Source organism: Symphalangus syndactylus, chromosome X (genome assembly GCF_028878055.3).
Source record: "Symphalangus syndactylus isolate Jambi chromosome X, NHGRI_mSymSyn1-v2.1_pri, whole genome shotgun sequence".
In the NCBI taxonomy this organism is placed as follows: domain Eukaryota; kingdom Metazoa; phylum Chordata; class Mammalia; order Primates; family Hylobatidae; genus Symphalangus; species Symphalangus syndactylus.
Window position 1 is genome coordinate 21,113,228 of NC_072447.2, and position 576,716 is coordinate 21,689,943.

Genomic DNA, 576,716 nt, shown 5'->3' on the forward strand with positions numbered 1-576,716 from the left:
TCCTGTTTGAATGCTTAACATCAGCCCTCATGGCTGGCACTATCCATCCCAAATGCCGGCCAATATAGCAAAGTGTGTAGGTGATCCCAGTGTCTGAACCCATCCCAGAGTTGGCTAGCTCATGCCCCCTGTCTATTAGCAATTGGACATGGGATTACATCACCACCTTAGACTGGCCACTGAGAGGTGGCCCGGAGCCATTGTGAGAGGCAGCCTGTTGGGTTTTGAGAACGGCTCAGCCAATTCATGCACAGGTCTGCTGGAATCGCCAGGGCAGGGGCTTTCTGGCTCTTCTCCTGACCTTCAGCATGTGTAGAGAGGTCACGAAGACAGAGGAGTGCTTGATGAAGCTCTCAGGGTCTTTTTCTTCCACCATGGCCAGTATCTTATCTTTTCTAGCTGCAAATGGTATTCCTGCTCAAACATGTTTCCTTTTATTATATAAAAAGGTAATGTGTTGCCTTTTTATTGAAATGGCAAGTGAATGGGAAAGTTATTTTTGCTTTGGAACAAACTGATAGGGAAGAAAAATCATACCAATGGGCCGCCTCAACTGGCATCTAACTCCTTTGCAACCTGAAAATAATTGGAAGAAAGAGCTTTTGCTATAGACTAGAGACCCTCAGAAACCAAAATGCATATAGTGTTCACCCCGCAAATGCCTTTAATGCAGCCCCCTTAGTTTCTATCACATTGCCATCCCAATTACTCAACACTGCCAGAGAAGATGTGCTCTGTAGAATTGTCATGAACTGTTGGTTAAACCGTGATGCTTTGAAGTGTCAATGGAAAAAGTTTGTTGTTGCAAATTCGCTCAAAACTATGCACATGAAACTTTTGTGGGTGGGCTCTCAGGTTGATCATTAATCATGTCTTAGTGATTTATTATTATGGATATGAATATGTCATATCCATATGTGTATGTCAAAACTATAGCTATAAATGCAGATGTGCATATTGGTGTTGAGGATGGAACCAGCAATGGCTGGGTATGATTTCTGAGGACATTCACTGGAATGTTGCATTCACAAAATGCCTGTAATCCTACCTCGATTTCTGAGACTTGCTGCAAACTCATAAAAGCAAGTGAAGGATAGAGTACTACCTAATTTTCAGGACAATATAGTGTGGCTGATTTTATGCAAAATTAATTACAGCACTACAGACTAAATTGTTCTTTGCCCAAGTGGTTTTCTCATCCACCTGCAAAATCATTTCATCCCTTGCCGTTGTCAGCATCCTCGGGCTTTATCAGTATCATTCAAACCACTTCATCCTCATCATTAACAAGCTGGACTCTGGGCACCATCTCGGCCAGGTCGGTACTTTCCTCTGCCTTCCTTCTGCTGGTACTGAGATAAAGGAGGAATTCTGTCTTCTACTTTAAGAATCCATACTGAAGGAAGGACATGGTCCGAAGTCCACAGCTGTTTTAACCATGCCAAGAGAAGTCCTGAGGGCAAAGGTGATGCAGCACATGATGATCTCAGAGCCCTTCTATATGTGTTTGAGATGTCTGTGCTTACCAATATTGCAGGAAGTACATCCTGTTTCTCAGGCTCTGGATTCATGAAACAGAGCTGGGAAAATGGAGCTCTGGAAATGACTAACACTTGATTTAAAGGTTAAATTAAAACTAGGAGTACAGCAAGGGTAAGATTTCCCATGGTAGCTACGTGATGGGCTAAATGTATCCTCAAGTTTCCTCTGTAGAGGTTGGTCCCATTTTTAATCACAAAGGGATTCACAGGTCTAGTCAATAAGGCAATGGGAGCAGTCAAGACCAAAGCGTATTTTTTTTTTTTTTTTTTTTTTTTTGAGACGGAGTCTTGCTCTGTCGCCCAGGCTGGAGTGCAGTGGTGCAATCTCGGCTCACTGCAAGCTCCGCCTCCCGGGTTCACGCCATTCTCCTGCCTCAGCCTCTCCAAGTAGCTGGGACTACAGGCACCCACCACCATGCCTGGCTAATTTTTTGTATTTTTTTTTTAGTAGAGACGGAGTTTCACTGTGGTCTCGATCTCCTGACCTCGTGATCCGCCCGCCTCGGCCTCCCAAAGTGCTGGGATTACAAGCGTGAGCCACCGCGCCCGGCAACCAAAGCGTATTAGGATGTGAGAATCACTACTGAGCACATGCGTATGATTCTGGCCTCCACTGCCAGAACCCCTGGGTTCAAAATTTGACACTGCCAGGGACTGCTCATTTGAAGAATTACAGCAACGCCCTGGGCTTCCATTGCTTTCTCTCTGAAATGAGGGTATTTAGAGCATGCTATTGTTTGTGGAACATTACATATAAGTAAAGAGGGATTTCCTCTTCTGGCCAAGAAGGAATAACATAGACTGGCTTAACTCTCGTACCTGAAACAACCAGAAAAACAAACAAAATATACGAAAGAGGGGTTTCATGACTCTGGAAATAAGGCAATGAAGGACAGTGCTCCCTGAGAGCCAGGAAACTAACAAGGTGAACACCAGGTTTGACACAGCTGACTGCCTTGACAGGGCTGTAGGGCACACAAACCACTCTGGGGAAAGAACCATCTGAAATAGAGAAAATAGTGCGTGGTGCTCACACAGGGCTGGAAAGAGTGCCTGTTTCCACCAGCCAGACTGAAAAAAACCTTGTAATTCATGAGCCATTTGGCTAGACTACTCAGAAAGGTCTTGTGTGAATAGTGGGGAATATTTAGCTCCAGGCTGAGTCCTGCTCTGAATCTCCCTAATGATTCACAATAGCAAGGCTCCAACGCTGCCAATTGTCTCCAAGTAACTTAACCTAAACTGAGCAGATCGCTCAAAAATATTTGCAGGAATATGAACATATCTGGCATCCTAAAAAGAAGATTCACAGTGTTTGGCATCCAATCAAAAATGTCTAGGCATGCAAAGAAGCAGGAAAAAATGATACATAATATAAAAAACTCATCATCAGACACTGGCTCAGAATGGATGCATATGTGAGATCATATTTTTGGTCTCAAGATTTTGCTCTTTGTTTGCTTCTCGAAGTCTCATGGTTTTAGGTTTTATATACAGGTCTATGATCTATCTTGAGTAACATTAGGATGCATGTATGTTTATTTGTATGTATTATTTGTAGGCATAAACCGAAGTTCTTTTTTTCTGCATATGAATATCCAGTTGTTCCAGCACCATTTGCTGAAAAGACTATCCTTTTTACACTGAATTGCTTTGTACCTTTGCCAAAATCAGTTGTGCATATATATGTGAGTCTATGCTGTTCCATTGATCTACTTGTCTATCTTTATGCCAATACCACACTCTCTTGATTACTGCAGCTTTCTAACACAGCTTGAAATCAAATAGCATTTGTCTTTCAACTTTGTTCTATTTTTCAAAGATAAACATCTTAACATTATTAAGTCTTCCAACGTATGCCCAATGTATATCTCCCCATTTATTTATGTCTCCTTTTATTTCTCTCAAGAATTTTTTGTAGTTTTCAGAGTACAGGTCTTATACATATCTTCTCAAATTTATTTCGAAATATTTCATATTTCTGAAGCTACTGAAAATAGTATTGATTCTTCATTGCTAGTATATAAAATAGTACACGATTTTTGTATATTGAGCTTGTGTCCTGTCACTTTGCTGAACTCAATTAATAATAGTTCTAGTAGCTTTTTTATATATTCAATTGGATTTTTGATTATGTTGTCTAGGCATAAAGATGGTTTTACCACCTCCTTTCTAATCTGAGTGCCTTCTATTTATTTTTATTTTCTTACTGCACTGGTTCTGATCTCTTGTAAAACGTTGAATAGAATGGGGAGAGTGGGCATTTCTATTTTGTTCCTAAACTTAAAGAAAAGTATTAAGTTTTCACCATTAACAAGAATTTTAGATTTTTAGTAGATGCCCTTTATCAGGTTGGTTGAAGGAATTCCTTTCTATTCTTAGTCTGCTGTAGGATTTTAATAAGGGCTGGCGTTTGGGTTTTTAAAAAATGCTTTTTCTACATCTACTGAGATGACCACATTTTTTTTTGTTTTTGTTTTTTCGTCTTTTTTAGTTTGACAATATTGTGGGTAACACTGATTGGTCTTCAAATGTTTTGAAACAATATTATGTTTCAAATTACTTCTTACTTCTGTGACATAACCTAGCCTTCTCTTTTTTTTTTTTTTTTTTTTGAGATGGAGTCTCGCTCTGTCGCCCAGGCTGGAGTGCAGTGGCACGATCTCGGCTCACTGCAAGGTCCGCCTCCTGGATTCACGCCATTCTCCTGCCTCAGCCTCCCGAGTAGCTGGGACTACAGGCGCTTGCCACCTCGCCCAATTTTTTTTTTTTTTTTTTTTTTTGTATTTTTAGTAGAGACGAGGTTTCACCCTGTTAGCCAGGATGGTCTCGATCTCCTGACCTCGTGATCCACCCCCCGCTCGGCCTCCCAAAGTGCTGGGATTACAGGCATGAGCCACTGTGCCCGGCCGACATAACCTAGCCTTCTTTGGCTGAGTGTGTGTGCATGATTAAATAGATCACAGTATCACATTCTGACAGGACCCAAATGGCTGCAATGTATTCTTTTACTAGCAGAGTAGCACCTGAATCTGAGCAACACCTCAGGGGCAATAGAACTGAACAGGAGTCAATCTGCCCAGGCTGAAGGGCTCCCTTACAAAACAGTGTGATTGCAGTTTGTGTTCTCGGGTGTAATTACCTACGAGGATTTCTTCTGTCTTCTGTAAGGAGGAGGACAGTGTTCCCCACTACTCAGAACTATTGTAGGTGTTCTTCCTGCTTTTTTAAAAACTGAGAGCTGTGGCCAGCCTGTCAGAGCACGTCCTCTTCTTTTGGGCATATTCAGGATTTGCTTACTGGTCTGTTCACCCTGATAGAAGTTACTCTTCTCTGTCTGCTATATAGATTAACACCACTCACTGGAACTTCCATTTCCCAAAATTCCAATTCTGTCTTAAAGACTTTTCTAAGCATGGCTTCTCTCTACATATTTGGTGCACCCTTCAGTGACTACAAAGATACTCCAAGGTCCTGCCATGATACTGAACAAAATTCAGATGTAGCAAAAGTGATCAAGGAAGGCAGCAAAGGGTTATCATTGTGGGCATGTAGTACAACCTCCCAGCTGTGAAGCCTTGCACACATCACTGCATATATCTGTGCTTGACTTTTCTGAACCTGAATTACTCAGTGAACAGGGTACCTTGCAGTTTGCATGACCCTCAAGCTCTCAGAATTTCTCCAACTTTAAAGTGCCCTATTCTAAGAGAGAACTGTATTTGTTAACCCCAGGGGAGACAAGCTTGTCACTTCAGCCTTCGCCTTATTTAAAAAGGGTAATTTGTGCTAATTCTCCAGTACAAAGCACTTAAGTCAATTCATCATAGAAAGACCATTAGGTGTAAAGTGATAAATATACTATGTCAACTTTGAAAATTTGTTTAGCACTTTTCACTTTAAAAACTTCAGATTTTGCAGGTCAGCAAAGAGAGGCTTTTGTTTAATTGTTTTGCATCATCAGATATCAATTTGTAGGGTAGGGGACATATCATTTGGGGAAACATGAAACGGAAGGTAGGCACACCTCACTTTACAGAACTTTCTGCTGAAGCCCTAAATTAGTGTGTTGGTCTCCCCCATATGCCTTCTGGCTTTTAGAGAACAGAGACTGCTTATTCTTTTATTAAACTAGGGAAGATGTTCTATATTGCATAACCTCTCAGAACTATAAATGTGTATTGTTTCTCTTTATCTCGACCTTCCAAGGGCCCCAGCAGCCTGCCCAAGGCTTCACTACCCTTGCAACAATCATGGCACGGTAGTGATGGGAAGAAAAGCTGCAGGCTCAGTGCTCCTTGCCTACAGGGAATGGTGCTGATTCCTGTTGCAAAGCAGACCCATCATCAGAGGCCCATCAAGTCACACCATTCCCTTCCCTGCTGTCCCTTGGGCCTGCAGTGACAAAGACATGGCAGAAACGCCACTATCCCTGCTCCTCTGCTTTGGCCAGATGCCACTGATGGATCGTTCAATTCTTCCCTGCAGAATCATGCCCTCAGATCCTTCTGACAGTGTGCCAGATATCCAGCATCACCTTTGCAGTTTGGGAAGTGGCACCCAGCATCCACCCAGCGTGCCTTTCTTGATCTTGTCCATGGTGCTGAGATTCTCTGTGGCCCCCATGTGGTTGGTCTCGCTCCATGGGTCTCTATCCAGGGTGATGGCCCACCCTCCTACTACCTGTGAACATTTGGTAATATCTAGAGACATGGTTGGTGTGTCCGGAATTGGTGGGTTCTTGGTCTCACTGACTTCAAGAATGAAGCCGCGGACCCTCGCAGTGAGTGTTAGCAGTGAGTGTTACAGTTCTTAAAGGCGGCATGTCCGGAGTTTGTTCCTTATGATGTTCGGATGTGTTCGGAGTTTCTTCTTCCTGGTGGGTTCATGGTCTCGCTGGCTCAGGAGTGAAGCTGCAGACCTTTGCGGTGAGTGTTACAGCTCATAAAGGCAGTGTGGACCCAAAGAGTGAGCAGCAGCAAGACCTATTGCAAAGAGCGAAAGAACAAAGCTTCCACAGCGTGGAAGGGGACCCAAGCGGGTTGCCACTGCTGGCTCGGGCAGCCTGCTTTTATTCTCTTATCTGGCCCCACCCACATCCTGCTGATTGGTCCATTTTACAGAGAGCTGAGTGGTCTGTTTTGACAGGGCACTGATTGGTGCGTTTACAATCTCTGAGCTAGACACAAAGGTTCTCCACGTCCCCACTAGATTAACTAGATAGAGGGTCTACACAAAGGTTCTCCAAGTCCCCACCAGAGTAGCTAGATACACAGTGTTGACTGGTGCGTTCACAAATCCTGAGCTAGACACAGGGTGCTGATTGGTGTGTTTACAAACCTTGAGCTAGATACAGAGTGCCCATTGGTGTATTTACAATCCCTTAGCTAGACACAAAGGTTCTCCAAGTCCCCACCAGACTCAGGAGCCCAGCTGGCTTCACGCAGTGGATCCCGCACCGGGGCCGCAGGTGGAGCTGCCTGCCAGTCCTGCGCCGTGCACTTTCACTCCTCAGCCCTTGGGTGGTCGATGGGACTGGGCGCCGTGGAGCACGGGGCGGCGCTTGTCGGGGAGGCTCGAGCTGCACAGGACCCCACGGAGGTGGGGGAGTCTCAGGCATGGCGGGCTGCAGGTCCCGAGCCCTGCCCTACGGGAAGGCAGCTAAGGCCCGGTGAGAAATTGAGCACAGCAGCTGCTGGCCCAGGTGCTAAGCCCCTCATTGCCCGGGGCTGGCGGGGCCGGCCGGCCGGCCGCTCCAAGAGCGGGGACTGCCGAGCCCACGCCCACCCGGAACTCGTGCTGGCCCGCAAGCACCGCGCGCAGCCGAGGTTCCCGCCCGCACCTCTCCCTCCACACCTCCCCGCAAGCTGAGGGAGCCGGCTCCGGCTTTGGCCAGTCCAGAAAGGGGCTCCCACAGTGCAGCGGTGGGCTGAAGGGCTCCTCAAGTGCTGCCAAAGTGGGAGCCCAGGTGGAGGAGGCACCAAGAGCGAGCAAGGGCTGTGAGGGCTGCCAGCACGCTGTCACCTCTCATTGGTTTCCACCATTGGGAGCGGGTGCAACTGGCATCTAGTGGGAAGAGGCCAGGGACGATACTGCACATCCCATGTTGCATAGACGCCCTCCCACAGCAAAGAATGATCTTGTTAAATGTCAGTAGTGCTGATGGTACACAGACGATGTCCCACAGCAAAGAATAATCTTTTTGAATGTCAGTAGCATCGAGGTTGGGGAACCCTGGTGTGTCTGACAAGGAAACCTGGGATTCTCTCTCCTCTAGGATTGGACTCTGTCCCATGGTGCTGTCTACAATGACTGGGATTTTGATACCTAAATCTTCCCTTAGGAAGAAATCTTTCCTAAGGAAACTTAATTATCCTGGCAGTGCTCACCAGCTGGAGTTTGACTTCATATTTTTATTGGTTTCCTGGAAACCTCTCATTGCATTCCCTCAGGTATCCACGATACCCAAACCATGCACACGTGTGACACACTGTGTTTAGCTTGCACGTCTCACGCCAGAACCATTCCCGGCAGATTCAGCTCATTCTCTCATCGCAGCCCTGCCCCCCTATGCCTGGTTACCAGCAGGTCTCCCAGCTGAGCTTGCTGCACCAGGATAAAACTGTGGCCACGAGCCAACACCGAAAACTGCCACCTGCAGAAGTTGGCTCAAGTGCTGCCTGCTAACAACCGAATAAGTAAACCTTTGCTGCAGAACCTACCATGTACGCAGGTGTCTTCTAATATTTCTCTGATTTTTCTGAGCTTATCCTAAGAGAACTTTTTCACACTTCACTTGCAAAGCAGGAAGACATATATATATATATATATATATATATATATATATATATATATATATGAGAATATAGAGAGAATATATGTAAAGGAGAATACATATACAGAGAATATATAATATATAGAATATATCCTATTATTTAGAATATATAGAATATATTGTTATTCTATAGACTATAGACTACATTATAGTCTATATATAGACTATAGACTACATTATAGTCTATATATAGACTATATATAGAATATATTATTTTCTATACATAGACTATATATAGACTGTATTATTCTATATATAGTGTATATATATTTTATATAAAGTTTAGATACTGTCTATATATTGTCTATATAGACTATATCATTCTACATATAGTTTATATATAGAATGATACAGTCTATATATTGCCCTAGCAAACTCATACAGATAGACTTTATTATTATTTGATATATAGTCTAGTACACATAGACTATATTATCATTCAATAAAAATATATAGATATATATAATAGATACATAGTCTAGACTATATATCAAATGATAAGATATTCTTTCTGTACTACTATACACACAGTCCATATATAGAATAATAATATAGTCTGTATATTGTAAGGAGGAAGATAATGGGTCATTTTTTATCCAGGGTGAAACTCATAAACATGTATTACTAAGAACAGATATCTCAATAGAGACAAGAAAATTCAAATTATTGGCAAGGTACTGTACATAACTGTATCCAAAAAAATCTGGCTATTTTGCATCCTAGCCAAGTTACTCTGCCCAGTCAGAAGATCACACAGGCCAAGTCATGTGATCACTAAAGCTGGCATGAGAGGCCCTGACTCATCCAGGGAGTGGTAAGAGAGTGAAGTCAGCAGTGGGAATGTGGGAGCAGCTGGTCTGTGTAAAGATGTTCTGGGGAAAAACTGGGTCAGGCTTGGAAGACAAGGGAAGTGGTACAAGAGAAATAAGCTTGACGAGCGAGGCAGCAACAGAGGCATTGATGGAGCTCAGTTCTAGAGTTATGGGAGCTAAAAGGTACTCTGCTCGGCCAGCCGCCAAATGAAATGGGTAAAAAGGGCTGCTTGAAATGTACAAACCATGTGACTGGGAAGATTTCATAAGCATCCATCTGTATGGGTTTGCCCGGACTGACATAACAAAGCGCCATAGACCGGGGCGCTTACCACAGACAATGATTCTCCCACAGTCATGGAGGCTGGAAGTCTGAGACAAGGTGTAAGCGGGGCTGGTTCCTCCTGAGGCCTCTCTCCTGGGCTTGGAGATGCTGTCTTCTCCCTGTGTCCTCACATGGTCCCTCTCTGTGTAGGTCTATGTTCTCCCTGTGTCCTCACATGGTCCCTCTCTGTGTAGGTCTATGTTCTCATCTGTTCTTCTTATAAGGACACCAGTCCTGTTGGATTAGGGCCCACTCCAGTGACCTTGTTTTACCTTAATCCAGTCTTGTCCATTCTGCAGCCCTAGGGCCACATGCAGCCCAGGACAGCTTTGAATGTTGCCCAACACAAATTCGTACTTTCTTAAAACATTATGAGATTTATACACGGACCTGTTTTTTCGCTCATCAGCTATTGTTAGTGTATTTTATGTTTGGCCCACAACAATTCTTCTTCTTCCAATGTGGCCTAGGGAAGCCAAAAGATTGGACTCCTTTGCCTTAATCACTTCTTTAAAGGCCCTACCTACAAATACAGTCACATTCTGAGGTCCTGAGGGCTAGGACTTCAATGTATGGATTTGGTGAGGGGGCCTCGACTCAGCTCATAACAGCATACTTGTAGTGGTGGTTCTCAGTCTTTATTTTGAGGAAAGTGGTCGCTTAAATAACGACATATGGAAAAGATACAATTTTAGTAATAGAGACTTCCCAGGCAAACCCCATGCAGGGGGAGGAATTGAACGTATCAAGGGCATTCCCCAAGCCCAAGGTGATAGAGGTGAGAAATGCTCATTTATTAGGGCCAATTTCAATCTCCTGATAGATTTTCATTTAGTTGGCTGTAAAAGAAAATATCCCGGCAGACACTGGCACTTGAGGGATTACAGTGGTGGGGAGAAATTCTCTTATTTATTTGTGGAATTCAATGAAGCATTTCACAGGCCACCTTCTGGGGATAACCTGTTCATTGCCATGGAGTAAATCAATAGCCTTCATTTAGATTCTTAATTGGCAATTTGATCTCATTCACTTTACCCAACACTCATTGGCTGGAGGGATGATGGAGATTGGGAGCAGGCTCCTAAAAAGGGTCTTGAAAATGTTATTTCAACAAAGATTAATTTTGAGGCATTGAGAGTTTCAGAAAGGTTCACATTTTTTTTCTAAAGCTCTTCTAAGCCAATCTTAAATGAATCCTCAGAGGACTATTTCTGTGGGTGTGTGTCTGCTTGTGTGTGTGTGTGCATGTGCACGTGTGTGTCTTGCCCCATCCCAATTCTCCATCCCCATGCTGAGGAGGCTGGAGGATTCAGAATGCAGAATCAGGTGTATTTTTAAAAAATCATTATGTCAGTCCTCACCAAAGCACTGGCTATTTCTATCTTTTCTCCTCATTTTACTCTGCTATAGGAATCTAAGTAAATCATCTTTAGGAAATACCAAGACCTACCAGGGGTTTTAGATTCATGGTGGCCAACACAACCTAGTATTGATAGCCCATGTAAATGTTTGCCATCCAGATGACAAGAATAATGACAAGAGAAAACTAGCATGACCTGCCCCGTGGTGTGCTAGATCCACATCTCTTGGGGAATGTTTTGAAGCAAGTTAATACAAGCTACTTGATAAAAGGCTTCCGTGATGAAATGAGATTGGGGAAGCTGAGTTAAACAAAATCAAACAGTGTTCTGTGTTGGACGCTTCTCAAATCCTTCACCATGCTGAAAAGCTTAGAGTATTTCCAGGAGAATGGCATAGCACCCCGCATCCCAGACCAGCACAGCCCCTGCTCAGGCCACCTTGTGGGATGAACAGTATGCAAAACACACATTCTGGAACATGCTTGAAGGAAGGGAGACCACTCTCTAGCTTGGGCACAGTTCTGGCTCTGGCACACACTGACAAGGTGACACTGGGTGACTCATTTAGTCCCTCTTTAAACTGCCCTTCCTCACATGCAAGAGGCCATGGAACGTTGGCCTCTCAGACGTTACTGGCTCTAACGTTATTTTGCCAAAAATAATATAATTAGGGTGGATGTGTTATAGGAAAGGGGTCTGGATCCAGACCCCAAGAGAGGGTTCTTGGATCTTGCCAAGAAAGAATTCAGGTCGAGTCCATAAAGTGAAAGCAAGTTTATTAAGAAAGTAAAGGAATAAAAGAATGGCTACTCCATAGACAGAGCAGCCCCAAGGGCTTTTGCTTGCCCATTTTTATGGTTATTTCTTGACGATATGCTAAACGAGGGGTGGATTATTCATACCTCTCCTTTTTAGTCCACATAGGGTAACTTTCTGATGTTGCCATGGCATTTGTAAACTGTCATGGCACTGGTGGGAAGGTAGTAGTGAGGATGACGAGAGGTCACTCTCGTTGTCATCTTGGTTTTGGTGGAGTTTCACTGGCTTCTGTGCAACCTGTTTTATCAGCAAGGTCTTTACGACCTGTATCTTGTGCCGATGTCCTGTCTCATCCTGTGACTTAGAATGCCTTAACTGTCTGGGAATGCAGCCCAGTAGGTCTCAGCCTCATTTTACCCAGCCTTTATTCAAGATGGAGTTGCTCTTGTTCAAATGTCTCTGACAGATGTAATAGGTAACGCTCAGACACTGGCATCAGAGGCAATGCAACCTGAACAGAATTGGCTGTCATACATCTCTGGGTATAAAGAAAGTCTCAGCTTTCCCCTGAGATGTAATGATGAGTGTCCCTAAAGCTTGCTTCACCCTTCCACGCTAAACTCGCTCCACTGCTCCATCATCTGCTTTAAAGCCACAAGGACAGCCAGTTAGGCCTTTGTCATCATCACTTTTAACTTTTGTTTAACTTTTAACAAAGATTGGCCTTTTTAAAGGCTCAATTATATTTAAAAAAAAAAAAAAAACTGCCTGCCACTTACGCAGTCCATTGATTTTAAACAAAGCTGGCAATGCAAGTCAATGGGAAAAGAACAGTCTTTTTCAACACACGGAATTGGAAAAACTGGATACCTATATGGGTAAAAATGAACTTTGATCCCTTACCCCATACTCTGCACAAGCATTAAATTAAGATTAACCGAGATTTGACCTGAACGTAAAATCTAAAATTGCGAAGCTTTTACAATAAAACAAAGGTAGACAAAGACTCCTTATACAAATACCTGGCAATAAACATTAAAAAAATCATAAATTGTGCTTCATCAAAAATACATCTGCTCTTCAAGATAGATGAAAAGGCAATTCACTGACTTTGAGACCAAGTATTTGTGTTCAGAATATGTAAAGGAATTCTAAAACTCAACATAAAAAGACAAAAATACAACAAAAACACATGCAAAAAATAAAAAAAATAGAAAATCAGCAAATTATTTGGACAAAAAGTTCCCAAAAAGGGAAATGCAAATAGCTAGCAATCACATGAAAAGATGCTCAATATTATTAGCTATCAAGGAAATAAAAAGTAAAACCATGAGATACTCATCTCATACCCATTAGAATGGCTACAGTTAAAACGACTGACAATACTAAGTTTTGATGAGGATGTGGAGCAATTGGAATGCTCATGTATTGAGGTGAGAATATAAAATGGTGCAACCACTTTTAATAACTACCCTATGGCTCAACAATTCCACTTACAGATATATACCAAAGAGATATGAAGGCATATATTCATCCACACAAATATCTGTACACAGATATTCATTGTAGCATTATTCATGATAACTTCAAATGGAGCAGAACCCAAATGCTTATCAAAGAATGAATGAACATACTGTTACATATTCATATAATGACATACTACTAACAGATAAAAAAAAAGGAATAACTATGGTTACCTGCAACGGAAACACATATAAATCTCAGAAATAGTATGTTGTTAAACAGGCCAGATAAAAAATAGAATATGTTGCATGATTCCATTTATATGAAGTTCTAGAAGAGGCAACATGAAAGCCATGGTAATAAGAACAGCAGCTGTCTGAAGTTTTGGGGTTTGGTGATATGAGGAAATTTTCTGGAGTGACGGAAATACTCTATATCTTTATTAGGATGATGTTTTCACAGGTGAATATATTTGTGTAAACTCATCAGAATATATAAAAAGATCCTACAACTCAAAATAAAAATTTAAAACACCACAAAAAGTTATTGTGATGGTTAATATTGAGTGTCAACTTGACTGGATTGAAAGGATACAAGTATTGTTCCTGGGTGTGGCTATGAGGGTATTGCCAAAGGAGATTAATATTTGAGTCAGTGGACTGGGAGAGGCAGACCCATCCTCAATTTGGGTGTGCACGATCTAATCAGCTGCCAGCGTGGTAGGATAAAAGCAGGCAGAGGAACGTGAAAGGACTAGACTGGTTTAGTCTTCTGGCCTACATCTTTCTCCCAGCTCGATGCTTCCTGCCCTCGAAAATCAGACTCCAAGTTCTTCAACTTTGGGACTCGGACCTTTGAACACAGACTGAAGGCTGCACTGTCGGCTTCCCTACTTTTGAGGCTTTGGGACTTGGACTGACTTCCTTGATCCTCAGCTTGCAGATGGCCTATTGTGGGACCTCACCTTGTGATCATGTGAGTCAATGCTCCTTAATAAAACTCCCCTTTATATATACATCTATCCTACTACTTCTGTCCCTCTAGAGAACCTTGAGTAATATAGTTACGCATTTTTATTAAATGTAAATTATGCCTTAATTAAAAATAAATATCTTCTCAACCTCCAAAAAGAGACTTTCTGTCTGAAACTTGAGAATAAGTCTAAAGTTTTCATTTAATAATGAATTTGTAAAAGACAGGAAAATTGATTTTGGCATTAATTTGTTCAACAAATATCTGTTGAGCATGTCCTATGTGGCAGGGGCTGAGTGTGGAGTGTGGAGTGGGTGAACGTAAGGAACATATAGTTCCTGGCTCCCTAGAGCTCATGGTCTAGGGGTAGGAGAGAATTGGTACATTGGGATTTTAAAGGGGGTGCCAAAGGTGGTGATGACAAAGTTCAGGGAAGAACAACTGGAGTGGAGTGAGGGCATCAACATGGATGCTGAACCAAGCCAATGTACTGCTAAGAGTGAGGTGGAAGGTATCATGCGAACCCCAGAGCTTCAATTGTCAATACATATTGGGGTGTGACCAGCAGATTGATAGAAGACAGCAAAGAGAGAGGGGTAAATGCCAATAAAGCAAAATAGCATGAGTTGTCAAGAGACAGGACTTTTCAAGGTGAAAGGAAGGGAGATGGTCCTGAAGCAGCAGTCATGTCTATGACCCTCCCAAGTCCTAAGCGATGACAGATAGGAACAGAGTCAGGGTCCTCATAGGACAACCTAGTTTTAATTAAGGCAAGAAGTTGACAAGAATATTTTAAGAAACATTTGAGGACATATTACAGTTTGGTGGCTATGGGGTAGGGTAGGGTGGAAGAGAGAGATCTGGAATAAAGGGTATGGATGGGAAAAGACAAAGCAGGGCACCAGCCCTACCTTGGACCTTTCCTTAACTTGAGAAAGCCATGTCCATGTTGATTTAGCCAATCTGACTCAGGTACTATGTAACTTGAAGTTGAACCATCCCAACTGATATAAGTGCTGATACTGAGTAACACAAATGTGCTTTCTGGATTCACACGTGCACTTTTTTTACATGAAAAGTTCAAACTTCTATGTGGAGTTTTTTTCAACAGTATCCTCAAGAAGTATTCATCATGCAACTCTTTCTAGGAAAGGTATTTAAAAAAGAAGAAAAATGTCATTTCTGGCCCGGAATGTCAAGACATACATCTCTTAGAGATTTATTCTAATTATTATTGTAGAGTCTTGTGGTTGTTTCTTATAATTTTAATTTTTCCAAAAAACAAATCTGTCCATCCATGCATCTATGTATGTATATATGTATCTATCTATCTTCATCATCATCATAATTATCCATCTAAGATCTATCTATTGTGTATCTATCTAATAATCTATCTATGCAGAACTGTAAAATTTACAGGACTGGCCCATACCGCCTTCTGCTCCCCACTTTGTCTAATCTTCAAAATCAAGTTTCTGGACACAGGGCTATGAAATGCAAAATGAAACAGCTCATGTCCAATGGTCTGACACTCTGCTGCTCATGAAAACCTGCAACATCCAACTGCGTTTTTCATTTTTAACATCAGCAGGTCTAGTTCTCTATCTTCATAGAGAGTTATTTTTAATTTTATTAGGGGATAAATTCTTTTTTTATAAAGAAATTATTAGGTATCAAAATACCACAATCTCTTTATGGATTCAACTAGATTATGTGTATGGGCAAATTATTTTCAACTTAAGAATAACATTCCTGTTCCTTGAACACTATTTTGAAAGTCTGGATTAAGGGATATTAACTTCCTTAAGACAAAACAGACTCACAGTTGAAAACTACTCACCTTCTGTATAGAAGTTACTTAATTAATATCAATGATTTTTATTGTATTGGAAGAAAATAGACTATAACTTTTTATAAGATATATATGGGTTTATTACTAAATATTCTTAAAATGAATATAATGCTATAATATTTTTATTTTGAGGTAATATATATATAGTCTGCAAAAATTAGGTTTCCTGGTGTCATTAACCACTTATGCAATTATTTTTCTGAAATGAATACACACGCTGTACATACAGTTTTGCCTGATATATAAAAGTTTTAAAACAATGTATATTAGAATCTTAGAACTAAAAATGAGAAAATCAGTGTCCCCTTGATGTCAATTTCAGTTTCAACTGCACTTGCTATTTTTAATTGGTTACATTATCTCTACATTGTCACAGTTGATGGTATTTGTTTTCTTCTCTGTGACCATAATTTCCACAGATTTAACCATAATGCATCCTTAAAGATTACAAGAAATCTTTTAGACACAGCTCCTCTCAGTTGCTGAGGATCCAACCTTTACTCATTTGTTTTCTTCATGAATATATATTTCCTGAGTTGTATGTTTGTACATAGCTATTTGTAGCCTTTGAAGTTTATGGAAGTTTGGTTGCATTCTTGGTGCACATTTTCTTTCCCTGAGGACTGTTAAGGTTTGGATATTTGACCCTTCCAAAGCTCATGTTGAAATTTAGTTCCCAATATTGGAGGCTGGGCCTAATAGAAGGTGTTTGGGTCATGGGGACAGATCCCTCCCATTGAATAGATTAATGTCCTCTCCCGATGGTGAATGAATTCTTCCTCTATTAGTTCCTGCAAGACCTGGTTGTTAAAAGAGCGGGCCACCTCCCCAGTTTCTCTCTTGCTTCCTCGCTCATGTAATCTCTGCACATGCTGGCTTCCCCTCCTCTTCTGCCATGAGTGGGAGCAGGCTGTGGCCATCACCAGACGAAGATGCCCAATTTTGAACTTTCCAGCCACCAGAATCATAAGCCAAATCATCCCTTTTCCTTTATAAATTATCCAGCCTCAGGTATTCTTTATAGCAACACAAAAGGGACAAGGACTTTTTATATCTTGCCCCACTGTCTTCTAGCATTTCATGTGTCACATAAAGAAATCTTAGCTTCCTAGGTTTTTTTTTTTTTTCTGAATATCCACAGAATTCTTTCCATAATTTCAAATACCAGGAATTTATTGGGATATTTGTTAATTATTCAATATAAACACAGCCTTGTAATTCTTGAGCTATTTCTGTCTGCAGATTCAAATTTCATTGTATTTCAGGAATTTCACCTTGAATTATATCTTTGAAAATTTGTTTTCATGTTCCATTCATTTTTTAACCCATGCAAGGCATTTAGTGTTATAGATATTTGATGTCTTCCCTACCACCCTCCCATCCCCCTCTTTTTCTCTATCTCTGTCTTCCATCTTTTACTTTTTGTTCTTTTCCATCTCACATGCTCATTTTTTCTTCTCAAAACCATCCTTTGAATTCCTTCAGTGGTGTCTCATCTCCTTTTTGCTGCTTCTATCATGACCTTTGATTTTGGTCTCTTTTTGTGTCTCTCTCTCTCTGAGATTCTGAGGCTCTGCCTATTCCGTTTTTATTCTCATTTGTTTCTAATCTGTTTCCAAGACTCTGTCTACTCCCTTTTCATTCTCATTTATTACTAATTTATTTCTGAGGCTCTACCCACTCACTTTTAATTCCTGTCTAACCTAATGTATTATCAGTTCTTCCTTAAAGCCTTATATTGCTTCTTTAAATTCTCATTTCAGAGAAACAATATTGTCTTTAATGGATTCCTTAGAAATGACTTTGTTCATGGTTTTTGGCTGCGTTGTGGTATATAATCTTTCCAGTTCTCATCTTCATAAATCATGTTCTGTTCTTCTTTTTTCATTTCAGTATCATTTTAAAGGCCCCCACTGGCTCCACCCTTTTTAAGTAGCATTGTTCCTCATCTTTTTGGACTAGAATTTTGGGCAAAGTTCTGGGGAAAGGGGAAGAGGAATGTGCTAAACAAATGGGAAGATTGGGTTTCAGTCTGTTATCTCTAGGATTTTCCTCAGGTGGACTTGGCCTGTGGGTTATCTGGTCCAGCATAGCAGGACATCTTCCAGGCTCACAAGGAAGCTGTGCATTTTACAGAACATTTTAATGTGATTATTTTACCTTGACTTATCTTCACCAGGCAGCTTTGGGCAAAGACGGCCAGGTAGCTTTTATCTTATTGACTCTTCCTTCTAACCTATGCCATGATTGAAACATGATGTACGCTTCCAAAACCAGGCCATGAACCTTGATCTTAACTTTCTAAGCATAAGATAATCACATTTCCTTTCAATGTGTGCCACCCATCCACTTTGGATAACTATGAGCTGGGTCCACTCTGCCTGAGTCACACATAGAAAGACACCTTCTCTTGGAGTTCCCAAATACCTCCATCCACTTCTCATACACTTGGCTATCTTCCTGCATCTACTGTGATCCAGGGTTATAGGGGATCTGTAGCTTCACCAAAGATAACATTTGTTTGTTTCTTATTCTCTTGTTTGCTTTGGATTGGTTTCATAAAGGAAATGAGACAAAAATATACTTATACTACCATTTGAAAAGAAAAGATAAATTCCTTCTTTCAAATTCATTCCTTTTTTTTCTTTCCAATGAATCTCATGGGGTGAAGGGAGGACTGAAGAGAATGTCTAATCTACTCAAATCCAAAAAGTCACAGGTATAAGGCACAGAAAATTTTACCAGTATAGTGATGGCAGTTTTAATGCTATATAAGGACAGACTATGCGAAAATGCTATTAATGAGGATGAGGAGCTACAGGAGCAAACCTGATGAGGAACTGTAATTCTATTAGAGAGCTGTATATAGCCATCATTTTTTTCTTTAATCCAAAACAATTAGATTGCTTATATAGACAGCCACATTCAATTCTAAGCTATTTGATTGAAATGCACCAGAGGATGCAGATATATATATATATCCTTTTACCTTAATTTCCATTTTTTCCTTTCCCTCCCATTTTATCTGTGCTATAGAGTACATTTTTCCCACTTGAGCTCAACATGCTGTTGTGCAGAAAGCCTTCTCTTGGGAGTTCCCAAAATGTTGGCCCAGATGAGTGCAGCAGACATTTGGCCCAGGTGAGCATAGCAGATATTTACATGACATATTAGGGAGCATCCATCTGGGCTATGTGACTTAGGCTGGCAATACACGAAAGAGGATTCTGATTTGTTGTATAAATCACCCTCAGAGCCCCCAACAGTGAACACATAGGGGGTTCTTTTCATTTTCATGATGCTAATGTAATCTTTAAAAATAATTAAAATTAGGTGAAGTGTGTAGATTTCTGAGAAATTACAGAAAGACACTAGTTTTGATACCTCTTGCTTGTAGCATTTGACTGATGTAAACAAACTAAAAGGTTTAAAAAGAACAGGGATTCTTCCCAGTAGTATAGTGCAATGGGTAGGGAAAAAAAGTTCAAAATTGATAAATAGACCAATATTATTCTGAAAACTCATACCATTGTGATTGGGAAGAAATGCATACATATTACTTAGTCACTTCATGTTACTATATACTTATATTAAAACAACAAAAAGGAAATTATAGGAAAAAAAGTCATACATTTAAAGGATGGAAGAAAACCCTAGGTTTACTCAGAGCTCAAGATCCCATTGGGATGAATATTGTTCTTTCCTCAGATTGTTCCTTCATTTCATTCATTCACTTATGTATGCATTTATTTATTTAGAGATCGGGTCTATTTCTGTATTTATTTATTTATTTATTTATTTATTTATTGATGGAGTATTGCTCTGTTGCCCAGGCTGGAGTATAGTGGCACAATCATAGCTCACTGCAGCCTTGAACTCCTGGGCTCAAGTGATGCTCCTGCATCACCCTCCTGAGTAGCTGGGACTACAGGTGTTTGCCACCATGCCCCGCTAATTTTTAAGTTTTTTTGTATTGATTGGGTCTCCCTATGTTGCCCAGGCTGGCCTTAAACTTTTCAGCTCAGCGATCTTCTGCCCTGGCCTCCCAAAGTGCTGGGATTACAGGTGTGTCCCTTCATTTCTAATGAAGGAAGGTTTTCCTTTGAATATCTCACAACAGATTTTTTAAAAGAAAGGCAGATTTGAAGCAACCATCAACAAGGTTTACTTGAAAATTAATCTGATATTTACAAGTGCATTATATAACAGAAATGTTACAGACTGAATTGTGCCACGCCTACCCCAAAACTCTTATGTTGAAATCCTAACACCCAGTACCCGGAATGTGGTTGTATTTGGAGATGGGTCATTAAGGAGGAAATTAAAGTAAAATGAGGTCACATGGGTGGGCCCTAATCCAATAGGACTGGTGTCCTTATAAGAAGAGGAGATGAGGACACAGACACACACAGAGAGACGACCCTGTGAGGATGCAGGGAGAAGACACCATCTACAAGCCCAGGAGAGAGGCCTCAGGAGGCACCATCCCTGCTGACACCTTGATCTCAGACCTGTAGCTTCTAGAACTGTAAGAACAATTTCTGCTGTTTAAGCATTCCCGTATGTGGGACTTTGTTATGGCTGCCTGAGCAGCCTAATGGGAGTGCAAAGACTTTCTTTAAATAATGTATAACAATGTTGGTTTGGAAATGACTATCCAGTGTTGAGTTCAAAACTTTATCTTTATGGGTGCTGCTATGAGTAAGTGTCTAATTTGGGGGCATAATATTGACATTCTTCGGGAGAAATGCAGACTCCAATCAGTGCAGAAAATGGCACAGAATAATGTTTAAAAATGCCCTCCAGGCCATAACATGGTTGTTAGGAGGAGGAATACTAACCATTCCAAACCTAAAACACAGAATTTTGGGTTTCTTCCTGTGAGTTCACCACCTCTGACCTTCACAGGTAAGGGACCATCAAACAGACATCTGCCATTTTCATATAACTCTCTATCCAAACAAAGGCTGAAAATTCAGCATGGAGGAACTCTCCCAGCACCCGTGGTCAGCCCCTTGGCCTGCATCCCCACCCTGGGCACTGGTGTGGAGGTGGGATTCTTTATGAACTTGGGCCCCAATTCTGCTTCCCCTGGAAAGCTGGACCCACACAACATCACCCTCATATGCAGACCCTCATGTCTGGGCACCTGTGCCTACCCGGAGCTGGGGGTCTGCTCTAGGAGCTGGTTCAGGACAGGACACTCCCATCCAATCTGTACCCACCATAGAAAAGAGCCAGCCAAGTGCCTGCTACTGCAGGGCTCTTCACACATGGAAAAGCTGCCCTGGGGAAGTGTCCCAGGAAAGGGCAGGGGGACAAAAAAAGGTCACAGTGATTTGCCTCAGACACTGGACACTCTTCCCTGGAGAGTACAGGGCATGCTCCTCTCCAAACCTGATCTTGCTACATTTGTGCTGCCCACAGTAGGGGCGCCACTGAGTTTTCGAAGAAGACAGCAGGCCCTGAATTGTGCAAGGAAAATAAGTGCTTGAATTTTGTAGCATGCATGCGGTGTTCTACTTCTAAGAATGGTACTGGGCTCCTCTGATATTCAAGAAAGGCCCCCGACAGCTCAGATGGTAGTTTTCTAGTCCTGTCTTCCCACATGCACATTTACCTCCTCCACCCAAGAACTGAAAAACAGACATGAGTGCTCGGGACATCATGCTGTCTACTGTCATCCCCTTCCTAAGACCCCCTCTCCCCATCTCTTGACACCCCTCTTCTTAGCTCCCTCTTTCTTTCTGGCCTGGTACACTCAACCTCTCCAGCGTCCTAACAAGTACCTACTCAAACCTACTTCCTCTCCTGCTGTGCTTCTTCTTCAAAAGTGCTTTGCTTCTCATCCTCCCCTTCTTTCTTTGCCCTCTTCCCTGCTTCCCTCTTCAAAGCACTTCTCAGCTACAAATGAGAAGGAAGCGATCTGATTAAACAGGCGATGAGCAGAGTCACGTTCTGAGGGGATTTGCATTTTTAAAAGAAGATTAATGACCACATCTGACAATGTCACCCTGGAATCTTATGCAGAGTGACAGGGGAGTGGGGATGAGCTCCGTTCAGGGCAGGAAGCGAGAGTTTGGATCTGAAGTACTTTTCAGATGCTGAAGTCATAGGAGCTTGCAGTTGCTTCCTGGGCGGAGCCATAAACAAACATCTCTTCTGCTGAGTGGGGTCTGAGAAGATAGAGGGAACGGTGACCCAGGAGCTCTGGAATTATCTGGCTGTCTTACACTTGCAGGACTACACAAATTTAAGTGAAAAAAACATGCTTTTCGTCCACCTGGCTGGCCTCTTAGCCTGCTCTCCTCTTATTGTTCCCTCGAAGGCATCATTTTTTGAAAGGGAAATTTAAACTCTGTCCATCTCATCCCCTTTGGAAGAAAGTTAAGATTCCTTTCTGAGCCCTTTCATCATCTGGAGTTTAAAAGCTTCCCCTCCTCTGTCAACTCTCTTTGAATCCCTCATGTCACGCCAAACTTCAAAAGAGACAAATACTTTTGCATGACTCCTTGCAGGCTCCATTTTGCCCTGTAGTGACAGCCCCATGTCTTGGCTTTCCTGATTGGAAAAACTTCTCAAGCTTTCTACATTCATGATCTCCACTTCTTCAGTGCAACCTTCTCCAGTTTGTCTCTGATATCAAATGGTCCCCGCATTAATCCTGTCCAAGCCACAGGTGACCCTCATATCATCTCAGCTTCTACTTCCCAGTCTTTTTTTTTTTTTTTTTTTTTTTTTTGAGACAGGAGTCTCACTGTGTTGCCCAGTTTGGTCTCAAACTGTTGGGCTAAAAGATCTCCGGCCTCATCTTCCTGAGTAGCTGGTAGGGGTGTGAGCCCTTCTGCTTGGTCTCCAGTCCTTTGCTTTTCTTTTTTGACCTATACAACATTTGGTGGTTGACGTGCGTGTTCATGTAATTGTCTTCTCTGGCTTCTTGGGGCCACCATGCATTCCCTTCTCCCTCTTTTCATTTATTATCTTTTCATCTAGTAAGACCCACCTTCCCCTAAAGATGTATATTTTCCTCAAAGCAAGGATTGGCTTACCTTCACAAACTGAGTCTCCAATGACAACATAAACTGAAATGCAATATAAATCATGGACAGATGTGAGCTCATCTTCTACTTCCTGTGTCCTCTGCTGGTTCTTCTCACCAATGTCACATATTGCTAAGTAAGCGAGTGATGTTAAGTTAGAAAATGGACTGAGTCCATTAATTCATTTGGCATGCTCCAAAGTCCTCGCCTGAGATCCATCTACTCTCCAAATTACACTTGTTAGAAATATAGGAAGATCCTTTTCACATGAGCTAATTACGGCGAATACATGTAAGTGTTGGTAAGAAGTACTAGAAACAGTGGAATTTGTGAGATTTCATTGAAAAACCAACTTCCACCCAGCCCTTCACATTGTTCTCTTCTGGTAGTTTCTTGTCATTTCCTCCTTTTATTATCAATAGAGCTGCTGTGAACATGCATGTGCAAGTTTCTGGGTGGACATATGTTTTCATTTGGGGGGGGTTAGACATCAAAGAGTAGAATTGCTGGGTTGTATGATGAATCTGTTCTAACTTTTCAGAAACTGGACTTCTACTGCTTCCTGATTTCACCTTCCACGCCATTTCTGTAGTGAGGCCCACTCCTTGGCCTTACAAGACCCGAATTAAGTTAGGTGCCCAGAGCCGTTCTGTCATCAACTCTGTTCTTTCCCTTGCTAGCCTGTGTAATAATTGGCAATCAGACCTTTACGTGAGCAGTGGTTTCATATGTCTCCCTAACTATATTACAAGTTCCACGGGGGCAGGGCTATGTCTATCTCCTTGACTTCTGTATCTGCGATGCCTGGCAGAGGGCTGTGAACACCGGTCACCCTCCATAAACACTGGGAGACAAACAAGGGAGTCAGTAGAGTTAGTTTTTTGCTTTTTTACCCCCAGAACTCTTAGAATATGATTTGAGCTATTCCTTCAAGGAAGTCCTGGGGCAGGTGATCATTCGTAGATGACATGAGGGAGTGCACAGCACATGAGTTTGCAGGAAAATGCAAACCCCACGTTGAAATTTGATCCCCAATGTTGGAGATGGGGATTTACAGGGGGGTGTTTGGGTCATGGGGGCGGATCCCTCATGAATGGCTTGGTGCTGCCCTCATGGTAATGAATGGGTTCTCTATTCAATCCTGCAAGAGCTGATTGTTAGAAAGAGCCTGGCACCTTCCTCTCCTCTTACTCTTGCTGCTTCTCTCACCATGTCATCTGTGCACACAGCAGCTCCCCTTCCCGTTCCACCATGAGTGGAAGCTCCCTGAGGCCTCACCAGAAGCAGATGCTAGTGCAATGCTTCTTGTACAGCCTGCAGAACTGTGAGCCAAATAAACCTATTTTCTTTATAAATTATCCAGCCTCACTCAGGTATTCCTTTATAGCAATGCAAAACTGACTAAGACAGGGTATCAGGAGACCTAGCTTTGCCTGAATCTGAGAACTTCATCAGGACTCTTGGAACAAGTTAGCCCACAGGTCCAAGGCTGATTTTTGTCACAGTGAAGTTCAGGTAGTAAGAATTCTCACTGGTGGCTGTTGAGGGTGGTAGTGGTGGGGATGGGTCATATGGAGAATTAGCAGTGGGAGACTAGAAATTAAAGTGGAGAAAGGGAAGAATTAAAAGTCAAAAACAGTGTGAGGGAGGAAAGCAATGGATGTAACACCTCGGATCTTTATCCTTGAGAGGCCTTAAAAAATCTACTTAATAATAATCAGATGCTATTCTATAAGAACTTTGAGATTGGACATGTGATGACTTTTAGGAACCTGTACTGTGGCTGAAAATGCATGCAAATCTAGCTGACTCAGATCCAGTCTTAACTGGCTCATAACTTGCTTCATAAACATGACTGTATGTTAGCAAGAAAATGAGAGAGAATAACAGCACATCATATAGGCATGAAAAGTATTTGCAAAGCAGCAGTTCTCAAAAATGACATTTTGCAGTGTTTTCCAGAAGCAGATTCAGAAAACTGAAGACCAAAGTAATGAGGGAGCCATCTCATGCCTAGATGAGCAGAAGCATACCAAAGGCTTAGTATTTCCCCAAGTAGTAGGCACCTCAAACTTGTTTGAGGAAAATACTCTTCTTGATGAAACAGATACTGCAGTTGAAGCAGGAATGTGTTTGGTGTGCTGCTTTAAATAGCATGGGTAGATGTTCAAACATATTAGGACTCACTGGCCCTAGGAAAGACCCGCAAGTATCTGGTCTACACCAGGAAAGTGACAATGAAACACCAAACACCTTTTCTCCTCTAATTACCAAGAAAAGTATTTCTTTCCCAATGGTTGAAGACAATAATGTTGGGAATGATGAAGTTTTCTGGAGTGCGAAGTGGATATGTCTTATAAGTTTAATCCAGAGCTTCAGCACTTCGTAAGTGAATAATCGAACTGTGCCTCAGTTTCTTCAGATTTGGGGATATTAAGAGTACCCTCAGTCACCACAAGGTGGGTACCAACGTTAAGAAAAGAGTGTAGCAAAAGCCCAGGGGCACATGTTCTTAAAGTGCCTAGTGTGGGATTAGAATGACAAGTGGTAGATGACCTACTTGTGCAGAAATTGAGTTATTTTGTGATTTTCAAATGATCATCAGCATATGAGAATACTTTATACTGTTTCCTGTGAGTTTTCCCTATTTCAGCAACTATCTTGTCTGTGCCTTTCTTTGCTAGGTAAGCACTTTTCTATTGGTTGGTGAGCTTAGCAACTCTTGGTTTTGCCTTCATGGGAGACAAACAGCATGCACCCCTGAGCAGTGGTAAAGGAATGGTACCCTTCAGGGTGTTCTGTCCCGGGCCTCTGGCAGATCCCCTGTGGTTTCGCTCTGTGTCCCCACCCAAATCTCATCTCAAACTGTAATCCCCACATGGGATTGGTGGGAGGTGACTGGATCATGGGGGTGGTTTCCCCCACGCTGTTCTCATGGTTTCCCCCATGCTGTTCTCATGATAGTGAGGGAGTTCTCACGAGAGCCAATGGTTTTAAGTCTGGCACTTCGCTCTTTCAGTCTCTCTCCTGCCAATTGTGAAGAAGGTACTTGCTTCTCCTTCTGCCATGATTGTAAGTTTCCTGAGGCCTCCCCAGCCACGCAAAGCTGTGAGTCAATTAAACCTCTTTCCTTTATAAATTGCCCAGTCTCAGGAGTATCTTTTTAGCAGTGTGAAAAGAGACTAATACACGCTGGCTTTTGGTTCTCTGGGTTTCCTGGATTTCTGCCCTACTAACATACTTGATTCCTGGCAGTGAGGGGTTGGTCTCCACCTGGCTGGTATCTGCATGCCAGGCTTCTGGTCTAGCTTGCAGTCTAACTCTTTCCAGGTGCATATGCTCAGATTCAAGCTCCCCACTCCCCTTGTCCTCTTGGCTGGTGGCATAACCCATGCCTGGGCATGACTTCCTGCTTATATGGACTGCTTGGAGTTTGCCTTTTTCTGTTTGGTTGTATGGAAGTGACCCTAAGAGATGAGCCTGGGCATATTTGAAGAGATAATGACTGAGAGGTTTAGCCCTACATAAAACAAAGCAAAGCCCCAGGGAAATCTAAAAAGTCCAAACAAGATCAACACAAAGTAAGCCACACCTCAACAGACCAAAGATCAAGAGCAAAACCTGAATGGTAGCTAGAAAAAAAGAGACTGCCTTAAATGTGTGACTGCAGGACCAAGAGCTGGTTTTTCAATGGAAAACAGGAGTCAGGTAAAAAGAAAGCTACATATTTAAAAGATGAAAAAATACTGCTCTTAAACTGGAATTAAATATGCAGTGAAATGCAGTGAAAACATCCTTGAAAAGAAAGTCAAATACAGACACTGTCAGACAAACAACTGAGATGATTTGCCATCATCGGATCCATATATGTAAACAATAAATGATATTATTCATTGACTGGAGTTTCTAGGAGAATGATAATTAAAATTGATAGTGAAAATTCTTTTATGTTTGTATTATTAACTCAATTTGCTCCACCTCCCTCCAATTCCTACACTGAAGCTCATTAACCACCGTAATGTGTCTGTATTTGGAGCTAGGACCTGTAAGGAGGTAATTAAGGTTAAACAAGGTCATTACAGTGGACTCTGATCCAATAGGACTGAAGTCCTTGTAAGAAGAGGAGATGAGGACACAGACACATACACAGAAGGACAACCATGTGAGGACACAGGAAGAAGACAGTGTCTACAAGACAAGGAGAGAGGCCCGAGGAGGAACCAGCCCTGCCCGCACCTTGATCTCAGACTTCCAGCTTCTGGAGTGTGAGAGAATAAATGTCTGTTGTTTAAGTACTCTAGCCTGAGGTATTTTGTTATGGCAGCTGGAAAAGACTAAGACAGTTCATTTCTGACTTTTAAATGGAATGACTATTTTACCACTATGTACAGTATTAGCTGTTGGTTTACAAAGAGATAGATATTCTTTATATTTATCTATTTATTCTCAGTTTATTTTGACTCTGAATATGGAATACATGCCAATTCTTTCCTAAAGTGAATTTTGAAAATATATCATTTTAAGTGACTTTGCCTATGTGAAGGATGAATTCACCATCCCTTTCACACGGTTTTGAAATAAGCAGTGAATGAATACGACTTCATGCTTCCCAAGCCTTCATCTTTGCTCAGAGATTAGGGAATATTAAAATTCTCAAGTAGTTTTTAAAATACATTTTGTCCCCTAGAGAAATAATTATTAACATTTTGGCAAATATTTGAAAATATTTTCATGAAAAAAATTCATTTCATATACCATGTTGTTGAAATTCACGTAGAACTTGAAAATTATGGGCATTTTGCAATGAAGAATATCCAACGCTTTAATACGAGGGTGATAGTTTTACAGTTTCAAAATGGCTCTGTGAGAAGCCCCTGCCATACTGTTGGGAACCAAGGAAAGGGAGGCAACGACTTAATCCCTCACAAACAACTTAGGTCAAAAGATGTACAGAAAAAAATGTAGTTAATTTGAGGAGCAATTAAATCGGAACAGGTAACACAATGATCTCACTGCGGATTCCAACACTTCTCTCTGTCCCTTGTGTTTTCCATAGTGCTGGAAAAAGATCTCGAAACCAACCCCAACATGTCACGACTAAAGTTTAACAGACAAAATACCCTAAGATATGTTCTTATTCAGTTTTGTACGTCTGCAATGACTGTCATGTAAGTAAAGAGTATTTCCTGAATTAATTCCATCTGGGTAACAGTTTTTCTGATGAAAACAGTTACAATCCATGGAAATATTGTGTGGCTAATGAAGGAGAAAAAAATAACAGTGCTTATGTGTACAAAATATTATCTATTCAAGAGACTCACAAAGAACCAGAATATTTTGAGCCATCCTGAAGATCTGCTTTCAGAGATAACATGCACTCCTCAGTCAACAAATATTCTCACCAACATCTTTGTAAAGCAAGTCTCTCCAACCAACAATAACCAGCAGAGAATACTACAGACTTTGAAATGATACTACTAATATCCCTTGCTCTTTAACACTTCATTTTCTCTTTTTAGAAGATAATAGTTCTAGAGATTGCTTGTGAGACAAAGAGCCTCATGTGAGACCAAGGAGCTTTAGCCGACTGCTTGTGGAGCAGAAGAGTACAGTGTAGACCACAGAACGATGTTCTGCAGAGGCATTATTACAGATAGGTGAAAACTCATTATTTTTCATTATAAAACTTGTTCTAGTGTGCACTTTTTTTAAAATTTCGAAACACCATATAAAATGTGCCAAATTTAGCATAACTGCCAAATGTAATCAAAGAAATATAAACTGCAGTGTCTAGACATTGACTACTGTTGCACAGCAGCATCATTCTAAGGAATACTTAGAATGCCGATTCTTTCAAGTGTAAGATAGTTGTCGTCCAGATTTTTTTTTATATAAATCACCAAACTCCATCTGAGGATTTATGAGGTGGAAAAAAGTCTAATAAGTAGTAATTAGTAAGTTCTTAAGTGTTGTGTATGTTTCATTTAAGTGAAATTAAGATGACGTTGATAGTGCCATCTCTTGGATGATGTCAGCAGTATAACATATCCTTCCTAGGGGCATACAATATATAAGCAAACATTAGCTGCTAGTTACAGCACACCTGTATACACTCTACTAATCACTGTGTGTCCGTAATATGACATACTTTCAATGAGCTATGAAAGTATACTCTTTAAACTTCCTTGGCATGTATCACTCTAGTGTAAATTTGTATTACCATATCTCTGTGAAATCCATGAGCTATTCAATGGAGTAACATCACTAAAATGTATTGAAGCAATTTGACTAATGTGGAAGAATAAAAAAGAACGTATGTGCTTTGGCCAAGCATCAGTGTGTGTCCTTTGTCTAAAAATATAAGAATCTGGCTGCAGCTTTGGTTAAAAAACAGTAACGGACATGAGATCAAATTTACCCTGTAGGAAATTCACCCAGATATAGATGCACATCACTTAGATATGCATTACACCCATTTGTCTTATTCATACAAAATGGCTTAATGATTAGAAAACACCAACATAAATACTTTGGAAGGAGAAGATACTAAATCAAAGAAGTAAGTCTTTCATTGAAAGCCTCTATTCACTGCTGCAGGAGCAGGACGGCTCACTTAAAATACATAAATATCCGTTTACAGTTGGAGTACTAATTGGGATTTTTAAAAAATTTAATTAGTCACATATATATTTTACATTTCTTGGAAGACTGTTCTTTTTTTAAAGGTAAAATCATGACTCTCATACAAATATCAACATGTGTCAAAAGATTTTATTAAACTAATTCAATTTGTTAGGGAAATGGTAAGACGTTACAACTGGTTAAGAGGAGCATTAAAAGTGCAGACATATATTCAGGCCATCAAGAATGAGGAAATGAATTTGCTAAATTGATGCAACATCAATCAATCGCCAGGGCCTGTCATTCACAGACAATCACTCCACCACACGCACACATGCATTCCTACGGTTTGTCCACAACTTCCAGAGCTGAAGAGTAGCTCAAGGACATCAAAGGGCAGAGGCCACTAGGAAGGGCTGAGCCACAACGGAGCAGTTCTCCTTCACTCTCGATTTCCATGGCTACCACCGTTTTTCTCTGGCAAATCATAGACGAATTTTAAAGACTGAGTAAATCTATAAAAGCGATTAATCACAGAAGTTCAATGTCTGATAATTATTCCAGAAGTGTTCCTGGGCACTCAGACTCACCAAGCATACATTCTTAAATCAAATTCTATTTCTATCCAAAAAGCGTAGCCCAATGGTGTTCTTAAAGGAGGCGAATGGTTGTTCTGAGGTAGAAAACATTCTCCAATGTAGGTAAGGATGTAGATATCAGGTAAATGTTACAGTTGTGTTCACACTAACAATAAACTATGGATGATGTGGCTCAGTCAGTCAATGAGGAAAGATCCAGAGACATTCTGAGGTCACAAAAAGAATTTAAATGTTAGCTAACAAGGAGTGCTCACCAAAAACAGGACTTTCCCGCTCAGACTGCAAACCAGGCAGAACTACCATCTCGCTTTATCAGTTGTCATTGCATGTTGACATCAACACTGAGGAGACTGATGCAGATGACAGATATAAACATATCTACATACATATGCATACATAACGCATATACTTATATGCATACACAGTTTACATTTCCCAGCCAGTGTTCAGAAAAACTAGAATAAGAGAGAAGTGATGTGCCATTTTGTCTTGGAAAAGTATATATTTTACATATACATGCATGCATACATCTACATACATATGCATGTAATGCCTACCTGCATATTACCAAACTGATACACACGTGTATACATGGAGGTGCGTGTGTGTATACGTGTACATTCACTTTATCACATACTCCATCAGCTTGATTTCCGAGATGGTAATTCAAGTTTCATCTTTGTTCTGGGCTTCGTTTCTGTCTCTACTGTATTTTTTGTCTCAACCGTCAAGTCACATTTTATCGACACGTTAGACTGGGACAAACCAACATGGGATGGAAACTCCAATCTCAGGAGGCTAAAATCATGATGCAGGTTGGGATTGAAGAGTTGCTGATTTCCTTTCCCCTTCCCCCAGCAGTGTGGACCATGAGAGTGCGCTGGGGGCGGAAGACTGAGGCCCTCCCTCTCACTCATAGGGGGGCAAACCAAACAGCTCGGGCTGGAAGTCCTGCAGGGAATTCAGCACCAGGGTGGCCTTTGTCGTCAGGTCTCGGCTCAAGTTTCTGTCAGGAACCATGACCACCTGCATCCCAGCTGCCAGGGCCGCCTCCACCCCGTTGGGAGCATCTTCAAAGACAAGGCACTGTAGGAAGAAAAAGAAAGTCGAGATGGCCTTTCATGGAACCAGACATGTGGATGAAGTGTTTATTATCGTCGTCACCATTGGCTCTGCAACTGTGCAGAAAGAGACAGAATTACAGTGGGGGCTCCCCAGAGTAGAGATTGTGGTGAGGACAGCATGCTGTTTCTTACTGGCTCCCGAGGTCTCCCCGCCGTAGCTCCTTTAAAGGGGAGAGGTTTCTGTTGCAGCCAAAGCATTGTTGAAATGGAGCGCAGCTGTGTGGTGAGGCAAGCTTCTCAGCTTAAAACTTTATTTTATTGGGATCATAACAATCTGTTCAATCAATAGTTGAACATTCAGAGTGTGAGAGGCAATTGCAAAACTAAAAATCATGCTCTTAAAATATAAAACCACTTCAGAGCTGCTCCTGTTTTATGTACTGTGGTTTGAAAATTAAATGGTTAGAATCTTTTAAGTTAAAAATTCAGTTCCTGTGTGTGCTAGTGTGACGTGACAAATATGAGCACGAAAATGTAGTGTGCATGCATGCTCTCTTTTGGATAATCGCGAAAATCCACTTTATTATTGGGATTACGGACACACCACCATCCAAAACCTGTGGTCTCTTCATTCAGACACCCACATTGAAAATGGGGTGTTTCCTACTGGCAACTGCAAAGATATGGAACCAACCTAAGTGCCCATCCACCAATGAGCGGATAAAGAAAATGTGGCATATATACACCATGGAATACTACTCAGATATAAAAAGGAATGAAATAATGTCTTTTGCAGCAACATGGATGGAGCTGGAGGCCATTATTCTAAGTAACTCAGGAATGGAAATCCAAATATCGTACGCTCTCACTTATAAGCGGAATCTAAGCTATGAGGATGGGAAGCCATAAGAATTATATATAATGGATTTTGGGGACTAAGCCAAGGGACTTCAGCCTCTGCAAGTGGGGAGTGGAGGCAGACTGACTTTTCTCTGCATGGACTTGGTGGGTTGCTCCTTTGAAGGTGGTGACCAGGGACAGGGAAGGTGGAAGTGCCCACAGCTCCCTTCTCTTTTCTAGCAGGGCTCCTGCACCTTCAGTGAAGCCGGAGAACTGGGGTTTGGTCCAGGGGATGGCGCTGGTACCTGCACATGCTCCTGGCAGGCCCGTGGCCTCCTGAAATCTCCCTCCTTCACCCCACATATCATCTCTGTGTCAGGACATGCACATGGATGTGTGTGTACGCATGCATATTCTATATGATTTTAATTAATTTCGTGATCACTTTGTAGTGTATTTAGTGGACCTTCTAAGGCTGACTTCCACGACTTCAAGGAAGTATCTGGTCAAGAATATTCTTGACGCAGCTTGTACCGACGCCTACATATAGGCTGTAACTAGGCAGGGCCCAGTTTTCACACACCTTCCCAGGATGCCATGGCAAATCGTGACCACTGATGAACGTCTGCTAAATTAGCCAAGACGGTGGAGGTGTCCTGGTACAGGACTTAAGAGCCACAAAGGGGCCATGGAAAGTCAGCGCTAGGGAATAGACAGAGCAAATGCAGCATCTCCTCTGCTTAGGGCAAGGGAAGTTCAGAGGCAAGCTGGAGGTCATGCAGTCACGCGAGGTCATGCAGTCACGCGGAAGACAGAACTCTTGAATAGAATCCAGATCTGCAGAATCCAATGTTCTTTTCACTCTACCCAGCTGAAGGCTAAAATATATCTGATTTCCATCTCCAGGCGAGGAGATGAGCTTAATTAAACTGTAGCTTGAGGGATTTAATTTAGGGAGCATAACATTCCCAGCTACAAGGGAGGTGAAGCACCTTGGCGGCTTATCACTTGGAGGTGATGAACTGACTTCTCCAATGATGTTGAAGTGCAGCAGCGACCTGGGGATGGTCTCTGTTCAGGGGACTTAAAAAGTCCTTGTACTTTAATTTCTTAAAAACAAATATCATATAGCTTAAAAGTTCCATTTTATAACTAGTAAGTTGCACGTAAGAGTATCTTTGTCTGACAGCAGCAGGGTGTCTTAGTCCCTTCAGGTTACTGTAAGGAAATACCACAGACTGGGTGGCTTAAACCCCAGACAGGGATTTCCCATAGGTCTGGGGCCAGGCGGTGTGAGATCAGGGAGCCAGCGTGGTCTCTGGCTCCCTGTCTCCTCCTAACACATTACACTGGGGGTGAGGATTTCAGCATCTGAATTGGGGGAGGGAAACAGTCCAAACACAAGGGCAATGAATAAAAATGGATGGGATTAGAGGAAAACCTGAGAAACAATAGGGAGCTGGATGATACCCGGGATGCTAAGCCTGATGGAGAAGCTGATTCTCACGTTTCTGATGTGGTGGGTCTTGGGGCCGCCATTTTGGTGGCAGGAAGGAGAGGTAGCTTTTGTGACAAGTTGGATTTGAGGCCATCGTGGGACACCCAAGTAGAAGGCTCGGGGTCTCCATGCGCCGTGGCTGTGAGCTGGAGGTGCAGTCAGGTGTCATCAGAGCAGAGAACAGCTGATTAGACAGAAGGAGGAGCACTGAGAAGGGACCCCGGCAGCCCCGGCATTTCTGTGCGGTGAGCAGAAGAGGTCTATGGATGGAGCTCTAGGTACAGTTTGGGCAGGAAGGGAACACAGTAGGAGGCAGTGTCAGGAGCTAGGTTAGGTTTTTAAGAGGGAAGGAGAAGGGCCCGCGGCTTGTGATTCTCTCATGTTCCTCCCCAGCTCTCACTTCCTGGTGATGCTTCCACCTTTGGCTCCTCCCTGCTGCAAATCCCCGTCTCCGTGGCACTTGCCCACCATTTCTTCTCAGCAGCTGGGATCAACAGCACGTCCCATCAGGAAGCAGACAGAACAGTCACAGCAGGGAAAGAGCCAGCCCCTTTCCAATCCCGCACACTGGGACCTCCTCCGGGCCGCAAGCAGAGTGCTGCCTGTGCCTACTTGGGATCACATTTCGTAACCGATTTTACCTTTTAAACTATAATGTGTCTGTTTTAAATTATGTGCTTCATTGGAACTAGTGAGCTTTCCAAATATTACTATATCATCTCTAAGGAATAAAGCTTTCTCTTTTGCTTAGTGAAACACATTTGGAAGGCAGTCACTGAAGGGTACTTTCAGGGCTCCCAGAAGCGGTCCTGGAATTACATGGAAGCACAGACAGTACAGCAGCTGCTCACAACTATTCATCAATTATAAAACCATGTATGATCTGAATCTCATCACCAAAACCAGGCTTTTTCCTAGGAGGTTTTTTCCTATGCATTAATTTTGTAATATGAAGTTCAATTTTCACATGGTGAGACATCAAAACTTCAAGGGGGCCTTAAACTTTGTTTTTAATTTTGATTGGCAGCGCTCATATCTAAGGTTTAAGTTCTGTTTGACTTCATGTTCCTTGTCAGATAATGATCTGTAAATAAGTACTACAATGTTGTCATGTTGGATACATATACACTATTAGATGTTTATTTAAACATGAAACTTTAAAGTACTGCTGTCAAAATGACTGCTGAGGTATGCGTGTATTTTGTTATTAATTAGTACTTTTGTTTATATTATTCATCAATCCATCCATCTGTCCATCCATCCCTATTTATCAGTCTATCCATCCCTCCCTTCCTCCTGCTTTCCCTTCCTTCATCCAAACACCCACCTACCTACTAGTAAGCTACATATGGTGCTGCATTCCTCTAAGTAATAGTGCTGAGGTGGAGGTCAGTATCCCTTGTGCACCGCAGAGCTACTGTTTTATTGAATCGATAGTGCTCTGAAAATCAAACTATAAAACCATTATTGATATAAACATGTTTATAACAAAACCCTTTAGAGTTACAAGCTAGGTAAATGAATGAACTACACCCCTAAATTGATTCCTTCTCCTATAGAGAACAGCCTTTGAAAAAGTTATTTAACAACTTGGTTGGGGGGTGGGCAGGAAAGCTTCCTAATGAATTCTCTCTGTGTCATTTTATTCAATAAAAGTACATTACAGGCACTCTTAGCATGCATATTAAAGTGTATGCATGTAAATTAAGTGGTGAGCAAAAGACTTCAAGACAGCTCAAAAAACCTTCCTGATTTCCTTTTTTAATGGTACAGATGCCGTGTCCACCAATCTGTCAGAAACCAGTAAAAACCCAGCAAGGCCCTGAAAGGTGCTGACTGTCTTAGAGTCAAAAACAAACCGCAAGTTTCTAGATGGTCACTAGAATCATTTTCTTTTTCCACGTCCTCTGAGTAAAACATGTGAAATCAATTCATTTTCCATAGCCTTCTGCATGAGACTCATGATCCGCAAGTGTGACGGGAGGCCCCTATCAGTTTTTTGTGTTTAGAGGGAACACTATGACTTCAGACAGACTCGGGAAGATTAGCCAGGTACAGGATTAAAATGCTCTAACCTGTAGAGCAGCAAGTTGTATTTATTTTCAACAGCACTTTCGTTATGGAAAAACCACATTTAGGTGCCTTAGATGAGACTTGCTTGTGGTATGCTTGCTGTATAACATGACTCCACACATTGTCAGGACAGCAAAAGCACAGTGATGTTTTGCCTGCTTTTGAGAGAAGCTACGGAGGGCGCTTCCCCAAACAGGATTATCATGGCATAAAGAGAGTGCCTTTGCTGGCCTGTGTGAGTGATTTTTCCATGTCATCTCCAAATGTGCCGTGTAGAAGAAGCTGCCATTTACAACGGGAACTGATAAACACAGAGAAAAAAGCCTAAGGAATTCATTGGACCTGGAGGGGGTTAAAAGACTTCGTGATTAAATGAGCTGGTGGATGAGCCAATGAGCTGTCTGTGTGGTGAGCACGTGTGGCAGCCGGCAATGCAGAGGCCTCTCTTCGGTCCTCTCCTCGGTCCTTTCCATCCTGACACCTGTTGTGCATGGCCCAGCAACCTACTCAACAGGGGATGAGAGGCCTACAAAGCCAATGCCCTTCAGGATGGATTTATTTTTTGGTTTTCACAGGGATGCCCTCAATTCTCCTTCTTGCAAATATATTAACTGCTGACTCCTGAAATAAAAGCCGGTGTTTATAGCTGTGGTTGCAAAGTCAGTGTTTCCAAAATAAAGATGTGTTGCAGTACCAGGTGAGGCTTATGTTGTTTTCACTGGCCTCCCATGCCCATATTAACGTTCAATTCTAAATTGTCTAGTATTAGAATGTTCATGGGGTAAGGGGTTTCTAGAATGTTCTGCGACACAGCAGTCCAGAGAAATTTTCCAGAAAAAGAAGATTCCTCCCATTAAATGAGGAACTGGGGACCTGCCATGTACAATTAGCACAGAAATGTTTCCAGAAGTGCTGCCATGGATAACTCTGTAGTTGAAACTTCACTGAGGCCTCTCAGGCATGGACACCTATCTTCAGAGCAAATCAATGAAGGTCCTGCAAAGCAGCACTCAGAGGAATCTAGTTTGAGGAAGTTTTCACAAAGAGTAGCCGAATGTGGCATGACTCACGTCAATGCAAATGCAATTCATTTGCCTTGTTTTCTTGAACTATTCTGAATCTTACCTGTAAAATAATGACAGTTGAGGCAGATTTCACCTTAAATGCCTATCCTCTTGCAGGAATGGTTGCTTACATGGCATTGAGGCTACTGCTTAATTCAGAACTGAAGGGACCAGCTCTTTGAGGGCACCCTCCCTAGGCCCCTCAGCAATGGGCTCTGCTGACTGCTCATGACAAAATGGCACCTGGGGCACCTGTGAGGGCAACACAGGGCCTGGTCCATCCCTCTCTCCTTTCCTTTAGATAGAGAGGGGCGTGAGCATATTCTCAATCCTGGAAAACAGAGGTGGGAGGCATCTTGCCTTCCTTTCTCTAACCTGAGATGCCGATGGAGCCTGGGCTAGAAGACTGACCTGGCTGTGGGGGCTAGAGAAGAGTGAGAATTTGCTGGATGTGGGGCCTAGCCTGAGGGTGGAAATTACTGGTGCTACTGACACAGTACTTGTGTGATACTGTGTATGACTAACTCAGTGTTTTTCAACCATTTCATTCATGACCACCCCAAAAAAGCTTTTACAGTTATTTTCCCCCAACAGTCTATCCCCATAACATGTTATAATAACACAGATGCACTATATTTTTCTGTATGTGTATTGGTGCTTGATACATTAAAAAAAAGTAAGGTTTCATTTTCACCTCCCCAAAGCCAATTTTTATACCTTGGGACAAAATGCATGGACTATTCAATTTTACTCAGTTGAACAGTTTTTGGGGAACCTACTGAAACCACTCTCAAGGAAGGGTCCCACTGACCCAGGAGAAGAAGGCTTCACAGAGTGGGGAAGTAGCTGAAGATTTCAGAGAAAAACACTTTCACTACAGAGAAGAATCACCCCACCCCCACCCCACTGCGTGGAAGATCACAAATGAACTGTAACCTTCCAAAGTCAACACACAACATTTTATAACTATGACGTACTTAGGGAGCTGTTCAATTGCATGGAATAATTCATACATTGAAGAATGTGGAGAACAAACAAATGAATCTCTGACAGATAACACTATTCCAGGTAGTAGTCTTTAAATATGCCCTCCCACCAACTTCAAATTTTATAAATGAATGAATCAATGATATCCAGTGGTTGGCAGATGGGACATGCTCCATCGCTATCAGCTATTATTATGATAATGGTGATCCATTCTGTAGACGTTACAAAAAATTCACTATGAAGTTTAAAATTACTCAACTCGTGTTGGGACTGGGACTAGCACCTTATATTCTAGTGACTAGGCCACTAAATATCTCAATTACTAGTCAGTATATTGATAAACTGCAAATTAATGGCATTTGTTTCTTCCTGTTTTTTTGTGAGATTCATCAGAAATGCTTATTTATATTAGAAGCTGGGCTTTAATCAATAGCTATCAGCAATTGAAGCATGTTAGACATATTTTTAGGAAATTAACACCTACATAAAGTACTGTCTTGGGCAGGCAGAAGACAGAAAGCAGAGCAGACAGCTCTCTGGCCTCCCTGGAGTTCATGGTCTCCAAGGCAGGAAACATGCACTGGGGAATCCCTGCTAATACAAGCCCGCTGTGGGGAGCCCTGTTTGAGGCACACAGTCCTCTGGAGCAGGAACAGCAGTCCATTCACCAGGATTTGGAAGGTGGATTTGAAGGAGTGGGTTTAGGGAAGATGACTTAGGGATGTCTGGTCAGAGGCAGGTCATGAAAGACAGGCATAATCGCACATGATGTATGTAGCCACTGGGAAATGGAAGGTGTGTGTGGGGTGAGAAATGCAGGCAGAGGGAAGAGCTTGGCAGAGACAGTTACTGGCTGCACTCCAGTGTGGAGAGGCTTGTCGGGATGAGATGGACATGCAGAAAAATAAACATTGTACTGGGGGCAGGCAGAAGACAAGGCCCCAGAAGGAAACCAGAAGTAGTGAGTGAGGTAGGGAGCAAGGGGTCAGGCTGAGAGGTCTGTGCTTTACGAGGTGGGTGGGGAGGGAAGCTGGGGAGGGTGAGATGAGGTCAGAGCAGGGCAACTGGTCATATCAGTGTTTTAGAAACATCAAAGAAGCAAAACCACTGATTTACCAAGAAACTCTGACCATTGTTAAAGGCAGTGCCCCCCTACCCTAGCAGTACTGTTTATGTCTAGTAAGATTATTCAAAAGCATGACTGCTTAATTTTTTTTTTTGGAAATCCAAAATACAACTCATCCACTGAAATACCTGGCTTAGTGTCAAATGTTTTATTCCACAATGGTGGCTTAATTCAGATCGGTTGGTTACATGCTACCTGCTATTAAGATGGCCTCATGCAAATTGTCATTCTTTGAAACTGCTGGTATGTGGAGATTGCACAACTTCATGTACAAATGCAGACGGAACCAGAGAAACCACTTAGCAGTTACACTGGTACAACACCACCATACAAATGAATTACAAAGCAGCCCTCAAGAGATGTTACACACGTGATAATAAGTAGTCACTGCTGGCCTGTCATTTTAGCAATTTACAGTTTGCTTGATATATGTGTCTGGGTGTATGAATCCAAAGAATGAGAAAAAATTAATTGCGTAGTAATCCATTTATCAGGAGTCATACTGAACAAAATGGAATAAAAACATCACAAACAGGTACAGCATGGAGATTCTGTTGGGTTAATGGTCTTTGTAATTGCAAAGGAAAATGATGTTACTATCACTTTTGGGTGTTCAATTCAGCTTATCTGAAGGGGCTGGAAAAAGATCAAGTAATTACTAACCATACTTGACTTTGAAATGCGTTCACACACCTGTCCAGTTGATGTGGGGAGAAGAGAGTGTAGGAGGTACCGTCTCCCCTTTCATTCCATTAGCTATGGGAATACCAGATAATTAGGTTTTTTAAATACTGTAAGTATAATATTGTTTGTTTTTTGTTTTTGAGACAGGGTCTCACTCTGTCGCCCAGGCTTGGGTGCAGTGGTGCAATCACGGCTCACTGCAGCCTTGACACCCCCAGGCTCAGGTGACCTTCCCACCTCTGCCTCCCAAGTAGCTGGGACTACAGGGAAGCACCACCATGTCCGGCTAATTTCTTTTTGTAGTTTTTGTAGAGATGGGGTTTCGCCCTTTGCCCAGGCTAGTCTTGAACTCCTGGGCTCTAGCAATCAAGCTACCTTGGCCTCGCTAAGTGCTGGGATTTCAGGCGTGAGCCACTGCACCCGGCTAATATTATTAGATATGTATTCGTAAGCCTATGAACTATTGCGTAGTCCACTTCTAAATGACAACTACAAAAATCTAGGAAGGGCTGTGTAATTCATCCTATAATCATGACGACTGTTTACTACAGTCGTGATTTTGAGCATATATATAAGAGAAAAACAGTACGTATTCAACGTTTCTCTTTATGTTGGGACATGCACTGGCACTTCCGTCTCATAAAAAGAATAGAACGTGAACAGAAGGCTCTTACAAGATAGAAGAGCCCACTCTCTGGTCATGGGGTCACTCATGGGACAAGTACAAAGATTAAAACCAGAACACACTGCTAAAAACTATCAAAGATAGGCAAGCTGTTGATCTGCATTTATTGGATGTCTATTGAATAAATAATGAGGGCATTCTACATTCCGAGGTCGTGAACAGCCCATATTCCCACTTGGGAACACAACCAGAAACAGTAGTTCCTAGTCATTTCATTGTTCAGGTGTGGTTTCTCAGTATTAATACAGGGAGGTGGGGAAGAGGAAAGGAAGATGTAGGGGTGAAGGGAAAGATTGCTCCCCTCCTCGCTCCTATTTAGGAATAAATCAGGTGGGAGATGTGCTTCCGTAACCAGCTGGACAGAGTCTGTGTCCCTGAGAGGTGCCCAGAGGGTCCCAGTTTGCACCAACCTCTCCTGAGTCATGCTGGAACCTTCTTTCTAGAGAGCTGTGTTTGGAGAACGGCACACAGAGCCCCCTGACTCCTGGGCCTCCAGCATCTCCCAGGAAGACCTCCAACAGTATGTGATTAAACTATAGACACGCAGCTCAAATAATACTCTGGATGAGCCACAGAACATGTCTTCTTTTCTACAGAAAACGTATTTTCTTAACCTTTGAATAAGCTAGGGCATTAAAATAAAAATGTACTTATTCAGTGAGCAATTTAATGGTTGGATGTTTTCAAGAAAACTAGTCCCTCCCTCATTTATTTTTTTCTTTTCAACAGAATCAAAGATGCTGTTCTGCTAGTGCAAACTTCTTAGGAAAAGATAAATGTGTGAATAACACCATACCCCTCACAGCACGTGGCATTGGTCTCTGGAGGCTGACATTCTGCAGAATCAAACACTGAAGGGAGCAGCCTTGTCCACTTACGGTTCAACAAGGGTCCCTGTTGCTGTGCAACGCTCATCTCACAAAATGACCCCACTTCCCCCGCTATCTGGCTGTCATTTCATCAAAGCACACACACCCTGCCTGATCCCTTGGGCGCCGGCCTTTGGGCAGTTCCAGGCCAGCTCCTAAATCCTCGCCTGGCCGCCTGGGAGGCTGGAGCCCATTTTCCAATGACCTTGCTAAATGAACTGCGAATCTGCTTTTGCTGAAGAAACGCAACCTTCTAAGGAGGCCAGAGGGAAGCAACTCTGGTGGCACCATTCTGCCAAAGGTCACCCTGAGCATGGACGCACAGCTGTGCCACTGCTTAGTTACCAGGTCTCGCGATTCCCATACCAGGTCCGGCTCCGCGGGGAGACTTCCTGAGGCCTGCCGGCATAACATTCATAGGTATTGATGCCCGCACTGTCCCTTCCGCGGACTCCCCAGAAAATTCCGCTCATAACGGAGGCTCCTTTGCTGTTCTCATTCTCCAAGCCTGCTGTTTTCAGTGTGGGAGTCCTTGAGGCACGTTCAGGGGGCCCACACAGTCAAATCTACACCCACAGTAATACTAAAGCACCGGTAACCTTTCTATACTGTGTTGACAGTGGTATCTACAGTACAAATGCAATGTCGGCAGGAAAAACAGCCCACACAGCTGGGGCCCGCGCATGCAGGAGGGCCAGAAGCCGAGCTCTGCTGGCAAGCGCGGCGCTCCGCCCCACAGCAGGCACTCCGGCAAGAGGATTAAAGCGCGGCTCCACCTGGGAATACCTGCGCTGAGTGGTACACACTCTACTTTTATGAAGCCTCAGCCTTCGAGTTGGCTGTTTTTTTAAGATGCCGTGAGATGATGAAAAGGCCCCTAAAGCGCGTGTGCCACATGGGGAGGTGAGCCCCTGGTCTCCAAGGAAACCACGTGCTCCCCCTGCTCGCACTGCAGCAAGATCCCCACTTCATCATGGTTTTTCTTTCCTGGAGCCTCATGTTTATTTGAAGGAATGACTGACAGGCAGTGAGTGATGATTACTAAGATTTGGGCATCTGGCAGAACTTTTCTAGAAAATCTTCTCGAAAGAGGGCCAATTCAAGGGAAATAACTGAGTGGGTTGACAAAAATAAAGTCTGAGTTTTCTAGAGAAATTGAGAATTTTGGAAATCGTGCATCTACCACCACAAGCTTGACAACTTGCCAGAATTGAGACTTACCTGATGAGACTGATGGCGACATGAACAGATGTGGGTTTTTGTTATTATTATAATGAAATGAGTCAACATTTTGGAGATCTAATTTTTCAGCTACCCAGTATTTTCTGAACGAACAAATGCATGATGTTACAAAAATCATGCATGGATACAAGATCCATTCAAAGTTTAAGGCTCGGTAATAGATTTGAAGATACACGAGGAGGAAAAGGTTACTGATAGGGCTTCAATTTCCACATAGCAACTAACTCTTAAGAAACTATCATTTGCTGAATTCTGGTGTAGTAAAACAGCTACACACAGAAATAGAGCTAAAGAAAGAAAAATAGTTAACATTATCTTAAAAGACTTAAAATATCCCTTCCTTTTCAAACTAGGTCCTATGTAAGAGACGTGATCTCAGCTCACTGCAACCTCCGCCTCCTGGGTTCAAGTGATTCTCCCATCTCAGCCCCCCTGCCCCCAAACACACAAAAACAAACAAACAAAAAACAAAAAAAACTTCTCATTCTCATTAGCCACTTCTTCTGGGGACAGCTCTAGGGGTAAAGGGTCCCACTGTTCCCTACCTGCTGGGTAATCAGATCCCTTCAAAAAGATGCTTTCGAGTTTTTGTCCAGTTTTTCTCATTGTTCTTAAGGGGAGAGTTAGCGCAGCTCGTTTAGGTCCTATCACCAGAAGGAGACTTGGTTCGAGTTTTACATGTTAATATTTGATTGGAGTAGGATTCACCTTAGTGTTGGAAGTAAACCAGAGCCTTGGGGTTTATGTCCCCCTCTCCACTGGCAAGACAGCTACCCCGGTATTATTTCCTGACTGATTCATCTGTTTCACAACAATCTGAAATGCCACCTTGATCCTCGCATAAATCCCCAAACATAACGAGGCTGAATTCACTGGTTATTCTCACTATTCTAGTTTGGGTGAGGGCAAGTCTGAGAATGTGTACACAAGCATTGTGGAGGCCAGATCGGGTGAGGAAGGTACAAGGAAGGTACACCATGTCCAGGGGTGGGAGAGTTCACGGGCTTTATTGCAAATTAGCCCAGGCCAAACACTTTTAAAAAGTGGATTCCTCAACTACAGCAATGTTACGCAATGCAAGGTGGGGAGCCATACATACAAACAGCACTAGTGCTACTTATGGGTCACATGTTCTCCGTATTCAATATACCATTCTCCTCCAATCGCAGTGAAGAGAAACAATGCCCAAATTTGCCAATAATCTGTGGTACTGCATTAAATGAGATACTAAACATTTAGCAAGGTTTTAGCCCAAAACATCCAATAATTATTAGTAATAATTACTAGTTAAAAGCTAAAAGATATTTTGAAAATTGACACAATTGTAAAAGACAACTGGTAATGCAGGATCAATGAACTTGATGCACTAGTGTATGGGGGAATAGTGACTAGACTATATTTTTACTGGCTAGTTGTCTGAAACCTCGCTATCAAAAACACTCAGTGAACACAGTATCATTATGAAAAATGCACAGCTGGTCACCAGCCAACCTAATGAAATGCCCCGAGTAGGGTAGTGGCATTAGTACTGATAGTGGCTACTAGTTCTTTTAAAAAGTGTTTCAAGGAACTACGAGGCATGGATTTTTTGAGGCATTTGAGTGACAGTCCAGAAATAAAAAAATACATGTTTTAGAGCAGTGGTCCCCAGCATTTTGGCACCAGGAACTGGTTTCATAGATGACAATTTTTCCTAGATCAGTGGGGGGTGAAAGGGGCTGGTTTGGGGATGAAACTGTTCCACCTCAGATCATCAGGCATTAGATTCTCATACGGAGCACACAACTCAGATCCCCTGCATGTACAGTTCACACTAGGGTTCAGGCTCCTGTGAGAATCTAATGCGGCCTCTGATCAGACAGGAGGTGGAGCTCAGCTGGTAATGCTGGCTCACTCACCGTTCACTTTCTGCTGTGCGTCCTGCTTCCTAACGGGCCATGGAGTACTGGTCCGTGGCCAGTGGATTGGGGACTCCTGTTTTAGAGGATGCAATAAAACATATATGGAGACTGCAACTTTTTGGTTTACAACTTCGGGGAAGTTAAAGGGCCAAAACCAGCACTGCTATAAAGATTAAGCTATTAGATGTTTTTTGCTGGGAAGTATTTCCAGAGACACGAGCTTTTTCCATAACACATATTAATCACACACACACAAACACACACACACGTGCGCACATGCATGTGCACACACACATGCAGTGCTGATTAAATGAAGCCTTGTTACATTTTCCATTGTTATACAAGTATCTGCCTTTAAAAGGGAAATAGTGGACCAGGGATTCATCCATTAGTATTTTCTCCACACAAAGCACAGGGCACAGTGCCATCCTGGAATTTCTCCGGTCAAGCATAAAGAAGATATCTGAAGGCAAGACATATGAAGAGTGATTATGAGAGGACAGAAGTTCATTCTGTTCTGAGATTTGCTGTTTTTCTCTAGCATTTAGTGAAATTATTTCTTCACTTCTCTGCATTTGACAGAGTGCAGAAGGGCCTCATGCCTCTAATTTGTGTTTTCCCAGAGACCCTCATGCCCCAGGAATGGCTCAGCTCTGGCGTAATTCTGCAGAACAGTACAGGAGCCCGTGTGCATGCAACCTGTGTCGAGGTCTCTGCAGGGCTGTGAACTTGAAATCAACACTGCAGTGCCCCAAGTTCCCCAAGAATGACGAGAAGCTCTCCATCAAAGGACGACAGATTCTGCCGCTGACTGTAAGCCCTGGAAACCAGTCTGGAGGAACGCAGGTGGCTATGGGTCTGCCAAGAAGCCAGAACACTCACTGAGCTGTGACCTGGCCAAAGCACAGCTCCACCTCCTATCAAAGCTGATGATGTACCCAAGGGGAGAGGGAGAGCCTGAAGGTGAAAAAGACAGCCTCCCCATTGACATCGCTGCAGCTGTAGTGGCAGGAGATGGAGACAAGGATCACGAGAATAGGTGTCAGTCAGGGTTTGTGAAATAACAATATAGAAGACGAATGCCTTCTCTATTTGTGGGGAACACTACAGGAAAAGAAAAAGAAGGTGATATGGTTTGGCTGTGTCCCTACCCAAATCTCATCTTGAATTGTAGCTCCCACAATTCCCACATGCTGTGGGAGGGACTCGGTGGAAGGTAATTGAATCAGGGGGGCAGGTCTTTCTCATGCTGTTCTCATGATAGTGAGTAAGTCTCATGAGATGTGATGGTTTTGTAAGGGAGAGATTCCCTGCATAAGCTCTCTTTTTGCCCGCTGCCATCCATGTAAGACATGACTTCCTGCTCCTTGCCTTCCGCCATGATTGTGAGGCCTCCCCAGTCATGTGGAATTATGAGTCCGTTAAACCTCTTTCCTTTATAAATTACCCAGTTTTGGGTATGTCTTTATTAGAAGCGTGAAAACAGACTAATATAGAAGGCCACACTATAGCTGGGAATGTAGGGTTTCTTTGCCAAGAGTTTATAAGAACTGAAAATCAAAGAGCAAGAAATAACTACTAAATTCTAATAAAAAATGACATCGGCTATTATTAAAACTAAATGACAGTGTGTGCTCCTAAATCACTCGGTATTCCTGGCATCTTGCAATCCAATAAAATGGCACATACACGAAAGGTTCAATAAAAGCTTATAGAGGGGAACTGAGTCCCTTGATGTGAATCTGTTTCTTTACCTACAGAATCAGTGACTGGATTCTGTGTCTATTGGCTTCTGCTTCTGTATATCGTGCGTTGATAGCCTCTGATTTGGGTGTGGGGACAGGGGAGGAGTCTGTGTTCTCAGGCTGGGAATGAGACCTTGAAGTCAACACAGCAGCTGCTACCTACAGCCTCAATTCAGGAAGGGAAGAAATGTACAAATGAGGACAAGGGAGGTTTTCAGAAGAGAAGCCCTAAGAAGTGGATGGATAAAGGAGGTTGCTGGCTGCAGACGGCATGTGAGGAGAGAAAATCCTCGTGCAATGAGAAGCTTCAAGGTTGGCTGAGGGACTCTAGGGTGCCTGGAGTGACAGGAGCAGGCTGAAGGAAAATGTGGGAAAATGGAGTGTTGGCCGTGTTTTCAGAGGTGCTCATGACTTCCAGGCAGTGCAGATGCATGAGCCTGGGGTTCAGACAAGCAGCAGGGTCCCCAAGAGTAGATTTAAGGTGGGAGAACCTCTACTGAGACTCCTAGTAAGTGTGGCCTGGCTGAACTTTTACATAAGATTTTCCCAAGGCCCCTTTCCAGACCACTGGGCCCAGGACTCTACACGTGTCCAGAAACCAAGATTTGAGTCAGGCACAGTGACGACAAGTAGCAGATAAGATCACCCAGGGGGATGGGACAGAGTGAGATGAACACCAAAACAACACCTGCACACACACAGATGCTGACTTGTGGGGATTGCTGAACCGAGTTCCTGGGTGAGAGGAAGTGCAGAAACAGTGGGAGCAGTGGATGAGGGCAGAAGGGCATGGTGCAGCCAGCAGAGGGAGACGTTGCAGAGAGCATGGGAAATGGATGTCTGTGGTTTCAGCAGTCAGGAGCAGCAGATGCCAGGATGAAATGCCCCCCGAAGTGAGGTGAGGAGGCGAGGATGCAGTCAGAAACAGGGATTGTGGCACCTGGCAGCTAACATGGGAACAAGACTGAGGGACACCGAGGTCATCTGGGAGAGCAAGATGCCCCAAGGCTAGTGTTCTGGACATGGACGTAAGGCTGCTCGGGCTGGATAAAGGCAGGACCTGAGAACCAGGGGCTGGGCACCTCAGGGTCGTTTAGAAACAAGGATGCCATGTGCGCTCGGCAGGCCAAGGGCCTCTTGTTGGTGCTGGGTACTGGGCATTCAGAGAAGGGGGCAGGGGAGTAACGATGGGGTGTTGGGGAGAAGCAGATGGGGCCTCCATGGACTGCGGAACATGCCACAGTGGCATGAGGGTTATTAGAGTTGAAGACAGTAAGCATCAAGTACAGGAACAGACGGCTTCCGCACTCCCTTCCCTTTCTAAGGAAAGCCTTCCAGAAGAATTCAGCCCTCAGCCCTCGTACATCCAATGCTCAGGAGTTTCACAACCAGGGAAGTGTGAGTCTTATGACCAAAGATAAGAAGTCAGCACCTGTCGCACCTAGATGAGAAATCGCCCCAAAAGATGTTGTTATAAAACTATCTTATCCACCATCTAGTCTCCTAACGGCCCACTTAGTTTTCCTAAAAGTCGTTTATTCTTCTGTGTGTCCTTCTGCCATTCTCCCGTCAATGTTAAGATGACATACAAATCCGAAATTCTAACTGCCTCCTTAAGTCACATTTTTCTGTGAACTCCTTGGTTGTATGTAAATACAAATCTATCTTTACTCTTGATAGTCTGTCTTTTGTTAGTTTGATTTACAGGCCCCCAATCACTGCACCTAAGAGGGTAGAGGAAACACATTTCCTCTGACAGTGCAATTTGGTTTAAGCAAGTGCCCTCATGCCAGGAAACTCAGGAGGGACACCAAGCCCAAAGGCAAGTTCAGTGAAAGAAAAGAAGTGTAAGGACAGTATCCGTGAAGGTCCTTGTTATTACGGTTTTTTAAATAATGAAAGAAGGGAGAAAGGGAAATGAAATAATACCAAGGACAAGTGAGCAGAGGCATGCCTATTTTGTTCAGTGATGATGGGTGACAGGAGGAGGTGGCCTTGAGGCTGGAGCAATGAGGACCCAGGCTGTGGGGTCCTGAGGCCCACAGAGGGTGGCAAACAATGGCAGGTGACGGTCCTCACCCTCTGGAGCAGCTCCAGTGTGGCTGTGCCCGTAACTCAGTGTTGCAGGGTAAGAAGCTGATTCAAGAACATCTAATCTCCCCAAAACCAGAGGCCCAGCAGAGCTCAGCTGGTCACCAAATATTAACTTTTGTTTTTTTTTTTTGAGAAGGAGTCTTGCTCTGTCACCCAGGCTGGAGTGCAGTGGCACAGTCTCAGCTCACTGTACCTCTGCCTCCCGGGTTCAGGCGATTCTCTTGCCTCAGCCTCCCGAGTAGCTGGGATTACAGGCGTGCACCACCATGCCTAGCTGAATTTTGTATTTTTAGTACAGATGAAGTTTCACCATGTTGGCCAGGCAGGTCTCAAACTCCTGACCTCAAGTAATCCACCCACCTTGGCCTCCCAAAGTGCTGGGATTACAGGCCTGAGCCACCACGCCTGGCCCAAATATTAACTTTAAATTGGACATAAGTAGTATACAGCTATTTGTTCTCTATTATTCTCGGAGGAAAAGAAGTTCCAGTTACAGAGGTCAGCTCACACTGACAGCCTGCGTGCTCCTGTCTGCATTCTTTTGGGACATATGCAATATACGATAAGGATAAGTTAAGATGAAACTTTGTATAAATTTCACATGCAGTTACAGGTATTAGAAAAATACATATATTTTTAACTAGCTACATCTTTTTTTCAGTTTTTTTTTAATCTAGGAAAGAGTCATAGAGATGCAAAAAGTTCTTCAAATTTGGTACAAGTTGATATGAATATATGCCCAGCGACAGTTTTCTTAATTTCACTTTCTCCTAAGCCTCCTATAACTTTTGACATTACTTATTTTTTTCTAATTGAACTATAAGCTCCCTGAAGGAAATCACATTGGAATCACACCTGGCACTTCCTCCTCTCTTACTGCCTATTTCTAATCTGTCAACCAGTACTCCACTGAGCTCTAAAACACAGACATGGCCAATGTGTCCTTCTAAGAATTTCCAGTGAGCTCAAATGCCTATTGCACCATGTGTAAACTTTTCTGCTTGGTTTCCAAAGTCCTCACGATTGATTCTGTGTTGGCTGCACTCCTGTTGGACTTGTTCTGTTCAGCACGAATCCCACCCTCTGTTCTTCTCTGTAAAAACGCTGAGCATTTATCTCAGGCCCTGTGCCATCCCCAGTTCCCCATGATGCTCTAATTTGTGCCTGAGTGAACTTTTGGTCTGACTGTCACACTAGGCAGAGCTGCCTCCCCCAACATTGCACTGTAGAGATGGTCCAGCGTACAGCAGAGTTGAAAGAATTTCACAAAACGCCTGTATCCCTAAGCCACCACCCAGAATGTACTCTCTATTTTTTTTTTTTTCCTTTGAGACAGAGTCTTGCTCTGTCACCCAGGCTGGAGGGCAGTGGCATGATCTCGGCTCACTGAAACTTCCAACTCCTAGGCTCAGGTGATTCTCCCACCTAAGCCTCCTAAGTAGCTGAGACTACAGGCAGGCGCCACCACACCTGGCAAATTTATCATCATCATCATTATTATATTTTGTAGAGATAGGGTTTTGTTATGTTTTCCAGGCTAGTCTTGAACTCCTGAGCTCAAGTGATCCTCCCACCTTGGACTCCCAAAGTGCTGGGATTACAGGCATGAACCACCACCTGTAAGACTGTATCCTTAACAAGGTGATAGCATAATAGTTTGGGCTGTGAGTAGAAATGTCTAAAGTCTGGTTGAAATGAGCCCAGTCTACCTATTTATGCGGACTTAGCCCTTATTCATTAAGAAATACGCAGGTTTCCAGGAAAAAGAGTAGAATCTACCACGTCCCTTGCTTACTAATTGTGAATATTATCTTACAACTTCAACCCTGGTATTAAACAAAAAAAGACAGATACCGAATATACACAAAACTTAGGCTGGTAAAATGAGTCTACTCTATCTATTTATGCAGTTTAACATGTATAACTTTCTTTCTTTTTTTTTTTTTTTTTTTTTTTTGAGACGGAGTCTCGCTCTGTCTCCCAGGCTGGAGTGCAGTGGCGCAATCTTGGCTCACTGCAAGCTCCGCCTCCCGGGTTCACATCATTCTCCTGCCTCAGCCTCTCCGAGTAGCTGGGACTACAGACGCCCGCCACCATGCCCGGCTAATTTTTTTGTATTTTTAGTAGAGACAAGGTTTCACCGTGGTCTTGATCTCCTGACCTCGTGATCCACCCGCCTCGGCCTCCCAAAGTGCTGGGATTACAAGCGTGAGCCACTGTGCCCGGCCTACATGTATAACTTTCTTGAAAACAGAACAGAAAACAAAAACAAAAATAATTTTTTTAAAACCTGAAATTCGGCTCCTAAAACAACACTAACAAGTACAAGAAAACTAAAACATGCAAAGTAGTGATGGCTAGGCTGTAAAAAATTGATTTCCAGCTGGGAACGGTGGCTCACTCCTGTAATCCCAGCACTTTGGGAGGCTGAGGTGGGCAGATCACCTGAAGTCAGGAATTCAAGACCAGCCTGGCCAACATGGTGAAACCCCATCTCTACTAAAAATAAAAAAAATTAGCCGGGTGTGATGGCATGTGCCTGTAATCCCAGCTACTTGGGAGGCTGAGACAGGAGAATCACTTGAACCCAGAAGGCAGAGGTTGCAGTAAGCCGAGATCGTGCCACTGCACTCCAGCCTGGGCAACAGAGCAAGACTGTGTCTCAAAAACAAAACAAAACAAAACAAAACAAAACAAAACAAAAAACTGATTTCCGATTTCTGGTTTTACTTGTAATAAATATCAACCCTAGAAGTGATATGTAAGCAATGCCGTCATTTTTGTTTTACAACAATGATGGCATTTTTGTGGCTGGGAACAGACAGCCCTGGGGTGCCTTCCAGCTTGGTCTCTCAAGTCCCCGCCAGCCAGTGAGTGTGCTCACACCCGCAAGTCTCAGGACCTGGCGTTCGGCACATGGAGGCCCTCTACCCACTGGGTCTCTGGCCTTCAGGGGATGTGTTGGCAGATGTCGCACCCTGCCTGGCACACAGTGGGCGGGTGCTTTCACTCAATGGGTGCTCATTATCCTGAAGGTGGGTTCTGGGGGGCTTCTGAAGGTGGCCTTATGTTTGCTTTATATTTTTTAGAACAAAATAATGATACATGAATAACTTAGAAAATATTCTCAGTGAAAACTTGATTCTTTAATGTCAGCTCTGTTGGACACTTTCTCCTAGTAAGATGGGAATATTTAACATAATTAATAACTCTTTGATCCTACTTGTTTTTGACTACTTTCCTATGACTACTACTACTACTATGCTTAATTAACCTGGTGACACCTATGGCATGATAAATTCCCTAAGGCAATTCCCTGAGAGATTCAGAAGTCTCTTCAGTGACTGCTGATTTAATGGAATGCCCTTGAACTCTGGAGGCATGCTGCCCCTGTGAGCTCACACCCACACTGCGGGCAAGAGGAAGCAGCAGGGCCTGACTGAAGAGCTCCAAGATCGTCCACACGCCCCCTGGCCACTGCCTCCTGTATTCCTGACACAAATGCCAAGTACAAAACCAGGGCTGCTTCCCTGACAGAAGCTTGGGAAAATCTTCCTTTAGTATTACAATATGCACATCACAGGAGGAAGACCCACAATGTGTCACTGTCTCTAAGTAAGAAGCATGAGAGGAAACATTTCATTTCTGCAAGAGAAATACATCTGTAAGTAAATGTAGATTAATAATAAGGAAAATGTTTAGAACTTTCTAAAAGCTAAATGACTTTTAAAAAATGCAACTGCTCATTTTTCTTTGACAAGTCTAAAACAAACATTGTCAATGAGAACACCAAGATGTTAAAACACAATTCATTCCATGGGCCTCTTTGCAGGGTACCTTGTGAGAGAAATTCCTCCTCATGAGGGCCCTTGCTTTGTGGGTTTCACCATAACTGGTCCCATGCAATGGCAGCATGTGGTTTCCACATGCACTTTGCTTCCATATACATTTTAAAACATGGCTAACTTTTTGTGGAGACAGGGTCTGGCTATGTTGACCTGGCTGGTCTCAAGCTACTGGGCTCAAGCATCCTCCTGCCTCAGCATCCCAAAGTGCTGGGATTATAGGTGTGAGCTGCCATGCCCGGCTGTGCATGGTGGTGTGTGCCTGTGTTCCCAGCTACTTGGGGGGCAGAGGCAGAAGGATTGCTGAAGCCCAGGAAATGGAAGCTGCAGTGAGCTACGATTGTGCTGCCACTGCCTATGGCCTGGACAACAAAGGGGACCCTACCTGAAAAACAAACCAAAACCAAAAAACCCCACATGAAACACCATGTTTCCATTAACAGAGTGCCTTGCAAAACAAGGACTGCCTGTACTTGAAATTTCGTTTAATTGCCTTAGCTACAGGAATAGCTCATGTTAACAAGGCAAATATTTTACCTTATCTTTATCAGTTTGTAAATACAGAACTGAATGCAAGTGCCAACATATTCTGATCGATTCTGGGACATGGTGTATGGAGTGCAGCACCTTCACTTTTCTAGTGAACAATCACTCAGGTTAAACAACAACAAAAATGGTGTTTCTGGGAAGAAGGCTTTATAGCCTGAAGCTATGGAATAATTCTTCCACAAGGGGGAAATTCTGAGGAAAAATGAACATGTTGCAGAGGAATTTGTAACAGGATGCCAAGCATGCAGACATACACATGTCCAGACATAAGAAGCAGATACATGTTCCCACTGGGACCTGTTCCAGCCGCACCTGGAGGCTCAGCCTTGACTCTCTGACTTACTAGCTGGGAGGTCTCAGGCAAGTCCCACGTCAAGCAATTGCAGTCAAGTTGAATTCAGTAATGAGACTTAAATCAAGAATGAGATTTCAATCAGCCCAGGTATGTGTGTTGATAAGAATGCCCCACTGTCTTTCAATGACTGTTTATAGCTATGGCATCATAAAAACTACACACCTGGTTTTTGTCCCCAGTTCATGACATAGAGCTCCTAAAACACTTGGAATTTCTGAGTCATTAATAAGCCATTTTCAACCTAATGAGGTGCCTCTAGTGGACCCAGGATAGCTTTAGGACAGGGTCTGGACATCAGAAAGACCAAACATGTGATTAGAAGACTGGGTCTGGGCACAGTGGCTCATGCCTGTAATCCCAGCACTTTGGGAGGCTGAGGTGGGTGGATCACGAGGTCAGGAGTTCAAGACCAGCCTGGCCAACATGATGAGACCCTGTCTCTACTAAAAATACAAAAATTAGCCAGGCGTGATGGCACACACCTGTAATCCCAGGTACTCAGGAGGGTGAGGCAGGAGAATCGCTTGAACCCGGGAGGTGGAGGTTGCAATGAGCCGAGATTATGCCACTGCACTCCAGCCTGGGCGACAGAACGAGACTCCATCTCAAAACAAACAAACAAACAAGACTGGAACTTTCAGCCCTCCCCCTCATCTCCAGGGAGGGCACCTTGGCCCGGATTGAGTTCAATGAGCAATCGTCAGTGACGTCATCACTCACACCTACGTAAGAAAGCTCCATAAAAACCTCTACATAAGGGGCCTGGGGAGCTTTGAGTTTGGTGAGCACATGGAGGTGCCGGGAAGGTCAGGTGCCCAGAGAGGGCAGGGGAGCACTGCAACCACCCGCCGTACATTGGCCAATGCCTTGCTTCCATTTGGCTGTCCCTGAGTTTTACAGTTCATAACAAAGCAGCAAGTGTATGAAAGTGTTTTCCTGAGCTCTGTCAGTCATGTTAGGGGATTATTAGACCTGAAGAGAGGATTGCAGGAACCCCCAATTTGTAGCCAATCAGAAGTACAGGCGGCCCCTGGAACGTGCGATGGGCGTCTTGTGGGACTGGGGCCTTAACCTTCGGGGTCTGGGCTAACCGTAGGAGTCAGTGTCAGAACTGAACTGAATTGCTGGATGCCCACTTAGCTTCAGAGAATCAGAGGCCTGTATACTGAGGCACAAGTTCCGGCTGCCTCTATAGGCTCAAGGTAGTAAGTTGCACCCTGGGCAAAAAACAAAACAAAACAAAACAACAACAACAACAAAAAACAGGTCTTTCAAGACTACTCCGGTAGCTCAGCTTTATTGGGAAGGAGGTTTCTGAGTAATTTCCCTGAGCTCGTGATCGGTGTCACTGGTTAGTGATGAGAGGTGAGGCCTGAAAAAGACCTCTCCCTGAAAGGCTCTTCCCCACAAACCACAAAGTCCTCACATGCGGGAACCCAGGGGAAGCAGGCATTTGCAGGGACTCCCTGACGGATGCCCTCCCCAGCTGCTTACACTTACATCGCCAGCGGGAGCCCCCCTTTCAAGGGTGACTTGCTGTGATTCTGGAATCTGTATCTGCAGATCATTCAGGCCAAGGACTCCATCTTGGCAGTCACAGAGCAGTCAGAAGAATCTGGAGCCAGGCCCAGCCACCATGAGCGGTCAGCTCTCTAAACGCTCTGCCCAGGTCACCTGAGGAGGAGCCTTATATAACAAGAAGAGGGAGCCAGGGGCCGTCTCCACTGCATACCCTGCATGGTCAAGCAGCCACGGTGCAGGACAGGGGGTGCCACGGCATACAAGCCCATCAGCTGCCACTTTCCAATGGAGAAATGGATGGAAGTCCAAAAACTTGGCGATAAAAACCCAACGTCACTACACAAGCAAAAACTCTGCAGCAACCAACGAGCACTCTATAAGCAGTTGGGGAGGGGAAGTGAGTTTTAGTGATTTATATCTGAACTGCAGTGAATACTCACCTTAAAGCCTGCACCTAGACAATAAGACTGTTTTAAGCCCCACATCATTAAAACCGCCGCTTCCCTGGAAAATGTCTGAACAGGCTTTGTTCTGGCACTGTAAGCTTCTCAGACTGTCCCTGAGACCCAGTGGATTCTGGCTGAGTCTCCCTGGCCTGGTGACTTAGGTGCGGCCACGATTCCTCACAAAATCTTCCAACCAGACCAGCTCCCTTCCCACATACCCAAGTTCTAGGGAGCACTGCAAAGTGGCCTTCAACAGCACAAACCATAACTTTTCACATTTAGCAAACACTACGTGGATATTATTTGGTGGAACACGGTCGTGGAACACGGCCCATGTCACCGGCACCCGCTTACCTTCTCCATAGCAGGAGGGGGAGAGAACCTCTTGGCACAAGCTAGGAAGATGTCGGGGTCTGGCTTGCCACGCGGCACTTCGGGGTCATCTCCCAGCACAATGTGGGAAAACAAGCTGAAGAACTCCTTGTGGCGGCTTGTCTTCATCTCGAACGACGCGGACCCCGAGCTGGTGGCCAGCGCAAAGGGGATGCCGTGTTTCCGCAGGTGGATGATGAGTTTCTCAGCCCCTGGGGAGGAGGAGGGAAGGACTGCGGTGAGGGGCAAGGCCTCCACCACAAGACCTTCTTCCAGGGACAGTCCCTCCAGCTATGTGGCAGCACACTCTCAGGCTGCTCCTTTTGAGGAATTTCTGACCTAGGACAGATTGTTTAAAAGCAGTTGTCAGCTCCAAAACATCCCTGCTCAAAATAAAACAAACCAAAAAATCAAAAAAGCTATTGGCAGTTGAGCGATACATTTCCCAAAGGAACAGAAGAAAAGCGCACTGGGAGGCACTGCTGCTTTGTCTGCTGGGCCTCTTTATGAAACGTGGAGAAGGGCAGCGAGCAGGCCTAGGAGGTGACTGGACCTGGGATCTGGCCAGGGCATCGGGGAAGGCCCCACAGCAGGGCCTCGCTGAACCATACTTTCTTTCCAAAGCAGTAAATACACAAGGACTATGCTTTTGGTGTTTTCTGCAAAAACACCGTATTCTAGAGAAAACACTTCAATCATTCTTCACCCTGCTAAGGAGAGGAAATTACACAAAGGCCTCCACCAGATGCTGAAGAAGGCTGTGGCTGAGGGACGGCTGCGGCGCTACTTGACAAGGGATCAGGGGACAAAAGAAAGCTGCTGAACACAGCTGATCAACAGCAACGTGCCATATGAAAAGAGCATCCTCACAATGTCATTAGCCACACGGATTAACTACAGTGACCGCACAGGTCCATGGAGGTCATCATAGAGCCAATCATGAGAGGACTAGTTATCAGAAAGAATAAAAAATACCAGGAGTCCTTCCCACCTTTAACTTATGCTGACTAGCACAACAGGAACATCTAAATCCACACAAAGTGTGACGGTTTGTCTAAAATTTTATTTTATTTTTGAGACAAGGTCTCGCTCTCTTGCCCAGGCTGGAGTGCAACAGCCGATCTTGGCTCACTGCAACCTCGGCCTCCCAGGTTCAAGCGATTCTCCTGCCTCAGCCTCCGGAGTAGCTGGGACTACAGGCATGTGCCACTGCGCCCAGCTAATTTTTGTATTTTTAGTAGAGATGGGGTTTCACCATGTTGGCCAGGCTAGTCTCAAACTCCTGACCTCAGGTGATTCGCCTGCCTCGGCCTCTCAAAGTACTGGGATTACAGGCATGAGCTACCACGCCTGGCCTAAAATTGTATTTTAAATAATTGTATAATCATGCCTATTTTAATAATATCACGATTTAATGTCCCTACTTTGTCAATTGTTACACAAAAGAATCAACATAGTCATTTTTTCCAAACACCTAAAGTCATTCAGGATAAGGTAACAGATATCTGGAGCACCTGACCCTCTAGAGATTTTTAAAAGGAAGGCATGGACAGATCATAATGTAGTTCCAGGACAAAGTTAAATAAAGCAAATGAAATCATGCAAAATCTAGCACTCCACTGGGTGTAGAATTCATAGTGTCTAACATTCAATCAAAAATTACCATGCCTGCAAAGAAGCAAATACCACCCACAACCAGGGGTGGTGGGGGGAAGCAATCAGGAGAAATAGACACAGAAATGATAGAGACAGATGGAATTAGCAGATCATGACCTTATGTAACGGCTTTATAAGTATTATAAACACACCTAAGATGATACTATCAGAATAAAAAAGAAAAACAAAAGACCCAACTACATGCTGTCTACAGAAACCTACTTTAAATATAACTACACAGATAGATTGAAGATAAAATGATAGAAAACTACATACCACATAACTATTGCTCAAAAGAGAGCCAGGTTACTTACATTAATAACAAACAAGCCTTTAGAACAATGAATGACCATCATCAGGGATAAATAGGGACATTTCATAATGACAAATAGGTCAGTTCATCAATAAGACATAATTCTAAATGTGTAAACATCAAATAGCAGAGCTTCAGAATGCATAAAGCAAAAACCAGTAGAACTGAATGGAGAAACACAAACGTAGAAGGAAGTTTAAAACTCCTCTATCAGTAATTGATAGAACAAGTAGACAGAAAAGAAGTAAGGATACAGCAGACTTCAGAACCACTGTCAAGTAACCTGACCTAATTGACGTTCATGTAATACTTCTCCCAACAACAGCAGAAACCACATTATTTTTAAGTGCACATGGAGCATTCAACAAGAAAGATCCTATTATAAGTGATAAAACTATTCTCAAAAATTATAAAATACTTAAAGTCATACCGAATACCTTATCTAACGATGACAGAATTAAAATAGACATTAATAATAGAAAGGAATGTGGAAAATCACAAATATTTGGATGTTACACTTCTATGTAAGACATGGATCAAAGATGAAATCACAAAGGGAAACTAGGTAATATTTTGTAGAGAACTAAAAACTACCAAAATTTCTGGGATGTGGCTAAAACATTGCTTCGATGAAAACTGATGGCATTGAGTGATATATTAAATAATAAGGTCTCAAATAAGCGATCTAAGTTGTCACACTGAAAACCTGAAAGAAAGAAGTTCAATGATTTAAGCTTTTACCTTAAGAAAGTGAAGGAAAAGAGCAAATTAAACCTAAAACAAATAAAAGGAAGGAGATAATAAACATGAGAGAGAAAATCAATGAAATAGAAAGTAGAATACAGAAAACCAACTAAATCAAAAGCGAGTTGTTTGAGAAGAGCAATTAAATTAGTAGACTCCTAGCTAAACTGATCAAAAAAATAAAGAAGATCCAAATGTACTAACATTAGCAGGGAAAGAGGGGACATCACTACAGATCCTAACATCGATAAAATGATAAAAACTTAATTATTATAGGATTAATGGCAACACATTTGACCATTTAGATGAAATGAGATAATTCTTTGAAAGATATAAAACTGCCTCAAGAAAACACGAATAACCTGAATAGCCTTCTGCCTATGAAAGGAATTGAATTTGTAATTAAAAACCTCCTTCCCACATCTAGGATCAAATGGCCTCGCTGGTAAATTTACCAACTTCCCAAGAAAAAAAAGAATGCCAATTCTAAACAGACTTTTCAGGAAACTGGAGGGAACACCTCTCAACTCCTTTTACATCAGCACTTCCCTGATCCCAAAACCAGACAAAAGCCAGACAAGAAAACGACAGATCTCATGAACATACATACACATACCTCCACACATAAAAACAATATACAATCAGTGTAGAAGTACTCCACCTAAAGAGCTTCTACAGAACTTGAATCCATTAGTTAAAAATACTAAAATGCCACACTATTTCATTAGTTTGCAACAACCACTGATTAGTATCACAGAGGACTATATTTATTAGCTAAATTTCAATTTAAACCTTATCCTAACTGATGGATGAGATAAAAGAAAGGCTCTAATTTTTTTTAAAAAAGAGACAGTCACATGTGGCAGTGCATCCTGTAACCCCGTTACTTGGGAGGTAGAGGCAGGAGAATCGCTTGAACCTAGGAAGTGGAGGTTGCAGTGAGCCGACATAGCGCCACTGCACTCCAGCCTGGGCGACAGAGCCAGACTCCATCTCAAAAAAAAAAAAAAAAAAAAAAAATTAGCCAATCATGAACTTCTGTCTGGATATAAATAGTGATTAAAGCTGAGTATCAAAACAATCTGAATTTAAAACAAGATTTTTAAATTGCTGGCTTAAATTTTAAGCCAATATTTTAAAAAATGGAGCACATTTAAACACATGGCTCTGTAAAACACGCTGTATAAAGAAAATTTTCTTAAAGTACTTTGGTGCTATTAATTTTAAAAACTTAAACTGATTATTTTATTATTATTGTTTTGAGATAGGATCTTGCTCTGTGACCCAGGCTGGAGCCGAGTCAAACAATCATAGCAGCCTTGACCTCCCGGGCTCAAACGATTCTCCAGCCTCAGCCTCCCGAACAGCTGGGACTACAGGTGCATGTCACCATGCCTGGTAAATTTTTTTATGTTTTGTAGAGACAGGGTCTCGCTATGTTAGCTAAGCTAGTCTTGAAGTTCTGCTTCAAGTAATCCTCTTGCCTCAGCCTCTCAAAGCCCTGTGCTTAGAGATGTGAGCCACTGTACCCGGCCGATTATTTTATTTTAGCTTATCCTTCTTGCATTTCTATTGCTGTGAATTCTTTCTAAGCTACCAGCTGTAACAGTGGAGTAGATAAACAAACGCACACCAATGTGTCTAGACTGGAATGCAGCTCAACATTCTTACTGATGGAGAATGAATCAAAAACAGTTTTGGATGACTGCTTTACACCACCACAGCATACTGAGATCTTCAAAATGCTTGGGACGCCTATGAAGATGAAAGTCAAGACAAGACTATGACCACAGTCAGAGATTATGGGACATCCGTCAATTATACACGCTCTTTGGGCCTCAATTTTGTCATCTGTCAAAGAGCAATGATTAACGTTCCTCATGGAATTAATTCACAAGAAGAACAATGCCTGGAAAATGACATGGGTGAGGAAGCCCCAGATAAATGTTAGCCAGTGTCGGTATCATCAGATAAAGCTCCAGTGTATCGTCAGGAATGAACGATCCTAATCACCTGATTCAAAACTGCCTGATGCCTTCACAAAGTTTTTCATCTTTTAAAGACTGTGCACAAACTTTGTCTTACTCAGTGGCTTTCCCTGAGAAGTAAAAGACGAAAAAATGCAAATGGAGTTCTGTTCTAGGGAGAAGCTGGTTAATTATGTGTATAAATGAACTCCAGTTCCCAGCTCCTAGCACTTGGCGTGCTTCTGTGGGTTTACAGGAAGCGCAGAGAGACAGATATCTAGATATCTGTTGCTCCAAACAATCAGCTCACAGGACACATCTCCAGGGGAAGAACTGGGGAATGTGGAGAATCAGCACTGTGGGTGGGAAGAAATGCTCCTGCTTTCCACCATCCTAGGGACCCTAGGTGGGTGAGAACAGGGATGTGCAATTAAAGAAGATTAAACAAAGGAAAGAGGCAGAAGACAGGCAGCTGCCGCGCGGTCTCAGGTATTCTTGGCATTCTTTTGTTGAGTGATCTGGCCATCAGAACCCTACGAGCCTGAACATTGTCTGTACTACCTAAGACCTGCAGTGAGCAACAGAAGCAAGTGGGGGTTACCGGGGGTTGACAACACAAAGGGAGAGAGGGAACCGCTTAGAGGGCCATGAATGTCATTAACGCTGTGTGCCGAGAACACGTCCTGGGCCTCAGTCTAGAAGAGCTCTATGAAGTGAGACATGGAAGACAGCCTGTGCCACTGGGGCAGACGATGTGGTCAGCTGATAGATGCCACCTGGCTACCTGTGAGAAGACGCTGATGCTATCCCAGGAGCAGACACACCTGTGGGATTCTGCTGAGCCCCCACTTCCTGCATGGGCATCCTAAGGGTGCCTGGTCCATCACCCCACTCCACCATGGGGAAGGTGCTTTGGCATGCTGTCTTTCTTAGGGGCTACTTTTGCAACTGCCTCAACAGCAGGTGTTATGCTTCAAAAGCTTTGTGTGACTGAGAGCAGTGGGTTGAATGGTAGCCCTCAAACAGAAGTCCTCACCCATGGTACTTCTGTCTTGTTTAGAAAAAGGGTCTTTGGAGATGTAACTAAGTTAAAAATCTTGAGATGAGCTCACTCTGCCACGTGGAAACAGAGGCAGAGACTGAAGTGATGTGGCCACAAGCCCAGGGATGCCTAGAGCCCCCAGGAGCTGGGAAAGGCAGGAAGGATCCTCCCCTAGAGCCTCCAGAGGGAGTGTGGCCCTGAGACACCTTGATTTCAGACTTCCGGTCTCCAGAACTGGGAGAGAGTCAACTTCTGTTATTAGAAGTTGCTGAGTTTTCGGTATCTTGTGGCAGCAGCCCCAGGAAATGAATACACAAGTGCTCTGTTCTTGAATGTGAATGAGCAGAACAGACACTGCCAGGTGTTTGTGGAAGAAGACTCAAACAGGCAGAAGACAGGAATCTGCCAGAAAAAAATGACAATCCAGAGAAAAGTGGGTGAGGAAGCAACCGTCATGATAATAATTAGTATTCACGGAAACATATGAGTTACTGAGTCCTTAAAACAAAAACAGAATGCTAGAAAAGAACAAATGAGGATTAAAATAAATCAGGGGAGGAGGGCCGACACAGGCAATGTCAGCTACGACACCAAGCTGTCTGGGATGCAGTTCAAAGAGGTTGGGGGGCAGGTGGTGGACAGACAGCTGCTCTTTCTCGCTCCTCAGAAATATGCCAGGTTTGGCTGGGCATAGTGGCTCATGCCTACAATCCCAGCACTTTGGGAGGCCGAGGTGGGCGGATTACTTGAGGTCAGGAGTTGCAGACCAGCCTGACCAACACGGTGAAATCCCATCTCTACTAAAAACACAAAAATTAGCCAGGCATGGAGGCACATGCCTGTAATCCCAGCTACTCGAGAGGCTGAGGCAGAAGAATCACTTGAACTCAAGAGATGGAGGTTGCAGTCAGCCGAGATCACACCACCGAACTCGACAGAGAAAGACTGTCTCAACAAAAAAAAAAAAAAAAAAAGAAGGGGAAAAAAAAGAAATATGTCGTGTGTGATTTTTAAAACATTGACAATATTCAAATATACATAGAAAGACCTGCCTGATTGATATTGCTTTATTTCCTGTGAGGCAGTTTCACTTCCTGAGGACTACAGAGAAACCCTGTCACCCTCCGGCCTCCATCCTCTTCCTAAGGCTCAGAATCTAAGCTGTTACCTGCATCTTTGCGGGTGAAGACATAGCTCATGTGCTATCACTTCCTGGAAACTTTACCAGGCTCCTCCTACCCTTGTAACCCTCTGGGATTCACCACAACACCTCCGGCAGCTGGCTGCAGTTATTGCAGTTGTATGTACGTGGTTAGAAACTTCCACTCAAGAATGAGTCACAACCTCTGCACTCCCAAGACCCCATGCAGACATCCCATGAATAAACTGCTTATTTCCTGCCCTCTGTTTTCCTCATCGTTGTACTCCATCGCCTCTGTTCTTAGGAATGGAAGGCAGTGGTGGGGGTAGGAATCATTCCTTTTCCTTGCAGTACATGTGTGCAGCATGGAATAGAAAGTGATTTCAGATACTAGTGGGAAAGTGAGCTAGTTTTCCTTTGACTCCATCCATGGCTGATGAAGCAAGCTGAATGCTGGCTGTGGGGGTGTGAGGATGGCCCCTGCGCTACACAGCAATGCTCAGAGTTTCTTAGGGTTTGTGTTTCCAATTAGGAGGCCACGCTTGGCTGGCACATGCTGGGCCCTCAATAAATATCTATGACCGATATTGAATGGACAATTAAGGCAAAGGTCATTAAAAATAACATTTGGCTATGTGAAAATCACTCAGATTCTAGATTTTAAGTGTTCTCCCCACAAAACATGATGAGAAAGTGAGATGATGCATGTGTTCATTAGCTTGACGCAGCCACCCCACAATGTACACACACTTCAAAACACGTTGTGTGTGATAACTATATACGATTTCTATTTGTCAATTAAAAAATAAATAATTTAAAAAAAATAGCATCCGGTTATCCGAGTTCATGGTGGGGAGCCTTCTCATGAAGCGGTTAGCATTTTCCTCTGCACAAGACAGACCTGTTACTCTCTAATAAGATGCTGCCTCCTGGAGAATGTGTACCCAGAGAGCACACACGCTCCAGCAGACGTCGCTATTGTGGTACAGCACACGGAGGCAGCGGATAAGATTCGATGTGATTGACAGGCACATTTATCCAAGAGAAAACTTTCAAGATCTGATGGAGTAATGCAGGGCTTCCATTCTTATTTCTTGCCTACTTGAAGTTCCTTGAGCGAGCCGAAAGCACTTACTGTTGCGAGGCTTCCTAAGGAAACATCAGTTCCAGGTTCTTCACAAATGTCACATGTGATCTCACAAGGGTACCATGTTCTGAACAACACTGAGCTTTAGAATACTACAATTGTTGGCACTTTACAATGCAAGAAGTTGTCTCGCTCTCTGAACCCTGGGTTTTATGTGGGCAACTTGGCAAGTCCACGAGCCTTCGGTCATCAATGGACAGTCTGGAGCCACATGCAGGAAGCTGTTGCTGTGTGAAGAGCTGATGCCCTGAGAGAGTGACCAAGAAGGGAGAAAGATGTCTGCAGGTCAAACAGGCACCTGGGATTCCATAAAATGGATGCAAGTTAACTTTAAGTCATAAGGGACAAGCTGTGTAGGTCAGGTGTTTACAAAGGGGTCCACGAAATGGATTTTAGCAAACTTCCTTTAAGTTTAACATCTGTTTAACTTTTAAAAACATATGCTGATGCATTTATTTCTTGTTCAAGATTTATCGAAGGAAACATAATTCCATGAGGACAGGCTGCTACCATTGTGATAAATGGATTGGTCATGCTCAGTGACAAAAGTGTCTCCTGAACCAGACTCTACTCAGGCTGCTCTGAGTCTTTTTCTCCACAAGGCCCCCACACTGGCCTATAAAGACTTGAACAAGTTCAACAGCTCAAGGTCACACCCCTACATGACTCTAGCCCCCTTAAAGTACTTGCCTACGAAAACTCAAGGCTGCCAAAATAACTGATCGTTGGTTCCAGCCACCCCTGCAGACAAGCCTCTGTGGGAGGGCAGGAGCCTGACTTCTATCAGCACCAGTGAAACTCAGATGGCTTCACACAGACCAAACCCTCTTCCCGCTTTCTGTAATTTTCACTTCCCCGACTCTGCTGAGCCCCTGCTGACCCCTCCCTACTCCCTGAATTTCCCTTTAAAATGCCCAGTCACCTCTGGGCTAATTGATGTTGAGCCCAGTTTCACATTGGTCTCTCTTCTCTATTGCAATAGTACATTACGGAAGAAAATCTGTGCTGATCGCTTTAACTACTGTCTGGCTATGTTTATCCTTGAAACTAGAAAATAATCAAAGTCAAATTCCCCAAAGCATATAGTATTCACATTCATATATACAGTTTTAAAAATTGTGACTTTAAGTATAAATTTAAAAGAAATATTAACTAATTTAGGAAATCTGGCTAATACAGATTCTTGATTTTTATAAGTTCTGTATGTTTATCTATTAAAATGGAACCATCACTTACAAACACTACTGTGCGCTTTTTAGTTCCCTCACAGGAAACTTCTGGTAGCCACAGCCACTGTGAGTGGGCGTCTCTTAATGATTTACTGCAGAGCCATGCCTCAGGCTACCCCTCTTCTGATCTTCTCCAAGCTCTAGGGAGCATGCTTCTTTCTCAGACATCATTGATTTTGGCAGAGCACCTCCTTCCTTTTTCTAGGCCTTCCAAATGAATTCTGCTCTTTTGAAAAGGTGCTTGCTGGGAGGGAGAGGGCCCTTGGCTGTGTGCAGATCTTCAGTCCTAATTTACTAGGGACCTTGCACCAACTCAAAGCTAGTATCAGGGATCGCCACTTATGGAATTTGCACCACAGGATCGGCTTATGGAATTGAGTGACTAACCTATATCCTGGACGTAAGACAGCGTGGTAGTGTGGAAGGAAAGGAAACAGTAGAAAGGAATTGGGTTGAGGGGCTGGAAGAGGAGCAAGGCTCTGGCAAGACTGGCTGAACCTCGTGGAGCACTCTAGCCAAACACGACTGACTGAGTCCGCGCCCCAGCTCAGGGCCCTCCTGGGGCACCCTGAACAGTGGCAGTCTGAGCTGGGAGTAGGAAAGTATGGGTGGAGGTGTACTGGCTTGACAGCGCTCTCCCCACAAAATTCATGTTCACCTAAAACGTGGGAATAGGACCTTATTTGGAAATAGGGTCTTTGCAGATGTAATCAAGTTATTATGAGGCCATACTAAATTAAGGTTGGACCCTAAATCCAAAGAAAGGAGAGGGAATTTGGAGACAGAGACACACAGGACGAGGGAGGGCATGTGAAAATGGAGACAGAGATTGGGGAGTTGAAGGTACAAGCCAAGGAAAGCTAAGGGTGGCCGGCAACTACCAGCAGCTGAAAAGAGGTAGGAAGGATCCTTCCCTAGAGCCTTGAGAGGGAGTGCAGCCTTGCTCACACCTTGACTTCTGACTTCTAGCCTTCTGAGGTGTCAGGCAATAAGTTTCTGCTGCTTTAAGCCACCAAGTTTGTTAATTAACACAGCACTCCTAGGAAGCTAATACAGTGGGTTGACTCTGGAAGAGAAAACTTGGATAGACTGAGGTTCTATCTGTGAGATGACCTTAAACCACCTTAATTATCTTTCTCAAATTCTGGTACTTGACACACAAATTTGTGATACTTGATGGGGAGACAGTGTGGGAAACCTGTGTTTCCTTTTTTGGCAAACATTAAATACTGACAGAAATAAAGCAGTTATGAAAATAAATATAAACTAACTCCTTTCAAATCTTCAAACAAACAGTTGCAAGAGTCCAGTTTACATTTATTTGGTCTGCTGGTCCCAGGGCAATACAGGCGATGAACATCTGACTGCCTGTGCTGTTCTACCCACAGCTGGCTGCTTGCTTTGTGGCAATAGGCGCTGTCTAATGCTCTCTGGGGTCACTGAAATGTGATCGGCCTAAACTCCTCCAACCAAAGAAGCACCTTTCTCTAGAATCTCATTATCAGTATCACAGATGGCACAGCTTGTGTTCTGGTCCAATTTCATAGACTTATAGCAGAATTTTAGATTAAAATGGAAAGCCAGGGAGGGCAATTCAAACCACTGAGCAATGCCTGGTAATTAAGGATGGATCAAATAATAAAAATTAAAACAAAACTATTTTTTTCAGCCATTGAAAATAAAAGAGACAAAGTAACATTGAGAGTAATGCAGAAATTTTAAGGAAAATTAATTTTGCATTTCTACATTAGTTTTTATGGAGTAAACGTAGCACTACAGCGTGTAATTTTGTTTTTTAAGTAGCAACAGGATTTTACCAGGCTGGTCTCAAACTCCTGTCCTCAAGCAATCTGCCTACCTTGGCCTCCCACAGTGCTGCGATTACAGGTGTACAATGTGATAGTGGGACTGAATGGTCTCTCTCATTCCTTTGCTAAGCACTAGGACTTTAGAAGAAAAGCCTCTCCACCTGATCCTACTGACCCTAAGTGCCCCTCCTCCAGGCAGGACTTGACATCTTAATGTTAAAAATGACTCAAAATTTCCCTGTGCTGTAGATTTGCCTCTGTAACAACTTACGTGAAAATTTCCCTCTCACTATAGCATGGTGTACTGATCCTTGATCCTTGTTTTCCCTTATAAAGAATGACTAGACTAGGACTTAAACAGTAAAATGCCATTTTATTAATAGCATGGGATACATGTGAGTGTCCTTGTGTTCCAGATTTGCCACTGTAACAATTTACATGCAAATTGCCCTCTGACTCTAGCAAGTAGTACTAACCCCTGATCCCTTTTTTAAATCCCTTGCAGAGAATGATTAGTACTTCGCAGTATAATGCCCTTTTAATAAGCACATGGAATGCATGAGAGTTTACTTGTGTTCTAGATGTGCCTCTGTGACAACCTGCATGCAAACTGCTCTCTGACTCTAACGTTGGCTACTGATCCATGATCCTTGCTTTTCTCTCCTTTTAGAAAATGGCTATACTAGGAATGAACAGCATAATATCAACAAAAATGGCTAACTGAAGTTTAAGTTCTAAGCCTCTGCTTCATAATCAGGGCAAAGATACACTTCTATACCATGATCAAGCCAAAGATACACCTCTGCACCATAATCAGGGGGCTGATTCCTTGGTGACTGGCCCAGGCAGACACGCCCCCACATCATAATCAGGCTGATGCCCTGGTGATTGACCAAGGCAGACACACCCTGCAGCATAATTAAGCTGATTCCCTGGTTATTGGTCTAGGCAGACAGCCACCCGTCCCCCACCTCACCCCACCCCGTCCCCCCCCCCCACCGCCCCCTACCACCACCCACCAACAGCATAATCAGGCTGATCCCCTGTTGACTGACCAAGGCAGACACACCCCCGCAGCATAATAGGACTGATTCCTCGGTGATTGGCCAAGGCAGACACACCCCCACAGAATAATCAGGCTGATTACCTGGTTATTGGCCCAGGTAGTCATGTCCCTGCAGCATAATCAAGCTGATTCCCTGGTGACTGGCCCAGGCAGACACCCTCCTGCAGCCTAATCACAGCAGACAGCCCCTGCAGCATGATCAGGGGCTGCTTCCCCTGGTAATCTACCATTCACTCTGGCAATTTAACTTGCTAAATAAAATACCTCCTTGGGTTCGGCTTATCGCTCTGAAAGCATGTGAAAAAGAATGATGTTGAATTAAAAAGCCCTCCCTACAGACAGCTTTCTTTTCTAAAGAGCTCAAGGTCATTTCCACAACCTAACATACCCTACCAGAAAATACTTCCAGAAGGAAAAGAAACAAAGTCAAGGGTTATATTATCATCTACACCTTAAGAACAGGAACAAAGTAGTAAGTGAGCAAAATGAACACCTAGAAGAAAGACTACAGCAGCAAGTTTCTCTGAATCTAGTCACCAGAGCAATGACACTATAAGGCTACCTTCCGAGGCGAATTCAGGTTTGGCGCAGATAAAAGAGGAGATGGGAGGAGTGCAAAATGAATGGAAACTAGGTCTCCAAGAAGGTTCTTTCAGTACAGGAGAGCTATTTTATCTTCATTTTTGTGACTGGCATAATATTGAGCAGAAACCCTAAGGAAGAACCCATTTCTGGATCGGAATTAGGCACGGCCTGTCTTTCTGCTCTATACATTCAGTCCAACATTGTCCTCCTCTGGCTTGCTTTCCCTTCAGGTTAAGTACGATTTCTAATAATTTTGTCTTATCCTACACCTAACTCGTTTCAAAATATCAAAGTGGCACATCATCTGACCACTGTCCCTGCACATCATCTGAGTCAGCATCCCAGCATGATTTTAAGTTTCTTCTCTCTAGCATTACCTTGTGCATTTCTGTATACTCTTCAAGTCTTCTGCATGCTCTGCTCTGTCAAAGCACAGCTAATTGTGTATATGGCATGTAGATATGACCACTTTCAAAGAGAGACTTTCAGTATCGAAGTCCCTACTCGCAACTGAGCAGCCAGTAAAAGTTAAAATAAGTATATGCGTGTGCACACACACATGCACACACAAATCATATGCCAAAAAACAGGATTTGTCAAGTCAAAAAAAAAAAGTTAAAAGAGGTCAAAAAGTAGTAAAGAAAGAAAAGAGAGCCATCTAGGTAAGTTATGTAGGACTGAACTATCTTTGAAGAACTAGCTCCTGGCTGGTTGTTCACCTTCTATGAGTTTCTATGATTGGCACCTTACTTAATCTGATACCTGCTCGCTTAGAAAGCCAAATGAAGACACTACGTTGATGAGATCACCAAGTAGATTCCATAAAACAGATTCACTAGCACTCCAGCCAAACTACCAGACTAGCTAGATAAAACATTTTTTTCTTTTTAAGAATTGCAGTAGAACATATTTCAAGTATATCTTAGAATATGGAACAAAAAGTGTAGAAGGAAAACCATGTGAAAGGCCTGGGTAGATATGGAAGAAATAAGACACGTGCATGCCTTATACATCATGAGTGCTTTGTAAAGTCAGAAAAGACACTCAGTCACAGAGTAACTTTATGGACAAACCTTAGCTACATTAACTAAAAAAACAAAAAACAAAAAACACTCATATGACTAAAATCAGAAATGCAAGGGGCAACACTACAACCAATGCCACAAAAATAAAGGAGAATACCATTTGTTGGCATATCCTTTGACAACAAATTGGATAACCTAAAAGAAATAAAAGAATTCCTAGAAACACACAACCTACCCAAACTGAATCATGAAGACAGAGAATCAATCCCTGATGATTTTGAGAAGGGGGAAAAAATGAAGACATAGAAAATCTGAACAGATCTGTAAGTAGTAAGGAGACTGAATCAGTAATAAAAGAAAACCTCCCCACAAAGAAAAGCCCAGGACCAGATGGCTTCACTAGAGAACTCTACCAAACATTGAAAACACTATATGAAAAACAAAATACAGATCAATATCCCTGATGAACACAGATTAAAAAGTCTAAATAAGATATTAGCAAACAATTCCACAGCAAATTGAAAGGATCATATATATGAACAAGTGAAGTTTATTCCTGGAATGCAAAAATGGTTCAACATATGAAACCACATTTACAGAATAAGGAACCAAAAAAAAAAAAAAACCTCAATTGATGCAGAAAGAAAACGCATTTGAAAAGCTCCAACACCCTTTCGTGATTAAAAGCAGTCAAATTAAGGATAGAAAAAAAAAAAAAACTACCTCAACATATTAAAGGCCATATATGAGAAGTTCACAGCTAATATCATTCTCAATGAAGACTAAAGCTTTTCTTCTAAGTTCAGGAACACAACAAAGATACACACTCTTGTCACTACTAGACATCATAATAATGGAAGTCTCAGCCAGGCAATTATGCAAGCAAACACAACAAAAGGCATCCAAACTGGAAAGGAAGAAACAAAATTATCTTTGTTCACAGATTACATGATCATATATATAGAAATCACTACAATTCAAAATATTAAAAAAAAACCCAATTGTTAGAACCAATAAACCAATTCAGCAAAGTTGTAGAATACACATCAAACAAAAATCAGTTGCATTTTAATATACTAACAATGAACAAGTTGAACAGAAAATTATAAACAATCTCATTTATAATAGCATCAAAAGAATAAAATACCTAGAAATAAGAGAAGTGAAGGACCTGTAAACTGAAACTACAAAACAAAACACTACTGAAAGAAAGACACAAATAAATTGAAAGACATCTTATGCTCATGGATGGGAAGACTTAATATTGTTAAAACATTCATAGCATGCAAAGCAATCCTACAGATTCAATGCAATCCCTATCAAAATCCCAATGGCATTTTGAGCAGAAATAGAGAAATACATCCTAAAATTCATAAAAAATCTCAAGGGATCCCAAATAGCCATAACAATCTGGAAAAAGGACAAAATCGGAGATCTCACATGTCCTGATTTCCAAACATATTACAAAGCTACGTTCATCAAAACAGTGCAGTGCTGGCCTACATACTAATAGAATAGAATAGATAGCCCAGAAATAAACTCTCATGTATTTGTCAAATGATCTTCAATGAGCCAGCCAAGACTACTCAATGGGGAAAAGATAAGTCGCTTCAACAAATAGTGTTGGGAAAACTGGATATCCACATGCAAAAGAATGAAGCTAGACTCTAATTAACACTATACACAAAAATTAACTCAATATGGATTAAAGTCCTGTATGTAAGACCTAAAACTAAAACTCCAAGAAGAACAACATAAGTTAAAGTTTCATGAAATTGGAATTGGCGATCATTTCTTGGCTATGACACCAAAAGCACAGGTAACAAGAGCAAAATTAGACAAATGAGATGACATATGTCAAATTCATCTAATCAAAAACTTATGCACACCAACAATTAAGCGAAAAGGGAGCCAGAATGGGAGAAAATGGACATAAGTCATATGTCTGATAACAGCTTAACATCCAAAATACATAAGGAACTCCTATAACACAAAAACAAAAACACAAAAATTAAAAATAAGCAAAGGATGTGCACAGACATTTCTTCAAAGATAATACAGAAATGGCCAACAAGCAAATGAAAAGATTCTTGCCATCCCCAATCATCAGATATGCAAATCAAAACCATAAAGAGATATCAACTCACACCCATTAGGATGACTACTATCAAAAAAATCCAGGAAATGGCAAGTGTTGATGAGAATGTGGAGGAATTGGAACCCTTGCAGATTTTTGGTGGGAATATACAATGGTATAACAACTATGGAAAACAATATGGTGATCACTCAAAAAATTAATAATAAAATTACCATCGGATCCAGCAATTCCACTTCTGGGTATATCCCGAGAGACTAGAAAGCAGGATCTCAAAGAGATATTTGTACACTCATGTTTATATAAGCATTATTCACAAGAACAGCCAAGGCATGGATGCCACCCAAATGTCCCTCAACAAATGAACTATGAATAAACAAAATGTGGTCTAACATACCATAGACTATTGTTCAGCCTTAAAAAGGAAGAAAATCCTATCACATGCTCTAACATGGATTAACCTTGAGGGCATTATGCTAAGTGAAATAAACCAATCAAAAAAGACAAATACTATATAATTCTCCTTATTTGAGGTACGGAGAGTAGTAAAAATCTTAGAAACAGCAAGTAGAATGGTGGCTGCCAGGGGCTGAGGGCAGGGCGAAATGGGGACTTGTTCAGTGAGCACGAAGTTTCAGATTTGCAAGATGAAAAAGTTCTGGAGGTCAATTGTATAGCAACGTGAATAGACTTAACACTACTGAACTGCACACTTTAAAATAGGTAAAATGGTAAATTTTAGTGTGTGTGTCTGTGTCCTACCACAATTAAATTTTTATATAGCAACTGTATGGATGTGTTTCACCAAGACTTATCAGGGTAACTTCATGTGCAAATGGTGCAGAAAGACACTAGATGCAAAGAACTGAGTATCACGATGCTTGTACCCATGCCTGAGATTCACAAACACTACCATTTTCAGAGGATACAGACAGAGTGATTACAAAGGGTGTGTGTTTGCATGTGCGTGTGTGCTGCCCAGGAATGGTCAATCCACATGTTTGGACACATGTATAAATATAAATAATAACACACATTTCAAAAGTAGGTATGCTTCATATTAATATAATTTTAAATCCAAGATTACTCACATAACTGCTGTTTTTTTTCTCCCCTAGCACCAGGAATTCTAAAGACAGAGTATTCATCCTGTATATCCCAGAAAAATCTTCAAATAGTCTGTTTTCAAGGTCTGTAATCTAGAACATTCTTGAACAAGGAGCAGCAGGCAAGCCCGTTTCGATTGAATGTCAGTTAACAAGCATGGAGGGAACAAAGTTGTCTTTCCTTTCCGAAGAAAACTGGATACAAGTAAAGAAAGGGCTGAACGGCATACAAACACACAGGCTAAAAATGAATTCAACTTTTTACTTTTTTTTTTTTTTTAATTAAGCTTCTTTGGGGAGATTTAGCTGCTTATCAATTTGTTAAAGTTTGAATAGTTGCTGAAATATTAATCCTATATCTGATTTTGAAAAGAAAAAGGCAAAACCATCTATTAAGGTAAACTTTGAAGACATTCTGTCATTAACATAATCTTTATATATAGTAATATAAACAATACTCAAATGTTTTTGGAACCCAGAAATCACTGAAACTAATGCATATTATTTTAAGAAGCTTTTAAAGAGAAAATTGAATCACAGCATCCCACAGCATCAGCCCAACTCTTTCAGGAGCACCAGGAGGGACTTAGAGACTGAAGAAAAGAGGACAAACTAAGCATGCCCTACGCTAGACTTTAAAGGTGATTTACAAAACCATTGCTAATAGTCACAAACATAATCCCGCAAACAGCGAGGCAACCGCACCTGGCATGAGCGCAGCCGTGGGGAACACTTCCTTTAACTTCGTTTGGCTTTCTTCTACCAGCTCCTCTTTGGACATCGGGAGCTGCAAGACGTCTATTATAATCTGTGCCGCCTCTAACGCCTTCTTACCCATAACCAGGGACTTTACATCCCAGCTGTATTTCTTGTCATAGCGATCACATATTTCTTGAAACACCACTGAATACAGCCGTTCAGTATCTGCAGGAAAAAAAAAAAAGACAGAGATTTTTAGAGTGCATACTGTATGAATAGTAAGTTTGTATCAGGTCCGCATAAACATACACCGTGTAGGTCTCATTCCATGAACAAAGGCTTTTGTAGAGACCTCAGTGAACAGGAGAAAGGCTTGCAGGTCATTCTCACTAAATTATACCGTGGGCAGCCTCCTCTCAAGGCCGCTGGAGTTATGTCTAGAGTTGTGATCTGGAAATTCAGAACTCAGGAGAGAAATAAAATCTGTATTATTGTGTTTTCTGTTTAAATGTACGTATTTGAATCTAAATATATCCTTGGTCAATTCCATCCGATAGCACAAGGCATCATCACTTGGTGTTCCCAACAACATGGAAGCCAGCACCAGCTGACAAAGTCCACTGCATGGCCCACTAGTATTAAGGACATTTCCACTGCCCAGTGGGATGAATCTCCACCACGCCTGGCCAGGATGCTGCTGTGAAGCTCCCAGCTGAGAACAGAACATTTAATGCACAGGCTGTGTCACGGGATGGTGAAAGCTGACCTGAGAATTAACTCCCGGCTCGGCACGTACTCGGAGCACAGCGTCAGAAACATAGTGAGCCTGCAGGTGCCTGCTTTCCTCACGCTTACACAAGGTGAACAGGAATACTGCTAATAATAGTACCAGTACCACTAATATACGCTAGATTACACTACATACAATATAATAACTAGTACTAGCTCACACCCATTTCTATTCATGTGTTTTTTCTGTATGTATATTTAATATATACATAGTATCAATTGCACTCATATTACCAATAAGAATACTACTGAGGATGCTACTACAGTGAAATAATCCTACTTTACAGAACGAATACTTCAGGGCACATAAGTAACATTCTAGTGCCAGCCTCCTAGAGCACGCTTGTTACACACTAGCTGTCTTCCCCACTCTGTCTCCAGTGTGGGCCTAGAAAGATTAGTTTACTGAAGAACCAACTAACTGACCTGCTAGGAGGCATTATGCCAAAAAAAGAGAGAAATACTTCAACACAGAGGAATGTCTACCAAGTGGAATTTCAAACCCAGGTAAGCTCCATGGAGCTAAGTGTTGCCTGGTGACAATCCCCCCAAGGCCCCAGTGAAGGCAGAAGGCTATCCCGAGGCCTGGGCAGAGTCCTTGTCTTCCAGTCTGCAGTGGCACAGAGGCAGTCCCTGAACCCGAGAGACTGGAAATAGCCCTGTTCACACCTGATTTAAGAAGAAGACACACGGATGCATCTGACAAAAACCTGGATTCAAATTGTTAGGAGACTGACCACCTGTTCTAGATTTAGCACTGAAGCCTTCCCACAGGGCGTGGAGCAGCATTAGCAGGACGTAGTCTACCTTGAATCTGTACAGCTGGACCCAACAAGTCCTGAAAAGAGCAGGCGATCTCAATGGCCTTTAACTGTCCCACAATGACATAAACAAATACAATAATCATCCCTAAATGCTACTTTTTTTTCCCTGTAAGATAGTATCTGGGAGACCCAGGACACACTGAGGGAAGTAATGTGTATGCACAGAGAAGGCTATGTGTATCCAAGAGGCATGTAAGTCTTCATACTCCTACGTATGTTCACATGCTTACATGCACATAGGCATGCATGCTTGTCTGTAATTGCCTCGATGTGTTTTGAAAGTTGGCAGGGTATGAACTGCGATTAAAAGAGAGTTATGGGCCGGGCGCGGTGGCTCACGCCTGTAATCCCAGCACTTTGGAAGGTCAAGGCAGGAGGATTGCCTGAGCTCAGTAGTTCAAGACCAGCCTGGGCAACATGGCAAAACCCCGTCTGTATTAAAAATACAAAAAACTAGCTGGGCATGGTGGCACGTGACTGTAATCCCAGCTACTCAGGAGGCTGGGGCAGGAGAATCACTTGAACCCAAGAGGCGGAGGTTGCAGTGAGCCAAGATCGTGCCACTGCACTCCAGCCTGGGCAACAAGAGCGAAATTATGTCTTCAAAAAAAAAGAGAGTTATGGCAGGTTTTAACTCTAAAATATCTGCTCCTCCCAGATAGGCATGCAGAGAGCTGCCTGCACCACAGGGCAGGATTCGCTGTGTCACACATGGAGGAGGCCGGGAAGGTCTCTTGTGAGCCGCTGCAATGGTAGGGCCACCTGTGCTTTGTCTCCTGCATCTTTCTCACAGAAGGTGAACGGTCATCTGTGTAGATACAAGGCCTGGGCAGTCAACCATATCCACCACCTATATGCAAAATTCCTGAATGAACCAAGGGCAGAGTGCTGCTGTCTTGAGAAAAAAAGTTTTCCGTGTGGCCCTGTACCATGTTCCTTCAGCAGCATCCAAACTGCATCGCTTGACTGCACCTGCAGTATCGGCTAGGGCTCTTGCCACCTTGTACTCAGAGGACTGGGCTCATTGACTGCTTTGGCTGCCACGGTGTGGACTTTGCCTCTGTGCACGCTTCTCTCCTGGTCCCAGGGCTCACTGCACTTGCCTGGGGAACTCTCTGGCTCTTCCTCCTGGGATGGGGCTGAGGCTGGGCCCAGTCTGCCCTGTGGACACTGGGGACCAGGAGAGGCTGGTTATTGTGGACTGGGCTCTTCCTTGGGCTTTTGGGTGGCCCCTGCCCTGCACTCCCCATCTTCCTTCCTCCCCCTGTGCACTGACCCCCTCTGTGGCCCTCTTCCCTGCAGAAGACCCCTGGGTTCTCCACCTCCTGATGGATGCTCTGGCTTTGACTGCTACCAGCAACAAGAAGAGCCCTCCTCTGTTCTTTCTCTGCTTTTCTTGGCAAATCCACCCACAGCTGCATCTGCAGGTGCCATTTCATTGTCAGCACTATAATATTTTTCTCCTTGCTTTTCTACCACAAGCTGTATTTTTTTCATTTATTTTTTGTTTGTAGACATGGTATGCCTTGCCCTGTGGCCCAGGCTGGTCTCAAACTCATGGCCTCAAGTGATTCTCCAGCCTCGGTCTCCCAGTGTTGGGATTAAGGCATGAGTCTCTGTGCCTGGCCACAAGCTGTATTTTATTAAGTTTGCTGTAAAACACACCAAACAAACCTCAGAACCTCCACCATTCTGGATACTGCAGATTGTGAAGGCCCGATCCCTGAACGGAGGGCTCAAAGCCCTTTAGGAGAGTACAAAAGACAGGACTCTTAGAAGTCTGGGCTGGTTTGTAGAAGTCGAAGTTCAAGTAACAACCTGAGTAACTCAAGGCTTCCTGGATCCCGTCCTGCGCTCGGTCTCCCTACAGAAGCTGCAGAACAGAAGGAAGGGCTGGCCCACCCTCCTCCTCAACAGCTGAGCGGTGAAAAGCCTCCTCTAAGGGAGGGTTACCCAGGCATGAGCACTCCTTTTATTTTCTTCTTCTCTGTGAGGGGGAGAAAGAGCCAGGGCTCTCAGGGCAAGGAGATGGACGGATTGGCAGTGAGGCGGCACATTTTACTTCCTTGAGTGTTTGTTCTAGTAGTTGAGAGAGGAAGGCTGACAAAAGGAAACTGCAGGCATCGAACAAGTGAGACACCACTGTCGGGTTTGAAAAGCCGAGTGAAGGAACAGAGGGCAGGCAGGACGATGGAGGTGCTCTGCGGAACTGCGACTAAGGCGAGTGTGAGAACAGGAAGAAAGGAGTGTGGACAAAGGCAGAAAAACAGCTGTATCCTCTAAAAATGCTTTCAACAGTGTTTATGTAAAGCTTAAAATGTCATGGAGCTTTTAATTTAAAAGATACAGAACTGTGGGATTATAAATCTGTAGGGGACTGTGCAGACACTTTTCCTCACCATTTAGATAAAATCATCCTAAATCCGTGGAATAAGAAAGGATCTAAACAAGTAATTAAACTCCTCAGATCAAATGATGACTACAGCCGTTGATGATGGCACACTTAAAGGGACAGCGTTGTGAAAGGAAAAATGCTGAAATAAAATAAAGGAGCATAAAACACTTGCACTAGGCCATCAGATGCATATTCTTCCCTGCTTACTAACAAGCTTGCAGCTTTTAACATTGCTTCAGTGTCCTTTTTACCAGGAAAGGTCATGTTGTTTTTAACATGCTATGGCCACATACACTACTACCTTCCTTAGGAGAATTAGAAAATATCCCTCGTGACTGTGACCACTCCCCTCCCCTCAGCTGGAATCTGTGTGGCATGTTGAGAGCAGCTTCTGTAGTAGCTGCAAGGGCAGCATGGGGAGGGGGACAGCCTGGCGGGGAGGTGGAAGCTCTGAAGAAGCTACAGGGTGCCCCAGGCTGGGGCCCAAAGACTGGCGGGTATTTTCATCCTCAGAGGCAGCCTGAGTTCCCGGGGGCTCAGGGGAGGCATTGAGGCTTAAATTAATTCAACTGTGATACAGGCCCTGTGCCTGGAGGAAGCCTAGGCCGATGGCCTCTAAGTTTCTGTCTAAGGCGGAGGAGACTGGGTAATTGCTGCAAATCAAGTAACACATTTTATAACTGAAAATGTATCTTAAATGCTCACTAAGTCCACCCCTGAGGCACAGTGGTTGATGTTTTACCCAACAAAGATATAAAAAGCGAGGGTTTCTCCCCAACTGCTCTCTCAGGAAGCTGTACCTGCTTATCATGCAAATGGGGACCTATGTTCAATTTTATAACTGTGAGTTGCGTTATTTACGGGGAAAACACCTTGAGCCAACTGTCATTAAGAAGCATATATGGTGACACGGTTTGGCTGTGTCCCCACCTAAATCTCATCTCTGTTAGCTGCGGCCCTGTGAAGAGACCACCAAACAGGCTTTGTGTGAGCAATAAAGCTTTTTAATCACCGGGGTACAGGCAAACTGAGTCTGAAAAAGGAGTCAGCAAAGGGAGATAGGGGTGCAGCAGTTTTATAGGATTTGGGTAGGTAGTGGAAAATTACAGTTAAAGGAGGTTGTTCTGTTGCGGGCAGGGGCGGGGGCCACAAGGTGCTCAGTGGGGGAGCTTCTGAGACTCATTGTCCAGGAGAAGGAATGTCACAAGGTCAATCAGTTAGGGTGGGGCAGGAACAAATCGCAATGGTGAAGTGTCATCAGTTAAGGCAGGAAGTGGCTATTTTCACTTTTTGTGGTTTTTCAGTTGCTTCAGGCCATCTGGATGTATACGTGCAGGTCACAGGGGATATGATGGCTTAGCTTGGGCTCAGAGGCCTGACAATCTCCAACTGTAATCCTCAAGTGTGGAGGGAGGGAGGTGATTGGATCGTTGGGGTAGTTTCCCCCATGCTGTTCTCGTGATAGTGAGATCTGAAGGTTTTATAAGTGTTTGCAAGTGCCTCCTTTGCCCCTCTTTCTCCTGCTGCCTTGCCTTCCCCTTCTGCCATGACTGTAAGTTTCCCGAGGCCTCCCCAGCCATGTGGAACTGTGGGTCAATTAAACCTCTTTCCTCTATAGAATACCCAGTCTCAGGGAAGTTCTTTATAGCAGTGTGAGAATGGAGTAACATTAATACACATGGGAAGGCCTGATTTTGCTCCTGCCCCCATGTTCATAGAAGACCTAGGGCTTTGGGGACCCAAGAGACCTGCAGAAAACTCCCAGCTCAGCTGCACGTCCTGGGACAAGTTTCTTAGCCTGTCTGACATACGATGTTTATTGGAGAAATGTATTTAATAGCCGCTGACCTGCAGAAGGGGGTGGCCTTAAAGCTGGGGGCGGGGTGGGGGGGGAGATGCTTTAGGTGTGGGAGGTGGCAGGCAGCCCAGGCAGTGAAGCCAGGCCCTCTAATGCCTGGTGGCCTTTCGGGAAACCCCAACTCTGCAGCTTTCTAGCCAGAAACTGGAAGCTAGCAGCCTTGGGTAAAGCACCTATAAAATGAGGATCCTATTCATACTCATGTCTTATAAGCCTGCTGGGCCTTGGCTTGCACACCTCTAAAATGGGATCCTAATGATGTAGTCATGCCACACACCTTCTAGGCGGTTGCGTCCATGGAGTGAAATAATCTGTGTTGTGCTGAGTGCTTGGCCCAGAATTACCTCTGAGCATCAACATATGGAATCATTAGGGAATGCTTTTGTTAACTGTGAGTTATGGGGAATTGACAAGATCTGCTGTCTCCCTTAACAGCAACGCTCCAATAAGAGCACACAGATGTTGAACTTGAGAAACTAAAGTGCCTCCTACCAAATATTCTGCTTACAAAAAAAAAAAAGCAAACAAAACTATCAATTATTTGGAATTCACCAATACATCACACCTGCTAGGCACATTAAACCAGCTTCACAAACACTTCTTAATTGCTGGGGCTGCAAAGGAACACAGCCTCTGTTCCCAATTCCATAACCCAAAAGCTTCTGAAAATACTGCAAAATCTGTACTGGGCTGGCATGAGATGGTTTTAATGGTCCACATTTATCATACTTAGTGCGACTCTTCAAGCACTTCCCTATAGAAATACTAATGGATTTGATTACGGGTGCTGCCTGAGAACGTTCTGTGTCATGGAACATATGAATTCTAATACCTTTTAAAAATAACCTACATTTAAATACATCTGGCTCCACAGATTTTGGGTAACGTGTTATGAACCCGAGTTTGTGACTGCTTACTTATGAAGTTACACTTTGTGCATCTTGCACAACTGAATCTACTTAATGCTTTTTTCTCCAAAACTAATCTTGATATATCTTGAACATAATTTTTATTCCCAATTACAAAAAAGAGAAAAAACTTAAAGTCACTGTTTTGTGTTAGATAGGCTAGTTCCTTAAAGACACAAACTACAAGAAAGGCTGATCTTGAGTTAGAATCAAATTGTCACAATCTGACAGTAATAAAGATGTTAGCTGACTGTGTGTGTGCGCGTTTTAAGAGTTCAGCTTTTCTTTTTGAGACAAGGTCTCACCTGAGTATAGTAGGGTGATCACATCCCACTGCAGCCCTGACCTCACGGGCTCCAGTGATCCTCCCGCCTCAGCCTCCCAAGTAGCTGGGGCTACAGGTGTGCACCACCACACCAGGCTGATTTTTAATTTTTTTTGTAGAGACAGGGTCTCCCTATGTTGCCCAGGCTGGTCTTGAACTCCTGGCCTGGAGTGATCCTCTCACTATGGACTCGCAAAGTGCTGGGATTACAGGCGTGAGCCACGGTGCCCAGCCAAGAGTTCAGCTTTTCACTGATCATGTTACAAAAGAGGTTTGTTCAAAAAGATTAAAGCCCGTGTCCTAAGTAGACCCCTCAGATGCTTCTTTCCTTGCTTGCACTTCCTTCTGCTCAGGTGGGGCAGCAGTGGAGGGGCAGGACTGCCTACAGGTACAGGTCCAGGTCCAGCAGCCCCCATGCTGCTGCAGAGGAGGCTCCCAATGTTGACTCTGGCTGGGGCAATGGTACAGGGGCAGAACTGCCTGTAGGCACAGGTCCACCAGCCCCCATGCTACCAAAAAGGCTCCCGATGTTGACACTGGCCAGGCCCTTGCAAATAGGCCAGGCCCAAAAGTTTCACCATTTACACTAGCTGCTTTAATGAGGGCGATGGTCTTATGTGATGGTCACCACACTGCAGTGTAGAATGAAGGCCGAGTAGATGCACGTGAGCTCAAACAAAGACGGAGGCCATGGTGCGGGCGAGTGCGGGGCTGGCGCCACCGGGCAGGGTGCTAGTCACCCAATGAGTGACAGCTTCACAAGGCCTTAGCTTCCTCGGAAGGGCTAAGCACCTTAATGGCAGCTGAGCAAAGAGGGTCAGCAGTGTTTTTGAATGTGTATGAAACATTTTAAAGTGAAGTTGCTTTAATTAAAAAACCCAACATCCAGTACATTTTGATAGAAGTGGTGGTGTCATTCTTCTAAACCATTTTGACAGTACATAGTAGGTAATCTGTAATTGTTGAATTTATTTAAAATGTACACCACTAGTATTGTTCATCTAAGATATTCTACTGCTTGTTTCCTAAACACCTTGATTCTCGAAATGAGGTCCCCGGACCAGCAGCATCAGTATGAAGTGAGATGCTGTCCAACTACATATTCTTGGACTCTGTCTTATTCCATTTTCTGCTGCTTATTAACAGAATGCCTAAAACGAGGTAACGTATGAAGACATTCATTTCTTACAGTTATGGGACCTGAGAATCAGTCCAACGTCGAGGAGACAAATTTTGGGAGGGCCTTCTTGCTGGTGGGGACTCCATGGAGTCCCGAGGCAGCACAGGGCATCACATCTTGAGGGGGCTGAGTGTGCTAGCTCAGCTCTCTCTCTCTCTCATTTTTTTCTTTTTTTTCTCTTTGAGACGGAGTCTCGCACTGTCGCCAGGGCTGGAGTGCAAAGGCCTGATCTCGGCTCACTGAAACCTCTGCCTCCCGGGTTCACGCAATTCTCCTGTCTCAGCCTCCCGAGTAGCTGGGATTACAAGTGCACACCACCATGCCCGGCTAATTTTTTGTAGAGATGGGGTTTAGTAGAGATGGGGTTTCACTATGTTGGCCAGGCTGGTCCCAAACTCCTGACATCATGATCTACCTGCCTCAGCCTCCCAAAGTCCTGGGATTACAGGTGTGAGCCACAGTGCCCAGCCTCTTCCTCTTCTTACAAAGCCACCAGTCCCACTCCTTTGATAATGCATTCATCCAATAACTCATTAATCTATTAATCCATGAACGAAAGGGTCCATTCATGAGGGCAGAGCCTTCATGATCCAGCACCTCTTAGAGGCCCCACACCTGTCAATACTGCCACATTGGGGATTAAGTTTCAACATGAGTTTCAGAGAGAACAAACATTCAAATCACACAGCAGGCCCTACCCCAGATCTACAGAATCAGAAACTGGGGTGGGGCCCAGCAATGTGTGTTTTACAGAGCCCTCTCAGTGATTTGAATGTGTGCTCAAGTGGAGGGCCACTGACCTGGCATTATGTTTTCATGGAAGACTTGTGCTCTATAAAGTTGTGATTTTAAAAATATATCAATCTTAACTAAGAAGTGCTTAATTGTACATATACAAATGTACACATTAGTACAAATTAAAGAATAAACAATCTATGATGATATTCATCCCAGTACTTACTTTCCTTTATATTGTACCCCATTATGATTTCGTTACATTTCTTTTCCTATTTCCTTCTGTCACCCCCAAATCAGACTTATGTTAATGTGTTTGTAATGAAAGCGAGATTTAAAAATAAGGACCCTTAAACATGCCCCATTCTTTCTCAAGTTAACTGCAGCAAACGATTCCAATAAATTGGAGTTCTCAGTTAATCAGTTAATTAGGCCTGAATCAAATGAGATGTAGAATTCAATGAAAGTTATGCACAACATTCTCACGGACATGGCCAGGGTAAAGTGCTTATGAAGACATGCCCTAATAAGCTAGCTCTTTTAAAGAAACATGCATCTTGGAATAAAAACATTGACAACTTAATGGAACATACCATATGCAAGGATTAGTTAATTGGCTCAACTCTCTTAAATGGAAATCAAGAAAAAAACATTTTCTAGGCTGGAATCATTACATATGAAATCACAGTTGTCCTTGGTGACCTTCTTTTGAGAGTAACTACTGAAACTTTTACATCGCTCTCTCTCTCTCTATATATATACACACACATATATATGTTCATATATATGTTCATATATATGTGTATATGTTCATATATATGTATATATATGCTCATATATATGTATATATGCTCATATATGTTCGTATATATGCTCATATATGTTCGTATATATGCTCATATATATGTTCGTATATATGCTCATATATATGTTCGTATATATGCTCATATATATGTTCGTATATATGCTCATATATGTTCGTATATATGCTCATATATATGTTCGTATATATGCTCATATATGTTCGTATATATGCTCATATATATGTTCGTATATATGCTCATATATATGTTCGTATATATGCTCATATATATGTTCGTATATATGCTCATATATATGTTCGTATATATGCTCATATATATGTTCGTATATATGCTCATATATATGTTCGTATATATGCTCATATATGTTCATATATATGCTCATGTATATATGTTCATATATATGTGTATATATGTTCATATATGTGTATATATGTTCATATATATGTGTATATATGTTCTAACATAAGATCCTCCTTTTCTTCTAGTGAAAGCATTTCCAGCTTTATGAAAGATATTGGAAAATAAGGGTCAATTTCTAAAAACCAACTTTCGGTCAGTAGCACAGCAATCCTAAAAATTGAGCTTTTTAACTACATAAGCTTGGAAATCCAGCCCTTCACAGCAGAAAGGTTTCAGCCTTCTGAAATGGCTAGTTCAGATAGCTGGGGTTGCCTTGGGCTCTTTTTGACCTTCTTACCCAGCGAAGCTTACTTAATAATCCCTAGAACCCTAACCGCAAAAACTGTTCTGAAAGGTCACTGTGGGCAACAGCTGTTTCACATTGCTCTCTATGCTCCTGGCACACAGCACAGAACCCAGATCCTGTCGGCAGCGCTATTTCACTTCACTCCCAGAGTCGCGTCCATGCACGTGGCTGCAAGGGGGAGCTGGCCTGAGCCTGCAGTGAGGAGTGAGGCCAAACCACACCACCTCTTTGCATGGACTGGAAGAGTCTATCTGCTCAAAGCATCCTAGTGTCATAGGAAGGCATTATCACATTTGCGAGAAGACAAGAGAAGCCCACGAAAAGACCAGATTCTGGTAAATGAGGAGGCACTGAGTTAAGTTATAAAGATAACTGTCCATATGTGAAGGTAAATGAAAATCTCTTCAAATGAGAACAAGCAGAAGCTGTTCATTCAGAGATTGCATAGCAAGAGTTGGACACCAGCACTCGCCTTTGGCAGAAGCTCAAATGCAGGTTGGGGAGCGGGAAAGCTTTATAGTTGGAAAAGGGAGGCTTCAGGTGGGCCCTCACTGGAGGCTGTTGTCATGGGGGCTGGGGGTGGCTCACTAGAAGTGAGGCATCCCATGGGATTGGCTTGGGAAACATTTTGGCTCTCTGGCTGGCGGTGGAAACTCTGCAGGCATGCCTGAGACAATCAAGTCCCTTAAAGGAGATAGTCATTGAGCTGGCCAAGGACCCCGGGCCGCCGACTAAACTCATGGGATGAGTGTGGCTGCCCTCCTACCCTGGCCTGCCTCCTGGTTTCTTCCCAGCGACCGTGGCCATCCGTTAGCAAACCCTTAGCATGTTCCCAGGTGGATGGTGGGCCAGGCACTTCTCTCTGGGCCCTGGGACCCCTGCCCTGCTCAGCCTCATTCACCATTCCACATTCCACAGGCACTCCTGCATCCCTTACCACATGCCCTTGCCCAGCCTTCGGTAACAACCGATCAGAATGAACTAATCTCCATGCCCTCTCTATGCCAAAAAGACCCCGCATCAGGTCAGTGTTTATGAGGAGAAACTGCAATGGTCAGTAATAGAGTTTGTATATTTATTCCCTCCCAAATCTCATGCTGAATTGTAGCCCTCAATGTTGGAGGCAGGGCTTGGTGGGAGGTATACTGACCATGGGGGCAGATCCTTCACTTGGGCCATCCCCCACTTGGTGATCAGTGAGCTCTTGCTCTGAGTTCACATGAGAGCTGGTGGTTTAAAAGTGTGTGGTACCTCCCCCCAACTGTCTCTCTGGCTCATGCTTTTGCCATGTTACATGCCTGCTCCTGCTTAGCCTTCCACTGTGATTGTAAGCCTCCTGAGGACTCCCCCGAAGCAGCTGCCACTATGCTTCCTGTATAACCTGCAGAAATGTGAGCCAATTAAACCGTTGTTCTTATAAATTATCTAGATTCAGCCATTTCTTTAAAGCATGCAAGCACGGCCTAATACAGAAAATTGGTACCAGAAGTGGCGTGTTGCTACAAGGATACCTGAAAATATGGAAGTGACTTTGGAATTGGGTAACAATTCCAAAGGTTGGAAGAGTTTGGAGGGCTCAGAAGAACACAGGAAGATGAGAGAAAATCTGCAGCTTCCTAGAGAACAGTTAAATGGTTGTGATCAAAATGCTGATAGTGATATAGATGATGAAGTCCAGGCCGACAAGGTCTCACATGGAAATGAGAAACTGAGAACTGGAGGAAAGGTCACACGTGTTATTTCTTAGCAAAGAACTTGGCTGCATTCTGTTCATCCCCTAGGGTTCTGTGGAAGTTTGAACTTCAGGGTAATCATTTAGGTTATCTAGCAGAACAAATTTCTAAGCAGCAAAGCATACTATGTGTAACCTGGCTTCTTCTAACAGCCCATGCTCAGATGCAGAAGCAAAGAAATGACAAAGTTGGAAGTTATATTTAAAGGGAAGGTAGAGCAAAAAAGTTTAGGAAATATGCTGCCTGGCCATGTGGCAAAGAAAGAAAAAGCTTTTTCAGGAGAGGAATTCAAGCAGGCTGTGGAGCAACCACTTGCCAGAGAAATTTGCATATCTAAAAAGGAGGGAAGTGCTGACACCAAAACAGTGGGGGAAAGGTCTCACAGGTATTTCAGAAGTCTCCAAGGCAGCCTCTCTCATCACAGGCCCAGGGGCCTAGAACAGAAGGGTGGTTTCCTGAGCCATGCCCAGGGCCCAGCTGCCTCAGGACACTGCTCCCCTCATCCCCACTGCTCCTGCTTCAGCCAGGGCTCAAAGGGAGCTCATCCTGGTGCTCTGTAGGCACACAAGCCACACGCCTCAGTGGCTTGCTTTCTGTACAGCCTATAGAATTGTGAGCCATTTAAACCCATTTTTTTACAAATTACCCAGACTCAGGCATTTCTTTATAGCAATACAATATGTCCTAATACAATCAGGAAACTTTAACACAGTCTGGAGAACTGTCACACCTATGCGGGCTTGGATGCTGACATATTTGGGTTTTACCCTTTGCTCTATTCTCAAGGCCTGCCATTACCAGATCTAATTCATGTATATATTTTCTTATCCCAATATATAGCAGAAAGACACTGTGATTTGCAGGAAACACTCCAAAACTATAGAACAGTGAGGCTGAGTGTGAGCAAAAATCAGAGGTAAGTATGTCACAGGAAAAGGAAATCAAAATTAGTGCTGTTAAAGTCCAAAAACACAAAATATATTCCTCTCTTTTAGGTTTTCTGCAATCTCCATCCAACTTGCCTTCCATGAATAAATACCTGTCTATAAACTAGGAGAAAACCCAAACCTACCTGGTTCAAAATCTAATGGTATGGTTTGCTTGTTTTGGTTGATAAGTGCTGTACTGCACCCGTATGACTGGCTCACTGCTCCTTGCTGCTATATGTGTTATTTCATTTACGCTGTGGAAGCTGAAGAACAAAACTGTAATACTATGAACCAGAATCCAAACGAACCTAAAATTGACTTTCCCTTTAACTTAAAATTCAGTCCAGGTTTCCAATGACTGAGCACAGAGCCCCTTCTGAGACAAATATTTCTAAGTTGGGACCATCCTGTGACACACAAGTAAACATAACATGTAATATTGATTCAAATCATAGATGAAAAATCTCGAGAAGCCAGATATCCCGGGTATGCAGAAATGGCACATGCTCAAAATACGATCAGTTTAATTAAACAAATGTTGACTGGGTACCTACTTTGTGCTAGGCACCATGAAAAATGTGACAACTGACAATGAAACAGTCCTTACAAGGTTAAATAAATCAGTAATCAGAAATGATAAGTTCATTAATATATTTTGAAACAAATACTAACAAAGAGAAATCTTGCAAAAACAGTGATTAAGAATACATCACTATGTAAATCAGAATGTTTTTCTCACCTAAAGACCTATCCATATGTCACCTTCGGCTAACTAACCTCAATGACCTATCATCTAAGAAATGTCCTCTCAGACCGGAAAACAGAAGTCAGGTAGAAGCAATGTTACAAGCCAAGCACAAATTCCTAGCATTATGAGGAGGGAGAAGACACGGTGATGAGAACATCAAATGATGAGAAGTGCAATGATCTGTTCTTCAACAAATGTAGCAAGTTGTTAACACGCTGTGAGCACTACCATGCTTTTCCCTACAACCGCTAACATATTTTGTGCTTTATATATACAGGATAGAAACTTCCATAGCACTGTGCTGTCACTGTTTCACCTTTACAAATGAGCCTGCATGTAAATGCTAGTGCTTTCTCGTGTTTAGGAATTTAAAGGACTGAAATGAATAATTAAGCATAAAATTAAGAGTCTCAGTAATATTGCCTCAAATAAGAAGCTTGCTCTAGTGGGCTTAGAAAAAAGTATTTAAGTATTTGATATATCGCTTCCTGTAGCTGTAAGCTATCATTTTTGAACTGTAGAGAAAAAATAATAAATATGATTGCTTAAAATAGAGATCTGTAAAGATAATTGAGTGATCATCTGCAAAGTAAAACTCTTGATTAGCATGTGGCATAATTCACAGGCATTAGCAATTCTATTTAATAGGTATGGGAATTGGTCTAAGAATTTTTTTCTGATTCATATTTAAATTTAAAAAATCACTTAAAAAATGAACTGGTTCAAAAGGTGTTGCTAGACCATACCTATCTGTATGAAAACATATCTGTATTGGGGAAAAATATTGATCCCTAGGCTCATAAACCTCTGTAAGGAAACAGGAGAAAAATCCTTGGAAGCTTGGATTATGTGAAGGTTTTATACATAGAACGCAAAAAGCAAGGGTCGTACGAGAGCATATGGATAAAGGGGCTTTCTTCAAAATTAAAAGGCACATACACATAAGAAAGCAAAAGGCAAGCTACAGACTGAGGGAAAATATTTATAATACATACATACACACATGCACACACAGACACCCAAAGGACTTGTATCCAGAATACGTAAGGAACTGAACCTTACAACGCAGTGATGACGCAATCTGCAGTAGAGAGAATAATCGTCCCCCAAAGATGTCCAAGTCCTAATTCCCAGAACCTGTGAATGTTAAATTCCATGGCAACAGGGAATTTGCAAAAGTAATTAAGAATCTTGAGGTGGGGAAGTGACCCTGGATTATCTAGGTGGACTCAATATAATCACAAGGTCCTTATAAGAGGCGGCCAGGAGGTAGAGAGAGAAGGTATGAAGAGGAGCGGTGGTCAGAGCCCAGGAATGGCGGCCACTCTAGGAGCTGGAGAGGCAAGGAAACAGCCAATACCCCACAGCCTCCAGAAAGGAACGCAGCCCTGCCAATACCTTGATTTTCCAACTGAGACCAATTCTGGCGTCCAGAACTGTAAGACAATACATTTGTGTTGTTTTAAGCCACTATTTGTGACAACTGGTTACACCAGTAATAAAAGGCTAACATAGCAACTCTTTGGGCAGTTTCTTTAAAAGTTAACTATAAATTTACCATACAATCCTCAGGAAGGAATCAGTCCAGTCCTACATGTTTACTCAAGAAAGAAAAGCCTATGTTTACACAAAGACTTAGGCACAGATATTTATGGCAGTTTCATTTGTAACAGCTAAGAACTGGAAAGAAGCCAAGACTGTCAATAGGTCAATGGATATTCAACCTGTGGTGCAGCCACACAACCGAATAAAAGGCATAAAAAGTACTGGTACACACAATGACATGAGTTCCCAAAATTATGCTCAATGAGAGAAGCCAGATTAAAAAAAGAACACATACTGTGTGGTTCTATATAAAATTCTAGGAAATCTTTAATTTCAGAAGCAGACCAGTGGTTCCCTTGGCATGGGGTCAGAGAGAGGCAGGGGTTGCAGCGGGCACGTGAAACTTCTGGGGGTTGTGGGAAAATTTGTTATCTGGGTGTGGGAATTGTGTCACGGTAACTGCACGCCAAAACTGGTCACACAGTACACTTTATGTGCAGTTTATTGTACTCCAGTTAAACCTCCATAAAGTTGTTTTAAAAAGAAAAACTTATTAGGTTGGGAAAAAATGAACAGTTACAATGTTAATAGAAGTAGCCTTGAATGACAAAAAATACCCAGCGACCATCACAACACTCGTAAATGACCCCTGGAGTCCAATGTGAGGAAATCTTCCTGGGACTTCTCAGCTCCCCTTCATAAAACGTGCTTTCTTTATTGATGGAATCCCTGAAGGGGACTCTCTGTTGAGCCTTCTTAGGGAGGAGGCGATGCCCATGTTTTGGGGCTCTTGTCCCCAGTGCCATCCTTTCTGGGGCACAGGTGAGCACACAAAGCATGGCGCCATTCCTTCCATGGAGCTTCAGGGTGCCTTCCCTCCATGCCCACACACTGCAGACTAAAAGCAGGTCCCACTACTGTTTTAACTTTAATTACGGTGGAGGTGGGATTGAAGGGATAATTTAAGAGCAAGGTACCCTAGTTGACAGAGGGTGACAGCCTGTCCCAAACACAGAGAACAAGGAGGCTCCCAGAGAGAAAAGACCCACAGGTAGGTGGCCAACGGGTACAGGCATATAGGGAGGGACCTGGGGCCAGTGTGAGGGCTTTCTAACTAGCATGCAGTGTGCCAGGGAACCTGCAACCATAAGGAGGGTGGGTCCCTAGCTTGGGAGAATAAATAACTGTTGATTTGGATTTATAAATTCAGGAGAGCTACCATATCTTTAAGTTGAGCTATCCAACAGAGACAGTCTTAAATCCTGTAGATACTGGGGTTAAAGAATATGTTAGCTGGGGGCTGTGGCTCATGCCTGTAATCCCAGGCACTTGGGAAGCTGTGGCAAGGAGGATCGCTTGAGACCAGGAGTTCGAGACCAGCCTGGACAATATAGCAAGACCCTGTCTCTACAAAAAATATTTAAAAATTAGCTGGGTGTGGTAGCATGCGCCTCTGGTCCCAGCTACTCGGGGAGCTGAGGTGAGAGAATCGGTTGAGCCCAGGAGTTCGAGGCTACAGTCAGCTATGGTTGCGCCACTGCACTGCACTCTATCTAGCCTGTGCAACAGAGTAAGACCCTGTCCCCCCAAAAAACCATATATATATGTGTGTGTGTGTGTTTGTGTGTGTTTACATTCATTTGCACAAAAACCTGATAACCATAATGAAGAGGAAAAAGCCCAGGATACTGAATAATACTGCTATGTACATGCGTATTGTTCTCTCTCATTTAAAAGCACATATTTGGCAGTACATGACACGTGCAAAAAGAACTTTTAATTTTTCTGGTCACAGAGATGAATTGGCTCTCTCTTCCTGTGTGCTTCCTTTCCTTCTCGCTTTTCCTACATGGATTTTTTCAAAGCAGAATCTCGGACCGTGTAGATGCTGATCAAAGAATGCGTTCCTGTTTCCTTTAAGAAGGCAGCAGGTATGTGATGAAATAACAGATTGATATGCTTTGTAACCACCCCCTGCCCCTGTTTTGAATCTGGGCTCCACCAGCAAGAGTCACCCTGGTGAAGCTGTTTTCCAGGGCAAACAGCTGTCCTGGGCAATTGCTCTGAGTGTTAGGGATGACTTATAAAGACTGTGTGGATACAGCCGGCTCAAATTCAGATTCTCATCACCCGATTATATGCAACTTTCTCTGAACAGACCTTCTCCCCAGATCAAACTCACTTGAGATTATTACTAGACTTACGTTATGAGTTTGTATATATTTTCCTTCTCAACATACTTTCAGTATTTGAATAAAGATTAATGAATCAAAGTTTTAACTTGAAGTATTTATACCAAAAATTGTTATAAAGTTTTACTTTATTTTTTGTTCTGGAAACTATCAAGCCAGATTTGGAAACACTTAAAAATGGAACATTTTTTATCCAGGGTTTTTTGGGGTCTCGTTATCCAATAACCAATTAAAAAAACGTCTCTGGTGATCTTTCTAAACTGTGCGAAGTTACCTTAAAATGAGATAAAGGACAAGGATGCTATAACACTTATTTTTTATACTTTAAGGCAATGGCTCACAACTGGGCTTTGCTTTTGCCCCTTGGGAGATGTTAAAGACAGTATAAACATATGTTTTGTTTGTAAATCAAATTTTACATGAAGTAAATTATAAGTGTTGATGGGCAAACAAGGTATGAACATGTAATTTGTATGACAACAGCAACAGAAATATGAGTCGGAAATGGAACTATATAGGAGCAAAGGTTTGTGAACTACTTAAAATAAGTGGTTAAGATGTTTATCATAGTCCACAGAGCAATCACTAAGAAATACAGTAAAATAAAGGACAGAATAATTAAAATGGCACACTAGAAAAATATCTAAAGTTAAAAAAGGCAGTAATAAAGAAATAAGGTAACAAGAAAACTTAACACAGAAAACAGCAGCATGCCACACATGAATCCTGTCTTACCAATAATCGCATTATATGTAAATAGATTAAAAATGCCAATTAAAAGGTAGAGATTGGAAGAATGGATTTAAAAAAGACATGATCTAACTATATAATATCTACAATAGAGATACAATTTAGACCAAATGGTACAAAAGTATTGAAAGTAAAATGATGGAAATGATATTCCTTGCAAACAACAGCCCAAAGAGAGCTGAAGTAGCTATAGTAATATCAGACAAAGTAGACTTAGGACAAACCATTTCACTAAAAAAAACAATTTTAATAGAAACATTTTATAGTGATAAAGGTCACCCCATCAAGAAGATGCAACAATTATAAACATATATGAACCTAACCACAGAGCCCCAAAATACAAGCAGCAAAAACTGTCAAAACTGAAAGGTGATATAGCTGATTCCAACAATAGTAGCTGGAGACTTCAATGCCACAGTTGACCATGGACAGAACAACTAGACAGAAGACTAACAAATACAAGACTTGATTGAATCCACTTACACACTGTAAACCATTAAAACTTGACAGACAGCTATACAAAACTGACCCAATAATAACAGAAGACACATTATTCTTAAGCGCACGTGGAAAATTATCCAGAATAGGCCATATGCTGGGTCATGAGTCTCATAAGTTTACAAAGAAGTGAAATCATATATTTTCCCAATCAACAATGAAATTAGAAATCAGCAACTGAAGAAAACTTGGAAAATTCACAAATAATGTGGAAATTAAACAACATATCCTAAAAATTTGTGGGTCAAAGATGAAATTATGAGAGAAATTAAAAGATACTTTGAGAAGAATAAAAATGGAAACACAACATACCAAAACTTATGGGATGCAGCAAAAGCACTGCGTGGAGGGAAATTATGGCTACAAATACCTGCACTAAAAAAGTATGGTCAAAGAGGTGAAACAGTGCTAGCTTTGAAGATGAGTCAAGACGTGTGGGTGGCCTCTAATAGGTGGAAAAGGCAAGAAAAGATTCTCCATTAGAGCCTCCAGAAACAAACAGAGCCTTGCCAATACCCGATTTTACCAAGAGATTGGTAAAATCAGGCCTCTGTGGTAATTTGTTAGAGCAGCAATAGAAATAGAAGGCATTTAAGAAACTTTGGCTATCTTGTTGCTGAGCGCGGTGGCTCACGCCTGTAATCCCAGCACTTTGGGAGGCCGAGGCAGGTGGATCACGAGGTCAGGAGTTCAAGACCATCCTGGCTAACAAGGTGAAACCCCGTCTCTACTAAAAAATACAAAAAAATTAGCCAGGCGTGGTGGCAGGCACCTGTAGTCGCAGCTACTTGGGAGGCTGAGGCAGGAGAATGGCATGAACCCAGGAGGCGGAGCTTGCAGTGAGTGGAGATGGCGCCACTACACTCCAGCCTGCGCGACAGAGCGAGACTCTGTCTCAAAAAAAAAAAAAAGAAAGAAACAAACAAACAAAACTTTGGCTATCTTTTTGTTTTTGCCTAATCAGGTTACTGTACAATGACTTTCAAACATATTAAAAAAAAAACATAAAAATAAACTTTTAAACGTTTCATTCACAACCTAAAGTCAATGAGAGCTATAGGCAGAGTTTACAGAACTATGTGTGACAATTTCTCTGAGGCAGCTCACCAGTTTACTAAAAAACAGCATACTATAGTCCTCACAAAATGAAAACAAACCCCAGCATGCTAGGCCTTCGTTATTGCTACAGAATAACACAGATATATAAATACTATTAATCATTTTTTTCCATTTCCTATTGATGCACCATGATGCTTCCATTTAGCTAATGGCAATAATCTAAACTCTTTTTGAATTTTAAGAGCTAAATATACAAACATAGAGCTCTAGATGGATATCACTTTGCCTAAACCCTTCTCAGAGCTAGTTTTCCAGTGTCTGAGGCATTATAGATTAATGCCGAACCCACATATCCCTAGGCCTTTTGAATTAATGAAAACCAGCAATTGTCCTCCACAACATGCACAAAGGCTTTATTTAAAGATCATCTTTCCTACCAAAACTCAATCACTTCTACTCTTTTTCAGTGAAGGTGAGAGGCCCTCCGCTATCCTTCCATTTCTATCTGTATTAGTCGTTTTCACGCTGCTGATAAAGACATACCTGAGAATGGGTAATTTATAAAGAAAAAGAGGCTTAATGGACTCACAGTTCCATGTGGCTGGGGAGGCCTCACAATCATGGCAGAAGATGAAAGGCACATCTCACCTGGTGGCAGACATGACAGCGAGCTTGTGCAGGAAAACTCCTTTTCATAAAACCACCAGATCTCATAGACTTATTCACTGTCACGAGAACAGCACAGGAATGACCTGCCCCCATGATTCAATTACCTCCCACCAGGTCCCTCCCACAATACACAGAATTGTGGGAGATACAACTCAAGATGAGATTTGGGTGGCGACACAGCCAAACCATATCACTATCCTTACTCTTAGCATTCCCTATCAATGGCCTGTTAGGAATTACCACCAGGGATATATGCATATATATGAAGACAATGCCAAAATTCCATTTTAAAAAAATTTAGGGCAATGTAAATCATCATGAAATGTAAGAAAAACGTTAAGAATATAAACAGCGATACACAGTACAAAGTGCTTCTCTCTTAAAGACACGAGTGACCATGTCACAGGAATATTTCTTTAGCTGTTATGCTTTTGGTTCACTTATTTTTGTGTGCTGGTGGGGATGGAGGAATGTCAGAAAATTCAGCTGTAAAAAGATGATAGGAGCTGAGAATGGAGAAACTTCTCTGGTGATCCTCTGACTGAACAGCCCTGGGCCATTTGCTGCCCACCTTCCTGGAAAGGACTGCCCAGAAATTCAGGAAAACATTGGTCCAGATGGCTTGATCCTTCACACAATCAAAAATCTTAGATTCTTGGGACTATAAGTTTGCTAGGGCCGCCATCACAACATAACACAAAATGGGTGGCTTAAATAGAAATTAATTTTCTTGCAATTCTGGAGGCTGGAAGTCTAAGATCAGAGTTGGTCAGCAGGGTTGGTCTCTTCTAAGACCTCTCTCCTTGGCTAGTAGATGCTGTCCTCTCCCTGTGTCTTCACATGGTTGTCCATGGTGTGTCTGTGTCCTAATCGCCTCTTATAGGGACACCAGTCCCATTGGATTACGACGTTGTTTAGCCCTTTAAAGACCTATCTCCAAATATAGTCACATTCTGAGGTCCTGGGGTTAGGCCTCCACCACATAAGTTTGAGGGGGACATGACTCAGCCCGTAACACTGGGTTATTCATCTTCATCTATTTGGTTTATTTTTGTTTTTTTTATATATAAAAGGCAAAAGCAGTTTGTTAATGGAAGGTGTTATCTTAACATGGGGAAGGGATGAAGAAAATCACTAAGAAATAAGGATCAAGATCCTTTTTTAAAGAATATATATTTGCATATGTACAAATTGATTCAAGTATCTCAGATTTTATGTATCTAATTCTACCTATGATTTCTCAAAAGAGCCAAAAAGCACAGGGTATGGTTCCTGCTATGCAGAGTGTACCTCTGGTACCCAAAGTAGCAAAGTGGGAATTATATTGACAAAAGGAGGCATAGCTTGGTAACTGCAGGCACAGCTCAATTTACCAAGCCTTCCACACATGGGGGCACTAAAGGATGAGGAGTCAGAAATGCTCACTCACATTCTCAAAGAGCAACTGACCTTTATTCCACAGCTCCAATTACCAGGGAAGGACAGCTGGTAAGAGACCGCCTTTTCTTTGAACAGCTAGGGGCTTGGCAGACACATAATTACGGCTAGCACAATGGTCTAACTATGTCAGTAATGTGGCCCTATGAGGTGTTACTGTCAGTCAAACTACATGAAAGATATCCAGAATTCAATCAGATATCCTTTTAATAGCTGTACCTACGACTTGTACTGACTTGAGAAGTATAAAAGAATGGAGAATTCTTCTCAAGTTCAAAGATTATTGGAGTTAGGTGGAAAGATATTTACTTATTTTAAGAAATGAAAACTCTAATCACCTGCATGGGAATGTAAAGTACCTGGGAGGGAACTGTTTTCCTTAATGAATAGACATCTCTCAACTCCCAAATCATTTAGAGGGATGCTTAAAAGCAGCAAGACCACTGAATACATTTTCCGTGTTACTTATTATTTTATTACTTGTACTCTTTAATTGAATTTGGCCTATGAGAACAATAATGCTAATAAATAATCATTTAAATGCATACCTGAATTATTTACATTTGCAATTTAAGACATGATCAGAATGATGTTGAAATATTAAGAATTTTAGGTTCATCATTTTTATAAACTTATGTTTAAGATGATTATTGACTATTTAAAAGGGTTTCATTCTTTAATTCAGACAACTGAAGTACTCAACAAAGAAATAAAATATATTGAGTTTTGTAAGTGTGAGCTAACAGTATAAAGGTGAAGTTTATGAAAAAATTATAAAGGTTGAGACTCAAACACTGTTACGGCTTCTGAACAGTGACTGTTAACATTTACTAGATTTTTTGTTTTTGGTAACAGTCTCACTCTGTTGCCCAGGCTGGAGTGCAGTGGCGTGATCTTGGCTCACTGCAACCTCCGCCTTCCAGGTTCAAGCGATTCTCATACCTCAGCCTCCCGAGGAGCTGAGATTACAAGTGTGCACCACCACGCCCAGCTGATTTTTGTATTTTTTGTAGAGACAGGGTTTCGCCATGTTGCCCAGGCTAGTCTTGAACTTCTGGGCACAAGTGATCCACATGCCTCGGCCTCCCAAAGTGCTGGGATTACAGGTGTGTGCCACCGCACCTGGCCAACATTTACTAGATTTATAAGCAGAATAAGCAGAAAGTAAAAGCTTAGGGAAAAGAAAGTTTTTGAATCTAACTTTAATAGTTTATAAATGTTTAGAATTAAAGGGTAGTGGTGAACTCAGGACACAAGAAGTCCTACAGCAATACTAAGCACCCACAGTACACCATGCCTGTGTGTGTAAGCTCATCAGAAAGCGGAGCATGAAAAAGGGCTAGGGACCCAATGGCACAAGTGGCAGAGTCGCTGCCCTGGAGAATTACACTCCTGGCATTCCAAGCTGGTACCCAAACACTTTCCCATAAGAAATAAGAGATGGTCAGGGACATTCGGAACAGAGACAGCTCCTCAGGTGCATAAAGGTTGTGTGAATATGGTAGTGAATATCTAACCTCTAGTTTTAATATTTCTATCTGGGGAAATGTGTTCTAACTATCCAAGTACTGCACAACAAATTTATCTTACGTTTTGTGTTTACATTCTAGTGTAGATACTAATGAATGATGTTGTGGATAAAAATCAGGCAGCCATCAGATGAAACAGCGGGGGCCCAAGATGCTCAACCCATAAATAAGCAAGAATTTGTATTTTTTATATGAGATTATAAATCTCCAGCCCAAACCCCCACAATGTCTCTTTTCTGTTATTAGTCACTATGAATAAAGTATAATTGCCCTTAAATGCAGCTGGTTTGTGAGCTCCTGCAGGTGAAATTACAAGCTAAAACATAGTCCTCATGGGGGAGGAAGGGACCGCGAGTACCCTTAGCCTTCGGGCAACCATTGCTTTGAACATAATTAGAGAATGCAAGTATATGGGAAAGAGGTGCTAGGATATAATTAGTCAAACCACAGCATTTCATTAACAACATTTAATAACATTTAAAGATCATAGAGCACATACAAAATTATATGCCTTCTTCCTTTCCATTTTATATTCTCATACTGGCCGCACTATATAGAAAATGAGGTGTGGAGAGAAGGGGATCTAATATATTGGCTCCATCTAGTCCCTGCTCTGTCATGTAACATGTACCCATTCATTCAAGGACACAAAAATTACCTGAAGCTTCTCTGTCAATACACATGCCATGTTGGGCCCGTGTTCTGAATGTTGAGACTCCGGCAGTTAACAGAACAGGCCTAGAGCCTGACCTCCATGGAGGACATGTTGTAGAGCCCAAGGTTGCTCAGCATTTTGCTGCCAGCCCCAACAGTGTGACGCACAGCTCTTCTGTGCCTTTGAGCCCTGAGCGTTCTCATACCTGAGGGGATATTCCCTGAAGGCAAGAGGAATGGGATGCAACAGTGACCAGTGACCATCGCCTCTCAGGGAAGTGCCATTTACTAATTTATTATTTTATTGTATAACTCTCTGAACTTTTACCTTAGAATATGATTTCATTCCTTATTCAAAAACACTGACCTTTTAAAGATCTCACATCTGGGCAAGAGAACTTTAATGAAGGCAAAGGAAAGAGCCATCCTAACCTTCCTTATTACTAGAAATGTCATACTCAGACAGCACACAGCATGCAGGGCACCGTCCCGCTCTAACAAAAATCGAAAGGGAAAGGGGAATGGCTGGGTATAAAACTACATACTAGAATATGTGACACGGAGCACCACCCCACAAATGGTTATTTTCCATGTTTATCCCCAGCATGGTGCGTCCAAAGGTTATTCCAAAGCACTTTCTTTTCACTCCCTTCTCTGGAAAATCAACTGTTTGGAAATCATGGTGCATCCCATGGTTAAATAACCTCCCTACCCCAGGAAGGGAGACTGGGACCTCTACTTCTCCCTGACATTTACAACCCAGCTGGGATGAGAAAAGGAGAAGGGAGTAGAATAAAAGGACTTCAAAGTTGTGAGTTCGGCACCCTTACGTGTCAACAAAGATTAAGCCTGAAGTGGCAGCAGGCTTTGACACAGGGTTGGGGGGATTCAGGTTTTGATGCAGGGTTAGGGGGAATTCGGAGGCTGACTGGAGAATGACTAGGGATCCAGAGCTGCTCCCTTTGTATCAGAGTTGCACATACTACACGTACACACACACACACACACACACACACAAAAGGAGGAGGAGGAGGAGGACAAAACATGGTGGGCATACAGCTAAATTTCCAGATCCTTCCTAGGCTAATTATCCAACTGTGTGTGTGCATGTATCCTCTCTGAGGAAGGGGACTTAGAAATAAGTTTAAAATGGCTTCCAGGGGCCAGGCACAGTGGCCCATACCTGTAATCCCAGCACTTTAGGAGGCCGAGGCAGGCGGATCACTTGAGTCCAGGAGTTTGAGACCAGCTTGGGCAACATGGCAAAACCCCGTCTCAACTAAAAATACAAAAATTAGCTGGGTGCACGGCTCGAGACCAGCCTGAGCAACATGGCAAAACCCCATCTCTACTAAAAATACAGCAATTAGCCAGGTGCAGTGGTGCACACCAGTAGTCCCAGCTACTTGGGAGGCTGAGGCAGGAGGATCACTTGAGCCTGGGAGGCAGAGGTTGCAATGAGCTGAGATTGTGCCATTGCATTCTAGCCTGGGCAATGGAACGAGACTCTGTCTCAAAAAATAATAATAATAAAAGTAAAAAATAAAATGGCTTCTAGGTACCGTAGCTGTTCAAAGACGAGTGTAGGTCAATGGCCACCTATGTCAGTTTTCTTCATGGGTTAACAGCACCAAGAGTTTTGTTTGTCTTAAACGGGAAATCACAGTTGTTTCCATCAATGCTGTCAACCTAAGAGGTGCCCAGTCTTTCAGTTTCCTGAAACTCAACATGTCCAAATGCCTAAAATGGAACTCATCCCTATTTTCAGGCCTCACGGCTTCCTCTAATTTCGATTTCAGGACAAGTCACTGCTATTCACCTGCCTTCTCCCTCCCATCCCTCTATGCCCAGCTGTCAGCTGAACAGCCTCTGAATCAGCCACTTTTCTTCCTTTCATTCCAACCCTACAGGTCCTTGTAGTCAGTTGAAGCGTGGCTCCCAAAAATATATGTTCACGTCCTAATCCCTAGGGCCCGAGAATCAGACCTTATTTGGAAAAAAGACCTTTCCAGATGTGATTAAGTGAAGGATCTGGAGATGTGGCACTCTGTATTATCCCGGTGGGCCCATCCAATGGCAGGGGTCCTTATTTATAAGAGACCAAAGGAGAGAGAAGAGAAGGCCACGTGGAGAGAAGCTGAGACCAGAGTGATGCAGCTACAAGCCAAGGAAAAAACGCAGCCCTGCTGATAAAACTTCTTGTCTCCAGAGCTGAGATGAAGTAATCTCCCGTTGTTTTAGGCCCCGCAGTTTGTGGGAAACTCATGCAGTCCTTCTATCGTTCATCTGGACAATGGCAACAGCCTTCTACCAGTCTCCAGTGTCTAAGTGCCAACAGTCCACATCATCAGAAGCACCCTTCTAGACATCGTGTGCTCGCCAGGCTGTATGATGGCTACGAGATAAAATGTGAATTCCTTAGCCTGGCACAAGGCTCACCGCCATCTGCCCTTGGCAGGCCTTTTTACCTGTGCTCCACCTCTCACCGAGTCCTCTTGGCCTGAAATACCCTCAGCCCTTCCTCCTCCACCTCAGTGACTCCCCAGCCCTACCCGTGGCTCATTTGGGATGCATTTGCTCTGCCGTGAGGCACATCCGACTGGCCAACTTCCTTTTCCTGGCTCCCAAGAAAATCGAGTTGTCTCTAGCAGATGAATGATGATCATGTAGAACAGATCATGTCCACCTCCCCCCTATACAAATTACAGCACCCCTGCCTGCAGTCCCCTGAAGAACAGTGATGCTGTTGTATTCATTTGACTCAGTTGTCTCAGTATCTGGCAATTGGTGGACCTGCTGTGAAAAGTCAGTCGGGTTCATGAATCGAAGGAACACCCTGAACATCTCAACCTCTCCTCCAGAGCCCTCATAGATCTACCTTAGGCTTTTCTTAAATTCCTTTTGAACTTAAAGCTCTCTCCTCAAATTCTCCACAACAGAAAGTGCCACCTGCCTTCGGCTATCTGAACGGAGCCACCTAAATACTGGGAATTTATTGTAACCACCTCTACTGCTTGGCTACCTGTATTGCTCAATGACTTGAAGTGGGCAACTTTACAGGCTTTTATAAGGCTGTTGTCAGAGGAGCAAGGTCAGCACAACTGGTTTAACAAGATGAGGGCTGAGATAAGGCTACAGCTTCCAGAAAGGAACAAGTCATGGAGCCACACCCAGGAATAACTCACATATTTGCATTAAGAATGCAGAAGCAACGCCCAGGAGAGGGCAGCACTGACAACACACACAAAGTCTAAGGTCATTTTGATCCACATGAACAAGGCTTCTCTTAGAAAGTACTTAAGGGCCAGTTTATGACCAAATTCCTTTGACAAAGGAATCTAGGAAAATACACTAGGAGAAAAACCTCCAAAAACATCCTGGTGAAGGCTACGCTCTCACCAAAGCCACCTCATCCAAATACACCTGGGCCCCAGAACTCTGCGATTTCACCCTCACGAGCACCAAAACCCCACAGCCACCACTGATCTCACTGCAGGTAACCAACAGAACTGCACGGGGTAAAGGTTCTCAGTAAATATTGCTATTAGATCAGAAAAAAGCCTGAAAGCCTGAAGCAGGAAATGTCAGCTGGAATGACACAGAAGTGGCTTTGAAATATTTATAAATCAGGAGGTCCTTGGAAGGTGTGGGTGGGGAAGGCAAGGAATTGAAGACTGGAAGATAACTCCCAGCATCTGCTGTGGGGCTTTCGGGGTTTGTTGCCTGGTGTGGAATGCAGGAAAAAAGCAGATCTGGCAGAGAACTAGAAGCCCCATTTAAAATACAATGCTTCAGAGCTGCCTCTTGGCCATGTGGGTAGGAAGAGCCTGTGGCCACTGGGAAATGTAGACAGAAACTCAAAAGAGGTGAGGACCGGCCAGGGAGGTCAAGGGGTCATCAGAGCAGAAGCATGTGCCGAAGCCATGAGCTCAGAAGAGGTTTCCACAAGAGGTGAGGGCCCATAACAAAGCCACAGGGACGCCAAACAGGCACCAGGAGGAAAAGAAAGCTATGGGGAAGCCAGAAGAGGAACTATCCGTGAAGCCAAAGAGAAAGATTTCCAAGGAGGGTGCAGAAGCGGCAAAGGAAGCCGGGAGTTCTGGCAATTTAAGAAAAGGGTGCCCTCTGCACCTCGCAGCATGGACGTCACTGCTACCTCTGTCAGAACAATTTCTGTGAGTGGTAGGGCCAAAAAGCCAGCTCATAGCGAGGGAAGGAAAATGGGGGAGTGAGTTCGGCAAACACAGCCCACTTTAGCAAGACAGTTGGCTGAGAAGGGAAGCAGAAAGACAGACAAGCCAGTTTCAAAACATTTCCTTAAAATCGGGACACTCACTAGTCCCAGCCAGCAGAAGCAATAAACACAGCAACAGGTACATGGCATTTATTATTCTGTATTATAGATGTGATCGTATAAAGATGTTAATTTCTTCAGGCTACTTCACAGAAGTCCCGTCCCCTCCCTATGAGAGGATTTGATTTTACTTGATCTCAGCATAAACCCTAATGGTATAAGGGGATGCATAACATGTGCAGATGGTTACATCTCTGTTGCAAAATCATGTTAAACAGTGCAATGGGGCCGTGGGTCAGATATGAACTGAACATGTTCTTTAATCTGATTATATTTTGGTAGGCATGCAATATCCTGGAAGATGTCACACATTGCCTGTAATATGCTGCAAACCATACTCGGGGACACAGAGGATGGGTAATTTTATCAAATCAGTACAGCAAGTAAGTTGTCAATGAGATGGGCCAGGCTTCAGTTACCAACGCAGCTAATGTTTCACCTAAGCTAAAGTGGTTTTGGGCTATCAGTAGAGCCTCTCAATCATCAGTGAGATAAAATTAAATCACTAGATGTCAGCTGGTGAGCGTTTTAGTATCTACAATTGTACCTGTACCTGTGAGGGCTGGCAAAACTATGAACAAATGGTACCAAGACTGCTGGTAACTCTAAGTGATGAAGCGCCCAGGAGTAGAAGTCAGAAGTGCTGGATTTTCACTGGGATTTTCCTACTATTCATAGCTCCCCAGGTTGTCCTGCCTCAGTTTCACTGTAGACAGGACAAGTCGCCTCAATTCTAAATCTCAAATCTGATTACGATTTCACTTTAAAGAGCTTGTCATGTAAGCATACCATATCAAAAGCTGATGAGGAGTCAGCAAAATGTTTAGTACCCAGTACTAAACACAGGGTAGCAAATGGCAAAAAGTAAGCTAGACCTTTATGTCTACAGGTATCGTAATGGCAAAAACCATCATTACTTTAGCACCAACCTAAATAGGAGTCATACAAAAAGAAAAAGCAGATATAAGGATCTACTTAACCAAAAGAAATGCTTTATGTTAAGATAAACGAGGCAAATAAGAGATGCAGAAAGAAAATAAGAATACACTAAAGCACTGTATTAAAATCAGCAAAATGTTTAGTATTTAATGAAATCCATGATTATTTGAGGCCAGAACAGAAATACGTGTAACACTTTGCTGCACAAAATGTTTCTACGATAACCAAATAATTTTCCTTTTAAAAAGCAAGAGTTAAAAGGTTTCCAAGCTACTGCAATTGAGGAAAATAAGGGAAAGAGAAGTCTGCGTATGAACAGGTAACCTCCAGGGAGTGGCAGGGATACAACTGGGTCCAAGAGAACATACATGAGATGCGGGCAGCACTTCAGGAAGTCTTTTCATCCCATCACTCAGTTCAAGCTCCAACCTCCAGTTTCCTAAGACCTTGGTAGCCTCAGAGTAAAAAGGGATGACACGGACCCAGTAGGCAGAAGTCAGCTGAGAGGTGCAGTGAGAGCCCAGTCACAGTAGCTCCTCGGGATCAGCTATAAGGCTACTTAGGAGCATTTTCTGTCATGTCTCATCAGCATATGACGTGACACACAGGTACCAGTGGCCACTCTTTGAAGAATTTTAGAAAGCTTTTATTCCTTTTATAAACATCATGCCCTGACAAAATATCGGCTTCCAATTAAGACATCAACAAAAGACAATTTTCTTGACATCTGTCTAAATCCTGTAGACATTTGTCTACAAATCTCCTGCACTGTGAGAGAGAGAGACAAGGAACTGAAAAATGAGCACTAGGAAATGGGACTCTTCCTTCAGAATGTTTTCTGCTATAATACACATTGCAATGAATGCATTGCCACCGTAATGTTCGAGAGAGCTGAAGGTTCTGAAACTTTCTTCCATATTTCTAACATCAGTTTTCTAAAGATGTATGCTTTACATTCTTGTCTCTTAAACAGAATTAACTGACTACTACTTAATACTGCCTTTGGGGTTGTTTTTAGTGGTTCATGCTTAAGACTTAGTCTTCCCTTTCCTATTTTAACTTTTCAAGTATACAGAAGAGTCAATAGTAGGATAGGAAACATCTACATACCCTATACCTGCATGCAACACACCTGAAAACATACAGATGTCCTAACTCTTCATTCCTCTAGCTCTCTGCACGTTTCTCCTAAGAATGACACTCTCCTACACAGCCATAATACCACTGCCAAAACCAGGCAAATCAGCAATATTTCATAGTACCCTCTAAATAGTCAGCACACATCACAGCTCTCCAGTTGTCACAAAAATGTCTTTTATAGGTTTTTTTCCCCAATCTAAGGTCCACTGAATTTGACTATGTCCCTTTAGCCTCTTTAAAAGTGGAAAAGCCAGCCCCTATTTTTTCCCCATGATCGTCAACATTTTCAAGGACCCAGTCCAGGTACCTGGTGGAACATCCTACATTCGGGATTTGTCTGGCTGTTTCCACATGACGCCCCCTCCCGTGTTCCTCTACCCCTCTGAAACTCCCAGAGGTCTAGATGGATTCAGGTTAACCATTTCTGAGGTCACTTCAGAAAGCACACGTGACGTGACATGCTGCTTTCTGGATGGCAAAGCTACATCAGTTGGGCTACAGGGTCAATTGTGGCCCCCAGAGCTGCCCACTCTGAAGGCCCCTGTTTGCCTCTGTTATCATTCAGTGACTTGTGGCATGGCACTGCGGGCACCTTCGTCTCCTGCATGATTACTCTATGGTTTTGGCTTCCGCTGACAATGCTTGTGGGAATCACTTACAGTTAGGATCCCAAAATGGTGACCTGGCTAATTCTCCCATTCTGTCCATATTTATTAACTGGCATTCTTCTGTAAAATAGGTCACCCCCAGCCACCCTTTTTCTCTTTTGAGAATCATAACACAGAGACTTAAAAAATATATAGAGAGGGTATTATGCTCTCTTATGATCATTATTCTTTTGACTACAAATGGTTCATATTATGCCAGTGGGACCCCCCCCCCCCACTGCATCCTGGCATGAGAAAGTGCTCTGTGCTCATGTTGTATTTTACTGGCCCCGGTCCCTAGAATCAGCCACATCTCCTTAGGGCCTGTGTTCCTTTCATTGGGAATGATGTTTCCAAATGAAGGATTTAATCTTTTTTAAGCCCTCCTGAGTATCACTGTATCACTTTGTGTGAAGTAGATTTACAAACTGTGCAGAACATAGGACCCCAATGACAAAATATGCCTCAGTCTGAAACATTAAGTTTACTTTTCAAAAGCAGACAAAGCGTAGGCAACTGCATTTGCTTTTAATAACTGTGTGCTGAGGTCAGGAGTTCGAGACCTGCCTGACCAACACAGTGAAACCCCGTCTCTACTAAAAATACAAAAAAATTAGCTGGGTATGGTGGCAGGCACCTGTAATCCCAGCTACTAGTGAGGCTAGGGCAGGAGAATCGCTTGAACCCAGGAGGTGGAGATTGCAATGAGCCAAGATCGTGCCATTACACTCCAGCCTGGGTGACAAGAGCGAGATTCCGTCTCAAAAAAAAAAAAAAACTAAGGCCGGGTGTGGTGGCTCACCTGTAATCCCAGCACTTTGGGAGGCCGAGGCAGGCGGATCATGAGCTCAGGAGATCGAGACCATCCTGGCTAACATGGTGAAACCCTGTCTCTAGTAAAAAAAAAAAAAAAAAATACAAAAAATTAGCCAGGCGTGGTGGCGGGCACCTGTAGTCCCAGCTACTCGGGAGGCTGAGGCAGGAGAATGGCGTGAACCCGGGAGGCGGAGCTTGCAGTGAGCCGAGATCACGCCACTGCACTCCAGCCTGGGCGACAGTGCGAGACTCTGTCTCAAAAACAAACAAACAAACAAAAAACCTCTGTGCTTTCTCAGGCATCTTGTGACAAAGCCATGAGTGTCCTTCAATCTCATGAGCAAACACCAAAGAGATTGTGGCATGTGCTCCGACACAGGGAGAAAACAGCTGCACGGCTGCTCTTTCTTTCCTGTATCCCACTGCATGGAACAGAGGAACCCATGCACGTGAAACCTATTTAGGTTCCTGTGAGTACCCTCTCTCCGAAGGGCGCACAGCATGGCACACCTCTGTCCCCAGCAGCCTCCTCTTCCTGCCTAAGGGTTCTGGCCGTCCACACACACAGGCATTATAGCCAGTACTTCTAACTTGTCTCTCAGGCTCTGAACTTCTCACCAAAAAGTTCCATGTACCACCATGGGAGAGGAGTCAGTTCACCAGCTTTCCTGAGGACAACTCTCCTCTGCAGGGCTGGGGCTAGCATGAAGGTACTGAACCTATACAGACCGAATACAAACATCTCCCCAAAAAGGTGAGGAAGGGGCGCAGCACTATTCTTGCCAGAGGCAGCTGACCTGTGTCCAACTGAAGCACTAGGCATAATTTCTAGATTAGAGGAAATACACGGGACAGAGGAACAAGTAAGGTGGTTTCATGTGGAAACAATCAGACCAATCCAGAATGTAGGCTGGTGTCTCGATAACCATCCTAGACTCTTCTGAAAGTCATGGGGGGAAAGCCCAGGATGTGTGCTTGCAGGATGGGGTGAGATTTTCACTTTAAAATAGGCTAAAGGGATATTACCAATGGGCACCCAGTTTAAGAAATACTAATCTTAGCCTGACAGAGATTAATCTAGTATTTTTTTTTTTTTTTTGAGACAGAATCTAGCTCTACTGCCCAGGCTGGAGTGCAGTGGCGTGATCTCAGCTCACTAGAACCTCTACCTCCCAGGCTCAAGTGATTCTCGTGTCTCAGCCTCCTGAGTAGCTGGGATTACAGGCACGCGTCACCATGCCAGACTAATTTTTGTATTTTTAGTAGAGACGGGGTTTTGCCATGTTGGCTGGGGTGGTCTCGAACTCTTGGCCTCAAGCAATCCACTTGCCTCGGCCTCCCAAATTGCTGGGATGACAGGCGTGAACCACTGTCCCCAGCCCCAGTCTCATATTTCTCAATGAAACATTAGAGATTTCTAATCTCTACCTGCCAGACATTGCTCAAAAGAGATGTGAAGAGGAGCTACACAGGTGCTCCAGCTATGCAAACCCAAGGGGAAAACAAAGTCTTCCTTCTTGTGTTCTTACACAGGAGAAATGCATGTGTTAGGATTATTATGTTTTCAAATCTCTTCTCACCTCCACACTTCAATGTAATCATTAGCAAGATCTTTTTCCTTTTTTAATACAGTCTTTGCTTGATAAAAACAACAACAACGAAAAACGACTCTCTTCTATGCTTTAGTAAAGATGCCTATGGCTCGGCCATTTCTCCTGGTCTGGAATATCCATTTTTCTTCTTGGCTCCTATCTATCCTTGATGGTATGCTACCCCAAATGTGATTTCAGTTCAAAATCCTGCTCTGTCGCTAACATATTCTTATTGTGTATATCATTAGCAATTATTCACAGATTTTACCAATCATGTTTTAGATTCCAGCAGGACTCTAAGATCCTTAAAGGAAGAAACTAATTTTGAAGCCTTTGTAACACCCAGCAGAGTATTTTCTAAATAGATTAAGGATGAGTGAATGCATTCCTCTAGAGTTGTGCTGTCCACTCTATATTTTGTGTCTCTATGTTACGTTTTGGCAGTTAGTCATTGGGGGCTACTTAAATAACAAGAGAAATTCAGGTCCTCAGTTGCATGAGTCATATCTCATGAGCCCAGTTTCCAGCTGTGGCTCCCATCGGATGCAGTATAGTTACAGAACATTTCCATCCTGGTAGAAAGGTTTGCTGGATACACAGTACTGGGCTAGGGAGCAGACAGGCGCACAATGCTCAAGGACCAAGTGCTTCTCTTCCACGTGCATCGCAGCTCACACAAGTGGGACAGAGGGTTGGTGCTTATTTTGGCTTTTGTCTGAAGGCTTCAGATAAGCTTTGATGTGCCAACTATGACCCTTTGCTCTTACTTCACAGACATATGGAACAGTCTATTGGGAGTCAAACAGCAAACTCTGGTTTGCTCCTTGCTCTGTCCTTGAACAGCTATGTCATCTGCACTGTTTTTTAAATAAGGCACCATCGATCACAAAAGGGCACATCATTCGGCCCAGCTCCCAGAGCTCAGAGAGAAGAGTCAGGGGCCCCGCCAAGCGCCACAAACAATGCCATGAAACTGCCTGCCAGGCATGGCTGTGAAGAGGTGACCATCCTCCTCTCATACGCAGGCACCTTGCCATGTGGCCAGCTGCACCAGGGTCCTTAGCTGCTACTCACTGTTGGCATCACAGCAAAGGACACGAGGGAGATAGGGGATAAAGGAGGATCAGGGAAGGTGGTGATCTATCTGCCAGACATTGCTGAAAAGGGATGTGAAGAGAAGCCACATGGATGGCCCAGCTATGAAAAGCCATGGGGAAAAGTCTTCCTTTTTGTGCTCTTACACAGTAGAAATGCATGTGTTAGGATTACTATGTCTTCAAAAAAATGCTCTTTAGCCACCAACGAGGCAATTTTAAACTGCAAATATCTGCATCACAAAATCAAGGTTGCCCCCTTCCATCATTTTAACACTATTAAAGGAAGCTCTTAATATATTAAATGCTGCATTAATCACTGAAATTCCCTTATAGCCGATGGTAGGCACATTCTTTTCAAGCGTAATGTATTCCAGAATAACACTATTGTGCTTTGTACTTACAGACTGCCTATCAATCACTTTTCAAACATCTCATCGGAAGGTCTGACCAGTCGCCTGAGCATCTATATAAGGAGTGCTTTCAGGGGACATTTCTTAGGAGGTATCATTTACCTTGCTCCTTTACATTGCTTTAAGTCTCCATCTACTCCTGAAAAATGACAGAAAATAGTATATAAATTATAGCAGTTTAAAAAAAAAGAAATAGAATCAGAGTAAAGAGCGAATAATCACAAAGATAAAAAGGACCAAATAATCTCTAACATATAGCTTTTCAAGGAGAAAAATAGATTCTGGCTCAAAAAACAAAACAAAACAAAACAAAACGATGCACTGCTGTCCCATATTATATAGGCATATCTTATTTTATTGTGCTTCATAGATTGTAGTTTTTACAAATTCAAGGTTTTTGGCAACCCTGAGTCGAGAAAGTCTATCAGCACCATTTTGCTAATAGCATCTCTCACGTGACGTGTCTGTGTCACGTTTTGGTAATTCTTGCAATATGTCAAATCGTTTCATTATTACATCTGTTACGTCAATCTGTGATGAGTGATCTTTGATGTTACCATTGTCATTGTTTTAGGGCACCATGAACCGCACCCATGTAAGTCAGAGAACTTAATGGATAAATGTTGTGTGTGTTCTGATTGCTCCATAGACCCCCATCTCTCTTCCTGTCCTCCAGGCCTCCCTAGTCCCTGAATCACACTAATACTGAAATCAGGCCAATTAATAACCCTACAATGGCCTCTAAGAGTTCAAGAGAAAAGAAGAGTCACACATCTCTCACTTTAAATTAAAAGTTAGAAATGGTTAAGCTTAGTGAGGAAGACATGTCAGAAGCCGACAGACTGAAAGCTGGGCCTCTTGCACCCAATTAGCCAAGTTGTGAATGCAAAGGAAAAGTTCTTGAAGGAAATTAAACGTGCTACCCCAGTGAACATGTGAATGATGAGAGTGAAACAGCCTTACTGCTGACATAGAGGAAGTTTTAATGATCTGGGTAGAAGACAAAACCAGCACAACATTCCCTTAAGCCAAAGCCTAATCTAGTACAAGGCTCTAACTCTCTTCACTTCTGTGAGGACTGAGGCATGTGAGAAAGCTGCAGAAGAAAAGTCTGAATCTAGCAGAAGTTCATGAGGTTTAAGGAAAGAATTGCTCCTTGCTCTGTCCTTGAACAGCTCCTTGAAGCAGCAAGTGCTGATGGAGAGGCCGCAGCAAGTTATCCAGGAGAGCTAGCTAAGGTCACCGATGAAAGTGGCTACACTAAACAGATTTTCAATGTAGACAAAACAGCCTTCTATTGGAAGAAAATGCCACCCACGACTTTCATAGCTAGAGAGGAGAAGTCAGTGCCTGGCTTGAAAGCTTGAAATGACAGGCAGACTTTTGTGTTAGCGGCTAATGCAGATGGTGACTTTAAGTTGAAGCCAATGCTGATTTACAATTCTGAAAATCCTAGTGCTCTTAAGAATGATGCTGAATCTTCTCTTCCTGGGCTTTGTAAATGGAACAGCAAAGCTTGGATGACAGCACATCTGTTTACAACATGGTTTACCGAATATTTTAAGCCCACTATTAAGAATTACTGCTCAAAAACAAAGATTTCTTTCAAAATATTTCTGCCCACTGACAATGTACCTGGTCACCCAAGAGCTCTGATGGAGATGTATAAGGAGATTCGTGTTATTTTCAGGCCTGCTAACACGACGTCTATTCTGCAGCCCATGGATTGAGGAGTAACTTCAACTTTCAAGTCTTATTACTTAAGATATGCATTTCTTAAGGTTATAGATGCCATAGATAGTGATTCCTCTGATGCATCTAGGCAAAGTAAATGGAAAACCTTCGGGAAAGGATTTAGCATTCCAGATGCCATTCACAACATTCATGATCCATGGGAAAAGATGAAAATATCAATATTAACAGGAGTTTGTAAGGAGTTGGTTCCAATCCTCATGGATGACTTTGAGGGGTTCAAGACTTCAGCAGAGGAAGTAACTGCAGAATGTGATGGAAATACCAAGAGAACTAGAATTAGAAGTGAAGCCTGAAGATTTGACTGAGTTGCTGCAATTTCAGGATGAAACCTGAACTGAATAGACACTGCTTCTTAGGGATGCGAAAAGAAAGTGGTTTCTGGAGATAAAAATCTATTTCTGGCAAAGATGTTGTTGAACATTGTTGAAGTGACAAAGGATTCACTACATTAACATAAACTTAGTTGATAAAGCAGCAGCAGCAGAGTTTGAGAGGACTCCAATTTTTTTTTTTTTTTTTTTTTTTTTCGAGACAGAGTCTTACTCTGTCGCCCAGGCTGGAGTGCAGTGGTGGGATCTCGGCTCACTGCAACCTCAGCCTCCCGGGTTCAAGTGATTCTCGGGCCTCAGCCTCCTGAGTAGCTGGGACTACACGTGTGCACCATCATGCCTGGCTAATTTTTGTGTGTGTATTTTTGATAGAGATGGGGTTTTGCCATGTTGGCCAGACTGGTCTCTAACTCCTGACCTCAAGTGATCTGCCTGCCTCTGCTTCTCAAAGTGCTGGGATTATAGGCATGAGCCACCATGCCTCGCCAAAAGAGAACTTTTTTGTAAAAGGAAGAATCAACTGATGTGGCAAACTTCATTGCTGTTTTATTTTTTTAAATTGCCACAGCCACCCCAACCTTCAGCAACCACTACTCTGGTCAACAGTCAATATCAAGACAATACCTTCCACCAGCAAAAGAATTACAACTCACTGAAGGATGACATGATCCCTAGCACTTTTTTAAGCAATAAAATGTATTTAAGGTTATGTACACTTTTTTAGGCATAAGGCTATTGTACACTTAATAGAATACAGTATAGTATAAACCTAACCTTATGTGTACTGGGAAACCAAAAACTTCATGTGACTAATTTTATTGCTATGTTTGCTTTACTGTGATGGTCTGGAACTGAACCCACAATAGTTCTCACATATGCCTGTATCCAGTTTACTTAAAGATTCTAAATAAAACCATATTGCTTTTATTTGAAAGAGAGAGCTAGAAAAAAGAAAAGGATATTTTACACCTGCATGCCTAGAATCTGCTGAATATTTGTGTTGCCAGCTGGACAAAACTCTTATTTATCTGCAGAATTTTGCAATTTAAGTTTTACCCCCTTCTCAATTATTCTAGAAACAGAAACAGCTGCAGTGGACAACCAACCACTTAGTATAAGAACTTAAGGTTGGCATGGTTCAGGTCAATTAGAAAATAGAATCAAAGGGAGCTAAATCTATAATTTGATGCTGTTTCTCCGACATACAATATAGCATCATACTCTAAATCTCTTCGGACCCTTAATAGGAACACACATGTCTTGTGCTTTCTATACTCCAGAAGCCTTTTCAGTTTCCAGAAACAACAGATTACTCATTGATTACTCTGTAGTGAAAGGCCAATCATGGCCCCTGAGATAAGGGTTCATCTCTGTCCCAAGCCCTCACGCTGGCCTCCACCCTCAGCCATCTCCTTTGCAAACGTGGAAGAGAACCTACATTTCACCTAGCAAGGTTAAAACCCAAGGGTACACTGTTAGCCCCCAGGGAAGACAGGGCAAAGAAAGAATGTGAACCTACCACTAGAGTTGCTTTGACATCCAGAGCAAGACCCATTACAAATGATGAAAGGAGGGGAAATTGTGATTACTATCTCATTCCAACTAGGATCTCTGCACGTTCTGGGGTTAAACAATAACCATCTATGGAAGCATGCAGAATGATCCTTCACTTTGCTCCACCTTCCTCAGAAATGTGCCAAAACTCTTAGAAACCCCACTTGGAATGAACGACTTGATAACATCAAGTAGTAAGAACCGACTGAGACTGAAAAGCTCATCAGCTGCACTTTTAAACCTCAGACGTATTTCATGGGGTCAAATGACAACATACTTAGATTCTTCTGACAATCCACCTAGGGCATGCGCTAATATTACGTAAGAAAAATCTATTTTTGTCATCAGCTATATGGATGTTCCGGTGTCTAAAGAAACAGCCTACATGAAGTTAACAAAGAATGACAGCGCAAAACACACTCACGCTATGTTTGTGGAATTTTGGCCACACAATGGACATGACTGTCAACTGTCTCAGGCAGCCCACAATCCCATCAGTACTGGGCTTGGTGATCCCCACAGAGACCCTACCTCCATGACCTTTTAGGGTCTCCTGGGCCCCAGACAGTGAGGCAGGCACTTAGAGTCTCAAGTGCTATTATTTGGCAATGAGGAAGCTATGGGAGTGCAGGAAGGCACAGAAGAGGTCTTCATTTTACTATATAAAGGTGAAGTAGAAGTCACTCATTAAAATCCTGCAATCTAGATTTATAAAGACATAGTATATTACGGTCAACACTGCAAATGTTCTTATTACCCTTCGCAGATCTACCTTATTATTTTACGACATTTAATAATTTGGAAACAAGCTTATTTTCCTTTGATTTTAAAAGGATTTTAAATAATTCTGTATTAGACTCCAAGAAAACACATTTTACACATACCACATTTTACATACACCAAAACTCCTAATTCTGAATATTCTTAACACCCACCCTCTGCCTGGCCCTCCCAGCATAGCCATTATCAACAGACATCTTGCGTTGCTCCACAAAGACCTAGACCCAAGCTGTCCAAGCCAGTAGCCACTCACCAAATGAGGCTACAGAGTGCTTGAAATGAGGCTAGTTCAAACTAAGATGTGTTGTATGTATAAAATACACACAGATTTTGAGGACCTAATATCAAAATTAATGTCAAACACTTCAATGATTTTCTTATATTTTGTATTAAACAATATTTTTGATACATTAGGTTACATAACATACATCATCCAAATCAATGTCATCTGTATCTTTTTACTTATTAAAAGTTGCTCCCCAAAATTTTTACCTGGCTCAATTCTATGAGACAGAACTGCTCTGGACAACAAATTGTCTTCTCTTTTAAAGAAATTGGGACCATCTTTTGTGTTCCTAATTTCAGTTATTTACAAACAGAATAATCTTCTCTGTCCAGCTGCTGAGATACTGTTTAATAATTGTCATCTTCTTCTTTCAAAATCATCCCAGTTTTTAACTAATCCCACTCCCCTACTCTCTTTCTCTGAATGGTATTTGAGAGCCAAAATTATTAATATTACCTAAATCATAACTGACTCTTACCTTGGTCATGAAAAACAGAAACCGAAGTGTATTTTTTTTTTTTTTTAAAGGACAACTAACAGCATGGTGCATGTCAAAAGCATGGGAAAGTGTCCTGGCTTTCTTCCTGGTCAACATTTCCTCTAAAATCTCCATTTACTTCTTCATTCTCCTCTGATTAAACAAGCTTCTCCTCTAATGTTAACAATCCTCCATGAAACTATTCGTTTTCAATTTTACTTCCCAAAGTATGCAAGTATTGGGGCTACATAGACAAACAGAACTTCCTAGGAAAATGCATTCAAAATTCCCGAAAAACAGACCTATTGTAAAATGACTCATTATAAATTGATAATATATTGTTATACGAACAACAGATACACTGAAGTGAGGTGCTAAAGAATGAAAGCAGGCATAATCTGGTAGATTAAATTAAAGTGGTACATTTTGGAAAGCTGTGTTTTGTATTTATACATTTGGTGAAAGAATGGGATAAGCAAAGGTATATTTCCAAGAAAGTTTTGCAAGGCCTTACCACCTCAAAGAAGAGGTAGGGCAGGAAAGGAGGAAATGGGCAGAAGATGAGGGGGGAAATAAAAAGAAGTAGGGCTTACTTTTCCAAACAGCACTAATTCTTGGTTATCTGACTAGATCAGAGGATTGGGTAACAAAGTGAGGTCAATGCTTGTAATGCCATTTAAGTCACATTCATCACTTCAGGGCATGGCTATGTGCCAATCTAGAATCAGAATTAGGCATCAAGCTCATTTAGAAGTTTAATAAATTTACTTTTAATAAGACATCTTGTTTGGTATTAAAATTCATGAGACTCCCAGAACAGGTTCTCTGGACCTTTATTAGAGGATAAGAAGTTTATTTGACAATTTAACTTCTTGACCACTGGAGTAGGAAAGTTGATGTCTACAAACTATACCTATATATCCCACAAGCTTTCTGAAAATGAGTCATTTCAAATTTAGTAGCTGCATACACCGTTGGCTCCAATTAGTGACCTCTATGGGGATTTTTTTTTCCTTTGGAATTCATCAGTTTATACCTCTGTGTTCATAAAACGAAGAGAACGGTTTCTGTATGCCTTTTTAAAAGGAAACACTGCTAGGGAATTACCCAGCAATATGACGAGCAGAAACAAGGTCACATTCACAATTTAAGATGAGCTCAACATCATTTATATTTAGAACTGGATCAATCCAGAATCGTTTCTCAGCTTGGCTTCTTATTAGCTGTGTGACCTTGGGCAAGTAGCTTTACCTCTCTGAGCTGCAGGGTTTTTTTTCTTTTTTTTAAATTAGTGACATGCAAATACTTCCTCCTAACTTGCAGGGTTTTGAAATGAAGGAATGATATACATAACCAAGCAGGTCAGCTGTCTACACAGAGTATGCAGACATGTTTATAGATACATGAAGCCTCCTGGTGATTATGTGTCACAGTGTTAACTGTGTCTAGGCTTTCAGTAGAGCTCCGCATAGTTCTGTCTTGAGTTAAAAACAGGGTTTTATTCTTTGAATTCTACTTGAATTCCTCTTGGCTGATGAAGTTCACATGTGCTATGACTGACTGACTTAGTACACTGCCAAGGGTTTCTTAATGCCTCGAATTGACAGAGCAGCTGTTCTCAAACGTTCACGCACTTAAAATGCAGATTCTGATTGGGCAGGGGTAGGGTGGGGCCCCAGCTTCTACATTTACAAGTAGTCCACAGGTGATGTCCCTGGTGCTGGTCACCCTAGGCAGCCAGGCCACTTGACAGACCTTCTGTGCCTCTACACTGTTGACGGCGCGGGATAATTCCTTATGGTTGCATAGGGCACTCTTGTGCACTGCAGGAAGTTTAACAGTATCACTGGTCTGGACCCCACTAGATGCCACTGACCCCATCACTCCACGCCAGCTGTGACAGCCAAAATGTCTCCTGACATCGCCATTGCCAGATGCCCTCAGGGCGGCAAAACCGCCAGGTAGAGAACCGCTACCATGTAGCATGCTACCATCAAGGTGCGCCCACAGCAGCAACCTTGGAGCAGGCAGGCAAGTATCCTCCAGGCTAGTTTGAAGACGGGGAAACTGAGGCTGGGCACCGCTCAAGGTCGCACGCATGGGTAATCGAAAAGACAGCGCGGAGGTCCCGCCGCGCCGCGCTCTGAGGAGAGGACGCGGAGCCGCGCCCCCGCCCGGTGGACCCCAGGGACTGCTCCCACGTGCTCCGGCCCCACGCGCTGGCCGCCGACCGGAAGCGGGTGCTGGGGCCGCGTAGACGCAGCGGCCACGCGCGCCCGCCAGCCCGGACATGGGCCTGCGGGCGCTCCTGGCCGCCGCCCGACTTCGGGGCCAGCCGGGGGCAGAGCGCGCGGGAGCCCGAGCGTCCCTGCACGAACACCGCTCCGCCGCGGCCCCCCGGCCGTGACGTACCCCGCGCCGACCGTCCCCACGCCTACCCAAGACCGCCCTCACGGGAGGCGGCGGCCGCACACTACCCACCCAGAAGAAGTCCGTCCATGTCAAAGATGAGGTGGGTGACGGGCTGCGGCGGGGGCGCCAGCGGGGGCGCCGCCATGGTGCCGCGTTCTGGGTCTGGGTGGGGGCGAGGAGGAGGAAGTGCGCGCGCACCCGCCCGCCCCGCGCACGCGCACTCAGGGCCTTCTCACACGCCCGGGGTCGCTCTGCGCACGCGCCTCCCGCGGCCCCTCGCCCGGCTCCGAGCCCGCGCGTCCTGGGCTACCTAGTGCCGCTCCGCGCACGCGCACCTTGGGCTTTCGCCGCAGCTGCAGCTGCAGACCCGGGATGCGGCGCGGGCCGGCGCTATACGTTTACCCTCATCAATTCCTCCTCACTTCACACCTGGAATTGGGCCAAGCTACTCAGCCAGCGGCCGCGCAGAGCCGAGGCCCTCGTCTGGGGGCAAATTCACTGCTTGAGTTTGGATCGGGGGTGTGAATGAGGAAGGAGGGACAGTACAGGGGGCTGTAGAGTGGGGAGAGGGGGGTTGAAGATGCTAAGGGTGGTATCACTGCTAGCCATCAGGTTGCAGACAAATGGCCTTGGTCACGAGGTCCCTGGGTGGGTTCGCCCGAGCCACCAGTCCCTGGACCGTGGGTGGGTTTTTCTCAGTTTCGCTTGCCCGCCTCCCTGCGGTCCTGGACCGCGACTTGAACAGGCAGCCACGCATGCGCAGTGTGCGGTGAGGATGCACAACCTCCGTGCCTGCATCTCTGAGCATCCCAGGCCGGTGCATTGTCCCAGAGCAAAGCCAAGCTGCGCAAGGAGGATGCTGAAATAATACTAATAGTCAACATGTCTTGCTGGTTATGCCTTCTTAGGTATCATCTGTCTTTTGGGCTGCTCTGAGTTTTCTTCCTTTTTTAACTTTTCAAATGCCACCTAAACAGCTTTCTTTTTTTTTTTTCCCTTTTGCCATCGTCAGAAAAATACTTTTTTGTCCCTGTTTCTATTTCGTGTTCATTTATGTGGTATATTCACGTTTAAGGAAAAGGATTGGGCCTTTTGAGAAGCGGAAATAAGAGAATTTTAAGACTTTAAAAACGTGAGGGTGCGCCGGGCGCAGTGGCTCACACCTGTAATCCCTGTACTTAGGGAGGCAGAGGTGGGAGTTGGGGGAATAGTTTGAGCCCAGGAGTTTAAGAACTGCCTGGGCAATATAGCGAGACCCTGTTCTCCACAAAAGGGGAAAAAGACCAAAAAAAGGTGTAAACATGAGAGTGTATTTCTAGTTTAGTGCATACATACTGGACAGGGGCATGCCTGGATTCAGCAAGAATTATCATCTATGATAGACAAAGTACACCTGTGTCTGCTTCCTCCTGGGTAAAATGGAGGTGATAAAGGAGGTGAGGCAGGCCAAGCCCTTAGTACTAGTGCATAGTATATAGTCAATAAAATTATGTGTTCTTAGAGCTGGTACTATAAGAGAGCTTCCCCCATTTAATGCAATCGTGATTTCCCTTTGAGGACACGGGATTTCAGAGAAGGCAATTTATGAGCAAATTAGGAAAGGACTTGCGACTCAAATACAGTCATTCGTGGTTTCTGTATTAGTTTACTACAGCTGCCATAATAATGTACCACAGACTAAGTAACCTAAACAGCAGATGTGTATTGTGTCACAGATCTGGAGGCCAGAAGTCCTAGATCAAGATGTCAGCAGTCTTAATTCCTTCTGAGGGCTGTGAGGAAAGGACCTATTCCAGGTCTTTCTCCTCAGCTTCAACCTGCTTTCCTTTCCCTGTATCTTGTCCTATCGTCTTCCCTCTGTGTGTGTCTCTGTGTCCAAATTTCCTCCTTTTGTAAGAACACCATTCTTATTGGACTAAGGACCACCCTAATGACTACATTTTAATTTGATTACCTCTGACAAGATCCTGTTTCCAAATAAGGTCACATTCTGAGGTAGTGGGGATGGGGACTCCAACATATATTTTTGGGGAACACAATTCCATAATAGATGCATTCCACACACATTGCTGTGGTACCTACAGTAAGTATGACAGTATTTTCCACCTGGAGTCTTTAGAATTCTCCCTCCCAGTTTCTTTCCATTCTCTGGAAACAAATGGATGCACACATGTCAGAGTTACTGTTTTTTTTTTAGTATTATAACCACCTCACATTTCTGTTTAGTCATTAAATTGAAAAAGAGTATTTTTCTTTTTTCTTTTCTTTTCTTTTTTTTTTATGAGACAGAGTCTCACTCTGTCACCCAGGCTGGAGCACGGTGGCGCAATCTCTGCTCACTGCAGCCTCAACCTCCCGGGTTCAAGCGATTTTCCTGCCTCAGCCTCCCGAGTAGCTGGGATTACAGGCGCCAGCCACCACACCCAGCTAATTTTTGTATTGTTTAGTAGAGACGGGGTTTTACCATGTTGGCCAGGCTGGTCTTGAATTCCTGACCTAGTGATCTGCCCGCCTCGGCTTCCCAAAGTGCTGGGATTACAGGTGTGAGCCACTGCGCCCGGCCAAAAAAGAGTATTTTTCAAAGGAAAAAAGGCCCCAGTGCCATTTTGATGAAAAGGCAAAGCCTCACAGCGATTGTGGAAGAAACAGATTGGGAAATCGTAGGTACTTCAGCTCTCCACAGATGTGAAAACATGCTTCACATTATTTTTTTGTAAGTCTAATTTTCTACACTTTTCAGTAACATCACTTCTATGCATAAGATGGAAGACTCTTTGCTTAAAAAAAAAAACAAACTGAGTGAATGCTTCTCTGTCACAAGCTAGATTGGAAAAGAATGAAATTTTGTTCTAGCAATGTGGTTTGTACACATATAACAAGTTAGTTTTTAGCTTTTCATAATTCTCCAACAGCCAAAGATGGGCAGTTTCTATGCTGATGGGGATGCATTTCCTTCCATGAATTACAGTTTACTTTTGTACAATTGTGTTTTCCCCATGGGACAATAACTTACTTTTCCTGACAATTTTAAGATACAATAGAAATGATCCATTAAACTATAGTACGATGGCGTCAAAAGCACATTAACAATGGAACAAATAAACAGACTATCTTCTTTCACACAACATATAAACTTAAACATGCCATTCATTGTGTGTATATATATGCCATCCTGTATGGAGTCTTAGCTTATTTCAACTTCCTTAGTTTGTCGTCCTGGTTCTTGTGTCTCTGTGCTTTTGTTATCTGTTGTATTTGGTTTCCAGGCTGCTATATCTGTTTTCTGTGAGCCTGCTTTGCCCTGTTATTCTCTTTACTTTTCTGGGGTACAAATCTTGCCCAGCGTAGATGGAGGGTAACAGGTTGGACTAGGGACCATCTTTCTCAGTGGCTGTACACAGTCTACTTTTCTTGATGATGCTGAGAGACCAGAAAGCTCTGACTTCATCTGATGGGGCCTGAATTTGAGCTCCTCATTGCAGACTTACCTGCCTTCTTCCCCTAGATAGCTGGCTTAGCAATGCTGACTTAGGAAGTCTCTTGCTTCAGAGGCACTGAATATTCTCACCCCTTCCCACTGCTGGTTTCCTCCAAGCCCGGTGAGCTCTGGAAGGGAGCCTGACATAGATGGCTGAATTCACCACTCCTGGCTTTGTACTCTCGGACATATCTGGTACTTTTGTGTGGGGAGGGTCATTGTTTTTGAACCCCTTCACCATCAGAGTACAAACTGGCTGTGAGCGAGAGGTCCAGTTTGCTTCTCTGCAGTGGTGGATAACAGATGTGGTCTGAACTGGCAGTGCCAGCATCGCCTGGGAGCTCACTAGAAATGCAGAATCCCAGCTGCCACCCCCAGACTGACCGACTCAGCATCTGCCTTTCAACCAGGGCATCCAATGGTCTAGACCATGGACCCCCTCCTGGGGTATACCAGCTACTTCATTGTGAGGAGGGGGCTTGTGATTATTATTATTATCGTTATTTTATTTATTTGTTTATTTTTTGAGACGGAGTCTCACTCTGTCGCCCAGGCTGGAGTACAGTGGCACGATCTTGGCTCACTGCAAGCTCTGCCTCTCGGGTTCACGCCGTTCTCCTGCCTCAGCCTCCCAAGTAGCTGGGACTACAGGTGCCCGCCACTATGCCTGGCTAGTTTTTTTGTATTTTTAGTAGAGACAGGGTTTCACCGTGTTAGCCAGGGTGGTCTCGATCTCCTGACCTTGTGATCCACCCGCCTCAGCCTCCCAAAGTGCTGGGATTACAGGCGTGAGCCACCGCGCCCAGCCAGGATTTTTATTTTAATGTAAAGAAGTAGCAAACGTATTAAGTTTACCAACATTTATTTTTATTTTATTTTATTTTATTTTTTGAGACAGGATCTCACTGTGTCGCCCAGGATGGAGTGCAGTGGCGTGAAGTGGGCTCACTGCAACTCCCCTCCTTCCGGGTTCAAGCGATCCTGTCACCTCAGCCTCCCGGGTAGCTGGGACTACAGGTGCCCACCACCATGCCTAGCTAACTTTTGTATTTTTTAGTGGAGACGGGGTTTTACCATGTTGGCCAGGCTAGTCTCAAACTCCTGACCTCAAGTAATCCGCCCGCCTTGGCCTTCCAAAGTGCTGGAAGTACAGGCAGAAGCCATGGCACCCAGCCCTAACATTTAATATTTGTGTGAACACTGGCGAATGTTCTTGTGTCCTGGTCTTTTCTCCAGGTATCCTTGCAGGGAGGAGGGGAGACATCATTGCTCTCAACCATTTTATTTGATTTCAGCATAGTGCAATGTACATATTAAGGTAAAGTGTATTTACGGCTTATATTATTTAATTTTTAAATCAACTCTCAAAAAAAATGGACAGAGGGATTAAAGCCATGCCTATGAAAATAATAAAATGTAGCTTCCAGTTAATAACAAGAAAGTAGAAATTCCAGCATCAGCTTTATAGCCTTCACTAGTGATTACAGATCATGTTTCGTAATATCCATAATGTTAGTGCCTAAGTAGACACACACTATTCTAAAATAGCACATGTGAAGGGAGGATGTGTGCTCCAAAAATGTGGAGAAGTGAAGCATGTGGTCAGACCTTACCATGCATTCGAATTTCCTCTGTCCTGCCAGGATTCTCACTGACTAGACATGACTGGACATCTGAGAGGGGGCTCAGGCTTCATCACACCCCACCCTTTATCATCTCATTGTTCTGAGATTTAGGGCTCCTGACTCCAAACAGTTCCCTCCTTGCTTGCCCCTCTTTCCCTTTCTCCTTCCCTCCCTTCCTTTCCTCCTTCTCCCTTTCCCTGTTTTCCTTTCTGTTCTCCTCCTCCACTCTCTCCTTCCTTCCCTTCCTTTCCTCCTTCTCTCTTTTCCTGTCTTCCTTCCTGTTCTCCTCCTCCACTCTCTCCTTCTCTCATTCCTTCCCTTCCTTTCCTCCTGTCTTCCTCCTGTCCTCCTCCTCGACTCCTTCCCTCTCTCCTTCCCTCCCTTCCTTTCCTCCTTCTCTCTTTTTCTGTCTTCCTTCCTGTCCTCCTCTTCAACTCCTTCCCTCTCTGCTTCCTTCCCTTCCTTTCCCCCTTCTCTCTTTTCCTGTCTTCCTTCCTTCCTGTCCTCCTGCTCGACTCCCTCCCTCTCTGCTTCCTTCCCTTCCTTTCTTTCTTCTCTCTTTTCCTGTCTTCCTGTTCTCCTCCTAAACTCCCTCCCCCTCTCCTGCCCTCTCTCCCTCTTTTCCTTTTCTTTCCCTCCTGACGTTTCCTCTGGCATAGCTCCCTCCCTCCAGGACCTGTGAGGGGTTTGTGCACCCATAATGAATACAAATGGGGATGTCAGCAACTTGGGCCTTTGCTGTGTCTTGTGCCACATTCACAAAGAGGGGTACCCACTGGCCCTGCCCGCTGAAGCCTCTCTCTTTGAATGGAATCACAGCTGGAGCTCACCACGCAGAGTGCTGAGTGCCATCTCTAATGTGCGCCTTGCGTCGTCTCTGCTTCCGAATAAACCACATGCCCACCTGCAAGGCTCTGAGTTCCTGTCACATCTTATGCAAGCTGCTTAGTGTGCTGGTCACTTCTCCGAAGTGTTTATAAAGGCCATATGCTGAGAGTCTGAGATGAAAGAGTGATTAGTTTATGGTTAAAGTTGGCTCATTGTTTCATAGCAACTGTTGTAATAGCCACCAGCCCTCAAATAATTACGATGTACTTACAACTTTATAAATGATCTCTTACTTCATTGACTCGGCAACTTTGCAAGGTAAACAATGGAATTATTCTTCTTATAGAAATAAAGAAACAGAGCTTGAGGAAAGTCAGGTACCTTGCCACAAGTCATATACCTGAAAACGATCAGGGTGGAGACTTCAACCTCTCTTGGTCTTCCTTCCTCAAAAAGAGCCAAAAGGCAAAAACTATCTATTCATATGTTTCCTATATGTTTTCAAAATTTCTTATGTTGTGCATAAGCAATCAGGACTACAACGTGAATAGATAATATCAAAATCAAACACAAGAATGAATGTGCAAATAAAGGGAAATAAAGTAGTCTAGAAAACACCAGCGAAAAAAAAATAAGGAAAATGAAGCTTCAAAAAATAAACAAGGAACATTTGTTTTCTTCAATTCTGATGTCAGTATGGCATGTCAGCGATAACATGGTCCAACCAGTCATTTCTAGGATTGAAAGTTTTCTCCTTTATTTTACATGCATCCAACTCCTGTGCTGCTTGGTGCAAGCTAACATCTGGAGGGAACAGAAACCTGGTTGCACAGCCTCTCCCTTCAGCTTTCCCATGATCACATAAGCCTGGAAAATGTGCTGAATGGGTCCTTCCCTCCTCAATTCACAGCCACATGTTCACTTGAAACTCTCCCATTTCTGTGATCAACGATGGTCTTCCTATTTTTTTTTTTTAACACAACAATTCCCAAACTTACTCAACAGGGACCATCACATATGCTCTTTAAAAAGAACGTAATATCTCCTTCAAACACACTTTAGAAATACCAGACTACTGTTCGGCATAGGGTCCATTCTGACTTACATTCTGCCTCACCACCAACTTTCTTGAAGCAATCATTCAGTAAGGCTGTGGGATTTTGCCAAGTCAGTGTGACACCAAACACATTGGAAAAGCAGACTAAATTTACAGAGTAAAATTCAGAGAATGAGAATCTTAGGTACCTCAAATAGTTAAGATTTTAAGAATCTTAAAGGGAACAGAATATGTTTATATGTATATATGTATACCATACATATGTTATATAATCTATATAAATAATATATTGGTATGCATGATTTTTATAAACTTGAGGAAATGCCTTCATATATAACTTAAATATATTTAGTTTGTATATATTCACAAATGTATATGTTAAATATTATATTACAAATAATGCAACTGCATGGCTTTAAGAAAGTTAAGAAGAAAGGTGATTACAGTAGGTTCTCACTTGTTGGTAGGTTTTTGGAAACTGTGACTTTAAGCAAAGCCACATATAACAAAACCAATTTTTTTCTCATCAACTTTATAACAAAATGATGTTGAATGAAACAACCTGCTGTATATCGTTCCTCTTAAAGTTGCAATTTCTGAGAATCAGCCAGGTACGGAGGCTCACACCTATAATCTCAGCCCTTTGGGAGGCTGAGGCAGGTGGAATGCTCGAGCTCAGGAGTTCAAGACCAGCCTGGGCAACATGGTGAAACCCCGTCTCTACAAAAAAATACAAAAATTAGCTGGCTGTGATGGCATGCACCTGTTGTCCCAGCTACTTGGGGGGACTGAGGTGGGAGGATTGCTTAAGCCTGGGAGGTCGAGGCTGCAGTGAGCTCTGATCGTGCCACTGCACTCCAGCCTGGGTGTCATAGTGAGAACCTATCTCAAAAAAAAAAAAATTCTGAGAATCTATTGACATTGTTAAGTGAGGAGTTACTGTACATATGATTTAAATTTATTACATATATACACACATAGATGCATGCATGTGTGGATTTTTTTATTTTTAGCTGGCTCTTGCTTCTCTTTGGATATATGTGTGGTTTTAACAAACTTTAGGTGAAAGGTCTTTATATATAATATATGTGTGTATATATATTTATATATAATTGCACAGGTTTGAGAGTTGTTTAATAGGCTAAGTGAAGTAGATGGGCCAAACAGGTACAACACATGTATTTTGTTCCTTTGTGGGCACATTTCAATTGAATATGTTTATTGTCTGCTGTTGTATTAGTGTGTAAACAATAACATTTGGAAGCATCTATTTCAAGTCAATTTCCTAGGGCCATTTAAACCACTCTGAAAGAATCTTAGAGGCAATAAATTTCCATGACTCCTTCCTCCTGGTGTAAACTAGGATGCCAGTTAAAGAAAGGTAGTTTACTAGGACTTGGGTTTTGGTTTAGTAATAAAGCTATAACTTGAAACATGGAAATGCAGTATAGCAAAGAGAAGGCTGTGATTAAATCTGCTCCTGAAAAATGGGAAGCGAATGATAATTAAAAACCACAAATATGCAAAAATACCTAGAAACTATTCGTGATTTTTTGTGTTCCTTCTTTAATCTGCCCCCAACCATATTCCATGTAATACACATAGGAGGAATTCTGGGGTTTTCCACGTGTTTTTGCCCTTTCCTGTGCCATACCCTTTAATAGACAAGGAGGGGGTCCCCAAACCAGAGATTTGAGAGCACTTTTGGTGTTTTAACGTTTCTAGACTTTATGAAGCTGGCAAATGGCTTGGAGGAGAATAGTTGAGCCCACTGAATGTATACAGAGCTTACTGCTGTTTGTCTTGTGCAGTAGTGGATGATGCAATAGGGAGACTATAAGCTGGATTCTGGGGCTCCAGGTCTCTTCCTTCTGCATGGCTAAGAGGAGAACCCTTCTGTGAGCACCGTGTTGCTCTCATCCCACTTGCCCGATTTGCATTGAGATGCTTGTTCCTTGATTCAGGGCCCTAATTATCAAGCCTCGATCTTTGCTCATGCAATTGCTGCATGTCGAGTCTTTGAGAGTGAGTGTTCCCTTGCTTATCTCTGATTGCATGTGCCCTTCTTCTGTGGGACTCCAGGATTTCCCACCAACAGTCTCTCTAATGGGTTCTTTCTGGGTAGAGGCCCAAGTAGGAAGACATGCCCAGTGTTAGCTTGAGGGTTCCTGTGCAATGCTTCTGATGGTTGGCACAGTTATAGAAATGTCAAACATCAGGTAGGTTCAACTCTGAACAATTTCATTAAGCATCTACGTAGATTCATATACCAAAGTCTGTGCTTTTCATGATCTTAAAGCACAGTAATTTTCATAGCTCGTAAAGTAAAAATCTTTTCACTTCTGTCTTCTCAAAATTGCCAAAAAGGATCATCCATTTCTTTTGGCCAGGCACCATGCCCTGGGACATTATATCTAATCAATAAAGGGTTATTGATTAGAGGGGCCTGAGATGTATGCTTCTGCCTGCCTTACTGGTGAGAAAGCTGGTGCCCCAAGTGATTAAGCACTTTTTGGAGGTCATACAGCTAGTGGGTGCTGGAATCAGAATGCCATGTCTGTCTGACTCCAAAGTCCTCCATCCACATATCAAGACAAATTATTCTGGGGAATATTTATTGTAACAGGATACTCATTTGACAGCATCGTGAAATCAGATGGAAAAAAAATGGCATCCTGTAGGAATTTTCCATGTAGATAACCAGGAATTCTATGGATCTCTGGCCTCACAGCAAGGAGAGAAGTGGGGGCTTATGAAGAGGTTTCTGTGGCATTATAGCCCTGCCTCTTCCCCAGTGGAGTTAGGCTTTCTTTTTTCTTGTTTCCTAAATGAAATAAAAACAAATGACATGGCATGCATCTCTCTTAGTCTCAGTCCAATGTTGAGGCTTCAGCAACACTCCTCAGAGAGGTCGATATTTGATTGTGCATCTCTTGGGGGACCCAGGTGGGTGGCACCTGATCCCTGCCTGATCTGCTCTAGAGACTTCTGATCTCGAGGACTAGGGGGAGTTGATTTAGGTTGCACTTCCAGAGTCCCTCAAACAAATATGCATGACCAGATAACCTTAATGATTTGGACTTTTTCCCCACAAAATCTGCTGAGATGAGGAGGAAACTCCAGCAGAGAGGCACCACTGGAAAACCAGTTGGAGGAAGAGACGACATCGCCCGCATCTCGGGAGTTGCAGATGGGGGGGATCCAGCTGTCCTGGCTTCCAAGAACTTAAGAAAATGCCCTTCAGGTTTGCCTGAAATCTTCACATGACAGCACCAGTGAGAGAAGAACGAACCTTCTGCTCCTTTTCGCCTTCCTTTCCTGCTACTCTCCAGGTGGAGGGATCAGTAACCGCAGCAGGGGGAATGAGGGAGGATGACAATTGAGAAAGCCAGAAGCTTCCCCGTGTGTGCCCTCTGTTTCAGGACCATGAAAAGCATGCCTTAGCTGGGGGTAGGGTGGGGAGGAAAGGAAGTCTTACTCTGGAATTAAAGCTGCAGAGATTTAGCATTTCATTCGACATTTAACTTTGATCTTGAAAGCATTCAGTGACCAGAAATATCATGTGATGTGCTGGAATTTTGACCACTAGCTGGTATAAGACATTTCTGCAATGAGTAAGTTTTATAGAGACCCTGGGAGACAAAACATGGCCTTTTGGTAAAATCCGAGTCATATTTATTCATGTTAAAATACTTTTCAGGTTTCGGCATGCCCAAATCCTTAGTTATTATTAAGAATAGAAAATGGGCTAACACCGCTACTTTATATATTATTTGAGTGCCTACTGAGAGCCAGAGGCACACAAAATAATTAGAAATAAGCAATTTTTTATTTATAGAAGCAAACACTCGGATTAGGCTTTTTTTTTTCTTTCTCCCTTTCTTTTTTCCCTAAATGCTGTAAAAACAAACAACACGAAGAAACTAATAAAAGAGAAACACTGGAAGTTATTTTTCCTGGGGTATGATTTTCCCCCAAGGTGTGTGGTCAGAAGACTGCCTCCTGTTTCATCAGCATTGATGGGACACCTCCCTGCTGAGTGGTAGCCCTGCTCATTGCCCAACCCTGTGGTATTGACACAGAGAATGAATTCCTTGGGGCTCTTGGCACTGTGTTGTATGTGTAACTCACTTAACAAACAGGCTGGCAAGGCTTAGGTGCATCAGGCTCTCCACAGATCATTAAAAACAAAACCCTTGCTCTTCTCATCCTAAACCCACGTCCTATGTTGTTGTTCATCGAAAAAATAATCATCACTGTTTGTCTGTCCCACCCCACCATTACGTAGCCTCCCTCTTCTTCCTCAATACACGCTCCCTTTCCTTGCTGCGCACCGTGCAATGCAAAATTCAGTGCACGCAGGAAGTGCTCTCAGTGAACTCCTGATTGTTTTCCAGGTTAGGGAGTCAATAGGTGAATAAGAATTGCAGTTAAGTATTCAGGGCTGGCACCCAAAGCTCCTCCAAAGTGATGAGTTGGTGAAGGAAGTCCAGCTTCCCTCTGAGTGATGTTAAAAATGTGTGGGGCACTGGGGGAGAGGGAGGCCAGGTGGAGAAATACATGCAGTTAAATAACTTTTTTATGATAGATTCGCTGATTACTCAGTGATGACTTTATTGCAAATGATGCTCCAATATAACTGCCCAGGCTGTCAAATGATTATTCACACACGATGAGCGTTCGGCTGGGATACTTGTCCAATGTGATGGTATGAAAAGCTGTTTGAGATCCTTGAAGGAGACATACAAAGTGTCTGAGTCTCCCAGTAAGGAGCCCTCTCTGAAAGCCTTGTAAGAACTGGTGAGTTACATTTTTAATATGATTATTATTTTTGCTTCTCTGCTGCTAAGATGTTGGGATACGTGATGACAGAAAATTGCTTACGGGGAATATTTGCTTTAGTTGCACTGCTTCAAAGGAAGTCTAAAGGTTTCTATTTATTTCCCTTCCTGGAATAGCCCAAGAGCAGCATGTTAATTGAATAAGTAGAAGAGCCAAGTCTTTGCTCTGGGAGGCAGAGTTTTAAATTCTCTTCTGTGGGACTAATCAAAGTTTGTACATTTTTTATCTGTAGTGTTACATTAAAGAAAATATCTGTAAAACCACCTACAACAATTTATCTAATATGTTTTCATTTGCTCATTTGCCCTGAAACAAGGCTGTCTATAAGGAGAAGAAAGTAATTGCCAAATAGTTTGTCTTTGTGGATTACGGTGGTAGTTTGAAAACACAAGCTTGGTATAAAGAATACTGGAGTTTAGAGGAAAGAATCCTAAAAGGAAATGAGCAAATGAAGTGGTAGATTTTGTGCTATAGTTTACACAAAAGAGAAATTAGATCAATTAACCTCACATATGAAAATACTGGACCCACTGCTTCTGAGTTAGATACGATGCCTATGCTGGAGATGTCTTTGCCATCCAATGCATTCCCTGAAAGATTGGCATGATTTTAAGCTTTCAACTTACTGCTTTTCTAAAGGATGAATTTGAGAAGGAATTAACAGTTGTTTCACTCTTTTTCATTTTAAATATACAGATTCAATATCTGTAATGTTAACATGTATGTATCCTAAAGAGTAGAAATATGTATCCTAAAGAGTGGAAAAACAACATACATCCCTACTTCTAGAGGGGCATACACGTAGATCTCTCCATTTATCCTCAGGACCATGCATGGAGTCAAATGTTTCTTTCTGTTTTTTCTTTTTTTTTGAGATGGAGTCTCAACCTGTCTCCCAGGCTAGAGTGCAATGGTGCGATCTCAGCTTACCACAACCTCCACCTCCCGAGTTCCAGCAATTCTCCTGCCTCAGCCTCCCGAGTAGCTGGGATTACAGGCACATGCCACTATGCCTGGCTAATTTTTTTTTTGTATTTTTAGTAGAGATGGGGTTTTGCCATGTTGGCCAGGCTGGTCTCGAACTCCTGACCTCAAGTGATCTGCCTGCCTAGGCCTCCCAAAGTGTTGGGATAACATGCATGAGCCACCGCATCCGGCTGAAGCCAAATGTTTCTTAACAGGCTATGTTGGTTTTAAGATGTGGTGTTTATTACCGTACTTTTTACAGTATGCTTGTGTATGTAAGATCATCTCTATAAAAGAACTAGGTTAACTGAAGAATGAGTATGTAGTTCAGAGATCAGTTACTGTTTTCTGAAAATTTATATTAATTGCAGAAAATGAACATCCAAAAACAATTTAACTTTTGCAATGCATGCTGTACATAATCTAGTAAGTATGAACCAACCAAATGGATGATTTTTTCCCCAAAGAGAGATGCTAAGAAATTCCTTTGATCTCTTTCAAGTAAACTCTCTGTTATCTTATGAGCAATTATAATGAATTAAGATGTCCAGTTCATGCTTACTTTACTTCTTATCAGAGTATCAACATATTTCACATACACATCAGTTTTGTCTTCTGTGCCAACCCGAGCAGATTGAGTTGGAGGAATGTTAGAAATAATTTTCACTGAAAATAATATCACTAAAAGTGTTGAAATTCTTTTACAGAAAGTTTGCTCCATTTTGTCTCATTTACTGTAGGTACTCTTTGTCTCAAGGAACACATGACAATGCTTTACTGAATACTCTGTGAATTGGTGTCTATGGTGACATTACTATTTGCCAACTGAGAAATTGCCCCATATTCATTTATAATGAGATTATCACATCACAGCTGATATCAGGAGACAGAAATCTAAAAGCTTTCAGTGCATTAAAAAAAAGATAATAACGACTCCTCTTTGCATTGAAAACCTAAATAGTAGATGTTGAGCATCCCTTAAAAGCTTAAATAAAATAAGCATTAAGAGTTTGTGGCCAAAAGTCCTAAGCCATGCTTTCTTAGACCAGGTTCTGTCACCATTGTTTTGTTTCTATCTTGTCTTCTCCTTAAAATTCCAGCCTTGGTTGGAAATTAACCCCTGCCAAACTTGGCCACTGAGTCAACAAGCACTTCCCCAGTGCCCCAGGGACACAGGTAACAGAGGATGTGGCAATGATGAAGCAGAAGTCCAGTCTCACCTCAGGTGTTTTCTGTGAAGGAAAACAAGCAGTATAAATACTGCAAGTACCAATGTCAATAATAATTAAACGCTTATTATGAGAAGGCAGTACAGGGCAGAGACTTGGCACAGGGCTAATTAGGAGAAGCACCTTCAACTGTGAGGTCTGGGAGAAAGCCCCGGGGATGGAACAGAGATGGCTTAGGGTCCCGGGTTCCTCTTGGTGGTTCCAAGACTGGGAGATTTTTAGTTTAGAGATAGAGACTGGGATGTTCTCTTTTATGATGAATTTGTCTATCCAGCGATTCCCCACGGAGGCACTGTTGGTACGTGGGGCTGGGTGATCCCTTGCCGTAGGGGCTGTCCAGTGCATGGTAGGATGCAGCAACCCACAATATCTCCAGATGTTGCCAAATGTCTCCTGGTAGGTAAAATCATCTTCCCAGATGACAATCTCTGGCCTGAAATAAGCATTTAAAATGTGTAAGACTGGCTGGGCGCAGCGGCTCACGCCTGTAATCCCAGCACTTTGGGAGGCGGAGGCAGGTGGATCATGAGGTCAGGAGTTTGAGACCAGCTGGTCCAACATGGTGAAAACCCGTCTATACTAAAAAAAAAAAAAAAAATTTAGCTGGGCCTGGTGGCACGTGCCTGTAATCTCGGCTACTCAGGAGGCTGAGACAGGAGAATTTCTTGAACCCGGGAGGCAGACGTTGCAGGGAGCCGAGATCGCACTGCTGCACTCCAGCCTGGGTGACAGAGCAAGACTCCGTCTCAAAAAAAAAAAAAAAAAAAAAAAAAAAAATGTGTAAGACAGAACTTACTTAGAGCAGGGTTTCTCAACCTCAGCACTACAGACATTTGCGGCTGGGTCACTCTCTGGTGGTGGCTGTCCTGTGCACCATAGGGTGCTGGGCATTATCCCTGGGCTCCACCCAGCAGATGCCAGCAGCATCTCCCACCCACTGCTAAGTTATAACATCCAAGCTTGTCTCCAGATATCACCAGATGTTTCTTGGGTTGCAAAACTGTCTCTTGTGTAGAATCACCAAATTGGAAACAGATAAGCACTGGCATCTGGGATCACAGAAGAGGTGTGGAGATCACTGTTTTGAGTCTGTTCTCAGCTCTTTTTCCAGCTGGCCAGGCAGCTCTGTGTTTTTGTTGGAGCTTGTCACAGCTGGTTTGACCTGGGTCATTGGGCAAGCATTCCCTGGGTCTCGACTTGTCACCTCTTCTGCCTAAGAGGGAACTCTGGAGCTATCCACATCCAAGTGATTTGGCCAAGGTTCTGTTCAGCATAGGTGGCTTTTCCAGTACCTGACTTCTTAGCCCACAGGACTTTACCACTTCTTTTCAAATCTTGCCTTCAGAAATGTAGGTTTGCAATCCTTTGTCCATAACCAAAAATAGAAAAGAAAAACATTGAAAACCCAGAGTTTTTCTAACATACTTGGCAGTGACACCAGCTCGAACCAACTAACACAAAACTAACATAAAATGAAAAGTCTTCATTCATCCCACAGATTGTGGGTATTCATTTTGTTTCACTGCAGAACTTTGTTTAGATAGGGTCTCATTCTGTCACCAGGATGAAGTGCAGTGGCTCGATCTAGGCTCACTGCAATCTCTGCCTCCCTGGTTCAAACGATTCTCCCACCTCAGCCTCCCCAGTACCTGGGACTACAGGTGCCCGCCATCATGCTCAGCTAATTTTTTTTTGTATTTTTTGGTAGAGACGGGGTTTTACCATGTTGGCCAGGCTGGTCTTAAACTCCTGACCTCAGGTGATCTGCTCACCTCTGCCTCCCAAAGTGCTGGGATTACAGGCATCAGCTACTGCGCCCAGCCTCACTGCAAAACTGTTAACATGGGTGACCACAGGCTGCTGTCCAAGACTTCGCTTGAGCTATTATATATGACATGAGATATTCACCATTACCTTATAAAACCCAAAACATTCTGCATTCTGACACACACCGTTCCTCAAAAGTTTCCATCTCAAGACTATGGGCCTGAGAATGTAATTGCAAGTGGAAAAGGGTTCATTCTTAACTTCTTGTGACCTTGACCACCCGATGGTGCTGTTGTTTTTTGGTTTATGGTATCATCATGTGCTTCCGTGTGTCCTCGGATGCAGCTTCCATTATGTAAAACCTCCTTCCTTTTCTGTACTCTCTAAACTTTAGAATAACCTGAGAACACTCAGGAACTGAAACTGAGCCAGAAAAGCTGGGCAGAATAGCTGTGTCATTTGGTTCTGGGCCCACTTGTAAGTAGCTCCCAGCCCCCACTTCCCAGCCAATTACCTAAGATGCAAAGAACCATTTACACAAATCTGGGGGACAGAGTGACCAAACCTGGGGACTCTATGGCTTGGGGCTATTAAACCAAAAGACATTTCTTCATTTTTGAAAAGCTAAATTCCATTAAAAAAAAAAAAAAAAGTCGGAGCATGGTGGCTCTCACGCCTGTAATCCCAGCACTTCACGAGGCTGAGGTGGATGGATTGCTTGAGTCTAGGAATTCAAGAGTGGCCTGGGCAACATGGCAAAACCCCATCTTTACAAAAAATACAAAAAATACAAAAAAAAGAGTCAAGTATGGTGTCACATGCCTGTAGTCCCAGCTACCTGGGAGGCTGAGGTGGGAGGACAGCTTGAGCCTGGCAGGTTGAGGCTGCAGTGAACAGTGATTGTACCATTGCACTCCAGCCTGGGCAACAGAGAAAGACCCTCTCCCAACAATGAAAAATAAACAAACAAAAACAACTACCAAGTCCTTATTTTGTTTGTTAAAAAGAAAGAAAAATTGTTCTTTATTGAGTATGGGTACATCTGGGACAGAATTTCTCATCCTCTGCACACTAGATATTTGGGGCTAGATAATTCCCTTTTGTGGGATGGACTGTCCTATGCAGTGTGGGGTGTTAGTAGCTTTGCTGGACTGTGATAGCCAATATCTATCTTACAGCTGTGACAGCCAAAAATGACTCCAGACATTGTCCAACATTCCCTGGAATGCAGAATCACCCCTGGTTGAGAACCACTGGTCTAGAAAAAGCATGTTAAAAGGAGTAACAGGCTGGGCATGGTGGCTCACATCTGTAGTCACAGTGTGTTGGGAGGCCAAGGAGGGCGAGGAGATTGAGACCAGGAGTTTGAGGCCAGCCTGGACAACTCTGTTTCTACAAAAAGTAAAAAAATAAAAAATCAGCTAGGTGTGGTGACTCACACCTGTAGTCCCAGCGACTTGGGAGGCTGAAGTAGGAGGATCCCTTGAGCCTAGGAGTTTGAGGTTGCCATGAACTGTGATCACACCACTGCACTCCAGCTGGGTAACAGAGTGAGATCCTGTCTCTAAAAATAAAATAATAATAAAAATAATAATGCAAAGCTTTGACTTAACCAGGAGGATTCTCTGCCTTGATACTATTGACATTTGAGGCCAGATCATTCTCTGTTGTCAGGAACTGTTCTGTCCACGCTTAGTAGCATCTCTGGCTTCTACTCACTGGATGACAATAGCACTGTCCATAAGTTGTAACAACCAAAAATATCTTCAGACATTGCCAAATGTCCCCCGGGGGTCAAATTGGGCCCTGGCAAGAACCACTGGTCTAGGCTAGTGCCGTAGTCTACAGAGTCACATTACTTTAACTTTGTGTGGTGCCTCATATTTTATAGAAAGCATTTTCTCTTTCTCTCTGTCGCTCTCTCTTTTTTTTTTTTTTTAATTGAGACAGGGTCTTGCTCTGTCATCCAGGCTGTAGTGCAGTGGCATGATTACGGCTCACTGCGCCCTCAACCTCCCAGGCTCAATTGACCCGCCCATCTCAGCCTTCTAAGTAGCTAGGGCTACAGGTGCACAGCACCACACCTGACTAATTTTTGTATTCTTTGTAGAATCGGGGTCTCACCATGTTGCCCAGGCTGATCTTGAACTCCTGGGCTCAAGTGACCCACCTGCCTTGGCCTCCCAAAGTGCTGGGATTACAGGCATAAGCCATCGCGTCTGGCTGCATTATCTTATATTTTGCTTCATTTAATACTTTTCTCTTTCAACCCTGTGAGGTATTTTTGAGTCCCATTTTTGTGGGTGGGAAAACCAACCCCAGCAATCTATATAGTGTGTCACAGAGTTTTGTTTGTACCCTGCCATGTTGCCAGATATCACATGGATGACTCAAGTATGGGGATATGCAAAGCCATTTGCCTTAATTGGCAGACTGGATCATATAAAATAATTTACATGATACTAAGTAGACACCACAGTTAGCAATATGAAATGGATTCCAGGAACTTCCAATTGCAAATTAGCTCATGTGACTGATGAATTACTTAATCTAGGAGGTTATAGCTGCAGGTGCCTAGAGCTTGCAGGTTGCATGACTCGGAAGATTTTTAGTTGGACATGATGGAGACCCAGTGCAACCTTGCTCCAACCTAGAAAGGGATTTTTCAGTTGCACATGAGGGAAGTTCATAGAATCAAAGAGAAAACCACGAACCAGGAACAGTTGTCTTCAAGACCAGCTGAAAATTCTTTGTAAGCCTGATTGACATGACCCATAGCTACTACCTATGGCTCCAGATAGTAGCCATTACTGTATTTGAAAACACTTGGTTTTACATTCTGGTTAAGTTTTATAGTGTTGGTACTATTTTATGTATATTTGGGATTAGATACTGTAGTCATTATTTCTCACTGCAGAGCAAATTACCACAAACTTAAAGACTTAAAACAAATACCCATGGAGGATCTTACGATGACTGTGGGCCAGGAGTCTAGGCATAGCTTAGCAGGGTTCTCTGCTCAGAGTCTCACGAGGTTGCCATCAAGGTGCTGTCCAGGTGTTGGCTGTGTTCTCACCCAGAGCATGGGGTCCTCTTTCAAGCTCAATATCAAGTTGTTGATAAAAAATTTCTTTATTTGTTTATTTATTTAGAAACAGAGTCTTGCTCTGTCGCCCAGGCTGGAGTGCAGTGGCAGGATTGAGGCTCACTGCAACGTCTGCCTCCCGGATTCCAGCGACTCTTCTGTCTCAGCCTCCCAAGTAGCTGGGACTACAGGCGTGTGCCACCACGCCCAGCTAATTTTTGTATTTTTAGTAGAGATGAGGTTTCGCCATGTTGGTCAGGCTGGTCCCGAACTCCAGACCTGAAGTAATCTGCCTGCCTCGGCCTTCCAAAGTGCTGGGATTACATGTGTGAGCCACCGCGCCTAGCCCAAGTTGTTGATAGAGTTTAGTTCCTTCTTGTAGGATGGAAGCTCTCAGCTTCTAAAGACTACTCTTCATGAGAGGCATCTTACAATAGAGCTGTCTATTTTAGCAAGGCCAGCAGGAGAAGGCCTCTTGTGCTTGGATTCTGCTTTCAAGGCCTTGCCCTATTAGGGCAGGCTCACCTAGGATCATTTTTTTGTTTGGTTTTTGTTCTGAGACAAGGTCTTACTCTGTTGCCTGGAGTGTAGTGGTGTGATCATGGCTCACTGCAACCCCAACCTCCTGCATTCAAGCCATCCTCCTGGCTCAGCCTCCCAAGTAGCTGGGACTGCAAGTACACACCACCATGCCTGACTAATTTTTTTTTTAAGTTTTTGTAGATACAGGGTCTTGCTATGTTGTCCAGACCGGTCTCAAACTCCTGGCCTGAAGTGATCCTCTCAACTCAGCCTCCCAAAATGCTGGGATTACAGGCATGAGCCACCATGCCTGGCCCTCATCTGCCTTTTGATTAGCACAAAGTCAGCTGATTAGGCACCTTAATGACACATACAAACATCCCTTGACTTTTGCCGTACTTTATTGATTAGAAGCAAGTCATCATTTCCACCTTCACTCAAGAGAAGGTGTATTGTTGTATTGTACTCACAACAATACAAAGTTGTGAGTACCAGGGGCTGGAAACCCAGAAGGCGGTCTTAGAACTCTGCTTCCCACAAGTGCCTTTGTGTGAGTGCACCTGGGAACTGAATTATAATGTAGGGAAAATGTGTCCTGAGAACCAGATAACCTAATGGCAAACAGATGTCTGGGGGAAACGGATATGTAAGACTGGCTTTGGTTGCCAGTCCTGACTCTAGTTAGCCAATTTGAATGTCATTGATTTATATTTGATGATAATAAAATCATGAAAAATCCCCTACATAATTGAATATTTTATTCTTGTCATGACAAAGTCTCCTGCAATGCATCACAGTAATTTTTTCCAGTTGCTCAGGAATGTGTCTAGGGGCTGTGGCTCCTCTGAAAACAGGATCAGAGGGCATCCCTCATAATGTGTGGGCAGGTTTCTGGGAATGGCTCATGCCTCCCTGCATACAGGGAATCCCATCAAACTTCTTCCTCTGCTGCCCTGGGTGATGGATGAGCTGTGCCCCTCCTTTCCCTGCGCCCAGGCCTTGCAGCGGGATGTCATCTCCCAGTGATTGGGAATTCTTCCTCCAGCATCTTCAAGTTGCCTTCCTTTCTGTCCTTACCCAGGATGTTCCTTAGAAGAACAGCACAGACTCCTGGGTCTGGTGCCAGGCTGGCTTGGTTGAATTGCTCACCAACTGGGCAGTGAGGGTCCTCCTTCCACTCACAGTAGGGGTGATTTGTCCAAATTTCATTTCGGGGATGTCATATCATGCTAGTGATATCAGAAGGCTTTATAGTATTAACAAAATAGCTTCAGCTTTGATCATCTCTTTTCTGAATTGTTTTTATTGAGATGAAATTCTTATAAAATTAACCATTGTAAAATGTACAATTCTGACATATTGAGTTCATTCACCACATTAAACCACCATCTGTCTGGTTCTACAACATTTTCATCACCACCGAAAGCAACCCTATACCCTTTAACAGCGATTCCACATTCCTCCCATACCCCCACCCCTAGGAAACCATCAATCTGCTTTCTGTCTCTATGAATTTGCCTATTCTAGACATTTCATACAAGTAGAATTATACACTCTGTGGCCAGATGAAAACAGGGTCTCTGGGGGCTCAGTGCTCTCCAAGAGGAGGGATCTCTGACCTTTCTTTTCCCATCTGCCCTTTCTCTTCTCTCTTCTTTTACTGAGTACAGTGTTTAAGGTCCATCCATGTTGTAGCATGTATCAGAATTTCATTCTTTTTCATTGCTGAATAATATTCTATTGTGTGGATATACCACATTCAGTTTATCCCTTTGTCTTTCACCTTTTCGCTATTGTGAATAATACTGCTATGAACATTGACCTACAAATACCTGAGTTCCTGTTTTCAGTAATTTTGGGTGTATACCTCACAGTAGGATTTCTGGGTCATATGGTAATTCAACTTTTTAAGGAACCACCATACTGTTATCCACAGCAAGTTTTACTATCTCTTAGTTTTTAAAGTCCTCACATTACAGATGATTCTCACCTTTGATTGAACATCCAACAATTACAGTATCTCCTCCCAGAACTTGTGTTGAGGAGAAAATAGGTTTGGCTTAGGAAGGTGCAGTTGGCAAAGCCCTCCCTTTACTTATCAGCATTTCTGAGACTTGTTTGTTTGCCCTGCAGCCTGTTGGAAAAGGCAGTGTCAAAAGCAGCTCTGATCAAGTCTAGGAAAACTGATTATAACACATGGGTGGCTTGTTTGTTGGTGGGGGGGCCTGGGGGTGGGTGTGGTTCCCAGAAAGGGCACCACAGAGGGTGAGCTGACTTAGTGCTCAAGCGTATAAGAGGCAGGCCTTGTAAACGGTGAAGAGAATGGGAATTTACAGAACATATGGGTTTTATTTCTCTATTCCCGAGCAGTTTAGTTCTGGGTGCTTTGAGAACACTGATTAAATGGTCATATAAAGCAATCACACATTATAGGGTCTCGTTGTAGAATAATACAATCTGATGATTGTCACCACCCCAGAAGACAATAGGGCAATAATCACATACTGCAGATTCCAAGAAATATGATGAGACCTAGAAAAACATGACTTCTTAAAAATATATACAGCCAGGAGGTAGGAATAGTGATTTACAGCAGTGGGAGTGGAGGATCTCACTAGGGTGAAGTGTTCCAGAACTGATGTGGGAGGAGGGGTGTGGGGGGTGTCAAACAATATGGTAATTTAATCAAAACATTCAATTGTACAACTGGGTGAATTCAATGCGATGTAAAATGGATCTCAAAAAAGTAAACATGTTTTTCATCAAAATTATTATTTTGAGACAGGGTTTCACTCTGTCACCCAGGCTGAATTGCAGTGGTGTGATCTCAGCTCACTGCAGCCTTAAAGTCCTGGACTCAAGCAGTCCTCCCACCTTAGCCTCCCAAGTAGTTGAGATTTCAGATGTGCCCCACCATGCCCATTTAATTTAAATTAAATTAAATTTTAAATTTAAAGTTTAAAAAAATTTAAAAATTTTTTAAATTTTTTGTAGAAATGGGGTCTCACTATGTTACTCATGCTGGTCTCAACTCCTGGGCTCAAATGTTCCTCCTGCCTCAGCCTCCCAAAGCACTGGGATTATACGTGTGAGCCACTGTACCAGGCATAAATTATTTTTAAAAATAAAATGTCCTGGAGTCGCGGGGAATGTATGGAATTTCTTTAACTATTTAACAAAGGCCTCCAAGAGTCACTATATTGATAACTCCAATGGATCTAATCAAACACGTAATTAGATGCCCCATATATTCCACAAACACCATTGTACTGGGGGATGCTTCATTTCCTATTAATGGCTGGGCAGTCTCTGCCCATCCGCTGGTACAATGGGCCAGTCATGGGATATGTAGGGTCATATGATTGCAAGGTCATGAAATGACTCAGAGGCCTCTGCAAAACCAGGTCCAGAGGAACCCTCCAAATCCATCCTGGAGTGGCTGCAGTTTGTCGCCACCTGTTGGTAGCTCTCTGCTCAAAGCATAAAAATCTACAGGGCAGTTCCGCCGCCTGGGGCTGGCTGGCTTCCAGAATCCCAGCAGTAATTCCAAGACTCTCTGAGTTGGTGAGCTGAATCTGCTCCTCAGCCTCAACTTGGAGGTAGGGCCAGAAGAAAATAGGGTCTATGAGGACTCAGCGTTTTCCAGGAGGGGTCTCTGACTTTTCCATTGCCACCTGCCCTCTGTCAGCTCTCTACCCTCAGCTTCTCCCCAAAAATGTCAACCCCAGTCTTAGCCTTCCCTGGTCTTGGGACAGAAATGGGCAGAGGATGGAACCAATGGCCTATCAGCTTCTGCATATTCAAATTCCAATTATTTGAGGAGCCGTTATCTTTGGGTTTACTGGACTAACTTATATCCAGTGGAAAGAGCCTCTCTTGCAATCCCACGTCCTCACCGTCAACAAACACAATTGCACCCAGCCGATAAACGATGAGATTTGGGATTTTATTAGCCATAATAGCATAGAAGTGGCTGAGTGACTAATTGCGAATTATTTTCCAGCAAAGAGTACTCCTGACGACTGCCCAGACATTAATAGGAAATGAAGCATCACCCGGTACAATAGTGTCTGTGGAATATATGTGGCACTTGTATATTTGATTAGATCCCTTGGAGGGATCAATATAGTGACTCTTAGAGGCCTTCTTGAAATAATTAAAGAAATTCCATACATTCCCAGCTACTCTAGAACCATTTCTTTTCTTTAAATAATATTGATGAAAACCATGTTTACGAGTTTTTTGAGGTTTATTTTACTTTGCATTTAATTCACTGAGTTGTACAATTCAATGGTTTTTATTAAATTACCAAGTTGCACGATCATCACCATAAATGAGTTTGGGAATATTCTCATCACCCAAGTGAGATTCTTCAAGCCCACTGCTGTGAGTCCCTATCCCCACATCCCACTGGAATACATTTTTAAGAAGTCACATTTTTCTGGGCCTCATCATATTTGTTTGAACACAGGTCATGTGAATTTTGGCCTCTGGAGTGTTGATGATCATCAGATTGTATCACTCTGCAGTATCACCCTATAATCAATAATTGTATTATAGGACTATAGAAGCAGCATCCTTAAGGGACCCAGAATGAAATTGCTCAGGCATGGGGAAATAACACCCATGTATTCTGGAAGCCCCCATGCACCTCACTGTTCGTGATGCCTGCCTGTTTTCCGCATGAGCACTGTCAGCTTGCCCCTCTTCTGCCATTTAGCCTGGCTTCTCTTCCCACTTCTAATTACAGTCATTTTCTACAAATCGCCTATGGAATTCATTCCTGTACTTAGCCCCTTAAGACTGATTTCTCTTATAGGCAAGTCAACACCTGTCGTTCCTTGTGTGTCTCAGGCTGCTGTCATTTGGAGATGTGCATAATTATTTCAAAGACACAGCTAATAGAAAGAGTAAGGGAAACATACTGAATGTTGGCACATTACACAGTTGTACCAAAAAAAGAGCAAATCACAAAGCTTTAACTTAGACATGGAAGCATGTGGGGTATGCTTGAGTGAATATTTTTAAAAGAGAGAAGAAATCCAAAGCAGCGTAATTTGGGAACATGCAATAAACCACCAGGCCTGGTCCAGACAGTGAATAATGAGTTCTTACCTACAAATAACAAAATTGGTAAGAGGCTTGATCTGTTGGTGATGTGGGACTTGACAGGTGGGATACCTGTTGGAAGTCTGCCCAGCTAAAAGCTTAATATCTGATCAGCTCTTTTCTTTTTTCTCAGTCAGTGTTATTCACTTTATTTTATTTTATTCTGGGGCACATGTGTAGGATGTGCAGGTTTGTTATATAGGTAAACATGTGCCATGGTGGTTTGCTGCACAGATCAACCCATCACCAAGGTATTAAGCCCGGCATACATTAGGTCATTTTCCTGATGCTCTACCCCCCGCCTATCCTCCCCACACAGGCCCCAGTGTGTGTTGTTTCCCTCCCTGTGTGCATGTGTTCTCATTGTTCAACTCCCACTTGTAAATGAGAATATATGGTGTTTGGCTTTCTGTTCCTGCATTAGTTTGCTGAGGATAATGGCTTCCACTTTCATCCATGTCCCTGAAAAGGACATGATCTCATTCTTTTTTTATGGCTGCATAGTATTCCATCTGGTATATGTGCCACATTTTCCTTATCCAGTCTGTCATTGATGGGCATTTTGGTTGATTCCATATCTTTACTATTGTGAATAGTGCTGCAATGAACATACACGTGCATGTATCTTTATAATAGAGTGATTTATATTCCTTTGGGTATATACCCAATAATGGGATTGCTGGGTCAAATGGTATTTCTGGTTCTAAATCTTTGAGGAATCACCACACTGTCTTCCACAATGGTTGAACTAATTTACATTCCCACCAACAGTGTAAAAGTGTTCCTACTTCTCCGCAACCTTGCCAGCATCTGTTGTTTCTCGACTTCTTAATAATTGCCATTCTGACTGGCGTGAGGTGATATCTCGTTGTGGTTTTGATTTGCATTTCTCTAATGATCTGTGATGTTGAGCTTTTTGTCATATGTTTCCTGGCCGCATGAATGTCTTCTTTTGACAAGTGTGTGTTCATGTCCTTTGCTTACTTTTTAATGGGGTTGTGATCAACTCTTTTCTTTTTGGAAACTTTATCCTGCAGATCAAATATTGCTCTGAAATGGACTGTAATGAACAAGGACAGATTGGTTGTTGAAGTGAGAGTGGTAGAATCTTTGGGAGAAAGTGGACATACAGTTTTAGAATCTATAATGGTAAATGACCAACATAGCTTGGCATGTGCATTGGGGTTTGGGAAAACAGAGTTTAGCATTGTTCAGATAAAAATATAGATATTATCTCCCAGCCAGGGACCCTGAGAAAGAAATGGATCAAGTGCTAGGATGTACTCAAACATGAAATGTCTGCACATACAATCACAAAACCATAAAGCATCCAACAGAGAAGGGAAAAAAAGAAGCATTGAAAGAAAGCAATGCAGCCCTGTAGGGTTTCTCTTTAATGAACCTAGACTTTGAAAGAGAATATTTGAGAAGTTGGAGAAGGGCTAGAGGAATGGCTTACTTTTCTATATATAATGTTAAGAAGACCAAAATCCCAAAGATACTGATAAGACTGATGAGAAAAAGACTCACATCATTCCCTCATTTGTAGGTCTACCCTGATTCAATCTCCTTGCCCTTTCACCAGACAGCATACCTGCTGCATCAAAACTAACCCGTCACGCTCACCCTCCATTTAAACTGCATGCAACTTCTGAAACTGTAATAACAGACATATTTACTCACCAAGAATTGGCAGGCGATAACATTTTGCCATATTTTGGGTCTAACTCTAAAGAGTGGTAATGAGGTTCTTTGAGACAATTGCATGGAAGTGCTCACCTGATTCATTCCAAAGTGCTGACTGACAGCCTCACCTGCATTTTGGGGATTCCTTGTCAGATTGATCTACTCATAAGGTATAAGCCTCTTTTTGCATTCTTCAGCATCCCAAATTTATCCCTCCCCTGGAATCCCAAACATCACAGTTGCTCCTCTCACATTTACTAGGAAATTTTGCTCTAAAAACTGAACGAACAAGCAAACAAACTAACTGACAGGCACCAAATGGGTGTCATCAGATCTGCCTCCCTAACTTGTACTCAGTCCTTAGATGGGCCCTGGTTGTAAGCTGCTGTGATGATTCCCCACCTGGCTTCACAAAGCCACCTTCCTTCTCAAAACGTTTGATCCCATCAGGCCCACATCCAAGTCTTCGTGTCTACTGACATCTAACTGGCGTTGGCGTCTTCTGGAACTTCTTTTCCAAGGTCAGAATTGATCTTTTCATTGTCAAATCCAGTCAATACCTTTGTGATGATTAACACTTCTGGTTATCCCCTTTGTTTCAGTATCCATGGAGACAGCATTCATATCACGAGTGATGGTGGGGACAATTCCAGAATCAGAAAACCTAGATCCAAATTCTATCTTTTTCACATAGAATCTGAGCTGGTAAAAAAAAAAAAAAAAAAAAAAAAAAGCCAGATGCAGTGACTCATGTCTGCAATCCCAGCACTTTGGGAGACTAAGGCAGGAGGATCACTTGAGCCCAGGAGTTCAAGACCAGCCTAGGAAATGTGGCGAAACCCTGGCTCTACAAAATTTTTTAAAATACAAAAATCAGCCAGACATGGTGGTGCGTGCTTGTAGTTCTACTTACTTGGGAGGCTGAAGTGGGAAGATAACCTGAGGCCAGAAGGTTGAGGCTGCAGTGAGCCATGATCATGCCACTGGACTCCAGCCTGGGAGACAGAGTGAGACCTGGTCTCAACAAAACAAAACGAAACAAAACAAAACCCCACCTCTGTACATGTCAGCTTCTCTACTCCACCTCTAAAATGGGAAGGAATAAATGACATGATTATAGGTTATAGTATCTGCAGAATGAAGATAACACCCAGCATATTGTTAGCCCTTAGTACACGATAATGGCAGTGACCTTGTCTGTTTCCTCCAGCATGAGCTACAAATATTTTCCAAACTCAATATGAGTAAAATAAATTCTTTAGTGTCTCTTTTCTAGATTGACTGTACCTTCAGTACTTCCTTGCTGAATCAGTGGGGTCCTCCATTATCCAGTTCATGAGCTAGAACCATTTATTCTCCATGCTCTTATCCACTTAGTCATCTGTTTGGCTGAGTTCCCAAAATACCTCTTGAATTTACCTCCACTCTGTCTCCATCATTACTGCCTTTCAGCCTCATCCTTAGGACTTTAACAATAATAGACCATTTGGACATCTGAGCACCACCTCCCTTTTTGTGGTAAAAGTCTGTGATTTTCTTTCCATGTTCCTAACTTGGCTCTCCACTCAACCTCAGCTTCTGTGCTTACGCGGTTCCTTGCTAGTCCCTTAGTTTATCTCCTTTCCATTCAGAATATTCCTTGAACGTGGGTTTTGTACTGGCACTTTGGAACAGTTTCCATTGTTTTCCAATAACTCCCTGATCAACCTAGCTCTAAAGTCACTCTTCGGTAATTTGGCCAATATCCCATGAATACCAAGATTTCACAGGATCACAGGGGGTAAAGACTTTGACAGCCAAGGGTGATATCCATGGTAACAGCCAGTGAGAGGAATGCCTTTTGTGCAAAGTAGAAGAAAGTTTATTAGGAACGGGGTGGGCTTGGAAAACCGACTAATACTGAGCTAAGCGGCATACTCCAGCAGCTGGGTTTTAGAGCAGAGCACACATGGATGTGGAAGATCTGGAAATTGATTTCCTTAGAGCATCCCAACCCTTCGCACCCCATCAGCATGTCTTTGTGTATCACTACAAGTAGGTGTATTAGTCCATTCTCACACTGCTCTGAAGAAATACCCAAGACTGGGTAATTTATAAGGAAAAGAAGTTTAACTGACTCATAGTTCCACATGGCTGGGGAGGCCTCAGGAAACTTACAATCATGGCAGAAGGGGAAGCAACATGTCCTTCACATGACAGCAGGAGACAGAAGAATGAGAACCGAGTGAAGGAGGAAGCCCCTTATAAAACCATCAGATCTTGTGAGAACTTACTCGTTAACACAAGAATAGCATGGGGAATCCACCCCCATGATTCAAGTACCTCCCACCAGATTACTCCCACGACACGAAGGGATTATGGGAACTACAATTCAAGATGAGATTTGGATGGGGACACAGCCAAACCATATCAATAGGTGAGCCCCAGTTTGAAGACTAGTGGCTTAGATTATTGTATTTGGCTTGACACTGGTGTCGTTTTCTGCAAAACTCTGTTAGATCTACAGTCTAACCATTTTGCCTCTATGAAAATAATTTTCCCACAGCGTGTATCATTTTTCTTTAAAAACTTACCTCATCATACTGGCAGAACTCTTGCTCCTGGCTCTCTGAGATAATCCAGGATCATCTATCTCCACATCCCCAAACCCTTAACATAATCACATCTACAAACTCCCTTTTGCCATGGAAGGAAACATGCTCAGGATCAGGGTACTAGAATGTGGACATCTTTGGGGGTTGTGATTCTGTCTACCCAACTTGGTTTCCATTGATGTAGTTTGTAAAGATGGACCTCGATCAAAATCTTTTGTGGGCACATCACTTAGCCATTTATATGGTTAGGAGTTCATTAATAATGTGTAGCATTGTTTGCAAAAATAAAATCATAGTTATATAAATTAGTAGTGTTGATTTATTTGTAAACAAGTAATGTGAACATGAACTTTTTCTGTGTCATCACATGTCAATTTTATATAACACAATTTTAATTTAAAATATATATGTTATAGATATGTATATATATGTATATATATATATTTTTTTGAGTTGGGACAGGGTGTCACTTTGTCACCCAGACTGTCATCCTCCTCTGGCTGTTACCATGGATATCACTCTGTCACCCAGGCATGATCTCAGCTCACTGCAACCTCCGCCTCCTGGGTTCAAGTGATTCTCGTGCCTCAGCTTCCCAAGTAGGTGGAATTACAAGCACATGCCACCACACCTGGCTAATTTTTGTATTTTTTTGGTAGAGACAGGGTTTCACCATGTTGGCCAGGCTGGTCTCGAACTCCTGACCTCCAGTGATCCACCCCACCTCGGCAAAGTGCTGGGATCACAGGTGTACAGGTGTGAGCCACCATGCCCAGCCTTAACTATTTTTTTTTTAAAGGCAAGGTCTCACTCTGTTGCTCAGGCTCAATCATGGCTCACTGTAGCCTCAAACTCTTGGGCTCAAGTGATTCTTTCACCTGAGCCTCCCAAGTAGCTGGGACCATAGGCACGTGCCGCCATTTCTAGCTAATTTTTGGAGAGACAGGGTCTCGCTATGTTGGCTAGGCTGGTCTTGAACATCTGGCAAGCAATCCTTCCACCTTGGTCTCCCAAAGGGCTGAGATTACAAGTGTGAGCCACCATGCCCACAATAGAGATTTTTAATTCTGACTGGTATACTTGAGCCAGTTCAGGGATATCTGATGGATATAGAGAGAGACAAAAGGTTTTTTGTACAGTAAATTAATTCTGTTAAGACAAAGCACATAAACAAATCAGAATGTTCTTCAGCATAATCAGACATGTGCAAAAGTTTAAAGTAAGTTTTGCCCTTTCCCTTGATTGATTGATTGCTACCCGAGCTTCAGTGCTGAGATACGCTATCTGTCTGTTCAATGATGCTACCTTTGGTGTTTGTTGAACAATTTTTCATCGAACCTAATTTGGAGGAAAAGATGTTTAGCTGTAGATACAATGAAGGGAATTTCAGCTCTTTCTGGCTTCATATACTCCCGCTGCCCCATCATGGGCAGCAGGGGTATCACTAGCGTCGACTGAAGTCATCCGTTTTCCCCTGACTGTTGCCTTTGATTTTATCCTTTTGCTTGGGTTCCTCTCTCCACTCCGAAAACATTCTCAAGGGCTGAGCTCCTGCAAAATCCTTTCAATTCTAAATGCCCTCAAGTAAAACATTGTTCTTTCCTTTCCTAACAAACTTCTCATGAAAGTGGTTAACTAGCTTTCTCTAGTCCTTCTCCTGAAAGTGATAACTAGCTTTCTCTAGTCCTTCTCATGAAAGTGATAACTAGCTTTCTCTAGTCCTTCTCATGAAAGTGGTTACTCGCTTTCTCTAGTCCTCATGAAAGTGGTAACTGGCTTTCTCTAGTCCTTCTCGTGAAAATGATAACTAGCTTTCTCTAGCCCTTCTCCTGAAAGTGATAACTCGCTTTCTCTAGTCCATCTCATGAAGTGGTAACCATCTTTCTCTAGTCCTTCTCGTGAAAGTGATAATGAGCTCTCTGTCCTTCTCATGAAAGTGGTAACTGGCTTTCTCTAGTCTTCATGAAAGTAGTAACTGGCTTTCTCTAATCCTTCTCGTGAAAGTGGTGACTTACTTTCTCTAGTCCTTCTCGTGAAAGTGGTAACTGGCCTTCTCTAGTCCTCATGAAAGTGGTAACTGGCTTTCTCTAGTCCTCATGAGAGTGGTAACTAGCTTTCTCTAGTACTTCTCCTCTAGTTTCTTTCATATTCATAGGATCTCCTGCATGGTACATGTATTCACACCCAAAGGCTCTGATTTCAAAACCAACTGGCAACGAACAGCAGGAAACATCAATGTTCCCACTTGTTAAAAAGTCATTTCTTGACAACCGTTAGGCATCTGAGATTAGTCACTCATCTGCTGTCAATGAATGAGTATATCTAAAAGGTTCAAAATACTCTAAGAACTCATAGAAACAACAGTACAATGGCAGTTACCAGGGGCAGAGGGTGCGGGTGGAAGGATGGGGAGATGTTGGTGAAAGGGTACAAAGTGCCAGTTAGACAGCAGAAATAAATTCAGGACATCCATTGTACAACATGGTGACTGTAGTTAATGGTAATGTATTGTATGCTTGAAATTTGGTAAGGGAGCAGAGCTTTAATGTTCTTAATCACAAAAACTGAGAAGTATATAAGGTGCTGGATATGTTAATTGACTTGATATAATCATTCTACATTGTATGCATATAAAGCACAGTCTTCAGATTATAATTCCTAGAGAGTGTTCCTCATACTCTACAGCAGTGGTCCCCAACCTTTGGGACCAGTTTTGTCAAAGACAATTTCTCCTTGGACCTGGGGTGAGGGGGGATGGTTTTGGAATGATTCAAGTGCATTACATTTATTGTGCACTTTATTTCTATTATTATTACATTATAATACGTAATAAAATAATTATACAACTCACCATAATGTAGCTGAGCTTGTTTTCCTGCAACTAGATGATCCCATCTGGGAGTGATGGGAGACAGTGACAGATCATCAAGCATTAGATTCTCAAAAGGAGCACACAACCTAGATCCCTCACATGCACAGTTCAAAATAGGGTTCACACTCCTATCAGAATCTAATGCAGCCACGGATCTGACAGGAGGCGGAGCTCAGGTGGTAATGCGAGGGATGGAGAGTGGCTGTAAATACAGGTGAAACTTCACTCATTCGCCTGCTGCCCACCTCCTGCTGTGCAGCCAGGTTCTTAACAGGCCATGGACCAGTGCCAGTCTGTGGCTCTGGAGTTGGGGACCCCTGCTCCACAGAGTCAGCATACAGGCGGAAACAGCCTTGACTCTCACATTCTCCAAAGCTCGCAGGCAAAAATTGGACATCGATGTCCTGAGGTTACTTCTGCCTGTAAAACTAGGTGTTAATTTAATGAATTTTACTGCAGTGTGGGGGAGTGGTAACCAACTATTAGGTAATTCATAAAAGTCGTCAGCTGAGAGAGCTGACAAGCTCCATAAATTCCCCCAGCTACCCAAGATTAATAATTTTTTACTGAAAGCAAGTAATTATGAATTTGCCTCTAAATCACTTTTTTAAAATCCACACTCAAAAGTTGACAAACTGTCCTCATAAGTCAGACACCACTTATCAACCTGTTCACAGCATGGAAAACTCAGAGCTGCCTCTCCTTGATGGCATGCTTCTAAATGCAGTAACTCAATCCTGCTGTCTTAAGGAAGGCAATGTTTAATGCCCATTAAGGGAACCCTTCTTGTTTTGGTAAGCAGGGCCACTATGTCTGCTCACCAGGGAGTATGGATGCTATTCGATGGTAAAGTGACAAACACAGTAGTCCTTAACCACTTACACTTTTAAAGTTCTGCACACATTTATGAATTCAATAAAGTATCATTTTTCAATGGAATTGTTAGAACCCCAAATCTCAGTGTTACACAATATACTCGTGTAACAAACTTGCACATATATTCACTTAATCTAAAATTTAAAAAGAAAAGAAGAAAGTATTGTTTTTTAGCCTCAAATGTTAAAAATACAAATACCAGTCTGCTAACTGTCAGATCCTGGAGACATCAAATCAAAACTCGTTTGTTGAAGCTGTCATTATGAACACCTGGGTTAATAAAGGAAGTGCAGGGCAAGACACATGAAGGGTGAAGAATAACAGGTACTGTTTTAGAGCCTCCTGTGAAGGTAACTGTAAGGTGTCAAGAGAAACACCCTCAGAGCATCGGAAGTGACTCTGCAAAGGACTCCTGGAGTGTGCTGGTCCAGGTCTCACAGTGAACTGGCCTTTGGCCTGTGAACCTGGGCATCCCCACCAGACACCTGTCACAGTCCATGTCATGCCAACATCACCTAGAGGCAGTGGGTTTCAGGTTGTTTACTGACTTAGCTCTGGCCTTGAAAACTTGGCAGCAGTTTCAGGAGTCTCCTGTTTGAGGCTGAGATGAAGCTTATTTGTTCTATGGGTAGATATTGCAGGGATGCCTTTGAAAAACAAACAACAACAAAAAAATGATCAAGCTGGGTGTGGTGGCTCGTGCCTATAATCCTAGCACTTTGGGAGGCTGAGGTGGGTGGATCCCTTGAGCCCAGGAGTTGGAGACCAGCCTGGGCAATATGATGAAACAAACAAACAAAAAAATATACAAATCGGTGGCACACACCCGTAGTCCCAGCTACTTGGGAGGCTAAGGTGGGAGGATTGATTGAGCCTGGTACGCAAAGGTGGCAGCATGCTGAGACACAATGAGTCCCCCTGTCTCAAACAAACAAACAAAAAAACCTCAAAACAACCAATGATGATTATTTTTGTCATACCTTCATTCTGTTTTCCAAGCATCCCGCAATATTGGCTTTATCTATCAATCATAGAGCAGGCACTTACTAATTCATCCCACAGTGGTTGCCAGAAAGAGTTAGGGTCCAGCTGAAGAGGAGAGAGGTAAAGCTATTGCACATGTGCATGCTGTAGGGGTGGGCTCAGTACTGATAGTGTGTCCTCATGTGCGGGGTGCTGGCTTCCTCTTGAGCGAATTCTATTCCCCTGGCCTCAGCTGGCAGATACTCCTTATCATGGGGTGGCTGTAACTTGCATCAAGGCCTCCTGGAGAGCTTTTGGGGCCGGGTACCTAACTACAAGCAGAAATGGACTCTAGCATTCCCACTGACCTTTCACCACTCTGGTCCTTGTGCCTATAGTGTCTTTTCATAAATACAACCTGGTATTCGAGCGATTGGTGGAATATTGGATAGGAAAGTGCTTTGAACAACAGTAAGTGCGCATGGATTGTATAAGGTCCCTGGGTTTGATTTATGCATGCTGCTTTGAGAAATGATAGAAATGAGGAAATTTATAACAATTCTCAGATATGACAAAAGACAGTGAGCTCTGAGTCAGCCTTGCCTTCCCTTTCTACCTCTCTAGACTCTGTGGGGGATGGTAATCTGGAGACCTCCATCAGTTCTTACAGATGGGACCTTACAGAAGGGACCTTATATCAGTTCCTCCATCAATTCTGCTTGCAATGAATTGAATGGTCCCCCCAAAATCATGTGATTCCCACGACCTCAGAATGTGACCTTTTTTGGAAATAGGGTTATGGTGGATGTAATTAGGCCCCCATCCAATATGACTGGTGTCCTTATCAAAAAAGAAGACACTCACGGAGGCATGATGTGAAGACACGCAGCACAAATGCCCTATTTCCACAGAGGCAGAGATTCGGGTGATAGATCCATAAGTCAAGGAGTGCCAGCAGTCAAATAAATGCTTTATATTTTGCTTGATTTTTTTTCACATTTACAGTTTTCATCCAGGTTGATATTTATAAGATGTACTTTTGCACAGGTCTTCATGCCCAATTTGGTGTTAATCTTAAACCCTAAGACTATTCATAATTCCCCAGGAGAAACCTTCAGAACTCATTGTACAATTTAAGCAATAAATCCAGCAAATGTTTGGTAAGACCTCCCTCTGTCTGCTGCTGGACACAACCTCATGGACAATGGAAATAAAAAGAAGATGTGGCTTCCATTGGGAGAATTACACAGTGGATTTAGGGAGACAAGATGTAAATGCCCCCCAAACTAAGATGCAAAAGGGCAAAATCACTTGCCCAAGATCACACAAGTAATGACTCACTGAACTAGAATTTGAGCCTCACTGTGCCTGGTCCACAGCTAAGGTTTTTACTGTTTCCTAAGGCACACAGAGTTGGTTACAGTGGATATTAATCGCATCACCAATGTAATCTTGCAAAAGAAGACATTTCCATCATGTAGAGCATAGGAATGAGAATAGTCAAATGATTCCGAATGCCTTCCATTTTTTTTGAGATATCAAATCACCAATTAGCTCTTTCAAAATTGTAATACCGGCCGGGCATGGTGGTTCATGCCTAATCCCAGCACTTTGGGAGGCCGAGGTGGGTAGATCACTTAAGGTCAAGAGTTCAAGACCAGCCTGACCAACATGGTGAAACCTCATCTCTACTAAAAATATGAAAATTAGCCATGTGTGGTGGCAGGCATCTGTAATCCCAGCTACTCAGGAGGCTGAGGCAGGAGAGTCACTTGAACCTAGGAGGTGGAGGTTGCAGTGAGCTGAGATCATGCCCCTGCATTCCAGCCTGGGCAACAAGAGTGAAACTCCATCTCAAAAAAAAAAAAAAATGGCAATACCCTTAGCATAAATGAAAGACTAGCAATTCTCCCACCATGAACAAGCCAAAAAGTGGCTTGAGTAACTATGCAAAACACAAGTCAAATTCATTGGCCAGTTTGAAACTATCCCCAATGCACAAGGAAGCAACAGAAGAAAATTCTGCAGTTGAAATTCTTCTCCTTTATTGGGTCAACATTATTATGTTTAGCTGATTTAGGGAATTAGCTTCATCATAAATTCAAATCTGGTTCTATTTTAGGCATCAATGCCATTTTATAGTTAGGCTCAACTACCAAAAATTCTAGCAATTTCCATTGTGGTCTTGAAATAAACCCAGACTCCCTGCAACATGACTGAGTTTCCACCATGCAAAATGAAGAAATAATTGCCTGGAATTTTTTAAAAATCATTTTGCATTGCCAATTAAAAATTTACTCCTGCAAGATAGGGGTTTCTGTAAATCAGGGATGTGAGGGATTTGGTCTGATAATTCCAGGTGTTCTTCACGTATAGAGTGACAGTTCGACATCCGCTTTGATTAAATTCAGGGTATTTCCACAGTCTTGGGTGACACATGCTGAATATTGATACACATCCCAAATATCTCATCTGAAGCCCTGAGAGCCAGGTGTTTTCTGGAATTCAGTTACGCATATTTTAGGAAGATAATATATGCCTTTACCGTACCTCCCAAGACACTCTCAGCAGGTGAGGGCAACATTCAATAATCAAACATATTAATATTTTTGCAGAAAAATGTATGACTATTCCTCCCAGTGGGATGCAGGAAGACCACAAGTGGTATAATATAGTGTATTTTTATAGTAATGCACTGGTAAATTAAATTGTGTGATGACAGACCATCAATACCCTGGGTACTTCCGATTTCTAAGTAAAACATCAGAGAGAGAGTCAATTCAGAATAAGTTAAATATCTTTACACATACTTGCAACATACATCTGTGACCTCTGGTTGCTTCGGTTTTTTGAGAAGAGGTTGCATCAGGGCTGTCATAGGTCTCTCACTGAGTCTGAGTTGGCCACGTGTTGATGGCCAGAGAACAAGAATGATCAGGGAACATCTTCTCCAAGGATGAAATGGCAATGTGAAAAATGACCCTTTAAAAGACTTCTCCCATTGCTGTCTGCCATGTGAACCTGGCATTCTCTCAGAGCATTTTTGCTAGTTGAATGAACTGTCTTACCCATTCATTCTCACGGCCAACAATGAACAGATCACACATTCTAACCCTATCATCTAGGTCAGGGGTTGCAAACATTTTCTGTATAGGACTGCATAGTAAATATTTTCAGCCTTGTGGAGGATACAGTCAGCTCTGCAATTGTGGTTCAAAAGTAGGTGTATAAAGGAATGGGCATGGTGTATTTCAATAAATCTTTATTTACAAATACAGGTGGCAAGCTGGGTTTGGCCCATGGCCATACTTAGCTGACCCCTGTTGCAGGGCTTTTTTTTTCACTGTGGTTCACAATTCCATTATTATTGTTACTATTATTCTCATGCTTATCAGTATATGGCAAACACAGAGTTAAAGAAAATGCACATCTGCTCTTGATGGAATACAAAATTCCTTGGCCATAAGGTTATATTAAATACATTTCATATTGAGGAAAAGAACAGTACCCAAAACATTTCATTTTTAATGAAGTCTGAAGGAGGGAGGACACTTTAGAAACTATATTATTTTATGCTTTTTCTGTTAGTCCTGATTGTCTGTTACTGGTACGCTTGTTATTAGATTACTCAAAAAATGTTTCTCAGGAAATTCCTATTTGCATGATGATGAATAGGTAAATTGAGTTAACATTTCCATCATCGTGGATGTTGGCTTTTTCCAATCACTGACAACTTTACTTTGTGTTTGCCTTTGAGTGTTAACACAACCAAGGACTGTCAATCCAAGCTTGCAGACCTCCCTCCTGTTGGCTTTTGTTAGGTGTCGTGAATGGCACAAGATCAGACAACAAGGTCCGCACACATTTGTGTCTTTCCACAAGGTTGGACTTGTGAAAATGTTTATTCAGTCATAAAAGCCACAAGAGCCAATTCTCCTTAGTGCTAAGTACTCCTTATTACTTCTTAGTACTTCCCATTCACTTGGTAGCCAGAGCCAGGGACACACAGGCTCAAGCCAATTTACAACAGTCAATATTGCAAAGCAAACATGGCAGTATACTTAATCAATATATAAATGTTCTAGATTAAACATTCCACAACACATGTTAACATGTGTTGTAACATTTAACATCCATATAAAGGGGATAGGAAAAGGAGTTAATGAACCAGTCCACGGAGAGTGACGTGGACAAGGAGAGTGTCCTGGGCTGATCTGGACAATTGCCCACATCTTGTAAAGAAGAGGCCTTGATTTGGGCAGAGGGTTCAGCAGCAGGTGCGTGGAGGAGACCACAAGTGTTAGCAAGACGGGGTCTAGTGAGGTGATCATGTTGAACTGGTGAAGTCCTGCTAATATCCCCCTGAGTCCTCTGGTGAGGGGTGACAGTAAAGGGTTACAACCTCATCTGGTTGGGTGCAGTCTGTATTGATTGGGCGAACATCTGGTCCTATTGGGAGGATGCCTTCTGAAAAGCAAGATGTAATCTTCTCCTAAGATGGAGTCACTTATGTCAAGAGTGCTCCTATACATTAGAGTTTCTCTAGGATTATAGCTTAGTAGCAAGGTGGGCTATTTGATCAGCAAGATGAGGCTATTTGATCAGCATCGTAAATATTTTTGGGAATAAACTGTTTTTTTTTTAAATCAGATATCACCTTAGGCCAAGTCACAGGAAATAGATTCTGAGATGCTCAGGAGATTTTTTGTGGGGAGTGTATTCTTGGGGTCAACACTTGCAGGGGAGTGAGAAAGGAAATTGAGGCCGAGGGAGGAGTTGAGCAGCACAGCTGTTGCAACAAAGACCTCAGCTCATTTCAGAGGGAGCTCTGGAGCCAGGAAGGTACCTCAGAGGTTTCCCACCTTGAGGCAAGGAGATGCTGTCCCCTTGGAAAAGGCAGTTCTCTTTGACCGAGGCCAGTTTCCAGAGACAGACTTTGCTAAGTGTGTCAGCCGTCAAAACTACTAGCAGCAGCTGGGGGAGGAAGACTTGGGTCTTCCCTTGACATCTAAGTTCCTACCACAGCACCCACAGAGGACATTCTCTGTGCAAATTCCTCGACACCATACTCTATGTCTTCCTCTTCAAAATACACTTTTTCACCCTGGATTACCATTTACCCTTGTAAATTCCTTCAGTCGATCTCTAGAATATTCACAGTGGTTTCAGTGTTTACTGCTACATGGAATGTTCTGGAAGCTTTCACAAGAAAGTAGGATAAATGACTCATCCTAGCTTGCCTGAGACTGTCCCAGTTTGAAAACTGGACCTCATCAGTCCTGGACACACTGGGATGTGGTTCACCCTATGGCAAACCAATCAGTCAAATTTCAACTAACCTTTCCACTTCGTATACTACAGTCAGTCTTCTTTAATAACTGCACTGCCTGGGCTATGGCTAAGGACAAATGCATTCTCTTCTTCTTCTCACTGTTGAACATAGGATGCCTTTAACTCTTTTTGACATTTTCACAGTCAAAATTAAACCCGTGCCATTAAACCTGAAGTCACAACAAAGTAACACAATACTAATGAACAGCAGAAGCTGGTAGGCTGAGACAAGACTGATGCCTCAAGTTGGTTCAGTCTGGGTTTTGATGCTCAATACAACAAAATGGGCATTACAAAAATCATTTAGTTTTCAGGGCTTTTTGTGTCTCAGAATTATGGACAACGGATGGCAAACCCCAATGGCATTCTTAGATCATTATCATTTTCAGACTTGTACAACTGGAATTTCATTTGGAGGGGGCATGCAAATGAGAAAAATGGCCAAGCAAATGACAGTTATGAGGATTATAGATAAACAGAGACTCAAGGGGATAAAGATGCATACTTATTATCTTTGAACACACAAATCAGAATGTAGGTTCCTCATAATAAAACAGGCTTAACCAATCTTCTTGCTCTGTGACTACAGTTTGGATTATACATTTTATCAGAAGAGACTTATTTTCATATAACTTGTGATAGTGACAGAGGAATCACCAGTTACTAGGTGTGATTGTTTGAGTCAGCTGGGTACCATTTCCCTTCATCCCTAAAACCTATTTGCCTGTGCTTGTAGCTACACCCACTTTAATGAGCATTGGATGAGTGATCTAGCACGGTATTCCTAAACCTTGGCACTATTGACACTTGGGAGAAGACCATGCTTTGTTGATTGAGGGCGGGCACTGGGCTGGATAGTTCTTTGTGGTGGGGGCTGCCTTGTGCATTGTAAGATATTTACCAGAATTCATGCCCTCTGCCTACTGATACCGTTAGCGTCCCCCAAATTGCAACAACCAAACCTGTTTCTATATATCACCTTCTGTTCCTGGTGGGGTAAAATTACTCCTGGGTGAGAACCCATCTCATACTAATTTGAAAAATGTCCTTGGAACGTGGGCCTTTAGATTTTCCATTGTGCTGTTTCATTCTGTAAGTATAGGCTCTTCGTGGCAGTACCACTGTGATAGGCATTGTGACTTAATCCCTTCAGATATGTTCTTTGTCTTCATTTCTCACTGGGGAGTTGGTAAGCACTGAGTATCAAGTGTGGGTCAAAGAGCTTCCATGCTGATACCTTAAAATCTATTTTCTGTAAATAAAAGGTGGGGACAAAAGAAAGGAAAATAATGACCTTTCTTACCTTGCAAGGAGAGACACCCAATTGTTCAAACCCACATCCATGCAATCTTAGTCTTGCCTGATGATGTCATGGTGAACGAGCAGAAGGGGAGACCCTGCCCAGTGGTTTTGTCATTCCTGCAGTGGGAGGTTAAGGATCAATGTTGACAGCACTTTCAACAAGAATCTAACATGAAAAGCCATGCTGGAAGATTGATTACAGTTTCAAATGCCATCTCTGGGGGGAAAAAATAACATTTCTGAGACTCTGATTGAACCTCAGAAATTGTTGCTAGAAGCCTAACTTCAATAAAGCAAAATCCACATTTATAAAAATCTATATGGAATAGTAATTTTTCTCTAATGTGATATTCTCTTGTGAATATTTTTTTTTTACCAAGTGGGATTATGCTTCATATTTCAAAGCATAAACAATAGATTTATACATTAATAAGTAGTTCAAGACATATATTAGATTTTTGGTCTAAATGTCAACAAGTTAAAAGAAAAGTCTTCAATAGGTTCAAAGCTATCTTCTTGGCTTTCTTTTGAGACCCATTTTCTATTCATTTCTAGGACTTTGTATCAGAGGTCAAAAAACTGTTTCTGTAAAGGGTTAGATACTAAATAAATGTTTCCAGCTTTGAGGGACAAATAGTATCTGTCACAACTACTCAACTCTGATATTGTAGCACAAAAGCATTAAGGGAGTGGAGGCAGCTGTGTTCTGATACACTTTGTATTACAGACACTGAAATTTGAGTCTTATGTACTTTTCACATATCCCAAAATAATATCCTTTTTTCAACCATTTAAACATGTAAACATTCTACGAAAACAGGTGTTAGGACAGATTTTTCTTGTGGGCCATTGTTTGTGCAAACCCAGCCCTATTCAGAAAATATCTATTGAGTGTTTGCTGTGGTGAACAAATGAGATGTGGTCTCTACCTTCTTGATCCTTAGAGCTGTGGAAAGAACAGCTGTCACATGAATAAATCAGGAAGTAAATGAATCTATTATGCAAGTAGTAATAATTGCTATCTGGGGGAAAAAAGGTTCTATGATAGTCAACAGTGGGGGAGCCTGCTTCATACAGGGTAATGAAGGAGGGCTTCCTCGTGGCTTTGGTGTAAGCCAAGACGTGAGGATGGGTAGGAATTAGGCAGAGAGTGGGAAGAAAAAAAGTGGGGAGAGAAATCCTCTAGACCAGCAGTCCCCAACCTTTTTGGCACGAGGGACCATTTTTTGTGGAAGACAGTTTTTCATGGACAGGGAGGAGGATGGTTTTGGGATGATTCAAATGTGTCACATTTATTGTGTACTTTATTTCTATTATTATTACATTGTAATATATAATGAGGTAATTATACAACTCACCATAATGTGGAATCAGTGGGAGCCCTGAGCTTGTTCTCCTGCAACTAGATGGTCCCATCTGGAGGTGATGGGAGACAGTGACAGATCATCAGGCATTAGATTCTCATGAGGAGTGTGCAACCTAGATCCCTCGCATGCGCAGTTCACAGTAGGTTTTGTGCTTCTATCAGAATCTAATGCCATGGCTGATCTGACAGGAGGTGGCGCTCAGGCAGTAATGTGAGTGATGGAGAACGGCTGTAAATACAGATGAAGCTTGACTCACCTGCTGTTTACTTCCTGCTGTGCAGTGTGATTCCTAAGAGGCCTGGGGGTTGGGAACCCCTGCTGCAGTAAAGAAAGAGCTCATGAGGCTGGGCACAGTGGCTCACACCTGTAATCCCAGCACTTTGTCAGGCTGAGGCTCTGTTTAGCCCAGGAGTTTAAGATCAGCCTGGACAACATAGTGGGAACCTATCTCTACAAAAATTACAAAAATTAGCCTGCTGTGGTGGTACACCTCCCAGCTACTTGGGAGGCTGAGGTGGGAGGATTACTTGAGCCTGGGAGGTCAAGGCTGCAGTGAGCCATGATCATGCTGCTCTCTGGGCAATAAAGTGAGACCCTGTCTCAAAAAAATAATAATAATAAATAAAAGAGCTCATGTCATTTAAGTATGTCAATATATGATTACCCAACGTGTGATTATTCATCTTTTGAATGAATTCACAGGAAGAGCCCGATGCCCTTGGTTTGACTCTACTAAGAGCCCCTGAGTTGCTGAACCTGCACACAGTCATCTCAGTAAGTTAACATCCTCCTGAGGACAATGGCGCAAGATCGTCTTCAGCTGTTCATAGCGTAAGTATGAGAGGTGCATATGTTTGTATCTTCACCCTGAAACTCAAGTGTTTGACTCACCCGGACCATGTTGTCTAAGTCAAATAGTGGTATGCAGTGATCTTGATAATGGTGTTCCGGACATTCTGATATTGCAGGGATGACATGCACGTGGTGCTATTGCGGCTGTCTTTCATTCAGAAAGAACTTTCCATCGAAGGGTCAAAGGGGAGCATCTGTGGGGCAAATATATTTTTATAGAGAAAGACTGTGCTGGGCCAATGGGAGCAGCGTGCATAATCTGATGAGCATAAGCAAGTGGCCTGTTATGTGGCAAGTCTAGAGGAATATAGGGATGGGGGCTACAAATGATTTAATGCGTCCCCTGGACCCTTGAGGTGGCTCTACTCTAGTTGAACCAGCAAAGATACAGAAACATGGCACAGTGGGAAGGCTTACAGTACACCTGTTCTCAGCTGATCAGCTGCAGCAATACCTGAGGGACAGAATGGGGTCCCTTCCCTCAGGAAGAGCTCCTTTCTCTGGTGGAGGTGAGGGCTGAGGGCATACCCAGGTCCCTCCCTGCAGGAAGTGCTTTTTCCCCTGGTGGAGTTGAAGGTTGAGGGCATACCCAGGTCCCTCCCTGCAGGAGGAGCTCTTTCCCCTGGTGGAGGTGAGGGCATACCCAGGTCCCTCCCTGCAGGAAGAGCGCCTCCCCCTGGTGGAAGTGAGGGCTGAGGGGCAGAGCATGGTCCCTCCCTGCAGGAAGAGCTCTTTTCACTGATGGGAGGTGAGTGTGCATGGTGAAAGTCTTTAGGGTGGATGAGGGAAACATACTTTTAAAAGCCCCTGCAGGGAAGAATCCCTGTTATTTTACACCTGTTCTTGGACATGTCTGCACCACTATGGCACTATGCTATCAGAACACCAGGGGGCACAATATTTGGCCATTCAGAGCATTTATGGTCCCCCATAGCAGCTGGCGCAAAGAAATGGGCAGGAAGATGCTTTTGGAGGAGATATTTGGTTCAAATCAGTGTGAAAAGACTCCCAAAGTCGGAGACCCTGGGGCTGGGGATTCCATCCCACCCCATGCTGGCAGTGTGTTCCCAGGAGAACATTTCACCTCTTCATGCCTTAATTTCCTCCTTTGTAAAAAGTGACTTAAAGACGCTGGGCCCGGTGGCTCAGTCCTGTAATCGCAGCACTTTGGGAGGCCGAGGCGGGCGTATCGCCTGAGGTCAGGAGTTTGGGACCAGCCTGGCCAACATGGTAAAACCCCGTTTCTACTAAAAATACAAAGATTAGCCCGGCGTCATGCCATGCACCTGTAGTCCCAGCTACTCGGGAGGCTGAGACAGGATAATCGCTTGAACCCAGGGGGCAGAGGTTGCAGTGAGCTGAGATCGTGCCACTGCACTCTAGCCTGGGCTACAGAGCAAGACTCTGTCTCAAAAAAAAAAAAAAAAATAGATGAACGGCAGTTTCATAGGGTGCTTATAAAAAGTAAAAGATGACCTCTGTTTTGGGAAAAATATGGTGAAGACCTGGATGATCCTGCCAGCCAGGGAGATGGGAGCTGAAAGCGGGCTTGCAGAGTGATTTAATGATTTTCAGAAGGCAGCTTCAGGGGTTACGGATAGTAGTAGTTATGTGTCAGGGTAGACTTTGCCCTTCAGAGAGAATTTGGTAAAGTTTGGAGACATTTTTGGTCGTCAGAACTTTGGAGTGGGGTGCATGTAGTGGGTGGAGGCCAGGCGTGCCGCTAACCATCCCACGGTGCACCCACAGTTCCTCACAAATCCGAAATGTCGTGCTGAGGGCGACAAACCCTGCTCACTGCAACAAGAGGCTTTAACTTAATCTTCTCTTTCTCCCTAGAATAGTCAATGGTCTTTTACTTTGAGGGATATGAGTCAGAATAAGAATTAAAGAGAACAAAAGGACAATGACCTTTTAGGATTTTTCTTTCTATTAAATTTAAACCCCATAACAGAGGATTCTCCGTCTGAAAGCAACATCCATGGAGGCTTAAAGCCTCAGCTTATATTCATTCCTAACGCTGAGCAGCTTAACAGATTCATTTTCCATTGTGATTTCTGTAATTTGTTCTTTAAAAGGATTGTGTGTTCCTTTATCGTTTCAGAAACAAACTTTTTGGGCATTTTCAAGAATAATTTATTTTCTAAAGTCATTGATAATACATGGGCTAGCATGAATTTCTGACCTCACTTTCAAAGTCTTTAGCACCAGCTAAGTAGGGTTTTTTTTTTTTTTAATTTCTCTGGAAACTACATTTTGCAGGGAAATACTTTAAGTACCTTTTTTTTTTTTTCGGTCATTTTAGTCTACAGGAGAGATTGACATTCCCTAGATCCAGCTAGAAGGGCTCTGAAAAAAATGACAGATGCAGTAGCTAATTAAAAATATGCAGCTGAAAGGGTTCATGATTAATTCATGATAAACGAATACAGCATTCATTATCCTTTCTTAATGTTCCGAGATAAAGTGGGAGTGTTGCAGTGGGGGTTAAAATATTTGTTCTAAATATCTAGTAACAGTGTCCATTCTATCTTACTAGCATAAAGCCATCCTCATAGAGATATTTTAATGTGCTTCACAATTCAGAATTCTGGGTTCTTACATACAGAGTATTAAATTCTCTCCCTCCCGTAAATGGATGAAGACTTTGGGGATTGTCAGGAAAACACTTATATTTTCTGTAGTTTTCCTGATTTGTTCTCCTCCAAGGAAAAGGTTTAGTAATAGGAAAATATTATTATTATTATTATTTTGAGACAGACTCTCACTCTGTCGTCCAGGCTAGAAGTGCTGTGGCACGATCTCAGCTCACTGCAACCTCCACCTCCTGGCTTCAAGCGATTCTTCTGCCTTAGCCTCCTGAGTAGCTGGGACTACAGGCAAGCGCCACCACGCCCGGCTAATTTTTGTATTTTTAGTGGAGATGGGGTTTCACCATATTGGCCAGGCTGGTCTCGAACTCCTGACCTCGTGTGGAGGCTGGGATTTTTAAGGACAGTTTGGTGGGCAAGAGGATAGAGAATGGGAAAGGCCGATTGGCACCATCAGCGAAGAAATTACAGAGTTATCAAAACTGTCTTTGTGTGCCGAGTCAGTTCCTGCATGGGGGTCACTGGTCCGGGTGACATCACTTGTTCCACCAGAATGCAATATCTGAAAAATATTTTACATACCAGTTTTAGGTTTTACAATAGTGATGTTATCTATAGGGGCAATCAGGGAAGTTACACATCTTGTGACCACCAGCTACATGACTCCTGAGCAGTAAGCAGGTTAGGAAGCAATGGCTAGTTATGCAACTATGTATAGGTCTTAGCAGAATGCAGGTCCCTCCCACAAGTCTAACCTTGGGGCCGTTCATTAGTTTTACAAAGGTGGTTTTGGTCCCCGAACAAGGAGGGGTAGTTTTGGGAAGGGACTGTTGTCATCCTTGCTTTAATGTTAAACTGTAAACTAAAATCCTCCCATAGTTGACTTGGCCTACCCAGAAATGAGCAAGGGAAGTTAGCTTGTGACATTAGAAGCAAGATGGAACCAGTTATGTTAGATTTCTCTCACTGTTATAATTTTTGCAAAGGTGTTTTTCAAATTCCTATTGCTTTGTTACGTGATACAGTCACGCATCGCTGGATGACGGGGATACATTCTGAGAAATGCACTGATGGGTGATTTAGTCACTGCGTGAACATAATAGAGTATACTCACACAAACCTACTATACACACAGACTGTGTGGTATGGCCTATTGCTCCTACACTAAAAACCTGGACAGCAAGTGACCGTACTGAATACTGCAGGCAGTTGTAACACAATGGTAATTATTTGTGTATCTAAACATGTCTAAACATAGAAGGTACTGTAAAAAATATGGAATTATAATCTTATGGGACTACCACTGTATATATGATTCATCATTACCCGAAACATCATTATGTAGTACATGACTATATTTATAAAATAAGTGTGGAGGCCGCAATGTTTCTTTTCCATGTTGCTTCTTTATGTAGTATTCAGCACATGGGAGATTTTTGTCAAGAAGTGCATTTAGAACTTGTCTTTGGTAATACCTGTACCACCCTCCAAACTTCTCAACTTTTATTCTTTTACCCAAGGCAGGGTTCACTTGACAACATAATCACTACTGAATACAATCTCTAGAGTTGTCTCAGGATTTATAGACATAGTAGTGGATTTCACACTTCCCATTCTGTGTTTGTCTCTGCACGGTTTGCAGAATGAGGATTAACACAGGTGTTGTGGCTCTGTAGACCTGTGAATTAGTGCAAGGGCAACAAAGCCTGTCTTGCTTTTTCTCAGTAAGCACACCCTGGCTTCAGAATTGAGAATAACTTTGTTCTATGTTTTAAAACGTAGTGTGTAGAAGTGCCTAAGGAAGAAAACATTGCATTTATAAGAAGACATCTTACAAACACTCCAGCCAAACAGTTAATTTGCTATCTTTACATCCATTCTAGTGAAAGCATTTAGAATGTTTGACTTTATGTGCAGTGCTTGGCAAACTGCTCCTGTTGGAACCCTCAGGGTTCCTCAGGCTGCTCCTGGGAGCTTCTTCAGCCCTGGGATGGGAATTGTCAGAGATTTAATTCCACCCACTTCTGTAAGAACAACACTGATTTTTCATCTCTATTAGACATTCTTATGGATAGAAGTTTCTGTGACTAAAAACAATGACAACCACTATTTTCTCTACCTGTTCTGTTTTATAACAGAAGGCAACACCGAAGCTGAAAGATATTAAGCTGTTTACGTAAAGACTAGATAAGGTCTGTGGATACCCTCTCCTCCATCTTAGCCGTGATTTCTTTAGCTGAATTATCGCGTAGCGAAGGAAAAAGTAATTTTTCCTCTACCCTTTCTGAGTTCTTATCTAGGACAGACCCTTGTAACAAAAGGCAGATAAACAAGAGAAAACAAATAGAAGTTTATTAACGTGGATACCTCCTGTGTATCTGGGCAATATCCAAGGAATATTGAGTAAATCTCAAAGAAGTGAAAGAGAGAAAGGTGTGGGAAGGGACGGTTACGGAGAAGTAACCAGGAAAGGTATGGTAAACCAGGGTAAGGTTGGCTGTGCAGATTTCAGTTGGTGCCTTCTCCAACCTTAATAGTGTTTAGTGATTCAGCCTTCCTTCTCTTCCAGTACCATGAAGGAGAAACCCTTACAAATGGAGATTTCCTTTACAGATGTAAATCTCTCTTAGAAAACAGTCACTTCTACTCTGTTTTAAGAGCTTCTTCTGTGTCTGCAATTACTCAAAATAATTCTCATGCCAAAGAAGCACATTGTGGGGTGATGTATTCTTGTCCTTTCTTACTGTACTGATGTAAAAAAAAAAGTGATATATGCATACGTGTGTATACACCTCTCTCTCCACTGTCTTCTACACTGTCTAGCCATGGGATCCACACCACCACTACAACTACCAGTGACCACCACAACAAAGAGATGGACGGATTTTAGTGGAAGAAATTATTTTTAGACTCAAGGATCTTTAATGCAAACAATCTGAGCTGTCTTTCATTTGTTTCTTAGCTGTCTCTTCACGTGTACCTGTCTCTCTATCTGTATTTTGGACACCTTGGGCTGAGTCATCTTCATGTCTTAGGTATGCAACACTCTGGCCTCCTGGCAGTCTGCCTGCATCCATCAAGGTCTCCCTCTCACCACCAGCAGCCAGAGGCACCTTCTCAAAATCCAGGCCTAACCCTGCCACTGGCCCTGTTGGAATCCTTCGATGGCTTCCCGTTGGAAGGAAGGTGGAATTTCAGAACCAGGCCTGGATGGGTCTCCATTGTCTGCCTCCTACCTTTCTTCCTACTCTCAGGTCCTCCCTGCATCTGCTTCCCCCTGGCTTTCTTTTTCCCCATCAGGCAACTTGTCTTAAAACCTGTCCTACTACCCAGGCTATCTTCCCCTAAGGGCCATCTCCCCAGCCAAGTCCTCCTTCCAGTAGGCTTCCTTCCTCTCTTTGGCTAAGTAATGCCCACTCCATGCTCCAGGCACTCTTGTTGCATTTACAGTTTCATACTATTTCTTGTGTGATTATTTGTCCAATATTGATTATTTGAATAAGATCTGACTTTGCAAACACATTGCAAAGCTCTATGAAGGCAAGACCATGCAGTGCATCCTACTGTTACAGGAAAGGGGTCCCAAGCCAGACCCCAAGACAGGGTTCCTGGATTTTGTGCAAGAAGGAATTCAGGGGGAGTCCACGGTACAAAGTTTATTAAGAAAGTAAAGTGGTGAAAGTACAGCTACTCCATAGACAGAGTAGGACGTTCCCGAAGCTAAGAGGAGGAACATGTCCACTCTAGGTACAGTACTTGTTTATATATAGGATAAAAAAAGATCATGGGGTGATGTGCTCTGCTGCAAGTGTTTGTGATAAAGGATTAATTTTCTTAATTGCCATATTTTACAAGAATCGATATTATTATATTTAAAGCAAAATTAGGAATGCCTCTGTTCTCAAGATATCATGGTGTCAGGACACTCCCAATTCTGGGTCTATTTACTAAACATTATCAATCTGTTCCCTTAACTGTAAACATCTAGAGGATAGGAACACCTAACTTTCTGGGAGTGTAGCCCAGCAAGTTCCATCCTCATTTTCCTAGCCCTCACTCAAGATGGAGTCGCTCTGGTTCAAACCCCTCTGACACTACTGTATCCCTACAATGCACAGCATGCCTTAGTAGATGTTTAGTAAATAACTGCTGAATACATGGATGAAAAAAATAGTTCCAATGCCATATTAATACAATACCGATAAAAATTATATATTTTTGGATTTCAGTAACACAGGAAAAAAACAACTTTCTGATATGATTTAGCCAATAACTGATACCAATATAAAAAATGATCTGTAACCCCCCAATGGATTCTCCTTGCCCAGGTAGAGCTTGTTTATCAAGACAGAAATAGAGAAAGAATTGAATGCACACAGAGCCAGTTAAATGGGAGACCAGAGTTTTATTACTCAAATCGCTCTCTGTGCATTTGGAGACTGAGTTTTTTTTAAGGCAGGTAGGGGGTTAGGAAGTGGGGAATGCTGATTGGTCAGATTGGAGATGAAATAATAGGGGCCCAAAGTGGGTTCTTCTTGCTGTCTTCTGTGCCTGGGTGAGATTACAGAACTGGTTGGGGCAGATTCCTGGTCTGCATGGCACCAGTTGGTAGATCGGATCACAGGGTCTAAAAAACATCTTGAACTCCAATCTTAGGCGTTCCAATAGTGACGGTATCCCTAGGACCAACTGGGGAGGTTGAGAATCTTGTGGCCTCTGACTGCAGGACTTCTGAGCCATACTTTCTAAACTCGTGGCGAATTTGTTGTCCTACAGAGGTGGTGTGTCCCCAGGCAAGAACGGGGTTTGTTTCCGGAAAAGGCTGTTACCATTTTTGTTTCCGTGTTAACACTGTAAATTCCTCCTATAGTTAGCTCAGTCTGTGTTCAGGAATGAACAAGGGCAGTCTGCAGGTTAAAGGCAAGATGTAGTTGGTTAGGTCACATCTCTTTCACTGTCGTAATTTTCTCACTGTTTTTGCAAAGGCAGTTTCAGATCTTTAACCCTGTCTGGGGTTTCACAAACTTTAGCCTTGTTCTGTTGAGTTTATATCCTCAAATAGGGTGAAGCCTAATACCTGTTAAAAGATTTTATCCAGTGAACCTACCCAAGATTCCAGAGGAAAGCAAAAACGTCTGCTACCTGGCAGCAAGTTGTTTTTTTTCCTTTATAAAGTTTTAAACTAAGGTCCGTGAGTTTCCTGCCATATTTTCCTGTATGTGCTTCAGCTGCCTTACTGACAATCACTTAATAAGTATAGCAGTTCCTTAGTTTATACTGCTTGTGAGATAGCTTGCTTATGAAAATAATTTTTCTATATAAAATTCATATTAAATCCTCCATTTTAGGAGTGAGTTCTATAGAAAGTTCTATGGAAATTCTCTATTTTAGGAGCGAGCCTGCAATACAGTTTTCAAATACAATATTATGATATTTGAAGTCAATCAGGAAGTGATCCATCTATACTACGATTTCTCATCATATTTCAATATAAAATGTTGGAAGAGTGATGAAGTGTCCAAAATTAGATTGATTTTATAATTTAGGGTCACAGCCTTCTCATTTTACAATAATAATCAGTTGACAAAGAATGGTTAGTATAATACTTGTGTTAATCGATCCTACTTTCTATCTCTATTTTATTAAAATCAACTCTGAATGTTATAGCATAGTAGAAATTTACCACTTATTATCATAAATCGTGTTTTCACAGTTTCCTCTTCTCTTAACTTAAAACTTAGGTTCTTGCTTAGACTTCTAAATTTTTATGACTCTTTTAGTTTCTGGGAGTCCTTAGGGTTTTTGCAGTTTCTTTCCAGAGCCTGAGGGGCTTTGCTGTATGTTTGTGTAATATTTCACACCTGATGAATGGAGAGCCAGTTGGTATTAGTCATCTGTCAACTTTATTTATTTCAAGATTCCAGTATTCAGAGTGGGGGTTGATTAAGTACATAGCCAATATAATATACATGTACAATAATGAATCAGATGTCATTTCCTTGCTTAGTTAACTTATGTTCTTTGCTTTTTAAAATAAGGCCCAGACCAGTTATTCTGAGATCCAAACTTTGACTCTTACATAAATTTAAGGATATTTTTCTTTGCTAGAAATAAAAAAAAATAAATTACCTAATAAAATCCTTAGCTTTGGAGACATTACCATACAAATGTAAAAGATGAGTATGTGGAGCACATTTAATAACACTGAACCTAATAATGATAACTCAAACTTATTTTGATTTCCTACCTACAAACCACACATTTGAAGTATTAGAAAACTTTGTGAACTTTCTTTTTTTTTTTTTTTAATAATACTGTTGTGTACTTTATTTCAAATATTATCCTAGGTCCTCTTGTATGAGAATGTCTAGAATCAATTTAGTCTTTAATTCTTAGTTTTCTTCTTAGTCCTTTGAAAATATTATTTAAGTAATGTTTTTTTGTTTTTTACTGCTAACTCCCCAAATTCGTTATAAGTAATATTTTTGTTATTTTCTTCTTTCATCGCATGGGGGAAGATTCAATAATTATGATGTAATTCCTTTAAGAAAATTTTTGTCAGACATGTCGGAAATTTTGAAATCCCATATATTAACTCTAGACTCTCAAATTTCAAATCATATTACGACGTCTCTGATGGAAAAACATGCTTCAGCTTTCTCTACCTCTGACATGTAATTGATAACCTCATGTTCTCATTTTGGGAGGTAGAACTAGTGAAATGGGACCAAGCAAATGCTAAAAACAATAAAATGAGCTCTCTTGCTGTCTTTGGATGTTTCTTGAACCAAGCATGAAAAAGATGGATGATACGGAAAGGGAAGAGGGGAGATGATTTTTCATTTGTGTATTCAGTGACAGGAAGGAGATGCCAAGGACAAAAATGGATGCCCCAGTGCCTCAGTGAACATATTTCCTTAGCTCTGAGTTTAATAGTGGGGGCTTCTGTGGATTCACACCAAGAACTGCAGTCCAAGCATATTTTTTAGTCTCATCTGACACATTTCTCTAAAGCTTAGCCCTTCTTAAAATCTCATATTTCAACCACTTTGCCCCTTTTCCCTGTTCACCTGGAAGCCACACATGACCCTCAGCACATATGACAAGAGCTATCTTTCCACATGCAGTTTGCTTTGCCACCCACAGTTTAAATGAAGCTATATATAAAACCATAAACTGGTTAGATGGGTGGATGGATGGATGATAGACAGACAGGCAGATATGTAGATAAATGATAGATCGATGGATGATAGACAGGCAGACAGCTATATACATAGATGATGGATGGATGGATAGGTAGATGGATGGATAGATAGATGGCTTCATGGATGATAGATATATAGATAGATGATGGATGGATGATAGATAGGCAGACAGATATGTAGATAGATGATAGGTGGATGGATGGACAGATAAATAGATGGATATATAGATATATAGATATCTAGATTGATATATAGATTGATGTCAGATAGATGAATGGATAGATAGATAGATAGCAGTTTCCATTTCTGTACTTTAGTGGTTTTCATGTTGAGAATGTTCTCAAAGGGACATGTTTGTGGTTAAATTTTCAGAATCAACGACAAAGATCACTCCTTCAAGATTGCTCTCTCAGCATAAAAACCTAAACCAATTTTGTGTTTTTATAGCCTCTCTTTTCTCACACACATACTTAACTTTTAAATTTTTTTGGCCAGAGTTGTGGCTTTATGAATCATTATTAGAACCATTATTATTATAGAGAAGGGTCAGCAGGCCCTCCACCTAGTGAATGAAATTTCATTTCCATCCTGTCTCCTTTCTGCTTTTGCTGTGGGAGGTATGTTCTTTCATCACATCCATTTTGCTCTTCAAAGGCATTCTTCTCAACAGTAATCCACTCACAAGTTGTTATTGCTTCATGGTTTGTGTAGATGTGGGAGATCCGCTGTGCTTTAGGGAACTGCGCCAGAGATTTCATGCGTTTGTCTTTGAACACTGATCTAGAGACTTCCAGCTATTTGGGCTTCAGGGATACAAGAACAGAGAAGCCTTTAGAGAGTCCAGATCTGAGCCCTCCTCAGAAGAAGGAATTGTCTATGTTTGTTGCTAGGATGGACCCCTGACAACACGGCCACCTGTTCTGTTTTCTAATCCACGATGCTCGTAATGGTTAATTTTAGGTGTCAACTTGACTGGATTAAGGAAGACCTAGAGAGCTGCTGAAGCATTACTTTTGGATGTGTCTGTGAGGGTGTTTCCAGAGGAGACTGGTGTGGCCAGCTACCGAAATGAGGACTGTCATTGTCACGAGTATTTTCTCCCTATTTTGTTAAGCATACATCTGTGTGTATATATAAATATATTTAGTATCAAGATAAAACATAAATACATGTATTTAGCAAATATCTTTGTTTTCATTCCTCTCTTATTCCTTTATTATATAACATAAGGTATATTGACTTTATATCAGTATATGATATGATGGTTTGTGTTTTCCTGTTGAGAGCGTTCTTGGAGTATCTTTGTTATTGACTCAGAAATTTTGACCACAAACATGTTTCTTTGAGAACATTCTCAACATGGAAACCACAAAAGTGCATATAATATATAAACCACTCTATTGACTACCTCTCTATCAGTATTTAAGTATTATTAATTTTACCTCATGGTATTTAAGCAATGAGATATCAGGAGAAGAGTCAACATCACCCAAGGACTTGACCTCCTCTTCCAGGGAAGGGGATTACTGCATTTTCAGTTGTGTGCAGAATGGTTACATCATGTTAGGTGGAACTGTTGTAATTTTCTTATCTTCATTTAGAAATTAAGTATAGTTTAAGGAGATGCTTATGGGTGCCAAGTTGATGATGGGCGGATTTGTGATGGTTGATTTTAGGTGTCAACTTGACTGGATTAAGGGATACTTAGAGAACTGGTAACGTGTTCATTACTTCCGCGTGTGTCTGTGAGGGTGTTTCCAGAGGGCATTGGCATGGGAGTTGGTGGACTAAGTGGGGAAGATCCACCATCAATGTGGACTGGCAACATCCAATCAGCTGGGGGCCCAGATAGAACACAAAGCAGAGAAAAGAGTTCCCTCTCTCTCTTTCTCTCTCTGTCTCTCTCCCTCTCTATCTCTATCTCTCTCTCTCTATCCATCTCTGTCTCTCTCTATCCACATCCCTGTCTCTCTGTGTCTCTCTCCCTCTCTTCATCTCTCTCTTTCTTTCCCTGGTTTTGTTTCTGTCTCTCCCTCCTTGCCTGTGTCTCTGTTTCTCCCTGTCCCTCTCTTTCTGTCTCTTTGAGCTGAGACACTCTTCATCTCTAGGCCTAGAGTATTAGAGCTCCAGGCTCTCCCACCCTTGGACTCTGGGATCTATGCTACCCACGCCACAAGTTCTTAGGCCTTTGGCCTCAGGCTGAGAATTACTATACTTAGAACATTCTTCCGTGGGGCAAAAAACTCTAAAGATTAGAAATCTGTATTAGTTCATTTCTCTGCAACAGGTATTTATTAGACACTTACCATGTGCTTAAAAAATAGGGACTAAACAAATTTTTCTAAAAAAAGGAAACTTGTTAGTTTTTTCTGATTATATGACAAGGGACAGCTGCACAGGGATCAGAGCTCATTAAGCTGAAGTTCTCTAAATTAGGGTCTCTTCAGACCAACTGTAAGCCCAAGTTCATTTTCTTTTTATTCCCACGAGTACAAATTATCATATTTGAGGAGCATTGTAAATTTAACTATGACACTTTCTCCATCAGTAGGAATACAATATGATTAAATTGTACTTTGTAAACTGTTTTTTTCTGTTTATAAAAGTAAGTAGAACATTTTATATATACAAGAATTTATAAAAAATCATATAAAACCACTGGTAGTTCTGCTCCCCACAAACTAATCCCAAATAAAATTATATCATCATTCTTTCCAGTTATGTGTATGCCTTTCTATACAAACATATGCATATGAAACATACATATCCATATCCATATGCAAATATATATATATATATATAGAGAGAGAGAGAGAGGAGAGAGAGAGAGAGAGAGAGAGACAGGGTCCTGCTCTGTTGCCCAGGGTGGAATACGGTGGCACAGTCATAGCTCATTGTAGACTCAAACCTCTGGGCTCAAGCAATTCTCCTGTCTCAGCTTCCCAAGTAGGTGGGACTACAGGCGTGTTCTACCACGCCCAGATAATTTTTAAATTTTTTGTAGAGATGGGGTCTTGCCATCTTGAGCAGGCTGCTCTCGAACTTCTGTCCTCAAGTGATCCTCCCACACTTGGCCTCCCAAAGTGCTGGGATTACAGGCATGAGCCACTGCACCTGGACAGATTGTTTTTCACATTTGTGCTGATGTTGCCTTTATATCATGTTTGGTTCTGCCTTTTATACCCTAAAATTATACCATGAGGTTTTATATATGACAAAATATTCTTCAAAAATCCAGATTATTCTAGTGTTTATTTTTTCCTCAAGTCTCCTACTTCTTAATTTTCTAACCCAAGTGTTGACATGCCATAATATTTGCCAAATCAGTAGGTTAAAAACAGCATTTTCCTTGTGTTTAAACTTTAATTTTCTTTGATTTCCTGGTGAGGCTGAATATTTTCCATATTTGTATTAATTTATAATTGTTTTCTCATTCATCATTTGTCTTTTGCCATTTTAAAAAATATTAGGTGTTATTTTCTCTGTTGATTCCCCTTCTTTCCTTCCTTCCTCCCTTCCTCCCTCCCTCCCTCCTTTCCTCCCTTCCTTCCCTTCCTTTTCTTCCTTTCCTTCCTTCCTTTCCTCCTTTCTCTCCATCTTTCTTCTTTCTTCCTTCCCTTCCTTCTTCCCTCCTTCTCTTCCTTTTTTCTCTCTCCTGCCTTCCTCCTTCCTTTTTTCCTCCTCACCTTTTCTCTCTCTCCTTCCTTCTTTCATTCCTTCATTTTTCCTTCCTCCCTCCTTCCCTTCTTTCTTCCTTTCCTCCCTGTCTCTCCCTCCCTCCTTTCTCCATTTCCTCCTAACTTCCTCTCTCCCTGCCTTCCTCCTTTCTTTCCTTCCCTTCTTCCCTCCTCCGCTCCTTCCTTCCTTCCTCTTTGCTTGCCTCCCTTTTTCCCTTCCTTTCCCTCGTCCCTCCCTCCTTCCCTCCCTCTTTTGCTCCCTAATCAGTTACTTATGATATCCTTCTCCACTCTGAGACCATGGATAATCATGTTTGTTTTGCTGAGCTGCTTTGTGGCCCCACATGGCCCTAGGCCAGGCCCTTCTGTTGCCTGTTGTTGTAGACACACTGGTGGGCTTGGGCATGTGTGGTACCCAGACTCCATGGACAACAGAAGAAGAAATATAAGATTTGGAGCTGTTAGTAAAATAGACTCTTGGGCAATTGTACGATCATCCTGGGCAATTGTAAGAGCACAGGAAAGCTCTTAGCAGGTGTTTCTCCTTCCAGTTTACTTTGAAAGAAGAGGGGCTTTCCCTGCCTACACACCAACATCCTGGTTTCATAGTGAGGAAGAGAAAGAATGGGAATGTAATTATTGCAATTATTATTCATCATGTTTTGTTGTTCCCCCCAAGCTAAAAGTGACAACTCTATGCTGTGGTTCTTTGGGGATCTTACATGTGAGAGTGCAACCACAGAAAATGACATCAATTGGGCATGAAGGCTTTCTCCCCATACTGACTAGCAGCTTGCTTGGGAGCAGAGACCTTCAGCTTGAGGAGCAAATAGTGGGCACTCAGTGTGTTCACTGACTTTATTCAGGGGCCAATGCAACTGTGTCTGGAGGGGTTGGCTGGCATAAAACTCTAGGTTGGAAATTATTTGGTTTTCTTTTTCTTTTCTTTCATTTTCTTTTCTTTTTTCTTTTTTTTTTGAGACAGGTTCTTGTTCTGTTGCAAGAGCAAGGCACTCCAGGCTGGAGTGCAGTGACGCAGTCATAGCAATCTCTTCCTCCTGGGCTCAAGCGGTCCTCTCACACACCACCACCATACCTGGCTAATTAAAAAACAAATTGTTTTTATTTATTCATTTATTGTATTTATTGTATTTATTTATTGCCCAGTCTGGTCTGGAGCTCCCAGGCTCAAGCAATCTTCCTGCCTCAGCCTCACAACATGCTGGGATTACAGGTGTGAGCCACCACTCTCGGTGGAAATCATTTTTCCTCTGGATTTCACAGTCATTGCATAATTGTCTTGTACCACTCGGGTAAAGGCCAAAGCCGTGATTTGATTGTATGTAGGCCATCCACCCACTGCACCCCCTATGCACTTAGGATTTTGTCTTGGTCCCCTGTATCCTAAGGTTCCATGACAATGGGCTTTGCTCTGGGTTTATTTTCCTTCATCGTTTTGGGAACCCAGGCCTGTTCAATACTGAGATTCATGCCCTTCCGGTCTAAAACTATGTTTTGTTTTATTGCTTTGGTAATCTCTCTCTCTCTCTCTGTCTCAGTCTCTTCCTCTGGAATATCTATTAGCTGAAGATTGGGACCTGGTTATGATATCCTAATTTTCATGTATTTTCTCTCCTGTTATCAATCACCTTGGCTTTTTGTTCCAGTTTTCTTTGAGATGTCCTCACCTTGATCTTCCCAGCATTCTGCTGAATTATTTCATTTATCATGTTCTGCATTCCCAAAAGTTCTATTTTGTTCTCTAAATGTACTTTTCTCATACCATCCTTTTATTATTTATTTACTTATTGATCAATCTTTTCTTTTCTTTTTTTGGTTCTTTGATCGCTGTCCATATATGACCATCCATATGACATTGCTGATAGTTAACCATACTTTATCTACAAAAATGGCTATTTCAAATGATTCATCCTATTTGATAAAGAGATGTTGTCTCACTTATGAATAATGAAAACCCTTCTTTTTCATTCCAAACCAACATACAGCTGTGTGATCCAAGGGCCTTAAATAAGAGGCATGCATGTATCTGTATGCATAAAATTTAAATCCTAATTTAAGGAAGTACTAACCTGAAAGCTATGCTGAAAGATTTTTGTTGTGAATTTGATTATTATTAGATATATCATCTCGACCCAATGGTCATCAGAGGAAAAAAACAGTTACTTAGTTTTGGTTTGGCAGACACAATTGATATTCTTTTTCTGTACTCCATTTTAATAGCTTAAAATTTTCATTAAAAATTACACCTTGAGCTTGGGGGGCAATGGCTCATGCCTACAATTCCAGCACTTTGGGAGGCCAAGGAGGGTGGATTGCTTGAGCCCACGAGTTGGAGACCAGCCTAGGGAACATGGCGAAACCCCATCTCTACTAAAAATAAAAAAATCACCCGTCATCTCAATTACTCAGGAGGCTGAGGTGGGAGGATCCCTTGAGCCTGGGAGGAGGGGGTTGCAGTGAGCTGAGATTGTACCACTGCACTTCAGCCTGGGCAACTGAGTGGGACCCTGTCTGTAAAAAACAAATTACACTTATTCTCTCATGCAAAGGAAACACATTTTAAAGAGTTGCTGATTGATTTTTCTGCATTGCCCAGCAGTTGCATTTTTATTCAAGAAGTAACAGCTAGCACCCTGTCGTCAAATCTCTTTTGCATTGCCGACATGAATTTGTTGGCATTGTCTTCAAGCATTTCCAGGATATGTGCAAGTTACAGGGATTCAGACTGTACCTGGAAGTACAGGATTGGAGAATGGTGGTTAAGTTTTAACAATTCAGTCAAGAAATTCTTTGTTATGAACACTTTTAGTCAGGGAGGAAGTTTAGAGTTTTCCATATTGATTGGATTTGTACATATTAATTTTTTTCTAAATGATGTCATAAAAGGGTCTTTTAGGTAATGATGAAATAACCAAGTCCCAATAGGAAGGTTTCGCCATATAGTACAATGTAATGATAGGGACATTCAGAGTTCAAAGTCTTTTAATGTCATAAACCAATTTTGAGCTTTAATGGAAGAAGGATCATTATGCACAAATGAAATTGCACATATATTTTGTTATGTTTTTGTAAAATCATTCATAATTATAAACTGGTCAGGAACTTCACAAGTAACTGAAGATTTATACTATAACTTGACAGAATCAGCTACTCAATAGCAGGCTCAAGGGTACACATACCTTTTTAATATCATGACTTGTCCACAAATTGATGCGTGAAACTATTTCCCTGTTGTACTTTGCTTTAGGAGATGAGATGATTGTGGGGGGCAAAAGAATGGTTTCCCAGCCTCCTGGTTTGCAGGACAGCAGAAAAAACAGCCATTCAGTTGGATGTTATTGGAATCAACAACAAAAAGACTGAAATGCTCATTTCTCCATTGTGGTAAAATCCAACATTTGCTTCACATACGGTAATACAAAGCGATAGCATTTGCCGTGGTATTTGCAATACAGTAAAAATATGAGTTAACAAAACTTGGGCATTAAGCTGTTTCTCTCCAAGAGATAATGAGTGTTTCTTATTCTTCAACCCTTTGTACTTTATTTTTTTAAAGTGTCTTTGTTTATTTTTAAAGAAAAAAAGATATGCTTATTGTAAAAAATCCAAAAATCAGAAAAGCATAGAAAAGAAGCATATGATAGTCTATACTCACCATGGAAACAGTTTACAGATATAATTCCAGAATTTTCTATGTGTAATATATAGAAATGGCAGGTTACTATTCATTCCCTTTATAATTTTGTTTCTTTAAATATTTTGTGTTGATATAATTATAGACTCACAAGTAGTTATGAAAAAACAGTACAGGGGGGTCTCTCCTACCCTTTACCCTGTCTTCTCCAGTGATAACAAAAACTGCTGTTTTTCAGCAGATCTTTTTTCTTGTATTTCTAGACTTGGAAATTCTTGAGTAGATTCAAATAATTTCTGTCTCCACCTCCCTTCTTCCTCTCTCCCTTTCTTATTTCTTTCCTACCTTCCTTCCTCCTTCCTTATATTTTTCCTTTCCTTTCTGTAATTTCCAAACACTGCTGTAACACGTTATAGTGAATTGAGTGGGTTAAAACAATGTAAAACAATGTAACCTTACAGTTCGGGAAGTCATAAGCACAAAGTGGGTTTCACTGTCCTAAAATCATGGTGTGGGCAGGGCTGCCTTCTTTTCTGGGGGCTCTAGGGGTTGAATTCCTCTTCTTGCCTTCTCTGGCTTCTAGAGGGCACCTACCTTCCGGGCTGGTGGGCCCTTCCTCCATCTTCAAGGCCAGCAGCGTAGTGTCTTCCAGTCTCTCCCCACCTCCTTCTTAGACGGGCCTTTGTGATGACAGTGGGCCCACCTGGCTAATCCAGGAAGTTCTTCCCATCTCAAGATCCTTCATGGCACTTGCCAAGTGCCCTTTGCCAAGTAAGGTAAAGTGTGAGGTGCCAGGGATTAGGTTGTGGGCGCCTCGGGGCTGATCATTACTTAGCCCACAACACGTCCCTTTCTTCTTTCTGTTTTGGGGCTGGACCATTTAGCCAATAGATTCTGGGCCTTTTTTACATGTAGGGGTGGTGCCAAATCTTCCATAGCAGGTAACATTAAGTTGTAGTTCAATCAATATTTGTAGATGGAATTAAAAACTGAATTGCAATGCAAAGATTAATACCATAGATTTTAAAAAATATTTATTTTCATATTATGTATTTTATATATAATTTTATATATAAATGCATATATATTTATATATATATTTTATACTTACTATTATATAGTATAAATGTTTTATTTTAAATGTTTATTTAAATATTAATATATTTAGTTAAAATATATAATTAAAAATGAAAAAAATTATTTTTAATATAATTTAAAAATGAATTTGAATACAGATGAATACCACAGATTTTTAAAAATATTTATGTTCATATTATTTATTTTATATATTTTATTTTTATTTTTATTTTTAAATTTTTTTCTTTTGTATTCCTTCTAAAAAAAAAATGGGATACATGTGCAGAACGTGCAGGTTGGTTACATAGGATACATGTACCATGGTGGTTTGCTGCACCTATTGACCCATCCTCTAAGTTTCTTCCCGTCACCCCCCACCCCCAAACAGGCCCTGGTGTGTGTTGTTCCCCTCTCTGTGTCCATGTGTTCTCAATGTTCAACTCCCACTTATGAGTAAGAACATGCAGTGTTTGGTTTTCTGTTCCTGTGTTAGTTTGCTGAGGATGACGGCTTCCAGCTTCACCCGTGTCCCTGCGAAGGACATGATCTTATTCCTTTTTATGGCTGCGTAGTATTCCATGATGTATATGTACCACTTTTCTTTATCCAGTCTATCATTGATGGGCATTTGGGTTGGTTCCATGTCTTTGTTAGTGTAAATAGTGTTGCAGTAAACATACATGTGCATGTGTCTTTATAGTAGAGTGATTTATATTCCTTTGGGTATATACCCAGTAATGGGATTACTGGGTCAAATGGCATTTCTGGTTCTAGATGCTTGAGGAATCACCACACTGTTTTCCACAATGGTTGAACTAATTTACGTTCCCACCAACAGTGTAAAAGTGTTCCTATTTCCCCACAGCCTCACCAGCATCTGTTGTTTCCTGACTTTTTAACAATCGCCATTCTGACTGGTATAAGATGGTATCTCATTGTGGTTTTGATTTGCATTTTTCTGATGATCAGAGAATATGCATTTACTTAGGGTATATATCTATACACACACACATATTCATAGAAATATAAAATATTTATATATTTATACAATTATATAATATAAATATGTTTTATTTTAAATAAATATTTAAATATTAAATACATATTTATAAAAATAGATGTATGTATAATAAATAATAAATATTTAATACATATTAAATATATAAATTGATGTATTTATATTTGTACATAAATGAATAAATATGTTTATATTAAATATATAATTGTAAATAAATCAATGTATATATGAATGTATATTTAATATATACTAGGTGTTATATGTTAAAATATATATTAAATCTATAAATAATGTTCCTTTTAATACTTTATAATATTTTAATAATAACTTTTTAGCTAAGATATGCAAATAAATTTCTAAACCAAATATCCCAGCCTGAGATCTCTAGCTTTGGATAGAAAAGCATTTACTTTTTAGCAAAATTAATTTTTTTAATGAAAAATTTAAATTATTTATATTTAGGGTATACAACATGACATTTTGTTTTATATATACACATATATATGTATATACATTATGGAATGGCTAAATGAAGCTAATTAGCATGTGTATTACCTGACATACTTTGTTTGTGGGGAGAACACTTATAATCTACTGTTTGGTGATTTTCAAATATCCAATGTGTTGTTATTCACTACAGTCACCATGTTGTAGGAAAGATCTCTGGAACTCTTGCTCCTAAGTGAAACTTTGTATCCTTAGACCAACATCTCCCCAATGAAAAACACTTACTTTAATATTCACTCCACTGTATTCATTTTCTGTTTGCTCCGTAGCACACAGTGGCTGGCAACAACACCTGTGTATCTTCTCTTTGGGCTCAGGAGTCCAAGCAAGGACAGACTTTACCCTGCTCAGGGGATCGCCAGGATGAAATCAGGGTGCCAGCTACATTGTGTTCTCCCCTGAGCCTCCCAGTGCTATTCCAAATTCAGTGCATGTTGGTAGAACTCAGTTCCTTGTGGTTCTGGGACTGAGGTCCCCATTTTCTTGCTGCTGAAAGTCCTGGGCCGCTAGCGATTTCTAGGTCTGTAGACCCCACAGGAAGTTCACATCATCACTGTCAGCTTCTTTGTGGACACCAGTTGGTGTCCAGCATCTCTCTCCGACTTCCGGCCATCTTAGAATTCTGCCTATTACTCCCACGAATTTTTCTGGGTTGGCTTGGCCTTGCCCCTTGTAGAAAGTTGCTCTGCAGGGAAACTACTCTCTTTGTTTTTCCAACCAGTATTTCTCATGTTCCACAATGTGAGTATATCTGTGAGATGCTCCAGTTTCCTGGGACACCTATCATTTTGCTAAGATTTCCAACAGGCATCAAAGTCTCTACTGGTGGGCTTTGAGGAGAAGGCTGACCTGTTCTTGTGCCCCAGAGGCACTGCCTATCTTTCTTTATTTTTTAATGTCAGGGCTAGAGTCATCCCTGCCCTGCCCAAAATGGGAAAAGGGCATCTCTTCATAGAGATCAGAGCTACATATAAAAGCCAAACTGGGACTGAATCTAAACACCTGCATTTCCTCCCTCCTCCCCTTCCTTTCGGGGCTTCCTGCTGCAGATCGCGGGAGCAGATACGTGTCAATGTATTCCTTCCCTTTGCAGCCTGTCCATTTGGGCCAGTCGGAATTATTCAGCAATGCATAAGAGAAGAAATAGAATATGTGCTGATGTCCAAGTGTATGCAAGTGATAATATGGCTAATGGAAGATGTGAATTGAGAAGGGGATGTGGTTATTAATGATTACTTAGGAAAGAATTCTGGGCCAGGCATAGTGGCTGATGCCTGTAATCCCAGCACTTTGGGAGGCTGAGGCGGGAGGATGGCTTGAGCTCAGAAGTTTGAGACCAGCCACGGGTAACATGGTGAAACCCCATCTCTACTAAAAATACAAAAATTAGCCGGGCATGGTGGTACGCACCTGTAATCCCCAGCTACTCCGGAGACTGAGGCACAAGAATTGCTTGAATCCGGGAGGCAGAGGTTGCAGTTAGCTGAGATTTTGCCACTGCACTCCAGCCTGAGAGACACAGCGAGACTCCATCTCAAAAAATAAAGAAAAAAAAGAAAAAAGAATTCTGTCTCAAGATACTAGGGACGCTAAAAGTTTGCTGTTTATAAAGGGGATTTTATACAATGCGCACCTTTGACTTTGTGCCTTCTTGCCCCAGGAGTTACTCCTTTTAAATAGATAGCTCATCTACAGATCCTGCAGATAATCCTTCTGGTATAACCAGAATACATAGTTATTTATACATATATGTCCCATAATTTTTTCCTTTCAAGGTAATTGATGAATTATACTAAACAAACAATTTTCTGGCTGACAAGTACTGTACTTTAGTGAATTTGCTTGATTAAATTGTAATAATGAAATTGAATTTGATGCTTGCTGTGTGTCTACAAATGCAGTTCCTGTTGAAAATGAGACAATCTGAAGTGCCTTCTAATGGACATCCCACTTCCTTAATGTTTCTTTTGTATGTGGAGGGAGAAAGTCTAATGTCTGTTCTTTCCCTCATAGATTCTTAGTTAAGACACTCTCCTGAAAATAAAAGTCAGATTCACAAGAGAAAAACTATCAGAAGTTTATTGACATGTATTCTACCCATCACACAGGAGAGGCCTCAGTTCAAAAATACTTCTCTCTCAAGGCAGTGGCTTAGGGGCCTTGCTCAAATAGGATTTTAACAAAGAGCCATAAATCCTATGTACTGACAAGACAAAGAGGAGAACATCTGCAGGCTACCAAAAGGTAAATTTCTGGGAAGAGTAAAATCTGCCTCTAGCTGCTGTGGTGCTATCTCTGAGCTAATAGGTGAGAGTTGTAAAGGGGACCATCTTTCGGTGGGAAAGGCAGGCAGGTGGGCAGAAGAGCTTGTCTTTGTAAATTGCTGTCTTGCTATGAGGAAGGCAGATGGAGGGGCCGTGTGTCCACTGCGTTTTAGGATCTTCTTTTCAATCAATAATCCTCATTATTTTAAAAAGGGATATTTTGGTTTCCTTCATGTGTAAAAACTGTATCCATCTCCAAGCTCAGGAAAGGAACAATTTACAGCCACCATCCCAGGCTGCTCCTGGCTGTTTTTGTGTTTCCCAGTTGGTTTTTCACTTTCTCTCACCTGTCCCAGCATATCTACTTTAAAGGCTGTTAATCTAGGCTGGCAGTGGTGGCTCACACCTGTAATCATGGTACTTTGGGAGGCCAGGGAAGGAGGATCACTTGAGGCTAGTTTGAGGCCAGTCTGGGCAACATAGTAAGACCCTATCTCTAAAAAAAAAATGTTAAAAAGTTAGCCAGGCATGGTGGTACCTGCGTGTAGTCCCAGCTACTCAGGAGGCTGAGGCGGGAGGATTGCTTGAGTCTGGGTTGGGAGGTTGAGGCTGCAGTCAGCTATGATCTCACCACTGTACCCCAGCCTGGGCCACAGAGCAAGACCCTGTCTGAAAACATAAAAATATAAAAGATTGTATTAATCGTCATCATCATCATTTATATAAAATGCAAAGCATACCTCGTACATGGTAGGAAGACAATAAACACTATTTACATGTTTTTTCCCCCTTGAACATGTTCCCCTTTTCTGCTGAGTCACATTAGTTTTTGACTGATTGCGGAGGGGGGCACCCAATGCAAAATTAGTAACTCTGGCAGCTTTCTCTATGTCTTCCTTTTCCTAACTTTTCCATAAAACCATTCCTCCAAAGCCTTCATATGCTCACAGTGGCCTTATTGTCTCTGATTAATCACAGTTGAAACTGGCTATCTAGAAAGAATGACTAGCTGTCTTAATACTCTAATGGAAATCTGAGTCGGTACACTACTCCTGTTTTTTAAAATGTCTTCCCTTCCCTTGTGGAATGAAAGGAATTTACACATTACACATAATGAGGAGAACAAGGTATTTTTATTTATGCTTTTATTTCAATAGGTTTTTGGGAAACAGGTGGTGTTTGGTTACATGAGTCAGTTCTTTGGTGGTGATTTGTGAGATTTTGGTGTACCCATCACACCCGAGCAGTATACACTGAACCCTATTTGTAGTCTTTTATCACTCACCCCCTTCTCACCCTTTCCCCCTGAGTCCCCAAAGTCCATTGCATTATTCTTATGCCTTTGCATCCTCATAGCTTAGCTCCCACTTATGAGTGAGAACATACAATGTTTGATTTTCCATTTCTGAGTTACTTCACTTAGAAGAGTAGTCTCCAATCCCATCCAGGTTGCTGTGAATGCCATTAATTCATTCCTTTTTATGGCTGTGTAGTATTCCATCGTATATATATGTACGTATATATATACCATATATATATGTGGTATATATATATACCACAGTTTCTTTATCCACTCGTTGATTGATGGGCATTTGGGCTGGTTCCACATTTTTGCAGTTGCTAATTGTGTTGCTGTAGACATGCGTGTGCAAGTATCTTTTTTGTATAGTGACTTCTTTAGCTCTGGGTAGATACCCAGGAGTGAGAACAAGGTATTTTGGAGGCAGACAAACCAGGGTTCCATTCAGTGCTCCCCCTCTGGTATTCAACTTCTTCAAATCCTGGATAAATGTGGGGACCCTCTAAGCCTCACTTCTTGTGCAATGGGGAGAAGAACATTACCATCTAATATGGGGTGAGAAAGGAGTGATGCAGTTGTGGATTTAGGGCTCCTGATGAATGATGCCCCCGGTGGAGACTGGCCTGGATTGGAATCTTTCCTGTTATCCCTGGAGCCCCTCTACCTATCCCCACCTGTTCTCTACCCTGGAAGAAGCCCAGGATGAACGGCATCCATAGGCTGTCTTGCCTTTTCTGTTGTCCTGGTTGTTTTTGGCCAAGGAAAGTCAACAAATGAAAGGGAAAGGAGAACCAGGTTGGGGTTTTCATCTCCTCTGTTCCCTCCTGCAGGGTTACCCAGGATTGCATCCTGCACTCCTCAAGGGTCATCACAAGCTCTGGGATCACTCCTTTGCCTTTGGGCCTGAGTGGTACCAGCCTCAGGGGTGAGCCGTCTTCCTCCTCTTCCTGCCCACACTGCTGTTAGCTGTCTTTTCAGTAAATTCTCCTCTCATTCTCCTATATTCCATGTGTCTCTTCTTTTCTGCTGGGTCCATGTGACCAATGCTAGATCCTGCTTGGCACCCCCAGGGAAATGACAGCCTATTCACAGACCACAGGGCTGTCCACAGCAGAGGAACCAGAGGGCTAATTAGGAGCTCATGTGCATAGCAAACGTGTTGGAATGTGTTGCTTCTTCAAGCTGGTCAGAGACGTTTGCCATAGTCACTGAGTCATCAGTGGGGTTATCTGCCTTGCAACCTAACAGTGATACAACTGACATCTTAAGAGATGGGGCAGACATGCACCTGCACCCCCTTTTTATCAACATGATGGTGAATAAGTGACATGTGGCTTCCAATAGATGCAGAATAGCAGGATGCTACATCAAGGGCTGTGATTCTCTAGTCTTTAGGGGGTCTCCCAGGAAATTTTATTTTATATAAAAATCAAACTTCAACAGGGCTGCAACTCCATTGGTCCAAAAGTCTCCCCGGTTGGTGTCAAATAAAAAAAAAAATGCAGACTTAGTAAGGAGGGACTTTTATTCAAAAAGCTCAATGCAAGAGGGAAAACACTCTAGGTCTGCAAGCCTCTCAAAGGCTAGGGGCAAAAATGGTTTTTCTTTTATGGAGAGGAGTAAACAAGGCTAGAAAACATAACAGGCACTGACCTTGAATTTAAGGGTGGCCTGATTAGACAGTAGATAAGAAAACATTTGCTCTGAGGCCAGACTGTTCCCAGGAGGAAATGCCTACTCACTCAGACTGAGGATGGGCCCATGTTCAGGGTTCTGGGGGAAAGAGAGAAACTGATCCAACATTTGACTAGGAAGGACAAGTGGCTCAGCTAACTTATAACTGTTTATAAGACAAAGAATTAGGATTTAGAGGGTCTGTCTCTGTCCTATTAGACAAGGGACATCTGTGAGTCTTTTCTCAGTCATATGGGGAAGGAGGTTCTTTGTAATAAGCCATTTTCCAGAACACAAGGTGTGGGAGGATGTTAAGGAGTATTCAGTAGCACTTGATAAAGCACAGTAAGGCTTTATTCAGGTCCATCGCAACAGGTGCAGGGACCACAGCAATGGGGACTTGCAGTGGGGGAGAAATATTGGGCTCAGATGTGAATACAGCATGGGAAAGTGGGGATTCATAGCCACGGAATAGGGTGCCCATCAGTGGATGGAAAACTACTAAGAGGAAACACCAAGGGCCAGCAGGATTCCTGCTAAACCGACCTAACAGGATTCTAGCAGAAGGCCAGCCAGGTGACCATACATCCCCTGGGGGTGGTGGAGGCTGAGGAGCCTGATCCCTGAACAGATACTGGGGTTGAACAGATTGGGGGGGGGTGCGGTAGGATGTTCTTGCTAAATTGACTTAACAGGCTTCTTGCTAAAATTGGATTTTACAAGCAAGTGCACAGATGGGCCTGGAAGAAGGATGAAGGTCCCCAGAGGTCAGACAGCTATGATATAAGAGGTTTTGAGCATTTGCATCACACACCACATTCTCTGGGCACTAAAGAGAAGGTAACAAGGCTTTAGCTTTTAGAGGCCTCCACATGATCAACACCTTCCCTCCTGGGCATGTTGGCTCCCTATGGCCATGTACTTGCCAGCAGCCTCTCTATGGCAACTTTTTGCCTTTTTATTAAAATTGCTCGGGCGTATGAGAGCCACTTCCAGTCCCAATAGTACGCCCATCTCATCCAACCTCTTACTGCTTCAGAGGTTTGTTTTGACTCTTGTTTGGTTTTCCTAAGGAATCTGGTTGAAAGAAGAGAAGGGAGAAAAATATTTTTCAAATCAAATTTCTGCCCCAGGTGTTTGTAGAGCAAAGCTGCTGCTTCACCAGGCTAGAGTCCCTTCCCCAGGGCCCAGTAAGACTGTCATGGGCCATGAAGGCAAAACATATTAAATACGTTTTAATATAAAAATATATTATGTAAAAACATAAAACATATTAACATTTGTATTTTACAACTATATTGGTGCAAATACCAATATGATCTTCAATCCCCAATGTTCATTTTCTTTTCTTCTGATTATAACACAAACTAAAACATTTTGTGAGCCCCTAAAAAGGCCTTAGAGTGTGTGCCTGTTGGGTAATAATCTGGCCTTTCCCCACTCTCAGATAATGGAGGTTGGGACTGTTTTGTGTCTTATTCCTCTCTGCATTTCTCAGCCTCTCTGTTGAACTAAGAAGGGAGTTGATGAATCTTTGCAGAACTGGAACTTGTATTCCCCATTGCTTGACATCAAGCTGGAAGTGTAGTAAACATTCCCCATATTGTTGAACTGAATCACATTAGAAAGCAGGGTATTAGCGCACAGCATTTTTAATTGCCAAGGAAAATTTTAACTTTGCATTAATATGTTCTAAGGAACCTTTATACTTGATGCAATCAGATTCCTGAGATAAGCCAAATACTTTTCCTGTTTTTGTGTTTTTTTCCTCCATTCTTCATCATATGCCCTTCAAGGAAATCTGAAAAGTTGGCTTTTTTGAAGCCTTAGTCACTTTGATATGTAGACTGCAGTTCTGCTTCTCCTGCAGGATTGCTGACCTTGTAAAATGATGCTTATGTATGCATCACTAATCTATGTGCTTAACTTTTAACATCTATGTAATGCTAGGAATATAGACGTTGCCTGGGGGCAGGTGGAGGTTGAGGGACCCTATAGAGAATGATCTGATATCATGTGTGATCAGATAGTGAGGGTGAGGGCTTCTTGCGAAACTGGATTTTACAAAGAAGTGCACAGATAATCTTAGAACAAGATTCAGGAGACTGGGTTATATTTGGTCAAGGAAAGAATCTTTGTCAAGGGATTTCTCAACCTTTGCTGTTTTCCAAGATCAAAGGGTTCGGGTGGAATGCGACAATGTCAGTGGTATTTCAACTTAGCAACCTCTTTTTTTGTTTTGTCATGGTTGCTGAGCTGAAAGCGAGAAAATATTCAAGGGATCCACCAAGAAAATGCTCACTTAGGCTGGAACAGCATATAATAAGAGATATGTTGTGGTTATAAGATCAATGATTGCCAAAAAGCTCACTTGAGGGTCTCTCAGGCTGACACCACTTGTCACTTAGCAGTATGATGCAACCTGGCTCTGCAGTTAGCAAACCTGGCCCCAGGGGCTTTCCAAAAGCGAAAACCACCTCAGCACAGGTGCAGCTTTTATAGACCTTAAAATAAAGCTTACTCTTATAAGAATAGCTTAAACTCTCTTTAGGAAAGAAATGCCTGGTCACTGACCCAGACTGAATACAGGTATAAGAGAGGGGGGAAAATCCCTTAAACTCCCGTTCAGTCTCTTATCTGACCATCTCATTCCCTATGGCCCATGTCACTGGCCTGTTCGTGCTGTAAGTTTCATAACACTGCTGCTAGCATAAACCGCTTGGGTATCAGATTGTGTCTGCATTTATCTTTGACACAAATCATACCGAAGGGGAGAAGTTGCCCCTTCTGAAGAATCCGGTTTACCAGGATCACCTGAAACTCCCAAAAGTATGCAGCAACTAGCCAAAGAGTGTCTCTGCCTCACATTATCTGCCCAAGCACAGTGCTGTTGGCCAAGCCTCCAGCAGCTGACGGGACCCAGCTGTAGTGAGGTTGCAGTGATTGGGTAGGATTGGCCTGCTTCAAAGCAGAGGTTTCTCATGGGAATATGCTTATTAAACTCCCACTGGTGCAGAAACCATGAACAGAGGATGAACGAGTGAAGTTGCAATCTCCTCCATCACAGCTCACTTCCCCAACAGCAGGATCTCAAGCTGGAGATGCCTTTAAGGTAAGCGTCTATTCCCCTGGCCAGGTTGGGAGTTTTTAACCTTGAAACATACTAGTTGGGATGTTCACAGCAGCTACCTGCTTGTGTTGCATATTCTCCCAACATGTGTTGTCTTGTTCTTGTTTCTTAAATCTGTTGTTGCTTGGTAATTTTCATTGATTATAATGATTTTCTGTGAGGCTTAGCGAGGGAACATTTTAGGAGAGGTTATAAATGGGGCTAATTAGTGACATGCAAATCGCTTTTGTGGCTGTTTCAAAACATCTAAATGACCTATAATTAAATTTTGTTGCCAAATTATTTGTTAATTATCATCTTCCTATCAAGTTTATTGCATCAGGAGATGTCATTCACTGTCTAAAAGGTGGAGCGAGGAAGAGCATCGTGCATATGTGTTGCAGAGAGGGAAAGAATGCTCATTTTGTGGGGTTTCTGTCTCCATTGGTGTGCTGTTATTTTTTTGTTTCCACTTCTATGTCTCTCAGATGACGAGTTTGTCTATGGGCTGTCGGAATCTTCTGGTTGAGAAAGATGGTGGGAGCCACTTTGTTTAAATTTCCTAATTTTCCATAAACGAATCCCTTCTGCAATATCCCCGACAGATGTGGCTTTTCACCCTCCACCCAATTCCCTCATGGGAGGAAGGCACTTTGAGAGGCTGATCATTTCGTGGTCTGGCAGCACTTGTAAGTCCCTGGTTCTGTTCTGGACACTGTCCCAGCTGTGGCTTCTGAGACAATGGCTAAATCCTTTCTCTCTTTTACAGACCACCATTCGAGCACACTTAAGTGCAACTCAAATGCCATTTTCTGCTCTGGGTGAAATGTTACCGATTCCTAAGAAATCCTGGATGTCATTTTTTTTTTTTTTTTTTTTTTTTTTTTTTTTGAGATGGAGTCTCGCTCTGTCTCCCAGGCTGCAGTGCAGTGGCGCTATCTCGGCTCACTGCAAGCTCCACCTCCCGGGTTCACGCCATTCTACTGCCTCAGCCTCCCGAGTAGCTGGGGCTACAGGCACCCGCCACCACGCCCGGCTACTTTTTTTGTATTTTTAGTAGAGACGGGGTTTCACCGTGTTAGCTAGGATGGTGTCGATCTCCTGACCTCGTGATCCGCCCGCCTCGGCCTCCCAAAGTGTTGGGATTACAGGCGTGAGCCACTGCACCCGGCCATCAGATGGTTTTTATACCCTTAAGCATCCTGATCACTCTCCTTTGATATGCCACTGAATCTCCATCCCTCTTAAATCGCAGGGATCTGCACTGAAAAATATTCCAACTCTGGTCTGACTTCGTGTAAACAGCTGAGTGGAACTCATCTTCCTTGTCCCAAAAGCATCTTCTTCTTCTTAACGTACACCAAACTAGTATTAACTTCAGGCTTCTCAGTCATTCCCTTCCCCAACTGACAAAACTCGCTTTGTAGTTGTCTAAAGTCTTCTTTGTAGGAGCTGCAAGTAGGTCACGTCTGAATATTGGCATCTTTGTGTCGTTGATTACGTTTCTTAAGAAGATTATGCGTTTTCCCCATTGCATTTAATTTTGTTATTTCCATCTTTTGTTCCACTTCTCAAGGTCTTTTCTGAATCTCTGTTCTCTTCTGACGCACATGCCATCTTCCCCACGTTGGATAAATATTCTGATAGTCGATTCACAAAAATCATTGATGTAAATTAGGGAATAGTGCAGAGCTGTATAGCACAGGCTCAGTAACCTCTCTGGTTCGGTACAATGCTTTAATCAGCACTCTTGTGGAGCATTTGTTTAGCTAGTTACAACTTGTAGATGCTGTAACATATGATTTTCAAATTCTAAGCTAGATGGCTATTCATTCTACTGCTGATATTACTGGAAGGAGGAAGTCTGGTAGCATTACCTCAAAACACAGGAGGCCAACGTCGTTCCCAGAGAGCTCAAGGTGGCACCAAAAGTTCACTGTTTAGCTTCCTAAGTGCACACTAACCATCTTTGGGAATATTAATTCAGGAATCTTATGTCAGACAAATTTTGCATTAACTAGTCTAACTAAAAGAAAGATAATTAATGTCTTCTTTGTTTATTTAAAAATGACATGATTGTTTATAAAGTGACGTCAAACCATGTGCCCCTCTAGGCAGTAAATGTTTATCTGTGGACATTCACCTAATATACACAGCATACTCTCTGGCTATATTGGGCATCTTTTGTTTGTATTTGCATAAGCACTGTTATAGACTGCTTCTGACTCCCCAAAATTCATATGTTGAAACCCCAACCCCCAAAATGATGGTATTTGGCGGTGGGGCTTTTGGGAGGTGAAGAGGTTATGAAGGTGGAAACTCATGAATGGGACTAGTTTCCCGTAGTGATTATAAAAGAGGCCTCAGAGAGTCCCCTTGCTTCTTCCACCATGTGAGGACACATCAGGAAGGCACCATCTATGAATCAGGAAGCAAGTCCTCACTAAATACTGGATCTCTTGGTGCCTTGTTCTTGTACTTCCAAGAACAGATGTGTTGTTCCAGGACTGTGAGCAATATATTTCTGTTGTTTATAAGCCACTTCGTCTATGGTACTTTGGCATAACAGCCAAACAGACCAATGCAAGAACCATTTTAATAAACAAGGAATTGTCATTGGCTAATTAAGTAGAATTGTATAATCATGTTGTTTGAATTTGGATCTTGTTGGTTTATTGTTGTCATAACTGTCTGTCTGCAAGTAACAATAAGCTTGAAGCCTAAGCAAACTTAACATATGAAAATCTGTGTCAAGGGCATCTCTGCTTTATAAAAGACAGTCTTCAATTAGGACCCCTCCCCAGTGGGATTGAGCACAAAAACAGCTATTTGTGAGAAAGGATGCCCTCAGCTGCAAAAAAAAAAAAGATGTTTTCAGTCTTTTTCAAAATTATGTTTAAAGACAACTATCATCATTAAGTTTTTTGCTCTATCTAGACTTTTGCAATGTTTTCCATCTCAGAACAGAAACTACTGCCCTAAATATTCAATTAATATTAAATGGCCCTATAGGAATTTATGTCTAAGAGATAGCATTCATTATCTGTATTTTTTCCTATTGCTTTTTAGGCATTTATTTATTTTTCTATATTTAGGGGGTACAAGTATAATTTTGTTACAGGGATATATTGTGTAGCAGTAGTCTGGACTTTTAGTGTACCCATCATCCAAATAGTGAACTTTGTACCCATTAAGTAATTTTTCAACCCTCACTCCTATCTCACCGCCCACCTTTTACAGTCTCCAATGTCTATTATTCCAATTTGTATATCCATGTCTGTCCTTTGTTTAGCACCCACTTATAAGTGACAATATGCAGTATTTGACTTTCTGAGTTATTTCAGTAATGATAATGACCTTTAGTTCCCTCCATTTTGTTGCAAAAGACAGGAATTCATTCTTTTATATGACTGAGAAGTATTCCATGGAATATATATATACCACTTTTTTTTTTTATCCAATCCTCTGTTGATGGACACTTAGGTTGATTCCATATCTTTGGTATTGTGACTAGTGCTGAGATAAATGTACAAATGCAGGTATCTTTTTAATACAATGATGTCTTTCCCTTTGGGTACATACCCAGTAGTGGGATTGCTGGATCAAATGGTAGTTCTATTTAATTCTTTGAGAAATCTCCATACCGTTTTCCATAGAGGTTATATTAATTTACATTCCCACCAACAGTGTGTAAGTGTTCCATTTTCTCTGCATTCTTGACAACATCTGTTGTTTTTAGACTTTTTAATGTAGCCCTTCTGATGGTGGAAGATGGTACCTCATTGTGGTTTTGATTTGCATTTCTCTGATGATTAGTGGTCTTGCACATTTTTGTTTTCATATGTTTGTTGGGTGCTTATATGTCTTCTTTTGGAAAATGTCTGTTTGTGTCATTTGCCCCCTTTTTAATGGAGTTATTTGTTTTTGTTTTTGTTTTTTTCTCATTGAGTTGTTTGAGTTCCTTGTAGATTCTAGATATTAGCCCTTTGTCAGATGCATAGCTTGCAATTTTTTTTCCGTTCTGTAGGTTGTCTATTTACTCTGTTGATTGTTTCTTTTGCTGTGCAGAAGCTTTTTGGTTTAAGTCCCGTTTGCCTAATTTTGTTTTTGTTGCATTTGCTTTTGAGGACTTGGTCATGAAGTAAAGCCAAGAGTGAATTAGATGTATTTTTTTAAGTTTATGGAACCAGCAGAAGACATAGACTACACAGACATTCGTTTTTTTTTTCACTTTCCTCATCATGGAAATATTCTGAGACATGAAACATCACTGTGACCCAAGGAGAGGCATTGGCAAGAGTTAGTTGAAAGAGAAGGAGAAAGGAAAAGAGTGGAATATCATTCACTGAACACCTCCCATCTGCCTTGGAAGTTGGGTGCACTTCATCTCTTTTAAAAATGGAGATAATGGGACATGGAAGCTTGGAGTGATAAAGCCAATATTTGAAAAGGGGACTAGTTGACTTTATGATCTGATCTTTTCACTTAAAGCTCTCAGTTCTTCAATGAGAAAAGTAGGTGTCCTGGACATTATTTTATACTAGCCAAGTTCTGACTTGAGCAGGAATTAAAATGTAATGGTTTCAAAGCACTGGATAATTCATCAACCAGTAGCACTAAGCACAGGGGTAGGGTTAGGCCCTCCTCATACCAATTTTATGGCTGTCATTAGAGTTAAGCATTTAACCTCCCTGGACTTCAGTCCCTTCACTTGTGCAATGGACTGACTGTTTATTTCCCCCCAAAATTCATATATTTTAATTCTAACCCCCAAGATGATGGTATTTGGATGAGGGGCCTTTGGAATGTGATTAATCATGAGGGGGTTGTCCTGAAAAGTGGGATTAGTACCCATATAAAAGAGACCCCAGAGTGCTCCCTCACTCCTTCCACCATATGAGAACCTGGGGAGAAGGCACTGTCTATGAAACAGGAAGCAGGTCCTCACCACCACAGAATCGGCAATACCTTGGTCTTGGACTTCCAGCCTGCAGAGCTGTGACAATAAATTTCTGTTGCTTATAAGCCACCCAATCTGTTGCATTCCGCGATGGCAGCCCAAATAGACTAAGACAATCTGTAAAATGAGGGTATTCACCACCCATGAGGTCTCATAGAACCTTCTGGGTCTAACCATCTGTGGTTCTCAAAGCCTTCCCCATTTGAAGGTTGATGTTTCCTACTTGGTGGAACATTTCTCTTGCTTCCAACTTTATTTTGCTCTTTCTGGCTTCCTTGGCTGAATTCTCTCTTCCCTGTAATTTTCTCTGCATGGCACTTGCAGTTTCACCAGTGGGCTATGGAAGATGTCTTTCAAAGCCTCTGGCTAAGGTGTAAGAACAGCTGGGGTCCTCATTGGGAAGCCGATGAAACTTAAAAACAGTAGGCTGAGGTCTAGAACTGTTCCAGGAGGTGAGATGACAGCAATTGTCCCTGTGTTCATACCCTCTGGTTAATGTGACTCCCAGCTATGAATCAACCTTTATATAAATGCATTTTGGCTCATTGGACTGAATGTAGCTCAGATTTAATAATAGAAAATGTGTGGGAGGAGACAGTGAGAACCCCGAAGCCAGAATGGTCTGATGTTGTTTCTTGTGCTGGAGGTCCCCAGGTTCAGCGATTCGCCAGGAGGACTGACAGGCTCAGTGCATAGTGGGGCTCATGGGTAAGATGTATTTCAGCAAAAAAAATTCAGAACACATTGAACAAAAGGAAATGGCGCATGGGGTAAAGTCTGGCAGAATCCAGGCATAAGCTTCCAGATATGTCTCTGAAAGGAGTCACACGGGACATACTTAACTCCTCCAGCAGTGAGCTGTCAACACATGTGAAGTGTTGCCTACAAGGGAAGCTGGTTAGAGACTCAGCGCCCAGGTTTTTTATTGGGAGCTGTTCATATAGGTGCCCTTTGCCTAGTACTACCAAAATTGCAGACTCCCAGACAGAAAGCAGGTGTTCAGCATAAACTATGTTGTTTGTACAGGCATTTCAGGCAGCGTGAGCCATTCTTATTAATTCTGGGAAGGGTGAGAACCCTCCCCAAATCTAATTCCCAATTGCCAGCCAAGAGCACATGTTACAAGCAGGCCTTTCTAAGGACAGCAATCTCAGGTCCTCTATGTTAACTTCTTTCTGCGTATTTCTAAAGTGTTTTATATTTATTATCTTTTTAAGGAAACAAACTGTCACCATGAAGTCCTAGATGCATCCCGGAATGTAAAAGCTAGAGGAGAATCTTGGATGTAGCCCATGACTTCATTTTATAGATAAGAAAGCCAATTCTCTTCTTTTTCTCTTTTCTTATTTTTAGTATATTTTTATGAGATATAATTTTCCTACAGTAAAATGCACAGATCTTAAATGTTCTGTTTAAGTTTTGATAATTTTATACACACATATGATCACTGTCCCAAACAAAATATATAGAGCATGCCCATTATCATCTTAGAGCGTTCCTGTTGCCCCTCTCTAATCAATACCCCAGCCAGAGACAAACACTTTTCAGAGTTCTATCACCATAGATAGTTTTTGCCTTTTCTTGGACTGCATATGAATGGATTCAGGCCATATGGATTCTTTGGGGTCTCGCCTCTTTCACTCAACATAATGTGTGTGAGATTCTTATGTGTTGTTGCATGTATCAGTGGTTCGTTTATTTTCATGGCTAAGTAGTCTTAGGTTAGATTGATGTTCCAGAGTTTGTTTATGCATTCTCCTGTTGATAGTTATTTGGATTGTCTCCAGTTTTTGGTTATTGTGACTAAGGCTTTGGGTGGATAGATAGTTTTATTTCTCTTGTTTAAACATTGAGTAGTGTAATTGCTTGACAGTAAGATACATGTATATTCAATTGTATAGGAAATGGCCAAACTTTTCTCTAAAACGTTTGCATGAGTTTACACTTCAACAAGTGATATATAAGAGTTCTCGGGGCCAGGCACAGTGGCTCATGCCTGCAATCCCAGCACTTTGAGAGGCTGAGGTGGAAGGATTGCTTGAGCCCAGGAGTTTGAGACCAACCTGGGCAACATGGTAAGACCTCATCTCTACAAAAATAAAAAAATTAGCCAGGGTGGTGGCTAATTTGCCTCTAGTCCTAACTACTTGGGAGGCTGAGGTGGGAGGATTGCTTCAACCCAGGAGGTCAATGCTGCAGTGAACTTTGTTCATGCTACTGCACTCCAGCCTGGGTGACAGAGCATGACCCTGTCTCAAGAAAAAAACTTAAAGAGTTCCACTTGTTCTTCATCTTTACTAGCATTTGATACTTTCCATTTTTCGTTGTTTTGTTTTGTTTTTATTTTAGCCAACGTAGGAGTTGTAAAATGGTATCTCATGGTGGTAATTTTCACTTCTGTGATTACTAATCAGGCTGAATACCTATTTATTTGCTTATTAGCCTTTTGTATATCTTCTTGTATAAAGTACATATTCAATTGTTTTACCCATTTTATTGTTTCATTCCTTTTTTATCATTGATTTGTCCTTTACATATTCTGGATATAAATCCTTTAAAAAATAATTGTCTTACAAATAAGTTTCCCTGGTCTATGTTGCTTATCTATATTCCTTTTTCCCTAATTTTTAAAAAATTGAATGTTACTTTGAATTATTTTATCTCATGTATCCTCTTAATAGTCCCACTCTCTTCACTTGACGATAAATTAGAAGCATCTAAAAAAACCAATCATTTCCCAAAAAGTAAATTAAAACCTTTCTATAGCCATTGTTCAGTTCTAGTTACTCTATTAGCCTTGTTCAAATCGTCTTTTTTTTTTTTTTTTTTTTATAAAAGCAAGCTTTATTTTGCTATCTGATGAGACAATATGCTGGTTTGAGAGTTTGGAATAAAAAACATGGATATTTGTATTATTAAGGAAAGTTTCCAAGCACATAGTTATTAAGGAAAGCACATATTATTAGGCCAAGTTTCCAAGCAAAAGTCTTAGAATAGACATAAAAATGTGAAATAATGAACGGTGACCTTAATATTTGCCATTGTCATTGTTCCATGCAATATGTTTAAAATTTTTTTTTATTTGGTAGTGATAAGAATACTATGAGATCTAACCTCTTAAAACTTTAAGTGTGCAATATGGTATTGTCGACTGCTGACACAATGTTTCACTGCAGGTCTCTGGACTTAATCCATCTTGCTTACCTGAAGTTTATGCCTGCTGACTCATAAATCCCCATTTTCCCTTCCCCTATCCCCTGGAAACCACCACTCTACTTTTTGGTCTTATGAATTTAGCTACTTTAGATACCTCCTATAAGTGGAATCATACAGAATTTGTCTTTCTGTACCTGGCTTATTTCACTTAACATAAGGTTCTCAGGGTTCATCCATGCTGTCACATATTGTAGAATATCCTTCCTTTTAAGGTTGCATAGTATTCCATCGTATGTATAGACCATTTTTTTTTAATCCATTCATCTGTTGATGGGCGTTTAGGTTGCTTCCATATCTTGGCTATGGTGAATAGTACTGCAGTGAGCAGAGGAGTGCAGATATGTCTTTGAGATCCTGATTTCAGTGCTGTTGGGTATATTTCCAGGAGTGGGATTGCTACATCAGAAGGTAGTTCCATTTTTTAATTTGTCAAGGAAATTCCATACTGTTTTTCATAGCAACAGCACCTTTTTGCATTTCCACCAACCATGTGCAAAGAAATTCTCCACATCCCCACTAACACTTGTCTCTTGTTTTTTGTTTTTTTAAGAGCAGCTGTTCTGACAGGTGTGGAGTGATCTCTCATTGTGTGTGGGTTTGAGTTGCATTTTCCTGATGATTAGTGATGTTGAGCATCTTTTCATGTGCTTCTTGGCATTTGTATGTGTTCTTCGGAGAAATGTGTAGTGAAGTCCTTTGGCCATTTTTTAATTGGGTTATTTGTAGTTTTGTTATTGAGTTTGGGAGTTCATTATATATTTGGGATATATGGTTATCAGTATATGGTTTGGAAATATTTTCTCCCATTCCATAGGTTGCCTTTTCACTCCATTATTTCCTTTGCTGCACAGAAGCTTGTTAGTTTGACGTAGTCCCACTTGTCTATTTTTGCTTCTATTGCCTGAAGCCTATTCACATTCTTAAAAGTATCTTTTGATGAATGGAAATAGTTGCTTCATTTTACCTTTTACTCTTTACATTTTAATTTGGATAATTTTCTTGACCTGTCTTCAAGGTCTCTGATTCTTTTCTTTGCCCATGACATGAACTTCTTATTTCTGATGTTATATCCATTTTGTTTTATAGCTAGCATTTCTGTTTGTTTCTTCTTTCGTATTTTCATCTTGCCCCTGAAATTCGCCATCTCTTAACACATGCTGTTTGCCTTTCCTGCTAGATTCTTTTATGGATTTCCTATGGATGTCTTAAAGGATATAGATGAAATATCTAACATTTGCATACCTCCTGCTATTTCACATGTCATACGTGCAAACATAAATATGCATGCATAATAGACATTGATTGTAAAAAATAGTGGAGACCGAGTCAGTCATATTTTCGCCTAGAAAACATCACACGCTTCATCTGTGTGGCCCCTTGGTAAGCTGCCATTTCAGTGTGGATGTGATTTGTTTAGTTTTAATTAGGTTCCGCTCACCCCCTTGGCTTCAGATGCTTTGAGAGGGGATCCACACTTTCCCTTTAGCAGAGCTTAGGATCTGAGCATTGGTGAGACTCTTAAGTCATGCTCTGTTTGCAGCCTGACTGCTCACTTGTTGGGTTTTTGAAGAGTCCTCTTTGTTTTCTGTCTTGCCCTGGATTTGGTCATTCCAAATTCCCATCCTAGCTGGGGAACAGGGACAGGTGTGTGGCTACCCATGGGGAAGATTCGGAGTGCCTTGGAGGGGTGCGTCTGAGCTTCCCTGCACTGCCTCACTGAGTTTTTTTTGCACTGTGTGGTGTACGATTACCCAGGGGGCTTCATGAAGACTGCAGGAGTGCATTGAAGGGTTGGCTGCAAGTGGGCTGTCTGGCTGGACCTCATCAGGATGCTGATCTGCCGTGCCAGCCTGCCTACACCCAGTCGTTAAAAACTCCTTTCAGGGTCAGCTGGATTCTTCCTCTTCTCCCCACTCCTGCTACCAGGGGTGAAAGCAACTGAAGGTTTCTTCTTTGTAGGAAGGTTCATCACATCCTGGATTCTAGTTCATTTATGTGTTTTCTGCATCTTCAGCCTTTTTTTTTTGTTGGGGGGCGGGGAGGGGGGCAGGGTTTTGCTGTGTTGCCCAGGCTGCAGTGCACTGGTGTGATCATGGCTCACTGCAGCCTTGAACCCCTGGGCTCAAGAGATCCTCCAACCTCAGCCTTCTGAGTAGCTGGGACTACAGGCATGTGCCACCATGCCTGGCTTATTTATTTATTTATTTATTTATTTATTTATTTATAGAGATGGGGTCTTTCTATGTTGCGCAGGCTGGTCTCAAACTCCTGGCCTCAAGCAGTCCTCTCGCTTTGGCCCCCCAAAGTGCTGGGATTACAGACATGAGCCACCATCAGGTCCATCCTCATGTTTTTGATGGATCTTAAAAAGCCATGATTTTAATTGGAAGCCTCATAAATCACTGTTGGGAATGTGAAGTGGTTCAACCACTCTAGAAAACAGTCTGGTAGTTCCTTCATAATTTAAACCTAGAATTTCCATATGACCCAGCCATTCCACTCCTAGGTATGTACCCAAAAGAATTGAAAACGGTTGTGAATGTTCATAGTGGCATTATTCATGATTCCTCTAAAGTGAAAGCAACCCAGACATGCGACAGCTGAGGAATGGATAAATAAAATGTGGCACAGCCATACAATGCAATATTATGTGGGCATTGTATTGGTCCACTCTCACACTGCTATAAAGAAATACCTGAGACTGGGTAATTTATAAAGGAAAGAGGTTTAATTGACTCACAGTTCCACATGGCTGGGAAGGCCTCAGGAAACTTACAATCATGGCAGAAGGGGAAGCAGGCACATCTTACATGGTGGCAGATGAGAGAAGAGCAAGTGAAGGGGGAAGAGCCCCTTACAAAACCATGAGATCTCATGAGAGCTCACTATCACAAGAACAGCATGGGGGAAACTGCCCTTATGATCCAATCACCTCCCACCAAGCCTCTCCCTCAACACCTGGGGATTATAATTCAAGATGAGATTTGGGTGGGGACACAAAGCCTAACCATATTAGGTATAAAAGAAACAAAGTACTTTTGGTAACACTGTAGTATGTTTATGCAGATATTATCAGGTGGGTGAGCCTAGAAAACATCATGCTAAGTGACAGAAGCCAGATACAAAAGGCCTGATTATTTTCCATATGACCCAGCCATTCCACTCTTAGGTATGTACCCAAAAGAATTGAAAACAGGTGTGAATGCTCATAGCGGCATTATTCATGATTTCCCTAGAGTGAAAGCAACCCAGACATGGTGCATGATTCCATTCATATGAAATGTCCAGAATAGGCAGATCCGTAGAGAGAGAAAGCTAACTAGTGGTTCTCAGGAGCTGGGAGAGAGGAATGAGGAGTGACCACTGACAGGCACAGGGATCTCCGTTTAGGGGTGACGAAAATGTTCTGGAATGAGATACACCTGACAGTTGTACAACATTGTTGTACAACTAAATTGATGTACTAAATGCCACTGAATTGTACACTTAAAGTGCTTTAAACGGTGAAGTTGATGTTATGTGAATTTTATAATAATTTAAAAAGAAATTATAGTTCAAGGCTTCGTGGCTTCTTTACCTTGTCAATGTGTGTTCACTGGTCCCTTTGGCTTTCCACGTCTTAATTAGTGTGGAGTCCTAATTAGGGAGAGAGGTCAGGCTAGGGGGATAGAGGGAAAGTAGAAAGAGAAGGCAGGTAAATTATAAATCTCCCTTTCTTCATGCTCCAGAACACATAGCCCTCCTATGCAAATAACTCACAGTCTGCCTACACCCAGCTATCGCCAGACCCTTGGCTGATAGAAAATTGCAAGTTATCTCACTGCAACCTTGGCATTATTGGTACTGCACAAAGCCCTCTTCAGCACACGGCACAAGCACCGTCCTATAAAATCCCCAGCAAGTCTTTGTCTCTTTGCAGTCAGCTCTTCTCTCACTGACCTGCCTATTGCACCCTTGCAATGTATTTTCATACTCTCTCTAATAAATCTGTTTTTTAAAATTTTTTTTAACCTACAACTTTTTTGGTAAATTCTTTTTATTCCTGCACCACCGACCGCAGATAGTCGCCACTCACCCGTGACAATTAGCAGTTAAAGCTGACTGCTCTTTTCATAGCCTATAACTTTAAATTTGTTTTTTTCTGTAAACATTTTCAACTGGCCACATATGTCTTGAGTAGACAGAAGCTAATTGTCAGCTTTTGCTTTCTGGGTTGTCCTATTAGGGTCCTATGGCAAAGAGCAACAGTGAGGCTAAGTGGAAATTTTTAGGAAAACTTAAGGACCACATCTGGGGTAACAAATTAAGGCCCAGGGGCCAGGAGCTTGGTAGAAGCAGCGTGAATCAGAAGCTCTGGGGGAAATGGAGTGGTCCCCAAAAGCAGGCACCAGCTGCAGGTGCATGAGTGAGGAGGGAGGGATGGTGCATTTATACACTGCAGTAGGGTTAGCGAAACCTTTATACAGTGCATTAGTATTAGCAAAAGGCACTTATAGGACTTTATCCCCTTTATTTTTTTTAACCACCTTGAGAAATGGAGAATGGGTTTGGAGAAGGCAGAGTGACATGCATTTTATTCTGTTGCAATTTGGGTATTCTTATGCCTTAGTCTGATATCTTTTAGCCAAGGGGAAGAGGCTGGCAAGGTTTCCATTAAAATTTATTTTCACCTTTACTTACACCAATTTGGTAGATATAGCAGGCGAGCAGTTTCCTACCTTGAACAGGGGCATGAGAAGAATGTATCTGCTTTTGCTGCAGACAGCCCAGGTCTGGAGACCCTGGGATTGGGAAGGCTGGTTCCACTGGGTAGAAGCACTATTGTGAATAGTGATGCAGTAAAAAAGGGAGTGCAGGTGATATGGTTTGGCTGTGTCCCCACCACAAATCTCATCTTGAATTGTAATCCAAATTATAATCCCCACATGTTGGGAGAGGGACCTCATGGGAGGTGACTGGATCATGGGGCTAGTCCCCCCGTGCTGTTCTCATCGTAGTGACTGAGTTCTCACAAGATCTGATGGTTCTATAAGGGGCTTCTCCCCACTTCGTTCTGCACTTCTCTCTCCTGTCACCATGCAAAGAAGGTCTCTCCTTCCCCATCACCTTCTGCCATGACTGTGACTTTCCTGAGACCTCCCCAGCCATGTGGAACTGTGAGCCAGTTAAACCTCTTTCCTTTACAAAGTACTTGGTCTCAGATATTTCTTTCTTTTTTTTTTTTTTTTGAGACGGAGTCTCACTTCTTCGCCCAGGCTGGAGTGTAATGGCGTGATCTTGGCTCACTGCGACCTCTGCCTCCAGGGTTCAAGCAATTCTCCTGCCTCAGCCTCCCAAGCAGCTGGGATTATAGGCACGTGTCAGCATGCCTGGCTAGTTTTTGTATTTTTAGTAGAGATGGGGTTTCACCATGTTGGCCAGGCTGGTCTTGAACTCCTGACCTCAAGTGATCTGCCTGCCTCGGCCTCACAAAGATATTTCTTATAGCAGTAAGAAAATGGACTAATATAGCAGGTCTTCCTTTGGCACATTGATATATTTCCCTTTAGATAAAGACTCATTAGTGGGCTTGCTGGATCATATGGCAGTTCTAATTTTAGTTTTTTATAATGGCTGTACTAGTTTACATTTCCACCTGCGCAGGTCACCTGCTGGTCATCTAATTACCAAAGCAATTTTTACAAAATTCCTCTACATCTTTTTATTTCTAGATCATCACAGCTGTATGCACCAGTTTATGATCTCTGAAAAAAGAGCAGCAATTATGAGACAGCTTGTTCAGGGGAAGGAGCTCAGTGTACAGGTTAGGGCCTCCCATCCCTGTCTTCCTATGACAGATGCCCAGGCTGATTACCATGTCTATGAAATACCTCTTTAACACAGAGGGTTAACTAGCTTGCTGCAGTGGGAGGTAAGAATAACAACAGCTTGGCCATCCACTGATCCTGGAAAATGCTCATCCACGGAGCAGCTGAGCCAAGATGGTTTGAGCTATCTTTGTCTTATTTCCTCATCTGGTTGTTAAATCCCAGAGGCCCTCTGATATTGACAGCGCAGATGCTGATATATATTAAATGTGTGGAAGCACTTCATGCCATCCCCAAATCCCTTGCTTTCTCTTCTCCTCAAACTTGTGTGTATTTTATTTTCTCTCCTTTTACATCTGCTGCCCATGGTTTCGTTCTGCCTGATTTCCCCTGTAACATAACCCCTGGTTATCAAATGCTGGAAAGTCAGATAAGATGGGAATGCTCTATAGTGTTTCATCGAGGGGATCCTGGGAAATGCAAATATCCAAAACCTATCTTGACCAAAGCTTCCTGTGAGGTCCCTGGAAAAACTCTGTGCACAGGGATGCTCTCAGGGGGCAGAATAACACTTTATTATTTTCTCCACTACTGGTCCTCAAAGAACTCTCACAGGAGACTGAATTCTGCCCAGAGCTCCTTTCCTGCATGTCCCAGACATCCACCATCATTTCCTCCTAAGGCCAGACTGAGTGTTTGACTCTGTTGCCAACATGCAAGGAAAGGGACTTCTCTTGGTTTAACAGGAAAGGAAATAGAGGGACAGAGCAAATAAAAGGGTGGCTGAGCTGTAGGGCTGGGACAGAGACTATATGGGAGAGTAAATGTTGGCCAAGGAGGGAAAATTGACACTCCAGTCAGAGGCAGCTCTGGGCTCTTAGCTCACTGTCATTCTTAAGGCAGTCTCCGGGAACCTTGGCTTCTTTAGAACACTTGCCCTCTGAAATCTGTGACCTAACCAATGACTTCAAACTTGAGCATCCTTTAGGCACTTGAAGGATGTAAAGACTATCCCCATCCTCATGGAGAGTTTATTGTTCTTGAATCTTGTAGTCCTTTTACAGGAGAAAAAAGTCGTCTTAGGCTCACCCTCTGTTAAGTATAAAAGTTTCAATATATGTTTGTAGACGTGTTTTTTTCTTACAAAATCCTTCTATAATTCACTATTACCAATGAAGAGATCATTTAAACATAGCCATCTCAACCTTTTCTTCAAATCCCACCATGATGAACCATTTGTCCACTGTTCTACATGCCAAGAACTCTCCAAATATGGTGGCCTCTTAACATGCCAGAGAGGAATGTTTTCAGATTCCCCAGAATGTTTAGGACCACTATGGGACACAGTCCTCTCCATCAAATTTGGTACCTTGTAAATAAATGAAAATATTAGGTAAGCTGTGACGAGTGGTTCATAGCAAAGCATTTGGATTTGGAGGTTGGGTAGAGGTCTTAGATCTGAGCAAGAGAGAAATGGCTCCTTCCACATGGTAGCTTTATGGTGAGCACCATTTATGTCTTGCCTCAGGGAGAGCACACATATTACACATAATGGACCTTCTGGATCTCATTAGAGAGCTTAAAACCAACATTGCAACAGAGGTATCCTGCCTATGACGGCACTCAAATGTATCCCAAGTCCGTACATTTACTAAACTAACAGGGATGAGGAGCTTACACCAAGGTAACATTAATTCCAGTTGCCTTGGTCTGTGGTATGCACTTGTGTTTGAAACCTTGAACCTTCTTCAGAAAAACTGTTTGAAAAATATTTAGTTAGCCGGGTCCATTGGCTCACGCCTGTAATCCCAGCACTTTGAGGGGCTAAAGTAGGAGAATCATGAGCCCAGGAGTTCAGGACCAGCCTGGGCAACATGACAAGATTCCATCTTTACAAAAATTTTTTAAAAATTGGCCAGACAGGCACAGTGGCTTGTGCCTATGGTCTCAGCTACTTGGGTGGGAGGATTGCTTGAGTCCAGGAGGTTGAGGCTGCAGTGAGCTGTGATCATGCCACTGCATTCTAGCCTGGGAAACAGTGAGACCCTGTCTCAAATAAAAATTAGTCTTCTGAAAAGCATAGGGAAATTAAAGGAAATTGAAGTCCTAGCAGAGATATCCAATGTTGGTTATTACACACTTGTGTATGCAAATATGCTAGCTCTTTTTATTTTCTGGTTCCTTTTACCTTGTTTTATACATAACCTTTAGATAAGCTTTGAATTAGACAAAACATGTTCACCTTGTTTTTAGCAAGAATGTTTTTCTACAATATATATTTATTGGAAAATACCCAAATAAAGAAATATCTATTATTTAATTTAATATAACTTTATATTCTAAATTATGACCAATTCACCTACAAGTATTTATCCTATTACATTTACCTAATTCTTTTATTTTAATTGTTTACCTAGATTATTTATGAAAACTGTGATAGTTATGATTTAAAGTTATAAAACCCCCATTGCAAAATTATAACTGAGACAGTGAAAAAAGATTTGACCTAACTGACTCCATCTTGCTCTTAACCTCCAAGCTGTCCTTGTTCATTGCTGGGCATAGGTCAAACTAACTTTGGGAGGAACTTAGTTTATAGATTAGCTTTGAAACAGAGATGATAACAGTCCTTTCCCAAAACAAACCTCGTTACTGCCTGTGGACTAGACTGCCTAAAGCCACAAGATTAGAAGTTATGGTAATTTTACTAAATAATTAAAGATGTAGCTATTTTCATTAAACCAATATCAATGTCTTATTTATTAAAAATTACACAAGCAAAGGTCATTCTGTTTTGGGCTGGGTTTTTAGTTTTGTAAGCCCTATGCCAAAATTTGACACCTTATAGTATTTGGCAGGGATAAGTATGACACTGCTTAATTAATAAATGCAAACAATGCATGCTGACAATTCTTTTTTTTTTTTTTTTTTTTTTTTTTTGAGACAGAATCTCGCTCTTTTGCCCAGGCCGGAGTGCAGTGGCGCTATCTCAGCTCACTGCAAGCTCCGCCTCCCGGGTTCACGCCATTTTCCTGCCTCAGCCTCCCAAGTAGCTGGGACTACAGGCACCCGCCACCGCACCCAGCTAATTTTTTGTATTTTTTCAGTAGAGACGGGGTTTCACCGTGTTAGCCAGGATGGTCTCAATCTCCTGACCTCGTGATCTGCCCACCTCGGCCTCCCAGAGTGCTGGGATTACAGGTGTGAGCCACCGCACCCAGCCATGCATGCTGACAATTCTTAAGAAATTTCTAATATTACTTACCAATAATTTTAAAGCTAACTTATTTATTAAAGGTTTTATTTAAGTTATATAAACTTGAAAAAGCATTTGACTAGTCCTTTTTTTCCTGAAAGTATTTAAGTGTTTTTATTTTTCTTTAAGCCAATTAATTAGAGCTCTTTTATATATTTTTAGTAGTGAAACATTGTGTACACAACGCATAAATACATAGATGCATTAGGTATGCGAATGGAAGTACATTTTGTAGATCTATAAAGACCATCCTTTTTTTTTTTTTTCTACCTTAGACTTTCAGATTCTTGATAACCTGTTTTACAACCGTAGGTGGTTGTCAGCTAAATAGCCTTAAAATTGCATGTTAAAGGAAACCACTCAAGTAAAAATCAAACAGCAAATTTACATCATAAGGTAGGGAGAGAAAAGCTCTGGTGTTGCTAGAGGGAGATCCTTTTATTTTTCTTTGAGCAAATCAAACATAAAATTACACAAATCTATTATGTGATTGCATAAGGAGACCTATTTTGTTTAGATAAGGACTATCTATCTTTTAACTAGATTTCTGAACTCCGGCCAGAACCCCCCCAAAAACCAAAGATTTGCTCAAAAAAAAAAAAAAAAAAAAGACAAGTTCTTAGGAGAGAAAAACAAAACAACAAAACATGAAGGCCTTTTAAATGCAAACATGCACACACACACACACACACACACACAAACTTTTTGTTGTTGTTGTTAGTAGAGACAGGGTTTCACCATGTTAACCAGGCTGGGCTCGAACTCCTGGCCTCAAGTGATCCACCCACCTCGGCCTCACAAAGTGCTGGGATTATGGGTGTGAGCTACCATGCCTGGCCTCAACATAGTATTTTAAAGTTCATCTGTGTTATTGCATATTGCAAGATTTCTTCATTTTGTAAGGTTAACAATATTGCAAGAATAATACTGTAAGAATAATATTGCATTGTATGTTGTGATGGTTAATTTCATGCATCAACTTGACTGAGCTAAGGAATGCCCAGATAGCTAGTAAAGCATTATTACTGAGTGTGTCTGTGAGGGTGTTTGTGGAAGAGATTAGCAATTGCTTATTTTTTATTTTTATGGATTTAGGAGTACAAGTGTGGTTGTGTTACATGAATATTTTGTGTCATGAAGTCTGGACTTTTAGTGTACCCATTGCCCCCATCATCCAAATAATATACATTCTACCCAATAAGTAGTATTTTCTCCTTCACCCCTTCCCACACTCCCATCTTCAATAGTCTTCAATGTCTATTATTCCACTCTGTCTGTCTGTGTGTACTCATTGTATATCTCTCGCTTATAAGTGAGAACATGAGGTTTTTTACTTTTGTTTCTGAATCATTTCACTAGGGAACATTTTCACTAGGGAACAATGTGGTGTGTGTGTGTGTGTGTGTGTGTGTATATATATATATATATGTATATAGCACATTGTTTTTATCCAGTCATCGTTGATGGACATTTACATTGATTCCATCTCCTTAGCTCCAGGTAGATTCAGAGAAAAAGCATCAGATTATAGAAGCATAAACATCACAGGGTTTTAGACATGATAGAAGCCTTTTTATTGTACAGCTGTAGAAACAGAGACCTGCAAAGACTGGGTGACATGTCCAAATGTTGACAGCTAGTTAGCAGCAGCACCAGGATGGCAGCCACCATCTCTGGATCCATTGCTGATTGTCCTCCCCTCCATCTCATGATGCATCAACTGGAGCAATAACAGAGAAGGGGGAAAATAAGGGGAAAGCCAGGAGTAGTGGCTGACACCTGTAATCCCAGCTACACAGAAGGCCAAGGTGGGAGGATTCCATGAGTCCAAGAGTTTGTGATAAACCTGGACTACATAGCAAGAACCCATCTCTACAAAAATTTTTTTAAAAATTAGCTAGGTGTGGTGGTGCATGCCTGTAGTCCCAGCTACTCAGGAGGCTAAGGCAGGAGGATTGCTTGAGCCGGGGAGTTCAAGGCTGCAGTGAGCTGTGATTGTACCACTGTGCTTCAATCTGGGTGACAGAGTGAGACCTTATCTCTAAAAATTGTTTTTTTAATTTAAAAAATTAAAAAATCAGCAGGAACCAATAGAATCTTCACACATGGAACACTTAGTGTGTCTTCACTAAGTGAAGACTTCAATGTAAAGACTTCAAATGTAAACAAACAGGTTAGGCAAGACTTACTTTTTTAAACATAATTTTTAATTAGTATTTTATTAATACTCAACGTATATTATAATGAATTTAACTATACTAGGTATAATTGATTGTATTGAGAAATACAAAGACCAAGGCACCAGGTACTGTTGTACAGTCGATAGAAACAGATTCGCTAAATCAATAAAATGTGAACATTTATTTTAGAAAAATCACAAGCGATTTAAATAGGTATTTAAATCTGTAGAAAAGTGTGTTTAGACACAATTTCAGAATGGGCTTTTGCTGTCCTCATGTCAGACTATTTTTCTTTATCAATTTAAAACAGGACCTTTGTTGGATAATAGCACTTTGTGAATCAAATTTCACCACTGTACATACCTTGGATTGAACAAAGCTGCTTTTCTTCTAAAAAATATTGTTTGTCGTGCAAGTTTTTCTCTGTTTTTAATAAGCCTTCTTCCCCATTGAGCAAATAGATCAGGAACATTTTCTTTGCTGCGGTTAAAGTTTCTGTTATGTAAGCACATTGTTAATTTTCTTTTAATGAACAAATTTAATATAATTGCATCTCTAGTTATAAAAATGTTCCTTTGTCTCTCTCCTTCCTAATAATGCTGTTCTAGGAATAGCTACTTTCTCCACAAAAAAAGTTTTTCATGCTCTTTTGCCAAATTAAGTTTGTTCAGAAAAATAATTTTTAAAGGGAAAATTATGCAGTTTTTCAGAAGTTAATGTGCCATGTTCTTAATATTTTGGAGTGGAGCAGCTTTATTTAATTTTAAGTACTTTTATGTCAACTGACTCTGTTTCAGTTTTTTGAAACCTCTTTATCAATACCTTGTTCTAAGCCAGGCTTGTAGGAAAGAAAAAGCAAAGTCCACTGATTTCTGCTGGTAATAATTTATATACAGTGGGATTCTAAGTGGCTTTTTTTTTTTTTTGAGACCAAGTCTCACTCACTCTGTCACCCAGGCTGGAGTGCTGTGTCCCAATCTCGGCTCACTGCAACCTCCGCCTCCCAGGCTCAAGCGATTCTCCTGCCTCAGCCTCCCGAGTAGCTGGGACTACAGGCACACGCCACCACGCCCGGCAGATTTTTTGTACTTTTAGTAGAGACACGGTTTCACCATGTTGACCAGGCTGGTCTCAAGTGATCCACCTGCCTTGACCTCCCAAATTGCTGAGATTACAGGTGTGAGCCACCCTGACCAGGCTTAAGTGGCTCTTAACAAACTTAAATTTTCACACATTCTTAATTGGGTTAGATGGTATTTCTCATCCTAGTCCTGATAATATCTACCCCCAGGCACATTTTGGAGGTATAATGAATGATATGCTGTCACACTGAGCTAACCAAAATCATTTTGTGATTCAGAGATTAATATAGGCATGAAAAATTATTAATGGGCTTTTATCCTATTGGGTTCAATTTCAATAAAATGGTCTGCACCTGAACTAACCCTTTCACCACAAAGCATAGAAAATGGAAATGAATCTTCTCCGAGGAACGTGCACACACACACACAGACACACACACAGATATGTGTGTGTGTCTGTGTGTGTGTGTGTGTGTGTATATATAATGGATCCCTTCTATGGTGGCATCTTGGTGTGGAACAAATTCATAATCTTAATCCTCCAATAATTTTAATTGTTCCCTACCCAGCTAATGGGACCAGTATCTTTCCAAGGAGCAAGGCTGAAGTCATCACTGACTGTTGCCTCTTTCTGACACTTCACATCCAGACAATTCCCAGCTCATGTTGATTGTGTCTCAAATCAGCTCAGCTCTCTCCAGTTCTCTCCCGCCTGCCCCTGTGCTAGTCTGGACCAGCTTCCTTGGGGGGTTATGGCCATTGTCATGGGATCCACTCCAGTTTCTTGCCCAACCCTTCTGCCAGGGAGGAACCAGAATGCCTGCGGGAGTGAAACGAAACCATGCCTCTCACCCCTAGTGTCCTCAATCTCTGCTTCATCACTTCTGAATAAAGATAAATGCCCCAAAGCTAAAACAAAAGAAAGGAAAAAGATAAATGCCCTCCATGTCTGATCACGATGATTTATCCTGACCTCTTCTCCACCTCACAGTCAGAGTTTCGCATGGAAAAAATAACCAACCAACCAATGCACACAGTTTGTAGGAATACTGCAACATCAGCAACTTATACAATAATGATAAAAAACAAAGAACATGGAGAGAAACACACACATATTACCTGAGTGGCTCTCTGAATGGCTGGTTGATGTTTTCTCTTTTGTACATTTATAATAGTAAAAATACAACAAAATATTTATTTAAAAAAATCAATTTTTGTGTACAAAAATCACAAAGCATAATAGTGCAAAGTAGGTCTCTAAATAGCTAGTTTTTTTGGTGAGATTTTAGTTAGTGCTTATATAGAGCCTGAATTTTGCTCTATTTAATCTCTTTTTTAGCCATTTCCCTTTGGGCTACCCTAAATGCCCTTTTCTAATTCAGGTGCTTTCAACTTTCAGTTATAAAACAAAAATTCATTTTTACATGGTTGCTGAGCTGAGACATGTGTCCTTAAATTGCTTATATAAATTCTGAGACTCATTACTAATGAAATATGTTCTTAAAATAAGTTCAACATGACATTTCAGAGCCGCTGTCCTGGGGAGCTTTTTTCTCGTCCTCATTGACAAAATTGACCTTCTCACCTCAAGCTGTTGGAGTTATCTACTACTGTGTAACAAATTACCCCAAAACTTAGCAGCTTAAAGCAACTTGTGTTTGTTATCTCATTGTTTCTGTAGGTCAAAAATCTGGGCACAGCTTAGCCGGATCCTTCTCAGCTTCTAGGTCTCTTTCAGGCTACTTCAGGTGCCATGGCTGTGGTCTCATCTGTGGTTCAAAAGTGGCAGGATCTCTTTCCAAGCTCATTCAGATAATTGTAGGCAGGACTTAGTTCCTTGCAGGATGTTCACCTGAAAGCCTCATTTTTTTTGCTGGCTGTTGGCTGGACACTTCTCTCTTTGTCTTATAACATGGGTCCCTCCACAATGGCCACTTACTTCATCCAGAGCCAACAAGCGATAGAGTTTGCCAGCAAGATAGAGGTCATAGTCTTTTACAACCCAATCACAGAAGTGATATCTCATCACTTTTTCCATATCCTACTCCTTGGAAGTAGATCACTAGGTCCAGCTCATACTCAACAGGAGGGGATTGTATCAGATGTGAATACCAGAAGGGAAGTCACTGGGGCCACTTTTAGTTGGCTGACCACATTTTTGTTCAAAACTCTATTACTGTACTTATTATACTCTACATAACATTTTATTATTAATAGTTGTAATTTTAATAATAACTTTATAAGTTAATAATAACTTAATATTAAATGACTATAATGAACAGCTATGGCCTCTTACTATGATCCCCTTGCCGAATCAATAAGTACTAAGAACCCAGAAGGAGAGACCCTGTCTCTATAAAAAAAAAAAAAATGAAAATTAGCTGGTCATGGTGGTGTGCCCTTATAATCCCAGCTACTTGGGAGGCTGAGGTGGCAGGATTGCTTGAGCCTGTTGAGGCTGCAGTGAGCCATGATCACACCACTGCACTCCAGCCTGGGTGAAAGAATGAGACCCTGTCTTAAAATAAATAAATTAATTAATAAAAATAAAAGGTCCTAAGTGTGTAGTTTTATCCTCAAAATAATACTTGTAAGGTATTATTATTACTTTCTTACAGAAAAGAAAACTAACAGGCTAAATATATAGCTTGTGGTTTCACTGCTAGCAAGTGGGGGAGAAAGAATGAAAACCTCAACAGCGTAAACTGCATTTCTGACTCCACTGCCCACTTTAGTGGGTTTGGTACTTGTGGATTTCCTCATTTGACCTGTCAGAGTCTTGCAGGGTGACTGTGTGTCTCGTACAATCATAGAACCACCATAGGACTGCTATAATGTCATCTTTCTAGGTTTTGCCCTGTATTTGTGGAATTGAAATGGATTCAGTTGAATTGTCAGTGAATTGCTTTCCACTGGAAAGGTGTAGCTAGACTAAAATGCTCCTAACAAGTTACATTTGTCTAGCACTTTATTATTTTGGAAACCTTTTTTGGGGTCGGATAGGGCAGGGTCTTACTCTGTCGCCCACAGTAGAGTGCAGTGGCACAATCATAGCTCACTGCAGCCTCAAACTCCTGGGCTCAGGCCATCCTTCTGCCTCAGCCTCCTGATTAGCTGGGACTACAGGCATGTGCCACCACACCCAGCTAATTTTTAAATTCTTTGTAGAGATGGGAGCTTGCTATGTTCCTCAAGCTGGTCTTGAACTCCTGAGCTCAAGCAATCCTCCTACCTTAGCCTCCCAAACTGCTGGGATTGCAGGTGTAATCTACTGCATCTGGTCGCATTTTGGAAACCTTTTATCGCTAGTATCCTGAGTAACTCCCCCATGGTCAAGGTGACATCTTAGAGTAATATGCAGAAGAGTGATTCACAAGAACATGCCTTCTAAAGCCTTATAGCTGGTGGCCTGAGATGAGGCCAGAGCTCTGACTCTTATTTCTCCTCTCATTCTGCTAGTTCTTGACAAGCAGAGAATAAAAGCTACCAAAAAGAGAATTAAGGAGAGTTAGGAATGAGAGAGTAGCTGCAACAAAAACAAACAGAGACTATCAGATTCCCTGGGTTGGTTATCTTTCAGGAAGAATCGTAGTGATCTGCGTTTGCTTTTTATGAAAAGGGGAGATCCCGAAAAGGGAAGGAGGTGAGAGGACTATTGGAAGTAGGTCAGGGGAGAGAGAGAAGTTTATGTTTCCCAGGCTGGGAGCTGTGGCTCACGCCTGTAATCCCAGCACTTTGGGAGGCCGAGGCGGGTGGATCACTTGAGGTCAGGAGTTCAAGACCAGCCTGGCCAACATGGCAAAACCCCATTTCTACTAACAAAAAAAAAAAAAAAGATTAGCCAGGTGAAGTGGCAGGCATCTGTAATCCCAGCTAATCAGGAGGCTAAGGCAGGACAATCACTTGAACCCGGGCAGCAGAGGTTGCAGTGAGTCGGGATCACACCACTACACTCCAACCTGGGCAACAGAGTGAGACTCTGTCTAAGAAAAAAAGAAGAAGGGTATGGCTCCCAATGACTAATGTGTAGGAGTAAGGATTCTTTGATTGGGGTTCAGACAGGCAAGGAGCATGATGCTGTTGTGCAGAGTATAACTCCTGATAAAAATGTAAGGTAGCAAAAGATTTGCCACATGGACAAATGACAGAATAAGCAACTTAGAAGGCATGAGAAGAAGGAATGCTTGCAGCCTGATGTTTTCCTTGAAGAGCCTTTTTGGAGATTGTTGCCTATGTGCATTGGAATTTAAGGGCTTCCATAACTTGCGGAAGTATGTTATACCTGAGAAACATTGTCTGTTAACACTGAAGATGTACTTGTGGGTGCAAATGAGAAATTTACACCTACTCAAATGGTTTGGCATTTCCAAATCCCTTGGTAGATGCTGATCTGCCTACATACAGAAGCAGAGGGAATGAATTGCAATTCTGTTATGTTCAGGAGGTGAAAATTCTACAGATGACAGGGCGGGTAACATGCTAGCACTAACTTGGTGGTTTCAGCTGGGGGCAGTTGTGTTCCCCAGAGGACATTTGGCAATATCTGGAGGACATTTTTTATTTCACAACTAGGGGAGAACAGAGAAGTTGGGGACAGCATCCTGTTGGGGTTTAGTGGGTAGAGGCCAGGGATGGTGCTAAACATCTTACAGTGCATAGAACAGCTCCCTTCCCCACCAATGAAGACTCATCCAGTCCACATGTCAATAGTGTCGAGGCTGAGAAACACTATTAACAAAATCTGAGGTCCCTAAGTCAAATATCAACTCACGATAAAGACGTGTTCCCATGTTATTTTTTCACACAGGAGAAATTGGTTAAGAAGTAGGTAAAGCAGTTACAGTGCTTGGTACATACTAAGCACCCAAAAAACTGTTATTTTAAAATAAGAAAAGTTATGTATTTATTTCCTGTATCAACATGAACCTAGTAATGAAATAGAGATGCAGAACACAGCCTGCTGGCTCTAGCCTTCTCTGATATAAATGCTATATGTTGCAGTCTTATGGGGACAGGAGGTTATTAAACTCACTCTTTTGCAAATTCCTGGTATTAGTTATGGGTTTGTAAGCCATTAAATCTACTTAGGGACCCCTGATGCTCCAACCCTGAGCTTTTCGTGGGCATTATTAATGGTGTTTTCAGTTTTCTTAAAAACCTCTAGTGTGTCTCACTCTTCATATTTAAAGACGGATGCTAATTTTTAAATCTTCTCTGTGCCCCGTAAAACCTTCCAACCATTTAAAAAAATAGTGCATGGCCCTGCTTAATTTCCTCTCTGGTTGAACTGGCATGAGGGCCTTTAAATTAAACAGAATAAACATACATTTTTGATTTAATGTGGCTTTCTTTGATACTTGCTCAACCAGCCCTTGCTCACATGGTGTCTACAGTCTAATTAGGAAGGGGAACAATCATCTGATCTCAGATTTACAACCCTTCTCTGTCATTATTTATTCGTTTGCCTAGTTCACACATCTTGACTATTTAATGTGTGCGAAGCATGAGAGAGGATGCTAGGGATATAGCCAGGAGGCACTTAGACTTCTTCCTGGCTGCAGAATGCTTCCAGTGCAGCAGGGAAGATTAAACGCAAGATAACTCAAACTGCACTTGCTTGTATCATCAGTGCTGAGAAAGAAATGCACAGTGATAAGAAAAGGGGAACTTCCTCCCATGCAAGGAATCTGAGAGGGTGTCCCTAGATAAGTCACATGGAAGCTGGGGATGGGGGCTGAAGATTGGCCTCTCCAGATGATCTCTGCCCTCCTCTCATCCTTCAGCCTTTCCACACCTCACTCCAATATGAGGTCCATTGTTACAATCGTGGTGTTGAAGGTGGGAGAGTTCACCTTTTATTACACCCACCTAGCTATTTAAACAGAAGCATGCAGTACTTGTATAGATATATTTGCTCATATTTGCAATTTCTCTGTCACGAATGTGGGGCTGGAGCCTGGATTTGCCAGCCAAAGAGTTAACAGATGTTGAACGCAATGAAGAATTGTCTCAAAACGGCTGTTCTGAGAAAGGGATAGTGTTTCGAATAAAAAGAACATTTGTTAGAGCACACATCATCTTGAGCCTAGCCGTAAAAAACCCGTTCACAAGATAAGCCATTGCTCGCTCTTTGTTACCAAGTTTGTGTTTAAGGAGTTAAGATTTGGGAGAGACTTTCAACTTAGCCGCGGGTCCTGCCCAGCACAGTGTTCGCAGTCTGCAAGGAAGGTAGCAGGGTATTGCATGGGATTTTATGTTAATGATGTTCAGGGGATGATAATTCTCACCTGGGAAGGAGATGATCCATTAGTTACACTCTCAGTCTGTGTCTTAGGCCAGCATGAAGCCATTACAGATCTTTAGCTGCAAAATAATAATTTTATGATGAGATAAGGGGTAGTTTTATTTCTGGCCTATTTTAAGAGAGAAGATGCAAAGCCTACGCCAGGGACTAAATCATTTCACTTCAGACTTTGTATAGAATTCATGTCAAGTGAATGTCATAAATTATAAATAAGACATAAGTGTGTCACATAAAATAATTCTATGGTAATAGTTAATGACAGAGCTAAGCTGAATAAATATAACAAATATTTGTGTGTGTGTATGTGTGTGTGTGTGTTTTCATGTAAACATTTTCCTCTATCATAGAAAGTGAATGTGACCATCAAACACATCTTTGAATTCTGGGATTAGTCCCCTGGACTTAAGTCTCCCAAGGAGATAAAAGTGAAGAGACTTAAAATAAAACAAACAAAAAACTCTTTTGCCCTATTTATTTGAATAAATAAGAGTAAGATAGTCAATCACTCAATCACTTTGCAAAGCTTGGGAATCTAACTGAATAACAAAAGTACCAACTCAATGTAGATAAGGAGAATTGAGTGGATCGGGAGAGAGAGAGGTGATTGACTATGATTAGTAGTGTCATGTGTGAAGGAAGTACCCCCGGACTGCCAGTCACATAGCTTCCCACATTTACTCTGTCTTCTTTAAAAAATATCATGCTTCTCAAAATACTTCACATTCTAAGAGTGCAGCTGCATGAACATAGAGTTGATGATTGCATGAAACAACTGTATAGGATGTTGTAAGAAAAAATACTTCTCTTGGAGCTAAGAGGAAAACGTAGCTGACAGTGACTTCTCTCTCATTACTGGATGTCTACTCTCTCACACCAGCTTCCTCTTTTGCTGTAATAGAGTACTATTCAAGCAGGGGAAATTTTTGTCTCCCTTTCTCCCAGCAATGGCTGGTAGAGTCTGGAGACATCTTTGGATCTCATAACTGAGGGGAGTTATACATGCTACTGGCATATAGTGGGTAGAGGCTTGAGATGTGCTGAATATCCTGCAATGCACAGGACGGGCCCCTACACTAACGAATCATCCGTCCCCAAATGTCAATAGTGCAGAGGTTGAGAAATCCTGATTTAATGCCACTCATGACCTGTAATGGAACCCATTATCCTGGCTAATTTGCATTTGTGTGTACTCCTTTACTAAGGCTCAATTAAGTAATTTAGTGAATATTTATTGACTCGCAGGGCCATGGGGGAGAACTGCAGAAGAAAATTGAGGGATTATAAATATCTAATGGGAAGGCAAGGTGAACACACATGAAAACAAACCAAAAAAATTCTACTTCAAAATGTTATTGATTTTCTCCGGACCCTAATTATGTATATTCTATCAACATTTGCAGTGCATACCCTTTGTCTGTTTTTGCAAACTGTCAATTTAGATAATATAGTGTCTTAGTGAATTGTTGCCACAATAATGTCATGTACCAATTCTCTCCCAAGCTCAACAGATTAACACAACAGTGTATATTCTCATTGGTTTGTCTGTTGGCTGAAACAAACAAGCTCCAGGCTGTCTGTTGGGCTGTATCTGCTACAAATGCGTTTGTTCTGGAGCTCAGGCTGAAAGGGAGGTAGCACATACTAGAGAAAGAGCTTCTTGTGGTGATGGCAAAAGTACAACAGGACCAAGCTAAACATGCAAGCATAACGTTTCTGTTTCCCTCACATCCGATAGCATCCCATTGGCTAAGACAAATCACATGGTTGAGCTCCAAATCAAGGCTGAACAAGTATACTGTGGTCTCTATAAGGCCAATGCAAGATACATGGCCTCACTCAATACCAGTGGGTCAGAGAAAGGATTGCATTATTTTAACTAATAAGTTCATTTTAATATTTCCATTTCAAATTTAACATTATAAGAATTTTTCTTAACTTGTTTTTTAAGATTTATTACTATTTATAATTGTGGCAAAATACACATAACATAAAATTTTCCATCTTAACCATTTTTAAGTGGCATTAAGTATGTTCACACTGTTTTGCAGCCATCACCACTATCCATCTTTAGAATTCTTTTCATCTTACAAAACTGAAACTCTGTATCTATTAAATAATTATTCCCAATTCCCCTAGGATTGAGTACTTATTTTAAAAAAATTATCTACCACCCATTTTTAATGGGAGCAAGGCTTATTTTTATAGAGATAATTGGCATATAGCATGCATTTATAGTTGTCAGCCCAACCTATGCCTAAGGTGTATTCTATCCAGGATACAGACATGTCTTCAGGTCCTGAGGTAGGAGCCCCACAGAAGTCTGTTTTACTCAGATAAAAAAGCCTTTTGGGAAGGAATTCCTTCCAAGTTCACGCCGAGAAGCAGTATGGGCCACAGCCAGGGAGCCTGCATTAGAGAAATTGGTTGACATTCAGACCCATGTCCATCAGTCACTCAACAGGGATGTCTACCTAATTCTCAGGTTCCAAGCAGTAGTAGGTTAATCTAAGGGGGAAAAAAGTGAAATGTGCTTTTACTGAAATCTACATGGAATATTAGGAGCTTAGGGCATCAGCAGCATATAGCTGGCAGCTTCAGGAGCAACCAGTGCAGGAGCCAGCCAGCCGGTAGCAGTAGGGGCTTTAGCAGTGTTAAACCCCGGAGCCCATGAGAGAGAGCTCAGTATCCTTATCATCAGCCACTAGTGGTGGGACTCAGACTGGGTGGGCAGTGGTTGTGAGGTCCTTTAGACAGGACCTGTTTCTATCAGCAGGAACAGGAGGCATCACTACAGAGCCCTGGGAAATGACAGGCATTATTCAGTAGCCAAGAAAACTGCTCGAGTAATTAGAAAAGCACTGAAGTCTCCACCATGTGGAATGCTGAAAAGCCCTAGAAATACTGGGTTCCAGGGACAATCTGAGAGAGAAGAGCCATAAGGAGTCCTGGGTGCTAGTCTAGAAACCACAGCTTGCTATGAGTATGACTAGGGCAATTCATTGAATCTCTCTGGGTCTTTGTTTTCCCTTCTAAAAATAAGAGAATTGGGATACATGATTTGCCTGGTCTTTTCTAACCGATACTGTATTACCTGAATATTATATGAATGTTGTTACATGATCTCAAGCCAGGCTTTACATTCATGCCACGTTTTGGTTGTAGAAAGTCTGTATTCTTTATTTATTTAATTGGTTAATTAATTAGAGAGAGTCTCACTCTGTCAACTAGGCCGGAGTACAGTGGCGCCATCAGAGCTCACTGCAGTCTCGAACCCTGGGCTCAAGCAATTCTCCTGCCTCAGCCTCTCGAGTAGCCAGAACTACAGACGTGCACCACCATGCCCAGAAAATTTTTAAATTTTTTTGTAGAGATAGGAACTTACATATTTCCCAGGCTGGTCTCCAACTCCTGAGCTCTCCCAATCCTCCCTCCTTGGCCTCCCAAAGCACTGGGATTATAGGTGTGAGCCACCATGATCAGCCAATCTCTCTGAGTCTTTGTTTCCCCATCTGAAAATAAGAGAATTGGGATGCATGATTTGCAAGACCGTTTTGAACTGAAATTATATTATCTGAATGTTGTGATTTGCTCTCAAGCCAGCCTTTAAGTTCATGCCAGATTTTGGTTGTATAAAGCCAACAGTCTTAAACCATGCTTTAAAAAAAAAAAAAAAGAAAGAAAGAAATAGGCAATTTCTCATTTCTTTCCAAGCATAAATATTAGCTTAAGCATTAAGATAGACAAGGTCTTTGGTGTGATGGCATTGTATAACTGGATTATTTCATGCAGTCTTATGTGAGGAATTCAGTAAGAATTTACTTTGCATCAGCTTTGTCTGTATTTAGCATTTAAGCAGATTAAGCCAAATTGGGGGCCTTTAGACTAAATGGCAAAAATGGTTTCACATAATAATAGCAGGGTGCTTTTTACATTTATGATATCTGTTTGAACATGTTAAATTCAAGATACCAGATACGCGTCTGTATGGAGACCTTAATTCAGTATTTGGATATACAGTCTCTCTGGACATAAAACTTAGGTGTTTCTAAGCATTCATTCAGTATTTAATCTCACCAAGACAGCATATGTATTTCATAAAGGTAGGGAGGAGATGAGGAAAGCAGAAGTGTCTTGAGGCTCACAATATTTAAAGTGCGGACTGGACAATGGCCGCTCAGAAGTGGCACCAGGCCAGGAAATATGTTTAGTCATTGTTTGATTGTTTCTTTGAGTATTTTGTACCAAGTTAGCCTACACATTTGTTTAAATTATTAAATTGATGGTCATATAACTGCACATGCAAATCTGTGTGACTGTCTTCTCTTTAAAAATTGGAAGCTGCTACAAGGGTGACATTCTTTAGGAGGGGTGCAAGCTCTTGGCTGGCAAAGCCCCCTCTCCATATTGATGACTAAACCCAGGCCATTTCCCATCTCCCATCCAGCCTCTGTAATTATGTGGGGTTGTGATCCTGATTCTGAGGTCCACGAATGAGGAAGAACCAGCAAACAGAGACTCTGCAGAAAGAGAGACACAATAGGAACCTCAGAGAGTGTGTTCAAAGAGGAGTGCATTCCTGAGCGAGGGAGCGGCTCACTCTGACAGGTGTTGCTGGAAAGCCAGGGAAGAGACTCTGCCACACCGTGTGCACTGGCCTTGATGTCCAGTGTCCTTAGTGACTGGACATCAGTCCTTAGCTCTGGAGGAGCTGTCTGCATGCACCAAGGCTGGTGTGAGTGCAAAAACAGATGCAGAGTGAGGTCAAGCTCACACGCCAGTTCACACGCTGAAGGACTGTCAGTGCTCCCAGATACACGGCAATGAGGGTCCAGTGTCAGGAGAGAACAGATAGGTACACTAAAAGCCCAGACTCCACCACTACACATGCACGTGAGACATCTGCGCTGTACCCCCTAAATCTATAAACATTTTTAGAAATTAAAAGTAAATAAAATTAGGCAGAGCATGGTGGCTTATGCCTGTAATTCCAGTGCTTTGAGAGGCCACGGCAGGAGGATCACTTGTGCCCAGGAGTTTGAGACCAGCCTGGGCAACATAGTGAGACCATATCTCCTCAATAAAAATTGAAAAGGAAGAAATAGCCAGGCCAGGTGGTCCTCGCCATCATCCCAGCTACTCAGGAGACTGACATGGGAGGATCACTTGAACCCCAAAGTTCAAGACCACCTTGGGTAACATAGTAAGAACCTTGTCTCTAAAAAATAAAAATAAAAATATTACCCAGGCATGGCAGTGTGCACCTGTAATTCTAGCTGCTCAGGAGGCTGAGATGGGAGAATCGCTTGAGCCCAGGAGTTGGAGGCTGCAGTGAGTTATAATCACACCACTGCACTCTAACCTGGGCAACAGAGCCAGAACCCTGTCTCAAAATTTTTTAAATAAAAATAAAATTACTTAATAGAACAAAAAAATTGTTCAGTTTCTTTCACTTTACAGTTAAGAAAACTAAGATTCAGAGAACTGATATGATTAACAACTACCCCTGACCCCCCACCTAGAATAAAGGTCATAAAATTTCTCCCCAGGCTGGTGAGAAAAATAAAGGATAAAAATTTCTCCCCAGGCAGATGAGAAACAGAAAGAGAAAGTAGTGAGTTTTGTCTCCTGATGTCAGGGTCAGGGCCACAGAGACTTGGTTCTGGAAGTATTTGAGAGTAAGAACCTGGCTCAAGGCTGCGAACCAGGAGCTGGGAGAGGTGTTGCCTACCATTGCTGGTGGGAAGACTAGAAGGACATCGATATTGAGTAAGTAAGACCTCAGGCTACCACACTGCACACGTACCTGCCACCTTCCAGGGAACCAAGCCAGGCCTCTCTCTGGCTGGGAAACCTGTTGAGCAACCTCCTTATATTTGCTGCCAACATAAGCTCCGGTTCTAAATGAACCTGTTGCAGGGTGGGGCAGCAAAACCGCAAGAGTGAGAAGAGAGGCAAACAGCAAAATGAAGTAGAAAGCCCACGTCCTCCTCAACAGGAAGGGGTCTAACTCAAAGGAAGCAGATTGCTGGAACACGTACACAGACCTCCATACAAGAAAGACATCATGTGTGTGTTCACGCCACCATCCTCCCCAAGATTCCATCACCTGTTATTCTCACAAGGAATGAAATGCAGTGAGGTGAGAGCGTGTTGGGATGGCAGACATGGGCGATGGATGAATTCTCTTCCCTCTGTACATTTTCCAGCAAAAAGAGCTGCCCCCAGGCTGCTGACCCCATACACTTTGAGTTTTGAAAGGTTTCTGTGTTTCCCTTAGAAAGCTACTAAACCAGGACAGGCACAGTTGTTCAGGCCTGTAATCAGCACTTTGCAAGGGTGTGGCAGGAGGATTGTTTGAGCCCAGAAGTTCGAGACCAGCCTGGGCAACATAGCAAGACCTTATCTTTACAAAAACCACAAAAATTAGCTGGGTGTGGTGACACATGCCTATAGTCCCAGGTACTTGGGAGGCTGAGACTGGAGGATCGCTTGAACCCAGGACTTCAAGGTTGCAGTGAGCTAAGATCATACCACCTCACCCCGGCCTGGGCAACAGAGCAAAACCTTGTCTCAAGCCGACATCCTTCAGTTCCTTTTTGTGTCCTTGTCCTTTACAGGAAGATGAAGATCCCTTTCCTCCTACTGTTCTTTCTGTGGGAAGCCGAGAGCCATGCAGCATCAAGGCCGAACATCATCCTGGTGATGGCTGACGACCTCGGCATTGGAGATCCTGGGTGCTATGGGAACAAAACTGTCAGGTTGGTAATGCAGCTCCTCAGTAAACACGTGGCTGTATTCATAGGCAACAGTCCCCGGGATGGTTAATGTTGATCTACAGAGCACAGAACATGTAGAAACGTTCAAAACCCTCCAAACCATGCCTGGCTTCATGTAGATACACTGAGATGTAGGTGTCATGAAGGCAGGTGTGAGTTTATCTGTTTGACTATGAACAGGGAGCTGGATGAACTCAGGGAGATCACTAAGAAGGTGTGCATCACAGTTCTTCTTTACTTACGGCTACGATGCTGCTTTCCACACATTCACATTTCCATCCCTTTTGTTCACCTGTTTCGTCTTCTTTTGGCATCTGGCTTTATTCTGGTTGGTTCTGGGTCTGTACTACTCTGTCCTGGCTCATCAGTGACTTACTCTCACTCTCACTCTCACTCATGCCCAACTCTCCCTCTTCTAGCCCAGGCCCTACCCTGTCATCAGCTATGCAGGCTGTCTTAGTCTGTAAAGGCTGCTATGACAAAATGCCATAGGCTGGGTGGCTTCTAAACAATAGAAATGTATTGCTCATAGTTCTGGAGGCTGGAAGCCCAAGATCAAGGCATAGCAGATTCAGCGTCTGGTGGGGACCTGCTTCCTGGTTCATAGACAGAACCTTCTCACTGTGTCTTCACATGGTGGAAGGGGGGAGGGAGCTCTCTGGGTCCCTTTTATAAGGTCATAAATCTCATTTACAGGGCTTCATCCTCATGACCTCATCACCTCCCAAAGACCCCACCTCCTAACAAAATCCCATTGAGGGTGAGCATTTCACCATCTGAATCTGGGGGGGACACAAACATGGAGACCATAGCTGACAATCAGGAGAGATGTCATGTTTTAGGACCTCATAACTTGCCAGTAATTATCAAAACAGTGGCAACAAGGCAATCAAACGAGACTCGAGGTCATTCGACCCTTGGGTCTGAACATCCTCCCAGAAGTGGGTGTTTTGTTTCTATCCTTCTGCGTAAAATCAACCTAACATAAGACCTATTTTAAGGACCCTTTTGTTTAAAAAGGAAAGTAAGCCCTTGAGGAGTAGAATACTGACATTAGAATTTCACTTTCTCTTCCTAATAATGTGGAGATGATGGCATAAAAATAGTTCTATGGAGAGTTTCATCACATGAAAGATCAATACAAACTAAATTAAAGGAGAGGATAAGGAAAGAGATTATTTGCTTCTACCAGAACTTTCTTTTTTCTTTTTTTCTTCTTTTTTTTTTTTTTTTTTTTTTGAGAAGGAGTTTCACTCTGTCGCCCAGTCTGGAGTGTGGTGGCACGATCTCGGGGATCACTGCAACCTCTGCCTCCTAGGTTGAAGCAATTCTCCTGCCTCAGCCTCTCAAGTAGCTGGGACTACAGGCGTGCACCACCATGCCTGGCTAATTTTTTGTATTTTTAGAAGAGATGGGGATTCACTGTGTTGGCCAGGCTGGTCTCAAACTCCTGACCTCGTGATCCACCTGCTTCAGCCTCCCAAAGTGCTGGGATTACAGGCATGAGCCACTGCGCTGGCCCAGAACTTTCTTGTAGGATATGTGAATACTAAATACTTGAAGCCAGGAATGGACCCATTGCCAAGTGCCATGGGGCACTGATTATTTTCCTTCCATTCTCTTACTCCTCATCTTGTTTTTAGCATGAGAAATCTTGGAAAGTATATTTAATCATTTCATATCAGATCAAACAAAAATTAAATAGATTATGATATTAAGGAAAATCTTTCCCACAAGATGTAGCCAAATACGTCTCACTTTCAATCTGAAACTTTGCATCAAATGTTGCTTTTTATTTTTTTAAGAGTATATTGACTTATGACATTGCTTAAATTTTAAAAAGCATATGCAAGGGTAAGATCTGCAATTTTAAGAGAGCACTTTAAATGTCCTCCTAAAATTGTAATTATCTTTGTATGTTTTCTGCCCCACCTTTTGCCTACTTTTGTAAAATGTTTACAGATCACTTAATACATTTGTGATATAGATCTTATTAATTTAGTTTTTCTTATCAGCATCATAATTTTATTCAGCTTTTTCATTTTATCTATTTCTTTAATATTATGTATTCCTAACATATATTGAGATAATAGATAACTGTTCCTACCAAGATGTCTTAATTAAAAAGTTAAAATCAAGCCTGTAAGGTTAAATATTTACCAACTATCAAAAGAAAAAATGTCTATAAAGCCCCATGGAAGAATTCATGGCAATATATACCCTAAATCTGCCTTGGTCTCTGTATTAGAGTCCCATTATTTCTGAATTACATTTTTCATTTTTATATTTTGTAATATCACACCCCAAAATAGTCACTATTTTTTGTAGGCCACTATAGACAGTAGGAGGTTTAATTCAAATGCAAAAACAGTCTCTGTCTTCTAAGCATCTCACCCTTTAAGAAAAAAGCAAAGTAGAAATATGGGTAATTAAACACATTCACTAAATTAATAAATGGTCACTAGTTTGACATTACAGATGCAATAAAATTATTCCCCCCTTCAAGCTATGCATCATTGCAGCACTACTCTGTGAGGGCATTGATCTAGGGAAGCCATGGGACCAATGAACAAGATGTATACTCCCACCCTACAGGCAGCCATCTTGAAGGGGAGCACAATTAGCCATGCCATTGCTTTACAGTGAGGAAGCTGCTTGTCTGGTGGAGTATGGACTACTGTTCCAAATATAGGTCAATCTCCTTGCATAAACAAGGAAGGGCGCTGGAGGCCCATGAGAATTCCATCTGTACCTGGAACTGAAGGATGGCAGATGACGAGCCAGGCAGGGAGGAACGGACCTGGATGCCTGGTGAAGGACGTGGGAGATATCTTGTGGGGTATAACTTGGTATGATCCAAAAACTAAAAGATATTAATTCCTAAATGACTTCCCAAAATGTTCAGCCAATCCATTCATAGAGAAAGGCATCAGGGTGGCTTATCTTGCAAAAGGTATCACTCTACAAGTGAGCTCATAAATAAGTATTTCTGAAGCATAAAAAATATAAGCCAACAAAGGGTATGTGGGGGTCGCAGCATCTAATTTCTTCACTGTAGTGTTTGTGCCTTTTCCCTGGAGCATATTAACCCATTTGTTGATGCTCACTGGTTGAGGCACATGGAGTCTAATTATTCCCTGTCCCTGGGGGCATGTAGAAATTAGGCAGGGGCTCATTAAAGCTGGTCGTGGGATTCCCTTTGGCTGTGGTTGGAAAGAGAGGGGAGTCAGATTGACCCTGGAGATTTCTCTTTTGGTGACATAGAGGTAACTTGGGAGATGTGGATGGGAGAAGAGTGAAGCCTCATCCTCATTCACCCCTTACTTTCCCTCCCTGCAGTATCCTATTTCAAAGACTTGGTTTCTGTCTTCTAATTCAGGGCTAGTGGGACCAGGAGCTCAGAGCCCGCTGTAGCATGAATGGACCTTTTGGGGATGTCCCGCCTGCATCATTCACACATCTGCATGGTTTTGTTGTAGCTTGAGTCTTGATTCTGTATCACTTCTTCCCCACCTCCCCTGCCTCTCATCTCGCCTGTCTCTCCCACATAACCCCAGACTTGCCTTTGCTCATTGAGAAGTTTCCCAGTATAAAGAGCTGTAGACAGTTTCATTTTGAAAATTATCACAGAGCTGGGCACAGTGGCTCATGCCTGTAATCCCAGCAATTTGGGAGGCCGAGGCGGGCAGATCACTTGAGGTCAGGAGTTTGAGACCAGCCTGGCCAACATGGTGAAACCCTGCCTCTACCAAAAAATGCAAAAATTAGCCAGGCGTGGTGGTGTGTGCCTGTAGTCCCAGCTACTCACAAGGCTGAGATGGGAGAATTGCTTGAACACAAGAGGTGGAGGTTGCAGTGAGCCGAGATTATGCCACTGCACTCCAGCCTGGGTGACAGAGTGAGATCCTGTCTCAAAAATAAATACATGAACAATAAATGAAAATGATCACAAATGCTATGATTCTTTTCTTCTAGGACTCCCAATATCGACCGGTTGGCCAGTGGGGGAGTGAAACTCACTCAGCACCTGGCAGCATCACCGCTGTGCACACCAAGCAGGGCAGCCTTCATGACTGGCCGGTACCCTGTCCGATCAGGTAACCTCCTATCTGCACCACAGGGGCTGTGGTCTCCTTCGGGACAGCCTCCCACCTCCAGGTATCTCCTAGTTCCTAAGGGTTGATTTTTTCCTGGTCCAGGAATGGCATCTTGGTCCCGCACTGGAGTTTTCCTCTTCACAGCCTCTTCGGGAGGACTTCCCACCAATGAGATTACCTTTGCTAAGCTTCTGAAGGATCAAGGTTATTCAACAGCGCTGATAGGTATGGGCATCTATGGGATGGGAACCATCTATAGGTATGGGAATGGCAGGGAGGACTTGGACAAAGTTAGCAAAAGAGTGGGAGAGGACATCATGACAGTTATCTTAGGGATGACGTTGCTGGTACACTTTGCATAACTTTAAATGGAAACAAAATGATTTCAATTGTAGGTCAAAACACAATGAGCCTATCTGGACTACTCAAATGTATAGAGGTGTGTGTGTGTGTGTTGTGTGTTTGTGTGTGTGTGTGTGTGTGTGTGCGTGTGTATAGATAAATAGATACTTAGATGATACCTAATGATACATGGATGAATGGATAGATGGAAGAAAGCATTGATGAGTGGATGGATAGATAGATAATAGGTAGAGAAATAGCTAGCTAGCTAGATAGACAGATGCAGAGAGAGACAAAGGTGAGATAGATGGGATGGATGGATGGATGGATGGATGGATGGATGGATGGATGGATGGATGGAATAGATGATAGCTAGCTAGCTAGCTAGCTAGATAGATAGAGAAATTGAAAAAGATAGATAGATAGATAGATAGATAGATAGATAGATAGATAGATGATAGATAGACAGATAGATAGATTGATGGATGCAGAGAGGGACAAAGATGAGATAGATGGGATAGATGGATGGATGGATGGATGAAATAGATGATGATAGACATGATGGATGGATGGATGGATAGATAGATAGATAGATAGATAGATAGATAGATAGATAGATAGATAGATTAGATAGATAGATAGATGTTATATATAAATAGATGCAGGGAGAAAGACAAAGATGACATAGGATGGATAGATAGATAATGAGGCAATTGGATGGATGAAATAGATGATAGATGGAACAAATGAAAGACATATACATAGTAAGTATGTACAAAACTATTCACACCATGCTATTGATAAAGATTTTCATTTTACTTTCCAATATAAAATTATGTCAGAATTTGTCTTGCTTGACACACCCACTGATTTTATCATGTAGATAGGATTGACACCTTCCTGTTTGCATGAAGAGCTTGAATCTAAGTAGGCCATAAAATGAATCCTAGCAAATCTCAGAGGAGCAAAATGACCCTTTTCTTTCTTCCAACATCTTGTTAAAAAACTATCATTTTTTTTCTTTTGTGAGGTACTCATTAATTTAGTGATCTAATTAACATTTTATAAGAAATTTTCAGAGGTGCTTAAAATAATTGCTGAGTTACTGAGTGTGATTTCCTCATGCCTCGGGGTAGGTTCTGAAGTAAGGATTCATTTCCACTTTTAACATTCAAGGAACAAAATTAAGTTGTTTCTAAAACTTTAATTTTAAGGGCCTGTCTCAGGAAAGCATCTGACCAGGAAAAAGGAAAAAAAAAAAAAAAAAAAAAAAAAACTTGTATTATTCTGTAGAGTGTGGTTTCCTGCCTATTAAAGATATTAGCTAGTTTTCTTTTTGGATTTTTATCTGATTGGGGTTTTTTGTTGTTGTTATTGTTTTGTTTTGTTTTGTTTTGTTGAAATCACTAAATTAGTTCTTATTTCTTGGTAGAGTGAGTAGAGGATTTTTATCTGGTTGAGATTTTGTTTGTTTTTTTGTTTTGTTTTGTTGGAATCGCTAAATTAGTTCTTATTTTCTGGTAGAGTGAGTAGGTAATACCTTAGCGTTTGTGGGGGAAAAAAAGTGAAAAACTTTAGGGTCCTATGAGCGGGAAGGCTAGCTTCATGAAATAGAAAGAACCTCCTTTTCAGCATGTAGGAACAGAAGCTTGGATTGGAATCAGGGTGTTTATTGGGACTGAAGTGATCCCCCATTTGTCTTCTCAGGGAAATGGCACCTTGGGATGAGCTGTCACAGCAAGACTGACTTCTGTCACCACCCTTTACATCACGGCTTCAATTATTTCTATGGGATCTCCTTGACCAATCTGAGAGACTGCAAGCCGGGAGAGGGCAGCGTCTTCACCACGGGCTTCAAGAGGCTGGTCTTCCTCCCCCTGCAGATCGTCGGGGTCACCCTCCTTACCCTTGCTGCACTCAATTGTCTGGGGCTACTCCGTGTGCCTCTAGGCGTTTTTTTCAGCCTTCTCTTCCTAGCAGCCTTAATCCTGACCCTTTTCTTGGGCTTCCTTCATTACTTCCGGCCCCTGAACTGCTTCATGATGAGGAACTACGAGATCATTCAGCAGCCCATGTCCTATGACAATCTCACCCAGAGGCTAACCGTGGAGGCGGCCCAGTTCATACAGCGGTGGGTATTGCCTTGTCCTCTGATGCTGCCTGTTAAAAAACATTCTGGATTATTTCTCGTGGAGGTGGAAGAACCAACAGGTTTTTGTTGTTGTTGTTGTTGTTTGTTGTTTGTTTGTTTTTTTGAGACGGAGTCTTGCTCTGTCACCCAGGCTGGAGTGCAGTGGCGCGATCTTGGCTCACTGCAAGCTCCACCTCCCGGGTTCACGCCATTCTCCTGCCTCAGCCTCCCGCGTAGCTGGGACTACAGGCGCCCGCCACCACGCCCGGCTAATTTTTTGTATTTTTAGTAGAGACGGGGTTTCACTGTGTTAGCCAGGATGGTCTCGATCGCTTGACCTCGTGATCCACCCGCCTCGGCCTCCCAAAGTGCTGGGATTACAGGCGTGAGCCACCGTACCCAGCCCCACTGGTCTTTAATTTTCAAATGTGGCCATCAAGAGAGGCAAGATAATGGCTTATGTTTCGTTTATAGGTTGTCCTTGTGATATAAACAATGTGGAAAGATCCAAAATATTTTGGATTAATCTCTGAGCAAACAAAGCAAAACAAAAAGCTCTGTGAGTAAACTGGGTGAAGTGGATGATGTCTCTTGGGTCTGTCAGGCCCCACTGACTTTATAGTTTTGGGGATTGCAATCTGTAAATGGAATAACCATCAACAGTGGAGCAGACAGCATTCCTGAATTACACAGATAGGTATAATATATATCTATATTATAATACATAATATAGAGAGCCTAAGTAGATATAATTAAGTAGATATTATATAGAGGCTATGTCAAGAACACTTGCTATTCAAAACAAGCAAATAAAAGTATTTTGTTCCACTTGTAACTGTGGAGGACAGGACTCTAAAGAGAAATGGAAAGTTCATCTGAAAATCAGACGTTTGGTCTTTATGGTGACTTAAACTCTATGGGAGATTTAAAAAAGAGTTTGGAGGGTGATTCAAAAATTATAAAGGAGACAGAGGAAATATAGGTAATATTGGTTTGTCATCCAATTAAATGCATGACACAAAATTATAAAATCTATCTCTGGATTGGACAATGAATGACAATGAAAAGGAAGTTATTGTGATGAAGGGAAAGTATATTAGGGATTTAATTTAAAAACAAGTAAATATGCTCAGCCTAAGAAGAAAATACATAGTTAAGGTATGTGGAAGCTACGTAAGTTAGGGCTGGTGAGAAAGGTAAAAGGTAACGTACTCTATGAAAATTATGTTGTCATTTCCTCACATGGAAGATGTTGTGTTCCTCTGTCCAGATCTTGTGTGCATGGAGTTGATGCTTTACTGGAGATTGGGAATGGGCAGTGGTTCTCCTCACTCTCTTCTTCCAGTTATGAAACAGCATAGGAGCAACCCATTTACCTAGAGGTACAACAGCGTCCTGCTACCCACAACATCACGGATTATGCAATAGATAAATCATAGGGTGTATTTTAGTATATCTCTCTGGTATCACAAAAGTGTTTCATCAACTCTGACAGAAACCCACATATGGTTTGGTTGTCTGAACAGACTACGAAGTGACTTACACAAAAGTTGCAATTGATAGTATCACTTCCTCCCTCTAAAGAGGAGACACAAATAGAATGATTAGTTCTTATAGTTCACACCACCTCTCAGTTTCAACAGATTTTATTAAAATCTAAATTGTCATTTAACTGTGAAATATATAAACTGGTCATTGGTCATTTTAAGTATTCTCAGTTTCAGCCTCTGGGACTTGGCTCCAGAGAGTACTCTATGTACTAGCTGCCCAACGGCTGAGGGAGCACCACACAATTTAAATTTTTATTTTGGTTAACATCCCACTTCTGCTGCCAGTTTCTGTTTTTGTCAGTGAAGACTGACAAAATCTCAGTGGATTAACACTTGAAGATTTGTTTCTTGCCCATGCAAAATCTATTGCTGGTTGGGTGATGCTCTAGGGAAGCTTTGCTCCATGAGGAGACTGAGGGATCCAGGTTGTTAGTATCTTGTGGTTCTGTCATCTCAATAGATGGCCTTCCCAATAGCATCCACAGGAGAAAAGAGTTGAAGGGTCCCTTGGGGGCTTTTCGTTACTTCACTGACCCAGGGGTCAGCATGTAGACCAGGCCCCACGTCTCCACCCTGACCTGACACGGGGCTAAGAGGCAGTCTCCCCATGTCTTCAGGAAGAAGAAAATGAAACGGCCTTGCTGAACATATAGCAGTGATTTTCCTACTGCAAGCAGTGATTTTCAAATTTGTTTTAAAGCTGAGGAATATTTCAGATGAAATTTTATGAGAAGCTAAGTATGTCAGAGGGATAAAAGCTACAGTGCTTGGGTGAACCTGGAACAGAGGACTGCGTTTGGAAATTACTGACATTTAATAAAGCCCCATGGAAACCTCATGAACAGCTGAGAGAAAGGGCATACTCTGCAACAAAAGAACAAAAGAACATGTGAACAAACATCTAGTTAGTGCAGACTCTAGGCAAATTAATATTTAACAGATATTTGTAAGTAAAAAAGGTAGGCACACCAGGAGAAAAATCAACACCAGCCTTGGAATTTTAGAAAAGAATTATTTGATATTACAGCTATGTGAGTGGAGGTTGAAGGAATTTGCCCAAGGTTATAGATAGGTGTAAACTAAAGGGGCTAATTTATTATAAAATTTGGATTGCAGACATATACCGCATAGTAATATTTTGGTCAACAGTGGACCACGTGTATGACAGAAGTCCCATGAGATTATAATGGAGCTGCCTTTTGCAGCTGTACGTCTGTATCTTTTTTGTTTTTTGAGACAGAGTCTCGCTCTATTGCCCAGGCTGGAGTGCAGTGGTGCGATCTTGGCTCACTGCAATCTCCCCCTCCCGGGTTTAAGTGATTCTCCTGCCTCAGTCTCTGAAGTAGCTGGGATTACAGGTGCGTGCCACCACGCCCAGCTAATTTTTGTATTTTTAGTAGAGACGGGGTTTCACCATGTTGACCAGGCTGGTCTCGAAATCCTGACCTCAAATGATCCACCCGCCTCGGCCTCTCGAAGTACTGGGATTGCAGGCATGAGCCACCACGCCCGGCCACGTTTGTATCTTTTATACTGTATTTTTTCCTGTACCTTTTCTATGTGTACATATGTCTAGATACACAAATACTTGTCATTGCATTGCAGTTGCCTGCAGCACTCAGTACAGTCACATGCGGTGCAGGTTTGTAGCCTAGGAGTAATAGGCTCTACCATGTAGCCTGGGTGTGCAGTGGGCTGTACCATCTAGGCTTGTGTAAGTGCACTGCACGATGTTTGCAGAATGATGAAATTGCTTAATGATACATTTCTCAGAACATATCCCTGTCACTATATGATGCATGTCTGTACTTGAAGCATTGATGTGAAGTATACTGCTTATTGGTATTTTAATATTTTCATCAGAGAAAAATAGAGTAAAGAAAAACTATAGTTTGGTGTTGTGTTGCGTGTGTGTGTGTATATATATGTATGTGTAAATACATATGTGTGTATATATGTGTGTGTGTATATATATGTGTGTGTGTGCTTTACACACATATGTATTTAACTTACAAAGAGATAAATTATTGAAATTGATTTCCAAGGGAAGCTATAGGAGATATACATGTACAGCAGCAGCAAGTATTAATGTAAAGAATAAAGAATTTTCTGCCCAGGGATGGATAATAGCCACTAAAAGTCCTTTAAGCAACTATTTATAGATCTGTCAGAATTCAGGTAAGACATGAGCTATTTGTCATGATTTTCACAGGTTTGGGCTGACAGGCACATGCTGGAGGGGTTATGAGTCGTTCCTGGGCAATATGCCTGTAGTCTGGGTGCCTGTCCTCGGTAAACGTTGGGATCTGTGAGTAATCATAGATGCATCATGTCATGCCCATGCTGACAGCCTGTCTTACCCAGGCACCAGAGACTGCAGAAACCTATCGGATTCTGGTCACAGCAAAATGGCATGGTGAAGGATGTCGTGCAATTCCTAAGAGAGGAAGGAAGAGTTCAAGCTGTCAGTCACACTCCTGAACATTTATTTCAAGTATTATTTGTACAGAGATACTGCAGAGTTATCAGTGCCTGTGGTCAGCCCACACAGCCAAATGCAGGCATTGCAGGGCTGGCCACCTGCCTGCTGGGCATGGCGCTTGGTTCAGAACTATGCATTGTAGGGTGGCCTTTGCTAGCCTAGTGTGTGGTGGCATATAATATAGGATCACTATGACTTCCTGCAGGTAGACAAAGAAGGGAAAAGGGAAGAGTCCAGGACTACAGGGGTAGACAAGTGATACCTCAGACTTTGCATAAGGAAAACCCCAGAGGTACTTATTACAGCTGAAGATGGCCAAGATGAACTCTAGGGACTGTCACAGAGTAGTTCCAAAGTGAGACTTTGCATCAGCATTTTAATAAGCTTCTCAAGACATTCTAAACTGGGTGTTTCATAGGACACTCTAAGAAACACTGGGTTTCGTATACGTGTATGAGCTTTGGCTACTGTGCAGAAACACTGCAATTATTTGTCACCTAGATTTTTCTGGAAGGTGATGCTGACAGGTGATCTCATGTAAAAGCTTTGGAACTTTATAAGATACATCATTCAGTTATATCATCCTCTAGTAAGATGCACATAGATATGTGATTGAAACAAAAGCTTATGGAAATGATCTTTCTTTTACTAGGGTGATTGCCCTAATATTTTCTACCCCATTTTATTTATTTTTTTTTTGGCAATAATCTGGTTTTGGAACTAAATTAATTTCATGATGTATCAATGAGTCACAGTCTAGATGATTGACCATGCTCTTACCTAGTGCGCAAGCTTTACTGTGTTTGATAAACAGGAGCACAGCCATTCCAAGATGGAGCGGCACTCTCGGGCCGGTCTATTTAAGGCAGAAAACAACAGTTTTTTCTGGGAAAGCTGGACATCCTTATATCAGTCTTCATCTACCACAAATCTCTCAAAACCAGACAAGGTGGAGATTAATACAGCGTCCATTATACAATGGATAGTCAGAAACGATACTTGGCTTCCAGGGTGAATCACTTTGTGTGACATGTATTTTGACAGAAATTATTTAATCTATTAGGTATATAAATATTCATATGATTACAAGTCATTTTAATGGGTATATAATTTTGAGAGGGGTCCAAAACAAATTTGTTGATCATGAGGATATTGAAGCCTGACAAGTTAATCTTGATTATCTCTAATTATTAGAGAGCTGAGATTTTCTTTTAGAACTAGAGATTTAAGATGTTCTGGCAGCACCAAAGTTGAAGGGATGGTTATTGAATTACAACAAAAGGATTTTTTCTTTAAAATAGGTGATTCTAGTGTAGATGGCTATTGTCCACATTGGAGCACTCACAGCATGGTTAATATTAGTGAAAATGCTAGCATCTTGTACACTGTGATGCCATTCACAAACAGCTTCTAACATACATTATCTGAAGATACAAAGATTTAAAGCACATTGTTACAATCATCCTTGGGTAGAGCTGTCTATCTGTGTTAGCTTAGTTATCTGATTCACAAAATATAATATCCAAGAGTCCTGAGAGAATAGCCTTGGTATGCTACCAAAGAATCCTAACATTGGTGACACCACCATGTTCATAAAACATTTCTTCAATGTCTGAAGACACATTTATATGTGTTATTTCATTATCCAGAATATCCTGAGCAATTTAGCCAGGTCTTACCACCTCTGTGAGAAATGGAGGTAGAGGTTATTCAGCAGCCGAAAAAGGAATGCTTGATCAAAGCAATGGTAGTATTAGTGGAATTTACTCAAATGCTTTCAAATTTAAAAATTTCCAGTTGCAACTGGTGCCTTGTTTAGATATTTTAACACACACACACACACACACACACAGATATATTTGTACACAGCTACTTCTCAGTTCATCTGTCAAAGGTGGTGAGGAAAATGATTTAAAACTCCTACTTCTAAAATTTATAGCCTTTCTCTACACTGTGTTACTGATATGATTTATACTCAAGGGTTGCTCCTGAGATGCTAGCTTGCAATATTAGGGTATGAATGACAAGGAGGCATAAGGCAAAGATGCTTCATTGGTTTGTGATTCTTGCAAATGAGGTCCACTTAGTCAAACCCAGTTTGTGGCCTGGGATTCCAAGCACATATTTTCAAGTTGAGGAGAGCGATGATTTAGAATATATAACCATCCACTCCACAATCCCTTACCCTAATTGACTCATTCAGGGATAAATTTATCTGGGGGAGATGCTTCTATTATTAGAGAGCTGGGTAATTAGCTCACCATATGTTATACGCTGTATAGTAATTCAGGAGATGGGTCATCCTGAATACACTTTAATTAGCCAGAAATCCTTGTTATTCTTGCATAAAGGAGTGAACTATAAATTTCTTAGAGATACCCAACTCTCTGTATGTGCCCTGTAGGGTCATCCCATTATCACAGCTTTGGGTTTTGCCATCCCTGTCTTCATTGCAATGCAAAACAGATCCAACTTAGGTGCAAAGTAGAAATGGTAACACATAATGGGACATGTTCAAGTGTAATGGACACTGTGGAATGGTTGCCAATTATACGTCAGGTGCTGTGGATACACACATTGTTTTGTGCACCTCCCACACCCATTGCTTCCTTCACACCACATAACAACCTCATGAGGTCGGTAAATAGATGTCTTACTGTGGAGAAACTTTGAAGCTGAAATCCTTTGAATGAACAAAGCTCCACAGGTAATAAAGAGTAGAGGCTGAATTTAAACAGAACTAGCTCAACCTTTTGAATTTTGGAATGCTTCATAAACAGTTGGGGGAATCTTTTCCATCTACTCTAGTGCGGTAGACTTATTGAGTGAGGATTAGTCCGAGTGAGGATTAGTTGGAAGAAGATTAGGGCACTGTATGAGTGTCTCGACACCTTCCTCCAGATGAAGGAATCTAGGTCCAATGCTCAAGGAAGGAGAATGCATCTCTCTAATTCTTATAGATAAGTTTGAATATCAGTAGTGTTAACATTACTATGTTAATCGAGAAGTACCTGGATGCTCTGAAAAGAAAATAAAGGGTAAGGATGGGTGAATGTAGCAAGTTAATTTTATTCACAAACAGCTTTTTTCTTTAGTTCAAGTCAAGGCTAATTTTTAAAAAGGTGTCATGCTGGTGGGTAGAATGAGATTCATGTTTTATGTCTTCAATAGAAAGAGATGGATGTTGGTCACTCTGCTTTGTGAAAAACCAGATATGTTGACCTCTTCTCTGAATTCATTGAAACAGTGCTTCATTGCTAGGAAAAATATTTAAGTTTAGGTAAATCACTTCGTGTTTTTCTCTGAAGATATGTACATGCTCACTTCGAACAGTAAATTTCCAAGAATGGCAATGACTTTATACACACCTACATAATCTGTATAGTATGTTATACAGTTATGGGATTTATAGATTATCTGGAATTTGCCATTAGTATAAGGTTCTCCAGGCTGAAGTTTATTAAGTTGTCTCAATATATTAAATATATGTATGTATATTTTGAGATCTTATAATTAGAAGTTCAATAAAAGCTAATAAGTTTTAGTCAAGCTCAGTGTAGGATAACTCTTGTTCTTTATAAATTAATTTTTTTAGCAAAGGGTTTATGGATAACAAATCGAAAATTTGGAAATTATGTAGAGTTCTGTTTTTAATCTCTGACTTCCCGCAGTGGTAAGATCTCCTGTTCTGAAAACAATAAACCTTGCTCCCTGACAACTCTCCACAGAAAACACACCAAGACATCAGCATAATGGAAAGTATCAGTAATCAAGGGGTTGGGGGGAAACACCTACATGAAAAGATTATACCTTTAGTGGAGAGCCATGGGGAAGAATCTCTCCTACCATTTCCTATGGTCTGTACTTTTATGATAAATAAATACTCCTCTCTACAAGCATTGCTTGTGTAATCATAATTCCCTAAAATCTATGACAGCTGATAAATGTATTATTGGAAGAAGATACGACCTTTTGTCCCGGTCTATGTACTGCTGTCACCATTTGGCACAGTCACAATCCTGAAATGCATTTATTGGGTGCCTCCAGCCTAGCCTCTCCCATTTCCAGCTGGACCCCAGTGTAAGTGGCTGTGATGAATAGCTGTGATTTGGCTCAAAGTGTCTTTTGAATAAAGGGATCTTTAGGAGGTTTCATTAGTTTCGATAAGAGTGTAAGCCAGAAAGGAATGGGGTGATATTGATTGTAATTCATGGTAAGAAAAGTAAATCAGATTAAACATTAAGGGCAATACACAGGGACACACACAGATGCTCATTCAAAAATGGAAGTTAAATAATTAAAGAATTATCAAAGAGTCACATTATTCAATAACTGTAGATAACACATGATTTGTTTCTAACTTTTGTGGGCCTATGGGATATGTATTTAAAAATGAGGGCAACGGGCACAGTGGCTCATGCCTATAATCCTAGCACTTTGGGAAGCCTAGGTGGGAGGATCACATGAGCTCAGGAGTTCAAGACCAGCCTGGGCAATACAGCAAGACCCTGTGTCTACAAAAAATAAAGAAATATTAGCCGGGCATGGTGGTGTGTGCCTGTAGTCCCAGCTACTTGGGGGACTGAGGTGAGAAGATTGCTTGATGCCAGGAGTTCAAGACCAGCCTGGGCAATATAGTGAGACCCTGTCTCTACAAAAAATCAGGAAGTATTAGCTCGGCATGGTCGTGCACACCTGTAGTCCCAGCTACTCAGGAAGCTGAGGTGGGAGAATCTCTTAAGCCCCGGAGTTGTAGGCTGCAGTGAGCTATGATTGCACCACTGCACTCCAGCCTGTACAACAGAGCAAGACCCTGTCTCTGAAAATAAAAAAGGGAGGGGAGGGCTTCTCTTTTGAATGAACCTCTGGTTTCAGGCTGAGGATATTGTAACAATACAGGTACTGAGGGATGTTCGTCTTTTGCCATACTAGATATAGTGGGTCCGTGGCATTCCCAACTCACTGGGGCATAGATAAAGAATACTTAGACCTGACCCTGGAAATGCCTCTCCAGCCATACATTTCTGTATCTCTGAATATCATACCTGTGAATAGCTCAAAAGCCTACATGTTTATGGAAAGCATTCACAAACGCTGTCATGCTATGTGAACCATTGAAAGCTACCTCTTTCTGGGAGCAAATTCTGACCCCTGCCAGGTTGAGATAAGTTCTCCTTCTCTGAATTCATTCTCTGCAGCACTGAGTGGGGCATTTAAGACAGCTTAGACTAGCTGTCAATGCTCTCGTCTGAACTGTGGGTTGCTGATAGCAGGGTCCGGTCCAGTCTCTCTTTATATTTCTAGTGCCTGGTATTGTGTGTCAGCAGAACATTTGCTTAATAACTACAAAACTCATAGATGGAATACATGAACAGCCGATGTATAAATCCACCTGCTGCACGCAGAGGTGGTCACATGAACTTCGTGGGGATTGGGGGGCGGCGACTGTTGATACCGCTATCTGATTTATGCCATACTCTAATTACCAGCAGCAGAAGGTAGCCAGAAGGCATTCACAGACATCCCTATTTGCATTCCCGTTATTCCCTATGCCCACTGTAATTGGAACAATACTACAATAATAAAGGTCAGACACTCAGATGAAGATTATTATTCTGAAGACCATCAAAAGTATACTTTATGGCAGACAGAAAAAAAAATGCCTTAGCTATCTTCTTGCGTGAATTTTCACTCCTGCCTCTATAGAATGTAAATCTTTTGATTCTGAGATTGGAATGATTACATGTTGCTGGAAAGGCTCACGGCTGTCTTCTGTATTTTTAACAAATGGAGCGCAGGCATGTAGTAGCTAAAAGTTCTATCTTTTCTCACAGTGTGCAAGACAGTGGCAATAAATTTTCAGAAGAGTTGTTTACTGAAGTACTCCAGCTAATAAAAAAGGAGTTAAGCTGTTATTGAGAAATCTTTCTTCCACCAACTTGCTGATGTGTCGTTCAGCTTTCAAGGTCGTAGAGAGGAAGGGAAACCCAGATCTCCTTCCTGAGCCTGGGTGTGAAGCAAATGGTCTTTCCTGGTCTCTCAAAGGATATCACAAAGCAAGAATTCCTTCACCTGGGCACAGGCTGTCAGTTACACCCCAGGTGTGTGCAGGAAAGCCAGTTGATTTATGTCTGTCTAGCCAACATTCCCATGCACCGTTGATTTCACTTCTGTTCCTGGATGGTAAATCTTGGAACAGTGTTTTTGCAAGCCAAGTATGCTTTTCTCTGTTTGTTTTTGTATGTCAAACCTGATCAACTCTACTCGATGCACAGAGTATACATAAAGATGCTGGTATCTCTGATGTCACCCCATAGGATGAAAAACCACTGCTTTATAGAGAGATGATAGAAAACGAGTTCCATAAATAATGTGAATTTTGATAATAAACACATTAATTCCCTTCTCCCCTTCTATGGAGGATTCCCCTGCATTCCAAGACAAAGGTCATGTTCTGTAGCCTTGATTGAACCCTGAAGCTCAGGTCTTTGACTCAACTGTTCTTTCAGTCCTCATGAACCAGCTTTTATTTCAGGCTTTATTATTTGCCGGTTGTATCATCTTTGTCATTTATCTCTTTATTTCCACCTCACATTTTAATATGCCACAATTTTATGATCCTGCCAATCATGTTGATGGATGTCTCTTTCTTCTTCTTCTTCTTCTTTTTTTTTTTCTGTTTAGCTTTTGAGCAAGAGGACTGCTATCCAAAATTGGAGAATCCAAGTTGAAACTGGACTGGAGCTCAGTGCTGGGCATTTCAATCCATGCAATAGCTCCTTGTTCTCAGCAAATTCTGTCACTCACATCCTGTATGACCATGTACTGTGCTTGGGAGATTGACTTTTTAAGCTTTCTTATCTATTTTCCTTAACTTTAAATCTAAAAATAAATGGGAGAACAGATGAGAGTGAAATTGCAGTGAGATTGTTCTCATACATAATGTAACTCTCTATTTAGGAACACAAAGACTGTAATTTCATGTTCGTTTTGAGGAATCTAAGCCAGTTTAGGGGAACACAATCTGCTTCTGGGGAAGGAGGTGCAATTTGCCCAGGTGTGAGTAAACTTTCCCCATAATAAGTAGGATGGAGGCTTCACAGTCTGCGCTGTGTGGCCAAGCTCTCTAACATACTGTGGCTCCATTTCAGCTCCTCCGGGTTCCTCAAGGGCATCTTCTCTTAGAAGGAGCCAAACACATGGCTTGGTAGAGATGCTCATATGTAAGTCATCAGCTAGGATGACAATTACAGTTCTTCCATCTAAGCAGTAGTATGTCCTGTTTTCTTTCTGAGATCTAACAGTGAATGTTATAGACCAGGTCCAGTAGGCTCTCATTGCGTGCCTTCTTATTCTAGTTCCTGTGAGAGGTGGGACAAGCCACTCAGGATTTTTTTTTTTTTAACTTTCTTGACTGTGAGATATTAACAACATTTCCTTGTTTCATATTCTTGTAAATAAAAAAAAGGTTGGGGGGTACCTAATTTGCCACCAAGTACTGGAATAATAAAACATGGTACTAATGATTACCAATAACTTGTTAGATTTGATCTGCCTGTTTTCAGAGAACTGGAGATGCCTGGCTTAGCTCTAACCCAAAGTGTGCTGTTTTGTGCTAATTTTCTCTTTCAAAGGAGTAGGGGTTAATAAATGTAAGAACTGACCTTAAAAGGGAAGTGTTACAGCCATAGGTGTGAGCAGTTCGAGGAGCCCAAGGTATATTAACATTAGCAAAATACAAAATGCATTTAGAAAAGCATACATCCATTTATTGTTTCCAGGAAAACTTATTAGTATTTGTGACATCCAGTCCAAAATTTGGGATGTTTTTGGCTATCATGAGAAGTTAAGGAAGCCAGAAATATGTAGAAGAAAAATTAATTTAATTACATATATATGTGTGTGTATATATATGTGTGTGTGTGTGTATATATATATATATAGTCTTCTGAACTTTTACTGGCTGGTAAAGATGTGGACCATAGGAGATGACCCCTTCAAAGTAAGAGGAGACTTAGGAGAGAAGTTCTGCAGAGTAGTCCCGGCTCTAGAGCAACTGTTACATAAACCATGTCCCATCAAAGTAACAAAAGACTAAGGGACAGAAGTTCCGCAGAGGAATCTCTGCTCTAGAGCAACTGTTACATAAACCACATTCCTTCAAAGTAACAAGAGATTTAGGACAGAAGTTCTGCAGAGGAATCCTTGCTCTAGAGCAACCGTTACATAAACCACATCCCTTCTAAGTAACAAGAGACTTAGGCAGAAGTCTAAACTATATGCAACATAAACCATTCACAATGCAATTCGCATTGCATTCCCAAGGCCCTGTCATTCACTTGACTGCCGGGTGGGGCTGCCAATGCTGAGAAAGCAGATGCAGTATTTCATCCAATAACAGAGATTTGCTGAATTCATGCCTCCTGCCAATCACTTTGTGGGTGTCAGGAGCACCATGATATAAATGACACCTCCTGCCTGGTGGTCTGGTGGGAGAAGAGAGCACATAAAGGGCTCTGGTGTCGTGAACACATGCTTTATTAGCATTTGCTAGTGAAAACTGAATCTCCGGGCTGGGTGCAGTGGCTCATACCTGTAATCCCAGCACTTTGGGAGGCTGAGGCAGGAGGATCACCTGAGGTCAGGAGTTTGAGACCAGCCTGGCCAACATGGCAAAACCCCATCTCTACTAAAACAATTACAGAAATTAGCCGGGCATGGTGGTGTGCACCTTTAATGCCAGCTACTCCAGAGGCTGAGACAGGACAATCGCTTGAACCCAGGAGGTAGAGGTTGCAGTGAGCTGAGATCATGCCACTGCACTCTGGCTTGAGCAACACAGCAAGACTCTATCTCAAATATAAAATAATAATAAAAAAATAAGCTCCAGACCCTAGAACCATGCCTGGCCTGTAGGGGATACTTAACAATATTGCTTTAGGGTTCCCTTTTCTGAGCCCCAACAGGGAAACTAGAGAATTCTGAAGACAGAGAATCGTCTCAGTCTCCCCTGAGGCTAGCCATACAAACTAGAATCTCTCTTCCCCAAGGCAGGTTATAGAGACCAGAACCCCTTCTCCCTCAATCAAGTCATAAGACTGAAAAATAGGACCAATTTTTCCTCGTCCTTTCTATGTAAAAACTGGCCATAAAGAAATTCCCCGACCTACCTTGACTGTGGGTCCTAGCACTACCATTCCAGAGAGGGTCCTACCCCACACTTAGAAAGAAGGAACGCTGCTCAGAGAGGCCAAGAACAATCTAGACAGACAGGCCTTGCCGGCTTTCCCCACTCAGTTCATTAGCATTAGATCAGGCCCTTTTTGTCCAATCCTATTTCTACATGGCTGTACATACTTTGTTGAACCTAAGCATAAAAATAGTCAATTTCCCCTTTATCTTTGGGTCTTCATTCTGAAGGCTCCTATGTGTACACGTTAAATGAATTTGTATGCCCTTTCTCCTATTAAAAAAAAAAAAAGAAAATGAATTCCTGCCCCCATCCATGCATTCATTCTCTCATTTGTTTGGCAATATTATTAAGTATCTTCTACAGGCCAGGCATGGCACTAGGGCCTGGAGATTCAATGGAAGGTTAATGCCCCATGGTGCTCAGCCCTGATGGGACTGCCTGGAAAAGGGGAACAGGCTCTCAGAGGAGGTGGCATTGGAGATGGCTTCTGAACAATGACTGCTTGCCAGGGAGAGGGGGAAGTAAGTTTTAGGTTGAGAGATGGTGATGTGCAGAGCACTGAGCTGTGAATGTGCAAGCTGTGTTTGGGACTGCTTACCATATTGGGGTAGAAGCTGGGCTGTGTGAGAGTATTGGCATCAACATAAGGCTTCGTCAGGACTGTTCATGTTTTCATAATAAATCTGAAGTGTAGTTATTTAAGGAACCCACCCAAGTTCACAGAAGTAGTTAAAGGAAGAGCTTGAATCACAGAAGAAGACATTGGGGAGTGGGCAGTGAGGCAGGGGCTGTCATTAGGGTGTGTCTGTCCCCTCTAAGCATTGCAGCTTCTTGCACGAATCTCTCAGAGCTCTCACCAACCCTGGGGAAGTGGACACTTGTCCTCTTCCCTGATAGCCTTCAAAAAGGCCTCTCACCCAGTATTCTCTTTCAGCAGAAAGGAATTGCTAATTATTTCCCAGACGAGAGGTAAAGATTGAGCCTACGATGTGAAACTGAGACACAGCACTAAATGCGTTTCTCAGAGGGCAACCTGATGTGAAGAAGCACCCATGGGACTTATTGATCCCTATCAGCAGACTTAGTTGTGAAACCTCATACCTTCTTATAGCAACATCACTCACAGCCCATTGTAGCAAAGGCCACGCATTGACAGTGACTTACAACTCTTCAGTATCTGTGCATTCTAATCAATTCAAATGAAGGTTTAGGTGCTCTCTGAATTAAGGAATATGTTTGCAATATCATTCCACTCTCTCAAGAGGTTTAGGCCAATTGAATGAATGTTCTATTTAACTTTGAAAATTTCAGTATTGACCATTTAGTGTTCATTCTGGGAGACTTGTTGTATTATAGAAGAGGGTAGAACACAAAGTTGAGTTGGAGTTTAAACAGCATTGATGAAAGTAGTTGACAACTGAAGGTACACAATGGAATACTATTCACCTTTAAAAAGAACATAATGCTGTCATTTGTGACGACATGGATGAACCTGGAGGACATTCTGCTAAGTTATATAAGCCAGACACATAAAGACAAATACTGCAAGATCTCACTTCTATGTGGAATCTAAGAAGAAAGTTGAACTCCTAGAAGCAGAGAGTAGAATGGCAGTTACCAGGGACTGGGGTTAGGGGAGTGGATGGGGAATGGGGAGATGTTGGTCAAAGGATAAAAAGTTTTAGTTAGACAGGAGGAATAGTTTGGGGATGTATTGCATTACGTGGTGACTATAGTGAATTACAATGTATTATATATTTCAAAATTGCTGAGAGAGTAGATTTTAAATGTTCTCACCTCAAAGAAATGACAACTATATGAGAAAATGAATATTTTGATTAGCTTTATTTAATCATTCCACATGGTAAACATATATTATTGCATTGTCCCCAACAAGTCTATACAAGAATTATTTGTATATATCAAATGATACATATATACAAAATTTGTATATATATTTGTATAATTGTTTGCATATATCAATTAAAAATTTTAAAAGGTAGTCTACTAGTGCGTGTATGTGTATTTGTGTATAAATTTTTTTCCCAAAGAAATACTATTTTCAAGGTGCTTGAATTCATATTAATCACCATATAGAGAAGGAAGAACAGAATTAAACAACAACAACAAAAAGCAAATACAGGCAATTTTCTCTTAAATCTCTTCCTGAGTTGGGTCTTTGGGGGATGTCTCAATAACATAATTCTTCACTTACTGATTCATAGAGGGTAACAATAAGTCACTTCATAGAGACACAACAGAGACTTACCTTTCTCTGACAGAAGATACCATATTAGGCAATTAACTCGTAGTATTTTGTGAATTTTCAAATAGCCTGCTATGATAATAGGTGGATCCTAATCAGAATGGTGGCAGACATACTTACATTACCTGTGGTCTTTTTTTTCCTCCCTTTTTTTTTTTTTGCAGGAACACCGAGACTCCATTCCTGCTTGTCTTGTCCTACCTCCATGTGCACACGGCCCTGTTCTCCAGCAACGACTTTGCCGGCAAAAGTAAACACGGAGTCTACGGGGATGCTGTTGAGGAAATGGACTGGAGTGTGGGTACGTTTCTCCTCAGTGAGTGCTTAGAAAGCTGCTAAGTCTTTGCCTCCTTGTGTTTTCTTTCCTGTGTATTTCTATCTTTGTTCCTGATGCCTTTAGAGACAGCAAATGTATGGGGTTTTTTGAAGGTAACCAAAAATGCATTGATCCTGAAAGGTAAATAGAATACAAAAAGCACCTTCACCAGCCTGGGCAACATAGGGAGACCCCATCTCTACAAAAAATAAAAATCAGCCAGGTGTGGTGGTACATGCCTGTGGTCCCAGCTAATTGGGAGGCTGAGGTGGGAGGACGTCTTGAGCCCAGGAGGTTGAGGCTGCACTGAGCTATGATTGCACCACTGCACTCCAGCCTGGGAGACAGAGTGAGACCTTGTCTCTTAAAAAATATATATAGCTTTACCCTCTTTTGCATGTCTGCAGTTGCTAGTGGACGCATTTCAGGGGAAGTCTAGTCTGTGGGCTGCAGATGGAAGAGATTCATGGACGAAAAGAGACAAAACTTTAGTCCTTATTATCCCTTATTCTATCAACAATGAAATATGAACAATGCCTTGTCATTAGCAGTTAGATGTGTGATGGATTTTGGATCCAGAATACCTGCAGCTGGCTACAGCCTTGGCTCTCAGGGCAACAGTGACGAGGTCCTCATGTTCTTCTTGCTGCATCTAACGATAGCAAAACTTTGCTTGTTCTCCAAACTCCTTCTCTCCCTTCCTGAGCAAATAACCCTATTTCTGAGAAACATGGCATTTTTCACTGACATTGGGAAGACTTCCTTACTGAAGCTTTAAGTTAAAATGCATGTCTTCCATATCTACAGGACATCATCATCCCTATGCTTTTATTTTCTCTTGCAGAGCTCAGAGATCCCAGGATGGGGGATTACACCTGGGGTCTCTTAGCTGTACACAGCTAAAGGGTTGGCTAGCATGCAACCTCATGCTGAATGAGATAGGGAAGGCCTTAGTGTGTGAGTTATGCAAAGGAGTGAAAAATCAGCATTCCAGTCCACTCGTAACTTCTCACAACTTCCAGTCTTTTCTAGCAGCATTGCCTCTTACTTTTACATTGCTGGGCCCATCTGGACAGTATCAGAGTGACAGAAGAGATCATTTTGTCCATATTTCAGTATTCACCCAGGTTGCTAAAGATTTTCATGTATTTGTTTCCTTTTACTTTTTCTCTCTCTCATTCTTCCTTCCATTTCTTTTGGTGAAATAACTCAATAGTTTCTAACCTTTGGATCCAGATGTTTTGGAAATCCATGAAAGTTGCTTCCCAGTTCTGTTTGTTTGTTTAAAGCAGCAAATTGATGGCAGTGGTGGTCACCTACTATGGTGATTGTCAGAACAAATTTTGTTCTGTTTTGTTTTAAATCATGGAAGGAGCACCTTCTTAAGAAACAAGACTGGGCTCTTCTTCCAGCTTCTAGATGTTTCTTTAATTATCTCTGTGAACTTGGGAGATGTTTTACATCTTCAGGCCTCTCCTCTATCATCTTGATAGGAGGATTCAAATTAGGCGAGTTCTGAGGTTCTTTTTTTCTCTACAGTCTGTGATTCTATAAAGTAATGAGAGTGAGTACCATTTGTAATACTAACTAGGAAAAACAAAACCAGAACATTCTTTCTAACAAGAATTATAAGAAGAATGCATTACGCTTAGGGCTTGTACATATACCAATACAAGCCTGCCTCCTTTTATTTTTTCCTTTCTAAAATGTTACACATAAATCAATTTATATTTTTCACATCTTAGTGTAAATCAGTAGAATATTTTCTCTCTTTAATGAGTGTTCTATTTTAATGTGTCAGGCTGCTTATGCAACTCTAAGACTTCTGTTGGCTAGCAAGCAACCTCACGCTGATCTCATCACACCTGTTGATTAAATTTTATTTAATTAGCATGACATACATGCCTGACTCATTAGAAAGTCTAACTTCCAGTGTTGTCTCACTACTAGTTCCTCTAAAGTATTTGGAGAGTATTTTCAATCTTCGAGACCTGCCTTAGCTCCTGATTTGTAGATGTTTGTGTTGTTTTTTTGTTTTTGGCCAAAAGATAAAATCCTTCCCCTAAGCATTCCATGAATTTTTAAGAAAGTTTTTGTTTTCTAAATCCAATACATATGAGTGTTCTGAAGAATATTTCTTCTTTCCAAGAAGGGCTTTTCCTTATTACACAGGACGGGACTGTTGCATTCTGAATAATTATGTAATAAAATAAAAGGGGGATATTTGCTTCAGAAGAAACACTCCCTGCACAAAGGAAAACTGAGACGGAAGCAGTTAACTAGTGAGGGCGCATCTCAGTCACTCAGAGCGTGTTTTCTCCACATGTTTGAGGGCTGTGTAATTCTGTGGATCATCACTTTCTCCACTGCAGGTTTCTCTAAGCCTGGGAAGGCATATTCAGTGACCAAGAACCTTTATTATGTAACTGTACACCAATTCTACTGCCCGTGATTGTGGCTTACTGCCTTATTCTTAGCTGAGTGAGTGCTGTGTCTCATATTGTTATAGTAGCTAGAGAAAGACTGACTTCATACAGATGTTGTGAGAGCTGCAGAAGGGGCTTCTCAGTACAACCACACAAGGGCAGTTGAAATCCAGGAGATACGATTCTGCTGTGCGAATTCACGGGGTGGTCAACATGATTTTAATCATCAGAGTGACTAACATTGAGAGCTGGCCCCATACTGGGCCCTGATAGCACATGTATTTGTGGGAGCCATAGGCTTTTGGTCCCATAAAGGTTGTCAAGAAATCACTGGCATGAGGCAGATTGATTCATAGGAGAAAAGGCATACTAATTTATTGAATGTGCATACACAAGAGCCTTCATAATGAAGACCCAACCTCCCAATGGGGTCCAGAAGCTTATACACCATCCTGAGGTTACAGAAAGGATGGGGGCTTGGGCCAGGCATGGTGGCTCACACCTGTAATCCCAGCACTTTGGGAGGCCGAAGTGGGCAGATCACCTGAGGTCAGGAGTTCAAGACCAGCCTGGCCAACATGGTAAAACCCCGTCTCTACTAAAAATACAAAAATTAGCCGGGCATGGTGGTGCACGCCTGTAATCCCACCTACTGGGGAGGCTGAGGCAGGAGAATCACTTGAACCTGGGAGGCAGAGGTTGCAGTGAGCCGAGATCGCACCACTGTACTCCAGGAAAAAAAAATATATATATATGTGTGTGTGTGTGTGTGTGTGTGTGTGTGTGTGTGTCTGTGTGTATGTATGATGGGGGCTTGGATCCTGGTAAAACAGGTTATGCGGCTCAGGGAGAAGAGGAGTTCTGTTGAGGGGCAATAATTGATTGCTAGGGAGAATTATTGGATACAGGAACAGAGATTAACTTTTAATTTAAATGATCCTTGGAGATAGTCATTGTACTTGGAAAAGGGTCTCCTCAGGGGTAGTCATGTCTTGGTCTTCTTTTCTGCAACAGACAATGAAATTACAGGGAGGGGAAGGGAAAAAAATGTTCTTCTTGGGAGGCTCTGGATCTTAGGCAGATAAAAGAACTTCACCTTCTATGGGAGAAACTGTGTGTGGGATGAGGGGGAGGTTAGAGAGACTTGAGGCTTCTTCGGTTTAGCATGTCAAAATGCAATCTTTGGGGATATCAGTTTCTGAGTCCCAGCATCTTACCTCATTTTGTGCTGCCAGTGGTCCCTGTGCAGCAGGTGATGTTCTCATCATTCCCATTTCACAGGTAAGGCAAGTGAGGCTTGCAGGTTAGGTACACCCACCTCAGGTTACAGAATTCATAATGGGTAAGCATGAGTTCAAATGCAGGTGTCCCACCTAGAACATGAAATCTACACTACTTTGTTTCTTTTCTTTCCATGTAATAAGAAAGCGTGCATCATGTCAGTGCACAATCAACAACATATCTCCAGGACAGATCTAGTTCATTCATTAGTCATGTTGACTGGATGCTAACAGTGTGCCTAAATGTTTTTTGGCAGTGTAGGGTGGGAGTGGGGTGCAATGATGATAAGACTATAGGTTTAGGGGAGAATGTTCAGCGTACAGGATACTAAGAAATTTAAGATTCTTTCAGGAGATCCTATAACAACTCAGGGCAGAAAGTGAGGAATGTCCTGAGGGAGGTGCAGATAAAGTGCTTGAATAGTTTGGAAGCAGGAAGGGCAGTGGTGCTGTGCATGTTGGATACAGCAGCCACATCATTTCAGCAGGGCACACCCACAGTGGAATTCTTTGGGCAATCATGGTGCTATTGCAAAGTCTGATTTTCAATCCCAGTTAATTCTGAAGCAGCCCAAGCATCAGGGAAGAACAAACGTGTAAAATCTCATTGTTCTCCAGTATGCAACAAGCATTTTGGAGGCCTGTCATTCTGGCTGTTTCTCTTCCTTTGCAAATAGACTGACATTTTTCATAGACCTGTTCATGGTTGGGGGTCAGGTGGAAGGATGGATGTAGTTCTCACCGGGCGTTTCTTATCTACAGCTTACACCATTATAGTGATCATAGCTAGTCTGTGAAGTGGAATTTGCATGCAATCAGCGTTCACTCAGAGCCCTGTGCTATTAATAGAACTACATGAAGGAATCATAAATCAGCCTTTGCTCAGGATTAGACTAGCAAGTTCTGTACTATTACAAAGAAAAATTCAAGTGGAGAACAAGAAGGTGAATGCTAAAACAAATCTCTGGCTTCCAATCAAACCTTCCTGGACAGGTGTGGTGGCTCATGCCTGTAATCCCAGGTGGATCACCTAAGGTTATCAGTTCAAGACCAGCCTGGCCAACATGGCAAAACCTCATCTCTAATCAAAGTACAAAACTTAGCCAGGCATGGTGTCACATGCTTGTAATCCCAGCTACTTGGGAGGCCGAGATGGGAGAATCGCTTGAACTCGGGAGGTAGAGATTGCCATGAGCCAAGATTGCGCCCCTGCACTCCAGCCTGGGCAACAGAATGAGATTCCATCAAAAAAAAAAAAAAAAAAAAGCCTTGTTATGGAAAAAAAAAAGAAAAAACACCCTTCCACTGCTGAGAGTTGGAATCAACTGGTTTTATGAGATTCTTTCAAACGAGAATGGCAAGTCTTCATCTTTAGATGGAGTTCCAGAAGTCTTTGTGCATTTGTCGTTCAGTTGCTCAGGATTGGTAGCTTGGCATCCCCTGTTGACTGAGCATGACAGGGCAACCCTCAATTTGATTTCTCTCCCTCTCCTCTGCCTGCCCTGCAGGAGGACCTGGACATTGCTATCGTACCCTCTGGGCACAGAGAACCAACCTGGAGGGAAAATAAGTGGTGAATTCATGAGATGAGCTTGGGGGATGTTACAGAATGAATGCATGTTTACCATGCCTGACATTTAGTCAGTCATGTGCAACTCAATGTAGCAGCAAGGGCCATGCACCCAACTCATCTTGAGGGATGGAGAATAAATTGGAGGGCCTCATTCATAAGAGCTCAGGATTGTGTCAGGAACCTCAAGAAACACAAGAAAACTCTGGCAATGGGGAACCATAGGTATTGGTCTAAGCCCTTCAAATTTGCAGCATAATTCTAAGTAGGGCCTGGATTATCAGACGTGGTTGTAATGGATTATCCATTTTAAAACAGACTCTTTCTAGGAGGTTTGGATTAAAATGATTGTGAAAGTATGGACTGTAGCATGCAATGAATAACCCCTCTGTATATAGGTTCATTTACATGGACAAAAGTCCTCTGATTGAATGTATGTAGAAGACATCTACTTTTAGAATCTGTAGGGGCCACGGGGAAAACTTCCCCTTCACCCTCTGAAGTTTCTCTAAAAATCAACTCACAAAACGCAGATTAATTGGAGAAAAGTAATAAAAACCGTATTAAGCTGCACATAGGGAGCATCACAGAGTGGCTACCCAAACCCGCTATGGGATACCGAAGCTTGTATACCATATTGAGGTTACAAAAAGAATGGGAGCTTGCATCATGGCAGCCCTCCGATAAAATAAGTGGTAAATGGTTTGTTTGTTTGTTTGTTTTGAGACAGGATCTTGCTCTGTCACCCAGGCTGGAGTGTAGTAGCTCAATCTTGGCTGACTGCAACCTCGACTTCCTGGGCTCAAGCAATCCTTCCACTTTAGCCTCCTGAGTAGCTGGGACTGCAGGTGCATGCCCCCAAGCCCAGCTAATAATTTTATTTTTTGTAGAGACAAGGTCTCACTATGTTGCCCAGGCTGGTCTTGAACTCCTGGGCTCAAGTGATCCTCCCATCTTGGCCTCCCAAGGTGCTAGGATTACAGGCGTGAGCCTCCACGCTTGGCCAGTTAATGTTTCTTTCAGATCTTTAAGGTGTAGGACTCTCATTTCGTATTTCCTAGATCTGGACGAGGGAAGTCCTGGTTGCATGAATACAGAGTTTCTGCAGATGCAAATCTCCCCCACAAAAACAGCTCTCCTTGCAGGCTGTCTGACAGCCATCTCGCATACATGAAATAAATATATTTTGTGGTAAAATATTTTTATTTCCTTCAAGTTTTATAGACCAGGTACACATTAGGTGCTCAATAAGGAAGTTTTAAAAGTGAAAGTATGGAGGTCAGTTGCCTGATACTTGCAAAGCCTGATCTAAGGTGCCAGGAATTACTAGGAACACAGATATAAATAAGGTTGACTTGGCTTTCTCCTATATATCAAAATAATAGTCCAACCATGGGCATGGATGAGATCGTTCTGCAAGAATATTTCAGGCAGTTGAGCAACCTGTGACCCACAATTTGTCTCCATCTAATCCAGGATAAGAGTTTAGAAATCAACCTTCATGTCTTTACTTCTCAAAAACTGTAAGACCCAAAAAAGCAAAAGCCCATGTTCTATTTGACATTCTTTGTCCTATACAGAGTCTAGCCTGGATCTTAAGCCTGTATATTTCCCTTGGGATGTAATGCATCACTTTTCTATCTTTAATTTCTTAAACATTCTTATTTTTGATCAATGCAACCTTCTTTAAAAAGTGACAATAATGTACTCACTTCTGGTGCACAGTGAGGATGGAAGGTCCAGTCCAGCATCCAAAGGAAGGTCACGGCAGAAAGAACCCCCAAAAGAAAACCAAAAGAACAGCCAAAAACTGAGAAGACAGACTCAGAGAAGTGTGATCAGGGAATTCAGGAGCAAAGAGCATTTCAAGGGATAATGATCAATACCAATGAGTACTTCAGAGACATCAAGAAGGGCTGAAAAGGGACAAGTGAATGTAGCTCCTGTAAATTTTAGAATTATAGTGTATTACAGAGAATGATATTTGAGGAGCTGAGGTCAATGAGGTTGGATATTTCTTTCAAGAGGAATGGAAGAATTTGTGCCAAGGGATGACTTATCAGGCTTTGTCTGAGCTCATCTCTGCTTGGAGACCATGAATTGGGTGTTGGCACATAGGTATGTGGATTTTCAGTTCAATGCAGGGCCAGGAAGTAGGATCACCAAACTTATTGATGATTGAAGTTTTGCTAGCAGGGAGTGTCACAAAAGGCAACTGGGCAGTGGAATTTGAGTGATTAGCAACAGAAGGACTGAAGTGGCAGATGGTGGTGCGGGATGAGGAAGGAAGAGAGCTGGTGGCTTGTGATGATGAACTGGAGATTCAAACAAGATTGCAGCAAAGGTGTTGGAAGGCTGGGGCAGAGTGGAAGTGTTTATATTCCAGAGGTTGAATCATTCCAGGTATTCCCAGGTGCATGGCATGCCTGCTGGATGATGAATGGAAGGCAAGTTCCTGGCATTGGGGAGGTCATGGAATTGGGAAGCCAGTGTGTTCAGCTGGTGCCTTCATATGACAGTGCACCAGCAAAGATGCCATGCACGGCTGTCCTGTGATTCCTAGGGCTGATTATCTTTATTCATTTTCATGGTGGAGGTTTATAGCGAGGCAGAGAGAGGGGATGCATAATGGTTTACTTTGTAAGGAGGAATGTAGAACCATTATGGACCGCTCATTCATTAACTGAGCTTCCAATATTATCAAACACTTAAAATTGAGGCTTGAAAATTATTTCAATCGTTGGTTACCTGCCAACGTTTCAGGTTTTTAACAGGTTTCAGGGAGTCAGGGAGGTGGTCCATGCACACTAAGCAAGCTGGCTTCCCTCTTTGTCCAGCACAGCCCCATCTGTTAGCTCAATGGCATTAAGGCAGTATTAAGAGCTAACTGCTGAGACTATACAACTCTTTATCTCTTCATAGCTGTGGCACACATCCCAGTGGGATGTGATGTGCAGGGGGATGCACTTGGAGCAATATGAAATAGAACGTGGAAGCATTTTGTCTTAAAACTCTTAAGAAAAGCAAATGTATCCCCTAGACTCTCTCTCATCTGCTTCCGCAGCAATGGTTGGATGTGGTATGAATTCTTAAATGTGTTTTTATTTTTCATTTTGTTTTAAACATGCGCTTCATAGAGTTCAAATAAAAATAAATAGATAGAGCCATGTGACACTGGCTCCAGACTAGACAGCATGATGGAACAGAGCAGGAAGCCCAGAAAAAGTATTTCATGTGAAATGTAAATGTAAAGGTGACCCTTCAAGGCAGATGGCTAAGAATGGATTATACAATAATTGTGATAGTATGATTAAACTTTTAGGAGAGCAATTGTAGTTAATTCACTACTGTCTGGCATTGTGGTGCTTTGCATGTGCTTAAATGATATAATAATGGTGTTGTGTTGATGATGATGGTGATGGTGGTGATGCTGATGATGGTGATGATGAGGATGATGGTCATGATGGTGATAATGGTGATGATGATATGATGGGTATGATGATGGCGATGCTGATGATGGTGGTAATGATGATGATGGTGATGATGGCGGTGAAGATGGTGATAATGATGAAAATAATGAAGATGAAGAGGAGGAAGCAGGGGGACGTTGTGATGCTCAAAATAAAGAAGTCAATTTTACAAGAAGCGTAGAAGATTAAAGTAAGTTGCCCAAAATCATGGAGATGGCATATGATGGCTAGAATTTTAATCTTGTCTGTCTTACATACCGTGCTATTCCTGCTGTTCCTGATATATTCAAATAAATTCCCCATGCAGATTGTGTTTGGAAAATGGAACTACTGAAGAATTCCAGAAAATATATTGAGATATATTTATCTGATATATAGGATAGTTGAGAAAGGTCTTTCTGAGCACAAAAGCCAAGAAATAACTAACTTAAAGGAAAAGATTGCTGAATTTTACTTCATGAAATCTAAAATTTCCTAATGTTAGGTAAAAATATAACATAAACTGAACAAAAAGACCAACGATAAAAGACAAAAAGCATGTGCGTCATCAACATAAAATAAAAAGAAAACTCCTGAGATATAGGAAGAGCTCATACAAAGCAAGTGATAGAAAGATAAATATCAGAAAAAGACATTGATTGTACCAATTTATTGTACCAGTTCACTACACATGTTCTAGAATTGGGCATTATGCTTTTAAAAAATAAAATGTTTGCTAAAATAACTGAAAGATCAGCTCTTTTTAAAAATTACTCATACCACATTATACTGATTCCGGAATAGGTCAGACATTTTTCTTGTATTTAAAAAAAAATAATTAAACTACAAAAAAATCTGTTGCCATTTATCCAGTGGAGTCAGAATCTTTTCTTAATCCCCAATGCTTATAGGAGGACCTGATGAAATCTATGGCCACTGAATCTCTTATGAGTCTGCTGCTGATACCATATTACTGTTGTTTCAGCTTACAAGGCATATTTTAAATATTCAGCCAACACCTCTCATTTATGAATCCCAAGGCATCTATGACACAATGATTAAAAAAAAAAAAAAAAAAAAAAAAAACTCAAGTGAAGCAACAAATTGGGCTTTATTTTCACACTGGTGTTTTTCTTCATTGGAAATCCCCTTTAGGAAATGTCTTTCAAAAGGCTTTAGGTTATCTGTGTGTGTGTGTATGTATGTGTGTGTTTACACATGATATTTTACATTAAATTTATCTCCCACTGCGTCCTAAATCACACTTTTAAAAAAGTGAGTTTGTGAAATCTACTTATTTTAATAATGCTAATGTAATGTTAATTCCCCAAAGTGGAAACTGCAGTTAAAAAAAAAAAAAAAAAGGAAATCCATTGGTTTATTCAGACTATCAACTCTTGGTATATGCTTACAGTCATAGCTGAGCTCTGGATCAGATGAAATATGACCTCTGATCGTGTCATTGCACACCCGTATTGCTGAGATTGCTATGATAATCATGAAATTGCAGATAGACAGTATCTTCTCAGGGACTTTTGACAGGGGCTGGTATTAAGCCTCTGCTGCCTAATGAACCAATTTTTTATTCAAGCAGATCTAGACAGGAGAGAAATGAAATCATTTCCATTACAGACCACTGTTTACCTGAATGCAGCATGCATAATGAGGTTTTGAAACTTCAGGAAAACATCTAGGAGGTGATGACAACCTCTACATTGCAAAGGAATGACTAATACAAACCCACTTATGCGTGATTCTCTTTCCGCGATTGCCAAACGTATTTAATAAAGAGACAGTTTAAAAATCGCCAGTTACATGCTTGACCCTGAGGATATATAGTACATTTTAGGATGTGTGCTGCATTGCCGTTTGGGAGCGTTTTGTGTATACTTTTTAAAATACAAGGCTTTCTCAAATAGGATAGACCATTTGTTACTGGAATATAATTTTATCTAGGGTTCTTACTCCTTTTCATTACTGCAGGAAGAAAATGAATTTTTGGTAAATCAAAATAAAATCACATATGTCAACATTTTCTATTGATTGCCACTTTCAGAATTGTGTGTTTGGGAAGCCTTTGTGAGTGACAAGGCGTGGAATGGAGGAGACAGTAGCTATGAGATGCTTGCTGACTGTCCTAGAGTTTATGCTTTTCTTGTGCCTTCCTACGATGTCTGGACAGCTTTCTCTTCATGCAGGGGCTTAGGATGAAGTCACTGAGAGCTAAGGTCTATGATTTAATGTAGTTCAAGAGCAGCGTTCTGGGGATGAGTGTGAGGTAGCATGTCACATACCACTTTGCAACAGAAAAAAAAAATTTAAATTGTTGCCTCAGTCTTCTGTGTTTTTTTAGTGTTTTCCACACTTTGTATAAATGTTTTTCTGATTACCAAAGTAATCCGCAGTATGCAAAACCGAAGAATATAGACACAAACAGTACAGAAAGGGAATGCCCCGTGAAATCTCACCCCTAAATAGGTAGCATCATTAACAGTTTGCTGGATAGATTTATTTTTTATATGTTGCCAGTATGACATAGTAATATCAAGATATGACTATTAGGAATATTTTACACAAACTCTATATGCTATTCTGCAGTTTTCTCTTTTCACTCAACTATCTGTTTGGTCATTTTTCCATTTCAGCATTTCGATTTTCATTTTACCTTGCTTAGACTATAATTTGTTTAATCATTCCTCTGTGAGGGACATTTGAGTTCCTTTTTTTAAATTTTTTTTATTTTTTATTTATTTTTTGTATTTCAAGTAGTGCTATAAGTGAATATATTCTGTAAAGCTGTGTGAACTGGTGGGAATAATTTTGAAATAAAAATTCGGCTGAGATCAAATTCAGCTGGATCAAAGAGCATAAAAAATTTGCTTTCATTTGATATTGCCTAAAATAGGTATACTCTTTTTTTCACCATGATAGTAGGATACCCATTGATGATCAATGAGAACGCTAATTTCCTCATACTCTTAGCAACCCTGGATATCATCAGTCTCTTTTTCATCTATCGGGTGAAAAATGCTAGTTCACTATTTTCTTTTCTACTGTGTGTAGGGTTAGTACAGGGTTGTATTTCTTCTCCCAAGGATTCTTTGGTCACTCTTCTATTGGATTGTAGATCTTTTTCTTATTGATTTGTTTGCACTATCTATATGATAAGAACATTAATATTTTACTTATTGTATGTTGCAAATATTTTTCCTGCCTTTTTTTTTTTTTGTCCTTTCATTCTATTTAAAGAGTCTTTTGCAACAAATTTTTGTAGTTAAACCGGACCTTTCCTTCATGATGTCTGGGGCTTGTAATTGGAAGAATTTTTTTTTTTTTTTTTTTTTTTTTTTAAAAAGCTTTTCCTACTCCCCTACAAATTACAGGTTGAGTATCCAAAATACTCAAATATTCATCCAAAACACTCAGGACCAGAAGTGTTTCAGATTTGGAATGTTTTCAGATTTGGGAATATTTATATTATACTCACCAGCTCAGCATCCCTAATCCAAAAATCTGAAGCTCAAAATGCTCCAATGAGCATTTCCTTTGTGTGAGCATCATGTTGACACTCAAAAAGTTTAGGACTTAGGAGCATCTCAGATTTCAGATTTTCAGATGTGGGATACTCAACCTATATGTACACACCCTTTCCCTTGTATTTTCACCCAATATGTATATGGCTTCATGCTTTACAGTTAGATATTTCATCTGTGGAGGAAATTCTGTTCGTGCGTGTGTGTGTGTGTGTGTGTGTGTGTGTGATGGACCATGTGTTATTTGCCTATTCTTGTGGATTTGGGTCTTGATTGATCAGTACTCTTGGCTGGTGTGGGACCTCTTAAAACTTGGGTAGGACAAGTGTTGGTGGCCCAGTGCTATACTTTGTCTTCAGGTGGTAGGAATCCAGTTAGGATCTTTTCTGCAAGGTCTATGCAGAGGGTCACCATAATGAAACCACTGGAAGCCACACCTGGCTGTAGCCCAGTAGTCTCTTCCCGTGAGGTCCAGCATTGGCTGATTCGTCAAGCTAGATCCACCGTTGAGTGGGCAGCAATAATTAGTTCAAACCTACACTGTCACTGCAGGAGATTGGGAGTGAAGCCAAGCTCCCCTTGTAAGTACATGAGGTCCTCATGGTGATTGTGGCATCCACCAGCCAGATGAGTTAGGACCACAAGGAGGGCTTCAACTGCTAGAGCTGTCAAGAGCAACCTGTGGTTTCTGGGAGCTGCTGATGGCTTCTGACAGCCTCACTTTTGGACTGGCTTCTGTAGCCACCATTTCTGGGTGGGGTTTTAGGAGGAGGTGAGGGTCATCAGGTGGTTGGGCTTCCCTTGGTCCCATGGGGCAGCAACAGTGATCTGCAACCCATGTGAGCAGGCAGGGGCAAGGTTAGGGCTGGGAAAGTAGTTTGCACACAGGGGAGGGAGGGATGGTTTGGTGACTGTACCCTCCAAGAGCTATTTTCCTCTGGTGCTACCATTCCCACTTGGATGAGGAGCACAAAGCCTTGAAATTAAGTGAAGGAGGGGCTTTTCTCAATTGCCTCCGAAGGGAGCCTCCTGTTTTGCTCCCACATGTCTTCCCCAAGCAGTGAGGAGGGAGCAGCTGGCTGGTGCTACTGTGCATCCTTCCCTGACTTGTGGGTCCTTACCTGTGGAATCTCATTTGTATCCAGTTGTACAGCCATGTCCCCCACTCAGATTCCTATGATGGTCATGAATCCAGGAATATGTCTTTTTTTTTCTTAAGAGATGAGGTCTCGTTTTGTCACCTAGGCTGGAGTGCAGTGGTGTGATCTCAGCTCAGTGCAGCCTCAAGCAATCTTCCTGCCTCAGCCCCCAAGTAGCAGGGACTATAAGCATGTGCCACCACGCCCAGCTAATTTTTGTATGTATGTATGTGTTTTATAGAGACAGGGTTTTACTATGTTGCCCGGGCTGGTCTTGAACTCCCGAGCTCAGTCAATCACCCACCTCAGCCTCCCAAAGTGTTGGGATTACAGACAGAATATGTTTCTTCTAGAGTAGTTATGTCATTTTTGCAAAGGGAGCTAGGGAAAAGAAGGAGGCAGAAATTGGTCTGTGTTCTCCTTGTTTCTGGAATCTTATGAAACCAGTGCTCAAGCTGTTTAGATTTCTGCATTTAGAAAAGAGGGAAGAGAAATACAACTCATGAGATCATTTGAAGAGAAGACATTTCTATCCCATGAATGAATGCATACTTAATTGAAAGCAGACAGTTCTTGATCTGAGCCCTTTCTTTGGCATCATGGGACCATTTTCAAAAACCAAAAGGCCCTTAATGGTACTGGCAGCATTAAATTAGGGGTTCAGTGCTGTGTTGCCATCTCTTCTCCTTGCTCTTCTGCTGTTCACTGTCACATTAGACTGTGTCCTGTTGTCACGCTGCTGCTGCCATCTGCTCCACTGATAATACTACTACTAATAAAGTTACTCGTTCTTCTCTCACTGTATACTTACTGTCTGCCAGGTGTTATGCATTCATAGTAGTTCTCATGGCAGGCCTCTGCGAATGGAACTGTATTATCCCATTTTAAAGATGTGTAAACCAAGGTGCATTGGAAAGTAGTAACTAGTCTCAGCAAGCTCACAAAATCAGCAGGTTGAGGAGGCAACATTCAGAGCCATGTGTATATGGTTCCGCCCCACGCAGTGTATACTGGGACGGTGATATCATACCACTTTTGGCTTCAGCATATTGATGGCAGCAGCGGTGCCAAGAAAGGACAGATTTTGTGACCAGATTGCATGTGATTCTATCCCCCACTGACCAACCCCTGGCTGTTAAATGTGGGCAGGTGACCTCTCTCACTGAGCCCCCACTTCTTCTCTGTAAAATGGGATCATTTCATTGCCTTTCTTGCTGGGGATGTTTTGAAGAGTGCCTTCGGTGTATTAAGCACTGGGCAAATGTTCACTATTATTAGGAAGCCTGCACACAGAGCTTTTGTTGCATCATAGCGTCAGTTGATTCTCTTTTCTGTGCATCTTGACTTTGCCATCTCTCCTCCAAGTATATTTTATTTTGCTTTTTGGTAGGAAAGGGGAGCAAATGGCCATAGCTCTCTTAGGGCACAATTTCATGTGTTCGAGTCTTGTGACCTTTCGTTGGTTTGGTATCTCACCATGAGAAAAATGGAGTAAATGAAATATTTCCATACCTTTGTCATCTGAGATCATGTGAGCACGCCTCTCTGCCTGCAATCTGAGGAGTCACTTCTCCAACAAGCCTCATGGAGTAGAAATTCAGGATTGCTCATAGAGTCTGCTGGGAGCTAACTGTCTGTCTTAGGGTGATTTCTGGGTTCACTCACTTGGACTGCATCTCTCAACATGGCATGCAGAGCCCATGGTTTGGGGGCAACAGTGGCTTAATGCTTTTTGGGGGAGTTAAGCACTTAGGAAGGAAAGTTTCTTTACAACAGGATTCTGTAAGTCATTTTATTTGCTCTCAAGAAGTAGAAAAAAGAGAAGGTTATAGCATAGCATATCCTTTCATATATGACTCCTTCTCAATGCAAAATGGATCTTGTTCATTGGGTACCCCAGATACCACTGAAGCAAAAAATTAAAACAGAACAAACCTCTGCTGTTTCTGGCATTACCTTGGTGCCTGCCATACTTAACACAAAATTTTATTTATTTAAGGTCACTCACAGTGAGTGTACCCTGACTAATTTAGCTCATCAATTACTTAAATTTTAAAACAAATACTGATGCTCACCTAAATGAACTCCATTTAGTCAGTCATGGCAAAATCTAACTTTTGCACCTATTCACACTTCCAGTTTGTAGAAAATCGTTAGTGAAAGAACATTGTTGTCATAATATCTTTTTTCATTCTAAGGTAAGACAATAGCCAGAACAAAACAAAAATGACAAAATTACAGCATTTTAAGTCTTTTAACTTTAATCACTTGAAGGTGGAATTACCTGTCAAATACCTGTGCTGACAATAGCTATTTCTTGTCTGCCAAGTTTCATCAGTAACAACCATCTATAAATGCGTTTATGCATCTGATTTGTAGCAAGTAAATATACCATACTTTAGGAAGAAAAAAACCTAGAGAAAACAAGCTTCTTTGACAATCTTTGAAGCTTTGAGCACTGACTTTGAGAAAAACGATTTTATTTTGTTTACACAACTTGACATTTTGGTTTTGCATAGTGCTGCCTTGCAATTAAGCATAGGAGAAGGAGAGACATGAAATGACATTACAATTTATTTGGAAACAGAGAGAATTTACCATACTTACAGATAGAGTAGATGCTTCTGTGTTACCATTTCTTTGTAACTTCATCCTTGCAGAACTTCCCTAGAGGGTGTCCCAGCATGGGGATGCATCTGTACAAAACACAGCTCTTGTAGACAGGAGTGGGTCTTGCTCAGATATCATTGGCCAAGAAGGGCTTCAGTCTATTCAGTTTGGGAGATGGAAAGGGAATCTTTGTACAGAACAGTATACATTGAGTTATAACATCCACAAGTGGTGTAACTGCCTGGATCCACACCATAGAATATACACCCACATTCATATGGATTTGCATAAAAGCATGCAGCAAACTACACATAATATGTAGCATATTTCCTTCCACCATGTCTCATCCAAAGCCAGTAAATCCTTTAGCTACTCGTGGCTCTGCAGATGGCTTCTGCTTGGTTTGGTCCATAGTCTTGTCATTCCTTACCATGTTCTGCATTGCATGCCATGTGCTTTGATCCACTGCATGCCATATGCCAAGATGACCATTCACAGAATAGTCATTTATTGGAGGAGGGTCTTTATTCTAATGAAATTGCTCAGTCCCTCTGCTTGCAATTGCATCAGAGTCCTGCTTGAAGCATTTCTTAATTTAAGAGTATTCCAAGGAATACTCTTCTCACTTTGCCACTGAACCAGCCTAGTTAGGACTGAAGATGGAGGTCACTGGGCAAGGTCATCTCTTCCAGTGCACGCTACCTGACTTCAAACTATATTACAAGGCTACAGTAACCAAAACAGCATGGTACTGGTACCACACTGTCTCAATGTCAGTTGCCTGATATTTGGCATTGGTTTCTCTTCGTGCTTTTAAAGCAAGAGTGGGTAGGGTGGCAGGACTTGCCTCTGTTTTGGGAGGGAGAAGAATGACTTTCTAGGTGACTGCTGTCTAAACACTAATTCAATGCAACAAGCCTCATTGGCTCTCAGTTGCCATCTCTACTTCCGGGTTAGACTTCTGTGCCCTTGGGCAGCCTCCTGGAGTGTGATAGTTGAACTGTTCATGCCCCTGAACATGAGCCCCACAAAAATGTTTATTGGACTTCTTTACTTGGCACTTTTTAAAGAGTTGAGGAATGGAACTTCTACATAAAGCCAGTATCAAGAACTGAAGTATGATTAAAGACAAGGCAAGGACACTAGGGACATAAAGATGAGAAACTCTTCATTGCCTCCCCTCGACTATCTGGTATGAGTGGCAGTACTGGAGTTATTTTCCACTGAATTCCTCAATGATTCTTTGTGCGACCCATTTGCCTACTAATTTGATATTCCCCATATGTGCTGTAGTCAGAATATAGCATGCTTTCAATGGCATTAATGTTAAATCCTTTGCTCTTGCAGGTGAATCCACATCTTTGAAAATGGCATTTTTTTTCTTCCATCATCCTATTCTTGATTTTAAATGTATGCCTCAGTTACACCCATATGGAAAACTCAAAGTAAACCAGGGTATCAGAAAACCCAGTGACAACAACAGTGCAGCAAGAATGAAGGATATGTAGACATTGTATATGTTTTTCTTCTCTCTCCACTTTCTATTTGAGTTTCCAGTAAATCTGCATTTGTGACAAAATAGTAAACTTTGCAGAAAGAGGTTTTTGCAACCTCAGATTACAGATGGAAACAGTACATAGCAGGAAAAATAGAAGAAGGGGTAGCTTGAGACCAGCTGTTTGAGGCTGCAATGAGCTATGATTGCACCACTGCACTCCAGCCTGGACAACAAAGTAAGACCCCATCTCTAAAATAAATTTAAAAAAATAAAATTTGAGAGAGATGGGGTAAGGGCATTGTGGCCAGACCAAGGTAGGCCTGGAGAGCCAAAAAAAACTTTTAACTGTAGTACATAGTTGAAAATCCATTGTATACAGTATTGATTTTGGTCCTCTACATTAATTTAGCTTATAAATCATTAATCTCTGAGTCTTATCAAGTCTATAATGATGTTGCCATGTTTAAACATCTGCAAACCTAATTTCAGGTTCTTGAGCCTGAAAGTAATATTATCTTACCTGGAATTTGCATCTCAAATTAAAATTAATAGTGTTTAATGTTGTCTTATAAATTATTTCTGTCATTTCCATGGTATCTTCCATTTATTATGGTATCTTCCAAGAAGATACCATAAGAAATTATCAAAGAATCAAGTTATCAGTTATCATGACCATGCTAAAATTGTCATGATGGGATGACCATTAAAAGACCATTTGGCTAGTTAATTCAGATGGGATTAGTAAAAGTACATGAGAGCATCTGAATACTATCAATAATTAGCAGCAACACAATTGCACCACAATAATAATAAACATTTAAGACTTATAATAGCTAAAATGCAAAAGCATTTAGTCTATTTTAGTCACATCTCTAAACACATCACCTCTGGTTTAAAGGCAACAAAGCAAAATTTGGGTAGGTTGAGCAACTTGTGTCAGGATTGCCCAACAGCCACTACACTATAGAGCTTCTTGGCTGCATGAGAAGAGTTCTGGATTGTGAATTGAATTCAGACAGTAGACCTACCTGGTTGCTGGGGAGAGTCTCCTGCTCTGGAGCTGCAGGTTGTGTATAAGACAAGCCTGTTTGGACCAATGGCCTCTGACAGTTTTCTTCTCACTCCTGTATTCTAGTATTCCATCAAGTCCTGAGTTCTTGAGTTTGCCTCAGATACTATAAAGATGTCTGGGTTCAAAATTAAACAAGGGATGTGGAGGACAGTAGAAGCTATGGGTACTACAAGGGTGTTTTGGGTAATACTTTTTCTGCCATCTAACCATTCCAAGCACATTTAATTTTGCTAGTTAAATCTTTCAAGGCATAGAAAGGAAAGACATTAGAATCCATGAGTTTGAGTTAAAGCTGTATTCTAAATAATACTTCACTGAATACCAATGTGTATATTTGAAAAGTGAGGTCAAAATTAGGGGTCAGGACTACAGTTGAATACCTGTTGCTTTAAAGTCATGGCCCAATTATAGCTCAGTCAAAAAAATCTAGTGGAACATTCCTCCTCCATGAATTTATTCAGCCTGCTTGAAATAATTGAATTAATTAATTGGATTAAATGAATTAATATATTTAGAGTAGTGAGCATAGTGCCTGGCTTGCAAGACAGGCTCAATAAATGGTAACTGCTATCATTATTATTATCATTATTGTTATGATTACTTTTCTTTCCACAGATGTGTAAAGCATCTTTGCTTAAAATGTGCCTATACCTCCATTACACTGAATAGAAAAAGCATAGATGAGAAAACGTCTATGATGGAAAACTAAGCAGATATTTGCACCATCTTATCTTTTTTATTACTAGCTCACCTTATATTTAAGATATCTCTGGTAGGACCCACGGTCCCTAGAAGGGCCCACCAATAGCATTGGTATTAAGGATCTTGGGGAAAGAACTGCTTCTCTCGACTAACACCGTAAGTGGGACTTACCCACATAAAGCAAACAGATCACCCTGGAGTTAGGAGGATATTGCAAAGAAGCTGTGACTGGCAAACTAAGGTTACATGGATTAAGGAGGTTGCAAAACATAAAAGATGAGTTTACCAAGGCGTTAATCAATCTGTCCATGTTTTAATTCAAGCAGAAAGAAAGGCTTGGACCTGTGACTGATGTACAAGGTGTCAGCAAAGGAAAACATCATTTTCAATTTTGTATCGTCAGCTTTAGAGATGGTAAAATCCAATGGAAAGACCTAGGTGTATCATGAACATGAGTCTCAATGGTGTGGTAGAACATCATAAATATGAAGAATTCTGAAGGGCTTTGTTTCCCATTGTTCACAGCCTCTGGCCATTCTCGACTCACAGTCCTCCCTCCCTTGTGGCTCAGTCTGGAGGTTTAAGGTTGCACCTCCAGTTGGATATTGCTGGAGAAGTTCTGGCTGATCTGTGTCCGGAGCTTTGCATTGACTTCTGTCATAGAAATGATGCAGTGAGCATCTGTGCAACCTCCTACTCCATGGCACAGGCTGGGTCACCTCCCAGGGCAAGTTCAGCTGATGGCCATAGCAAACAGCAAATGGCTGTACCCAACTACCCGATCTCTATCTTTTGCAAGAAGAGAAAGTCCAGGAAATACAATGGCATTGCTGGATCAAGAATTGAAAGACAGTGTGCTCACTTTGAACTCTGCTCTTTCAAAACATGTCCTGCTAGTCTGAATGCCCATGGCACAGGGAAACCACTCTATTGTGATGTCGATAACCCTATGGAAACAATGTCCAAAGTGGCTTCTCTTGAGCTACAGGCATGCTGACTTTGGGTCTTCTCCCAGACACCGGAGTATAGTTCCACATAACAGGTACAATGACTTTGTTCTTCCCCGCACCTTTTCCCCATCTATGCAGGAAAACACTGGTGTGCTCCATGAACATGAGAACAAGTTGGAGTTATTTAAATTATTTCCAGCAAATGCAACACCCTGGAAAACACACAAGTTATTGTTAATCCAAGAAAATAGTGGAGTAGAGCCATGAAGGCATCCCAGATGGTGAGAGCAGATGCAAGTGCAGGAGGGTAAATCACACATTACGACTGCCATTAGGGCAAAGATGGGTTTAATAGAGGAAGTCACAACATTATCACAACAACCAGGTACAACACAAAATAAGAATTAATTGCCAGGGGACAATATGAACTCAGAAACAAACCAAACAGGGAAACCCAGTCAAGTGAAGACAGGGTTATCTGTAGAATGGCGACATTTCACTCTTACAGTTTTCCATGTATTAAGTACCCTAATAATTCCGATTATATGCATAGTATGATTATTTACTATGTTTGAAAGTTATGTGTCAAACTGTCTGAAACTAGCCAAGTCTCATTATGAGCATAGTTACTGAGATCTGTGAAATTCCAGCCATCCCTTTTTATATGTCAACATTGATTAAGCATTTAGTCACAGGTAACCTTTCCTCTCCAAGTGTGGTTCTTGGGCAGGTACCATCAGAATTATGTAAGAGCTTTTTTTTTTTTTTTTTTTTTTTTTTTTTTTTAGAAATTCTCAGATCCCCACTCTAGGTTTACTGAATCAGAACCTTCATTTTAGCGTGGTCATGAATTAGCCAATTAAAATTCAAGGAACATTGATATATAAGGTGACTACACTGTGAAACCTATATGCTAAGTACAAGGTCTTGTGTGTTAGTTTGGTTCAACCAGCAGAATTCTTTAAAAAATTGTGTAAGTTAATCTCATCAGTTTCTGAATATCACATTTGCTTACTTTTCCATAGTTATTTCAAAAATGATTAGGGATGTCTTCTTAACATGTTTTGAATGAAATTTTTATGTTAAGTTATGACATGTGAAAGTGAGTAAATTAATAAAAAGCATGATGATACACAAATTAATGGATGTAGTGACTCTAGTTGAATGGGAAGATCTTGCATTGGGTACATCCACCCATCACTGTCAAAGAGGAATTTATCCTCTAATCCAAGAACTTCAGAGAGGATGATTCTCCATCATCTATTTAAGGCAGACAAATTTGCATTCAACATAAACTGCCCATGGCAGAAGTTTGAGTCCCTTGTCTCTTGCTCAGTCATTAGGGGAGATAGGAGCCACTCTTCTCTTCTTATTCAGGAAGTAGATACAGTATGTGCTGGAGTTCACCGTCTACCTCCCAGTTCCTTAGTTCCTGCAACTCTCCTGCAAGAGTTTCATTTCCAGTGCCCTCCTTAGACCTTGCTGTCCACTTGGCATTTGACTGATTGAATCCCAGATGACCTTTTATGCAGGAATTGCATTCGATCCATGTTGAGTACAGCAGAGCACAACTTCCCCTATTTAACTGTTATGCCATTTTGCATTCTTCTCTTGAAAAAAAGGGAAAAGCCATACAAACACCAATATTCCCTGCAGTTACATTGAGTAGGTAGGAAAGACTTTCTTAATAAAACCCCCAAAAGACAGCACATCACTTTTGTATCTCAACCAGCATACAAAATGCAGATTATCAACTTTATGCCTTTTTATTTTGGTCCTATACTATTTTTCTTTTATGTATAAACTTTTAGATTTGATTTTATACTGTAGATAAATCATATGCTTTCCAATGTCTGATCCGAAGGGTCCCTTGAGCTCCATATGGATGGAGGAAATTAGGACTAAAGTTTTGGAAATCTTGACCATTTATTTCAGGAAGAAGTACTAGATTGAATTCACCTATATGAAATGGACATTGTATCAAACTGGAGATGATACACCTATTTGTGCAGTGACAGATATACCCTGATGTATGGGACATTGGTGTTACTTCTAATCCTAACAAAGAATTCCCTTTCTAGGACTAGTGACAGCAGAATTTCTCTGTGCCACTCCACAAATGGTTCAGGAGAGCATGAGAATAACGCTCCAAAGGCCACATCCCTGAAGTAACACCTGGCATTTTATATGGCCAGCAGAGAGTCATAGCCACCCCAGGTGGTACAATTATTGCAACTCTTATCTATCTTAAAATTCTAGCTTTAGCTGAAATACTGGAGTCTTGCCATCTCTGTTGGTCAGATATAGGAGTAACTTGCTCACCAGAATAGCTTCAGGGAGACTTTAGGGTACCATTGTGCCCTGGAGTTACACTGAGTAAGTGAAGAGGCTTTCTTAATTATTAACAGTGGGTGCATATTTAAGGGGATATCTATCTATCTATCATATGTGATATAAAAATAAAACACATATGTTTTATATATGAATATTATATAAAATAATATATATTTATATATAAATAATAAATATATATTATTTATATAAAAATTATTTTATAATAGCTATGTTATATGTATATAACATGTATAAGTATATATTTAGTTATGATTTCTATATAAATTGTGTAATTAAAATTTATATATAAAGTACATAAATATAACATATAAATATATAATTATATAAAATATATAAATTTTATATAATTTATTTAATTATGCATAATTATATATAATTATAAAATTTATAATTATAAATTATATGTAAGTATATAAATAACATAATAAATATATAATTATATTAAATATAGAAATATAATTATAAAACATAATTTACATGTATACTTATAAAATTATAACATTCTATATAAATTTATTATATAATATATGTATAAATATATAATTTTGTATATGTTTATATAAAAGTGTATATATACATATATAATATAAAACATATATACATATATGTGTGTATTATATATATAATATAAAACATATCTATGTTATATTTAATGAGCCTAATGCTTCCAAAAGTATAACTTTCATATATATACAGTGACTTCATAGCACTTTGCTCCAGTATTCTGTCTGAGTGTACCTACCTTGTAGAAGAAAAGGCAAAGTGAAATGAACTAAAATGATAAGGCTTTGGTGAGGCAAGCTGAGGTTCTAACTCCATTGTAAAGTTAAGGAACAGTGAGCACTCCCTGTACCGCCAGTCAAGGATGAAGAGTTTTGGGTGGAATTCCTCATTCTTTTTTCCACAGCAACCCCCTACTGTTATCCATTATCACCTCTGACTTAGTGGCAGAGGATCCCAGTGAGAAGCCAGAGACTTGGGTTTCAAACCAACTCTGCTTAAGTCAGGACCTAGAAGCAAGAACTTTAGCACTTAGTCCTATGCTATGGCACCTCACTCACCTAAGACCTCGAATTCTGCTTTCATGTTTGAAACCCTTCTCTCTCTGCACTTTGTAGCTCAGTGCCTGACTCTTAATAGTAGCTTAGTGCTTGTTTGTGGGCTAAATAAATGGAATGACAGAACTTTCTAGAATTTAGGCTTCCTCTGCAACCCACATCCACACTTGACAGAGGAAGGAGCCAGATTTTTGCATTTCCAAGGTTTCTTCTTTGGGACTGCAAAAGGTCTGGTTAGGAAGCCCTCACATTGATAAGCTTGTTCTTGTTATCTCCAGTTAAATAACAAAGTGCTCTTGAAATGGCTTATTTTCTATATTTGTTTCATTCAGAAAACAAAGGGAGAAAGCTTTGGAGATAGAACATTTTGTTTACAAGCTATAATGCAGCTCACCATCGGCAATTCAAAACTATCACTCTATGTAAATCAGTGTCATTATATCTTGACAACGTTACTGAGAAATAATATTTGCAGACCTCTAATTTATAATAGCTGCTCTGAAAGCAAAAATAATACAGCAGCATTTGTTCTCATGGGAGATTTCTGTTCACAGTGTTTAGGAGGGAAACATGTTAGACCTTTGTAGGATCAATGTTATAAAAAATTAAATGTTGAATGGGCTCTGGGATTTACAAATGAGATTCTGGCTTAAGACCTAAGTAGTATGGGATCCAGACTGTATCTTTTGGGAAAGAATGGGCTGAAAGGAAATTAGAAATCTGACCATTTCTCAGGAAGTTGAGCTAAATATTCTACCATGCATACATGCATGGCAACCTCAGCTACTTTCTCTTGTACTAATCCCAGCCCAGTTGTATTGGGCACTTTAATGAAAGTGATCACTCTAGGCAACGAAGAAGAAACTTTGATGAGGACATGTTAAATATCATGGTCATTTGAAATATTGGAATTTGGAGGAAATATCCAGGAAGAAGTATTAAGATGGGGAAGGATGCAGGATATTTCAGTTGAGAGAATCTGCATAATAAATGCAGCTGTAAGTTTGTCTGGAGTTAAAAATAGGCAAGAGGAGAAACTGTAAGTAGGATGTAGCTGGCCTTGGCTTTGGGGATAAGAGCTGTCCCTGAAAAACTCTGTGGCACCCCAGCCTTTAGCACACAGCCCGTGTAAGGTGGGCACTTCATAAATCCATGTTGAATGAATGCATGAGGAAGTCTAGGAGTCAAAACTGCATTTGAAAGGCATTTAAAAAAGTAACAGAAGGAGGCTGAGGCAAGGGGATTGCCTGAGCCCAGGAGTTTGAGACCAGCCTGGGCAACAAACTGAGACCCAATCTCTACAACGAATACAAAAAAAAAAAAAAAAAAAAATAGCCTGGCATGGTGATACTCACCTGTAGTCCCAGCTACTTAGGAGGCTGAGGTGGGAGGATCACTTCAGCCCAAGAGGTAGAGGTTGCAGTGAGCCATGATTGTGACACTGCACTTCAGCCTGGGAGACAGAGTAAGACCCTGTCTCAAAAACAACAAAAATAATAGACTATTTTTGAGCAGTTTTATGTTTACAGAAAAACTGAACAGAAAGTAAAGAGTTTTCATACACTCTCCCCTGCACGTAGTTTCCTTATTATATATATTATGTATTCGTGTGGTATATCTGTTACAACTGAGCCAACATTGATAAGTTGTGATTAACTGAAGTCCATAGTTTCCATTAGGGTTCACTCTTCGTGTTGTATGTTCTGTGGGTTTGGACAAAGGTATAATGGCATGGATCCACAATTACAGGATCATACACAGTAGTTTCACTGCCCTCAAAATCCTCTGTGCTCCGCCTCCTCATCCCTCCTTTCTCCCAAGCCCACGGTGATGACTGATCTGTTTACGGTCTCTATAGCTTTGCCTTTCCCAGAATGTCCCATAGCTGGGATCATACAGTATGTAGCCTTTTCAGATTGACTCCTTTCACTTAGAAATATTTTAAGATCCTTCTGTGCTTTTCATGGCTTTATGGCTCATTTCTTTTTAGCTCTGAAATAATCTTTCATTGTCTGGATGTACCACAGTTTATCCATTCAACTACTGAAGGGCAGTTTCATTGCATCCAAGGTTTTGGCGATTATAAATAGACGTGGTATAAATATTTGTGTGTGGGTTTTTGTGTGCACATGAATTATTACAGGAGACACATTTTTATAGGAAATTTCCTTGCAGCATTTTCTTTGTGCAGATACTTCTACATATAGAAAGATGAATTTTGTTTCAAAGGAGGGTGTATGGTCATATGCCCTTCACTAAATACTAACTACAATACACGGAAGCAAATTCCTAAGTCCTCTGCTACCTGCCTAATCTGAGTTATTTTACACAGAGGTTGTTGTATGAGCAAAAGGGGGCATTTTTCTTTCAAAGTATAAACGGGGGTTATAGCGCCTTATTGCTTCCTTCTATTTCAACTCATTAAGCTAATTACCATTTTCAAAGTAATTAGGCTTAAATTAGTGTCTCAGCCAAACAACCCCAAGCCCCAGAGCACAGGTGGTTTGCTTAACTGCACCAGATAACACCATAATAAATGTCTGCCTCATCATGATTTATCATGGGAGACAAATTGCTAAAATGGCCCTCGGGTGTCTTATTTTTTGGTTCTGAGTATGACATTTACATATATGGTGTGGGTTCTGGGAATGTTTATCATTTGAGTTAAAAATTGAGAAACATTGAACATACTCTAGCCCGTGGCACTTGCAATCAAATAGCAAAAATATGCCTTGCACAAATGACTTGGTTGTTGCTTTTGCATCAGAAATCATCTCTGCCACCTCCATGGGCATCTCACTCTGCAGTCCCTCTCCTTCCCCTTTTCAGGACCAAGTAGGTGTGAGTGCAACCTGGAGCGAAGGGTCTGGCCCTGCAGGGTGTGATCTACCCGCTGGATAGGATGTGTTCCAAGTCCTATATTTAATTATTTCTACCGCAGAGGATGCTTGGGGCCATTGTAGAATATCAGTTGTTGTGGACATCCTAGTGTGACTAAGAGCCCACCCAAAATTTGATTCCCATGTCGAGACCAGTGACAGCATGCACACACTAAGAGGATATGAAAAGGCTTATTACTCTTATAACGTGGCTTTCTGAGGAGAGCAGGTGATATGGTTTGGCTGTGTCCCCACCCAAATCTCATCTTGAATTGTAGCACCCATAATGCCCACTTGTTGTGGGAGGGACCCGGTGGGAGATAATGGAATCATGGGGCAGATTTTCCCCCATACTGTTCTCATGGTAATAAATACGTTTCGCAAGATCTGATGGTTTTATGAGGGGTTTCCGCTTTCGCTTGGCTGGCTCTCTCTCCTGCCTGCAGCCATGATTGTGAGGCCTTCCCAGCCACGTGAAACTGTGAGTCAATTAAACCTCTTTTTCTTTATAAATTACCCAGTCTCGGGTGTGTCTTTATTAGCAACGTGAGAACAGACTAATCCAGCAGGTTACTAAACCAGTAGAAAAAATAGCTTGAGAGAGCTTGGAAAAGAAACGGATTCTGCTGTTATGGCGATTAGTACTTGGGGCTAGGATAAGGGTCTCTTGCATGCAGACAGGGGCTTGCATAGTTCCATCCTCCCACCGGCAGTGAAGGAGGGAGCGCCCAGGATTTCTTATCAGCCTGCGTGGCACGAGCAAAAGAGGGAGAGATGAGGCTTAAAAACTCTTAGCACTCAAACATTAAGAAATGGAGTCAGGCTCTAATATACCAATCAAAGCCTAGCAGTACGCACTGACTTATTAAATTAAATAAGCAGCATATGACTATGTAGAGCCCTGTGGAAATTGTACATTGTATACCTCTAGTTTGCCCATCATTGTCTGCTGATTTGAGAGCTGGGTGATAGCTTCCTAATCAGAAAGTCCGTGTTTCAGCTCCTTCTTCAAACTTCAACTTTCCTCTATTTTTTTCTTGCAGAAAATTATAAGCATATGCAGAAATGGAATAGTACAGTTAAACCTCCATATGCCCTTCACTTATACTTAACAGTTATTAACTCCTGGCTAATCTTGTTGAATCTATATCCCATACTTATTTATTCTTGTCCTGCATTCTTTTGAAGAAGACAGCAGCTATCATGTTCTTCACCACCTCCATTTCATCTACGGGTATTTCAGGATATGTCTCTACAAGTTTTTTTTCTCTGGTGTACTTTTTACTCCTCTGTGATTCTCACTGAGTCTATCTATTCACCTGTTCAGGATTTGAGCATTCTGAGTTTTCAATCAGATTTAATTCTTACTTTCTGGTTCTCCCACTTCCTAACTATCTGAACTTGAACAAATCGCCCTTTTACAGCATTGTTGCTCTACCCATGAAATGAAGCTAGTGCTATTTACTCATAGGGTTCAGTGTGGTCTAAACAAGACAATATGTAATAAAATTCTCTACATGTAGACAGTGCTCAACAGAGGGTAGCAATTATGTTATTATTATTGTTGTTGCTATTATTTTTTGAGGGGTTATCTGGAGGTGGTATACAATGTTAGTTTTGGGGAAAGAAGGTGAGGTCAGGAGGAATGTTGATATTTGTGATGGACAGTTTAGACTTGGGGAATAACTCCTGGTTATTTCTCTATCAATGAGGAATATTGATATTCATGTGAGGGAGAGTTTAGATTTGGGTATCTACCATCAGTTTAAAAGAGAATATTCTCATAAAATATCTATATACATATTTGTTCACATAAGAGGAACATCACTGGTTTAGTTTTCCCATCCAATAAGGAAAAATGATAGACTTCTTTATAGCCTTAGGGCCAACACCAGCTGGTGAGAACAACTTTTCAGCTTCTTTCTTCTGGCACCTGCCTCCAAGTGGCTCTCCATCAATGAACCTGGTACTTTTAGAATACTTTCTCAGGTCTCCCTGCAGAATCACTTCATGATACCCAGAGGTTCAAATGGTGCCTCTAAATGGCACTCAAGTCAGTGAATCTTGGTGTCTATTCTAAGAACCCAGCCACAGCCAGTCTTGATTGCATCATGTCTCATGTTGGGATAAACTCCAATATGTAAGAACATTTACTTCCACCTTGAGAAATTAGCTACCCACTGAGTGGGCAACCATCTCCATTTGCTTTGTGAATATGCATTATTTTTAAATGGAGTCTTTTTCCCCTCCAGGGCAGATCTTGAACCTTCTGGATGAGCTGAGATTGGCTAATGATACCCTCATCTACTTCACATCAGACCAGGGAGCACATGTAGAAGAAGTGTCTTCCAAAGGAGAAATTCATGGCGGAAGTAATGGGATCTATAAAGGTGAGAAATGCTGGGATGGACAAGCTCTTGCCTCTCAGCTCATCCGCTGGTCACTTTTTTCTTGATTTTAGAGCTTTTCCATAGTTCTTCTGCTACTTTGCAATAGGTAGGACTTCCTTGTGTCATGGAGACAGTCGGAAGGCCAAAGTGACCATTTCTGTTCTGGTTCCCACAGAATTTAAAAGCCCACATCTTGTGTCAAGACATTAGAATGAGAGTACGTATCTCCAAATGTAAATGCAGCCTCATATAATGTAACTGATTAAAACAAGAATTCCTCTACCCCTATGTGTAGATTTCCTGTCACTACTGTAACAAATTGACACAAACTTATGGGCTTAAAACAAATTTATGAACTTACAGTTCTAGAAGTCAGAAGTTCAAGATGGATATCTCACTGGTCTGAAATTGAGACGTCTGTAGGGCCTTCTACAAGCTCTTGGGGGGAATCTGTTTCCTTGGCTTTTTCAGCTTCTGGGGACTTCCCACTTTCCTTGGCTCATGGCCCCTTCTTCCATGTGGAAAGCTAACAATTCATTGTCTTCAAACCTCCGTGTCTGTGTCCGATCTTTGCTTCCATAATCTCATCTCCTTCACTTACTCTGACACCCCTGCCTCCCTCTTATGAGGACCCTTGAGATTACGTTCAGCCCACTTGGATAATCCCACATCATCTTCCCATCTCAAGATCATGAACTTAATCTGCAAAGTCTCTTTTGCCATGGGGTGTAACATATTCACAGGTTACAGGGATTAGGACAAGGGCATCTTTGGGGAGACCATTATTCTGCCTACATGAACCCACGATAGTATTTTGAGCTGACACTTCTTTTTTAAAATTTTTTTTTGCAGCATTAGCTGAGCCACTTTCATGGTGGATTGGGCATCATGCTAGTCATTGGAGATATTTGATGGACTCAGCTACTGGCTTGTATAGTGTGTGCTCTGCCAATATAAGATAGACATATATATTGTCTAATATATACATTTAGACATATCTTATGTACTTAGACATAGCTAATATTTAATGTCTATATACATTAGACATATCTAATGTCTATCTTATATGACAGACATTACATGACACACACCGTGGCACATTTCATAAAGTGATATGATACCTAAAAGGGTGTATTTGTGCTAAGGGTTAGGACTCCCCAGCCAAATCTGCAGTGGATATGAGTTGAAGGTACAAGAAGAGATGATGCCTGAACCAAAAGGGGAGGGTGAATCACAGTTTACCTGCAAAGATATGAAAGGATGATATAGAGAATGCTTTTATCTATCAATTTGTTTAGAAATATTGATTATCTTCTGTGTATCTTGCATTGGGCCAGACACAACAGTACATATATAACATGGTGTCTGCCCTGAAGGAAGTCATGTTGAGCTGGTAGGTGGGTGGGTAGATGATGACGTGAAGCCTGGGAAGACCCAGTGCAATTTGACAAGGGCGCTAACACTTGCATGCACAAGATACTAATGGCACAAGGGGAAGGAGAGCCTCACTTGGCTGAGGGGTTCCCAGGAATGTTTGCAAAGGAGACGCAGCTAGAAAGGAGGTCACCAGTGGGTCTGTGCCTCTGCTCTCTCTCCCCTTCTATCTCTTTCTGCCCTTCCAACCCCTTGCTCTCTTTTGTCATGCTGGAAAGAAGGAGAAGCAGCAAACAGCTTGTTCTGCAAACTGCAAGGAGCTCAGTAAGGCCAGATTACACCATACCTGAGGCAAAGAGAAATAGTCCTCTGTAGTCTATCCCTCAGGCTGCAGGTAGCTTATGAAGCCTTACGCTTCTATTTACATCTCTATGTGCACATCTGGAGCCCCATGACCAGCTGAGCACCCAGGGGCAGGAACCGTCTCCTACACCTTTTGTTACCTGGCACCTAGCACAAAAAGATGCCTGTTAGGTGCATCTGGACAACCTTCATAGGCTGCTCAGACCTCCTTCCAGCCCCTTCCTTTAGGTCTCGTTGTTACCTTGATCAATGCAGGACACATGATCAATATGTAATGTGGGTTTGATTAATGAACCAGTGTGTTTAATCTGAACAGGATTAACCCCAGTAGGCTATCACTCTTTCAGCCCTTCTCTGTGTGCCATGTTACTTTAAAAGTAGTAAAAAGTGGAAACATGTATTCCTAATATATGAAGACTTGGTGTTACCAGGCTGAACTGGGGTCCACTCACCCAGCGCAGTAAGGCCAAACATCCACACCGAGGTTTTGCAGTGGGAGAAAGGAGGGTGTTTACTTGCAGGCTTCCAAGCAAGTAGAATGAGGCCTCTCTCACTTAAGATTCCACTCCCCCAGTGGTTTGCAAGCAAAGGTTTTTAAAGCCTGGGAGGCAGAGGCTACAGGCAAAGTCATAAGTCTATACATGGAGGTTATACATTGGTTTGACCTAAAAAGGCAGGACATCCCAAAGAAGGCCGCCCACAGGTCATAGGTGGCTTCAAAGATTCCCTGATTTGCGATTGGTTTAAGAAGTGAAGCTTTGTCTGAAAATTTGGGGTCAGCAAAAACAAACATATCTGGCCTGTGGGCATGGCTTCCTCCAGGCCCCTTGGGAAGAAATTTGGAACAAAGAATGTCAGTCAGAGTTCAGTCCTCAGATCCTCTTTACCTGGAGCCTAGGTGCCAGCAGATGGCATTTTCCATTTGGAAGGGGTCCACTTTCTGAAAAACAACTATGGGACATATGTTAAAGTGTTATCTGTAGTTATTACAGGGAACCAAACATTTTATGGCTCTGACTTCCTTGTCTATTATTTTACTCTATGATTACCTTCTTGCTTATCAGTTGCTCATTTACTTTTCAAAGCTAGCTAGGTGCCTGGAATTTTCTTTGAAGGAACTCAAGATTTTTCCTTATTTCCCTGCCTGGGGGAGTCCAGCAGGCCCCTAAGAGGGGTCCCTGCTCCATCTCATTGGTGTTTCAGTCTTATTTTCACAAGGCTATAACCTGTGTGGAGAGAGTTGTTTTTATTTCATTTTGTAGATGCCAGCGTCCCTAAAGACTGGAGTTCCAGGCTGCATTCCACGCTGTAGTTCATCCATTCATTCATTCTCTCTCTTAGTGCCTGTTCAGTTCCAAAATAGCTTAGCAGCTGCCGAGGAGGAGACGTGTACATCAATCACAATTCTAGAAGTGGCTGGAGAGTAATAGTTACTTAAGAAAGTTGCATATGGAAGGCTGTAGAGCCTCAGGGCAGGGAGAGGGGACCCCTGACTGACAATCCCGGGGAAGCTTCATGGGACAGAGAAGGAGCTGCATCACGTTTTGCACAGATAGTTCACCAGGGTTCAGAGACACAAGAGGTATAGATCAGAAAGGGAGCCTCAAGGGTCTTTTTTGTTTTTTTGAGACGGAATTTCGCTCTGTCGCCCAGGCTGGAGTGCAGTGGCGCAATCTCAGCTCACTGCAAGCTCCGCCTCCCGGGTTCACGCGATTCTCCTGCCTCAGCCTCTCCGAGTAGCTGGGACTACAGGCGCCCGCCACCACACCCGGCTAATTTTTTGTATTTTTTATTAGAGACGGGGTTTCACCGTGGTCTCGATCTCCTGACCTCATGATCCGCCTGCCTCGGCCTCCCAAAGTGCTGGGATTACAAGCGTGAGCCACCGCGCCCAGCCAAGGGTCTTGAATAATGGTTGGGAACCTCAGTTTTATCATACAACCCTGCAAGCATGTCAGGAGCTACTCCATGAATTTCTTTTTTTTTAAAGAAATGTATTCGATGTATTAGAAATGTTTTGCTTGCATGCTAGAGATATCATGAATGTGTAACATGATTAATGTCTCAGCCACCGCTCTATTGTAAAGTATTATCCTTTTGTCAAACTTATTTGAAATCAAGTTCACAGTGAAACATTGTTAAAATACAATGCCCTAAAAGGAAGATGGGGTTTCCTTCTAGTTATGGGAAGTAGGCTTCTGAGTGTCAAGATACCTTGTACTCTAGAGCTGCAAACTCAAACACATACCTGTGGTTTATGCAGACACAGAGAAATCATAGGATTTAACACCCTGTTTAAAATAGCATCCTTTTCTAAACAATCATGACTTCTACTGTCCATCAAAACCCTTCAAAGGACTTTGCTATTTGAACTTCTTTTTTTTCCTTTTGAGAGAATCTCACTCTGCCACCCAGGCTATAGTGCAGCGGAGCCGTCTCGGTATTTGAACTTAATGATTCTACTGTATTCCCAAGTCAAATCTGTTTCCCTAGTGAAATCTATGGGCTTCATCAATGACAGAGTGGATAAAGAAAATGTGGTATATATACACCATGGAATACTATGAAGCCATAAAAAAGAATGAGATCATGTCTTTTGTAACTTGGATGGAGCTGGAGGCTATTATCCTTCGCAAACTAATAATGCAGGAACAGAAAATCAAATACCACATGTTCTCACTTATAAGTGAGAGCTAAATGATGAGAACTTATGAACACACAAAAGGAAACAGAGACTGGGGTCTGTTTGAGAGGGGAGGGTGGGAGGAGGGAAAGGAGCAGAAAAGATCACTATTGGGTACTAGGCTTAATACCTGTGTGATTAAATAATTTGTACACCAAACCCCCAAGACAAGACTTTACCTATGTAACAAACCAACCTTCACGTGAATCCCCAAACCTAAAATAAGTTAAACATAAATAAATAAATAAAATAAGATATACCAGACTTCCTGTTAAAAAAAATCTATGGGCTACTTTGGTAGAATGGCTGGGATTAAATCATCCTTCCATTAAATTCAACAGGTTATTCCTTTTAATAAGAGGTACATTACATGTCTGCTGCAGTCTACATTTAAAAAACAATTATCAAATATTCCAGGGGTGAGGGAGTAATAATAGGACTGTTTCATTTCTTTAAGGAAATGACTTTGCAGGATGATTATTCTGTTTAGGTTTGGATATGGGTAAATTTTGTCTTTGTCAAAATGTTCTAGCATAAAGGGAAATTGGGAAATAAGGGTAGGGTCAAATGTATACTTTGGGTATAATTCTGGTCAAAGTTTAGAAATCTTGGCAGTAAGTCCTTTATAGAGTAGTTCCTAAAATATTTCCCTCTGAGATCCTTCTAAAATAAATTTTCTTCTATTGTCCACATACTTTGAATGATTGTGTCAACTTAATAAAACCAATTTTCTAAGGAATAATTTATCTTCCCATTTAATAATTAAGAAATCATTGTCTCCATTAGGGCTTCCACTTAATTTGACTGTGTTCCATACCATGTGATTATGATTTTCATAGACAGCAAGATAAATAAGTAAACCACTGAACATCCCATAGCCTGTGACCCTTTGTAGCTGTTAAATGTAAAATTTTCTGTCAAGGCTGTTGACATTTGAAAATGTTCACATTGCTTCTTTGGGACCTTAGGAGTAGAAACCATTGCTTGAAACTAATAGAGGATTTAAGATTTCTATGCAATCCTTAACTCTTTCTAGGAAATTTAGTGTATGGCTCTCAATTTATGTTCCTGCACCCTGGACAGGTATTGGATCTATTTGGATCAGCCTGGTGGGTGAGTCTTGAGAAGACGCTTCATTCTGCACTTGTATCTGTGTCAAGGCAGTAGAACAGAAAGGAGTTCAAGCCAAGAGTCCTGCAAATTGCAGTTCTCTTATTGAAGGAGCAAGTGGCCCCAGCCCTAGCTTCACTTGTCTGAATCAGGGTTCTAAGCCTTTGAGCCTCTCTTTGCATAAGGAGTTGCAAACAAATTCATGGAAGTTTCTTCTCAACCTTCACTGCAGCAGCTTCTCACCTGATCCACCTCTCAATGTTGGAGACCTCCAGGGCTCTGTCCTGGGCCTCCTTCCCTTTATCTTCACGCTTGCCCTATCTGATGTCATCCAAATCCAGGACGTCATATGACATCTAACTGCAGGGCATCCCACATACAGAGCCGGGACCCTGCTGTGGAGGTCCACATTGCTATGTCCAGCTGCCCACTTGCCACACGACCTGGAAGCTCAGTAGGCATGTCATCTCGGAAAGATGCAAGCTAGACATCAAATGCAAGCTAGCCCAAGCCCACACATGCCCAAATCTGCATGATCTTATTGAATGCTTTACCCCGTAACTGAACCTCAGTGCTACGATATTTGCTAGTTGATGGGCTTGTTTTCTTTTGCCTCTCTTTAACCCCTATGTATCCCATATTTTGGAATCACATCCTATTCACTTTATTTTCTAAGTTTATCTGACATTGGTCATCTTTTGTCAGCTGTATCAATTTTCCATCTTGTCCAGGCCACTGTGGTCTGCCCTTTGGACTTCTCCAGTGTGCTTCTTGGTGGTCTCCCTAATTCTTTGTTCTCACACTCCATTCTCCACCCAGACACTGGAGTGAGCTTTCATAAACATAATGTCAATGTACTCTACTGAATTTCTGAGGACTGACATAACTGTTAGCACCACAAACTGGGCGACTTAAAAACAGCAGAAAGTTGTTTTCTCTCTGTTCTGGGGGCCAGGAGTCTGGAAGCAAGGTGCTGGAAGTGGTGGGCTCCCTACGAAACCTCTAGGGGAGAATCTTTTGTTGTTCTGCCGTTAATTCTTAACCTTCCTTGACTGGTAGATGTATCACTCCAATCTCTGCCTCCACCTTCACATGGCTTTTTTCCTTTCTTCAAACACTCTAATATCAACCAGGCATGGTGGCTCACACCTGTAATCCCAGCACTTTGGGAGCCTGAGATGGGAGGATCACTTGAGCTCAGGAGTCGGAGACCAGCCTGGGCAACATAGTGAGACCTTGTATCTACAAAAAACATGTAAAAATTAGCTGGCTGTTGTGTTGCACACCTGTAGTCCAAGCTACTGAGGAGGCTAGGGTGGGAGGATCACTTGAGCCCAGGAGTTTGAATCTGCAGTGAGCTATGATTGCACCACTGCACTCCAGGCTGGTCAACAGAGTGAGACCCCTGTCTCTACAAAAAAAAAAATTTAAAAAACAAAATTAACCAGGGGTGGTGGTACACATCTGGAGTCCCAGCTACTCAGGAGGCTGAGGTAAGAGGATCGCTTGAGCCCAGGAAGTTGAGGCTGCAGTGAGCTATGATTGCACCACTACACTCCAGCCTGGGCAACAGAGCAAGACCCTGTCTCAAACAAACAAACAAACAGAACAAAAAACCACTCCAATATCTTCTCATCCACTGAAAATACAATGTGAAGTCTGCACCACAGCTGTACAGTTTTCTCCTCCTCTCTTCCTGGCTTTTCCTTGGTCCCCCAACCCCTTCATCTTGTTCCCACCTTAGAGTCTTTGTGTTGGAAACTCATCCTTTCATCTCATCTTTGGATGGATTTTATCTTTCACTCATATGTTGTCTTTGTAAGGTCTCCCTGGACCACCAAATCAAAAGTCCTTGTCTCCTCCCACCACTTTATTCTAATTGCTTGCATCTCTGATATCTTACCTGTTTATTATTTTATTTGCTCATAGTCCTTCTCCCATGGAAGCTGGAATCTGGGCTGCCTCATTCGCCACTGTGTCCTAGTGCCTTGAGTAACCATGGAGTAGGCATTCAATAAGAACTTACTGAATGAGTAGGGATATGGTTTGGCTGTGTCCCCATCAAAATCTTATCTTGAATTGTAGCTCCCATAATCCCCACATGTCATGGGAGGCACCCGGTCAGAGGTAATTGAATCATAGGGGCAGGTCTTTCCTGTGCTGTTCTGGTAATAGTGAATAAGTCTCATGAGATCTGATGGTTTTATAAAGGGCAGTTCCCCTTCACACACTCTCTTGCCTGATGCCATGTAAGACGTGCCTTTGCTTCTCCCTCACCTCCCACCATGATTGTGAGGCCCCCTAGCCATGTGGAACTGTGAGTCCATTAAAACTTGTTCTTTATAAATTACCTAGTCTCGGATATTTCTTCATAGAAGTATGAAAATGGACTAATACAAATAGTGAACACTTCTCAGATTTCTCTTCCTTCTGTCTCCTTCTCTCCCTATTTCTTCCCTTTCTCCTAAAATATCCCTTAGATGGGACCAGAATAGCTTCCTTAAGATTTTCTTTTAGTTGAGTTTAGAGTTGTTTGCCTTTTCCTCATACTACAAGCTTTCCTTATTCTCAGAACAGAACAGTTAAACTCATATGTCTGGCTTCATTTCCATCCCTCTCCCAAGTCAAGGTCACCCTGAAGGAGGCTCTTCCTCCCTTTCTCTCTGCCTACAGGCAAGTAATAAATGTCAATGGAATGGATAAATTAACTCTATAGATGGCTTCTGCAGAAGTGTGGGGGTGGGGGATCATATTTTCCAGGGTGTTCAAGAATATAGACTTTTTTTTCATGTGCAGAGAAATGCTTTTAAAATTCCCTGATGGCTGCATGGAAGGCACTGCTCTTCGGGCATTTTTTCCTTACCTTAAGGCCAAATTCCAAACACGTGGCTTGAGTCCATGTCACTTATGAGTTGCTTCTTACAGTCACTGATTTTGACACCTCTTTCTGTCATTCAATAACACAGCTTTCTGAGAGCAATTGATAGTTTTATTGTGAGAGAAAAATAGTAGCGACTGACTCTAGTAGATTATTACAAGGTAGTTATGTTCAAATGATGTTGGCAAACATTGTCATTGGCTTTCCAAGAGTAGGCAAAGCTGCCCCTTCCTGCTAGTGTCAGTATTTAGTCCTCCAGCAGGTATCCACAGGCTTTTCACCTTTGAAAGAAGATCACATCAGTCTCGTTTATGTGTTCATGCATTTGGTTCAATTTTACCGACATGCATTTATATATTGATTCTATAGAACATGCCAGGCACAGGGCTAGCTGATAGGGTATAAAGGCAAAGAATAAAGGGTCTCCGACTGCTACTAATTTACATTCTACTAGAAGCTAGTAGCTTAAATTCTACTAAAAGACAGAATGCCTCTAAATTCTACTAGTTTTTAGGATAGAGATATAAGAGACCACTTCAGTGTAATGTACTGGTAAGGGAACTGTTAAAGAATGGTAAAGGCAGTTAGCCCAACTTGGGAATTCAGAGAACCTTCCAGGAGGAGCTGACATTTTGCAGGTTGACGTTTTGCATTGTTGGCTAGCAGAGGACGGGTGGGAAGTACACAGTAGGCAGGTGTGAAATACTTATGGGGAGTGAAAAAGCAGCTCAGTATTCCTAGGGATGAAAATGTAGCTGGGCGCAGTGGCTCATACCTGTAATTTCATCACTTTGGGAGGCCAAGGCAGAAGGATCGCTTGAGCCCAGGAGTTCGAGACCAGTCTGGGCAGCATAGTTAGACCCCATCTCTGACAAACAGATTTAAAAATTAGTCAGATGTGATGGCATGTGCTTGTAGTCCAGCTACTCCAGAGGCCTGAGATGGGAGGATCAGTGGAGCCTGGGAGGTAGAGGCTGCAGTGAGACTTGATTGCATCACTGCACTCCAGCCTGGGTAACAAAGTGAGATCCTGTCTCAAAAAAAAAGTGTGAGCAAGGACTGACAGTGTCAGGTGATGGAGACTTGGTATCATGTCCGGGCATTGAGCTCTGCCTTGGGGGTTATCTGAGCTGGGAGTAGGGACCAGACAGATGGGTTAACATTAGTGAACACCCTGAAAATGGAAGGGCCATTTGGAATGATTGGGACTGTCCACTTCAGCAGAAAATGCAACTGCTGGATCACCACCATCTCAGGCATTGCCACAGGCAGAGTGATTTGATTGCACTGGCTTCAGTTGACAAAATGTATGACCTTAATACTACACAGTTAAATGTGGCAGAGCTTGCACCTGTTGTTGAAAAAGTCACATGGACAGGCAGGAGATTGTGATACCATCATTGGAGGCTTGAATTTCTCACTTTTGAGATGGGCAAGATTGAAGTTGTGTGGTCGAGCGTTCTCTGCGGGAGAGAAAGGTTGGGATTCTGGGACAGCAAAGAGGTGGGAAAGTGAGAAGGATGTGGCCACGGTGGGTACACTGGGCTCTGTGAGGGCAGGGAGTGGGCATAGCTCATGCTTATGGGCTCATTTTCTTTGATGACATGCAGGGAGAGTTTCTCTTTTGATAGTCAAAGGTCAAGCTGTTTAGTATATGACTCTTGTGGAGAAAATTTTAGGAATGCAATGTATTAGGGAAATGAAACATTTAGCAAAATAGAGACCAGAAGAGGTTAGAAATAGGAATCTGTAATCACATTCACCTCTAGGCTTCTGTTTTTTTCCCACAGCAATACGCTTCATTGATTAATTCATTATCTCATTTGTTTCACAAAATATATTGAGTACCATCTATTTGGAAGGGATTTCACTATTACTTTAGTTGATTTAACAGTGCATTAGACAGTTTGTTCTCAAATACTGTTGATCCTGTTGGAATGAGACATGCATAGAATTGGTTGTCATATGTCCCATAAACTTGAACTTGAAAAATACTGTGGAAATTGAAAGTAGGAAAATAATACGTGATCATAGAAGGCTTAATGAAATCGGAGAGGCTTGTTATCTGGGCTTTTAAGGAGCTTTGTAAATGATTTGGGTGTGGGGGCTGTATTAGGGTTCTCTGGAGGAACAGGACTAATAGGATAGATGTCTATATGAAAGGGAGTTTATTAGGAGAATTGACTCACACAATCACAAGGTGAAGTCCCACAATGGGCTGTCTGCAAGCTGAGAAGCCAGGAAGCAGTCCAAGTTCTGAAACCTCAAAAGTAGGGAAGCTGATGATAGTGCAGCCTTCAGTCTGTGGTCGAAGGTCTGAGAGCCCCTGGCAAATCACTGGTGTAAGCCCAGGAATCCAAAAGCTGAAGAACTTGGAGTCTGATGTTCAAGGACAGGAAGCATCCAGCATGGGAGAAAGATGTAGGCTGTAAGACTCAGCCAGTCTAGTCCTTCCACGTTCTTCTGCTTGCTTTATCCTAGCCACATGGGCAGCTGATGAGATGGTGCCCACCCAGATTGGGGGTGGGTCTGCCTCTCCCAGCCCACTGACTCAAATGTTAATCTCTTTTGGCAACACCTTCACAGACACAGCCAGAAACAATACTTTACATCCTTCAATCCAATCAAGTTGACACTCAATATTAACCATCCCAGGGTCAAACCCTGGCAGAGCAACCATTAAGAAGGAGCAGCAGAACTTTCCGGAGAGCAGAGGATGAGCTGTTGACCAGGACATTTTCGTGGGACTCAGCTCAACCAAGGTGTGATATTGGAAAGGTGGACCCCAGTCAGGACATGGTTAGCTTCGCATTCCAGAGTAAGATATATTTTTTAGTTTTTCATTCTTGCAGACAATATTAAGTAGGAGTTCAATTAAGTGACAAGAAAAATGTTAGTAGACGTTGCTGTGACACTTCCCCCCGATGCTGAAGGATTTAATATTATGGAGTAAGGTCCAAGTTGGTGGGCTCACCCCACCCCAAAAAATCAAAATTTAGTAAATTAGAACAGGACTGGCCTAGCTGTAGCATGTGGGCCTAATGCAAACCAGCCCTTGATTTTCTAAATAAAGTTTTATTGAAACCCAGCTGTGCTCATTTGTGGATGTCTCATTCCTGGCTGCTCCTTAATTACAACAGCAGAGTTGAGTAGTTGAGAAAGCCACCCAAAGAGCCTGAAATATTTACTATCCGGCTCTTTAGAGAAAAAGTTTGCCAACCCTTGACTTAGATTCCTTAGCAGTTGGACGTATTGCTTGAGGAGTCATTCTTAATCATTTGAGCTGTGTCAATTAATTTTAAGGATATTCTTCAATTCTTGACATGCTATTTAGGAACTGATATCACCAGGTTCCTTATTTTTGCCTTCATAATAGGTGGGTAATACGTCGGTGAAACCTGAAAAATATTGTTATATTTCCCATCTGCAATTCATGGGTTTTAGTCTTTGGCATGAATAAATCAAGGAGAGTGTAAAATGTAGCATCTTGGGTGAGAAAACATTTCATGTGAATTATCATCACACGCTTCAACGGGGTTTGCCTCAATTCAGAGAATTAGTGTTATCTCAGATGGGAAGATTTGAGGAGAAAAATGAAAAACAGAATATTTCATAAAACTCTGCCCAGATCAAGCATAAGAATGACTAGCATATGCTCTTGCCATTAAAAGTGATTTGACCTGCTGTGTGGTAGCAGTCAGAAGGACAAAAATAGAAGCCTGGTTTGCAAACAGCTGTTTCTAACAAGAGTCTGAGTAAATTGTAGAAGAATCCTTGCTACGCTTGCCTAGAGAGATTGAGTAACAGCCATCATCCTTCTGTGATGAGAACATCATCACAACATGCCATCAAGATGTTAAAAGTGTGAATTGGACAATTACTCTACAAAATTTTAAACTTAGACCATGGCTTTTTCTCTGCTCATAAATTTTCAGAAAAAATAATTCATACTCCTTCACCTGTTTTTTTTTCTTTCCCCCATATCCCATTCTCCAACTTTCCTAAGTTTATTTCTCCTTCAAAACCCAAGTCAAAATCTATTGGCACAGGGCAGGTTTGCCCAGGTAAAAGACATTTCTTTTGATTTTTGTTGGTGTTTAATCAGAGTTATCTGTGGGCATATCTTTTTGTTTCTTTGTTTGTTTGAGGCAGGGTTTCACTTTGTCACCCAGGCTAGAGTGCAGTGGCATGATCACAGCTCACTATGGCCTCAACCTCCCAGGCTTACTCAATCCTCCTGCCTCAGCCTCCCGTGTAGCTGGGACTAGAGGCTGCACCACCATGCCTGGCTAACTTTTTTATTTCTTATTTTTTGTAGAGACTAGGTCTCACTATGTTGCCCAGGCTGGTCTCAAACCCTGACCTCAAGTGATCCTCCTACCTCGGTCTCCCAAAGTGTTGGGATTACAGGTGTGAGCCACTGTGCCTGGCCTGTGGATATATCTGAGCTGTCTTTTGAGACCTTTAATTTCTGTAGGGCAAGGTCCCTGTTCACTGTGTTCTCTCTGGGATTCTGTTGGCATACAGTCAGAGTTCTCAGTGGGTATTATCTGAGCTATCTTTTGAGGCTGTGAGTTTCTGTAGGGCGTAATCTCCATTGTATATCTTTGTGTCCCATTTGGGGATGTGAAAATCAGTAAAGCCTAGCATTTGGCAAGACAGGTTCTAGAACTATACCTAATACCATCAATTACTGGCTGTGTAACCATTGCCAAAGTTTTCTTGGCTGTGAAATGGGTTACTTGCCTTGCAGAGTGATGGTGAGAATCAAGAGTTAATAAAGTCACGAGTTTGAATGGTTTGGGGAACATGTGAAACTCCATCATTAATCCTGATCATAGCAAGTCATTGCTTATTAAATGTCTGCTGAATGAATGAAGCATCCTGTGTCCACCCTCTGAGTTCCTCTGAACTCTGCTCGATGATAATGTGAGTGGTGCCCGAGAGAGCAGATTTCGGTGCTTTTTCAGCCTGACAGACACATTTGGCGCATCTTGCTTTCCACACAATATCGCAGGAGGAAGGAGACTCAAAGCTACACCATCTGACAAGCAAGGGCACTTGCTCATCAACACATGCCTGCAAATGTGTGATCATGCTTCCTCCAGCATGTTTTTCCATAGGCAGTGTGTGCTCGGATGTGTTTATCATCTGTTAAAAAAATTTTTAAACATTTTTTTGCCATGACTGTTGTAAAAACTCTCCCTTTATAGCTTTAGAAAATTGCACAAGATTATGTTTATGGGTACATTTCTTTAGGACCTGAATATAGACTCAGAACTATTAATACAAGATGGGAATCTCGTGATGTTCCACATAGTGGGTTCAGAGCTTCCAACAGATCGTTTCTCGAGTTTGACAATTTGTTAACACTAGCTGCAGATGAAACCATGCCTGGTGCTACCATTCAGGTGGTCAGTAGGTGGCTAGATCTAGGGGCTACAGGCACAGCTGCCCCCATAGTCCCGTGCCTGCAATAGAGGTGCTCTGTGCATCTTACCTGAGCAGGGTTAAGGTACTTCTTTGCACCTAAGCAGAAGTATTGCCACCAGGTGGCCATTTGTGGCTTGGGGCTCCTTTGGGAATCTGGAATCTCTGGCAGGCTATGATATTTCCAGGGCCTCTGCAGGAGATTTGTTTTATTTTGTTTTGTTTTCAGAGTGGTTATACATCAAGCCATGTTCTCATAAGATGTCTCTTCCATCACCTGGAGTTCTGGGATATTAGCAAATTCCTCAGAGGGGAATAGATCACTGGCACTTGGGTTGTAAAATACACAGGCATTGGATGTGCCTGTGGATTTTTGTGAAACTATGTGCTTTGTTTTCTGTTTTTTAAGACGTGACGTCTCTCTCTGTCACCCAGACTGGAGTGCAGGGGCACAATCACAGCTCACTGTAGCCTCAAGCTCCCAGGTTCAAGCAGTCCTCCCCCCTCAGCCTCCTGAGTAGCTGGGACTACAGGTGTGTGCCACCACACCTGGCTATTTTTTAAAATTATTATTATTTTTTTTTTTTGTAGAGATGGCATCTCACCATGGTGCCAAGACTGGTCTTGGACTCCTGGTCTCAAGCAACCCACCTGTCTAGGCCTCTCAAAGTGCTGGAATTACAGACATGAGCCACTGCACCTAGCCACTATTTGCTGTTTAAGGGCCATGTTTTTCAGCCACTCTCTCACGTGGCTCTACAGCCAGGTGCATCCCTTGGCTTCCCCTAGTGAGCCCCTAGTAAACCATCCTCAGACATTGCCTTTCACCTTAAAGATGATGTACAGATCAACTCCTGGGAGGGTACGAAATTCGCTCGGTGCCTCAGTCCTTAATTCTACTGTTCACATGTACCTTTCTGAGTTTCTACATAGGGTGTAGAAACTAAATGTGGTTTACAAATATGGTGTGATCCTCTTCTCTCAGGACATAGGCAACTTGGCACCAGTGCTCTTGCTGCAATGATAAAGTGATGTTGGAGAACTGTTTAAATTCACAGGCTTTGGAGTCAGTCAGACAAACCTGGATTTGTATCTGTAACTCTACCGCTTACTAAATAAGTGACCATCAGCACATAACTGAAGTTCTCTCAGCCTCAGATTGTGCAACTATTTTATATATATATATATTATATATATTTTTTATTTTTTATGTATATCTATATTTTTATTATATATATTTTATATATATATAAAATATAAAAATGTTATGAATGAGTTTAGATTGATGGAGAATTACAAAGGTAGTACAGAGGTATATTTTTCACCCAGCTATCTGCAATCTTATCATCCTACACAACTATGGTGTATTTGTCAAAATTGACCTTCACATGTTACCAGCTTTCCCATTAATGCCCTTTCTCTGTTTCAGAATCAATACACAATGCCACATTGCATCTAGAAGATTAACTTTTAGAGGGTGCTTTTTCCTGATTTAATAGTTTGGTTTTTGTTCCCGTTTATTTATGCTGTTTTATTTAAAACAAGGGGGCAATATGTGTATATCTAAACCATTAATGAAACCACCCCTTTTTTGTTCTATAGCAATCACGTATTTTGTTGTTAAATTTAAAGTGAAGATGGTATGAGTTTGATCGAGTAGCAGGATAAGCAGGTGAAAACTTTATGAGTTAGATGGAACAGAAGGAAAACTAGACTGTGATTCACACGTTGAGATTCCTCCCAAAGATCTGCTTTCAACTGCTTGAATGAACTATGGCAAAGTAGTTAAACTTCCCATTTGTTGGCTGTGATCTCTGTGAAGCAGGAATCACAGTATCTGTCAGAGAATTACCTTCAAGTGATGTTGAAAGGATAAAATAAGGGGAAGAGTTTTAACTTTCTTAGGAGGCCATCACAGAAACTACAAAGTATGACGTGAACTTCCATAGGAATCTCCCCGAAGTGACTGTGCATATACAATGTCTGAATGTCTGTAAAGGTCAGAGCCTGCTGAGAAGACTACAGTCTTCAGCTGTAAGAAATAAGCTTTTAACTATTCCCAATAGCAAAGACATGGAATCAACCAAAATACCCATCAACAGTGGACTGGATAAAGAAAATGTGGTACATACACACCATGGAATACTATGCAGCCATAAAAAAGAATGAAATCCTGTCTTTTGCAGCAATGTAGATGGAGCTGGAGGCCACTATCCTAAAAGAATTAATGCACGAACCTAAAACCAAATTCTGCATGTTCTCACTTATAAGTGGGAGCTAAACATTGAGTACACATGGACACAAAGAAGGGAACAACAGACTGTGGGGCCTACTTGAGAGTGGAGGGTGGGAGGAGGGAGAGGATTGAAAAACTAAATATCAGGTACTATGCTGATTACCTGTGTGATGAGATAATCTGCACACCAAACTCCCAAGCCATGCAGATTACCTATATAACAAACTTGCACATGTACCCCGAACCTAAAATAAATAAAAATAAATACATAAACAAATACATACATAGATAAATAATGTAACATCTGAAAAACACACTAGAGCAGAGTGCAATAAAAGGAGGCATTCCTGTAAAGGTTACAAAAAAAAAACAAGAGAGAGAGATGAGCTTTTAACAATGGAGATTTGCTTCAGGACCCCTGAAACCTCTGTCTCTAGTAATTTACTCCCTAAATATAAGTGGCCTTTGTTTCCAGTTGACTCACGCATGATATTCCTGCAAGGAATGAGCATTTTTTCATTGGCTTCATTCTCACTTAACTGTCTGTTTAATGCTTCACACCAATTGTCTGAAACAGCCTCTTTTTGGAGTAGCTGAACTTCAACTCCACTCCCTTTGTCCCCAGCCTAAATTCCTGATGGCTACTTCAGTGCCACTTAGCCCTATGCTCTCTTTGTCATAAAGGGTGAGGAAGCAGTGTTTATTCCCCCAGCAATGCATCACCTGCCCAGCTGGAGTGACCTCAGCCCTGGCCTGTCTGAGCCCTGTACTGGAGCACTTGGTCTCCATCCCTCAATGGGAGGTGTTGGTCATATAGGGGCCACAGGAAAACTGCCCCTTTGCCCTCTGAAGGTTTGCTAAAAATCAGCTGACAAAGGCAACTGAGAAAAGGCATACAAATTTATTACCGTGCATGGAGCCTTACAAAATAGATCTCAAAGAAATGGCTAGATGGTTGATGCTTTTACACCATCTTGAGGTTACAGAAAGAATGGGGCCTTGCCTCCTGGCAACACAGGTTAGGAGAGGGGAGAAGAGGACGCCTGGCTAGCAGAGGTGGTCTTGTTATGCAGATGAGACCTCCTGTGTAGCAGTCCACAGAGAGAAGAGATGGTGAATGTTTCTTGCAGACCTTTAAAGGTGTGTGTCTCTGAGTTCATCTTTCCTAGATCAGACAAGGGAGGCCTTCAGAGAAAGCCTGGCTGCCTCAATGCAGATTCTCTCTCTCTGTCTCTTTTTTTTTTTCTGAGACAGATTCTCACTCTGTTACACAGGCTAGAGTGCACTGGTGATATCTTGGCTCACTGCAACCCCCACCTCCCGGGTTCAAGCAATTCTCATGCCTCATCCTCCCAAGTAGCTGGGATTACACGCGTGCGCCACCACGCCTGGCTAATTTTTGTATTTTTAGTAGAGACATGGTTTCACCATGTTGGCCAGGCTGGTCTTCAACTCCTGACCTCAGGTGATCCACCCGTCTCGGCCTCCTAAAGTGCTGGGATAACAGGTGTGAGCCACTACGCCCAGCCAGATTTTCTCTATAGATTCAAATCTCCCCTACAAAAGACAGTTTTGCAGGGCTGCTTCTGTTTGCAGACCTTCCGAACATCCATCTCAAAATATGTCAAAGAAGAGTATTTTGGGGTGAAATATTTTAGTTCCTTCAGTGACCATCTTCTGAGATTATCTGCTGACATTCTGATCCACTCTGAACTCACCCTTCCTGCCTCTGCTGGTACCCTTTCAATGCTGTATTTAATTATATTCTAAGTGCTTCATAGGCACAAAGCCTGTTTCCTCAACTCTCCTGGTAAGAGCCATCCTGGTAATAAAATAATACCAACGAAGATAATAGCCATTTTTTGTGCCTCTCTTGCAGGCACTGAGCTTGGCAGTTGGGATAATCATTCCATATAATACTCACGTGGAAACATTGTGGGAATATGAGATACAGAAAGCTGAAGCTATTTTCTCAGGTACAAAGGGCTGGCGTATCTGTTTCCTATGTCCGTTGTAATCATTGACCACAAATTTAGTGGCTCAAAACAACATGATTTTTTTTTTAATTTTTAGATTCAGCGGGTACGTGTGCAGGTGTGTTACATGGGTATATTGTGTTATGCTGAGGTTTGGGGTTCTAATGATCCTGTCATCCAAGTAGTGAACATAGTACCTGATAGTTTTTCACTCCTTGACCTCCTCCCTCTTTCCCCCCTAGTAGTTCCCAGTGTCTATTGTTGCCGTCTTTATGTTTATGAGTACCGAATGTTTAGCTCCCACTTATAAGTAAGAACATGCAGTGTTTGATGTTCTGTTCCTGCATTAATTCACTTAGGATAATGGCCTCTAGCTATACCATGTTGCTACAAAGGACAATATTTTGTTCTTTTTTATGGCTGTGTAGTATTACGTGATGTATATGTGCCACATTTTCTTTATCTAATCCCTGTCGATGGGCACCTGGATTAATTTCATGTCTGCTATTGTGAATAGTACGGCAATGAACATATAGGTACGGGTATCTTTTTGGTAGAATGATTTATTTTCCTTTGGGAATAACCATGAATTAAATGGGTCCTCAAGGTGTTGGCAGGGCTATGTTTCTTGCTGAAGGCTCTAGGGGAGAATCTTATTCCTTGCCTTATCCAACTTCTAGAGCCTGCCTGCGTTCCTGGGCTTGGGGTGCCCTTCTCTGCCTTTAAAGTCAGCAGCATAGCATCTTCCAGCCTCTGTCTGTGATTACACCCCTCCACATCTCTGACTCCCTCTTTCCCTTGAAAGGACCTTGTCTACAAAAAGAGTCAGACTCTGTAAAACGTTTGAAGAGATTCATTCTGAGCCAAGTTGACACAGCCCTGGGAGATCCTAAGAATACGTACCCAAGTTGCTCTGGCTACAGCTTGATTTCTACATTTTAGGGAGACATAAGGCATCAGTCAATACATGTAAGATGTACATTGTTCAGTCTGGAAAGGTAGCATGAGTCAAAGTCGGGGGGTGGGGGGTGAGGAGGCTTCAGGTCATAGGTGGACTCAAAGAATTTCTGATTGGCAGTTGGTTGAAAGAGTTGATTTAAAGACCTGCAGTGGATAGAAGGGAGTGTCTGGGTTAAAGTAAGGGGGTTGTGGAGGCCAAGGTTCTTATGATGCAGATGAAGCCTCCAGGTAGCAGGCTTCAGAGAGAATAGATTGTACGTGTTTCTTATCAGACTTTAAAAGATACCAGACTCTTGGTCAGTTCTCTCCTGGGTCAGGGAAAAGACCCCGAAAGAGAAGGAGATTGTCTACAGAATGTAGATTTTCTGCACAAGAGACAGCTTTGTGGGGCTATTTTGAAGTATGTCAAAGAAATATATTTTGGGGTAAACCACTTCCACTTCTATCAGGGCCTGCTGTCTGTCCTGTTGGTATCTTATTGCTACAAACAGTCTGTTTTGTCAGTCTTAAGGTCTGTGTTTTAATGTTAATGCTGGTCAGTTGTACCTGAATTACAAAGGAAGGAGGGTAAAATGAGGCGTGCCCAATCCTCTATTTCCATCATAGACTGAACTAGTGTTTCAGGTTAAACCTTTGGAATGCCCTTTGCTGAGGGGAGGGGTCCGTTCTATTAGTCGAGGGGCTTAGAATTTTATTTTTGGTTTACAACCCTATGATTACATTGGATCCACTCAGGCAATGCAGGGTAATCTCCTCATCTCAAAATCCTTAGTCACATGCTTAAAGTCCCTTTTGCCATATAAGGCAAAATACCCATTTCCCCAGGCTCCAGGCTCCAGGAATTTGGATGCAGACACTTGGGGGCACCATTATTTTGCCTACCACAGCTGGTGTAAAGTAGAAATGGAACTTGAATTCCCTGACTCCAGAGTCATTGATTTGAATCTTTGGTGACTCAAATCTTTGTTGTGTTGAGTCCCTCTGATTACAAAGTTTTTGTTCAAGATGCCATATAATGCTGACCATGTCACGCATGGTGGTGACTGTATCATATGTATTCCTTTTTTCAATACAACATATACTATATTGCTCATGGAATACTCATGGATGGAATCTATGTAATTAGAGCAGTTGGTTCTTCTACATTGAGCACGAAAGAGTCCATTGAAGTGAGCATTGAAAGCATTGAAATCTCCCTGTTGCCTCTTACCTCTTTTTTGATCTTTTAGGAGGAAAAGCAAACAACTGGGAAGGAGGTATCCGGGTTCCAGGCATCGTTCGTTGGCCCAGGGTGATACAGGCTGGCCAGAAGATTGATGAGCCCACTAGCAACATGGACATATTTCCTACAGTAGCCAAGCTGGCTGGAGCACCCTTGCCTGGGGACAGGTACTCTGATGCCAGGGTGGTTGGTATTGTCGAGCTCTGATTTCACAGCCCAATATGCTCTGGTTTGCCTGCATAACGGTGTGGGGACCAAGGCCTTTGGCCCCCTGGAGTTTTCCTGAAAATCACAGGTTTGAGGCAGGTCAATTAATAGGATAAAAGGCATATACATTTACTTAATGTGTACACAGCAGGCTTCCGAAGGAAGATCCAAAGATACAGGGGAAATTGTTCATTTTTTTGCTGTGGTTCAGCAAAGTATGGGCAGTGTGTAGAAGTAGGATTAGAGGGAAAGGTCTGACCTTATGCTAATGGACTGAGTGGGGAAACCCAGCTAGGCCTGTCTATCTAGACGCTTCTTGGACTCTCTGAGCAGTGTTCCTTCCTTCTGGGCATGGGGCAGGGCCCTCTCTGGAACGGGAGTCTTATGACCTACAGTCAAACAAAGTAGGTCAGAGGATTTATTCATGGGCAGTTTTTACACAGAAAGGCAGGGGGAAAGTTGGAGTCATATTTTTAGGTTTGATGCTGGCTTTGGAGATCAGGGGTTTTGGTTCTTATGACCTGCATTGGGGAAGAGGGATTCTAGTTTCTCTGGTGCCTTGGGGTAGAGTGGGACTGAGAGACAGGAGGGCAGGAGAAAGTCAAAGGAAAACTTCTGCACTGAGGCCGCTGCTGAGGCCCTTGGTTTGGAGTGTCACGATGCCTCCAGTTGGACTTGTTATCTCTGTCCAGTCTGGGACCTTACTGGTGGGTTTGCCAATGTAAAAACCCTTCTGCCAATCTCTTTATCCAGGGGGAAATAAACTCAGAGGCACTGAAGGTTTTTAGTGACCAGGAATGTGGATGGGTGGTGTTTAATTCAGCCTTGGTCTTTTGGCATTTTGCTGACGCTATTGTTCTCGTCTGTTCACCCCACCATTGCTTGCCATTGTGCAGCTGGGCCACAACCTCTTTGACCTCCGACTTTGGGATCCCACACCTTTTCCTTTGTCCACACTCAGCAGCCGTTTGCTGTAACAGTGAGAAATGCAGACGGTTCCCCAGCTAAGGCCCCATTTCCCAGCATGTCTTCACTGAGAAGTTCTAAATGAAATGTCTTTCTCTTAAATTTAAATACGACTTCATATGACATTGCCAGTGGTTTCTTCCTAAGTGTTATTACCAATCTGAAGAGTTTTAAGTGAAGCACACTGTTTAATTGTTTTCATTAGTTTGGTGACAGACCAGGCAAATGTCATGCAGGCGGCTGCAAATCTTGTTTAAATTCAGCCGTAATGAGAAGGAAGAGGAAAGGGGAAAGGAAAGACAAAACCAGCTGTGCTGCCAAAGCAAGTCCAGAGATGGGTTTTCTCCCTTCCCGCTGTATTAGACCTTGTTTCCTTACTGGTTTCAACTCTGCTTAAGTATACACCCTTCCTTGACACACACACCAATGAGAAATGCAGCGTTGACAGCTCAACTATTCTCAAACTTTGAGGTCTCAAAACCCCTTTTCATTCTTCCATGATTGAGGACCCCAATGATCTTTTCCTTATGTGGATTGTATCGAGTGATGCTTATTATATTAGTAATAAAAAATGAAATTTTTTTAAGGCACCAAACTACCCCAAGCTCACATTCCATTGGCTAATACATCGATGATGTCATCATTTGCCCTGTGGCCACTAGGAATGTCCACTGTACACTCCTAAAAGGGTGATAGTGAGAAAGACAAAGAGTGCCTTCCTATTGTTACAAAAATAACATTGGCCTTGCAGACCTCCTGAAAGGGTCCCAGAGAGTCTCTGGATCACGCTTTGAGACTAGCAGGTGCTATGGCTAAGAGTGGAGATTCTAGACCTGCACTGGTTGAATTCATATTCTTCTTCTTCTTTTTTTTTTTTTTTTCGAGATGGGGGTTTCACTCTGTCACCCAGGCTGGAGTGCAGTGGTGCGATCTCAGCTCACTGCAACCTGCTACTCCCAAGCTCAAGCGATCCTCCCGCCCCAGCCTCCCGAGTAGTTGGGACCATAAGCATGCACCACCACACCCAGTTAATTTTTTGTATTTTTGGTAGCGACAGGGTTTCACCATGTTGCCAAAGTGGTCTTGAAGTCTTGAGAAATCCTCCTGCCTCGGCCTCCCAAAGTGCTGGGATTACAGGCTTGAGCCACTGAGCCAGCTGAGTTCATATTCTTGTCATCACTGCAGGGTAAGCGTTGAACTTTCCTGGGCCTTCACTCCTCTGGAAAATGAGTTCAATAATATCACTGACTACAGGATCAATAGGAGGATTAAAAACCTCCTTGCCTGTAACGTTCAGTACAAAGAAGGCATGAATGTTTGCCATTTCTTGTTTTGCCTGTCATTTTGAGGGAGTAGTCAGGTGTACATTATTAGTACAGTTCTTTCCTCTTCCACATTTAATATTCATCCGAGGTCATAAAATCATAGAGTCTGAGGCCAAAAGGGGAATTGTAAGATCTCCTACTCCAGCCAAACTATTCTTTTTTTCCACTCTAGTGATGGAAAACGTGGCAGCAGTGCCTCACAGAAAGTTTTTCCTATATAAAGCCAAAAATCCCATTCTCTATTTCACCTCCTCATTGGCTGTAGTTCTTACTTTTGGAATAAAGCTTAATACTTCCTCAAGTAGCTAGAACAGAGTGTTCAGGCAATCTCATTTGTTACGTTTGTCTCTCATGACCCATAATGTTAAAACCATCACTGCTCTTCGCTTTCATAATATCTTGGAATGGTTTTCTACCCAGTGGGGGAAAAGCAAGGTAAGGAAAAAGTTCAGAGGCAAAGAGGAAGATTCATAAAGGGAAATCTTACTGCTTCTACCTTCTAGCCACTCTAGTCTGAGGCTGATGGAGGCCAATCTGTGTTTCTTATATATGCTCAATGAAGAAGATAACAGCCTCCCTCTTAGAAGACCCAAGTATTTTGTGTGTGGGTTTGTGTCATCAGTAGAACCAACTCTCAATATTGAAGATTCCCCTCTGTTTCTGATTCCTTTCATGGACCTTAGAGGTGCTTGTTGACCTCATTTTTTTTTTTTTTTTTTGAGACAGAGTCTTGCTCATTTGCCCAGGCTAGAGTGCAGTGATGCAATCTCGGCTCACTGCAACCTCTGCCTCCACCTCCCAGGGTCAAGCAATTCTCCTGCCTTAGCCTCCCAAGTAGCTGGGACTACAGGCGTGCACCACCATGCTTGGCTAATTTTTTGCATTGTTAATAGAGATGGGGTTTCACTGTGTTGGCCAGGCTGGTCTCAAACTCCTGACCTCAGCCTGCCTCAGCCTCTCAAAGTGCTGGAACTACAGTTGCGCACCATCACGCCCAGCTAATTTTTGTATTTTTAGTAGAAATGGGGTTTCACCATGTTGGCCAGGCTGGTCTTGAACTCCTGACCTCAGGTGATCCACCCACCTCGGCCTCCCAGAGTGTTGCGATTACAGGCATGAGCCACGGCACCCGGCCAGTTGACCTGGTTTTAAACCACAGATATTGCTTCTGTGTTGAGGTCCTAGCTCCTGGTACTAGTCCAGCTGTAAAATGCCTTCGTCATCCTAGAGACAGCACAGGTTAGAAAACAGAAATGTGCTTCCAAGTGCCTTATGGGAATAGAATTATCACACAGTACCTTATTTACAGCATATTGCCAACCAGGTCCAGTAATATTCTTATGTATTTGTCCAGAAGACTTTGAATATCTAAAGTAGTGTTTTCCCCCAGGGGTCACTTATCAATGCCTGGAGACATTTTTTATTGTCTTGGCTCAGGGTGCTACTAAACATCCTGCAACACACAGCACAGACCCCTACTGCGATGAATTATCTTACCCATTATGTCAGCGGTGCTGACGTTGAGAAATCCTACCCTAAAATTTATTATTGCTCTTTTATGGAAAATGTTGTTATAATGGAAAATCCCATCAAAACTTTTCAATAAAAGCATCTAGACAATACTCTTACATCTATATCCATCTATAAATGTGATACACAGATGTCTGCCCTTTAGAAAATAGCCTTAACTCCTTCCTGCTCAGAGTGGTGCAAATAAGCTTTCTCAGCTTCCTGCTAGAGAGATATTAAATTTGCATTTCTCAGGAGAAGAAACTCATTCAGAGGGTTGGACCCAAGCTGTTTGATGAGCACTTAACAAAGTGCCTTTGCTTCTTTCTGCATTTTGTTTGAAGAAGATAACTTCTGTTCAGCAGACCTCCATTCTTCAAGCACTGTCCTGTAATTCTCAGGAAGCATTTTGGATCTAGTGGGAGTCCTTCATGGCCAGTCAAAGCATGGTGGGAGATCAGAAGCCCGTGGATCCAAGGTTTCTACTTAAGCCAAAAGAAAGGTAGTCCAGAGGAACACAGGAAAGATTTTTGTTGTTGTCGTTGTTGTTCTGTTTTTGTTTTGCAGCATCTTAACACTGCAGTGAGAATAGTTCTCTAATTCAACCCTATGATGTGCTTTTGTGGGATTTCTCTCTGGCAGTGAATTTTTCCTTCATATGCACATTAGCGATTCATTTTCATTCAGTGGCATGACTTATCAGAAGAAATTTCAGTGTCCATCACCCTTGGGATATTCAGAAAAAATATTTCCCTCCAGGTCTCCAAATAAGCTGATTTTGGAAATAAACGGAGGACAACCTTTTGTGTTACAAAAGGCAGCAACAAGGGCTTACGAAAAAAGAAGAATCGAATACTTAAATGTATTAATTCATTAACATGAAAATTATTTCTGTGGGTCTCATCTTTGCAAGCAGATACAATATTGCCATAGTAGGAGTATGATCATGCCCCTTCCTAACAAGGTATTAACATCAGTAATAGAGAATAGAGTATAGCAACAAGCCATAGTTGGTTACACCTTTTGGAAAACATCAATATTTTAACCATAGACCCTTCAGCTGGGATGCAAGGAAACAGAGTGCTGGCAACCTCAAGAATCAAATTTTAGAGGTGAAATATTTGGAGCTTCTGGTCCATAATTAAAACAAAATTTGACTTCATTTTTTAAAGTTACAAAAACAAATTAATGCTTTCATGCTTAACACACTTTTGTCTAATGGAGACAAGGAATGGATTTAGCTGACTTCTCCCAGTAACTTTTGCTGACATAGCTGAGCCACTAGAGAAGACCTTTTCAATAGAGTAATACAGATGAAAAAGTCAGTGAGCTATATCTGGTTTACATCAGTTTTGCAGAATTAAAGGTGACTCTCTTCATGGGAACAACCCCAAGTTTGTGTGTGTAACCACTTATACTGATCTTGCTTTCTGTTCAACTATGGCAGAGGGTTTAATGTTTACAAATGAAAACATATTTTTCTGAATTGTGATAATAACTTTCTGAATACTTAAGATTCCCTTTAATTTATTACAGATATATGTACTTTCTCCTAAAGATGTTTCCTTAACTATGACTGTCTACATTGAAATCATTGTCATTTGTATATCAAATAAGCTGCTCACCAATATTGTGCCCCAAATAAGCTTCTCTATTAGTCTCCAAGACCTTAACTTCTGTATTACCCCAAACCTTTTCTTTCTCTTATGATCCTTCAGTCCTTGGCCTGGCAAGTTGGCCAGGCAAAGGGCCCCTGGGAAGGACATTCCACGTGGGGGGACGAGGATGTTGAAAGCCTCAGAGCTGAGAGAGAGCACAGCACATTCTTGGAGGAATGATGTCAATAGGGTTCAGGGAAGGTTTCCAGAACATGCCCTTTTTAATTATGTAAAAATTGTCTGTATGGTATTTAACTTGACCTGAAATTTTGACACAAGGATGCCTTGCAAACAACCTGTTAATAACGCTACTATCATTGTCAGTCAGGAACCCAAGGAGAATAATTTCACCTTCCAAATTAAAAACACTCCCAAACACTCCCTTTTCCACCAAGAGCCATGAGGGCACTAGGACAGAAAACACATCCGGTTTTTTTTAGCATTGGCTGTTATGCAAACATGCTACAAAAACTTGAATTAGTTTGCAAGAAAAAGCCCGTTAGACTGTTTCCAGAGAAAACAGCAATGCTTTGGGTCACTTTGAAAGTGAATTGGCCCATCTCCCCCAGAACACGACATTCTAAAAGCATTTTTGTACTAGCAGCATTAATGGAAATGTGCTATTCTCTGGGTTATTGCCATGGTTAACTGCGAATCCCACAAGTGGTTTAAGACAACCCCAAATATTTCGATAGCTTAGACACCACTTAAAAGTTTAGCTTGACAGGGTCACTTTCCATTTTTCATGGCAGAAATGAGGCTTCCTTTGACAGACCATATTTCTGCAGCACTGTTAAATGGTGGCTTTCCATAGCAGCATGATTTATGGCCTGCCTCTAGGAAGGACCACGTTAGGTGTTGGATATTAAAAAAAAAAAAAGTCTCTCTCCACATTGGAAGAAAAATAAGTTTGCAGAATAAACTTTGTGCCCCTCCTTTAAAAAAACCTCAAATATTTCATTTTTAAGTAAGAAAAAATAATTATGAGACTTGGAGTCTTATTTTGTTTTAGTTAAATCCCCCTTTCCTGTAATCATGATCAATTTCAGTTATCAAGTACTAATCTTGGCCAAGGCCAGAGGAGAGCTTGAAGCCAGAAGTTCAAGGCCAGTCTGGGCAAATCTCTCCAAAAAAAAAAAAAAAATGAAAAATAGCTGGGCATGGTGGCATGTACCTGCAGTCCCATGTACTTGGGAGGATGAGGCAGGAGGATCGCTTGAGCCCAGGAGGTCAAGGCTGCAGTGAACTATGGTTGCGCCACCACACTCCAGCCTGGATGTCAGAGCAAGACCTTGTCTCTAAAAAAAAAAAAAAAATTGAAAAATACTGCTCTTAAGACAGCAATTCCATCTCCCATGTTCTTATATCACATAATGAATTTTGTTGGCAAATGGGAAAAAAAAAAAAAGCCAGATTCAAAAAGTAAAATTCTAGCTTGTGTCCCAGAAAATGGGGATTTCATCTTGCTTTGGGGAGTCATTGAAAGACATTCTCCCTGCTTGGGGAAGGATAGGAATCCTCTGTCCCTTGTCTCTCCCCTTCAGATTGCTTTTCACCACTGCGGGCTTTTCCTGGTCTAATTCTCATGCCTGCCCACTTCCTCTCTTACTTCTTCCTTCCTTTCAGCTTTATTTGGGATCTCATAAAGGCCTGAGTCTTTCTTGAAAGGAATTTGAAAAGAACCAAGCACAATGACTGCCATTTCAGGATGGAAACAGTGTTTCAGGGCACACGCTGTGTCTCAATAGAACTCTCTCTACCATGTTTCTTTTTCTTCCCCTCGTGGTTCACAGGAACCTTGGTTTGGGAAGGGAGCCAAGCCAGTCTTTTGTTCTTATTTTTACTTATGATAATAGAATATTTTCAGTCTACAGACTTCTGCAGAGCATGTGATTAATAACAAGGGTTGAGACCGGAGAAGTGCTAACAACAAGGCTATAATTACATTGTGGGTTTTTGGTGACAACAAAATAAACCATGGGAGAAAGCTCAAGGGACATAGGACCTCTTAAGCACACTTACCAAAATTATACAGCCACGTCAAACTTCCAGTTTCTAAACGCCTTGTAACAAGAGATGACAGGGATGTAGCGTTTTTAATCAGAGAAAGAAAATCCTCAAGTTAAACAAACTCACCCTTTCAAAATAATTATCTGCCTCTCATTTTGATGGCAATGGCCTAATGGTATCATGGCTTCAATTTTTCATGTAGCTGTTAATTTATGTTTAATGCAAAACACAATTTTATACTTTATTCCTTTCTTCAAACTATAAGTAATCTTATTTTGCTCATCACCAACTGCATATGTCTTATTGTTTGCAATCTGGAAAGTTCCCCTTCTTGGCCTAGTTAGATACCCAGTAGTAGAGGAGATATATTTTCATTTGGGAATAATCCGTTCCCTGGTTATTTAATGGTATCATTATTATTATATATGAATTAATTCATTCGAAGGAGAAATTTGCATTCATTGTAGTCTACGAATCCAAGTTGCCTCATGCAATATAGTATCTTTTTATTTTAATCCCAAATTGTCAGGTGCCCATCTTTTCAGCAGACCTGTATGTCATGAGTAAAGCTTTCCCTTTGATCAGGCAATGTTAGGTAACATGGGGTACCTTAAAATGGCATGGTACCTTAAGATGGGGCCGGTTCCGGGTTCTTCTCTCCTCCTTGACCGGGCACTGTCTGAACCCGCCAAAGGAGGGCCAATCAGAAAGAAGCATCTCCCGCCTTCCCTTGGGCCCGCCCCTAGCCCAATCCACGTAGGCCCAAGGGATATAAAACCCAGCACAGCAGCAGCCCTCTCTCTCTTCTCTTCCTTCTCCTTGCGTGGTGCCGCTCGATACCTCCAATAAAGATCTCTTGACCGCGACCGGTGTAGTTTGGTCTCCGCCCGGCCCCTTTCATTGTTGCCGTGACTCGGATCGGGACTCCCCACCCCCCTCGGTGGGACCCCGATCCCTTTCGGGCTCAGTCCAGACCCCGGCCGCTCTTCGCTCATTTTCCTGTTCCCCGACCTCTACGCCCAACACCGGCCTCATCTCGGTAAGTCTCCCCTCCTGGTGTCCAACACCAGCCGACCAACTCCCGTCTCAGCCGCCCGCTCTCGGCCGCCGTAAATCTTACTCTAGACTCGGCCTGCAGGGAACGGAGTTTTCTCCCTCTACTCCTCGCGTCTCCGGCCTGGGCCCCCCTTCCCTTTCTTGTCTCAAAAATCCTGGTACCAGGTGGCCTACGGCCCTCGGCCTCCTAGAGGCCCTCAGTCCTTTCGTTTCGGTGACGACCGACTCGAAGGGTCTGACTCACAGCATGGTCATCGACTGGTAGGGGACGCCCTGCCCAGCCCTTTGCCATATACTTCCGTAAACCCCCTCTTCTCATAATGGGAGCCTCTGTGTCCCTGCCGGCCGACTCTCCCTTACAATGCCTTTTAAATAACTTATCAGCGCTTGGTTTGGCTGCTGATCTCAAACCTACACGCCTCATTAAATTGTGCACTCAAAACTGGCCCACCTACCCCCTAGACAACCAAAACAGATGGCCCACTTATGGGTCCTTTGATCCCAACCTTCTCCGGGATCTCTACAACTATTGTGAGAGAGCAGGAAAATGGGCAGAGATCCCCTACGTTCATGGCTTCTTTCTTCTACGGGACAAACCCAACCTCTGCCTCCCCTGCAAGCCGCAACACCTTATCGTTGCTCTCAAGCTAACAACCTCTCCTTCCGCTCCCGACTTTGATCCGGCCGACGAACCCCCTCCATACCACCACCCTCCACCTCATCTTCCAGTCGCCGCTCAACTGGTTGAAACCGGCTACCAACCCGGACCACACGAAGAACCAAACTGCTTACGCCCCGCTCTCATGCATCTCCTAAGTCCTCTTCTCTGGCTTTCCGCCTCTCACATCTTTACACTTTCCTCCGCCGGCGGGCCCTCTTCCCAGCCCTATTATCTCTTCACAGTTAAAGAGTCATACAACATTCACAGGAGGACACACACCAACTACATCAGCCCCATGGTGGATCTTCCCCTTCCCAGGCTCACTATGATAGAAAACGCCTGGGACCCTCTCTTCCACATGTTCCACTTCGCCGTCTGGCTCCCACATCAACAAACACACCCCCTTCCTATGTTATACCACTAAAAACAACGCCTCCTCCCGAGCCATACATATCGACAACCCCGCCGACCCGGTCTGGGGTCAGTTACAGGAGGCATATAGCCCAGCAATGCCTGGGCATATCCAGCTCAAACCATAACTATTTCCCGTTCCCTCAAAACTCAGTCCATCTCTAACCAAACCTTTAACCAGCTTCTCCTCAGAAACTACCAGCTCCTAGCGACTTGTGAAGACACGGCAGGCTCCAGAGACAGTCTCACACCCTGCTGACCTCTCAAACGGCCAACGACCGGCAACAGATACCCAGGATTGGGGGGGGGAGGGCCTGCCCTCGCACCCTAAATTAACTACCATCTTTTCTCTTCGGGCAGACCAAAATCTACCCCTAGTACCCCAGATGGCTACAGCAAGCCGATTCTCTCATCGCCAACCCATCCCTGCCCCTCAACTGGCTCACGGCACTGGAGGCCCTATTGCTTGGCCTCATACTGTACCCCATGCCCAACCCTGACAGTTCTCCCTGTGCCCCCTCCCCACAGCGCCCCCACTCAGCAGGAAGCAGCCAGATGAACCACGACACCCATTTTCCCCCATTTAAGAAAACAAAAAGGGAGGAATGTTAGGTAACATGGGGTACCTTAAAATGGCGCCGTATCTTAAGATGGGGCCGGTTCCGGGTTCTTCTCCCCTCCTTGACCGGGCACTGTCTGAACCCACCAAAGGAGGGCCAATCAGAAAGAAGCATCTCCCGCCTTCCCTTGGGCCCGCCCCTAGCCCAATCCACGTAGGCCCAAGGGATATAAAACCTAGCACAGCAGCAGCCCTCTCTCTCTTCTCTTCCTTCTCCTTGCGTGGTGCCACTCGATACCTCCAATAAAGATCTCTTGACCGCGACCAGCGTAGTTCGGTCTCCGCCCGGCCCCTTTCAGGCAATAGACAGAAAATTGTGTTTTGGAGAAGCAACAGGAAGAATAAGGGTATGAATGCCAGATCAGCTGGATTTCAATCCCATCAGTTCTTACTCGTCCCATGACCTTGGGCAAATTACTTAACCTTTCTGTGCCTCTGTTTTCTCATCTGTGCAATGGGGATGACAGTAGTTCCAGCTCATGGTGCTCTTTGCAGATGTAATGAGATAATACACGGACAGAGCTGGGATCAATGTGTTGCACAGGGCACCCAGGTGGGGTCAGTCTTCTTTGTATTAATTACGACTGGAGCTCCCTCATGCTCTTGTTGGTTCAGAAGGACATTTGAGAACACATGACTGATTCACCTCTTGATGCCTGGCTGTTTATCCCACAGGATCATTGATGGACGTGATCTGATGCCCCTGCTTGAAGGAAAAAGCCAACGCTCCGATCATGAGTTTCTCTTCCATTACTGCAACGCCTACTTAAATGCTGTGCGCTGGCACCCTCAGAACAGTGAGTAAACAGACCTTTCCATGCTTCTCATGCTCCGTGCAACCTATGCCATGGGAATAGATAAAACTAAAGGGCAAAAAGGTGGCTCTGCTTAATGGAGGCCAACAGATGCCTCAATGTGCGCCCATGCTTTGCTTTGTCCTCTTTTCCGTCCTCCTCCTCTCTTCTCCTTCTGGTCACATAGTTGTCCAGGTAGGAGAACATCAGAAGGCCATGTCATTCACCCACCTGAACACCACCCACAGCTTCTGTATCCCAGCAGAGAAAGCTCCCTGTTCTCAACAGGGCGCTGTGTCTGGTTGCTTTATTGCATGCACAGCTGCCCAGCTCCACTTCCTAGCACTCCTCTCACACTGAAGACAGCAGCCCCTGTGCTCTGTGCATTGCTGTGCTTACACTTGCAGGGTCTTCTCCTGGAAGGATGTCTTGCCTCATCCTTCTTGGAGGGTACTCCTCAATGCCCCCCAGGCCCTGCTGAAATGCCACCTCCTCTGCATGTCCTCAAAGCATTCCCCTCACTCTTCCAGCATGGCACTAAAGGCTAGAGAAGGAATGAAGAGCATTTAAATGTTTACCTGACTTACTTTCCCAGCCTAAAGATGATGGATCGTGACTCACTGAATCTGTATTTTGTGCATCATGCATATTTGCTACATTTAGATATTTAAAGCAAGGTTAAAATGTTCTTCAGTTCTATCCCATTTCCTGAACTGGGGGTTCTTTTAATTGTGCAATTGAACAGGATCTCTTGTGGGTTTTCTAATACTTGTTTTATAGTGGTATTTCCAATTAGCACACAGGAACAAATGGTTTATAATCTTAGGTGTGGTTGTTGATTTTTTATGTCTGCATAGTATTCCATGGTGTGTATGTGCCACATTTTCTTAATCCAGTCTACCATTGTTGGACAATTGGGTTGTTTCCAAGTCTTTGCTATTGTGAGTAGTGCCGCAATAGACATACGTGTGCATGTGTCTTTATAGCAGCATGGTTTATATTCCTTTGGGTATATACCCAGTAATGGGATGGCTGGGTCAAATGGTATTTCTAGTTCTAGTTCCCTGAGGAATCGCCACACTGTCTTCCACAATGGTTGAACTAGTTTACAGTCCCACCAACAATGTAAAAGTGTTCCTATTTCTCCACATCCTCTCCAGCACCTGTTGTTTCCTGACTTTTTAATGATGGCCATTCTAACTGGTGTGAGATGGTATCTCATTGTGGTTTTGATTTGCATTTCTCTGATGGCCAGTGATGATGAACATTTTTTCATGTGTCTGTTGGCTGCATAACTGTCTTCTTTTGAGAAGTGTCTGTTCATATCCTTCACCCACTTTTTGATGGGGTTGTTTGTTTTTTTCTTGTAAATGTGTTTGAGTTCATTGTAGATTCTGGATATTAGCCCTTTGTCAGATGAGTAGATTGCAAAAATTTTCTCCCATTCTGTAGGTTACCTGTTCACTCTGATGGTAGTTTCTTTTGCTGTGCAGAAGCTCTTTAGTTTAATTAGATCTCATTTGTCAATTTTGGCTTTTGTTGCCATTGCTTTTGGTGTTTTAGACATGAAGTCCTTGCCCATGCCTATGTCCTGAATGGTATTGCCTAGGTTTTCTTGTAGGATTTTTATGGTTTTAGGTCTACCATTTAAGTCTTTAATCCATCTTGAACTGATTTTTGTATAAGGTGTAAGGAAGGGATCCAGTTTCAGCTTTCTACGTATGGCTAGCCAGTTTCCCCCGCACCATTTGTTAAATAGGGAATCCTTTCCCTATTTCTTGTTTTTGTCAGGTTTGTCAAAGATCAGATAGCTATAGATGTGTGGCATTATTTCTGAGGGCTCTGTTCTGTTCCATTGGTCTATATCTCTGTTTTGGTACCAGTACCACGCTGTTTTGGTTACTGTAGCCTTGTAGTATAGTTTGAAGTCAGGTAGCGTGAAAGTTAGAATTACAGTAATATTCCTATCACTAAGATACTTGGCAGTCAATGGAAAGTGGTGAGCAATTTATACAATTATCGTATGTTCTAGAGGTACCTATTGAGGCTGGACTTTCAGTTCCTTCTTTGGAGGTAAAATAAAATTCCCCTTTTCTCTAAGGGGCTTTCGAACTCTGCTTCTAGAACCTGGGACTGCCCCGCCCCCCACACCTGCCCCTAAGGAGGGGTGTGTAATAACCTCCTAGCTGCTAACTTCTTAAACTTAGGGTGATTCCATTCCATTTTCCAACAAATCTTTGTCTCTTCCCCAGTCACCTAGCCAATTTACCCAAGACTTATCATTTAAAGAACAGCCTCTCTTTTATTTTTACAACTTTTCCATGAAATTACAACCTTTCTATTAGCCACAGAAATCACACCAGGTATATGCTTCAGAGTTTCTCCTTTAAGTCTGGGCAGTTTTCTCATGATATGTTCTAGAAGACAAAAAAACAACAGAAACATGGGCTTGTGATTTTACTTCTGGAAGCATTTTATTCCTAGTTTCCATAAGAATACTGCTTCTTTTTTAGATCAGTTTATAGCATCGACTTCTGAGCTTTGTAATAAATGAGAGCTCAAGGACTCTTAATTTCTTTTTATATGGAGCCAGCAAGGAATGTGAAGAACAAAGTTTCTTTGACTACTGCATGTTCGAATAAGTCTGTATCATGTCCTGAACCTTGCAAAATTGTATTTTAATAGAGCCAAATTCCCAGTTAGAGAAGCTGGAAGGAACATATTGGATCAGAGGCTGGAGGAACACATTATGTGGAGGAGTAAAGAGAAAGGGGACAGGAAGATACAGAAAATAGGAGTGAGAAAAACAAGACCCAGTTTCTGATAGGCTTCCTAGACTCTGCATGCAATTCCTTCAACTCTTCTGTCTTGAACTGGTAACAAAAAAAGGAGAAATCACAGTATCCGAAGGCTAGAATCATTTATCAAGATAAAGGACCTCAGGAAAACATGATGTTTATGAATCATTTATGATTTATTTTTCAGATGCTGTCTGAAACTCAGCAACCGTATTTGCTGTCTTGGCTTTTGTGTATGGCTTCATGTTTAGTCATTTTGTATTTTATCTATTCATTTTTTCTAGAAATATGTATTGAGCACCTACTGTGTGGAACATACCGTCTTAGCACTGGCATCTGTCAGTGAGCAAAACAGACAAAGTTCCCTGCTGAAGAGTAGCTTACATTTTAGAGCATGAGGCGCTGCTAGCTGTACAATGTGCTGGGAATACAGGGATGCGTAAAGAAAATGTGACTCTCATCCATATGGAGCTTTCTGTCACCTGGGGAAGACAGATCTTAAAGTAGTAATAGTTGAGTGAGACTGCATAGGTCATCTCAGATAGACTTTGGTAGGAGCTTGTCAATAATCACTGTGGAACATATTCCATGAATCTTAGGGATAAGAGGGTTGTCGCCTGACTTCAGAATACTTTATTAGAAAAAAGAAAAAAAGAAATGTAGTATTAGGGTTTAGTAGCAGGCAGTGGTATGCTGGAATCAGCTCCTGATCGTTCAGGAATCTTGCCAGCTGGTTGTTAAACCATTGTCTGTTTTCATTTGGCTGTATTGTGGGTGTTTACACCATGGCAATTGGCAAACACAACAAATACAGGTTGCCTTCCTCCCTCAGAGCCCTAGATTAACAACAGTTTGTTAGTATCAGTAGAACTGACTGCAGATGTTTTTAAGATGCAGTTACAATTTGTCTTGATTACTTAGAGGATTAAATGTTGTAATTCCAAACTCATGAAATACTGATTTTCAAAAAACTTAATGCTAGGATTTCATTTCCACCCTTTTAAAACATGAATCTCTTTTAAAATTTATATATGATGTCTTCGCTATAATTTAGTTGTCTCAGCAAATTGAATGACATAATTTAATTATGATCTGATATCATTATTCCTATTACATTTTATAAGAACTCATGAAAGCATGATTATAACATGGATAACTTTTCTTGCACTAAAATAAGAATTTTGAGTTAAAATTTACCATTCAATGGTTATGAAAAATTTTGGCTTTAATGTTTGACATATGAATTAATGTTATTAAAAATTCAACACAATGACAGCTTGATTTTATGGATGGAATTGATCTTAGAGGGTAGGTGGATACTTGGCTCCAGGATTTTTAAGCTGATGACTGTAGTCTGTGAGATAAATACCCACATTAATGGAGAGTCCCCAAACCAGCTGGTCATACCAAAATCCATGGGATAGCTGTAGATATAGTCTAGAATGCAATGCAATATAGTACATAATTAACAGTTTAAAGTGTTTTGTACAGACATATATGGAATCTTAGCATCATGTAGACAAAAAAGTCACATATATTTGAAATGTCACACTTTAGTCAGAAATGGGATCTCCATGAAGCTATAAAAATTACTTAGGGGAACGGGGCACCAATACCATTCTTTCCCTCCATTTTCTATTCAAGTTTGTTGGAAACTTTTTTCCAACAACAAAAAAATAAAAATGAAAAATCTTTATTTTAAAAATGACAATACTGGGAACATTTGAATGATTCTCTTCTAGCTATTGTGAAATATACAATCAATTAATGTTAACTGGTGATGGATATCCCAATTTCCCTGATTTGGTTATATGAGTGTTTCAAATGATCACAGGTACCCTGAAAATACATACATTGAATATGCATCAATAAAGAGTAAATAATTAAATAAAATTACAGCAAACAGCAATAGGATAATGGAATTCATTCCAAAGGAATGTGTTCCTTTCCAGCTTTCTGAAGGATACCTTCATTTCAAAATAAGAGCTCAGTAATGGTTTAAAATCAAAACCAGCTTACCATGGTAACATAAAGAAAAATGCTCGCATGGCTATCTAGCATTTTCATTTAATTAAAAAATTAATTTTGCCTCTAAAACACACCTAATAAAAGAGAAGAAATTCTCATAACAGCCGCTTATGAGTTAACAGCATCAGAAAGGCAGCACTTGGCTTTCATCATCACTAGTAATTTCGGTGAGTACTTGTCAGATGCCCTTCCTCATCTGATCCTCAGAATTAGGATCTAAAGTGTCAGAAATGAAATATCAAAGGCTGAAGCTGACCTAATGTGAGATGCAGCATTTCCAAATTTAAGCTCACCAGGAACTATCCTGTGTTTCAGCTGACCTTATAAAAGGACATATTTTCATCCTACTCTGTAACTGTTGTAGCAATTAAGAAAAAGCACATATATGTAAACCATTTCGAGGATAACTTTTAAGTCTTAGGATTTATTTTCTGTGTGAACACTTCAAATGCTGCATTGCCACAAGCTTTTAATAGTTCAGGCATGCAGCCATTATTTCACTCATGTGCCTGTGAAGCCCAGTACAAGGTACAACATTTGTACTTGTAATTGTAGCAACACAGGATGATGGTGTCCTGGGATGAACAGAATTTGCTTTGGAGATCTAGGAGAAGGAGTGATTTATGAGGTTAGAAAAGATTTCATTGAACTTTTAATTTTTTTATTAAATTTATTTTATATCATTATCATCCAGACACATCAGTAACAGCTTAACTTCCCCTAACAGTCATTTCCAACAGTGGAAAAAAATCACCACATAAATAGATTTTGTGTTTTCCAACATAGCCTATTAAACATATATTTTCTTATGGAACTTCATATTACCTTATAGACAGTATCAGACAATATTTGAGATAAACATTCACTTTTCAACCAAAGTTGTAGTATGTCTGATCTAAGATTACACTAATATTGTGGAAGAAAAAGTCCTGGTCATTACTTTTGATAATTTGCTACAAAGGCAAACTTAACTTCCTTATAGAAACAAAGTAAATCAAAATTGAATTTTCTTTCTTGAATACAAAAAAAAAAAAAAAAACACCAAAAAACTCGGTGTGGCTGAATGCTCAAATGCCCTCTTCCATCTAAGCTTGGCACCCAGCTTATTCTGATCTCTTTGCCAGAGGTCACTTCTGATCTTTTCCCCTTGCATTCTCCGTCCTACCGTTTCATTGATTTTCTGCAGTATTTTACACATCTCTTTTCCCCGACTTCAACACGGGGCGTCTCTCAGTTCTCCTGAAATGTCTGCTATGTCTCTAACCCCCCGCCAGATTTGCTTTCACATGCTCTCAGACCTGGTGTTTTCTAAATAGACATTTTAGTTCTATCCAGGGCATGCAATATTTAGCAATTTTTTGTGTCTTCCTTTCGTATCTTCTATACAAAAATGTTTTGTAGGTGGTTATAGACGTTTCCCTTTGTTAATCTCATGTTCTTGAAATTTGTCATCTCTTTCTGTGATCATTATGTATCTTTTGAAGACATGCTTGATGACAGTAAACACTGATGTTTGTTGCATATTTACTGTCTGCCGGACAGTTTGTCAAGAACATTGTATTTGATATCTCATTTAATCTCCTGAATTAGAAGAGATTATGATTATATTAGTTTCAGATTTGGCTGTAACAGAAAACAATAAAAAAAAAACAGTAGTTTACATTACAGAGAAGTTTACATCTCCATCTCATGGGTGACATCCAGCGGCGAATGGTCCACAAAGTCTCTGGGGTACAGAATCTTTCAAGCGGCTTTTCCACCTCCTGTAGAATGTGACAGCTTCATCTTCATGGTGAATGATGATTGTGTCTACCCTAAACGCATACAATGGCGGGACGGATGGGAAAGATGAGAAGAAAAAAGTGCATGGCTACTACTTCCCAAGCAAGATAGTCAGACTCTTCTCAGAGGCCAGAAGTTGGTCACCTGTTCACACCTAGCTTCACAGGAGGCTGCGAAGGAGAGTTTTGTTATGGGTGTCCATGTACCCAGAGGAACACTCAATGACTGTAGGAGGCTGGCAGATCAGCTAGCTATCTCTCCTCCCAGTGTTATTTTTCCCAATTATAGATGGGGAGACAGAGGTAGAAGGTCACATTATTGGCATACAGTTGCAAAGTTGATGGCCAAGTTGGGATTCGCAACCAACACCATTTGCTTTTGAGTCTGTCTCCCATTAATCGAAATGTCTTCCCCTAAGACAATATGTTCTTTTACTCACAATTATAAATCATGATTCCTCCACCTAACCGTGTATCTGGACATCTCTGTGCCCCCATGCACTGAGTCCACGATTCATCCACATCCTCTTATTCCCCAAATGTGGACATCCTTGGCATCATCAGGTCTCATACTCCTTCCACTGGCTCCATGCCTGATCCTCGTCCTCTCAGTTGCTCTCATCCCTCTCCATGAATGTTCTTTCCTGGGGGCCAAATGACTTATGCCCCCTGCACAATTCCTGATGACTGCCCATTTTTGACACCAAGCAATCCCAAAGCAAATGTACTTCCAAGCTCTCTGCCTTCCTCACTCCGTTATCTGCCGTGATCAGATAGTAATCTCCAGTGCCTCACAGTAGTCTGTTGGTCCTTCAGGCTAGAGATGGTGCAGAGCCATTGTGTGATTTCAGGCAGGATGCTCCGGGTAGGTCCCAAGGGGACTGTGGAGTGTATTTGGCTTATTGTCTGCTCACGCTGGATTTCATGATGACAGCTGGCTCCTCCCCTCTCTTTCCATCCCTTCCTGCTAATAACCATCATCTCCTTTTTTTTTTTTTAATTTATCCAACTTTGTTTTGGAGATGGAGTTTCGCTCTTGTCGCCCAGGCTGACATGCAATGGCACTATCTCGGCTCACTGCAAACTCCACCTCCAGGTTCAAGTGATTCTCCTGCCCCAGCCTCTGAGTAGCTGGGATTACAGGTGCCCACTACCACGCCCAGCTAGTTTTTATATTTTTAGTAGAGACGGAGTTTCACCATGTTGGCCAGGCTGGTCTTGAACTCCTGACCTCAGGTGATCCACCCATCTCGACCTCCCAAAGTGCTGGGATTACAGGTGAGGGCCACTGTGCCTGGCCCCAACAATTTTTTATTGGGCCTCTATTCTATCTAAGATACTAGGCAGTACACATTTAGGAGACGTGGGAGATACAGTCCCTGCCTTCAGAGAGGAAATAATCCAGCCAGAGAATTGGAGACCTCAAGTGCTGACTGAGTGATGAAAAGTGGTGAGAGGAACAGAGGAAAACTGGTGACTTCCAGCTGGGAATTTAGATGGGTTCATGGAGGAGAACACAGCAGGGCTTTGAAGGACAGCTAGAATATCAATATGGAGGCAAGGAAGGGAAAGTGAGGGAAGAGTCTCATATACATCATACACCCACTTTGTTCCAGGTTATATATTTCTGACCCTTAATATGCAAAACCCAAAGCTTAGTAAAAGGGAATATTTTGTCCTCAAATACTCAGGCATCAGTTGGGAAAGCTTGTGTTGCTCTCAAATTGCCTGGCTGTGAAGCAGATGCACCCAGCCACCAGAGCCGCTTCCTCATCCTTCTCACTGTTGTCGTATCGTGAGCTCCGGTGCTGCCAGCTGCAGGAAGCAGGCAGAACTTATCTACTGTCATTGATTATATATCAGCCAAGGGCTGAATAGTTAGGGGGTTTGTGCTATGGTAAACAGATGGCAGTGAACCTCAGGGGTCAGAAACAGAGCTTGGGGCCAAGATGCTTTTGATGAACGTGCATGTATTAAGTTAGAAGACACATGATCTATGGAGGCTCAGGTATGGACACACTGTAAAATCTTTGGGTGTAAGAAAAGATTTGAGGCATTAGTGTGGGGTGTCTGGATGAGACTAGGGTAATGTATGGAACAATTTTTTAGGTGGATCACAGGAGTAGGAGGGCACCCTGGGATGGGTTTTCAGACATCAGTTCAGTGGATGACATTAACTTTTCTGTAAACTTACCGAGGGGGCAGGCCTAGGGTTTTTTGTGGGGGGGTTCCTCACAATGGGAAAATGGAACAGTATGTGAAATGGTTCTTGAAGAACTTCAAGATGGCAATAGAGGTACATGCTGCCAAGACTGTTTCAGTATATCTGCGTATACATTTTATGATATATACATGCAGTCTTCCAAGCACCCAAAATAAATCTCGCCAAAACTACCAGTTGAACATCATTCATCAAGGGAAGTTTAAATCTGAGTGATACATTAAGAGTCAATGTGTTGAAGCCATGTAGATTTATTAATAGTTTTCCATATACTTTAAGAATCCTTAGCAGAAAAAAAAATGTCTTATGACATGTATTACAGTAGCAACAGATTGAAGGGCAGATGGAAACTGAATTGTTTCTTGCGTAAATTGGCTGCAGCTTTTTGTTCACAGCTAACTCATGTATAGTCTCTACTATAGACCCAGCCTCCTTCTGACAGCATCACATATAGGAACCAATTTTTAATCCTCAAAGCAATGCTACCAGGGAAGAACGATTGTTATGAACATTTAACAGAGGAGCAGACTGGGACACAGAGAGGTGGGAGCAGCTATGCCCAGCATCACATATGTAAGAAATTGCAGAGCTCGGGATTGAACCTAAACTATTGGTGCTCAGAGCTACGCCCTTAATCAAGTCAGTGGCAGGAAAAACCTTGGCCGAAGCACCTGCCCTCTAGCTAGTGCATTCTCTCTCTCTCTTCCCTGCCCACCGCCGGCACCCCCCGCCCCTCCCAGGGCTCCTCTGTCTATGCAAGTCTCACACAGCATCAGGCTAAGAAAGGCAAATGCTCTTTTATAAAGACATTGCTATCGTCCTGGAACAAGAGAGTCTTCGGGCCCCTGGCACCACCCCTTCTCCATCATATTTGTCTTGGAAGTGCACAGCAACTCTACCTGTCTCTGCTTCTTCTATACTGCCTATGGATCTTTGGTGCCTTTCCTGTCCTTTAGAGCTGTTCATTCATTCATGCAGTTTATCACCAAGCCTTGGAGACTTGTGAGGATTGTCTGTCTCAGTCCAGCTTCTGGCTCATTTTATCAAAAATAAAGTTTGTCTTATTTTATAGTTTAGCTCTCAGAGGGTTCATGTGTAGGGAGTGGTGAATCTGTGCTATGATAACCATTAGCCCTGACATTTCAGGGGCTCAGCCCAGCAAACATTTATTCTCACTCTTGCTATAGAACAGAGCTTGTCAACCTGGGTACTACTGACATTTGGGGCCAGATCATTCTCTGTGCTAGAGGCTGCCCTGTGCATTCTAGACTGTGGAGCAGCATCCGTGGCCTCTCCCCACCAGGTAGGTATCAGTAGCACGTCTGCCCCAACGCAGCTATGACCACAAAATGTATCTTCCAACACGGCCAGAGGTACAGTGTTCAATGTCTGTCATGGTGGGAAGGTGAGGGTCTAGGAGGAGAGGGTTCTGCCATCCATTTGTCAGGGACCACCCTGACAGAGGCCCCATAATCTCGAGTGTCACCAGCAGAAGAGACAGCTCCTCTGTGCTGTGGCTGGGAAAAGACATACCACATACTGCTCACGTTTGGCCAGAATGGGCCATGCAGCCTTTCTGACTTCAAGGAAGCTGGAAGGTGTTCTGGAGCACTTGGATTACTCAGGGTTCATTGTCCCCAGGAAGGAGGTGTAGTCTTGTTTTTGTGGCCTCAGAGTTCCAGGTTGGGGGCACCTTGCTTTAGCCACTGTGGGTTAGAAGTAGGGGCTGTAAGGGCACAGTCGTGTTGTGTGACGCCTCTGAGTGTCTGTCATGCGTGCAGTGTCTTTACTTGTGCCAAACGGGCTTTCCAGACCTGGTTTTGTTTTGTCTCACATGATGGCGCTGAGACTTCTGCAAGACAGCAGTTTAAACATTCAGAGAGGCCTGGAAACGAGTGTCCCAAGGTCCGGATTGTGCCCAGCTGTGTTATGGACTGTTGTGACTGCTCTAAGTAGAGAATTCAGAATGCAAGATGTGAGAGGCTTGCATCATTATGAGAGTCCAGAAGCACTTGGGGCCCTTGGGATAAAGACAGAATGAGGCTTCAAGGACCCTTTTCAGGAGGACGTTGTTAAAATTTGTAGGCGATGTAGCATGACCCTGTTCCCGGACCAAACCAAGGGTAGGACTGCTATTTCTCGCAGCCCAACAAGAAGATGCAGATGAACTGGAGAGAAAGAGAGTTTTTATTTCTGTAACCAGTTACAGGGAGAAGGCCTGGAAAATATTGCCCAGACCAACTCAAAATTACAGTTTTCTGGAGCTTATATAGACTAAGCTATAAGTCTATGTGTAAGCGTGCATTCATCTAAAGACATAAGTCATTAGCTTCTTTTAATCTATAACCAAGATCTGAGTCCTGGAGACCTTCCTCTGGAGCCTCAGTAAATTGACTTAATCTAGATGGGTCCAGGTGCTGGGGTGATTACCCTTATCTTGTCTCCTGCTAAATTGTGGAGGTTTGGGGAGTTCCTTCAGATCTCCAGTAAACTTGTTTGTGGAGGTCTGGGGAGTTTCTTCAGACCCCTAGTAAAACTTGTTTAATCCTAAACGAGCCCTGTTAAGAATTCCTTCGTTATCATGTCATGCTTCAAAGCCCAGGAGAGGCCTGGGCAAGACTCCTGATGGGCTTTTGTTCCATTCCAGCCTTTGTATGAGGACACTGGCTCTTTCAGCTTTTAATAGTAACCTCACCACTCAGTCAGTGCTCAAACAGATGTCATGGAGGCCTGCGTTAGTGAGACCTGGCCTGCCACAACCCGACTCCAAGACGTTAAGAGGGAGCTTGTGCAAGATACTAATATTGATTTTAAAAAATACTGCAGTACATAACGAAAGTTCTGGTTTGCGCCCTCTCTATTTTTGTTCTTGGGGAGCACATGTGCTCATTTTCGGGGCTTCCTTGCCAGGGCTCCCACTCCCCATGGCTGAGTCGCTGTAATGCGAAGTAATAGAAATCACAGCGTCTCTTCTGTTCCAGGGTCAGAAGCCCCTGTGGTCCCCAGGCAATCCCAGGGAACCCAGAGACCTCTTTATTTCTCTTTGTTCGCAGCTTAGTTTATTTTTAACAGGATAGCTGTTTTAGGATCCTATGTGGAGGATGTTGAATCAGTTTCTGGCTTAGGCATCAACTTTTTCTCACTACAATTCTATTTGCCTTTTTGTTAAATGACAATAAACTTTCTTCTCTCATGAGTGGAGTGACATTGTTTAGTGGTGATTTTATATAAAAATATGTGTCACCAGATGGGTGATGATTTCCTGAGCATTTTGTTCTAGCACGGTGACATGGCAGTACTATATCATATGTCATTGATATCTTTGACCATCACTTGTGACAATTCGTTTTCTTAATTTGGGAGAGGATTTTAAAAATCTCGGTAGAATTATTGTCCTCATCACTACTTAGACTAATTAAACAAGTAAAAAAAACAAAAAAACAAAAACAAAAAAAAACTGTCCACTTTAATTTCCCTGCATTCTTTATATCAAATTTAATCATTCCTTTTCCAGGTCATTGGATCTCAGTTATAAATGAGTCTAAGTTCCCAGTTTGGTCAAAATATTTATCGTTTTCAGTGGTGAGGGAGAAACAGTCTTTTATCAGAGCAGTTGATGATAATTTTTAAAATACAGTAGTGAATAAACTTTTTTAAACATTTAACATTTTTCTAGTATATGAGGATACTCAGGATGAAGTATGTTATCAAGATAATTTTGGAATACAGGACTAAATATACCTATGAAAAATAGAAGATGATGCTGGGCATGGTGGCTCATACCTGTAATCCCAGTGCTTTGGGAGGCCAAAGCAGGAGGATTGCTTGAGCCCAGGAGTTCGAGACCAGCCTGGGCAACATGGAGACACCCCATCTCTACAGAAAAATTTGAAATATAGCTGGGCATGGTGGCATACACCTGTGGTCCCAGCTACTTGGGCGGCTGAGGCAGGAGGATTGCTTGAGCCCAGGAGTTCGAGACTACAGTGAACTATGATCATACCACTGCACTCCAGCCTGAGCAATAATGCGAGACCCTGTCTCTAGAAAATACAAATCGAAAATATAAATTAAACAAAATAAGATGACTCTGCCAGGTGCCTTCTATTTGATCTCGTGACTGAGCTGTGCTCTTTATCTTTGAAATGACACCTTTGGAGATGTCAGTTGCTGGGTTCCTGGTGAATAATAGAACAAGCTTCCAAAGCCGGGATTGTTACCCTGTGAGCCACTGTACAATAAAAAGTGCAGTTCTAGTTCTCTCTTTTCAGTAAATCTAAAGTGGTCCAGAGAAACAGCACAGAGACTAAGCAATCTACCTCTTTATGAAAAGTTTTTAAAAATCCAAATGAAAGGATAAAAAGGCAAGCAACCCCAGAGCATGTTCAATAATTCTTTAGAATAATTAATTCTTAGTTCTACACTTGTCTGAACTACCCAGCAACACCACTGCCATTCCCAGGCCAGGGTGCCTGCATCTCTTGACGGGGCCTGATGTCGATCTGATCTTCCAGCTCACACCTGGGGAGGATTGTGCTCTAGTAGTAATGACAGGATCATGTGAGTGGCTTTCAAAAGCAAGTGGAAAATACAGGCTCTTTACATGAATTTATTCCAGGAGCCTGTATTCTCCTGGGGTTTTAAACACACAGAGGCTTGACTCGAATGTCAAGTTCAAAACGCCCTCTAGATTTGCATCATTGGGAGCACGAGCAAGAGAGGCTTCCTGGCCCGCTTCTCTGTGTACCCACTCTCTCTCTCGGCTGACCCTGACGAAGGATTCTAAGTGGCTGCAAATGGCAGGCTCTGTCAGCCTGTCTCTAAAAAGGCTTCTGAAGAAAATTTCTCATACCCTGGAAAAAAGTGTGGGATGATACGAGTGGATGGGAAGCATCTTAAGGTTACTTGCTGCCTTTTTAAACCCTGCTGGAAATGGTAACCAAGTCCTGGAATTCTTCCTGCAGCCTGGCGTGTCTGTGTGTCAGCTTGACCTTATCTTTCTGAAGCAGGTGCACTGAGACCATGTAAAGTGCACAGATGTCATGTCCTGCTCTCGCAGAATCAGCTATGCCACAGACTGCAGGCGTCTCATTATGAATCTTCTTTAATATATTCATCTAAACGTATTCACCTTGCTTTCCCTGTCTTTCTCAGCTTTAAAAAAAACCCACACACACAAAGAGGCTGACTTTTCCCATCACTAACCTTGTCCAAGGTTAGGGGAGATTTGGGGACAACACAGGCCCCAGTGACTGTTGGTTTAAACCGATTGCATTAATCAGTTTTGCATTTTGATCAGTTGATCATGAAATGCCTATAATTACAAAAGTCGCACATGCCATTGTATGCACAAATGATCAGGATGACTTACACAGGGGTGGAGGGCTTCCTAGGAGGAATGCCTCTTTGGTTTTATGTAAAAGCTATAAGGGCATTCATGTCCTGCACCTGATTCTAGTCGGTTCATGCATTTTAATTCTCTGTTTTTATCTGCTACGTTTTGCCTACCCAGAAAACATGTTTAGGCCTCTCTTAGAAGGTGTTTGAGAGCAGTCAGCTCCTCTGAAAATGATAACATTGTCAGATAAGTAGGAAATGAATCAATTATTTCATAATTATTCATTTGTTTGTAAATTAGTTTTTCCTAGCAATTTCAATATTTTGGAGTTTATTGAAACACAGAACTTACATTTTAAAAACTAACCATCCTATTCTGGTGTTGATGAATTCCCCTAATTTGGAATTCCTAACAGCTTTTAAAGGTGTATGTTGCATGCCATTATATTCTAATTTAAAGATTTTTAGTAAATGTATAGAGTTGAGCAATCTACTTTCAGAACATCTCCTTCATCCCCAAAAGATCATTTCCATTCCCCATTTGTAATTCCTCCTCACCATCACTTCTAGCCTCATTTAATTCTTTTTTATTTTTGTTTGTTTATTTTTGTGGGTTTGGTTTTTGTTTTGTTTTGTTTTGTTGAGACAGGGTCTTGCTCTGCCACCCAGGCTGGAGTGCAGTGGCATGATCATAGCTCACTGCAGTTGCAGCTGCCTAGGCTCACGCAATCCTCCTGCCTTAGCCTCTGGAGTAGCCGGGACTACAGGCACGTGCCACCACACCCAGCTTTTTTTTTTTTTTAATTTCTTATAGAGATGGGCTTTCACTATGTTGCCCAGGCTGGTCTCAAACCCCTACCTAGGCTCAAGTGATTCTTCCACCTCGGCCTCCCAAAGTGCTGAGATTACAGGCATGAGCCACTGCACTCGGCCCTCATTTAATTCTTTTTTTTTTTTCTTTGAGACAGAGTCTAATTCTGTCGCCCAGGCTGGAGTGCAGTGGCACAATCTCAGCTCACTGCAACCACCACCTCCCGGGTTCAAGTGATTCTTTTGCCTCAGCTTCCTGAGTGGCTGGGATTACAGGGACCTGCCACAACACCTGGCTAATTTTTGTATTTTTTAGCAGAGACGGGGTTTCACCATGTTGGCCAGGCTGGTCTCGAACTCCTGACCTCAAGTGGTCTATCCGTCTCGGCCTCCCAAAGTTCATTTAATTCTTGATTCGACATTTTGTGGACTTTCTGAAAACTGAGAAAATAAACTGTTAACTATGGTCCTACCAAGTCTGACGCTGTTCCTGCTGGCTGTGTGTGTGTGCGTCTATGTGTGGCTTCATAATCTCTCCTGTACATATTAACATTGTGTCTGCGGCCTTATGATATCTTCACCTTCTTAAAGCACATGGCAGCATAATTTCCGCATCACTTTTTCATTTGTGGTACATACAAGGATGCTTCATACCTAATGCCATTTCCATCCTTTTAAACCACAGGCACATCCATCTGGAAGGCCTTTTTCTTCACCCCCAACTTCAACCCCGTGGGTTCCAACGGATGCTTTGCCACACATGTGTGCTTCTGTTTCGGGAGTTACGTCACCCATCACGATCCACCTTTACTCTTTGATATTTCCAGAGATCCCAGAGAGAGAAACCCATTAACTCCAGCAACCGAGCCCCGGTTTTATGAAATCCTCAAAGTCATACAGGAAGCTGCGGACAGACACACCCAGACCCTGCCAGAGGTGCCTGATCAGTTTTCATGGAACAACTTTATTTGGAAGCCCTGGCTTCAGCTGTGCTGTCCTTCCACTGGCCTGTCTTGCCAGTGTGACAGAGAAAAACAGGAAAAGAGACTGAGCCGCTAGCAGTGCCTGGGGACCAGACAGAAGCATGTGGCAAAGCTCACCATCTTCACTACAAACACACGCCTGAGAGTGGCACTGGGGAAACATAACTCCATCTACACCTTGGATTTGGACTGATTCTCCATTTTAACACCTGAAGGCTTGGGCCAGAGCTCAACAGCTACTCAGCTGGAGGGATGAGGGGGATAAGGTCTGTAGTATACAGAGAGGAAGATGGTAGGTTTATGCCTTCTGTGGCCAGAGTCTTGGACTCATGGAAATAGAATGAATAGAGGAGCATTCACAAGGCACACCAGTGCAAGCAGATGACAAAAAGGTGCAGAAGGCAATCTTAAAACAGAAAGGTGCAGGAGGTACCTTAACTCACCCCTCAGCAAATACCTATGTCAACAGTGTAAGTTACCATTTACTCTATAATCTGAAGTGATGCCATAACCAGCATAATAAAAAGGCAATCACATAAAAAAGAGTTTAGTCATCTAAACATAAGTAACTTTAAGGTGAATGAAAGATCTTCTTTACGAATAATAGATGATGGTAAGTTCCACTTTGGTTATTGGAAGGCAAGTCATTATTACTGGTATTAGTTAAAACACATATCAAATGCTCTTCATCATATATATAGTTATACATATACATACACACATACATACAGTATATTCTTTCCTCAAGAGGGTTAAGATGTCTAAAATAGGGACCTAGAAGCTTATCACTATTTAAGTAAATACAGTAGAAGCTCACAAATAGATTTCTTTGCACAATGATTTTTTGCAAAATTTTATGGTAATAATAATCCCAAGGCAAATCTCTCCTGAACTGCTTTCCATTCCATAATTTGTAGTATGATTCTTGGATTCCACTGTTTTCTTCGGGGAATGGAAGTTCTGAATTAAAAGCCCACTGCGGAGATGCTGTGGTTCAGGGAATCTCTTCCAACGTAATTCAGAATCATTGGCCTAGAAAGTCTCTGATATTTGGAGGGGAACAAAAATCACTCACAAGCAATCCGTGATCTATACACATAAGCATAATTTCCTTTAGTTCTAGGCAGAAGTTAGTCATCAGAGAACAGTCATGTATGCAAATTTTGTGGCTGAGAAATTTCTGTGCTTCCAATCCACAATGAGATGCATGATTCTGTTTTCATCCCATTTCCCCCAAGCCCCCGTAAATGCGCAACTGATCGCCTAGGAGAGGGCCTTGTAGTGGCACAGCTGGAGATAGTTTCAAAGTCTAAACCACCAGCCCATCCTGAGGAAAGGCTCCTATGGAATGTAAAGTGCAATAATTTCTTCAGATATAAGACTTTCCCCAACAATGTGATTGGATTCCTTTATGCCAAAATCGAGAGAAGCTGCCATCCACCTGCTTACGCATTCATCTGTTTTGTGGACTTGTCTGACCACCTTCGACTTGCCCAGAGTTTGCTCAATTCCAAGACAGTGCCCATGAATGGAACACCTGTAACCCACACAGCGGTTTGCAGAGAATGTTAGCCATGACTTGGGCTTTCTGAAAGTTGGCTATAATTTCTCTATCCCTACCCACAACCCTGGGAAGTTGGAGCAAGAAGGGCATACTATTGGGCTGGGAGGATTCAACAGCATTTCCCCAGTTGCCCTTTAAGGTCTTCTATTTCAGACGTTAATTTCGCTTCTCTTTCTAAAAAAAAAAGAAAAAGAAAAAAGAAAAAAAAGAAAGAAGTGATTCCTACCCCATAACTCCAGAATTGTTGAAAGCTGAAAAGCATACAAGATTCTTCCTTTTAACGTGGATTTCTCGTTCCAGAAATTGTGGGATAATCTGTATTCTTGCTTTAGAAAACATTCTTATTAGAGAGGGTACTAGTTTACTGATGATGTGTTAGGATTGCTACTGATGCTGTCATGTGGAAACTATTTAAAGGCACTATTATAAACTTATAAGATGACAATGTTTACTCAAAGTCTAACATATTCAGTGCAAGTAAGACTTTCCGAAAACACTTGATGATGTGGGAATGCTGCAGGATTAAATAACTTGAAGAGCCTTTGTAGATTATATGAATGCCTATCTGTGTCTAGAACCAGTTATTTAACCTGTAAAATATCAACAGCAAATGAAGGATGAAGTATATCTCTAGATGCAAATATATTGAGTTTAAAAGTGCCTCAAAATAATTGAGATCACATTTCAGGACATTTGGAAATCAGGTTGATTTGTGGTAACTGTAGTCATCTTAAATTTCAAACCATTTACCACCTGAAAGTTTTGATTTGAATGTAAAACAGGAAATTGGAATTCTTTTGTCCAGGAGAAACCTTGCAAACCTTCTTTAAGGCGTAGTTTTGTTGTTTGCTCGTTTGTTGCAGAGCTGTAAGGCATGGCTGCTTGTTTACAAAGCATCTCATTCATATTACCTGTGGAGTTGTATATCCAAACCTTAGTGAGCTTTGAAGCTTTAAGCAAATTCTTTTAAAAAATTATTGTATTTCTAGCATTACTAGATATTAAAAGTTAAGCAAATAGATTAATGATGTATACATAGGCATCATTTCACAAGGTCAGCAATGCTGCAGGAAAAGCAAAATTGCAATCTACGTATCTGTGGTACTAAGGAAGTCCTGTTTTTCAAAAATGGGAGCCCACTTCTCAGATTTTTCTGAAGGGCATACAATGAAAGGTGGAGGGGAAAAACACACACACAAAAAAACAAGTATTTGACTTGTCACAGGAATCTGATTGCATTAAGTGAAAGGATTATTTAGAATATGTTAATGCAAAGTTAAAATAAAATTTTCCTTGGCAATTAAAAATGCTGTGCGCTAATACCCTGCTATCTATCGTGACTCAATTCAACAATGTGGGGAATGTTTACTACATTTCCAACTTGATGTCAAGCAATGGGGAATACCCAGTTCTGCAAAGATTCATCAACTTTCTTAGCTCAAGAGAGAGGCTGAGAAATGCAGAGAAGAATAAGACAGAAAATAGCTCCAACCTCCGTGATCCGAGAGCGGGAAAAGGCCTGATGATTACCCATCAGGCACACCCTCTAAGGCCTTTTTAGGGGCCTACAAAAATGTTTTAATTTATTTTATAATCAGAAGAAAAGAAAATGAACATTGGGGATTGGAAATTGTATTGGTATTTGCACCAACATAGTCATAAAATAGTATGTTAATATGTTTTTACTTTATATATTTATATATTAAAATATATTTAATATGTTTTGCGTTTATGGCCCATGACAGTCTTACTGGGCCCTGGGGAAGGGACTCTAGCCTGGTGAAGCAGCTGCTTTGCTCTACAAATACCTGGGGCAGAAATTTGATTTGAAAAATATTATTCTCTCTTCTCTTTGTTTCAACTGGATTCCTTCGGAAAACCAAACCAGTGTCAGAACAAACCCCAAAGCAGTAAGAAGTTGGAGTGAGAAGGGCATGGTATTGGGACTAGGATCGGCTCTCATTCGATTGAGCTATTCTCATAAAATGACAAAAAGTGTCCATAAAGAGGCTGCTGGCGAGTGTGTGGCCATAGGGAGCCGACATGCCCGGGAGGAAAGGTGTTGATTACATGGAGACTTCAAAAAGCTAAAGCCTTGTTGCCTTCTCTTTAATGCCTAGAGAATGGGATGTGTCATGCAAATGCTCAAAACCTCTTAAATCATAGCTGTCTGACCTCTACGGACCTCACATCCATCCGAGGCTTCATGGACAAAGATTCTCCACTTGGCCAAACTTTAGCCAAGCTCCTCAACCTTCTCCCAGGCCCAATCTGGGCACTTCCTTGTAAAATCCAGTTTTGTCAAGAAGTCTGTTAAGTCAGTTTCGCAAGAACACCTAACCCCCCCATATCTGTTCAACCTCAGTATCTGATCAGGCTTCTCAGCCTCCACCATCCCCCAGGTGATGTCTGGTCACCTGGCCTGCCTTCAGCTAGAATCCTGTTAGGTTGGTTTAGCTGAATGCTCCCTGATATTTCCTCTTGGTAATCTTCCATCCACTGCCCCTCACCCTGTTCCCTGTCTATAAATCCCCAGTTTTCCATGGTGTATTCAGAGCTGAGTCCAGTCTCTCTCCCCTACTACAAGTCCCCATTGCTGTGGTCCCTGTACCCATCAGGATGGTCCTGAATAAAGTCTTACTGTGCTTTAATAGGTAGCATTGAAAAATTTTTTTCTTTGACATCATCCATGACAACATGAAACCTATTGGGACAGCATGACTGTGCAGGGTCTTTAGAGCTCAGCTTTCTGAGGCCCTGAGCATTCTTGGTTTTCCGACACCGTGAACCTGTTCTGTGTTGCAAGAGATCACTCAAGCCAATGTTACTTAATGCCATCTCTTTGTGTAATAGATCTGAATAAAGTAATTGTAATATACCAGTATTTTACTTTGTCGGGTATTATTTTAATGGGAGCCTTTCCAATGAAGGAAACATCAGCTTTCCTTGTTAGAGTGCAAGCAGCTTAAAAACTATCCATGTCTTTCTGAAAAGGAAACATTGCCATGTAACTATGTATCAGTTTTCTAAGAACTTCATAGGCCTTCCATATAGGAGACCCTCAAATTTGGGGGTTCATCTGAGAATGGTTCTACTCATTAAGTTCAAATCCTCTAAAGGATTTTTTGGTAAGTGTATCTTTTTTTTTAACAGAGTCTCACTCTGTCGCCCAGGCTGGAGTGCAGTGGTGCAATCTTGGCTCACTGCAAACTCCACCTTCTGGGTTCAAGCGATTCTCCCACCTTAGCCTCCTGAGTAGCTGGGACTATAGGTGTGCACTACCACACCTGGCTAATTTTTGTATTTTTTAGTAGAAATGGGGTTTCATCATGTTGGCCAGGCTGGTCTCAAACTCCTGACCTCAGGTGATCCACCCACCCTGGCCTCCCAAAGTGCTGGGATTACAAGTGTGAGCCACTGCGCCTGGCCATGGTAAGTTTATCTTACCTGGCAAGTACATCTTCAAAGTAGCAAATTGTATAATTTCTTACATATACTTTACACAATAAGCAAACACAGTCACTTTTATATTGAGGTCTGGGATATAAAATTTGCTTCACTGAGTATATGAGGATCTAAGGTTTCAAACTAAATTATACATGGGGATTGTAGTGTTTTTCTAAAGGTAAGAATGTTAATGAACATGTTTTTATAAATAGGTACTTTGAATTGCTTGTCAATATTTATACTAATTTAACAATGGGTGCAAAAATAAATACACAAAGTACCATATTTACAAAGATATGCGTATTCTCCAGTGGGCAGGGCCCAATGGTTGTTACATTTGGGATAGAAACTATCTCATGATTCAAATATACAGATTCATCTCAGTGAGTGCTGAGCAAGATGATATTTTCCTATTTCCCTTATAGTAATGTTGGCACCATATGAGCCACTCGGGCCTGGCCATAAGTTTCCTGCATAATCCTCTATGGTGGGAGTCCCCACCCCCAGGCCACAGACCACTACCAGTCCATGGCCTGTTAGGAACTGAGACACAAAGCAGGAAGTGAGCGGAGGGCAAGTGAGCAAAGCTTCATCTATATTTACGGCCTCTCTCCATTACTCACGTTACCACCCGAGCACCACCTGCTGTCAGATGAGCAGCCACATTAGATTCTCATAAGAGAAAGAACCCTATTGTAAACTGCACATGCGAGGGATCTAGGTTGTGCGCTCCTTATGAGAATCTTATGCCTGATGATCTGTCACTGTCTCCTGTTACCCCCAGATGGAACTGTCTAGTTGCAGGAAAACTAGCTCAGGGCTCTCACTGATCCTACATTATGGTGAGTTGTATAATTATTTTATTATATATTAGAATGTAATAATAATAGAAATAAAGTGCACAATAAATGTAATGTATTTGAATCATCCCAAAACCATCCGCCACCCCCAGTTTGTGGAAAAATTGTCTTTTAGTCCCTGGTGCCAAAATGTTTGGGAACTGCTGCTCTATGGATACTCTGCTTGTTGTCATTGAATACAGAAAATTGAGATAAGAGCTCAGAGGAGGGCCTAAGGGATGAATGGTAATATGTTAGTCCGTTGTCATGCTGCTAATAAAGACGTACTCAAGACTGGGTAATTTATAAAGAAAAGACGTTTAGTTGACTCACAGTTCCACAGAGCTGGGGAGGCCTCAGGAAACTTACAATCATGATGGAAGGGGAAGCAAAAATGTCCTTCTTCACATGGTGGCAGCAAGGAGAAGTGCAGAGCAAAGGGGAGGAAAAGTCCCTTATAAAACCATCAGATCTCATGAGAACTCACTATCACAAGAACAGCATGGAGGTAACCACCCCCCATGATTCAGTTACCTTTCACTGGGTCCCTCCCATGACATATGGTGATTATGGGAACTACAATTCAAGATGAGATTTCAGTGGGGACACAGCCAAACCATATCATTCTGCCCCTGGCCCCTCCCAAATCTCATGTCCTCACATTTCAAAACACAATCATGCCTTCCCAACAGTCCCCCAAAGTCTTAACTCATTCCAGCATTAACTCAAAAGTCCACGTCCAAAGTCTCATCTGAGACAAGGAGAGTTCCTTCTGTCTATGAGCCTGTGAAATCAAAAGCAAGTTAGTTACTTCCTACATACAATGGGGATGCAGACATTGGGTAAATACACACCCATTCCAAATGGGATAAATTGGTCAAAACAAAGGGGTTACCGGCCCCATACAAGTCCGAAATCCAATAGGGCAGTCATTAAATCTTAAAGTTCCAAAATCATCTCCCTTGACTCCATGTCTCACATCCAGGTTATGCTGATGCAAGAGGTGGGCTCCCATGACCTTGGGCAGCTCTGCCCCTGTGGCTTTGCAGGATACAGCCTCCCTCCTGGCTGCTTTCTTCGGCTAGTGTGGAGTGTCTGCGGCTTTTCCAGGTGCACAGTGCAAGCTGCAAACATTTTATGATAGTTCTTTGGATTTCAAAAAGATGCTTTGATTTACTGGTACTGTTTTAAATAGAAGTCATGTGCATTAATTCTTTAAAGGCTATCAGCTGTGTGGAGGTGGAAGTCAGATAAAGATAAAAATATAGTGAAGTCTACCATCAATTAATTGTGGCCCAGGATTGATTATAAGTGATTCTGCAATTCTAGTATAAATGAGTGAAAATGCAGAGTTGGTTAATCTGAGCAACAAACATAATTATTACTATTATTACTAAATATTGAGGTTCTTTTTGAAATATTGCATTTTGTTTCACTGGATTCTATGAGGATAATAGATTTCAAAATATATTACACATATGGAAAGATGATGTTTTTAATGGCATTTGAAAATTTTGAATTTTCCAATGAATATGTTTTTATCATATATTATTTGAATTCCCTATAAACTTTGTCACTTTTGAAATACTTTTTAAAATAGTACCTGTGCAGTACTCTAGTAGATGCAATATTTTAGTTTTGTTGATCAGATCTTAGTCTTAGCAAAATATTAAACAATGACACAATATTTAAAGCCACACTATTTCAGCAACCTTTGAAATAATACCATGTAACTCGTGTTTAATATTTCTAATTAGTTCATGAGATTCTTGCATCTTGTGCTTTTCTTTCAAAGTCAAGTTGTAAACTATGCCGTTAATGCAAAGTGTAGGCTCTGCGTTAATATCTGAAGGCATTCTGCAGCAAGGTTTGAAAGTACCCTTGTCTGGTGCCTCTCAGGCTGATGTGCATGAAGGTGACAGGTACCATAGGAAAAGGCTGGGGAAAGTCAGAGCTTGAAATAATTCAGTAAAGGGCACTGGTGGCACTGGTGGCATTTTTTCAGACAAGGGAAATGCATTGGGTCAGTAACTACTAAGGGAAAGCCGATCAGACAGGCCATCCATTAGAGCTTGTATCAGGGAGAGCTGTTCACATTGTCACATCGGGGCAGAGACAAAGTGAGCTCTGTAGCACATCCCATTGCACTGAAGGGAAGAAGAGGGCAGTGTCTGGGTCCACGTGCAGGTGTTACAGGCAGGGATATGGGTGGTAGTTGATGAGTCTCATGGATCCCAGACATGGTTCTAAATGCTTCAGTGGATTCGTCTATTTAATCTTCACTGTACATCTGTTAGATAGCTGTTATTATTGTCCTCTTACATAGGAGGATCCAGGCATAAAACAACAGTACATACATTGCTTTATGCTTAGATTTATGGAATGCTCTTTTGGTTAATCAAAAAGGAAATGGATAGATTCATGACCTTCATATATGACTGTGCATGCTGTGTACTGCACAACTCCAGGAGGCAGCATTAACATAATCTGCAGTGGGAAGAACATTTTCTAAATTTGTGCAGTGCACAACCTGTGCCACCATATGTAGCAATATCCATTAGATAGCGATGTTGCAAAAATAGAGGGATATGTAAGTAATGGACACAACTGACTACCTTGATTTTTCTAGCAAGGGACACAGGAGTACGGTTTGTAAAACCCATGGATGAATCTATGAACTAATGTATTGACATGAGGCATTCTGGAGTGAAAAAGGTAATCCGAGTGTACAGATCATTAAAATAGAGCTAAAATTCACCAAGAGTTGACGTATTGCATTGAGGGAAAAAACAGCACATGGTTTTGTGGTTATCTGTTGCTTTGCTGTTCTCTGGGCATCACCACACTGTCTGCTAAAGGTTTCCGGCCCTTCGTGAGCTGTGAGGAGACATGTCACAGGCTGCTTCAGAGCTACAGCATCTGTCACCAGCACCTTCTCAACATCCCACACAGAGGCTGCTCCCTCTGGCTGGTCTCGGAGTTAAGATGACACCAAACAGAGTCCAGATAACTTAGGAGTAATACACAGTGTGAGCAAGAAAGCAAGCTTCGTTGCTGAAGGCACTGAGATTTGGATATTTTTCCTGCAGCCTAGATACATTCATTCTGAGCAACGTATGTTACCATTCTGTTTCTGCAAAGGAATGAGTATTGCATTTTGCAAAATATTTCATTTCCCATTTTTATCCCTCAGGGAGTTTATAGCTAAAGGATCCTGGGATATTTTGGACCATGGAATATCCGAGGCTTAATCAGACTTGGAAAAATAATTCAGATAGTTGGAGGAAAGGAAAAATGAGAATGGCTTTGGGCCAGGTAAAAACAAAACAACACTAATGCTGAGATTCACTGTGTCTTCAGAAATATACACATCTACTAACTTATACCGAGTGAATCTTAGGGAGGTGAATGGCACTTCATTTGGTAACGTCTTATGCCACATGGAAACTGAAGGATTGTACAACTTCAGATCCCTTTGTTTTAACAACTATAGGAAGCCGTGCGTTTTAATGTCACTTTAAATGTGTTTAAAATATTTAATCCTACTTAATTGTATGTTAAATTTTTTGACAATCCTTTTAAAGTGAAAATAATATCTAGTAGGAACAATAATATTCGTGTGCATCCTACTTATTAGTGCTTTGAATGCAAGTAAATGGTCTTTTGACCCTTTCTCATTTAAATTGTTTGCCTTTTTTTCATCCCAGTCATGCTGAGTGAATTCTGGTGTTTAAAAAATTATATAGTGCTATTATTTTCCATGACAATGCTTTAAAGCGTAACTTGTGTGGGGAAGCATATTTAAAATTTTATGGTATTATTTCCATCACAGCAAAGCAATGTTAAAGCTTTGCCAGGGTTATAATGGCTCCTTTTGTGTAAAGTTCATGAAATTCAACAGTGATGACACTTAGAAGAGAGCTACCAGCCCCAAATGAGACAAGGACTTCTGTGTCAAAATGGGAGAAGGGAGTGGAAAGGCAAGAGAAAGATTAGTAGGAGACGCGTAGGCAAACCTTAGTCATCCACGTACGTTTATGATACAGTTATCTTAAAGATAAAATAGAGGGTGAGAGAACCAACATGCTATCAGTCTCAGGGTGACAATTACCCTGTAATAGTCTATCTTCAACTATCTTAGATAATGCATAAGAAAGTGCTTGATGAATCATTCCGTCCTAACCACTATTTAAGCTCCAGGGCAGAGAAAAGAACCAGAATTTCAGATCCTCACCCCTCACTTCTTGTATGTCTAAAATGTGCAGAGATGTAATGTCAGCTCATCACTTACCATGGCATAAAAATACATATTTCTCTGCAAAAGTTCATCTCGGCGCCTCTCTGCTCCACAGAAGTTTTCTAAAAATAAGAGAAATCCCTTTTGGAGATGCAGAGATTTATTCTAGAAAATGACAATGCTCTTGGATTATCTTTCAATGAGATTTGGCAATGAGCGATGTCCCTAACAGCTAGATGACTTGATGCCCTTTCTGGAATATAATGGCAATGACAAATCTATTTTTGCTTCAGCCCAGCAGCTATGTTAATGTGCACTCTGTGAGTGCTGAAGACACTTACTACTGCCCATCCATTTTGAAACCTTTAATAAGAAGCATGGAGTTAGATCTGTCCTCTTTCCTTCTGTTGTACATCGAGAGACTAGCCTCTGTGGCTAAGCTTCCAATCTCGCCCTTTTACACTATAACCACAGAAATGTGCATACGATGGAGGGAAAAGGATTAGACTCTGCAAATTCACATTGCCCCGTGTCACCAATTTTGAGGATTAAGTTTCAACACAAAACAATTCAGTTCCATAACAAAAGTCACTCTAGTGTCTGAGAAGGGTAGACGGTGAAGACAGAGGTGGCTGAATTTTAAGGCATTATTGTGATTAAATGCAATTATCTTACATAACACATTTTAATTATGCCAATAAGAGAGGATTGCCCAATTACAAAATGTTTTCAGCAGGACCATATTAACACTCATGTGATGTATCTTTCCTCCTGTTTTAACTGTAGTGTGTAAGGATAAATACAAATTGAAATAGTACTCTAGGCTATTTCCTGCTTGGTCAATGAATATTTTTCTGAACCATAAAATATGGATTTGCCAATTTAGGGAGTTAATAACATTGCCCTAGATTTTCTTTTATCTTGGCAGAAGAACAGAGTTCTTTTCAGCGTGGACCTCAGTTCTCTGATTACCTTGTGGTCCATTTTAGTTGCCAATACCTTAGATGTTACAAAAGCAAGACAGCTTCATCAAACACTAAAATATGACATGAACCACTACAGGAGACTCTTTGCATTTTGCATTTTTATATTAAATGTGATAATAGTATAGATCATTTATTTATAATTTGCATGGAATTGCACTGTGCTCATGCTGAAAGGAAAATGCTTTCACTCTGCCCATTGAAGCCTCAGCAATTTGGAATGAAAACTTAAAATAAAATAATCTAAGGCATGTTTTTTGAGAGAGACTCCCATGAAAATTTAATTTTAAAACCTAAACTCATCTATGTGCTTTCAAATAGAGTACAAGATAGAAAGAGTGCATTGTAATCGCTGGGCATATTTTTAAGAAAAATATTTTATTGTGGAAAATTTCAAACAAACACAAAAATAGAAAGAATGTAATATTGAATCCCCACAACTTTATTCCCAAGCGTCAATAATTGTCACCATTTTATCTATCTTCAAACACAATCGTGGTTATGATATTTTAAAATTTTGGATTGTCGTCCATGAACAGAAAATAAGGATTTTAATGTTTCGTGATATACTGCATAAATTGCTATGGCAATGTGTTTCTTCAAAGTATATATATTTTCATAAAGGTAAATAGTAAAGGAGTTAAATTTAATAAAGACATAAACCATATTGGTATCTTCTGTGTGTCAAACCATCTCAAAACTTAGTGGCCTAATGCTATACCCGCATATTTAACTGCTGGTCTTGTGGGTTGACATTTTGGTTCAGCTGAGTGGTTTTTCTTAGATGACTTTGGCTGGGCCTGCTTCAACATCTGACACTGGTTGATGAACAACTGGGCTACCTGGTTTATGATGGCCTCATCTGGAAAGGCAGGAACACCTAGGGCCTCTCTGCTGCATTCTCCAGCAGGCTAGCCCAGCCAGTCCTCAAGGCTATAATTCTAGTGGTTCCAAGATCAGCAAGAGAGGACAAGCCCAGTGTGCAGATACCTTGCAAATCTATGCTTGTGTCTGCTTGCTCTAGAGCCCAAACAAGTCACCCGGCTAAGCCCAGCTGCAAGGGTAGATATAAAGACAACTCTTAAAGGGAGTAGCTGCAAAGGCACATTACAAAACAAAACAAAACAAAACAAAAGAAAAAACAAAAAAGAATATGCATGCAAACGAGGGAAGATTCTGTGGCCAGTTTTACAATCTACTTCATAAAGTTAAAAGTCTTATCAAAAGGAGATGAAGTTGACATAGCAAATTAGGACTTCCAAAAACTCTCTTCTCTGTGAAATCAATAATAAAGCTAGAGAAAATTGTCAGAAATAACTTTTACAGAACTCTGGAAATTAGCCAAAGGCTTGTTGCATCCCCTGGGAAGAACGGTGGGATCTCAGTAAGAAGAGTGTGCTCGTTGGCATTTGAGCTTACCTTGAGCTTACCCTAGTGCAAGCCTGTATTCTCCCACTGAATGGTGGCTGGAAAAACAGCAGCCCGTGGGTTCTCTAGCAGGCAGCAGAGGGAGCGGAGTGTGGCTGGAGCTCCAGGAAATCCTCATTCCTAATGCTGGTGTATTTATCTGTGTTTGACCTGATATGGAGTTGCCTAGTACAAAGAAATCTTTTCTCTGAGGGAATGAAGCCCTGATACGTATAATACATGGATAAATGTGGAAAATAATGCTCAATAAAAGAGCCTGATACAAGGAAACACAACATCTAGGATCCATTTATATAAAATGTTCAGAACAGGCAAACCCATAGAAACAGAAAAGAGAGATAGCCTTTGACAGAGGCTGGAGGGAGGAGGGATAAGGAGCGACCTCTCATGGGTAAAGGGTTTCTTTTTCCAGGGATGAAAATATTCTGAAATTAGGTGTTGGTGCTGGTTGCACAATTTTGTGATAGAAAAACCACTGAATTGTCCAGGTTTAGATGCTAAATATTATGGGATGTGAATTGTCTCTGATTTTTTAAAAAATGAAATCCACCATTTCAATTAAAAAAGATAAAGTAGGCTGGGCATGGTGGCTCATGCCTGTAATCCCAAAACTTTGGGGGGCTGAGGCGGGCAGATGGCTTGAGCCCAGGAGTTTGAGACCAGCCTGGGCAACATGGTGAAACCCCGTATCTACTAAAAGTACAAAAATGTGGCAGGCACCTCTAATCCCAGCTACTTGGGAGGTGAAGGTTGCAGTGAGCTGAGATTGCACCACTGCACTCCAGCCTGGGCGACAGAGCAAGACTACATCTCAAAAAAAAAAAAAAAAAAAAAAAAGAAAAATAGAAAAATTAGCCTGGTGTGCTGACGTGTACCTGTAGTTCCAGCTATTCAGGAGGCTGAGGCAGGAAGATCACTTGAGTCCAGGAGGTTGAGGTTGCAGTGGGTTGAGATTGTGCCACTGCACTCCAGCCTGGGCAACAAAGTAAGACTCTGTCTGTAAAAAAATTAATTAATTTTAAAAAGTAAATTTCTTTTGCCATCAGTTATTCAAAATGGACTCTCTAGAGTGCCGTCATTGCAAAATTGTCCAACTTCTATGCCATCTTTAGGATGGATTCCTGGAGTGTTGATGGCACTTTCTTTAGTTTGCCTTGTTGGACAAATTCCCATGTCTGTATTCCAGCTACGCTTCCTGCTTTGAATGCTCCCTTCTCTACGCACCTTAGTTACAGTCCCAAAATTATGAACCACAGTTTATCTTAGAGGTCTCAGCTCCATCATCTCCTCTCTATAAAACTCGCTTCCACCTTGGAACCCGTTACTGCTGCTGTTATATCTTTTGTAACAGATGATTTCAACTAGATGTGTTTTAAACTGCCAACTCATTCAAAAAGGGACCAATTTCTATTCATGTTTGTATCCAAAGTGCACAGCATGGTGCCTGACACCTTAGCAGGAATCTTTCATCTTCTCTGGGCACAGTGAAGGTTATGTCCCCCTCAGTCTCTGCAACATTTAGTCCAGACCAGCACTCACTGCCCATTTTTCCTTCTCTGCCCAAGGTTGTAAAGGCAACTTAAAAATGGAGTTGTCCCAAAGGAGTTGAAGACTTATTTACATGCAAAAACCTGGCCACGGATGTTTATAGCAACCTTATTCACAATGATGAATTGGAAGCAATGAAGATGTCCTTCAGTAAATCAGTGGATGAGTAGATGAGTGGTACATCCAGACAACTGAGTATTATTCAGCACCTAAAAGAAATGAACTGTCAGGCCACAAGAAGGCATGGAGGAAACTTAAATGCATATCACTAAGTGAAAGAAGCCAGTCTCAAAAGGCTCATACTGTATGATTTCAACTATGGGACATTCTGGAAAAGGGAAAACTATGAGAACAGTAAAAAACAAATCAGTAGTTGCCAGGGGGAAGAAGGAGGGGTGAATAGGTGGAGCACAGAAGATTTTTAGGGTAGAACACAGTGAACCTACCCTGTGTGACATTATATAATGGTGGATCCATGTCATTATACATTTGTCCAAACCCGTAGAATGTACAACACCCAGAGTGAGCCCTAATGTAGATGGCGGTGATGATGATGTGTCGATGTAGGTTCATCAGTTGTAACAAATGCACTGCTCTGGTGAATGAAGTTGATGATGGGGGAGGCTGTGCATGAATTGGGGAAGGGATATAGAGGAAATGTCTATACCTTTGACACAGTTGTGCTATGAATGTAAAATTGCTCTGAAAGTAGTATTAACTCTTACATACATAAAAAATAAGGTTTTAACTCATAATAAGCATACACACCGAGTGATGACACTTGAACTGTAAGCTGGCCACCTAGGTGAACTCATTCAGTTTTCCCTCGGTTCTAAGATATAGAGTGTACTCTTCTATCCAGAATGTGCATTTTTTATCTGACTTGAACCTGAACCCCAACAGAATGCCACCCCAAGTCCAATAAGCCTATTTCACTTTGCCCATGTGAACAATACTCCACTATGGGGCCCACCATTTAATGCAATATGAACAGTGCTCCCTGGACTTGTGTACTATAGCCATCCGCTGCTCCAAATCCTTCCTTTGCTCGGAATCTCTGGCCAACTCTATCCTATCCAGCTCATAGCTGTGTCCCCACCCAAATCTCATCTTGAATTGTAACTCCCACAATTCTCACATGTCCTGGGAGAAACCTGGTGGGAGGTAATTGAATCATGGGGACAGGTATTTCTTATGCTGTTCTCATGATAGTGAATAAGTCTCATGAGATCTGATGGTTTTAAAAATGGGAGTTTCCCTGCACAAGCTCTCTCTCTCTTTGCCTGCCACCATCTATGTAAGATGTAACTTGCTTCTCCTTGCCTTTTATCTTCCAACATGATTGTGAGGCCTTCCCAGCCACGTGGAACTGTAAGTCCAATAAACGTCTTCCTTTTGTAAATTGCCCAGTCTCGGGTATGTCTTTATCAGCAGCATGAAAACAAACTAATACAATAAATTGGTACCAGTAGAGTGGGGTGCTGCTAAAAAGAAATCTGAAAATGTGGAAGCAACTTTGAAACTGGGTAACAGGCAGAGGTTGCAACAGTTTGGAGGGGTTGGAAGAAGACAGGAAAATATGGGAGAGTGTGGAACTCCCTAGAGACTTGTTGAATGAAATTGACCAAAATGCTGATAATGACATAGACAATGAAATCCAGGCTGAGGTGGTCTCAGATGGAGAAGAGGAACTTGTTGGGAACTGGAGCAAAGGTAACTCTTGTGATGTTTTAGCAAAGAGACTGGTGGCATTTTTCCCCTGCCCTGGAAATTTGTGGAACTTTGAACTTGAGAGAGATGATTTAGGATATCTGGCAGAAGAAATTTCTAAGCAGCAAAGCATTCAAGATGTGACTTGGGTGCTGTTAAAGGCATTCCGTTTTATAAGGGAAGCAGAGTGTAAATGTTCAGAAAATTTGCAGGCTGACAATGTGATAGAAAAGAAAATCCCATTTTCTGAGGTGAAATTCAAGCCAGCTGCAGAAATTTGCATAAGTAATGAGGATCCGATTGGTAATCCCCAAGACAATGGGAAAAATATCTCCAGGGCATGTCAGAGGTCTTCACGGCAACCCCTCCCATCACAGGCCTGAAGGCCTAGGAGGAAATAGTGGTTTCATGGGCCAAGCCCAGGGTTCCCATGTGGTGTGCAGCCTAGGGACTTGGTGCCCTGTGTCCCAGCTGCTCCAGCCATGGCTGAAAAGGCCTAACATAGAGCTCTGGCCATGGCTTCAGAGGGTGGAAGCCCCAAGCCTTGGTAGCTTCCACATGGTATTGAGCCTGCGAGTGCACAGAAGTCAAGAATTGAGATTTGGGAACATCTGCCTAAATCTCAGAAGAGGTATGGAAACTCGTGGATGCCCAGGCAGAAGTTTGCTGTAGAAGTGGGGCCCTCATGGAGAACCTCTTCTAGGGCAGTGTGGAAGGCAAACATGGGGTCAGAGCCCCCACACAGAGTCCCTATTGAAACACTGCCTGGTGGAGCTGTGAAAAGAGGGCCACTGTCCTCCAGACCCCAGAATGGTAGATCCACTGACAGCTTGCACCATGCACCTGGAAAAGCCGCAGACAATGCCAGCCTGTGAAAGCAGCTGGGAGAGAGGCTGTACCCTGCAAAGCCACAGGTGCAGAGCTTCCCAAGACTATGGGAACCTACCACTTGCATCAGCATGACCTGCATGTGAAACATAGAGTCAAAGGAGATCATTCTGGAGCTTTAGGATTTGACTGCCCCACTGGATTTTGGACTTACATGGAGCCTATAGCCCCTTTGTTTTGGTCAATTTCTCCCATTTGGAATGGCTGTATTTACCCAATACCTATACCCCGTTGTATCTAGAAAGTAACTAACTTGCTTTTGATTTTACAGACTCATAGGTGGAAGGGACTTGCCTTGTCTCAGTGAGACTTTGGACTGTGGACTTTTGAGGTAATGCTGAAATGAGTAGAGACTTCGGGGGACTGTTGGGAGGTCATGATTGGATTTGAAAAGTAAGGACATGAGATTTGGAGGGGCCAGAGGTGGAATTATATGGGTTGGCTGTGTCCCCACCCAAATCTCATCTTGCATTGTAACTCCCACAATTCCCGCGTGTCATGGGAGGAAACTGGTGGGAGATAATTGAATCATGGAGGTGGGTTTTTCCCGTGCTGTTTGCGTGATAGTGAATAAGTCTCATGAGATCTGATGTTTTTAAAAATGGGAGTTTCTCTGCGCAAACTCTCTCTCTTTGCCTGCCACCATCCATGTAAGACGTGACTTGCTCCTCCTTGCCTTCTGCCATGATTGTGAGGCCTCCCCAGCCATGTGGAACTATAAGTCTATTAAACCTCTTTCTTTCCAGTTTCAGGGTATGTCTTTATCAGCAGCATGAAAACAGACTAATACACCAGCTTATCCCAGCTCTAACTGACAGCCTCAAGTGCACAGATTTCTGGCCACTCTTTTTTGGGGGCTCTTTCTCAACCTGGCTCTGAATAATTAAACTTATTCTCAAACTTTCAATCCAAACTTTACTTATCTCCTCCAGTTTGGCTTTATAGTTTAAACTTGGCTGAGAATTTGCCCCACTATAGTTAAACTTGTCCCTTCGAATGGAAATTAATCCCCTGTATTCATTCTCATTCTCACTAGCTCCTGTAACTCTCTTGTCCCCATTTCTACATGGGCATTTATCAGAAACTCTTTATGTCTCTTACCTAAGATGCAATGACTTTTGCAAAGCAATCTAGATAAAATTATTTAAAAACTGAGTAGCTAACATGATCTTTGAAAGAAGCATGTATTTTTGGACTCTCTCTTATCTGAGGTGCAAATCACTCTAGATACCATTACTGAGCTCAGCTGCCATTCAATGTAGTCTGAATTGCCTGCATAAAAATGACTACCTTATAAGAAATTATTCCATAAGAATCATCATGGTCTAAATGTATATATCCAATATATTTGTGTAATTTTTCATTGACCTAAAAATCTCACTTTATAAGTGACTGTTTTGATGTCATCAACATTTGTATCCACTTCTTTTTTAGAGGACGATGTCTTATCTTTCTTTAGGCTACCCTGAAATAAACAAAATAGCTCATGGAATTTCCTGTGTTAGCAGATTCTAGGCTTTCCACAGGTTCTAGACCCCAAGTGATACATTGGTATATTTGGAAAGGTAGATTTTTAGCAATAAAAAAATGAAAATGCAGACATAGCTAGTTCTAGGAATAAATATACTGGAGCCACAAGGCAAAATCTGATTTTTTTTTTTTGCAGATAGTACAGGCTTAAAATAACTTTAACCCATCTACAAGGATAATCACAGGAACAAGGCCTTGGCCTAATTAAAATTACATATTCCAAAAGATATAGAACATAGCTTTCAGTTATCCAAGACATTAGATACTTGGTGGTTTGTCAATGATAAATAAACTTTAGCTTTATAAGTAAAGCCTTAAAAAGGACAAAATAATTTGTGTGTGTTTTCTCTTATGTGCCATTCAAATTGGTTGGTTAATTATTCCCTTATTGTCTGAGCTGTTTGGCATTTTGCAAACAGTTTTCACAAGGCTTGATGTTCTGAAGAAGGTGTAAATTTTCCAAGGTGAAGTAGAATGCATGTGAGCTAACTTATTGATGCTGGCATCATCAATTAAATAACTGGTTGTTATTGACTTACTGAACCACCAGACATGTCACAGAGGAACTCAACTCTATGTAGATTCTTAAATGAAAGAACTTGATCATTTTGGTGACTCAAAATGCAGTCAAATTTCTTAGTCATATGTCATGTGATTAATTTATGTAAGCATTTACACAAATTAGTATTTAGTTTTAAAAGTATTTCTGAATATATGGAGTTCGATGGATGTGTTTCAGAACTGACCTTTACTTGCATGGGTTTATTTTCATTCTATTGTCATTTCTTGATTTGGAGGCAGTTATTGGTGGTCTTTGGTCTTAACCTCTTTGATGCTAGTGCTTTCTTCTGTTGAATACTGTGGGCAGGAGGACCACAGGCATAGACCTTCAAAGGAGTATATCAACTCTGGCTGAGGTCCCACAGGCTTTGGCTTGAACATGTCCATGTGTCAGTCAGCTATTTCCACAATAATGCTACATAATTAGCTAGCCTCTAACTCAATGCATAAAAATACATGTTGCTTCTCATGCTCATTTTTTTCTGGGAGTCATCTATTGTGGCTTTACTCCATGTGTAACATTCAAGGCCAAGCTTGGAGGCAGAGGACAGAGCACCCAGAGGACAAGAAGAAACACAAGCTCATTTTCAGATTTAAGCCTGTAAGTGTCATTTCTGTCTACATTTATTTGGTCAGACCATGTGTCAGTGAAGTATACTCTCATGGAGCTTGAGGGAGACTGTACTACTTAGATTTTTATTGCTGTGTAATGAATTGCCACAAACGTAGCAGTCTAAAACAATACCCATTTATTATCTCAGTTCTGTAAGCCAGAAATGCAGAGGAGCTTAACTGGGATCTCTGTTCCAGTTCTTACCAGAATGAAATTTATGTATCATCTAGGACTTCTGGTCTCACCTGGAGCTGAAGGTTCTCTGCCAAGATCAATGATTATTGGCAGAATTATTTTACTTCTCACACTGTCCACATGGGTTCCTCCATCTTAATTTTTTTTTTTGAGACAGGATCTCACACTGTCACCCAGGCTGGAGTACAGTGGTGTGACCACGGCTCACTGCAGCCTTGTCCTCCCCAGGCTCAGGTGATCCTCCCACCTCAGCCTCCCGAGTAGCTGGGACTACAGGTATTCACCACCACACCAGGCTGATTTTTTTTTCTTTTGCATTTTTTGTAGAAGTGGGGTTTCTCCATGTTGCCCAGGCTAGTCTCAAACTCCTGGGCTCAAGCAATCCTCAGCCTCCCAAAGTGCTGGGATTACAAGCATTAGCCACCACACCCAACCAGGTTCTTCCATCTTTAAAACAGCAATGGAAGGTCAAGTCCTTTCTCACACTTCAAATCTCTCTGATATTATCCTCTGTCTTTTTCTTACTTCTAAGAGCTCATGTTATTACACTGAATCCACCAGGTAATCCAGGGTAATCTCCAGTTGAGTAGGAAGCTTATTAAGTGAGCTCGAGTAATCTTATTCAGTCAGAAGATAAGTTCAACTAATTCAGCTGAAGTTATTCAACTTAAGTTATTATAACTTGGAGGATACATTCAACTGATTAGTAACCTTAATTACATCTGCAAAATCCTTTTTGCTATGTAACCTGCTTATAACCACAGGACCAGCCCCAGGAAGTGAAAGTCATGATGGTGAAAATTCTGCCTACCCCAGAAACAGAGGCAAATATTTGCTGAACAATGTCCTACCTCACCCTAGCCCTAATCTGACCTAAAACATCACCATGACCTCCCCAGTGTTCTTGCTCCATGTGACCAATTCTCTTCCACTCTTTCAGGGAAGTCCTAATTGGGAAATGAGGTTATTTCAACTTTTTAAAACATCTTATTGGTTACCAGCATGGGCAACATAGTAAGACTCTGTCCGTACAAAAATATTCAAAAGTTAGCCAGGTTGGTGGCATGTGCCCATAGTCCTAGCTACTCAGGAGCCTGAGGTGGGAGGATCACTTGAGCATAGGAGTTTGAGGCTTCAGTGACCTGTAATCACATCACTGCACTGAGTGTTAGGCAACAGAGCGAAACTCTGTATCTAAAAAACAAAATAAGATATACAAAATAAAGTATCTCATTGGCTAAAATGTAGTCACACAACCAAGCCACAGAGGAGGTTGGGAAATGTAGTCTTTAGCAGACTAGCTACATGCTCAAATAAAAAAGTTCTATAATTGTGAAAGAAATGCAGAATAGATGTTGGCTTAACACTGCAGGTAGTAAGGGCTGCCAGTGTTAAGCCAATATCTATTGTAATGGCTTACTTACGTTCTGGTATGTCATCAGTCTTGCTTACATTACATCATTTTATTCTTATATCCATGAGGGAGTGACAGTTTTCTCAATTAACAACTGAGAAAAACCTATGATACTTGAGGGTATTAGTGTTTAGTGGGTGGGTAAAGTAGGGAAGAAATTCTAGGCAGAAGGTGGTAGGGGAGACAAGAGAGACAGGGTGAAATATTATTCTACAGTTTAGCAATTGCAGTTTCTTTAATATTCTTGTGCCTATGTCTGTGCGTGTGTCCGAATTTGTGTGTGTTCATGTGTCTGTGTATGTGAGTATGCCTTTGTATGTGTTAATTATTACGGCTGACAATGAGAGCTATAGTTCAAGAGACTAGCATTGTAAGGTTTTAAGAAGGGGGCTAAAATATTTCTCAGAAATTAAACATTGGAACTGTTTCTTTGTTGCACCTCTGGTGCCTACAGAACCCATATGGATCAGCTGGGTGAAAGGTGACATACATAAAAGGCATGGTGGCTCACCCCTGTAATCCCAGCACTTTTGGAGGCCAAGGTGGAAGGATTGCTTGAGCCCAGGAGTTTGAGACCAGCAACACAGCAAGACCTTGTCTCTACAAAAAATAAAACAAATTATATAGCTGGTCTTGGTGGTGCATACCTGTAATTCCAACTACTTGGGAGTCTGAGGAAGACGGATCAGTTGACCCTAGGAGTTTGAGGCTGCAGTAAGCCATGATGGTGCCACTGCACTCCAGCTTGGGCAACAGAGTGAGACCTTGTCTCAAAAAAAAAAAAAAAAAAAAAAAAAAAAGTAAAGTGTTTTGTAATTAAAACGAGTCACTCAAGATATCACTGCCCAGACAAGGGATACCCAAAACTATTTTACTGGAAGGGAAAAAATATTTAACTTCGTACGATGTTCCATAAAACTGCAGAAATGCTTCCTTATGTTTCTGCAATTTGTGCTCCTGTAATTCAAAGAGGGAAAGTAATGAATATGCGTGGAGTTTCCCTTCCAGAATTGAAAGCATCCTTTTTGCAAAGGGCTCATGTCTCTTCCTGGGTGAATAAGGATGATAGGACCCTTCTGCAGAGGGGCTCAGCCCTGTTTCTCCCTTCTTCCTGCCTCCTTCCTTTGCACAGACTGTCTTTGGAAGCACCTCCAGCATCATGTCACAAGGCAAATGTAAGTCACATTAGGACTATAAATGAATTGGAGGAGTAGCAGATGCAATAAACTGGTTGCTGTCTTGAGATATGACATCTATACCAACCAATATATCTCAGAGGAAAGACGGCTGTTCCTCTTTCCTCCTTATTTATTCTGAGGCACTGTATAAAATGCTCTACCATCAAATAAATGATGGCAGAACAGAAAGTGGAGATGCTATAAATTTCATGCTTGGCAGCTTGCACTAGAGGTATTTCAAGGTAATGACTCTACCTAGAACTTTTCTAGAATGACCCCTGTCAAAGCCCCTATTCAGAAGCTATGTTCACTTCTGAATGAGGTGACGAGAAGCTTGGAATAGGATTAGATAATGGATACATGTACAGGCTGCTAAGATGTTTATGGCCTGTGGGGTTTGCTGTGAATGCAGGAGCTGGGCCAGTCCAATCTCTTGCCAGCAGTTTGAAATTGGGAACTTCAGAAATGGAGTCAGCCACATGTCTGGGAGAGTGCAAACCGAAACATTGTGATTCTGCAAATATACGGCTTCATTTCTAGTTCCTTGGGTGCTAGGTTGTTCCTGGTTTCCTTTCTCTGGATTTCCTGACGTTTCCATGATCTCTCATAAAAATGTGCACTTCTTGCCCAACTTGGGTTTCCTCAAGAGGGTATCTGATTTCACAAGAAAAACAACAACAGTCTCACTTTACACAAAAATTAGCTAATATGCACTGACTGTTTACTAGGTACCAGACCATATTCTAAAAACTTTATGGATATTGACTCTGTTATTTCTCAAAGGGCATTATTAGGTATTTTAGCTACATTTTAAAATGTGGAAAATGAGGCTAGGAAAGGCACATTCTTCAGTGTGACTCAGATGCCACACCCTCAGCCTCTATATTGTGTGACAAATCAGAGATTCATGTGGAAGAGTTAAGTTATATGTTATACTGAAGGAAATGTGAATTCTGTACCTGATGTATTTTATGTGTTAGTTGGTTTATTTATAATATAAGGTTCTCAGCTGTCCTGCAACAGCCACTGGACTGACAGTACATTAAAATGTAAGTGGATCCCAAGCCAGGATTTCAGTTAATTCAACTGATGACTGCTATTGGATATTCCTGAAGAGAGCGTGGATCTAGAGGGAAAAAAAAGAGAAAGCTGTGCATATGAGGGAACAATAATGATGACAACAATTACAACAATAATGTAAGGAACAGTATTAAGTGACCAAGGAAAATTGCTCAATAGACTATAACTGGACCAGGAGTGAGTTTGAATGAGTTGAGTGAGAGAAGAAGAGTAAAAGGTCAGAGCAGAACTCACTTCTGTGAGTACCAGGGGCCAAAGCCTCACTCACACTCTTACCCTCATACTTCTCCAAGTCTTCCTTCCCTGGGCAAGATCTCCCCGACTCTCTGGTCTCACAGTGAGGCAGAGAACATAGTCCTTGAAGCTTGACAAACCTACATTTAAAACTCCATGTCTGGGCTGGATGCAGCGGCACACACCTGTAATCTAGCACTTTGGGAGGCCAAGGTGGGAGGATTACTTGAGGCCAGGAGTTCAAGCCTGCAGTGAGCTAGGATTGCACCGCTGCACTACAGCCTGGGTGACAAAGCAAGACCCTGTTTCTAAAAATATACATGAAAAAAGTTAAAAATTCCATGGCTGCCAGTTTTGCGATTTTTTGCTCAGTTTCCCTTCTGTAATATGGACATATGGACACTTGCCACTTTGGAGGGTCATACTGTAATATAATGAATACACACACATATAAAAGGGTTTGCAGTATCTATAATGTATGCCTAATACTCATTTTTCAACATTCATTGGTCATCCACCTATTCAAGTGTCATGGAATCCTTGGAATGTTGCTTCACCAGCCAGAAACCTCTGTGGCCAGTGACGCCTTCTGCCTGGGTATTTCTTGCACCTGCTGGGCTCATTTCATCCACTTGGCCTGGGAGGTTGTGCTTGGCTTGCACTACCAGCCCAGATCTCATACTTGCCAAGTGCAAGCCAGGTGCGGAGTGGCAAGGGGTGTGTAGGTGAGCGAGTATGGGGTCCAGCCACTGCATGCAACTAGGCATGCTGGCTGCTGCAGTGGGTCAGGCAGCTCCAGGTGCCAACACAGGTGCCAGCTCCATGCCAGGCTGTGGCTGGACCAGATGTACTGCATGCAGCTTCTGCTGCCGGCACTCCCATCTGGACGAGGGGAACATGGTGGTGTCCTGAAGCTTGGAGATGCCAGGAACTGCAGAATCCCAAAGAGGGTGTCACAGCCCTGGCTCTGAGAGCCCCTGGGTCTGGGCTCCCAAAAGGGAAGTAGCTCTTCTCTTCTTCTCGTCATCTGCAACGTTGTGAGCAGAGATGCATGTTTCAGCCCTGTTTGTGTTACTGCTCTTTTAATGCTGTTATTCAGTGGATCTCAAGTTTTTGTCTTGTCTCCAGGAAGAATGAGGTACACAGACAACTGGAGGGTGAGCAAGGCAGAGAGGAGCTTTACTGAGTGGCAGAACAGTTCTCAGGAGACCCAAAATGGGTAGCTCCTTTCCACAGGCAGGTAATCAAAATGTCTGTGCAACTCTCAGTGGAGAGGAGACCTGCAGTGGGTAGCTCCCTTCCACAGACAGGTCATCCCAATGTCTGTGCAGCCCTCAGTGGAGAAGAGACCTGGAGTGGGTAGCCCCTATCCACAGGCAAGTCATCCTGACGTCTGTGCAGCCCTCAGTGGAGAGGAAACCCAGAATGGGTAGCTCCTATCCACAGGCAGGTTGTCCCTTCATCTGCCCAAATCTGGCTGAGTACAGGGTTTTTATGGGCTTCAGAGGGGAGGAAGTGCCTGCTGATTGGTCCCTGGGTGGCCATGGCCAGGCCAAGGAAAAGCACCATTAGTTCTCACTGCGGTCTATGGAACGGACAGCCTGGCCTCAGGTCATCCCTGGCTTGAAGGTGAGGCCTCACCAGGGACCCACCCCTTTCCACCCAGAAGCCTGTCTGCCTCCTGCTGCCATTGACCTGTCATCCATAGTGCCCATGGCACCCAGACTGTTTACGCCAAGGGGAACCTGCAGGCCCACACAGAGCTGCCCTCAGCCCCACTCCTTGGCCTCCCTCCTATGCTCATCAGTGCCCAAAGCCCAGAGGGGGCTGAGGCAGCAGGAGGCTGGTGTGTCAGTGCTGCCTCAAGCACACACACACCCAGCTGGATCGTGACAGCATCTGGGCTTGACCTCAACTTTGCTGTGAAATCAGACCGGATACTGGAAGTGGGGAGAGGCCAGGCAGTTGGAGAAGGCACTTCTGAGCCTGTGGAGGGAGGGGGGCTTCCCAGCTGATATGGTTTGCCTGTGTCGCCACCCAAATCTTATCTTGAATAGTAACTCCCACAATTCCCACGTGTCATGGGAGGAACCCAGTGGGAAGTAATTGAATTATGGGGACAGGTCTTCCCTGCACTGTTCTCTTCATAGTGAATGAGTCTCACAAGATCTGATGGTTTTAAAAATGGAAGTTTCCCTGAACAAGCTCTCTCTTTGCCTGCTACCATTCACATAAGATGTGACTTGCTCCTCCTTGCCTTCTGCTATAATTGTGAGGCCTCCCCAACCAAGTGGAACCATAAGTCCATTAAACCCTTTTTCCTGTATAAATTACCCAGTCTCAGATATGTCTTTATCAGCAGCATGAAAACGGACTAGTACAACAGTCCTCGAGAGCACAGGGATGCCCAGGTCTGCAGCCATGGCTGGGTGGCTGCATCTGTGCCTGTGAGGGTGGGGCTTCACCCCTCTAACTCAGAAGGGGGTGGGGTTCCCGCCTGTTCCCAGCTCCCACTGGCTCCATGGAATGAACAGCCCTGGCCACACCTCCCCCACCACAGCCGGCATCATGGCAGTGACCACTCCAGACAGGTCTCTGTTGCCATCACAAGCATCCTTAGCCCATCCTCAGATGGTCTTTTCATCCATAATGCATGTCGTATTCTATTCCACATGGCAGCTGTTCATACCATGTTCACTGTTTTTGAGTCTCTAGTCCTTTACACCATCCCTCTCTCTGGACTCTTACTTGATTAAGAACATGGAATTCCCTTATCTAATCCATTTTCAGGTTTTCTACCTGTCAACTCAAATATTATCCATGTTATTATGTTTTATTTCTTTGTTGTTTTGTTTGTTTGTTTTTGAGACAGGGTCTCACTCTGTCACCCAGGCTGGAGTGCAATGGTGCAGTCATAGCTCACTGCAGCCTCAACCTCCCATGCTCAAGTAACGCTCCCACTTCAGTATCCCAAGTAGCCGGGACTACAGTCATGCACCACCACACCCAGCTAATTTTTCTGACTTTCAGTAGAGGCAAGGTTTCACTACGTTGCCCAGACTGGTCTTGAACCCCTGAACTCAAGTAATTCTCCCACCTTGGCCTTCCAGAGTGTTAGGATTACAGGTATGAGTCACTGCCCCTGGCCATTTATTTCTGTCTCAGCAGACTTTTTTTGCAAGTCTCGCCTGTCATGCTGGGTTCTCAAGCTCTTGAACTCATCCACTGTCCTCTCTCTAGGAACTTTTTCCATCTGGAATTTTCTTTTGTAACATCAGCCCCTTCCTCTCCACCATCCCCTCCCACCCTATGTCCTTCTTCTTAGGAAGATTTTCTTTGACCCTCCTTCCCTGATACACTAATGCTTCATCACATTCTTGGTTGCATTTAAGCCTTTGCCACATCATAACACAGTAGTGCATGCCATTGATTTTACTTCTACCTGTCCAGCTCGCCCTTCAACCATGGAACATCCCCTCTCATACAGTTGTCCATTTAGAGCTCTTCTTTCCAAATAGTTGCCTACTCCAGTGACCTCTTTTCACGTTCATTCTAATGGAATGCTCAGTGCTATTTGGCACTGCTAAGCAATGCTTCTTTCTTCCATCTCCCCCCTTTTAAGAAGTTTTTTAGATTTAGGTGGTACATATGAAGATTCGTTACATAGGGATATTTTGTGGTGCTGAGGTTTAGACTTCTATTGAACCCATCACCCAAATATTGAACATAGTACCCAATAGATCATTTTCAGCCCTTGTCCCTCTTTTGGGGTCCCCAGTGTCAGTTGTTGCCATTTTTATGTCCACGTATACCCATGGTTTAGCTCCCACTGCTAACTGAGAACAAGTGATATTTGGCTTTCTGTTTCTGCATTAATTCACTTAGAATAATGACCTCCATCTGCATTCATGTTGCTGCAAAGAATATGATTCATTCTTTTTTATGGCTGCATAGTATTCCATGATGTATATGTACCATGTTTTCTTTAACCAACCCACCACTGATGGACCCTTAGGTTGATTCCATGACTTTTCTAGTGTCAATAGTGTTGCAATAAACATGTGTGCACAGGTGTCTTTTTTATAAAATGATTTGTTTTCCTTTGGGCAGATACCCAGTAGTGGATCAGTCTTCCTTGTTGGGTCTAAGACACTATACATTCCAAGGTCTCTTCTTATCTCATTAGATCATTCATTTTCCTTTGATGAATTCTCTGTTTCCCCACTATTTCTCCATTATCCTATTCTTGCTGCCTTTATATTAAGTGTAGGGATTTCTCCTTTGACCTGTGTCTCCCCTGAGTTTATACTTACTCCTGGTTGTAAATATTTTCATAAAAATTACTTCCAATTCCTTCCCCTCCACTAGTTTCCACCTTTACCTAGAGTTTCCCTCAGTGTTATAAATTCCTTGCTAGACACTTAAACTCAACACATTCCAAACAAAATAAATCAACTTCCCCTTTCCCTGAGGGAGGAAAAACAGATACGGTTGTACCCTTTCTTGTGGTTCATTGTATTACCATGTTTCAATTCATTTGGCCCCAAAATGTGGAAGTCACCTTTTGTTTCTTTCTCAACGTTTCATTTAATTTTTATTGAGTTATGTTGATTCCACTTCAGGAGTATCTCTTGAACTTGTAAACTTTTATTGATTCCAAATGGCAGTCTCTTAGTTCAGGGTCTTGTCATATCTGACCTATATTATTTCTGACTGATCATTCTTCCTGCAGCTTCCTGCTCACGCTAATCTGTTCTACAGACAAATGCAAGAACTATCTTTCACGACACTCATTCTCCGACCTTTTCTGTCTCCATTGGCTCTTCTCTCTGTATTTCTTAAGCGCTGGCCATATCAGATAACTTGCCATTTCCTCTTTTTGTTTGTGGCCATCTATCTTGGCTCATGTTAGCAGATCCTGCTGTCTGGAATGACTTTTCTTCCTTCCTCCCTACTGACGTCTGTGTTAGTTTTCTGTGGGTGCCGTAACAAAATACCACAAATGTAGCAGTTTAAAATATCACACCTTTATTATCTCACAGTTATGTAGGTCAGGAGTTGAAGTGAGCTTGGCTTGTTTCTCTGTTGGAATCTCTCAGATGGCTGGAATCAAGGTGGTCAGTGGCCTGACCTCTTATTGGGAGACTCTGAGGAGAGCCCACTTTCCAGCTTACTCAGGTAGTTGGAAGGTTCAGCTGTCAGACTGAGGTCCCCCTTTCCTGATTGGCTGTCAGCCAGGAGCCATTCTCAGCTCCTTCTGGCTACCTGCGTTTCTTATCATGGTGCCTGCTGCATTTCCAAACCAGCAACAGTGCATTGAGTCTTTCCCATGCTTGGAATCTCTCTCTGACAATTCCTTCTACCACGTCTTCCTTTCCAACTGGAGAAATTTCTCCGCTTTGTAGAGTGTGTGTGACTAGATTAGGTTCACTGGGATAATTGAGGATTCTGTCCATCTCTTAAACTCTGTAAACTTAAATCCATCTGCAAATGTAGTTGTTATACAACTTCACATATTTGTAAGTTCCAGGTATTAGAGTGTGGACATTATTGAGGTGGAGAGTGGGGAGGGCATTTTGCCTACCACAGAAGCACAGTAATTTTTCAGAATATAAACTCTATCTCTGTAAAGTGATTTTCACTTAGTTGTGTCCTTCAGGGTATTACTCTAACCTTGTACTTGTTAATGTCCTCTGACAATTGTGCAGTATTTTATTATAGGAACTTATTTACAAATATGTCTCCTATTATCAATAATAAATTACCTGAACTCAGAAAACACACCCTAATCACCTTGACATTCCTATGCAGAATCTCACAGTGCCTTATGTGTTTTTGTCAAATAAACTGAGTATATTCCGTAATAATTTGCTGAATGTTTATTAAGCTTTTGCTGTGCCTGACACATTGTTATCTTTAGATGAGAAGCAATTTGAAGACATCAGGTAGAGTTAAACATGATAGGTGAACTTTCATCTGTGTTACATCAAGGCACACTGATGTACATAGAGGAATAAATACCCCCACATACTCACTGTATTAATTGCATATTGACACATAACAAAATGCCACAAACTTAGGGGCTTAAAATAGCACATATTTATTATTTTACAGTTACTGTATTTTAGGAATCTAGGGGTAGCTTGCTTGGATCTTCTGTTTCAAGGTCTTCCACAAAGCTACAGTCAAGGTATAAGCCAGGGCTGGGGTCTTACCTGAAAGTTTGGGGGAGGAAGGAGTTGCCTCTAAGCTAATGTGGTTGATGGCAGATCCAGTTCCTTCTCAGCTATTTGGAGAAGTCTCCCTTAGTTTGTTATCACACGGTCAGCTCCAACATAGCAGATTGTATCCACCAAGTGTGAAAGGTGAGATGGCAAGAAGATCTGAAAGCAAGGCAGGAGTTAGATGTTGTGTAACCTAATGATGAAATAGATACACCATCACCTTTGTAGTATTCTATTAGTTAGAAGCAGGTTACTAAGCCAGCCACACAGAAGGGAAGGGATTACACAGGGTGTGGGTTATCAGGAGGCAGAACCATTGGAGGCCATGTGAGCATCAGCTTGTCATATGCACCCATGCAGAGACACAGATACATAAGCACATTAAATCATTCAGTAGGTGGAAAAACATGTGCATTAGGAGGAGAGAATGAAAGCAGCTGATCACAGAGTTTGGTGGGATTGTGACCAAGAAATTAGATGGAGGGGCTGATATTTTGAGGAAAGTGATTTAGGAGATGAGAGAAGATGGATGGAATCCTTTATTTATAAAAGCTCCTCCTCAAGGCTAAAGTTAGTAGTCTTGACATAAATGATCAAGTAATGCCCCAGTGGTTAACAACCCTGTCTGCCCACTTCTGAACATATAAAAGCATAACATATTCCTGTGTGCAGAAATGACTACGTTTCTAGAATGGTGGTTCTTAAATGGTTTGGTCTTAGGACTTCTTTTCCATCTTAAAAATTATTGAGGACCAGCTTCATCCGTGTCCCTACAAAGGACATGAACACTTGGACACAGGAAGGGGAACATCACACCCCGGGGCCTATTGTGGGGTGGGGGGGAGGGATAGCCTTAGGAGATATACCTAATGTAAATGACGAGTTAATGGGTGTGGCACACCAACATGGCACATGTATACATATGTAAAAAACCTGCATGTTGTGTACATGTACCCTAAAACTTAAAGTATAATAATAAAAAAAATTATTGAGGACCTCACAGAGATTTTACTTAGGTGGGTTATGTCTATTGATGTTTACCAAATTAGACGTTAAAACTGAGAAATTTAAGAATATTTATGAATTTATTTAAAAGGAATAATAATCTTATTTCAGGTTAACATAAAAACAGGTTTATTAAAAATAACTATATTTCCCAGAGCAAAAAAAAATTGTGAGATACATAATATTCTATGTTTTTGAAAATCTTTTCAATGTCTGATTTCAATAATAGAAAGCTGGATCCCCATATCAGCCGACGTACTCAATATCTTGCAATATATTGTTTTAATTTGTGGGTATGAAGAAAATCTGTCCTCTCGCAGAGATATAGTTTGAAAAAGATAATTAGATAATTGTGGATATTCTTCTTTAATACTATACCAAAACTCAACATGGATAGTTTCTTAAAGGTTCATTAAAAAGTGTAATTGGAACCCATATCAAAAACCTTTCTGTCCTTTGTAACATTAAAACCCATTGTTTTATCTTACATTTAGCGTGCATCTTTGGCCCTTGCATGATTTTGGAAAAATATTGGTTTACTAAGTTACGCATGACTTGCAAATATTCATACATTTCATTATACAAGATAAAAAAATTCACATTTATTGATAGCACCACTCATTTGATTAGGAAGAATTTAAGTGTTGGGAGGTCATCAAGCTCCTGGCATCAGATGTAAGATTTCTATTATTTTATTTTTTCTTGAAATCTTGAATCATATCCTCAACAGCAAGTACTGTCAGTTGTTTTCCATGAAGTGAAAGGCTCACTTTGTTCATGTTTCAAAAAATGTCTGCCAAATAGCCAAGTCTGAATTTCCATAGATTGACTGTTAGTCTTTGAAATATAAGTGGTAGCTACTATTTCACATCACCACTGAAACAGTGGAACGTGTTCTTTTCCTGGAGACGACATCTAGCTTCATTGTGTAGCAGGAGAGCTTTCTGTGTACTTCCCATCTCATCATACAGAATATGAAAAAGACATGTATTCTGGAGATGGTTAAGAAAATCAGAATTTTTTATGTCAAACTAGCATCCTTTGACTGCAACCGCATGGTGGTGATGAATAAGTAGTAGTACCATGTGGGATCACTGCCTCGATCAGGTCTAACATGCCAGCCGTCTTTCCTGTTGCTTGTGCACCACCAGTGCAATTGTTAGCAGGGTAAAAAGAAGCCAGTGACATCTCAGTATTATGATGAAAACAGATGTGTTCTCCAGTATCCCTTAAAACATCTCACCAACTCCCAGGGGTCTGAGGTACAAACATTGCCATTCACTGCACTGCACTATAGCAAGAAGCATGTTCAAGTGACCCTCCAAGAGGAGATTACAAACGTCAAGATCTACTTAACTCACAACTCCACTGTACTCCCTATCCTCAGCTACAATTTAGCTAAACATTGTCTTCCTCTCCAATCACTTCTCTAGATACCAAAATGAAGCAAAACTTCTCAACTTAGGAGGAAACTTAATACTGGCTACCTCTGTATGAGCCAAAATTAGACCCTCAGAGCTTCCTGTTTTGTTATTTGTTTTTGGTTTTGATTGATTGACTTGAATTTATTCTTTTGATTGTAGTTTGGTGAATGTCTGTCTGTTCAACGAGACCCAATACCTCTTTGAGGATTTTGTGCCTTTCCTAATTAGTTATACCACCCTTTGAAATATTCAACACTTTACAGATCTTTCTTAAATAAAAATAAAGAAATATGTACCATGTAATCAAACAATGGAGAAAATAAAGGTACAGTTTAGTGTATAAACCCCATAGAGAATGCAGCTCTCTTTGTTTCTGTAATAGCAAAATAGCAAATTGGAAATAAAAGCAAATTGACACAATCTTTCAATTCTGTTCTACTAAAACACACCTTGAAAAGCTCATTGAAATATATAACATAGGCAACATTAGTAATTATAAATTAAAGCAGTTCAAGAGAGAGAGAGAGAGAAATAGTGGTTAAAATGAAAATTGATTAAATAACAACCTAACTCTTAAAAGCAAGTGTTCTATAACTGCTCTTAATCAATCCAGTTTGCATAGGGGAAATAGCTTAATGTGTAGAGGTGATTCTCAGTGTTCATGGCCCCGCAGCATTTCCATCTTAAAGCTTGTTTGGCACAATGTGGGTTAGAAATTTGTATAAATGCTTTGATTATGAACCATTTTCTATCCCAGGTGTTATCACTTTACATCAGCCCAAGACCCGATTTCCCAGATTGTACCAGCGTGACTTTCCATGATGAAGCACCAACTTGTATGTCTTCACAGCCTGACAGGGATGGGAGAGCTTTAGGTTCTACTAACAAGGATGTGGCAATGATAATGGGAGATTCCTTCACTTTCCTCTGAGCCTCAGTTTACTTTTCTGTGAACTGGGAATAAAAACATCTTCAAAATTGTTGTAAAAGTTGAAAATCATATATATGGAACCCTGCACACAGCAGACACTCAATAAGCATAACTATTGTTTTTATTTTATTGTATTTATTCATTTATTTTGGGACAGGGTCTCTCTTTATTGCCTAGGCTGGAGCACAGTGGTGTGATCACAGCTCACTGCAGCCTCAACCTCTCAGACTCAAGTGATTCTCCCACCTCAGCCTGCCAAGTGGCTAGGACCACAAGTGTGCACCACCAGGTCTGGCTAACTTTTTAATTTTTTTTGTAGAGATGGGGTCCTACTATGTTGCCCAGGCTGGTCTCAAACTCCTGAGCTCAAGTGATCCCTCTGCCTTGGCCTCCCAAAGTGCTGGGATTACAGGCAGAAGCCACCATGCCCGGCCAACTGTTGTTTTCATAAGGGCTATTATGTGTTATCACATAGCCATTTTCCCATTTCACTGATGTCTGAGAAAACTATTTAAAAATAATGCAATTATCCTCATAATTTACCTCCTACAAAACACATTCTCCAAGGCATTTCATTTACCACTAACAAACCAGCTTTAACCCTCACTTTGTTTGCTCACCATGTCATGATAAATGATGAATAAGTAGTCGTACAGTGTGAGATCACTACCTTGATCGAGTCTAACATGCCAGCAGTTTTGCCTGTTGCTTGTGTACCATCAGTGCAATTGTTAGCAAGGTAAAAAAGGCCAGTGACATCTCAGTATGATGATAAAAATAGATAGATTCTCCAGAATCCCTTGAAACATATCCCCGACTCTCAGGGGTCTTAAGCCTGAGCTTCAGGTTTGTGATGGTCACCTTTTCTTGATAAACTTTCTGGATAAAGGCCCTCCATGTCTGATTTCCTTGTTGATGGTTCTTCATAGCCTGCATTTCTGGAACCCTCAGAGAAAGTGAGGTTTGCTGACATGATTATCATAATTCTTTCATTTGCAACACTAGTAACAGATCTCAGGTTCCAGGATAAATGTGCTATGATGTGGTGAGCCCCCAGACAGTCTACCTTGAATATTCACTACCAAGACCTGCTTCAAAATCATTGGTCCGTTCTTGCCTTTCCTTTGTGTGCAGCATTCTGAGAGGAGTTGAAAGAGAGGAAGACAAGAATGCCTTAGTTACTTTCTGTGGCTCTTGTGCATTATTAATTTTCTTAACAAAAAAAAGCCATATGCATGTCAAGATTGATTAGAATCCTTAATGACATACTTAATTTTAGGAGTGCCATACCATGACTTCCAACAAACAGAAGTGACTGTTGAGAAGGAATGATTCACCATCTACTAGCTATACTAATAGTTACACATGAATATCGTGTCTAATGATCTCAGTCAAGCTGCCTCGTAACTTTATGTCTATGCATCCATTTACACTTGTTTTTCCTAATTGAAATTAATTGGAATAAATATGTGTCAAATAGTTAAACTCAGTAATCTAATTTTAAGAAAATTATTGTGCTCTTTTTCCTCTTAATGAGCCTGGCTTTTTTTTTTTCTTCTTATCAATCTGTCCTTTGATAGGCCTTTTCATGACAATGGATTTTTCATATCCCAGGCTCTCAAGTCCCTCAGAAGTGTAGTAAGTCAGGTGAGATTCAGGATCTGCCTGCTAATGGGGAAATAGTTGGTCAGTTCAGTCACGTTGCCAAAGTAGTTAAGGCAGAGAGGAAGCAAATCCTTCAAACTAATTGGCAGCACATAGCTGTTCCACGTAGTAATTATTTCATAGATGCTGAATAAATATGTCTGAAATGAAGAGAACTGTTAGATTAGAATTTTTTGACCTTGTCGTTCTGTACTGAAATAAACACAACCATGGACAACTAAATAGTCTCACAATGTTTTGAGAGCTTATTGCACATAAGTGACTTATTCATAGGCAAGGCTGTATTGCTGTGTCATCACAAAACCTACAATTGGCAATGACCTTGGAATTAGTAGGTATGATCACTACATGTAAGGTGCTTGGAGCAATGTCCTGTATTTTCTAAGGACTACATGTTATGAGTATCATTTGAGATAACCTCCGTGGTCATCCAGAAATTCTACATGCAGAGTTTGGAATGCATCACATGACAGGATTGGATTCTTCTTCTACACTGTTCTGTGCTCATGTAAATCAAAATACTTCATAGTGCCCAAAGTTCCAATGATTTATTGCCAAGGAGAAACAAGTTGCGTGTCAAGGGGACCATCTTGAAACCAACATATTCTTCCCACATTAGCACTTATGCAGATTAATTTAAAAATATAATCTGCATGTTGGTAATTCTATCTGAATGTCAATTATTATTAATATTATTACTGAGTCAGTCATGTAGATTTACACATGGTAATTAACACTTTTCACCTATTATATGGATAGAAGCATGGCTGATGACATGGAAAGGCTGTAGCTTTCACAAATCTTCCTGGTGGCAATGGACATACCAGCATAGGCTGTCCCTATGTGCCAACTTCAAAAACCCAGCCTGGTCTCTTGGGAAAACTGGAATCTAATTGGATACTTTAAGCGTTTTTGCATGGAGCTGTCAGCATATACATCTTGTTGCAGCTGTGAACCATCAAATGTGTGTACAACTAGACTTAAAGAAATGACTGCTACACATTTGTGTAAAGTTGGTAGATGCATTTACATGAAAATCAACTGGTGGGAAATTCATGGAAATAATCCAAGCAGAATAGAAAACTAGGGCAGGTTTGTCAGTCATCTGAGTAAGTGTCATGATTCTGTGATTCTCTTTGGCTCAGGATTCAGTCTGTTGGATGAATTTACAAAACAAAAAACGAACACCCAAAAGCAAAAGGAAAGCTCATTACAATAGCCACAGACTTCCCGGCTAAAAAATAAACATATGACAAAATATTTCACACTGCATTATAGGTGCGTGAAAAAACAATGAACTTGCATTATTGTTTGTGTTGCTTCATATTATTGTCAAACCCTCTATTTCCTCTGCTGATGGGGGCAGGCAAAAAAGCTCAAGCTTCAACTTGCCAGTAAGGATAACAGTCTCTTCCAATCTTATATTTTGGGTAAATATTCAGTCAACTCAGAATTCAAACTTCAAACTTCATCAGGTTAGAGTCCTCCTCCACTCCATCTCAAAAGCTGTCTCCCATCCTCATCACAAAATGGTGTCTGGGTTCAGGAGAAGCCTCTCTATGTTTGCGAACGTGAGAGTGTGACCTGTGTAGCGAGGTGCCTTTCTCTGTCTTTCTTTTTGCCCTGCTGAAGCACCTGCAGCTGGCATAGCTCAGGGACAGTTCTCTGAATGAAAGGGATCCCCACCTTGGCTTCGCTTGTCCTGTTGCTCATAGATTTCGACTCTTCTTTCCATGGGTCTCTTGTTTTGGGCACCCCAGTTTGCAGTCCTCCAATATGGAGTAATTTCACTCCCCATCTGAAAGAAAGGCATGCCAAACACTGTCTCCAGCTGTCTTCTAGGAAGGAACTACTGGCTCTCACATCAAGTGAGTGTAGAATTTACGAGAGAGTCAGAGGGGTAGCTGTTTGGGAGATTTCCCTAGAAGTATTTCTCAGGAGATGTTTCTTTGCTTAGGCAAGGGATGCCACTGTTACTCTCTACTGCCTAGACTTCAGGAGTTTCTCTCCTTCTCTTCGAGGTTCTCAGTTTAAAGAACTTAACCCACCCTTCATGTCAACTCCCTGGCTTTTCCTCTCCCTCTTCTCATCTTTAGTTCATCCTTCCAATATCAAATAAACTATTTCACCTTTATGTCTCTTGAGGACTTTCTTTATATGTTAACTTCTGTGCTTCTTTAACTGCTTACAGCAAAATGCCAGGATTGTACTTCCAGGTTTTACTTTGGTTTATCAAGAAAAATGTTATGGACTTAGAAAGCCTTTTCTTTTGCTGTCAATACCACGCATGCGAAACTAGACCATCTCTGAAGATTGAGACACATCCCCTTTGCAAACCCAAAATGCAGCAATGAGATCTTTATTCTAGGCACGTGTGCCTCCTTCTGAAGGAATCAGCTCTCCTGGTTCAATGGGTTCAGTGGGCAGAGTTTCATGAACTAGGGAGAAGAAAATAGATTTTGGTTTACTGTTTCAGATCTATTATCAGCTTTATATATGAATATGTGTGTATTTTTTATTGAATCGCCGATTTCCCATCTACTACTAGTTATTAAAATAAGCCAGTTTTATATATTTATAATTAGGAAAAGTAGCAGTTATAAACTGTAATACCCTAAAGGGTGGCATGATTTGAGAGTGTGAATAAACTCTAAAGAACAGAAGTTGCAGGCTAGGTGCGGTTGCTCAAGCCTGTAATCCCAGCATTTGGGAGGCCGAGGTGGGGGGATCACTTGAGCTCAGGAGTTCAAGACCAGCCTGGGCAACATGGTGAGACCTCATCTCTACACACACACACACACACACACACACACAGACACACACACACACAAAATTAGCCAGGCATGGTGGTGCACACCTGCCGTCTCAGCTACTGGATGCTGAGGCAGGAGAATCGTTTGAGCCCAGGAGCTGGAGGTTGCAGTGAGCCATGATCACACCACTGCACTCCAGTCCCGCATGGGACGCAGAGCAAGACTCTGTCAAATAAATAAATAAATAAGTAAATAAAAAATCAGAAGTTGCCAATCTCATCCCTGAAGACAATGGGCAGAATCTCTTTATAGCTTATGCTGTGCTCAAGTCCTCACCCCAAATTCCAGTCTTTATCTAGGCCCTTCCAGCCCTTTGTTCTTGGGATCATGTTGTTATTCAGCCAGTCCAGGGTTTGTCAACCTAGGAGAGGAATGAAATATACCCCACCAACTATCGCTCATCCAGTCCTGGAAGGAAAGAGAAGAGCAGTGTGGGTCTGTTAGCTCTGGAGATCCTAGTTTGTTTCTACATTGGGCCTCATTCCCCACTCTGCTCTGATCCTGGTGTTGCCTTGATCCTCACTTTGCCTCCTAGTTCCTGCCTTTCTGCTGGGCTAGAATATTCCCACTCCAGTTCTCTGCTCTTTTAGCAGGGTAGGTACTAGAAAGGTAGGTTATCAGTAGTTGTGGGGGGAAGATAGAGGGTATAACACCATGCACTCGTATACACACCTCCGTCCAGCACTACCATTGTACCCCAAGACATGTGTCCACTGACTTACCCACATTGGCTTAGGAAGGGCTCCTGAACCCTAAATAGCATAAGAGAGTAAAAGTGGCATAAAAGAGACTGAGCTTTGGAATCTTTGGTTCAGATTCCTAGTTGGTCATACACTAGCTGTGTGACCCTGGGAAAATTACTCCATCTGTTAAAATTTCACCTTCCTCACCTACAAAATCTGAATAATTTTCACCTGCCTACATGACAGAATTCACAGGAGGAGTAAATATGGCATGACAAAGTGCCTAGGACATGGTACACTGTCAGTAAATGCTGATTTTTCCTTTCCTTCTGGAGGCTTACCTGTAACAACCTACTCTCAGCTGCCCCTTGACCCCTGACCTCAGCTGCCCGTCTAGACTCAAAGTGTGCTGAAATCCAGAGGTTTACATGCAAATTGGACTGCATAATTTCTGTGTTTTTTTTTTTCAGTGTTTATTTCAACATCAGTCTCCTTAATATTCATGGTTTTCAAGGTCAGTGGAAAATCATGTTGATTCGTATGACTCTGGATGATTAGAGTGAAGGGCTTTTGACTTCATCACTTGTAGCTGCTTAATGGCTGAAGAATTAACAAAGGAGAAAGTAGTGTGAACATGCCCAAGGAACAGTGATTAGAGTTGCATGATTGAAAAGTTTGACATGTGTGGGGAAAAATCCATCTACTGCTCTGTCCTTTAATGCTGTGGCAGTTTTGCTCATATGCATGAGTAAAATGCAATTTCTACCAGTAGAATTCACTTTTGCTCAGAGGGGAAAAAATGCATGTGTCATAGTAGGATCTGGGAGTTGTAATTCAAAAGGTATAATCTAATGAGTGGGTAAAGAGAAAGACCCAAAGAGAAATGTTTGAGAGTGAATGGAGAGGAGAAAGGAGCAGGAGGAGACAGAGAGAGAGAGAGATACAGAGAGAAATAGCTTAAAGAGGTATTTTTATCTGGTATTGTTTACTGGGAACCAAATTGATTCAACTACTGTATACCCAGCCCTAAACTTTTGCCTCAACCCAGTCCACTGAGACATAATCACTGGTTAGCTTTGAAACACATTTTCTAATTTCATTTCTTCATTGTTTTGCACACTTCAAGGCATCCTAGCTTCAACCAGAAACCAAAGAACATCTGCAATCACAGCTGGATTTTTGTATTGTTCCAAAAGTCAACATTGCTGAATTCCAGTCCTCTTGATATTCTGAGCCTCTCAGATGTCAGGAGATATCTTGTTTTTCAACATACTCTATTGAAATGTTATACGCAGCTCATGAAAAATATGCCATTTGATAGACTTCATAAATCCATCTGCTATAACAGCCACTATGATAAAGGTCAACTGTGAAGTGTGAGGGCATTTCCTAATCCTCTCCATTTTCATTCTCTTTAATCCTCTCAGTCCATGAAGTTGCTACTAAAGCTTGATGCTGTAGCTATACATGCTGCCTGTACCTTGTTTTTAGATTCTTATCAGCGTAAATGCGCATGGGATCCTTGTGGCTACTCTGTAAACTTCTAAATTTGCTGTCCTTATCTGAGGAAGTGCTAGGTGCTGCTAAAGTAAAAAAGTCAGAGCCAGAGGGGATTTTTAATATAAAATAAGGCCCAGGAGAAGAGCAATCTTAGTCATGCTAGATATTTCTGAAGCATAACTTCTTAGTGGGAGATAGGAAGTAAGGAAGCTACTTGCAGTCTCTCAGCTGGGGGCCTCTTCTCCGTGGATAGCAATTCAGAGATGGAAAACTATAGTTCTATTCTGCAGCTAAGAATTATTTCTTATGGGACCCTTCATTTCCTTTTCCTACTCCCTATATAATCCCCTCCAACTTCAGATAATCTCAAGCCTGTTCATCAATTTTTTTAAAAAAAAGTACTAAAAAAAGAGATTTCTACTTTATTTTTGGCTCACTCTTTAAGTTATACACATAGGAATCTACATTTTCTAGTCTCCAAAGTGACGTGGATGGTAGGGACAGTAATGGAATGAAAAAATACATCTGGTTGAGCTAATCAATTTCAAGCACTTGACTGTTTTTGCTTTTTGTTTTCCCATAGGGAGAATCCAGAAGCCTTTCTAAAATAATATGAGAAGGCATGATATTGAGAAAATTCCTCAAACATGAGTGTGAGGATGTTGACAAAGCCTAGGAAGAGAGAAATTACTTGTTATGAATAGGGGTTCTATCTTTTGCTGATAAGAAATCAGGAGGAAAGAAGAAAAGCAAGAAGTTGGGGAAAGACAATGCCATAGGAGTTGAAGAATAGATCAAGACATTCTTTTTCCTGTATTTTATATTTCTCATGTATAATTTCATTGCATTTAATCCTTCTATTATCTTGAGCATACAGAGAGTCTGTAACATCTATTGGAATTACCCATGTAAAGTCTGTGTTCTAATGGAAGTAAAATTTGTTTTCTCAGTTAAAAATAGAGACAATTTTTTTTCCAGGCCCTCTCACAAGAGTCAGGAACAAATCAACATGTTTACAAATACAATAAATGTGCTGCAAGCCAATTGGGGATTTGTTTGCTCACATTTTCCCAAAGGCTTTGGACAGGCGGTTCAAAAATAAGCACAATTCTCCATGGAATTTCCACTAAGAGCTTGACAAATGAAATAAATCCAAGTGCTGATAAGAGAAAACATGTTTCTTATAATGGGGAAGCTGTATATACACATACATATGTGTGTATTGTGTGTGTACATATATATTTGTGTGTACATATATATATTCCACAATTTTTACTAAGGTAGTATATTGACATTGCTTTGCTGTCATTCCAGAGTATTGCAAAACGAAATGGATTCCCCACATGGCATGTAGCTTACATATTGTTGGTGAAACAAACAGGCATGGCTCTAACAGATTTTTCCTCTAACCTATTCTTATGACAATAATGACGTCTAACATTCCTGAAGCACTTGTCATGAGCTACGTATTTATAAATTAACATAGACTATATAATCTTTTCCTAGTGGTAGAAGCAGTTGTTTTCTCATTTTTCAGATTAGGATATTCATAGGACTAATTCCTTTCAAATAATAAACTGTTCTAGAGAGAGGGCTCCAAATTAAGCCAAGAAGACTTTATGCTGACAACTCATTTCTATTAGAATATTAGAGAATTAATTCACTTATTCATTCACTAATGCATCTACTTCTTTGGGCACCTAGAATAGCATCTAGCACAAGATGTTCACTCAATAAATATTTGTTGAGTGAGTGAACGAATGAATGATTGAATGAGCAACTCTCATGTGTAATCAGCTAGGCTCAGAGGGCTGGGAATGAAAAGTTGACCCCAACAGGGCTGATATCCTCAAGTCTGATAATAAAAATCTGCCTTGCAACTAAATGGCAGCAATTAAAGACAGTTGTTATAACATGTTAAGAGGGAATTCTTGGAGAAAAATATAACTTAAGGTATGACCAGAAAACGTTAGTGGAAGAGAGATTTGACCCTCAGTATGGGGCTCAAGAAGCCAGGAATCATGAAAGGGAAAGAGAAGAATAGAAGAAAAAAATAGTTGGAAATTCACAAAGGGAAGAAATGCAAATAGAAGGCCAGGCCATGGCAAGTGGAAATTCACTGTATTATTCAAGTGCAGAAAGTGTCCTCTCAAAATCTTAGATGAAAACTTTGGAAGTTCCCATTAAGCCAAGCATGGTGGGCAGAATAATTCCTCTGCCCACCCTGAAGATGTCCATGTTTTAATACCTAGAATCTTTGAATATATTACTTTACATGACCAAAGGGACTGTAACTCTGCAGATGTGATGAAGTCAAGGAACTTGAGATGTAAAGAGGATGTTGAATTATTCAGTTGGGCTTAATATAGTCACAAGGGTTCCTATAATTGAAAGAGAAAGTTTTAGCTCTTTGAAACCCATTTCAGACTTATGACTGCCAGAACAGTAAGCAATACATGTATGTGTTGTTTCAAGCCCATGTTTTTGATAATTTGTTACAGCAGCAAGAGGAAACTGATATAGTGAGCTAATCTAGAAGGGCACACATTGTCTTCTCAAATTCTTTTTTTTTCTTTTCTTTTCTGAGTGTCTTCACTTGGCATAATAAACACCCTTGGTAGCTCAAGAGCATTAAAAGCTATATACTGATTCACATTTCTTACCTGAGAAACCTAGCAGAGTGGTGTTTAAGGTATTTAAAATGTTGAAGATAGCCTCACCCTTTGAATTGAACCTTCACTTGACCTTGTGCCTCTCATTGGTACAGTGCCCAAGTAAAATGATTCAAATTGCTTTTCCCACCCTAAGGGCAAAATCATCAGCTCACATATTACAAGGAAGATCCACCACCTGTCATCTTCATTCTGGGGAAATACAGATGTGCACATTACTTTTTTCACAGAAGTATGGATATCAGAAAAGCCTCTCAATGAGTTTTCAAAATATATTGGAGGAAACAGTCTATAATGCATCAGTTCTTTACATTGAGTGTGTTAACCTTTGCCTTGCCAACCTTTCCCTTCCTCTTTTCCCAGAGAAACCAATGAGTTCTTTCCACAGAAACATAAAAGACATTAGCTCAATAGACAGCATGTATTTTCTTTTTTTATAAGCTACGTTTGACCACAGCATGTATTTTCTTATCTTTCTGCAATGTCCGTGATGAAAAATGACTGTGTTAGATCATCATCAATAATTATGACATTTTCTGAGTTGGATAAAAACCCACTATCAAACGGATAACCTTCAAGGATTCACCAGAAAACATGGATTATATACTGCAGGTTTTTTCTTTTCTTTTACTTTTTTTTTCCTTTTAAAAAGTGATGCAAACACAGTTCGCTTTTGGCGGGGGGGTGGGGGGGGGTGGTTGACTGCGAAAACATCACAGGTTCTTTAGATTTCTGTGAAATCAGGAGATCCAACTGTGTTCCAATTTTAATGTAAAGTTATCGGAATTTCTTTCCCCTTAACTTCAACCCTGCATGAACCTGCATATACAAAAAGGTGTATTAGAGTCGATTCTTGATTTGAAACTAGGGCTTCTGATAGAATAGAAATAGTAGACACACAATGACTGAGGTTCAGCCTTCTTGATCATGGGGCATAAATCAAACCCTAAAATCCAGACAGTCTTATCTTTAATTCACTTTACAGCCCTAAAGAGATGAGTGAGTTTTGATCTAACAGAATTCCTATTTTCCAAGCCCACAAAAAAATTTTGTTCAGGCTTGAGTTTGAATAAGTGCTAACATTTGTATTATTTCACTGTTTGTAATTGTCCACAAAGACAATTAAGGTAGGAAACAAGTGACTGTTTTAAAAACATCAGCAGGTAGCCAATGATGAAATGAGTTCAGCTGGTTTTCATTTGCTCACATGTTCTATCAATATGATTTAGAGTTAAAGACTTAAAGACCTCAAACCTGAACTTTCTTTTTTTCTTTTTGAGACAAGGTTCCACTCTGTCACTCAGGCTGGAGTGCAGTGGCACGATCACAGCTCACAGCAGCCTGAAATTCCTGGGCTCACGCAATCCTCCCACCTCAGCCTCCTAATTACCTGGACGTACAGGTGCACAGCACCACGCACAGCTAATTTTTTAAATTTTTTGTGGAGATGGGGTTTCACCATGTTGCCCAGGCTGGCCTCGAACTTTTGGGTCAAGCAGTCCTCCCATCTGGCCTCCCAAAGTACTGAGTTTACAGGTGTGAGCTCCTGCACCTGGCCTCAAACCTGAACTTTCTGAGATAACAGTACTAAAAATGTCACGTATTCTTTGATTGAATAATGACAAGAGAAGGACTAATTAGGACAACATAGAATAATATCAAGTGCAACTCGGAGATCCAACATGAAAAGAAAGGCAATAGGAAGAGATGTTCTTCAAGGTGTATTAAGTGCCTATAAGGGCCCTAGATTGTTAGTAGGAGTTTCATGGAGACAGCAAAGTAGAAGTCAGAACTGGGGTGAGGGTATTTATGTTGGATAATATCCTAGTATGAATGCTAAGAACTTATGGGCAAGAAAGTGTCCAGGAAATAAATGTGATAAAATATTCAGTTCTAGAAAAGCCCAGTGGAAAATAAAGTGTTGGGGTGATATATTTTACAGTAGCAGGATGAAGTTTGAGCTGATCTGTTAGTAAGGGAGAGTTAGAAAGGCAAAGCTGTTTTGGGCAAAGCAGTTCAGAGGACAAGAGTCAGTAGAGTTTAACAAATCACAATGACATTTTGTGATGAGAGAACAACAGTGGAATATGGTTTTTAATCTTGCATCCAACCATCTTTGAATATATGCTGTGATTGGTCTTGCTTTTTATTTTTATTATCCAGTCCTATGATGTGCAGTCTTTCTGTCAATGTTGTAGTTTCGGAATTTAAGAGGGAAGTATCTCCATGAGAAACAAGAAGTATCCGATGGATGTGCTGACATCTCAGAGGATTTTTGTTTGGCTGCAGAGGACAAGGCTCCCAGAGTGGGAAAACCAGGGTGAAAATGGAGCATAAATTTATTTAGTGCTGGAGGAGGCAGCGTGTCCTCTTTGGGCAGGGTCTGTGAGATATTGTGGTAGAGTGCCTCATGAATGCACCAGGCTACGTCTTGGCTGAAGCTGTGTATCTAGCAGTAGAGAGGAAACTTTAACACCCTATGTTGCTTGCTCTAATACTCTCACCATAGGAGGAGAGAGACCCATCTGGAGGCGGCATACAGTGGCCTCCCCCCCTTCACTTGTCTACTAGCAAAGTTAAGCAGTGGCTATGATCATAAGCTAGAAAAGAGCTTAGGTTAATCTTCTTCATATATATAGTTCTCCTGCTGGTCTTTCACTATGCATCCTGAACTGCCCCCCACCCCCACCGCACTCCCAGTGATGTGAATGCCTACTTACTATTCCAAGTAACAATACACATTTTGGTTTTGGACTCAGGCTGTCTAAACTTCCATATGAGATCTTTCCTTTGCTGTCCTTGCAATGTTGGAAGGTTCTTGAACTGTTCTCTAGGATTCTTTGTTCTCATCTCTGAAACAGGGCAGATGGAATGATACCTCTCTCATTGACTTGTTGTGAGGATCAGAATGAGATGGTTCATGAGGAATGATTTGCACAGTGCCTGGTGTTAGTGATAGGCAATACCCAGTGGTGGTCATGATGATTATGATACATCCATGAATTCTAATACTGTGAGCTCCGTTGATGGTGAGGAATAATCTGGCAGCTCCAGGAGGGACTATACATTGCCATGCGATTGTTCTCTAATGCAGGTGTAGAGGTCTCCTTATGATCCCTAATCATTCTCTTGCTTCTCTAGAGCTTCCATTGACCTTCCTCCTTCTTCTTATTGCTTTGTGCCCTGGGAGGATGACCAGTGTGGGCTATGTCAGTGGATCCCATGTCTCCTGTGGTTTGGGCAATGATAAGCCCTGTTGTTATAGGAACAACAGGTTTATATACCCATTGCACAGTAACATACCAATTCCCCAAAGCAGCAGGGTTTGCAGCAAGGAAAGAGTTTAATAATCACAGGGTGCTGAGTGAAGAGATGGGAGGGGACCTTCAAATCCATCTCCCCAGAGAGATCTTGGCTGAAACTTCTAAGGGGATTGTGGAGGGCAAGGGGCTAGAACATTGGGGTCATTGATTAGTCAGCGTAAGGGGGTTGAAATCATCAGGATGTGGCAACTGCATTCTTTGGTAAGTCAACTCCTTGCAAGGTCCATTAGACCAGCTGGCATCAGTCATTTTTTTGGTATGCAGGTCCTGAAAGAATATCTTAAAGGAAAAACTTAACTTTTCACAATGCTTAAGTTGTTATCTATAGAGCAGTTATGGGGAGCTACAATCTAGACTCGGACAATAGATACCAAACCACTATGAAGAAGCAGGTCAGAGAGCGAGCTAACCTAGAGATTAATGCTGAATATGCTGCAAGCTTGCTTTATTTTTGTTTCTACCTCTCCGTTTTTCTTTGATTATTTTTGTAAAGTTTATGGGGATGGTATCACTGATGGGAAATCCAAGGAAGGGTGGGGAATAAAGATAGGTGCCTCTTCCCCCAGTGTGCTCCCCGTGAGGACATCTAGGGCTGGGATGACCTCAACAGAGAAGACACCTGGTGTCTTCCTGAGGTGGCTGCTAGAGGCAAACTGCTTTCCTTCCAGGTATCAGGAGCCTGACCCTCACCAAGACTTCCTGTATGGTTTATGACCTCCCTACACACATTTCTAATTAATAAATTAAAACAACAACACAATCCTTTTACGGATAATCCTAATTTGAACATGCCCTTTGTTTCTCTTTAGGACATTTTTTTCCTAGTATGCCCTATAGGCAGACACACTTTCGAGGTGATGAATTCCTGAATGAGTCACAGAATGTGGGTTTGTGAATGCCAGCCTTTCAGGATAAAATATGCTACTTGAAACAGCTTTGTGCAGATAAGTGTATGAGATCTGTTGCACAGTAGGGTGACTATAGTTAATAATAAAGTGTTGTATATTTCAAAATTGCTGAGAGAGTAAATGTCAGATGGTCTCACCACAAAAAAATAAGTATTTGAGGTGATGGACAGGTTAATGCACTTGATTTAATTATTCCATATTATAAACATATATCAAAACAACACATTATACTCCATAAATACATACAATTATAACTTATCAACCAAAACTTTAAGAATTAAATAATTTAGTTAATTGAATAAAAGGCTTTGTAATATGAAAGCACCAGTAAATGTTGAGGTCTGGCCACAGAACCATTTTACTGAGCTGTGTTTTAAGGTTCCACATAAGGTTCATGCTCTGTAAGTATGGTTTTGTTTTTGTTTTTGTTTTTTGAGTCTCACTCTGTCACCCAGGCTGGAGTGCAATGGCGTGATCTCTGCTCACTGCAGCCTCCACCTCCTAGGTTCAAGCAATTCTCCTGTCTCAGCCTCCTGAGTAGCTGGGATTACGGGCGCCCACCACCACGCTCGGCTAATTTTTTTGTATTTTTAGTAAAGACGGGGTTTCACCACGTTGGCCAGGCTGGTCACAAACTCCTGACCTCAAGTCCACCCACCTCAGCCTCCCAAAGCACTGGGATTACAGGCATGAGCCACTGCACCCAGCCAAGTATGGTTTTGAACACGAACATAGTCAGCAACTCCTTACTGTATTATTTATTCTTTTTTATTTTTTAAGAGACATGGTCTCTCTCTGTCACCCACTGGAGTACAGTGGTGTAATCATGGCCCACTGCAGCCTCCAACTCCTGGGCTCAAGTGATCCTCCTACATCTGCCTCCCAAGTAGCTGGGACCACAGGTATGCACCACCACACCTGGATAATTTTTTCTATTTTCTGTAGAGATGGGGTCTCACTATGTTGCTCAGGCTGGCTTTGAACTCTTGGCCTGAAGAAATCCTCCTGCCTTGGCCTCCCAAAATGCTGGGGTTACAGGTGTCAGCCACCACATCTAACCTAGCATCAATCACTTTAAATGAACACATATCAAATGCATAGTAACAGTCTTGATACCATATGTATAGTAATAAGTCTTTTGACTATAAATCTTCTTTATTTGCATAGATGGTTCACACTAAAAATTTACCATTAATTCCAATTTATGGTAGTAAGTTGTATGTCTGGCCATATAAGTATAGCAAACACACTACTTCTGTATTTAGGTTTGCTATTTAGTTCAGAACATTTCACTTTAAAATTTTACACAAATGAAATAGAGGAAATTCTTCAATTTCTCCCAGCAACTGCAGGGAAATCCCAGCACATTATTTCCCTGGTTTTCAAACACCACCGTGACCACCACTGTATTGCTGTTCATCATAAAGGATTATCATTGATTGTGGCCCTTCTGCTGGAGATAAAAATTCTCTTCGGATCATTTTACAATAGCCCATGATATCAGATATCAGTTTGGGTGCTGGAATGACTGTGGAAAGGTCACTCATAATAGCGTGAGGGACAAGAGAGTAGCAGTGCTGCCTTCTGGGTCTGAACTGAAGCTCAATTCAGGGATCTCCTTTGAAATACTTTGGGTTTGTTCTGTTGGCCCATGGAAGAACCTGCAAAAATGTGTCTTTACCGAGAACTCAAATATGTAGCCCTAGTTCATTGACAGGAGACTATCTCTGGTGCAGTGAGTCTCCCAGGGCAGTTTCAGAACACAATAGTTCACTCTGAATTTATTCCTCCCTTAACCCTCTACCCATTTCTGGAAATATCTACCTTTTCCTCAAAGTCAGATATATTAAAAAACCTAGCGATAGCACTGGAGAAAACCTCTTGAAATGCAGAAAATAGTGTGTCAAATGCAATCAGGCATCAATAGAACCAGCCATCAATCCCCAGATTGATGCATCCAAGAGCACTGTACATGGTTTTTGTGTGTATTTAATAATATTTTGTCCAATATTTTTTAAGGCTCCACCAATGGTGAGAAATGCCTTAGAGACTGCAGCTTTGATATTCTCCAGTTGTATTTAAGTATAAGATGGAATGTAAAGATAAAGCATAGACTCCATATTAAAAGCTCACCTTAAGTTCTATAAAAGATTTTATCTGAAGGAGTAAAATGCAGAAAATATTAGATGAGGAAGTTTATGTGGGTAATGAGAGGCTTGGTTAGCTCTTCATGTTGAAAGAATTCCACCTATATTCATGCTGTTGAATGGATTTTCCTTTCCATCAACAGACATACTGTAAATGTAGCCTTAATAATCAAGGCACTCAAAACTGTAAGACTCTCCTTAGTTCTTGGTTGAGAAGCCTAATAAATGCTCTGAATTAATATTTAGAAGAAGAGGTGGGATTTACACATTTTCTCTTGTCATTAGCATAGCAAAGATAAATGTTTCCATTCTTTATGAACCTATGTATCAGCCCAGTTTTAGCTACTGAACTTGACTATAAGTTAATGTCTTTTAATATGTAGCATGCCAGAGTAGATATTGAAGCCTCTGATTCCTTAGGAAAGAGTGTTTGTGAAGGAGTAGTGGGGACAGGTGGTGTATTATTATCTCTTGTTGCACAACAGATAACCACAAACTTAGCGGCTTAAATCAACACCCATTTTTCTCACCATTTCCATGGGTCAGGAATCTGGGTGCAACTTACCTGGGTCATATGCTCAGAATATCTCAGGGCTTCAATCAAGGTGTCATTAAGCTGTGCTCTCATCTGAAGACTTGGCTGGGGAAGAATCTGCTTTCAAGCTCCATTGAGTTGTTGGCAGAAATCATTTTCTGGTGGCTACAAAATTCAAGGCAACTTGTGCCCTCAAATCCAGAAACTGAGAAGAGAGTGGGAGAGAAAGGAGGAGGGAGAGTCAAAGAGAAGATTCTGCTGCTTGGAGATTCTGACTTCAGGGTAGTTCTAGGTCCTGTTTTATTTTAGTGTATTTAGTTTTGAGACAGCGTCTCACTCTGTTGACAAGGCTGGAGTGCAATGACACAACCACAGCTCACTGCAGCCTTGACTTCCTGGACTCAAGTGATCCTCCTGCCTCAGCCTCCTGAGTAACTGGGACTGCAGGTGTGCACCACCAAACCCGGCTAATTTTTGTATTTTTTGTAGAGATGGGGTTTCGCCATGTCGCCCAGGCTGGTTGGAAACTCCCAGGCTCAAGCAATCCACCCACCTGCCTCTAGCTCCCAAAGTGCTGGGATTAAAGATGTGATCCACCATGCCTGGCCAGGTCTTCCTTTAAAGGTGCACCTAGGTCAGGTTTGGTGGCTCATGCCTGTAATCCCAGCACTTTGGGAGGCTGAGGTGGATCACCTAAGGTCAGGAGTTTGAGACCAGCCTGGCCAACATGGTGAAACCCTATCTCTACTAAAAATACAAAAATTAGCTGGGCGTGGTGGCACGCACCTGTAATCCCAGCATCTTGGAAGACTGAGGCAGGAGAATAGCTTGAACCCTGGAGGTGGGGGTTGCTGTGAGCCAAAATGCATGCAACTGCACTCCAGCCTGGGCAGCAAAGTGAGACTATGTTTCAAACAAAACAAAACAAAACAAAAAAAAACAGAAAGAAAAGAAAAAAAGGAAAAGAAAAAAAAAAGGTGTACCTGACTACATCAGGTTTATCCAAGATAATATCCCTTTTGATTATGAGAACCTCAATTATTTCTGCAAAACCACTTTACTTTTGCCATGAAACATAACCATGGGAGTAATATCCCATTCTCTTTGCCATATTCTATAGGTTAGAAGGTCATAGGTCCTTCCCACATTCCAAGGAGAAAACAACACAAAGGCATGGATACTAGAGGGTGAAAATCCTGGGGGCCACCCTAGAGGTTCCCACAACAGATGGAAAATCAACCACTGCTCCTGTCCACTTTGAGCTGAACCTGGTTATCCAGTCAGCAGTTTACATTTGCAATACATTTAGATTCAATTCAATGAATACTGTCCTAAGACCTTTCTCCGTAGACACTTAGGAGAGTCCTCCAAAATCTCCCCAGTGGGAAAAGAAGATGGGTAGTGGATCTTTCCATTAATATCACATGAAGTTGTGTCCTGATTAAAGATAAATCCAACGTAGATGACAATTCTAGCATTTTACTTCTCACCATCATTCTCTCTGAGCAATGTCAACAAAATAACAGATTCTATTCTAAACAGCCCTGGCCTGCTTTGAACTGTATGTGAACCTTTGGGACATTTACCGTCCATCCAATTGCCCGATCATAAAGATTTCACTTTTCTAGGTATTTCCAATACAGTAACCACCGGACTTAAAAAAACAAAAAGTCTGGTTTTCAATCCAGTGATTTCGTGGCTTTTAGTAACAGGGCACACAAAGCCATTTCCTGTTTTTGGTTCTTCAGCCTGTAATCTAGAATGATTAAACTGATACTTGCTTTTATTCTCTTCATCTTCTGAGACGTGATTTTGGCTGCACCTGAAGGCACTAAGTCCACAATTATTGAGAGTTTCCTATTTATGTACCAGCCACTGGGTTAGGGACTTTCACATGCAAAGTGAAGCAGTTTGGTGATTTCTCAAAGAACTTAAAACAGAACTTTCATTCAACCCAGCAATCCTGTTACTGAGTATATATCCAAAGGAATATAAATAGTTCTGTCATAAAGACACATGCATGCCTATGCTCATCACAGCACTATTCACAGTAGCAAAGACATGGATTCAATGTAAATGCCCACGAAGAGCAGATTGGATAAAGAAAATGTGGTACATATACACCGTGGAATACTATGCAGCCAATAAGAAGAATGAGACCTTGTCCTTTGCAACAACATGGATGGAGCTGGAGGCTATTTTCCTACGCAAACTAATACAGGAACAGAAAACCAAATCCTGCATGTTCTCACGTATAAATGGGAGCTCAACATTGAGTACACATTGACACAGATGGAAACAATAGACACTGGGGACTGCATGATGGGGGAGATTGGGAGGAGAGTGAGGATCGAAAACTACTTATTGGGTACTATGCCTATCACCTGGATGATGAAATAATCTGTACACCAAACCCCCATGACATGCAATTTATGTATATAATAAACCTGCACATGTACCCCGAACCTAAAATAAAATAAAATAAAATAATTTTTTAAAAAATACACCCCTTAGTGATCTTTGGAAATCATTAATTTTTATTCTTACTTTATAGGTAGGGAAGTGGTGGTCACAAGTGACTTGACTGCCTCAAGGTCATTCAGTTAATAAGGTATCTTAAACCCAGGTAGGTTTGACCTAAACACCATGATCTCTGATGAACCTGTATTTTCAAACTGGGGTTGTTAAGCCCTTGGAAGCCTATTCATTAAGCCATGAAGCCAGAAAGCCTCATTCTGGAAACTATTCCACATTATAACAAATTCTTCCCTCTTAGTTTGGACTACATCAGTGGTTCTCAACCAGTGGCGGTTTGGCCCCACCTCTCTCTACCATTGGCCAGGAGACATTTGGAAAGTCTGAAGACGTTTCTGGTTGTCATACCTGGGGGGCAGGGCTGCTACTGTCCTCTAATGGGTAGAGACCAGAGATGCTACTAAATATCCCACAATGCACATCACCCCTCCAAACCCCCTCAGCAAGGAATTATCTGGCCCCAAATGCCAGCAGAGCCAATGTTAGTAAAGGCTGAGAAACTCCACACTACATTTTGACTGAATAAACTGTTTCTCAAACATTATTTTTAGAAAAAGCAAAAAAAAAATTCCCTTTGCTATTCTGCTGTAGTTCTACATATATAAATACTGCATTCAGCACTGATGGTCATAGCATTTAATCCAGTTCATTTTTATGATCCTTGTCTCCTTTGCCTTTTCAACTCTTTGTCTATGTTTTTTTCCTGTGGGTTAAGTGTTTTGCTGCTACAAATTTGTTTATTGTTGCTTGTTATTTCTCTGTGGTTTGCTATTTATTCTGCAGCTCTGGGATACTTATAAGGGGTGCTATATAAAATAAATAACAATAATGACAATGTTTACAGTACTTATCCCTAACAATTTTCCGGGCATCATGAAAGAAGACACAGAGAAACAAATGACAAAGGAGTTAGTTTGCATTTTTGCATTTTTCCTATAAATAAGCACAGACCAGCTTCCCTCTGTCGTGAAATATTTATAGATTACTTTTTCAGGGTAAGTTTGCGATAAGTGCTTGAATGTGTTTCACCCTTGGATACATTCAATTTGTCTTCATTTTACAGTTTATTCTGTTAATTAGAAAAGGTTATAAGATTAATAACTAGTCATTGCTAATGCATTCAATGGACTGAACATTGAGTGTGATGAGGGGTTTTCACCCCCTAAAGAGACATAAATGATCAGTTTATATGGATCCCATCAAACCTCTGATGAAGTGCACTGCACACAAAATGTGTTCAAGATTACAATGGCCTTTTGGTGATTTTCAAAACCATCCAAACATCAAAAATGCAATTATATTCTGTGTGCATAATAAATTAACTATCTTGGGAGGGGCTGGTTGCTATTAATTGAGATGAAGCAAACCATGTGAGTGGGACTCTAGTTGAAGATGTGTAACAATTACAGATGTATTCAAAATACCAAAACTTTATACTTGTGTAGGGTTTTACCATTGCCAAAGGATTTTCGCATAGATGCATTTTGATTTTCACAATCAGGTCATTTTTTTTTGAGATGGAGTTTCACTCTTGTTGCCCAGGCTGGAGTGCAATGGGACCATCTCAGCTCACTGCAACCTCCACCTCCCAGGTTCAAGCAGTTCTCCTGCCTCAGCCTCCTGAGTAGCTGGGGTTACAGGCATGTGCCACCACGCCTGGCTAATTTTGTATTTTTAGTAGAGACGGGGTTTCTCCATGTTGGCCAGGCTGGTCTTGAACTCCCGACCTCAGGAGATCCTCCCACCTCGGCCTCCCAAAGTGCTGGGATTACAGGCATGAGCCACCACACTCGGCCTTAAAAAAAATATATAGCAATTAAAAAAGTGATTCAACCTCATGAAGTGGGTAGAAAACTGGAGCTAAACCCGTTTCTAGTGACTTGAGTCCATTCCTCTTTATATTAGAAACCACATCTGTTTTTGGGGAAAAAGGAATATTAACAAAATTATATAGCTTGGGCATAGCATACAAGTCATTTAGTAAAGAAAAAATTATTTGTGGATTCAGAGGTTTGACAAAAAAAAAAAAAAAATCCTCTGCTGAAAGGACGATATTCTCACCCATTCAGCTGAGCTCCTGCCTGGTCTGCAGATGGCTTTGAGGACTTCAGGCAGAAATGCAGAAGAAGCTGTGGGTAATTGATGTCCAGTAGCTTGATCATAGCTTTAAAAGCACCCTGGGGCAAGCAAGCAATGGAAGGTACTTCACCAAGAAACCACAGAGAGCTTGCTTTGTCTGTAACCATCTTCTGAGGGATTTTGTCTGGTCATTTTTTCTTCTAATACAACCTCAAATCAACAGAAAAGGTACAAGACTAGTAAAACAAAACAAAACAAAACAAAACAAAACAAAACAAAAAACTCCTGTCCTGTGAACAATTTAATTAGATTTACCAGTCATAAACATTTTGACCAAGCTTTTTTGACTATCTCCCCTCCGTGTATGTGAGTGTGTGTGTGTGTGTGTGTGTATTTACACACTTTCTTTCTGAACCATTTGGGACCAAGTTGTAGACATTATGCCCCGTTAGCTGTAAATACTTCTAGGTATATTTCCTAAGAACTAGACACTTTCTTTCCTAACCACAGTGCAAATATCAAAATCAGGACATTCAACATTCCTAGAATGTCATTATCTAATCCACAATTCACATTCAAATTTTATCAGTTGTCTCCATCATGTCTTTTAAATCTTCTCCAATCCCTTCTCCATTCCAGCACCCAAACCTTGTTCATGCATTGTATCTAGTTGCCATGGCTTCTTAGTCTTCTTTAATGTAGACAAGCTTCTCCAACTTCCTTTCTCTTTTATGACTTTGACATTTTGATACTTTGAATTGTAGCTGTGTCCCTCTCAGTGTGCTGCATCAGGAGACATGTGATGTCGATTTGTCCCCTTACTGGTGATGTAAAACTGGATCCCTTGGCTAAGGCATCATCTGACAGATTTCTCCAGTGTAAAGGAATGAATTTTCCTTTTGTAATGAATAAGTAATTTGTCCTAAGGTGCTTTAAGATCTAGCTCCTGAGAGATGTCTCATTCACTATGGGAACAGAAAATGCACAAGATGATTTTCAACACCTTGCCATTCCAGAATGTAACAAGTACCCAAATAACAACAGGGAAATAACAAAGGACGCAGGAGCTGGTGTGAAGGCGCTTCTACCAGCCAATCCTGCATGAGTTGAGCATCAAAATAAGTAATGACAGGAAGGGATTATAACTCATCGACTAAAATAAGAGCCCATGAGTCTAGGCTGATAAGCTTAGATACGTGAATAAATAAAGAGGGGGAAGGAAATTATTTTCTGAAAATCAAGAAAAAAATGTAGAAGGAATGATGGAATTAAGAAAATCACCATTTTATGATCCATAATTGTTTAAAATAGAATGAAAGGCAAAGGGAGGGAGGGAGAGAAAAAGAGAGAGAGGGAGGGATGGAGGGAGGAAGGGAGAGGCAGACAGAGACAAAGAAGGAGGGAGGGAGAAAGAGAGAGAGAAGGAGAGAGGAAAGGACAGAGAGAGAGAGAGAGAGAGAGAGAGAGAGTGAGCAACAGAGCATGGCAGATTACCCCAAAACTAGAATTTCTGGAGAATCCTAACCTGTGACCTAAGGCATTTCACTTCAGTGTGGTGCTAGGCCATGCAGCTTCTGAGGTCTTTCCAAATTTCTAACCTCATGTAAACCATGGTTACCTGAAATTGTCTTTCTCCAGCAAGAAGGACCATCCCTGGCAAAAAAAAACAAAAACAAAAAACAAGGTAGAAAAATGGATTTATCAAGTTTTACAATGCTTGTATTATGACCAGAAACACATTTTTAAAAAATATATATATTTACTAAATCTTTAGTTATCCAGAAATTTAAGCTATCTAGAATATGCCATGCTGTGCTCATTTCTAGAAGAAAAAGGTTTCACTGTCAAGTTACTCTGTCAAGTTACTCTGATAGGCGTCCAGTAAGTGAACTTGAGCTCCGTCTTAAGGTCTGAGAAGTCTACCTTTCCTGTCTCTCCCACAATACCACTTCACCATGCCCTCCAAACTCAGCTGTTATAATATGATATTAGAAATCACAAGTTTATAAGCTATTTTGTCCAAAGAAAAAACAAAATGAACAAATAAAAGTGTTTTTCATAATCCTGACACATCCAGTTCTTTACTCAAAATCTGTCTGGTCCATGAAAATATATTTCCCCTACCATGAAATGTCGCTTATACTATATTAACCTATTAATAAAATTTGTTGCCCCCAATGACTTATGTTTCAAATAAAGGAAAATAAAGATTCAACTAGTTTACCATCAATATATTATATTAAATATCAACACCTTACTCCTCTGCTTATGTAGCAAAGCTAATATGGTTTTGTCAACATAATCTAAGTATAAATGTAAAAAATCTGCAACCCAGCTGTATCAGTTCGTTCTCACATTGCTATAAAGACATGCCTGAGACTGGATAATTTATAATAAAAAGAGGCTTAACTGGCTCATGGTTCTGCGGGCTGTACAGGCTTCTGCTTCTGGGGAAGCCTCAGGAAACTTACAATCATGGCAGAAGGTGAAGGGAAACAAGCATGTCTTGCATGGTGGGAGCAAGAGGAAAAGAGAGTGAGGAAGGAGGTGCCACACACTTTGAAACAACCAGATCTCATGAGAACTCTATCACGAGACAGCATTAGGGGGATGGTGCTAAACCATTAGAAAGCACCCCCATCATCCAATCACCTACCACTACAATGTTGGCCCCACCTCCAACATTGGGGATTACAATTTAACATGAGATTTGAGTGGGGACACAGAGCCAAACCCTATCACCTGGCATCTGACTTTAATTGTTCGTGACAACTTGAGACCCATAGAAACTCTAGAGGATGCTTCAATCCGTGTTGTGTCCACAGCAATGTTGCTGAGGTCAGCTGCAGGTGGAGATGTGACTAGGTCAGGAATATTCATCAGTAATTGGCGTGGAGCAGACATTTTGCTAGGTATTGAAGATACAGATAAACAGCATATGGTCCCCTACCTTGATAATCTGAAAATTCAGTAGGTGAGCTCTCCAGAAATGTAGATCTTACTCTTGGGGACATCATCCACTATCTCCGCTCCATCAGATCCTCATGTCCATTAAGTTTGTCCACGACTCTTTGAGGTTCTCCTGCGAGCCCCCTGACTCATCTCTGAACTTCACACCACCAATACCCTATGTGTCTCTTGATTTTCTGCTTCCTCTAGAACCCATGCTCAATCATCTCAACCCCTCTGTGAATATCATCATTGCCACGGCTTTGAATGTTCCCGTCCATATGCCCAGTCACCAAGTGGGAGACCTTGGACTCATTGTTGATGTCTCCTTCCTTTCTTCTAACTCCCTCCTTCTTCCTCTCCTGCCGTGGCTGCATCACATGTCATCAAACCCATGAAATTGATTCTTTTCTTGCTATTTCCTTGGTGTAGAATGCATGGCCTTGTGTTGTGGTGAATTGTTCATACGTCTGTTTCTATTTGGAGACTGTAAGCCTCTTGTGTGGGTCTTCAATAAGTCTTGAAATAACAAATGCATATTATTTACCAGTAATCCTTTGAACAATGCTTCCAGAAGCAATAATTCATGTTTTCTTGGGAGTGATTTGTTAAAAAATGTTTCTGCTTATTATTAATAATTTGGAGGTGACTACATTATGGCACTTAATTTCAGAAAACAGATACAACACATGTGCTAAATATTAATGGTTTGATTTCAGGATTATTTTGCATCATTATGTTTAAGGGACTGATTTGCTTTGCAGGGTATTTGTATTTGTGTAATCCTCAGTCATGTTATATTAAATGTTTCCAACATACTTATACCTCATGCTTACCAGGTAATTAAAAACTTTTAAAGCACCATAAATTTAAATTGAAAAGGGGCCAGGCATGGTGGCTCACACCTGTAGTCCCAGCACTTTGGAAGGCTGAGGTGGGAGGATTGCTTGAAGTCAGGAGTTGGAGACCAGCCTGGGCAACATAGCAAGACCTCAGTCTCTACAAAAAATAAAAAGACTAGCTGGGCATGCTGACCTGTGCCTCTAGACCTAGCTACTTGGGTGGCTGAAGTGGGAGGATTGCTTGAGCCTAAGTTTGAGGCTGCAGTGAGCTGTGATCACACCACTGCACTCCAGCCTGAGCAACAGAGCAAGATGCTTTCTCTAATTAATTAATTACTTTAATTAACTGAAAAGGTACAACATTTTTTAAAGTGGGAAAGTAACTGCTAGTAATGTTCTGCTCATTAGTAAAATACAGTAACTATCTTTTTAAAGGAAATATCACACTGATTTTGGAAATATATATTTTTAATATTCTGACAGTAAAAAATATTTAAAAGTTTTTACATAATAAGTCATAGTACCACCTTAATTGAATGTTATTTTTTCTGTCTATTTTATACTTTACATATCAGAGTAATATTTAGAAATATTCTTTATGGTAACCAGAAATTGCTCTTATTTTCTTTATCCCATTGTTGATGTAATATTTAGAAATCTTCTTTATGGTAACCAGAAATTGCTCTTATTTTCTTTATCCCATTGTTGATGTGCAGTTGGGTTAGCAGAACTAAAGGAAAAAATGTGATAGTTTCTCATGGCCTGCATATTGTGGAAAAGAACTGGAATTTGTGGTAAGGTCACCTTAAATTTCTAGAAAATACTACTTAGCCACTGATTGTTTTTCCCCTGCATCAAGTTCATACTCAATACAGACTCATGATAGTTTTGATATCTCAGAAGAAAAATTTCCACCATAATTGTTCATCTTTTCAAAACTATTTCTCTATTCTCACCTATTTTTAATAGATAAGATTCTTTTTTAATTTTCGTGGGTACATAGTAGTGATATATATTTATGGGGTACATAATATGTTTTGATATAGACATGCGATGTGTAAAAATCACATCATGGAAATTGGGGTATCCATCCCCTCAAGCATTTATCCTTTGTGCTACAAAATCCAGTTATACCCTTTTAGTTATTTTAAAATGTACAATTAAATTATTTTGACTATAGTCACCCTTTTGTGTTATCAAATACCAGATACTAATAATCACATCATGGAGAATGGGGTATCTGTCCCCTCAAACACTTACCCTTTGTATTACAAACTATTTGTACTCTTTCAGTTATTTTTCAATGTACAATTAAGTTATTATTGACTGTAGTCACCCTGTCGTGCTATCTTATTCATTCTTTCTATATTTGTATACCCATTAATGATCCCCACCTCCTCTCCCACTACCCTTCCCAGCCACCGGTAACCATCCATCTACTCTCTGTCTCCATGAGTTAAATTATTTTGATTTTTAGATCCCACAAATCAATGAGAACATGCCATGCTTGTCTTTCTGTGCCTGGCTTCTTTCATTTAACATAACGATCTCCATTTCTATCCATGTTGTTGCAAATGACAGGATCTCATTTAGATAAGAATTTTAGAATCAGCCTGTACACCTTCATAAAAAATCCTTTCGGAATTCCAATTGTGATTGCACTGAATATATAGATTGGTTTTGGAGAAATGTTTTATTTATAATATTAAGTCTGGAAACATATTATGCTTCTCCATATCAGTCTTCTTTTAAAAAACGTCAATAAAGCTTTATAGGTTTGACTGCCTCTCCACAATTAATTCCTTCTATTGCCTCTTGGAGTAACTTTGAATCACTCCAACACCATAGCTGTGTTCTCTTCCTTGTAGGTGTGTTTGCTTTCTATCTTTCTGGGATCTGTTGAAATTCCTGGTCTGTTGATGATACTCTTTCTTAACTTTCATGCTATGATGATTTCTGGAAGGAAGGAGTGTTTTGCTTTTTGAATATAGTTTCTGGCATTTTATTGGATTTGTTGCAAGAGGGAACACGGCCACATGTGCTCCCATCTGCTTCTTGATCCCATTTCTTAGCTTTGCGTGGTGTATGTGTGAGACAGACAAACAGTTTGCAAATAGTGAAACCAACACATCAAGGACACAGACAACTAGGGAGCAAGCTGAAAACTTAGATCAGACGTCATGTTTCTATAGAAGAGGTGAAAGACTGTTTTAATTAATAGAGTATCTTAGCCTCCTCTCAAACAACATGGGTGATATGGTTTGGCTGTGTCCCCACCCAAATCTCATCATGAACTGTAGTTTCCGTAATTCCCGTGTGTCATGGGAGGGACCAGGTGGGGCAGTTACCCTTATGCAGTTCTCATAATAACGAGTGAGTTCTCATGAGATCTGATGGTTTTATAAGGGGCTTACCCCTCTGCTCAGCACTCACTTCTCTCACCTGCTGCCATGTGATGTGCCTGTTTCACCTTCCGCAATGATTGTAAGTTTCCTGAGGCCTCCCTTGCCATGAGGAACTGAGAGTCAATTAAACCTCTTTTATTTATAAATCACTCAGTTTCAGATATGTCTTCATAGCAGAGTGAAAGAGGGCTAATACAATGGGTATTCTTCAATCTTGGTTAAGAACATCAATGTTTCACCAAAGGGAAAGAAATCAAGAAGGAAAAGGTTGAGAGCACAGCATTTTTGGAGCTAGTGATTTTAATTGAAGAAAATGGCAGAATAATATAGAGCATAGTAATTACTCGTGAAAGCATGCCATGAAGACTGTGTGATATACAATATACTGGATTTGAAAGGGGGATTTTTGGATGGAGCCCTACAATTAGACGTTGGAATGCAAGTGACCACTCTCCAATCATGTGACTTTGGAAATTTTTTATGACTTTCATTATTGTTTACATCATACTGAAAATGATAATACCCACCAACTACCGTGAAGTATTAGTAAAGTATTACATAAAATTTTTTAAATTAAAGAAACCTCTATGAGAAGTAGAAACAACATAAACCAACAAAAATAAGCAACAAATGATTATAAAGTAACAGTCAAGCAGATTACAATTTTGCAAGGCATTTTCTCATCTAGAAGGAAAAGTGATGGCAAATTACTTCAGTTGTTAGATCTTCATAGAATATTTGGTAATGACTTGGCATGTTATGAATTTTGCCTTCTGAATTATCACTATTGGATAATACATGCTGGGCTTGTATAGTTACAGATTTTGTGACTTCAAGTGGATTTTATAATTTTCTAGAAAGGAATTTAAAAAACTTTTATTTTTTCCCCCATACTTAAAGCATGTCTGTAAGTTTGGGAATAGAAGGACTTTCATCAAAATTATGTTGCAGGCTCTATACGTGTATTACCCATAATAAATACTGAAAAATATGGTACATTATTTAGGATGTTGATGCAGCAGATTTTGTTATCTTGCCTTAGACATATAAACCCTTTTCTGAGATCATGTTATTATTTCTACTTTTATTTCCAGGTTGAACAATCTGTTGGAAAAAAATAAGACTTAGTAGGTAACTATCAATGTACTGGATATGGCAGTCTAGATTTTTTTAATTAAAAAATTAGTGGCTTAAAGCAACACACATTTATTATCTCACAGTTTCTGTGGATCAGGAGCCCAGTCATGGCTTAACTGGACCCTCCAGCTCAGCATCTCTCAGAAGGCTGCAATCAAGGTGTTGGCTAGGGCTGCATTCTCATCTCAAGACTTGACTGGGGATGGATCTTCTTTCAAGCTCACTCAGTTGATCCTATTGGTAGGATTCAGCTTCTTGCAAGCTCTTTGACTGAAGGACTCAGTTCCTTGTGCACTCTTGACTGGAGGTCACCCTCAGTTCTGTCACACGTAGCACTCCAATATATAAGTTGGGTGTCTGCAACATGGCCTCTGTATCATCAAAGCCACCAAGAAAGTCTGCTAGCAAGATAGAAGCCACAGTGTTTTGTAATCTCATGATGAAGCAACATCCATTACTTTCACAATATTCTTTTTTTAAAAAAACTTTTAAGTTCAGGGGTACATGTACAGGATATGCAGGTTTGTTACATAGGTAAACATATGTCATGGGGGTTTGTTGTACAGATTATTTCATCGCCTAGGTATTAAGCCTAATACCTGTTTGTTATTTTTCCTTATCATCTCCCTCGTTCCTCCCTCCTCCATCCAATAGGCCCCAGTGTGTGTTGTTCCCCTCTATGTATCCATGTGTTCTCTTCATTTAGCTCCCATTTATAAGTGAGAACATAAGATATTTTGCTTTCTGTTTCTGCATTAGTTTGCTAAGGATAATGGCCTTCAGCTCCATCCATGTCCCTGCAAAGGACATAGTCTTATTCTTTTTTTATGGCTGCTTCCATGGTGTATATGTAGCACATTTTCTTTATCCTGTCTATCTTTGATGGGCATTTGGGTTGATTCCATGTCTTTCCTATACTTTCACAATATTCTTATAGAAGTGAATCATTAGGTCCCAGCCCATACCTGAGGGGAGGGTATCACAAGAGAGTATGAATATCAGGAGGTGGGGATCACTGGAAGCCATCTTAGAAGGCTGACTTCCATAGATGCCTACTCTGATTCATTAAATGTCAAAATTAGGACCAGCAAATTAAGTGAATTGACTGAGGTTTTACAGCAAGATAGGAAAAGTGCAAAGAATGGAAGCCTTCACCTTTGCAATTTGCCCAAAATCCATCTACTGCTTTCCACCTTTTGGCATACATGGGTCCAACCATCGTGGCAGGATGCTAACTACTTAGCACAAACTTACCTATGCATGTACTGCCTTCTGACTTCCAACTTTAGAATCACAGCATGTAGAAAAAATTAAGTAGGTTGCCCACACTCCTGTTACATCTGCTGTCAGTGAATAGACCCTACATGCATTCCTGACCTTCAAAACACAATGGCAGCAAAGAGATGAAAAAAAATTTTTTTAATATGCTTCCGTGTCAATTTTACAAAACAGAGACTGTCACTGCCTGGAGCGATAACCTTGAAATCTGAGCCACAGATCTGCAAACCTATTCAGCCGCATGGTTTCTGGGCAGTCTGAAATTACAATGCTTTTATTTTTTTTCCAACAATCAAAAACCCTTTTATGATTGCTTTAAAGTCAAACACTTACACTGCCCTGTTTTCTGAGGATGTGCCTTACTTTTTCTTCTAGAGTCATGTAATCCTCCTTCTTTAAAGAGGACTGTGTTCGGGAAATGACAAGTTCCCAGTTGTGATGTAGACTAACCTTAGAGGTGGCCGTGTCCAAAGCCCTTTTATAGTGTTGATGCAAAATTTCCTTCTATTTCCTTAGGTAAGAATTCCATAACACAGGAGATTTAGCTCCATTTTGTGGAAAACTAGGCAGTTAAGCTTCCTGTTCGCTGGATAATGGTGCTTCACTCTCTGAGTCCAATGGCGGAGAATGCCAAGTGGAAGAACAGGGTTGTGAATCATTTGGGAATTTCACACAATTTTATTTTCTACTACATGCCTCTTGAAAGGAGCTGTAAAAATGATGCCTTTAAGTAATATTTTGTCAATTCACAACATTTATTCCTGTTCTTCTTCCTATCATGACTGCTGACTTACTCCTGCCATTAGCACATTCTCATAATTACTGTGACTATTATGAATGCATACTAAGTACCATGTCTGGGATAAAGTGTGGGAATACTAAACCAAATTAGATATTCTCTTTCCTTCAGGGAGAAGAGACTCTTTGTTTCTATAACAGAGAGAGTCTGATATGGAAATTGCCAAATAAAATGCAATGGGAGAAGTTGTAGGAAATATGAGCTTGTTGCAATGTGGGGGTGAGTTGTTGCAATGGGAGGGGTGAGCTGTTGCAGTTAGCTAGACAAAGAAGAGAAACATTCTGGCAAAGAAAACTAAATTATTTTTTGAACATTGTTATGGAGCATTTAAAGAAGTAGTGTTGTTTCTATATAACTGGCAAAAGCAGTACATACTAATTAAAGAGTACGCAGAGACCAGGGCATGCCAGGCTCTGTGTGCAAAGGCAAGAAGATTGAATTTTATCCTGGACATGACTGAGGGACAGATAACTTCAGAAATAATTCCATACAAGACTAATATTTAAGGGGAAATTATAAAATGGAGCACACATTAAGAAGATAAAGAATGGATGGACAGGGGAGTTTGGAGATAACCCCTAAGACATGATGGCACAATGTTCAGAGAGAGGCAGGCAGAATGGAGCAGACACTATTCCTTTGAAAACATTCATGGAATCATGAGAACTTGAGCTTTGGGGAGGATCGTCTTAAGGGGCACAGGAGCAGATATTAGGGTTAAGCCCAGGCTCACTAGGGTCTGATGGAAGACCTCGCTCCATAAAGTTTGGGTCCCCAAGCATTCCACACTCCAGGTAGGAGCAAAATGGTAATAGAATAAATCTTTCCCCATCCTCAGCCCCTAGAAGACTGCAAGTTGTTTTGATGCAAAGTAGAGAGAGCTTAAATTACATTTCATATTTTCCCAGAATCTGTGATGCAGTGTTGGTCAATTCGGCACAGTTAATCTGAATAGACAAATAACAAAAATACTCAACCAAGAATGTTATCAGAGAAATATATTAACCTTAACAATGCTTGTATAAATAAAAAGAAACATGGAAAATTTTTTTAAAATATTTTTTTCTTTAAAAATGATTTTTAAAAGATTTTAAAACAAATTCTTCTTTAAAAATTTTTGTTAAAGATGACATAAATATCATGCAATAATTAACTGAATTAATTGAAACATGATCTACTTTCAACCTCATTTTCCAAACAATATTTCCTAACAAACAGTATATTTTATTTCACATCATTTTGATTCAAGGAATCCAATAAAGTTATTAATTTCATATGAAAATGGGAATGCATACAATGAAAACTTAGTTGATAAGTAAAGGTTTTCAGAATGATACTAATATGTCAAATCAGCACTTACATCCCTAAGCAAAAGTCACTTAGTTAGGATGTATTATCATTGTTTTAATACACTGCTGGAGGTATTTGCTAAAATTTTCTTTATTCTTTTTGAATTTGTTGAGAAAGAGTGGCTCATAAGTGTTCCTTCTCATCCTGCCTTATCAGATACTAGAATGGAGATTATGTTAGTCTCATAAAATGATTTATTAAATGTTCCCTTCTCTGTTCTCCCTAATGCTTTGTAGATCTCATTGATGAAACCATGTGGATCAAGCATTTTCTTTCTTGAAATATTTGGACTGGGAATGCAAGTTTCTTAATGAATACATGACTTGAGGCTTTCTATGTATCCCCTCAGTTTTTAAGTTACATCTTTCTAGGGATTTACTGGCTTCATGTTTTTACTATTATCTTTTTAATGTGGTAGGATTTTATGGTGCTCTGTTTTTCATTTCTAATGTTGGTTATTTCTACCTTCTCTCCTTCCCTACCTATTAATCAGACTTGCTAATTTGTTAATTTCATTGGACTTTTTGAAGAATCAACTTTTGGTGTTGTCAGTTCTCCCTATAGAATACGTATTTTTTCTATTTAATTAAATTATTCTCTTATCTTACATTTCCTTCCTTTTACCATCTTCTTGATTTTTTTTGTTTTATAACTTTCTAAGATGTGATGAATTTACTAATTTTTTTTCTTTGTTAATACACACTGTTATCCTAGGCCCTGATCTAGATACACCTAAAATGTTTGATATGTATTTTTCAGATCATTTGTTTAAAAAATATTTTCCAACTTCCATGTTACTTTATTCATTTACTTGTGGATAATGGAGACTTTTTAAAAATTTCCAAACATATGGGGATTTCAAAGTCAGAGATCTGCATTGTGTGTTTTCAGTCTTTTGACATATCTGAAGACTTGTGTTTTGGTGCAGTATATCATCAATTTAAGTGAATATTTGAGGCATGGCTGCACAGAATATGTACTTTTCCATTTGTAGTGCAATAATTGATACATGTCCATTAAGTCAAAGGTGCTAATTGAATCATTCTAATCTCCTCTATTGTTACTAAAATTTTTGTCTTGGTTCTCTTAATGGCTGGAAAAGATATATTAAATTCTTCCTTGATAATTACAAATTTGTCTATAACTCCTTTTAATTCTGTCAGTTTTTACTTTACGTCTTTTGGGGCTTTGATATATTTTTCTCACTATGTATTTCATATATTCAACAATAATTCATTTATAAAATATATTTTGCCTGATAGCACAAAATATTTTTTATTTGGTTTTTATTTATTTGGTATAGCTGAGGTTTCTTTTCTTTCATCTATTTGTTTCCATCTTTTTTTACATTCTTTGTCTCTATACTAGTTATTGCATATTAGTTATTATTATTATTATATATTCTATGTTACTATTTCTCATAATTAGTATTTAAAAGTCAGTAGTCCTTCTAACTCTACTCCACTAAGTAAAATTTGCTTCTCTGGCTCTTTAAAAACAATTTTATGAAGGTATGATTTGTGTAAATTAAGCTGCATCCATTGAAAGTATAAAATGAGTTGTGTACACCCATAAAACCACTACCACAAACAAGACAGTGAATATTCCCAAAACCCCCAAAAGTTTCTTTGTTAATGACAGCATCTGCCCCAGCTCGTGAAGACAACAACCTGCTTTCAGGCACTAAATACTTGCTTCAACTGTTTTTTACACTTTGATATAAGTGGAATTGTATTGTACATCCCCTCTTGAGTCTGGCTTCTTTTACTCAATAAGAAATTTGTGCTTTAGTCATATGTGGATCATTTGACTAGTCACTAAGTGGTATTCTGCTGAATGAAAATGTTTCATTACTGAGTAGTACTCTGTTGAATGAAAATACCACAATGTGTCTGCCTAGTCACCTGTTGGTGGACATTTGTTTTGTTTCCCATTTTTGGCTCTTGTGAATCTGGTGGCTTTGAAGGTTCATGTGCAAGTCTAAGTGTGGATATATACTTCTATTCTCATGAATAAACATCCGTTAGTAGGATAGCTAGGTATATTCTTACTCATATAAGAAACACAACATCTAGAGAACACTGTTCTCTAGAGGGACTAGTTAGTGCTGATCTGTGTATTCTGGTCATAGAAGACAAACGTTTTGATATCCAGCGTCTCCAAGTCATTTTACAGCCAGGAAAATGAAGAAGCCAAGTCACTGAAAGATGTACATCTCATTCCTGATGTAGAAACACTGGAGTAGAGTAACCATAGGAGACAGTTTGTCTCTGTGGTCGTGAGCTGCAGGGACTCAGGTTGAACCATCTCCACGGTGCACCTGCAGCACATCTTACTAACTGGATGATGCTTTGAGGCTCAGCTAATCCCCAGACGTCTCTCAGATGAGAAGCCAATATCTAATGGTCACCCAGCAGTCACTGAATCCTAGGGTTTATAATATCCCATCCATCTGTGACCACTTCTGATAAAGGAGGACTATTCAGATTCTTCCTTGGGATTGGGTATGAGTGACATGATTCTTCCTTGGGATTGGGTATGAGTGACATGACAGGAGAATACACATGCCGTAATTACTATTCACCTTTAGTTTCTTATTCATGTTTGAATGTTATTAAATACAGTATGTATTTTTCATTTAGCAGACTCTTTTTTAAATGACAGCTTTATATTTACGGAAAAATTGAGCACATAGCATCAAGAATTCTTACATGCTGTCTTTTAGCCTTCCTCAATTTTCCCTCTTATTAATCTCTTGCATTAGTGTGGTACAGTTTTTCATGATCAATGAACTGATAATGATACATTATTATCAACTATAAAGTCCTTGGTTTACATTATGCTTTCTTCTTTGTGTTGTATAGTTCTATGGGTTTTGAAAAGTACATAATAACATTTATCCAGCATTACAGAATACAAATATTTTTCAATGTCATTTCACAAAAGAGACTTGAAAAAAGCTGACTGTAAACTAAGGCAAGCTCAGAAATTACACTGTAAAGGGAAAATAGATGGAAAGGAAATCCTGTCATCACAAAATCCTATTTTTCTTTTCAGTGTACTATAATCATATCAGATTCAAAGAGAAAGATGTAACTTTTGTTACCTATGACAAAGATTATGGGTATAAAACATGTTTATCTTTAAGAAAGTTACAGAAAGTGGAGGAACTTGTGATCTAGGGATGGACTTACCATGTTTGAAAAATGGATTTCATGGTAGAATAAATAGGATTAGCTCTCTCATGCCTTCAAGTTTAGGAGAGCAAGCTCTATGAACCTGAAGGTGACCCACTACTAAAGTAAGTCTTGTTCATTGAGAACTGGAAGAAACTTGAAGAATAATTTTTATTTTTGCGCTGCAGAATAAGCAAGAATACTTTTTATTTAATTTGCATTTCCCTTTTCATATAATTTTAAGAGACTCGTCACCAATATTTTCATTACCTTTCTTCCAAACCTGTTTTTCTCCTAAAACTAATACCTCTTCTGATTTTTTAATATTTTCTGAAAATTTTAATATATTCTGAATTTGAATATTTATATTTTAGCATGATCTTGCACACCTTAAATATTCTTTGGCATACAAAAGTTTTTTTCATGATTCATGAGTGAGTTGTATGTATTTATTACTTTATAAGAATGATTGTCAATCATCCCTGCCCCCTGCCAAGGGGACATTTGGCAATTCCTGGAGACATTCTTGTTTGTCACAACTGGAAGGGGGATGTTACTTGTATCTAGTGAGTTCCCACCTGTCATGAAGGGATGGAGACCACGGATGCCGATAAACATCCTATAATGCCCAGGACACCCCCGTAACAGAGTCTTGCATCCCCAAATGTGAGTATTACTGATGTTGAGAAATCCTACTTTAGAATTTTCTCTGTCTAACTCTCCCTTTGCCCCATTTGACAGCTGGGGCAAGTCAGACAAACAGTTTTCAGGCTGGGTAGTCTCTATCAATTGTCATCCACACTTACTAGTAATCTGAGGAGACGGGTTAAGGTATTAAAGAGAAGGCATAGAACTTACTCACCAAGAATCCTACTATATATAACAACACAACATGTTCTAACATGAAAGAGGCAGGAGACAGTATGGAGGAAGGATAATTAAGCAAGCATTCTATTGGAGAAATTATATCTAGTTTGGAAAACTGAAGGCATGAGTGATTCTGATTAAAAAAATAAATTAGATTATATTACAATTCTGTTTAAAGCCCTTCAAAGACTCCACTTTCAATGACTTCTCATTTTCCAAAGTCTTTCTTTCATGCCCAAATCTCAGTGAGTTCCCTCCTGTCATTCTCAGAGTCCTTTTTGTTTTCCTTGCAGCACTCAATTTGAAGTTATTTTTTTAAAGTATTGGATACCTCTCTCCTCCAGTAGGCTGGAGGACAATGGTAGTATCTATTTTACCTGGCACACAGCACTTTCATCCTCCCCAGTAACTTGGAAGGGTCCTCAGAGGAGGGAGATTTTCTGATGTTATCAAGGAGAAAACAACAACGTGGGCAAACACATGCAGGTGGACCCTAGAGTGCGCCCACATGGAAAGGTAAGCAGAAATAGGCTCAACTTCATGGCAGAGAATGCTGTTGTGGGGTCTCATTATTATAATGTCTTGACTGCTAGGTGGAAGAATTTAGACCTAATGAGTAGGTGATCGGGACTTAAGCTCTTCAGCAGCGGTAACATACCATGGAAGCTGTTTCTGAAACCTGAAATAATCCCCCATGGAGATTTCATCACTGAGACCTAAACTCAATATATAGAATCTTTGCACATTTTTGTTATGCATATCACATGCCTCCTTCAAAACCATATTTTTTCATGCCTTTTAGAAGGTGCATAATGTGTATGAGGAATGTCAACAATGATATTCAACCCCAACCAAGCACCTTCCTCCTGGCTTAGTTTGTAGTCACGATATTCTCACAGCCAATTGTTTTCTGTGGGTTGCAATGTGTTTTGGTTTTCCAGAGCCTTTCACTAAAACCTGAACAGGACAAACATCAGTATCATTAGTAGTTACTTGGGTACATTTACTATATGAGTCATTACTTCAATACCTTCATTATAGTGATTATTTGGTTACCTTTACTATAGTAGTTACTTGGGTACCTTTACTATAGTAGTTGTTTCTTCAGTACCTTTACTATAGTGGTTATTTGGGTTCCTCTATTATAGTGGCTACTTGGCTACCTGTACCATAGTAGTAGTTGCTTGGGTACCTTTACCATAGTAATAGTTGCTTGGGTACATTTACTATAGTAGTTACCTGGGTACCTTTACCATAGTAGTAGTTGCTTGGGCACCTTTGCCATAACAATGGTTGCTTGGGTACCTTTCCCGTAGCAATAGTTGCTTGGGTACCTTTACGGTAGTAATAGTTATCTGAAGTACCTTTACCATAGTAGTAGTTGCTTGGGTACCTATTCTATAGCAACAGTTGCTTGGGTGCCTTTGCCATAGTAATAGTTGCCTGGGTATCTTAACCATAGTTGTAGTTGCTTGGGTACCTTTATTATAGTAGTAGTTACCTGGGTACTTTTACCATAGTATTCGTTGCCTGGGTACCTTTACCATAGTAATAGTTACCTGGGTTCCTTTGCTATAGCAATAGTTGCTTGGATACCTTTCCCATAGTGATAGTTACCTGGGTATCTTTACCATAGTTGTAGTTGTTTGGGCACCTTTACTATGGTAATAGTTACCTGGGTACTTTTACCATAGTATTCATTGCTTAGGTGTCTTGCCCATAGCGATAGTTACTTGGGCACCTTTCCCACAGCAATAATTGCTTGGGTACCTGTTCCATAGTAATAGTTACCTTGGCACCTTTACCACAGTAATAGTCGCTTGGGTGTCTTTGCTGTAGTGGTTACTTGGGTACCTTTGCCATAGCAACAGTTGCTTGGATACATTTACTATAGTAGTTACGACCTCTGTTCTGCTGCTTTTCCTAAGACACTTTTTCTGCCTTTTTTTCCCTCTTGCTAATTCCTCCTCTTTCTCAAAGACTCAGCCCAGTCTTTTGGGGAGCCTTCCTTCATCCTTCAGTTCTGCTCTGCCTGGGACTCTCTTCTCATTGCTGCTGCACAATCTTGAGCCTACCATTCCCATTACACACTTGACCTTATATTGCATCTCTGTTCCTGTGGTATCTACTGGGACCTGTGACTCAGTCATGCAAAAATAATATATTCAACTCTGAATCTTCATGGCTAGGGACAGCAACTGGTGCATGCTACTGAGTTAAATAGAGAGAGTGGGAGAGTGAGAGTGTGTTTATGAGAATGCTCTCTTGGACTCTCTTCAATGTCTTTGTAGCCTGTGACTCTAATCACCCTGGATTTATTTCATTCCAGCATCAATCCTTTCTACTTGAAAACCAATAAATATCCTCTGTCTAGATACCAATTGACAGAAAGTACAAGGATTAAGAAGCTGTCTTCTACCAAGCAATGCAAGGAAACCAACCACTCAACTTCTAAAATACTAATGGAGATGCCCCTTCTAGGTGCCATAGAAAATACTATTCTTTACCTACTAATATACGTCTCCAATGTGGAAGATTATTTACAAGCTGTCACATTAATAATAAATAATATATTTTCATTATTTGCTTCCAAATCCTTGAGTTTTAAATTAACAACATTTGAAGGAGACCTGTTTACACAGATGAAATTTGAATTGTAGATAAAGTGACACTCTGGAAGGGTTAGGTCACATTGTTGCTTTTCAACACTACCAAGATTTAATTTATGTAGTGTCATTGTGAAGAGAGAACCCTAATGGCTTTTTAATTATTCTCAACTTCAAAGAGTAAATGAGAGAGAAATCAGTTCCCAGACAAAGGAAGAAAATATTGGAAGCTGAGTAGAGATAATTATGCAGGAATGCCCTAGTAAAAGTATCTTAGGACATAGGAGTGTAGAATTCTTTTCTGCACATCAAACCTACACAGTAGAACACAACCGTATTGTTTGTTCAATTCCCTATTATCACCCCACAGTCTTTTTTAAAGAAAATTAATTTTAATTTTTATTTTAATTTCCGGGGTACCTGTGCAGGATATGAAGGTTTGTTACGTAGGTAAACGTGTGCCATGGTGGTTTGCTGCACCTATCAACCCATCACCTAGGTATTGAGCCCAGCATGCATTAGCTATTTTTCCTAAAGCTCTCCCTCCCTCCACCCTACACCCTGACATGCCCCAGGGTGTGTTGTTCCCCTCCTCATGTCCATGTGTTCCCATTCTTCAGGTTCCACTTTTAAGTGAGAACATGTAGTGTTTGGTTTTCTGTTGCTGCATTAGTTTGCTGAGATTAATGGCTTCCGGCTCCATCCGTGTCCCTGCAAAGGACATTATCTCATTCCTTTTTGATGGATGCATAGTATTCCATGGTATATATGTACCACATTTTCTTTATCCAGTCTATCATTGATGGGTATTTGGGTTGATTCCATGTCTTTGCTATTGTGAATATTGGTGCAATGCACATACACATGCATGTATCTTTATAATAGAATGATTTATATTCCTTTGGGTATATACCCAGTAATGGGATTGCTGGGTCAGATGGTATTTCTGGTTCTAGATCTTTGAGGAATCGCCACATCATCTTCCACAATGGTTGAACTAATTTACAAGACTGTTATGATTTCAGTTCTTTTGCATTTACTGATGAGGGATTTACTTCCAAATATGTGATCAATTTTAGAGTAAATGCCATGTGGCACCAAGACGAATGTATATTCTGTTGTCTTGGGGTGGAGAATTCTGTAGATATCCATCAGGTCCATTTGATCCAGAGCTGAGTTCAAATCCTGAATGTCTTTGTTAATTTTCTGTCTCTATGATTTATCCCTTAGTCTTAAGAGTTGGTGATCATAGCAAGTTATGGAAAATTTGGAAAGTTATAGTTACATTTTTAGGCAAGCTTATTGGGCTGTGAATTACAATGAAATAGTAGAAGTAATTTGCTATGTCAGTTTATAGGAGCCAGAGATAGAGTGACTTTCACACAATGGCTTTGGAAAAATCCACAAGTCCAAAATAAGATGCTCTAAACACCATCAGATAATAGAAAAACGTTTTAAACTTATGTCTGTTTGGGCTCATTGTGGGGAAAAAAACTTGGCCATTTATTGCTATGTAAGACCGATTACCCATATAATTTGACCTTTAACTCTAAAAGTGGATGTTGGGGAAAATGTGAGTTTCAAAACTAGCTGCTCTTAATACATTATTATTTTTAGTTATAAAGTATAAAGCTTGTTTGAGAGCCCATTTTCTTGGAGAACATGTAAGCTGTCTGATCACAAACAAAATCTTGATATTTCCTAATAACAATAGTTGCCATTTGAGTCTTTGTAGTATGCCAGGGACTGGATATTTGCTTCTAAAGGGAATAATCCCCTGAGATATGAGGGATCCAGTTTCCCCCAAGCCCCTGCCCCAGGAAAGTAAGAATAAGGAATTAATGAAAAGCTAAAGAGATAGGTTATAGAAGCAATAAATAAATAGGTACAATGGAAATGTTGGTGTCATTCAGATGAACACAGGACATAGGAAAAATAGCCTCTCCTGGACAATCCTCACTCCCAGGAAAAACTTTCTAAGGAGAGTCTTGGGAAAAAGCAGGCATATGCATGTTTTTGTTAAATAAACTGGCATAAACCAAAACATAGTGTGTCAGCCTAAAAAGAGAGAAAGCAAGTGTGACCACCCGCAGTGTGATAAAGCTATTGTTTTTTAAACTAAAATATTTCTTGTAGTTCCATATTGCTATTCAAGTGTAAAAGTTCTCAATACCAGCCTAGAATGAAGTTATCTGCACGTCTGTAGACCCCGTTTACGAATTGTGTGAAAGTACTGGTTCTCAGACTAGAAGTACTCAATTTTATTCCCTGCAAATGTCAATTTAATATCAGTCATGTGGGGAACAGTTTACAGTGTCACAGTTTTCAAAACCTATTTCAGGCTCCAGGGAACAGTTATGCCATGTAAGGAAATAACTCATTCTTGGTAAAGGAAAAATTGTAAAGTATTTAGTTAGAAGTTTCCTGCGGCTGGGCATGGTGGCTCTCTCTTGTCTGTAATCCCAGCACTTTGGGAGGCTGAGGCAGGAAGTTCGCTTGAGCTCAGGAGTTCAAGACCAGCCTGGGCAACATGGTGGGACCTCATCTCTACTAAAAACGTACAAAAATTAGCCGGGCCTGCTGTCACGCGCCTGTAGTCCCAGCCACTCGGGAGGCTGAGGTGGGAGGATTGCTTGAGCCTAGGAGGCAGAGACTGCAGTAAGCAGAGATTGCGTCACTGCTCACCAGCCAGGGCAAGAGAGGGAGACCTTCCCTCAAAAAAAAAAAAAATTCTTTTCAATATCCAGTAATTATTTTACTTAATCTCCTTCCAGCTCCTTCCATTACTTCTGATGTATGTGTGTATATGTGTTTGTGTGCTCATACTTTCTGTCTCAAATTGTGAACAAGAATTTCATGTAGTTCAATCTTTTATCAAAAGCCTAATGTTACTTTTTTTTAAGCCATTAAGCAGGAGTCGTGGGTTTCAAATACAGTAAATAAAACTGCTAGTACTGGAAACTGTCCACATCAATGTGCCCTTCAGGTTACACATAAAACCACCTTGAAAAGCAGAGCTCTTAAACACTGTGTACAGAAAGCTCGTGTTGTTATGTGTTCAGTGCTTCCTAACACATTTCATTACTAGGCACAATAAGAATATTGAAACCATATTTGTGAAATACGGTTAATTAGCTTGAGTGAACCTTTCTATAATGTATACATAGATCAAAACATCACATTGTACCCCATAAGTATACACAATTATTATTTCTTAATTAAAAATACATTAAAGGCCAGGTGCAGTGGCTCACGCCTGTAATCCCAGCACTTTGGGAGGCCGAGGCAGGTGGATCATGAGGTCAGGAGATCGAGACCATCCTGGCTAACATGGTGAAACCCGTCTCTACTAAAAATACAAAAAATTAGCCGGGCGTGGTGGTGGGCACCTGTAGTCCCAGCTACTCGGGAGGCTGAGGCAGGAGAATGGCATGAACCCGGGAGGCGGAGCTTGCAGTGAGCCAAGATCGCGCCACTGCACTCCAACCTGGGCAACAGAGCAAGACTCCATCTCAAAAATAAATAAATTAATTAATTAATTAAAAAGGAAAATATTTATCTGTTCTGTGGTTTCTTTCTTTCATTTTTCTTTTAGCATCTTTCTAGTTAGACATCTTTACATCTCTTTTTCTTTGGTAACAGTTTCCATTTTCTGTCATAGTTCCTTGAATGTCCTGTCAAAGCAACACATGCCTGCTGAACAGTAACTGTGTAAGAGGCTGTGTTAGGCTGGTGAGTGGCACAAAATTGAGAAAGACCTCACTAAGCTTGGTCTCTACTGAAAGAGGCAGAAATGTACAAAAATGAACAGCCCTACCATTATTAGGCAGATGTTAGGAAAGGCATATAAAAAGGCCAAGAAGTATCAGATCCTCTGGCTATAAAAGTCACTCAGTAGCTGAGTGTGGTGGTGCATGCCCGTAGTCCCAGCTACTCAGGAGGCTGAGGCTGGAGGACTGTTTGAGCCCAGGAGTTCAACGCTGCAGTGAGCTGTGGTTGTGCCACTGCACTCCACCCTGGGCAACCAAGTGAGACCCCATTTTTTTTTAAATCGCTCAGAAGGCCATGAAACAAATAATCTGTAAACCCAATGGGAAGAAAGTGACAGCATTTCATACTGCTAATCAACACAACCATGGCCCTTTACACATCTCTCTAAATCATGTGACAGACCACCCACCTAGGGATTGGCAAATGGACAAATGATATTGGTTTTTGAAAAGATGTAAAATGCAAAAGATAGTGAAGGTGGTAGACTTACATGCCAGTGTGGATGCTGGGGAAAGCTCTCAGGGATCCAAGAGAATGTTTTCCTCTTGCAGTAAAACGTCAACATAGAGAGCTAGTATCATTTGTTCTCCACCAAACTTCTGCTCTCATTGAAAACTCAGAACATGCATTTTCCACATTTCTCCCCTAGAATTTCTAGATCCTAAATAATGAATGCAGCCAAGAGGAGCCTATTCAATGGCAATTAATGAGTATCTTTCCATTAAACTTTATTTCATTATTAAATGTTCCAGTTTTATGTCAGTGGATTACATATTATGCATGGCTTATTTGCCATTGCTTTATGAGCATTTTATAGGCAAAATGGAATGGCTGTTATAAAGTAGGTGGATTTAAGACAGGTCTTTCCCTGTTCTGCCCACCCCCCCATCACATCCCTCCCATTTTGGTTCTCCAGAATTAAAATCAATCTTTAGGTGCTACTCACATAATGAGAACTTTGATGTATATGGCTTTCCTCTACAAAGCGACATATGTTCCCATTACTGAGATTTCTTCCTCAGTTCCCCGTCTACCTCCCCCATTTATTCAAATTCTATTCATTCTTTAAGGCACCAGGAGCCTTTCTTTGTCAGTCTTGTCTGCTGTGAGCTCTGTCTTGCGTGCTAAGGGATTACTTGCTCTTTGAAACTTATTCTGCTCTGTAACTTTTCATGTGTCAATGTGACAATTATACTGTAAGATTTTAAGGTGGGTTCTACATCCTATTTATTTTTTTTTGTATTCTCATAGTTTCCAATAAAATATATATTGTTGATTGAATTATAATCTTCCCCAGTTATGGGAAACATAGCTGAATGGGAGGCCCAGAATAAAAATGAAATCTGTACATTTACTTATTTATTATTTTTTGTCTTTTTATAGTTGTTTTCTTTTTTATATTTAATTAAATTTAATTGTCTATTTCAATAGATTTTTGGGGAACAGGTGGTGTTTGGTTACATGAATAAGTTCTTTAGTGGTGATTTCTGAGATTCTGGTGCTTTCTATATTTAGAGATGATATGGCAATTATACACTTTAACAACAGGATTAAAATACAAGTTTCTTATGTTAACCAATGACATTTAATTAATCGCTATAAGGACATGCATCATTTATGCAATTTAAGATTTGAAATAATACTAGTTTGTATACTTACCTGGCAAGGGAGATACCATGATTATGAAATAATACTAGTTTCTAAAACTAGAATAAAATTACTAATCACCTAAAAATCAATAATGTAAAGGACACTGATGGAAAACAATTTCTATCATAATTTCAGCCATTTGCAACTAAATCTCATTTTATAAATATACAAGGAAAATGGCACACAAAGAATGGTGACTATTGAATGATATGCAATTCATCACCATAAACTATTTAAGTCTAAGGTTCATATTCCTATACAGATATAACCCACTGGAAGATATATTACTGAGATTAAAATTCATTCTCTCCCTTGCCTTACGAAAATAAAGAAGGAATCAAACTCAATTGTACCTTGAGCATTTAATGACAAATATCAATAACAGTATTTGTTGTAACCAGGCAGTAATCCATCGAGAAATAATGAATATGAACACTGATAAAGAACAACATGAGGTTGTGTGCAGTGGCTCATGCCCATAATCCCAGCACTTTGGGAGGACAAGGTGGGAGGATCACTTCAGCCCAGGAGTTTGAGACCAGCCTGGACAACGTAGTGAGACCTCATCTCTACAAAAAAAAAAAAAAAATAGCTGGGCATGCTGGCTCGCACCTGTAGTCCCAACAACTTGGGAGGCTGAGGCAGGAGGATTGCTTAAGCCTGGAGTTTGAGGCTGCATTGAGCCATGATAGCACCACTGCACTCCAGCCTGGGTAACAGTGAGACATTGTCTCTGGAAAAGAAAAACAAAAAACAAAACAAATGTGAATTATAAAAACAAAATAAAATGAGAGCATGCCTGAGGAATTGAAGGAATTCATCACACATCTGTGATTATCCAGCAAGATTAAGTGTGTTATCAATGGCCTTCAAAGAACCTTCAGGAAGCATCAACTTTAGATAGTGTTTGATGATGGAGAGAAAATCAGAGTGTGAGATTTTGGAAAAGGGTTAAGAGTGTCAAGGATGGCAGGTATGCACACGTGTATCTAAAGAGATGAGAGATAGGATGTGCAGACCCAGAAAAGGAAGAGAAGAAATCAGAATGGTTGGTTACATTTTTGGCAGGAAAACTTCTTTGCAACACCCTGAAGGTGAGGAAGGAAATTCCAGACCTCAGGCATAGGACCTCTTTCTGTATCTCTTGCTTACATATCAGCTGGGGATTATGTTGGATTTATATTCAGTACATCAAGGGTGGGCCTGAGACTGCCTATGCTGATGCTCCTGGTCCGTGGACCACAGTTTGAGGAGCAAGTCATCAGGACACTCTCCTACAGTGAGAGGTGATGCTGCGATATTGATCTATGCAGCCATGAGGATGGCTGATCGGCTCCCCTCTTCCTGGCCAGGAGCAGCCATATTTATGGACACCAGTGAGGCACATAATGTGATTATTTTCTATATAGACAGGGGCGAGAAAAGGGCCGGTATTCATACTCTCACACCATGTTAAGGATACTGGGAAATTTACAAGTTGAGGAAGAGACAAGAAGGGGCAAAAACAAACAAACACACAAAACCCAAACAAACAAAAAACGAAGAATGGAGATGCCGTTACAACTATTTAGAAAATTGAAAGACATATAATTTTGAAAGGGAAGGCTGTTTGTCTACTACGAACTCTCTCATATGTCCTAAGAGGGTAGCTGCTCCTTGAAATTTATTCTGCTTACTAAATTGACCACATTTTACCATGTGTTGATCACGTTTTCCTTAACTTCCAAGCTGTCATCTTGTTGAGTTTGAGGTACAGACTGGAAGTTCAGGCAAAGATATTGAAGGCGGTATGGTTGGCAGAATTTTGGCCCCCATGAGTTTCGGCCCTTGGTGTTCCTCCCATGGTTATGTGGTGGCCCAAGGGAGTCTACAGATGTCATTGAGGTTATCATCAGCTGACCTTAAAAGAGGGAGGTTCTCCTGGCTTATCAGGGTGGGACCAATGTAATCAGGAGTCCTTAGTAGCAGAGAATTTTGCTGGCTGAGGATAAAGAGATGTGGCACCAGAGACGTCCTACTGAGACCTTGGTCTTAGAACTGTAAGGAACAAACACAGTTCTGCACCCACCTCAATGAACCTGGAAGTGGATTCTCCCTCAGAGCCTGGAGATAAGAACCCAGGCCACTTATCACCTTAATTTTAGCCTTGTGAGACTGCCTATGAGCAGAGGAACCTCCTGAGCCCACCCAGATTTCTGACCTATACAAATATGAGATGATAAATTTGTGTTGTCCTCAGCTGCCCATTTCATGGCGTTTTGTTACAGCAGCAGTAGAACATGAATACGGTCAGCACCAGAAGGTACAGAACTTGCAATAGAGATGTGGGCGTTACCTGCACAGCTGGACAACATATTGAAGTAGGAGAGGGAACACATGATTTCAGTGGAGCAAGTAAAAGAGGAGAAGAAAGAAAAGGAGCCTTGAAAGGAAAGGAAGGAAGCCAGGTTTCCAGCTGGCGTTGACCCCACGGAAGGAGAAAAGGATAAAGAAGGTGGAGGGGAGCAAAAGAAAGACAGAGAGCTGCGGAGGGCCAGCGGATGTGTGGATTTGCAGGTCGCCTGTGAGCTGTGAGAGCCTGGTTTGGCAGGTAGCGCTAAGATAAAGAACGTTCGAGCGCGAGCTATTCGTAGGCAGTGAGATATGAAGATAGGTAGGCATGGCAGGTCCACTCTCCTTCCCTTTAGAATGGTGTGAGAGTTCCACTAGAGATCTGGAATGGCACATCTGAGGAAGCCAGGGAAAGAGGTCTTTCTTTTTTTGAGAATGAGAGAAGCTTCCATCTGAATGTAGACTGTGGGAAAACATCTGCAAAGTGGGCTTTGAAGATGCAAGAGAGTGGAGTGAATGGGTAGAGAAAGACAGTGGAGGAAACCTGGGAGGTGATCAATGCATTCTGCTGTTATCTCATCTAGTCTCATTCTTTCTGTTTTAGTCCATGGCTAAATAGACTATGGACTGACCCACCATCTGCTTCATAAGCTGATATCAAGCTAATCTTTCTTTCCTTTTTTTGTTTTTTTTTTTTTTTTTTTGAGTCAGAGTCTCGCTCTGTCTTCAGGCTAGAGTGCAGTGGCGTGATCCTGGCTCACTGCAACCTCTGCCTCCAGGGTTCAAGCGATTCCCCTGCCTCAGCCTCTCGAGTAGCTGGAACTACAGGTGTGCGCCACCATGTCCGGCTAATTTATTTTTATTTTTATTTTTTGTATTTTAGTGGAGATGGGGTTTCACCATGTTGGCCAGGATGGTCTTGATCTCCTGACCTCGTGATCTGCCCGCCTTTGCTTCTCAAAGTGCTGGGATTACAGGCATGAGCCATCGCACCCGGCCCTATCAAGCCTAATCTTTTTAGCCTTTTTTTTTTTTTTTTTTTTTGAGACAAGGTCTCACTCTGTTGCCCAGGCTGGAGTGCAGTAGTGCGATCTTGGCTCACTGCAGCCTCTACCTCCTGAGCTCAAGCAATCCTCCCACCTCAGCCTCCCGAATAGCTGGTACTACAGGCATGCACCACCATGCCTAGCAATTTTTAAATTCTTTTTGTAGAGTTGAGGTCTCACTATATTGCCCAAGCTGGTCTTGAACTCCTGGGCTGAAGCGATCCTCCAGCCTCAGCCTCTCAATGAGATAACAGGCATGAGCTACCACGCCCAACCCTTTTAGTTGTAAATACTTGTCCTCAAGCATGTTTTACCATGTATTGACCACACTTCCTTTGCTTGCAAGCCTCTGTGTCAAGACTCTCAGTCCTTCTTTCTAAGATTCCTTCTTGGTTGCTATTACTCTTCATTTCTGTTTGTGTTCTGCCCAAACAACCCCTCCGCATCTCCTTCTTGCCCATGCTTGGTCTTCAAATATGCCAACAGCATCTGGAGACTTTGTGCTTACCACTTTCTCTGTGTAAGTGGAAAGACACATTGCTTGGTCTTTATTTTCTTCAATTCTCTTCTCAAACATCCCCTTATTAGAGAGGCTTTCCTTAAATACTCTGTATAAAATGGCAATCCCAAATTCCAACTAAGACCTTATTATTCGTTCTCTAATCCCTCTATCATCTATCTACTATCTATGTATCCTCTATCACTATCTTATTATCTATCATCTATCTACCTATCTACCTACCTATTACCTAGCTATTCATCCTATCCGTTCTATCTACCTACCTATATCTATCCATCCTACCTGTCCTATCTATCTATCTACCTACCTATCCTTACCTATCTACGTATTATCTAGCTATCCATTGTATCTGATGTATCTATCTATCTATCTATCTATCTATCTATCTATCTATCTATCATTTCTCTATCTTATGTATGTATGTATCTATCTACCTATCATCTATCTGTCCTATCTGTCTATTTGTCTACCTGCCTAATATCTATCTGTTCATCCTATCTGTTCCATCTATCTATCTATCCATCCTATCTATCTATCATCTACCTCTATCATGTATCCTATTATCTACCTATCTTCTATTTATCTATCATCTATCTTACCTATCTACCTATCTTCTATTTATCAATCATCTATCTTATCCACCTATCTTCTCTTTATCTTCTATTTATCATCTATCTTATCTATCTTCTACATTAAATATGAATCCATGAGAGCAGGACTTTGTTTTATGTTCTCAGTGGCTAGAATAGTGCCTAGCACATAGTAGACATTCAAAAATGTTTGTTGTATAGTGGATGACTTTTATTGGTCTGCCCAGCATGGATTCCTGGAAGTATCATGAATTCAGAAAGAAAATAACCTAAAACTGTTAATCCTCTGTGCTCCAGGTTTTGATCATAATGTATAGATCCTGCTATGGTCTGAATGTGTGTGTCCTTCCAAAATTCCTATGTTGAAACCCTCATCCCCAGGGTGATGGTATTAGGAGGTGGGGCTTTGGGAGTTAAGGAGATCATGAGGGAGGAGCCTCATGAATGGGATGAGTGCCCTTATAAAAGGACTCCAGAGAGCTCCCTCACCCCTTCCACCATGTGAGGACACAGAGAGAAGGAGCTTTCTATGAACCAGGAAGCGAGTTCTCACCAGACAGTGAATCTGTCATGCCCTGATCATGGACTTCCAGCCTCCAGAACTGTGAAAAATAGGTTTCTGTTGTTTATAAGCCTCCCAGTTTATGGCATTTTGTTATAGCAGCCTGAACAAACTAGCTTTTTCATACTTTTCATCTTTTCTCTTATAGCAAAATTGAGTTCATCCATTATTGAGAATAATATAGTATCAAGTACCAATCTTGTAAGGCGTCTCATTCTTACCAACCTGTTTTTATCATTGTTTTTGAAACCAAGCATCGATAATTATCAGATGTCAAATAGTTAATACACTTACGTAATATTTGACATATAAGTATTATAGAAATAATTAATATTTTCTAGATTTTTTTCCTATCAAGAAAGAAGAGGAAAGTTAGAAATAACATATTTTTGTCCACACAATGACTGTATAGAATCATAACATGAAATAAGTTTGCCTCTTGAAATATACCACTTTGCAAAGAAAGGCAGGGTCTTATCCGTTCACCATAGCCGTTGAAACACTGTAAGAGGAAAGTAAAAGTGTCTTAAATTCTAAGGGCAACAAAATTGATCAGAACTAAGAAAAGATGATTGAGTTGCTTTAGATTTGCATATTCAATCAACAAGATCATTTTTAATCTTGTAAAAGGGTATTTTACAGTAACATCAATCATTGAACATATATACTCAGAAATGCATACAATTAAGAAAAAAATCAAACCCAGACATGACAGAAAGACATAAACATACTGACTGAAGAAAGGCTGGGAGTTAGAGAAACATTTCAAAAGTTGCCAAGTCCTTGAAATGATAGTATTTCAAGGAGGCAAAACTGAAAAGTTGTCTGTTATAAGTGTTTTTTCTTCTTGTCTAAGCATGTACATGGCTTGTACTTTTACCAAACAAGAAATGCTAGAAACCGTAAGGCAAGAATATACATGATTTTAGACAGGGCCACCGGACTGAGTCATTAGAGGGCATTGATCTGCAAAACCAGATACAGTGTAGACTCAGTCATTGCCTAAATTGCATTGGAAAATATGCAAAGTTTGTGGGTTCCTAACATTAAATCCTTCAAGTAGATACTTCTTTTTCTTTCCCTTCCTGGCAGATAGGAATGACACCCAAGGAGTTTGGACACAGGTTATCACTCCTTACATAAAACGATGATCTATATCAATAAAGTAAGAATAAACATTTACATCTATCCATCTGTAAGGTATGAACATTGGTCTTCAAACTCAGGAAGGCGGAGGCTGGAAGAAGCAGTCCAATTACTGTCCACATTTCCATGTATCTGTTGTTATTCCTGAATATGCACAACTAAAATAATTACAGTAGCATTATTTTTCCTTCCACATATACTTTGTTATTGTTTCTCTTTAATATCTCCAAAAGTACCTACTCAGTAACCACAGCCATATGCCCTACATACAGGAGAACACCTTGGACATGTCACATCAAAAGCCACAACAGAAAATGCTGGTTTTTTTCAACTAAAGGATTATAAATACCTGGAGGATTACCTGGATGATCTAATTAGCATCGTCTGGTCATAATCTCATGATCAATGCAAACTGACTGCATTTGAATGCCAATATTTTCATTTCAAAATGCTGAAATTTAGAATATAGTCGAACCAAATGTTGCTTAACATCCTTTGCCAGCTGTTTCTTTTGAATTTCATTTTTTGCTTGTTTCAGTAACAATGCTGAAATTAGATGGTGTAAGAAAAAGAAACTTAATTGCTATTATAATTTGAACAGTTTTCGAAACGTTTGGTGCTGTATTTTTGAAAGAGGATTTTATCTCATTGAACTAGGCGGTCAAGACATAATTTATTCTTTGGAAACAAATCCTGTAATCTCTGCCCAATTGGGCTCAATTGTCCACTGGAAGGATCTTGTCGGAATCTGTGTCCTGTAAGATAATTGGTTCAGCCACCACAATGGCCAGTCTCCATGAAACTGGGTAGGAAAAACATCCTATGGAATGGAGTTTTCTGTGGGAAACAAAGTTGACTCCACGTGCTCTCCAAGAGGCAAAATGCAGGCAGAGGAAGAGGAGATGAATCAAAAATAAAAAAGGGAGCTTATAAGAAAAATCATAAAGCCACATGCTGCTAGATCTTCTTCTTTTCCCCCCTCACTTTCCTTGGGCCATATGATATGCTTTTCTTAAGACAAGTATAAATAAATCCACGGTGCTGAAAGAAAGAGCCTGAAAACAGAGATGATTACTATCCATTTTTTTTTTACTGGTGTCTCCCTTCTAAACTTGCTGCTATTACACCAGAGCATGATGTACCCTCTACCCTCCCTAAACGAGGTACATGATAAGAGTCATTATTTGATAAAGTTGATTTTGAATATGTTTACACCATTCCATCAACAATTTTATGCTGAATCATATGAAATTGCCAATATTCACCCATGACAGTTTTGTATATTGTTCAACACAATATATCTCTACAAGTTAGTTGCATTAATTCTGAGGAATAAATGACTATTCTTAAAAAATGAACTAGGGGACTCAGGGCACCTGTGTTTGCTTAGTGCCATGGCTTAATCATACTTAAGGTTCCTTTTCCCTTGTGGTGTGCATCATAAATTTCTTCTGTATCTCCTCTACTTCTGTACATGTAGGATTATAATTATACCCAAGCCTTTGGAAGTAGTAGATGTGTTCAGGTGACTACTTCACTATTCGCAATGAAACATGAATGGAAGTGATGTGTTTTGCATGTGCTGAAGTATTTAATCCCCTTTACTGGACTCTCCAGCCATCTCCTCCCATGATGCCTTATGTTGAGACGATGACCTTCTATAAGGGCAGAGCAGGTCTCTCTGCCAACCACATTGGATGCCAGCTTAAGCAAGAAATACATCTTTGTTGTTTTAAGCCAATGAAATTTTTGAGTGGTTAGATACTATAATTAACACAGTTTATTTTCACTAAAAAAAGACCTCTGGGGGAAAAATATGATGTCAGGCAATACTCAATAATGCTTGCTGTTGATGATAAGAGTAGAGTCAACATTTGGCAACTTAAAATTTAGAGGGCGTGAATGGCCTTTCCAAAACCTCTGGCCCCAGGAATTCCCACTCACTAAAAATCCTGTTTAGAAATATCTTTTCTGGGGAGGTTATCAAAACTCCCAGCATTATGAGTTCTGAAGTAGTTAAACCCTTCCCTGCTTAACATTTGGTTAGGATAAATTTCATTAAGTCAAACCCTGGTAGGGTAGGGCGAAAGTCTTTGGAGTAGTGCACAGTCTTGGTTTTGTCTGAGCAACAGGGAAGTGCAGAAACATCTTGAACATTAATAAACCCTCCTAGTATCACTAGCAATTAATAATAAATGGCACTCAGAAGTGACAATCCAAAGTCAATATATGGAAATGTCATCGTTTTGGAGTGAAGCTATTTTGACAGGCTAAATTCCAATAATAATAAACACAGCTGTCACTTCAGCATATGTGGTGATGACTCAGTTAGGTAAAATTAGGGTCATGACCACCGGGAAAAATTAAAAGACAGACATGACAGAAAGAGGAAAGAGTGGATTTCAGTAGAAAAAAGAATTAAATGTGAATTTATGCAGAGCATTTAATCTAATGTTTTTTTTTTCCTCCCCAAGGGGAGAAAAAAGTCCTTTCAAGCACTGTATTTATAGGCACAATTATAAATGTAGCCTAATCCTCTTTTCAATTTTAAGAAACCTAGTAGACCAAGTCTCTGACAACAAACACAATAGAAATAAGCCCACGCTGCACAGTTTTGGGTAAGATAAAACCTTTTTGCACGAGACATCCAGAAATGAACAACATAAGCTTTGCTCCTATTTCTGGCTACTCTTTTTAAGCAAGCTGTGGATTTCGCCATCAACTTTTGCTCAAGTCTCTGTTTTGTGATAATAAGGCCTATTGACAGCATTTGTTTTGCAGCTCTGTGTTGTCCCAACCTAATTTGAAATTAAAATAATTGTTATTAAAATGGAACAAAAGAAAAAAATGGCATGAGATGAATTAGAATTGTTTAGTATGGACAATGAACCTGGCTTTCCTTTTCAAGAAATATGATTTTGCACAAAGAAAATCATTTGCTTCTTGAAAGAGAAATAATAGTTGGAAATGCTTGAGTTATTCATATCACATTTAGACAGAAAAATTTCGGTCATTTAAAATTTTTGTTCATGGAAATGAAATAATTCCATAACCTAGGAGAGAGAGACAGCCTATGTAATACTTTAAAGAAAGTCAATATTATGATGCAGGCAGAATTTATCTTCTCTATCATCCCCCTTCATTTTGCTCCCCAGTGGCTGTGCCTTAGGTTCTGTCCCTAAATAGCTCAGGGGTTCTCAAAAGCCATATTTTCATGTCCTGGAATCTTCCTTTTACTTTGCTTCATTCACAGGTCCCACTGGGGCCTTGTCTCTACTAGGATGGAGATTAGAAATTGCTGCTCTAACAAATACTCACTCTGCTGATGTTAGGGTACTAAGGCCTCTCCCCAGTAGAGTTTGCCAGGAGTCAGATTTCTGAGGCTTATTTATTTTATTTTATGTAGAGATTGAGTCTTACTCTGTTACCCAGGCTGGAATTCAGTGGCACGATCATCGCTCACTGCAGCCTCCAACTCCTGAGCCCAAGCAATCCTCCCACCTCAGCCTCCTGAGTAGCTATAACTACAGATGCATGCCACCACATCTGGCTGGTTTTTATATTTTGTGTAGATGGGATTTTGCCATGTTGGCTAGGCTGGTCTTGAGCTCCTGGCCTCAAGTGATTCTCCTACCTCGACCTCCCAAAGTGCTGGGATTACAGATATGAGCCATCATGCTGGGCCTCAGAGTTTTCAGAGTTAATACAAATTCTACCTTGTCATAGGGAACTCTAGCGCCGCTGGGAGAGTGATATCTCTGGAGAGTGATATTCCACCTGACTTCTTCCCTGGGCTTGAAAGGGGACTTTTGTGAGCAGGGAAGCAGTGAAAAAATCCTCAAGAAAGGTGTCTTCCTTGACTTAAAGGGATTTCTCTGGGGGCTTGGGCCCTGCTCTGTGTCACCCTAAAGGTAGAGGAATCAGGAGATAAGGAATTAGAGGAAGACTGGGGTACAAGGGCCATGGCCAATAGCATATTCTTTGGAGTGTTGCTTTTGCATTCCAGCCAGTGTGGGTGGGTACCACATGAGGCCAGTCTAGGAGGCAGAGCCCTGACACCTTGCAAACAAGTATGCAAAATGCCTGCACCTTTAGCGCTCTGAAGCCGTCTTGTGTTGCATACACGTGATCTGCTCATGCTTAGAAATAATTATTAAGTGCTTTTACTTAGCCAATATGGGCACAGCATATTAACTCCAACTCACTTCAAGGCAAAGTTTATTACAATCACCTACCTCCTCCATCTTGCTTAGTTTACTTAAAATACCACATGTTTGTTGGTCGGCTTCACAAGACGAGCTCTCTTTCCGAAGTCCTAGCAGTCAGCTCTCTAAATGTCTCATGCTCCCCCTTCCTTCTTGGTTTCTATAAAGGAGAATGCTGCTTCTTTTTATAGAAATAATTTCCCTGAGAATCTGATAAAGGTCTAGCATGATTCTGCAAAATAGCACAGTAACAAAATTATTATCACCTGGTGTTTTTTTCTTTCAGATATACAGTAATCAGTACATTAAGCCATTGGAATTTAACCTTAATAAAGACAAAAAATAAAGTCTCTTTGAGATCATAGACTTTGAGGTCAAATGTATTTTGATAGCTGTGAATATGCTTGAAATCTGAAGTGACTTAAGTTGTGGCTGGTTTCAAAAGCTCTTGTAACATTAGCAAACCCTAACCCTGGAATCTGTCTTTAAACTCACACATCAGTCCTCAGGGCCTGAGGTGTGTGTCTACATGGAATAATGCCAATATGACTTCATTCCAAGGGAAATGGCTGACCGACCTTTTCTTGTCAGTAGTCCCTTAATAGGAAGTATGGAACAAAATCAGCCTGGTTACATAGGACCCTGAAATTCACATTTATAATTATGCAAATTCATCTATTGTTGACAGAAAATGCAACATATTGATTGTTGCTGTTGAACTTTGCATTTGAATACTTGCAAACCCTTTCAACTAATTGATTTGCGTATCCTGTAATCTGACATCAGAGAATAACTCAAGTATAAATTGCCCCACTTCTCAGGAAAAGTGCACTGGTATATAACTGAAGCCATTTCAGGTCTTTTGCAAACCTATTATGAAGTACTGAGTTTTAGTCTACTTTTATTTATTGCTGGGACCAGCTCTTCTCTTTAAGTGCCTCTCTGTGACCCCGACGTGAAAAGGGTTGATTTGCAAGAACAAAATGTACACATACCTGCAATGTGTGTATGTGTGTGTGTGTGTGTGTGTGTGTGTGTGTGGTGGGGATGAACATTGGCTACTCTCTTTAATGAGAATGGAAGCTAAGCTTTAGATGCAGTTTTACGGGTCCCTAGGATTGATCAAAAGCATCCATAGGGAGTGAAGGGGACTGAACCAGTGACAGTGCCCTTCCTATGTGTTATGGGCTGAATTGTGTCACCCCCCAACCCTCACCACCGACTAATATTTATATGTTGAAGCCCTAACTCTCAGGACCTCAGAATGTGACCTTATTTGGAGATAGGTTCTTTAAAGAGGTAATTGAATTAAAATGAGGTCATTGGGGTGGGCCCTGATTCAATAGGACTGGTGTTTTTATAGGAGGAGATGAGGACACAAACACACACAGAGGAACGATCCTGTGAGGTCACAGGAGGACACGGCATCTACAAGCCAAGGAGAGAGGACTCAGGGGGAACCAACCCTGCCCACACGTTGATCTCAGACTTCCAGCTTCCAGGACTGTGAGAGAATAAATCTCTTTGGTTTATAAGCCACCAGTCTATGGTATTCTGTTACAGCAGCCTGAAATGGACTAAGACATCTCACAAGAAGAGATGAGGACACAGACACAGACACAGGGATGACCCTGTGAGGACACAGGGAGGAGATGGCATCTACAAGGCAAGGAGAGAGGCCTCAGGGGGAACGAGCCCTGCCCACACCTTGATGTCCAACTTCCAGCCTCCAGGACTGTGAGAGAATACATTTCTGTTGTTTAAGCCACCCAGTCTGTGGTCCTGTTATAATAGCAAGAGCAAACTAATACACTATAAAAGGACCCTGTGTTGGGGGCAGGGGTTGACAAGGGAGAAGAGTGTGTTTGGGTGTAGCTGTCTTTCAAAGACAGATCAAGAGACCTAACTCACACCTGCCCTTGTTGGCACAAGGATGTGTACTATAGGTAATTACAAAATGATACCCTCAGGCATGGCAGTACATAGTATTATGGTTGCCTAAAGATTTCCATGCCCCAGTCTCCAGAACCTGTGCAGTTATTACATCCCACAGCCAAAGGGACTTTGCAGATGTGATTAAACTTGTAGGCTTTAAAATAGGGAGATCATCCTGGTTTATCTGAATGAGCCCAGTTTAATCACTCAATCCCTTTAATGTCTAAGAAGAGTCTGTTTGAGAGATGCAGTGGAAGAAAAGAAAGAAACATGTACATCATTGCTGGTTCTGAGATGTAGCTGGCTACATGTGTGCAAGGTCTTAAAGATGACTCTAGGAGCAGAGGGCAGTCCCCACTAACAGCCAGAAAGACTAACAGGGACCTTAGTCCTACTGCAGTGAACCAGATTGTGCCAACAACCCTAATGAGCCTGGAAATGGATTTTTCTCAGAGCCCCCACATAAGAGCCCAGCCCAGCTGACACCTTGATTTCACCATTGTGAGACTTTAAGTAGAGAACTTCATGGAGCCACCAGGAATTCTGACCTACAGAATGGAGAATGAATAAATGGGTATTGTTTTAAGCTGCTGAACTGTGAAAATTTGTTACAGCAGCAATAGAAAACTAATACAAGTGTATTTTACCACTGTTTTGGGTCTCTACCTGATAACCTCAAATGATTTTGACCCTGACTCTACAACGTATGGTCTGTGGCCCAGCAGCCTAGGCATCACCTGGGAGCTGGTTAGAAATGCAGACGCTCACATCCCACCCTAGACCTCTTGCATCAGAATCTGCATTTGGATAAGATGCCCAGGTAATTGGTGTGCACACCCAACAACTACCTCTATTCATTTAGAGATCCAAGCAGGATGAGGTACTATGTGTTTTATTTAGCAACATCATGAGAGGTTTGCAAAATTATTTAGATAAAATAAAGAAGATATACAAATGGCCAACAAATATGTGAAAAAATGTTCAACATCACTAATCATCAGGGAAATGCAAATCATAGTCACAATGAGGTACTATCTCACTCCGGTTAGGATGGCTATTATCAAAAGGACAAAAATCAGCAAATGCTGGTGAGGATGTGCAGAAAAAGGAACGTTTATACATAGAGAGAATGTAAATTAGTATTGCCACTATGGAAAACAGAATGGAGGTTCCTCAAAGAACTACAAACAGAACTATTACATGATCCAGCAATCCCACTACTGGGTATTTGTCCAAATGGAAGGAAAGGAAATCAGTATATGGAAGAGACATCTGCACCCCTGTGTTTATTAGCTGTTCACAATAGCCAACAGCAGATGAAGGGATAAATAAAATGCACTATATGCACACAACAGAGTACTATTCAGCCATAAAAACAGTGAAATCTTGTCATGAACACCTCCATGGGTGGAACTGGAGCACATTATCTTAAGTGAAATAACTCTGAAACAGAAAGTTAACTACTTCATGTTCTCACTCATATGTGAAAGCTAAAAAAGATGCCGATCTCATAGACTTGAAAAGTACAACAGAGGATACTAGATGCTGGGAAGGGAAGGGGGAAGGGAAGGATAGGGAGAGATTTGTTCAATGATACAAAATTAGAGCTAGATAAGAGGAATAGTTCTAGTGTTCTCTATCTGTATAGGATGACTGTAGTTAACAATAATATATTGTTGTTTCAAATAGCTGGAAGGAGGATGCTAAATGTTCCCAAGACAAAGAAATGATCAATATTTGAAATGATGGATGTGCTAATCACCCTGATCTGATTACTATACATGTCTCAAAACATTACTATGTGCCCCATTAATATGTATGATTATTACGTATCAATTAAAAAATTAAAACTTTTTTTGGATAAATCTCTTAGCTCTACCACAGAGTATATAATTTTTCATAATCTTTATCCATTTGAAACTTTTAAAATATATGCCATTTTCATGATCTGTTTTGTCGATGGTGAAGATTCTGTTAATGTGATATTGACAGGGAAATTCCTGGGAGCCAAAGTGACTTTAACTGGAATCTTGGCATTTTCCATTCCAAACTCTTTTCTCTGTTAATACTAATCCAGGCAGGGCAGGCCAGCCACTGTTCTCAAGAAGTTAGACCAAGATCAGAAGCTAGGGAGTATTAGAAATTTATAAAACTGCCTTAAAATCCTCTTTCATCCTGCAAACCTCTCCTCTTCTCGAAGTCGTTAACGCTATACCTTCTGTCAGCTGCTAGCATCTATGATCCTCTGAATCCAGCCATTCCTTCCTCTTATTTTGCCAATGCTTTAAGCCTTGACTGATACACTTCCCTTTGACAACTGCTCCAGGGAATTTGTGGGCCAGTTAATAGCTAATCCTCCATTTCTCTAATCTGGGTTCTCTCTTCCTCGTAAAACTCTTTATGATGCATTCGCACCCAGCCCAGATCCTTGTTTTTTTTTTTTTTTTTTTTGAGACAGAGTCTCGCTCTGTCACCCAGGCTGGAGTGCAGTGGTGTGATCTCGGCTCACTGCAACCTCTGCTACCCGGGTTCTAGCAATTCTCCTGCCTCAGCCTCCCGAGTAGCTGGGACTACAGTACAGGCGCATGCTACTGTGCCCGGCTAATTTTTTTGTATTTTAGTAGAGACGGGGTTTCACCCTGTTGCCCAGGCTAGTCTCAAACTCCTGAGCTCAGGCAATCCACCCGCCTCAGCCTCCCAAAGTGCTGGGATTACAGGCATGAGCCATTGTGTCCCAGCCTCTTAGGCCTATTTTTATCCTACACAAGGTAATATCAGCATGAATATCTCCACACTTAAACGTTTTATTTTTGTTTCCATTCATTAGCATGCTAAGTAGGCAGTTTACCTATCAACTAGTTGTTTAAGCACCTTGATTATAAAAGATTAAGCAGAAATACTGCCATGGTCTGGCTTCTCAAGAGATAACATATTCCTAATTACAAGTTCCTAGAGTCAAACTCAGATAGATATCTGAAAAAAAGCAAATTGACTGCAGCTCAAAAAGTCTGGTAACTAATCCAGGTGGATTTGGGAGTCACTGACTGAACAAAAACTGCCTCTAATAGCTTGAGGATATTCATTTGATATGAAATTATCATATGACTTTAGTGTAAACTGCCTGCTGATTTTGTTTTTACAGTAAACCTATTGAGTGCTACTTAAATCTTCACATCTATAAAAATAGCCATCAGGAGTTATTAAACTCCTACTATGATGAAGACAGCCATGCTGTGGTGCAGTTCATGTTCTGTGTATGATGATTTAAATACATGAACAAGTACACAGGATGTAGTTTGTTGAAAACTACAATGGATGCATTTAATAAAGACTATTACTGAAATATGTGCTTTTCAGTGGTCACAGATGGAAGGCACAGTCACTGGGGAAATGTAAATTATACCAAAATCAAAAATACAAATATGCGTAACTTCTGTTCATCAATACACACCATTAAAGAAGTGATGCAGCCAATTGGAGTTGGAAAAAGTACAACATATGTCCAATGAAAGACTGACTGACTGAATATATGAAGAACTTCTATAAGTCAATATAAAAATTATAGAAAACCCAATAGAAAGATGGGATGGAATAGACCCTTTAAAAAGTGACTATTTAGAAAACCAATGAACATATTCAAAGCTCCTCAAACCTATCAGCAATCAGGGATATGCAAATGGAAACAATCAGGTGATGCCACTACACAACCTTCAGAATTTGCTAAAATGAAGAAGGCCAACAACTTCAAATCTTGATGAAGACGTGGAATGATTGGAAATTTCATACACGTTGAGTGAAAATATAAATTGGTCATTTTGGAAAACTGTTGGGCAGTATTTAAGTATTGTAGAATGTATTCATATTTTATGGGCCAACATTTCCAATCCTAAAAATCTGTACATTTGTTCCCCATCAGCATGGAAAACAGTGTTTTTGGCAGCATTATTTATAATCATCTCAAGTAGGACTCATGCCCTCACCACCATAAAAGTTCAGCCATCTCTTTCAGCCATAGACTGAATAAGAAAACACTGAAGAAGTCTTGAATTCAAAAAAGTTTTTGGACTAGATATTGAAGTATGAGTTGAATTTCATCCTTGATTTGGTCTGAGTTTTGCTTCTGCTCAAATTGGCATGGTGCACATTTCTTTACCTTAACATGCCTCCAAGCACCCTGCATTTACCTGTGTTTCTGGTCATTCACTGGTGTATTTCGTGGTGCTCTACCAGTGCCCAGCACAGGATACATGCCTATGGAACTTCATACGTACTTATCAGCCAGCAAGAAACAAATACATAAAATGATTTCTCAGACAGTGGAAGCATTTCTTGGTATTATTTTTTCCTTTGGGGCTTACTCAAAGGGTCGTTTCAAAATGTTTAAAGGAGATTTTATTACGAGAGAGCATCTGTTATGTGATGTCTCTAACACTTATGTCGGCTAACTGGATTTGGTTACTGAGAAAAGATGAATGGATTTTGAGAATGAGCCTTGAAGTTATTTCATCTCCTATTAAAAGATATTGCTAACTTGTGGCTGGGCATGGTGTCTCACACCTGTAATCCTAGCACTTTGGGAGGCTGAGGTGGGCAGATCACTTGAGGTCAGGAGTTTGAGACCAGCCTGGCCAACATTATGAAACCCCGTCTCTACTAAAATGACAAAAATAGCCGGGCATGGTGACACGTGCCTGTAGTCCCAGCTACTCAGAAGGCTGAGGCCTGAGAATTGCTTGAACCCAGGAGGCAGAGGTTGCAGTGAGCTGAGATCATGCCACTGCACTCCAGCCTGGGCAATAGAACAGGACTTTGTCTCACACACACACACACACACACACACACACACACACAAAGACATTGCTAACTTGTGGTAAGAGACACCCCAGATAATGAAGTCCTTGTCTGTTGTCTCTGACTTTTATTTACTTCTACGAGGACCAGAGAAGGACCCTCATCTCTGAAAACTTCTGTTATGTCCCACAGTCTGGTAAGAAAACCAGCCCTCTGAAGAGGAGGGGATGATACTGATTATTGTTTATTTAATAGTAATTCTGTAATATTAATAATAGAAAACCTTGAACTGTCTCCTCTGGAGATGTGTAATTCATAACCCTGGCATAAAATTGTCATTTTAAAAAAGAATCTTGGCATGAAATCTTTGAGTTTAATTGGAGGGTATTATCAAAAACAAAGGGAATGATAATATACGCCTTGTAACTGACTGAGCCCTTATCCTTGAACTTCTAAGTCTCTTCACCCATCCTCTTCTGTGATATGGTAGGTAGAGTCCATTGTCTTCCATCCTTTAAAATGTATTTCAAGAGATCACATGAAAGGGAAAACTCTTTGTTATTCTCTTTTTCTACTCTGAATAGAAAGCACACACAAGCTTGACCTGGAGCCCAGGAAGGCCGAGAGAAGCCTGTTTTTTTTGTTTGTTTCTGGGCTTCTTGCGTTGGCGTGTGACCCAGGGCATGCAAATAAATCCTTGTGATTCAGTTACTTCTTGTGCATAAAGAAAAAACTGCAATAAATATTCTGAATCCATTTTGGATGTTTTACCGCAAACAGCATTCAAACCCACAACTCCCCTTCCCCTTCTGTCACCACAGCCAGGTAAGTAATAAGAATGCCTGGGGGTTGAGGGGGTGAAACTATGCAAGCTGCAGCCTGTGTTCAAGAAGGCTCCCTGCAACCTCACACCTTAACCACCATGAAAGCTGAGTCATCTCCTTTCTCTGTGACTGAAGCCATCTTTGTACTAGCTTGGGAGTCTTCCTTGCTCTTCCCAGAAAGCCCTACTACGTCATAAGCCTTGTCATACATTCTTTATGCATGTAATGTCATCAGTCTTGACCTCTAAAGCAAAGTTTGGATGTGTGCGTGTTTGGAGGGAGGGGTCCATCCCACCTCTGTGGAATGACTAAAGTGGGTGTTAGGTCCCAGCCCTGAGCAGTACCATAAACAGCCCAATATCATTTGCAGAACAAGCAGAATTTACTCCTTGGAGCAAAATAATGCACTCACCCATCAATATTTGAATGACTGGCTTTTTAATATACTTTCCGGTAGCAGTATATTTTATTTACTGCTGTGTCCATAGACGCCTTCTACATGGAATTTTCTTTTATCTCCACAGCCCAAAGTGATTCTCTTTGCTATAAACTGCCATAGCATTTTGATTGTCAGTCTTTTACACAACTTATTACGTTATTCCTTTTACTAAAGTTATACTACGGTACTCACAAAATGAGTACATGGCAGAGCTTTGGAGGCAGGGTTGCCTGGTCATCATGGGACAGTGCCTTATACAATCTGTGTTCCCTGAATGTGTAAATGAATCCATTTTGAGTGCCAATAGCAAAGACAGGAGAAAAGCACAATGCCATTTATTATGCACCAGGTATCTATACCCACACATTTAAGAGAGTCAGAGAAGCTGCCCTTTGCTCTGCCACTTTCCAATAGAACTGGTGTGCAAAACATGTTGATTTTGGTTCACTAACCCTGGACAAATGCACCTTGAATATGGTTTAACCATGTGTCATATAAAAATAGTTACAAGACTTGCTTTTATTTTTACATAGTATGTGTAGACCAGTTTGCCAAGCTCATTGCATGTAATCATTCAAATGCCTATGATGGTGACACTATAAAGTATATCCTATTTTATCCCCATTGTACAGATGTGAAAACTAAGGATCCATGAAGCTAAGGAGCCCGTTGAAGATGAATGTTGGTAAGCTGGGATGCCAGATATATGAACCCATGTGTTTTGGCTTTAGAATTTATGGACAGTTGCTGTGGCTATAGTACTCTGCTGTATATGAGTTGTGGCAGGCAGACCCTAATTCCCTTCTCTTGAGCATAGGCAGGACCTGAGACTTGCTTCTAACCAGTAGAATATAGCAGAAAAGATGTGATGCTTCCTTTGTGATTATGTTACATAAGGTTGTAACTTTCATATTGCTGGGTGCTTCTCTCCCTCACTGGCACTGGAGAAATCAGCTACCATATTTCAGAGGCCCACATGGCAAGGAAGGGAGGGCCATCTTTGGCCAACAGCCAGCAAGAAACTGAGGCCTTCAGTCCTTCAGTTCACAAGGAATTGAATTCTGCCAACAGTGATGCAAGCTTGGAAGTGGATCCTTCTCCGATTGAGCCACAGATAAGACCACAGCACTGGCTAACACTTTGATTGCTGGTTGCAGTCTTGTGAGACCTGAAGCAGAAAATCTACACAAGCCATACCCAGATTCCTGATCCACAGAAACCGTGAGATAATAAATGTGGGCTGGTTTAAACCACTAAGTTCATGGTAATTTGTTACACATATAGATAAGTAATGCAGGTGGGTTAGTATGATTAGAGAGGGAAGACCAGAGAACAGCTTGATTCTCAGAGCCTTTTATCACTGGCAGCTTTATTAATAATCATTTTTCTTCTCTCTTCCTTCTCAACTCATCTTAGAGTCATGCTCCCTAAGTGACCCTGATCATAAGAATAACCTGGAGTGCTTGTGAAATGTACAGAATTCCTACCTTTACGACTCATTGACTTGGTGGGGGAGGAGCCAAGGAGTCTAGAATTTCACCGAGACTTTCATGACATTCTTTTGCTCAGGCAAAGTTGAGAAGCACTGTCATATAGCTAGGGAGTGAATCTCGACCCTGGTTACATTTTAGACTCCCATACAGTCTGAGGTGCATTGTCTGAGATGAAGCCTGGGGACTGGGATTTTTCTTTCTTTCTTTTTTTTTTTTTTAAAAAATACTCCCCATGTGATTTTAACATGCAGCCAAATTTAAGAACTGCTGATCTTCAGCAAGCCCTTGCAAGAAGATAGCAAATGTCGAGTACTCCATCAAGTATAATGGGGAAGAGGGACAGAGGCCATTAATGTTCTAAGAGATATGTGCTTTCCCACAAGACTGACCTACTCCAAGCAAGATTGTCAGTTCATCTTTTTACGTTAAAGTGATTTATTCTAAAATGTTCCAAAAAGCACACATAATTGCAGGATGTTTAAGATGTTTTTTGAGTATCAAAGTGAATAAAAGCTACCAGTGAATAGAATGGCAGAATTTGGATTATAATATCTAGATTATTCTAGAAACTTGGGTGGAGGATGTAAAGGGTACATATCCTAATGAGGTTGACTATCTAATATGTGGGGCCCAGTATAAAATGAAAACATTGTGCCCCTTATTCAAAAAAACAGCCCAAAGTGCCATTAAAGAAAAGTAAGTATAAAGCATTTACCTCTCTCCTGCAGTCTCTCACTTGGCTTGTCATGGTGTTTTGTATTTGCTATTTAATGTTGTTCTGAGAAAGGGAAAATTAAAATTTTAAATTATTAGTGTGAGTATTACCATTCGTCTTTATATGATGTAATACCAGCTTTAAATGCAAATAGAAGAGCATTTAACTTGTGGACAGAATCACTGAAATTATCTAATTTATGCTTCATGGTGCATACATGCATATGTATTTTGTTCTTACCAAAACAGTGGAAACACTGCACAAAACTAAATCAACTGTTTTTATTTTGCTTCTTTCTATGTGCACATTGTACCTCACTATGATGAGTTACTGGTAAGGAAGGACTTAATGGAAAAGGAATTACAGGCTGCCCTTCCTAGTCTTTGATTCTATGTCATCATTTTTCATCCTAAGGAGTTGACTCGTGCAGGGTAGTAACCCAGGATTTTTTCAGTTTGCATGTTTCTCAGAACGCCTGTGCCTTCTTTCTGAATTTGAAGGAAGTTGTGGTTTCAAGGGAAAGCATGGCCTCGCTCGGCTGTTAGCTCACTCACTTGTAGGTGTCCCATGCTTACGTAATCCTCCTTCTGAATCTTGCTGATCTCCTATGCACTGTGGGTTTACCAGAAGTCTGTGCTCATGGGCCACTGCATATGCTATCCATGAACAGGGCAGTAAGTAAAACCGCCTTTGCAAAAATTGTTACAGTTATTGGGACCTGAGTTTGGAGAATACCATGTTGGGTAGAGAGAAAGGTATAAACGATGTGCTCATCAAATCGTAAGTGAAATGGTAAGTTTTGATTTCCCCCTGTTCCTCCTTTATCAAATAATTCTGAAATCAGTTCCTAAATTGATATCCATGTAGCATCCCAACATTATGACATACGAGGTATGTTTCTTACAGGCTACCTTGGATGTATCTCTTTTGAGGTTCTCTCAAAGGCTTGGAGAAGGGGTAGACACAGATGTTGCTCATCTATCCTATCCCCTTAGCTTCAGTCCATCTCACCAGAAGGGACAAGTTACTGAGCCAAAGCATGGGCTGATTTTTAGGGAAAGGACATCAGTGTAGGTTGGTAGAGTTAAAAGAAATATTTTCTTTTCCTCTTACCCAATTAAAATTTGAAAGATAGTCTTAGTACTTAGCACAAGTGAATTCACTTTGGAAAACGTGAAGGCATTTTGAGCAACAGCAGTAGACTGTGCTGCCCTTGTAAGATACATGTTGACTTACCAGGACCACCAGACCTAAGAGGGCAGGCCCAAATTGCCCTTACATTTTTCTTTGGAACATTTCCTTTAGAAAACTTGTAGCTGTTTTCCTGGTCTCTTTGAAATATATGTAAATCATTTTGAAAGCTCAAGAAGACTCTTTCCAGCATTAGGAACTAGCAGTGTCTTCCTTAAGGACCTGGGAGCCATCCCTTTGAAATGTAAACATCAAGGGAGTTATCACCTCCCGCTCTCAGTCTCTGTAGGAAGGTAGGAGCCTAACTTCAGAAGGGCCTGGTTCCTGGTTGCAAAACCACCTGTGTCATAAAAGTAAGCGGAGTTTATTTTTGCTTTGTAACAAACAAATTAACACGATGGTCACCCCGTTTATAGGGTGAACTGATGGTGAACTATGTGTAATATACAATGTTGTCAAGTCCTCTTACTTGAGGACTAGTTATTGTTTATCTTGGGAATGTATATGTAAGGGGGTTATATTTGCTTGGTTCTACAGAGTGAGATTTCTTTCTATCTTCACAATCTCCAAGAGATTGTGGAATGTGATGTCCATTACATTTTGATTTAATGCATAGTCAATAATGAAATTGTTTTCTTCCTCTTCTTCCTTTGTGAAGACATTTTCTGGATTGGGAGATAATTTTTTTTTTCTTTTTTTTTTTTTTTTTTTTTTGAGACGGAGTCTCGCTCTGTCGCCCAGGCTGGAGTGCAGTGGCGCAGTCTCGGCTCACTGCAAGCTCCGCCTTGTATTGGGAGAAAATTTTGTTTTTTTAAATTAAATTTCCACAACAACACTCATGAGCATATCTTTTCTGCTTCTAAAGGAGACACCTCAATACACCTTAACATCATGAGATATTTTGGTGGCTGGATCTCCTAATACCTTGGGTGTCTTGGTGGTTGGATCACCTAACATCTTGGGTGTTTTGGTGCCTGGATCTCCTTCCCTCCACCTTCCAGGCATACCCAGCCTGGCACCAATGAGTAAAACAGAACTACTCACTGCCCAAATGAGACACAAAAACATTGCTTCCTCTGTGTGTTCCAGTGACTGTCACACAAGTCCAACATCACAAGTCAGGAGACATGAGCCCTTAAGGGAGGTCTAGCCAGATATTTACTCCCAGGCTCAGCGAGTTGAAGTTTAACATCCTCATTTTTTATAGTCCTGGAATGATCAAGTGTGATCTTGTGAGACTGTCTTTAGTTTCAGTGAGTAAAAGGGCATCTGGTGATCCTCTCCCATCTTTTCATATATTAGGTTAATATGTGGAAACAACAGGTTGCAGCAGAGAAAGAGGTTTAATCATAGAGCTACCAAATGAGGAGACTAGAGGAAACCTCAAATCCATCTCTCCGAGGAGTTTGGGTCCAGGGTTTATAAGGGTTTTGGAGTGGGTGGAAGTGTGGAAATCATTGACGGATGGAAGAGTGTAGAGTGAAGACATGGATCAGGGAGATGAAGAAGCTATGTTCTCATGCTGATCCCATTTCTTTGTGTGTGTTTGTGTGTGGGGGGGTGTCTTCAAACTGGTTGGTATCAGCTGTTTTGCTGGAACTTAAGATCTGAAAAAAGTCTTAAGCAATTCTTAAACAAAAACTCTTCTAATTCTAACATCAGAGAGCCTATGTATAAGAACAATGGGGATTCAAATTGATTCTTAAACAAATCCTTATGATTCTAGTGTCAAAAATCCTATCTGTAGGAACAATGGGGGTGCAAATGGTCAGTATCTGCTATGTGACTTTCAGTTACAAGGAAGGGGGTCAAAGTGCAGCCTGATTAATGCTTAATTATGGCTGTATTTCTATCCAGAATTCTTAATCCTGTGAGGGTGATTTCAAAACATATCATTCTTCTGTAATGCTGTAATGCTTCACTTAGAGTTTCGTACTCAAGACTGAAGATGCACAAAGCCAGTGGCCAGACCACACAGGGCGATAGAACTTTGCCCTCCAGTCTTTGCAGGAATCTGCCTAGAATGATCAAGATTGGGTTAGCGATTGTCAGCTTCCCAAATATTTGCCCGTCTTTCAACTTAGGAGGAACCAGAGAAAGACAAATATGCTCCCCCACATAATCACATGAGATGCTGTGCTTTTAAGTAGCCCACTGGCAGCTCCCCTGATGCCAACCACCTCCCCTTGGGCCATACCTGAAGTCTTCCCTTTTCCACTATAAAGCTTTCTTATTTCTCCACCTGCCACTGAGTCTGTGCCAAACACAGTTGCTAGCGGTGGACTCCCTTGCGAAAGCAGATTTAGTCCTAGGACTAAGAAGCCTAAATATACCCCTAAGCTTTTCATTTAAATAGCGATTGCATTTCTGCAAGGCTTGGATTCTTTATCGTTCAGCTTTCTTGCACAGGACAATGAAGATATGTTCTAGATATAGGAGGCAAACAAGTTCCTTTTTCTTAGACATGGTTTTAAAGAACAAGGGTGACCTACTTTCAGAAACTTTACGAAGTATGCATATGTGCATGTCTTTTTTGCATGTGTAGATTTAGGTGTTTAGAAGCCTTAACGATCCCAGTTTTAAAAGCAAGGGGATGCCTGGGAAACTAGCCCATATCTGGCACTGGATAAAGAAGCAATCAGCTGTCTTAGTTTGCCTTCTTTTTTTTTTTTATTATATTTTAAGTTTTAGGGTACATGTGCATAATGTGCAGGTTTGTTATATATGTATACATGTGCCATATTGGTGTGCTGCACCCATTAACTCGTCATTTAACATTAGGTATTATCTCCTAATGCTGTCCCTCCCCCCTCCCCCCACCCACAACAGGCCCCGGTGTGTGATGTTCCCCTTCCTGTGTCCATGTGTTCTCATTGTTCAATTCCCACCTATGAGTGAGAACATGTGGTGTTTGGTTTTTTGTCCTTGCGATAGTTTGCTGAGAATGATGGTTTCCAGCTTCATCCATGTCCCTACAAAGGACATGAACTCATCATTTTTTATGGCTGCATAGTATTCCATGGTGTATGTGTGCCACATTTTCTTAATCCAGTCTATCATTGTTGGACATTTGGGTTGGTTCCAAGTCTTTGCTATTGTGAATAGTGCCACAATAAACATACATGCACGTGTGTCTTTATAGCAGCATGATTTATAATCCTTTGGGTATATACCCAGTAATGGGATGGCTGGGTCAAATGGTATTTCTAGTTCTAGATCCCTGAGGAATCACCACACTGACTTCCACAATGGTTGAACTAGCTTACAGTCCCACCAACAGTGTAAAAGTATTCCTATTTCTCCACATCCTCTCCAGCAACTGTTGTTTCCTAACTTTCTGATTGCCATTCTAACTGGTGTGAGATGGTATCTCACTGTGGTTTTAATTTGCATTTCTCTGATGGCCAGTGATGATGAGCATTTTTTCATGTGTCTGTTGGCTGCATAAATGTCTTCTTTTGAGAAGAGTCTGTTCATATCCTTCACTCACTTGTTGATGGGGCTGTTTGTTTTTTTCTTGTAAATTTGTTTGAGTTCATTGTAGATTCTAGATCTTCAAGGAGAACTGCAAACCACTGCTCAATGAAATAAAAGAGGATACAAACAAATGGAAGAACATTCCATGCTCATGGGTAGGAAGAATCAATATCATGAAAATGGCCATACTGCCCAAGGTAATTTATAGATTCAATGCCATCCCCATCAAGCTACCAATGACTTTCTTCACCGAATTGGAAAAAACTACTTTAAAGTTCATATGGAACCAAAAAAGAGCCTGCATTGCCAAGTCAATCCAAAGCCAAAAGAACAAAGCTGGAGGCATCACACTACCTGACTTCAAACTATACTACAAGGCTACAGTAACCAAAACAGCATGGTACTGGTACCAAAACAGAGATATAGATCAATGGAACAGAACAGAGCCCTCAGAAATAACACCACCTATCTACAACTATCCGATCTTTGACAAACCTGACAAAAACAAGAAATGGGGAAAGGATTCCCTATTTAATAAATGGTAATGGGAAAACTGGCTAGCCATATGTAGAAAGCTGAAACTGGATCCCTTCCCTACACCTTATACAAAAATTAATTCAAGATGGATTAAAGACTCACATGTTAGACCTAAAACCATAAAAACCCTAGAAGAAAACCTAGGCAATACCATTCAGGACATAGGCATGGGCAAGGACTTCATGTCTAAAACACCAAAAGCAATGGCAACAACAGCCAAAATTGACAAATGGGATCTAATTAAACTAAAGAGCTTCTGCATAGCAAAAGAAACTACCATCAGAGTGAACAGGCAACCTACAGAATGGGAGAAAATTTTTGCAATCTACTCATCTGACAAAGGGCTAATATTTAGTTTGCCTTCTAACCTTCAGAACCCTGCCAATTCTGAGAGTATCATTACTATTATTTTTTTTACAGCAATATCCCCTGTGCACAATGCACCCTTGCAGGAGTTCTGCCTGACTGTGGCCCATGCATAGTGCTCAGTGGAGACTGAAATATTTCTTCTGCTAGGCTTTGTTCTGCAGATGCATTTGCAGTGAGCTAGAATATGCTTGCCTGCCTTGGGAAGCTTTGAGACAACAATAGCGTGAAACCAATCACAGTAATTATCACATTAACTCATGTCATTTTGTTCAAATACTTTCAACCTTTAAAATGTGGGAGCTAAGCTCTAAGATCCAATGCTCTCTCTAGCATCCTGATGCTTGTATAGCGTACATTTAGTTAAAAGCAAACTCATTTTGAGGTTATAATTAGCAAGAACAATTTACAATCTGCAAGGTCAGGTTCTATTCATGGACTTAACTCCCTTTTCTTGCCTGTCTCTAAAAATCCAGGCCACTGTATTCCACTAGCAATCGCTATTGTTATTTTCTGCACCTAATAATTAAATTTAATTAATTAACCTGGATATTCTGCAGTATTTTTTTTGGTCATCAATTTTACATTCACCAGTGCATAGGAAAAAATTGCAGCCCTGAAAAACCTTGTGCAGGACCCTGGATTTAATATTCTTTTAAAATTTCATTTGTTCCCCCTGTGGAGTTAGAAGTTGTGCACTCTCCTTTTATTTTATATGCACATTTGTGCACTCTGCTTTTATCTTAATAGGCACATTTAGCTTAATAAGTCTGAAATGAATCAAGGTTTACTTTTTAAAATAGAAATAATCAACGGCTCCAGCTTTATTTATTGAAAAGACCATCTTTCCAGCACTGAAATTGCAATGACATTTTTGCCCTAAGTCATGTGTGAGTCTCTTTCTGGACTCTCCAGTCTATTTTGTTTGTCTGTGCATGTGTCGTGACCACACCATCTTAATTACTATAGTGTCATATTGAGAAAGTGAATATCAAATGCACCATGTCCAGATTATATACAAAAATAGAACTCTGACCAGCCTAGCAGTCCAAGCACAGCCTCTGCAGCTACTGACCCAGAATGATCAGGATCTGGTCAATTTCTGCTAATTTCCCTAGTTTTTGCCTTTTCTTCCAACATCAGATCCAACCAGGGAAAATCAAATATGTTTTGCAAGCCAACCACCTAAAGCATGCTGCTTTTACTTAGTCTGACTACAGTTTTCTCACACCACTAACCTCCAGTCTTCACACCTAAAGCCTTTCCTTGTTCTCTTTTACGGTAAAGCTGCACCATTACTCCTGCCTGCATGTAAGTTCTGGCCAAAGATTGGTGGCTGACTCCCTTCCCATAGCAAGCTTTGAATAAAGAGTTCCTGTTCTCATTTGGGTTAGGAGGGTCTTTGTTTACTTCCACCGTTATGTCTCAAAATGTGGAATGTTAAGTCTTCCAACTTCTTTAATAATGTCTTGGCTATGCTGGGTCCTTTGAATTTCTAAAATTTTAGAACAAGCTTCTCAATTTCCAGAAAAGTCTGCTTGTTTTTTTGATTGGGCTTGAATTCAATTTATACACCAGTTTGGGAACGGTAGAAATCTTAGTAATACTGAGTCTTCCAATCTGTAAAAATGGTCTATATTTCCACTTATTTATGCCTTTAACGAATTTCTCTCAGCAAAGTTTTGTAACTTTCAGTGTAGAAATTTTATACATGTTCTTGCAAATTTATTTTTAGTTATTTTATGCTTTTTGTTGATTTTATTTTATCAGTATTATTTTTATTTTGTTTTATTTTCGTTTTAGTTTTTGAGACAGCGTTTCACTCTGTCGCCCAGGCTGGAGTGCAGTGGTGTGATCTCAGCTCACTGCAACCTCTGCCCCCCAGGTTTAAGCAATTCTCCTGCCTCAGCCTCCCGAGTAGCTGGGATTACAGGTGCATGCCACCACACCCAGTTAATTTTTTTGTATTTTTAGTAGAGACAGGGTTTCACCATGTTGGCCAGGCTGGTCTCGAACTCCTGACCTCAGGTGATCTGCCTGCCTCGGCCTACCAAAGTTCTGAGATTACAGGTGTGAGTCACCATGCCCAGCCTTTGTTGCTTTCATAAATTGCATTTATTTTTTCCTTACTTTTCAAAATTAATTGATTCTCTAATGATTTCTTGTGAATGTTATGATTGTGTTGGTGTGGCGGGGTGGAGAGAGAGAAAGAACATATTCTCATGTTCTTTGGAACTTGATTTGTAGAAGTTCTTTGAACTCTGTTTAAAATGATTTTTTTTATTAAGGATTTGTTCTTGCTTCTACCAGGAACCTCTTGGTACTTACAAATTTGGAGGCATTGTAAAGAAATTGTAACTTGGCCACTCTGATGGAGTAGTTTCTGATCACTAACTTACCATGGTGGTTGTAATTGTTTGGGAATCTTAGCTTTATGCAAGAATTTCAAACTGCACGTCCATTTTTCAGGCCAAAACCTTGGACTTAAGTCCTCAGCACAGAGACCCTTAAATGAGAGACTTAATGGTAGTCAGGATTTGGAACACTACTTTAGGGCAAGAACTTGATTCTTAATTAACCATCAGATCAGATTTACTTAAAAAATAAAATAATAGTTACGTTTTACCTGTTATTTTAGAGGTTCCATCCTGGAAAAACAGTTGCTGCAACATGAAGTCCGACATAATGCTAGCAATGGAGCCTCTAGACTTTAAATCATATTCTTCAATTAGTATTCCCCAAAGTCACAATTAGGTAAGAGAGTATCATGCAGTTACTGAATTTTTTCCCTATAATTTCTACTTTATTCTTTAACACTGGAGCATAAAATGCAAAGAAGTAGTCGTACCCCAAACCAAAGAAGGATGTTTATGAAACTGAAGGAAAACTTACTGCGTGAGTCAGCTCCTCTGAAGAAGATTACTTGAATTTGTCTACTAATGTAGGTGACAAAAAAATCCTTTATTCTTACCTGTGCAGTTAAAGTTAAGCAGAAAAGACCTCACTAAATTATTTGTGCAAAAAGAGCTATGCATATCTCATAGATTAAAATTTATAGAGCCTTCTGACTTTAAAATTTCATTGCAAATACACAGAGATACACAAAAAAGTTATTCTTAATTTAGTGTTTTATGAAAATTCAACAGCATCATTCTTTAAGGAAGACAAGGGTATCTTTATAGCCCACTAGTTCCCTCTCTGCATTTCAATAATGGTGATGATTAATCCGATAGCTCAGTACATTACCTCTTCAATGAGTAGTATCAGTGCAGTGCTATAAATCAGATTTTAATATTTTTATTTTCCATTCACTAGCTCTTCAAATATTTCTGACTTACGATAAGCCCTTTGTCTGTATTTTTCTTCAATGTCTCTATTAAATCTTTGCCATGACTTATCAACGTGAAAAATGTTGGAGAAGTTGATTTTGGGTATGATGGCATCATTAGCAATGTGGACATACAAATCTTCATGTTATTCTATTCCTTCCCTCCCTTCCTTTCTCCCTCCCTTTCTCCTTCTCTTCCTCTCTTGCTCCCTCCCTTTCTTCCTTCCTTCTTTCTTTCTATCCTTCCTTTCTTGATTCAATAGAAGATAAGTCCCACTCATTGGGTAACTCTAAATTTATAGTGGTTTTGGTACCCTGTTAAATAGGGTAAGGCTCCCATCCAGCCTTGTCAAGACTGCTTTATTTGGCTTTGTTCCATGGTGAAAGTCTGTATATAAATCTTGGTTAGCTACCTCAATCTTATGTTTCTTGGGCTGAAATTGCTCTGCGTGTTGTATGAATACACAATGGGCACAAATAAATTTTTTCCAACGCACACGCCAGTATGACCCACTGACTTCAAGGGGCATGAACACAGGAGTGTACATTCTCAGCAAATATACATGTGGCACGTGGTAGCTGCTCAAATAAATATTTGTGCAATGGATAGATGTGATGTCGAATAGCCATGGATTTCAGGTCCTCACATAAATAATTTTTGCCTCCTAACTCGAGAAAAGAGAGGACACTTCTCCATGGCTGGTGTGTCTTTCCAATAGTGTGTGCAGTCTGTGTAGCTTCTCTTGCTGTTCACTTACTTCTGGACCCCCATGAGGAGTGGAATGACTTACCTTTGTTTTAAGGAGAAACAGGGCATGCTTCTTCCCTTTCTACTGGGAGTCAGCAGCTCCACAGAGAGCAGCCATTCTTCTCTTTCAGTATTGTGAGTCTCAAGAGGGCAGTCTTACTATGGAAGTCTGCCTCAGCCCTATGCTGGCTGAGACTCACTGGAGGGGAAGGATTTGGGGGTCAGGACTAGATTGCCTCCAGACAAAAGTGACATTCTTCAAGATCTGCCATATCGACCATCAAGGTGACATTTTGATGTCCGTAAACCTTACATATTTTTTACTTAATTAGCTCAGAACTTTCATGAGCCCCACTGGCACTCAAACATGACTTATTTCATGTATTGTCTTAAGCATCCTCTGCTAGGTACATTCAAGCAGAACAGTGGTGTGATTTTCGTCCGTAAAACAATATATGTGTACACACACACCACATAGTTATGTGTTTATGTGTGTATGCACATAAGCAATGGGTATTTGTGTATTTCACCTCTAATTTTCCAATGCCCATATTATAACGTCTAGCCCACAAAAAATGTATTGATATGGTACCAGATATAAAACTCTTATTTACGTCTTCTTTACAAGAGTAAGTAGTTCTTTGTTTCTTTTTTCTTCTTCCAACCCAACTATAACCTTGAGGCTGCTTTCTTTCTTTTAATTTTGTTACATTTATTATGCATGAATCACATCTTTATGATTCAGTAAGCCTTAGAGTTGAGAGTAAATTATATAAACTTTCATGAGTGACAAAAATATTGTGTATGTCGGTCAAAATGTCACTTATCTAAATAAAACATGACACTCAAATTATGTTACAGAGAGGGTCGTAGGCCAATAGCTCAAATGGAAACATAATTTATTTAATAGAATTGACTGTGATTGTGAGTAAACTTTATAATCTGCAGCTCCATGCTATTTGGGTTGAAGTATCTTTCTGGAAATGTTTGAAATTAGGCAAGTGTGGGTTCAACAGTACCACATTATTGTAATTCTGGGATATTTACTTCAGATTAATAATTCTATGATTGCTGAGGTTCATAGATGGTAAATATTAAATAATTTTATTTTTATTCTTAATATCTGAGAGTTAGCTAACTTCTTATTAAGAATTTTGGAAATAATTTGCATAGACTGTGTTACAGAGCAGTGAGTTAATTGCTGCTTCTCTTTTGAAAATTTCTGTTGTACATATTTCTCATTATGAATGTTCTTCAAGTTTGGATTTCCTTTCATAGAAACACTATAAGACTTCAGTTACTTAAAATGACCTTGCAAAGAAAAAGAGACAGCAGAATAGTGACCTGCTTACAATGATAGTCTCCACACCTCAAATCACATGGATGAATATTGATTCCCAAAAGTAGAATTCTGTGAAACTGTTAACCCTCTGAAACCTATACTCATGAAAAGATGCCATGCCAACAGGAATCCAGAAGACAATGGTAGCTTTGCTTTTATTGCGATTTTATTTTTAACTTTAGTGTAACAATCAACTTCCCAACCACAATCCTCTTAAAGTGAGATAAAATTAATTTTTAATGACTAACAGCACATCTAATTGGGCGGAAGTGGAACAAAACCCAGGGTCAGCTCATTGGCTGTGACCCAGAGCTCCGCTTAAGACATGCATGGTCTTAGAGACCCATCATTTGCCTTGAGAAAATGAAGTGGCTTAATTATTTTCCCTAAATAAATAGTGTCTGGCATTGAGTTAGGCCTTATGACTGTCTGACAAATATTGAATGGCTCTGCTCAAGGAATTATAAATAAAAAATGAAAATTTACCTGTGTCTATATATTCATTCTATCTATCTATCTATCTATCTATCTATCTATCTATCTATCTATCTGTCTATCTATCTATCTGATATGGTTTGGTTCTGTGTCCCCACCCAAATCTCATCTTGAATTGTACTCCCATAATTCCCATGTGTTGTGAGAGGGACCTGGTGGGAGATAATTTGAATCATGGGGGTGGTTTCTCCCATACTGTTCTCATAGTAGTGAATAAGTCTCACAAGATCTGATGGGTTTATCAGGGGTTTCTGCTTTTGCATCTTCCTCATTTTCTCTTGCCACCACCATGTAAGAAGTGCCTTTTGCCTCCCACCATGATTCTGAAGCCTCCCTAGCTATGTGGAACTGTAAGTCAATTAAACCTCTTTTTCTTCCCAGTCTCGGGTATGTCTTTATCCACAACGTGAAAACAGACTAATATACCATCCTATCATCTGTCTATCTATCCATCTATCTATCTATCTTATCATCTATCCATCTATCTGTTGTCTATCAATCTATTGATTTTATCATCTATCTGTGTATCTACCTATCATCTGTTTATCTGTGTATCTTCTATCAATCTGTAATAATAGAAAATGTCAGGCCGGGCACTGTGGCTCACACCCGTAATTCTAGCACTTTGGGAGGCTGAGACGGGTGGATCACCTGAGGTCAGGAGTTCACCTGAGGCTAGGCTTGGCCAACACGGTGAAACCGTGTCTCTACTAAAATACAAAAATTAGCAAGGCATGATGGTGGGTGCCTGTAATCCCAGCTACTCAGAAGGCTTAGATGGGAGAATCGCTTGAACCTGGGAGATGGTGGTTGCAGTGAGCCAAGATAGCACCACTGCACTCCAGCCTGGGTGGCTGAGTGAGACTCCATCTCACAAAATAATAATAATAATAGAAAATTTCAGACACAGTTGAATTTTTTGGTACCTTTTCCCCACTTATTTCCATACTGTCTTCTCCCCCTGAGCCCCCAAAATCTGGACCATAAATTTGGTATTTAGTTTTCATCCATGTTTTAAAATTGTTGCTGTGTATTAGCTATTTAGAACCTACATGCAGACATGTTTTGCCTGATTTCAAAACTGTAATAATGTAAAGTATTTATGTAAATAAATGCAATTATATTGTGCATATCCTCCTGGTACTTGCCATTCTCTGTTGCTTTCAATTTGTTTGATTTTTTTTGTGTTAATATATCTCTAGTTGACTCATTTGTTCTACTGTACATGTTTTTATTGTGTGGCTGTAAAACACATGGTTTTGCTTCTCTGTTGATGAAAACTTAAGTTGTTTCCAATTTTTTGCTGTTATAGAAAATGCCTCAAGGAACATTCCTGTACATGTCATTTTGAACACCAATATGAGAACTTCTTCAGCATATATAATTAGGAATGAAATTGCTGGCTCAGAGGGCAGGTATATTTATTTAGTATTGCTTACCAATATGGGGTTTGAAATAATTTACCTGCTGACAATTTAAATTGAAGACTTTTAAATGTTTGCTAATCTGATTGTTATGATGTAATAACATATCATACTTATTTTTTTATTTTTTATTTTTTTTTGGGGGGAAAGACAGAAAAACCTCGCCAGGTTACCCCGGCCGGTCTTGAACTCCTGACCTCAAGTGATCCTCACACCTCCACCTCCCAGAGCTCACTTATTGTTTTTATTTGCATTCCTCTCGTTGCCAGTGTAGTCAAATATCATTTTATATGCTTATTGGTCATTTGGATTTTCTGAGAATTTCCTGTTCAGATTATTTGACCATTTTTTCTCTAACAGATTTATAGAAATTTACACACACAAACACACACATATATATGTATATTATGAATATAAAATTTTTCGTATTATATAGATACATACATATATTATTGATATAAAACATTTGTCAATTACATGCACAAAACCCCCTGATAACAATGATGGCTTATATTTTTGTGTCTTGTTTTTGTTGTTTGTCAAAGTGGTGGCTAAACAATTTACTGTATAACTTTTAAGGCTACCAAAATATCAATCATTTCCGTGTGTATGAGAGAGACAGAGAGAGAGAGAGGGAGAGAGAGAGACAGGGTCTTACCCTGTTGGTCAGGCTGGTGTGCAGTGGCATAATCATATGGTCATAGCTCACTGCAGCCTTAGCATCCTGGGCTCAAGCAATTTCCTGCCTTATCTGCCCAAGTATCTGGGACTACAGGTGCACACTGTACCATGCCTGGACTAGATTCGTGTTCTTTATGTCTAGCTAAGAAAACTTTTACTGTTCAAAGTCATAACATTTTAATCTATTTTACTCAGGTACAATTAATTATATATATCTTTTCAAAATAGCCTTCCTGTAAAGTCATCTGCTTCTGAACTCTAATAGTTATCAAGTCAGGTATTTAGGCTGCAAGAAGTGTTATCATAGCTGAGGAATAGAAAATAAAATGTATATACCATGCTCAGGCTTAATTGCTAATAAAAAGTAAAGATAATCACCTTAATTCTAAGATATCTTTAACAACCTGAACAGGAACAGGAACAGAGGTAAAACAAAATCACCTTTGTTGAACTCTTGTTGGTATCAGCCACGTTTCATTATGCAAACAATTAGAACTCCACGGCAACGACTATTTGAGCTAATTCCCAGTACAGATCCCTCTTGTTTAAGGGTTTAGGACATTCATACCAAGCCTAGCTGGGGCCTCTCTTAAATCATTTTACTCTTATTTCTACTAAAGTTCCCATGCGATAATACATCTTGGTTCCTATGTACATAACTAACCAGCTGAGGTGGGCTGAGCTATACAAAAGCCCCCATAAATAAACTCGATTTCTTTTGATGGCTAGTCTGCAAGCTGACATTTTGTTTCATAAATTATTCTGTATCATCATTTTGAATCAGTTTCCCAGGGCTTGATCAATGCTGGGTAAACAGATAAAAATTGTATTTTGGGACAGGTTCAGACTGTATTGATCTGAGAGCAGAGGTGACAGTATTCATCAGTGTAGGCTGTAGCCTTTTTGCCATCACAATAATTTGGCAGAACCCGATGCAAGTATTATGTGGTTAAAAGACACTCAGTTAACTGCCCAGATAATTCTTATAATGCCTTGGAAGAGACCCACATAACTTGCAACAGCTAATTTTGTGTGTCAGCTGGGCTGGATCAGAGGATTCCCAGGTATCTGGTTAAACGTGATTTCCAGGTGTGTTTGTGAGGCTGTTCGGAATGAGATTAGCATTTGAATTGGTGGATGGTACAGGCAAAGAGTTTGCCCTCTGCAGTGTGGGTGAGCATCACCCAATGTGTTGAGGCTCTCAATAGAACAAAAGGCAGAAGAAGGAGGAATTCACCTTTCTCCTTTTTTCTCTTGCCCTACCGCTTGAGCTGAGACATCTCATATTCTGCTGCCTTGGATAGGGGTTAACACTATCAGCTCCCTAGTTCTTGGGCTTTCAGATTCAGACTGAATGATACTACTGGACTTATTGGGTCTTCGGGTTGTAGATGGCAAATCATGGGACTTTTCAGCCTCCACAATTTCATGAGCCAGTTTCTTAGAATCTCTCTCTTCCTATCTATCTATCTATCTATCTATCTATCTATCTATCTATCTATCTATCTATCTATCATCTATCTATCTATCCCATCCGTCTGTCCGTCCGTCTATCTATCTATCTATCTATCTATCTATCTATCTATCTATCTATCTATCTCCATCTCTCCAGTTGGAAAACCAGTCTCCAATTGGCTCCGTTTCTCTGCAGAAGCCTGACTAATACTTTATTCTACCCATGCAGTGGCTTGTAGCCAGTCTGGAAAATCTGAAAAAAAAAAAAAAAAAAAAAAAAAAAAAAAAAAAATTCAAATAATTATAGACCTACCTGATTAATGCATACGCTTTAGTTCTCTCTTAGCACAGATGCTTGGTGCATTGATCCTAGCCCTCTGTGTAGGTTATGGCATCCTAGCTAGACTGGCATGGACCCATAAGTAGTTAGAGGTGAGGAAAAGCTGCAGGTAACCAGTACAGTGTCTACTACAGGTTAGGGCTTTAGTTAAGTCAGGGTCCCAAAAGGTGGCTCCTAAACTGGGATCTCAGAGTGGGGAAGCCAGCAAAGGAGTGAGAAAGCTGGATAGAAAAAGGGAGAAAGTCAAATAGAGTGTGATTCCTGCAAAGTCCCAGGCTCAGTCTGATCTCTGGGGATCACTGAGGCTTACACAACGTCTTAGAGGATTTCTGTTCGTTGTTGTTAGTTTGTTTGTTTTGCCTGGAGGTAAGGGAGCTGGGCATTCCTATCTACCCCCATTCAATCATCGACTACGTTGGCTGCAGTTTGGGGCTTTGGTGAGCGAGAGGATGGAGATGCAGAATGAGAAGTGATATTAACTACTGGCATTTCTCCATGCTCCAGCAACCCAAGGACAGCAGGTCCCCTGATAAAAGTGCTAGAAGAAAGCACTCAGCAGCGAGAGGTTGCCACACAGAATAGGTAAAAGGGAGCTGCTGAGAATTTGGCAGAGCAGCAACTTTAGCTACAGTGGTCCCTCAATATTTGCTGAACTAAAACCCCATTTGCCTGTAGACTCTGCAATGATTAAATCCGTAGCAAACTGATGACTCAAAAAAAAAGAAATGCGCCAGAAATCCATCTTCATCTTGAATGTATTCCTTGCCAAAAAATAATATAATTGTTGATGGCTTTTTTCACAAATCATCCTTGAAGAAAATTGTCTAATCACAAAATAGCCTTTTAAAAACAGATTCTGGGCTGGGCACGGTGGCTCATGCCTGTAATCCCAGCACTTTGGGAGGCCGAGGCAGGTGGATCACCTGAGGTCAGGAGTTCGAGATCAGCCTGACCAACATGGTGAAACCTCGTCTCTACTAATAATACAAAAATTAGCCGGGCGTGGTGGCGAGCGCCTGTAATCCCAGCTACTCAGGAGGCTGAGGCTGAGGCAGGAGAATCGCTTGAACCCTAGGAGGTGGAGGTTGCAGTGAGCCGAGATCACGCCATTGCACTGCAGCCTGGGCTACAAGAGCGAAACTCCATCTCCAAAAAGAAAAGAAACAGATTCTGTCAGCCACGTGTGGCTGGTCGAATCTGGAGTTTGTAGGAGAGAAATTGGTTGATCAGAAAAGACAGAGGGGACTTAATTTGAGGGTAAATTATTGAAGAGATTTATGTAGTGACAGAAATGGTTATAACTTGGAAAGCAGCCAGAAAAAGCTGAATCATGGGGATTAAAGAAGGATCGATACTCCCTCAAATGGGTTGTCTGCGAACAAAACGATAGTCAGTGAAGCACGTGACAGCGTTTCAATTTGAAAAGTATTCATCAGTGCAATATTTTTCCCTGATACAAAGTTTTAATAAATGATTTTTCAGTCATAAACTTGGATGTTTTTTGTCGCCTTGATGTTCTTTTGTATTCCTTTTTTTTTTTTTTTTTGACAGAACAGGAACTGTTTTCCCAGTTAGATACAAGTGCTATTCTATTTCCAGAACTTTATTACTTGTTCACTGCTTGTCATCATTTGCCACCGTAGGATAGCAAGTAGCCAATTACAGCTCAGAAACCAAATTCTGTCCATCGCCTGCTTTTGTAAATAAAGTTTTATTGGAACACAACAATGCCCATTCATTTATGTATTGCCTATGGCTGCAATTTCATTCTACTTTGTGCTACAAGAGCAGCGCTGAGTAGTTGTGACCAAGACCATATGTCCCACAAAGCCTGAAATCCTTAGTATTGGCTCTTTATAGAAGTTTGCTGACTCCTGCATTAGGATGTGGATGAATGCCAAAACCTACAGCACCTCTTTCCTTCCTCATCTGCTTTATAAAAAAATCAGAGGCCTCTGAGCACATCCTTCAAAATCCCGGGAGAAGATAAGAGGTCAGAATTTATCTCAGGAAAGACAACATATCCTATTGCCTAATGTTTTCATTAAAAGTCTCTGAAATACAGAGTGAAAAAAGAATGGAGAGGAAACACACCAGCTCTCATCAGTGATTCATCTCTGGGAAGTAAATTAATAGCTGTATTTTTTTGTTCTTTGCACATTTATATATTTTTTGCATTTTAACAATAAGCATGGAAGTATACCTTCTATAATAAAAGTATTTTTTAAAAAACCCTACGAACTTGTAAAAAATATCAGAGCATTCCTTCTCTGTAATCAATAGGTGATGGGGTTGGATCTTGGACATAAATCAATTTCTAATGAGCATCTTCAGTGCCAAGAAAGTTTTACTTATTCCTCCACGAGCATGACAATAATTTTCTGGAATAAATATCACCATTCTTACTTTGAAAGGCTGGAGTGATTTATCCAGCACTGCTGTGTTTGCTAGAGAAGGAGAAAGAGTTGGGTGCACGGCCAACTTTAATGCTTGTGGTCTTTGCAGTATATCGCATATATAAAAATTATCAAGTACTGAATGAATTCAAAGCTTTATGAGGTGTGTGCTAATAATTAACCAAATAATATATTCCCTGCACAATAAGAGCACAACAGGGTGTTACTATTGGGACACTGCCTATTGCCAGAAAAAATATATAATGTATTTATTGCATGCACACACATATGTGTATATATATATATATATACACATATATATAAATATATCCCAAATAAATATGCTAACAAATAATAAATCATGGAGTAATTAAAGTAATTTTAGAGTGATAATCTCCATTACAAATGTACCTATTAGGTATGCATTAATATTCATAAGTAAATAATAAGAGGTTTTAAAAATAGACATTTGATTATGGGCTGTATTTTCAAAAGTACGTTAAGTTAGGTCAAGTGCTGGTCTCATGTGCTTAAAATAGGGTTGAAAGAGTAGTTCTATGATTTTATTGTGTTCAAGGCTACCTTTGTGGGCTGTCGTCTGATAAATGGCTCCATATATTTGGACAATGCAGCTGACCTGACTTGTTTTTGTACCACAGGACTTTTCAGAGCCTTTATCAAATTGTTGTTCTTTGTGAATATTCAGGAGAGGGTGCTAACCCACAGCTTTTCCTGGGATGCTATTTGGAAATGTCCGAAGACATTTTTGGCTGTCATTCTGGAAGGAGGTGGTGATACTGGGATCCAGTGGGTAGAGGCCAGGGATGCTGCTGAGCATCCTACAGTGCACGGGACAGCCTCTCACAGCAAGGAAGGGTCCAGGCCAAATATCAGTAGTGGCAAAGTTGAGAAACCTTGGGTTGGGGAGAAAGGGAATTTGAAGCAGTTCTAGCTTTGCCTTACCCTAGAATCTTAAGCCAAAGCCTGAGGCATTTTACAGAACCCAAGGGCTCTCAGAGGCACTGCCTGACAAAATATAACAAGTGGGGCAATTTAGTCCAGGAGGTTTAGGGATATCACTGTCTCGTGATGAATCAGTGATTTGCTAAGCCAGTATGCATGAAGGTTGCAGATACCTCTGGAGAATAAATTAACACCTGGCAACTGCTTGGATGCAGCATCTCTAGGTACATCTGGTCAACCAGGGCAGGTCGGCCTAACATTTACTTATTGGATTAAGCTCAATGACTTCTGGTAAACACACACACTCTGAGACAGCCCCTGGAAAAATACCTCTTATTAAACATTGACTTCAGGAGAGAGGCAACTACTTTGAGTGAATGACTTACACCCAAAAGTGGTTTCCAGTCCAGCTCCAAGAAGCAAATGTCAACCATAGAAGAAGGCAATATTTGGAGGGTATTAACTGTTCCAGGGTAAAGTTGTGAAGGTTAAATAAAGGGATATTTGAGTTTATTGGGCATTTCGCCTAGTTCCTGGCATTTAACAAGTGTCCAATGACTGCAAAATATAAAAGAAGCACTTCACTAAAATCGGTCATGCGTGGGAGGACAAATAAAGCAGTGTTGGAATCTCATGATCCCATATTTTACACCAAGACAGGAATTTCCTTCTCCCATCTTCCTGGTTCTTGGGGCTTTAGTGCACTTCACAGAATAGTGGACCTTGGGTGCTACTAATGCACCAGTGATCCTAGTGGGCCACATGTGCTCTGGGCCCCTAGGGTGATTCATAGCAGTTAGCAGGAGATGTCAGTGGGGAACCATCAACGAGAAGCAGAAATCCCTGTATTTAGAATTGATGGACATACCTGAAGCACGGTGGTGGAAGAAATGATTTGTGTTTACATTTGCATGACATGAGCACCTTAAATTTCTAGAAAAACTGGAAAAGATTGAAAAAGGCAGATGGAGTGAGCCAACCAGTAGAATTCGGATCACTATGGATCTTAATTGGACTCCCGACAACATGGGACTGAGGAAATTCAGTTTAGATCATGATTAAATAAAACAGGGACACATAGAATAAACTGGAGAGAAACAAAACCTGAAACAGTTAAATAGTTTCAGAAAACATCCAAATGACTAAGAGGGAGTAATGACTTCTCTAGCATGATATGCCCAAATAAACAAAATAAAACGTATTCATAATAATATTAAATGGAATTGTTAGTGCAAAGAAAATGCATGCAATTCATTTTTTTCATGGGCCTCATCCATCAGTTTGTCTCTCCCTCACTTTTCCTCCCATGTATATTGATTGAGAAGGTATTGGGCTCTGGGTATGGTGCTCAAACGTAGGAGTATGAAAATGGTTGAAGCATATCCCCTATGTTTTGGGGATCACAATGCACAATGAAGTACAGATGCAGTGACAGGCAACATAATTATGGCCATTTTGTCAGGATGGACAACATGCTTTGATGGATCGGAGATGTGGTGATTTCTAATTACACTGGAGGAGTGAATTATGAGCTGAATTGTGTTTTATCCGACAGTGGAGGTTAAGAGTTTTCTATTCAAAGAGAATGGAGAGAGCCAATCACAGAGTTATAAATGTCTGCTGCATATTTCAACTGTCAGCCAGAAGTGCAAGAGCACTAGAGTGGTTACACAGACATAGGCAGAGGGGGACGGCGGGTGGGGCTGGAAATGGAAGTTTGGATCAGTTCATCAAAGACCTCCAATGCCAGGCATCTGAGGGTAGATGTTCAAGGTATGTGAGTAACACTTATCTTTCATATCACATTTTTAATTCATTCTGGTCACTGTAGATCTGATACATTTTCTTTTTTTAGGTCAGGTGAAAAAACACATTTCTTTTTCCCTTACCCATTTCTTCTTTACCTTCCTATTAACCAAGAAATGAATCCATTCCCAGCTGAAATTACACCCTACACCTCCAAACACCTAAAATCTCATCCTCTCAGCATTGTAATTTCTAATGGGGGGCAAAGAAGTCCTTCAGAAGGATTTGAAGTGCTGTCGGCAGCCAGGCTCTTGGATCAAGTGTTCTTCCCGCTCAGAATACAAATCCGTGTGTCTTCCAAAGGATCCCAAAGAGAAGGTTCAGGATTTCATGACCCCTGGCAGTCACACAGCACTGCAATGTTCATACTGCTTTGGTTAGTTATTCATCTCCACATGTGAGCATGGTCTGCTTGTATTTTGATCAGCCCCAATTCAGAGATGAAGAAACAGACAAAAGCTGAAATGACATCTCAAAGTCAAACAGTCAATGCCAGCGGCAGGTAAAGAGCTTAGCTAAGTTTCTAGATTTCTGGCTTCTGTCTGGAATTCCTGCCGTGTGTTATCTCACTTACCAAACTTACATGGCACTGGAATTTGCTAATTATGGGTTTCAAACTAAATGGAAAAAAAAAAGGGGAAGTCATATTGAATATAAACACAGTATTTTCAGAAAATCCATTACCCACTATATTGCATTTATAGGAAGGTGATTAAATTTCCATATCCAATATGCTAAGTGAAAATGGGGTTGAATGGTAGGTCTAAGGTTAGATCACTATGGATCAGAGAGAAAAATAATGAGTTACTGTCACTTTTTTGTGCCTTCAATGCACTAGGGATTCTGCGAACATTGTTCTGGATGGATTGACAGAAAATAACCCATCCTGAAATGGGTCCTAAAATCTGAAAAAGGAAGCTTGTATTCATCAAGTGAATCAACTTGAATAGTTTGGTGAATAACAGTAGCATCAGATTGATTCAGAAATAATATGACAACCAAAGACATTTCTTAGTGTACTTATCAATACTACCAGGTTCAGGGTACATGGACTCTGACTGAAATATTTCCTGAGACATCTGATACCCAGTATATTGGATGTTCTTTCTTGGAGGCAAATTCTTTCATTAAAAAAAAGTTGATATTGGGGGGAAATTATTTTAAAATCCTTGGTTGATAGCTACAAATTACACATATTTTTTCCCAAAATTCTATGACATTTATAGCATTTATAGAAGTCTTATTTCACTTATTTACATAAAAATTCATGTTATTTAGTTAACAGAATTTTGTACTCTATGTAATACACTCAATTTGAACAATACAGTAGGGCCCATGGAAATGGGAACTTTTGGCCATCTCTCCACTCAAACGTAGACATTCGTGTATCTTCCTTCCACATTTCTTCCCCTCCACCTGCCCTGTTTTATAGCTACTTCACATGGGAGAGTTGCTGTGCTATTGGTTATGGTTGCTGTATTTCAGAGTATGGGAGTCAACAAGGTCTTGTTTGCTTCCTCTCCTCTTGTAGGAGGTACACAGGCTGGATGTTCCTATGCACCTTGGTTTGGAGGAAAGGCTTGGCCTTCCTCAAGTCAGGAAGGACAATTAGGAGATTTGCTGGTCTTTAATTTTACTGTTACTGCAAAGCTGGGATTGTTGTTATATTTTCTGGCCTTGCAAGGATATTTGAACAAAGCTAAAATATGTCCTAGGGCATTTTTAAAGGAAATCTCATGAGCTTGTCATTTTTTATCCAAATAGATCCAGGTTTATAATCATTTAATTACTAAATGATTGGCTAAAATGGAGATTCACATAAAATGATGTATGCATACTTAAAATAGTACACTTAACTATATCTATAGCTATGTTATAGCTATCTACTTATAGATAGATATAGATCAATCTCTCTCTATTTATCCTCCACCAATGTTTTTAAAATAAGATCAAGTTTTTTCTTTGAGTATGTGTTCACAAATTGGAGTTATTTTCTGTATAAGACATATCCATGTTCTTTGTGGGCAGCTGAGCTTAAGATGTCCCTTTGAGTGAACACACATGAGTTTGGAAGCAGATCTGCCTCAGTCAAGCTTTCAGATGAGACCTCAGCCCTGGTCAACACCAAGCTTGTAGCCCAGTGGCAAACCCTGACACAGAGGAACTGTATCCCTAACTAATGCCCAGATTCTTGACCTATAGGAACCATGAGCTAACAAATTTGTGTTGTTTTAAGCCACTACGTTTTGTGGTAATTTGGTATATAGTAATAGGTAACTAATCTATTATATACAATTGACAGTATTTTTTTAAAGCAGAAGTAGAAATTAAGACACATATAGAGAAATCTCAGTGCAAAATTTTTCTAGATTTTTATGATTTTCTTCTCAAGCATTTATGGTTATGCTGCCCCCACCAAATTTAATAGAAATATTTAGCTCACTTTTACTTAGTTTTACAAAAACCAACCACTATGTTCTTTTGAAAGTAGCAGCTCTTTTTCTTGATGCAGTCAAATAAGATTAGGTTACATTCTGGCTAATCAAATTCCATAAGTACAATAACAAGTACAAGCTGTAACACAGTTTTGGGATCAAAGCAATGGATTTATGGTAGGCAAACAACTCTGCTCACAGAAGCAGAAAGTTATAGACAAACTAGAGACTGCCATGTTTATACTAAGACCTCAGCATGTTAGTGAATTAGCCAAAACATTTTACAGAAGTGACGGGCTCTGTTGATGAATCTGACAAGATGATTAATTGGAGGCCATTTTAAGAAAACTTTTACTGTGATAATAAAACTAATAATGTTCAACATGGCATTTCTTTCTTTTTTATACTCCTGCTGAATTAGAAATATTGGAAGAGAACAGAAGGTTCAAGGAATGAGACATTCTCAACCTTCAGTAATGTTCTTTTAATTCTACCCTGGGCCGTTATTATTTAATTCATAATAAGTTTGTCATAAACACGAATTGAAAAATGGGAGCCGCCCAATATTTCTCTGTCGTCATATATCTGGTTTTACTCCCAAATTGTCTGATAAATGTTCCCAGGGAGCAAGTTTCGTAAATGTTAAACAAACACGATTTTATATTATAGGGAGAAACTCATGATTCTATCCATCTGTTCACTGAAAGAAAAGAAAGGACAAATCACTTTTAAAAGAATATGCAGGAAAATGACCCAAAGTCAAACAGTCAAACTCTATATTTTGTGTGGCATCTCATGAATTTCAGTCTTATGTTTTTGAAGGAAATAGACCTAAACTCACAGTCATTACAAGAGATAAGAATGGTTTCTCTGAAGTTGTTCTACTTGGGCTTATGGGAGAAAGCAAAGAGGATGCTGATGGTGCCCCTCATCTTATCAAGCTCAGAGCTGCCTTTTAATGGTGGAGCACCCAGGTGACCAGGTGCAGATAATTTCAAAGACCAACTGGAACTTTGATTCACCTGAGTTTCTAAGGAATGGTAGATACTTCATAGATCCAAATACTGATACCTATTATCAATGTAGAAATCAGCTGAATACCGTCCCTCTAATTTGGACTCTTGGGGCTTCATCAGGATGTTCCCTGGCTATAAGTAGCTTCCTCCTTGATCCTGAGTCCCAAAATGGAACCTTAAAATTAATATCACTGGAATTCTTAAAGACCCTCTGCTAGACATCTGTTCCTGGAAGCTCTTTTTTATCACAACTTAGGATTATATAGTATTTACCTCTATCATATATAAATACAATTGCTATTGAACTTTAGAAGAAACCCAACAATTTCACAAGTATAATCCTACTTTATTTAAAAACCACTGCGAGATAAGTGATAATCCTAGGCAGGCACATATTTCATATAATTTCCATTTGATATAGCAAATATTACATCCTGTTTATCTACTCTATGCCAGATGTTGAGCTGCAGAATGGCATAGATGCTGTTCCTCACACCCTTGGAGCTTACGATGAGTAGGAGAGACAATTTGACAACTGCAAAAAGTGACATATAGCATATATAATGGATGCCCAACCTAGATTTTGGAGCTTAAGTTCCAATGAAGAACAATTGAAGCCTGAAGAGACTAAATAATTGCCAGAGGCCAGACAATTCCAATAAATAACAAACAAGATGTAATCTTTCCTCCCATATCTACATAAAGAATGAAGTTTTTCAAAAAATAAATAGGAACGTGTTGACAGGACGCATGAAGGTAGTGTCTGAGCTTTCACAGTGGACAAGTAATTGATCAGCAGTGGGTTAATTTGAGTTCCATCTCTATGTCCAGTCAGCATGCTGGAATTTTGAAGGCAAAGCCCCCTTATCCTTGAAGGTTATAATCTAGTTCAACATGTGGACTCTTAGAGGGGAACAACAGACACTGGGGCCTGTCAGTGGACAAGAGGGTGGGAGGAGGGAGAGGATCAGGAAAAATAACTAATGGGTACTAGGCTTAATACCTGGGTGATGAAATAATCTGTACAAGAAACCCCCATAACACAAATTCACCTATATAACAAACCTGCACACGTATTCTTGAACTTAAAAGTTAAATTTAAAAAATAAATCTAAATGTAGTAATAACCTAGTTCAAAACCAAAGATATTCGCAAATGGAGCAATAGAAGAGGGCAATCCTGTATGTATTGCCACAATTCTGTGGGACAGATAACATGTGGTGACAGTAATTTAGAAAGGGCAAGAGTTTAGGTCTCATTTGTCAGTTTGTGTTTTTGTTGCAATTGCTTTTGAGGACTTAGCCATAAATTCTTTGCCAAGGCCAATAGGAAGAAGGGGAAATTGTTCTATCAAAAAGACACAGGCACTCATATTTTCATTGCAGCACTTGTCACAATAGCAAAGACATGGAATCAACCCAGGTACCCATCAACAGTGGATCGGATAAAGAAAATGTGGTACATCTACACCATGGAATACTATTCAGCCATAAAAAAGAATGTGATCATGTCCTTTACAGCAACATGGATGCATCTGGAAACCGTTATCCCAAGTGAACTAATAGAGAAACAGAAAGCCAAATGCCACACATTCCCACTTATAAGTGGGAGCTAAACATTGGGTACACATGGTCATAAAAATGGGAACAATATTCCTTTGGGTATATACCCAATAATGGGATTGCTGGAACAGAAAAGTAAATAGCACATGTTCTCACTTATAAGTGGAAGCTAAATGATGACAACACATGGGCACATAGAAGGGAACAACACACACTGGAGCCCATCAGAGGGTGGAAGGTGGGAGAAGGGAGAGGATCAGAAAAAATAACTAATGGGTACTAGGCTTAATACTTGGGTGATGAATAATCTTTACAACAAATCCCCATGACACAAGTTTACCTATGTAACAAACATGCACATGTGCCCCTGAACAAAGTTTAAAAATATGGGAAAATAGACTCTAGGGAATATAAGGGGAGGAGGGAAAGAGAGGTGTAAGGGTCAAAAACATCTTTCTTTTGGGTACCATGCTTACCACCTGGGGGATGCAATTCATTTATATATTCCAAACCTCAGCACCATGCAGTATACCCACATTACAAACCTGCACATATACCCCTGATTCTAACATAAATGAAAAAAAAAAAGAATGGGTGAGAGACCCTGGCTCTCAGGGAAGTATGACCCCCCAAAGGCCACATCCTCATCACATCCCATACACAATGCAGCATTCACTCTTCCCCACATGCATCCTGCCCTTTTCTGGCTTTAGAGTTCTGCGGGTTTCTGTATTCTTTTTTCCAGAATATTCTGTCTCAGAAGATTCTTCTTTATTTGGCAAAAGCCCACTTTAAATGCCACCTCCTCCATGAAACTTCAGGCCTAAGTATTTTCTCTGTTCATGACAAGTCACCTGCTACATCACACCTTTGTGCAATCATTTATAAAATGCTAACAATAATGCTACTCCATTCATGGGAGGCTGTAGAGATTTAGTGAGAGAATCAATATAAAATTCCTAGCAGAAGATGTGGCTCATGGGTAGGGCTAACCAGAGTGAACCTTCATTACAGTTAATACCAGTATTACTGTTGATGACAATCCACAGTCCTCACTTTGCACACTATCGTGACAATTAAAACTCACACGTGTTGGAATCATGTTTTCACCTTGCACCGTTCTGTGCTCACAGATTTTCAGGGAGAGAACACAGTTCTGACGGGCATGAGGTTTAGCATCAGGAGGGCATGTCAAGAGAAGGCCGTGTGTAATAGGAATAGTAGGAGTAACCAAAGGGTTTTGCACTAATGAGGAACTTGAGTTAGACCCTGAAAGTTTACATTCTTGTCTTTCAGAGAAGGAAAAATGAAAGAAGTCTCTGGCATATTTTTTAAACTCTAATAGCAGCAAAAATACCTTAGCTGGGATTACTTGGATGGGAACATGCAGAGTTGATCTTGGTTGGTGTGAGAGGACCTTGCACTCGATGCAGGTCTTCGTGAATTGTGATCGTCAACAGATACATGGGCCACTGCTGACAGCACTGTCTCCATGTTAAACCACCTGACATTGGTAGGATATGTCGGGGATATTGTTAGGGTCATTGACACCATCCTGGGTTTTTTGGCTATGTCCTTGTGGCTGACTGCATCCACTTTTATGTTTTCTGGGTTATTTATGTCAAATCTTTGGATTATACCTCAGTTATTTTAGGGAAAAAATGTGCATCCTGGCACAAAAAATGTAATGTGATTATTGCCATGATTATAGGCTGCTCTAATAAATATGAAACAACAGTTTTCTATGGAAGACAACATTTGTGCAGTCTCTGGAGGACATTGATTCAAACTCACAGGGGCCTTCCCTTCTTCATTACAATGAAAATTGCTTTATTTTTAAAAATTATATAAATAAATATAGGTTTACTGTGAAATACTCCAAACAACACAGAAGTAAAGCAGACATAAACTTGTATGTACAAATTCCATTCCCAGAGAGAGTCACCGTAAATATACTGGTGAATGTGTTACTTAGCTTTCTACACATGTGCATATACATTTGTACAGAAAGATACATCAGTTATTTTTATGCTCTCTCAAATTTGCTTCTCCCTCCTAAGAATACATCAAGGACAGTTTTGCTCAGTTTTGCTGTCTGCCTATCTGTCTCTCTACTATCTATCTATCTGTCTGTCTATCTATCTATTGTCTATCATCTATCTATCTACCTATCTTATCTTTCCATCCAACCATCTATCTAATATCTATCTATCTATCTATCTATCTATCTATCTATCTATCTATCTATCTAATCTAGTCTCTATCTCATCTATCTATTCATCTATCTGTTATCATCTACCTCTTTATTATGTATGTATCTACCTACCTGTTATGTATCTATCTACCTGTTTATCTATCATCTATCTCATCTGTCTCTATTATCATTTTAAGTAACTCCCTATGTTTCATTGTACTATAATTTGTTAAATCAACGCTACTGATGAACATTTAAAGTGTTTTTAAACTTTTCACTCTTTTATACAAAAATGTGATGAGTGTATTTGTACATCCCTGTTTTACATTTTTCAGACTTTTTTTCCTGGGATAAATTTCTAAAGTGAGGTTTCTGAGTAGAAAGAAGTGCATACACAATTAAGATTTTTGAAACCTACTTCCAACTGTCCATGCAACTATTGACACTATATTGATATTAGGCATTATCAACTTTTTCATCATTGTCAATCTTATTTATCAAAACGGTGACTTTTTTTTAATCCAGATGCATGAGGAAACTCTAAAATTCAATTGTTTTTCCTCAATTGTGATAAAAGATGTTCCTTTTTTGCCATAGAGGACACTTTTTCTATTTCTTTTCCCTAGTTTTCTAATAATTCCTGGTGGGCTTGTTGTAGTTTGTCTTTATTATACTGAGACAAAGTTTGATTCTGCCTTCCCTGGTATCTGTTCAGACCTCCTCTGTGTACTTATTTATTGGTTGGGGATATTGTCATGGTCTCTTCCACAGAATAGGGAATCAGAGCCGGGTGGGCTGCTATGAGCTGTTGAAAAGGAGTTGGGTCTGGGCGTGGTGGCTCACACTTGTAGTCCCAGCAGTTTGGGAGGCCGAGGCAGGTGGATCACCTGAGGTCAGGAGTTCGAGACCAGCTTGGCCAACATGGTGAAACCCCGTCTCTACTAATAATACAAAAATTAGCCAGGCGTGGTAGAGGGTGCCTGTAATCTCAGCTACACAGGAGGCTGAGACAGGAGAATTGCTTGAACCCAGGAGGCAGAGGTTGCAGTGAGCCGAGATCACACCACTGCATTCCAGCCTGGGTGACAGAGTGAGACTCTGTCTTAAAAAAAAAAAAAAAAAAAAAAGGAGTTGGAGGGCAGGAAGAGTTGCATGAAGCAGCCTGGTTTCTCCTCTTTGCCAAACTCCCATCATTAGAACAACTAGAAAGAAAAAGACAAGACAATAAGTGTCTTTAGGGTGTGTAAACTGTCATTCTTAAAAATTCAGGATTATGTGTTCATAATCCCCACTCTGTAGAATGGTTGCAAGCATTTAAGGTTAAACCTTGAGTTAGGTGAGTTTTCTTTATGTAAATGTCAGTGCAGTCTGCTTTGCTGGTTGGTTCCTGTTATCATGCCCATGGTGATTTTGAGATCCTTTACACATGTGTATCTCATCCATACATTGCTGGCTTAGCACCTTCCATTGAGTTGTCCTGGACCATGCTTCATTGTTTCCTTCTGTATCCCATTCTCACATCGTCTCTCTGTTGCCACCTACAACTGGGTGATAAAGCCATGATTGATGGCAGATAACCCAGGAGTATTTTGTTTTCCAAAGAAATAATTTAAATGAAACACTGGCTATTTTCTTGTAAGTAGTAAGTGATAGCTCTACTTAAACAGAATTAAAAGATAGACCGCATACACACACACATACACACACACACACACACACACACACTCTCACACAGTGGGAGGGTCAACTCTTAATTGGTGTAGAGAAAGGAAAGAGATGAGTCAACACATCTGAGTTCTTGTGCCTTCTATGACAATTGGACCTTTGGAAAAGCCACTTGATTTTTCTGTGTTTCAATTTTCCAATGTATAAAATGGGCTCAGCTTTGATCTGCTTCATATACCATGTTGATATTTTGTTTGATTTTATTTCAAAAGGGCATTCTTAACTAAGGAATAATACAAAATTTAAGAACCATAGAACTATTTTTATTTCTAGGGTTACTTCCAGCTCTGAGTCTAGGAATCTGACCCAAATTTTTAATACAACTGAAAAGTAGAAGCCTTTCTGTTTTACCTCTCTATTGAGCTTTTTATTATTATGAAGAAGGTATATAAATTAGAACAATATAAGTATGTATAATTTTTACAACAAAAGACCATTTTATCTATTTTAATTAGTAATTTTTATCAAGAATATCTATGAGAAAATAATAAAGGTACCTAAACCATTCTTTGAAAATGACTAAATGATTAGTAAGAAATAAGAAACTAAGACACTATAAAGCACAACAAAATTCACAGATGCTTAAAATTTAGAATATATGTTTTAAAAAGTGTTTTCACTAGAGTAAGAAGTGGCATTTTCCCTGGAACGTTTGTAAAAATTGATTTGTATGGTGCAGTCAAAGTGTATTTAAATAATGCTATCTTTTTTTTTTCCACCTAGCATCAGTGAGTTTGATGAGAAGATTGAGTCTGAGTGGCAGGTCAGGAACTGCCATCACATGGGGGTTTGTTGGGAACAGTTCATTCATCCATAAAGCAGGATAATCTTTGAGGGATGCTAACAATGGGGACAAGGTTTCCATGCAGGTGGGGTTCATCCCAGGTGAAAAGAAGCTCATAACATTCATTGCAGCCTGAAAAGGAATAGCAATTGTATCACGGCAGGGTGTGTCTTTGGATGTGGGCATGAATGGAGTCAGAGTTTTTTTTACAGGTCAGACTCTGGGGGCTTAGAAGAAGGACTTGGAGATTCTGATGTCTTCTGGGGCCAGAAAGAGAAACCTGAAAGGATGGAATAGGTGGAGTGGGCAGCTAGGTGAGATGGGGCAGGTGTGCACTGTCTAAAGAGATCACCTGCTCAGCTTCAGTCCACGGCTGCTCAGTAGAAATGCTGGTCATGTGTCACTAGGCCATCTGCTTTCCAAGAGAATGTGCCCACCCTCTGTCATGATCTTGATGTCATGACCCCTCACTTGTGCTGAGTACAATTATCCAAGACCATTGTCTTCCTTCCGTTATTTATTTTATTTTACGGTTTTCCAAACCACAGACCAGCATCGAGCTACCCCAAAAGGATATGAAATTATATGAGTGTCTCTATCCAGGGTGCCCTCTGTCTTGATTTAACCAAATAAATTCCAGAAACCGTGTACCAGAAAGGAAAGGCAACCAAGGGTTCAGAAAGTATGCCTGGCAAGTATTGGTGGCTTTTTGTTTTGATTTGTTTCGTTTCTGAAGAAATGAATGTTATCAAATGCACAACAGAAAATCTCTTAAACAAGCTGAACTAACCAAATAAGAAGAATTTATTACAAGGATACTATAGCATTCTTCAAACTCAGGGGAAGATGTATAACTCAGCCTCTTTTGAACTGAAACAAGATGCTGCAAATATATTAGAAAACAGGCATTAGCCCTCTCCCTCTCCCCATATGGCACTGTAGGGAATAAATGTACTTCAATGAAAAACTATGCTATATTAGCCTGCTCTCACGCTGCTATGAAGAAACACCTGAGACTGGATAATTTATATAGAAAAGAGGTTTGATTGACTCATAGTTCCCCATGGCTGGGGAGGCCTCAGGAAACTTACAATCATGGCAGAAGGAGAAGCAAACACGTCCTTCTTCACATGGTGACAGAAGAGAGAAGTGCTGAGCAAAAGGGGAAAAGCCCCTTGTAAAACCATCAGAACTCGTGACAACTCACTCACTATCACGAGAACAGCATGGAGGTAACCGCCCCCATGATTCAATTACCTCCCACTGGGTCCCTCCCGTGACACTTGGGGATTTTGGGAGTTACAATTCAAGATGAGGTTTGGGTGGGGACACAGCCAAACCGTATCACATGCGTTGGCTCTTACACACTTTTCCAGGCAGTACAACTCTATCCCTGTTCATTGACTTTGAGCTATTTTATAACTCTTTGTAAATCGGAGGTAACTGATATGCAAACTCTGTCTTGTATGATAGAGTTTCAACTGATTCTCAGAAATGTCTACAGTTTTGCCTTCTTTTGCAATTCAACTGATTTGCTTTATATGAATTTGTGCATTTTCCCCCTTGAACCAGTTATATTATCTGTCCAGTTGTCTCATTTGATTAATGAGTAAAATAAAATCGTTTACATGTGTTCATTTTTTTACCTGTATGGAAGTCATGCTTTTATCTTTTTTTCTGAAAAGCATCTCTTCCTGTCTTGCTTTTACTAATTCTGAATGCACAAAGATACATGGCTATTTCATCCGATGCTGACTTTGCAAGACTTGCTTCAAAGGAACAGTGCTTCTAAATCTCAATTATAATTTTCTCCTAGAGAAAAAAATATGTTTTTAAGTGTCCAGCTGGCATGATTCTACACTTGCTACAATTGAGCGTGACCAGAGGGTGATGCCTGCACTACCTACTATCATGTTTGATAACACAGCCCAGAATGTTGGGATGTGGAGGGAGAAGTGCTCAGGAGTGTGTATGTTGTATTTGTGTGTGTGTGTGTATGCACGAGCTTTTAGTGATTGGGTGCCCTGAGTGGTTGTTCTGCACAGTAGATAGTCAAGAACAAGTTGATTGCCACAAATGGTCAGGGCTGTAGAAACAGAATTGGGATATCTATGGGGCCAAAGAGGACCTCAAACAGGAACAAACAGCACACATCCTTCACCTCACAAAACTTCGTTAAATTATGTCTACTATGTAAACTCATTGCTAGAGGTTCTTGTGTATGTGAAGGGAACACAGAAGAGACACATGACTCACAGTTATTCAAATTAGTGGCCAGGTGTGGTGGCTCATGCCTGTAATCCCAGCATTTTGGGAGGTCAAGGCAAGAGGATCACTTGAGGCTAAGAGTTTGAGAACATCCTGGGAAACACAGCAAGAACTTGTTTCTATGAATTTTTTTTTAATAAAATCACCCAGGTGTGGTGGCTCTGTCTGTAGCCCTAGCTACTTTGGAGGCTGAGGTGGGAGGATTGCTTGAGCCCAGAAGTTTGAGGCTGCAGTGAGCTATGATTGCACCACTGTACTCCAGCCTGGGTGACAGAGTGATACACTGTCTCTAAAAAAAAAAAAAAAAAATTACTGTGTGATAAGTCCTATAAATATAAAGAATTCCAGGTTTATGGGAGTTTGGAATAAAGGTCTATGGGAGTTTGGAAGAGGAGAATATGACTTCCTCTTTGAGGGAATTAAATTCAGCTTCATAGTATAAATGGCATTCAGTGAAGACCATCAATAAGAGACCAGTTCGGAACATGGCTGACAAGGTTGTGGTGGTGGGGATAGTAGGGTTTAGAAGGGTTTCACATGTTCTATGTGCAGGGACAGCCCAAACCAAAGTTCAGAATGTTCAGAAGCAAAGAATTATTTGGTGGAAGCAGGGAGGTGTGAATGGTTTGAGCATGTTGACACATTGGTGGGGCTGGGTGAAGAGATACTCATGTTTGGGGGTGAGGACCAATTTACATACTCTAATACAAAGCATGATTCTTCTGACGGCTCACAGCCAGCATTGGGAGTGGATTTTCTGAACCCCCTCAATGAAGGATGCAAACATCAGAATCCAAGTCAAGTTAATTTTATCAAATAAAAACATGTTTATTCTAAGGACAAAGGGGCATCCTGTGGCAGCAAAGGGAAGTTGGACCTCCTAAAAGACAAAAATCAGAAAGTTTCTGGAAGGTCTGATTTACATCATTAATGTAGGTGAGACACTATATAGCCACGGGCCAATAAAGGCAAGATAAGGCTCGATTTACAAAAAGCCAAGAATCTTTAAATTTATGACATCATAGTTTCTCTCAAGGAAGCTTTAAACCTGTGAATCTGATATCTAAAATATTATAAAGCAGATTGAGGTGAATTTTAGGAGAAACATTTTTGGAAATTCTTACAGCTCCAGAACTGCATTCTTTGAACGTAAAGGATTTCTTTTGCTTAGAGTTTGGTATGATAAAAAATATTTTCCGTTTCTACTACCTGTTTTTATCCTTTTGGCATTACAAAACAATTTATTTTTTATTTATTCTTTTACAATTGCTGAAATTTAGACAGCCGAGTGAGAGATTTCTCTCTAACCTAGGAGACAATTTGATGGTTGTGTTCATATAGAAGCATCTTAACATGAATTCTGAATCCTGAGGGTATGGAAGATTGAAAAGTGCCCTGGCAGAAGAAAATCTAGCAAAATTTCTATTATTCATTGGAAAGGCAGGGAACAGCAAATGGAATTCACGGGTAGATGCAGCACCATTGCTAAACTTTCACAGGATAAGCCAGCAAAGGTAGACAATGGATTCGAATTTAAATCAACCTCTTTAGTCCACAGCCACATGGTGTGGGTATAAATGATGAATACAATGGCCAAGGAGAAAGAATGGGAAAGACAAGAGTCATAGCTAGGAAGCATTGGTTGGAGAGTTAAAAGAAAAACTTCGACAGAGTCACTTTCTAACTTTATAATGTTTTTATTTCAAGTGGATATCTGTGGTTGTGAAACATATGTAGTCCCTGAAACTCTATGCATCAGAAGAGATAAGTACAGAAACTGCAAGAGTTTTTGAATATTGAGAAACCATAATTGAAATATTTTGATTTCACAAAATCAATAATGTATTCTCTCATTTTATTTCCTTTTATGGAGGCACATGTCCTCTTCAAATATATATATATATAAAGTCAAGAGACAATCTTTTATAGGTAATCTAAAAGAAGAAAACAATGAAGTAAATCAGGAAAGAAAATTATTGTTTACTTCTTTTCTTTTGGAAGGTAGAGCAATCAAAAAGATGGTCAGGGTTTGAAATAATTTGAAAACATACTAGAAGTGAATCTTCTATCTTGAATTAATTGAAAACATATTGGGGACTGAATCTCATAAAACTGGCAAGTAGAGATGAAAATACATGCAATGGAGATAATTCATGTTTATTGCAGTCTTGTAACCTTATAATTATTGGTTTTCTAGTCTATTTAATATTGATGTATTCATCATGTGATTTATAGCTAATATTATCCTTCTAAGATGGCAACTCAATCTTGGTATTTTCAGTGTATTCGCTCATCACCAGATTTTGTATCCTATCATTCAGAAGCCACATTTTCCATGCTCATAAATGCTCGTATGTGGCAACATTTAACATTTGGGAAAACTGTTATTTTAACATATTTTAAACATACAGAAGAGTTGCAAAAATATAACACAGAACTCTTGTAAATATTTTACATAGATTGACAAATTGTTTGCATTTTGCCCCATTTACTCACTCTCTTTTCTTATTCTTTCTCTCTGTCTCTTTCTCTCTCCTCTCCCTTGACCATTTGAGAGTAAATTACATATAATGATCTTTTATTCTTAAACATTTCAATGTATGTTTCTTAGAAAGAACAAAGACATTCTCCTACATAACTACAGTATAATGATCAACATCAAAAAATTTGATGTTAGAAATCCTAGCCAGAGCAATCAGGGAAGAGAAAGAAGTAAAAGGCACCCAAAAAGGAAAAGAAGTCAAATTATCTCTCTTCACTGATGACTCTATAACTAGAAAACCCTAAAGACTCCAACAAAAGGCTCCTGGAAATAATAAATAATTTTAGCAAAGTTTCAGGATACAAAAGCAATGTACAAAACTTAGTGGCATTTCTCTACACCAATAATGTTCATGTTGAGAGCAAAATCAAGTATGGAATCCCATGTACAATAGCCACGAAGATAGCAATAATAGACACTGCAGATTACTAGAGGGTGGGGGATAAGCGTTGAAAAACTGTTGGGTACTATGTAAAAAAAAACCTGCACATGTACCCACTGAATAAAATAAAAGTTGAAATTATCTTTTTAAATGTTGACCTTGATACATTCCTATTATCTAATCCATATTCTGTATTTAAATTTTGTCAATTTCCTCAATATTTTGTAGATAAAATATACATGTATTCCAATCATAGGACTAATCTAAGATCATACATTGCTTTTAGCTTTTCTTTAATCTGAAACAGTTCCTCAGCCAGTTGTTTCATAGACTAGTACCAAAAGGTGACCAACATTTACTTTTGATATTCAGTTGATTCCTCACTGAGCTGGTGGAGCACAGATATTTTAGAACATGCAGTTATAGGATCAACCTGAAAATGACAACAAAAAGTCAGTGGTCTGGGTCCTCAGAGAAAGACTTGAGATTGGTAATATGTTGATTTAGTTTTGCTCTTCCATTAGGGTCTTAGGCCCGGAGGTCTGAAATTTAATTAGATTCAGGTCAACTCTAAGGTTCCTAGGTTCTATGATAAATATAGCCAGAATAGTAAATGTTATGAAAAGGAACATAATTGGGCAGTAGAAACAATTATGATTTAGGTTTCCATAGATGCAAAGCTATGTAATGTCAGACACTTGGATTCTTACTCTTTGAGAGTAATTTGTATCATCATTCAGGTACTGTTTCACCTTAGTCCAAGACAGAAAATTCAGGTGACTAAGATTTCTTGACCAAGATCACAGCAGAGACTCTGGTCCAGGGACACCAGCCTGAAAACCAAACCCTGGTTAGAAAGGATTGATAGTGTCCTTGCATTATGTTTGCTATTACATTTCCACTGTTAAACAATTGTACATATTGATATGGTTTGGATTTGTGTCCCTGCCTGTATTAGTCTGTTCTCATGCTGCTAATAAAGACATACCCAAGACTGGGTAATTTATAAAGGAAAGAGGCTTAATTCACTCACTTCTGCATGGCTGGGGAGGCCTCATAATCATGGCAGAAGGTGAAGGAGGAGCAAAGTCATGTCTTACATGGCAGTAGGCAAGAGAATGTGTGCAGGGGAAACCCTCTTTATAAAACCATCAGATCTCATGAGACTTATTCACTATCATGAAAACAGCACAGGAAAGACCTGACACCATGATTCAACACCGTGATTTAATTATCTCCCACCGGGTCCCTTTCATGACACATGGAAATTATGAGAACAATAATTCAAGATGGGATTTGGGTGGGGACACAGCCAAACCATATCACTGCCCAGATCTCACCAGATCTCATGTCAAATTGTAATCCCTAGTGTTGAAGGTGAGGCCTGATGGGAGGTGATTGGATTATGGGGGTGGAGTGTTCATGAATGGTTTAGCACCAACTGCTTTTGGAACTGTGTAGTGAATGAGCTCTCCTGAGATCTGGTTGTTTAAAAGTGTGTGTCACCTCCCTCCTTCCTCCTGCTTTAACCGTGTGAAATGCTGGCTCCTCCTTTACCTTCCGCCATAATTGTAAGTTCCTGAGGCCTCCCCAGAGGCAGAAGCCACCAAGCTTCCTGTACAGCCTGCAGAATCGTGAGCCAATTAAACCTCTTGTCTTCATAAATTACCCAGTATTGGGTATTTCTTTATAGCAGTGTGAGAACAGACTAATGCAACAGTCTATTTCAAGGATTGAGTTTTTCCTCAGTGTATCAGTCCATTTTCACACTGCTATAAAGATATTACCCCAAGACTGGGTAATTTATAAAGAAAAGAGTTTTAATTGACTCACAGTTCCACGTGGCTGGGAAAGCCTCAGAAAACTTACAATCATTGGAGAAGATGAAGGGGAAGCAGACACCTCTTTTACAAGGTAGCAGGAGAGAGAAGCAAGTGCAGGAGAAACTGCCACTTATAAACCATCAGATCTTGTGAGAACTCCCTCACTATCACGAGAACAGTGTGGGGGAAACCATCTCCATGATCCAATCACCTCCCACCATATCTCTCCCTGACACATGAGGGTTACAATTCGGGATGAGATTTGGGTAGGGACAAAGAGCTGAACCATATCACCTAGGTATCATTTTGTCTTCCTTAAAGACTCCTATGGTATACAGGATTATGTTAAGATTCTGTAAATGAACCCACAGAACCCAATAGGCCTCACTGAAACTCTCCTGGTGCACAAATATGAGATGACATGTTACGGTAGCTCATAGAATTGGTAGCCCAAAGAGTGGCTATTTCCTCTTTGATTGACTCATGAAAATGAAAGGACTTCCTCAGACCCAAAGAATCCCTTGGAGGAGTGAGGAATTCCCAAGGAAGCCCTTCCTCGGTAAGCACATCAATATCACAAACATTTATTGGATGCTGCTGTAGTTGTTTGATTAACAGAAAGGCTAGTCCCGCCTAGAATTGGGTGAGTAAATGCTAGAATGACAGGAATAAGACAGGAAAAGTTATCAGGGGTCAGTTTATAGAGGGTTCTGGGGGTTGTAGAAGTAGCTTGAATTTTATTATAAATTAAATAAGAATCCATTATAGAAATATAACACACATAGGCTTAATCCATATCTCCACTGAATATTACCTAAAATATTTACCTCAAAAAATAGTGTCCAAGAAACAGAGGACTAAGTGAAGAGAGAGATGCTGAGATGAGGAAATTGCTAGGTTATATGTGATTCAATTGGAAGACCAACATAAAAATTCATAGCGGAATATATCAATTTTGGTAATATCAGGGACAAGGTGGCTAAGGAGACAAGATGATTAAGGATGAGGTTTCATTCTTAACCTTGATGAAGGGAAGTGAGATATCAACTGTAGTTAGACATTCTTGTGTTTCTGTTTCACTCTGCAAATATTTAACAAAAGCAGGTGGCCTTTGGAAAGTGAGAATAAGAGAGAAGGGAAGTGCTTGGGGAAATGATGAGGGGAATACATGGGAATCTGGCACTTTCTTCAGTGATGATTATAAAAAAGGAGCTGGGTGCTAAGATGCTGGGGAGCTGAATGTATGTCCAAATATCAAGGTGGCAGTGCTTGAAGCATCAGTGTCAAATGCAACCATTCTGCTACAGATTTGCTTAGATTTTGTGTTAGGTTTCTATTGCTTCCAGAACCTAACAAATCACCACCAACCAAGCAGCTGAAAACAACACTATTTTTTTTATCTCACAGTTCTTCACGTCAGAAGTCCAGATGGACTTGGCTGTGCTCCTTGTGTAGAGTCTTATAAATCTGAAGTCAAGGTGTTGTCTGGGATGGCTCAGAGTGGGAGGATCTGCTTCTCTTCTCATTCAGAACTAAAATCCCTGTTTCTTCACTGGCTTCAGCCTGGGATTATTCTCAGCTTCAAGAGGTGACCTACACTCCTTAGCTCATACCTCCTTTCCATCTTCAAAGCCAGCAAGGAAACTGAATTTCTTTGACTTCCTCTCCTGCCTTTGTTTTTATATTTTATTTATTTTTTAAGAGATGGACTCTTGCTGTGTTGCCCAGGCTCGTCTCAAATTCCTAGGTTTAAGCAACCCCAGTGTGCTGGGATTACAGGTGTGAAGCACTGTGCTTGCCCTGCCTTGACTTTTAAGGGCTCCTGTGATTACCTTGAACCTACCTGGACCATGCAGGATAATTTCCCTATCTTAAAGTCAAATGATTAGTAATGTTAATTACATCTGCAAATTCCCTTTTTCCACGTAAGGTAATATATTCACAGTCCCAGGGATTAAGGAATGGAAACTTCTTGTGCGTCACAATTGTGCGGACTCCAGGTTTCAATCCTAGTGTTGCCCTTCCCTAGATGCATCGTTTTAGGCAAGTTTCTGCAATCCTACTTCTCAGTGTCCTTGAATGGGAAATGAAGAAAATGATGGTAACTACCTCAAGGGGTGTTTGAAGAGCTAAACAACTTCATACTTGTCCAGCAAATAGAATGATGTTTGGCAAGTGGTTAGAGTTCTGCAAGTGTCCGCTGTTATTTTAAAGGGAAAACATAAATGGAGCCACGATCAAAAGTTAGAGATGACTTACTAATCAGGGAAGAATGGAGATTCAAGGTCACAGCCAGTAGTTAGACTGAGTCTAAGTGGGTAAGAAAACAGCAACAAATTCCTCCTGCAGGGGAGTTGAGTTTAGTTGATAAGCAAGGAAGCAAATATTATTTCAGACAAAGGCTATTCTTCTGCGTTCCTCCAAGGAAAAAGCAAAACCAGGTCTGATGAAGGAGGTGATGGAAATTCAGCAACTCCTGGCTGCGGGACTGCACTTAGTATGCATACTTTAGCTAGAGTGAATTGTCAGTGTGAGAAAACCACCAGATGGCCACATTCTGGATGACTTTCCACGGAAGTAGAATGCCCAGTTATTCCTCAGTTTACAAGGGGCATCCATAGGTCCCACTGATGGAGGTGTTCTGAGATCTGCTAAAGAGATCTTAGAAACGTGTTTAATGTTGTGTACCAAAGCAAGCCACTAATTCACCCTACCTGAATTTTAACTGAGATTTACCTGCATTTCATAATTTTGTCTGCTTGAATTTTCTTCTCTTCCCCCTTTCAAAATATCTGCTTCATTTTGTCATGGAAGATCTGCTTCAAGGATCTTTTAAAACTTGTCTGGATTCATTGACTGTCCTTAGGACAGAGAGTGAACAAATTACCTTTATTTTCCTTTGGTGTAGTGTATCAACCATGCTTGTTTAAAACCAAAAAGTAAGAGACTGTGGAAAAATGAGGTCAGCAAAGGCCACAGAGAAGCATTTCTTAAGTTTCAGAGAGGATTTAAAGTTTTCTACACTATAAAACTATTAAAAATAAAATAAAAAGACATTTTTATAGATTTTTTTCTTTATTTCTGTGACTCCCATTAGCTGAGAAAAAGATATTGGTTCTGTGTACAGAGAATAATGGGAGATTAAACCTCTTCTTGATTCAGCTGCATGCAAAGATTGTTGATTTTAGACTGAGAACTTTTTGAAAAAGGTAATTGGGAAAAGTTGAGCTTTAAATTGAAATTTTCTGTCTATGTATCTATCTATCTATCTATCTATCTGTCTATCTATCTATCTATCTACACACAATGTATAATGTCTCTTTTTCTCTATATGTAGAGATATATATAATGTTAAAAATTATGGTATATATAATGTTATACATTGTAAAATTGTTATATGACAATGCATATATATATAACATAATACTTTTCACTGTACTATAATTCATGTTATATATGTAATGTGCTTAATATATATACCATATACATGTATATAGTGTTTTCTATATAATGTGTATATATACAATACTATATATAATCTATATTTGTTATAACATATGTACATTTATAGTTATGCTCACACACAGACACACACAAACACACACATATCATTTGGATATACTTAGTGTTATGAAAAGGAATACCTTTTCCAATTTTTCACTATTAGCCCAAGGTCTAAATAGATAATCTTTAAAACCATTTATATACCATTTATATAAATGTGTAAATAACTGTCCAAGAAATGGACTGTTAAATAAATGAATTTTTCTCCATGTCAGAGTGACATTCTGAGTCACCAGCAAGGAGAAGTACTGGAATCTTCCCTGAAGATAAACTAAATATTCAACCGTGTAGGTCCACATGCAGTATCTTTTTACATTTTCCGCACACAATGCTTTACGTACATAGAAAAGTGTTGACTTCATTCTCCCTCCAAATGGCATCCTATCATTCACTCTCTGATTATTTCCTCTGTGGAGTGAAAGGCCTCTGCAAACAGCCCCATGTCATCTAGGGCAGGCTGGGGCTACCAGGCAGGGGGACAGGCAGGTCATGTGTCCTATGCACAGTCCCTCTTTTGGGGAGAAGAGGAGGGGGGCCCTGGTCCCAGGTACATTATTTTCCAGAAAAGAGACAGCTGCTCTGTGTTATCCTGTGGACAATCCAGTTGTCTCTCTATTGTAACTTTTATAAGTAAAAAGAAATTAAGTGAATGTCTGTAAGTAGTTTCTTTAAAATTATTTCTCATTGGTAACAGTAACTGTCTCCCCATTTACCTGCATGACAGCTGATGTGTAGCCTTGCTATCCAATGCAGGCAAACATTGTAATTCACGGTAAAATGCACTAACCTAAAAGAGTTCTATTCATTCATGTTAAAACTCAATATATAGTGATCCTAAAGAGAGGAGTGTAATCTGAATCCAAGAAGTATAAACCTTCATGCATCTGGCTATAAATATTAAAATCACCTTATAATGGAGACATTTAATGTGGGCTGGCGGGGGAGAGAATTAAAGTGAGAGGAAAAGATGAACAGTGATACTCTCTTTCATATAATTATTTTCCTCTTCAGACTTAATTTGATATTATGCGTTGTTTTCCCATAATGTGCAATAGTATTATTTTTCCTTTTTTATATCGTTCTGAGCTGATGTGAAAACTCTATCATCTCTTATCTCCTTTTTTGAGCCAAGGAAGTCAAAACATTCTACCCCTGAAGTGTGGTTTCCTCCTCCTTCTCCTAATTATTTTCCTCCTAGGAGTTACTTTTCAGTCTTTTGTTCCCCAATCTAAATCCATTCTCTCTGGAAACACATGTGAAGTTCCCCAATCTAAACCCATTCTCTCTGGAAACACATGTGAAGTATGATCTTTTTAGTACGGTGACTATATCCTTGCCCACTTTGTGTTTCTAGCCTCACTGGACTTTATCAAGGTAACCTCACACATTCATAACCACCTGCTGTCGTATGTGTACCCTTTAACCTCCAGCTGTAAGATAAACTCCTTAAGGTCCCATAATTCCTGTCACAGAGCACTCAAACCATAGGGAACTTATGAATTACTTGATGGGAAATGTGGGATGATTCATTCATTCAACATGTATTTATTGAATGCCTACTATGTGACAACATCTTTCTAGGTGCAAGGTATTATACAGTAACGTATAAAGAAACAAAAACTCCTGTCCTCCCAGAGCTAATACTGATGCGTTTGAATCTGAGGATGACTTTACTCACAGAGTTATAGATAATACAAATCTTAATTACCAACTACTATTTTTTTTGTTGAATACTCGAATTTTTGCTGTGACCTGAGGTTTGTAAGCATTCTTCTTCTTCTTTTTTTTTTTTTTTTTTTTTGAGACGCAGTCTCACTCTGTCGCCCAGGCTGGAGTGCAGTGGCGCCATCTCGGCTCACTGCAAGCTCCGCCTCCCAGGTTCACGCCATTCTCCTGCCTCAGCCTCCCCAGTAGCTGGGACTACAGGCGCCCGCCACCACACCCGGCTAATATTTTGTATTTTTCATAGAGACGGGGTTTCACCGTGTTAGCTAGGATGGTCTCAATCTCCTGACCTCGTGATCCACCCACCTCGACCTCCCAAAGTGTGTAAGCATTCTTCTACCACACTTGGCTTTCATGTTTTACTTCTGCCTTTGGGAGTTTGCTTGTGATTCAGAACCTGTGACTTCTTCCGCTTTCTTTTTCATCTACCATTTTCTCAGCCTCACATTTCCATGTCTCCTAGGATTAGTAATTATCTTAAAATAAATTTTGTGTAAAAAGGAAGCACGGTTTCGTTGTTTCAAAGTGGGAATAAGTGTCTGCTCCAAAAATACCTCATATGTCCATCAAGGTCCATCCACATTATAATTTATTAGTCAGGCTGGGGACGGGGGTATGCAAGGCACAGATACCTTCATGGGCCAGCTTAATCAATAAAGAAAATGTGTCATCTTATACATACATGTGCCTGATGGCTGCACCAGAGCCATGTAGATTAGAGGGAGGGCCTTTTCTTAGTGGGAAGAGGATGGGGACCTAAACACCACATGGCCCTCCTTTTCCTCTCCCAGAGTTAGTGCATAGGCAGAGTTCATAGCAGTAAGCTCTGGAGTCAGAATGCCAACATCACATACCTGTTCCAAGTATAATAACTCCACCTTCATAAGCTACTTTTCGTCCATGTGTAAGATCTACACCCAATAGACTGTATGGCATTCCAATACCATGAGGATTAAAAGCGACAATAGCTGTTGATCAAATGATACAAAATGTCAATTAGACAGAAGGAATATTGTGGAACATGGTAACTACTGTTAGTAATGATATTGTATACTTGAAAATTGCTAAGAGAGTAGATTTTAAATGTTCTTGCCTGCAAAAAATAAGTATGTGAAGTAATGCATATGTCAATTAGGTTAATCTAGCCTTTCCACAATGTGTAGATGTTTCAAAACATGTTGTGCCTCATAAATGCATACTATTTTTATTTGTCAATTTAAAAAAATAAATTTTTTTAGAGAAAGACACAATAGATAGAAAGTGAGTAGCACAGGCTCTAAAATGGAGTGCCTGTTCAGTTAATGTTAACTCTTATTAATCAATGCATCATTGATGATATGACATCCTTGAGACATAGACCTAGCTATTAGGATCACTCTTATGAGGTATACATTCTTTCAGATACTCACTCCAAGTTCTGAATTGTTTATAAGTACTCATGAGAAAATGGAGTCAGAGGTTACTTGTCCTTGCAAAGATGAAGACAGAGGAAGAATGTGGGCTTTCTGCTTCCCATGGCATGACCCTACTTGACTAGCCCCCAAATCTGCCTCTCATGTTATGTGTGATCTTGGTTAAATGTCTCCTCCCATGCTGGTCAGTGGAGTTTTTCTCTAAAAAAAAAAAAAAAAAAAAAAAAACATTATTTAATACCTTCAATCACAAAAGCTCACTTCTTTGTTTGTCTGAAATTTGCTTACTTTAGATTTCAAGGTAATTTTCTATGGCCCTCACAGACCAAATTGGTGTCCACAACACTTAGCATCTTATTCTATTTTGCAAACTGTTGGCATCTTTCCACCTCTACCTGGGCTTCAAAGCTACAGACTGCTTATGAGAAAGTGCAGATTTGCGTTGCGGGTGTGGTATTTCTTTCATTCTTGGATGTTCAGTTTTCTCAGTGTAAAATGCATATCATAAGTTATGACAACCTCATGGAGATTTTACAGGACACGAGAGAAAATCCCTTTATTTATTTCTATTTTAAGTAAAGTTTCTCTTGTAGTGGAACACACAGAAAAGTACGCAAAGCATAAGTGTCCAGCTTGATGAATTTTCACAAAAGGGACAGATGTATGTCACCAGCAATAAAATAAAAAAGGGAGTGGAACATGACTCTTCTGGAAGACCCATTCTTGCCCGCTCTGAACCACTACAGATCCCAAAATGGTAACACTCTTCTGATTATCTGTCATGGTGGGTGAATTCTGTTTGTTTCAAATGTCCTGGGAGACTGGTGGACTCTTTTTTCTTTTCCACCCTACTGCAGAATTGATAATTATTTTTATAACTTCCAGGAGGGAAGGAGGTAAATGTGGCTGCAACTGACTCAGTTGACACTCTATTACTTAAAAATTTCCTTACAAATGATTTATTATTAACTAGATAATCAGAGCCTATTTTGTATCATGGATTTACGGAGATTTTGAGATTTCTGCATTTTCTCTTTAAACAAAAATATGTATATGTACTGACCCCAAAACACATTTGACCCCACTGGATAATGACCTGTTTTCTCAAGGCTGATTAGATCTTTGGATGTTTGATCTTCCTATTTCATTTTGACTCATATTTTACAATTAATTCTTTGACCTACTGACCTTGGGATTGGACTTCCAATTTTTTTTTCACCATTCTGTCACTTGTTCCTTTTCTCTCTTTCTCTACCTCATTTTTTCTTGGATTTTCTATTTTACCAGACCAACTGTGCACAAAATATGAGTAATTATTATTTAGCTGCAGAAGATTGACCGTGTCTTTATCAGGAAGCCAGAGTGTTATGTTTAGGCAGATTCTGTTTCCACTAATGGGGATACAGTAAACATCACTTCATTTGCAAGTTCATACCCTCCTTCACACATAAGGAATAACATGATTTGTCATATTGAGCTTTTTCTCACAGTTAGAGTTCTTAGTTTTTTCAGGAAACTTTGAAATAGATAAAAAGGCACAAGTTTACAATATAGTGGGAATTTCCTGTTACATTTAAGAGGAACTATAATGACTGAAGGAAATTAATCTTTATAAAGGTGCTTTAAAACTACATCTAATCTTACATAATATGGCTACTTAGTAAGAACACCTCACCAAAAAATAGCAAAATACAGGATAAATTGAAATTATAGTAGTTTCTTAGAAGTGGGACTATTTCAATAAGAGAAACACTCTGTTAACTGTTCCTTCACTGATAAAGATTCTAAAGTAATTTCACCTAGGCTATCAACACTTGAAAATTTACTCACCAGTGATTTTTCAACAGTCAAAATTGGCTTTTCTCAATTAACAGTGCTAGCAGAAAAGGCAATAAACCTCGTCCAGCAAAGAATAGAACTAATCTACTTTGAACCAAAATTAGTGCATTATTTGCATCAACAGCTAACGGTTTAGGAGCTTGCCTGATTCTAAATTCAGCTCTGAGCAACAGCTAAGTTGGTGCTCAAAGCCCGCTGAACAGTAATAAGATGTTGTATGCTATAGGATGTTTTACGCTAAGGTACATACCAAAGCTTATGGTGGAAGAAGATTCCAACCCTATTATCATGTCTAGTGATATTAATTACTGTGCCTCTGATACCTTCTAACTGCTCATTAAAAGACATACAAGTCATCATAGAATTGTAAATGTGTACAACCTGAATTCTTCCATTCTTCATTAGAACCTCAGGCACCAAGCTTTCTTTTTGTTTAATTTTTAACTTTTATTTTAAGCCCAGGAGTACATGGGAAGATTTGTTATACGTGAACTCAAGTCATGGGGGTTTGCTGTACAGATTATTTCATCACTCAGGTATTAAGCCTAGTACTCAATGGTTATTTTTTCTGCTCCTTTCCCTCCTCCCACCCTCCAACCTCCAGTAGACCCCAGTATACTGTTTCCTTTGAGTTCATGAGTTCTCATCATTAAGCTCCCACTTATAAATGAAACATGTGGTATTTGGTTTTCTGTTCCTGTGTTAGTTTGCTAAGGATAATAGCCTCCAGCTCCATCCATGTGCCCGCAAAAAGACAAGATCTCGTTCTTTTTTCAAGGCTACATGGTGTATATGTACCACATTTTCTTTATCCAGTCTATCACTGATGGGCATTTAGGTTGATTCCATGTCTTTGCTATTGTGAATAGTGCTGCAATGAATGCACACATATATATATTTTTTATGGTAGAATGAGTTACATTACTCTGGGTATATACCCAGTAATGGGATTGCTGGGTCCATGTGATTTCCTGAGCCTATTTCCTCATCTATATACTTAGGGCATAGAATTAGAGACATGGTTAGCATAGTGGTGGAAGGTACAGGAGGAGGTGAGGCTTTAGACCCAGACCTTTGTTGATGTAAAAGGACCTGTGTGGCCTGGATCTGTGACTCCCCCCCACCTTAGACTGAGAACCCTGTAGTGGATGTCTCAAATATTGTCATCATTCCGATGACAGGCATGAAGAGCAGATGCAGAAAGTCATAGCAAAGGCCACCTCCATAGAAAGCAAAGCAGAACAAAACACAAGCAAAAGGGATGAGCATGGTGGCACACAACTGTAATCCCAGCACTTTGGGAGGCCGAGGAGGGCAGATCACTTGGGGTCAGGAATTCAAGTCCAGCCTGACCAACATGGTGAAACCGCATCTATACTAAAAATACAGAAGGTAGCTGGGCATGGTGGCGCATGCCTGTAATCTCAGCTTCTCGGGAGGAAGAGGCAGGAAAATTGCTTGAACCTGGGAGGCAGAGGTTGCAGTAAGCCAAGATCGCACCACTGCACTCCAGCCTGGGTGACAAAGTGAGACCCTGTCTCAAAAACAAACAATCAAAAAACCACACACACACAAGCAAAAGGAGACACAGGTATACCTACACACCCTATGGATTTAAAACTCCATGTCAAACTCCAAGTGTTTTTTCTACCTTCAACTCTGAATTGAGGAAAAAATAACAAAATGAACACTTTTCCATAGTTAGGTGCTAGCACCAATAGACTCATTTGTTACATTTTAGGACCTTTTTGAGAGTGAATCTGATGGTAGGTGGATGAGATTGATTAAAATGTTTTAAGGAGTCCCATGTATATTCAAAAATCTTGTTTTATAATTTTTGAAATCTATAATTTCATACTGTGCCAATAGACAGATCACTTCTTAATCAGTGATATTATTTAATCTTTGATATTTTACATCCAACAATCTTTTTAAGCCTTAATGTTTAAAGGAGGTTTTGGAAAATATACTGTTACAAATAAAGTTGGTTGGTAACCTGGAATATTTCACTCAGTGTTCAAATGACATTTTGTGTCTTAATAAATCCTTCTATCGAAACAAATGTAAGAATACAAAAGAGCATTAAACCTTTCAGAAACTATGTTGCACGGAAAAAAAATAAAACACAGCCCCCATATTTTTCTATTAATAAATACATGACATTAATATAGTAATATAACAAATAGAATATATTAAATGAGGAAAATATATGTTTCAAAAGATGGTTCACATGCATTCTCAAGAAAAATTCGAAACATTGAAGCTTTTTACTTAAAGGAAAAAAGAAAAACAGAGACTTCAAAGAAAAGTGTACCCTAAATCAACCGTTTACTTATTCAGGTAGAGAAGATAATCACATATTCTTAGACTCTATGTCAAAATTCTTAAAGTCACTTGTCTCAATAAAAATAAATTTTATTCAGGTAGGTTCAATGGAAGTAGCTATTTTTGTTGACAACCTGGTGTGTTCAAGGAATGTTGCCTAAACTGTTGCTAAGCCTTACCGCCACCCTGCAAAGTGAATTGTGCAGCGCACATGATACAAATGAGAAAATGGAAGCTCATAGGCAAAAGGCATTTGCAGGAGGTCCAGAAAGCAGCTACCTCCCCCTCAAGACCCCGACCACATCACGGGTGGGTGTCACCTGTGTCCACATTAACCAATACCCCATAGCGGGAGAATATGATATTGGGACGGGAGGTTGTGAATATGCACCACAAAGATCCTTGAAAGGCTATGTAAGGACTTTCAAATTTTGATAAACTTTGCCAATCAATGTAACCAGTGCAAGAATATAATTAATATCCCTTCCTTATCACCCCCAAAGGATTCTGGAAACATAGTAATTCAACTGACATTTATTCATCCCTTTTTCTGTTCTCTTTGTGGCTATTCATTTGTTCTTCATCTGTTCAACATACACACATATATATTAAATACTCAGCAGGAGCTAAGTCTTATCTTTCCACTTTCTTCATTGAGCTAAAACAAGGATGAGCTTTCAAAAAGGGAGATGTTTCTTTAAAGGCTAACAACTCATTCCCAACTACAGTGGTGGTTTCTCACCAACTTTAGTTAATACTAGTGCCTGGGTTCTTAAAACACACGCTGCTTGGTTCAGGCTATTAGGTCAATTGGCTCCTCTTGAGTGTGAAATATAACTTTTGGTCCTTTCTATATGGAACGAAATAACGCGCTGATTTCATGTGCCCCGACACTTCCATCTCATCTTGTAATTATTTTGAAATTGTTTTCTTAGAACATTGTTTTGAGAGTTTTGAGGATTCTGAGTTCAGTCAGCAAAGGTGAACTTTGAAAGTCAAAGCATGCTACAGCAAACCGAAAAGGGTGTATTTGGTGAGTGGTTGGAAATCACATAAGCACAAAGGTTTTCCTGGCCACATTACAGACCCTATTTGTCAGTTTTACACACCTTCTTTACCTGTAGCGGTGGAGAGATCCTGGCTTGCAAAATCATAAAGGAATTTATAGACTTTATGGAGATTTATTTTAAAATGAGGTGGGGTGGGGTCGCTGCTAATTCAGAATGTATGAAGAGTGAACTTGGGTAAAAGGCAGTGCAGTTGCTGGGCTGGAAGCCAGAACTCAGAATCATTGTAATTGTAGATGAAACAATAATTATTTGTGATTGCTTGCTAATCAGCGAAACCAAGGAAGAGACTGCTGACAAGTGCTAGCTAGGTAATTAAGGTGAAGCACTGTATTTGCATACATTTACACTTTGATCATTGTTTGCAAGATTCTCTCTCCAGAAATAGTCTTGGCTTCTTTGAAGATGCAGGCTAAATCAAAGTAGAGGGTAGGAGTAACTGCCGTACATCAATAATGCTTAAATTTCCCCCAACCCCATAGACAATTATCTAAAGACTCTCTTAATTTTAAGATCAGGCTCATCTTCTGTTTTTATACTATTATTTAATATAACTAATGAATAGTTGTTTTTTGGCATCTTCAATCCATATTGAAGTTTGGAACTTTGCAAACACATTCAATGTGCGTGTCAAGATGTGTTGTTATTGTTGATACAAAAAGTCTTGTATTCCCTGTCCACTTGCTGAATGGCCCGTTCTAACATTTATGCAGAATCTGGCATTACCACTTTAAACTAGGAGTCAAATAGTTTACATTAAGTGAACGCAATACCAAGTAAATGTTTTATGCACGATTGAGACTGTAGTTTTACTAAACTTGACATGTGGATTTCAAATTTAGAGTAAAGCATAATCGAATAGGAACCTTGCCCAGGATACCCCATGTGAAAATATTTGAATATGTGGTTCAGACTTTCTTTTTCTAGTTGTATGATCTTGCACAAGATCACACATTTGTCTATTCCTTAGTTTCCTTATTTAGCAAATTAAAGAATTGGCCCCCAAATATCCCAGTACCATTGAGATCTCCTCCAATGCCTATAGCCAGTAATAATCATGGTAATTGTATATATTTTGTATTGTTTATATGTGTATTATATATATTTTGTATTATATATGTGCAGATTATATATATTTTGTATTTTCTATATGTCCGTATGTATACATGTATATGTGTGTGTGTATATATATATATGTATGTATAAAATCATTCTAAAATTCCATTGGTTTGGTTAACAAATTATTGGCAGTTTATAATTTCTTAAGAATTTACTTTGTTCTTGTAAACAAATATTTCATTACTAATCCTAACAGGTAATCATTTTTCAATGGTGGAGCTTTGCAAATGGACTTTAGAGGCCAAGTACACCAACAGACAATGGTAAGACCATATATGACAACAGATCTCTGTCCTACCACCTATTCAGCACCCAGTTCTGGGATCCAAACTACAATCTCTGCAACAGTCATCCCCAGCAATCAAGACTTCATCCATTTCTGCCAGCTTTCCTATATTTTTCCCCTCTTCCAACTCAGAACCAACCAGGGAAAGTGAAATATGCTCCCCGTACCAATGACATGAGATGCCCCACTTTCGGACAGCTCACCTGAAGTTCCCCCATGCCAGCAAACTCCAAACGCAGCACATCCACAGCCTTCTCCTTTTGCTAGCGGTGGAAGAGATCCAAGTTACCTCGAGTTGCCAGCAGCGAATCCATGTGTGTCTGCAGCAACTTCAACCCTTGCCTCCTCAGAAGAAAGAATTTGACTGAGGAGCATAAAGCAGAAAAAAGAGACCAAGGCAAGTTCTAGAGCAGGAATGGAAGTTTATTAAAAAGGCTTTAGAACAGGCAAGAAAGGAAAGAACCCTTGGAAGAGACCCAAGTGGGCGCCTGAAGGTCAAAGAGAAAAGAGGAGAAACTTTAATCTTGAACCTGGACTTTATAGGCTCCTCTCTTTCCCATGATTCTCCCCTTAGGGTGGGCCTTCCACCTGCACAGTGTCCTCCTTACCCTTGGGAAATGAGCATGCGCAGTGTGTTTAGGGAATTGTATGCATACCCATCTGAGGATTTCTTCCTTCTTCCAGTGGGGTATACCTGGAAGGTCATACTTCACCATTTTTTGTCTCTTAATGTGCATGCCCAGGAAGTTGCTTCATCCTGGGGCCTGCCTTTAGTTAACACTTTAATGTTAACAGATGTGGACCAGCAGCAACTGGCCTCTTCCTGGTGCTGACAATTTATCCCTTTTAGAGAAGCAGTGCCATAATTGCTGAACCATCACCTGATATTTCCAGTGGGGGTGGCAGGGAGAGTCAGCTCATGCCTGACTACCTGTAACACTTTAAAGTATTCCCACTCCCCAGTGGCCTTTGAGTCTCTGCCAAATGCAAGTGATAGTGCCGGACTCCTTTGCTACAGCAAGCTCTGACTAAAAAGTCTCTGCTCTCATTTTGGAAAGAAGGGAGAAGTCTTTATTTATTTCCACAAACTTAAGATGGCTTTTGATACAGATGGATAGAGTAGGTACAGGCTGAACGTCTCACTATAATTATTATTGACACGGGCTAATTTTCATATGGCACTATAGCTTTTTCTATTTGGGGGAAATAGGGAATAATCATGGTTAACTTCTCGAAGAATAAAAGAGTAATGTTTGCTGTTTGTTTTTTTTATTAAAAATTCAGCACCACTTTCCCAGAAAACCCTGTCTTGTCACTTGCTGTTGTTGTTTTTCTCTGGTATATCTAAAGAGTTGTAGCAGAAACTGTAGTCAGCAAGGCAAAGAGTGAGCACGGGTGTAGAACTCAGGGAGTTGAGGAAGACGTAGGAAGTGAATAGTCAGTCATTTTAACAGCCATTCAGGAAGTGAACAGTCAGCCATTGTAAGAGTTGATTTTGTACAGAAACAAACTCTGAGAGTGATGTATCTAATACCTCCCCAGAGGAAATTTTAGCAATTGGAAGGCAATTTATCAGATGGTTTTGGGGAAAGATGAGATTCAGGGAACATATATTCAGCTGAATAGGAGCTTTTCTTTGTGCAATTTGCTACATCTCAGTGCTGCCCACGGATGATCAAGGTGTTTAACTTCAGGAGTTCTTTGTGTGGAGTTATTTTGTCTGGGTTTTTTATGCTGTTGCATCATGAGATCCCAGGCATCCACCTCTGAAGGCCTTCTCCCTTATAATGTGCTTTCTTACCTGTGGGCATTTGTAAGAAAACGAATAGAAGATGAAGCACTCTAGTTAGACATGTGTGATGTCTCTCACCATCCAGGTTTCTGTGAGAAACTAATGAAGGCCCTTTGGTGCTGTCTGTTCTGAGAGACAACCCTTGGTCTCTCCAGGAATTTCACTGAAACAGGACGTGGGTGCTTTGAAGAAGCCAGGAATTGTACAGTTTAATGCTAAGGCAATTTAAGCAAAAGAGACTCAAGAACAAGTTGTGAATTTGATCCCTTGGAAAGGAAAAGACAGACAATGTTTCTGAAAATACAAGCTTTTGAACATAAAATAGAGAAATTGCACGAAAGCAATCTTCTATGTTTGATGTTAATTTCCATTTCTGTTTCAACCACTCCTTCAGATAAAATTACAGTGGAGCTTGCCTTTCTATTTAACCAGTCTCTGGATACAAAGTCACCTGAAATCCTCAGGTATTGACAGCCTTTGAAATATCGCTTACAGAAAAGGCACCTCTAAAACATATGTATCTTGTGTTTCTTTGTAAAAAGAAATGCCAGTAGGTCATTAGGTCAGTATCTACCTGGCTAGCCATCCTACCATTTGACATTAAGGTTGATCAGAAAGAAAGGGCATTGCTCAACCGCTCTTACAAAAGTCCATTGAGATATTTTTAGTAAAAAAAAATTTGGTAAACAAGGATAGGAATTTAGGATATTTGCCCACTGATTCCCATCTCCTATTGGTTTGAAGGTGGTTCTCAGGGTTTTAACTTCCTAACATGAATATCTTTTTTTCTTTTTTTTTAAGATTCAGAGGGTACGTTTGGAGGTTTGTTACATGGGTATATTGCATAATGCTGGAATTTGGGCTTCTATTGAACCCATCATCCGAATAGTGATCATACTACCCAATATGTAGTTTCTTTTTACCTCCTTTCCTCTCTCACTCTCTCTTTATAAAAGTCTTCAGTATCTATTGTTTCCATCATTTATGTCCATGAGTACCCTTTGTTTAGCTCATGCTTGTAAGTGAGAACATGGTGGTATTTGACTTTCTGTTTCTGCATTAATTCACTTAGGACAATAGCCTCCAGCACTATGCATGTTGCTGCAAAGGGCATGATCTCATTCTTTTTTATGGCTGTGTAGTATTCCATGGTGTATATGTACCATATTTTCTTTATTCAATCCACCATTGATGGGTGCCTAGGTTGATTCTATGACTTTGCTATTGTAGATAATGTAAAAAAATAAAACCTATGGCATATTGGCATTCTTGGCCTACACTTCTACAAGCTGAAGTGGAATGAAGCCATGGAACAGGACAGAGATTGTCAAAGACGGGCAGAGGTAGTGTTCCTGGAGCTGTTCACTTCAACAGTGCTGAAATCAGAGGCAAACAGAGGATGCCAGGAGGGTCCCTGTGTGAGACAGGGCTCATGCTCTTCTATGAGATAAACATATTCTGGCTTGGAGAAACATAGGTGAAAGAGTAATAAGGTAAAATATATTCATAGAGAAGTTAGTTATCTGTTTTTTTTTTTCACAATTAGAATGAATGAAAGGAAAAATCAAAATCTAAGGTTAGAATAGTGATCTGGAATGAGCCTGGGTTTCAAAGTCATAAAGATCAGACTTTGTAGTCAAAGGAAGCTTAAAATAAAGAACAAGCATCATACTCATCATCAAAATGAGAATTAGCTCTGTCAGTGACACTCTTGTGCTCTGTGAAATTTGACATTCAAAACAGGAGAATGAAAGGAAAGGATGGCAAAGATGGGACAAGGCTGTGGCGTTTGTCAGAGGGAGAAAGAACCTGGTTTGGTGGAAGTTCATGTTATGGTGGAATCAGATTATGAAGAGTATGAAGAGTTAAAAAAGAGGCCTAAATGAGAAACTTGAAATCAATGAGTTTTAAAGCTCAAGTGTGAAGTGAATTTATTTTGACTGGGTTAGATTAGTTTATAAGTGACTTTGAAAAAAAAGTGCTGGATTTTAGTTATTCACTAATAAAAAATGCATGAACCCTGCCGACTTCCTTGATGAAAGGCATTTTCTACTAAGTCAGCCCTTTGGTCATTTGCAGAATAACAATATATAGACCCACTAGCCAGTATATTTGTCTAGTATACCTGCTGTACGATGAACATCTTGATATTCTATTGAGTGACCATCCTATTAAAATTGCCATTAACAAGTGTATGGCACAAGAGATAAATACAAGCAGCTTTACACCAGAGTTACAAAATCATTTGTTATTGTCTGTCTAGTGGAATTATATACTGACCACTGTATATAATTCTGAATGCATTTCCACCAAAGTACTAAATGCATTTCCACCAAAAAGATAGAAATAGATTCAATACAATGAAACCCACATCAGTAGAACAGACCTGAAGAAAAACCAGCTGTTGAGGTAATGGTCATTGCTATGGAATAAAACGCCTGTGTTTTACATGTTAGTGTAGTGGGTTAAAAATATTTGTTTGGGGAGTCAGGAGGAAAAAGTGGGAAGGGGGTGAGGGATAAAAGACTGCAAATCGGATTCAGTGTATACTGCTCGGGTGATGGGTGCAACAAAATCTCACAAATCAACACCAAAGAACTTATTCGTGTAACCAACTACCACCCATTCCCCAAAAACCTATGGAAATATATATTTCCATATATATATTATATATATATATATATGAGCTGTAATCTGAGAGCCACAAAAATAGAATGTAACATATTTATGACATAGTAACATAGTAATTCCATGTAAAAGGCAGATTAAGCTATGGTTGAGTAAACTGACACATATATATATATTTATATACATTTTATATACACATATACATATAAGTATATATATTTGTATACATATAAATATATATGTATTTGTCAGTTTACTTAACCATAGCTTAATCTGCCTTTTACATGGAATTACTGTGTTACTATGTCATAAATATGTTACATTCTATTTTTGTGGCTCTCAGATTATAGCTCTGCGCATTTTATACTTGTTTTGTTAGCAAATACAATACTTAGCTTATTTTGTTGTTAGTATTTATTGACATATCCTATCCCCAAGTAACACACAGCATTAAATAAGAAAGTGTACCTTTCTGTTTCTCGGGAACATGCCACACGTTAATTAGCAGCTGGACTTGTCTGAGGGTCACTTAAGTGTTACATCACCACCAACTGTCAATACTGTCTTCTGTATTGATTTCCACTGGATGGCATATTTTCTGCAGTGCAGGGATCTTGGCTTTTAATTTGCACTCCTTTTTTCATTCAGTTCCCAATTTACAGAGTGTCAAGATGTTAGCGACTTCAACATAGCTTGTCAAGGCTCTTTCAGCATTTTAGGTGTATCTCCATTGTAGCATGACACTATTTTATGATTATTCATCTCTGCAGCTGTCTGTCTGTTAGCCTGTGAACTCTTATGGTATTTATTCTTGTATCTTTCTCTTCCCATCTAACTTCCCCCAAATCTGCACATACAGATCCACACATCATACTGACTGTATTTCTGGACTAGTAGAAGACCCTACTTGTCAAATGCCTCAAATAATGGCACCCCATCATTTCTCAAGCTGTTTGGGATCTGATATAACAGAAGTAGGCAATCATGTATTGATTAGGTATGTAAATATGACTTACCTCTTGCTTAGTCTGGAGAGGCTATGGAAAAGAGGTCAGGAAAAAAGAGCCATCTGTAAGAGGATTCCTTAGCTGGAAGATGAATGCATTGCCATTCTGTTTATAGGATGTATCTTTTTGTATCTTTCATCTCAAATTTCCTGTCACTCCTATGGGAATACTTCTTGTCTTTAAGAAAAAAATTCCAAACATCTTTGATTCATCAAGCTAATACCCTGTGGACCTCAGATAGTGTACCTTATAGACTTCACGGAATGGCACACACCTTCCCCTGAAAGTCAGAGCTGAAAATTAGCCAGTATTTGCACTTTTCCCCAAACCCTTAAGCCTAGACCCAATTTCTGCAAGGAAGGATGGAGCCTTACTTGGACATGCCATTTCCAGATCTCTGTAGCACCTCTTATTAATATTTCATACTCAACCCTTGATTCCATCTAGCCTTTTTTCTTTCCACTAGTTCCTGCTAATGCGAGCCTTCTCTTTTCATTCCTATTATGCATTCTTTGATAGTGGGCTGTGTCATGGATTGAGAGCACCTGGTGGAGCCCTGGATACATGGCAGTTTTTCAATAAACAGTTGTCGGCAGGTAGCCCTGAGAGTGTGAATTATGAGTGCTAGCAAAAGGCAAGGTTCATTTGCGTAATTATAAGCTAAAGAATGGCAGAGGAAATGAGGTGCTGAACTGCTTTGGAATTGTTCTGGCTGCTCCAATATAGTTCACATTAACAAATTTTATTGTTAAAATTTAAATATTCCAAAATGTAAATATTCCAAGTGGAAATTTCTGGAAGAGAAGTGATATGTGTTGTTGTGGAAGGGGTTACAATAACATCCCAACACACCCCAGCCAGTCTGCAACATCCCAGCAAATGCAATTAAAGAGTGCTAGGAAAACGTTCTAGGTACATCCAGCTTTGGATTAAACATGGCTGATACCATTTTACTGAGGTTCTTAACAGATAAAAAAGCTCCTTGTGGATAAACTTTTTAGCGGGTATGTGAAACTCAAGGCTTCACATACATACATACATAAAATTATGTATGTGCATCTGTGTATTTAAAGGAGTTATACACGTCATCAAATTCTTGAAGGGAGGTGTTTCGAGAGAATACAGAGGAAAGGATGCACTGTTTTTCCAGAGACCTGTTTATTCTCTGGGCTGATTCTAGAGGTAAAAATAAAACCCCAAAACAAAAAACGCTACACAGTTTGATCAGAACACTAAGATTCTCACCCAAGCAGCTTTGATGTCCAAAGTTTGTTTAGAATCCAGCTTATCGATTCAGTAGTTCTTGTAAGTTTAACATACATAGCAACACTCAAGACTGGAAAGGTTCCTTGGGGTCTTTACATAGGCTGTCTACACAGTCTTGCTTCCATGAGAAAGTAGCAAACTGTCTTTTCAGCATTCTTTGCCACTAGCAAAAATCTCTGGATTATCCAAGTTGTCAACTGGCTGTGCTGACCTGTCAGTTCACAAAAGGGTGATTATAGGAGGTATTAGTCAAAGCTTTGCTTTTTCTCTTTTCTGAACTTCTTCTCCCTGGGCTATACCCTTTTCCTTTCGAATTCCTCTTTAGAACTCCATTCTACAGAGAAGCTGCTCTTGGAACTGTGAGGCTCCCTGAAGACAGCCAGTGATGGATTGGCAAGAACATGGAGCCCTGCCTGACTTTATTCTGCTTTTTCCTGTGCCCAATTTAATTCAATTTCACTGGGCAAGCAGTTTTTTCTCCCTAACACCTTTTATAGATCAATCATTCTGTTACAAATCATGACCATATAATTCATAAGAGCTTAGCATTGTTCATTTTGGAAACTGGAAGGCGATTATGCGTTGCAATTATTATAGTGCGTTTTGCAAATACAGGTGCTTCATGCATTGCAGGATACCAGGCATAAAACAAGATCAATTTCCAAACATCAGACAAGGACCTTTAAAACTTTGTCAAATGCAAGAGCAATTATGTGGTAATAACAGGAAAAACAAAACAAAAACAAAAACACACCTTATATAGTCCGAAGTCTTCAAGGGAAACAAACACTCCTGACACTAAATTGGGGGTTTGATAGTGTGGTTCACAGACCCCGGGGAGTCTCTGAACACTTTCAGGGGTTAAGCCAAAACTATTTTGATAATAATGCTGAGATAATATTTTTCTTTTTCCTACTGGGTTTCTTTTGTACTGATAGTGCCAAAACAGTGCAGGGTTAAGCTGCCGTTACCTTAGCACAAATCAATTCAGGGATACTAAACTGTGCTAATTGTCACAGTATGGTTCTCTGCTATGCACTAGTAGTTTATAAAAAGCCAGTATCACTGAAGAATGTCCCTGATGAAGCGCAAAATAATCTTAATTGTCTTCAACCTTAATCCTGGGGTAAACATAGATTCAATATTTGGTATGACAAGATAAGAACTGTGCACAAAGTAGTTCTCCAGATACCAAAGTGTCATTTCGTGTATGTGTGAAGGAAAGCCCTTGTGCAGATGTGGGAGGTGTGTACTAAATTTGCCACTTTTTAGAGGACGCACAATTTTCATTTGAAATAATGACTCCACATAAACTATTGTCCTTTGGACTTGAGGATTTGGTCGATGTTTTCTTGAAAGTGACCAAAGTGAGTCACTTTGGTCTCTTTCAATATGTTTCAAGGATATATTCCGATGATAAATTCCTGACAGTAATTGTCAATGATAATGTTTGACAGTTTTCCAATACTTAAAGACTTTTCTGAGATGATGAATGGTGATATTGACCAGCAAGATGTTTTTAATACTGCATAATGAAATGTGTGAGTATGTGGAAGATCTAAATAAACTTACTGTAACAATATTTTTTAAATGAAGAATGCATTGTGATACAAAATCATGCATGGCTAAAAGACCCATTTTAAAATATGTATTTATTTTTTTAGGCTGGTCAAGTGAAGCTAAGAGACCCATTTGAAGTACTCATTTAAATCCATGGATTTTAATACACCAGTGTGATTATGAACACTGAAGACAGATTCCAAATTTCAACTAATCTTTAAAAATCTTCTCTTTCTAGATTTTGGGTATAGAGTCAAAGAATGTCCACAATCATCTGAAAGGTTATTTAAAGCCTCTCTTTTCCAAATACATATCTGCACAAGACTGGATTTTGTTCATAGACTCCAACTAAAACAAAATATGACAAAAGATTGCTCGCAGGAGCAGGTATTAGAATCCCACCGTTTCTATTAAGAGATTTGCAAGAGTGTAAACCAATAGCACCCTTCTCACTTTTTAACTTTGCTTTGTAAACTACAAATGTGTTATTTATGTTATGACATAGCATTGCTCAGTCCATATTACAGAAATGTCTCAGTTTCAATTTCCAAGGTGGTAAATAACAATAAATATATGCTCTGGGTGTCCTTCAAAGCTCTTTGGGGTCCTCAACAATCTTTAGGGATATAAAGGCGTTCTGAGGCTAAAACTTTCAAGCTTTAAAATAATGATCCTGAAACAGAGTCGATCATTAAAATCAATGGAGCAGTTTTCTAGGTGTGTAATCTTTGGCTCCAGCTTTTGAAAATTCTAATTCTGGGGTGTGATTCAAGCCAAGTGTCACTAACCTTGCCAGGGTGAATGTACTCACTGTGGTATTTAGAGGCATGATTCGTGGGATAAGCTTTGAAAATAAAATAGAAATTTCATACTGTACCATGCTTTTTGAAAATCTTAAAGAATATGCTAATTTATGCTTTCTACGCGACTGGTTTTTAGATTTCCTAATATAAGTGGACATGGCTATTGTTCGGGAAACTATAAATGATCTTTTGTTGCTGTTCTTTCATGGGACTTCGTTGCTACTTTATGTTTTTAACAGGCGGGTGGATCAGTCTCTTGTATTATGGCACATGTGGGCTTAGAGTCATTTTACTTAGATCCAATGATTAGAATATGAAATGCTTTTTTTTTCTTTTTGTCCGTACTTGGTTTATTCGGTCAGGCATAAAACACAAATGTTGTTTACCAAGCTAGTTATAACTAAACAAGAACAGCTTGTTAAGCGCTGTCTATCCAATTAAAGAAAACAGAGTACATTTTTAAAGACATAATTTCTTTATAATTCCTATGTTATTCATCTTCTTGTGTGAAACTAAATAAATTGAGGAATGAAGATGAACATTTTGTTTCATAATCTAGAAAAATGACTTAAAGAATAATTAATAGTGGTAAGGAGAGGAGGTAAAATGATTTGGGTTGAATTCACAAAAGAAAGGATTTATCATAAATGCCTTGGAGAAACAGAAATGCATTCTGGAAAAGAATTCACCAAGATTCAATTTGATTGAAAAAACCTTTGCACACCTGCAGTGTATTCTACCACAAGACTATGATTGAGAAATGCATAGAATATGGTTGTTTTTTTTTTTCAAGAATTTCAAATCTAGAACAAGGATTAGAAAGTTGGAGACCATTGCACATAATTTGAAATATTCTAGAAGTGTTTCCAAAACATGACTAGGGAAGCATTGCACTTTGGAAATCATGAGAAAGGATGTTAGACAAGATTAAGCAGCAGCAAAAAATGAAAAAAGAGGTAGGATTTAGGGTAATAAACGCCATAGGGCAAACTTGATACAAATGGAAATGTATGAGAGAAGGAGTTACATCATCTTAGCAGTGATTGCGGGGGACCGTGAGGTTTGTAAGGAAGAGGGAAAGTGAGTAAAATTGTTCTATGATTTTCAGGAGAGACAACTGGCCATCTTTGAGATGACTCTGCAGGGGTGGAAACAGAAGCAGAGATACTTGAGTCTTAGAACAGATTTTGACGGTATCCCACATTGCAAGCTTTGATATCAGGATTCACAAAGGCTCCTGAATCTACTTTTAGATTTCATGCAATTTAGACCAATCTCCAATTACCAGCCTGCAAAGAACTTCATGTCAGCCTGCTTTTCCTCGACAGGAAATGCAATTCCTGTGGCATGTTCTTGGCCTGACAGTTATTGGTGGGTGTGAAAGACCCCTGAAATCTTCCTAAAGAAGATGGGTCACCTTTCCTGGGAGGCCATTTCCATGGTCACTTGTGGCATTTTATCATAGAAGAGTATTTCTTTCAACACCCACAGAGTATGGAATGTTGACAAGGCTTACAAAAACAATTTGCATCCAGTTTTGACCTGGAGGAACTTCATGGAATACGGTTAGTTATGATGAGGTTGCCTACCAAGTCCAGAAAAACCATCTACCCTTGCCAGATGAACTGGTCAGCTTCAGATTCAGAGCCAGGGTTTCTATTGGTGCTGTCATTCTACAAGGTTATTATAGCTAAACTTGCTTCACGTTTTGGCAGGTAGGCTCTGCCAGTGAAGAAGACTCAAAGATGATATTTACGGCTCACAATCTCAAGGATTTTATAGGGTCCTGCAATTTTATTTAGATGTGGGATTCCAGACCAGGCTCTGCAGCAAAGACACATGGGATTGTTTTTGTTTATGGTGTGCTGGATTTTATTAGGTTGGTGCAAAAGTAATTGCAGTTTTGGCCATTAAAAGTAATAGTCATTAAAAGCAATTACTTTTGCACCAACCTATACTCATCGATTTATATTTATGTTGTCATTCTTGGGACAGAAAACATACTTTATGAAAATAATGGATCGCCTTTCTCTAATTGATTGTAAGAAATATCTCCTTGACTCTTGGGTTTGGTATACATTCTTCTATAATAACAAATGGTATAATTGTTTGGAAAATAAAAACTTTATCATTGAAAAAGCAGAACAATACAAAATAAAACACACACACACACACACACATACACACACACTCCAAACTGAAGTATCATATACTTCACAAAATGTTTACAAAGTCATGCTAATGCAGATACTCCTTCAATTCAAGTTTCTTTTAAAAACTTAAGACAAGAATTATAAAATAATGTTAAGTGCCCAGTGTGGCAACATATTTGATTATCCAGGGGAAATGAATGATTTCCCAGGAACATATAAACTTCCAAAATTAATCTACACAATATAGAAAATCTTAGTAACTTTAAAAAATCTGTCGTTAAAAATGGCAGTTGATGGGTTTACGGATGGGTTTATGTCTGATTTACATGTATCCCTTTATTAATAATTCAGTGCAATGTATACCAGTATTTCTAAATGTGCTACAGAGTGCTGGTCAACCAAAAGTATCAGCCTCAACTGGGAGCTAGTTAGAAATCATAGACTCAGGACCCGCATAGGGATAACTGAATTGAAACACAGCACTGGGGATGGGAGCAGAAATCTGTAATTTAAAAAGCTTTCTAGGTGCCTTGTGCATGCTTAAGTTTGAGAAGCACTGGTTTAAAATTTTCTAGACAATAGAAAATACGTAAACTATCCAAATTCATTTTATACATGAGTATAACATTGATGAAAAATCAGATGGTAAGATTAAAATAAAATAAAATAAATTATTTTTTATTATGAACACAAATGAAAAATTCTGAATAAAATGTTGGCAGACATTATGCAAGTCTAGCTCCAAAGAATAATATATTATAATCAAGTAAAATTTATTCCATAAATGATAAAAGGCTCAATATCAGCAATTACATCAGCATAATTGATAACAAAAATTGAAAGAGAAAAAACACATAACTACATCAATGGGTGCCGTAAAGGTGTTTGATAGATAAAACAGCCCTTACAAATAAAAAATCTAAGTGAAATAGATATAGAAAGAAGCTGCTTAAATATGATAAATATTATTTACCCATAATAATCATCAGTCTAACAGCAACATTCTGGAAAATTTATTTTACAGTTAAGTACAGAAATGAGATATTAGTTGTCATAACTATTCTCAATTTTTTGGTTTATTTTAGATGATAAAACACAAAAAAAGGAGATAAAATTTATGGCAAGATTAGAACATGAGGCAAAATTATTTATATTTGCAGAGTATTTTTGGAAACTGATAAAAACTAACTAGAATTAAGTAAACCTTGTCAGGTTGAATTAGAAACATCAACACAAGTTAAACACACAAGTCAATAGTTTTTACCCCATAGTGATAATAATCTCTTTAAGGAATTAAAAAAAAACTCATAATAATGTAGAAAATAATTAATTCATGGAGAGTATGCTAATAAAAAGATTTAGAATTTATATGCAGAAATCTGGACAATCTTGTTAAGTACAAAATACAAAATCTGAACATATGTAGAGATAGTTCATTGTCCTGGATCTGAATATTTAATTTTATAAATACATAAATATGTAAACTAGATGCATTCCAATAAAAATCCCAATGAGTGGGGAGGAGGAGAGGAAATTGATTACATATTCTTAATGTTCCAATAAGAATCTTAGTTAGCTTACCTTAAGAGCGAAAGGTCTTGTGAAAAATAATGGTGTTTATACCATGATGTCTACGAGTTTGGCTTCTGTGCATGTGTGCATGTGCATAATTCAGCAGAAATGAACACTTAGCATGAAGTCCCTGCTATTTAAAGCAGATAATATTGGTGAAGAAATGGATAAATATATTAATTAACCTGAAGAGATTACTGATATATGTATGTGCTTACACATACATACATATATATACTTATTAAATAAATAACATATATATTAAATACATATGTAATCAAGGTAACAGTATAATTCAGTGGAAACAAACTGATATGGTTGATTTCATTGATAAGTAGCTCTATCACAGAAAAAATTCTTTATACCTGCATTGTTACAGCCAATAATATTTACAAGCAAATTACACATGGGTTTGATGATTAATGAAAATATATATACTATTAGAAGAAAATTGAACAGATGAAATTGTTGATCCTGGAGTCATCTTTTTATCTTCCCTTTTGTTATGTAAACTAATTTTCAGTCATTTTTCTTATATTTCTAGTCATTTTATTTCAGGCCTTTTGTTGTTAGTGGAAGGCATTTTTATTGTTACATTGGACAAGAAAAGATGTCTACTAAGCCTCCAACACCACAGAATTTCAAGGCCTCAATTTTGTAGTCAACAAGCTGTAAATTATATTTTGAGAAGTTACAAATGCAAGTTATTCACATGTAATTACTTACATATACATTTAAGGATAAAAAGGAGAGACAACACTTTAATGTCAGTTGATGCACAAAAAACACAGTATAAAGAATATTTAATTTTTCTTACTCTCTGAAAAGGTCTAGGCCATGTGATTTGTGCCTGTCGCACGAAATAGTACAAAATATAAAAGTCATGGGGGATAGATGCTAATAAAAGGATTTATAGTCAGTGCAAAGAAAAAAAAAGCAGCAGGAAACCCAATTTGCAACTTTACATAATGAAGAAAAGTGTTTGAATACCTACATAAAATGCAGAGATAATAGATTTGCTGGCAGGAGAAGGGAACATGGGTAAAAGAAAAAGAAATTTAAAGGAAAAATAAAACTGGATTGCTGACAGGTAAATTGATGGCCTTAAGTTAACAGCTCTCAGTAGTTCAACAATATTCACTGAGTATCCACAAAGTGTTGGGCCATGACTTGAGCTCTGTGTTGAGATGGAAGAAAATTGAAGAGTCACCAGTTACATAGATGTATATATTGAGTAAAGGAGAAGAGTAGAAGTTTAAGATGTAGAATTCAATTCTAGAAGAATATTATAATTGTAGAATTGATTTATACATAGTAAATTTTAGCACTTTTGATCCACATTTGCAACAGAAAGAGAAACATAATGAAGGAATTAGGAACACTCTACTTCTGCTCAAGAAAGATTAACAGCTAAGGGAATTGCTATAACACTGTAAACAATTAGCTGGAAATACATGAAACTATGATTTTCAGACTATGAACAACAGGAAACATGACGGTGATTTTTTTCTTCCCTTTTTGAGAATGATGTAAGTAAACAGAAATAAAATCTGTGCTTTTTATCTAGGATAACATATGTTTTACTGCAGGTCATTATTATGTCACCCCCAGAATCCCTGGTAAATATCAGTGACTTAGTCAGTATAGGTAATCAATAAAAGTGAATGAATGATTCACATTGCAGAAGAATGATCTGGTAAGAGTGTCTAGGATGAAAATCAATGCAGGAAAGGACTCATTAATCTAGAATACCTTTGTTCTCTTGTCTACTAGGGAAGCATATATTTATATTTTATTATCCAAATAATTTTTCAGATATTCTTTGGCAACCATTTCTGTAGCCACCTCCTCATGATATAGCAGCAGACCCAAGCCCCGTAGCTGGAAGAACACATGCTGGGCCATGACTATCTGTGATAAACATGGAAGAGTGTTTTGGGAAAGAAAGGTGAGAGCTTAGAAACAATGGCTTGAGATAGGTTCAAGAGAATAGTCTAGCAAAGGGAAGAACTTGGAGAACTTTGCCAACAATTCATAGTCAGAAGTTAAGAATGCTAATCTGTGAGCTTTTAGAAGGGAAGAACAGAATTAAAACATAAAATGGACACCCAGCCCACGTTGTGTCTACCCAAAAGATGAGAACAAGACCTCTGTATTCCACCTTCTATTCCCCCTTCTTCAGAAGTGCCAAGTGTATGCAACTACATGGCTATGGATTTTTTTTTTTTTTTGAGATGGAGTCTCACTCCATCGCCCAGGCTGGTGTGCAGTGGTGCGATCTCAGCTCACTGTAACCTTCGCCTCCCGGGTTCAAGGGATTCTCCTGCCTCAGCCTCCCAAGTAGCTGGGATTACGAGCGCACCACGCTCAGCTAATTTTTGTATTTTTAGTAGAGATGGGGTTTCACCATGTTGGTCAGGCTGGTCTCGAACTCCTGACCTCGTGATCCGCCCACCTTGGCCTCCCAAAGTGCTGGGATTACATGGGTGAGCCACCGTGCCCAGCCATGGCCTCAGATTTTTGGTGGCACCACATGCTGACTTTAATGTGCCTATTTTTTACCTAGACTTTCCTTAACTCTGTAACCCCATCAATTGACACTTGGCCCTTTTACCTGGCCAAACCAACCCTATAGACCCATACTCTATCCACGTTCCAGATTCACTGATATTTTTCTCCAGTTGTTAAATTATACCTTGTTATTTAATTATACCTTGTTTTTTGTTTTGTTTTTAGTTTAGTAATTTTATTTTTAATTGTACATTATTGTACATACTTATGGCATACAATGTGATGTTTTGATAGATGTGTACATTGTATAATGATTACATCAGGGTACCTAGCAAATTCATCACCTCAAATATTTATCATTTCTTTGTGGTGAGAACACTCAAAATCCTCTCTTCTAGCTATTTTGAAATATACAATATATTGTTGTTAACCATCGTCAGCCCACTATGCAATAGAAAAGCAGAATTTACTCCTGTATTTAACAGTAACTTTGTACCCATTGACCAACTTCTTCCCACCTCTCCTCCCCTCTACTCTCTCCATCCTCTGGTAACTACCATTTACTCTCTACTTCTATGAGGTAAACTTTTTAAGATTATACATATGAGTGAGATCATGCAGTATTCCTCTTTCTGTGTCTGATTTATTTCACTTAAACTTGATGCCCTCCAGGTTGATCCATGTTGCTGCAAATGACAGAATCTCATTCCCAACTAGTATTTCCTTGTGTATATGTATACACATTTTCTTTATCTATTCATTCATTGATGAACACTTAGGCCGATTCCATAGCTTGGCTATTGTGAATAGTGCTGCAATAAACATGGGAGTGCAGGTACCACTTTTCCCGCATTGACTCTCAACTTAAACTCTCTTGCAAAATTATTCTTTTGCAATGTGAATCATTTGTTTTCTCTGGGTTTGAATATATGCAGTAGTTGGACTGCTGATTCATATGATAGTTCTATTTTTAATTTTTGAGAAATGTCTTAGTGTTTCCCATAATGGCTATATTAATTTACAGTCCCATCAACAACATGTAAAGGTTTCCCTTTTTCCTGCATCCTTGCCAGCATTTATCTTTTGTCTTGTTGATAATAGCCATTCTAACTGGAGTGAGGTGATGTGTCATTGCAGTTTTAATTTGCATTTCCTTGAATGATTAACAATGGTGAGCATTTTTTCATACACCTATTGGCCACTTGTATGTCTTCTTTTGCCCATTTAAAAAATTGGACTATTTGTTGTTTTTTTTTCTATAGAGTTGTTTGAGTTCCTTATATATTCTGAATATTCACAACTTGTCAGATATATAGTTTTCAAATATTTTCTCCCATTCCGTGGGTTGTCTTTTTACTCTGTTGATTATGTCCTCTGCTGCATAGAAGCTTTTTAGTTTGATGTAATCGTATTTGTTTATTTTTGCTTTTGTTGTCTGTGCTTTTTGAGGTCTTAACCAAAAATCCTTCCCCAATAGTTTCTTCTAGGTTTCATGGTTTCAGGTCTTAAATTTAAGTTTTTAATCCACTTTGGGATGATATTTATATATGGTGAAACATGGGGGTCTAGTTTCATTTTTCTGCTTATGGAGATCCAATTTTCCCAGAACCATCTGTAGAAGAGACTTGTCCTTTCTCCAATGTGTATTCTTGCACCTTTGTAAAAAATTGGTTGCCTGTAGATGTGTGGATTTATGTGTGGGTTCTCTATTCCATTCCATTAAGTGTCTGTTTTTTATGCCAGAACCATGCTGCTTTGGTTACTGTAGCTTTGTGGTATATTTAGAAATCAAAGAATGTGATGCCTCCAGCTTTGTTCTTTTCGCTCAAGATTGCTTTGGTTGTTCAAAGTCTTTTGTGGTTCCATACAAATTTTAGGATTAGTTTTTCTATTTCTGTGAAGAATGTCATTGATATTTTAATAGGCATTGCATTGAAACTGTAGACTGCTTTGGGTAGTATGGATGTTTTTAGAATATTAATTCTTCTATTCCATGAACACAAGGTATCTTTCCATTTATTTATGTTCTCTTCCATTTTTTTCATCAATGTTTTATAGTTTTCAGTGTTGAGATCCTTCACCTCACTGTTTAAATTTATTCTTAGGTATCCTAGTTACTTATTTTTGTAGTTATTCTAAGTGGGAATTTTTATATTTATTTTTCAGATAGTTTATTATTAGCGTATAGAAATGCTATTGCTTTTTTATGTTGATTTTATATCCTGCAACTTTATTGAATTTGTTTATTAATTCAAAGAGTTTTGGGGTGGAGTCTTTAGTGATTTCTGTATATAAAACCATGTCATCTGTAAACAGAGATAATTTAATTTCTTCCTTTCCAATTTGGATGCCTTTTAAAATTTTCTATTGCCTAACAGCTCTGGCTAGAATTCCCAGTACTGTGTTGAATAGAAATGGTGAAAGTGGGCATCCTTGTCTTGTTCCAGATTCAGAGAAGAAAATTTTTATTTTTTCCCATTCAGTATGATGTTAGCTGTGGATTTGTCATTTATTTATTTTGTTATATTGAGGTGTGTTCCTTCTATGTGTAATTTGTTGAGAATTTTTATTATGAATAGATGTTGATTTTTTTCAAATGCTTTTTCTGCATCTATTGGAATGATCATATGTTTTTTGTCCTTCATTTTGTTAATGTGGTGTATCACGTTTACTGATTTGCATATGTTGAATCATTCTTAAATCCATGGGATGAACCCCACTTGATTATGGTGAATGATCTTTATAATATGCTGTTTAATTCAGTTTGCTGGTATTTTGTTGAGGCTTTTTGCACCTATCTTCATTGGAGATACTTACCTGTAGTTTTCTTTGTCTGTATGTGTCCTTGTCTAATTTTGGTATCTGGGTAATGCTGGCCTCATAGAATGACTGTGGAAGAATTCCCTCCCCTTCAGTTTTTTGGAAGAGTTTGAGAAGAATTCATATTAATTTTTCTCTAAATGTTTGGTAGAATTCAGCAGTGAAGACATCAGGTTCTGGGTTCTTTTTTTGATGGAGGCTTTTTATTACTAATTCAATCTTGTTATTCGTTATGGTCTGTTCAGATTTTCTACTTCTTCATGATCCAATCCTGGCAGGTTATATGGGGTCAGGGATTTATCCATGTCTTCTGTGTTTTCCAATTTGTGGGCATACACTTGTTGACAGAAGACTCTTATAATTCTTTGTATTTCTGTAGTGTCCATTATAATGTCTATTTTCATCTCCGATTTTATTTATTTAAATATTCTCTCTTTTTTCTTAGTCTCACAAAAATTTTGGCACTTGTTTATCTTTTCAAAAAACAAACTCTTTATATTGTTGATCTTTTATTTTTTATCTCTGTTTTCTTTATACTGCTCTGATCTTTATTAGTTCTTTCTTTCTACTAATTTTGGGTTTAATTTGTTCTTGTTTTTCTAGTTCTTTGAAGTACAACATTAAGTTGTTTATGGGAGATCTTTCTTCTTTTTTAATGTAGGCATTTATTGCTATAACTTCCAAATACTGCTTTTTTTGGGTAACCTATATGTTTTGGGATGTTGTATTTCCATTTTCATTTGACTCTAGAAATGTTATAATTTCTCTTTTAATTTCTTCATTGACCTGTTGGTTGTTCTGGAGCATGTTGTTTAATTTCCATGTATATGCACAGTTTCCAAAGGGAGCAAAAAAGAAACAAATGATCTACAAAGCAACCAGAAAACAATAAAGTGGCAGTAGTTAGTCCTTGCCCATCAATAATTAGTTTGATGTAAATGGATTAAATTCTCCAATCAAAATACATAGAGTGACTGAATGGACAAAAAAAATCCAAGATCCAACAATATGTTGCCTAAAAGAGACCCACTTTAGCCTTAAAGATACACATAAACTGAAAGTAAAGGGATAGAAGAAGATATTCCATGCAAATGGAGAAAGAAAAAGAAAATAGGATTGGCTATACTTATATCATATAAATATGATTAAAGTCAAAAACTGTTAGAGGAGACAAAGAAGATCATTATTTAATGAGAAAGGGCTCAATTCATCATGAAGACAAAACAATTGGAATTATATAGGCACCTCACATTAGAGTACCTAAATATATAAAGCAAATATTAATGGACATAAAGGGAGAAATGGGTAGCAATACAATAATAGTAAAGGACATTAATACCCCACTTTCAACAATAGACAGATCAATCAGACAGAAAATTAATAATGAAGTACTGGAACTAAACTGCACTTTAGCCAAAACAGACCAAAAATATACATACAGAACTTAATATCCAACACTAGCAGCACATACATTTTTCTCTAGTGCACATGTAATGTCCTTCAAGGTAGTTTACGTGGTAGGCCACAAAACAAGACTTAACCAACTTTTAAAAATTAAAATCATCTTAAGTATCATTTCTGACCATAATGGTATGAATAAATAACAGTAGAAACTTTTTTTTTTTTTTCCCGAACTGGGGGCTTTCAAAAATCATGCCTTCCTTTTGGAACACACTTGATCCCGGTCATAACCCTTTCACTTTAATTCTACATTTAGGTCTCAGCAAAAATATAATTTCTGCATGGAAGCAGCCTCTGATCCCCCAAGCTGAATTACGTGTTCCTGCAACATGTTGACTATAATTTTGCTCTAGCAGAATGTATCAGTATTGGCTATAGTAGTTTGTTAGTTTTCTACTAAAGTAGCACTTTAGCTCTCTGAGGCCAGGACTGACTATATCTGTTTAAATCACCCTGAATTATACCCACATCCTTCCATCAATCTCTACTCAGTAAATACTTCTGAATCAACAAATAAATCTAGCCATGGAGAGCAAGTTGAGTGAACAATGAACGGGGAGTGGAGGGGACCTGGTGGAGATATCCACAGGGTACAAATTAAGTGTATGATCCTTAGACATAAAAATGTCTGTTCCTGATGCTGGTGCCACCACTTAACAACATTATTATTTGCAGCAAATGTTTTCACTTCTCTGTGCCTCAGTTTCTTACTCTCTTTGTTTGGAATAATTTGAAGTCCTTCCCCATAGACAAGCTAAAAGCATTGCCTGAGGTACATGTGTAAAGTGCCCAGAATGGTGCCTGATACACCATTAGCACTCCTGAGTGTTAGATATTGTCTAATGGGGTGTCTCTGGGATGCAGTACTGTTGCTGGTGGCCATTTCCATGTGCCCATCTGAATAGAATGTCATGATGGTGAAGCATGATGGAACTGGCAGCTCTGATGTAGAAGAAAAATCTGCTAAACGCGGAAGACTGAGTAAGGAGTTCCACATATCAGCCGTTATCCCATATCTGTAACTCTAGGAAGACAATTTATGCAACTGATATCCTCCAAAAGATAGATCCAAGGAAAACACACTCTTTCTTTCTCAGAAAACACTAGATATGTATGTTTTTTTAAAATTTTAGTTTCAGAATGAATAAATATAAGGAAAAAATAAACAAATATACCATGAGTCCTATTAAAATAATTTGGAACAGGATGAAGGGATGATGGAATTTTGGAAACAATAGTTTTTCAATATTCTGTTGAAGTCTTAGGTTTGCATGTGAATAGCAACTTTCCCATGTGATAGGGAAAAAAGTATTTCTTTTTTTTTTCCCATAAGTTATTGGGGTCCAGGTGGTATTTGGTTACATTAGTAAGTTCTTCAATGGTAATTTCTGAGATTTTGGTGCACCCATCACCTGAGCAGTATACACTGCACCATATTTGCAGTCTTTTATCCCTTGCCCCCTCCCACTCTTTCCCCCAAGTCCCCAAAGTCCATTGTATTATTCTTATGCCTATGCGTTCTCATAGCGTAGATCCCACATATGAGTGAGAACATATGATGTTTGGTTTTCCATTCCTGAGTTACTTCACTTAGAATAATAGTCTCCAATCTCATCCAGGTCACTGCAAATGCTGTTAATTCATTCCTTTTCATAGCTGCATAGTATTCCATTGTGTGTGTGTAAGATACATATATGTATCTCACAGTTTATCCTCTCGTTGATTGATGGGCATTTGGGTTGCATGTGCAAGTATCTTTTTCGTATAATGACTTCTTTTCTTTGGGTAGATACCCAGGAGTGGGATTGCTGGATCAAATGATAGTTCTACTTTTAGTTCTTTAAGGACTCTCCACACTGTTTTCCATACTAGCTGTACTAGTTTGCATTCCTACCAGCAGTTTGTAGAAGTGTTCCCTGTTCACCGCATCTATGCCAACTTCTACTGTTTTTTGATTTTTTTGATTATGGCCGTTCTTGCAGGAGTAAGGTGGTATTGCATTGTGGTTTTGATTTGCATTTCCATGATCACTGGTGATGTTGGGCATTTTTTCATATGTTTGTTGGCCATTTGTATATCTTCTTTTGGAATTATCTATTCATGTCCTTAGCCCACTTTTTGATGGGATTGTTTGTTTTGTTCTTACTGATTTGTTTGAGTTTGTTGCAGATTCTGGATATTAGTCCTTTCTCAGAGGTATAGATTGTGAAGATTTTCTCCCACTCCGTGGGTTGTCTGTTTACTCTGCTGGCTGTTCCTTTTGCCTAGCAAAAGCTCTTTAGTTTAATTAGGTCCCAGCTATTTATCTTTGTTTTTATTGCATTTGCTTTTGGGTTCTTGCTCATGAAATTCTTGCCTAAACCAATGTCTCGAAGGGTTTTTCCAATGTTATCTTCTATAATTTTTATAGTTTCAGGCCTTAGGTTTGAGCCCTTAATCCATCTTGAGTTGAGTTTTGTATAAGGTGAGAGATGAGGATCCAGTTGCGTTCTCCTACATGTGGCTAGCCAACTATCCGAGCACCATTTGTTGAAAAGGATGTCTTTCCCCCACTTTATGTTTTTGTTTGCTTTGTCAAAGATCAGTTGGCTGTAAGTATTTGGGTTTATTTCTGGGTTCTTTATTCTGTTCCATTGATCTATGTGTCTATTTTTATACCAGTACCATGCCATTTTGGTGACTATGGCCTTACAGTATAGTTTGAAATCAGATAGTGCACTGCCTCCAGATTTGTTCTTTTTGTTTTGTCTTGCTTTGGCTAGACTCTTTCAAGTGTGGATGAGAAAAATCTGCAAGGACTTCCAGTCCAAACCTAAGAAACTGTAGGTTAACACATGTCATATTTGATTTAGTATGCAATCCATAAATCCCTACCATAAAAAACCATAAATAGCTTATAATCAAGAGATCTTCTTATCTTTCCCCATCACGTTTATTATCTTGGTAGCTGGTAAACTATTCAAAGAAGAAAAACAGACGGAAATCCTTCAAAGTATGAAAGCTCTGGAACTGCACAAGAATTCTGAAACTGGGGCTGCAGCTGGCTCTACTCATCACATCCTTCTACTGGCATCATGGCACATTCCTCAGGAAAAGACAAACTGGTGGATAAGGCAAAACTACACTGAGCTGTTCTCAGTAGGAATGAGCACACTGTCCATGTGTTCATGTGATGGCTAAGCCAGACACATTATGAAGCTCAGTCAACAATCGCCAGGGACCCTGGGAGTGCTGGCTCAACATACCGAAGCAAGACAGAAAGAATGAAGAAAAGCATTGCTTCCTTGCAAATATGGCTTGTTTGTTTCTTATTAGCAATGCATGATATTGATCCTGCCTGCAGCCCATTGCCAATACTTCAGATAAAATCGACATCTCATCATGGTGAGGGACAACTGGAAGCTGGTCTTTAAAAAGTGATTTCAAAAGACAGACACTTGGCTTCTAAACAGCTTGCAAATGGTCTCACAATACAGGCAAGAAAATTAATTACATGCCAATGGAATCCCCAGGGTGTCATATATTGCGTGGAATAATTCTTCTCGCACAGCTGTGAGTGAAACCTTCAAAAAGGAACAAAAAGATTCGCTGGTGAACTTTGCTCAGGCCCTTTTGCCCTCCACATGCCACACAAACAAAAAACAATGTATTCTTTTCCACAGTTGTTGTGCTTATACCCAACTGGATGCGTTTCCTTCATAAGAGCTTTGTTTCTAGCCAGGACCTAGGAGGAAAACTTACCCATACAAGATCAAAGGCATCTAGTGTTGGCACGAATTTTTATTTAAAATTTAAATGCATTAATGATTTATGTGTCATAATGAATAATACAGCATGATGTTCTCACAAACGGCTGTATGAGCATTAAAGATGTATGTAATTTGATTCTCTAATGAGAAATCTGGCACTGTCATGGGAAAAAAATATTATCTAGTCTTCTACCGTGAATGTGTCTTTTGACTTTTTAGTGAGTCCAATCTTTCTGGAAAAAAAAAAAAACTATCATAAAAATGAAATTAGACATTTGTTGAATGTGAGAAAAAATTTCACAGAAGGAAATTGTGTGAATTAGATGCAAACAGATGGTAAGATTCTGTGGCTGCCTGCCTGCCTGCTCTGGCAATGGAAAAGGAGTCGTGGCAAGGTTAAGAGGGCAGCGAAAATATGAATGTCCTCACCGTCCTTCTGCCGGGGCTTGAGAAGCCAACGGATTAATCCGACTCTGTCTTCATCAGCTTAAAGGAAAGGGCCAGAGGGATAAATATGATTTTTTTGTAATGATTTTGAGACAAGAAAGTAATAAAAAAATGCAATCTATTTATTTTTCTCTATTTTCAGATGTAGTCAATTGATACTAAAAGAAAATCATTTCCCTTTGACTTTATATCTAGAAAACAAATTCTTAAATGAAGGAGGGCAATTTTATCCCCCAGGGGACATTTGGTTATGCTTGAAGACACTTTTGGTAGTCACAACTTGGGGAGGAGTGTGAGGTTACTGGCATTTGGTGGGTAGAGGCCAGGGATGCTTCTCAACACCCTATAACGCACAGGACATTCCCTCCCTACCTGACTACGGTGAGTAATTATCCAGCCCAAAGATAGTCTTATCTGAACAAGAAAGAAGTGTAGCATTCCTATTGCCTTAAATCAAGCGCTTTGCAGATTCATTTCCATCACCTTGCTCAATGCTGTAGGCGCTTGAGTTTGGGACCCTTAGATATTCTGGTGCAAGACTTTTTTTGTTCATTTGTTTTTTCAGATGAGGAACAGAAGCCCAGAGAGGGCACGCATGTTGCTTAAGTTCTCAATATTTGCTGGTAACACAGACTAATACACTTTCCATTCCTTCTGTCTCCACACTATCTGTTTCTATGTTATCTACATGCGGAATGCATAATGTGAACATAGGTTTGTGTGTGCATGTGTGTGTGTGTGTGTGCGATTTTTCTTTAGCCCAGAGGTATTCATAATGAATCAGCTCACTATAGCAGATAGGTGTTTTATTTTTTAAGCATTGACCAATTAATATCCAGATTTCTAAGAAGATATTTTCTAAAAACTGCACATATGAAGGAAAATTTATCTTTGATTGTCTACGTGTTATTTCCTACTTCCATGATTTCTCTCTGTCACCAACAAAATAAGAATTTATATAATACATCCTTTACTGGTCTACATCCCACTTGTCGGTCGATCTTTTATGGAATCACCGACCTCCTCACCTCTGCTGTCCTAAGATGCAGAGTGGAATATCTTCTTTGTTTTCAAGCAAAAGAAATGGGAGTTACACAAAATAAAAGCCAAGAGGCCAGGAATGAATAAGCTTCCAAGGATGTACAAGTCAGATTTGCATCAGGAACATGTGGACCTATCTGGTTTTGTGCTGCTTCCCACAAACTCTCAATTTGGAAAGATTTTTCAAAATTGTTTTTTATTATTAACTAGAATGTGAATAGGGCTTTGATTAGCAGTGTTCCTACTAGATAAATTCCTTAGAGCTTTTTAATTCTGTGCTTGAGGACAAGCCCAGATGTTCTCTTCAAGACCTTCCATGAGGTTTCTTTTTCCTAGCAGGTATTGCAATGTAGTTTACTACAAGTTCTAGTGGAGCAAACCTCCAAAGTAAAGCACTTTTACTGCCAGTGTTTCCGCAAATGCAGATGCTAGCCTATTTTTGGAAACATTAAAAATTTCAGAGTGGCCGGGCGCGGTGGCTCACGCTTGTAATCCCAGCACTTTGGGAGGCCGAGGCGGGCGGATCACGAGGTCAGGAGATCGAGACCACAGTGAAACCCCGTCTCTACTAAAAATACAAAAAATTAGCCGGGCGTGGTGGCGGGCGCCTGTAGTCCCAGCTACTTGGAGAGGCTGAGGCAGGAGAATGGCGTGAACCCGGGAGGCAGAGCCTGCAGTGAGCCGAGATTGCGCCACTGCACTCCAGCTTGGGTGACAGAGCGAGACTCCGTCTCAAACAAAAAAAAAAAAAAAAAATTTCAGAGTAATTAATTGATGGAGAGATTCACAGTTCACAAGGAATCTCCATCAAGATTAGTTGAGGCTGGTGTAGTACTTTGAACAGTCAAGTCTCTTTTTAGATATACGCCATGATATAATTTTTAAAATGTGATTTGTATTCAACTCTTACCAACCTTTTCTGAATAGGGCATCTACTCATTTTAAGGGCTGGACCACATACAGCAGAAGCCAAGATGAGTTGAGTGCCTTTTATGCATAAAAATAGCTCTGTGAAGTAGGAGAAAAAGGAAGTAAAAGAGGTATGTAATACTGCCTGGTCACAGGTGCAAATCAAAGTGTGCACCCAGTGCAGATGGGAGGGTGATTTTAACAAGGACACCAATTGAAAGGTCAGCAAGTGACTCAGAGGCTGACAACAATGCCAGGTCTTGAAGACTGAGGAGGGATCTCCATTGAACAAAGAAGGAGAAAGACATTCCAGAAACAGGGGAGGTCTATGCACAGGCTCAGAGGCAGAAGCAAATGCTCTTTTTAGATAGATAACAGCTAGGAGAGAGTGGCTGCTGAATTGTTAGACAAAGAAGATGAGAATTCAAGAGCAGGAGAGGAGAGAGACTAGGGAAAGGGTGAGAGGAACTTGTGTGCATGTTAAGGAGCTTGACTTTTATTAGGTAAAAAATATAGGGTCCTTGAAGGGTTTTAAGCAGAGCAATACATGATGATGATAGCTACAGGAGACAGAGAAATTTTAGTAGACAGGGGTGGGTCCCTGGCAAAACCTTACCATTGAGCCAGAAAGCCTGAAACCTGAGGCCCAAAGGGAGAACTTCCATCCCTGTGTGCCTTCTCTCTCCCAATTGGTTGTTTCTGAATAATGTCTTTTTACCAACTGAATGTTGACTTTTCCAAAACTACCTACCGCCCGCCCTGCCCCCATCCTGTGCCTATAAAGAGTACAGACTCAGGCAGCAAAGGAGAGAAGCAGCTGGACACTGGGGAGAGGAGACTTAACTTCAGACGGCGGCTGGTTGAGGCAACTTGACTTTGGAAGAGAAAGGCTGAAAGGTGGCTTGACTTTAAGGGAGAGCAAACTACCCTTCTTGTCCCCTTTCCAGCTTCCCTCTCTGCTGAGAGCTGCTTTCATTACTCAATAAAATTCTCCACATTCCTCATCCTTCAATTTGTCTGCATGACCTCATTCTTCTTGGGAACCAGACAAGAATTTGGGATGTACCAAGTGGGGTATCCCAAAAGGCTGTCACACTGGCCCTTTGCCCTCACTGCCAGAGGGCAGCCACCCCATGTGATGAGGCAAAGGGCCCACTGAGCTGATCACACACCCTAACCTGGATGCTGCCACAGGGCCTGCACAGAGTTTGCTCCTGCCAGCGCTGAAGTGCCCAACCAGTTCCTGCATTCATTCACTCACACACTCCCTCCCACAAGGGTTGGAGCCCGGTGGACCCCAGTGAATGGAATTTGCTCCTGCCAGGCTGCCGGCAGGTTCCTGCACTCGCTTGCTCTGGTTCCTGCACTTGTTCACTTGCACGCTCCCTCCCTCAAGGCAGGGGCACCCCTGTCAAGAGTCCTGCCAAGGGGTCAAGAAAATATCCTGCATTAATGATGTTTGTGTTTTAAAAACATAACAAGGTCACATAAGGAACTTATACCTGATAGATTGGAGACAACATGAATCTGATACCTACTCAATAGTTGCACAGACAGAGTTTTTTGATAAACATAAAAATGGGCCCTTCTGGTATTAAAGCTTGAAACTTACATTTGTTTTATCTGAGTTCCATCCTCAGGAAAGGACCCCCAAGCCTCTCAAAAAGTATCAAAGGGCGCCGGGCATGGTGGCTCACACCTGTAATCCCAGCACTTTGTGGGCGGGTGGATCACAAGGTCAAGAGATCAAGACCATCCTGGCCAACATGGTGAAACCCTGCCTCTACTAAAAATGCAAAAATTAGCTGGGCATCGTAGCATGTGTCTGTAGTCCCAGCTACTTGGGAGGCTGAGGCAGGAGAATCGCTTGAACCTGGGAGGCAGAGGTTGCAGTGAGCCGAGATCGCACCTCTGCACTCCAGCCTGGCAACAAAAAAGCGAGACTCCATCTCAAAAAAAAAAAAAAAAAAAAAAAAAAAAAAAAAAAAAAAAAAAAAAAAATTATCAAAGAGCTGGAACTCACCAGGTCACTGCATCTAGACAATGAGGCTCCAGGCCCTTCATTCCTCATGATTGCTTTCTTACCCCTCCCAAGTTCCTGTTTTCTCAGGCATAGTTAATCTTTCTTCCTTGCTATATAAACTTCTGATTCTAGTTGGTCAGGGAGATAGATTCAAGACTGATCTCCCATCTCCTCGGCTACAGCACCTGATTAAAGCCTTCTTCTTTGGCAATACTTGCCTCAGTGATTGGCTTTCCATGTGGCAAGCAGCAGGACCTAGACCAAACCCCTAGTGTCTTGGTAACAAATCATCACCATAAGGAAAGACACAGATGAGAGTGGATGTTTCCAGCAAGTATGGATGGTGCCATTGTTGAGTGGGAAAAGAGATCTAATAACTGGGTCTGGACTGGGGGAAAGAAGAAAATTAGTTTTGTGTTGGACAAAGTGAACTTTAGATTCCTATGGGTATAGTGAAGAAGATGCTAGGAATTAGAAGGAAGATTTAGATGTTATAGGATGATCATGGTCATTCTAACCCTGAAAGGTGAAGATGTCATTGGAAGATAATTGTATATCCTAATATATATATATATATATATATATATATATATATATATATATATATACTACATTTGCCATCTGAAGATAGCAGTGTCTCCTGTATAGTAGGAGGAAAGGATTGATAATAGAAAGCATGCTTTTTATAGATGGTAGTCTATATAACAATGCCACCAGTAACGGTTAGTTTCTGTCTTTTAATATAAATTTCTTCTGGTAGAGTAATGTGACATTACCCACAGGCTGACATTTGCATGCAGGTGGAGTTTTTTGGCTCCTTTGGAGGCTGTTACATTTCTACTTCATGGGTTATTGCCATTCATGTAGTAAATATTTAAACATACTTACTGAATAAATGAATGAACACAAGATTATTTCCCCCATCATCACTGAAGAGGGAGGGCACTCATTAAAAGTAAATTTTCTAGATATTGCATATTGATTTTTTAAAGTACACTATTCCAGGAAGCTCCTTCAAAAATTACACTATATATATCTATAAATATATATATACTACTATATATAGTAATATAGTAGTATATATATATATAAAGAGAGAGAGATCTATAAAGCTTTTGACTACTCAACTAGATGTCTTCAAATGGCCATTAGGATTCCAGGGTGCTCTCAGTTTGAGTTATTATTTGTTAGTTTGTCAGTTTTAAATTTAAATGATTTTGTTTTCTGTCTTCCTTGACACCCAACCTAATACATACAGCCTAGAAACGTACTGCAGTAGAAATGACATCATCAACATCGTTAAAATAGTGACTTTATATACCTTGCCCATTTGGTAGGTTGTGGTTGAGCCAGCATCATGCCTCCCTTTGCAGCAAAGTTCGCCAACACTGATGTTTCCTCCCCCCTTTTTTTTCTTGCAATTGTTTCACAGTCTGAAGCTACTGTATGTCTGACTGAGGTTATCAGTACATCTGACTGCTGGAAATGTGAAAGCATTACTGGAGAAAGAAAAAATAGTAACTGGAAAATTCTTGCCCATTCAAATTTGCACAGATCTTCTTTCTAGGAAAATGTAGAATTTCTTAGGAAAAATCTAGATTTTGTTACGAAAACTTTAGGGGCTCACATTTAACATGGAATCAGAGCGTATGGAAATGCAGTCTAAGGCAAGAGGTTGCAGTTTCAAAGCACCACCAATGTCAGTTTCACAGAAATACACACAAGGCCCTTATAAGAATTTTGCCAACTCATGTTATTAGTGATTCTGGGAAAATTACTGTACTCCAACACTGAATATATCAAATAAATATTCTTATGCCTCATACAAAAATCAGAAAATATGGAAGATATCAGAGACACAATATCCTTACCTTCTGGAGAGAAGATAAGCCTGCTCTTTGGGATTTTATTTAAATCATACCATCCTTTGCACAACACTTTATAGTTCATAAGGCATTCTTAAAATTAGTGTTTCATTTGGACTTTACTACCTTTTGTAAAAGAAATCGGGGGTGGATATTGCAATCCCCGTATTAGAAGTAAGCAAACAGACACTTGAAAATGAGCTCTTCTTTTCTTAATCCAGCAACTCCACATTGCTACACACATAAGATTTTCCTGTGTTATTGAGTGAAAACCTGAGAGGAAAATAAAAGTAGAAAGCAAATTCAATTCCCTTGTCTATTTTAGAATCCCATAATGCTCAGGGGATGATTAAGAAGACAAACTGTTCTTCTGAAACATTCTTCCGGTATTTACTCTGTACTGAAATCTCTTTAGAATGTGGCTAATATGTTAAAAAAAAAATTAAACCACCCTTCTCTGGAAGTTGAGGAGATGGGGGACTCTAAGCCCACCCACTCATCTCTCCCCTTCCCTTATTCACTCTTCCATATTCTCTGTCTTCTGCCCATCCTTGAAGCATAGTTTGAAAATCATTCTCTTGAAAGATAGATTCAATGTGTTCTTGGTAATATCTAAATTAAGGCTGCATTGTAGTAAGTCACATCCTGTTTGTGGAATTCAAAGAGAACATGAATTCAACTCAATTGCAACAAAGTCATTTGCCCAGGAATCCACTGTGAATGATAGCATTAAAATTAAAAAATGATTTGCAAGTTAGAAATTAACTCTTCAGCTAAAATAGAACATCTGTTTAAGTTATTATAGATTGGTGCTGATTTTGTCAATGAGATTCACTTTTTTTCCCTAGGATCTTTATATACTTCTACATGGACGTTTTAGTAGTAGGATATTCAACAGTACTTAAGCTAATTAACAGTATAATCGTGGGAAAGAGGCTATCAGACTTAAGTAGCTGATTATTGAATGATTGCATATTGACAGTAGCTCCTATTTCTTCTCTGTTAGCTTTCCTCATTAACACTTTTGTAATAGACAATTGGGTTGGGTTTTTGGAATATAATGTCAAATTTCATATATCTTTCACTAAGGTTTCCCTATCCCCGGTGGAGAAAAAATGGAATGGCCCATGAGAAAGAATGCATTAACATTTTTTTTTTTTTTTTGGAGACAGAGTCTTGCTGTGTTGCCCAGGCTGGAGTAAAGTGGCACAATCATAGCTTACTACAGCCTTGAACTCTTGGGCTCAGGTAATCCTCCTGCCTTAGCCTCCCCAGTAACTAACTGGGAGTACAGGTGAGTGCCACCATGCCCAGCTAATTTTATTTTTTTATTTTTGTAGAGATAGGGCCTCACTATTTTGCCCAGGCTAGTTTCTAGCTCCTGGCTTAACATCCCACCTCAGCCTCTGCTTTATAAAATATTAAAATTTCTTGCTGAATACAGAGGTGGAAACTGATATCATTCTGATGTATTGGATTCATGAATGTCAAAGAGGAATCATTTATTTCAGCCTTTTTAATTTTTTTATTGTACTTTAAGTTCTAGGGTACATGTGAACAACGTGCAGGTTTGTTACATATGTATACATGTGCCATGTTGGTGTGCTGCACCCATTAACTCGTCATTTACATTAGGTATATTTCAGACATTTTAAAGCCAGCAAAATGTTACAGAAGTATACAGACGAGTGTGAATTTACTAGTTGTGTTTTAGGTTGAATGGGATGCTAGGTCGGATCCAGTGTGTTTTTATTTGTTTTGTTTGTTTGTTTGTTTTTGGTTTTGTTTTTTTGAGACGGAGTCTTGCTCTGTCGCCCAGGCTGGAGTGCAGTGGCGCTATCTCGGCTCACTGCAAGCTCTGCCTCCTGTGTTCACGCCATTCTCCTGCCTCAGCCTCCCAAGTAGCTGGGATTGCAGGCACACACCACCACACCCGGCTAATTTTTGTATTTTTAGTAGAGATAGGGTTTCACCATGTTGGCCAGGCTGGTCTCAAACTCCTGACCTCAAGTGATCTGCCCACCTTGGCCTCCCAAAGTTCTGGGATTACAGGCATGAGCCACCACACCCGGCCCAGTATATTTTTAAGTAGCTTTGCTTCATGAACATGGGCCTTCATGTTGCTTTTTTCTCTCCCTTCAGATATATTCATGATAAAACCTCTGCCCAAAAATCTTACACCGACATAATTCAGGTTGTAAAACTGTTTTCTTAGATTTCCTAATTAACAGCTGGGATATAAATATAAATACTGAAAATTAGTATGGTAGAAAAGGAATAATTTCGTAAAGATTTTCACTTACAAGATTTTTTTTTTCTACATGTTTTTCTCCTACATGTTTCCTCTAATCCAGTAGTGAAACAATCACTTTTTGTTTGGAGTCTGTATGTTACCATGTTTTCAATTTGGTTACATGAGATTGACTAGAAACTTACAAAGGACTTTTCTCCCCTCTCTGCCCCGTCATCTGTCCTAATTTCAAATTAGCAGTTAGCAGCCAAAATGACTTTCTAAGTCATCTATTTGACCTCTGATTATCACTCCTCTGTTTAAGAACCCTCAGTCTTTTCCATTTTCTAGAGGATAACGCTCAAATTTCCCATGGTGTATACAAGAGCCTTCACTATTAGCCTGGGAAGCCTCACCAATTAAAAGCCCTGTCCCCAGTGGTCTGCCCCTACCCCTTCAAAAGACCCTTTTAAGCCTGCCATTTTCCTTCTACCTAGATTAGCTTTTTCCTTCTAGTTCACCTGGGGAAATCCTGTTTTATAATCCAGGTCAAATATCACACTTGCTGATCTATTTTCCTTCTAACTTTAGCAGAATTATCTTCTATTCTCCTCAGACACTTTGCAATATCCTCCCTACAGCACCTAACACATTACATTGACATGACTTATGTAGCATGGTAATTCTGAACTGGAAATAAGTGTGTTCTCCAGGAAACGTTTGGCCATATCTGGAGACATTCTTGGTTGTCACTATTAGGAAGAGCTGGTGTCTAGTGTGTAGAAGCCAAGAATGCTCCTAAACATCCTACAGTGCCCAGGACAGCCCCCATGACAAAGACCCACCATGCACAAAATGTCAGTAATAACTGGGATTGAGAAATCCTGCCTTAGAACATGAGCCATATCGTATTCATTCTCAGAGTCTTCCTTCTCCCCTCCCCTCCTCCCATCAAAGAGCCTGACACCAACAGATCCTTAAGACATGTAGAATGAAATTAATATTATGTGGTTATTTCCTCAATTTTTTTTCTTGCTTAAACTACGTTATCCACAAAAGAATTCACTCCCTGTCACTTCTTTCCAGCTACCAGGTTTACCCTTATGTAGCATGGCATTCTACATGGATGATGGGGTCATAACCAGTATCATTGCCATTTCTTGCGGATCACACCATTTACAAAAACAACGTCTCTGTGTGTTCTGCCATTTCCCTGTGAAATCTGTTCTCCCTCATTTTCAAGAATCAGATTCAACTTTGCTCCAGTAAATCCCAGAACCCACTCTTTTTCTGCAACTTCAGATATGCCCTAGGGTCCACGATGGTAGGCCAGGAAAGAATGAACCTCCTGCTCTCTGCTGTGTGACTGTGGCATTACCCGCCTTGTATATTTTGTTTTGTTATTTCCTTTGCCAGTGTTCAAATTCAGTTTCAGTCTTTCATTCCTTTCCAAATACCCCTTTGTTTCCTTGGAATCGTATTGAGCCCTTACTCATCCATTAATAATTTAAAAATTAACATAATTCTGTTTACATTAGGGAATAGTCGGCTTAATAATATGTTTCTTATTTAAAAAAAAATAAGAGAGGCTATTCATGTGGAATAGGCTTTGGTTTTCTTATGAGAAAAATCTCCTTCCCAGTCCAACTTCTCAAATAATTTAAAAAACTCCCGGATGGTTAAATGGGTTTTAAAAATGGAAACTCCATTAAAAAGATGTATTGGTATATATAAGAGCAAAAAGGAAGGGGAAAGGGCTTCTTTATTTTCTTCAGCTACTTCTTCAAAATAACTTTTCTCTTTACTATAAAATAAAATATGGTTTTCTTTTCAACATTCAAACAAAAATACTGATGCCCAACATTAAACTTACATTCCCTTCATTCTGTAGGGACATCAGAAGATTAAGGGTGGCAATTTCAAAGGACTAATTTAGAAAAAAAAATTTTAACTATACAACAAAATAGCAGCATACTGAACACATAACGTGCTGCAAGTATGCTTCTTAGAGTATTATTTTTAATGATTGAAAACAGAAGATTACTTAAGGGTCCTACTACAGAGAGCAGTCCACACAATGGAATATTATTATCTTTAAAAGGTATAATTAGGAAGAATACTAAGGGTGCCGGGTGTGGTAGCTCACGTCTATAATCCCAGCTCTTTGGGAGGTGGAGGCAGGTGGATCATTTGAGGTCAGGAGTTCGAGACCAGCCTGGCCATCATGGTGAAAAGCTGTCTCTATTAAAAATACAAAAATTAGTTGGGGTGTGGTGGCAGGTGCCTGTATTCCCAGCTATTTGAGAGGCTGAGGCAGGAGAATCGCTTGAACCTGGGGCACAGAGGTTTCAGTGAGCCTAGATTGCACCACCACACTCCAGCCTGCGTGACAGAAGGAGACCCCATCTCGAGGAAGAAGAAGAGGAAGAAGGAAGAGGAGGAGGAGGAGGAGGAGAAGGAGAAGGAGAAGGGGAAGAACAAGAAGGAGGAGAAGGAGAAGGAGAAGGAGAAAAGAAGAAAAGAAGAAGAAGAAGAAGAAAAGAAGAAGAAGAAGAAAAGAAGAAGAAGAAGAAGAAGAAGAGGAGGAAGGAGAAGAAGAAGAAGAGGAGGAGGAGGAGGAGGGAGGAGGGATGTGACTAAATGTTCTCATTTACTATCAAGGAGAGGAAAAAGGGGATGTGACTAAATGTTCTCATTTACTATCAAGGGGAGGAAAAAGGGGTTGAAAACCTTATGTGCATGCAATTCCACACATACATACATGTGCACACACACAAATGGACTCGCACTCATGCAACACATGGTCAGAAACAGCTACACATCAGTTTCCTCTTGGTGGTAAGAGTAAGGCATTTATATGAATATATACACACATTATTTTCCGAGACAGGGGCTTGCTCTTGCTCTGTTGCCCAGGCTAGAGTGACTTGATCGTGGCTCACTGCAACCTTGAACTCCTGGGCACAAGTGACCCTCCCACCTCAGCTTCCCAGGTAGTTGGGACTACAGGTGCACACCACTGCACCTGGCTAATGTTTTCAATTTTTTATTTTTTATAGATACAGGATTTCTCACTATGTTGCCTGGGGTAGTCTCAAACTCCTGGCCTCAAGCAATGCTCCCAACTCAGCCTCCCAAAGTGTAGAGATTACAGGCATGAACCACCACGCCTGGTCTATATTTTTGTTTTTAAAATTTCTGTTCCTATTTGAGGTATCAAATGCCTAAAAGTGCAAACATTTTTGTTGATCAGTTGGATGAGTTTTTACCTATGAGAATCCTGTGTAGCATTCACCCAAATGTAGACATGGGCGATTTCTGACACCCTGGGAAGCTTGTTCGTGTTCTTTTCTACCCAGATCCCCAGGTTGCAGCCTCTATTCTAACTCCTCTCATAATAGTTTCAGTTTGTGGGTAGATTTTTTTGATATTGTTGTCATAAATATATTTTCATAGATTTTGTAATGCATATTACATTTTAGAAATCCTATAAGTGAAATGTTTTTAGAATGAGAAGAGAAAGAGAGGTTGGAAGGAGGGATGACGGAGGGAAGAAAGGAAGGAAAGAAGGAGGAAATGAAGAGAGGATGGAGGAAGTGAGGAAAGAAAGGAAAAGAAAGGGGAAAGAAAGGAAAAAGGAAAGGGAGAGGGGAGGGAGGGAATGGAAGGAGGGAAGAAAGAAGGGAGAAAGGGAGAAAGGATGGGAGGAAGGAAGGGAAGGAGGAAGGGAGGGAGTAAGGGAAGGAAAAAGGAAAACAAGAGGGAGGGAAGAAGGGAGGGAGAGAGGGAGGAAGTAAGGGAGAAGAGAGGAAAGAAAGAAGGAAGGGAGGAAGGAGGAAGGGAAAGAGTAAGGGAGACAGGAGAGAGGAAGTAAGGGAGGAAGGGAGAATAGAGGAGGGAAGGAAGGAAAGGAAGGAGGGAGGAAGGAAGGGAGAAAGAAGGGAGGGAAAAAGGGAAGAAAGAAGAGAAGGAGGAAGGGAGGAAGAAGAGAAAGAAGGGGATGAGAGGGAGGAAGAAAATAAGGGAAGGAGGGAAGGAGGGAGGAGGGTGGGAGAATGAGCTTGCCAGGGTAGCCCCGCAGTCTAAATTGTCTATGAGAGCCTCCATGCTTGGGCACCACACAACCCCAAGTCCTGAACTTTGCCCTTCATAACTGTCACGTTCCCAAATCAAGCACTCCTTTAAATCTATGTCTTGGCCATCTCCTCTTGAGGGATCCTTGAGAGGATAAAATACAACTCTTCCTTTTATTTTTTTTTATTCTTATTATACTTTAAGTTTTAGGGTACATGTGCACAACATGCAGGTTTGTTACATATGTATACATGTGCCATGTTGGTGTGCTGCACCCATTAACTCGTCATTTAACATTAGGTATTATCTCCTAATGCTATCTCTCCCCCCTCCCCCCACCCCACAACAGGCCCCGGTGTGTGATGTTCCCCTTCCTGTGTCCATGTGTTCTCATTGTTCAATTCCCACCTATGAGTGAGAACATGCGGTGTTTGGATTTTTGTCCTTGCAATAGTTTGCTGAGAATGATGGTTTCCAGCTTCATCCATGTCCCTACAAAGGACATGAACTCATCATTTTTTATGGCTGCATAGTATTCCATGGTGTATATGTGGCACATTTTCTTAATCCAGTCTATCGTTGTTGGACATTCGGGTTGGTTCCAAGTCTTTGCTATTGTGAATAGTGCCACAATAAACATATGTGTGCATGTGTCTTTATAGCAGCATGATTTATAATCCTTTGGGTATATACCCAGTAATGGGATGGCTGGGTCAAATGGTATTTCTAGTTCTAGATCCCTGAGGAATCACCACACTGACTTCCACAATGGTTGAACTAGTTTGCAGTCCCACCAACAGTGTAAAAGTGTTCCTATTTCTCCACATCCTCTCCAGCACCTGTTGTTTCCTGACTTTTTAATGATGGCCATTCTAACTGGTGTGAGATGGTATCTCATTGTGGTTTTGATTTGCATTTCTCTGATGGCCAGTGATGATGAGCATTTTTTTATGTGTTTTTTGGCTGCATACATGTCTTCTTTTGAGAAGTGTCTGTTCATATCCTTTGCCCACTTTTTGATGGGGTTGTTTGGTTTTTTTCTTGTAAATGTGTTTGAGTTCATTGTAGATTCTGGATATTAGCCCTTTGTCAGATGAGTAGATTGCAAAAATTTTCTCCCATTTGGTAGGTTGCCTGTTCATTCTGATGGTGGTTTCTTTTGCTGTGCAGAAGCTCTTTAGTTTAATTAGATCCCATTTGTCAATTTTGACTTTTGTTGCCATTGCTTTTGGTGTTTTAGACATGAAGTCCTTGCCCATGCCTATGTCCTGAATGGTATTGCCTAGGTTTTCTTCTAGGGTTTTTATGGTTTTAGGTCTAACATGTAAGTCTTTAATCCATCTTAAATTAATTTTTGTATAATGTGTAAGGAAGGGATCCAGTTTCAGCTTTCTACATATGGTTAGCCAGTTTTCCCAGCACCATTTATTAAATAGGGAATCCTTTCCCCATTGCTTGTTTTTGTCAGGTTTGTCAAAGATCAGATAGTTGTAGATATGCGGCATTATTTCTGAGGGCTCTGTTCTGTTCCATTGATCTATATCTCTGTTTTGGTACCAGTACCATGCTGTTTTGGTTACTGTAGCCTTGCAGTATAGTTTGAAGTCAGGTAGTGTGATGCCTCCAGCTTTGTTCTTTTTGCTTAGGATTGACTTGGCAATGCGGGCTCTTTTTTGGTTCCATATGAACTTGAAAATAGTTTTTTCCAATTCTGTGAAGAAAGTCATTGGTAGCTTGATGGAGATGGCATTGAATCTATAAATTACCTTGGGCAGTATGGCCATCTTCACGATATTGATTCTTCCTACCCATGAGCATGGAATGTTCTTCCATTTGTTTGTATCCTCTTTTATTTCCTTGAGCAGTTGTTTGTAGTTCTCCTTGAAGAGGTCCCTTACATCCCTTGTAAGTTGGATTTCTAGGTATTTTATTCTCTTTGAAGCAATTGTGAATGGGAGTTCACTCATGATTTGGCTCTCTGTTTGTCTGTTATTGGTGTATAAGAATGCTTGTGATTTTTGCACATTGATTTTGTATCATGAGACTTTGCTGAAGTTGCTTATCAGCTTAAGGAGATTTGGGGCTGAGACGATGGTGTTTTCTAGATATACAATCAACTCTTCCTTTTAGAGCAATACTTGTTACAAACTCACAGTGGTGTCATATCTTAAAAGAGAATTCTTGCATACGGAATTCCACCTCAAACCTGGTTCCGGTATAGTGCCTAATATAACATCTGTTTCCGGGCTCGGCCCACAGCAGGCAAGACCACTAAACGTTCTTCTCCTTTGCTGGATTATTTTCTTAGGAAATCTTTATCAGCAACTCCCTGCTATATTCTCTTAAATTCCTCAGAGAAAAACCCAAACACTAGTAAAAATAAATAGTTTGTGATCTCATGAGAAAACACACAGTAATCTCCCTGAGATATGGCTGGAGAGAGGCTCTGTCATGGAAGCAATTGGGGGAAGAGAATATGTTTTCTGTTTACTTTGAAATGCAATGTCACTGTTATTAAAATAAGCAGAGAGAGAGGTGCTACAGCCCAAGACTTTACCTGACCTATTGGCATGATTTTGAATCACTTGTGTGTCAGTGGGTAACACAATTTCTGCAATGTTCATTAACTTAAGTGTGGCCATGCTAAATTAAATTAAATTATGCAAGATCTTATAAACAAACCCAACTGGGTGCTTTTTACTCAGTACTCCAGGCAACACTCTCTTGCTACAGTGTTTGTGTGGATTTCCGTTTCCCAAGATGTGACAGATCTCTCTTTCAGCGCTATCTGGTTACCATGCTAAGCCATCTTCTGGGCTGTGGTCTCCATTGTGAAGATTCTGCCTTTGTATTTGGCTTTTGAGTTCGGTTAAACAGGAGCAGTGAGCCCAGGAAGGCACGGATCTGCAGCTCCATCAAGTGACAAGGATGTCGCATGTTGAAACTTTGCTTTTTAGATTCCTGCAAGTAAAAACCCAATGGTCCCACGACACATGACCCTTTTTTTGTCAAGTTTTCCTCTTTCTGAGGAAGAAGCAGAGCACTGCAATAGTCTGCAAGGAGAGATGCCTAGTTGCAGCCCATTTTCGTTAGCTTTTTGTTGTTGTTATTGTTGTTGTTGTTGTTGTCAAATTTCATGTTTTCTCCCCAAAGGGGCATCTGCAGGGCTTCATTCAAATTCGTTTCTTCTGCAACTGCGGTCCATGTTGTCAGTGGACCACAGATGATTTCTCAGATCCCATTTTACCTAGGAAGCCTCAGGCTTCCGAGGGTTGCTGTGCCTGAGTGGAGATGAGAAAGTCTCTGGGAATCTTCATTTTCCCAGGGGCAGCCCTTACCCGATGATGAACAGTGTGAAAGTAGAAATAGTTCAGCTCCTTCTGCTCCTGCTGGGGACAACCATGAGGTGTCACCTGCCCTGTTTTCAATGTTCCTCTGTGGGATTGAGCTTCAGTAAACCTATTGTTTACTGTACCCTTGTTGCTATCTTTTTGTGATTTGCCCCAGCTTTCCACACCCTTAATGGATTTTCTGGGAATGCTTTCTAAAAAAAAATAACTTTTTAATCTCAAGGGCCTATTCTGGAGAACCCAGTTTCCAATAGCATCCCAATTTACCTTTTATCTATTAAATAGAAGGAGGTTTAACTTAACCATAAATAATGTCAGAGGAGAAAAAGAAAATGTTGACAGTTTTTGAAATCATCTTTGCATATGTAGGGAACTTTTCTTCACCAGATGTTTCTTAGAAATGACTTTTCTTCATTTTCCCCCTGATATGACATAGTTCTGTCAACCAAATAAGAATAGCAGATATATATATATATATGTGTGTGTGTGTGTGTGTGTGTATACACATAAATATATATACATATATACGTGTATATATATGTATATGTATATATGTATATGTATATATGTATATGTATATATATGTATATGTGTATATATGTATATTTATATGTATATATATGTATATGTATATATATGTATATGTATATATATATGTATATGTGTGTATATATATATGTGTGTATATATATATAGTTTCTCTCTGTCACCCAGGCTGGAATGCAGTGGCATGATCTTGGCTCACTGCAACCTCCTCCTCCTGGATTCAGGTGGTTCTTGTGCCTCAGCCTGCCAGGTAGCTGGCATTACAGGCAAGTGCCACCACATCCAGCGGATTTTTGTATTTTTATTAGAGACAGGGTTTCGCTATGTTGGCCAGGCTGGTCTTGAACTCTTGACCTCAGGTGCTGGGATTATAGGTGTGAGCCACTGTGCCTGACCAGCAGTTATCTATTTTAAGGCTACTTTTTATGGGGACCTTACAGTACACAGTGGGTGAACTAGATTTAAATGATTGCTTACCCATTAAATTTTATCTGATTTGACAGAGGTGGAGAATAGATAAGCTGGTTGATGGCCTGGAATGCAAACATGAGTAGAGAGAAGGCAGGACGTGGTCTGAGAACTCATCCAAACACACAAGGACAAAGACTGCTTCGTCTTTGGGTCTCCAGTGCTTAGCATTATACTTGGCATAAGCTAGTTGATCAATACACACTCCTTAATCAAGTTGAATGAAACTGAAGTGCAGTGGATTGCAATGAGGTTGGTTTATCTGTTGATTCCTTATGAAATATACAATAATCATAAGAATGGTATTGCACGTCAGAGATAAACTCTCACATTCCAAAAATCGCAGGAGAGATTATATGGACCTGTGGTCTTTAATGCAATAGCCACTGACCACATGTAGCCATTTCAATTTAAATTCATTAAAAATAAATAAATGTGAGAATCAGTTCTTCGGTTGCATGAGCCACCTGTTACCTGCCCAATAGCCACATGTGGCTAGTAGCTGTCAACTGAATAGGAATTATTTGGTTATATTATACTGGCTAGAAGCTATCATATTGCAAAGGTCATATGGAGAACATTTGTCTTAGAAAGTTCATTTGGACAGAGCTGGCTTCAGAGTTAAAATTCCAGGCCCACTTCTCTGTTGCAATTGGCTTCCAAGCCAAAGGACCTAGAGACAGCTTGATCTTCTTTTCTCTCTCTTTATAAAACTATGAAATCGTTCAAACATGCAGAAAATTTATTTAAAGCTGCAAAATCTCACTCTATCTCCTTGGTGTCCCCACACACCCTGGCCCCAGCAGAATGCAGAATGGATTTGCCTCAGACATGGTGTCATGAAAACACACCACACTGTTTTTCATAAAGGGTTTTCTGTTTGAGGTTAAATAAAAACAATTTCACGGATAATTAAAAACACACAAATAGGCTGGGCATGGTGGCTCACGCCTGTAATCCCAGCACTTTGGGAGGCCGAGGCAGGCAGATCACTTGAGGCCAGGAGCTCAAGACCAGCCTGGCCAGCATGGCGAAACTCCATCTTTACAAAAAATACAAAAATTAGCCAGGCGTGGGGGAGCATGCCTGTAATCCCAGCTACTCGGAAGGCTAAGGTAGAAGAATTGCTTGAACCCGGGAGGCAGAGGTTGCAGTGAGCCGAGATCGTGCCACTGCACTCCAGCCTGGGTGACAGAGCGAGTCTCCATCTCAAAAATTAAAATAAAAATACACAAATAAATTAGAAAGAGTTGCTACATCTTAAGGACAGAAAGTCTTTTATTTCCATCTGCTTTTACCTGCTATTTTCTTTTCTAGTTTTTATTTTTATTTTACTTTAAGTTCTAGGACACAAGCGCAGAACATGTAGGCTTGTTACATATGTATACATGTGCCAAGGTGGTTTGCTGCACCTATCAACCCATCATGTAGGTTTTAAGCCCTGCATACATTAGCTATTTGTCCTAATGCTATCCCTCCTCTCGCTCCTCACCCCCCGACTGGCCCCGGTGTGTGTTGTTCCCCTCCCTGTGTCCATGTGTTCTCATTGTTCCACTCCCACTTATGAGTGAGAACATGCAGTGTTTGGTTTTCTGTTCCTGTGTTAGTTTGCTGAAGATGATGGCTTACAGCTTCATCCATGTCCCTGCAAAGGACATGATCTCATTCATTTTTATGGCTGCATAGTATTCCATGGTGCATATGTACCACATTTTCTTGATGGGCATTTGGGTTGGTTCTATGTCTTTGCTATTGTAAATAGTGCTGCAATAAACATACATGTGCACATGTCTTTATAGTAGAATGATTTATATTCCTTTGAGTATATACCCAGTAATGGGATTACGGGTCAAATGGTATTTCTGGTTCTAGATTCTTGAGGAATCACCACACTGTCTTCCACAATGGTTGAACTAATTTACATTCCCATCAGCAATGTAAAAGCGCTCTTATTTCTCCACAGCCTCACCAGCATCTATTGTTTCCTGACTTTTTAGTAATCACCATTCTGACTGGCAGGAGATGGTATCTTACTGTTGTTTTGATTTGCATTTCTCTAATGATCAGTGATGCTGAGCTTCTTTTCATATGTTTGTTGGCCACATAAATGTCTTCTTTTGAGAAGTGTCTGTTCATATCCTTTGCCCACTTTTTGATGGGGTTGTTTGTTTTTTTCTTGTAGATTTGTTTTTCATTGTAGCTTCTGGATATTAGACCTTTGTCAGATGGGTAGATTGTAAAAATTTTCTCCCATGCTGTAGGTTGCCTGTTCATTCTGGTGCTAGTTTCTTTTCCTGTGCAGAAGCTCTGTAGTTTAATTAGATCCTATTTTGGCTTCTGTTGCAATTGCTTTTGGCATTTTTGTCATGAAGTCTTTGCCCATGCCTATGTCCTGATTGGTATTGCCTAGGGTTTTCTACTAGGGTTTTTATGGTTTTCGGTTTTTCATTTAAGTCTTTAATCCATCTTGAGTTAATTTTTGTATAAGATGTAAGGAGGGGGTCCAGTTTCAGTTTTCTGCATATGGCTAGCCAGTAGAAAGTCTTAAAAATAAATCTTGGCTCTTCACCCTGCGTTATTTTCCCCTGTAATATTTATGACCTTCTAATACAGTCATATAATCTACTCATTTGTTGATGAATGAATGAATGAATGAATGAATGAATGAAAAGGACCCCACTGAATTTTCCTTGTCACTATTTTGACTTACCCATTCTGATGGGCTTGGCAGCTATTCCCTAAGCCTCATCACTCTGTTTATCTCATTTTTGAGAGTGGAGCTCATTATCCACCTTCCCATCTTTGCCAACAACTAGGGGCTGGGCACAGTCACTCGTACCTGTAATCCCAACCAAAATCTTCTTGCCTGGGAGAAATTCGGGGAAGATGCAGCACGTTTCCTCAAGGGTCTATGGGTGTCACATTCTTGATTTATATCCCACCTAAGATCTGTCTATCAGGATGAAAGGGACATGAAAAAAGAACATTCTGGCACGCTGACATGAGTCCTGAAAGTGATGCATAGCTGTTTTCAGCCGACAGACAGACTGAAATTCATAACGGTCTTTGTAGGGCATGGTGGGATGTTGATATTTTAATTCCATGAAATTATTGAAGAGAAGTTCTATAATAAAATATGACCATGTTCTATATGCAGTCCCAAAGCTCAGCCGCAGTTGTGCGTATCTATAACAGGCCAGTTCTGAATTTTTCCTGAGGCTATTTATTTGCTTCTTTGAGAGTGGTTTGTCTTTTACAAGTAGACAGGCAGTAGCAAATTCCTGTGACTTGAGAAAAGCTTTTGGAAAAAACTTAGAACTGACAAGTTTTAACCATTGACTTATGCTTCCGTCCTCCTGTGAACCAGGGCAGGCTGCTGTGATTCCATTGCAACTGCACATTATTTAACTCTGGTTTACAGAACTAGGTTCTGTGAGAGCAAGTCTCAGCACCATGGAGATGCAATTAGAACAAAATACTCACTGTTAAACAGTGTCTGCCCTTGTGTCTAATTGTCTCACATGGATATTTCTGAATTTATGCCAGATGACTTACTAGCTATTTTTTGAACACCCGTGATGTGCAGTCACTGTCCTGATAAGTGCTGGGGATATATGAAAGAAAATGAACATCTTGCTTCGAGTCTAATGTGGAAGAAAAATAATAAGTGAGCCAATAGGTCAAACTCTTCTTAGTGGAATCTCTGCTTCTCAAGATGTGGTCTCCTTAGGGACATCTCAGTTAAAAATTGCAGATGGATCTTCATGGTGCGTAGTAGGAACAATGAAGTCTTGGCAATCTTCCTCGATGCCTGAATATTTTCGTGGACATTCTCCACCTCGTATCTCTTCTGAACCCTTCTCCAGCCTGCTCTCAGCCGACCTACAGTGGACGTCATTAACAGGTCCCTTTGCCCTTTGCTTCCTGTCAGCTGAACTCTCTGGGTGAGCTAGTAATGTATCCAAAGGTGAGCTGGGAGTGAAGCCATGCTCTGCGTCCTCTGTGCTCTCTGCCTAGGAGACCACACCCCGCTGCTGGCTGCATTCCTGAGCTGAAGGAGGCTGTTTCTAATTCTGGTACCTGCTCTCTCCTCCTGATCCTTCAGACTCAGGATAAGAATGGCTCCCTAGTCCCTAAACTCAGGTGCTCCATATTCCCCATGTGTTTTCTTACCCTAACAAGCCAGCTTCCTGCACATCTGTAAGTAATTCTTCACTAAATCTCAATTACTTATTCCATCTTAGTATGCCGCCTTTTGCCCCTCAAATACCCTGTACAAAATAGAAAATCCTAACAAGACATCAACTGCTGACTCTGTGATCTGCTCCCCTTCCTGCTCTTCCTTGAAAGAAATCCCAAACTAGCCCAGAACAAAGGAATTTGGTTTTTTTTTTTGAAATATAAGTTTTCTAGAAAGAATCAAGGAAAAAATTATCCATGCATAGTTTTAAAAATGAGATTTAACTGTTGTAACTCTTTAGTACTTGTTCCATGTTTCATTCTACCTTGGATTCTTGATGGCTTTAAATAGCCAGCCAGATACGGGATGCTCAATAAATGTTCACAGAGTAAATCTGTGCATACTGTTAGGGCATTTGACATGACAGCTTAAATAAGGAACTGATTGTCTTAGTGTTGAGCTATATCTCAGATAAATAAATAGAATAACAGTGGTTCAGAAACAGCAAACAACACCCAGCCAGTCAACCACCATATTATATTTGATAAGGGTAGATTAAATAGTAGATAAAATTAATTTTTTATTCTCTCTCCCTCCCTCTCTTCTTTCCTCCCTTCCTTCCTTCTTCTCTTCCTTCCATCCTTTTTTCCTTCCTTCCATCATTCTTTCCTCCTTCTCTCCTTCTATCTCTCTTTTTCTTTCTTTACTTCTTTCCTACCTTCTTTCTTTTTTTCCCTCTGCATTTTTAGAATAAAGTAGCTAAAAGAAGACAATAGAGAATGTGCAGTAATTCCATCAGTATACAAATGGCACATCCACAAGTTAAGGCTTTATGAGTGACAAAGCCTTAACTTTGAAGGCTTTTTAAATGCTCTCTTAGTAAACACTTTTGATTTCAACCTCTCCAAATATGTGTTAATCAAATTGTTCCAGTCATTTGCACATTTGGAGAAAAACAGGATGTGGGTTTAATCCCTCTAGACTGAAAAATGATTTTCTTTGTTTCAACTTAAAAACTTAGTGGGGGATAAGAAAGCCTACACTCCAACGATTAAATAAATGGAAAAACAGTAGGAATGCAACTTCTCCCCGACTACTCCACAAAACAGTGTATTTTGAGTCTTATTTCCCACCAACTTGTGAATAGTATATTATTCCCATGCTTACACTCATGACATCAAACTTACATTTAAAATAGTTCCAATTCTTCAGCTCTTGATGGAATTTGAAGTTAAAATTCGGCTTTTGCTTACTTTTACTAACAAATACTTTTGTGCTGCTGACATGATTTTTTTGGTACCATTGTTAGTCCAGAAAATGCCATCTGTAACATCTTAGAATCACGTGAATGCTGGCTTCTGTGCTAGGCAGGTTCAGCTAGTCTACCCCACACATGGGAACCAGTCGACAAAACCAGGGCTGGTGGCTGATTATTTTATCTCTGGAGAACAAAGGAGGAGGAGGCCCTCTCTTTTATTTAATGTTGTGTGTTAAGTGAAGCCCTCTAAATACCCCTCCCTGATTTCATTTCTCTCCTTTTTCACCGTGGATATGAGCACTACCCTGAATGGGTGTTTAGCACTCTTATTCATGTCTTTATACTTTTATAACATAGATGTGCATTCTTAAATTACATGATTTTACATATTTAAGAGGTTTATAAATATAGAGTTATAGCATACACCCTTCTGCAATGAAGACTGTGTTTTATCTTTTCATCAATGGGGGAATCACTATAGAAATTTATGCTGTTGAGTTCAAAATTAATCACCGAAGGACTCTAGAACAGATGTGTTACAGTATGATTTGTGAGCTCTTCAAAAAGGAAAAGCAGCTCACAAGAACTTCATGATATAAAGGCGAGACGATAGAGAACAAGTGAGGTTAAGGAATTGCCTCCAAGTCATACTGCATGAGGACAGGAAATGAATTGAACTCCAAAGCTCTTGCTAAAGCTTGGTGTAGGTCCTGCTGGAGAAGGAAAGAAGATGACAAGAACTGCCTGATACTCCGTATGCCGGACATCTTCAAGGGTGCTATGGGATTGGATTCTGGACTACAGCCTATGAACGCCATTCCTCTGCATGTGTCTTAGCTACTTGGTGAGATCTGCCTAGGGTAAGTAGGAGGTGACGAAGAAAGGACCTTCTCCGTTTTACAGGCCAGGTAGATCAGTAAACAGTTCCTGGAGGTAGAAGGTTCTGTCCTCTTGTGTCTAGAACCTTCCAATATTGGAGTCATTGTGTACGTCCACCAGATGGGCTGGGGTCTTCATGAGGCATTCTGCTTCCTGTAGCAGTCAGCAGGGCCACCCTCCCATTGTCCCTGGAGTCCTTGTTCTCTGGAGTTCAGCAGCTCTCAGTGAATGAACTGAGGTTTTTGCCACGAGGGGCCCTGTTTCAGAGTTTGTGACAACCAAAGCTTAACGAGGTTAACCCCATGTACTTCACACCAGAACTTATGTTGCCAGGGTCCTCTGACTAGAAACTATAATAATGATAATAATAATAATAATATTTTTCAGATAGGGTCTTACTCTGTTGCCTACATTGGAGTGCAATGGCATAATCATGGCTCACTGCAGCCTCCTGGGCTCCATGGATCCTCCTGCCTCAGCCTCCCAAATAGCTGAGACTACAGGCATGCAACCACACCAGACTAATTTTCTTTCCTTTTTTTTGACAGAGTCTTACTCAGTTGCCCAGGCTGAAGTGCAGTGGCGTGATCTCGGCTCACTGCAAGCTCCGCCTCCTGGGTTCATGCCATTCTCCTGCCTCAGCCTCCCAAGCAGCTGGGACTACAGGTGCCCGCCACCACGCCCAGCTAATTTTTTTGTATTTTTTAGTAGAGACAGGGTTTCACCATGTTAGCCAAGATGGTCTCGATCTCCTGACCTTGTGATCCACCCGCCTTGGCCTTCTTTTTTATTTTATTATTATTATTTTTTTGATAGAAACCAGGATTCACTATGCTGTTCAGGCTGCTCTGCAACTCCTGGGCTCAAGTGATTTTTCTGCCTCAGCCTCCCAAAGTGCTTGGATTACAATCTAATTGGAAATTCTTAAACGAGATGCAATTCTGACACCACCATCATAAAAGGTCACTCTAATAAATAGGAAGGTGGAGGAACCTTTAAAAATACGTGTGGTTACATAAACTAGAGCACATCCCAACAATGAAATAATGTGCAGTTGTGAAAAGGATGAGGAAGTGCTTTATGTGCTGATATGTAAAATCTCCAGAAAGCTTTTACATAGAAAAAGTGAGGAATAGAAAAAGAGTATATACAGTATGCCAGTTTTTGCTTAGGAAAAGGGGAGTAACAATATATATTCATATTTGAATAAACATTGGAAGCATATAGAATGGGGAGGCCAGAAATGGAGAGGAGGGATTAGCAGGTAGGAGATTACTCAATACATGCCTTTTCATACCATGATTTTGGAACCACATAAATTTTTATCTACTAAGATACATTGAATCAAGTAAGATCTAGTTTAACATTCTACTAGTGTTAATTTCCTATGGTTGATAATTATATTATGGTTATGTAAGATGTTTACACTGGGGTATGAGGTAAGGACAGTATTATTTTTACAACTTTGGGGTAAGTCTAACATTAGTTCAAAAGAATTTTTTTAAATAAAAGGTGGTGCACAAATAGCTGATAAACACATGAAAATGTCTTCAACATCGTTAGTCATCAGGGAAAGGCAAATTAAAAACAAGACGAAATGCCATTTGTATAGCAACTAGAATGGCTAAAAATTTTTTTTAAGTTGAGAACAAAATATCTGTGAAGCTCTCCTGCATTGGTGGTGGAAGTATAAAATGGCCCAACAATATTGTTGGCAAATTCTTATGGAATGAAATATGCACCTACCTTTTGACCCCAAAATTTCATGCCTAGGGCTTTATCTATGAAAAACAACTGTACAGGAATCATCATAACTTCTGTATTTGCAGTTGCCAAAACCTGCAAACAACCGAAATGTGCAAAAGGAGATTGGGTAAAGGAGCTGTTTTTTTAATGTTCCTACAGTGCAGTGCCACTCAGTAATCAGAAAGAACAAAGGACTGACACATCAGCAATGCTTATGAAGCTCACGTACACGATGATGAGTAAAAAGAAACTTGATAACAGAGAGTTTGCACTGTATGGCTCCATTTACACAAACTGCTAGAACAGGTAAAGCTAACAGAAGGAAAACCGTATCAGAACTGTGGTTGCCTCTTGTTGGACGATTAACTGGGAAGAGGTAAAAGGGATGAAAATGATCTATATGCTAACAAGGTTGTGGATTATGGAAGTGTATCTGTTTGTCAAAATTGTGCAGTTAATTTTTGTGTGTTTTAGCACTACATACTTTATCGTTAAAAAAAGCACTGTGAAAATAATAATGACCTAGGGTTTAGGAATGGGTAGAGGTATTGATCATAGAGAATGGCAGAATATGGATAGCACTGAGGTGTGGTGGTGGATTTGGGGGAGGGTCAATAAACCAGTCTGTTTACTTTTTCTGTATATGATATTTTTCACAATAAAAAGTCTAAAATATTCTAAAAAGAAAAAATACAAATTTTGCTATAAAGGGAAGCAGTAGAAGTAACAGGGATTTTTTTATTATTAAGAAGATGAAAGCAATTATACCATGTTTTAAGCTAACAGGAGTAGTAGAGTTCTCAGGGCTGGGAGAGTGTGTGGCAACTCAAGATGTTCCCTGACTGACACTGACAATAGAAATGACATTTTAAAATATGCAGTGATCAGATCACAGTAAATGAATGCACAAGAACATTGAATTGCAGGCTTATGAAAAATGCTAAGGAAAGCTACAAAGTATTTTGGTGGTAGCTTTTGGGTAAGAAGACCAAGAAAACCCACGCCTATTTCTGGGAGCAGGTGGTATGTTAGCAGCTGTAAGGAGAATTCAGAGTTCTTTCAAATACCCACTTTCTTCTTCTATTTCTACACCAAAGAAAATGGCCTTTAAATTTTAAAGGTGAAAGCAAATAGAGGTGACAAGGATTTAAGCCTTTGATAGGTGAAGAAACAATGAGAGGACAAAGCTTCTTAAAATAAATTCCAACTCAGATGAATTCTATCTCCAGAATGGAGAATATTTCCTAGTAGTTGTTGATTAATGATGATTGACAAGAGAACTACTGAGATATAAGAGATAGGTAAATATAACCCCATTTCCCCTTTCTTTTCTTTTCTTAAAAGAGGTTAGCATTCTGGAAATTACAGACTATTAAATTTGACAATAATCCTCTGTGTTCTAGAATAGATTACCTAACAAATGTCTTATAAGCCCATAGTAAATGAAATAGCAATTTCCAGAGGCTCAGTGGATTTGCTCAAAGTATGTCCCTACCAAGCCAGTTTTATTAAAAGCCCTGGATATAACTTGTCTAAATGTTAACATGTTATTTGGCAATTTCCCTCTTGCCATTCTAGAGGACAAGACAGACGTATAAACGAGTGAGCCTGAAATCAGAGGATTATGCAAGTGTTCATTTACAGGCATTTTGTAGTAATTTTCACCACCCACTGAAAGACTGCATGTCTAATGTCACATGTGGAGACAGAACCTGTGTTTAGTCATGGAAACGACCTATTTCCATCTGCATCTATGCCTATATTTACATATACATGTATATCTATAACGATCTTGTTTACCCATCTCGGCATAAAATTAGCTCACTTTTGTCCTCACATATATTAAAATTAGTATGATTTAAAATTTAAAAATAATGTACATTCTCTATACTTTGAGAATGGCCTGATTATTTGAATGTTCCGTTTCATGTAAGGACATTGAGACATCTTCTTTCTACTCTTGTGATTGCAAAAAATTCAAGATTGTACCAGTACGTTTTCCTGCCATATTAAATAGAGCACATTGAATCAAAGTTATCATTTTATTGGTGATTCATCATCTTGTGAGACAGACAGGGCTGGAGATGGGGTGGAATTAGTACTGGCTTCTGGTAGTTGTTATTAGAATTAAATTTTAAATAGTGCCTTGTACTTTCCATTCTCTTCTGTACAAAAAGTGAAATCCTGAAGTCATTAGTGGAGGCTTCTAGCTATTTGTCTTGGAGAGCCACCTGTCTTTTTTTCAAAACTATTTGTGATGGCTTTAAAAAAATCACAGTTACTTAAAATACTAGTCTAAGGGACTATCTTCCTATATGGAGAAAAAAGACATAATGAAACAGTCTCTTTTTGATATTTCCATTCACAGACTGTCATACTTCCAATATGTATTATTGTCTGCAAGTAGCTCCTTAGCTAATAATCACCAGTGAATTAGAAAGTCAGGAAATTCACTGTGGCATATCCAACTCCCAGCACTGTTAATGAGCGTTGCGGATGATTCTGCACAGATGAGTTCGAAGCAAATCACTGAGGAAATACTGACATTTGGGGGAGGGTAACCCAGCTCCACAATTTTAAGAACCACCTCTCTTTAGGCATTAACAATTCAGTGAGGAAAATCAATTCTGGTTTTAAGACATCTTCCCACTTACCGCTTAGTTACCTTCTGGCTCACACTGATTGTTTTAGGGTGTGTGATTCCAAAGTGACAATCGTTGGCAGTCTTATCACTTAGTACATCTTAGCATGTAATTATATGAGGTTTTGAGTGGTTCTCTAAAGCTTTCCTTGGTTATGCAAATTGTAATCTCTTGGTAAAAAGGAACGGCATTTGAACTGCTTTAATATCCTCGGTCTGAAATTTTATTAACATTGCAATTACTCTAATAGATAGATTACAATAGTTATTTCTATACTTGCTATGGTCAAGAGAAGATGAGAGTGGAAGTAGGAAGAGTTGGGTATTTTACCTCTTTGGACTCGGGCGAAGATTCCTTCTTTCAGCTTCAGTTGTTCTTTTGTTTTGTTTTGTTTTCATCTACAACAATGGAAAGAATGGTCATCCCTTAGCAGGATGGTACAGAAGTTACCCAAGATAATTCCCAAGGTAAGTCGCTATCTTCCACGAAATAAGGCTAATGGCATTATCCCCCTGGAATAGTCCTTACTTTTAGTAGCAGCTCAACTAATTCTAGTTTTCTTCTTCTTCTGTTTTTCTTTTAAGAATAAACTTAAGATTTTGGATAGTTTTATAATTACAGAAAAATTACAATGAGTAGTAGTACAGAGAGTTCCCATATACCCCAAACCCTTCTTCCCCTATTGTGAACATCTGGTAAATTTATCAAAATTTTAATAAACCAAGGTTGACATGTTAGTGTTAACTAAAGTCCACTTCTTATTCGGATTTCCCTTACATTTTTATTTAATGTCTCTTTTCTGTGCCAGGATCTCATCCGGGGTAACATATCGCACTATTTGTCATGTTTTCTTGGCCTCTTTTTGGTTGTGACAATTTTTCAAACGCTTTATTGGTGATCTTGACAGTTATGGGGACGGTTAGAGAATCAGATATTTTGTAAAATGCCCCTCAACTGATATGAATGAGATGTTTTTCTCCCAGGATTAGACTGGATTTATAGGTTTCTGAGAGGAAGATCACAAAAATACTTTTGCTTTTCCTTCCCTTCATTTTCCATCCATTTCCTCCCACCTCAGCCTCCTGAGTGAGTGTTTAGGCTCCTTTTAACCCAGTAAGTGTAACTGGATATTCAGACATATCAAAAAAAGGAAATTAAATGTACATACTCTAAAAAACATAAGAGTTTTACTTTGATATGCTGAATCAGGTCCAGGTGGAACGTTTCAGGAAGTAGAAATAATTAGGAGGGTTAGGATTGTAAACATAAATAAATAATAATAAACAATCCATACTGAAACACTTGAAAAGGGTGTTAACGAAAAGCATTTATGAGAATGGACAAGTGAGAAAACTAATATTGGAAGCATCCTTAAGGTCTCGATATTTTGCATAGCTTTCTTATAGAATTTAAGTTTCACACCTTTATTAGCACATTTATTGCCTAAATAAAATGTAAATTAATTTTTTTTAACCCTGGGCAGAAGATGAAATACACTCAGAAAGCGGGATAGGTTTATTTGTTTCATGGGGTTGAGTAATAACAAATATAATGATTTCTGGGGCTTGGTGTTGATTTCTGACACAGTCTGGCAGGTTTGGCAGTGTGAGGGACTTCATGTGTATTAAGCTCTGAAACTGCTAAGGCCTCCCTTCAAGCCTGTTCTATTTTCCCATCAGGATTGTTGCTTTTCTAAGCTTACAGATTATCTATTGCATATCTGTAGTGTCCTTGGACTCTGAAAGTATGAGTCATTGGTTACTCAAGTCTCTTGGGCTGGTTAATTGCATGTGTCATCTTCACTGGGCCACAGGGTGCACAGATACGTGGTCAAACTTATTGAGTCTGTCTGGGAAGGCGTTTTAGATGTTTTATTTTTAATACTTGTGGGTACATAGTAGGCATATATAACTATGGGGCACGTGAGATACTTTGGTACAGTCATGCAGTACATAATAATTACATCATGGAAAATTAGGTATTCATTCCTTCCAGCATTTAACTTCTGGTGGGAGGGGGTTTTAGGATGAGATTAACATTTACATCGATGACTGACTGAAGCAGATTGTCCTTGCCAATGTGGCTGGACCTTGTCCAATCAGTCAAATGCCTGAAAAGTACAAAGACTGACCTCCCCCGAGTAACAGAGAATTCTCCTGCCTGTCAGCTTTCAAACTGGGGCATAGACTCTTACTGGTTCTGCAGCCGCCTGCCAGCCTTAGGACTTGAATTGGGAGATCATTTGGAGTTTCTACAAGTTTTGGACTTTTCAGCTTCTGTGATTGCATGAACTAATTTCTTATCATAAGTCTCTTTCTGTCTCTCTCTATGTGTATGTGTGTGTGCACAGATTATATATATCATATATATCTTTACTGGAGCTGTCTATCCTGTATCTCTCTATGTAGGGAGAGACTTGTTTTAAAGAATTGGCTTATGCAGTTATAGAGGCTGACTGCACACATGCACGCACACAGACACATCTTAATATGTATATCTTTATTGGAGACATATAGATCTCATATCAATTCTGTTTATCTGGAGATCCCTGACTAATATAGCTGTCTTCTCTACTTATGCACACATTGTGTAAATGGATTAAAGTCTTTTCCAAATACTCCCATGTCATAGGTCAGGACTATACCATTTGATTAGCATAAATTATGCTTCCACAACTCGTTTGGAAAGAAATGGCAGAATTCAGGCTTTCTGCTTATCTAATCAAATGGGAGTCATTTCACTGATTATCTTCATTTTGTGCTCATTTACTTCAATTTAAATCAACCATCATTAAGCTCCTACCCAACATTCGTGGGACAGGTTATTATCGGACAAGGTTCTTGTGCAATTTCATTGAGCTGTGCAAAGAAAAACAACTCTTTTGAGGGCTTGGGAAAAGGGTCTGAACTACACAAGAGAGATATACACGGACACAAGGTCAGAAGCACGTGGCCTTTTGAGAAGCTGCTGAGAACTGAAGTTATATTTTTATAACAAGAACAAAGCAAACCTCTGTTTTAACTTTTCCTTATGCATTCAGAGCTTTGAAAGGCGAGACTTATCAGGCGCCAGGAGAGACACAAGTGCTTCTAGATCAGGGGGCAGCAAACTTTTTTTCTGCAAAAAGCTCTATTATCAGATTTTAGGCTTTTCAGGCTAGTCTTTGCCACTAATACTCAGCTGCACCATTTTAGCACAAAAGTCACAGTGGGCAATCCACACATGATACGGCACACGGCTGCGTGTTAGTAAAACTGTATGTATGGATGCTAAAATTTGAATTTCTTATACACTTCACATGTCATGAAATATTCTTCTTTTGGTTTTTCTTTTGGAACACTATTTACAAATGTAAGAATCATTTTTAGCTTGTAGGCTGCATAAAATCAGGCAGCAAGCAGATCTGGCCCTTGGGATGTAGTTTGCCAACCACTGTCTGTGGTATCAGTTTCACTCATAATTCTTATGTGGTAATGTGCACCGAGAAAAGGAAAGACACCATTTCCCCCTCAGACGCAATACTATAGAAAGTGCTTGATTAAATTGACATATGTACTAACATCTTATCCACATTGATGTTTAGCTAATTTGTTTGGTATAACAATAACACAAAGAATTCTTTTTACCTTTTACACTAAAAAAAGTATATTAATATTTCATTTTACCCCTCTTTGAAAGGCACTAATGAAAACCAATTATTTTATATAACATTGCAGTTCTATCCAAATATCAAGTTCAAAAGGTGGCCTTCGAATTTATTGGTTTTCTTTTTTTTTTTTTTGAGCCAGGGTCTCACTCTGTTGTCCAGGCTGGAGTGCAGTAGTGTGATCATGGCTCACCACAGCCTCAACCTCTTGGGCTCAGGTGATCCTCCCACCTCAGTCTCCTAAGTAGCTGGTACTACAGGCGGGTGCTACCATGACTATTTTTTTGTGTGTATTTTTTGTAGAGATGGGGTTTCCCAGGCTGGTTTTGAACTCCTGGGCTCAAGCAATCCACCCTCCTCAGCCTCCCGAAGTGCTGGGATTACCGGCGTGGGCCACCATGTCCAGCCTGGATTTTTTTTTGAACGAGGTTTTTGCTTGGCTCTAGGGTGGTGTCTGAATATATGTGAACCTCAGCCTCCTCATCACTAAATGGAGGGGATTGGGCTAGTTCAGGCATGAACAAACTTTTTCTTAAAAGGCCAGCCAGTAAATATTTGGGGAGCCATAGTATCTCTAGTGCAACTATTCAACTCTGTTGGTGTGGCACTCAAAAGACACTGTAAACAGAATATAAATCAATGGGTGTGGCTGTGTTCCAATAAAACTTTATTTACAAAAACAAGCAGAGCCCGGGTTTGAAATATAGATTTCTGGCCCCTGATCTTGTTGGTCTTAAAATACCTTTGCAGACGGAGAAATCAGATGAATGTTGCTTCGTAAAAATGGACCACCAGAGAAAACTTGGGAATGATATTTTTAACTTTCTAAGAAGTAGATTTTATCTACATTTTATAAGTAAAATATTGGCACATAAGAAGTGCTAGTTTCATGCAATTACATCAGTGGAGTCACCTATATAAATGATGCATTCCTTATCTCAATTCTTTCATAAGTAGAATCACACACTCCATGGAATTTATGTGTTTCATAAAGATCAGTCAATAACCCGGAGGTAACTTATGGAGAAGAATTGCCTATAGTTATTTCATCTCTTATTTGACATATAGATTTTATGCCTGTTAAATGTTGTCAGTTAAATGTTGTCAGTGATGACAAAATTGAAGCATTTTCTCCCCTTCAATCAACATGTTGAGCTAAGTGTTAAATGGCAATTAAAATTATAACAAAATATAATATTACTGATGTGGAACCTTCATTTCTTATTTCACTATTTCTCACATTTACTATTCTAGGGAGAATAGCTCAGAGATATAGTAAATTCAGGCTACATTAAGTAAAATGTCTACTCATGGGAATCTCAGAAAACGTATTTGAAGCCTCCCTAGAAGAGTCTTGAGTCCCTTGGCAGTGCTAACTTGCACAATTCCTGACCCAGTTCACCTTCAGTTAGGGATTTAAAGTTACTCTTCTTCTGAACAATGGCAGTTTCAACAGGAGGGCTTTTATGCTCTGTGCACACGTGTGGTTTTCTTGTAAATGGTTTGCTGCATGAAAGGCAATCTGGATTACTTTCGTTAGTCTTGTATTCCAAGGAAATCCTCTGAAGGGATTTCTGCTGTTGTAAGGAAAATGCACACACTGCAAATTTCTTCCAGGAAGTTGCTGAATTAACAAAAGTTAAATCAACTAGGAAGAAAACCTTTTGCACAAATGAGCCCCGGTGGCACATGACAGTCATCTATCAGCTTGGTGCACTGGTGCTTGCAGAACATTCCAGGAACGTGCCTCAGCTCACTGTCTTTCTCATCCTACATTTTCCTTATGAAATAGCTCAGCATGAATGTCATCAGGTGCTTCGGGCAGATAGTGTTGGAAAATCATTTCTCAAATTGCCTCCTTGAGAAAGTGGCACTTGTAAGAATTGCATTGCCGAGAACCAATCAGCAAACTGTGATGTTTAAGCTGCCTGCTAGAGTCCATTTTTCATCTAAAATGTGACTCATATTGGTTGGTAGGAGACAAAACAAACAAACAAACAAAACAAAAAATGCACATCATGCCAAATGTTGAAGTTTGAAATCCCTGAGTTGGGATAAACTTTTCCATAGATCAAATTCCATGTTTAGTTTAAAATCAGTGAGTGTATTAGTCTGTTCTCATGCTGCTGATAAAGACATACCTGAGACTGGGTAATTTATAAAGAAAAAGAAGTTTAATGGAGTCGCAGTTCCACGTGGCTGGGGAGGCCTCACAATCCTGGTGGAAGATGAAAGGCACGTCTTACATGGCAGCAGACAAGAGAGAATGAAAGCCAGGTGAAAGGGGAAACCCCTTATAAAACCATCAGATTTCGTGAGACTTATTCACTACCACAAGAACAGTATGGGGCAACCGCCCTCATGATTCAATTGTCTCCTACCAGATTTCTTCCACAACATGTGGGAATTATGGGACCTGTAATTCAAGATGAGATCTGGGTGGGGACACAGCCAAACCATATCAGTGAGTGACTTGGGTTAAAATTTAGCCGTCATATCACCAAATGACCTGAAGGAATAATTACCTGAAACTGTTAAATATGTATTTGGTTACTTTAATTTCTGTCTCCTCAACTAGGTAAACATGAAATAAAGTCTCACACTTTGTAATCCTGGCATAGACTAGTAGGTGTTCAATAAATATTGGTTGAATGAATTTAAAAGTGAATACATATTGCATTCGAATATTGAATTGTTTTCTTATTTTTTATAAAATGCTCAGTAAATATACATTTTAAGGATTTCAGTAGAAACTCTTTGATTTGATATTCTTTTATTTTTAAAATGCTACTCATCTGGATCTGAAAAAGGCTATAGTCATTTTAGATATACTAAGATTTAGATCTATGAGTCAAATTTATACCAGCTCATAGTTTTCTTGTTTTATTCAGGGTCTGTAGCCATGCTAAAGACACATAAAAGTTTAGGGTTCTGTTTTGCACTAATGTGTGAGACCTGAGATTTGTTTTGTGCATAAAATACCATGTGAGTATGCCACACAGATATCACATTTTCACCAGACTAAACCAGCAATCATTGTTATCAAATGAAGCACACTTATGCCAAGACCTCAAAAGGGACATTTAGAAACCTTAAATCACTAATTATTCATAAATTGTACATAATTTATTTAAAAATGTTTCACATAGTCTTTCTAAAATGTTAAGTGTAGCATCTGCTTATTATAGAAAAATCAGAAGATCAATAGAAAGAAGAGAAAATGGCCAGGTGCGGTGGAATAAAATGAGATAAAAGTGAGAAGGGCTTAGAAATACTAATCTCTGGAATGGTCTGAAACATTAGAAAGAAAATGTAACCAGGTCTTAGTCATACTAAGTCCAATGAAAGCAATGTAAATCTTGCAAACTCTATTTTCTGTAATCAAATAAATGTTGGTTAATATGAGATAACATTTTTAATATCAAGCACAAAGTATTTAATACATATCTTAATACATATTTTACAAGATTTCTTAAATTTGAAAAATATGAAAATAACTCGATATTGTAACATATATAATCAAGCCAAATATGAATCAAAAGTATGGCATTTTAACCTATCGAAATGGCTAAAGTTAAAAAGAAAGAAAATGTCAAAAGTTAGTCACAATGGAAGCAATTTTCATGCACAGCTGGTAGGAATATAAATTGCTACAAAAATTGTTGGGCAGTATTAATTTGAACTGAAAACACACCTACTGTATAATACAGAAATTCTATTCCTAGGTCACAAGAAATAAGTGTTTATTCTCTGCAAAAGACGTGAACAAGAATGTGTATAGGAACTTTGTTCATCATAGCCCCAAACTGAAAAGAAGCCAAATGTCCATTATTAAAATAAAGGAGTTGTTCTGTATTCTTAAAATAGAATATTATATAATAACAAAAAATGAATGATTCCACGCAACATTATGGATGGATGGCACAGATATAATATTAAATAAAAGAGGCTAGACACAAAAGAGTACGTGTTGTATGATCTCATTGGTGTAAATTTCAAGAGCATACACTAGGGGTCAAAACAGTGCTTAACTTCAGAGAATGTTGATTGGAAAGAAAAACAAGGGGGCTTTTGGGTAGTGAAAAAGTTTTATGTTTTATTCTTGTATTTGGTTACAGAGGTATATATGTACAGAAAAAAAAAAGGCTGGGTGTGGTGGCTTATGCCTGTAGTCCCAGCACTATGGGAGGCTGAGGTGGGCGGATTGCTTGAGTCCAGAAGTTAGAGACCAGCCTGGGCAACATGGCAAAACCCAGTTTCTACCAAAATAAAGATAAAAAATCAGCTGGGCGTGGTGGTGCACGCCTGTAGTCCCAGCTACTCAGGGGGCTGAGGTGGGAAGATCGCTTGAACTTGGGAGGTTGAGACTGCAGTGAGCTATGATTGCACGACTGCACTCCAGCCTGGATGAGAGTGAGACCCTGTCTCAAAAAATAAAAAAAAAGAAAAGAGAAAAGAAAAAAAAATTAAGCTATACTCAGTTTTAATATAAGCTATAGTATAAGTAATATGTACTTTACTATATGTATTTTAGAATCCATCATTTTTGAGCGTTTCCATACAACTATATTGGCTTGCTTCTCTACAAATTGGAAATCTTGCCGTCACAACTTCACACATCTCATCTGTATCAAGAGATAAAAGGTTTGAATGAAAGAAAGTAGATTTTACATTTTGAAAGCTCTGAGATATCTCACTACCCTCTTTAGTTTTCATTGACAGAAATAAGTCATTATTTCTGTATTGTTGAAAGTGGAGCAACATATTTGCTTCCTCAAGCCTTTATTGTGTTTCCTGAAAGCCAGTTCAAGAGCTAAACAATAATCCAATTACTACTCAGTGTTTGTGAGGAGCAGTTCATATCCATTACCACTGGAACATCATGTTCTTCTTTCTGTAGACTTTTGCCTGTGGAAAGACTGATAGAAGTGCACAGAATGAGGGGCTGTTATAAGATTTACCTGAAGTTTCCTTTTCCTAATGAATACACTCCTTCATTGTAATAGATTGACCTTTGAACACTAATGTAAATCTTATGGCTGGGTGTTTTATTAATTGCTAGAACCTTGCTAGTTGGGGTTGTTAATTCACCCTAAACAAGGACCACCTGCAATTAATCTTTTTCTAATTCTTGACACCATGGTTTACAATTATTGATCCCTTTTTAAAAACCAGTTATATATTTTAGTGTTTTACAAATGGACACAAAACTGCAGGTCCCTTAAATGATTTTAGTATCAGAAGAAAAGAGTCCTTAGTAACCCATCAAAGTTGGGTCTATAATGCTTAAACTTATTTACATACAAGAGTGGCATTAACTATTAAAGCCAAGAGCATCCTTTGCAAGTAATATATGAATTAAACTATTCCATTCACCAAAACTACATTTGATGTGCCCCATCTTATTGTATGCTTAGTTGGTAACTGACAAGGACAATTCAGTCCTGCCTTGTACCATATGAATCAGAGCTGACAAGAACAGATGCAGTCCTGACTGCCTTAACAGTGTCTATCACGCTGATATTCAACTTTCAGGACCAGGGACAGCAGAGAGCAGTCCCAGGAATCTTTACACAAACTCGCTTTGCCCTCTGAACAACTCTCTGAAACGAAATGCTATCTGCTTGTGGTCCAAGCCAATTGAAATATTATAATGCATTTCATGACTGAGGGATACTTTCATTTTATACTTTCAATTTCTCAATTCACTTATTTCTGCAGTTAAATGGATCCTTTAAAAAATGTAACTTCCAGTAGGGCAGTAGTGGCAAATCCTGAATGAGAGGAAACGTGGAGACAAAAATTTAGTGTTTGCAAGATTCACACTGAACTGTCTCTTCACCTATCATCTCCTTGCTGTCTCTGCTTGGTTTATGTTAACCCTTCAATTCATCTCTTGTACCTCATTTTGACATCCTTATTGATCTGAGTTCTCAGCCATTAGCTCGGTATCCTCATGGCCTTCTTGTCTCCTTTTCCTGCTTTGGTTCTTTAAACTTTTTTAGAACTAAAGTCTTCTCCTAGGCTTCAACACCCTCCAACTGAATCCTAATAAGGAGCTCCATCCATGTTTTTTTTCTTCTTCTTCTTCTTCCTGGCCATAGTGTCAGAGAACTGGCTCCTGAATACTGGTATATAAATATTTTGTCTTTAAGCATGTTTTCTCTGCTTCCTGAAAATTTAGGGGAATATATCCTGAGGAAAAATGCCTTTGGCATTATATATATTTTTAAGTTGAAAAATATCTTCCAGCCAGGCACAGTGGCTCACACCTGTAATCCCAGCACTTTGGGAGGCTGAGGCGGGAGGATCATTTGAGCCCAGGTGTTTGAGACCAGCCTGGGCAACATAGTGAAATCTTGTCTCTGAAAAAATAAAAACAAAAATTAGCCAGGAGTGGTGACAAGTGCCTTTTGTCCCAGGTACTCAGGAGGCTGAGGTGGGAGGATCACTTGACCCTGGGAGGTTGAGGCTGCAGTGAGTTATAGAGAGAGATTTGGTCTCAAAAAAATCTTCCAGTAAGCTTAATATACCAATTAATACTTTTTATCATTACTAGAAACATGGTAGCTACATGATGAAAATATAAAGCATTAACATTTGTATAATTTATTTTTTAAATGCCTATTTGCTCTTGAATATGCTCTACTAAAACCTTTGCCACCAACAATCCCACAAAACATCCCTTGTCAAAGTCGCCGATAATCTTCATATTGTTAAATCTAATGGCCAATTCTTAATCTTCAGTTTGTCTGCTCTATTAACATTATTTGAGACAATTGATGTCCTTCAACTTACATAATATAGTTATTTTTAATTTATATTCTAAGAGAACACACTCTGCTGATTTTCTCCCTACTTTTGTGGTCAATTTTTATCAGTCTCCTTCACTTTTTCCTCCTCTCTCCCAATTCTAAATCTTGGAGTATGCCTCAGTATTTATTTCTTAGGCAGTTTCTTCTTCTTCTGTATTCACTGCCTTGATGATCTTACGTAATCTCAAATTAAAATGTTAACTGGATGATGTTAACAGCCAAATTAAATCTCCAGCCCTGAAGTTACATTATGAGCTCACCTGAAGCCCAGACTCATAAATCTAACTTCTTTTTCAGCATTTTCACTTGAGTGTCTAGTAGGCAGCTCTCACTTACCAAGCTCCATATCAAACTCTTCATCTCCCTACTTGAAACGTGTTACTGGTTTTCACCAGCTGAGGAAATGACAGTTCTGCCCTGCCAGCTACTCAGACAATTGGTTCTGAGTGCCTACCCCCCAACTTCATGTGTTTCTTTCGGAACATTCTCACTTGCATCCTTCTTTGGAAGGACTGTCTGCTAAGGACCACAGTTAGGGTATTGGAGGAGAGAGTTGTTGCCCAAAGCTTTCAAAGGCCAGATGGCTGTTGCTCTTGTTTTCAAGTCCCTATTAATGTCTCTGTTCATTTCTCTCAGGAATGCCTTGTCATTTTCATTGTAGACACCTAACTATTTTTTATTGATGATAATAGTGCAAACGGTTTGGTTCCCAAATGTCATTTTCTGGTTTCTTGCTACTGACATAGAAATACAAGTGATTTTTAAATGTTGATTTTATGTCTTAAGGTCTTGCTAAATTAAGTGTTGTAGCATGTGTTTGATAAGTTCTTTAAGATTTTTCACGGAAAAAAATATATTATCTTCAAATATAAATACTTTAACTTCTTTCTTTCTGTTCTTATGCCTTGCATTTCTTTTTCTTGTCCTAGAAACTTCAATACAATGTTGGCTATAAGTGGTTAGAGTCAATATCCTTCTTTTATTCCCAATGTTTGAAAGAAATTATAATATTTCATGATTAAGTATAATTTTTGCTGTAGATTTTCCAGATCTTTTTTTTCTTATCAAATTGAGAATTTATCTTTCTTGGTGATATGATTTGGCTGTGTCCCCACCTAAATCTCATTTTGAATTGCAGCTTCCATAGTTCCCATGTGTTTGGGGAGGGACCCAGTGGGAGGTAATTGATTCATGGGAGCAGTTTCCCCCATACTGTTCTTGTCATAGTGAATGAGTCTCATGAGAACTGATGGCTTTATAACGGGAAACCCCTTTTACTTGGTTCTCATTTCTCTCTTTGCCTGCTGCCATGTAAGACATGCCTTTTGCCTTCCACCATGATTGTGAGGCCTCCCCAGCCACGTGGAACTGTGAGTCTGTAAAACCTCTTTTTCTTTATAAATTGCCCAGTCTCAGGTATGTCTTTAACAGCATCATAAAAACAGACTAATACACCTGGCTACTTTATTAATCAATTGTTTTCATGTGTGTCTTCTTATTAAAGTTTGCTTTTGGGGACCTGGCTTAAGACAGGTAGGCATTACAAAATTGTTGTTAGCCTTACATGTCCAACATTTTTTTTTTTTTTTTTTTTTTGAGACGGAGTCTCGCTCTGTCGCCCAGGCTGGAGTGCAGTGGCGCGATCTCAGCTCACTGCAAGCTCCGCCTCCCGGGTTCACGCCATTCTCCTGCCTCAGCCTCGCCGAGTAGCTGGGACTACAGGCGCCTGCCACCACCCCCGGCTAATTTTTTTGTATTTTTAGTAGAGACGGGGTTTCACCGTGGTCTCGATCTCCTGACCTCGTGATCTGCCCGCCTCGGCCTCCCATGTCCAACATTTTTACGTAAAAATAACACAAGGCACTTTTTACAGTAGGGATTTGTTCTTTTATCTATCACTCTCATAAGACAGGGACAAAACCTGTAGCTTATTTTAATCTCAGAAGGCCAAAGCCAGTTACAAGCTGTTTGCTGAAACATCTTTGTCTATCTCATTTCTGTGTGCTTGCGCAGATTAATGCATGTAGTATTCAATAAATGGTCAATAAGAACATATGACAATTCAAAATATATTTTCTGCTGTTAGAGAGATGGATGTTATGATCCATGCTGTAAGTGGTTTGCAGTCCATGATTTTAGAATACTAGCAAAACAAGCTTCTTCTCCCCATAAAGGCAAGATGAATAGGTCACAGATTGAGAAGAAATCTGGTTCTTCAAAAATTCTTCTTGCTTCACCTCCTTAGGCCTCTCCAAGTAGTATTCACTACTGGGAGTGCAATGAGGTTGAAGTAGAACTTTTCTCTTATTCTTCTAATTAACTGTTTTATCATTCATTGTTTTTTAATCTCTCCTGACCAATATGCAAGCTAAAGTATTGAAAGTAAAGAAAAAGCGATTTCATGGCCAGGAGCAGTGGCTCATGCCTGCAATTCTAGCATTTTGGAAGACTGAGGCAGAAGGATTGCTTGAGCCCAGGAGTCTGAGACCAGCCTGGGAAACATAGCAAGACCCTGTCTCTATTTAAAAAAAAATCAGAAAAATGTGAACAATTAGAAAGCTACAAATAGTACAAGACAAATTCTCATTGGGTTTTATATTCTCAGAAACATATCACCATTTTTCTGGCAAAAATGAATGTGATACGTATGGTGAGAAGTACAATTTGTTTTCAGTGCAAGCTCAGCTCTGCAATTTATGCTGATTATAAACAAAAGGAATAAGGGTTAGTTAAATCTCCAGAAAATCTCAAACCTAATTCCATTCAATAGTCTCAAACTCTATCTCAATATCTGCATGAGCATGATTATCAAGTAATCAAATTTACAATCAATTTTGGCTGCTTTAATTTACACCTCTCTCTGACTAGCAACATTGCTCATAGTTAATGAAATGGCCCCAGAAGATGCAGACGTAGAATGATGCCTGAAATTGCCTACTAACGGATGCCTAAGAATGGAAGGGGCATGGGTTTTCAAGGTGGTTAAGCTGTCCGCAAGAGCAAGCTGTGAGTGATACAATAACAGCTGTGTAGAGCAAGCTGTGAGTGATACAATAACAGCTTTGTCAGGCTTGAATGAGAAGGAATTTGGACATGTTAGGTAATTATTTTATACTTGTGTCACTTTAGCAATACAGTTGAGCTGAGGAAGTTGCTCATTCAGCAGACACATTGTAGCAGTTTTCCGGATTGGGTTGCCAATCCCAGCAAGAGCTCCACATGTCTTTTGCCTATTCTCTATTTCTTCAGCTAGCAACACAAAACCACCATCCAACCGTTCATCATTTTACACCTGGATTTTGCCGTGGTTAAAATAGGGCTCCATTCAGTCAGAATAATCTGGATCACACAACAGATATTATTTACCAGTTCAGAAATCTACAGTCTCTCCATGTTATTTCTTAGAATGTCAATCTGTCATTCTCCTATTAAGGAGACCCATAGCAGTGGAAACACTTTAATTTCAAACACAGATTTTCTTATTTCATATGGCCAGCCTTTGTATCGCTCTTGGTTTATCCTCTCCTATCTCCCATTCCCTCATTGTCAGGCTCTTTCTCATATTATCTCCTTTTGTGGAACACATTTTGGTGCTTCATAATTATTGTTGCTTGTTCAAATTTCACCTAAGAGAAGCCACTCCTGTCTTCCCATCCCAGCATCCACAAACCACACTTTGTGTCCCCAGAGGGCTTAATTTACTGTTTATATAACTGTCATAACTGAAAATTCATTATCTGTTTCAAACATTTTGGGTTTGCAGTGATAGTGGAACATGTATTAGTATCCTCATTAAATGAAAAATTTGGAACTAGAAGTCAGTAGTCAAGGAGAGGAATATACTTAAATGTACCCACTTCAGTTGCCTCTCTGCTTCTATTCTCAGTGTTTTATCATCAATTTCTTTCTACAAACTTTCCTATTGTGGTGCTGGACTAGCATAATTAAAATAGCAAGCACAGAATTAATACATAATATAAAAAATTTGAGGCATATGCAAATCAACTAAGGAGGTAGTTCAAGTGTTGATTTTATCATTCCTTCTTTTCTGGCAAGCCTTGAGTGGTGTCAAGGAATCTGATTTTTCAAAATAATGTAAGATAATTATAATGTAAGTTGCTCAAACACACACTTCTAGAATCTCCAAAATAAAGAATAGGCTAATTTTCAACTTGTCCAACAATACGGGAGTGGTTATGCAAATAATAATATATTAAATGCAGTGTTGTACAGTCATAAACATATGTGATTATTTAAAATATAGCCACATATAAAGATACATGCAGAAATAGAAAACACTTTGTAATATGTTTACTTTCCATATCACTAAGCAGTAGTTTGTCATTTTATATTTTTATGGAGATTTTTACGTGTTAGTTGTATTAGTCCATTCTCTTTTATAGAGAACTTCCTGAGACTGGGTAATTTATAAAGGAAAGAGGTTTAATTGACTCACAGTTCTGTATTGCTTGGGAGACCTCAGGAAACTTACAGTCATGGCAGAAGGCAAAGGATAAGCAGCCACCTTCTTCACAGGGCAGCAGAACAGAGTGAATTCAAGCAGGGGAAACTCCAGACGCTTATAAAACCATCAGATCTCATGAGATTCACTCATTATCATGAGAACAGCATGGGGGAGACCGCCCCCAAGATTTCGTTACTTCCACCTGGCCCTGCCCTTGACACATTTGGATCATGGAGATTGCAATTCAAGGTGAGATTTGGGTGGGGATACAAAGCCAAACTACATTATTAGTCAATCACAGCATCTAAGAGTTGTTCTTAACATCAGAACCGTGGACATCTCCCTACTATCTCTCTGGAGGGCATTAGACAAATCCCTTTAGTTGGCAACAGTTGTGTGGTCTTTACATTAAAAAGCGTAAATGAATCACACACATTTATTTATTTCTTCCTACACCCATTGATAGTAAGATAATAAAATGACAAAGAGAAGAGTGGAGGGTGTATTTGAATAAATCACAGAAATTCTGAACACAGAAACACATACAGAAGAGTATTGGTACTGAGCGTGGAAAGTGGGTGAATCCTTTTTCTTAATACTTGTAGAGAGTGATTAGGGCAAGGGGGAGGAAAATTATTTAACCCTGAGAAACTTGTAAATCAATGAAACAAGGTACATGATAGTTATAAGAGACACACAGGGAGGAAACAGAAGAAGAATTTAAAAGATGCATATCAAATTATTGAGCCTCCATCTTTTTTTCCTCTTCACCACATGGAATACTAACTTAGTGCCTGGAATAGGAATGCAGAGATTTCCTCCCTAAATAAAGTAAATGTGACTGCATACAAATTAAAACCATCTTCATTAAAAGGAAACCAGCAAGTAACATAGCAAGTAAGAAACCATGGACTGGGAATGTTTATATTTGTAACACATACAAGTGACTAAATGTTTGTACCTAAAATATGTAAAGAATTTCTAAAAGTCAATATAAAAGACAAACAACTCAATCTAAAAGTGGCCAGAGGATACAGAAGGTTTGTGGGAATGAATGAGCCTGATTAGTACTTATGAAAATTTTAATTAAAATAATAATACACTGTCCTGTACCTGAAACTGTAAAAAGAGGAGGGGAAATTGCACACTAATCTCACAAAAGTAGTTATCTCTAGAAAAAAAAATAGAGGTAGTAAATAGAAGGTGGAAAGAGGTCAATGGGGTGACAGTTATATCTTTTGCATTATATTGTCTTAAGCAAAAACCTCTGAAGCTAAGCAGAAAAGAAATAGGAAAGGATGGAAGGGAAAAGACGGGTAGGGAAGAAGAACTTCTCAGGTAATTATAAAGATGCTTTTAAATTACAGTACTTTATGCCTTGTCTTCTGCCTCTTCATACATGAAAACACTTTGTAGAATAAACTAATATGTTTATTAGGGTCATCTCTGATAGAACATGCCCATAGGTATGCTTACAAGATACCCTGTGACTGGAATCTACCTTTAAATAATAATTTTCTTAATATCAAGATGGACATAGAAATGACTGTCTGCAAGCCTAGTTATACTATTTCCATAAAAACTAACATTACCTATATATTGGCAGAAATAAATTTCATGACATTCCAGAGGTCTTTGCTCACAGAATTCTGTAGTACAATATTTTGAATCCCACCATGCAAACTGCATTAAAAAAGCCAGGAAATATTTCTCCCAAAATTTATCACTATTCTTCTTAGTACAATGTTTGCACAAAATATTTTACCTCCTGTGCGCCATGATCCTTTAGGAGGGAAAGATCTAGGTGATCTGAATAATGTTTATCTACAAGGTATGTAGAAAGATGTCTGGATCCCTTGATACTTTCTAGTGTCCTGGCTAATAATATAGGTACCAAGAAGTACCTGCAAAACTCCACAGAAATGACTGAGAAGTCAAGTGAGAAATTTTGAAGGTCTGGGTGTGATAATTCCCACAAAAATAAGAGAAAATAAGGGCAAGTGAGATGTAAAGAAGTTGTTTCAGTGAATAAACTGGAAGCTATTCACCTTTGTCAACAGAAAACATATTTGAAGAGACAAAAACCCAAAGATTATGCTCCAAACTAGCTATTCTGTTTTTAAATGTCCAAATCTACTGTGGCATCTCCTTTATGGACATTGATTTTAATTATTATCCACCTAGGGAACTGAAACTGAGTTTCCTAAATAAGAAAAGATACAGTTTTTGTTTTAAGAAAATCTGTCTAATCTATCTTAGAAGTAAGGGTAGATGAAGGAAATGCATTTACTCCATCTTACAATTACTTCATGTTTCATTAGGCTGCCCACAGGCATTCTGTGTTTATGGTCTGCTGCACTCCACAATAAAGCTATTATTCGTGAGCACTTCTCTGCTGGCTAACCACATTTTGGCTACTGCTTATGTTTATTTATGAGTCTCGCTTGGGAAAGGATTTGCAAAGTCTGATGGGGAGTCCTCACATGTATGTTTACACTTCTCCAGGCTTAGGCATCTCGAGAAGGGAAGTGGCCACAGTGTCACCAGTCTCCAGAATGAATTATGCAGCAGGACACATCATCGATAACCAGATAGAACACTCCCTCAATATTTAAAGGGCAATAGTGTCTTCACATGGTGGAAGGGATGCAAGGGCAATAGTGTCAAATGCTGTGTGAAGTCTCTTTTATAAAGCCTTTAATCCTTCATAAGTGCTCATGACCTAATCACCTTCTAAATGCCCCACCTCTTAATACTATTGCATTGGAATAGGGTTGTTTCGACATAAATTTTGAAGGAACACAAACATTCAAATGTTAGCTCACTCACTGTATCTATCTATCTATCTGTCTATCTATCTATCTATCTATCTATCTATCTATCTATCTATCTATCATCTATCTATCATCTATCTAATCTATTGAAAGAGAGTGAGAAAGAGAAAAATTTACTTTAATGACTTGATTCATGTAATTGTGGGTCTGGCACGTCTGAATTCCATAGGATAAGATGGCAGGCAGGAAACTCAGGCAGGAGTTTCACAGATTCCTACTTTGCTGTTTCTCAGTGTAGAGGTTTATTCTTTGGACTTTCAGGATAAACCAAAGCTAGGCACTTCTGTATGCCAGTCAGCAAGGAATCGTTGTTTTGTGGTGTGCAGAGCATATAATACCCATTGAGAATGGATTGTAAAAAATTTCAAGAGGGTTCCTGTGCTAGTTATTAAGCATTTATCTCTCAGTTCCAAATCCACCATCTATATTCTCCACGGTCATGATGGGGCAAATGTCTTTCTCCTTTGTCAGTTGACTCTATATTTAGTGCTACCAATAGGGGGACCTAGAATATTGGGAGACAGGAAGAGGTGAGAAAGAACTTACTACATCCTGTAAGCTTGCTATTGCCGTCTCCTTCACTCCAGCAATGGCACTTAACCTGGCAACATCAGTTGGTTCCAGTATCTATGTGTCTCACCTGCACACTTAGTGACCTTTGCCTGGCCAGCTTGTTTTTTAGCCCCAAGATTCTTGCTCCACCACATGTTTGGGGTCCTGGACACTCCAGTAAGCTCTTCCTGGATCCACCTCTTAGAAAAGAGGTACTGGGTTAGATATGATAGCATTTATATTTTGTGCTATGACACTTACACATTCTGACATAAGCATGTGGAATTTCTTGTTATTTTATTTCCCAGGGTTAATTTTGTATATGTGTATGAAGACAAAAAATAGGATGTCTTTTTTTTGTTTATTGGTAGCTACCAAGATACCTAAGATTGATTGACCAGTATTTGTTGACAACACCAAATAATGTTATTTTACAAGGCCTCTTTAAAAATGTTAGCTTTCTGAAACTGAAATATTTATTTAAGCCTCAGACAGATAACACACACTTCACCACCACCCCTCCCCCAATCATTTGTATCATCAATTAAAAGAGCTTAGAAAACATAAAACTTTAATGCTCATTTTAACTGAAGGCTTGTGGGCTAACAACCACAGTTTATAAATGGCACTTCGGTATTTTGAAGCTAAACATTACAAGAAGTCTATGCATGATGTTCAAAAGAAGGAATGATAAAGGTAGCTTTAGGAATGCAACATCAAATCCCAACATTTCTCTCTGGCTTGAAAATCTTTGAAATAATTTGGCAGTTATTTGAACTGTTCAATCATTATGTTTGATTAAAGTGGCCCAATTTAGTTTTAGGTAGATACACATGGCATTCTACATGTGGCTTAGAAGTTTTTGATTGAAAGGGGAAAAAAGGGCAAATCTCTTGATGTTCGATTTTTTTTTTCTTTTTTTGAGACAGGGTCTTGCTCTGTTACCCAGGCTGGAGTATAGTGGCATGATCACAGCTCACTGCAGCCTCAACTTCCCAAGCTCAAGGGATCCTCCCACCACAGCCTCCTGAGTAGCTGGGATCACAGGCACATGCCACCACACTTTGCTAATTTTTAACATTTTTATAGAGTCAGAGATCTTGCCATCTTGTCCAGGTTGGTCTTGAACTCTTGGCCTCAAGCAGTCCTCCTGCCTCAGCCTCACAAAGTACTGAGATAGCAGGGATAAGCCACTGTGCTAGGTTGAAACTATTTTTAAATTTAAACAGTTTTAATTGTATTAAAATACATGTAAAATTTTCCATCTTAACATTCAGTAGTGTTAAGTGTAGGCATATCATTGTGCAACCAATCTCTACAACTTTTTTATGTTACAAAACTGAAATTCTTTACCCAAATCAATAATTATCCAATCTCTTTTCCCAACCCCTGGACACTACCATTCTATTTTCTGTTTTTATTAATTCGATGGCTCTAGATATCTTATGTAAATTGAATCATGACATAGTTGTCTTTTTGTGACTCGTTCATTTCATTTAGCATAATGTCCTCAAGGTTCATCCGTGTAGTATCATGTGTCAGAATTTTCTTCCTTTTTAAGTATGAATAATATTTCTTTGTGTGTATACATTATATTTTCTTTATCCATTCATCTGTCAATGAATACTTGAGTTGTTTCCACTTCTTGACTATTGTGAACAATGCTGCTATGAACATGGGAACACCAATACTTCTTCAGGACTCTGATTTCAGTTCTTTTGAACATATACCCAGAAATGGAATTGCTGGATCATATGATAATTCAACTTTTAATTTTTGGAGGAACCTCCATTAAACAATAGCAACTGCACCATTCCCAGCAACAGTGCAGAAGGGTTTTACATTCCCACCAACTGTGCAGAAGGGTTCCAATATTTCCACATCCTTCCCAACACTTATTTTCTGTTGTTTGTTTGTTTGTTTTAAACAGTAGCCATTCTAATGGGTATGAGATGATATCTCATTGTGGTTTTGATTTGGATTTCTCTAATGACTGGTGATGGTGAGTATCTTCCCCTAAGCTTGTTGGCTGTTTTCATGTCATCTTTGGAGAAATGTCTATTCCAGGCCTTTGTGCATTTTAAAATAAGAATATTTTGTTGTTACTGTGGTTAAATTGCAAGAGTTGTTTTTTTTTTTTTTTTTTTTTTTTTTTTAGTATCCTGGAGAGTAACCCCTTATCAGATATCTGATTTGCAATCCTTTTCTCCTATTCCATAGGTTGCTTTTTCACTGTGTTAATTATGTTCTTTGATGCACAGATGTTTTTACTTTTGAAGTAGTTTAAATTACCTATTTTTCTTTTTGTTTCCTGTAAGAAACTATTTTTAAGAAATTAGGAAACATCTCAAGATGAAGTCATTAAGCCAAGCTGAATGAAGACAAGAAGTTGTTTCACAGATTTGGTTGCATAACATGCTCGAGTCTTCCTCCTAGTGGGTGAGTATGGGAACTACTGACAGTACAATGTTCTCAAACTAGATTCAGAAGATTCCCAATACATTCAGTTCTTCTATTCTCTTATCTCAAGCAAGCACTAAATTTTCGTGGTTGGTTCAACTCAGGAAAAGTTACATTGTCAAATTGGATTCAACACAGGTGTCAGAAACAAAACCCCAAAACTTTATACTCTAAATTTGCATTTTGTTGTCTATGAGTTCAATTTAAAAGTTAAAGTAATGTTACCATGAGTAAAATTTTCACAGTGAGCAAGAAAACAAAATCAACCACCCCTCATGCTAAATCAAAGTGGCAGAGATGATTTAGGTAATTATTTTTAAACTGAACATCTCTCTATCATTGGTTATAACCATGCCAGAGGGTCCATTTGGAAGTGGCCCAGATGAAACATGCCATAAGGCCAGAAACTGTAATTCAAAAGTTCTAAATGAAAACGCTCAAGTTTCATTGAGGCAAGAGGCTTTGAGTGCACAGTAGCAATACAAGCAGCTGTTTTTGCCACTCAGCCTTAAGCCTGGATTTGTTTCTTTTCTTTCCTTTTTTTTTTTGAGACAGAATCTCACTCTGTCATCCAGGCTGGAGTGCAGTGGTGCTATCTCGGCTCACTGCAACCTCCCCCTCCCAGGTTCAAGTGATTCTCATGCCTCAGCCTCTCAAATAGCTGGGATTACAGGTGCCTACCACCACACCCGTCTGATTTTTGTATTTTTAGTAGAGACGGGGTTTCACCATGTTGGCCAGGCTGGTCTCGAACTCCTGACCTCAGGTAATCCACCCACCTCGGTCTCCCAAAGTGCTGGGATTATGGGCATGAGCTACCACACCCGGCCTGGGTTTGTTTCTAACATGTCTGGTGTCAGTGTCTGGTGTCACCTCTAAAAAATGCTGTTTGCATATAAGCTGCAGTTGGGTCTTTGAGACTTGCTTTTGAAAGGATGCTGGTTAGTGTGTTTTTCCTCCTCTTCTCTGGGTAACACAAATAATGAGCTGTCACTGATAAAGTCCCAGACACCAATTAAATTTCCAACAGTTGCCTATGACATCTCCCTTTACAGGGGGCCTCTGAATTACATGTTGTCATAGTAAGAGCCTATGATCTTGGCCGTGCTGCCTCAGCTCCTGGCTCTCGTATTGCACTTAAAAGACCAATGCTTGCTTGTGTTTCATCTTTCCTTATGCAGTCTTGGAGCACGCATTATGAGTGGCTGATTTTCAAGAGGACATGAAGATACAACAAATGGTGAGTGTCCTGTGATGGAGGTTCCTGTATTTTGAATTACTCTTTCTAGCTGGATTCTACTTACCTAAAACACACACACACACACACACACACACACACACACACACACACACTTCTTTTTAGCTGTTGGAAAAAAATGACCTCTATACTATTGATTCCTCCATAATTTTCCAGCCCTTAATAATCTTGTATTTATGGGACAAAATGACTATTGCCTCAATCTTGCAAACAACAAGACTATGAACTTTATGTAGTAGAGTTTTTGTGCGTGGCTTATTTAAAATCATTCCTCCTCCTTTGGACAATTCTTTGGGAACTATATTATTCTGTTCCTTGTGGTCCTAGTTAGACTGTCAGTCCAGGTAGGGGATTTAGGGTTAGTTATAAGGTTGATATGACAATGGTTATAAAGGGTTTCCCTTTGGTTGATTATAGAACATTTTGCTAGGAGGATGTCTATTTATACCTCCACAATTAAGACTATAACATGCTTGGCCAGCAGGGATTTGCAAGTTTTTAACTGGTAAATCACAAGGAGTACTTAATTTCATGCTTTTATTAGAAAGTGCCTACAGAAGGAAGAAGGTAACAATAAGCTGGTAGAGCACCATACCCAGTAAAGATATTGGTGCCCTGAAATTGAGTACCATGCAGACATGTAGACATGCATCAGAAGCTACTTCTAGGCAGTACATTTCCAGCTGGGCAGTGTTTATCCACTGTCTTAAGAAAAAATAACTGCAAAAAGTGTTTTTCCTTGTAAGTCCAAAGAGAACCAGTAAATATTTAACAAACATCTATTTATTGAGTAGACAGAGATTAGTCATGATCTGTAATGTAGGAATTAATACAAAACACATATTTTGTGTGGTAAGGAATACTGAAGAGAAGAATCCTAGAAGTTCAGCATTTTTTTGAGAAATTGTGTGGTGTAGCATTCAAGCACAGTACATACTAATTTTTAATCAGTTGAGTGTGATCATTGCTATTTCGAAATGGGATAGTTTCCACAGACTAAGTGCCCTTTTCCAATTGAAACAGTTCCTAGAAAAGCAAAAAGTCTTGGGCTGGCAGTAACCAGAAGCCATGCTACTTGCTTTAGAGTGCAATCATCCAGAAGGCAAGGTTTAAAAAAGTAACTAAATTTAATCTGCAAGCATCCAGGGATTTAATCAATGACTTCGTTGTGATTCATATACCTGCTCTTGGAAGAGTAGAATATCTCCTATTCCCTCCGAAAATGCCCATGCTACATCTTACACTAGTGGGTCTATTTCATGCCTGGAGGAGATTTGAAAAGTGAGGTCATTTAAGAGTTTTAGTGTATGGCTCAATTCTATCTAAATTTAGTGGTGTACCAGGGCTTCTCCATGTCACCCAGAATCTATGATGGGCTTCTCTCCATGGGCAATTCCATAAAAACAGCACTTTGGCTGACATGAGATAAATTTACCAGAAACAATATTTTGCAGCAAACCAGAGGAAGCAATGCAGGGGCAATTTCCAAAGGTGCACAGCTGGTGAAGATGTGTGTGCAATGCTCTTGTTATGAAGACTCTAAATCTAGAAAGATGCCTAATTCTAAGTCATTCATTTTTGGTCAATCACTTTTAGCCTCTTTAAATTTTTAGGCATCATTTTAGCTCCCTTAATGGAACTGTCATGCATGGATTTTTCTAGTACTTACTTGAAGTTATTTATATTTGCAGTCTGCCTCTGGTTTTCAAGGTTATGATTTCTGCCAATCTGGCCATTGCTACCTCCTCTGTTTTGTTAGCTTATCCTTTCTCTGTTTGTTCTAAATTTCCCTCTTTCAAGATATAAGGGAAAGACTGTTGTCCTGGTAAACTGGGATTTGGTGAACAAGTTTGTGTTCATCACAGCCCTACCTTTTATGAGTTTTATAGACTTCAGTCATATCCCCTGTCAGCTTCAGTGTTTGCAGATGGAATCATACTAAGCCTCTAAGGCTGTCTGCATACAGCAACGGCCCTGGACTTTTAATCATCCTGTTCTTCTTCTCTGAGCCTTTTTCTGCTATGTTTTGCTTTTATTGAAATGCAGAGACCTGGACAGTGGGCAATATCCTTACTGCAATATTAAATATATAAATTTCAAATATATATACGCTTACAAATATACATATATTTTTTATGTATATGTATACATATATACATTATATATTATATATTATATATTATATATAATATGCATGTTATGTATAATATGCATATATAATATATATTATATATAATATATATTATAATATAATATTATATATTATATTATAATATATTATATTAATTATAATATATATTATAATATATATTATATTAATTAAATATATAATATAATATATATATTATATTATAATGTATATAGTATATATGTATATACCTAATATATACATATGTTATGTATGTATATATTGTATATAATATATAGTGTATATGTACATATATAAGTATGTGTATAATTTTAAGTATATATAATTTGTTTATATATACATATATAGTATATATACACATGACTATAGGTATATTTATAAGATATCTGTATATTTATAATATATATTCATTTGTATACATGTATATATGCATATACAAGTGAATATGTATTCACGTATGTATATATGTGTATATATACACACATATATGAATATATATGGATATATATTCATTTCCCATAAACTTTGTGGGGACCATTCTCAGAATATTTAATATTTTACCAGTGTTTTACTAGTCCCCATATGTGTAAATACTTAAAAGGTGAAAGAATGACCTCTTAAATCAAAATTTCCTAATATGAATTTACTGTGAGAGATAAAAGGATTTGAAGCCTTATATAAATGTAGACTATGCCTACATAAGAAATAGATTTGACACTCCACCTGTGTCTTCTTGGAGTCAGCTGGTGTTATATCCAATATATCCTGCAGAAGAGGAGCCCTTGTTAATGTGGATGGCCCTCCCAGGTGGCCAGCATTTTCTGGAATTCTCCTGTTGGGTCAGGATAGTTAGAATTGCGAAATTAGTTTGAGGATGCCAAACTGCTGTAACGAATAAAATAAAAATGAATAATGTTCTGGCTTAATAGAGGTTGTCTTCTTGCTAGCAATCTAGGATGTGGTACCTAGTTATCAGGATTGGATGGAAGGGGTTCTCTGCTCCAAGCAATCTTTTTTTTAAAAAATTGACAACCAATAACAGTATATATTTGTGGGGTACAAGGTGATGTTCTGATATATTTATACATTGGAGAAAGAATAAATCAAGCCAATTAACATATCAATCAGCTACTCTTTTAGCAATTTTGAAATATACCATGCATTATTATTAACTATGGTCTCCATGCTGTGCACTAGGTCAGTGAAACTTTCTTCTAACTGAAGTTTGTACCTTTTGACCAACATCTCACTGTTCCCCCACAACCAGCCCCTGGTAACCACCATTCTACTCTCTGCTTCAGTGAGTTCAATATTTTTGGATTCCACATGTAAGTGAGAACATGCATATTTGTCTTTCTGTGCCTGGCTTATTTCACAGAGCATAATGTCCTCCAGGTTCATCCACATTGTTGGAAATGACAGAATTTCCCTTTTATTTAAAAGTTTATCTAGTCTTCCGTTGTGTATATATAAGCCATATTTTCTGCATCTATTCATCCGCTAAGGGATAGATACCCAAAAATTGGACTACTGGATCATATGGTAATTGCGTTTTTAATTTCTTGAAGAATCTTTATACTGTTTTCCAAAATGCTGTACTAATTCACATTCTTACCAACAATGTATAACGGTTCCCTTTTCTTCACATCATTGCCAACACTTTCATCTTTTTGATAATAGCCATTCTAATAGGTGTGAGGTGATGTCTCATTGTGGTTTTAATGTGCATTTCCCTGGTGATTAGAGATGTTGAGCATTTTTTCATAAATCTGCTGGCCATTCATATGTCTTCTTTGTAGAAATGTCTGTTCTGGTCCTTTTTTCCAGTTTTTACTCATGTTGTTTGTTTTACTGCTATTGAATTGAGTTCCTTATACGTTTTGGATATTGGCCCCTTATCAGATGTATGGTTTGCCAGTATTTTCTCACAGTCATCTGTGGTTTGTCTCTTCACTCTGATCATTGTTTCCAAGCCATCTTTTCAGGACTCATCTTCAATGCATGGTGTCCAAGGTTTCCCTGTGGGGAAGTGGTAGGGTTTATTTCTATCCCAGGCCACAGAAAGTGAGAGAAACATGGAGGAAATTCATCAGAGAAATTTGTGAGCCAGTCTTGGAAGTGGCACACATCACTTCTGTTCATTAACTATTGTCTAGAATATGTCCAGGAACTGCACCTAACTGAAAGATAGGCTGTGAAGTACTGTTTGGCCAAGTGCCAGTGAAAAAGAGGCAATCGATTTGGTGAAGAAGTAGCCGTCTTCCTAATATCTACATTGTACATTTTGGCTTTAGTCTTTTCAGCATGGGTCCCATATTTCAACGCAGACCAAAGCTTCAATTTTGGAAGATCTAGGAGAAACCAAGGCAATACCAGAACAAGCCAAAGTTTCGTGCCTAAGGAAATACAGTTGGGTGTGGAGGTAAATGCCACGTCTTGCTCATGCCAAACATCAGAGAAAGACTCTATTGTTTATTTTTTTGCTTGTTTTGAGACAGAGTCTTGCTCTGTCACCTCAGATGGTGTGCAGTGGTGCGATCGTAGCTCACTGCAGCCTCGAACTCCTGGACTCAAGCGATCCTCCCACCTCAGCGTCCCAAGTAGCTGAGACTACAACCACCGCCGAGACACCCAGCTCATTTTAAAAGAATTTTTTGTAGAGACAGGGTCTCGCTTTATTGCCCAAGCTGGTCTCAAACTCCTGGCCTCAAGCAGTTTTCTTGCCTTGGTCTCCCAAAGTGCTGAGGTTACAGGTGTGAGCCTCCATACCTGGGCATGACTAGATATTTTTAAGTAGATGGAGAGGAAGGTCAGAAAGTTAAATGTGTCACAACTTGAAATACAAAGCTTTGTGAGGACTAATCAAAAAGCTGAGCCAAGAAGAGCAGGCTGAATATTCTCCTGACTGTAGGGAGGAGAGGGAAAGACTTTCATATGGCCAAAGTTATAAACTAAGCCAATACTTGGGAGAATTCATAGAAACCTCTGCTTTAGTCCCAGGTTTATAGATCTTTAAATCTTTTAACAAATTAATTTTTCCCTGAATGTTTTAGTAACAGAAACATAAATCCTTGTTGTGAAATCACTATATATCCTTATACCTCCTTCCTTTGATTTCAGGTTTCATTTCCATGCAGATAGATCCCACTGTACATTAACTTAGTTTCTAGTTTCCAACTCTGGTTGAATAGTTTCACCTTGAGACACCACTAGCTCTTCAATATTTTTCTTCTGAACAAGTCCAAATGGCAATAGTTAAAGAAACATGAATATATGACCAGGGAGATGCCAAGTACTTTACCTGAATTAATTCAAAATCATAAAAATCCCCAGGACCTAGGAAATATTATGATCCATATTTCACAGAGATGAAACTAAGGGTTAGAAGTTAAATAACCTTGTCTAGGTCACATCTTTGGAGCAAAGATAGAGCTGGAATCCCAAAGGTAAGCTGTCTGAAGAAAAGTAGGCTCAATTTATTTCAGTTGTGAAAATCACATATAACTTATTTGTGCCACACTCATTGGGCAGCTCTTCCTGAATCAATAATCCTTAACCCTCAGGCAGGGCAAGCACGTTTTTGAACAGCTTTATCTATTGCCTGTTTCTTATGTTCATTCTGTATTTCAGCCAACCTGATTATGCCTTCCTCTTTGTATTTTTTTTCAAAGACAAGGTCTCACTCTGTTGCCCAGGATGGAGTGCAGTGATGTGATCAGAGCTCACTATAACCCCAAACTCCTGGACTCAAGCAATCTGCCCCTCAGACTCCCAAGTAGCTGAGATTACAGGTGTGCACCAGCGGGCTCAGCTAATTTTTAAATTTTTTGTAGAGATGGGGTTTTGCTGTGTTTCCCAGGCTGGTCTCAAACTCCTGGCCTCAAGTGAGCCTCCTGCCTTAGCCTCCCAAAGTGCTGGGATTATAGTCAGGAGCCACTGCACCTGGCTTTGTTCTTTGTATTTTTACTTAGAACAATTCACACGAGGCCTGGCATGGCGGCTCACACCTGTAATCCCAGCTACTCAGGAGGCTGAGATGGGAGGATTGCTTGAGACCAGGAAGTTGGGGCTGCAGTGAGCTGAGATCATGCCACTGCACTCCAGCCTGGGTGACAGAGCGAGACCCTGTCTCAAAACAACAAAAACTCCAAAAACAAAAACAAACAAACAAACAAAAAGACCAATTCACATGATTATACATCTCCTTTTTACATAGTTATAGACGTCAAAAGCAGCTCATAATTTAAGATTAAGTGAAATACTACGTTTTCCACCTGCCTTTCTTAATTATCTCAGCCCAAGTCACATAGCTTCCTCTGAATTTGAGTTATTGATACCATGTGCTACCTAGTATCAACAGTGGAATTTCTCTTTAGCAGACTTTAAATTTTTTATGAAAAACCCCCGTAATTAATGGGGGGTGTCTCCAGTAGATGCTAAATAAGGATTTTCCACCTTGGTTAAGAAGGGTTTTATTGTTTCTGGTAAGGCATATCTAATTTATCTATTTATCTCCTGAGCCATGATTCTTGGTGGAATATTACCACCACCTGGTTTATTTCTTGCCAAAAAGAGTCCCAATACTGAAGCCTCTAATGAGTGATTCTCAAGTGTTTTCCAACCTCCATAAGTTAGAGATAGATCATAATTACCTGTGTGTTGTTGTTTTGAGATTGTTGACTCACACACTTGACGCTGAGATGAAGTGGGACATAATCCCTGATTTGAAACTAGCAGTTATATTGACCTGTTGTTATCAATGAGAACCTATTGAATTTTTAAAGGAACAAGGCAAGTTGCTTTGGGAAAAATGTTTAAGGAACCACATGTCTAAAGTCTAAAGTACAGCTACCAAGTTAGCAGTCTAAGTACACATAATTCCATCAGTGGATGATATTTGATTCTTTGCCATTTTTCTTCTCAAATCTGTATTTTTGTTTTTTCTTGTTATTTTCTTACTTATGTCCTTTTTTACTTGATGGCTCAAATATTATTGGCTTTTTCCCCCATCTGGTTATTTAGAAATTATATCAAACAAAATATATTTGGATACTTAGCTCTATACTAGCATCAACTGCCCTCTGACCCTTAGTATTGACAGATTTAGCGCAATCTTCAGTAGCATTTAACTTCACTTTGCATAGATTTGTGTTAAAATGAATTGAGTTTTTAGATCAAGACTAGTGTAACCATGTTAGTTACAATATGTTATATTTGTTATATATAACATGTTTCATCATGTTTTAATGTATAAATGCTACATGTTTTTTTTCTCTTCTAAGATTTAGTTTTGGCTCTTGTCTTATGCTTAGTCACCATGATATCATCCAGTGTTCAGACATTAGCTAAGAGTTTCACTGTTCAATTGTTCACTGACCTTTTGTTTATAGGTATAACTTCTCTTCATGGGGATATTAATCTGATTCATCTATTAGCTTATTGGAGTACTTGAGTATTTTAAAGATCAGCATCCATTTAAAATTCTTGCATGACAGAATATTTTCCTTGTTTGGTTGTAGAATTTGTGAGTTACAATGCTAGGTCCCCAAATCCCCATGTCCTTTTCACAGCTTATACTTTGGAGGAGAATTATGGACTTAACTTGATATTTTCTCAAAGAAAATATCAAAATATCAAAAATATCTTATTTCTTAAAGATATGGAGGATTGAAGTCTTCATATTTGTGAGGAATGGAGAAGTTCTTCTTCAAAGTTTCTTAAAACCATAAAGAGCTTGGCATTTCTTTGCTCTATGCATGTCTATATATGTTCCAGTGCAGCTGCTCTGACTTGACCTGGCATGCCTGGATAGGCTTAAGCAAGCCCCAGACCATAGTGCATGCCATTCCTTATTTGCAAACCCTCCTGACCCTCTCATGACTAGCTTCCTCTTTTCTTTGTTCTCTTTCCCCTTTGCCTCTTTAGAAAAGTTTCAAGCTGTTAGCCAATCGGGTCAAGCTTAGAATGTGAGGTCCTGTTCCAGCCAATGGAAATGGGACACAGCCATAGGACGATTGCATCAGGTTGCAAAGATTATAAATGTCCCTGTCTCCTTTGTTCGGGTGTGCTCTCGTGGCAAGACTGCTAGCAAGATGGCACCCTTTCTGCAGAAAATAAACTAGGCTTGCTGAGAGATCCTTTGTCTCAGTGGTGATTTCGTGACACCAAGCACCCGTTTCCAACAATATTTTTTTCATGGCTTTGAATTTAAGCATTTTCTCAAGATATATTTAGGCATGGGTTTAGTTTAATTAATTTAGAGCTGCCGCTGACATGAAGATGAAAGACTCCTTTTTTTTACAGTATGACACTATAGCTTAGCTAACTCTATCACCATGTCTAGTTCCTTTCCTCTTAATTTGCCTCTTTCCAAAGGCTAGGAAAATAACTAGATTCATCTACCTTTTCTACAGTGATGAGTGTCCATGTGCTGTGAGAGTGGCCAATGAAACATATGTATCATTTATTGTTGTCCATTTTTCTTTTCCCTTTTCTTTCTGCTTAGAAATTTAGCACGATATCTATAGGCCCAGGAGACATTCGATGACCATGCAGATAAAACCACTTGGGAGTAAAGACAGAAGAAGTCAATGTCATAGGTACATTTCTTGAATAACCATAAACACAGCAATCCCTATAGTTTCCAGAGATGAATCAACCTTGTATTCATCAGGTTTCTCTAGAGAAAGAGAATCAATAGGATGGATAGATAATAGATAGATAGATAGATAGATAGATAGATAGATAGATAGATAGATAGAATAAATGAATGAGTAGAAGGTAAGTAGGTAGGTAGGTAGGTAGAGAGATAGGTGGATATAGAGATAGATAGATGAATAGATATAGATATATAGATAGATATGATGGATGGATGAAGAAGTATATGTGATAGATGAATAGCTAGGTAGCTGAATAGATAGATCTGATAGCTAGCTGGATAGATAAATATGATTGATGAATAGAGAGATAGATATGATAGATGGATAGGTAAGTGGCTGGATAAACAGATCTGATAGCTAGCTGGATGAATGGATAGATTAGATAGATAGATAGATAGATAGATAGATAGATAGATAGATAGATAGAATAAATGAATGGATAGGTGACAGACAAGTAGAGAGAGATAAGGAGAGATGGATAGAGAGATAGAGAAACAGGGATTTATTGGAGGAGTTGGCTCAGACAATTAGGAGGCTGAGAAGTCCCACCACAGGCTATCTACAAGCTGGAGAACCAGGGAAGCTAATAGCATGGCTCAGTCCAAGGGACTTCCCTCAGAACCAGGGAAGCTGATGGTGTAATTCTCAGTTCAGCGCTGGAGGCCTGAGATCCCGCAGACAATAAGCAGAGTGAGAGGGGCATTGTTGGTTCAAGTCCTGAAGTCCAAAGGCTGGAGAAGCTGGGGTGATGATGTCCAAGAACAGGAGAAGTGTCTCCCAGCTCCACAAGACAAAGATAATGCAAATTCATTTGCCTTTCTCTGTTTTTTCTTCTATCCGGGCCTACAGATGATTGAATGGTGCCCACCCATACTGGATGATAGTGGATCCTTAGTCCACTGATTCAAATGCCAGTCTCTTACAAAAACTCCCTGACAGGCACACCCTGAAATCATGCTTGAAGAGCTATCTGAGTATCTCTCAATCCACTCAAGTTGACATCTAAAACTAACCATCACAAACCCCTTGTCTATTTAAGTTACCCTAGCAGAGCTTTGTGTGACTCATAGCCAAAGGATATCGTAACAGCCAAAGGAAGTCCTGACACATGGTTTTTCATACATCTGTGTTTGGAGTCAAGACCAAATACTCTGTATCTACTACTGTATCTAGGAGGAAAGTCACCGTGGCCTTCAGGTCTGCACATTTACACACGAAGTTCAAAGATCCTAATAGAAAACTATCAGTTGACTTTTAAATAAGGCACCCTAAAGATATTTTGTAACATATCTGATAAACTCCAGGTCATTCACCTCTAAGAGTTGTGTAGTTTCAATGCTACAAAAACTTTTCAGTGACAAGAATGGCTTTGATTTGCTACAAAAACTTTTCAGTGACAAGAATGGCTTGGCTTTGCTACAAAAATTTTTCAGTGACAAGAATGGCTTTGCCTTGTGAAAATATTGATGGGGTTTCTGGTCAATGCATTGGCACTTAATTTCTCCTATGTGTAAAGACATATTTCAGGGTTTGCAAATAGTAACTTCCATCCCAGGTCATTCAAGAAAGAAAATGCAACTACTGAGGATGCTTTTAATCCTCAGTAACGTGCGTTTGAAAAACCACATCTAAATGGTTTGGTATTGGCCTGAGTGACAGATCAATATAGCGAGCAGAATGTCAGCAAAAATGACCAGATAGACATGGGAATTTAGTCGATGTTAGTGTTATATTTTAGAAACATGAATAATTTAAAAAATACGGATGTTGGGGCAACTAAAAAACCATTTGGAAAAATAACACAACTGGTATTCCTTTCTTACAATTTGCATCAAAATAAATTATATGTAATGTAAACATCTATTTAAAAAATGAAAATATAGGCCAGGCATGGTGGCTTACGCTTGTAATCCCAGCACTTTGGGAGGCTGAGGCAGGCGGATCACGAGGTCAAGAGTTCGAGACCAGCCTGACCAACACAGTGAAACTCCGTCTCTACTAAAAATACAAAAAAAATTAGCTGGGCGTGGTGGCAGGCACCTGTAATCCCAGCTATTCGGGAGGCTGAGGCATGAGAATCACTTGAACCCAGGAGGTGGAGGTTGCAGTGAGCTGAAATTGTGCCACTGGACTCCAGCCTGGGTGACAGAGCGAGACTCAGTCTGGAGGAAAAAAAAAAGAAATCATTTGATAGCTTTTTGAGGGGGTAAGAGGGGCTTGGAAACAGCTTTTTAATCACCGTTAAGCCCAGAAGTCAAAAAGAAAATGTATTATTATATCACTTCCAAATAGTGAAGTCTGTCTCTCTCTCTCTCTCTCACACACACACACACACACACACACACTCACCATTGCATAAGCAATCTAAAAGTGAAATGAAAATTTGGAGGGAAAAATAGTACTTAGAACAATATGTCTAGTTAAGATGCTTTTCTTTCTAAAATAAGGTCTCTTAGAAATATAAAAGAAAAAGATCACAACCCAAGTCAAATATGGACAAGAGTATGAACAAGAAGTTTAAAGAAAATAAAGTACCAATGGCAAATGACAAAGATTCTCTGTCTGGCCAAACTGTAGTCAGACTTCTGAATCTTCTCCTAGGCCCACCTGTGTACCTCCCTGTAAAATCCAGTTTTAGCAGAGAACCCTGCTAAGTCAGTTTGGCAGAACTCCCCACACTCGATATCCATCACCCTCAATACCTGAGTGAGTTCCTCATCCTCCACCCTCCCCAGGTGATATCTGGTGACTCTGGCCTGTCTTCAGCTAGAATCCTGTTAGATGGGTTTATCCAGAACCTCCTTTACCCCTGATGTTTCCTTCTAGTCATTTTCCATCCAATGTCCAAATTTCTACTGACCTTCACTCTGCTCCTTGGCTATAAATTCCCACTTGCCCATGCTATATTCAGAGTTGAGCCCAATCTCTCTCCCTCACTGCAAGACCCCATACTGTCTTTCTCCTCCTTCTCTCTTCTCTCTCCATCCTTTCTCCCCGACCTCCAACCCATCTCTTCCTCTTCCTCCTCCTTTCCCCCATGCAATGCAAATTTCCAGGAAGAATTGGAAACCGCTGGTTTCCATGGCTCTGGGCCCTACACCTAACTCAAAGGTCCTGAATAAAGTCTTCCTTACCATGCTTTAACAAGTATCATTGAATATTATTTTCTTTAACACAAATATGCATAGAAAATATTCAATTCTACGGAATACTGAAGAAATTTTAAAAAGCTAAGATGCTTTTTACACCTATTAGATTAGCAGGGATCAAAAGTGGGGTAATCTCAGTGTTGATGAAAAGCACAGGTGAAGATTAGTCAGGGCCACGATGCCCCTGCTCACTGAACCCTACCTGAAAACAACCTCTCTGGTCATTCTCCAGGCTGTGCTGTGGCTTGGGCAAAAACTGACCTTGACTGAGACCCTGAGATCCATCAAAAAGCCAAACATGAGTCTCTGCCTTTGTTCATTCCCAGTGAAATTATTTATGGTATAACACGATGCATGCTTACATGGTCATTATTAGAACTGAGCAATGCAAACTGTGATTTGCTTTTCATGTTGTTAAAAATAATAACTGCCAGCAAGGTGTTAAATTTAGTACAAGACACAGCAGCTGTTCAACTCATTTTTGCAAATTATTTTCATATATGGCTTACAAAGTACCGCCACTCTGAGGTAAACACAGTCCTGTAGATTGTAAGCATTTAAGCTGTGTGACAGATGGCCACTCCTCATTTCTTGATGCGTTTTGTAATGGAAATTTAATGGGGAAAATGCTAATAATAATGCTGTTAATTTACTGCCTTTTCCCTAGGAGCTTCAAACACTTGACAAACATTACATAATTAATGGTTAAATATTATACAAACATTCATGGGAAGTGGGAAAGAAGAAAGGAGTTGAAGCGTCATTCTGTGGTTGCAAACAATGTGGTGTTGTGTTCACATGTAGGTGCTCTTCCAGCACAAAGACAACTTAACTCATGAACCACTGCTTTATGAGCAGCGGTTTCCAATTCTTCCTGGACATTCGCATTGCATGGGAGAAAGGAGGAGGAAGAGAGAGGGTGGAGGATGGGGAGAAGAGAGAATAAGGAGAAAGACAAGAGGCAATAGCATTCTAATCTCCTCTGACAAACACCCTTCACACCCTAATTTAATTCCCATGAGTTGGAGGAAGTGATCTTCTTTTTAACCACAGCTAGGTACGTCTAATAGATGAGACTTCTCCATCCTTATGCTCAGATACTCTACCCTAATTGTGATGGTTAATAGTTAATACTGAGTATCAACTTGATTGGATTGAAGGATACAAAGTATTGATCCTGGGTGTGTCTGTGAGGGTGTTGCCAAAAGAGATTAACATTTGAGTCAGTGGGCTGGGGAAGGCAGATCCACCCTAATCTGGTGGGCACAATCTAATCAGCTGCCAGCAAATACAAAGCAGGCAGAAAAACATGAAAGGAGAGACTGGCCTAGCCTCCCAGCCTACATCTTTCTCCCATGCTGGATGCTTCCTGCCCTCGAACACTGGACTCCAAGTTCTTTAGTTTTGGGACTAGGGCTGGCTCTCCTTGCTCCTCAGCTTGCAGACAGCCTATTGTGGGACCTTGTGATTGTGTAAGTTAATACTTAATAAACTCATATATATATTATGTATTATATATATATATATTAACTAATATATCCTATTAGTTCTGTCCCTCTAGAGAACCTTGACTAATACACTACTTTGTAAAGTCAGTGACAGAACTCAAACACACTTGTTGCATCCTCCATTAAAGACCCCCATTAGCATTCATATCCCTTCTTAAGAGGGATTTGGCCAGGCACTGGGCCTCATGCCTATAATCCCAGCACTTTGGGAGGCCGAGGCAGGCAGATCACCTGAGGTCAGAAGTTGGAGACCAGCCTGGCCAACATGGTGAAACCTCGTTTCTACTAAAAACACAAAAATCAGCCAGGCACGGCAGCGCATGCCTGAGGTAGGAGAATCACTTGAATCTGGGAGGCAGAGGTTGCAGTGAGCCGAGATCGTGCCACTCCACTCCAGCCTCGGCGACAGAGGGAGACCCTGTCTCAAAAAAGAAAAAATAAATAAAGAAAGAGTAGTTTTGGGTACAAGATTTCCAAACCTCAAAATCAAGAGTTATGGCAACCTTGAAGTCTTGCTTGTCTCACCAATGTGGTAAGTTTTAGTGCTGCATGAAGCTGAAGTATTGCCTTTGAATGGAGGATGTGGACCACATTCCATCCTTGGCCAAAGGCAGAACGCACCCAGGATTGCACAGAATCATAAAAAACCTGAGCTGCAGGAATAAAATGTGGTTCTCTACAGTGGATGCCTTTCATTCAAAATTCCAAAGCAAGCCTTCAGAAGGATTTTATGAATGTCCTTTTGTGTGAGGATTAATAGATAAATAAGAAGTTTATTAACTGGAAAAATGCTTTTTGTTTGGTAAACCATAAGTGGCTCTCATGAGTGTTTGAGAATGAAATGCAGCTATAGTAACCCAAAATTTCTCTAATAAATCAATATATAATTGTTGCTGCTGTGACTGCACAAAATTAATGAATAGAGCAGCTTGGAGCAGCTTTATTTGTAGGTCCTTCTGTTTGAAGCACAATCAATCTACTTATTCAATGATCAGGCCTGGGAAACTTAGCCTGAAAACCAAAACATCCATATCTGAGCAGTTTCTAAACAGAAATCCTAAAGAGAGATGAATTCCTATCTCACAGCCAAAGGTAGCTCTGAAATGAAGCTCCTTGATGACATCTCATACTTGTAACAGAGATTTTAAAAATCTGTTCATTTCATCTAGGGAACATTTTTCTGCAAAGGCTGGTTTGAGTTGTTATACGATCCGGTATATCATTCTGCGCTACACACAATGATGGGCAATGTTAAAAACAGATGAAAATGTCTGCCTTCAAAGTCCAGCTATGAACCTCCCCATGGGATGTTGCTGGACAGTACTTTGGTAGCACAGTTATTCTACAAGAAAAAAAAAAAAAAAGTCCTTTCCTCAAAGAAGGGTTGAAATGATGCTCCGGTTTGATGACTTGGGAGTCTGTAGAATTCTTTTTCTGTTTGTTTGCTTGCTTGTTTGTTTGTTTTGTTTTGTTTTGTTTTGAGACGGAGTCTCGCTCTGTTATCCAGGCTGGAGTGCAGTGGCATGATCTCAGCTCACTGCAACCTCCACCTCCAAGGTTCAAATGATTCTCCTGCCTCAGCCTCCCAAGTAGTTGGGACTATAGGTGTGCGCCACCATGCCCAGCTAATTTTTATATTTTTAGTAGAGATGAAGTTTCACCATGTTGGACCGGCTGGTCTCGAACTCCTGACCACAGATGATCCACCTGCCTAGGCCTCCCAAAGTGGGATTACAGGTGTGAGACACCACGCCCGGCCTAGGAGTCTGTAGAATTCTAATAAATGGTATCAAGTGATACTAGGAAAATATATAATCCAAATCATCACTAAGTTAGTGAAAGTCCTAAGGCCAGTTATTTTTTTAGCAGCACATGAAGTTCTTCATGGCTTCAGTAGAAACCAGATTTCTTCAACCTTGTCACTCTCAGCATCTGGGGCTGAATAGCTTTGTTGGGGGGAACTACCTTGTGCATTGTAGGATATTTGGAAGAGTCCTCGGTCCCTACCTAATGCTGGTAGCCCTTTTTCCCCGCAGTTGTGAAAACAAAAAAATGTCTCCACACATTGCTGACTGTCTCACATAAAGTGTGTGTGTACCCACATACAAAATCCTCCCATTTGAGGAGGACTGATATGAATAACACAATTTGTATAATTCTTTAAATAGAAACTTACTTGCTGCACTACTAAATATTGATGTTCTTGAAATTAAATACAATCTTTTGAGGTCCTCTTCTACACATGCTTCCATTCTCATTGTCTTCTTCTAAATTGTCATGAAAAACACTCCAGAATTTTTTTAAACACTTTGACAAACGTGTGCCTCGCTTTCTCCCTACATGTCCCGATTGCTTTATCTGGAGTTTTGTGTCCTCTATTAAGACCAGAATGCTGTTCATCCTCTCAGCTTGTCTTACGTGATCCTCGAGCAATGAAAATGTTATTTTTAGAAAAGGACTTTAGTAGAATTTTGAAAAAATGTATGCAGCAATTAAAGTATGTTTGGCCTCATTGGTGTGTTAAAAATTAAATGTTGAAGACATATGTTAGGTACAGACAATTTAGTACTACATTTATTCAAGGTTTTTGATTGGCTTTAGTTAAAATGTAATTAGAGTTCAAGCAATGAAGGCATTGCAAACGTATTTACTGAAATTTCTTTTTCTTTTCTTTTTTCTTTCTTTCTTTTCTTTTTTTTTTTTTTTTTTTTTTTGAGACAGGGTCTCACTCTATTGCCCAGGTTAAGTGCAGTAGCACCATCATGGCTTACTGAGCCTTGATCTCCCAGGCTTAGGCAATGCTTCCACTTCAGCCTCCTGGGTAGCTGACACTACAGGTGCACACCACCATGCCTGGCTGATTTTTAAAATTTTTGCAGAAATGAGGCCTCACAATGTTTCCCATACTGGTCTTAAACTCCTGTCCTCAAGCGATTCTCCCCCTTTGGCCTCCCAAGATGCTGGGATTACAGACATGAGCCACCGTGCCTGGCTGTTTATTGAACTTTGTCCCACAGCTGAGCACTCTGTGGTTGCAAAATACAAGTTTCACCAACCTTCTGGCATCTTTAAGATGCCCGTTGATAAGATGGAATTATGACACACTCAGAGTGCATATGGGGATAAGGAACCACTACCTGAGCAGACAAATCAATCAACATGAGAGCCCTTGGAACTAGAGACGGCTGGGATCTCATTCAGGCCCTGCCATTTATTGTCTATGTGACCTTGGATCAAAATAGCTCCCCTCTCTACATGTCACTTTCTGCACCTGAAAAGTGAGATGATAAGATGTGTTCTCCATGATTTTATGAGGAATAATAAAAGACCTCTGCAAAGTGGCTATGTTTGGCACACAGCAGGGGCTGGATACATACTGCTTCTCCTGCACACCAAGACGCAGGCTCGCTGACTTGTTCAGGAAGAGAGGGCATAGAGAACAGAACTTGCACCCTGCACTTGGCTGCAACCTCAGGCATGGACAGCTCAGATAGGAGTGGGGATCAGAGGCAATTCATCCTGTATTCTGAAGGGCAGCTAAACTTCAGCTGAAAAGGTGGGGTCTGGAAGCCATGCAGTCTCCTGGTGAGGGAGATGATAAACATGAAACCATGTGGAAATGTGGATCAATCACCCTGAAAGACAGGGTCCCTCATGGTTTCCGAGGCAAGGACCATTTCTTTCTTTTTTAAAACAGCTGTACTGAGGTATAATTTATATACCATAGAACTCACATGTTGAATGGCTTTTAATAATTTATAGAGTTATGCACCCACCACCACAATTCAATTGGAGAACATTCCCATTGCCCTAAAAAATCACTTGTGCCTATGTGTAATCAATTCCTTCTTCCACCTCCAGCCCCTGGCAACCACTAATCTACTTTCTGTGTCTACAAATTTGCCTATTCTGGACTTTCAATGTAAAAGGATTTATGCAATTTGCAGTTGTTTTTTGTCTGGCTTTTTGACATAGTGCAATGTTTTTGAGGGACATCCATGTTATAGAGTGGGTGCATCTGCATTTCAGTATTTTCTTTCTTTTTAATGATGTGCTGATATTGGACCAGTTACTCTAAAATTTTAGATTTGGCATCTATATGAGTGGAGTTTTAATAAGACCAATGTCAGGTTATTTAGATGTTGGACGAAGGAAACAAATTTCAATGAGACAGAAGGAATAAGCTCAAGAGATCTATTGTACAACGTGGCGACTATAGTTACAAACAACATATTGTATCTTTGAAAATTGCTAAAAGAGTAAATTTTAAGTTTTCTTACCACAAAACCAACGATGAGTACATGAGATTACATATGTTAATTAGCTTGATTTAACCATTTCACAATGTATACATATACCAAAACATCATATTGTACACCATACACTTACACAGGTTTTTGTCAATTAAATTTTTTCCTAAATTAAACAAATTTTAAAAACATGCAAAAAGCTATAGCATGGCCTCTGGCAGGGATCAAGAGCTTCCTACGCATTAGTTTTGACGTTAGGATCATCCCAGTTGTAATTAGTTATCCGTTTTAGTAGTATGACCACCACAGATCTTATCCATTTAGCAGAAACAATAAGGGACCATCTCTGGGTAGTCATTGTTCCTAGGGACTCCTATGTAATCTGCTGGGCAATTCAAAAATTCACTGCAAAATTCAGTTTTTAGAACTAGGAGGTATCCAATAAAAGTTGTTGAATATAGAAAGAAAAACTAAACAAATAAATTTTAAATAACAAAAAACACATACAAAAAGGGTCACCCTTTGTGGTGAATTCCCCGCACGTGGCTCAGGGTCTAGTGCACAGTGGTATCCAGTAAATATTTGTTGAATGAATTAATGAAGAGTTTGGATTTTAAAATATTGCACACCTATAAGCCGGAGTTTAATAACCAAAAGACATATGATCCTTATACTTTCAATGTTATCACTCAACCATCTATGTTTCCATGGGACTGTTGTCTGATTTATGGGACTGGGATTTGACGTAGATTCAGGAATTGTTGGGAGTAGCTGTTCAGTAGTGAGAAGCAGAAGAAAACACTGACATATGGAACCAGGTGTCTTTGTTTTGGCAAGGACAGCAACTGTATTCTGATACTAAGGTGGGGGATGGGAGTTCCGGGCAAAGACATTAACAGCACTCATATTGTTCTTTTCGACACAGATTTGAGAGAGTTCTTCAAATGGCAAATACCTAGCATGTGGGGATCTGAAGCACCTCTTTGTGGGTCTCGCTCTTAACACTCTTGGACAATCACCGAGTGTCATGAGAGGTGTTATTGATGCAGGCCTGTCATGCAGGGGAGTGACAGAGAGGCCTCCTCAGAAAGACTGAGATGGCCCACAGCAGAGGGCAGAAAAAAAAATACCCTCTCCCGATGATTGCAATCCTGGCAATGCCAGCACCTGGTTACCAACTGCAGAGATGAAAAATAATACAAACATTTGGGTATTGATATATAGAAGACATAAGAGTGAGGGGAAAATGTTTTCCAATAAACATTTCTCAAATAATTTTGTGTTGTTTCAGTAAAGGTCACTGTGATTTTGTAGGCCCTCAGGTATGGGTATAATTGTGTTTACTTATGATGTATGATTACAGAAATGTATTATTCCTGAAAAACCATCATAATATAATTAAAAAGTTGGCAGAAGTGACGTCTCATTGCTCTCTTTGTTTATTTTTTTAATAAAAAAGAAAACTCCCATTGCGCTCTGCTTGGAGTACAATGACCATAAACCAAGAGACAGAATTCACATTCTTGGAAAATCACACACTGTGGTTTCCTTGAAAAGGGAGATGACTTTTGCTCTGGAAAAGACACATATATAGAGATCCCAATTAAAATGTATCTATTCTTCCAAATATTCTCTCTCATTTAATCCTTGGATACCTGGAACTGATAAGAGGTAACATTGGCAACTACGTACTAGGTGCAAAGGCAATAATGGAATCCTCATTTCTGGGTGGGTCTTTGCACAGACCCTCACATGCACACACACACACATGCATATATATTTATTTTTATATTTAGAATCCATTCATGTTAAATACCTATAGACTTTATATTCTGAGCTGTTTGCTCAGATGTTCTTTCACACTCTGCAAAGCCTATGCTTTTTTGCTTAGCTTGAAACCACCTCCATGAGTCTCTTCTCATCCCCCAAATAGGAGTCCTGCATTACAATCTTCTTTGAGCAAATTCACAACCTAGATTTTGGTTGGAGTTGAACATGCAATAAGTTATCAAGAGTTAAATCTAGGAAGTGGATTTGGGATAGTTTTACTCTTTTCATTATAGCTTTCCCTATTTTTCATATCGTATATAATAAAAATCATTTTTAAATAAGAAAAAATAAATGACTATAATTTATACATGTATATGTGTGTGTCGTAAGCTCAGGAGCTCAAAGCATTCTCAGATTTTCTTGTGTCATCTAATCCTAAATAAGTCATAGTTAGAATCTCCTCAAAGCCACCCATGGCTGCCTGGGCACAGTCGCTCATGCCTGTAATCCCAGCACTTTGGGAGGCAGAGGCAGGCAGACCGCTTGAGTCCAGGAGTTCAAGACCGGCCTGGCCAATATGGTGAAACCCTGTATCTACAAAAAATTACAAAAATTAGCCATGCATGGTGGTGCGCACCTGTAATCCCAGTTACTCGAGAGGCTGAGGTGGGAGAAGTTTGAACCCAGGAGGCAGAGGTTGCAGCGAGCCAAGGTCCCAGCCGCTGTACTCCAGCCTGGGCAACAGAGCAAGCCTCTGTCTAAAAACAAACAAACAAAAAAGGACCCGGGGCTTGTGAAAATGAAGTGTGTTAGTATTCAAGCTGAGTGAGCAGCCCGGCTAACAGGCTGTTTAAATTTTGCCATGCAATTGTTGAAGGCTTAAAGAAAATCTTCATTTCCAGGGTGAACTGAAACCTGGCTCAATGCTTTTGTGAGGCACTCCTTGTTGAGCAACCATTATGTCTATTAAATGCTTGATTCCATCACATCTGGGGAGTTCACTCCCCAGAAAAGAATTGGGATGGTGGTTAAACTTCAGGCTAAGCCCCATCTGTTAATGTGAGTCAAGAGTCCATCAGCTCACCTGTGAGAGCTCTATCAGGCAGTGTCACTTCAATGCCCCTAAATATTAGGGCATTCAGTCCTTGAATCTCTTAGCTATGCTCACTTTTCTAGGTGATCTTATTCAGTTCCATGATTCTAACCACTACCCGAGTGCTGATGACTCCAGCAGTGACTCCCACCTGAATACACACCCACATATTCAAGTGCTTCTTGAATAGGAATCTTAAATTTCGTATGTCTAAAGTGACTGGTTTTTGCTATTTTACCCAGCCTGCTCCTCTGTTCAGTAAACGAACTCTTCATCAAGTTAATTTGACCCAAGCTTTGGATACAACTTGGACTTTGCTGTTTCTCTCATACCCCCCGCAAGCTCTGTGCCTGTCTGTCAGTAGGAGGAAGTTTATGGTATGACAAATTGCCCTTTACCTTAGAAGTGATGTTCCAGCATGCCCCAGACTGCTGGACCCCTCAAACTCCACCAGTGTGGCAGGCCCTGAAGTCTTCATTGAGTTAATCTCTCCCCTTTTGGTGTGCCTGTGTTAGTAGACCATAAACAGAACTTGCCACTTCCTGCTCAATAATGTGATGTTGTAAATACAATAGACTAGTGTGATGCCGTGCAGAATGTCAAGATGATCAAAAATGAGAGAGAGAGAGAGAGCGAGCGAGATAGCGAGAGAGTAGAAGAGTCAACATGTGAAAGGGAAATGCTTTTGATCATCCCTGATGATGAGTACAAAGAAGGAATAATTCTCAAGTAGTGACACACCAAACACGATTTTGAACTGCTCCACTAAACAACATACCATTTCTGGAGTAGTGGCTGCAATTGGGGCTACTGTCTGCTTAGGTCTATGGTGAACAGCAATTACTTTCTATGTCCCAATTGACTTTGGCACAGATTAGACAAGTGATTTGAATAGGATATGATGGTACTCACAGCTCCTGAGTCCTTCATGTCTTCATGCTGCCCCTAACCTTTGCCATTTCTCCTGCATGTATGATTGCTACCGATGCACTCTCTTGACGAGTTTAGGGGATTCTCCTTGGCTTTTCCTATTATAACGACACTTACTTCTTAGGTCAGAAAACTCACATGAAGCCTCCGCCCACTTCAGTAGATAATCTCAGTTATACACTTGCAAACTTGGAGAATGACCCGGGAAACTCTACAGAACCAGTGATTCTACTGTGAGAAGAATTTGGGCCAAAAGTTCATATGTAAGACTCCTAAAAATTTCTGGGTATTCCATTCTCCCTAATGTCCTGGCAATTGTCTGTGGATACCATTGAGGAAAAGTAACTGAAATATTTATTCATTATGTTCTTGTAATAGTGCTGTAGGGTCTTTCCTCAGCAGAATCTAGTTTTCCCTCCTATCAGTGGGCTCTAGGTCTGTCAGCTGCCTTAGCTTTGCAAACTGATTAAGGGGCTCGGCACTGATGCAGCTGATAGAGTTTTCTGTTTGCTAGTTCTAGTTTCTTTTTATGAAAGCAATAGAGAAACACCACGGAAACCACAGGTTCCCCAGGCATCAGACATCCTGACTGTTACCCTGGGTCGACGCTAGTTACAGGAATTAGATCCACCTTGCAGCTGATGGCTAACTGCTGGCATTTCCTCCACCAGAATTCAATCAATGTCATTGGTATTAGGGAACCTAGTTTTACGGCTGCATCATTCAGTATCAACCCTGGCCTATAGATAACAGCCGCTGAGTAGCTTCCAAAATGGGCTAATGCCTCATTCATTCATGCGTTGCTTAGAGCCATAGTGAAGTGGGGAGGGGTCTGTTTGAATCCTCCCAGAGAACAAAGTCAGGTAGGAGGTCTCTAATTTTCCATGTGCAATTCATTCTAGCATCCCAGCTTCTCTTATCCTTCTCACCCCTTCCCATCTCTATGCTCAGGAGATCTGGCAACTCCACCATATTTATAGAAGGCATTGTTGTGTCCACTATTCCAGGTGCCTTCACGTCAGACTCTCATGATCAGCTCTAGATGTCCTTCCAGAATTTGAACCTCAAGGAACGTGTGAGTGCTACCTAATCAATGACTTCTCTCTTATTTAGCTTTATATTATTATCCTTCAATTCCACTCTCGTTGTTTTAAGATCCAAGTCCCGAAGCGGGCACAATGGCTTACACCTGTAATCCCAGCACTTGGAGAGGCCGAGGTGGGAGGATTGCTTGAGGCCAGGAGTTAGAGACCAGCCTGGGCAACACAGGGAGACCCCATCTCTACACCAAATTAAAAACTTATCTTGGTGTGGTGGCACATGCCTGTAGTCCCAGCTACTCAGGAGGCTGAGGCAGGAGGATTGCTTGAGCCTGGGAGGTTGAGGCTGCAGGGAGCTGTAGTTGTGCCACTGCACACCAGCCTGGGTGGTAGAGCAAGATCCTGTATCTAAAAACAAACAAACATACAAACCTATGTTTTCACAACTGATACGAATGAGCCCGGTGTTGCAACTCCTCTGACATACAGGAGTTTATTTCTGAGGAGTTGAGCTTGTACTGCCCAGCTCGGGCTATGATGAGACCTGGTTATAGGACTAGGCCAGAGGTTCCTATATAGACACTCATATACGAGTTCTTTTTTTTTTCTTCTTTAAAATTTTATTATTATTATACTTTAAGTTTTAAGGCATATGTGCACAACGTGCAGGTTTGTTACATATGTATACATGTGCCATGTTGGTGTGCTGCACCCATTAACTCGTCATTTAGCATTAGGTATATCTCCCAGTGCTATCCTTCCCCCGTCCCCCCACCCCACAACAGTCCCCGGTGTGTGATGTTCCCCTTCCTGTGTCCATGTGTTCTCATTGTTCAATTCCCACCTATGAGTGAGAACATGCGGTGTTTGGTTTTTTGTCCTTGCAATAGTTTGCTGAGAATGATGGTTTCCAGTTTCATCCATGTCCCTACAAAGGACATGAACTCATCATTTTTTATGGCTGCATAGTATTCCATGGTGTATATGTGCCACATTTTCTTAATCCAGTCTATCGTTGTTGGACATTTGGGTTGGTTCCAAGTCTTTGCTATTGTGAATAGTGCCGCAATAAACATACGTGTGCATGTGTCTTTATAGCAGCATGATTTATAATCCTTTGGGTATATACCCAGTAATGGGACGAGTTCTTACCTACAGCAGAGGTTCCTACACGTGTGGCTTCCAGACCACCAGCAGCAGCATCACCTGGTAAATAATTAACAGGACACATTGTCAGCACCTACTCCAAACCAAATGAATCAGACGCCTTGAGAGTAGGTCTTAGCAACCTGTGCTTTAACTAGTCTTCCAAGTGATTCTCATGCATGCTCAGGTTTGAAAACCACAGCTCTGGAGAACACAAACACAGATGGGGGTGGGTCTTATGGAACCTGTGCTTCGTTTTCAAGGCACCTCTGCCAGGTGAGGTCACTGCATTGGCAGAAATGTTTCCTCTGCTCGGTGGAATGGGGCTGCTTGTGCCATGTAGGAATGTTCCAGGAGATGTCGGGGGCTTGGGATCCTCAAGCTTGTCCACCAAAATATTTCCATCACAAGTCTCAAGGTGCTGCTCTTGGGGCTCCTTGTTTAGTCACTTTTGAAGCTTAGTCTTATTATTACCCAACTTGGGACTGATTTGTTACATAATCAGCCCTGTAGCTGCAGAAGATGAAAGTCTTCTCTAGACCTTCCCAAGGGGCCTCCCGGCTGTCACAGTATCCCTTAAATGGGCAACGTGCCACTCTGAGCCTCTCATTTTCTTTTAGTGTGGTCCTTCTTCAATCCTGTTGAAAGTAGCCCTCCCACACCAGACTCATTCCAATGATCACTGCCCGCATAGCAGTTAAGGATAGCAGCCCCTCCGTCTTTCAAAGCCTTTTCTTCCATCTGTAATGCATCCCAATTATCCACAGGTGAAAGCTTTTGCAACCATGAGGCCACTGTTTGCAAAGTGTAATCACCATCTCCACCTACCTCCAGCGAGCTAGTCCCTATTGCTTCAAAAGACATGGACGACCTAAGTCCTGAATCCTGTCCAGTGGGTCTGCTTTCTAGTCCAAGAAGGTGCTTATTATTGTCTGTACCTGGATTCCATAGAAACCAGTGGCTAAGACACAGCTTGTGGGATTACATTATTTATTTCTTTATTTTTAGAGACAAGGGCTCACCCAGACTGGAGAGCAGTGGTGCAATCGTAGCTCACTGCAGCTTCCAACTCCTGGGTGCAAGCAGTCCTCCTGCCTGAGCCTTCAGAGTAGCTGGGATTACAAGTGCAGGCCACCATGCCCAGCTAATGTTTATATTCCTTGTAGAGATGGGGGTCTTTCTTTGTTGCCCAGCCTGGTGGTGAACTCCTGGCCTCAACCGATCTTCCGCATGAGCTGGTATGCCCAGCCTACATTTTTTTTTAATAAAAGAAAAGGCATACGCATTTATCAACATGTCAACATGTACATGGGGAGAATGAGAGAGTGATTACCCCCAGAATTACATTTTACCAAGAGAAAGTAAGCTCAAGGAAATCAAGGAGGAATTGATGCATTTAAAGAACTGGCTATAGCTTGAGGAGCAAGCACAGCTGGCTGCTCAGGTAGGCTGGACATGTCTGCATAGGAAGAATGACATCATCCAGAGAAGTGCACCGGGGGGAGGAAGGGATATATATTAATAGGTATGGCTTTGCATCTGAGCTCCCCTATGGGGTCTTAACACTCTTGTACTTCAGGGCCATCCAAGAAACCCCGGGGGCTGGGGACGGTGGGGAGGACGTTAGCAGGGCCTGTTTGTTTAGATTCCTCATGGCCTCTTTGTGCAACATTCCTTCCCTCCAGGTATATATGGCAGGACCCCTCTGAAGTGAGGTCTTATGACTTCATTTCAGGGGAGATAGGCCAGAATTATTCTATGGCCAGCTCTCAGGGAGGAAGGATAGGAGATGGTCAGAGAGTGACCATCCTTGCTTCTGCTGTTTTCTCAATTTCTGAGGTGCTAGGTTTTGGGGTAGCATTTTTTGTACCTCGTCACTAAGGAGGTGTATAAAATAAGTTCCAATACATGTGCTAGGCAATGGTCTATCTATTTCTCAGGGCTTTTCCCAATACACTATGCAGCAATTTTACTTATTTGTGTTTACAGTCTGTTTCTTCCTCTTCCATATTTAAAGACCAAAAGGCAAAAACAAAAACAAAAAAAAACACTTTTCTAGGTGAACCTTGTAAAGAAGTAACATTAATAACTTACTAAGGTCATTTATGAAAAAAGAAAAAAGAATTAACGTTAATATGTTGATCATTTAATGGTAAGAGACTCTAATCTGATGCTCTGTATTTTTTAGGGTTTTTTTTCCCCAAGGGGAGCAGTCAAGAAACATTAGTTTAGCAACCCTCTAATTTTCTTGCCCTCTCATAAACCCCAAAGCAATAGAAATTTTCCATTTCCTATGACAATCAGTGGTCCATTAATTTTTAATCTTACTTTCTACGCGTTTCCAAGTACAGTAGCTTTTCTTAGGCACAATCTTAGTATTTGCCCCTTTTTCTCCTCTCTCTCGTCTCATGCATGAATCATTACCAAAACTTATGCAAAGAACAAAGAGGCAAAATGATAGATGTATAAACAAACCTAAGACGACCTAATTAGTGTGAGGACCTGTCAGGTGTCTTCCTCTACTTTACCTGAGTCAGTCCTGACAGCAACTTGGAACTCAATGGTATTACTCCCACTTTGGAGAGGAAGACATTCAGGCACACAGAACATTCTCTTGCTTTCCAACTCCCATCTTCATAAATCTGCTACATCTTACCTTCTCTCAGAGTCTTCATTTCCAGACACCTTTCTGTAGTACTTCCTTGCTGTGGTCAAATTACCACCCCAACATTGAGTGTTGGGACACCCTCCGTGTGCACTCCAGTCTAGGAAAAGGGCCACCATTCCAGCACAATATCTCTCTCTTTCATAGCTACTATTACAGCTACCATCTTACAGCTTCTCTTCCTCCCTCCCTCCCTTCCTTCTTTCTTTCCTCCTTCCTTCTCTTTCCTTTTGTCATTTTCTTTCTCCCTTATTTCTATCTTGTTAGCCTTACATCTTTTTTTCTCCCTCCCTTTCTTTCTTTCCTCCATCCTTTTGTCTTTCCTATCTTCCTTCCTTCCTCCCTTCCTCTCTTTCTTCCTTCCTCCTTTTCTTCCCTCCCTCCCTTCCTCCTCTCCTCTCCTCTCCTCTCTTCTCCTCTCCTTTCCTCTCTTCTCCTCTCCTTTCCTTCCTTCCTTTCTTCCTTCCTCCCTTTCTCCTCCCTCCCTCCCTTCCTCTCTCCTTCCCTGCTTTCTTTCTTTCCTTCCTTCCTCCCTACCTCCTTCTCTCCCTTCCTCCCTCCTTTCCTCCCTTTCTTCCTTCCTCCTTCCCTCCCTGCCTTCCTTCCTTCCTCCCTTCCTCCTCCTCTCCCTCCACCCCTCTCTTCCTCCTTTCCTTCTTTCCTCCCTTCCCCTCTCCCTCCCTCCCTCTTTCCCTCCCTTCCTTCCTTCTTTCTTCACTCCTTCCCTTTTCTTCCCCCCCTTCTTCTGTCCTTCCCTCCCTCACTTCCTTAATCCCTTCCTTCCATCCTCCCTCCTTCTCTCCCTCCCTGCCTCCCTCCTTCCCTCCCTCCCTGCCTCCCTCCTTCCCTCCCTTCCTTCCTTCCTCCTTCCCTCTCTTCCTTCCTTCTTTCCTTTCCTTTTCCTTCCTTCCTTCCTCCCTCCTTCCTCCTCTTCTTCCATCCCTGTCTTCCTCTTTTCCTTCTTTTCTTCCTTCCTCCATATCTCCCTCCCTCCCTTCCATCCTTCCTTCCTTCCTTCCTTCTTTCCTCCCTCCCTCCGTTCCTCCTCCCCTCCCTTCCTCTGTCCTTCCCTCCCTCCCTTCCTTAATCCCTTCCTTCCTCCCTCCCTTCCTTCTCATTCTGTTTTTCTCTCTTCATCATCCTTTCTTTTACTATCTTCTCTTTTTTTAAGTTAACATCTCTTCATCTTAGCCCTAAGCTTCCTATGGACAGAAACTAAATCTATTTTGCTTAGAATTCTATCTCTACTCCTCATCTGTTGAATAAATGGACAGATAAATAAATGAAGGGATGAAAATATGAGCACACCATATGAAAAGCCAACAACCTCAATGGTAGTAATTCTCTCCCCTTGTGGCATATACCACCCCACACATGATAGCTCATTTAACCTTCACAATACCTTTATAGGCTGGTATTTATACTCCCTTTCTACAGTTCTGTTTCCATTACACCACATGTTTTCTTCTAGTAACATTTGATGCTTGGTATTGGAAATATACTACAGGGTTGTAATAGTATCACCTACCAGAATCTGCTTATATGTGGCCAGGGTTATTATAGTATCCTCAGTAAGCAGTGCTGTGTGCCCTGTGGATGAAATTGTTATTCTTATGAGTGGCTATGCAATGACCTAGGAAGAGAACATGCTTCTAATAAGCTTGACTCTGTTCCCCACACTGCTGTATCACTCATTGCATCTCCTCTGTAGTGGGCAAAGGTAGACAATCCAAGTGGTTCTATTCCCAGACCTTTCTACTGGGACCTAGAAATAAAGAGCACCTATTCCAGCAAAGAGAGTTGATTCTGTTAGATAAGCCAAAAGTCAATTTTTGGTTAAGAGGAAATAATTGTCTAAACTGTATGACAGAGGCTGTGCTCTGGGAAACAGTGTGCATAGGTGACAGGCTGCAGTGTTTCTGTGCAGAGACCTTATTGATGATGGCAGTGAGCTTCCTAAATTGCCAAGGAAGCCATCCTGTCCTCCCGGTGTAAGTCATTTTTCTTTTTTCTTTGATTCAAGGCAAACAATGTTTGACCCTTTCAATTATTAAAGATGCTCTCTTCTGTCCTGCATCCAATCAATTCTTTTTTGAAAATTAGCAATTACTTAGACAGGAAGCCCATGGACTATTCACTCATGAAATGCCTGAGATCTCGACTTTATAAATTGTTATCTTAAAGGTCTTGGGAGTTCAGGGATAGGGTGTCCCTCTGCCACGGCTTGGGCATTATGTTAGAGCCTTTTATTCGCTCGTTTTAAGTAATGTGTGGCTGCAGGATACCTACCCTCAATGCATCCTCAATAGAGAAGGCATATTTTATAATCTCAGCATTTTCTTTAGGTGAAGAAATGTCTATCCCTGCCTTGGTACACAACATTTATCAGACTGAAAAAAATGATTATTAAGGAAGGTTCACAGAAATGGCTCCTAAAGCAGATAAGAAGATGGTCTTGCCGTTACTACTTTAAATTATTTATTTGATCTTTTAAAAGACAATTTCCTAAGTGTCTGAGATCTTTTAAATATTTTAATCACAAGGTTCTTTGTCCTGAAAGTGTTACTAAATACCTGCCTTACAGAAGTAGCTAATCTTATCTCTTAAGTACAAAGGACTGACTACAGGCATTTATTTTCTTGCCAGTTCAAGTGGATGAAATTGAAGTATGGATTTGCATATTAAAGGTGAAAGGCATTAGCACTGAGAGTATTACAAAAGTCTTCCTCATAGCACTGACTTGTATTAGCAACATTCCCTTTTGACTCCTGTACCAAATTGCACATCTAAGCATCTCTCTCAACAGCTCAAACGGCCTTAGTGATCCCTTCTCAGTATCAAGGTAAAATCTCAAGCGCTCTCCAGGCCCTTCAGCTGACCCCATTCTAGCCTCTCCCAAGGCCCTCCTCAACCTGTGCCCCAAATGGACCATAGTCCAGGCACACAAATTACTCCTAGAAAGTCCTTTGTCCTGTCTGTGGGTATGGTTTTGCATCTGTGCAAGTGTCTACCTCTACCATGTGGTGAGTAGAATGTTGACTTATTCTAGGGCAGCGGAAAGAGCATATTTCCCCAGAAGCCTTCCCTGACCATACTTCCCATGTCCTGGGAGAGTCCCCATTCCTCCTCTCCTCCCGTCCCCAGTGGACTTTTGTTTAACTACATCCCAGGACTCCCACTGGCCCAGAACTGAGTGGAGGAAAGAGAGGCAGTGGGGTGGTCCCTGGATGAGAAGCAAACATTTCTATCAAGGGCTGGGCAGTACTAATTAATCCAGGAAAGCCTGCAGAGACATCTCCTGAGCAGTCAGATGATCAGTTTGAGTGCTCCCTGTCCACATTCCATCTCAACTCAGGAAATACCTTTTATCCACGGACACTGGCTGCTCACGTCCTATCCCTGAACATCATGCACGTGGCGGTGTTGGCCCCCCGGGAGTATCTTATCAGGACCTGTGATGAAGACCATGCTACTCTGCCAGCCCCACTACAGGATAAGGGATTACTCCTCCAGCTGCTAGGAGGTGCTGTCCCTGCTAGTAGCCCTCAACTCTTCATCCTCTCCAAGAATTACCCTTCTCTGAAGACGTCTCTTTTCCTAGGTCGTGCTGTTACTTCAGGACCATCCTGCATCCAGTAACTGTTCAGTGCAAGGGTATAAATCTTCCTCCCCACAAACACAACTCAGAGCACTCTACCAGGCCACTGCAACCTCAAGTACTCAGTAGCACTTTACCAGGCCACTGCAACCTCATCTACTCAGTAGCACTTTACCAGGCCACTGCAACCTCATCTACTCCGGAGCACTCTACCAGGCCACTGCAACCTCAGAGCTCTCATCGGCTCAGCCAAGTCCTTACTATAAGAGCACTACAGCTCAAATTTTTCCCTTTGCTCAGATGTGCCTCCTTCCTTTCCTCCTCCTGAGAGGATGCCCCCCATTCCCCAAGCTTCTCATATGCTAAGCTCTGTCTCCTTGGCTTTCCAGGGACAGCCCTGCAACAGTGCCAAGTTCCAGGCATAGCAAAGGATGTACATAAACAGCAAACTGCTTTGGCAATAAAAACAATCTGGTCCTTCCTTTTATGCAAGTTGTCTGCCAAAATCTAAACTTCTAGGCAGATCCAAGTAAGTTCTAGAAGGTCCTTTGTCCCTTAGGTGGGTACGATTTTGCATCTGTGCAAATGTCCACCTTCTACTGTGTGGCAAGTTGAATGTTGACTTATTCTTCTAGCAGCAGAAATGGCAGCTTTACCAGGAAGCCTTCCCACATAGACTACCGTGAACAGGGGTTATTTATTGGCGGCGTGATGTTTGCTTGTGTCCCCACACCTGTGCTCATTAACAGCAAACTTTTTCAGCTTAGGTGAAGCTTTCCTATTGATCTATTTGGTAGGCATATCTCCTGCCTTCCAGAGACCAGATGTATCCAAACTAGATTCACTCAGTTACAGAAGCCTGGTAATAAAACCAATTAACTTTAGGAGAACCCACTTCCTCATCTTCTAACACATTATGCAAGTTTTGATAATACAGGGCACAAAGAGGGCATCATCTCACAAAATGGAAGCAGATGAAATTGAAGTTGCAGTGCTGGACCCAAAGAAACATGCTCGTTTGGGAAAACAAAAAAACAGAGGGATCAGTCCACTGCTTAGAGATCACCTAATCAAGTCCCCTAAATATTTGAACTTAATTCCTTTTTCAAAATAGCAGGAAGCTGTTAATCAGAGTTCTGTCTTCTATAAGCATATCTTGTTGAGGAATAACAATGCAGGTGTATCTGTGCTTCTCACTTTTTTTCTTTCCTTGTCTGTTTAAAAGAAGCGTGGATTTACCTGTTCAGCTTTCCCCATGCCCCAGGCTGCATCTAAATGAGGGGCTTTAGACTAAGTCTAGAACGTTGCAGTGCTGGAGGAGCCACTGGTTAGGAGGGAATCAGATGCAACTCAGGGAGAAAGAAATTAAGTTTGTAAACTATCGCTGTGGGCAATCTATCATGCCATGGTGTTCAAGAAATACAAGCATGGAGATTGAGCACAGTTACAAGTTCAAAGTCACCTTTTGGATGCTGGATTTTATTCCCTTGACTGTTATGCCCCACTGAGAATGGTCCACATAGATGGTGACTTCAATGGGCTTATAGTAGCTGGGCTCTCAAGGGTAGCCTAGCATCTGTTAGCTAAAGCACATCATCTAGTCTTGTTTGGAGCTAAAATCATGACTTTAAACCTGAATCACGAACACACTTCACCCGAACAGCCAGACTATTGGAACAGTGACCAAATACTGAGAGTTGATCAAATCTCTGTCATGACAGTTTTTGGAATAATGTGGGAAAGAAATATCACAGTGAAGACAAAATGTACATTTTTCAGATGGCAGAGTTTGGAACTAAATGTTCCTGTATTTAGTCCTGAGATTGGTGGTCCAAGAAAGATCTTTTCTGTAAGGGCTCAAGGCAACTGCCTGCTAAGTCATGCTCATGTGTGGTCTTGTGGTTGAAGTTGTGAATTTTAAAACCAAACAACTTTTGTAGCCTAGGACACAAACTACTTTCTACGAGAAAATTAAGAGTCACAAGCAAGTACTACGCTAGGTTTAGAGAAAAGTTGTCAGAGTCATGATCAGAACATACGAGGAAAGTAGTACAAAATGGACCGGCTCAAAGGGAGGAACTTCTGTATGAGCGAGAGTTTATCTAAATCCTCTTGGTATTAATTTCTAACTTTGCAGGGTCTGACATTGCTGTGAACAATTACTACTCTGGACAGGAATGAATTTATAGCTGAGGGCTGCAGAACCTGGATACACAATGGCATTTCTGAGATTACAAAGCAGTTGTCTGTGTTTTTTTCTGGTTGGAAGAAATGTAAGCAACATACTGTCTGCTTATGGGTGGAGAACAGGTCCCATGTCTTAAAGATATCCAAGCAGAGTTTGTGTAGACTTTAATAATATGATAATGAGCCACCCATCTTGTCACAACCTCTGCATCTATTGATGAATGGAGAGGAAGGATGTTGTAATCCCAATAATCACCCCTCCAGAATTAGATACATGCCCCTGGGTATGGGGTAAACTTCAAAACTTTAGGTGCCAGGATGGTGCTGCACTAGTTTCCTTGAGGCTTGGATATCCTCTTGGTTCCTTTGCCTCCTTATAATGAAGTCCTTGCCTCTGTCCCAGCTCCAGGGATACAATGCAGGAACTATGTTGCACCTTAAAGGACTCTGCTGCATCCCAGGGGAAAACAGAAGAGATATTGGACTTTAAATTGACTTCTCATTGAAGAGGTCCACAAACATTTTCCAGGATGAAATTGGATGCAACCAAAATTACTAACATGCAAACTCATGTACTGTGATCACACACCCTGTTCCCATTTTGACTGGTGGGAGGATGAGCTTAGTTAATTGGTTTTATTACCAGGCTTCTGTAACTGAGATTGAGTGACTGTAGTTTTGATATATCTGGTTTCTGGAAAGTGGGAGATATACCTATACCAAAGAGATCAACAGAAAAGCTTAAGCTAAAAAAGTTGGTTGTTAATGAGCACAGATATGTGGACACAAGCAAAGAGGAGAGTCCTAATGACAGTTACAGACAGGATTGAATAGGTCCTCACTTTGGAGAAGAATGAAGCCTCCTGAAGCCTCTCCTGTTACTGAATTGCATCACATTTCCATGCAGGTGCTACTAAAGCTTCCCTACCGCATTGCCTATCTGCATTCCTCTTGGTCTTCACACTGGTTTTGCCTGCGTACGTTCGATTCCTGGTTCTTCTGTTTGAAAGCCACTTATCTCCAGAGAGCTCAGACTTCAGCCTATCAATGCAGATTCCCGCTTCTATGTCCTGAGTCACCATTCTTCCGAATTCTGTTAAATGTCTCTTCTTTAGGTAATTTTCTTGGCTAATTTTAACAGTTATAGAATGCAATGTGTGAGAGGCAGTAGATTTCTCAAGGAAGCAAGCAATCATTTTTAGGAAAAAGTTATATCAAATTGAAGAACAGATACACACACACACACACACACACACATTTTCTATTAGGAAAACTGGAGTCATATAACGCCAGTGTGATTTTTTTAAAATGCCTACTCTTTGGTGCACCATGAAAATTGGTTGATTCAATTTGATCATTATGCTTTCTATGGCTTTGTTATAATATTACCTAGTTATGGAAATGTGGGTGAATCATTTCCAATGTGTAATTCATATTCTGGGTGTCAGACATGCTTCTACGTGTGAGGAATACAGGAGTGAACAAAAAGCATAAAAGACTGCCTTATTGGAGCTAAAATTAGTACACACTCCAATTGCACGGACTGTCTTCATTTTAGCCTTTGCTTCCTTTCAAATAGCTCATTTGATAATCTAATAGTATTATTATGTCTTTTTAATTCAAAGAAACTTACCCTCTATTGTGTTCCAATATCCAGACCTGATCTGTTATTTCTCAAATTCTGCTGAAACAGAGGTCTTGGCAGCCGTATGTATGTTAAGACTGGTTCTAAAGGAGAATTGCTTTGGGTTGACTGTTATGTCACTGCCTTTCCATTCATCTTCCTCTGTGCTCACTTGCTACTGATTTTAATTATTTCGCTGAGATTACACAATCAAATGGTGCCTTCTCTGATGTCTTTAAAAATAATCACATTTGCTTTTATAAGGAATATTTTCTGTTTCAATCTAAGAACATTTCTACAGTCATTAGCTGAGTTGGCAAAATACAGAGCCCTTCCTACATTAATTTCACCTTCTCTGGTCTAGAATTCAACACAGGATTTATTCTGTAATCTGTTCTGCAAACTTGAAATTCTATTCATAAAGAAATGTTTACATAAACTTCCCAACAGTGACCCTATCTTCCTCCTGGATTATTTTGTTTCCTACGTTCTGTACCACTTTTCTACTTCTGACCAAGGATCAAAAGTAAAAGATTGTCTTGACTTTATTTTAAATTTAATTAGAAAATAAAAAGTCAGTATAAAGCATTTATTTATAATCAGTCTTATGCAAAAGCCTGTTCCCAGGATGTTTCTGATGAAGTTAAGTAAGACACATAATTTTGTATATAAATTTTGGATATTAGGGAAATATTTGATTTAGAAAAAAATTAGAAAGCTGGCCAAATTTATTCCCCTTTCTAAAAATCTTCCTATGGTATTTAAAAATTTATAGTAAAGATATCATCCACTATGAAATATATTATTTGCATCTAAATTAAATTTTAGTGATATGGATACTTGTATACATAAACATACCCACACACCCCCAACAGGTATAGTTGTACAAATATATTAAACATGTACATATACATTTAGAAACATAGCTATGAAGAAATGAATAATGTTTATGGTAATCTGGCTTTAAAATCCTTCCAAACTAGAGATTTTTAATTAAAAAAAAACCTTTTAGATAACTGCATAAACACATTCCAATAAGACAGTGTACTATGACCATTTCATATGATGTTTGTTGGCATTTTCTTCTAACTAGGTCCATATTTTAAAAACAATTTCTAGACCATATGTGGCTTGCCCAATCTTGAGAAAATGTTTCATTCTTGAATTTAGATTTCAATACTTGGAGTGAGACACGATGGCCAGCTAGACATAGCCAGGAAGTACTGCTCCCACCAAGAGACCAACATTTTGAGTAAACCAGCATAATTTGAATAGATCTTTAGAGAGAAAATGCTGAGAATGGATGGAGATGTGATGTGGACACTGAGGCTGTAAAAGGAGGAAGCTGGGAACCTGGCGTTGGGTACTTGAACACTAGGGCTACTTCCCAGCCCTGAAGGGCTCCTGGGGAAGGGGTACATGAAGGACTGTAGGACTTCCCACTCTTGCGGTGGACCTTGGAGATCCCTAGCTAGAGGGGACCCCACAAACCCCGTGGACATTTGAGCCAGCCAGGGGATCATCCAGAAAGTAGGCAGAGATAGGGCTTCAGCCAGTGAAGAACTGGGGGCCTTTCTGTATGGGGCGGCTCCAGCAAGCCCGACCATAGGCGCCAATCCCCCTGGGGCTCCCCACCTCCCTCCAAGAAGCTCTAGCCTCAGCTCACTGCTGGGCCAGGAGAGAGTGGAACCAGCTTCCCTGTGTGACTGGGCCATGTCTGTTCTGCAGGCCCTCTTGCCTGCCAGCCCCTCTCAGGGCCCCTATCTGGCCAACCTACAAGAGTGTGTGCATGTGCACAGCACAGTCTCTGCTGCCCAGCCTAGGTGCTTTGCTGCACCTGAGTACATTCCCAGCATCCTCGGAGCACTTTGGATCTCCTAGAACACGAGGAACCCAAGCCCAAGGGTCTGGAGGATGGAGGTGTGGGGTGTCCCACCACCCAAGGCTGTGATGTGCAGCTCAGGAGTGCTGGGCTGAGACCTCTGGGCAGCACTTGAGCTGGGGAGGAACACTCACTCTCAAAGAACTGAGAGGGGTGAGACACACAGGTTCATAGGCTGCTGCAGAAGTGGGGCATGCCTCCTTCCATAGTCACCCAGAAAGGGCGTGGCCTAGCTCCCTGCCATGGATTTTGCCCAAGGGAGCCCCACGGCCCAGAACACCTAACAAAAGAAATGTAGGCATAATGCCAGTGATTGGAGGGTCTCCCCCAAGGCCCAGGAGTGGGCCTGGTGAGGTAGTCACCTCTCTTCCCTCCACACTGCAGAGCAGGGCTGCAAACATGAGGAAATACAGGCAGCTAAGAGCCTATCTATCAGCCATTACTCTTAAGTGTTATCTACTGGAACACAGCCCAAACTACAACACCAAAAATATTTTGCTAAAAAAATATCCCCCTGTGAAGCAAAGGGCAAGGATTCAGCCACAAATAAAGACCCCGTACAGAGCCTTGGCCCTGTAAAAACACCCAGAAACAAAGCCAACTGACTATACTCAATTTTCACCACAGTTAAAGGAACACCAACCCTCCCAGATAGAAATAATCAGCATAAGAACTCTGGAAACTCAAAAAGCCAGAGTCTCCCCTTACTTCCAGACAAGTCCACTAGTTCCCCAGCAATGATTTTTAACCACTCAGAAATGACTAAAATGACAGATGTAGAATTCAGAACCTGGATGGCAAGGAAGCTCATCAAAATTCAGGAGAGAGTTGAAATTCAATCCAAGGGATCCAGTAAAATGATCCAAGGGCCAAAAAGATGAAATAGTCATTTTATAAAAGAACCAAACTGAACTTCTGAAGCTGAAAAAATTACCACAAGAATTTCGTAATTCAATAAGATGTATTGACAACAGAATAGACCAAGCTGAGGAAAGACTCTCAGAGCTCAAAGATCCTTTCTTTGAATCAACTCAGCCAGACAAAAATAAAGAAAAAATATTTTTAAAAAATGAACAAAACCTTTGAGAAATATGGGATTATGTAAAGAGCATTGGCATTCTTGAAAGAGAAGGAGAGAGAATAAGCAACTTGGAAAATATATGTGAGGCTGTAGTCCATGAAAATTTTCCTAATTTCATTAGAGAGGATTACATACAAATTCAAGAAATACAGAAACCCCTGGCTAGATACTATATAAGAAGGCCATTCCCAAGGCACATAGTCATGAGATTCACCAGGGTCAATACAAAAGAAAAAATCTTAAAGGCAGCTAGAGAGAAGGGACAGGTCATATACAGAGAGAATCCCATTAGACTGGCAGCAGATCTCTCAACAGAAATATTTCAAGCCAGAAGAGATTGGGAGCTATTTTTAGTGTCCTTAAATAAAAGAAATTTCAATCAAGAATTTCATATTCTGACAAACTAAGCTTCATAAGTGAGGGACAAAGAAAATCCTCAGACAGGCAAATGTTGAGAGAATTTGTTTCAACTAGACAAGCTTTACATGAGTTCATTTAGGGAGTGCTAAACATGGAATCAAAAGCATGATATCTGCTACCACAAAAACGCATTTAAGCACATAGCCCACAGACACTGTAAAGCAACTACACAATCAAGTCTACATAATAACCAGCTAACAACACAATGGGAAGATCAAAATCTCACATACTAACCCTGGATGTAAATTTGTCTAAACACCCCAATTAAAAGACAC

General features: G+C 40.7%; 2 protein-coding genes across 17 annotated transcripts; one reads left to right on the forward strand and one right to left on the reverse strand.

Moving 5' to 3' along the window:
• Positions 1-29,714: 29,714 nt before the first annotated feature.
• On the reverse strand, positions 29,715-115,978 carry PUDP (pseudouridine 5'-phosphatase). Of its 3 annotated transcripts, XM_055269317.2 has the most exons (5): positions 115,710-115,846; positions 84,624-84,689; positions 72,771-72,992; positions 55,124-55,353; positions 29,715-31,267 (listed from the first exon to the last, which is right to left on the reverse strand). In XM_055269317.2, the coding sequence occupies exons 1-5, from the start codon at positions 115,783-115,785 to the stop codon at positions 31,091-31,093; spliced, it is 771 nt and encodes a 256-aa protein (XP_055125292.1). In that variant the 5' UTR covers positions 115,786-115,846; the 3' UTR covers positions 29,715-31,090. The 3 variants fall into 3 exon arrangements, with proteins under 3 accessions (XP_055125292.1, XP_055125293.1, XP_055125294.1); XM_055269318.2 differs by lacking the exon at positions 84,624-84,689 and having other exon boundaries at positions 72,771-72,989; positions 115,710-115,978; XM_055269319.2 differs by lacking the exon at positions 84,624-84,689 and having other exon boundaries at positions 72,900-72,989; positions 115,710-115,855.
• STS (steroid sulfatase) lies at positions 114,909-467,534 on the forward strand. 14 transcript variants are annotated; one of them, XM_063635339.1, is made up of 12 exons: positions 114,925-115,259; positions 157,842-157,970; positions 219,491-219,631; positions 223,625-223,746; positions 223,849-223,971; positions 225,796-226,219; positions 241,875-242,011; positions 270,800-270,937; positions 291,177-291,336; positions 302,267-302,388; positions 414,088-414,140; positions 414,527-414,712. In XM_063635339.1, the coding sequence occupies exons 2-11, from the start codon at positions 157,939-157,941 to the stop codon at positions 414,108-414,110; spliced, it is 1,422 nt and encodes a 473-aa protein (XP_063491409.1). In that variant the 5' UTR covers positions 114,925-115,259; positions 157,842-157,938; the 3' UTR covers positions 414,111-414,140; positions 414,527-414,712. The 14 variants fall into 14 exon arrangements, with proteins under 14 accessions (XP_063491401.1, XP_055125286.1, XP_063491409.1 ...); XM_063635336.1 differs by lacking the exon at positions 414,527-414,712 and adding an exon at positions 466,191-467,534 and having other exon boundaries at positions 114,941-115,259; XM_063635334.1 differs by lacking the exon at positions 114,925-115,259 and adding an exon at positions 115,437-115,740.
• The last annotated feature ends 109,182 nt before the right edge of the window (positions 467,535-576,716 follow it).

Coding starts and splice junctions, on each gene's coding strand:
- PUDP (XM_055269317.2), bottom strand. CDS start 115,785: ATGGCGGCGCCCCCGCTGGCGCCCCCGCCGCAGCCCGTCACCCACCTC. Junction 72,993..84,623: donor AGGCTTACAATCACAGTGGA/AGGCTAAGCAGG, acceptor TTTTTTTTCCTG/CAGATACTGAACGGCTGTAT. Junction 55,354..72,770: donor CACGGCTGCGCTCATGCCAG/GTGCGGTTGCCT, acceptor CCTCCTCCCCAG/GGGCTGAGAAACTCATCATC.
- STS (XM_063635331.1), top strand. CDS start 157,939: ATGGCGCAAGATCGTCTTCAGCTGTTCATAGC. Junction 157,971..219,490: donor CGTCTTCAGCTGTTCATAGC/GTAAGTATGAGA, acceptor TGTCCTTTACAG/GAAGATGAAGATCCCTTTCC. Junction 226,220..241,874: donor GCGGCCCAGTTCATACAGCG/GTGGGTATTGCC, acceptor TTTTTTTTGCAG/GAACACCGAGACTCCATTCC.